The sequence below is a fragment of the Topomyia yanbarensis genome, chromosome 2 (genome assembly GCF_030247195.1).
Source record: "Topomyia yanbarensis strain Yona2022 chromosome 2, ASM3024719v1, whole genome shotgun sequence".
In the NCBI taxonomy this organism is placed as follows: domain Eukaryota; kingdom Metazoa; phylum Arthropoda; class Insecta; order Diptera; family Culicidae; genus Topomyia; species Topomyia yanbarensis.
Window position 1 is genome coordinate 358,570,978 of NC_080671.1, and position 517,526 is coordinate 359,088,503.

The 517,526-nt window shown below is 38.3% G+C and overlaps 4 protein-coding genes across 4 annotated transcripts in view; 3 read left to right on the forward strand and 1 right to left on the reverse strand.

Moving 5' to 3' along the window:
* The first annotated feature begins 140,531 nt into the window (after window positions 1-140,531).
* On the forward strand, window positions 140,532-487,289 carry LOC131684320 (uncharacterized). Its single transcript, XM_058967082.1, has 16 exons — window positions 140,532-141,733; window positions 251,658-252,588; window positions 275,412-275,578; window positions 309,114-309,213; window positions 347,675-347,791; window positions 372,309-373,470; window positions 394,251-394,341; window positions 406,239-406,460; window positions 406,851-406,977; window positions 440,690-441,275; window positions 441,377-441,553; window positions 441,617-441,981; window positions 442,060-442,152; window positions 472,133-472,310; window positions 472,412-472,423; window positions 482,056-487,289. The coding sequence occupies exons 2-16, from the start codon at window positions 252,195-252,197 to the stop codon at window positions 483,014-483,016; spliced, it is 4,752 nt and encodes a 1,583-aa protein (XP_058823065.1). The 5' UTR covers window positions 140,532-141,733; window positions 251,658-252,194; the 3' UTR covers window positions 483,017-487,289.
* LOC131680697 (uncharacterized) lies at window positions 230,442-248,594 on the reverse strand. Its single transcript, XM_058961407.1, has 3 exons — window positions 248,299-248,594; window positions 246,450-248,219; window positions 230,442-230,577 (listed from the first exon to the last, which is right to left on the reverse strand). Exons 1-3 carry the CDS (start codon window positions 248,592-248,594, stop codon window positions 230,442-230,444), a joined length of 2,202 nt encoding a protein of 733 aa, XP_058817390.1.
* Window positions 487,290-508,683: 21,394 nt separating the features above from the next.
* Window positions 508,684-509,351, forward strand: LOC131681506 (uncharacterized). Its single transcript, XM_058962320.1, has 2 exons — window positions 508,684-508,774; window positions 508,930-509,351. The coding sequence occupies exons 1-2, from the start codon at window positions 508,756-508,758 to the stop codon at window positions 509,322-509,324; spliced, it is 414 nt and encodes a 137-aa protein (XP_058818303.1). The 5' UTR covers window positions 508,684-508,755; the 3' UTR covers window positions 509,325-509,351.
* Window positions 509,352-517,197: 7,846 nt separating this feature from the next.
* The window catches only part of LOC131680698 (uncharacterized), a 119,732-nt gene continuing 119,403 nt past the window's right edge, over window positions 517,198-517,526 (forward strand). Inside the window, exons 1-2 of the mRNA XM_058961408.1 lie at window positions 517,198-517,206; window positions 517,248-517,515. Of these exons, the coding sequence (XP_058817391.1) occupies window positions 517,198-517,206; window positions 517,248-517,515 (277 nt within the window). The remainder of the gene's footprint in view (window positions 517,207-517,247; window positions 517,516-517,526) is intronic.

The window sequence follows — 517,526 nt, forward strand, 5'->3', positions numbered from 1 at the left end:
CAACGGATTAGATGACATGTGTGCTGTTTTAGAAATGTATTGAACAGCTTGACAAGCAGTTTACTAAATATTGGTGTTTGTTGACAATTCTTCTACTCATCCCAAATAATGTTATTCGATGGATTGGCAAAATATATGAGCGGGAAGAGGCGAGTTCAGAAACATGTGTTATAAACAATTAAAAACTACGCTTACATAGGATTCAAAAGAAATTAATGAATGATATTTGTCGGGTGATTAGCATTCGACATTATCGAAAAAACAGCCACAAGTTCACTGCTCGCCCGATTGAAGCTGGTAAGAAAACCCAATGTCAGCACCTGTCATTCAAATTCGTTTCGCTGAGTTCATCCACTATACCAGGAGATGATATTGACCTTTATATATTTTACTGGGCAATGGATGTACCAATTCCTGGATTTTTAGAAAAACACTTCGAATCAAATGATGAAATAGTCATTTTTTGCAAAATATTTCTGCAATTTCTATATTTGAAAAAAAAAATTGCGGTGTGCATGTACAGCATATGTCCAACAAAAATGCTCTAATAACATGAAGTCATTCGAGCAATTTCGGAATAATATAAGTACAGTATATCATATCACAAATTCACATAAATGTGCATACAATATATTAAAATTAGTCTAAAAAGGCATATTTTTGATTCCGAATATCCCTACGAGATAATTTAAAATTCTAATCTGATATCTAAAAGAAACCGTCATTAACCCGTTCCGCAAAAGTGTAGCACAATACTTTAGCTGTTCCGAACGAATAGATTTCATATAATTACATCTCTGCACAGCAATTACATATTTGCTGCCCAGAGATCCATAATGGATCCGATCGCGGTTTGAAGTTGGTCCCTTCGGCAGCTAGGAGAACATTTCAACGCAGGCTACTTTCGGATTCAGTCGTATTGTAGCTGAAGGTCAAATACATTTTCGCCCAAAAACCACAAGCACTTGCGGTACCAGCCTCCAGCAGCGGCCAAAGACACTAGCAGCGATAGCCAGTGCAAAAAGCCAAACATGCGTTCACCAAAGTCGAAGTTACCACTTTTTGTCGCTTCGCTGTTTTGAATGATTCGACCGAATCTGCTGCCGGCTAGAGGCTAGATCCATGGCACCCCGGACCCGGACCCGAACTGAATCGTCCGGCATCGGCATCGTGGCCAGGCTTTTACGGCTTGGGGTGATTATTTCTCATTTCCTTTTGGGCTCGCTTTGCCGGCGGCAGTAGCAGCATCAGCGCAACGAGTAACCGCGAGAAACTATTTATAAAATCGATGCTGATGAGCAGGGTTTTTGTCGGGGGCTTTCCGCGTTCGAATTATGTGCCATTTCTGTGTTTGTTGCCATTGTCGTGTCCCTTGACAAGACAAGAATAAAAACAGTCGCGGTTTGAGTTATGGCTGCTATATGCACGGTTTGTATTGTTACTGTAGGATTCGGTTGAACGCGCGGTTGCCCATTAGCATGGAGCACAATCGACTGAACTCGCGTGGCTAGGACCAAAGAAGCGACACCAACAACCAGTAACTAATCCCGTAATCGACTCAATCATGTAAAACATTATTGAAGCTGATTGGTGATGAAGGATAATGACTTGGTTTTCAATTATCATCACCCGAAATTACCCGACCGCACATTCTGTATAGGAAGATGGAATTGTTTGATGGGCTTAAGCGTGGTTGTTCTATTGAAGCCGAAAGCTCCTGATATTCAAAATCACCTAGCAGGAAGGAGCTGGTGCTGTTAGATTTAGGTAATTAAAATTTGAATTAAAATTCATCTTAAAATTAATAGCGATTTCCCTCAAATCAAAGGCTATGTTGGGAGATTTTCGCATGCTTTACAATCCGATATTCGTGTTGTACTTTTTTATTTCGCACATTTTTAAATTGATGCCTTACTTCGTAATGTTATTTATTTGCCTCGTGAATCGATGTAGACTGGTGCTGTTATAAATATAGTAGAGGGAATGAGAAAGCTGGCGACCATAAAACAAGCTTCGCCAATTCGAATTAAACATTGAAGCTTTGTTCGGTTTTTGATTCTCCTTTATTGGCAATAAGATTGTTTTGACTCAACGGCTATTTTTTTAAAATGGCGTACAGGCTATTACATATTATATTATTATATTCATTACATTTATACTCGGCACAGAAAATGCCCGTACAAGGAATGGTTAAGAAACAGATACTAGCGAAGTGCATTAATTTTGCCAATATGAATTCATAGCCCGTCTTTATTTGTTCTGTTGACCTCCGCGTACTATGCAAACACTTCACCATTAATATATTTTAATTGCCTACGTACTGTAAGGACACTTTGTTGAAAAGACATAAAACTGACGACAAAAGAATCGTCCGTGCAGCTCCCGCTAAAATCCAAAAGGCTGAGACCAGGATCATGCATAATCTCCCTTTGCAGTAAGGATACATTATACTCTCTTTTCTATCACTAGGACCAACCTCCGAGTTGTCTCTGGCAAAATTTTTCCCCTTTCTTCCATGATGACTTTTTTTTTAGTTGTTTCTGTTGTATGCTCTTGAATTCTTCACTCAAAATAGTCCCACAAATGTTTCACATTGTCCCAACAAATACTCGATTGGTTGTAAATGCGGAGATTGGAGGCTTCGATTTAATGTTGTGCAAAAATCATACCTTTACCACCATCGAATTATGCTTAATATCGTTACCATGGACAAAATGCAAACTTCTACCATATCCCACTTTTTCCGTGATAGCCTTAAAAAAATCCCATCATACCTCTGTTAACTGGACAAGGGACCAGAAATCGACAGTCTGTCATCCACCGAAGTACGCTGGGTAATGGGCTAAAATTAGACATCAGACGATAATAAAAACCCGGGCCTTGGTATCTAGCGGAGAAACTAAGTAGATCCAAATGTGTTACGTGGCAGAGAGGTAAGGTTCGATCACTGTTGCCAATGCGATAATCATATTTTCTTTCTGGGACGTCATCATAAGGGGCATACGGGTTTTTTTTGCATTGGGCCGGAGTCCCAAGGGTTGCAGGTTCGAATCCTGCCTCTGGGGGATTTTTTTTCAATTAACTTTTTTTGTATAACTCTCCTTTTCAATCTGTTTTCCCCGTTGGATACCGCCAAAAAGTCTTAAAATAAGGTATTGGCATTTACGTCCAAAACCAAAATAATGAATAATTTGCATAAAATTTGACTTCCAAATGTTCAAACAATATATCGTAGAATCAATGAAGACAAGTTACCAACTCTACAAGGAAAAAAAATTGTTCCTGAAATCGTAAATAAAGTGCCTTGAATTCTGGAACAATTACGTTTTTACGTTAGAAAACAAGACTATGAACTAAAATAATGTGTTTTATAAATACACTCAGGTTTTTTTTACGCGGGGAATACAGGCCGCGTAAATGAAAACCACGTAAATTTCAAAATCCGCGTAAATGAAAACCGCGTAAATTTAAAAATCCGAGTAAAATACCGCGCATAAAAACCTGAGTGTATATGCAATTTTATTTCAGTAATGCTTACATAACGCTTTTACTAAGCCATTATATCCTAGCGTATGAAATTTCATACGCAGAACTTTCCATCGTTTAACGCGTATTAACTGCAGAATTTTGGCATCTAACTCCTTTATTATTGCACTGATAGGATCATTATCCCTCATATTTCATTGTGAAACAAGACAACTGCCATTTTTTATTATGCTATATTTCACCCTAAGGAGGAAAATTTGGCAAAAACCAAAATTTCTCACTAGGGTGAAAATTTGTTGGTAAAAACCAGTCTTTGTACAGGAGGGCACAAATCCTTATTTCATACTATGTTGCGTTTCGGTTTCGCCTCATCAGAAACCGACACTAACTTATTGTCGGAATAGATTTGCGCCGGCTTGACGCAAATCTCTTAAAACTAAAACACACTGTGATGTGATGTCCCGTTCGAGCAGAAGTTCTGTTTATGCCGATGAGACACAGTGAAGCCGAAACTTGTCTTGGCTTAGCAGGCCTATGCGAAAGCATTATGCTATATTTCACCCTAAGGAGGAAACCCTTCACCCTAGTGAGAAATTTTGGTTTTTACCAAATTTTCCTCCTTAGGGTGAAATATAGCATAATGCTTTCGCATAGGCCTGCTAAGCCAAGACAAGTTTCGGCTTCACTTGTGTCTCATCGGCATAAACAGAACTTCTGCTCGAACGGGACATCACATCACATAGTGTGTTTTAGTTTTAAGGGATTTGCGTCAAGCCGGCGCTAATCTATTCCGACAATAAGTTAGTGTCGGTTTCTGATGAGGCGAAGCCGAAACGCAACATAGTATGCCATTTTTTTTATAATTTTGTTTACATTTTTGAACCATGTATAGTTGCGCTAATGGCGGCTGAAAAGTATGCAATACATTTAATTAAATTTTATTGTTGGAATTCGTGCTAATAAGTCCATTATGGGACAAAACGGTCCTACAGGTGTAAAAGAAGTGTTGTCTATCAGAAAATCTGAAGAAATATGTCAAACAACTTAAAATGTGTCGTTTTTATTTAAGCGCACGAAATTTTTTGCACGAGATATTTTCATTCTCAAAACCATTTTAAGCGGTTATTTTGTTGTTCCCATTTTAAATTTAATTTAAATCTTTGATACATTTTTTGGTGGAATTGAAGATATCACTTCATTTGGGTCACTTTTTAAACCCCTGGGTTACAATGGGCTGATGGAGATTATTTTTGTTTCGTGAACCATGTCATTACCAAATCGATTTTATATACGTAGCCTACTTTATGATCATTATTTAGGAACACTATTCAGAATTCGATAGCACGACAAAACTAAAAAGCCCCCCACCCCCTTTTCTTTTCATTTTCTGACTACGTCTATGTTATTCAGCAATTCATTCTGAACATTTCATTCAAATCTCCGCGATGACTATATTCTCATTTATTTAAGTTTAAAGTATCAGTGTCGGTGGAGTACCGACAGTGTTGGAAAAAAAATTCTGTATCTGGATTGAGCCATAAGTTTTAAAATCGTTATAATTATTTTTTGAAAAGTCGTAGCTAGTTACCATCTTCGACAAAGTTGTTAACCAAGGTTTGAACTATAGTTTTATAAAGCTGGATTTTCATATTGAGTGAAATATCGATCTTTATTAACGTAAATGCAAAATAATTGATTTGCCCATATAAAATCCAATACAAACTTTGAACGCAATACGCAAACCCAGGAAGCAACCAACCGCTACTAAATTTTGCACTTGCATTTGCGACTACAAAAAGAACTCAAAAAGTGCTGTGCCCGCTAGTTCAAATCATTTTGAAGTTTTCCCATATATCAGCGAGCCACTGAATATGTGATAGACATTTACACAGAGCCGCCGAGAGGGGGGTTGAGATGGGGTGTTTCCCACCGGGCCCGGAGTTTTAACGGAAACTAAAATTTTGGCCAATACTTTTAAAAAAAAATCAATATCTTGTGTATGATTTTAAAAACTACTGCATATTGGATATCAAATATATGCATTTGTACCCAATTAGAAGATCAGACCAGGGCAGGCATAGCGTAGTTGGTACAACATCGACTGCCATGTATGCAGCTCGTCTGGGTTCGATTCCTAACCTCGCACATAGGAATGGAGAATTGTTTAAAGAAAATTTTCTAACTTGAATGTAGAAGTGAATGGCCCTAAGATTAAAATTTCTATAATCGAAAAAAAAATAGATCAGATTTGCTAGGGGTAAAAAATTAATGATTTGATTAGAAGTCATGATGTTGTCTTCAAATTTCGTCAATATGAAATCAATTTTTTTGATTTATTTTCATGTCTTCGCAACTGCTGGGTAATTATCAAAAGTAATTAGAAAGAAAAAGAAAACTTCTCAACCTTCTATTTAGGGTTGCCACACCATTTTTTTGAGGCAAATTCCGGGTCTTTGTTCATGTATTCGGATTTCGCCCGGATGAATCCAGTGGATTATTTTGCAAATTTGCAATTTATTTTTCATCAGGAACTCTCAGCATCATTTTATAAATCTTCTAGCACACAGTCATCATAAACATCATTCTCGGGTTGCAGATCATAATCGATAAGTAGAGCCCCTCTCGGTGTTGGCCAATATATTTGAAAAGTGCTCACCACGATTTGGGTTCAGATTCACTTTACCCCACATGACCTTCACTTCAATAGATCAACGGATTATACGGTCCTCACAAAGATTCGTGAAAGACACTGAAGTGTGATTTTACGCCCTGCGTTTGTTTACTGTAGAGCAGAGCACAGTTCGCTTGGGTTATACTTCACAGGGAGAGCGGCTGGTGCTTTTTGATTTTTTGCAGATATTCAAGGATGTGAAGCACCGTCCCCTCTAAATCAACAAAACTCTTCACAAATGCGAAAAATACACCTAAATGCTCTACCACAACATTACACTCTGTGGTGAATGTGAAGAATATATGATATATTTTGTTCTAAGAACTACATAAGAAATAAAGCAGAGCCTATTTAGCTTTTATGAATGTTTTCGAAAACCAGCATAGCGTAAAATCCAACCACAACCCTTATTTGAAATTTGATCCATGTTTCGCTATTCTCCCCATTTTTACATGGATTTTTAAAAATTTTGGTAAAATTTCGTTGATCAATTTTTTTCAGCACTTTAAAAAGCACTGCTTTTGAGCGACTTAGTGGAATGTTCTATTAAAAAGTTTTCTTGTTTGATGTCTTTCGCATATTGATACAAACACTGATGAAGGCTGCTAGTCGTGGTATATCTGCAATCTCAACATTCTGCTTTTCCATTATTACCATATTTTTATTTTATCCTGCTTTTCACGTTGTTTATTTTTGCATTTTTATTCATACCACTTACCTAAATTTATAGTCATTACTGAGTTTTTCCATGTTATTTTCAATTTTTCCATCCTATTTTATTTTTTCTGTTGTTTCATATTTTAATACCCTGCTTTTTCATTTGTTTCTTTTGTCATTCCATCAAACTTTTAAAATTAGTCTATTAGTTCTATTCATTCTTATCATTCCCTTTTTCCTTTTTTAAATTTATTCCAAAATGTCTCATTGTCCCTTTATCTACATTTCTCGTATTTTGGTACATGGGGGACGGAACTGGTTGCACTGGAGTATACCAGTCGCGAAAATGTTGTGCTTTGAAATATTATCCAATTTCTAGCCGTTTTCAAGTGTTACTGCTCCTTAAAGTGCAAATAATAAGAGTGTACTAAGATCGGAGTGATTTAAAGTTGCGGTGATACCAGCTTTAGTTCGATTGTGGTGAAAAAGTGCATTTTTCTCGCGACACATTGTGCTTTGTTGAATAAAACATGTGTAGTAGTGTGCGTTAAATCGAATTCGGCATGGTGCGACTTCATATCGGTAATATCACTACCACAATGACGACAGTGTCAACGCGCTCGATTGTTTCTAGCAAATTTACAGGAATTGTGGTGTGGTGTATGAAAAAGTATGCCTGGTAAGCATTCAATTCGGTAAAGGGATGTGAGTGTTATTTTGTACCCCCTGAAATTACCAGAAATGTGAGTGAACTAAAGATATCTTAAAAAGCTGGCGGGATTCTCAAAGAAAGTTTTTTTTCTTCTGTTGAATAAAAAGAGAGAGGAATTATATGCAACGATTTTGTGTGTATTTTTGCGTAGCGGGTATTCGAATCGAACCTAAACGTCTGTTGTCTGTGGTTGAACGAATTTCTCATAAGCGCATTAACATATACAGTGCGAGATATTGTTGTTGGTAGCAGATGGAAATTTCTAGAATTGTAGCAATAAATAATTGGTCTTACACGTTCGGTATATTGATAAATTGGCGGCCCTTATACTTTCGATATTTTTGTGAAAGAAAAACTGTTCGGAGTGACAGTGTGTTGATGGTTTTTGTTCGTGTAAATCCATGGCCTAGAATGAAGAATATTTATGTTGATAGTAACGTTGCTGCTAAAGTGCAGTGATCGAGCGCTAAAAAAATTTATTAGCAGAACTAATAAAAAATAGTTCTCGCGTGTTTTTTGTAAACGGCCGGTGGGCATGCTGTCGGGGTTCACTTTGAGAGAAAATTCCGGACAAACCGTAACTCGCTGAGAATGGATGTAAACATTTTATGAAAAAGAAAAGTTTTCTCTGTCGTCTACTGCTATGACTTATAACCTGCGATTAATGGTTTGTCCGGAATCTCCCTTCAAGGCGAGTTTTGACAGTATGCTTGTTGGCCCTTTTCAAAAAACACGCGGGAGTTCTAATATTTTGAGGCTCTTAAGATCGACAGAGTAAAGGAGAAATATCATGTTTAGGGGAAGATGGGGTAAAACGCACCCCCGGGGCAAAATGCACCCCTTGATTATATCGAAAAAAGCTGAAAATTTCTAGAAAACGGTAACACCAGTCGTAAGTCCGTCATAGTAAACATATACTGTTAAAGTTTGATAACCGTAAATCAATAGCAGCTCGAGAAATAAACAAAAAACAATAACGTGCTCTTCTCATGTAATTATTATGGCTCGTGCAACAGGGATTTTCCGCTCATATAAATACTGTTTTACTATTATATTAGAGGATTCCTGTTCTATTTATACCGTTGTTCATTATTTTGTCGCACTACATATGAAAAATCTACTATATAATTCACTTTTTGCTAAATTTATATTTCTGCTCCATCGGGGGCAAAATACCCTCTTTTCTGAATTTGCTAGTTTTTAATCGAAAACAGAAAAATCGTTCTGAAAACCTACCAATTGCATAACCTAAGGCTATTTAATGGCACACTTTTGTGAAATCTCGTTAGAAAACAAAACTACTTGCTTATTCCTCGAGCATTATGCCCCGTTGTTGCGGTGCATTCTACCCCGTTGTTGTAGTGCATTATGCCCCGTTGTTGTGGTGCATTTTGCCCCCACATAGGTGCCTTTTTGCCCCGCTTATTTTTCAAAAGGTGATTTTTAATGATTTTGAAAAATTGAATTATTTTCATGTTTTTGAATATTTTGCAAAGCGTTATGATTTTGATTACGGAGGAAAATGTTGGCTACACGATATCATTAATCAAATTTTCTCAATTGATGTTCTATAGCTTAGTTATGATCATATTTCCTTAGGGGGTGCGTTTTACCCCATCTTCCCCTATTTAGTTTACTTGTTTTGTAAGGTGCGATATATATGGTGGTGGTTGTGTGAATCTCACAACGGTGCGAGTGCATGAAGATGTTGAATTGAAACATTCCAATAAGATTGGAAATGGGACAGCGAATAAAAGCGCACAGAACAGAGTGTGCAATGAGTGGGTTTGTGTGTGATGTTGTCCATCGTCTATACGGCAGGGTTGCCATATTGGCAGATTTTTCTGAGATGTCAGATGTGTTTCACAATTTTCGGTCACAAATTCTTTTTCATGGATGGCATTTTGGCGTTTTAATGAAAATTTCACAGATTTGCACAGATTTTTGGTAGAAGGAAACTTGAGTGCAATTGATATTCGTATGGTTTATTTTCCTGATATTTAAAAATGCTGCAACGTGTTTTGTGGTATCAATGGATTTGTTTGTCGTAAGTTGCTTTGATGCGGTACGTCGTGGTTTATAGTGTCTGTGCGCTGGTCTGTGCAGCTCGTTTGTGCTGGGCCGGTGAGGACGCTTCAGCCATGTCCATAATTTTATTCTGAAAACGGAAAACGCTTCAAAGTAGAAGCGTTTTTCGCCTGGTAGCACAAAAGCTTGCCCAAATTTCGACTGCTATATGATTTTAGGGAGGGCTTGTGCGCAGGAATAGTTGGTTATATATTGCTACATTAGGTGTGATTTTTCATTTGTTCAGATGCTGGTGTCACCACACCTAAGTTATTTGGATTAGAAGGATCAGAGGTGAAAGTATTATACAGGATTTGAGCGACGCTTGACTTTGATGGCGCGTTTGCTCTAAAGGGTAGTGTGTCCGATATGGAGTTCCGATGGCTTGCGATGTCTTTTTCGTGTGAATTGGAGGGCTCATATTTGGATAATTGTCGTATTTATGTGCTTGCTGTTGGTTTATTGTATCATGTTCATTATGTGAATTATTTTCGTTGTGTTATTTTAATATATTTAGTAACATATCGTTTTGAGTAGTACATGCTGGTTATTAAGTTCACCATATTTCATCAGGTACATAATGATATTGTGGTTCGATTGTCGTCGTGGGAGGCGAGGTCTTTTTTTAAAACAACGCGCGTGCCGTCGTTAGTATGTCCGCCATATAAAGCTAGTCGTTCCAAATATATTTTATACTATTGCAAGTTAACATAACAACGCGCGCGAATATTGATTGCATAGGAGTCGGCATTTTATTCTACCGTTCATAGAAAAAATAAAATAATATATAGTTATCATTCCATTGCTTATAATAATACAAAAACTTATACATGGCAAATATTACTTGTATTACGAAATCGTCAATTACGTATCTACATCGCCAAATATCTCGAGACGTTAATGGCGTTATATTCCATAGTTCTTGGATTAACTGGTTTCGCCGGAATAAAGAAACAGGATATAGTTAAATCATTCACATACCGTTTGAAAAAGATCTGATTAAATTAAACAAGAGTGATATTCCCGACAGTCGGCTGTCCAACTATCTATGAGAATAGCACCTGCTACAATAAAAAGTAAATCGCACAAATACATGTTGTATATGATTTCGCATTTATTTTAAACGATCCGCGGGTAAAGTTAGCACTGACACAGCAGAAACCACTAAAAATTCGTCGCGTGATAAAAAAGGGGATGAAACCGATTTATGAAAATATCAGCAATGCTCCTCATAGTCGGCTATCAGGAGTTCAAGTTGCTTATTCGGCCTATCGTACTAATACAACAAATGGTAAACTTCCCAAATTCTCGGCAGCCGGCTGCCCAGAGCAATTATTACATGGTAAAGCTATTGGCACACTTACTAACAAATCTCCCCTTCCCGTGATACATGTGGAGATGCAGAGGATTCCTCGGTCTTTGGTAGCAACATGTGTCGGACTAACATTCCTTTCTTCCCCAGGAGATCTGGATTCGGACGTGGCCGGCGTCGGTATTGATTAGCATGCAGGGATCAGTATCGATTGCACAATGTGGCTCATCATGTTATTCTCAAGCATGTTGTTCCAATGAACATTTTGCAAACTAAATTGGTTCTGGTCAATAACGGAGTAGCAACCACGGACGATCTCTTATGCTTATGCTTATGCTTATTTCTCGTATTTTGGTACATGTTTTCTAGTTTTTAGCTTTCCGTAGTTTTATTTTCTTTAATTGCTAATTTATTATATTTTTTTTACACATGTTCCTTAATCTTTCATTTTGTTCATTTTTGTTATTCTTCATTTTTCCATATAACCTATTTTGAAAGTGCTTTTTTCTGTTGGCCATTTTCCAATAGGTTTGTTTTTTCATTTTTTTATTTTTCTAGAAAACCTTAGATATATTTTGTTTTTCGTTTATTAGATTTTTTTCTTCGTTCTACATTTAGGCTGTTGTTTAAATTTCTGTCAAGTTTCATTTCTCATGTTGTTTTCCATTCTTTAAATAATCTAATCTATTTTTTCAATTTCTTCTTGGTATTTTTTCAATTTTTTGTGTTTCTATGGTATATTATTTTAGTTTTATACTATTTTTTGTTTTCCATTTTGTCCGTTTTTGTTCATTTCATATTTTTTTTCAATTTTTTCATGTTTATTTTAGTCTTTTATATCTATTCCTCTACTTTTATGCATTCTTAACGCTTTATTCACTTTTTCTATTGCTTTAAATATTTCTTGTTTTTAATGTTGAATATATTTCATTATTTTCGAGCTTTTCAGTTTTATGCATTTTTATTTTATATCAATGTTCGTATTTTTTTAGTTGTTTTTTTTTTCATTTTCATTGATCCTCAAAAAATTTTAACATCTGCCGATTTTTTTATAATTTTCACCATTTGTTCAACAATGTTCAACTTCTTTAATCTTCGCAATTTGATTGTCTAGTTACCTGTTTTCTTTTATCGATTCTTACAGGTTTTGTTTTGGTTTTTGTTTTCGATTATACATTTTTTGACAATTGACTTTAATTTGTTTATGTGGTTGATTTTGCGATTTTTAGTTTTTCTGTACACACTTTCAATATAAAGTTTTTCCTTTATTTTGTTTTCTGTACAATTGAACAAAGGGAATTTTTGATTTTTTTTGTTTAGATAATGTTTATAATTTTTGCATCAACGAAAAATTCCTCTTCAAAGTCATAAAAACGTACGAAGACGTATTCAAAATACTATAGAGTATTAACAGCCATCCATTTTTACCGTCATTGGCACTACAAACAACTAAAGCAAAAAAACTCATACATGACAATATAATTTCAGTGTAATATAGGTAGGGGAGCCCAGGGCTAGTTGGCGGTTGGGGTAAGTTGGCGGAATCGCTTTTTCTCTGTTTCTATTAGACATATAGCGCTGCCTCTTCTTGTGTAGCTCAGGTTATGTGAAACCCGTTATCCAATGTGTTTTTGTTGCATAACGATTTGTTTGGTGGAAGTTGTGAGTGATATTGTATTTTCGAGCATACAAAGTAAACTTTCTAAATTTTAAATACTTTGTGTTATTTATCTATTTCCCGAATGATTATATTTTTCGAAAGCGCGTGAAAAGAGCTTTCCGTATCCATATAGATATTACATCTGTCCACAAACAAAAGTTATTTTTTAAAAAGTTTTTAATAAAATATGCGGTTGGGGTAAGTTGGCGGTACTATTTACAGTGCAAAAAAGACAAAAAAAAATAATTTCTGGAATTCACTCCAAAGTAAGAATTTTTTTTTCTTGTGTTCCTCGCCAATGTGGAAGACATTTATTCCGGCCAATTGCATGAAGAATTTCGAAAATTTGCTTTTGAATAGGGAGTACGCGTCAACGTCAAAATACCGGGGATATTGAAACTGAAATATAATAGCAAATGTCGGTTAATATACAGTTTTCTCGAAAAGACATTCAGCACGTTCCAAAAGGACTCTTGAAGTAATTGAGTCTCCATTTGATTGCTTAGTTTGTGACGTATCCTCACATACCGCCTACTTATGTCGTAAAATTCCAAATATCTCGAAAACTATCACATTTTGGGAGATTTTTATTAAATGCATTTTGATTTGAAATGATACTTAGAATTATATTCTGTAATAAAATTACAGTTTTGTGTGTCAGTTAGTAAGAAATTTAAAAACATGTATACAGTTATTGTTAGAAAAACTTTTTTACTGATAAGTTCTCCATCTTGCAATCTCATTCAAAATGTTTCTTTTCTCTATAGGTTTTTGTCGACAAAATATTTTTTTATAAAAATGGTATTTTTGCAATTTAAATTTTTAACAAAAATTTTTGTTTTGGGAAAAGTGACACATGTTTTCAGTGTATAATTTTTTCGAACAGAAGTATTCATTCTCTGTAACTCGTTCTCAGTTTTGCTGTTTAAAATACAGCAATCAAACAAACAAATTTACACCTACAGCCCTTTGAAAAATCGATTTTGAATCAAAATATTGCGATTGCCAGAGAAAATCATGGAAAATCATAAACCGAACACAACTGCAAAGTTTCGTTCGAATCGGCGATGGTCATGTGTTGCAGTCGACCGGTTTGTCATGGAATCCCTTAAATGTAATACTTCGCAAAGTATTGAGACAGGTTGGTTCTTAATTTTTGAAAAAAAATAAAGCCAGACCAAAAAATACTGGTCGTATATTTTTTGCTGAAGAATAAATGATAAAATTAGGAATGAATTAAAATTTTGGTTGTGAATCTGACGTAGAATGGCCCTTAAGTTGCTTGAATGTTATCGTCGCTGACGAAACTATTTTTCATAAATGAAACGAATTAGAACAAGCTTAATATCGTAAGGGCTTAATTTTTGTCTTGTGCTAATGTCGTTTGTCACGGTAAAGATAGACTTGTCTGTCTATACCAGGACACATGCTAGTGAACTAGAGTGATTCGTAGTTATGCTGCCTAAGCTCGACCCTCAATAGCAGAAGACAAAAATTAAGCCCGTACGATATTAACCCTGTTCCAATGACCCTACCACTTCTAGTTTTCCGATGTTTACTTCACATCCTTGCTCTCACTTGAGTACTATGGCTCTAATTTTCATAACTTTTCCTACCCAGTAATCTCTAGCTAATTGAATGTGGTTAAAATGTAAAAAAAGTTACAATTTTAGCTTGCCTTTTCCTTAAAAAAAATGTAAAAGAATGTTTGATTGACAATCAACAATCTTGACCTGCGAATTAATGTAATTTGATAAACATTCCAATATATTTTTAGCCTCTGAGGTATTACGATTGAAACGGTTTCCATAGGAAATTCCAGTGTAACCTTACTAACCTACCTGTCTCCTTTAACGTTGCAATCACAACACAACCTGTAACTCCGAAACCAAAAGCCAGAACCGAATCAAATTAAATAGCAGTTAATGGGATTTCCGCATATTTCATTTGAAATCAAATCAGTAAAAAATGGCTGTGGAATATGTGTGATATTGTTTTAGAAACTTGGCGAGTTCCTCGGGGCATCAAGAACTGCCATAGGTAGTCAATGCACAGTGGTCCAGAATGCAAATTTAGCAGGAATTTTTAGATTTTACTAAAACTAAACAACTTAGCCTTATTAAGTCTTTGGAGAAGTTTTCGTAGTTTATGAGCCCCCTGTTTTTGTTAAAACAACAGTTAGGGTGGTTCTAATTTTACCAACATCAAAAAAATAACTTTTTAATCATTCTAGCTAGAGCCAAACGACCTTCAGCGAAGTTGTAGAACGCCAAATTTTGGAAAAATTTGCTGAAGACATGTAAGCTCTATCTGTCATACTTTTTATTTTACAATAAATTTAAAGTCGAAGCTTAGGGTGTTTCTTCGAAATACAGTTTTATTCCAATAACTTTTGCTGTAATCATTAAAAACTGAAGTAGTCTTCAGACAACTTTAAGATTGTTTCAAGGCGAATAATTTGTTTCATGGCACTATATATCTAGTTATTTGCGTTGAAAAGTTATGAGCACTTCTTCGCCAAAAATGGGGTTGTTTTGAATAACAATATCACTCATTTGGGGCAAATAAAAGATAATTCTTTTTGAACTATAAATCAGGTCATGATTAGAGTTATAATTGAGCAAAAAATGACGAAAACGATATTTTTTTTAAAATTTCATAAAATTGATTTATAAAAGATCTATTTTTGAAATATTAAGTGCTTATATCTTCTGAACAATAAAAGCTAAAGTTTTGATGTATTAGAAGGAAATGTTCGTCTTCAAAAACTCTGAAAAACATCTGAAGGATAGGTTGCAAAAAATGAAAACTGAAAAAGTTTTATTAAAAATTTGGTTTTTCATGAATTGACTCCTTGTAATATGTTTAGATTACCATCACGGTGAACAATATAAAAAAATGTAGTTTCGTTTTCATGATAAAATATTGCACTTTACAATACTTTTCTATTATTTTAAATAGTGGGTAGGGTGGTTCTAATTTTTTTAAAATCAGAAAAATAACTTTTTAATGGCTCTAGATAGAGTTTCGCTGTCTTCCACAAAATTGAAGATAATGAAATTTTGAAAAACTTTGTCGAAGACACTGAAACTCTATGTCGTATACTTTCCATTTTACAAGAAATTTACCAAAAAAAAATTAGAGTGTTTCTTAAAAAATGGTTTTCTTTGTATAAGTTTTGCAGTTTTGATTTTTCATTAAGATCACTTTCGAAATATTTTCAGACATTTTGAAGGAGAACAATTTGTCCTAATATATTGAACCTCTACCTTCGCTCGTTAGAAAGTTGTATATACTTTTCACTAAAAATAAACAATTTTTTGAGTAAATATTGCAAGATATAAAAAAATATCGTATTTGCCACTTTTTTGGTGATCTATACTACAAAGCATGCTATTTCATATGAAAGCCACAGTATTCAATGTTGAGTGCCCGAATCGAAGATAATTCTATTTGAAAAAGTATTATTTTTAATAAAAAAGTTCTTAGAACTTTAAAACGAAAAAAAAGTAGCTGGTGTTTTAAAGCAAATTATGCGCCCTAAAATATTCTTTAAGTTGTCTAAAGGGTACTTTAGCGTAAAATAAAAACTTCATAAGTTATAGAAATAAAACCGTTTATTAAGGAACACCCTAAAGCTTACATTTGAATTTCTCGTACAATGGAAAATATGAAAGCAAGAGCTTGCATGTCTTCAACAAATTTGTCTAAAATGTGTTGCTCTACAACTCGATCGAAGACAGTAAAGCTCTATCTCAAACCGTTAAAAAGTTCTATTGTAAATATTGCTAAATTTAGAACCACCCTTGCATCGGTTTAATCAAAAAGAAGAGCCTTGCAAAGCACAGCAACTTTGCCAAACATGTTGTAAGGCTAAATCATTTAATTTTAGCAAAAAGTTAAAATTCCTGCTAAATTTGCATTCTGGACCACTGTGCAATGTGGTCGACTTTGATTGGTCATAACTCATCTAGACCTACAAATTCAAGTAATGTTGCACCCATTTTAATATGTCTTACATCATTTAAACATCATAGTGTCACCAGTTTAAATGGGAATTTTCTGTGTGACCGCACTCATCAACCAGTAACTTCGGAACCGGAAGTGGATTCATCTAAAAATTCAATAGCAGCTTATTATACTTAGTTTGCAAAAATCGGTCCAGTCATCTCTGAGAAAATTGTGTGAGTTTAAAGGCCACAAACACATACGCACACATTCATACATCCATACAGACATTTTCCCATCTCGACGAGCTGAAGCGAATTGTATTTGACGCTCGGCCCTCCGAGCCTCGGTTAAAAAGACGATTTTTAGAGAGATTGCATAGCCTTTTTGCTTTTCTCATATAAATAAATTCCGTATCAACTTTTGAATAGGGCTAATAAGATTTGTAAACAAACTTTTGTTTTGATGATATCTCTTATTTTGTTATAACTTCAACATAGAAAACATTTGAAATCGATTCTACCAAGGGTAAATGTGTTGATTCAAGTGTATTTTTCAAGAAATTCAACTCGGCAGCAGAGTAATGAGCGAAAGAAGTTTGTTTACAAAAATCTCATTAGCCCTTTTGAAGAATTAATATTGAATTCTATACTTCAAGTAGGTCTCCTTATTTTTCAATTAGAAGAAATGTAAAAAATGTAACAGATTGTAAACATATCTAGAATGTGCAAATTTCCTTTCATGTCATGATTCGTTATTCTCAAAGTCTCTTGTGTTTGAAGAACGATGAAATATGACAATGCCATTACCATAGAAGATTGTGAACATTGTGCTTTTCTGGCCTTGTCTACGAAATGCGACTGATAGATAGTCGAGCACGGTCACAAAGGCTAACATCTGTGTCGATCAAACCATTCATCCGGAACCAATCAACGAAAAATCAAGTATTAACGAAAGCATAAATTTTCAAGATATATTATATTCGAACGAACGACAATCTTCAGCTCTACGTCAATAAGGAACCGGCGAGCACCGCGCCTCCATTATTCTCAAAGCATCATCGTAATAATCGTTTCCTGTTCCTATAAAGTTTTCAGACTAAGCTTCTCCCCCATCCAAGTATACTGCCATGAGGTGTGATTGGAAAAGTTTCGCTATTGTGTCTTCCTTATCAAGTTCTACCCTTGCCGTTCTCACGGGAAAGGTCGCGTACTGCTGCCGTACAGTCTTGGGAGGATTTCATACACTCGATAAATGTAGCTAAATGGTGCCTAAAATGAGAACATATTTGCTGCCATCCAGTCGAATGTCATACTGTAATAGGTCGACCCTAGTTCTGAAACATTCAACAATTCTGAGAAATTGTGAAACAATTCTTTTTCTGCAACAGTAGACATTGTTGACAGAGAAGAATATGTTTAGCCAGATGACACGTCCATTAGTTAGAATTATAAAATAAATATATCTCACTCTTATATAGTCTGGCTTATGATATCGAATAAAATTGATTTCATTCCAGTCTACGTTTGAAGGAACAGAAACATTCCAACCTATCTACATTCAATGTTTTTTTTCGGATTCTTGCAAAGCTGTCGACATTTGGGCTCTGCTATTGCTTTTAATGCTACTACTATGAGTCTTATACATGTAATATCATTTCCCATCGAAAGGTTTGAAAGCTAACATCAATGGAATAGGGCAGGCCGAGCTACCATCCAGTGTGCAGGGAAATATATCCGGTTTAATAGCATTGGCTATTGCAATTACATAGACTTTGATCTAAAATGTTTTGAATTAACTTCGCTAGCAATGTCAGCATAAAATGGCATTCCATTAGTCAATATTCTAAAGGGTTCACGTGGCGCTGGTACTCAGAATGGTTCAAAGACACGATGATGCCTAATTCATTGGGCTTGTCTGATGATTGTGTCATTTAGTAGCTAATGTCCAAGTGCCGTCTAGCATGCCTCGTCCCGGCTAGCCGGGGCCTTGTCGGTAAACAAAAATGCGAAACAAATCTGGCCGCTTCAAGACGGTTATTTACTTTGATTGGTTCTTTTGTGAGCTCTGACGATGAGCTGTGTTGTTAGTTTGAAGAGGATTTTAGTTTGCTTATTCGCGCTTACCTGCGAAAAGTGATTCTTGATATGAAATGATCAGTTACATCGATTGAAACGAAAATCTATATTGTTTTTACCCTTCTTATATAGTAAGGTTATGCAATTGCTCCAAAAATCGACTCTTTAACTGAGGGCTATCTCATATACCATTCGACTCAGTGGCTAGTAAATGGCTTCCTCTTCGCGCCATTTAGCTCCCGACTTGTTCGTAAATTACTGGATCCAGTCCCCGACGACGCACAGTGAGACGAAATCAAAAAAAGCCGGACATTGATATTTGCGACGAAACTATTGGTTATGGCACTTTGATGTCTTCGGAAAGGTTTCTTCATTTTTTAAGTAGTTTAATATAATGTTGGAAAAATTTTATTTAAGGGGGTATATACGCAGATAAAAAAATAACTTTGCAAGTTGTTGCCAAAATTGATAGTCATGTATGAAAAGTTTGTAGACGAAATGATTTTATGAAACTTTGTTGAAGTAGCGAAATGGCTATCTGTTAACCGGAAAAAGTTATTGGGTGAAATTGAAGTACATGTCGGAATAACTCCTTAAAAAGTGTTTTTTCATTGTAACTTTTTTATTTGATTTTTTACAGTTTCTCGATGTTCTAGAAAGTTGTTGATGCTTTCAAAACACACTTTTTTGCGAAATAGACCAACTCGCTATCTCTTCGTTTTTAGGGTGTATGTCTGTTTTTTTTGGGTTTTCTGTTATAACTTTAAGGGGCTATGGTTTGTAGAGTAGCAGGTAGTAGCAGCTAAATTTATTTTTTTGATATTTAGCAAGAAATACCCTATTGATACATATATAATTCATAGCGGGATCTAATAGGATCCTTGGAATAATGCGGGGTAAAATAGACTAGCGTTTCAATAAATTATTGGTATTATGAAGCATGAAAAATAAACTATTATGCGAAATTAATAAACATTTGAAATATTATAGTTCATTCCATATATTCCGACATTCAAAGTTAATTTTTTTGTTATTAACATGCTCATAAGTCATCAGTGTCCTGCCAATGATCTTCTTCGTCATTGGATGAACAAGATATTTCGTTGCTTAAAATACTCGGTTATATTATTACCTTGTTCATCCAATGAGGAAGGAGATCATTCCAACGAGCTGGGAACCGGCTTCATAGTGCTGGGCAAGATGCGCCAACGTGTGATCGGGTGGCAGCCGATCAACGCAAGGATGTGCAAGTTGAGGATCAAAGGCCGTTTCTTCCACTACAGCATCATCAACGTGCACTGCCCACACGAAGGGAGACCCGACGACGAGAAAGAAGCGTTCTATATGCAGCTGGAGTAGACATACGACGGTTGCCCTCTGCGAGACGTGAAAATTGTCATCGGCGACATGAACGCACAGGTAGGAAGGGAGGCAATGTACAGACCGGTGATCGGGCCTAACAGCCTGCATTCCGTATCAAATGACAACGGCCAACGATGTGTGAACTTCGCAGCCTCCCGTGGAATGGTAATCCGAAGCACCTTCTTCCCTCGCAAAGATATCCGCAAAGTCACCTGGAGATCACCGGACCAAGTAACAAAAAATCAAATCGACCACGTTCTAATCGACGGTAGATTCTTCTCGGACATCACAAACGTCCGCACTTATCGCAGTGCGAATATAGATTCGGACCACCACCTGGTTGCAGTATGCTTGCGCTCAAAACTTTCGACAGTGCATAGCTCTCGTCGAAGCCGAACGCCGCGGCTAAACATCGAGCGGCTACAAGATAGCAGAGTGGCTCAAGAATACGCGCAGCAGTAGGAAGTGGCACTACCAACGAAAGAGCAGCTAGGCGCAGTTGCCCTTGAAGATGGCTGGAGAGATATCCGATCCGCCATAGGTAGCACCGCAGCCACTGCACAAGGTACGGTGGGCCCGGACCGAAGAAGCGACTGGTACGACGGCGAATGCGAGCAGTTAGTCGAAGAGAAGAATGCAGCATGGGCGAGAATGCTGCAACACCGCACGAGGGCGAACGAGGCGCGATATAAACAGGCACGGAACAGGCAGAACTCGGTTTTCCGGACCAAAAAGCGCCAGCAGGAAGACCGAGATCGCGAAGCGATGGAGCAGCTGTACCGCGCTAAAGACACACGGAAATTCTACGAGAAGTTGAACCGCTCGCGCAGGGGCCACGTACCACAGGCCGACATGTGCAGAGACACAAACGGGAATCTTCTCACGGACCAGTGTGAGGTGATCCAGAGGTGGCGGCAGCACTACGAAGAACACCTGAACGGCGATGCAGCAGACGACGAGGATGGCACGGTAACGCACCTGGGAGCACGCGCGGAAGACATTACACTACCGGCTCCGGATCTCCAAGAAATCCAGGAGGAGATTAGCCGGCTCAAAAATAATAAAACCGCTGGGGTTGACCAAATACCAAGCGAGCTACTAAAACACGGTGGCGAGCCACTGGCTAAAGCACTGCACTGAGTGATTACCAAGATTTGGGAGGAGGAGATTTTACCGGAGGAGTGGATGGAAGGTGTCGTGTGTCCTATCTACAAAAAGGGCGACAAGCTGGATTGCTGTAATTACCGAGCAATGCAAGAGAGTTCGTGGGGCAGTACCAGGCGGGTTTCATGAGCGAGCGATCTACCACGGACCAGGTGTTCGCTTTTCGTCAAGTACTGCAGAAATGCCGCGAGTACAATGTGCCCACACATCATTTGTTCATCGACTTCAAAGCCGCATACGACACTATCGATCGAGATCAGCTATGGCAGATTATGCACAAGTACGGATTCCCGGACAAACTGACGCGATTAGTGAAGGCGACGATGGATCGGGTGATGTGCGTAGTACGTGTCTCAGGGACGCTCTCGAGTCCCTTCGAATCACGCAGAGTGTTACGGCAAGGTGATGGTCTCTCGTGTCTGTTATTCAACATCGCGCTGGAAGGTGTAATAAGAAGAGCAGGGATCGACACGAGTGGTACGATTTTCACAAAGTCCGTTCAGCTACTTGGCTTCGCCGATGACGTTGATATTATTGCACGAAACTTTGATAAGATGGAGGAAGCCTACATCAGACTGAAAAGAGAAGCCAAGCGCGTCGGACTTGCCATCAACACGTCGAAGACAAAGTACATGATAGGAAGAGGTTCACGAGAAGAGAATGAGAACCGCCCGCTTCGAGTTTGCATCGGTGGCGACGAAATCGAGGTGGTTGAAGAGTTCGTGTACTTGGGCTCACTGGTGACTGCCGACAATGATACCAGCAGAGAGATTCGTAGACGCATCGTGGCAGGAAATCGTGCTTACTTTGGCCTCCGCAAGACACTTCGGTCGAACAGAATTCGCCGTCGTACGAAGTTGACCATCTACAAGACGCTGATTAGACCGGTAGTTCTCTACGGGCACGAGACCTGGACCATGCTCGTGGAGGACCAACGCGCACTTGGTGTCTTCGAACGGAAAGTGCTGCGTACCATCTACGGTGGAGTGCAGATGGAAGACGGCACATGGAGACGGCGAATGAACCATGAGTTGCATCAGCTGTTGGGGGAGCCGCCCATCTGTCATACCGCGAAAATCGGACGACTACGGTGGGCCGGGCACGTAGCCAGAATGTCGGACAATAGCCCGGTGAAAACGGTTCTCAATTTCAATCCAACCGGTACAAGAAGACGTGGCGCGCAGCGAGCACGATGGATCGACCAGGTGGAAGACGATTTGCGGACCCTTCGCAGACTGCGTGGCTGGCGACGCGCGGCCATGGACCGAGTGGAATGGAGGAATCTTTTGTATACGGCACAGGCCACTTCGGCCTTAATCTGTTAATAAAAAAATTATTGAAACGCTAATCTATTTTACCCCGCATTATTCCAAGGATCCTATTAGATCCCGCTATGAATTATATATGTATCAATAGGGTATTTCTTGCTGAATATCAAAAAAATAAATTTAGCTGCTACTACCTGCTACTCTACAAACCATAGCATCTTAAAGTTAGCACAGAAAAACCAAAAAAACAGACATACACCCTAAAAAAGAAAAGAAAGCGAGTTGGTCTATTTCGCAAAAAAGTGTGTTTTGCAAGCATGAACAACTTTCTAGAACATCGAGAAACTGTAAAAAATCAAATAAAAAAGTTACAATGAAAAAACACTTTTAGGGGGGTATTCCGACATGTACTTCAATTTCACCCAATAACTTTTTCCGCTTAACAGATAGCCATTTCGCTACTTCAACAAAGTTTCATAAAATCATTTCGTCTACAAACTTTTCATACATGACTATCAATTTTGGCAACAACTTGCAAAGTTATTTTTTTATCTGCGTATACACCCCCTTAAATAAAAATTTTCCAACATTATATTAAACTACTTAAAAAATGAAGAAACCTTTCCGAAGACATCAAAGTGCCATAACCAATAGTTTCGTCGCAAATATCAATGTCCGGCTTTTTTTGATTCCGTCCCACTTTGCGACGGACCTATCCTCAGTCAAAGAAGTTCTCCCGAAGCCGAGCCAACCACCCAGGTGCCGATGTCAGTTCTGTAGCAGTTTGCTCGACTTCCCCGGCGGTGGCAGGGCCGGCGAAACACTTTTTCCCCGAGTGGGTAGTAAGATTCGGAGTGATTTCTACTCGTGGTGACGAAAGTTAAGTACACCATGTCTGAATTGTAAGTGTAAGTGAAAGTAAAAATTTCCAGATAATACCTGGTGGCTATTTGGAAATACCCTTTGTTAACAGGCCGTGTGTATTGTTTTAAATTTCGAGGGATTAATTTTCTGTTTCCTCCGATGAAACCTTCTTTGCGTGGGTACTGAAGCCCACATGATAGTGTTGACTAATGGGAAGGTATCTCTGACAACAGACAGCCCCTCTGGTTCAATAGAGGTCGTTTTGGATATTTATCCGATGGCAAAATAATACCGATAAAGCTCCTTTTCGATATAAATTATATTTATCTAATACAACAGGCTCCTGGAAGGTCTACTTCCAAATCCAATATAGCCCATTTAACATCATCGATATATCGCGTAAACTAACTAAACAACGCTCGGCCGTGTACGAAGAATTATCTTGTCTACGTACCCGCCTGGGAAGTAGAGATTGATGGTGTAGTCTCCAACAGGGCTTTAATTGCGAAATATGGGGTTGGCTCCTTCCAGAACCCTTTACTTCAGTCAGTGAAAATTCTGGTTTGCAAGCGATGCGTTCAGCATATATCGAGGAGTATAAGAACTTATTTTCAATCAGTCTCATGACGAGCCTTTCGCCGGATCTACTCTTCCAAACTTTGTTCTTTTAAACGGGGCTCGTTCACCTTTTTTAAATCAGGGCTTGCCGTTTTTACGAACAATTGGGCCATACAGCTACCCAATGTAGAAACGTAGAAACCACAACTAATTTCTATGCTCCCTTGTCCACTAAAGAGCGATAATCTGATAATCCCATTGAGGGAACACGTTCTAATGTACCTAGAAATTTCCGAAAAAAAGAAAATCACTTCCTCTCCTAAGCTGCCTCTTAAAGGTCTGAGAGTATCCTATGACAAAACCGAAGCAAGTGCCTCCTCGTCTTGGAAATTAACAGGAATTTTGTCTTCACGTTGATAACCGATCTATCTTACTGCATGATATTCGCGACAATTTTAATATAATCATGACTACTCCACCACCGCGGCCAAGCGTGTTGGATTTATCATTGTACTCGACATCAATTAGTGTGCCTATGTATTAGAACAGCTACGCGTCCACGATATCCGAAACAATCGAATCAAAACAAGTAATTCCCCCGGCGGTAGAAGCATACAAGGTTTTAACTGTCTTGATTACCGACACTGCGATTAAAGGTCAGACGAAACGAGATCCGGCGCAAACAGCAGTGAACGGTCTCCAACTTCGTGGTGGGTAGAGGGCACTCAGAATTGTACGCGAAAAGGTCCTATAAGGACTTTTTGAATGTCGGATCGCCCGATTTTTTCCGAATACAGTTGCATATATTTGATACGCAAATGAAAAACTTTATGAATACTGAAAGCCGCGGTTATTGGCACCGGTTCGTCGACGGATAAACGAGAAAAATAATGTTTCACCCGGTGGCAAGGTTCTACGTTGTGTATTCTACTCAACCGTTGATCGGAATACACGGAACCAAGAATCTTTTTTCGGCAACAACAGCATTCCATAAACACTCAAATAATTCAATATTATTTCTCCAAAAGAGCTAAATAGATTTTTGTAAACAAACTTATTTCGCACATTATTTAACTATCGAGTTGAATTTCATGAAAAATACATCTTTACCCTTGGTAGAAAACGTTTTCTGGGTTGTAATTAAGACAAATCAGCAAAACAAAAGTTTGTTTACAAATCTTATTAGCCCTATTCACAAGTTGATATGGAAATGAAGTTTCGCGATGGAATGATGATACTTTATTTAAATGAAATGATAACACAAATTTATCTGACAGCAAAGATGCTCGCGTTATGCATTATAGTGCGCATATCACTGTAGCGATCGTTAGATGATGACAGCTATGCATCACTTCTATGCTCATTATTATGACAGTAGTGGTAAAGGTGCTCATAAATGAGGCTGTGCTGCATACATTCTCTCCACAACACTGATAGTTTTATATTTACGGATCAACGACCATGTCCACATCGTTACAGTTCCAAGGATGCGCTACATTCGATGGATCATGGAAAGCACTGCTTGCATTTTCTGGGAAAAGCAAGAGAGTTCCTTAGTTCTTTATCTGAAAAATCATATCAGATTACCTTAGTTTGAATTCTTTTGCATTGCTCCATTCCGGGTAATGAGAAGGCGAACACTCAGATTAGAATGGTAATATTAAAAGGCAAACAGTTAGGCATTAGAAGGTGATATTCATCAAAGATCGCGTAACTTTAACAAGTTTTTCGGTATTTATTATCAGAGCACGCTCGAAAATTGGCAAACTTCGTGAAGCAATGAAAGATTAGGAATCCAAAGGCACAAATAAACCTTGGTTCAATGGGATGGATAAGGCTCGTGACTTCATTCGGATGATATCTCGGCTCATTTGCAGTCATTATAGGTTGGATCCTGTGTAGTGGGTTCGTGGAGAGCGGTCTCTGCGCTTATGGCAACGATTATCGCAACATTAAACATGTTGTCTGGTCGTGCGCCTAGTACCCTAGTGTCAGATCTCCGTTAAACGAATCCCTTCGGCCTCGTTCCAGTCCGAGATGTGCTAGCTATCCTCGATCTTCCTATATGTCTCTCATATACAGATTTTTAAACACGATGGATGGCCAAATTAAGTTATCTCTTATCATTTGGTTGATATGCTAACAGCTACTGGAAATCTGGTCACAAAAGAGTTCCCAGCGTATCCAAGGAGGGCATTCGGCGATCGGGTTCATGGTGTCAAACTTTCGAGTGGGTACTTCCCCTCTTTGTTATTTTCGAGTGGGTAGTAATAGCCATACTACTTACGGTATCTGCCGGCCCTGGGCGGTGGATCTAGCCTGCTCCGGCGGAGAGCTCCCCGATGGTGACAGCTCCCAAAACCATTACTGTTCATCACGCAATTTCCGCTGTAAGGCGGTCATGATCGGCGTCACCAATCTGTTAACCGCGTTCCACGTGCTTGCGTCACTTGTCATTCTGTAGACGACATAATCCGGGTTGATGTCCGGAGCTTAGCTTTCGCAGTTCTGCTTTATTTTTAGCGCTGTGTTCCAGGCGGGAACCTCATATCGCAGTGTCGATGACGAAACAGTAGATAGCAGACGTCTCGTACAGCTTCATGGACCTCCGACGTTTGGCATAATTGCGTTCATTGCCTTCGCCGACTTCTCGCAGGCGTAGTCGACGTGGTTGAAGTTCAACCGGTCATAAATGCAGGCTTCGATGCAATCACGTGCCCTCCAACGTCGATTTGCATCCACTTTGCAGTTGCTGACTAACAACACCTCCGTCTTGTGGTGAGCTATCTGCAGCTTAACTCCGTTCATCCAGTTCTCGATCGCATCTATTGTCTCCGTCACCGACACCTCCAGTTTTTAAGTGTCTCACCCATCACCGTTAGGGATACGCCATCTTCGAACTCCACGATTTTCACTTTCCTGTGCAGCCGCAGTGTCAAGACCCCATCGTACATCCCATTCCAGAGGATTGAACCAAGAATGGAGCCCTGAGGAACGCCCGCTGTGACTCGGGTTGACTTTTGCCATTCGTTCGTCTCGTACAGCAGTATTCTGCCCTGGAACCAGCTCTTCTGGATCTGACATAAAGGGCGAACACGAAATTATTCCGACACTGAAAATGTCATGCCAATTTTCTTATAATATTTAAAATCAATCCAAAATTTTAGGGTAGTTTTAAACATGTATTTTCTTCAAAAATCAAAAGAAAAGTTAATCGATGGAGCCTTGAGTGTAAAATTGAACGCATTTTCGCTTGACGCCCTCTATCAAAGTCTTTACAGTGTCATCCAGTACCAGTTTCTCAGTTTTTTTTCCATTTTCTTAACATGTCCTTCTCGTCTTTGACTGTCTTCTGGCTCTTCCGAAGTTCCCGCTTCATCTTTGCCCAGTACTGCTCTACCGGGCGCAGCTCCGGACAGTTTGGCGGATTCATGTCCTTTGGAACAAAATTGACAGAATTGGCCTCATACCACTCCAGGACACTTTTAGAATAGTGGCATGATGCCAAATCTGGTCAAAATAGCGGAGCTTCGTCGTGCTGCTGCAAGAACGCCAAAAGGCGCTTCTCGAGACACTCAGATTTGTAGATCTCGCCATTTACTGTGCCCTTTGTCACGAAAGGCTCACTCCTCAGTCCGCAAGAGCAGATTGCCTGCCAAATGAGATATTTGGAGGCGAACTTCGATATTTTCTTCTTCTTAAATTTGTCGTCCACATAGAACTTGCTCTTGCCGGTGAAAAACTCCAACCCCGGAATTTGCTTAAAATCGGCTTTTATATACGTTTCGTCGTCCATCACACAGCAGCCATATTTTGTCAGCATCTTCTCGTAGAGCTTCCGTGCCCGAGTTTTAGCCGTCGATTGTTGCCGCTCATCGCGGTTTGGAAAGTTCTGTACCTTGTATGTATGTAGTCCAGCTCTCTTCTTTGCATTCTGGACGTAGCTCTGTGACATGCCGATCTTTTTAGCCAAATCACGGTTTGAGACGTTGGGATTTGCTTTAATCATCCGCTTCATCTTTCCCTCCGTCTTTTTGTTCTCCGGTCCCGGTTTTCTTCCAGCTCCTTTGCCGTGGTCCAACGTCAACCGCTCCTGGAACCGCTTCAACACTCTCGAGGCGGTTGAATGGTGAATGTTCAACATTTTTCCCAACTGCCGGTGCGACAGATCAGGAAATTCCAGGTGTTTGTTCTCCCGACTCGCGTTGGTTGACCTCCATTTTCGTTGAATCGAAAAACACGACTTCGAGTTTGACAGCATGTAAACAATACACATCAATGAGAAAGTGTGCAAAATTTGGTTGATTTTTACCCAATGGTATAAAAGTTATGCCCTGTTGAATGTGTCGCAATAATTTCGTGTTCGCCCTTTAGAACCCTCGTTCTGTGCAGCGCTACAGCGATGACTCCCCAGCTGGCAGCGATGACTCCCCAGCTGTTATACTTACTTATTTTAATTTATATGACAATGTTAAAGGAATAATAAATTCTACCATGAATGTGAATTTTACTATAAAAACCTGTTTTATTCCACGTAGTAGTGCAATAGTGCCTTTCTCATTTGTCCAAACTGCAATTCCATGGCTGGTTATGTTCAATATAGATAATGCCGGAACTGTATATTACATATTCAGTACGATTCAGTACATGAGATGCTATGTGTCAACACTGAAACACTTGAAATCAGCGGCGTATCAAGAATGGTCCGGGGTACAGACCTCGCCGAAAGTTTTCAACTTAAAATTTTTTAAATCAGTTTTAATTTTAAAGTAGGTCCTAACTCGAGATCATTTCAATTCAAATATTTCACTGGGTTTTATTAAATGAAGTTATAACGTATTACGTAATGTGTTACCTTCAATATCTAAATTTCAGACTCGCTAGGGAATTTTTTTGTGGATCCGCCTCTGTATGGCATAAAGATATAAAATATTTAATTAGCTTAATTTGCATTAGCTCAATGCTATCCTTCGGCTAACTTATTTTACCATGCAGGTGTGTGTGTGAAGGGGATGAAAAACGCACAACCGTGCACAGCCAATCTTGGTATGCCTACTTGCTGAAGGCGATTGGGATGAGAGAGGAATGGGTCTGAAGAGGGTGCATGAGGCGGTCGTTTGAGGGGGGATCTGTTGAATGTCTTTGAGGGAAGATGGCTTGATGGAGGGGGGACTTGAGTGGAGGGAGTTTATCGAAGGACGCTGTCTAATGTGTGAGGGGGGGGGGGGGGGCAATCCATCACCGCATACTCCTAGCTACGCCCCTATTAAATACAGAAAACCTTTATAACTAAAAAAATTGGCCCAGGCCGGGATTAGGTTGGCGATTTTTAGAAGGATTGCATAACCTTTCTATATGAGAAAGACATAAATGTGCCAAAGTCCAAAAAAATCAAATTTAGTTGGAAATTTTTTTTCGAGATTAAATCATATCTTAACGTTTTATGCATTTTAAAGACATTTGGCATCAAAAGTACAAATTCGATTTTGAAATTTTCCTTTACTCCCGCCAAGGTGGCCAATGTGGTCAAAGCGACTTTGGTTAGTCATTATTGATCTTGAATAGCAAATCAAAGTAATTTGGCGCCCATTTTAATAAGTTTTCCACCATTTTGATATCATGGTAGTACCAGTTTATATGGGAATTTTCCGTATGGCCGCACTCTTCAACCCGTAACTCCTGAACCGGAAGTCCAATCAATAAAAAGTCATCTCTGAGAACCAGAGGTGACATTTTTCCCAAATACACACATCCATACATACACCGACATTTTCCGATCTCGACGAACTGAGTCGAATGATGTATGACACACGTCCCTCCGAACCTGAATTACGTTGATGATTTTAGAGTGATTTCATAACCTTTCTATATGAGACAGGCAAAACTATAAAATATAACCATTTTAATTTTTATTGATGTTTTTCCTTCTTTATAACAGGAGCTGTTCTTTATATGACCATTGATGTACTAATTATACTCCTTTCTCAAAAATGATTTTCGATTTGAGGATCATCATATTAGGATCGACTGTCGCAAGCAAATATACAATACAATAATGCTGAAATGTCCAATAGTCCGATGTCAGAGAATTTTATTAAGCCAGCGCTGGTTTCTTTGTCGGCCTATGATACGGGAACACCTGAGGTTCCGGAAAGTGCTGGGAACTCCTTTTCTCAGCTCAGGTTTCTGAGACCAGGAGCTTTTTGCTACAATTATGTACCAGTGCTTCCTCGAGCTGTTATTTTTAGAGGACCTTAAAGGGACACCTTCTTGTCTTTACAATGAAGCTTAGGAAAGTAAATTTTTCTTCTTTTTCCATTGCTGCTAGGCACAGCAGAAAATGTTCCCTCCTGGCGTTAATTGGAGCCGCAAGCGTGAGTAGAAAAGTAAGTATAAATATTTGTAGAGACCGGTGGTGCAGCTATTTTTTATAATTTCTGCAAAAGATCGCTTAAAGTATCCCTGGAGGGAATGCTTCAGTTCCTCCTCGGGCTGTTTGTACGCGGGGCACGTCGGGAGATCATGTGGATGGCCCCCACACTAGAGACACTTTACAACATCACTTTTACAGGGACTATCCACATGTCATGTGTCTCAATTAATCAATACAGTTCATGACGCGCGACACAAAAAAGATTAGATAGACCAACCTTGTCAAAGAAGAGGTACCAAAGTAGACCAAACCCAGCGAAGGTCACTCGATAGGAGTTGACATATGTCCTCTTCCCGTAAGCTGCGACTGATACTGAACGCAAACGTTTGCAGTTCAGTATCTTCACTGGCTAAAGCATGCGGTCGTGCAATCCAAATTCGACTCGGAGGTGACCCCACAGATTTTAACCGAATTCGTTGGCACATATACGCTGTATTCTTTCGCATTAGCTTGAATGGTAGGATAAATAAGGGTGCATTGTACTAAATTTTCACTTACCTCAAATGCAAGTATTTTACATTGCGCAGTTCAGATTTTTATTGTATTGCTTCTTAGAAACGAAGCAAAGATGTTGAAACCTATTTAAACGCAATCCAGTGACAGTTAGCCGAGTTATCAATAAAATAGTGTGACATCCTGACTAATGAGATGAATAAGGGCTCGTCTATCCTACTAACATTTAGTTATTTATCGCCACCTTGCAAAGGGGTCAAAATTCATAAATTTATGCTTTTAATTATTTTGCGCCGAAATCATGAAGTTTTCAATTTTGGTGACTTCAGCAAAGTTTTTGTAGTTGTAAGGGCGAATTTTCAGAAGTAGATGGTGCTTCCCACATGGAGTGTGAAGACATTTCAGAAATCTAGTTTCTTACTGGAAGCAAATAGAGAGTTGTAGAAAATATTATTCTTGGCAAATCAGCTGAGAATAAATTTTGTCGTATTGATTTGTCTACAGAAAACGCTACGATGTTTTTTGATGAGGGAACCTTTTTTAGACAAATATTCTTTTTTCATATCCTGAAATATTGCTATCTTTAAAGTACTATTAATCCACTATACAGTCAGTCACAGAAATGGTTTGTATCTAAGAGTGCCCTAAGGTGTTACGAACGAATGAAACTGCGTGAATTTGAGTAGTTCTGTATTACATGGATTGATTTTTCGAACGAATGTGATTCGAATAAAAGATACTATCAGGGCCGCCGAGAGGAGGGTGGAGAGGGAGTGTTTCCCCCGGGACCGGAGTTTTGAAGGGGGCCCGGATTTTTTAACGGAAACTAAAATTTTGGTCAATACTTTCAAAAAAATCAATATTTGGTGTATGATTTTGAATACTACTGCATATTGGATATCAAATATATGTATTTGTACCCAATTAGAAGATCAGACCAAGGTGGGCATAGCGTAGTTGGTACATCGACTGCCATGTACGCAGCTCATCTGGGTTCGATTCCTAACCTCGCACATAGGAATGGAGAATTTTTTATAGAAAAACTTCTAACTTGAATGAAGAAGTGAATGGCCCTAAGATTAAAATTTCTATAATCGAAAAAAAATAGATCAGACTTGCTAGGGGTAAAAAATTAATGATTTGATTAGATGAGGTTGTCTTCAAATTTCGTCAAAATGAAATCGATTTTTTTGATTTATTGTCATGTCTTCGCAACTGCTGGGTAATTATCAAAAGTAATTAGAAAGAAAAAGAAAACTTCTCAACTTTCTATTTAGGGTTGCCACACCGGTTTTTTGAGGCAAATTCCGGGTCTTTGTTCATGTAACTCGAATTTCGGCCGGATGAATCCAGTGGATTATTTTGCAATTTTGTCTTCATCAGGAACTCCCAGCATCAATTTATAAATCGTCTAGCACACAGTCATCATAAACACCATTCTCGGGTTGGAGACCCTAATCGATAAGTAGGGCCCCTCTCGGTGTTGGCCAATATATTTAAAAAGTGCTCATAACGATTTGGGCTCAGATTCACCTTACTCCACACGACCTTCACTTCAATGGATCAACGGATTATATGCTCCTTACAAAGATTCTTAAAAGACACTGAAGTGTGATTTTACGCCCTGCGTTTGTTTACTGTAGAGCAGAGCACAGTTCGCTTGGGTTATCCTTCACAGCGAGAGTGGCTGGTGCTTTTTGATTTTTTGCAGATATTCAAGGATGTGAAGTACTGCCCCCACTAAATCAACAAAACTCTTCACAAATGCGAAAAAATACACCTAAATGCTCTACCACAACATTACACTCTGCGGTGAATATGAAGAATATATGATATATTTTGTGCTACGAACTACATAAGAAATATAGCAGCGCCTATTTAGCTTTAATCAATGTTTTCGAAACCAGCATAGCGTAAAATCCAACCACAACCCTTATTTGTAATTTGATCCATGTTTCACTATTTTCCCCATTTTTACATGGATTTTTTACAATTTTGTTGAAATTTGGTTGATCATTTTTTTTCAGCACTTTAAAAAGAACTAATTTGGGCGACTTAGTGGAATGTTATATTAAACATTTTTCTTTTTTGATGTCTTTCGCATATTGATACAAACACTGATGAAGGCATATCGATACAAACACTGATGAAGGCTGCAAGTCGTGGTATATCTGCAATTTCAACATTCTGCTTTTTTATCTAGTTCCATTGTTACCATATTTTTATTTTATCCTGCTTTTAACGCTGTTTATTTTTGCATTTTTATCCATACCAATTACCTTAATTTATAGTCATTGCTGAGTTTTTCCAATTTATTTGCAATTTTTCCATTCTATTTTATTTTTTCTGTTGTTTCATATTTTAATACCCTCCTTTTTCATTTGTTTCTTTTGTCATTCCATCTAACTTTTAAAATTAGTCTATTAGTTCCATTCATTCTCATCATTCCCTTTTTCTATTTTCTTTTTTCTCTGTATATTTTTGCATTTTTCCTTTTTTTAATTCATTCCAAAATGTCTCATTGTCCCTTTATCTACATTTCTCGTATTTTGGTACATATTTTCTAGTTTTAGCTTTCCGTTGTTATATTTTTCTCATTGCTAATTTATTATATTTTTTTTTATTTTTTACACATGTTCCTTAATCTTTTATTTTGCTCATTTTTGTTATTCTTCATTTTTCCATATAACCTATTTTGAAGGTGCTTTTTTCTGTTGGCCATTTTCCAACAGGTTTGTTTTTTCATTTTATTTATTTTTCTAGAAAACATTAGATTTATTTTTTTTGCCATTATGCGCATTTTTTATTCGTTTTACATTTAGGCTGTTGTTTGAATTTCTGTCCAGTATCATTTCCAATGTTGTTTTCCATTCTTTAAATAATCTAATCTATTTTTTCAATTTCTTCTTGTTATTTTTTTAATTTTGTTTGTTTCTATGGTATACCATTTTAGTTTTATACTATTTTTTGTTTTTTTTTTTCAATTAGTCCGTTTTCGCTCAATTCATTTTTTTTAATTTCTTCATGTTTATTTTATTTTTGTCTTTTATATCTATTCCTCTACTTTTATGCATTCTTAACGCTTTATTCACTTTTTCTATTGCTTTAAATATTTCTTGTTTTTAATGTGGAATATATTTTATTGTTTTCGAGTTTTTATGTTTTATGCATTTTTATTTTATATTAATGTTCGTATTTTTTAGTTGTTTTTTGTTCATTTTCATTGATTCTCAAAATTTTTCAACATCTGCCGATTTTTTTAATAATTTTCACCATTTGTTCAACAATGTTCGACTTCCTTAATCTTTGCAATTTGATTGTCTAGTTTCCTGTTTTCTTGTATCGATTCTTACAGGTTTTGTTTTGGTTTTTGTTTTCGACTATACATGACAATTGACTTTAATTTGTTTATGTGGTTGATTTTGCGATTTTTAGTTTTTCTGTACACACTTTCAATATGAAGTTTTCCCTTTATTTTGTTTTTGTACAATTGAACAAAGGGAATTTTTGATTTTTTTTGTTTAGATAATGCTTATAATTTTTGCAATTATGTACTACATTTTTAATCTTTCCATTTCTTTACTTTTACTAATACTATTGACGAAAAATTCCTCTTCAAAGTCACCAAAACGTACGAATACGTATTCAAAATACTATAGAGTATTAACAGCCCTCCGTTTTTACCGTCATTAAAAACAACTAGAGAAAAAACTGGTACATAACAATATAATTTCAGTGTAATATAGGTACATAATATCAGTAAGTACAATGGATTTCAAACTTTAACTTTGTGATGCACGGGCAATATACAATGGTGGGGGCCCGTACGTGGGACTTCTCGGGTCCGTATTTTCTATCTACGGCCCTGGTTACTATAATACAATAAAAATTAGTAGCGTTCAAAACGCTGCCTCCTGTTTTATCTGATATTTTGAAAAAGCGCCCCTGTATTGGAAGGTAAGTTGTAGTCACGACAAAAGCTATCTGAGCCATCTACTTCACGGAACAGACTGGTGGTCAAATGCTGGAAATCCATTCTAGATACGGATTGATCTCAAAATTTTAAATGTGCACTTTTCCTCTGCTCCAGATAGTCAGTTTAAACATTTCCAATTTTGGAAATATGCGGATCTGAATAGAAATAATGTTTTAGAGCCTCTCTCCAAGGTGATTTGAAACATTAAACACTTAGGTAAGTTGTGACCGCTGCTAGTTATCAGTTGATAGTCGAATTAAAATGTGTATAATTTTCTCCAAATAATCGTATTCGTACTATTGATCCTTTGTCAGAGTCAAGCACTTTAAACCGATCATTCCACTCACCACATAGAAACATCGTCGCAGAAAGTACTTACAATAAACAAAACAGCTCACGTAAGATTCGGTCGGATTTTCTGACCACTTGAAACGGAAAAAGGAAAAACGTGAAGTGGCGATTTACGCTCAGAATCAGAGAGTACGAAGGTTAATAAAACTCAATGTCAAGAAATGTTCCCCTTACCGAATTTACTTACAGTCGAGTTTGGTTTAGTCTGGTTGTCCACGAATTTCCATACGTCCCAGGTTAATCCATTGATGTGTGATACAATTTATTTAGTAAACAATTGATTCTAACAAAAATGAAGACGCGAGCATCCACCGGAATTCATCCTGACTGTATTTCCCTGTCTTCTTCTTCAAGGAACAACGCAGAGTGGACGGAAATTGCTCTAGGCTGCCGCCCGGGTTGTTAATTGGCAGAAGATACCTTAGCAGAACCGTTCAGCGTTGTTGCTTGCTTGTGCCATGGTGCTTTGTTCTAGCAGTAGCCAATACTTAAAATCAAACGAAAAGCTGATGGAGGAAATGAGCAAAACGAAATCTGAAGCCGCACTTCACCGCAAAACAGGACATCACTCAGCAGTCAACGACAGCCCATCGAGCGGGAAGCTTATTGAAAGGCGGAAATCTCATTACATCACCATCGCCACGAGTTTCCGCTTTCATCATCAATCATTTTGTTTTGTGCGGGTCTCTCGGGGTGATGTTTGTTTACTCCTGAAGATAACTACGCATAGGCTGCCGACTACAAAAAAAACACATGTGCACTTGAGGTGGGACATTGAACTGGATGGCGAATTTAGCCGGGTCACCGGGATGTTATCATATTACTTAGGTCGGGGTCATCTAACAAGGATGCAACAGTTTCCGTAATGTTGTTTACTACGGGGCAGTGGTCGGAGTAACTAAGGCAGGGTTCAATGGGTTTGAACGTAAACAGTGGCGTACACTCAAAAGGTTTGGAGTGTATTATTTTTCGAAATTGCACGCATCAATCATAAAAAACTGTTACTGATAACCAGACTTGCACAGTTTTATTGAATTTATTCTTAGACAATTAAATCAATGCGATTCTGGTATTTTGCATCATAATATGTTTATAAAGATATTAACCATGGGGAAATATATAAACTATCTTTTTTCCTTTTTTTTTATTTCGACTATGTTAGTCACATTTTCTTGTTTACATTTTAACGACATTCAATTAGCTAGAGATTACTGGGTAGGGAAAGTTATGAAAATTAGAGCCATAGTACTCAAGTGAGAGCAAGGATGTGTAGTAAACAGATCGGAATACTAGAAGTGGCAGGGTCATTAGAACAGGTTCATTATCGTACGGGCTTAACTGCTAATGAGGATCGAGCTTAGGCAGTATATCTACGAATCACCCGAGTTCACCAGCATGTGTCTTGGCATAGACAAACTTATCCATCTTTACCGTAACAACGATGTCGGTTGTTGATTATGAGTTCAAAGCTAACGATGACTCCTACGAGGAGATACTGCGCGCAATGAGGACAAATTCGGTACTCAAGGAGCTGGGCTCAGACGTCAAAGTGAGAGACTTGTGCCCGGAGGCAACCATCCAATGTAAGGACCTGGATGAGATACCCTCGAAAGAAGAGCTAAGAGAAGCTCTGGAAAAACAGCGCAAGCTTGGAGAAGTGAAAATGATGTTCCGAACGAGGAAGGGACCTTTCGGCACACAAGCTGCTTGAGTTAGGCTTATAATCGAAGCAGTAAACAAGGAACTTAAAAATGGGAAGATCAAAGTTGGCTGGACGGTATGTCCATTCAGTGTCTCTCAGCGACCGGAAGTGTGCTTCAAGTGTCAAAACTTCGGCCAACTGACGAGAAACCGCAGTGGACCTGACAGGAGCAAATTATGCAGAAGGTGCGGGGAAGAACACCATATGGCAAAAGACTGCCGACAGGCTCCGAGATATTTGATCAGCGCAACCGAAAAAGCTAACAACCACGTTACAGGCCTTCAAACAGGCGACTGCAACGAAGTCACAGTAGTGGAGGTAACGCAAATCAACCTCAACCAATGCGACACAGCCCGACACTTGCTGCGGCAATCTGTAGCGGAGTCTTAATGCGAAATAGCTATTTTCGGAGCCTTTCCGTATCAGGTCAGCGATGGAAACTGGAAAGCAGATAACTCAAAATCAGTAGCGATTTGGACGACGATCCATTTCAGGTAGATGTTTACCGTGTGGATGAAGGCTTCGTAATCGCCAAAATGAATGCAGTCGTCTTCTATAGCTGCTACGCACCTCCGTGATGGACGACCGATCGATTCACTGAAATGCTCGATAGGCTGACATAAGAGCTTATCGATCGGACACCTGTCGTTTTAGCTGGCAATTTCAACGCTTGAGCTGTAGAATGGGGCAGCCGCTTCACCAACTCAAAGGGGATTGGTCTACTGGAGGCCTTTGCAAAACTGAACAGAAATGTTGCAGACTATAGTACAATCAGCACCTACCGCCGCGAAAGTCGACATTCAATTATTGACGTTACCTTCTGCAGCCCGGACTGGTTGGAAGTGTAAATTGGAGATTGTGCGAGGGGTACACCCACAGCGACCACCAAGCGATCTGGTACACTATCGGAAGCAATACGCAGTCGGAACCGCATGTGATCCAATCTAACGAACCAAGGTGGAAAACAACGAAGTTCGATAAGGGAGTCTACATCGAAGCGTTGAGGTGTGAGTGCAATCATATTGATTTCAGTGCAAATGAAGTGACAACGGCCTTAGCAAGAGTGTGCGATGCAACCATGCCAAGAGAAGATAAAGCAAGGTATAGTCGCCGCCCTGTTTTCTGGTGGAATCCGGCTATGGCCGACCTACCACCTAGCCCGGAGAAAGTTGCAGAGGGCCCGAAACTTCGCGGAAAGAGATGTTCGTATAAGGCGGCATGAGCTTAAAAAGCAAATCAAGTTCAGTAAGAAATCCTGCCTAGAAGAGCTTTACCGCAACGCCAATTCAAATCCGTGGGGCGACGCCTACAGAGTTGCCATGACGAAAATAAGAGGAGTGGCAGTACCACCGAATAGGTGCCCGGAGAGGATGAGAGTCATCGTAGAAGCGCTATTGCCGTAGCATGAAGCGACGGCCTGGCCGCCCACGCCATATGGGATGCAGTATGACTACGAGGAAGAAGCTCGAGTAATCAACGAGAAGCTGATGGTGGTGGGAAAAGTCTCAAAGCTTAAAGGGACCAGACGGTATCTCCAACGTGGCTCTGAAAATAGCAATCCTATCGAACCCGGATATGATTAGGACCGCATTTCAAAAGTGCATTGATGATGGTGACTTCCCCGATATCTGGAAGCGACAAAAGCTGGTGCTAATGCCAAAGCCAGGCAAGCATACAAGAGATCCTTCAGCATACAGGCTGATATGCCTGCTGGATACAGTCAGCAAGGTGCTTGAAAGAGTAATCCACCGTAGATGGGTCACTAAAACTATGGAGGCTACGCAGAAGCAAAATAGAAAAGGAAACCGCTACTGCGGAGTGGTTACACTGGACGTAAAAACGCCTTCAATAGCGCTAGTTGGGCCGCAATAGCCGATTCGCTGCACAGACTGAAAGTTCCCGACTACCTCTGTAGGGTTCTGAGGAGCTACTTCCAGAACTGGTAACTGATCTACGAAACTGACGCCGGAAAAAGAAGTATAACCGTAACAGCGGATATTCCACATGGTTCCATACTCGGTCCCACTCTTTGGAATGCTATGTACGACATAGTGCTGAAAATTGTCGGTTTTACGTACGACGTGGTGCTCCTAGCGATCAACGTATCATTAGAGGAAGTAGAAGTACTCGCAACGGAGGCGATAGTTGTTGTAGAAGACAGGATGCGCGAGAAGAAGCTGACGTTAACTCACCACAAAACCGAAATGGTTTTGATAAGCAACCGAAAGTCGGTGCAGCAAGCAAGAATTTCAGTCGAAGAGTGTATCATCAACTCAAAGCGGTAAGTTAGACAACTGGGAGTGATGATAGACGACCGGCTAAGCGTCAATAACCACATCGACCACGCATGCGGGAGGGCCGTAAAAGTGATCTCGGTACTATCTCGGATCATGCCCAACAATTTGACGATCGACAGCAGTAAAAAGCGACTACTGGCGAGCATCTCCACATCGGTGCTCAGATACGCAACACCTGCTTGGGTGACGGCACTGCAGACGAAGAGGGACACATCTCGGTTGAACAGCACGTCCAGGCTGACGACCATGCGGGTGTCTAGCGCGTATCGAACTATCTCGTCAGAGGCAGCCTACGTAATAGCCCTGAACAATTCACATAAACCTTCTACTCGAAGAAGATTACTCGAAGTGAGTGTTATAGGAATCGAGGCACGAGAAAAGTCCGTACAAGAGCTCAAGCTGATACCTTAATCAAGTGGCAGCATGAGTGGGATAACGCTGTACATGGTAGATGTACCCATCGACTAATTCTATGCTTGTCGGTGTGGGTGAACATAGCGCACGGTGAGGTGAACTTCACCATGACGCAGCCCAAGTAGCAATTTTTGTTTCAGTAACTATTTCATAACCACTTGGCAACAAAAATAAGTGCTGTTGCGACTGACATCTAACTTTCTGGGCGACCCAAAAAGCGCAGTTTTAGGCCGAATTTCAACATAATATTGATTGAGCAAAACAGTAAAAACTTGTTGCCGGGTCGTTGCGCTAACGATGTGAGCATAGCTAAATGAAAACATATTGTTTTCAACATGTTGATTGTAGGTCGCAACAAGATTACTTAATCATACCTTTTTGCCGTTCACTTGGACTGTCAATCGCAACTGAAAAGTAACCTATTTTCTTATAAATATGTTAAGATTATGTCACCAGTGGAAATCAAAATGAAGACCAAGTCCAAATATATGTTGATAATTTAAATATGAACAGTAGTGTCATTTTTCATATCAAAAATTGCCAATGAAGCATCAAATTGCACTGCGCAGCATAGTCTATCGAGTGATATTTTATTCTACTTCTAATTATTTCAAGCACTCTTGGTGAAACCAAATCCGCAATAGTATTTAAAAGCCATTTTTCATTAGGAAAACCGAAACATTCTAAAAATCCAATATTATTCAAAGAAAACACACATTAAACATAAATCAGGGACACAAATTGCTTTAAAGGTAAACATTTATTAAGGTTCGCGAGCCGGTTGAGGTTTTATTTCCAATATATTAGAAAATGGAGCATATAAGCAGTATGGCTTTCAACTAGGGTTCGTCGCGGTTGCGTTAATTACCGCAACCGCGCGGTATTTACCGCACCCGCACCGCAAAAACTGCGGTGCGGTGAAACACTTTTTCTCGCGGATGCGGTGCGGGAAATGAGCTTTTACCGCGCGGTATTACCGCAACCGCACTTAAAAAAATAATTGATAAAGTCTGCATCAAAAAGTGAATTAAAACTTTGACTTTTAGCATTTAAGAACGACGCAAATTATTACCTTACAATAGGGAAACATAATAAACATTTAGTTGCTCTAATTTCCATGGACTTTACAATGATTTGAAAAGAAATCCGAATATAATCTATATTCAACCCATCGTTACTTACATTATTAATTTGGCACCATTATATTTACGACATATTTTGAACATTTTGAAAAAATTACAAGCGAACCTTTTCAAATATATAAAATGCACAATCCAATCATTGAAAAACAATTGAATTGTACTGTCAAATTCAATTTAAAAAAGCCTCATTTCTCCCGATTCCTCTTGGCAATCGTGAAATTATGAATCGTGTACGATGGCGTTTTCTCAACTGTAAATTTTAATTAATTTGGAGAACTTAAAGATGAACTTAAAAAAGTCTTAAGACTTAAAAACAACCCAAAGAATGAAATTATTATCATCAAAACAAACGAATTTGGAGGAATCAGCAGTAAAGGAGACAAATGTTTGAAGAGCGTCCAAAATAAGCAAGGATCCAAATTAGGTTGATAACTTCATTATTCGTTCTTCAACATCGTATTTCTATCTCTGTTGGTTTCTGTGTAAATTCGCAATGAATTTTCCTGCAGTTCGTTTTTAAGACTCCTTCTACATAACTTTTTTTCGCATACGTCCATTGTTCGTCCAACTGGGAATATTTTCTACCAATTTAACAACTAATATTTTTCAGTTAGGAGTATTTTGTAACTTTTTGAAATTAAAGCTTTCGAAGTAAGTATAGGGTATTTCGATTTTTTTTGTGTTTCTCAAAGCCTCTTTTCATATTGCGTCAAAGTTAGCCCAGATACCAAATTTTGCACAGGACAATTTTTGACCTCTACCAACTTCAATTGAAGTTTTTGCATTGGCATTATGGAAAAATATTAGAAAAACTACATAAAAAGGTAGATCTTTCGAACTAGCTATTAGAAAATTATAACTCATACAATTTTAAGGGTGCAAGCTTAGTATTTTAATAAGAATACATCCATTTCTTGAAAAATACGAAGTAAGTGTTTTAACTATTTTGTTCCTTAAATCCCCTATTTGTATAAACATTTCTGCTGTATGCTGTAGATCATACATATTTTGCAGTTTTTCAAATGTCCTTCAACAACTCTGTACCGGTTGAGATGGGATGGATACCTGATCTGATATCAATTAAAAGTTTTCCTATTAATTGCAGCTGAAAAACGTTTTTGTATGTATAATGATGAAATATAGCTACATTTCATAGGACTTCAGTGCTATGCTAATGTTTACCTTGTTTCGAAAGTATTTATCTCAAGATGTACGGTATTTTATTAATAAAACTTGCAAAGCTGACATTTTTTAATAAATTTTTCATTCTGAGGAGTCCGTCAAAGTTAATGTTCGTGTAAATAGGAAATTATATATAGTTATACAAATAAATTAATATTTTTTCAACACACTTTTGAAAAATACAGATTTTTACCGCATTTACCGCATTACCGCGCGGTGCGGTGCGGTAAATGCAGTGCGGTTGCGGTAAGCGGTGCGGTTTTATTATTTTTTTGCGGTTGCGGTGCGGACTATCCATTTACCGCCCACATCCGCACCGCGACGAACCCTACTTTCAACCAATCCAGGGTCAAATTAAGGATGTGATTTTGGTGAATACGAAACCATATGCTTTCCGAACTTATTTATATTAATGAGCGAAGCTTTTAATTTGTGAACAACCATTTTCCAGCATACGGTTTGTCTCCATTGAGTAATTTTCAGTTTGCATCAAAATATACCTGAGTAAAGCCATGTCAACTGATCCTCGAATTTTTCGCAAAATCACCGATCTTCATGAGGTATATTTTATTGGATAGAGATTATGGTGAATTGCTTTTGGTATAAATATTTCGTTCGTTAAAACACCTTTTATTCTTTAAGATATTAACCCTTAAACTTTATTGCATGATAAAATTGTAAATTTTATATCTCAAAAACCACTAAAGACAATTCAATGATTTTTTGCACACTTATGGAATGATATTTGTACTATCTTATAAAAATATTTTTGCTGTATAATTATGTGAATAACGGTACTTTGCATATATTTAAAAATTTCAATTATATTTTTTCTTGTGTTCTTCACGCTAAAAATTTTCAAAACGTATGTTAAATTATGCGGCAATCTTTCATCTTCAATAATCTGTATTGATCATTTTTCATTTTTGCTACTATCGAGAGTTATGGAGGATTTTGTAACAGTGCGCTCTTTCAACGCACGGCCCACATTGATGCAGCCCGCGAGAACGTACATATTGGCAACGCCGCACGTTTCAACGTCCCAATGCGCATCGCTTTGAAGGAGCGTATCTCATGTGCAAAATTGGCATCTATGAGATTAAAGCAAAAAACCAAGCTTTTCTTTATGGATTATTGAAGGTGAATGTTTTATTCAGGAGTTATTTAATTTTCTGTCACTCAATACCTCGGACAAGCGCGCTCGGATATTGGCAGCCGATGAGCAAAGTTTAGCAGTGGGCATGTTTTAACCTGCGTTGACATATTTTTTGCAAATTGACATACTTCACCACATTTGATTGTCAGTTCATTTGTCTGAGAGGTAGCATGGTTTATTGCGAATCTTTTCTTAAATCCACATTACAACTTTTCAGCCATGCGCCACAGGGCCTTGCGTTAAATTACGCGCCCATATAATTTGCATCAGTGCGAGTGAAAAAAACGGTTTGACGTTTGTTTTTGTTTCGATCGCACTCGAATGTTTCCTATATAGCAAGAACTCGACAAAATGCTAGATTATCTCAAAATTGACAAACTTTGCTAACAAAAAATTCGATTGTTTGATGTTATAAATATGGGTCGATCACACGAATGATTTATTCCGTTAAAAAAATCATAAATGTGTTCGTCGTATTTGGTTATTGTGGAGTGATAAATTTAAAAATTATATTGGTCAACACGTGTGTGGCATATGTCGTAATGGGTGCAAAAATACTACGAAAATAAATATGGACATGAACAAAACACAATGTTCGTTAAATTTTCAATTTTTCATCCCATGTTTATAGTAATGGGTTCCTTAATTACGCGTTTAGAATATAGGAATTTTTTTCTTCTTATAGTGTTTGCCAAAGTAATGGAACTAGAATATTCGTTGACTCAACAGGTTCATGCGAAAAACTGTAACGATGATTTATAAATAAAGATCGTTGATGATTAACTGAAATTCGAAAAAATAAATAATATCTTACCAGAACTTGGAGAATCACAAATTAACAAAATTAACAGAAACAATAGCGATAAAAAACCTCAACATCGATGCGATTGAACAAGTAAAGATTCTAAGTAAACTTTTTTCAAACGACACATCGTTGTTTAAAGTTCACTCGATGAAAATAAAAACGTGAAATAAAATGCTGTTGTCATAAGATTTTTCATGTTCCTATATTAATGTTGTAGACTAAAAATGAATTTGGATATAACGTAGATGTACTTTGACTAACAATAGTGTTTTTGATTATGTTAATTGTTAGAAACGTTAAATTATATTAATAAAAGAATATTAAGCAACTATAGTTTTTGTTGTTTACTTCGGTCAAAAAATTTAAAAGAATCTCAAAATATCTGGAAAAAAGTCATCTTCGATAATCCGTATAGAAAAGTTTACCCTTTTGCACTAATCAAGAGATGTGGTTTCTTTTTGTCATGCGATGCGCACTTCCAACGCGATGCGCATTCTGACGTTGCGACGTGCGACGTTGCCAATATGTACGTTCTCGCGGGCTGCATCAAAGTGGGCCGTGCGTTGAAAGAGCGCACTGTTATAAAATCCTCCATAAGTCTCGATAGGAACAAAAATGAAAAATGATCAAAACAGATTATTGAAGGTGAAAGATTGCCGCATAATTTGACATACGTCTTGAAAAATTTTTTGTGTGAAGAACACAAGAAAAAATACAATTGAAATATTTAAATAAATACAAAGTACCGTTATTCACATAACTATACAGCAAAAATATTTTTATGAGATAGTTTAAGTATCATTCCATAAGTGTGCAAAAATTCATTGAATTATCTTTAGTAGTTTTTGAGATATAAAATTTACAATTTTATCATGCAATAAAGTTTAAGGGTTAATATCTTAAAGAATAAAAGGTGTTTCAACGAAATATTTATACCAAAAGCTATTCACCATAATCCCTATCCAATAAAATATACCTCATGAAGATCGGTGATTTTGCGAAAAATTCGAGGATCACTTGACATGGCTTTACTCACCTTTCATTAATATGACCCTGTACTATACTATTCTTGCTGAAACGTTCTAGTCATAAAGTCGTATTCTTGTCATGCATACGTATTAGGCACATATCATCATTATATCTTGAATCACAAACTCATATGTATTGATGAAAGGCATTCGCAACACTGAATTGACCAATTCATAACTAAAGGTCAGCAAAACAAAAATTATGTTGTATTTTTGTTTCCATCACGTTGAGAAAATACTCTGGTACCACTTCATGCGCTACACTTCATATTATACAGGCGTCGAACTGTACGGTGGTGCCAACTATAACATGTTCGGTGTATCGGTAAAAATGTAAACATGTGACATGTATGACTTCAACGAGAAATTTTAAAAGGAAATTATTCTTTTACCGCCAAGGTAGCATTAATACCAATAGTTCAACTATTGGGTCATACTCCTAAAAGAAGCACAGGGAAATATTATTACAAGAAACAATAAAATAATCAATATCCACTAAAATTGGAGCTATTTGAAACCAACGGTAAATCAAATGTATTTATACTTGCGTTTCATATAAAAATCAATGGATAGGAATAAGAACTCAATGATTATAGGAACTGAAATTGGACGCGATTACTATATGAAAAATAAATTTAATGTTTTCCAATAAAGAGGAACTGATAGTATTTGATTGCTGTAATACTGCTACTTTCAACATTTTTTCCAATTGGATGATTTGACAAACTGAGTTCGCATCTGATCATTAATTTGGGTCTAAAAATGCCGGAATTTTTTCTACGAGGTTTGTAAACGGTATCTTTTCAATTGGCGTTCTTGGGAAATTCTTGCATTCTTAGACCAAATGTCAATTAGCATAAGTTATTTATAACAAATTCTACAAGACGCTTCACAGATTAAACAGGAAATTTGCTAAATAGGCTGCTATTGTTTTCGGAAGGTACTTTAACTAAACGATTTGTCTCAAATTCATACTACTCATACTTCTTGTTCTTAGTTCCGAAATTATTTTCAAATATTATAGTTGGCGCCACCGTACAGTTCAGTGCCTCTATAATATCAAGTGGAGCGCATGAAGTGTCATCGGTTAATCTTCGCAATGTAATGGCAACAAAAATACAACTTATTTTTCGTTTTGCTAAGCATTTGTTGTGAGCTTGTTGATTCAGTGTTGTGAAAGCATTTTGTTGATACGTGTCAGTTTGTACTGAAAGGCGTAATGATGATATGTGACGGATACATACGTATAACATGAATACGACTTTGTAAACTGAAACGTTTTTAGTAAGAATTTTGGTGTTTGACAACTGTGCAATTGTCATAATACATATCACAAAATCAAAATCGCAACTAATTTTCAACAAACACTGCTACATCAGCTACCAGCTCGGAACATTACTGAACATGTTCTAGCTGGCAACATAAATGACTATTTGGTGACAAAAGATGTTTTGAAATAACCTTGATGTTATCTATGTTCAACCAGTGCAACAAAAATAACCTTATTGTTCTTTCGTTGCAACATAGTTCGGACTTAGACAAATAAAACTAGTTGCGATATGCTACTTGGGAGTTCTTGTCTAGTCATGGCTGTTTCAAAAAGTATCTGAACAGGTTCGGCCACGCGAGTTCGCCGTTCTCCATTGCGTACGGTGTGGCAGAGAAAACGCCTGAGCACATGGTCCTCAAATGCCCGCGTTTCGAGCAAAACGAAATGAGAACCATTGTCGGTGAGGACGTTAACATGACCAATATTGTCCAAAGAATGTGTGCGGACAAAGAAAAATGGGACGCGGTGGACAGAACAGTCGTTCAGATCATGCCAGCGTTGCAACGAAGCTAGCGAGAGGAGCAACGACCAGCAACGTAGCAGTACACGGCCTCAGGTCGTCGAGGCACCGATGAATCAGAAGTTACACTTCAGCTGGAATCGCCGGACTGACCATGGCACTTGACAAGTTAGTCTGAGGAAAAGAGACAAAGTAGACCATTGGACGCGACCGGTGTAAGCTAGATCCACCACCGGAACTAGACTGAGCGCACACATCGTCGACGGTATGTCGTCGGGGCACCTGAGAACCGGAATCACAGGACTATCCTCGGCACCTAACCGAACAGCATCGAGAGAAATTTCAACGTCTGGAAATTTCTCCGTTGGAGTAGGCTAGTCCCACCGCGGAGACTAGTTACAGTAGATCAGGTCGTCAGGGCGCCTGTCAACTGGAGGTCACCCTCCACCCAGAATCGCTGGACCGACCTCAGCATCTGCCCGGGTAGTATCGGTTTCGGAAGATCTTCCACTGCCGGGGAACTCTTCGTCGGAGTAGGAAAGATCCACCGTCGGGGACTATTCCGAGTAGTCCGTAGCGAATCGTCGGGGCACCAGTGAACCGAACGCAACCCTCCACCCGGAATCGCTGGACTAACTTCGACATTCTGCCGGGCTGCATCGAAGCAAGAATAACGTGTACGTCAACGATTGCGGGAGACATTCTTTCGTCGGGGAACTCTCCGCCGAGGTAGGCTAGCTCCACCGTCGGGGACTACTCCGAGTAGCACCGAACGCGACAAACCACCATTACAAGGTCGTTGTGGCACTAGTGAACCGGAAGCCACGCTCCAGCCAGAATCGCTGGATCGACCGCGGCATCCAACTGGTCAACGTAGAGAGGAGCGCATGTTGAATATAATACTGATATGGCGGTTATGAGGCCAGCAAAATTTAGCACTAGACCTGGAATCAAGCGAAGTGCATTAACACGCCTCCTCCCGAAGTAGTCATTTCAAAATGGAATCCGAGGGATCAGGCAAATGTCGGCCTCCTTGTTGGAGCTTACAGGAGTAAGGTTCAGAGTTATCTTCTCTGTTCAGAGTCCCTCACTCTGGCACACAATGGATGAAATAAAAAAACACATGCAGACATTTTCCAATTTCGACGAACTGAGTCGGATGGTATGTAACATTTTTTGTGATTAAATCTCTTAGAAGTATTAATCAGGAATCAGAATATATTGGCTCAAATGGCACGTTCCCCCGCGGTGTATTAACTCTTTAAAAATAATAAGTGACACGGTACCTTCAGCAAAGTTGTTTATAATATCATTTTAAACAATTTTGTTGAATATATGAAGGCTACATTAATGCAGAATATCGAGATATAAAACGATATTTAACAATTTTGTTAATGCCAGTTCTCTTCAATATAACTTTCCTTGTAAGCTTTAGAGTCTCACACTTTGAATGCAATGGATTTTATTGTTTATAAACCGCAGAAGAGATTTATCATATACAGTACTATTTGAATAACTTCTTTTAAAGGTTTTCTTTTACATATATATAGAGTAGTCATGTCTTCAAAAAAGTTGATTGGAATATCATTTTTGAAAACTTTGCTGAAGACACTAAGTCTCAAGCTAAAGTTGCTGGAAGACTAAATTCTCTATAATTACCTCTAGGACGATTACCTGCTAAAATTATTTCATCAAGAGATTGCTGTTTTATGTTATAAAATTCTTCAATAATACCTACTTAACATCGCAATTTGACAATTTTGAATGAATGTGGGCACGGTCGCAAAAAAGTTTTCGAGCACTTATTTTACTTTTCTTCCCAACTCACAACTTGACGATGAATCCTAGTACCTAGTAAACCAAATTTTATTGCGCTATTCAATTCAGCTTTCAAATATACACCATTAATAGCTACTATCTTGAAATATATTGAAATGTTTATTAACTTTATTATTCACACAATTGATAATACAAAAATTAAATGCTCATAAAAACCGTAAACGTCTGTCTGTCGTAAACTGGAAACGTCATTTTTCATCTAATTTCCGAAATGTGATTCTTGTTATTAATTCTGTTGAGTTTTTGTCTCAATTTTACGCAATCTCAAAAAAAAAACATTTTCAGCAAATGTTGTAATGTGTGCAAATTTCGGTGAGCAATTTTATGCTTTATAGACAATCAACCTATTCAAACTTAGCTTACCATTCGAAAAATTGTCTCTAATCCATATTTTGGAACATCTCTCAAAAAATTAACTTATAATAATTCAGGCTATTATTTTATATTATATTGACGTAATTTGACAACTATTGCATCTCGGCTAAGAGATAAGTAACAAGATCTCCTTCCCATAAGTTTCCAAAAGTCCTCATGATGCTAAAAGCAATAGCTTATCAATGTAGTGATCAGACAAATATCTTCTAAATTTTTTTTACGCAATGTTTATTCCTTCCCCCTTCCTGGTCACTCCACTTAATTAAAATGACATAAAAACTAACATTGAATATAAACTATTATGAGCATTTGCTATCTCAACAAATCGATATTTAAAATCTATAAAGAAATTGCTTTAAAACTCGAATTATCTGGACACTTTAAGTTAATATGATGTTCGTACAGTAAGCAACAACTAAATACAATACCAGGAAATCTGGAAATCTTCAATACATCCTGCCATAGTTCGGAACACTCGGACTGTTAAGCCGCTATAAGCCTGTTTGAAGTTGAATTGAAGACAGTAAACATCTACGAGATATAGTAATTCTAGAACTACTGCCTACATCTGAAAAGAGACAATTGAAACGACCTCGAATGACAGCCGGGTGTCCATTATGAGGCCACACATTCGAAAGCATACATGCATAAAAACTATTTTATGGACTTATCTAGCATCCACCGTTGAATTGTGCTTCCCAGTTCCATTCAAATTATATCTCGTTTGGTTTATTGCTCAAACTCACAACTCGTATTCATTACGAGTACCAACGCAGTGCAGTATGCGCCTATTGTACCGTCGTCAGGACAGAGCTGATATTATACAAACGATTGTATGCGAATATGCTCTTCAGTTTATGTGCAACACTAATCCCGGTGAGTTCATTCTTCGACAATCGTGGACGCTTTCCTATGCCAGCTGAGTGACAAGTGGTTGATGCTTGGCAGCGAATGCGACGAGTGTCTATTACCAGAACTTGGTTCCATTGTTATTCTACACTGTCAGATCCCTTTTCTCTATACAAACTTGCACAAGAAAAGCGATGCCGTATGGATGTCGGTCGGTAGTGCGACGGATTTCGAGTACCACGTGCGCTCTGTTTTTGCTTTGCTGAATCCTTTCAAAGCTTGGTCCGAAATAGTGCTTGCAGAGCAGGACCGCTCTACATACATAATCTTGAAGGTTACAAATGCTGTGTTAAATTCGCCATACAAGATAGAGCGCCGAAACTCTATCCTACTCGAAAAAAATACATCCCATCTAACAACCGCTTACAAAAATATTATGTGTGCAAGGATGTGCTATCCTCAGCTATTATTCAGTCGGATACAGCTTCCATTTATCGAAAACATCACTAGCTACCGGCGGAAAACTATATCGAACTGGTAGGTATATCGGTTTAAATTTGAGTTTTGTTGCTCTGTACTCCATTCACGTGTACGGCAATGCAATAGAAGTGTGTAATCTTAGCACATCGCACCATCTAGTAATAGTCGAACTTAGAACCTACAATCTCGCACCATCTGCTCCTCTTGGTCATCGTCGGATATCGTTTAGCATTTCCCATCAGGGATCCGAAACGAGCGCACAAGTGGCAGAAAGCTTTGACGATATCAATTTACCCTGAATGGCGCCATTTAAGGCTCAAGTTACCTCAAGGCTTGGTAGTATGCGTAAGAAAAATTGTGTTCAGCTTTGCCACCAGATTATCCATTTAAACCTTTTCAAAACTCTAAAAGAAGAATATCAGTCGATTTATTAGATCATCACGATTCAATTTATGCAAAATACCTGCTGGAAAAACCATCGGCTTAGCTGGATGGTGCTTTTCAAAAAGTGGCTGTGATTTTTTATCACACTACCACACCGATCTGGGGTACGCAACACAACTGCGCAATGAAAAAACCACAGCCACTTTTTCAAAAGCACCATTTAGCTAAGCCGATGGTTTTTCCAGCAGGTATTTTGCATGAATTGAATCGTGATGATCTAATAAATCGACTGATATTCTTCTTTTAGAGTTTTGAAAAGGTTTAAATGGATAATGCGGTGGCAAAGCTGAACACAAATTTTCCTACGCACATTACCAAGCGTTCAATTCTAACACATGCTTAAAAAAGGTAACTTGAACCTTAATACACTCTTCAGCCTCATATTATGCATTATGATTACATATGCTCACTTGAATTGACGGGTCCTCGGGTCGGTGGGATACACGGTTGCAGGGTTACGTGCAAATTTGGATATAGGAACGGCATGCAGGTACGTAAACAGAGCATTATAGTTTTTGCATAAAACCAACGAACACAATGATTTAATGCGACATTTAGTGATATTTCGATTGATGCTATTTGATGTTCAATTGAGTGAATCGATATGGCAACACTGATTCGGTTACGGTTATTTTCCATACACTTGTGGCAGCCTGAATTCGCAGGAATCCTTTTGTAGACGGGGCCGCACATGAATTGTTGTGACAGAGAATTGGTCGCCACCGTTTGCCTGGGGGGATATTCTGCTTTCGTTTCCAACTGGCCCGGTGACTGACGATAAGTTTGCTGAATATTGTGTGGTTTTGCTGCTGTTGAGTGGATCACCCGGATGCAATAAATACTCTCCATCACTACTAGAGTGTGATATAGAGGATGAGTACCTTCATTCACTTTTGTAATGCACGTGCTTCTATTAACGGAACGAGATATGAATTATTTGGATGTGTAAAATGTCCATAAAATCACCTTAATTTCCGTTAAGATAGGGTTTAAAGGCAGTAGCGGATCCAGAGGGAGAGTCCTGGGGGTTTAGACCCCCTCCGAAAATTTTCAACTTGTTGAGAAATTTTGATTTAGATTCAATTTTATATTGGTTTCAAACTAAAAATCATTTCAAACCAAATTTGACCACCAAAACTGATTTTTATTAATTGAAGTTTTGACGCATAACGTATTGTACAACGTTTATTCCAAAATCAAAATTTTGGACCCTTTGGATCTTTAAACAGGAGCTGTTTAAAGGTGACATACTGCTTCTCACAATAAGTCCGTTAAAACGGAGTGAATTTGACCTACGAAAATAACGATTTTTCTAACAAAATTGTCGAAATAAATAACCAATTTTCTTCCAAACATGCTTACAGCAAATATTTTGTCGCTTGATGTAATTTTTGTGGACAAAATTAAGGTGGGCGTCTGGTGTTGTGCACAAAAAATCAACTTCTCTTTTATCCACTTATTTTTAGTATTGAACCTCTAGAATAGTCTTCCTATAACACACGCAGATTTCAATCTATCGGCAACAATTTTCGAAAATCTGACAGCGATAAAAATATAGTGTAAACAATACACTCTAAACTACTTCTACCCAAATTATCAAGAGAAAATACCCCATGGATCATTTTCTATAGCGTTTTTACCATGATGAAATTTGATGTGGGGCACCCTTTAATAGCGTCTTTCTCGAAACCACGATTTTCAAATCGGCGAACACAATATGTAGGGGAACTGTGGGTAAGACGGACAGGTGGGGTAAGACAGGCACATGGTTATTTTAGCGATATAACATTAAAACTTCAATTGTATTGTATGTGTACCGTATCATTATGGGTAACCCTGAATTATGAAACACTTAGTAGGCCTTCACTACTGTTAAACGCGTAATATTTACGCAAATATTGATAATCAGTAGTGCAGCTTCGTGTGGCTATAATTTTCGAGTTTCCGATTTTAAGGTTTATCGATTTTAGATATCTCAGCAGCGTAGCTCTTCCAATCAATGTTTCGTGTGAGGTCATAGGAAACATTGATTGGTTCCGAACTAGGGGCAGAACACTTGTAATGCATTTTTAAAAATCAGCTAAATTAAATGCATTTATTTCCATCAAAATAGAAATTCATAATGTATTTTGCGTTGCGTGCAATGTGGTTGGCGTTGCGTGTAAGACGTCAAAACCCTACAGAAAAACTAGCCCTACATTTAACAAAACGTCGAACAAAGTGGATCAGCGTAGGACGTTTGTTAAACAAACTTTTCTGCGAGGGAGTGCCAAGCTGATGCAAAAATGGAAATTAAATTCATTTTTTTCTAATTTGATGCAAATTTGTTATACATTCTTAGAGTGATCTGCCCCTAGGTTCCGAAGGTCTTGAACGAGTGGTGATTGCAATTACAATCGGCAGGTGGTCACTACCGTGGCGATCAGATATTACCTTCTACTTGCAATCTAACCGTAGTGATGTCGATCCTAGAGATATGTCCTTGCTTGCGCTGGTGGTCTAGGAATCCGTGTCATTTCCCCTGTGTTCAGAATTGACATATTGAAGTTGTCACAAAGGTCATGAATTGTCGAGGATCAATTATCGTCGTACAGACATCCCCACTCTGTACCGTGAGAGTTAAAGTCTCCAAGAAGCAGGCGGGGCGAGGAAAGGTGTTCCCGTTAGGGAGTCTTCGATATCCCATCATGGCCCTAGGAGGAATGTAAATAGAAGCAATGCAAAGATCTTTGCCTTTGATTGTTGTTTGACAAGCGACAACTTCAATGCCTAGCGTCGAAGGGAGATTGATTCGATTGAAGGAGTAGCACTTTTTGATCCCTAAAAGTACCCCTCCATATGAGTCCTCTCGATCCAAGCAGGTAATGTTAAAATCGGGAAGTTGAGGTTTATATTAGAAGTAAGCCATGTTTTACATAGGGAAAAGGCATAACAATTATTGTAATCTAGCAAGTGTTTAATGAATCAATTTTGGGGATAATACTTCTGCAGTTCCACTGTAAAACAGTGATCAGATCCATGATTCCGTTTAATAAGTTAGCCATCGAAGGATACGATCGCTGCAAGGAGAGGCCATTTTTCAGTCAACTGTTTTAAAAATGCTCTTACTGTTGGTAGAATAGCAACCAGCAAGCTTTTCAGAGGATCGGTAATGTTGAAAGCTGTGAATATCCAGTCCACAATGTCAGAGAATTAAAGGAATCCCGCTTTAGGCTGAGTTTCTGACTGTAAAATGGGAGCACTTGGATTTTTTGGTGCTCCAGGGAGTGCTGGGAACTCCTGGTTGTATCTCAATTTCCCAAAACCAGGCGGTATTATCTTCGGCAGCACTTCCAGTTGATGAATTATTTTTATTTTGTACCCTTGTTTGGGACAACCTAGGACCCTTAAGAGGAAGTTCAGGTGAGTTTTGATTAGATCTTTTCCTAGAGTTTCCAAGCAGAGCCAAAGAATGTCCCTCGCAAGGGTCGTTAGAGGCGTTAGCGTCAGTTGGCAAGAGAACGAATGGGTTTTCGGAGATAAGTGGAACAGCTCTTTTAAGCATTTCTGCGTAAGAGCGTCTGGAGCGATCTTTGGCGGATCGCTTCAGTTTATCCGCTCGAAGTTTGTACGTTGGGAATGTCAAAAGTCCATGCGGATTCTCCCCACGGTAAACGCACTTCTCAGCGGGCCTACTGCAAGTATCATAAGCATGGCGTTCTCCACATTTACCGCACCGTTTCTTATTGCTACAGTAGGTGGCCGTGTGACCTAGCTGCTTGCAATTGGAACAATTCATGACCCGCGGTACAAACATACGCACTTCAACGTAGCTCGGAAGTGCAGATCCGGCGAAGGTTACGCGAAACGAGTCTGATGGATAGTAATTCCCATCTTCGATGGACTTTGAGTGCAATTGCTTGCACTCCAAAATCTTAACTGATTGAAGGTTAGGGTACCTAAAGCGACCAACCCCATCATTCATCAGATCATCGACAGTTAGACCCGCATCACTTACCACACCGTCGATCTCCACATCACGAGAAGGAATGTAGACGCGATACTCCAGCGTAAAGAGTCTATTGCTAACGATACCATTGGCCTGTTTCAAGTCAGTAACGACTACGTGCAGTTTATCTGACTGAACCTTTTAAATCTCGGTAACGGCCGAGTAACGTTTTGTCAGCTCCCGTGCAACAGTTATACTGTTTAACGGTTTATTTTTGGGCCGAAAGTATACCACCCAAGCACCAGCGGATCCATCGTGGTAAACCTTGACTCGGGGGGCTGTGAGACATTGGGGGAAAGTGGAGGAAGTGGATCGCCCATAACATCATCTGTCTCCGAATTAGAGATGGTCGGGTTCGGGTTTTAGGACCCGAACCCGACGGGTTTCGGGTCGGGTTCGAGTTCTATAAATTTAAGCTTCTCGGGTTCGGGTCGGGTTCCGGGTTTTCAAAATTGGAAATCTCGGGTTCGGGTCGGGTCCGGGTTTTTGCAATTTTGAACTTTCGGGCTCGGGTCGGGTTCGGGTTTTTCAAATTAGAAATGATCGGGGTCGGGTCGGGTTCGGGTGTTGAACAAAGCAACCGAACCATTTCTTGATGCAGTTGGCGTCTGTACACAAAACCCAGTCTCTTTTTGTAGTAGTGTATTATACTTCTTGATACGAATGGATGACACATCGTCGCTGTTGTGCTATCTTATGACAAACGCCATTTTGGGGTAAACTGAGTTAAATATGCCACATTACTTGTTTGAAAAATCTCTACAAAGTGGTGTTTTCAGAATTTTGAAATTCTACTTGGTTACTTAGATATAGCGAGAAAGATGATAAGAAATTGTTAGTTTTTTGCTTCAAATCACTGTTTCTAGGGATTTGCTCAATTTATATTGAAGTTTTAGATGTTTTTATGTGTGAAAATGTCTGAGGAACACAATGGCATAAATATTTTCAAAAGAAAATTACACGAGTTGTGAGAAAAACACAGTTTTAGTTTTAAACTGAAAATATTGCATATTTGGCAACACTGTAACCAAAAAATAACATTTTTTTCTAGATTCCCTGACTCATTTCCTTCAAAATGGATTTCACCGATTGTTTCTAGACCATATGAACGCAAAGATATGAATAAAAGTTAAAAATTTATGATTTTTTTTCTATGGAAAATTTTCCATGCACGATTATGACACGCCATACATATTTTGTCATCAATACACGCCTATGACACGTGTGAGTGCGACTTTTGTTTACATTCATAGTAAAAACTCACAACATAGTCAACCGATCTTCGTATTATTTGAGAGATTAATGCAGAATAGATAGAAGCATCAATTGTCTTCTTTGGATTGTTTATACCATTTATAAGTTTCAAGATATTCAATCTCAAACTTTAAAAATCGTTTTTCTCGAAATGTGCTAAATGGCGCTTGTCATAAGATAGCACAACAGCGACGACATATAACCGTACTAAATGTTAGCACATTTGAATCGCTAGAATTCGTCGTTGTTTTCTGGTGCTCAAATATTGTATTTTTTCATTCTTGTATAAAATTCCCTCTCTTCAGATTCGCAAGCTACGCGAATTATTTTATTTTTCAAACGAACATTCATTTTAGAGTATTCAACAATACGTTTCAAATCTAAAATGTTTTTGCAATTTATTTTTCATGATAATTAGTAACAAACCAAGTCCACAGAAATTTCTCGGAAAATATTGGTTAAACTTTCTGTTATAAATTTCGATAGGTACTTTAAAACTGATACTTAGGCCGCGGTTAGAGTAAACGCGTGAAACTCGGCTTAAGCCTACAGTAAATCGTATCTACAGCAAAGCGAGTGAAAATCTAAGGGAAGTAGAGACAATAAATATCTATCTATTGATCCGCTCCTGATTGGTCGTTTTGACAGTCGCGATAAAAATCGAAAAGTGAGTGTCGCGAGTATACTGAATAGTAGTACTTTTTGCTACATATTGAATTATAATTGTTTTAACTATGTATATTATAAATAGAAACATGAATTAAAATGATAATTAAATTTCAAGGCAGCGCGATTTGTATATTCTTGGCCTAGTTGCGATCCACGAGATGCTTTTCAACCATTGACTACAAAGACAAATTCCCATATATTAAACTCACAGATTGTCAGATTGTCCCCGGGCTGGGCCGTTGCATGATCTGGATTTCTTCATGGAAATATATGAATTTCCACGCTCTTGAGGAATTAATCGCAAATTGTGTGTTCTGTTGAAGCCATTGACGGATTTTTTAAAGTTTGGAGTCGTTCCGAAAGCTCCGTTGGAGATGTCGAAGCATCTCTACTGGCGCGCTTACCGTATAATCTGAAGCATAATATAATTTAGATTGGGGTATCTAAATTATATTATGCTTCAGATTATACGGTAAGCGCGCCAGTAGAGATGCTTCGACATCATAGATAGTCCTAACGCTAATGATGTGACATAAAAAACGCGTCAGAGAATCTTGATTGACACCCTTCGACACAAGTTTGACCGTACCAACCAGTAATAAATTATTTTATTTTATTTTTTTTCTACTACTCTTAGATGAGCCTTGGGTCCAGCTCGGGTGCCTAAAATTAGAAATCTTCGAGATCTTTGGTCGATTCTCCGTACCAGCAAGTTGGGTTCGGATCGGGTTTCTCAAATTTTTAATTTCCGGGTCGGGTTCGGGTTTTCAAATTTTAAAATTCTCCGGGTCGGGTCGAGTTCGGGTTTTACAAAATTTTCATTCTCGGGTACGGGGCGGGTTCGGGTTTTTCAATTTTAAAATTTTCGGGCTCGGGTTGGGTTCGGGTTTTTCAAATTTTATAATTTCGGGCTCGGGTCGGGTTCGGGGTTTTCAATTTTCAAGCTCTCGGGTTCGGGTCGGGTTCGGGTTCGAAAAAATTGAAACCCGACCATCTCTAGCACTAATACAAAGTGAACCTGCGCGTAATTCGGCGCACGGCTGGGTGGCGCATGGCTGAAATGTCACGATGTGGATTTTAGAAACCATTCGCAATACCAGCGCTATGCAAGTTCTAGCCACTAGATAGGTTCATATATGTTAATAATGATTAATGATTATTTAAGTGCACTATGCGCAGGAGAAAGTTACCAATATGGGAACATTGGGCTAACAAGTTAATTCAACATTTGTCTGATAGTAGGGTTCGTCGCGGTTGCGGTAATTACCGCAACCGCGCGGTATTTACCGCACCCGCACCGCAAAATCTGCGGTGCGGTGAGACACTTTTTCCCGCAGATGAGGTGCGGGAAAGAGCTTTAACCGCGCGGTTTTACCACAACCGCACCGCAAAAAAAAATTGATGAAGTGATAATTTTGATTATTCTAAATTGATAAACAGACTGCTATTATGAAAAAAAATCTAGCTGTGTCCGAAATATTTTGACGCTATTATTTTTACGACATATTTTGGACTAGTTATTTCATACTTCTAAGTATAACTTCACAAACTAACCATTTCAAATACATAAAATGCAAGATCCAAATAGAGACAAAATTATTAGATGATTTGAAAACAATAAATTTTTACTCTTAAATCCAATTTAAAAGTGCATCACTTCTCTCGATTTCTGTTGGAAATCGTGGAATTATGAATCGTTTTAGATATCAATTTTTCAACTGTGAATTTTGACTAATTTAAAGGAATTAGAGATGAATTATGCTGGGACTTAAGCACAACACAAAGAATATAATTATCATCATCAAACCAAACGAATTTGGAGTAATTGGCAGTATAGGATATAAATGTATGAAAGCGCCCAAAATAAGGAGGTCCAAATTAGGATGACTATTCTATCATTCGTTCATCAACATCGTATTTCTACCTTCTTTGATTGCTGTATAAATCCAATGTGAATTTGTCTGCAGTCAATTTTTCTCAAAAAGTACGCTACATAACTTTTTTTCGCGTACTTTCATTCAAATTTACTATAATTTTCTACCAAATTAAGTCCTAATATTTTTCAGTTAAGACTATTTTGTACCTTTTTTGAAGCTTATGTTGCCAAATACCACATAGTTTGACTCCCGTTCACTTCAATCGAAGTTTTTGCCATTGGCTCATTGGGAAAATATTAGAGGAAAATATACTAAATGCTAGAACTTTCAAACTAGCCTTTAGAAAATTACACTTCATTCATTTTTAAAGGGAGCAATACTAGTTTTTGAATGATAATACATCTATTTCTTGAAGAATGCGAAAGTCAGAGTTTTGGGATATTTTGTCCGTAAAACCCCCTACTTTTAAAAATCATTTCTGCTGTATGCTACAAATCATACATTTTTTGCGGTTTTTTCTAATGTTCAATAATTCTGTACCGGTTGAGACCGGACTCCTGATTAGATGTAATGTATAGAACAATTTTTTTTTGTCAAATATGGCGTCGTTCTTATTGATGAAATACATAGGGATACCAAATGGATCGAGAGCAAAATAAGGACATCTTGAATCTTGATCGAGACTAACAAATTTTACTCACCTTTGGGCAAAATGTGATTTATTAAATGGTTTTTAGAAAAGATGCGCTATATGGTTTTTTTTCAGAACAGCGATTTTTTTGTTCTTTTGGAGCCTCAAAGAACTGTGCACAATATAAAGTCGATTGGTTATCGCGTGGCATCCCGCATTACATTTGAAATTTTAATGGATATTAGTACGAGGAAACCTACCACTTACTTTTCCATTATCAAAAACCAAAGTTTCTTCTAGAGTATACAACTTATTGCTTAAAGTATAGTCCATGAAGTGAGTAAGCAATTTATCGAAGATAGGAAAAAATCCGCTGGAGCAATTTTGCTTCAACTCTCTCTCCAGCAGGTATAAAATTTTCTCATCTTTTACAACAACAGATAACAAACATCCTAATGATACATTTCGTCACTTTCAGCTACAATTAAAACTAACAGCATAATCTTAATAACTAGGAACTAGTACTAGACTATAGCTAACAAGATAATGAGCCCAGAAACGATTTCTTGACAGCATTACGGGACAAAGGTAGGTTCCGTGGAGCTCTCCATGGAAGTTGACGAAGTATGAAATGATAAAAATGTGCTGAATAGCTTCAATGCGTTGAATATCATTTTGGTTATAAGGTACCCAGACTTGCCGTATTCGAGTGTAGAACGGAACAAAACATAATAGAGTGCTTTTAAACAATGTATATTGGTAAAGTTTTTAACCCTTTCATGCCCAACTTTTTTTTCTAGTGCATGTAGGGTTTCAAAACTATTTTTCCTTGAAAACGGTTGGGTCAAGAAACACGAAAAGCCTATTTTCATAAAGATAGGGGTTTCTATGGCAGTGCTAGAAGCTGGTCAATAATTACCTTCTGATGCTCAATACAATTCTCCTAGAATAATTACAATAGTCCAATTACGTGGAAAACGTAGCCAACGACAATCTTAATTGATAAATTTTATCAGTTTTCAATAATATTGCACCATAACAAAGATATATGAAAAAATCATTTTCGGTCGTCAACGTAAACTGTCTCTGGCAGCACTGCTCCATCGGAATCCAATCAGACTAATTGCAATAACTTCAGTTCTAGAGCTGATCTTTGTAAATGTTAATACTCAAATGAAAGGCAATAATCACATTAATGAGCCTTACTTGTTTTTGTGAGCAAATCTTGTCTCAATCAAAAGTTATAGCTGTTTAAAAACGTTGTTGTCCACAAACAACATGGGCATGAATGGGTTAATGACTCTAAAACGAATTTTAGAAGCTAAGAGGCCTTAGAAATAGTGTGCTCAATGTGATGCTTGAAGTTTACTCGTGATCTAAGTAGACTCCCAAATCTTTAACAGACAATTGAGAAAGATTTGTAAAATATTGTAGTCGAAATTAACTTTCGAGTATTTGCGAGTAAAGGATATAACCGAACACTTGGAAGCATTTAACATCGTCTTATTGGCGTAGCACTAATTGGTGAATACATCCAACTGGGACTGCAAGAATTCTGCGTCTTTCGCATTCCTGGTAAGATGAAGTAGTTTGAGGTCATCAGAAAACGAAAGTTTCAGGCACTTCAGCAAATGGTTTAAGTCATTTAAATTGAGCAAATACATGAATAGTCCGAGATGACTACCCTGAGAAATAGAACCCTTTGCTAGCAAAAGATAGTAATTTGCGTTGCGTTGCGTTGCGTTGTGACGATGATTTTGGCAGATTGCACACTGACTTCATCATGTTTGACTGTTGATTATCTAATAAGAGTTGCTTAGGAAGTGGTAAGTAGGAATTCATACCAATCCGACCCATATTAAAACCTCAACAGCATGATAGCCATCATTGCCGGCCGCCCCCATCTCCATCGTTCACGGGGAAGGATAAAGGATAAGGTAGACGGGAAGTGTTGATGCTCCACCTACTTAACGGAAGGACGACGATTCATCAGACTCTTCCATAGGTGTCGCGGAGTTGGTGGTTTGGAAGGGTATCAGGTCTAGGATTCGCTCCAAGCAAACGATGCGACCTATAAAGCATTTTTTATTAGGTAGTTGTTTAGTTAGTCTTCGAGTGCACGATCACTCGAAAAAGAGATGATCTTGTTTAGTTTTTGGTTATTTTTAAACTCTGGGCAGCCGGCTACCGAGAGTATACTATGTTCCCTAAACAAAAGCAATTTGAACTCCACACGGCCGACCGTGGGAGTATTGCCTAGAAAAGCTAATCTTATCCGCGTAATGGGCCGGATCACTATTTATTGCAACAGTATTTGGACAGAATTCGCTACTTCTTCTCTACGATATATTTATTGGCTTGAAAACTACCGAGTGATAACACATTATACAGGCAAAAATAGCGAGAGATGTTATAAATCAAGGAAAGTATTTCTTATTTTCCATATCGGATTGTTTGTGGAATACAAGTATACGAGCGATAATACCGAACACTGAAGGGAAATATAAAGGATTGTTAACCTGATGCACGGGCTTGTTAGCAATAACGGAGCTTTAAATTAGGTTCATAAAAACAGACGCGGCGAATTTTCAATACGTATTGACCCGTCTTCATAGATACTAGTCAGATTAGTCGTATTGGGGCTAATTTCCGATCAACTATTCATTTTTACGGCAATGTTTTCTCGACTAGATCTGTTCGCACCCTCTCATTCTGTTCGCACCCTCTCATTCTGCGGTCTAAGGACCAAATATCATCAATAGACTTAGACTCGCGTGGAGGCATGAGATAGGAAACTTGTAAGAATTTTGCTATCCCACCGTTTGACTACCAGAATGGATGGGAGAACAGTAATACTAGCAAATACCGACTACCATAAGAGCGGTGCAAATTTGAACGAGTGACGTAGAGTACTGCACTGAAAAAAGGACCAGGAGTGCGATTTTACGAAGTTTTAGCTTCCGATGGCCCTACATTTTCTGACAAAGTGAAGTTCTTGAATGTTGAGATTTTTATTACTGTTTAGAAAAGCAAAAGTATCATAAAGCTAGTGTCAGGCCTTCATGAGACCTCAAGGAGTCACTTTTGGAGGTATTCGTAAATGTAGATTTGTCAGTAGACGGTTCCAAATATAATAGAAAAATACCTAATTTAACACAACTACAGATCACTTGCAACATAAAAAGCTTTTTGTGAAATTCGACAGCTCCATCTTAGGCCAATTCAATAAATTTCCTACATGAAAGTTTCCATTTTTTAAAAACGGTTTTTAAACCAAAGCTTTGGAAGTTAAACCTTGGCGTGGAAGTGCCGGTATATTAATATATTCTGTTACTTAGTGTAGAATTAGATTTCGTCATTTACGGCTAATATACAACCGCCAGAAGAAACTTAAAACGTTGGTACACAATCAAGAAAGGCGCATCAGAAAAGGTGAGTATATGTCAGTGATTCACTAAATACAGACTGGAAAGAGGGTAATATGGAAAACCTTAAGGTCCGTCCAGATTAAGTCTTCGGTACGGAGCAAAACGTCGGCCTAGGAACTCCTAGCATGTTGTTAGTCGCCTCTTACGACATGGGAGCAGTTCCCAGAGGTTCTATTCTTGGTTGAAATAGTGCAAAAAGATTTCAGCCCGCCGGACACCACACGGCTTCCTTTGCTAGCAAAAGATAGTAATTGGTCAAAAATCGAATTAGAGGACAAAATCGTTTTTTCTGCCAACACTCAATAAGATAAGAAACATGTTTTAGTTTGAAACATTACTTCAACCAATAAACTGAATCAATGCTATTGAATCATTAATCTGACCATAATAAATCAAATGTTCTGTAGGGAAGTGACCAACTAAAATTGCGATTTTGTTTTGTTCGATTGAACAAACTTAATCTGATTGATTTCAATTATACCACTACCTAAAACTAACGACATTTGAGGTAAAATTAAGGACGCTTTCCAAAATCATCGAAATTAAGGACATGTCCTTTAAAATAAGGACGACTGGTAACCCTAGAAATACAATAGGTTTTTATTTCACTATATTGGAGTATATGCGCTACTATATTTCGCCTTTGAATTTTTTTCTTTGTGAAATTCCTTTAAGAATAAGGTGGTTTACTACGTAAATGCGAAAATCATCCATTTCATTTTCATATGTCAAAAACATTGAAAATATGAAAATTTAAAGAAAAAAATATGCAACTTCATCTCTTATTACATTTTTATTCCACATTTTTCAATTAACTAAAGGGTTGCTAAAATAAAAGTTTTACTATTACTGCAGTAGAACGTTTTTGAATGTATAATGTTTGTTTTAAAACGCATTTTTTTTCCATAAACATTACATTCTGAGGAGTCTCTTAAAGTTAAATTTCGTGTGAATAAGAATAACATTTTATTATATATGATTACACAAACGTACAATTTTTCAACACTATTTTTAAAAATATGAAAATTTTACCGCTTTTACCGCATTAACGCGCGGTGCGGTGCGGTAAATAAAGTGCGGTTGCGGTAAGCGGTGCGGCTTTATTATTTTTTTGCGGTTGCGGAGCGGACAATCCATTTACCGCCCACATCCGCACCGCGACGAACCCTATCTGATAGAAGCGTCCGCCAATCATTTCTTGCATTCCTCATATCAACAGTACTTTCAGGTGATATTTTATCAGTATTTTGCAGCAAAAATATCTATGTTTAAAGTATCATAAACTATAAAGGTGACATGACATGGTTTTGCACTTTTGAGCAGCAGTGGCAGCTCATTTCAGTTTGTATTATTTCCCGAACATGCGAATCCAGCGCACATCATCGCCCTGGTCATTCGTTTTCGAGCTCTCCATCGAGACAGAGGTTGTTTTTTCTAGTCCGTAGTGCTGTGTGAGGCGATAAAGGCGATAGTGTTAATCCGCATTCAAGGTTATTTTGCCAGTTCGGTTCGGTCCTCAGTCTTTTGTTCGCGTGTGAGGATTAAACAATAGCCAGCTGTGTAAGCTGGATCGGTTCGTCGTTGGACACCAGTTTAAAGCTAAGTGGTTTTTGTCATTTGTAACACATTTATTGCTTTCTTCCGTCTGCGCGGGCGCTGACCCCGTGCGTTGACGTTTTCTATGGTTCCCTCTCCGGATGGTCAAATGGAAGTTGAATCGGGTTCAACTTCTAAGGCTCCCCCCCCCCGGCCCAAATGCTATCCAGAACTCTCAACTGGTCCATTTGTGGTTCTTTCGGCCCAAGACTAAATCACTGAATCTTCTTCAGATTTCTAGAGACCTGACGGAACGGTTCTCGGCTGTGACCGAAATTTCAAAGGTCCGCTCGAACAAGATAAGGGTGTTGCTAGCCAACTCAAAGCAGGCAAACGATATTGCTTGCTGTGAGCACTTTACGCGGGATTATAACGTGTATATTCCAGCTGTAAGAGTACAATCCGAAGGCGTCGTAACCGATGAGAGTTTGACGTGCGAGGATCTGCTGAAGTACGGGGTTGGCCGTTTCAGAGACCGCTTACTTCAGCCAGTGAAAATACTTGAGTGCAAACGTTTGCACTCAGTAGTAGTTGCGAGGGATGGTTCAAAAACGTACCCCCAATCAAACTCTTATCGGGTGACCTTCGCTGGTACCGCTTTGCCAAATTTCGTCCTCTTGCACAGGGTTCGTCTGCCTGTGCGTCTGTTTGTGCCGCGGGTCATGAATTGCACAAAGTGTAAACAACTGGGTCACACAGCCACCCATTGTAGCAATAAGGCCCGCTGTGGAAAATGCGGGGAGAATCATCTAGATGATTCGTGCAGTAGGCAAGCCGAAAAGTGTCCTTACTGTGCGGAGAGTCTGCATGATATCTCGGCATGTCCCGCGTACAAACTACGCGGGGATAAACTGAAACGTTCCCTTGCGGGACGATCCAAACATTCTTTCGCAGAAATGTTAAAGAATGCTACGCCACCATCCTCAGCAAACATCTATACTCACTTGCCTCCTGACGAGGGCGAGGCTGATAACCCACAAGAGGGAACATCTACTAGGGTGCCTAGAATTTATAGGAAGAGGAGGAACATTTCCTCTCGTAAAGTTCCTTGTAAAGGCCAGAAGGTGTCCCTTGACGGGGCTCCGAAAGTCACATCTATTGGAAGTGTTGCAACCAAACCGAAGCAATTAGCTCCTGGTCTCGGAGGATTAAGCTCAGAGAAGGAGTTCCCAGCACTTCCAGGAACATCAAAAATCCCAAGTGTTCCTTTGTTTCAGTTCGAGAGTAGTCACAGCACTGGAATTATAAAACTCTCGGACATAGTGGACTGGATAATAAAAACTTTCAATATTACTGATCCTATTAAAAGTCTTATGTTAGCTTTTCTCCCTACAGTGAGAACATTTTTGAAGCAGTTGACTGCTCAATGGCCGCTCCTCTCAGCGATTGTATCCTTCGATGGCTAACTCATCGAACGAGGTCACGGATTTGATCACTGTTCTACAGTGGAATTGCAGAAGTATCATCCCGAAAATCGATTCCTTCAAAATTTTAATAAATAATTTGAGTTGCGATGCATTTGCATTATGTGAAACTTGGTTAACTTCCGATATAGATCTCAACTTCCACGACTTTAATATTATTCGCCTGGATCGAGACACCCTCTATGGAGGAGTGCTTTTGGGGATCAAAAAGTGCTATTCCTTCTACAGAATTAACCTTCCCTCGATAACAGGTATTGAAGTTGTCGCTTGTCAAGTAACAACCAAAGGCAAAAGCCTTTGCATAGCTTCCATATATATTCCCCCCAACACCGCGGTTGGGCACCGACGGCTACAAGACATCTTAGAATCCCTGCCAGCACCGCGACTAGTTTTAGGAGACTTTAACTCTCACGGTACAGCATGGGGTTGCCTCTATGATGATAACCGGTCTTCCTTAATTCAGGATCTTTGCGATAACTTCAATTTGACAATTTTAAACACGGGTGAAATGACGCGGATTCCTGCTCCTCCAGCGCGTCCGAGCGCCTTAGACTTGTCCCTTTGCTCAACATCGCTGCGGTTAAATTGCACGTGGAAGGTAATTCCTGATCCCCACGGCAGCGACCATCTGCCGATTGTAGTCTCAATCAATAACGGTTCAAGGCCATTGAAATCAATCAATATTTCGTATGACCTCACACGAAATATCGATTGGAAGAGCTATGCTTCCGCGATATCCGACAACATCGAATCTACTCAAGAACTTCCTCCGGAGGAAGAGTACAGCTTTTTGGCTGGCTTGATTCTCGACAGCGCGAATCAAGCTCAGACTAAGCCAGTACCCGGCGCGAACATACAAAAACGCTCTCCTAATCCGTGGTGGGACAAAGAGTGCTCAGACGTGTACGCGGAGAAGGCCGCCGCGTATAAGACCTTCCGGGACGACGGGTTACCCGCTAGCTATCGACAATATGCGACGTTAGAAACGCGAATGAAGAGTTTGATGAAAGCCAAGAAACGTAGTTACTGGCGCCGGTTCGTTGACGAACTAACGAGAGAAACATCGATGAGCACTCTTTGGGGCACGGCCCGGCGTTTGCGAAACCGAAACAGTACTAACGAGAGTGCAGAATATTCAAACCGTTGGATATTCGATTTCGCCAAGAAGGTTTGTCCGGATTCCGCCCCGGCACAGAAGATTTACCGCGCCGCGTCTCCTCACGATAGCGCGAACGAATCACCTTTTTCGATGGTGGAGTTCTCACTTGCTCTCTTGTCGTGTAACAATAAAGCTCCGGGGCCAGACAGAATCAAATTCAACTTGTTGAAGAATCTGCCTGACTCTGCCAAGAGACGCTTGTTGAACTTATTTAATAAGTTTCTCGAGGCTAACATTGTCCCACTCGATTGGAGACAAGTGAAGGTCATCGCCATCCAAAAACCAGGAAAACCAGCCTCCGACCACAATTCGTACCGTCCGATCGCAATGCTATCCTGTATCCGGAAGTTGTTCGAGAAAATGATCCTATCCCGCCTCGACAATTGGGTCGAAGCAAATGGCTTACTGTCAGATACATAATTTGGCTTTCGCAAAGGCAAAGGGACGAACGATTGTCTTGCGTTGCTCTCAACTGAAATTCAAATGGCCTATGCTAGCAAAGAGCAGATGGCATCAGTGTTCCTAGATATTAAGGGGGCTTTTGATTCAGTTTCGATCAACATTCTTTCAGAGAAGCTGCACCAGCATGGTCTTTCAGCGACTTTAAACAACTTTTTACTAAACTTGTTGTCGGAAAAGCACATGCATTTTTCGCATGGTAATCTATCGACATCACGATTAAGCTACATGGGCCTTCCCCAGGGCTCATGTCTAAGCCCCCTGTTATACAATTTCTACGTCAACGACGTTGATGAATGTCTTGACAATTCCTGCACGTTAAGGCAACTTGCAGACGATGGCGTGGTGTCTGTTACGGGACCCAAAGCTGTCGATCTACAAGGACCATTACAGAATACCTTGGACAATTTGTCTGCTTGGGCTATTAAGCTGGGTATCGAATTCTCCACGGAGAAAACTGAGCTCGTTGTATTTTCAAGGAAGCGTGAACCAGCACAACTACAGCTTCTATTAATGGGTCAAACTATCGCTCAGGTCTTCACAGTAAAATATCTAGGGGTCTGGTTCGACTCGAAAGGTACTTGGGGATGCCATATTCGGTATCTGAAACAGAAATGCCAGCAAAGGATCAACTTTCTTCGTACAATAACCGGAACATGGTGGGGTGCCCACCCAGGAGACCTAATTAGGTTGTATCAAACAACGATACTGTCGGTAATGGAATACGGATGTTTCTGCTTTCGCTCCGCCGCGAACATACATTTCATCAAACTCGAAAGAATTCAGTATCGTTGTTTGCGTATCGCCTTAGGGTGCATGCAGTCGACCCATACGATGAGTCTCGAAGTGCTGTCGGGCGTTCTCCCGTTGAAAAATCGATTTTGGGAACTCTCATATCGATTGCTCATTCGATGCGATATCTTGAACCCGGTCATGATTGAAAATTTCGAAAGGCTTGTTGAGCTCAATTCTCAGACCCGTTTCATGTCCCTGTACTTTGACTACATGGCGCAGAATATTAACCCTTCTTCTTACAATCCCAACCGTGTGCATTTCATAAATACTTCTGAATCTACTGTTTTCTTCGACACATCCATGAAAGACGAGATTAGTGGAATTCCGGACCACATACGCCCACAAGTGGTTCCAAACATTTTTTATAATAAATTCCGAGAAGTCGACTGTTCTAAGATGTTTTATACTGACGGATCAAACCTCGAAGGGTCCACTGGCTTCGGTATTTTCAATCAAAAGTTCACCGCCTCCTACAAACTCAGTGACCCTGCTTCAGTTTACGCCGCAGAACTAGCTGCTATTCAGTATACCCTTGGAGTCATTGACACATTACCCGCAGACCATTACTTCATCGTCTCGGATAGTCTGAGTTCTATTGACGCTATTCGCTCGATGAAACATGGAAAGCACTCCTCGTATTTTTTGGGGAAAATACGGGAGCTACTGAGTGCTTTATCTGACAACTCTTTCCAGATTACCTTGGTATGGGTCCCTTCTCATTGCTCCATTCCGGGCAATGAGAAGGCAGACTCCTTAGCTAAGGTGGGTGCCTTAGAAGGAGACGTTTACGAAAGACCAATTTGCTTCAGCGAATTTTTCAGTATTACTCATCAGAGAACCCTCGAAAGTTGGCAAGCTGGGAAGGTGGCTACATTCGATAATCCCTAAGGTATCGACGAAACCTTGGTTCAAGGGGATGGATGTGGGTCGTGACTTCATTCGTGTGATGTCCCGACTCATGGCAAACCATTACACGCTGGATGCACATCTCCGGCGTATTGGGCTCGTGGATAGTGGTATCTGCGCTTGTGGCGACGGCTATCACGACATCGAGCACATTGTCTGGGCGTGCACCGAGTACAGTTCCGCCAGGCCTCGGCTAATGGATACCCTGCGGGCCCGAGGAAGACCAACCAACGTCCCGGTTCGAGATGTGCTGGCAAGCCGCGATGTCCTCTATATGTCCCTTATATACACCTTTGTGAAAACCATCAATATACAAGTCTAACTGCCCCCTCTTATTTTCCTTATCATTCTCAGAACCCTCTTCCACCTGTATCAAAGCATCTGTATCGAAAGAGCCAACAAACACGGGACCTACGGCACGAACATAACACGCTTTACTCGAAATGTAGCCGATACACATCTGAGCCGTACTACGAAATCGTCTGGAAAAACCCCTGTCATCTTGAGGAGGACCACCCGGCGTCCCAGTACATGATTCCCCTGATGAAAGCCACCCGAGTTTGTAATCCATCCGTTGATCTCACGATGCCTGAAACTGAAATAATTTTCTCTCCCTGCCATCTTTGTCTACCCTCCCTCCCCTGACTCTTATACCCAGAAGTAACACCCCTACCCCCCCCCCCCCCCCCCCAATATCATCACGAAGCATTTAGCTCTTCTTGTCTCTTCTAGTTTTAACTATTATATTATATCATCTCGTGGAAAATGCCCAACTCTACTACCCACAAAAATAACTATAATTACGAATCTTTACAAAATTCAATCATGCCCTCTAGTTATTCCTACTTTTAAGATAGTCGTAAAAAATTGTCCCCCTTAGTTAAACATTATTTGCTCCAATAATCTCACTGATAAAAATGTCAAACCATATTGCCACAAAAACTAAATGACCCCCCTAATCTTACGAAAATAATATTATCCCCTTGTGTAGATATATAAGATAGCTATAAAATCGCATTAGTTTCATTTTAAAAAAAATCAATATGTAATCCCCTAGTTTTAAGCAATTTAAAATGTAAAACAAAACAAAATTGACACCTTTAAGCTAACGCAACGTGCCTTATCAAATAAACGATCTGAATAAAAAAAAATCGCCCTGGTCAACGATCATCGCAAATCAATCTGAGCACAATAATCATTTTCTTCCACTCTTCTCTGAAGCGTAGAATGAGAGAGCGATGATTTTACTGCCAAAACCATTCGCTGTGGGAAAAAAACAACGCGTATATCACACACTCTCGTGAACGTTAACTGTTGACGCGTTTAGTGTGGTTGGAGTTGAGCTGTTCGCAGATAAAAAAGCGTAACTGTGTATGAAAACAGAAGTTCTTACAAACATCACAGAGGTATTCATGTATAGAATACACAACCTTTTTGGCAGACTCAGCAAGCAAAACCAACTAATACTTCTACATGCGGGCAGATAATATGGTAGCGTGAATTCTCAATCAATTTATTTCATCATGAATCAAGCTGTGTTGGCATAATGCCGTAGCTATGCTTGGTCTACAATGCGAAGAAGGCATGATTCTAATTCGAAATATGCACGAAAGGATGTAATGCCTTTTTTGCATTGGGAAATTGTTTTGGGTGTAGCTTAGACCTGTACCTAAGTTAGCGTCGGATTCTGAGGAGTTGAAACTAATTTAGCTATAGGTTATGTGCTCTCACGCGCAAAAATAGTTTCACCACATTTTCTACTTAGTAGCGAAAAAATGGTTTCCAACCAAGCTTTTCTCAATAGGGAGGACAGCATAGTGATACATTGAGGCGAATGACCCTCAGTGGTTAAAGCCTTAATAAACATAATAATAATAATAAGTGATACATTAAAAACTTTCTTGTAGCTGGGAACATAATTAAAGAATTTTTAATTACTATTGCCAAAGTTTTGGAATTGTTTTCACTGAGAACTTTTCTAAATATAATTCAGTATTTAGTGACTATTTCAAGTCCAGATTTAACAAATTTATTTATTAATTTTAAGCCTCTACCGAAACAAAATCCTGGTTACGGGCTTGTCGGCCTTTCAGAAAAATATTTGTGATCAGTTAATCCAATTGTAATTGTAACTGTAATTTGCTAATTCGCGATACATATACCTTACGCCATGTCAATACTTTGTAACGCATCTAACCGTTTATTTTCACACAACTCTAACGCTTAATATGCGCATCTATTGCCTGTGCTTAAAGATAGAATAGCATCACTCGAAAAGGAAAAAAACTCCAATTATTTCACACTACCCTACTGGACCCTAAAGCAAATGAAGGACAGGCTGAAAATTAGGAAAATCTCGACAACCCAGTCAATCGTAAAATCATAAAAAATTACGCCGTAACTGTCTTGCCATGAAATGATGCAAATTGCGAAATTTTTTTTTGTATCGTCTTAATCATAAATCCGGCGACAAACGCCGTAACTTCATTATACTCCATGCAGACGGTGCCGCCGACAATTTATTTTCATCAACAGGCTTTTTTTAAAAATGGCACAATTATATGCTTTCTCTCTTTCTCTCTCTCAGCATAACGATACTTGTGTCCCTCGAGCAATCGTACACTAGCCGTTCTTCATCAGTCTCGCGGTATCCCGTTTCTGTCGGCTCAACGAAAAGAAAATGGAAAATTAACTCGATTAGGAAAATGCTTCGTTGTTTGCAAGCTCTCCGATTCTATCTCTATCTCTCTCTCGGTCCGTGCCTAGCAAACCACAGTGCGAAAGTAAATACGATAATAGACTTTTCCCTTTCCAAGGGTAAGTGGAAAGCTGGGGACGTTGGTCCGCTTTCCGTTTGTCATCGTTTGCTCCCCCAGCTATGTGGACACATCTCATCCTACAGGCCAGCCCTGAAGATTAATTTCACAACATTTAGCCGGAGGAGCGTAGTAGTAGTATAATCAAACCGCAGTTCCAGGATACTACGCCGTCTGTAGGTTAGATAAAATCGTCGGTTAAGCGATGCACAGTGGCGTCCGACCCTTGGCTAAAATTATTTAACTTCATCGTGTAATAACGGATGATAGAGAGTGATTATTTATGGATTTATGGATTTCTGAACAGCAATGTTCGATGTGCCTAATAAAACAATTAGTGTGGTTCAATGTGCGATGCTTACTGCTTCTCTAGTACAGTGCGAAATCACGTAGCATGGCGGAGCAGGCTAGCCATTTGAATGTAGGAAATAGTCTGTATGCGTCGCACTACTGGTGGTTTGACTTTATGCCTTTCCTCGTTAATTGAGCAAAAACGTTGACTGAAACGTAAAATATAAACCAAATATGGCAAAAGGTGAGGACGAACTGTAAAAGGCAATGATAAAGTAATTTTCCGACTATTCTGGTGAGAGACGCTTAACGGTCCAAGAGGGTTATAGTATCTATTCGAGGAAGAATCATCTGCTTTTTCAAACCTTCCGACGTCGTTAGACCCAAAAACATTTTAATTGAAGAAGTTCTGGGTTTGATTTGATAGTGACTATTGTTATGCGATACATATTTCTACGCCGGCTGCAGAAATCATTTTGTCGTTCCGGAAGAGTTATTGGACTGCTTTCTTTCAGATCGAATTCGGAACACTATTCAATTGTGTTTATTCTGATTTGTTGTGCAGTTTAGTTTGAGTAATAATTGCAGGAGGCCGAAGAGTATTCTATGGATTTTGTTTTCTATGTTATAAGGGCCGAATTCTGCCACCTCTCCTCTTCCTGTTAACGTATATTGCGTGGTACATGATGATGAAGTATAGGTCAAGTTAGGCTGAATAGGAATATTATATAACTTAACCTATACTTCATCATCATGTACCACACAATCAAACTTCATCGGCAGCTACATGTGCAGCTTCCGCGATCGTTTTCCGGCAGACTTGTTTAGCTTTTTGTCACAATTTGGAGTCCCCACCTTCTTGTAAGTCGACAGTCCGGCTCGTTGATGGATAAAGGGAATGCGAGTGTGAAGGTGGTCCAATGGGGAGGGGAGTGAGATGAAGGAGGAGATGTAAGGATACGGGCGGGAGCGATGCAACACCCAACCGCATATTATACCTTCCATTTGAGATTTGGTTTTAGCAAAGCGGTTCAATCATCACCGAAGAATCGATGTGACTTTAATTGTGGAATATGCCCGGAATCCGAGACTATCGGAAGGCTCAGATTCCGGGCATATTCCACAATTAAAGTCGATCGATAGTCAGGCCCGTGCGTAGAAAATTGTCAAGGGAGGGGTTTTGATTTATTTTGTTCCTTATATTGGGAAGGTATAGAATCCCTCAAACGGAGAAGATTTTTTCCGTGTTCCTCAGGGCTGAGTCTTGTGTCGACTTGGCTCAACCAATTTGGACAATGTTTGTTATCGAGAAGCAATCTTGATCAGGCACCACCGCACAGTGGGACCAATCCAAAAAAGGTGGAACAAAACCTATTTGAGGCCTTAGATGTCATTTTAGAGCCAGCATTTCTTCGCATGATATGTCCACAATATTATTCTACAACTTTTTAAATAGAATATTGTTTGGTTTGACTAAAGTGGAGTACCCGAGCAAACATTTTTTTCTACCTCATGTTTGAGCAAAATTGTTGTTTTTTGTAAATATGACCAAAAAATCAGTTTTTCGACTTTTACATGCTGTTGGGGACTGACCACTTACCGTCCTGGATTTTCGATAGCGGTGATAGCAGTGGTGCAGCCAGTTCCAACATCGACCGATAATAGGTGGTGAAAGGGTAATGTTCCAAGGGGGACCAAATCCAAAATTGGCGGACCGTTGATTAGGACCAACAGGAGGAAACTTCGGTAATGACCAATATCAGGTCAAGCTCATTCATGCACAAAACTCGCGGGTTTAGAGTACAACACCTTAGTAACACACATTTATTCGACGAGTAAAAAATGACATGCTATTTCAACTTAAATGCTATATTTGACTTAACTCTAAACACATTAAAATGCGGGTCGGTTGCCCGTTCTTGGTAGTGACCTAATTTCGACTGACATCCCGATCATATTTAGATAGATAGGAAAGCGATGATCGAGAGGCCTAGGTTCGGCTGACGGTATGTGAGAAATGATGGGATCTCACTCTCTAATCGACCGTTATCAGTTCGGCATTTTCGATGATGATAGTGGTTGTAGGGTAATACAATCACGGTGGCTCTCCATCGATGCACACATCGTAGGTAATTTGTGCCTTCACCAATGCATAGGCCAGACCGGTACCTTGGTGCTCTCGACGGTGATGTGAAGACAATTGGGTTTGCTGCTGACCAGGGATGTAGTGTAGGGTGGATCATTGTTAGTCGCAAACATCCTCACGCACCCAGAAATGGTAGATTTCTGAAAAAATAAAGAAACAGAAATATCCTTTTCGACAGGGTGGGTAAAGGAACGATGATTACACCAGACTGTTGGATAGGTTGTCCTCTGCTTCGACGTCATCATCGGAGTCTGGAAGCGGTAGAATGCATAATTTTTCTTCAGGGCGTGTTAGCATTCCACCAGCTGTTTTGACGGTAACGACGCGTACTACCTGATCGTCGCCAGGATGGAGTTTGTGTATCCTTCCCATTCTCCATCGCATTGGGGGCAGATTGTCGTCTTGGATCACGACCAGCTTGCCCACCTCGATTTGAACTGGTGGTTTCGAGCGTTTGGTCCTAGCTTGGAGTTGGCACAGGTATTCCCGGCGCCATCTGCGCCAATAATCTTGAAGCTTGCGTTGCATTAACTGTCATTTATTCAGACGGTTGAGCCGCACATTTTCAAGATTGGGTTCAGGAATGGCTTGAAACGAGGCTCCGACAAGGAAGTGCGATGGCATCAACGGTTCTAGATCATTGGGATCTTTTGACATGGACGTTAGCGGTCGGGCATTGAGGCATCCTTCCACCTGCACGAGTAGTGTTGTAAAATCTTCCGGTGATACCGGATTTTCACCGAAGACCTTCAGCAGGTCTTTTTCAGCAGATCGAACTACTGCCTCCCAGAGGCCTCCGAAATGTGGAGCAGGTGGTGAAAAATGCCATTGAATGCCTTCTATAGCACACGCCGTAGATACCGTCTCTTGGTGGGTTTTGTCTTGCAACATTTTCAGGAACTCTCTCAGTTTATTCCTAGCCCCGACGAAGTTAGTGCCGTTATCCGAAAATATATCGGTGCATTTCCCTCATCTCGCGACAAATCGACGTAGAACTTGCAGGAACCGATCAATCGACAAATCCGAAACAAGCTCTAGATGAACGGCCTTGGTACACAGGCAAATGAAAAGCGCGACATAGGTCTTGACAGCGGGCCGTCGCGGTGCTGGTCGAAGATAAACTGGACCGAAATAATCGACGCCAGCTCGGGAGAATGGACGTGATACTGAAAACATCGCAGACATTTGTGGACGATCTGTCTAATGACATCTCCCCCTCCTAAAGGCCAATAACGCAACCTTACCATACCCAATCGAAGCTGGGGACCTGCGTGTAGAAGGCGCTCGTGGTAATGCTTCAATAGCATACGAGTGAAAACATGACGAGCGGGTAAAGGAATTGGATGTTTGGCATCGTCAGCTTCTTCAGATTTGCTGATTCGACCACCTACTCTGATAATTCCGTCCTTAGATAAATATGGGTTATACCATCGTAACGGAGATTTCGCTGGCATATGCTGGCCTTTCTGCAACGCCTTCCACGCCTCTTCGGCGAACATTTCCTCTTGTACTCGTCTGATGAGCGTGTATTCTGTTTCTCGAAGTTCAGCGGTAGAGAGGAAGGAACCATCCCTCCGCTCGTGTCTGGGTTTACGAAGAAGCTTAATCAACCGCAGCCAATACGCAGTCCGGCGAATCACGTCGGTGTAAGATGCAAACCGTTTAAAGTAGTCCTCGTTGAACGCGGCCAGTGATGTAGAAGAGTTCGCCACAATAGTGTGTCGTCTTTCTTCTTCTCCGATTTCGGCTGAGTTCTCCGGTTGTTTTGGATATCTCATCGGGTCCTCTTCCAACCAATTCGGTCCATTCCACCAGAAGTTATTTTCCAAGATGTCTTCTGGCGATATTCCCCTGGAAATCAGGTCTGCTGGATTTTCGACTTCAGGCACGTGTCCCCAGAAGCATCCTTCGGTGATGGTTTGTATTTTTGCCACACGATTGGCAACGTAGGTGAGTCATGTTGTTGGAGTGGCTCGAAACCAACGTAGTACACACATAGAATCCGTCCAGAAGTAGGTTTTTAGCTTCATTTTGATGGAATCTTGGACCTTTTCGTAAAGTTGAGATGCTAAGAGTGCACCGCAAAGCTCTAGCCGTGGAATAGTTTGGTATTTGAGCGGGGAAACCTTCGATTTTGAGGTGAGAAGTCGTACCAAAACTTCTTTCCTTGAGTTCTGGCTCCGCAAATACAGGCAGGCTCCAAAAGCCTTCTCTGAAGCATTAGAAAAGCATTGTATTTCAACCTATATTGCTTCCGGTATGATCACGCAGCGTTCGATACTAATCATGCTGAATAACGGTAGTTGAGCATGGTACTTCTTCCAAACCTCACCCGCCGTGATAAATAGGTTGTTCGCGCCTCTGTTCAGCGCTAATCACTGCCAAGTAAAATTGTCCACACCGTTTCATTAAAATCGAGCAACATCTCCAACTAGCAAGAACATTCTCGAATGAACGCCAAATATTCCATTCGCGCACGATCATCACACACACAGCAGTAGTAACAACAATAGCAGCAGCAGCGATACGATACGATATACAATCGCCCGATGCGGAAAGGAGACGACGAACAATCGATGTGTGGCATGGCATCACGGATGATCCATGCGTTTCTAGAATGTGTGGTGATTAATATAAATAAGCGCGCTCAGCGCACATCAGCAACCAGTATTATTCCAACAAGTGTAGTGTAAAGTACAAGTGACAGAATGAAATTCCAAATAAAGTGTAAAGTGCAAAAAGTGTTTTTCCTTCCAATAAATCACATCCAGTTGCATGTGGTTTTCAAAAATACAGTCCACATAAGTTGTTTGCGGTTTGTTTTAAGTGGTCCATCCAAGTGTTTTATTTGTCTGCGGACAAGCGTAAACATAGCCAGCCACCAACAGCAATCTGCAAATTTCTCACACCAAGGGCCACCCCTAGGCTCAAACATAGGTATTGGCCGATCCCATTCCAGTTTTCCACCATTTTCATCTTGAAGTATCCACAGATGCTGCATAAATATTTTTGCCGTAGTGATAGCCGCTCCTAGCAACCCCAATGGGTCAAATAATGTAGCAATAACTGACAAGATCTGCCGCTCGAAAGCTTGGTATCCTCTTCCAACTACGGAATGTTGAATTGGAACCTTAGCATATAGAATTTTGGCAGCCATGAATCTCTAATCGCGAAATCTTCGGGTGGGATATCGTCCAGCACCTTGGAGCAATTGGAAGCCCATTTCTTAGTTTGAAACCTCCCCTCGACATCATCTTGTCCAATTGAAATCGCATTTCTAGCGCCGTTTCAACGTCGTCTGATCCTGTGATGACATCGTCCATGTACGTATCTTCGTTAGCAGCCCTTGCTGCAAGTGGGAATCGTCCTTCCTCCTCCGTTGCCAACTGTTTCAGCGTTCTGGTGGCTAAAAACGGTGCTGGTTTGATTCCATACGTGACGGTATTTAACTCGTAAACCTCAACCTCATCTCCTGGAGCTGCAAATCTCAACCTCATCTCTCGAGATGCACTGAAGTGGTCTATCTTCCGGACTGATGTTGATCTGGCGGAACATTTTCTCAACATCGGAAACCAGCATTATTTGACGAGTTCGACACCGCAGGACTATGGACCGTAAGTCGTATTGTATTACTGGCCCAACCAGTAACACATCATTCAACGACACCCCTGAAGAAGTTTTACAGGAGGCATCGAAGACTACACGCACCTTGGTGGTGGTGCTTGCCTCTTTTACCACCGGATGGTGTGGAAGATAACACCGTGCACCGAGCTTAGAGTAGCTTGCTCGACCTTCCGCATGTGGCCCAAACGTAGATAATCATCCATGAAAGCGTTATACTGATCACGTAAACTGCCATCCCTTGCCAACCTGCGTTCCGTTCCCTGAAGACATTGGAAAGCGATGTCCCTTAACTCGCCTAGCAGGAGAGGGACGTCTTCATTTTTTGGGAAGTGCGACGGTGTACCGACCACCTTCTTCGCGCCGAACGGTTTGCTGAAACAGCTCCTCACAACGATTTTCCTCCAGGGAAAAAAACCTTGCTAGATCCAATATCCTCGCTGGCCCATTCCATCAATGCGTCTAAATCTTCAGTTGAAGCTACGATTGGGTTATAGCGAATTTCGCTAAACCGGAAGTCGCCACCTTGTAATTCAAAATGGCGTCAAACATAAATTTCTGGCACCTACTCGTCAAGACCATTCCGACAGGACCCATACTGAATGGGTTGTACAGAATTTCCGCTTAACGGAAAGTCGCCATCTTGCATTTCGAAATAGCGTCAAACATAAATTTCTAGCATCTACTCGTCAAGACCATTCCGAAAATATCCATATTGTTATAGCGATTTTTGTTCATCGTCATTGCCATCTAGGATTTCAAAATGGTGACAAAAAACAATTTATGGCACCTACTCGTCAAATCCATTCCGAAAATACCCATACTGTTGAGGTGCGGACCGTAAGGAATCTTCCAGACCCGTCTCTTCCATCTTTCCTAAAATCTTCTACATCTTTTGCATTCAAAAGGACAGAATATTTTTTGCAAAAACCGTGTTAATTGAAATCCGCGCAAAAAAAAATGTCAATTTTTTTTTATTTCAATTATAGAGGTTTTAACCTTAAGGTCATTCGCCTCTTCGGGTTATAAAAATCTCTTAGGAAAAATTTCTAACTCCATGTGCGGGGTCGGGACTCAAACCCAGGTGCGCTGCGTACAAGGCAAAAATGTTAAAATTCTTCTAAGTTCTTTCAGAACGTTCAGAAAAAAGTCTAAGTCATTTGCATTCAAAAGGACTTGCAAAAAACGTGTTAATTGGAAAATCCGCGAAAAAAAACCGCGTTAATCGGAAAATCCGCGTAAAAAAAACCTCGTAAAAAGCCGCGCAAAAAACCGGATGAAAAAAGATGGGTGGGTAATAGGGCATAGCAAAAAAAAATTGTTTTGAATCCTCAAAGGCCCCTCCTCTCATATTGTGACAAATGTCAAAGTAAGCTCAGATGCCAAATTTCACATCATTTGGACAATTCTAGAACCCCGCCCACTTCGCTTGAAATTTTTGAAATTGGTGCTATGGGAAAATGTGGAGGAAAAATATATTAAATGCTATAACTTTTAAAATAACAATTAGAAAATTACAATTTATACCTCTTTTTAAAGGAAATAACCTTAATATTTGAATGGAGGAGGTATTCCTGCTCCTATAAAAATACGGGAAAGTGGGGTTCTGGGTCATTTTGACCCCAAAATCCTCTATTTTTTTTAAATTTTTTGCTCCGTTGTGCAAACCATACATATTTTGCAGTTTTTCTAATGTGGAAAAATCTCAGAAATCGAACGGGACCTTTTAGACCTTTGTCCGAATACGAGAAGTGGGGGTTATAGGGCCTTTTGTCATTTATATTAAATTTTATCATTTTCTCGTGCATATATCTCTATTATTCTTCATTCAATTTTAATAAATTGTACCTTGTTGAACGTGAAAAATTCTTAGAAATACAACAAAAATAGATTCGTTTGCGTTAAAATTCAAAAACATCAAATTTTTTGACATTAACTCTACAAGCCACATTTTTTTCATTAAATGTCCTAATACCTCAACTTCACCTATTTTTCCAGGTATGAAACTTTTCTCATGTAATTCCTAAGCGCATTTTTCACTATAAATAGTAAATTAAATAAGAATTTTGTTGTTAAATGGAGTTAATATGTGCGATTTTATGATAAAAATGTGAAATCGAGACTATATGTCAGATAATTTGATGTTTCTGAATTTTACCGGTAACGAATCTATTTTTATTTTGTTTCTATGGATTTTCCACGTTCAACGAGGTACAATTTATGAAAATTGAATGAAGAATAGTAGAGATATATGCACGAGAAAATTATAAAATTCAATATAAATGACAAAAGGCCCTATAACCCCAACTTCTCGTATTCCGAAAAAGGTCTAAAAGGTTCCGTTCGATTTCTGAGATTTTTCACAATAGAAAAACTGCAAATTATCTATGGTTTGCACAACGGAGCAGAAAAATTCATAAAAATAGGGGATTTTGGGGTCAAAATGACCCAGTACCCCACTTTTCCGTATTTTTATAGAAACAGGAATATCTCCATACCAATACTAAGGTTATTTCCTTTAAAAAGAGGTATAAATTGTAATTTACTGATTGTTACTTCAAAAGTTATAGCATTTAATATATATTTTCTCCACATTTTCCTATAGCACCAATTTCAAAAATTTCAAGCGAAGTGGGCGGGGGTCTAGAATTGTCCAAATGATGTGAAATTTGGCATCTAAGCTTACTTTGACATTTGTCACAATATGAGAGGGGGGACTTTTGAGAATTCAAAAAAAATATTTTTGCAATGCCCTAGTGGGTAATGTCAGAGACATAACCGGAGTGAAGTAGAATACACTTTAGGCTGTTAATGCGAATGCTACAATTTTGACTATATTCTGATAGGTTATATTAAAACCAGCCATTTCGTTATTTCTAATGGAAATACCGAAATATCGGTACACGTACATCGAAACCTAAAATATTCCAACATATTTATCCTCATATGGTAACCCTGAAAAGATCATTAAATGAGAGTGAATCAATTCATTTGGCAACAGTAGAGAATCGTATATACTTGTACCGTTATTTCGCTATTTCCATTAGAAATACAGAAATATCTTATTTTAATAAAAAAAATTGTAAAAATCGCAGCATTCGTATCAACAACTTAAAATGTATGCTACTTCATTTCGGTAATGTCGGTGACATTACATACTCATCTTTCTAATCTAAAACAGAACAATTGTTTTGAAAACCTAATAATTGCATAACCTAAGATGATTTAAAGCTACACTTTTGTGAAATCTCAACAGAAAACAAAATTACGTGTTAGTCCTACGAGCTTTCTGTCCCGTTGTTGTTGTGAATCATTAAAATTTTGAACATTTTTCAAAGCGTTATGATTGCGATTACAGGGGGAAATGTTGGTTGAATGAATATCGTTCAAATTAAATTCTCCCAATTAATGTTCTATAGCTAAACTATGATCATATTTCCTTAGGAGGCGCGTTTTACCCCATGTTTTCATAAATAATAATATGGTCGAACCTTAACCAAGCAGGTATCTTAAAGTGGAGTTTTCACAATAATGGAGCTTTTCATTTGTGTAGCCGCGATATTCGCAAGCAAAATAAGTAAAAAGCACATTGCGTAACTTAGCCGCACGCAAAATAAGCCGGGCTTAATGTGGATACAATTAATCTGTTTTACGGACCGTTACTTAACTGAGTTTATAACATGATGATACGTAAAACTTTTTCTCAGTTTGCTCCGACGACCGAGTATTTTAAATTTCCCCTGGTAGTGTAAAAATGCTCTATAAACTCGTAAATAAACTTTCCGAATTAACTCGTATCGAATCATCAACAGAAAATCATATTATCAGTATGCAAGAAGCCAGAACCATCTCCTTTACACAACGAAACAACCAGTACGCATTACGGCTTGCCAGAGGAAACAATCGCACAGATAAATTCACCACGGTGCACACTGGAACGCGCGCCGTGGTGAATTTATCTGTACAAGCACCTGACGCCACATATAATTTAAAGAACAAGAGAGCGCGGTTCTCTCACCAAACCACCCCATCGCCAATCCGTTCGTTCAGCTCTGAAAAAAAATTAAGGGTTGTGTACAAGACACGACTACGATGACATTAAAAATGCAGCCAATTTTATGAGCAAGCAATATTATCCGTGGCCAAATTAAAACCCCTTAATGCCATCGAATGCTTCAGAACTACACACAGGCTATTCTTCACTAGAGATAGGGTAAAGTGCCTATTTTCACCATACTAAGCAGGGTGCCTCACTAATTTATTAATTTCTCGGCCTACAATCAATGGAATGCGTGAAAATTGACATCAACAGCTTTGCTTCGTTGTTAAGAACCAATATAATAACACAAAAGCGCTGAAAACAGTGAAATTCTCGTGTTTGAGCTCAACGAAAACTCTAATCGAAAGCCCCTATTGTTGCGCTACCATTTGACTCAATGCGTTGAACAAAGATGGCAGACACTGCTCTAACCAACGGCTTCAAATGGGTAGGGTGATAATAGAACCATGGCGAAAATGGGCTCATCACCCTAATTGTTAAGTTTTTAAATTAAAATCGATAACCTGTAGTGTGACAAATTGAAGTTTTAAAAAAGTTATATTCAAATCCCCGAAATGGGAACATAAATTAATGATGCTCACAAACAAAAACTTACATCTATCTTTAAATACTTGCTATCAAATTAAATGTTTGCAAGCACGATAGAAAAATAACTGGTCATAAATCAAATTATTCGTAAACGAAGAAAGTTTAATATAAGTATCTTTATATATTCGGTGGTTTAATTAACATTAACTCTGAAATGTTCTATACAGCGCAAATTCGTTAGTTGGGTCACGACTGCGCCCCAACTAGCGAATCGTATCCGTTAATAGGGGCAACTGACGGCTGACAAAAATTACCCAAGGGAATCGCTGATTTTTTGTTTTCTTTCATAAAAAACAAACAAATATTTTACAATTCACAAAAGTTGACTGTTTCCTTCCAGTTTAAAGTTGTTTTTTGTGACAAAGTATGTCATTAGTGTTCTTTTTGCCATCAAATATTTTTTGATAAATTCCTTCAAATAAAACAGGAAATGGATACACCGTCGGGACAAAGCCGATAAAGCACAAACATACTACGTTGCCACTAGGTAAAAAAGATTGGATAATGTGATTGAATACATCAGAGATAACCTTCAAAAGTTACTAAACTTACGTCTCTGCGACACAAACTAATTGATGCTGAATGGAAGAAGCGAAATATTTACCACATTTACTAAATTCATTCAAAAAATAAAATTCCTTTGAATTTAAAAGTATGATTTGTTCTGGATCGTCACAGAAATCAACCAATGAACCCCTTGAAATCAATGACATTCAAACGTCAATCAGTTTTTGACTTTCAGTTTTGACATAAGAGTGTCTTTTAGTTGGGGCATGCCCCAACTAGCGAACACCCAACTAACGAACAGCCCAACTAGCGAACACCCAACTAACGAATTTGCGCTGTGTTTGGGGTCCTAAACAGAACTATTTTAGGGGAATTATTCAAATTAACTGTTTTGTATGTGGGGTCCTGAAAAGGACCATTGGTGGAATATTGAAAAGGACTATTTGTGGGATACACAAACACGCGTGCTATGGAATGAAAAAAAAGACTATTTTTAATAAATCACAGGTTTTCGTTAATTTCAACCTGGAAATGTACTTTAAGTAGCTGCACATTTCTGTATTGTTTCGAAAGGATAAATTTAAACAAATAACAGATTGTTGCAAATTTCAGATTGTCAATATATGCGCAAGCAACAAATAACGAATATAAACTGCGCAATTGGATTATCGCTGTCAATAATTGGAAATATTCAAATTTGTTCTTTATTGTTATAGCCCTTAAAAAGGGCTATAACAATAAAGAACAAATTTGAAACAAATAATTTAACAATAATCGCATGCAGAATGGAACAATTAGTCAGCTTCAACTGAGGTTTGCCAACTCTTCCAGCCGCGCGCTATTTACATCGGATCACCCCCAGCGCGCAGTGGCTGGAGGCTGGCCAAAACCTCAAAAATTTATTTTTGAAATATTGATATTTTCTATTTTTCCTAAATTTATCATGTATTGAATGATGTATATTCGAAATATTATGATCATTGGATAAGAACACGATTTTTAACATGAGTTTAAACGTATCAAAGTCCGGACTTTTTAATGATTTTCATTTCCGAAACCACCATTGCTCTGTTCACTTCAAATGCATGTTGCTCTTTTGATTTTGGTCCGATTTTAGCACAACTAGCTTCATTGTGTAGAGGAACGAAAGAACTTGGTTAGTGAATAAAATAAATTAAGTAAATTTGCTTGGAACTATGACTTTTTAGTTCAAATATGTTTGAGGTGGTCAGATCAAAAATACTTTTTTCACTAATGTATTCTGAACAAATTTCGGAATCATTTCGGAACAGTCACATAGTATGTAGTCTGATGGACGAATTGACCGTCGTTTCAAATAAAACTGCTATCTCAGGTTCGCAGCATAATCAAGTGGCAAAAGATGGATGGCGCACACTTGGTTCGAAAAGAGTGTGGCGCTCCGACTGGTCAGAATATGACCTACGTAAACAGCGTCGCATTAAACAACAAAAAGAGAAAGATAAAGCAGCAAAGAGTAAAAAATCGAGAAGAAAACAGGGTACAAGATACAGCAATATCAACAGTAATAACAATAACAACTACAACAACAAAGATAGCAAGTGCAATAAGAACAGGAACCGCAATAAGTACAACAATAACAATAATCACAACTACAACCAAAATAGAAACAACAACAATAGCAACAAAAACAACAGCTACAAGTCCAATAATACCACCAACAATTTCAATAGAAACAGGCACAACATAAACAATAACGACCACAACGGTGATAACGAAACATTACAATATATGTTTGAGAAAATTGCATTGCTAGGACTCAATCAAATAAACCATATAAAAAATCAACACAATCGTTATTTAGATCTGCTATTAACAAACATTAATGAAGATTTCTGTGTTGATGAATCTCATTCTCCCTTATGGAAAAATGAAACGTTTCACACAGCAATAGAATTCTCTATTTTTGTGCACAAGAATCATAATTTCATTGATTGTGACTTCGAGGACGTTTTCGATTATAGAAAAGCAAATTATGAAAATATTAAATATAAATTAAGCAGTGCTAATTGGCAGTCCCTTTTAAAGAATCAAGTGAACGTTGAATGTGGAGTGGAGATCTTTTATAATATTTTATGGCAAATAATACAGGAGGAAGTTCCACTCACGAAAAAACGACGAAATCATGCATCCAAAAATCCAGTTTGGTTCAACAAGGAAATTATTAATTTGAAAAATCGGAAGCAAAAAGCTCACAAAATTTACAGAAAACACAATAATCAGGATAATTTGGAAAAATACCTTAACATTCGTGACCAACTAACTTTGGCTATTTCTTCGGCACTAACTGTATATAATGCAAAAACTGAAAATGAGATCAAGTCATGCCCAAAAAACTTTTTTAATTACATCAAAACTAAGTTGAATTCATGCAACTTCCAAAATGTCTTTAGATGGGAAAGAGGGTGAAACTTCAAAAGATATTTGTAATCTCTTCGCAACATTTTTTCAAGAAACTTATTCTAACTATTCAGACAATGATCGTGACTTTGAATATTTTTCTTATTTTCCTGATTATTCAAGGGATGTTGGTGTCAGTCACATTAATGTTCAAGATATCTTGTCTGGTCTCAATGATCTAGATGCCACTAAAGGCTCAGGACCTGATGGAATTCCACCTGCTTTCATAAAGAATTTAGCAACTGAGCTTACGTCACCTTTATTCTGGCTGTTCAATAAGTCACTAGAATCTGGTATTTTCCCAAAAGATTGGAAAAAATCTTTTTTAATACCTATTTATAAATCGGGTAAAAAATCTGATATTCGCAATTATCGTGGAATTGCCATTCTGTCTTGCTTTCCCAAACTTTTCGAATCCATCATAAATCAAACCATTTTCAACCAAGTCAAACATAAAATAACAAATTCACAACATGGGTTTTTTAAAGGCCGTTCAACTAGCACAAACCTTTTAGAATTTGTTGATTACTCGTTAAATGCCATGGATAAAGGAAATCATATAGAAGCTCTTTACACTGATTTCAGCAAAGCTTTCGATAAGCTGGACATTCCCATGTTAATATTCAAACTTGAAAAATTGGGAATCGAGATGAGACTCCTCAATTGGATTAAGTCGTATTTAACAGATCGTCAGCAAATAGTAATTCTATGAGATGAAATCTGATATAATTAAAGTTACTTCGGGGGTTCCGCAAGGTTCACACTTAGGACCTCTTCTTTTTATTTTATATGTCAACGACATCTCTCTTATTTTAAAAAACATTAATATTCTCATATATGCGGATGATATGAAGCTATTTTTAGAAATCAGAAATAATAATGACTATAATGTTTTTCACGATGAAACACAAATCTTTTATACATGGTGTTGTAAATGTTTACTGGAGTTAAATGTTAAAAAATGTAATCTCATGACTTTTAGCAGAAAACAAATCACGGTTTCCGTGTCAATTACATTAGGTAATCAAACCGTTCAGAAATGCGATAAAATAAGAGATTTAGGAGTTATCTTAGATAAAAAATTAAACTTTGTGGAACATTACAACACAATTGTTCATAGAGCTAGTAATATGCTTAATTTTATAAAACGCTTCGGATATCACTTTCAAGATCCTTACACAATTAAAACTCTTTACGTAGCATATGTTCGGTCTATTTTAGAATATTGTAGTATTGTTTAGTCACCATTCATAAAAAAACACGAAGTGAGAATTGAATCAATCCAAAAACAGTTTCTATTATATGCATTACGCAAGTTAAGATGGACAGTATTCCCTCTTCCATCTTATGAAGCACGTTGTATGTTGATAGATATTCAAACATTAAAAGAACGTCGGGACTATGCTATGATCTCGTTTCTAAACGATATCGTCATGCAGCGTATTGACTCATCTTACATTTTGCCAAAATTAAATTTATATGCTCCTACTCGTCAATTACGCAATAGAAATTTGTTCGCGATAGGTCATCACCGTACAGACTATGCTAAATTCGGACCACTAAACCAGATGATGGCTGTGTATAACGAGCATTGTGAAAGTATTGACCTTACCATGCCCCGAACAAGTTTAAAACAGTTTTTCAACTCTTTACGGCATCATAGTACATAGAAATAGTTTACAGGATAGTATATAAGCAATTAATATTTATATAATGTAGTCTACATTTGATTGACGAAATAAATAAATAAATAAATAAAAGTATACATTCTATGGTAAATAACCTCTACTTTTCGAATATCATGGTCTCGTTCTGCGCCTAGGTGCCCAAAAAGGTTTAAGGAGATTTTGAAGCTTTGTTGCTGATATGGAGGCGCGGGGTGTTTTGTGTAAAATAGTTAGACAATCTACAGTAAACCAACACGTTATACAATAGATTTAAAGTATTGTTCTTCATTTTTATGATATTGCTGACATTGGTGAACAGAAACGGAAAATCTATCATGAAAATGGGATCATAGTTATAAGAAAGGTTCAATGACACTGTATGGAAAAATTCATTTAATATTTTACAACTTTTGACATCAAAAATGAGCTCAGCACCTCAAAATTACCTTAAATTGTAATTTTCAGCCAAATTAACATTTGAGGTTTTGTCCGACTTTTGTTTGAAGACCCGCCACTGTGCAGCGGTAGCAGTGATCAAATGCAGCACTTATCCCAGCGCATTGTCAACATGCATGATAGCTACTGCTGTTCTTTACAGCCCGACGTTTGGCGGGAGAATGAAGTCGCACGAGGAATGCTAGAGAAAATTTTCAATAGGACGTAAGTAACAATGAGAGATTCTCTTTGGGGTCTTTCTCTTCTGTTCATTACTCGGCCATTTCAATGTTTACTACTCTACTCTTTGCATAATATTCTAGTAAAAACCGGCGGCTTTCGATATGTACTGGAAAATTAGTGCAAAGTGTTGTAATGACGTCGTAATAAACAAAAGAGAAAGTAAACAAAGAGAGGCTCTCAATGTTACTTACGTCCTATTGAAAATTTTCTCTAGAATGATATTCTTTAAATAGTCGATGATGACGTCATTCATAGAAGCGTAGTGTGCTGGGTGCTCAAATCTATCGTACGAGACGCTATAGGCACGATGTTATTTGTCTGGCAAAAGAGCAACAACTGATTCCAACAGGCACGCGGCACATTTATTTATAACTTTTCGTGTTCGTTTGAATTACTAACCTGCTCCTTATTCACGGCTCTGCCGGGGATAGATTGACTGATGTATGGGAGTTTTCACGTTTTCGAGATCTGTTCATTTTTGCTTGTCACGTCATTCCATGATTAGAATCATCAGCGCCTGGCGGCAGTCATGGTATCTATTACCTACCATCGAATAATGTGAGCTGATATGAAACGCAGCAGCTGTTACGCTTACAACGTCAGAACACAAACTAACGAATTTTTCTTGTGTTCTCGTTTTATACGCGTCGCAGATCATTCGATGAAAAAGAGGCAGTCCCAGCAACGCTTGCTTTTTGAGCGAATTGTACCAACCAATCTAGGATCAGATAATTACTACTTTCATGAAATCCATTATTTCCGCTATTTTTAGTAATTGTACATACTATCGAATTGGATACAAAATTGTTGTACATATTTCCAATCAGATAGCGCAATAATCTTATTTTTCCATTCAGTACAACGGCAGATATTCACGTTTAAAAATCGGGTAAAATTCCGGTATAAAATTTTGAAACGGGACCCCTATATTGAAACGTTAGAAGTATTCTACTTCAAAATCCTAAGTGTATTGCTAGCCCCGCTCTGCTCTTGCTGTTGTTGGTGCTGCCGTTGCTGCTACTGTTGTTGCTACTGGTGCTGTTGCTGCGGCTGTTGCTGTGCACGTCTGACGAACAGATTCGCCGCGCTTACTCCTTATGTGTGGATCAGGGATACCAGGTATATTTTTCAAATGTCTTCACATTTCATAAAAAATGTCTTCATTTGTCTTCAACGGCCAGGATTCTGAATTGGTTATTGATTTTGCGCAAGAATTCTGCCAGAAATCAGTCAGACATCCGAACAAATTTGTCTTCAAAATGAAAAACACGTCTTCACAACAATTCAAATGTCTTCAAAATGAAGACAAATCTTCAAATCTGGCATCCCTGGTCTGGATTTCTTGTTTGTTCTCCATTTTATTTTATCGGTCCCAACGCTATCTCCACTCGTTGTAGGGTAAACAGGTCTAATACGCCCCACTTAAGCAAAAAGAGCTATATTTCACCATTCGACACTATGATCTCCACACCAACTTCTTTAATTTATTGTTATATTAGTTAGAAATTAGTGCCCGTTTCAATTTTTATTAAAAACATCCTGATACAAGTATTATTAAACATTTTTCAAAGATGCCTAAATTCAAGTTTTTTCTTTCACCCAGGGCAAAATGCCCCCGGTTACAGTGTAATATGCCCCACAACAAGAGGATGGTATGCCCCACAACAATGGGTGGGGCGTTTTAGCTGGTGATGAGCTGTTGTGAATACATGAACAATTCTACACGCACACATAGTTTTAAGCCAAGCTAAAAACCAAGATAGTAGCTATAATATTCTAGTAACCTGCTTACAATAGCTCTATCAAATCCGACTGTTTCTAATTGGTTGTAATGCTATTGGAAAAAGTGGGAGCTTACATCAAAATAGCTCTTTTGAAACGTTTGTGTATGTTGTTGTTTTGCAATATTTTTAATAAAAAATACCAAACTAACTTAGTACGTTGATTTCATGAATCAGTAATCACCAAAAAATATCCATCCTAAAACGGTAACATTTGGCAACGGCGACCAAAATCAGAAAATACTTCTTGGTATACCAGCCCTTTTAACAAAAGTCGTGTTTTTATATATTTTTTTCACTGCGCGCTGGTAAAATTATTGGTCACTCTTCGGTGTTGTATCGTAACCATGGGCGTGCGCAGGGGCTCCTACTGTAGGTCTTTTGTTGATTAGGATTTTTGTTCAGAAAGTTGGTTCAAGTGATTTTTCAAAAAAACTCGAACTTCCAATGCTATAACAACTACGATGCTTGCGATCACACTTTGTACGTATACTCATTCGAAAGCATTTAATCGTTCTTTACAAATGAGCCTAGCTTAGTTTTGCAAAAACTTGCGATAGGAAGTCAAATTCAGAAAAGTTAGTCAGTCAATTGAACCTTAACAGTTAGATTTTATTAAACTATACACATTAAGATAAACAAAACCAAAAGTTTTCAATTTGCGTCTAGAAATCATGCACATCGATTGTATATGAATTAAATTCGCGACGAACTGAACTATGCTTTCTCCAATACACTGCAAATCGGTTTACTCTCGTGAGTGCCAAACAGACTCAAACCAAACACAGAGATTCATCCGCAACTCACGCTCTCACTCCACCTTAAACCGCATGTTTTCTTCGGTGAGTCTGAACACGATCGGAAAAAAAGTCCACGTGTTTTCATCGCTGGCGCCGCATTGAAAGTGGAAATTCATGCTTCCGATGTCGATTGAATAGCCAACAAGCGCATCAACGCGTGCTGGTCCCGCCATCGGAGGTACTTGGTCTGCTATGATTGTGTCGTTTGCAGTTCCGCCCGTTGATGCTGTGAGGCGAGAGCTGTTAAAATGGGTATGAATACGGTAGCAAACACTGGAAAGCTCCTCGGCAAATGGCAGAATTACGTTGAAATTACATATAATCTTACACGCACTGGTTTACGCTGGCAGTCGAAATAACTTTTTTCGGATTGCACGAATGATTTTCAGTTTTGTAATTTCGTTTGCAATAGTCATCAGCTCGTGAAAGTGGTGGCACGCATGAATCTACAAACGATGTATGTTTGTAAATTGAAAAAAAGGATATAAAAATGCGCTGAAATCTCATATACTTAAATAAAACATTCGAGTAGTCCTGTTCAATGCGTCCTCGTGTTTTGATTCAAACGCCAAACTGGTACAAAAGCACTAAAAGTTTAATACTCTTACATCGAAGAACACCAGTCCCAATTTTGCGCTTGAAATATTTTCTGATATTATAAATGGGGTTTTTTTCAAAGCATGGCCTGCCTTTTCGTCTTTCATTTCCGGTACACTGTTTGAAGGTCGCTATTGAGAGTATCTTTGCTATCAAATCCTGCGTATTGCAATAAAGCAGTATGCAAAATAGTCTTGGTTCAAAGTTCTCTCTTGAGTTGGAAGTACAATGAACCAAGAAACAACAAATTGGACAAACAAGCTTTTACGAAATGAAGCTATCAATATAGTGAAAACATAAAAATGAAAAAATGCGATGCTTGTTTAAGCATTTTGTTTCAATTTGGATATGGCACACTTATTAGGGATCAATAAAAAATTGCGTAGCACTTTTAGGTGACGAGGGAGTGCAACAAAATGTGACATATTATGACATATGCGGAAGGAGGAGTACTATCTTTACTGAATAAAAAAAAAGTTTTTTTGAGGTTTTGTTACGTACTATTGAAGGCGGGGAGAGGTATAAAGAATTTTGTGACAGAGAACGGCATAGCGTAGTTACTAAATCGATTGCCTTGTGCGCCCCTCACTTTGCGTTGTTTGGATGCGAGGATCCAACTAAAGATCCAATAATTAAAAAATGTGATGAGTCTGATTCAAAGATTCAAAAATTCAAAGATTCAAAGATTCATTTTTCATTTTACATTTGTTCATTCCAGCCAATTGTTTAACTTATCTCAAATCCACAACTTACAACGTTTCTGTAGACCGAAAAATTGCCAGCTACCCTAACTTACAAACCAAAATTTTTTTCCTAATCCGATTTTTTTGGTGTACAAATCTCGGCCCAGCAAATATTCATTGCATTTCCCATGCGGGGTCCAAACAGTAAGGAAAATCGATTCAGCCACCCGGGAACGCTTGCATCTTCACCGTCATCTTCGCTCGTTTGTTGAATGATGCTACCAGACAGACGACAGCAGGCTCAGAATTCACCCACGGGAACACGACGTTCGGTGCAAGTACCTATTTCCACATGCTATCGATGGAGCTTGATGCCGAAGGAAGAACAAATCAGAACCAATTGGTAATCATTAGTAGCGGTAATAATTTTCCAATATGGACGCAGAGATGATTGGAGATACGTTCCGCTGCTGAACACGTTAGGGATGCTCGGAATTCGTAAGAAGTGTAATTTGTGGAGTTTAAATTGCTTGGGTGAAAGTGCGTTCACCAGCTGCAAACTGAAAAAGAGTGTAGGGTGGTGGGGTAATGCTTTGTAAACTACTTTTCTGGCACGGTTCATATATATGGGAAGAGACGAATAGTTGCACAAATCACTTATCACAAATCACGTACTTAAAACCAGTCAAACAGAATGTGCATCTGTCGTTCCAATTAGTCAGGTTCAATGTGGAAACACCGATCAAAGTTTCACTGCTTTTCAGTGATTTAGAGATATGGTTTGTTCCACGAAATGTTGATGGCGGTTAGAAAAGGACAATTTGAATTTATCCATGGAAGCGGTCGTAGATTTCATGTTGCAGTCGGTGATTTCTGGAAAAAGATGAATTAATAAATCAGAAAGCAAGCTATTAAGCTTTTAGTTGGTACTACTTCCGGTTCCGGGGTTACGGGTGGAAGAGTGCAGGCACACAGCAAATTATCATGTAAACTTGCACCATCAAGTTGTCCAAATGACGCAATACTTATTAACACGGATGTAACATTACTTGGATTAGCGGGCCTAAACCACTAAAGACCAATCAAAGTATCTTTGACCGTATTCGCCACCTATGACGGTTCTTGATACTTCTGGGGAACTATCAAAGTTCGTAAGTTAATGTCACACCTATTACTCAGCAAATTCTTGACTGATTTTTACAAACTTGCTTTCAAATGATAAATGAGTAAATAAACAAATACACCCATTGCCTGCTATTGAATTTCATTCAGATCCGGCTTTTGGTACCGGAGAAACGGTTACATAAGACTTTTCCATATAAACCGGAACAATCGTAATATTTCAGAGGTTAAAAATTTATCAAAATGGACATCAAATTATTTCGATTTGCAGGTTTAAATGACAGAAAGCGAACCAAACGTTCTTTGAATATACTGTCTATCTTAGAAATGACCGGAAGTCCCGGGTACCAGGTAAATTCCAGAATTAAAGTGCCATCGGTTATTCGGTGATGACTGAACCCATTTTCACCAACTAGTTAGGCATCCCTCACATCCCTTTTTACACTTATAATCCCTTTCTCTTCCTACAGCATTCCAAAGTTTGTTAACACAAAAACAACATTTAACTGCTGATTTATCTACTTAAATATCACATTTTCTGTTCCAAATGCGTCACATGCTGCTCATCAGGTTTCGTGGCAATCGTGCTCTTGTAAATAGGTGCCAATTATATTAAGAGTGTAATAGACATAATCAGCTTTTGGATAATTGAGAAAGGCACAATTGCACCATTAGGTGGATTAAAAGATTTTTTTTTGTTTTGAAGATGGCAAAACAAATGAAACACGTTGTATTTCCTTTCTAAAAGACTACAGAATGATATTCATCTTTCAACATTCATGTTTCAGAATGGCGCTTCCACGAATGTTTACCAAACAATCTTGCGATCTTCTGAAACATCGACGGACTTTGTATCTGAAATATCCATTAATTTATATTTCAATTATTTCATTGCACTTATTCAGTCTTTAATTAGTTCATTTGAATAAAAATATTTGTTCACTTTTTGATAAATATTTAATTGTTATCTATTTATTCCATTATTGTTCTTTATCTATTTTAAAACATTTTTAAAATTTTCCCCATTTTCCTGTTTTCATTCTTTCCCTTTTTTATTTCATTGCCTAAACATTTCTGCGTATATCTCAGTGGATCCATTTTGTTAATTTACATATTTGTTTACTTCAATTTAACTTTGAATTTATATTTTTGTTACATTCGTGGTGCTCACTTTTGCCGTTTTTCTTGTTTTCTACGCTTATGATATTTTATTTTTGATTTTGCCGTTCATCCGTTTTTCATTATTTTAGCCATTTTGTAATATTGATTTATTTCTTCAATTTTTGTTTAAGTTATTTTGTTTAAATTATTAAATCTGTTTTATTTCTGCTATTTCTTCTAATTTATAATATACTTTCACATTTTAACTTTAACATTGTCTTTATTTTGCCCATTTTCTGTTGTTCTCCGCTTTGGACTTTTTATACTGGTAGGTTTTTCCTACTTGCATATTATTAATCTTTTTCCATTATGTTAACTGTTTTTTCAGCTTTCTCATTTTGTTTCCTTTTATCCATTTAATAGTTTTCCTCGTTTACTTCTTAAATATTTTTTTTTTCTTTAAATTCTACCTCCATTGATTGTTATTTTTGGTTTTGCCTTTCTCATATAAAGAAAGGCTATGCAATCACTGTAAAAATCGACTTTTTAACCGAGGCCCGGAGGGCCGAGTGTCATACACCATTCGATTCAGTTCGTCGAGATCGGCAAATGTCTGTGTGTGTATGTATGTGTGTGTATGTGTGTGTATGTGTGTGTGTCATTTAAACTCACACAATTATCTCAGAGATGGCTGAACCGATTTTCGCAAACTTAGTTTCATCTGAAAGGTATAAGGTCCCATAAGCTGCTATTGAATTTTTAGTTGATCCGACTTCCGGTTCCGGAGTTACAGGTTGAAGAGTGCGGTCACACAGCAAATTCCCATATAAACTGGTACCACCATGATGTTCAAATGATGTAAAACATATTAAAATTGATGTAACATTACTCTAGTTTGCGGGTCTGGATCACTAATGATCAATCAAAGCAGCTTTGACCACATTGGCCACCTATGACGGTTCATGACGCCCCCGGGGAATCCGCCAAGTTCCTAAGCTAATATCACACCCATTCCACAACGAATTCTCTACCGATTTTTACAAAATTGATTTCAAATGAAAGATACAGTAGTGCCATTAACTGTTGCTGAATTTCATTCGGTTCTGACTCTTGCTTCCGGAGTTACAGGGGTGTTAGTAAGGATACACTGGAATTTCCCATATAAATCGGTACAATCGTAATACCTCAGAGGCTAAAAACTATTGAAATGGTCACCAAATTACTTTTATTCGCAGATCTAGATCACTGATTGCCAATCAAACATTCTTTGAATGTATTGTCCACTATCGACGATTCCGGAAGTCCGGAATTCCGGGCATACTCCACAAATAAAGTCACATCGGTTCTTCGGTGATGACTGAACCGATTTTCTCAAACCAAGTCTCAAATGGAAGGCAAAATATGCAGTTGAGTATTGCGTCGCCGCCCCTCCCCCCCGCCTTGCCCTTACACCTCCCTCCTTCATCACTCCCCTCCTCTTGGACCACCCTCACGGCCGCATTTCCTGCATCCACCCCGTATACCGAAATAAGATGAAGGATTTCTGACGCATCCTCCACTCCCACTCTACTAACCCCCCATTCCCTACACGTTCAAACCCATTCCACCAACCTTTCCAAATTATAATCACATGAAGATAACATTGAACTCATGCTTGTTAAGCTAATTAAATATTATTCTTTTGCCTTTCTCACATAGAAAGGTTATGCAATTGCTCCAAAAACCGACTTTCTAATCGAGGCCCGGAGGCCCGAGTCTCATATAACATTCGACTCAGTTTGCCAAGATCGCAAAATATCTGTGTGTATGTATGTGTGTATGTGTGTATGTATGTATGTATGTATGTATGTATGTATGTATGTATGTATGTATGTATGTATGTATGTATGTATGTATGTATGTATGTATGTATGTATGTATGTAAGTATGTATGTATGTATGTATGTATGTGTGTATGTGCGGATTTGTTAACAGAATGTACACATCGGTTTCTCGGAGATGGCTGAACCGATTTTTTCAAACTAAAATTCAAATGAAGGGTATAATATTCCTATAGGTTGCTATTGAATTTCATTTTCAACCGACATCTTGTTCCGGATTACGAGTTGAAGAGTATGGTTACAAAACAAAATTTGTTGATTTGTCCACATCGGTTTCTCGGAATTTTCTGAACCGATTTTGACAAACTTGATTTTAAATGAAAGGTCCATCAGCTGCTGTTGAATTTTGTGTGGATCCGAGTTCTGGTTCCTGAATTACAGGGTGATACGTACGATCACGCAGCAAATCCCGATTCTAACGAATTCTGCAATGAATGTAAAAAGGTGAAATTTTTCCAAAATGTAAACACAACTGTTGAATTTGTAGAACTAGGTCCCCAACAGTCATTCAAAGTCTCTTTGGCCACACTGGCCACCATCGACGGATCCGAAGGCATCCAAATTCAGAATAACGGTTATATTGGTTTCTCGAAAATGGCTAGATCGATTTGATCAACTTAGTCTCAAATGAAAGGTGTTGCGTCCCCGGAAACTGATATTAAATTCCATCTCCATCCGACTTCCGGCTCCGGAGTTACGGGTTGTGGAGTGCGATCACATAGAAAACTCCGATTCAAACCGATACCGCGATGAATGCAAAAACGTGCTCTTATATATACTTACCAAGTGTAATAAGAATGAAAGACATTTCCATAATGTTATATTGTACGAACCAGCTATTAAATCATAGTTTGAAGAAATGAGAAAGGCACAATTGCACCTCTAGGTGGATTAAAACAGGTTTTTATTTATTTCATTTGCATTTCGCCGTTTAATAATATTGCGCCAAATATGTAAGTGAAGAACTCGCAAAAATCACCTGCATCATTTTTCCACAAAACAATAAAGTCAGCTACACTATCAAAAAAATTAGATGTTGTATTTTAGCAGGCTGGCAATGTTGTAGCACACGGACTTGGCCGATTTGGTGTTTTTTCTTTAACGAATTCAAGGTGAAACTAGACAAAGATCCGAAGAAATCCATGCAATACCGGCACATGGATAAATATGAATTATTGATAAATCGGCTTCTTTCAAAGTCACTAAAAATTTCGTAGAGATATTTACAAGGTTTTACGATCAAATTTTAATCGGGTTATACTTGACACATTTTTTCTTTGCATGATATTCGAAAACCCTAATTTTCCTACGGACAGAAAGATGCCTGTACCCGCGTACCGCCTGAATCCGAACTACTTTCACGCTGAGTTAGCGAAATCGATAAAAGTGGCCAAATCAACTGTCACCAGCCTAATGGAAATCGGAAGAGAAAAGTGACCCATATTTTCAAGCATTAGAAGCTGTCAATGTTCGCATAAAAATATCTAATTCGGCAGGCTTTCTGTACCTGTGGTTTGAAAAGCGGCAATACCTTTGCGACCGAGACCGTCAACTAGAAAATGAAAAAAAATGTCTGCTATTTTTAATAAAGCATCACGGTTATTCCATGTATTTTGACTGGATTTTGAATCCCGCCAAAAACGTTCAGGTGGCGCCCTATGGCAAGAACCCCAATTCCCAAAACTCTCGAGCTTGGTCCAATCCATCGTCAAACGGAACCTGAAGAAGAACCAAAAATTTTAAAGTAACTTGGCTGTGGCGAACATAGCGGACGAAGTGGCTACATGGAATTTGATGGCAGTAGTTAAAAGCCGCTCACCCGAAAGCTTAGCTTGACCAAATGTTGATCATAGACGGCGCCGGTTGTGTGGTAAGTGCAACCACCAATCAGCCCAGTGCGCAGTGGTCCAGAATGCAAATTTAGCAGAAATTTTGAGATATTACTAAAACTAAATAACTTAGCCTTATTGAGTCATTGGAAAAGTTTTCGTAGTTTGCGAGCCCCCTCTTTTTGTTAAAAAAAAACAGTTAGGGTGATTCTAATATTACCAAGATAAAAAAATTAAATTTTTAATCATTCTAGCTAAAGCCAAATGACCTTCAGCGAAGTTGTAGAGCGACGAATTTTGAAAAAGTTTTCTGTAAACATGTAAGCTCTATTTGTCATACTTTTTATTTTACAACAAATTCAAAATCGAAGGTTAGGGTTTCTCTTAGTGTTTCTTAGAAAAACTGTTTTATTCAAATAACTTGTGCGGTATTCCTTTAAAACAGAAATAGTCTTCAGACAACTAAAAGATTGTTATAAGGCGAATGATTGTGGCAAACAAAAGATGAATAGTTTTCAACTATAAATAAGGTCATGATTAGAGTTATAATTGAGCAAAAAATGGCGAACACGATATTTTTTTAATTTCATAAAATTGATTTGAAAAAATCTATTTTTTATATATTGAATGCTTATATCTTTTGAATAATAGAAAATAAAGTTTTGGTGTGGTAGAATAAGATCGTCTTCAAAAACTCTGAAAAACATCTGAAGGATAAGTTTAAAAAAAAATGAAAAAGCTTTATTAAAAATTTTGTTTATCATGAATTGACCCTATGTAATATGTTTAAATATCTTTTACGGTGGACAATATAAAAAATAGGGTGAACTGGGCCAACACGGACCTAGTAAGGATTTAGAGCTATAGAACTGACATGTGTCAACCGATTCACAAATAAATACTTTTTTCCTAAAAGCCAACTTTTTCCAATCTTTTACCGTATTGTGTATAAACGGTTCTGTGCAAAAGTTCATGAAAGGTCCGAATTACCCCAACCCTTTCCCAATTCGGACCCCCTATTTCTTTTCGATTTCTTGCGATAGAAATGAATTCCTATTTCCGCCTAAGTAATAGTTGATGGTCTTCCTCAAAATAGGATATACCTAAAAGATATTATCCGGCAGATCCAAAATCACGATAATGCACAAATTTTTCAAAAAAAAAGCGCTCCTAAGCAACATTCGCTCCTAGCGCACGCACACGAAAACTGAGAACCACAATATTTTGTGAGACAGAACAGAGCTACACAACAGCCATGAAAATGATATATACGCTTTTCATAATATTCCAATTGCTGAGAAAAAGCTGGGGGTCCGAATTGTCCAGCGGTCCGTATTTTTCCACTTTCCCCTATAGTTTCGTTTTCATGATAAAATAATACGATTTACAATACTTTTCTATTATTTTAAATAACGGGTATGGTTTTTAAAATCAGAAAACTAACTTTTTAATGGTTCGAGATAGAGGTGAAAGGACACTGAAACTCTATGTCATGTACATTTTACAAGAAATTTACCAAAAACTATTAGAGCGTTTCTTAAAAAATGGGTTTCTTTGTATAACTTTAGCAGTTTTGATTTTTCATTAAAATCACTTTAGAAATACTTTCAGATATTTTGAAGGAGAACAATCTGTCTTAACATACTGAACCTCTAGCTTGTCTAGTTAAAAAGTTATATATACCTTTTACTAAAAATAAATTATTTTTTGAGTAAATATTGCAAGATAAAAAAAAATGCGTATTTGTACTACATGTTATTTCATATAACAGCAACGGTATTTAATGTTAAGTGCCCTAATCAGACTTCCCACGAACATCAACAATTTTGTATCGGTGTACAAAATTTCGTGCACGCGTTCAACCTCAAACATGCTTCGTCCCGATGTACAGGTTCGCCTCGAACATCGAACCCAAGCGAACGTTGTACAAACTCTAGTACAAACATTCGCGTACGCACACCGGGTGCGCACACAAGAATTTGCAATAAGACAAAAAGAGTCAACGCTAGTGATGATGAGAGTGAGAAAGAGAACACTAGTGCCTCGAGCCTACGTGTACCCACACCGTGTACGTACATGGGACTCGGTTGTGCAGGCGAACACGTGCATGTGTGCGATGTGCATATGGGAAGGATGGCCCCAATCGAAGATTGAAAAAGTTATGTTTTAGTTCTCATAACTTTAAAACGAAAAAAGTTTGGTGTTTTACAGCAAATTATTCGCCCCAAAATAATCTTCAAGTTGTCTAAAGGGTACTTTAGTGTAAAATAAAAATTACAAACGTTATAGAAAAACCGTTATTAAGGACCACCATGAAGCTTACATCTGGAATTCTCGTGCAATGCAAAGTATAAGAGCTAGAGCTTGCAAGTCTTCAGCAAATTTATCTAAAATGTGTTGCTCTACAACTTCGTCGAAGATACTCAAGCTCTATCTCGAAACTTTTAAAAAATCATTTTTAAATATTGCCAAAATTAGAACCACCCTAGTATATGTTTAAACAAAAAGAAGGGCCTTGGAAAGTACAACTTTGCCAAACATTTTGTAAGGCTAAGTCATTTAATTTTAGCAAAAAGTTAAAATTCCTGCTAAATTTACATTCTGGACCACTGCGTAGGTTTGGATTCAATTCCAGCTTGGCCAAGGCTGTTGAGATTTTCTGAGGTGGCAGCTCTGTGTCACGTCTTCCTTCGCAAGGGGCGTAGAGCCGTTGGTTCCGGTCCATGTGCTGATGAACCGATATCTGGTTATGGAATCACCTCTCTGGCGCCGTTGATAAACACTCAGTGCGAACAGAGACCGACGGAAAATAAACGAAATGACGTAACACCCTCTGAAATGAAAAAAAAGTTTGTATTTACAGCACTTAATGTATTCTATTATAGGTCTCCACAAATGTTTCTATGTACTATACGTAATAGCAGAGAACTATTTTTTTCCAATAGATTTTGAGCTTAATTGGTCGGTGTTAAGTCAGACCGGACTAAGTCGCAAAACATCAAAAAATGAGATAATGACAACACTGGATAAAGAATTTCTTCAAATACATTCAACTTTTGCCAGATTTGAAATATGTAACCATAAACAACAATTATGGCAAAAAATAATTTCCAATTATAACGTAGAGGATACTGCGATTCAAACTTTAAAGCCGTTTTTCTCGAAATCAATATTTTGTCACTTAGTCCGGTCTGACTTAACACCGACCAATTGTTACTGTAGTCGAAAAATCTAACGGGTGTTCAATTAAAAATGAGAAAGATTTCAATGCCTTTCTGTAACTAAAGTAAAGAGCATAAATGTTTTACTCTCCAAAAGAATTGCTCTCTGCACTCCCTAGAAATAGGTGGCATGTTTTTTTTCGCTGTCAGTTCAATCGAATATGGCATCGAAACAGCAAGCACTCCGCGAGCGCGTTGTGCGGTTTTACGAAACGCATGGTCATCGTGGAAAAAAGCTTACGGTATACCACTTTCGGGACGAAAACGTGCCCGTGAGTACATTTTACCGGATCCTGGCATCACTGAGCGTGAAGGAAGCGTCGAAAAAGCTGTTCAACAAGAAGGACGAGTTTGCGTGAAGCCGGTCGAAAATATCACTGCTCCCATACCTTGATTCACCGAACTCTCAAGATGGAGGACATCATCTGTTAGAAGAAGACTCGGTCCCCTGCAGATAGCGATCGTGAAAATGAAGAACTCATCTACTATTCCAGCGACAAGTCGGCCACACCTCCCGAAGTAAAAGATAGGTTTATGCATAAATTTGAAAAAAAAGTTATTACAGCATGTACATCGCCATACCGGACGGAGGGATTTCAAAGCCGTGGTTCAAGCCGAGCGGTCTGGACACCAATCAACAAGTTTACCAGGAGGAGTGTCTTGAGAAAGTTCTTCAGCCGCTCTTAAAGGGACATCATGCGGATGGGAAGTAGTTCTTCTGGCCGGACAAGGCGTCGCCAAAAAGACACTGCTGGAGTATCTTCAGCAGAAAAAGATACCGTACGTGCCGAATGAAAGGAACCCGATCAACTTGCCCTAGTGCCGTCCCAATGAGGATTTTTTCGGCTCCCTTAGTGCCCTAGTGTACAAAAATAATTGGCACGCCAAGGATACGAAGCAGTTGACCACCAGGATCAGGAATTGTATCCGGAACATGGACGTCAGTGCCGTCCGGAGCTCTTGTGAGACCGTCGCGGCTAAGTTGCGTCGTACGGCTGACCAGGGCCCCTTCTCCAATATTCATTGACGCTTTTTTTTTTTTGAAAAATAAACATGTTTTAATAAAAATACTGAATTCGTTGAAATTTTGTTTTTTTGTTTTTTAACTACATGACTGAAAAAATTCTCATTTTTTATTGAACACCCGTTACTACGATGGAGGGAAACCCTCCGGGCCCGTAATTTCTTTCTACAGCCCTACTGAAGACACATATTGCGAGTTCGGTGAATTAATTGTAAAATAAAACCAGTGATTAATAGTAAACAAGAACATAAATTTATTATTATAGTTTAAAATCATAAGTGAAATAACAGTGAATTCATATTGTAAAAATAATTAATTATTCTATTTAAAACACGTACTCACCCAAAAATTTTGGTTGGGATTATATACTGAACGCTTCACGTGTAGGTGCCAAATTATTAGAATTTAGAGCCATAGTACTCAAGTGAGAGCACGGATGTGAAATATACACAGCGGAAAACTTGAAGTGGGAAGGTTATTAAAACAGGTTTAAAATCTTACGGACTAATCATTTGTCTTCTACTAGCAGGAGTCGAGCTTAGGCAGCATTAATACGAATCGCTTCAATCTACCAACATGTCACACGGCAAAGACAGACTTGTTCCTCTTTACCATGACAACCGACTATACCGACTAGCTTCACCACAACTTCATCAAGTCCAGCATGAAAGCACCAATGATAAACTCGTTCATGCAGCATCCCTCGAATACCATAATTGAATCACCTTTATTCATTAGTGAAGAGATTCAGCCAGGTGTAACGAAGGCGACGATTTTCACCCTTGCATGCTTCATGTTCCATCATTTCAGTTTGGTTACGGAAGATGAACATTATGTGCCTTGTGTACACACTTCGACGAGATGTTTTTGTATAGAAGTATTAAGAGAAAAACTGGTTACAAACATATAAATTATGTAAACATGGAATGGTGAATTATAGTAATTTAGTAATGCGCATTATGTACAATAGTACATTGTTTCTCATTTGAATCACACTCTAATACCTTTGTTCACAAAAATAATTCTTTCCAGCCACGGTCTGGCTACATCTTAATCAACGTAGAAAAACACTTTCTGTTATTTACTGTAGAATTATACTTTTGTTCCAAACCTGTATGTATCTTTACGTGGCACCTTAATCAACCTTCTCAAACAATCCCCGTCAAAAGTGTCTCATCGTGATACTACCTGCATCACCTCGGAAGCTTTGATTTCACCGTCGCGTGTACCTTTGTTTTCCACGGTTAACGCTGCTGCCTTCGTCGAGTAAAATTATCCATGAATAATTCATTCCCCGACACACAGAACCTGCATAGTAGTTCAAGGTTCACCCCTTTACTTGAGTCGGGTGCCCGATGTGTTTGGACGTTCCGAGGATGCTGTAGGTAGGTACCTCCCTCGCCTGGAACTGAACACAAAATAACAAGTTTGAGCTCATTCCAGACAGACTACAGCTTTTTATAAAATATGTCAAGTTGGATTTTGCAACGATGTGATCCGTGAACGGTAATGAAAACATTACCTCCCATTAAAGTGCGGGGAAAAACTAAAGGGGTGTGCTATTTCCGTTAGACATGTACTCGCATTTGTTGTTGATTGCCGCAATCATTGTAGCTGGATTGAAAAAATAGTTTATTTTAATTTTTTTCTATAATAAACTAGAAAACTAATTAAGTTGAAAAATATTTTCTTTTGTTTTCACTTAATGGGGTCGGCCACAAAACTGAACAAAATCGATTTCCTGGCCGGCTTTTTTATCTTATACTATAGGTTCTTAAGAATATTATTCTAAATGTTTATAGAAATCCAAAGCTACAGCGTTTTTCAACTTGCTCCCTTACAGGACCGTGGCTTACACATGAAACTTTTAGCGCAATTATCTCGAAATCATTGCCGAAATCAAAGTTTTTGACTGATTATAATTTTTTTAATGCTCGTCATTTATTTGCCGTATCCTTGAACGATTGAATTTTTTCGTCTAAATTTTCATATCAATTATATGTTTTCTAATAATTTTATTTCAAATGAGAAAAGTGGACATTTAAAAAAAATTCCTTTTTGCAACAAAAATAAAAAAAAAAACACTTTTTTCGCAGGGAGCTTTCACGGACACCACAAGCCCCTACCGATTTTTTTTTGGTTTTATCAGTTGAGGGGCTTCACTGGAATCATAATCATGGCAATCCTCCTTGAAAAAAGGTGTTTTGCGGATGTTGTTATAACTGGAAATTATTGATAGTCGATTTTACAAATTAGATATTGTACTGAACAATATGTATAACAAGTATTCAATAAAACATTGCTACATACCTTTACAAAAATTCAAACGTTTCCCTATTTTACCGCACCTCAACTCATATAACCACCTAACATAACCGTCTACTATTAGTACAATTTTGTCACTGGAACCAACGATGTTCTCGTACAATAAATGGTACGTGGCAATGGGTAAAACAATCAAATCTGACATGTTTCGCACGTATGTGCATTGCTATATGAAACCCACAAGTAACGAAGAAACATGTCTTGGCAATCAGGAAATAAAACCCTTTGTCACCCATAATAAGCTTTTCCGGTCCGGATGGCGAGTAAAGTGAAAATGCATGAGCGTAAATAATATGGTCGATTTCAACTTGTCATCACAAACGTGTGCAGGGTGGCTATAATTCCAATGATGATTTGGAACATTTTTTTTCGAATTATGTTGTCATAATGTTTTAGAAGAAACGTGGGCGCCCGGGGTTAGTTTGCGGTGTTTTCAATTTCCTTTTCGATCTTTTTGATTTAGGTTGATCGAGCAAAAAGGAACACGTTCCATAAAATGCTGTTGACTACATTTCATAATTTTAGATGTTTGATGAGTTGTTCTTAACTCTTTAACTCATATTTCCGGAAACAAGATTCCGATCCAAAATACAATCAACGGATAAAGATACTATACCTTTCATTTGAAACTAAGTTAGTGAAAATCGACTTAGCCACTGTATTTAATTCAGGGACTTTGCCACTTCCTCGATGCTTCCGGTTCCATCGAAGGTGGGCAAATTCATCGAAGAGCTTTTGATTAAGCGTCAGTGACCCAGAATCACAAATCCCAGCAATTTGAAAAATATCTTGTAATTTTTAGCGTCATTAAGACGGCAAGGTGATACCGGTTCATATGGGGATTTGAAATACGACCGCACTCTTCAACCCGTAACTCCGGAACCAGAGTTCTGATCTAAACAAAAAGCAGTAGCGGCCTAAGGCGATGTTACACCTTTCATTTGAATATAATATGGTCAAAATAGGCCCAACCATCTCTGAGCAGAATCTGTGAGATTATTTAAGACATACACGCATACTTACACATACACACTAGACCTGCAACAACTTTAACCATTTTTGGAACACTGCTAATTCCTATGGTAATTAGCTCGACAAACCATATCGCAAATATAAGCTTATTCCAACAACTCTAGATCACTCACAAGAGTTTTCAAGTTACTAAAGTAATAAATATGAAAAATCGGAAAGGAAGAATCACTTTTGTTAAAAGTTGCATATTATTTGAATGTTACTGGATGAAGCTAATCAACTTTAATGGTCAACGGATTTTTTTTGAAAATTTCCTGTTCTGATCATTTGCGAGAAGGAGAGGTAGCGCATAACTATATACGAGAACATCTATTTACTACACCATCGTCTTCCTCCAGCCTTCGGCAATGTTGATTCTTACATGTAATATATATGTGTGGATTTTGGGACGCACAAGATGATACTGGAGGTTTTTGCTGAATTTATTGTCTCCATTGCCGGCTTTTCGTATATTTTCACACACGGAGAAATTCTTGTGAGTAAACCAGAAGCAACCACCCAAGCTCATATTTGCCATCCGACTCATGGAGCCAATCACCTTTCGGTATTCCGAAATTTTAATGCCAGTCTAACAGACACATACACACATACACAACGCACCCGGACCTATTGCGAGTTGGAGAGTCTCCCAAATAAGAAATGATTACACCGACTTGACTTGTCGAGTGGGCCAACAGCATGACTGCCTCCGTCTCGTTGAAACCTCGGCAGGTCTCCGAGTAGGTTCAAAACTCGTCATAAATTAGTTGGGGATACATGGTTCGGTTGGACCATTCCCGATTTATCGTCAATCTGATTCTGAACACTACTTCCCATGAAAGATAGTATTAAGCCTAGCCTGGCCTCCCTGCTTGCATAAATAACCATGAGATCACAAGAAGTGACAACGTACAACGAGTGGAGATAGCTGCCCGTAGTTAGGACCCAATAAAATGGAGAACAAACAAGAAACTCACACATACGGAGTAGGCGCGGCGAAGATGATTCGGGGTGGTCACCACCACAAGCATCAGCTGAAGTTATTCAACAGCAACAGGAACAGCAGCAGCCGCAGCAACAGCCAGAGAAGAGCGAAGTTAGTAAAGCCGCAAAGAAGCCCAAGGTAGTGGCAGCGTAATGCTTGGAGGAGAAGCTCCACAAGTTTGATTCGTCTATCAGTAACCGCGACTGACAAGATGGTGGAGATGGGCAAAGTTACGGGTGGATGGATGAGATACCCACTGAGAGACGCCCCACGAGTGCACAAACTAGCGGAGAAGTGCTTCAAGTATTTGGGATTTTGATATTTGGCAGGGGATTGCAAAGGCCCGGATAAACCAGGATGTGCTGGAAATGCGGGGATACGGGCATTCTTGCAAAAGCGTACACGCAGGCCCGACGAGAGGGGGGGTCAAGGGGGGGGGGCAACTACCCTGGGGCCCGGGTCTGTTTTGGGGGCCCGCATTTTTAACTGAATTAAATTTATTTTAATTTAATTGTTGAAGTTTATTGTTTCTGTCGACACTGCAAATATATTATATAACTACGTTCCAACCGTTCCAATGGTTTTCTGAAGTACGTGAACGTAACCCAATTAAATTCATTTAACAGTGCAATTGAACCATTCTGGTTTCATTTATCGCAAGTGTTTGTCAAAGTGTACAGTATGAAGTTGTCTACAATTTATCATATTCTTAGCTAACTGTTACTAATAAAAGGGATCATCCATAAATGACGTAGCATTATATGGGGGAGGGGGAGTATTGTATTTTGTGATGATGTGTGACGACAGGGAGATAGTGGGTCAGGTCATGCGACGTAGCTTTTTTAAAGGGGAATAACTAACATCGTTTTTTATTTTTTTTTATTTTACGTTGACAAGGGGGGGGGGGAATTACCGTCAAGCTACGTAATTACCAGGGGGTGGTACTTAGAGGTTTGTGTAGAGATATAGGTATATTGATTTGTGATGCGGATGATATGATTATAGAAAACTTTTCTCAACCAGAAGACGCTATTTTGGCCTTCAAAAGGGCATCGCTCGTCTATTCGTCAAACCTGCTTAAAAATACCCTCATAGTTTATACAGATATTGTTCGAAATAGCTCCAAAGTACCATTTCTATCATCTACTCGTCAAGCCCGTTTCAAAAATTCCCAAATTGTTGGGGTTATCGAGATTATTGTTCAATCGGAAGTCTCCATCCTGGATTTCAAAAGGTATTAAATTTTCATTTTCATCATGTACTTGTCAAGCCCGTTCCGGAAATACCCATATTGTTAGGGTAATCGATAATGTTACTCAACCAACGAATTTTAATAAGAATGTGAAGTGAACTTTTTTTACGATCTAAATCCCAAAAAACGAACTAATTCAATTTACGAACCTTTGGCTTGGTTCGTAAATGGAGGTTCCAGTGTACACATTTGATGCAGAAAAATATGGGAATTTAACTAGATACTTATTCTACCCATTAGTTTCCACCAAAAGTCGAAACTCTTTCTCTCACAACTCTCTGTCTCAGTCTTTCTAACAGCAGACTTCGCTGTTGGATCACAGTCATCGCATTCAGAATGTTTTCTCTCTGAATGTCAGCGCAAATGTAACATGATTCCAAAACCGATTTTACCATGTTCAGAAACCAATAAAGAAAATTCGTTCAGGTCATAGTGACAACTGCAATAGCTGCATCCAGTTCCTCAAAATCAACAACATGTACCAACAACAAGAAACAAGGTAGCATCAGTAACGCGAAATTTCACATTCAGTTGCCTATTTCTGAATAATTTGCTGAATTCAACATTCAGTTTCAATGCTTCCCTCATTAATTCACTGCCAAACTGACCGAAGCATTAATTTGTTATTATGTGGACAGTTTGTAGGCAGTTTTTTTACATTTTCGAGCATAACTGAACTGCATAATCTATATCTGGTGCACTTTTGCTTGATGATCTCAGAGCTAGTATAGAAACAAAATTCAGTTTGCTCCTGAAACCGATTATATGCGTTGTACCGAAAAAGCGAAGAACGAGGGAAACAAACAAACCTTCGATTCATCGCGGCAGGCATGAATTGAATTTTGTTTCTCTTTCAAGCTCACAAAGGGATGTCAATTTTTCTACGCTCGGATTCTGGGCAGCATTAACGATGGTAGCATTAACGTGCGTCAAGGGAGCATGAACGATGGCGATATGGACTGTATGGCAATGCCGCAAAAAAGGTTTCCAATCGCAATGGCAAATCGGACGCAAGTAATTCTAATGGCCAGCCACAAATATTCCTTTATTATTTTTATTTTTTCCATCTATTACTTATTTAAAATACTGACGACTCTGTTAAGCTAACGCATTGAATCGTGTCAAATAAACAATATTCATAAAAAATAGTTTAATTGAAACGGTTGCATCCGTATAGTTTCTCTAATCGATATTGAAATAAGAAGTCATATATGGTAGGGCCCGTCAGTACTTCAAACCTCGGGGCCCGGCGCGGCTCTCGACGGCCCTGCGTACACGCAGGGGCTGAAGCGCATACTTTGAGATCCAGCGAATGGAAACGAACATCAGACGGGTGACTTTAAGTGCCCTGTTGATCTGAGGACAACAGCAGTTCAACGGTAATGGAAATAACTTAGAGAAATCTGAATCACTCGACACCGCAGTGCAACTGTTGTGACAGTCTACGAAAGAAACTATGTGAGAAGTCGCGTTGATTGCAGAGCTTTATTAAGACCCCTCTGATAACGGTAACTAGGTGTACGATAGATCGGCAACGGCTGCGATACAAATTATGGGCAGATTCCCCATTCACGAAGTGGTAAAACGCTCATACGATGGCTTCGTGATCGTCAAAATCAACGGCGTATTCGTGTGAAACTGTTACGCTCCTCCAAGCAGGACAGTGGAACAATTCAACCTAATGCCGGTGCAGTTAACTGAGCCGTTGATTGGCCGAAAAGCGCTAGTCATTGATAGTGACTTCAATGCCTGCACATTGAAGTGGGGTAGTAGAGTAACCAACATAAGAGAGTGTATGCTGCAGGAAGCTCTAGTGAAGGTAGACATACGATTGTGATGTGAAGGTTCTGTTGGCACATTTCAGAGAAACGTGAGGGAGTCCTTCATTGACGGCGAACATAGATCGGAGGGTATGCGAAACGTATAGGTATAGCGACCACCAAGAAATTCGCTGCAGTATCGGTTAACGGAACCCTGCTACAGATCGGAGAAGGATGACCGGCGAGCGAAAGAGGAAGACAAAAGCCTTTAACAAAGACCTCTTCGTTAAGTCATTTTGGCCGAACGGCGAGACCGAGAACGAGGATGCGGCTGACCGAACAAGAAGGATTGTGACGGCTTGTGACGCCAAAATGCCGTGAAAAGTGGAGCCACGCAAAAGACAGCGTCCAGCTTACTGGTGGAACGAGATGTTTAGTTTTCTACGCGCTTCTTGTGTCAGAGCCAGAAGGCGAGCTCAGAAAACAATTTTAGAGCCAGATAGAGAAGAGCGCAAGGCAGCATTTCGGGAATTTATGGTCGCTATAAAACGGAAGATCAGGCTTAGCAAGTCAGATTGCCACAATGAGCTGTGCCGAGAAATAGATACCATTTCCTGGGGCGACCCGAAATGTGCCTGGGTAAGCTGAAGATAATCGTTGAGGGTATGTTCCCGAAGCACGATCCAACTATCTGACCACCGTTACCGTACGGCGAAGAAGATGGAGCAAACTCGGACGATAAGCAAGTTACTAACGATGAGCTCGCAAAAGCGCCGAAGCACCTGAAATTAACGAAAGCCACTGGTCCGGATGAAATGCCAAACGTGGTGCTAAAAGCTGCGATCCTGGTGCATCTGGACATGTTCAGGATGGTGCTGCAGAAGTGTTTAAATGAAAGCAACTTCCCCGAAATGTGGAAGGTACCGGGCGTTGCTGCCTCGTATATGCCCATATGACTGTTGGATACACCCGGAAAATTGGAAAGAATCATCCTTAACAAGTTTACGAAACGCACACAGGGTGAGCGCGGACTGTCCAAGATGCAGCTCGGATTCCGCAAAGGAGCATCGACAGCGGATGCAATTTGGACAGTGCTCGAGAGTCCAGAGAATGCATCTAAACAGAAGCGAAGAGGAAATCGATACTGCGCTGTGGTCACGATAGATGTGAAGAATGTATTTAACAGCGTCAGCTGGGAAGCCATCGCTAGAGCGTTGCACAGAATGAGGGTTCCTGACAATCTATGCCAGATCCTGAAGAGCTACTTCCAGAGCAGAGTGCTGCTGTATAAGACGAGCGAAGGGCAGAAGTCAATGTGAGTCACAGCGGGCGTTCCTCAGGGCTCCATTCTCGGTGCAACTCATTGGTACGGGATCTACGATGGAGTCTTAACGCTGCGACTGTCCAGGAAAGTGAAAATCGTGCGTTTCGCGGACGACGTGTCACTAACGGTCATGGGTGAGACACTTGAAGTGGAGCTGTCAGTGACGGAGACAATAGATGCGATCAAGAGTTGGATGAACGGTGTCAAGCTGCAAATAGCTCACAAAAAGACGGAGGTGTTGTTGGTCAGCAACTGCACAATGGTTCAGCGGATGTAGATCGGCGTCGGAGGGCACGTGATTGTATCTAAGCATGCGCTGAAGCAATTGGGAGTGATAATGGACGACCGGTTGAGCTTCAACAACCGCGTTGGCTACGCTTGTAAAAAGTCGAGTAAGGCAACGAACGCAATAGCGAAAATCGTGCCAAACGTCGGCGGTCCGAGAAGCAGCACGAGACGTCTGCTATCTACTGTTTCGTCATCAATACTCCGATATGAGGTTTCTGCCTGGGGTGATACGCTGAAATTAAAACCAAGTGGAACAGTGAAAAGCTGAACAGCACATTTCGGCTGATGATCGAACGAGTCGTGAGTGCTTACAGAACAATATCGGTGGAGGCAGTATGCGTTATCGCCGGGATGATCCCCATCTGCATCACTCTGGCTGAGGACATGGAATGCTACCAGCGGAGAAATGCACGTAATGCAAGGAGACTGGTCCGAATGGACTCGTTGGCTACATGGCAGCAGGAGTGGAACAACGCGAAGAAAGGAAGGTGGACCCACCGACTCATCCCAAATATGTCGGCTTAAGTGAATAGGAAGCATGGAAAGGTGTACGCAGGTACCATTTGACGCAGATTTACCTGCAATCGGTTTTGATATGCTTCGTCGCCCCTTTGCCCGGAGCAAGGTGCTTAAAGTTCCAAGGTGATTCGTCATTGGCAGTAACTAGGTGAGAAGTGAGGTAAGCGTGCAGCAGATTGCGGGGAAGAAAAATGAAACCAACATGGTTGGTCGGCGTTTTTGAGGATCGTATCACCTGAGAATAAAAACTCCTTGGCCCAGAGTGCGTGGACGTGCAACAGACACCGAACATGTGGAATTTTAATGCCCTAGGTTCGAAGAAGTTCGTAGGGGTATGTCTGGTGCGACAGTGGACAATATCATTGAAAAGATGTGCCACGACGAGCATACCTGGAACACTGTCAACAGAGTGGTTACGAGTATGCTCTCCGAGTTGCAAAGGAAACGGCGAAGAGACCAACAAAGTAGCGCATTTGGCTAGATAGTTGCCGTCCAATTACAAATCGGGATTCGAGAGAAATTCCGCTGCCGGGAACCCTCCGACGGTGTAGACTAGGCCCACCGCGGGGACCAGTTCAGCAGTACGCAACGCAGTATCGGGCTCGGGTCGTCGGGGTGCTAGTGAATCGGATTTCAGGATTCACCGGAATCGCCGGACCGATCTTGTCACCCCACCGTATAGCTTGTGAGTAGGCTAGATCCACCGCCGGGAATTGGACCGAGTAAACCGCGTCTAATAGCTAGCAGCGGGTCGCCAGTGAACCGGAAGCCACGCTCCATCCGGAATTACTGGGTGGCCCAGCACTTACTAGCTGGCCGTTGAGTAGGCTAGGTCTACCACCGGGGACTAGATCGAGTAGATTGGGATGAAGCGGGGAGCTAAATGGCTCACGGAAATGAACATCGGTAACGGGAGATATTAACCGCTCGGCTTCCGGAGAACTTTTCTCGCCGGGGAATTCTCTATCGGCGTAAGCTAGATTCATCGCCGAACTGACCTCGACACCTGGTTGATTGGCTCGATTTCGGGAGAACTTCTCTCGCCGGAAATTCTTCGTCGGAGTAGGCTAGCTTCATCGCCGAGGACTAGACCTAGTAGTTCGCGAAAAAGTCGGTAGCTCAACAAGTAAACGGTGCTGAATGGTGCAAGAAGGGAGTTGCGGTGCTAACTGGCACAAGGGAGCCGAATCGTGGTGCCGAATGGCACAAGAGAGCCGAAGGACTCGGTGAATTAGACAGTCTGAAGTTTGCCGCCCAGATTGTCTTCGTAGGGGAGGAGTCATGAAGAAATTGCAGGTCTGTGTGGATGGTAGAGAATTGGTGGTGTGTCGAGGAGTGGTGCTGTAACCCTGCTGAAGAAACGAAATAGTAAGTAATTGAATTTGAGTGGGTGCTATGCACATAAAAACCCCTCCCCGAAGTAAGGTAGTGCCGCGGAGGAATCAGGTTCTGGGCTAGAGCAGTGTTTTTTAGCGTGGTCGGGTGATGGCAGCCCAAACCCGTTACTTGAGACATCAGGGTTTTTGTAGATTTTTTCCCGTCTCAGAGTTTTCTTGAAAATTTTTTACTGCCTTCTAAACAAAAAAAAAATACCTAGGGGCAGCAGGGACAGAAGTTCAGAGTCTGGAAGGCTTGGGACTAGCGCCTAACAATTGAAGTTTTATAGCACGCTAAAAGTGCAATGTAAGTTTTATCAGTGGCTATAAAACTATCATAAAACCACAATTGTTACTAGGGGTGTCTGCGTGAAGGAGTATAACACGACAATGCCGAGGGCTGCTGTAGCTGAGCATGCATTAGCGTCAGCTAAAGCTATCTTCCAAACAGGGGAAGGATAAGCTGGTTGGAATAGAGAACACGCCAGTTTCCGAAGAAAAAAAACAATTCACAAAAGAGGACAAGAACCTCGGCAGGACCCGAAAGATCATGACGCTTCTACTGCCGAAAAGAAAGACACCACTCAACCGGGAGAAAGCTGGAGCTTTGTTGTAGGGCGGAAGTAGAAACACGGGAAACAGCAAAAGCACAAGGTGGCGAGGAAAGTGGAGCAGAAGAGGAACGGAAAACCTCCGACTCGTCAGAAGGAGCCAAAAGGAGAAGCCGGGCTCATCTAAGCCAATGCCGCGACAACGTATGCAGCACTCCTCAAGAGGGTCAGAGAGGCGCTGAGATATTTTGGAAAAAAGTCATAAGAACCAGACGTACCCAACAAGTTACGATGCTCTTCGAATTGAATGAGGATCCCACGATTTACAGCTCGACCTTGCAGGAGATTATGAATCACTGGGCGAAATGGTAGAAGTTAAAACCTTAAGCCCGGAGACAATGATTGTGTGGACGGATCTGGATGAGATCACGGCGGAAGAAGAGCTGAGAGGTGTATTGAAGCAGCATTGTAACCTGGGCGAAGAGTACCTGACGATCCGAATGGGAAGGGGTACGAAAGAAATCAGACAGCTATGATTCGTCTACCGTTAACCGCTGCTGACAAGGCGCTGGAGGTAAGTAAATTTTCGGTTGGATGGTGGAGATACCCATTGAGAGCCGCCCCACGATCAGGAATCAGTAGCGTCTGGCTCAAATGGCACGTGATAACGGTAACTGGACGGCGAACAGATCGGAAATGGCTGCGATTCAATGAAATGAATAGGTGGACGAATTGGCTAGCGCGGGCGCGGCGACTGACTTCGTTGGTCCAGAGCTAGTTCTACCACTGTCGATTAATTGGATAAAACACAAGATTCGCTCTTGGGCTGTATGCGAACATGCCAACCATTGGCGTAGTTTGCAAAATTGCGTTCAAACAAAAACTTTTCTGTCGGATGTGAGTCCGAAAATGTCATGGAATTTGTTGCATTTTTTCAAGCACAATTGCAGTATTCTAGTCAGGTCACTGACTGGACATTGCAAACTCAATTATCACATGGCTACTATTCAGCGTGCTGAGTATTATTCGTGTGATCTTTGTTAATCCGATTATGGATTTTCATATCGTTTCATATGTAACTGAGCTGCAGTAATGCAATGGCGCATCCGGATTTTTGGTTCTCCATATAGAGATGATCCTATCTACAGAGAGCTGAAACTCAAGTATATGCTATTGTTCCTAACCCAATGTGACAAAGAGCTATAGTTTAAGCCATCTTTCAATTACAATATCTCTTCGAAGGTGTTGTCGTTCTGTTATCTCAATATTACCTCGGGGGTTTTGATATATCCGCTCACTGATTAAAAATTCTAACTCCTAACTCGGCACCTGGCTGGTTGGCTCAATTTCAGGAGAACTTCATTCGACGGGGAATTCTCCGTCGACTAGGCTAAGTGCATCGTCGGGAACTAGACCGAGTAGTTCGCGAACATGTCGGAGACTAAATGTCTCAACATGGAAGTCGTGTTAAGTGGTACGAGAAAGAAGTCAATAGATTTGAAGGAGTTGCGGTGCTCAATGGCACAAGTGAGCCGAGTCGTAGTGCAGAATGGCACGGGAGCCGATGGGCTCAGTGAATTAGACAATCTGGAGTTGCCCAATCTCGTTCCTTGAGTTGGTTTTTGTTTACTCGTTTCTGCTCTTTAAAAAAAATTAAGCAAAAACACACGCACACATCATTTGCCGATCTCGAGGAACTGAGTCAAACGGTACACGAGACCCGGTCCTACGCGTCGCGGGTAGAAGGACGATTTTCAGAGTTATTGCGTATAATTTCTGTATAAGAAAGGCAAAAACGTGTTTCGGTTACGAATTCGACTTTATTTGGCTCATTAACTGTACCAAGTATAAAAATCTTCTGATATCGGAAGGCGGATAAACCATGACAGACACCAATTGGCTGGACATGTGGCGCGAATACCTGTAGAGAGACTGTATGTACAAGGTTAGTCTCATCAGAGAAACTGGAAGAGAAGGGCAGACTTCGGGTAAAACCCAGATATCTTTGGTTGTATGCAATCAAGGAATATACCGAATATTGAGTAACCCGAAAATCTAAAATAAATTCTGCCATGAATCGGAGCGCCCGGATTGTTCGGCAATGGTGGTGATAATGATCCCAAGTAACAACTGTGGTTTTATGGAAACTACCATAAAACCACAGTTGTTACTTGGGATCATTATCACCACCATTGCCGAACAATCCGGGCCACTCATAAAACTTAGATTGCACTTGTAGTATGCTATAAAACTTCAATTGTTACTTGGGATACACTAATTCATAAATAATACACTAGTTCCGTTTCAAAACTCGTAACGGTGTAATTTCCCATAAACATTAAATAGATTTTCACTTCCATAATAAGTTCATAGATTATGCAATTTTGTTCATGTTTCTAATATTTTCAATAATTCGGAAAACTAGTAATATTACTCTCAGTTCCATTTTTGCTTGTTGTGTTTCGCCGGAGGGTCAGAACAACTAATATCTTATTTCGCACTCAAAACAATACAATAATAACACAATAGGTATGAAACTACTAAGAGGGTAAGGTATTTTCGGTGAAATGAAATTTCATGCCTAAAAGATTTTTTTTTTGTGATGCCGAAAGTGTTAGTCTTTTCAGTCCATTTCCAGACAAATATGCAACATTTCAGAATTTTCACTACAAAATTTTGAAATTTGGGCAAATGATAGTGAATCTTCAGGAAAAAATGCGGTGTACAACCTAACTCAAAACCTTCTGGACCAATCGTTTTGAAATTTCCCACAGCCCATCTTCACATCATGGTCCAGGTAAGTATAGAAGTCTTTTACAAAATTATTATCATTACTATTTTTACAATAACATGTTAATCGCCTTTTTAAGCAAAAGTCGGGTTTTTGGCTTCAAATTTGCTACAAAAATTCTAAAATGGAGAAAAAAATTAACGCTTCCATAATTACCTGGGAAATCATGCAAAATTTGAAAACCGATTAGTCCAATAGATTTTGAGTTATGATGTACAATGCAAAACAAGTTTTCGACGTGGCACCTCGGGACGTATTGGCTGTACTGTACTGGGCGCTGCTGTTCAGCAAAAACAACACCCAGTACAGAGCAGCCTACACCATCAGCAAGAAAACTATTGGGAAAAACAACGAATTCACTCTCCAAAATCATAAATGTCAACCGTTTGTATTTGACTACCATAGATGAAGCGGTTTGTAGTTCTCCATGACGTTCTTTTCGGTCGCAGGCACATGTAGATCTGTCCTTGATATGTGCAAAGCGTGGTCTGTGTCATACTGTAGTATCTGGTAGGAAGGAATAGTTCGGTCCAACCGCATCTCACTACAAAAGACCATTTTAAGTACTTCATGTATTCTCTGATTTGTAACGTGAATCTTTCAACGATTATATAGAAAGAACAATGTATGGTTATCTAAGAAACTACATTCCACACTGATAATATAAATACTTAAATAAAATGAAATCGATCATACAATGCACGATTTCATTCATCGTTTTCTGCAACGAAGTATTTTAGTGCATTGTAAATAGTAGGTTTCGTTCATTTAATGATGAAGAATGGCCGCTTGGCTAACGAAATCTTTCGTAAATTTTACACGTTTAATGTATACTGCACGAATGTTATCGTTGATAACAACATTATTTTTCGTGAATAAAAAGAAATGTTTTATTTATTTTAATAAACGTGTGTGTATATTACGAACAATTTCGTTGGTCGCACGAATTCATTTCGTTTATCTTAGAAAAGTGTTCGTATTTGTTATCCTCTTATTGTTTTCAGTCGATCTTTTGGGATCGATGTTTGACAACACAGATTTTTTATAATTTAAAAAAATCGATGTGGCCAAATCGATTTTACTGTGGTACGAAGACATGGCCGCTTGATGAACGAAAGTTTTCGTAAATTTCACTTATTTATTTTACATTGCACGAATGTAATCGTTGATAACGACATTATTTTTCGTGAATGAAACGAAATGTTTTGTTTATTTTAATAAACGTGTGTGTATATTACGAGCAATCCCGTTGGTCGCACGAATTCATTTCGTTCATCTAAGAGAAGTTTTCGTATTTAATAGCATATTCTTTTACATTGCTCCGGCAGAGAAAAACTCAAAATTATTCATGCAAAACCATTGAGCGAAAGCTCAGCTGAATCCTTACTGCTCCGGATTCTGGATCAACTAGAAGTGGAAGAGGTTTAGAAAATCTTCCTGAAACCGGCGGACACGGATACGGCTACTAAATAGTCAGACCGAGACCGTCGTGAACATCAACAATTATCTGGCATATAGCAACAATGGCTCCATATTGAAGCTCTGTTGACGTTGACGGTTCGACGAATGGTGCTCGTAAATATTATAAAGATATTCGTATATAGCAGCGAACAATTCGTTTGCCGAACGAAGCTGTTTCGTAATAAGCCAACGAAAGTCGTTTCGTGGTTTTCACGAAAAACTCGTAATAAAAAATAAATGTGTTTCAATAGAACTACGAACGATTCATAATATGTACGAAAAATTCGTATATTTTATGAAAATTATCTGTACGAAACTAATGCATAGCGATTTACGAATATATTCTATCAGTGCAAGTACGAGTGTCTGAGGAGGTTTGTTTATAGAATTAGGTCCTGTCAAAGTACTCCTTTTAAGAGTTATGAGTTCAGAAAACGAGTGTTTTCGGTGTTTCGTTTTATATACCAACTGAATGTAATGCAGCATTTTACATACACATTATGTCTATCTGTGTAATTGGGATAAACGCCCTGAACTACGACAACCCAAATGTTTAAAGTACTACAAACATGAGACTTCGATTACAGACTTTTGTGAATAATCAATGAAGTAATTACTATTAATATTACAATTACTATTGAGTAACTAAAGAAGATTGCAATGAGTACTGACTAACTCAATTTAGTATGGCTATATATGAATGTTTAGTTCTGTTCGACTGTTAGATCATGTAGTCGTACATCATTTTTGCCATCATCTATACACACGCCCTCATACCCTACTGCGAATTGCAGATAGTTATGATAGTTGAATTTTTAGCCTACGCAGTCTGTTGAACGTTATAAGTACTGAGGGTTGGATTGCGATCAGAAACATATTACAAAAATGTTTCAAAACTATATCTCGCTCCGTTATTTGTTATAATTTTTTATTGTTTTCACTACTAACGAGACCTGATTTATAACATTGCCTACTACAAAAATTTCATTTGGTTATAATTTGGTCGGATATTGGATTGGAATTGGATAAAGATGACTTCTCTGCGCTTTACTGTTATCTACACTTAATATTACACGTCTGGAATAATCAGCCTAATATCGAAAGATTCAAAAACAATGACCACGGTAATTGTTTTTTTTTTTTTGACTCACTCATCTCGTTAGATCGCCGCCGCAAGAATAACAATCACACCTTCCTTTATTGTTCAAACAATGCTCTCTCTCCCTGGATTATGCAAATACGTCTATCATGGCAACAAACCAAAGTGCTAAAATATCCGACCCATGAACTTGGACACAAAGCAATACTGGAAAACATTAAAGAAACCATTATTGCATCATCCAGCAAAACTAAGGAGTCCAACATTTTGTATTTTTTTCATCCAACAAGAATGCTTCTATATTTATAACAGTGAGAATTCCGATGCCACCTCTTGAGCTTTCGATTTCTGTGTTTCATCGGTGAGATACAATTCAAGATTTGTTGAACAACCAAAAAATATTTACTCTCGAAACCCACAAAAGCACCACGAACACTACAATCCCTGCTACCATTTCCCACAGGTGTCATCCATCGTCCTGAACAGACAGTTGCGAAGTAATGGTAGAGAGCCTTCCTGGCAAGGAACAGGGTAGCACGAAACGGTAGAAATGGCTGACATATGCAAGATGGTTCGTTAAAACATGCTTGTGTTTGCTCTATCAAGGGAAAAACAAGAGTGAAAGATGATTTGGATTATGCTTTCCAGCGTGTATGTACATATGTCGGAAGATGAAGTAAAAAATGACAAACGGTTCCTCCTGCAAAAACTGTACAAACATTATCTTCAGCAATTTTTAACGGAATTTGTTATCTGACACAAAAAATAGTCAAGAAGAGCACGCTTCAGTGTGAGAACCGCAACAAGAGAATGATTCGTTGAATAAATCGTTCAACTTTCCATATCATTACTGGCTCAGTCGTATATCAAAGCTTCGCGTCCTAGGGAAAGAAACCGAATAACGGAATGCGCTCAACTTCCAGGTATAATTAATCAGAAGAACAATACGATTTCTAACGACAATAGCTTTCTTGTACGAATTGTCGTTCTAGGTAGAAAGTTTCTAAAAAATGAGCCCAACACGCGGTATAAGTTAATATATAATATATAAAAGTACGCTTGCAAAAGTATAATCAATAGTATTTACAAATCGATCATGAGCTCAATCATTATTACCTATACCGACGTGCGAGTTGTAATAAAGAACTTACTCTGCGTGTCACGCGTTCTGCTACGAGCTACATAGAGATTAAGAACTTTTGTACGAATTTGGAAAGCTTCAAAGACATTCAATATAGACGAACCAATTTGAAATATTTGCTTTCTACACGCAATCTGTAATATGCTCTGAAGGATAGCTATAAACCGAACGGCACTTAAAAATAACAGCCGACAAATGCGTTTGGTATCCGAGAGGAATTTTGCTAGTTGTTCATCTACTAACCCCTCCAAAATCCATGATTTTACGGCAACTGTTTCTCGCAAGTCCCAACGTTGTACCGACCATAAAACTACAAACACTCGGGGAGAATCAAAACGTTTTAAAAGATTGGCCGGGAAAGCGCTCGTATTGTGTCACTTGGGGTAACGATAGCGGACACTTTCATTCGAGAATGATGAAATGACGATGCATCGTGATTCAGTCCGTTCAATTGGAATTCTTTGTGTAAGTATCTGCACTACGTAACAACAAAATTGGTTTCGGCACGTTCCACCAACAACGAGTTAGATATGCGATTTGATGGAACGAATTTTTGCGGTTTCTATTACATTAAGGAATTTTCTATTCTCACTGACATAAGATACAGACATCAAAATTCGTCAGTAAATCCATAAAATAAAATTAATTGCGGGGTAAGATAAAGTGATGGGGAATACGTGGTTTCAGATATAGTTTTCAAATTTAAAAGAAATCAGGAAAGTTGAAAAAATATTTCTAGGGCATTCCCAGGCTTATTTTCTATGTTTAATAAAAAATAATTATCTATTTCTTGTTCTGATGTTTGTTGTTAGGGTGATTTGAAAGGTTCCTGGCCCAAATTTAAAAAAAACAGGAACTCAGACAAATTTTAAATTTTCCAACGTAATCTTCTTGGCTCCGGGTGTTGTTATGCTGGAACAATATTTTCCTCTTCCAGTACGTTTCTTTTTAATAAAAGAGTCCAAATGGTTCAGTAGCGTCACATAGTACTCCCTACTGATAGTCTTTCGCTTTTCCATGGTTTCATGAACAGGTAAGATGATTTCTGCATTTTTGACGGGCGAACGACAAAAAACACCTATCACAAAAATTCAGAACGAAAATGATGAAACGCTGGAACACATTTACAAGTATTTTTTCCAATCTTTACTCCGACAGCACAAGAGAAGTTGATTCCCTAATAGAAGTGTCCCAGTGCGACAGGATGATCTCAGTGGATGATCAGCACGACGAAACGATGACAAGCGAGACTACCACTACGAAGATACTTTCAGCGAACAAATTGAGTGCATCCTGGAAATTTCCGTACCATGGTGGGCTGGCAAAATATTTTTTCCTACGTAACTTCGATATTACTCACCGCGAAATTAATCATGTACTGAATAATGCTACTATGGATTTCAATGTCCTAGAAAAATTTCTTGACTAAATAGACAATAACAACAAACGCAAGTGACCTGTTTCACTGATAGAGGGACGTGCTGGTGCTGGTATCTACCGTCGTGAAATGAGATTGGAACTGTCTCACTCATCTGGTAGATACTGCACTGTATTCTTCTCACAAAAATCTTCTCGATTATGTGCGGGGTACGATCGGCCCTTCAACAGAGCTTATCCGGTAAAGTATAACTTCTGCTCCGGCAATTTGAGTGCAATCAGGGCCTAAGCTCAGACAAATCACCGTCCAAACTAGTGATCGCGTGCCGAACCCGAATCGAATAACTAAGCATTGTCAACACTATCTACCTTATCTGAGCGAGCGGACATTCCGGTTTTACTGGAAATGAATGGACAGACGAATTGGCCAGGACAGGTTCAGCGATTGACTTTGTTGGTTCTGAGCCCGCCCTGCCAATTTCGATAAGTTGAATAAGAGAATGGGCTTCGTACCTAGCTTTAGCGCAAATACGATTTCGATACAATGTGGTAAAGAGCTTTAGGTTTACTCGCAGGCGATTTGAACTCCTTGTGAGTTCAATTTACCTGCTGTTTGTTTTTGTTCTGTAATTTTTCCCACCAATTCCAATCCCACTCATCTCTTCTCCTTCTCCTTTCCTTCCACTCAGGAAATGATGAGAAAACACAACAAGGCATAAATCCCCCCAACTACAACCGGAGAACGTGATATTTGAGCCAATATATTCTAATGCTGCCATGGAAGTATATTCGAATAAATAGCTTTACTACCGAGTGGATTTAAAAAGATTTTTACTTTCTTTGTGAATCGTTTAGCTGAAGTTGATAGTTCAGGGGGTCTTTGGGCGCCATTTTACCCGGACCTAATTTGTTGGGATTATTTGTGGAATATTTCAAAATTTTCGTCTTCAAATAACCATATTAACCAGTTTGAATTACCCAAGTATTTCCTTGGGTATATACAAACGCTCAATAAATAATTGAATTAAATTGGAGTTGATAAGTTTTCAGTTTTTAGTCACATAACTCTCCTTAGTGCAACGTTTCGAAGGAATAGCCCCTCGTCTTCAGAGAAAAGTATGAATTGAACATAAATTAATTATAGTTTTCTCATAATACAAATATTTTGCAAATTAAAATAATTTTCCTTTTCAAGTAGAATGCACACAAAAAAATAATGAAATTTAAACGACATGTAAATCAATACGAATGTAAACATACAAGGATTGAATCAAAACTTTGATTGAAAATTGCGTGAAAATAAATGCACTCAATTGGAGCATCAAAAAGCATACAATTTTACACTTTCATTCGTGTAATATTACATGTCATTCATTTTACAGCAATATGCGTGTAAAAAATACATTGAAGTGCATTGGTTTTCCGTTTGAAGAAACTGTAATTTTCAATCCACGTGTAAAATTATAATAAAATTCGTTGAAGAAAGCACGACAAGTCGTATGGATTTTTGGTGGAACTTAATTTTACATTTATATTCATGCTCCAAATATGTGCATGAAAATAAACTTAAAATTACAAAATATTTTTTTCTGTATGTAATATTAAGTTTGTTTCCGCAAGTGACTCTGCTCTACACTAAATTGGAAAACTATTTATAGGGAAACAGAAGACAAAAATAGATTTATCTGGAAATAGCAGGATAGATGTGAGTCATGACAGTTGCCACGAACACGACGGTGAGAGATAAGGAGAGGGTGGACGAGTGAGGGTTGGAAAATGATGGTTAGTGCTGTGATATTGTTTTTGTATATAGGGAGAAATTTCGATTCCTTATATCTTTATTATAAACAATGCTACTGGTATTTTTTTCACCATAATAAGTATAATATAAATCTTGCAAAAGAAAACAAATTTTCACTAGAATTTTGTTATTCAAAAATACAGTTGCTCTCAGTGATGCTACGAGTATATTATGAATATGAATTATATAAGAAATCTATTTTCTCACTACTAGGTGGATTACTTGGTGATTTGTGTATCCATATACCATCCATCGTCTATCTCACGACTGAACGCAATGCTTAATCCAACGGGTAAATACATCAACTATGGACAAATTTTCACTTTGAAGTGAGCTTGCGTATTAATTTTTGAGAAATAATTAATTAATTATTCAGTAAATTCACAAAATCTTTTCGGAATCGAATTATTTGAATCATGCAGATATGTTTTCAATCCCAGATATTCAAATCGGTTTAGTTTAGTCCCTAAAACACCAATAAAGCAATGCTTTGTATGTAATGGTCTCATTTTTAGTTAGTAAGCGGAAAACGAGAAATAAAAATACAAAATGTTTAATATACCCGCCGTTCGTGAACGATTTTTAACAATCTATAGCTTGTTCGAAGGGAATTTTCTAATTATGTGCACGTAGTACGACTAAATTGCTTTGTTCAAAAGTTATTTGCTTAAAACCTCTTGTATTTTGACAGAATCATCCACATTTCAGATAGTAAACAACATATCGAAAAACAAAAATAACAGTGCAAAAGCTTGCTCCTAATAAGGATAAAGCGCAAATATTCGTGAGCTAAAAAGCTTCTACTATGCGCCATAACGATATCCTAGTTTGCAAGGATATCCTAGTTTGCGACAATCCCTCTACCTAAAGCGCATGTCCTAATATTATGGCAAAGTTTGTGACCCGTCCTATATGAGCAAACCATTCGATGTTGATGGTATAACAAGCTTCGCTCTTGTTGTATTGAACTTAATCAGCTATTTCCTAGTATAAAGTTTTAATAATATTTGAAATTGTTCCCTGATTATTGTTAGTCTGAGACAAATTATGAAATTGATTATTTACATTCAAATGATTCCTAACTGTTGAAAAAACAAAATAAACGCAAACAGAATGCTCTGACAGCGCTAAACTCCTTGGATGGGATGTTGTCCAAGCCGCTTTGCAACTGTTTAAAATTGGCGCTGATACCTTACGGAGCGTTCTACTTGGCCGTTTAGTCACTTATTCGGCAGCCGTTATCATGTGCTGCCAGGAAGAAAATGAATTAGTGTTGCGAAAATTTAGTTGTCAGATTATAATTTACTTGCTTTTGACAACGGTCCCAGTATAATAGGCTGAAACGATATAAGAGTAAGCAAAATTATAGGGTGTGTGCTCCTGTAGTTGAGGTGTACCAATAGTTGCAGTAGTAGATTATGCGCCTATCTAGTGTACCAACCATAACCAAATATTTTTTCATCGGTTCATCACACTAAAAACATGCGACAATTAAACTGTTATCCTTGAAATTTGCTCAAATAACTATTGAAAAAATTGATATTCTTTTAACTTTGAGTTCCCTTGCACCTATAGTTGATCTAATGTACCTATACATAGTACGGTGGCACGAGGATGCATGAAAAAAATTGAATACCGCAGAACCAAGTTATTCTTCAACAAACTCCTACGCTAAATCTGAATCATATCTGTTGGTGTATGTTTTAGCAAAAATGATTCTATGTTTGTATAGAGTTTACTATGAGAAAATAATACATTTTCATTAAATTCATAAACATGCCACCTGGTTCCCTTGAAAAATAAATTGTATGCTACATTCTATAGATTCAGTCAAGTAGAACAACATCTTCTAAAAACAGTTCATAGCTGTGAACCAGTGAGTTATTGCAAAATTAAACTTTCGTTGCCCTGAAAGTTATGAAAATAGTGCTGTCTCTGGCTACCCGGCGAGCTGAACCTTCAATGGACGTATTTGTTGTCATCACCAGTTATACCGTTGGTGTAAAGCGGAAATATAGTCCAGATGGTATCATCCAATACATGTGATCGAACGACTTGGGATCGAATTGAAACAGAATTATTTTTATGTATTTTTTGCCTTTCTCATATATAAAGGCAACGCAATCACTCTGAAAACCGACTTTTTAACCGAGGCCCGGAGAGCTGAGTCTTTTACACCATTCGACTCAGTTCCTCGAGTTAGGCAAATGTCTGTGTGTGCGTATGTGTGTGTATGTATGTGACCAAAAATATGCACATCGGTTACTCAGAGATGGCTGAACCGATTTTTTCAAACTTAGTCTCAAATGAAAGGTACAACGTTCCCATAGGCTACTATTGAACTTCATGTAATTCCGACTTCCAGTTCCGGAGTTACAGGTTGAAGAGTGGGGTCACTCATTCAATTCTCATATAAATCGGAATCAGCATGGTATCTAAAAGATGCAAAACTTCATAAAATGTGTTCGAAAACATTTGGATTTATAGTTTCAGCTCACTGCTGCCTAATCAAATCCACGTTGACCACATTGGACTACTTCGGCGGAACCGGAAGCTTCGGGAATGTGGTTATGTTCCTGAGTTGAATTCACATCTACTTCTCAGAAATGTCTAACTCGATTTTCACAAAATTAGTCTCAAATGAAAGCTAAAACATCCCTATTGAACGCTATTAAATTTCCTTGGCATCGGAGTTCTGGTTCCTGTGTTACGAGTTGCAGTATGCGGCCACATGCGATATTCTCTTATAAACCGGTAATCAATATACGTATAAATGATGCAAAAATAATTAAAATGAGTTACAAATTATTTGAAATTGTTGGCCGACACTCTTATACCCTTCGACTCACTTCATTGCGTTCGGAAAACGTGTGTATTTGTATGTGTGTATGTCTGTGCATATGTGTGTGACGAACAATTGTGCATCGGTTGCCCGGAGATGACCGAACCGATATTCTCAAAACAAGTCTCAAATGGAAGGTATAATATCCAGTTGGGTGCAGTATCGCCCCCCCCCCCACTTACCCTAACATCTCCATCGTTTTCTATCCAGACATCACCATGAACCTTATCAAACGAATAACGATGCTCGAGGTCCTAAAAAGTTTTTTTTATATCTAATGCTCGTGTCTATTTCTGTGGTCGCTAGCAGCTGGACATTTCATAAAACAGTGCATGGAATGAAAATGATTCCAAGAATAATTCTCCAAATTTTGTGAAATAGTTCACGCGGAAATTTCACTGTCATGTTGCATGTAATTGTAAATGATTTGTTTCTAAATATATCCAGTACGCAAAATAGATTGTTAATCATGTACTAAGCATCATTAACCAGTTCACGAAAACATGAATAATATTTCATGATTTTGTGAACTATTTCACGAGCACGGATAATGGATCGTACCCAATATATTAGAGTTCATGAATTAGTTCAAAAGGATTGGGCGGATTCATGAATAAAATTTTGAGTTTCGTGAAATATTACATGGGTGCATTTCGACCTCGTCTCATCAGAAACCGACACTAACTTTTTGTCGGAATAGATTAGCGCCGGCTTGACGCAAATCCCTAAAACTAAAACACACTTTGAGTTTCAATTGAACGACTGGTCAAACGTGATGTCCCATCCGAGCAGAAGTTCTGTTTATGCCGATAAGACACAGTGAAGCCGAAACTTGTCTTGGTTTAGCAAGCCAATGCGAAAGTACTATGCTATATTTCACCCTAAGGAGAAAAACTGGGTGAACACCAAAATTTCTCACAAGGACGAAAATTTTTGGTAAAACCAGTCTTTGCACTTGAAGGGCCCACTATGTCATATCGGCATAAACAGAACTTCTGCTCGGATGGGACATCACGTTTGATCAGTCGTTCGATTGAAACTCAAAGTGTATTTTAGTTTTAATAGATTTGCGTCAAGCCGGCGCTAATCTATTCCGACAAAAAGTTAGTGTCGGTTTCTGATGAGACGAAGTCGAAACGCACCCGTGTAGTAAGTAAGGATGTGTGCCCTTCAAGTGCAAAGACTGGTTTTACCAAAAAAATTCGTCCTTGTGAGAAATTTCAGTGTTCACCCAATTTTTCTCCTTAGGGTGAAATATAGCATAGTTCGTGAAATAGTTCACGAGAACATATCCAGAATATTTTGATTTTGTGAACTAAGACTCCTATATCTATGAATATCATCATGGTTTTATGCATAATGTTCATAAAGTTGTGAGCTAATTCGCGTACTGAAAAACGCATTAGAAATGACTTGGCGGAAACCGTGACTAAAGTTTACAAAACAAAAACAAATAGTTCCAATAAAATAAGCGTCATGCGAGCATTACTGAAGGGAAATTGAACTTAATTATAAAACACATGATTTTTATTCATGGTCCTGTTCTCATAACTTGAAAACGTGATTGTTTCAGGATGGCATTATGGCACTTTATTAACGATTTTGGGAACAATTTTTTTCAGTGTTGTTTTGAAAAATGAGAAAGGTACAATTGCACTACTAGGTGGATTAAAACAATTTTTTTTGTGTGAAATAATATAGGTCGAGCAAATTAAAGTTAAGACGAAACTGTAGCGGGAAAGATTCTCGATATGTTGAAGCTCAACTAATGTTCACCACATTCCTGTGGATCATAGCATATATTTTTAAAGTACATAAGAAGGTGTCTACGAAATATCAAATAATATGGATCGTTTATCCATGTTACGTCACATACAAACTTTAAACCATTCGTGCTAAAATACAGTGATACCTATCAAATCAACATTTTGTATTGTTGAATGAGGTCGTATAGCAAGTAGTTTTAGATAGGCTCCACTGAATTCTAAAATTTGTGCCACCCTAATACATAGTTGCAAGTCTCATAAAAAATTAATGGGATTTGCAACAATAGGATCCAAAATTATCATAAATTGGTTAATAAATAATCTTTCTATTTTTTCTATGAATAGAGATTGAAAGCTTTTGTTTAACGTATTAACCGTTATGTATCCGACGCGGTACCCGGGAACCTTTTTAGGTTTCGATTCATAAAATTCGTATGTTTTATCCATAGCTGGAAATTGAAACTTTGTGACATCTTAGAACTTCACTAAGTCAAGCTTTTGGGTTAATAATATTGTTGATATAGTAAGGGGGAGAGTTAGGAAGGGCTCCTGAATTTTTTTACTACGTAACAGGCCGACGTGGGTACCCGGGTACCCACAAAACTGAAATGCCAATAACTAAGGTAATTTCCAACCGATTTTGATGCTTTTGAGTGTTTTGGATTCAGGAACTCATCCGCTTTTGGATTTGGCAAAAATTAATCGGGTTACTTCATTCAGTTTCCGGGAATCCGATTTTCCGGAAGCAGGTTCCAGTACTGGGATACTATTTGTGAACTTCAATGGAATACTAGCAATATGGGTATCAAAATTCTTGGAATTGCATCAGTAGGATGTATGTCGTGGTTTTGGAATCATTTGGTGATTTGACCCAGGAACGGACATTCCGGAGCAGGTTCCCGTGGGGCCGTGAGTGGCCATTCCGTTCCAATTCAATTTTTTTGATTGCCATAGGGTCCCTTAACAATAAATAACAGACCTTCGAAACAATTTGAAGAGTTTTGATACTAATATTGCTAGGACATTATTAAAATTTACAAATCATACCCTAGTACTAGAACATTACCCCGGAAAATCCGGATTACCAAGCACCAGATCCATTCATCCGGTTCAATTTTATAAATCAAAAAGTAGACGAGTTCCTGAATACAAAAGTTTCCAAATCGGATAAAGGAAACCATAGTTATGAGCATTTCAATTTGTGGGTTTCACTGTTTGTGAATGATCTATGCCTTCATTTAAACGGCGACAAAGCATTATATGCTGACGACTTGAAAATGTATAAAACTATCTGCTCTGCCGAAGATTGTACAGATCTACAATTTTGACAATTGACTTGCTATCGCGATGGTGTAAAAGAAATGGAATGATGGTGAACATCAAGAAATGCAAAGCAATCTCATTCACTCAGCGTCGCTCGTCAATCAAGCACGAATAAACTTTGCATGACCAAATTCTGGAGCGTGTCGAAACCATCTGCGATCTAGGAGTGAAATTCACCAACACGATGCGCTTCAATGATCATATATCGCTGACAACCGCTAAGGCCTATGCAGTATTTAGGTAGACTAACCTGTTAGTGCCCAATCTTTTAGATTTAAATGTATGGTTACATTTCCAGTACATTTAGTTTTTTGTCTTAGAGAAAGGGGTCAGGTTGCTACAAATAACACCTTTTTGATAAGTGAACTAAACCTCCACAATATTCAACAAAGCTGAAAACTAATCAAATTGAAGCAACTTGACCTAATTCGCGATTTTTCGAGCGCCATCCTACGTCATATATTTAAGATTCATAAAAGATGAACCATTAGAGATGGATTGATTTAGCGAAGTTGCTTCATTGGTTTCCAACTTTGTAGAACATTTTGAGCATTTATTTCACATGAAGCAAAGGTTGATATTTGCACTTACCCTAACCACACTCCAATTGCACTACTACAAAAATATTGCCTAAATATATTAAAACATGTTTCCGAAGACACCATATATATTAAGCTATCAATTTTGTCATCCTAAAATCGAAATTCGGACGGGTATAATCCTTTACCAATTACAAACTTTTAGTTTATTACAAGTTCATTGCCAAAGTCGGTTTATCAAAGTCGAATTATCAAAATATTGAGTTTGATAATCTGTCTTCAATAATCCGGGTTCGGAAATTCGACGTCAAAATCGCACGTCACATAACGTCTTAAATCTGACGTCGAAAATCTGATGTCAATATTCGAACGTCAAAAAACCAAATTTCAGCGCCGGATATCCGACGTTAGAAATCTGATTTTAATTATCCGAGGTTGAAAGTCAGACGCAAAAAATCCCACGTTGGAAATCCGACGTCGAAAATCTGACGTCCGGAATCATACATCGAAAATCGGACGTCGGAAATTAGCAATCGAAAATCCGATGTCGAAAGTCCATTTTATGTCGGAATTCCGACATTAAAAATCGGACGACGGAGATCCGATGTCAAATATCCAACGTCAGAAAACCATCATAGAAAATATGACGTCGGAAATCCCAAATAGAAAATCCAACGAAAGCCTGACCTCGGAAATCCCACGACGAAAATCCGACTTTGATAATCCGACGTAGAAAAATGTGACCTCGAAAATCCCACCTCGAAAATCCGACGTCGAAAAGCCAAAGCAGGAATTCGGTAATCCATTCGATATCGAAAACCCATCTTCGAAAACCCGTTGTCGAAAATATGACTTCTGAAATCCAACTTTGGAAATCCAGCACCGAAAATGGCATGTCGGAAATCCAACAACGGAAATCTGATTCCGAAAATCTAACGTCGAACATCCTACGTAGAAAATCCGACGACGACAAACGACGCAGAAAACGTGACATCGAAATCCAGACGATAAAATCGAACGTCTAAAATCGGACGTCGAAGATCCGAATTCGAAAATTAGGCCTCAAAAATCTGGTGTCAGAAATCCGATGTCGAATATCCGAGGTCGAAAATCCTACTAATTCGACATAAACAATTGCACGCATGAAATCCGATGTAGGAAATCCGACTTTATAAATCCGTCGTCGAAGATCTGATATCAGAAATTCGATTTGAAAATCCGCTATCTAAAACCCGACGTCGAAAATTCAATGTTGAGAAACTGACACGGAAAAATGAAGTAAATGCGATGTCGGGAATCCGTTGTCGGAAATTCTACTTTGAAAATCCGACCTTAAACATCCTACGTAGGAATTCGGCGTCGAAACTCAGATGTCAAAATTCGGATGGCGGGAATCCGATTGTGAAAATCCAGCATTGGTCATTCGATCAAAGTTGGAATTTAAAGCCAAATTACTAAAGTCGAAGTCGGATTATAAATGTCTGATAATCAAAGTCGGATATGTATCAAAGTTGAATTATCAACATAGTCCGACGTCAGAAATCGATCTTTGAAAATCCGACCTCGGAAGTCTGACGTCCAAAATATGACCTCAGATACCCTACGTCGAAAATCTGAATTTGATAATTCGAGGTAGCAAATACATTGGAATTCCGACGCCGAAAATCCGACGTTAAAAGCCCTACGTCGAAAATATGGCGCCGAAAATCCGACGTTGGAAAGCCATAGTTGGATTTCGAAGTTGGAATTCGGCAAATGAATTCGACGGCAGATTTCGATGTAGCAAATCCGACGGCGACAATCTGACGTCGAAAATTCGATACCGAAAATCTGACATCAAAAACCTAGCGCAATGCGACGTCAAAAACTCAGTGTGATTATTCATGTATGAGATTACGACGTCAAATATCCGATGTCTTAAATCCGATATCGAAAATCCGACGTTGAAAATCCGACGCCAAAAGTTCGACGTTGGTATGAAATCAACGTCGAAGTTCCATGTCGGAAATTCGATGTCGAAAATCGGACTTTGGAAATCCGATGTCGGTTATCCGGAACGAGCGCCACGCGCGTCACGGCGACATGAGGTCGATGACAGCGATTCTAGCGTGTTACGTTTTATTTCTGTATTGTCGATCTAACGCCGGTAATGCAAGGTGTGATCATTGCTCAGAATGAAACCATATTTGCCATCGGTAATTTAGTAGAACATATTATTTGAAAATCGATTGAAGTGCAATAAGAATAAATATTCAATGTAGTACCTATGTCCTATAGCTAGAGCTAATTCCTATCCTATTCCTTCTATTTTCCCAATAAAACATTTGTGTTATTAAGAATGTAGTTTTAGTAAATGTGAATTTGAAAATGAAATATGTTATTGTTATATGATTTGACGATTTCACTTATTTCTTAATTGAAGTACATAACAAATTTTTGAAAACTTCGTATCAAATATACCTGTGAAACTACTCAATCTTATCTAGGGTTGCCAAATCCGGCGATGCTTTCACCCGGAGATTTTTACTGACTTCGGATAGGCTTTTATGGAAATCAGACCTACCAGCTGAGTTTAAATGAGGCAAGTATAAACTCCTCTTTCATTCTTTTTGTGACTTGTCGAGCTATTAATTACCAAATTTGACTCACGTTCACCATTTAGTGCTTTGTTTTGGCAAAGCAGAATGCGTGCCACTGTTCTGAGTTTTCTCATTAGGCTATAATTTTTTCGCGTTTGTAAACCGTTTTGCCGATTTATATAGAGCACCAAGGGATATTTGCAGTGAAAAGTTGTCCAAAATAAGAAAACTCAAATCCTCTCTAGTTCATCACGTAGTACGTCCATGTGTTCTTAGATACTCCGTCCATTATGTGGCGGCCATCTTGATTTCGTTTTTTTTTTGTTTTCAAGCTGCATCAGCTGTCAAAATCTTGCTGTAAGTTGTGCTGCGAAATTTGATACAGTCGTGATTCGCTGGTTGGGCCACAGCCTTGTCCAACTAACGAATTTGATTCGCTAGTTGGACCGACTGACAAATGTCAAAAACTCTCCAAAGGAGATGTTGGCAGTGTAAATGCATCTGTTCATATCTCTAAATATTGTCAGATCGATTGTCAAAGTAAGTTTGACACGAGATTTTGACGTTCAGATGCTTTTTAGTTGGACAATGGTCCAACTATCGGAGGTCCAACTAAAAAGCGGTTCAGGTAAAAAGTGACCAACCAGCGAATCACGACTGTATAAACATTTTAAAACTTTGATATAAGATTTCTGAAATTCTGAGCCAATTATCAAGCTGCAGTTTTACTTCCGGGTCTTTCCGGACAGAATCTTCGATACTGTTTAGTAGATTAAGGGAATTACCATGCGAAAGAAAATTTTGTGATTTTTTGCGAATTTGGAATATATTGACGTTTTTAGCCACGAAGATTTATTGATTTTTCTTTCAATTTTTAAAAACAAATCATAAAAAAAGTAAAACTTATTTTCAAAATTTGAAAGGAAAATTTCCAGACGATATCTTTGCAAATTCCTCGAAGAGTGCACAGATACATCGTTGGATAAAAAATGTAAGCATCTATAAGAAAAAATAATCGAATTTTTGAAATATTCGACTCAATATCACGATCAGTTAAAGCACCTACTAAGCCATTTTAAAGCGGATTTTAAGCGAAAATAATTAGCTTCATCTCGTAACAGCCATCGTTTTCGCCTGCATAATGCAGAATGGATCTACGGAAACATTCTTTTTCCGACGTGGAATTGCAGAACGAACGCAGGGCGTCCTTCAAAGAATTTTCTGCATTGAGCGAAAGAAGTAAGCGAATAAAGATGGAGAAGCTAAGAGAACAACTTTCCCTCGATGAGCTGACTTTCGCAACGATTCTTCAAAAAACAAAAAGTGGACGCTATCCAGGTTCAATTCTCGTAACACAAACATGTGCGGAAGTTGGTCTTCAAGCATTTTTGGATCATACTGCTCTAAGACTGTGCAAATATTTGGAAGAAGTGCTAGAACAAATGCAGGAAGATGGACTTAAGTGTATAGAACTTTACACAAAGTGGGACTGTGGCAGATCACAACAAACGCAGTACAAGCAGAAATTCGAAAATGTTGATGACAGTGGTTCCAATATTTTCCAAAGTTCGCTTGTTACGCTTAGAGTAACGCGCACACTAGATTGGAATAGGAAAGTTGTCTGGTAAAATCCAACTCCGTCCTCACCAAGATACTGTCGACCGATAAGGATTAGATTTATAAGATTTTATGGTCACCGCAACGTATTTATTTCATGTCCATGAAATAAGGATTAGATTTGTTCGAGAAAGTGTCAATATTTCAGTAACGGAAATGGCGGAAATTGAAAAGCAGATAACAGAGACGATTGAAACTAAATATTCCACAGATCAGGCAAAAACAGTCTATATAAAACATACTTTTGTCCCGACAATGGTGGATGGTAAGGTATGTAACACAACAACAAATACAACATCAGCAATGAGGTGTTACATTTGTGGTGAAACATCTAAATCTTTCAACAATTTAAAGAAGACGAAACCTTCACATCCAAAAACATTTAAATTTGGATTGTCCACAGGGGCGGATCCAGAAAAAAATTTCTGGAGGGGTCTGGAATATCGATTTCAAAATGAATATTGTACATTACGTAATACGTAATAAGCTCATTTAATGAATATCAGGTTTGGTCAAATTTGGAATGGTGTGGAATGATTTTGGGTTTGAAATTAATATAAAATTTAAACTAATTCAAAATTTCTCAATCAGTAAAAAAATTCGGAATGGGTCCGGACCCCCTAGACCCTCCGCCTGGATCCGCCACTGATTCTCCACGCTGCATGCACAAAGCCGATGTTTCAAAATTCTGTTGCATGGTTCGTACAAGCTTACAAATAAAAAGTGTCAAGCTAGGTCTGATATGGAAAAACATGCAAACAATTTAAACAAAAAGAAAAATCAACAAGCTTTTAAAACTGTAATGGGTTTGTTAGTCGCCATGAATCCCAAAGGCGGCAACACAAATGACGCAAATACTGCTAGAAGATTTTTCAGTGACCCTCAAAAGTCTTGGGAAATTAATGGTATTAGTGTTGAATTTGATTCGTAGACTAAAAGTTATACTGGAAGCGATTTCAAGCGGATGTAGCGTTGATTCCGAGAAATATTCCGCATATGTATTTGAAACTGCAGAGCTTTCTATGCATCTTTATGGATGGTACCCCATGTCAATCATCCTACATAAAAATTTTGTTCATGGTCCAGAAGTGATCAAATTTGCTATTTTACCGATTGGGCAGCTTTCAGAAGATGCGGCAGAGACCAGGAAAAAACATTTTCTCTACCACAGGCAAAATTTCGCAAGAAATACTTAAAGGCAGCTATACACTAGACATCCTCAACGAACTAATATTTAGCTCTGACCCGCTTTTCAGTAGTGTGCGTCAAACAGCCAAAAAAGGACCTCGCAATTTTGTCCTGATGCGTTAAGCCTACTAGTTCCAGAAAACTTGAATTTAATCAACGAGCTCGATGACATCATGTCACCATATGATTCAAATGATGAAGACTGAATAAAAGCCTAAAAGTAAAATATTAAAACTATCTTGTAATATTGTATAAAAGTATATGTCCCAAAGCACCACACATGGCTCACACAAACTAGTTCTACACACATAAACCATGCCCCACATACACACACATGTTCCACTTATACAATTCCCACATATTCAGAGCTCAATAAAGGAAGAAAGTTGTAGGATACGAAAAAAGGCTGAATATTACTGTTAGGTGGATATAGTCTATTGTTTAACAATAATAAGTCATTATTACTTGCAATATACACAAAACACATTGATTTAGACTGAAAAACGCACTAGAATAATTTTGGACAGTTTTTTGGTCCCAAATACCCCTCTGTGCAGAGGTGGAATTTCACTCCCACGCACGGATAACAACAAAAAATCTAAAAATACCGGCGACTCTCGCTGTGGAGGACAAGCCGAACAAGGATTTTCCTCTGCCACAGCTAACAGTAGATGAAGGGTGAAGGCATGCAGGAGGAAAGCACGTCGGGAAAGCACACTGCGGTGCAGGGGCGGATCCAGAAAAAAAAATTGGAGTGGGGTCTGAAATTTCGATTGTTAAAATTTAATTTAATTGTTCATTTAATAAACAATGTGCAATCCACAGTACGTAATAATCTAATTTAATGAAAATCAGCTTTTGTGTGGAATGATTTTGAGTATGAACTAACATTCCTTCTCTTCCTCGACGATTGTAAGGACATGGCCAGGTGTACACAATGATGCTTGTTCCACTATGAAGAAAAAGCGTTAATCCCAAATGTTTTCTTTTTTTGCGACACGATATAGTGGATATTTTGGTAAATATTAGCTGATCATTGTACAGCCACCCACGATTTGTACAATCGTATATGCAATGCTATGCTATGCTATGCTAATGATTTTTTTTTTAACTAATTTTTTATTTAATTTGTTTATTTGATAAGGTAGGTTTGCGTTAGCTTAAAGGTGCCAATTTTATTTTGTTTTACATTTTAAATTACTTAAAACTAGGGGATTACATATTGATTTTTGAAATTAAACTAAGGCTAATTTAGAGCTATACGTATACACAAGGGGGTAATATAATTTTCATAAGATTAGGGGGGTCATTTAGTTTTTATGGCAATATGGTTTGATATTTTTAGCAATGAGATTATTGGGGCAAATAATGTTTAACTAAGGGGGAAAATTTTTACGACTACCTTAAAAGTAGAAAAAAACTAGAGGGCGTGATTAAATTTTGTGAAGATTCGGGGACATTAATTAGAGTTATTTTATGTGGTAGTAGAGTTGGGCATTTTCAACGAGATCATATAATATAATAGTTAAAACTAGAAAAGACAGGAAGAGCTAAATGCTTCGTGAAGATATTTGGAGGGGGGGGGGGGGGAGGGGTGTTACTTCTGTGTAAGAGTCAGGGGAAGTAGGGTGGACAAAGATGGCAGAGGGAGAAAAATATTTCAGTTTCAGGCTTCGGGAGATCAACGGATGGATTACAGAATCAGGGTGGCCTTCATCAGGAAGAATCATGTACTGGAACGCCGGGTGGTCCTCCTCAAGATGGCAGGGGCTTCTCCAGACGACTTCGTAGTTGCGCTCAGATGTTGATCGGCTACATTTCGAGTTGTGCGTGTGATGTTCGTGCTGTTCGTGCTGTAGGTCCCGTGTTTGTTGGCTCATTCGACAGGGATGTTTTGTGTCACCTAGGAGTCTCATCAAACTATCGTGGGTGTATGGTACAGGTAGAAGAGAGGGCTTCTGAGAATGATAAGGAAAAAGGGTTAAAATTAAAGGTATTGATTGATGGTTTTTACGAATGTGTATATAAGGGACATATAGAGGACATCGCGGCTTGCCAACACATCTCGAACCGGGAAGTTGGGTGGTCTTCCTCGGGCCCGGAGGGTGTCCATAAGCCGAGACCTGGCGGAACTGTACTCCGTGCACGCCCAGACAATGTGCTCAATGTCGTGATAGCCGTCGCCACAAGCGCAGATACCACTCTCCACGAACCCAATACGTTGGAGATGTGCATCCAGCGTGTAATGGTTTGCCATGAGTCGCGACATCACACGAATGAAGTCACTACCCACATCCATCCCCTTGAACCAAGGTTTCGTCGATACCTTAGGGATTATCGAATGTAGCCACCTTCTTAGCTTCCCATTGCTCCACGAGGTTTGCCAACTTTCGAGGGTTCTCTGATGAGTAATACTGAAAAATTCGTGGAAGCAAATTGGTCTTTCAAAAACGTCACCTTCAAGGGCACCCACCTTAGCTAAGGAGTCCGCCTTCTCATTGCCCGGAATGGAGCAATAAGAAGGGACCCACACCAAGGTAATCTGGAAAGATTTGTCAGATAAAGCACTCAGTGGCTCCCGTATTTTCCCCAAAAAATACGGGGAATGCTTTCCATGTTCATCGAGCGAATAGCTTCAATAGAACTCAGACTATCCGAGACGATGAAATAATGGTCTGCAGGTAATGTGTCAATTACCCCAAGGGTATACTGAATATCAGCTAGTTCTGCGGCGTAATCTGAAGCGTGGTCACTGAGTTTGTAGGAGGCGGTGAACTTTTGATTGAAAATACCGAAGCCAGTGGACCCTTCGAGGTTTGATCCGTCAGTATAAAATATCTTAGAATAGTCGACTTATCGAAATTTATTATAAAAAATGTTTGGAACCACTTGAGGACTTATGTGGTTCGGAATTCAACAGATCTGGTCTTTCATGGATGTGTCGAAGAAAACAGTAGATTCAGAAGTATCTATGAAATGGATACGCAAACAACGATACTTAATTCTTTCGAGTTTGATGAAATGTATGTTCGCGGCGGATCGAAAGCAAAAGCATCCGTATTCAAGTACCGACAGTATCGTTGTTTGATACAACCTAATTAGGTCTCCTGGGTGGGCACCCCACCATGTTCCGGTTATTTTATTGTACGAAGAAAGTTGATCCTTTGTTGGCATTTCTGTTTGAGATACCTAATGTGGCATTCCCAAGTACCTTTCGAGTCGAACCAGACCCCTAGATATTTTACTGTGAAGACCTGAGTTATAGTTTGACCCATTAGCAGAAGCTGTAATTCTGCTGGTTCACGCTTCCTAGAAAATACAACTAGCTCAGTTTTTTCCGTGGAGAATTCGATACCCAGCTTAATAGCCCAAGCAGACAAATTGTCCAAGGTATTCTGTAATGGTCCTTGTAGATCGACAGCTTTGGGTCCCGTTACAGAAACCACGCCATCGTCTGCAAGTTGCCTTAACGTGCAGGAATTGTCAAGACATTCATCAATGTCGTTGACATAGAAATTGTATAACAGGGGGCTTAGATATGAGCCCTGGGGAAGGCCCATGTAGCTAAATCGTGATGTCGATAAGTCACCATGCGAAAAATGCATGTGCTTTTCCGACAACAAGTTTACTAAAAAGTTGTTTAAAGTCGCTGAAAGACCATGCTGGTGCAGCTTCTTTGAAAGAATGTTGATAGAAACTGAATCAAAAGCTCCCTTTATATCTAGGAACACTGCTGCCATCTGCTCTTTGCTAGCACAGGCCATTTGAATTTCGGTTGAGAGCAACGCAAGACAATCCTTCGTCCCTTTGCCTTTGCGAAAGCCAAATTGTGTATCTGACAGTAAGCCATTTGTTTCGACCCAATTGTCGAGGCGGAATAGGATCATTTTCTCGAACAACTTCCGGATACAGGACAGCATTGCGATCGGTCGATACGAATTGTGATCGGAGACTGGTTTTCCTGGTTTTTGGATGGCGATGACCTTCACTTGCCTCCAATCGTGTGGGACAATGTTAGCCTCAAGAAACTTATTAAATAAGTTGAACAAGCGTCTCTTGGCAGAGTCTGGCAGATTCTTCAACAAGTTAAATTTGATTCTGTCTGGCCCTGGAGCTTTATTGTTACACGACATAGAGCAAGTGAGAACTCCACCATCGAAAAAGGTGTTTCGTTCGCACTGTCGTGAGGGGGCGCGGCGCGGTAGATCTTCTGTGCCGGGGCGGAATCCGGACAGCGATTTTGTTTTGGGCCGAAAGAAGACCACAAAAGGACCGGTCGAGAGCTCTAGATATTGTTTGGGTCGGGGGAGAGCCTTGGGAGTCGATTCGACCTCCATTTGTCCGTCCGGGGAGGGAGCCATCGACACCGTCGACGCACGGGGTTAGCACCCGCGCAGACGGGAATAAGCCGTAAATGTTTCAAAAGAGGTAGATTTTACTTATCTGTAAATTTGTTTCCCACGACGCACCAGCCCAGCTTATATAGCTGGCTATTGTTCAATCCTCACTACGCGAACAAAAGGCTGATGAATGCGGCCTAACGGTTAACACAGGCACAAGAGAAGAAAAAAAGTTCAAAACCTCGAGAGGTAGAGAATGTGCAAGATAACCTTGAACGGGGATTAATACGATTATTTATCTCACACTGACGAAATGGAAAAAACACTTGCTTCTCGATAGACCGTTCGTAAACGAATGATCCTCATGATTTTGAGTTTGAAACTAATATAAAATTGAAACTAATTTAAAACTTCTCAACAAGTTAACAAATTTCGGAGGGTTTCCAGACCCCCAGGACCCTCCCCTTGGATCCGTTCTGCTGTGGTGTCTTCCGGGTTTTTTTGCTATCGCAAAAATTCTACTATTCGTCCTCACAGTCGCTAGGAAAAATCCAACAAAAGAACAAAGTCTTTCTCCCTGGCCAACAGTTAAGGACCGCTGCAGAAGCAGCCAACATTGACACCGGTAGAACTCAATTGAAACAAATAAATTGAGTTAAAATTATTCATCGTTTCACTATACCCGGAGAAATTGATGTAAAACCCGGAGGTCCGGAGATCGTCTCCAAAAACCGGAATCTCCGGGTCAAACCCGGAGAGGTGGCAACCATAATCTCATCATAGTTTCTATCCTCTTCAATACCCACTTGCATGTGAGCTATACTGCCGCTATACGCATAACAGTCCCATGTGCTATGGGATTCCCTATACACATGGGACAATTATGCGTAGAGCGGCAGTATACATAGCTTCAAAAAATTGCTACGTATTGGGAATAACCATAACTTTAAAAATAATTTGAATATCTAAATAAAAACTATCCCAGTTGAATTTTTTTATTTATTGTTGTAAATCCGTAAAAAACAATATTTACAGGAAAGGCTCGACCAACGTAAAATGGGTCACTTGGGAGATATTTTGACACTGCTGTTTTTTCGCTGTTGTGTTAATATTTCCATAAAAAGTAGGCCGAATATTAATATTTTCCCAACATTTCTGTCTGTGTTAGGGTGTTATCAACATCGAAAAGTCGAATCACTACTTTTTGGTCCAAGACTGATTTTGGACATTTCAAACACAAAGTTTCCCAATTAATTCCAAATTAACCAATCAAGTAGAACAGCGCTCCACTCGGGTAGCGACCTCAACACATGAGATGCTCAACGTCAACAAATTGAAAAAGACACACCGAGAGGATAATGTGTATAACCGAATCGGTGTGAGTGTGTGTTTTTTCCAGCATCCTCTCCAAATCCTCCCGACAGCCGGCACGGCGTGCTTCGTTGAGCCAGGGAAACAGCGGAAAGCGAAAGCAGACGACAGCATGTCCCATTCAGAAATCAGGCCGAGAGCCGACCGGGAGAGCCCAAAACCAAGCAATCCTGATAGCGCGTTTTCCATTCACTGCCGGATGGCCAGGATATGGCACTAGCTGGGAGCAAAATCGGAGAGGGCCATGCCATCCTTTGCTCGTTCGTGGGAGCAAAGGGACAGCCAGCAGCCATCGCATCATCATCGTTTTGGCTCCAGCTGATGGTAACCGAGAGCACCGTTCGCAATCTAACAGTTGCTGTGAGGACTCGGAACGATTTGGACGCAGTTTTAGAAACCCGGGAAACCCGCATTCGGTACTGCTTCAGTATCTATCTAGCACAGGATAGCTAGCAGCAGCAATAGCAGCTGTTGGGAAGCTCCATTGCATTTCATCGCCATCATCAGCTTCATCATCACCGATGGAGAAACTCTAGCGTTTTATGTACCTACAGCAAAGGCTAGTGCGAGGGTGGGTGTATAGTGTGCGTTAAAATGTGTGATGGTTTGTAATTGATTCACCTGCGAGCAGATATTGCCACCTTTGCTGTCCGTGTCGGTGTCAGGATTTTGGCACCAAATGAAAACTGGAAAAACAGATATTGAAAACAGACAGGATATGGATCTCTAGGGGCTAGAGCTTTGGAGGATTATTTTGTGGTTTGAAGTGTACCGTTTTGCTGACAAGGCGATTTGGATGGAGATTTTTCGGTTTCAATAAGTCAGAGATAAAAAACGAGGCTGTGATACATTGCGTAGATGTTGAGGTGGATGAGCAAACAGAAGTGAAAGTAGGCCTACGAGAAAACCAATTCCACGTTTCTTTGCCTGTGTGGATTACTATTCTGTGTACTGTGAAATCAGTTCGGTGTTTTGATTCTCCGCGTATTCTTGTGGAATCTGTGCCAAGCCGTATGACGAAGCAAGGGCAATAAGCTTTGCTCGGGTTATGTTGTTTCCGGGAAAAAGGGGTCAATCGTGCAGACACGACTACTAGCCCCACACCCAAACACCGTCGTCAGGATCGTTCGCCACCAGTCGAAGGGGTTATGTCCCAGGAGCATCGCGTAGAAATGACGAAGCAGAAATAACACAATTTACCGTCAGCTCAGTGTGCGAGTTTTCCACCAGAAACGGATCCGGAAGCTGGTAAATAAGCGAAACAGTAGTGGCTGCTGTGAAAGCACTGACGAGTGAAAGCGATTGAGTGTTGTGCACTTCGTACTGGGAATAGATATCTGTAGTAAGGCTGGCAGCAAGTGAAGTGGAAAATGTGTCCGACATGCCAGTACAGCGATTGTTTACCAATGGTTCGTGAGTGGAATTATGTGACCGAAGTTTCCGAAACGTAGAAAAGTGGTAGTGTTTTACGAACAGTGAGCTGGTGGCGCATTTGTGCCCGATGGTTTGAATTGCACCGCAGCGTTGGATCGGAATGTTTAGTGCAGGTATGGACAAATATTTATATCGGTTTGTTAAAAGTTTTAGTTTGAAAAATTAGATTTACACAAAGACTTAATTCGGAAAAATGATGAACAAATAGATCAAAGCCATTTTCAATCACTTTAGGTCCATGATGGTTCAAAATATGTCGAAGCTTAGAAGTGCTTGGAAGGTTGGGGTTTCTGTTGGTTTCAAGACAACAATAGACAATCTCATCCGAATCCAGCATAATGACAAAATAATAAATCCGGCCAAACAGTGTCATCTCATTTGTAACAGAATTCTTCGTATTGCTACATCTACTTTTCATTTATATTGCTCAGACGATGAAAGCAGTTTCAGATGGCTTCCGCTGAGCTATTTCACTATAGGTTTGCAACGATATGTATCTTTTCAGACAGCTTATCAGCTCTTAATGCTTTGTTAGTATGGGAATGCATCGTCTTACTTAAGCAACTGGCAGGGAATAACGAAGTAAACTTGCCTTGGGTGCCCGGTCACAGTGGAATTCAAGGAAATGAATCAGCTGATAGTTTGGCAAGACAAGGTTCCGAGGTCGAGTTTATAGGCCCGGAACCATTCTGCGGAGTCTCAACCTGTACCTTATCCCTCTACTGCCCAAATTTTTGTTTCCCTTCAAAAAATTTAAATAGTCTGTTTTCATGATGAGAAAACCGAAAAACATATTGCCGGTTTACAAAAGTTACAAGTTTTTCAGGTTAACCTCAAAACATGAAACCCGCCAAAAGGCGGGATTGGGTAGCTGGCCCCACAAACATCTCTATATACAAAAATGAAATGGTGTCCGTATGTTATCGCATAACTCAAGAACTACATGACAGATTGCATTGATTTTGCGTTATTTTGTTGGTTATTTTCTGTGGAAGGTTTTTTGACATAAAAATAAAATTAAATTTTCTTAATCCACCTCTCCGTGCAAATGTGCTTTTCTCATATATGCACCTTTTGTTGGATTTCTCTGTATATGAATATGGAATGGTTTCCGCGTGTAATCGCATTCTTTGGCAGTAACACAAAATATTACAATTTTCTTAATCCACCTTGCAATTGGGAAATATTTAGTTAAAGATTGTTTGTATAGTTTACCATAGTCACGTAATAAAATGTCATTGGTGCGTCATTGGGTTCCAGTTTTTCCACAACGGTACTTTTTTGTTAACTTTATGATACATCTTGCATTCATGCATTTAAAAGAAAGAGCGGTGAAGGAGTTTAAGTACAACGAGTATAAAGGCACTATTCACAAAGGAGAGTATGAATGCAGCAATGCTTTGTTTCCACGAATTCCCATGATTCAAACGGTTTCAAATGTCGATTCGACTTTGCTAATGAACGTAAGTCATTGAAAATCTTCGGAATAAATTTGGAGTACCGTCGATTCTCGCATGGCCCTGTTCATATATTGGTAAACAGGGCTGTAGAGAGAAATTGCGGGCCCGGGAGGTCCAGCATAAGGGCTCCCTCCATCATTGTAAATTTTTCGAATACACAAACGGTGAGCTCGAGTGAGTGTTGTAAATTCAAATGATTTTTAATGCATTTTTTTCGTTTGTTTTCCGTCGGTCTCTGTCCGCATTGAGTATCTATCACCGACTCCAGAGAGGTGTTTCCACAACCAGATATCGGGTCATCAATACATGGACCGAGACCAACGGCTCTACTTCCCTTGTGAAGGGTTTTCACCTCAGAAAATTTCATCGACCTCGTCTGGGATTGAACCCAGACCCACTGGACTAAGTGGCAGTCACGCTTCCCACTCTTCTATTAGCGCGGTCTATAATCCAAATTTGGTCAAACAAGAATGCATGAAAACTGATTTTTGCGAGCCCCGCATTTATATATTTGGTGCAGTACCATTAAAAAAACTCACATTTACAACATTATGCAAATTGCAGTAACAAAATAGAAACACAATAAATAAAAAAAAAAGTAAAAATAACATTCAATGGAGGCGGATTTTAAGTAAAAGAAAGCAAAAATTAAATCAATAAGGAACAAACGAGAAAAAATAATAAGTAGCTAAAATGGAACAAAACAAGAAAGCTGAAAAGTGACATTTAAAATAATGGAAATAGATAAATAACATGAAAATACTCAAAAACCTGCTAATATCCAAAATATAAAACCCAAAAGCGGAGAATCGACAGAAAATGGACAAAATTAAGATAATGGAAAAGTTGAAGTTTGAAAAAAAATAAAGAGTAACATAAACCAGATTGAATAAATGAAGCAATCAAATTAGACGAAGGAAATTAGACTAAAATTGAAGAAAAAGAAAAATATTGCAAAATGGTAAAAATAATGTAAAAACGGGTAAACGACAAAATGAAAAATAAAATGTCGTAAGTATGGAAAACAGGTAATTCGACAAAAGGGAGGATAAACCACAAACAAATAAACAAGTATAAAAATGAACGTAATGGATCCACGAAGTTAGACGTAGAAATAACAATAATACAAAATGTTTAAAATATAAAAATTTGCAACAAAATAACATACAAATAGGGAGAAAAATGTTGAAAATAGTTCAAAATAATAGAAAAATGAAGATAGACCATTGAACAAATAAATTGTTTAGCTTTGAAAATTCAAAAATGGACATACATATTTATTTAAAGAACTAATTTAGAACTGAATAAGTACAATAATAGAAGTAGAAATAAATAGAAACAATTGGACGGAATAGATAGAAGGAAAGAACAAGAGGAAAGAGCCCTAAAACAGACAAAAGCAAAATCATAAAAAACATGTAAAATCGAAACGGTTTAAATAGGAGAAAATGGAAATGCTAGACGAAAGGGGGAAAATAGAAATACTACAATAAAGAAAAATAAGAGAAAACTAGAAAAAATAAATGGGTTAAATATTAAATAAATTCATATAAAGTAATACTTAAAATTAGATGAAATGGAATACAGAAAACATGCACAAAATACAAAAAGATCAAAATAAAATAATGGGGAAAATGTTCAAATTATAAAATGAAAAAACATAAAATTGAAAATTGTTTAAATGGGCAAAAAAGCAAAGTGCTGAAGGTAATAGAACACAACAATAAATAAAAATCAAAGAATATAGAAAAAAAATCCATACAAAGAAAAGCATAAAAGCATGATAAATGAAGAACGAAAAATTCACAACAAAATTAAAAAAAAACTAAAACGAAAAAATAGGAATAAAAAATTTTTGTCGAAAATGAGAGACCTAATAATGAAGAATATGGAAAAAATACGGATGCAGAAGATACTAAAGTAGGTTTATTGAAAAATATTAAACAAAATTCAAAAATAATCGAAAGGGTAAAATTTTGTGAAATTAATTCAATAAACTTGGTAAAATCAATTGAACAAACGGATGACAAAAAAAAACAAATAAAACGATAGAGAAAACGCGAAAATTAAAAGACATGAGAAGATGAAATGAATCTAAAAAAATGTGACGAATATTAAAAATTGGACTAATTTGAAAGAAACAGCAAGAATGGTAAAAATATAGAAAGGAAAATATGAAACAAAATATATAAAACAAAACGTAAAACAAGAATACATGAAAAACATAGAAAGTCTAAAAAACCTGAATGAAATGGAAAAAGACACACCAATAAATATAAAAAATTTAAATATAAAACAATAGAACAAGAGAAAAAAATTGGAATGAATACAAACTGTAGATTTTATGGAGAATATAAAATTTCTCCGATGAAATGCCAAAAACATGGAGAAAAAATATTTAAATTGACAAAGCTAAAGATGAAAAAAATTAAATAATATCATTTAAGTGAACACGAGAAATTACTATGAATCGTTTTCTTCGTGGATTTTGCACGTTTAAATCGTTTTCGAGTTACCAAAGTTTTCTTTTGATTAGTCTTGCATACAGTATTAACTTTATGATATAATTTATGACTGACGGCCGGTTGTCACGGTAAAGATAGATACGTCTACCTTTATCAGGACACATGTTAGTGAACTCGGGCGATTCGTAGTTATTCTGCCTAAGCTCGACCCTCATTAACAGAAGGCAAAAATTAAGCCCGTACGATATTAAGCCTGTTCTAATGACCCTGCCACTTCCAGTTTTCCGATTTGTTTACTTCACATCCTTGCTCTCACTTGAGTACTATGGCTCTAAGTTTCATAACTTTCCCTACCCAGTAATCTCTAGCTAATTAAATGTCGTTAAAACGTAAAAAAGTTATGATAGAAATTGGATCATATTTGGTAATTTCTGTTATTGACAGTACGAACCCTTTGACCACAGTTAAGTTTGGCCTTATCACTTGTAACACCTTCATTTTGTTACTGTCCATAAAACCACTTATGACGTCGTCATAATTTTTTCAATCGAAAATACGTGCTTTTAGAGAAAAATATTTTTATCCCATTTACAAAATTCTTACGAAATCAAAAAATCTCATGATATTTCACCAAATCACCAACATTGTTTATACCATGAAATGTTAGATCTTCTAATTGATAAAATCATATATTTATTTTCCAACATGCTGAAATTTAGAATTTATGCAAGGTATCCTAATTAAATCATACCAATATTCAAACTCTAATTGCATTTTCAAATAAATTGTTATTGAAACATTTGTCAGAATCATTCCTTCTGTTCAAAGTCCGGGTCCCTCTCCAACTACGGGCTCGGGGGGAAACACCCCGTTCCCCCTCCCCTCTCGGCGGCCCTGTTGATAAGGCATCAGCATTGTTACTGTTTGAAGAGAGTTGCACAAACAACAGCGTTCCCGAGCAAACGAAAAGCCCATGCTCATGGGGTTTGACATGGGTGATTGAAATGGATTCAACCCACGACCCAGAGACACACAAAAATTGCCTTTTAACAAAAACTTGAATAACTTTCGCAATTTTCATCGGATTCTAACTAACAAGTGCTTATTTTCATTATTATTAACAGGCTTTAATTTCCCATAAAAATATAATTTTTAGGATTCCTTTATCTTGCCGAAAATATTGACCACACTCCCATCTTTCTTCCAAAAATGACGAAAAATTAAGAAAAAGTTCAATAGATTCGTAAATGACGTCAGAACCAGTAGTCGCTTTAAAAAAAAAAGGTTCCAACGATCGAAAATGCATTTAATTACCTTTAATTCAACATAATAATATTTCATATCGATGCACCACAACCGAAGATATTTGGATTTTACTGAACGTACTTTTGATTTTAATAGTAAAATTCATTTTTTCGCTGTAACTCGAAAACTGTTCTATAGTAAATTTTTTGGACCTCCTTTTACGGATTCAGCACAAGATTTTACATTGAAAATGACCACTAGCTTATTTAGTTCAGAAATGCTGTAAACTAGTGTTATCGATTTGGTGTAATTTGAAATGACATTACAGTTATATTCAGGTGCAAATATTTGATATGAGTTGTGCTTTTTGAATATGTTTCCTATACAATGTTCTATGAAATCGGTCTTAGGATGTCCCAAAAATTCACGAATGCAACTTGGAATAGAATCTTAGGAATGCCACAGTACTCTCATGCATTCTATACGAATAGGGAGACTGAGGAGACTTGATCCCCTTTTTATTTATCAATCCTACTCCGTGGAATGATAAAAAAAAACTATGTATTTTTTGTAGTTTTATATTGTTTCTAGGGTTGACTGATTATCATAAAAAATTACATGGAAAAATTATACTGGACATGAGCTATGAGCATTTTTGGAAAACAACAAAAAAATGGAAAATTCCTTGATTAGTGGAGACTCGATCCCTAATTTGGGGACACTTGATTATTTTTTGAAAACGTGTTTAAAAGAGCATGTAGCGTAATAAGCCTATTCTTACCTTGTTTCTATTATCATCCTACCAATCTGAAGCCTTTGGTTAGAACAGCGTCTGCCATCTTTGCTCATTGCATTTGCTCAAATGGTGTTGCGATAATTGGGGTACTCGATTAGAGTTTTTGCTGCGCTCAAACAGAAGATTTTCACCATTTTCAAGACAATGTTGTTATTATATTGGCTCTTAATAAGAGGCGAATGACTTTAAGGCTAAAACCTCCATAGTCGAAATAAAAAAATGACTCCTAATAACAAAGCAAAGAAACTGAAATAATAAAATTAATAATGAAATAATGTGGTACCCTCCCTAATAGGGCAAAAATAGGTACCTAACCCCATTATAAATGTATTATGGTATTGATTAAATTGTTGTGATTTGATATTATTATTTTTGTTACTACATATTACCCATCTCTCACCTGATTTTTATTACGAATTCCCCAAATCTCTGTGCAATTAATTGAAAGCTGTCGTTATTCTGGTTGAGGAACGTCAAATGTGGGATGCATGGTTGCTACATATGCTGTAGTAAACATTTACAGTTAAATTTTTGTATGATGAAGCGTTTATTTTTGACAGTTTTTTTGTTATTTTATGGCAACAATGACTTCAATTGTTCTGGTGTGAATTTGGTTATTTTCAGTAGTGTGTATGAAGCATGGTGAAGGGGATCAAATCTCCACTAATTTGAAGGGATCAAGTGAACCCATAGCATCTATTTCAGCAAACTTTAGTACAAATATAGTTGAACAAAAAAATCAGCTCAATCATAGCGTATTCATATAATTGATATTCTCCTGTATTTCTATATGCAAAAGTATAGTATGCAGTGGGTGACTTTACCAATTGTATCAAAGTTTGAAAATTTGGAAAATAAATCTTCTTCAGTTCTTCTGAGATTTTTTTCTTTAAATCGGTAAAAAATCGGTAACACATGTCCAATTTTTTTTTGTGTTAAAGAAACTTATGTTTAGATAAAACTACGCAACTTTCTAGTATATTCGATTAATGTATTCTGATCAGCCCTTGAGTTACAATGATGGGATCAAGTCTCCCCGGGGATCAAGTCTCCTCAGTCTGCCCTAACTGTGAAGTTTGATATGGCGTTCGGTATTGTGTGGATGTCCTTTACAATGCCTCCTGGGACCGTATCTAAAAGCAAAACTAAGTTTTGATACTATCATTCCGTTTTGGAACTTGACCTTCTTTTTCAACAGACTTTGCAGCTGATTCTTAGTGTACATTACAATAACGGGGCTAGAGCGACGATGTCACTGATCACTACAAATCTTTCCCGGATGAGTTCTTCAAATACGACGAATGATTTATGAGGCCAGCAGCTTATCCTCTGAACCGCCAAAGCAGGGATCATTTCTAGTTTTCCCAAAACAAGATAATATGACTCCAAGTTCATTTAGAAGGTTGACATTTATGATTTTTATTTAAACTCCGGTTATGCTAAGGAACACTTCGAGCTAGAAGTTGTATGACTATTGGCTCACGTGGCCGTCTGACAGACCACACGGGAATTTTTAAAAAACCAGAACCGGTTCTCTGACTTGACCAACAAGTATAGTTAAACAATCTTGAATTTTAAAGTCAGAAGTGCTTCGAAAACGAAAATTTTTCCCCCAGCTTCACAACACCGTCTTTTGGCGGGGTAAGTTCTTTAGCCCATAAGTTTAGTTACAAGTTAGAACAAAACCAAATCTCATTTCTACGGCAAAGTACTATTGTAAAGTAACTTAATAATAATTTTTATTTTTGTGAAAACTCCAAAATGTGAGATAATTTTCCAATTGAATTGGATTACCACATGCAAAATTTTTTTTTTCTCGTTTCCCTCAAATTTCCAACTTTCAACTCAAATATCATTTTATATCATAATTTCAACAAGCAGATAACGTATTTGTATGACAGGTGGGAATGTTTAGAAGAGGTTTTAGTTGAGTTTACAACAAAAAATCGTGTATTGTAGATTTTACAGCGATTCTACGGAACCCCGCCAAAAGACGGGGTTGGGCAGCAGAGGGTTAAATATGGAACTTGGGAAATGGGAAATGTCTATGGTAGAATCGAACTGGAACGCCACAGATACTGCAAAACATGCAAAGAAATTTATAAAGCCAAGTGCCAAAGCCGCTCGAATATTAATTAATCTATGTAAGAGGAACCTTAGAATAATAACTGGTTTGTTTACCGGTCACTGTCATAGTAGATATCATCTATATAAAATGGGAAAAATTCAAAGTCCAAGTTGTCGTTTCTGTCAATTAAGGGCTCTACAAGCTATTAAAAAATAAAGCTATTTCACATCTTTCTCTTGATAAATATTCCACTTCATGAACAGAGGGACAAATCTTGCAACAACAAAAATCAAGTGTCCTTTTTCTTCATAGTTGGTGAATCACTTGTCAGACATCACTTTTGCACGTTTCAATCGAACCGATAGACTAGTACTTAAAATAAAGGTTATTTTTCATTAATGGCCATGTTGTACGCATAGGCGGCTTCAGCCAGCTGAGATCCGTCTCTCTTAGTGAATTCTTTTAGATTTCACTTTGGGCCAGGCTTGGAAAAGACCCAGCTGATGATAATATGGGTGCCGAACTTGATTCGTCATCGAAGACTCCGGCTTCGATCGGATCATATCTGCTCTTCTTGAGAATCAAAGCTACGTATGCTCACGATCTCGAAACTGTCGCAGAAACATTCAGCCATTACAAATATATCAAAAGTGCACTCAAGCTTAGAATTGAGATATCCTATAGAAAGCAATCAAATTACATTACTGGTGACACATCGTTTATATGGAACTAGCATATCTACGTACCCGCTCACAAAGTAGAGATCGACGGTGTGATTACCGATTCGATGGTTTAGTGTGGATCTGCTGAAGCTCGGGGTCGGCTGTTTTGTATGTCGCTTCAAATCCGTATCGGGTGACCTGCTAATTACGTCTTATTCAACATGGCTTGATTGCCTGTTCGGCTGTTTGTATCGCGCGTCATGTTTTTCAATAAATAAAAGCAAATCGGCCATTGTAGTAATAAAACCCGGTGGTAAGTTCGCAGAGAATCGTTAAGATGTACATTGTTCTCATAATCCCCATTCCCCGATCAGAAACACATAACAGAAATATTTCAAAAATTTATCTCACGTTGTTACTTGTTATAAATTTCTGTTATTTTAACTACTAACGAGACCAAATTTATAACACAATATGTTACAAAAATTGTGTTCTGTTATAATCTTGTTATTTCATTCTGATCGGGTCCCCGCGTAAATGCTTAAAGAATTTGAAGCATTTCCTTATAAGACGCTCTAAGCACTCTTTTGCAGGAAATATAACAGCTCGAGGAAGCGCTGACACACATACGAAGTAAACAGCTCCAGGTGTTAGACTGTTGAGATCAAACAAGAAGTTTTCAACGCTTCCAGAAACACCAAAAATTCCAAGTACCTCATCATTTCAACCAGGGACTCAACTCAGTGCAGGTTGGGCCTGCGTTGAGCAACGGTAACTTTGTGATATTGTGGCACTCCTCCGGCACCGAGAAGAGCTTCAATTCTCACGGTATGGCATGGGATTACCTTCTCGATGATAATCGATCTAGCTTTCTCCACGATCAGTTTTGTATAGTTGGGCTATTGTACTGCCCATGACCAGATTTCTGTCCCATTTGTGTAACAATAAACTGCCCATGATCGCATATTTGTCCCATTTTCTATGGGATTTCCTATTTTTATGGGACTGATTTGCGATCATGGGCAGTAAAACAGTTGAAACGAGCGATAAAGCCTATAATAATTTTCGCTTTTTTATAAGTCTTTATTTTTTATAAGTCTTTATACAACTCAAATATGTTCGTTCTTTATTTTTTTTCTCCTATTTTTTTTATTCATTTCGTTTATTTGATAGGCACAAATGCGTTAGCTTGGCGGTGCCAAATTCTTTTGTTTTTACATTTTGGATATTTTAAAACTAGGAGGTTACAATGTTGAAATATTTTTTTTTTTTAAAGAAAAAAATTTACAGCTATCTTAAGACTAGAAATAAGATTCTATATACAAGAGAGGGGGCAAAAGATTTTTTTATGAAAAAATTTTAAAACAAGGAATTCAATAGTAATAGTTTTTAGGAAATATTTACAGTTATCTTAAAACTAACAATATAGTTTGGTACACAAAAGGGGGAACAAATATTTATGAGAAAATTCACCGGTGTTTTAAAACTAGGGATACAATTCTATTTACAAGATGGGGGACAATAGTTTTAACAAAGAGGTAAAATTACAACTATCTTAAAACTAGGAATACAGAATACAAATTTGAACTTTTTTAGCGGAGACTTATGCTTGGTCAAGATATTCAGAGGGGGGCTGTAGAAGCAGTTGTATCAAGGACAGGGGAGAGAAAGCGTAGATGGTGACCGGGAGAGAAGAGCAAAACTTGCAACTTTCGGGCAAACGGGAGATCAGCGAAACAAATTAGCGCCTCAGTCTAGTAGGTCGGATTGGCGGATGGTATTCTTCGGACCCGCGGGGAATCCTTCAAAAGTCATCGGACCTCGAGTCGCTCTCGCTTCAGTTTCCGTAGTGGTAAGTGCGACGGCGGTTACATAGTTGCAGTCTGGAGCTGATCGGTCCCACAAGGCAGGAGAAAACTTCTAAAACGAGAAATAAAAGAGAGGGGTTAAATTGGGATATTTATCGTTTTTATGAAAGTATAAATAAGGGACATATAGGGGAAATCACGATTTGCCAGCATATCTCGGACTGGGACATTGGGTGGTCTACCTCGGGCCCGAAGGGAATCCTTTAACTGAGACCTGGCGTCCAAATACCCGGCGCATACCCAGACAACGTGCTCGATGTCGTGATAGCCTTCGTCACAAGCGCACAGACTACTCTCCGCAAGCCCAATACGCCGCAAATGCGCATCCAAGGTGTAGTGGTTGGACATAAGTCGGGACATTACACGAATAAAATCCCGACCCACATCCATCCCCCTGAACCAAGGCTTCGTTGATACCTTTGGGATAATGGAATGTTCACCATTGCTCCACGAGGTTTGCCAACTGTTGAGTGTCCTCTGACGACAAATACTAAAAAATTCGTTGAAGCAGATTGGTCTTTCGTATATGTCACCATTTAATGCGCCCACCTTTGCTAATGAGTCGGCCTTTTCATTGCCCGGGATAGAGCAATGAGAGGGGACCCAAACAAAGGTAATCTGATAAGATTTTTCAGATAACGTACACAAGGACTCCTGTATCTTCCCCAAAAAATACGGGAATTGCTTTTTAGGCTTCACCGCACGAAGAGCCTCGATAGAGCTGAGGCTGTCCGAAATGATGAAGTAGTGATCTGTGGGCAGAGTGTCGATGATCCCAAGGGTGTACTGAATTGCAGCTAACTCTGCGACGTAAACTGAAGCGGGATCATTGAGCTTGAATGAAGCGGTGATAGTATTATTGAAGATACCGAAGCCAGTGGACCCATCGAGATTTGATCCGTCAGTGTAGAACATTTTGTCACAGTCGACTTCTCGGAATTTATTATAAAATATATTGAGGATCACTTGCGGGTATATATGGTCCGGGATTCCACGAATCTCTTCCTTCATGGATGTGTCGAAGAATACAGTAGAATCAGAAGTATCTAGGAAACGGACACGGTTGGGAGTATATGAAGAAGGATTAATGCTCTGTGCCATGTAGTCGAAGTACAAGGCCATAAATCGGGTTTGAGAATTAAGCTCGACGAGCCTCTCGAAGTTTTCAATCACCAACGGGTTCAGAATGTCGCATCGGATGAGCAATCGATATGAGAGTTCCCAAAATCGATTTTTTAGCGGAAGAACGCCCGCCAGCACTTCGAGACTCATCGTATGGGTCGAGTGCATGCAACCCAAGGCAATGCGCAAGCAACGATACTGGATTCTCTCCAGTTTGATGAAGTGTATGTTCGCAGCGGAGCGGAAACAGAAACACCCGTACTCCATCACCGACAATATCGTTATTTGGTACAACCTGATCAGGTCTCCTGGGTGAGCACCCCACCATGTTCCAGTTATTGTTCGGAGAAAATTGATCCTTTGTTGGCATTTCTGTTTCAGATACCTAATGTGACATCCCCAGGTACCTTTAGAGTCGAACCAGACCCCGAGATATTTAAATGTGAAAACCTGGTTGATCGTTGCACCCATTAATAAAAGCTGGAGTTGCGCCGGCTCACGCTTCCTAGAAAAAACAACCAACTCAGTTTTCTCCGTGGAGAACTCAATACCCAGCTGAAGAGCCCAAGCAGACAAATTGTCCAAGGTATTTTGTAATGGTCCTTGCAAGTCGGCAGCTTTGGGCCCTGTAGCAGAGACCACCCCGTCGTCTGCAAGTTGCCTTAGCGTGCATGAATTGGCAAGACAATCGTCAATGTCATTCACGTGAAAATTGTAGAGTAAGGGACTTAGACATGAGCCCTGGGGAAGACCCATGTAGCTAAATCGCGATGTTGTTAAATCGCCATGCGAAAAGTGCATGTGCTTTTCAAACAACAGGTTTAGCAAAAAGTTATTTAAAATTGGTGAAAGACCATGCTGGTGCAGCTTCTCTGACAGAATGTTGATAGAAACTGAGTCAAAAGCCCCCTTAATATCCAAGAAGACTGATGCCATCTGCTCTTTGTTAGCATAGGCCATTTGGATTTCTGTAGAAAGCAACGCAAGGCAATCGTTCGTCCCTTTGCCTTTGCGGAAGCCAAATTGTGTATCCGAGAGTAAGCCATTTTCTTCAACCCAATTGTCAAGGCGAAACAAGATCATTTTCTCGAACAACTTCCGAATACAGGACAGCATTGCAATCGGCCGATACGAGTTGTGGTCGGAGGCTGGTTTTCCTGGTTTTTGGATGGCGATGACCTTCACTTGCCTCCAGTCATGAGGGACGTTACCCTCAAGAAACTTGTTAAATAAATTCAACAAGCGCCTTTTTGCAGTGTCAGGCAGATTCTTCAGCAAGTTGAATTTGATTCTGTCTAACCCTGGGGCGTTATTGTTGCATGATAAGAGAGCAAGTGAGAACTCCACCATCGAAAACGGTGTTTCGTTCGCGGTATCGTGAGGAGACGCGGCGCGGCACGTTTTCTGTACCAGGACAGAGTCCGGACAGATCTTCTTGGCGAAAGCGAATATCCAACGGTTTGAATATTCCACGTTCTCGTTGGTACTATTACGGTTACGCATACGTCGAGCCGTACCCCAAAGAGTGCTCATCGCTGTTTCTCTCGTTAACCCGTCGACGAACCGACGCCAATAACTGCGTTTTTTGGCTTTCATTAGACTCTTCATTCGCCTTTCTAACGACGCGTACTGTAGATAGCTAGCGGGTAACCCGTCTTCCCGGAAGGCCTTATATGCAGTGGACTTTTCCGCGTACAGCTCTGAGCACTCTTTATCCCACCACAGGGTGGGAGACCGTCCATGGGTATTCGCGCTGGGTACTGGTTTAGTCTGAGCTTGATTCGCACTGTCGAGAATCAAGCCAGCCAAAAACCTGTACTCTTCCTCCGGAGGAAGTTCTTGAGTGGATTCGATTTTAACGGATATCGCGGTCGCGTAACTCTTCCAATCAATGTTCCGTGTGAGGTCATACGAGACATTGACTGTTTCCGATGGTCTTGAACCGTTAGCAATTGAAATCACGATAGGCAAATGATCGCTACCGTGGGGATCAGGGATCACCTTCCACCTGCAATCTAACTGTAGCGATGTCGAGCATAGCGATAAATCCAATGCGCTTGCGCGTGCTGGTGGTGTAGGAATCCGCGTCATTTCTCCCGTGTTTAAGATGGTCATGTTGAAATTGTCGCAAAGATCTTGGATTAATGTTGATCTATTATCATCATGAAGACAGCCCCATACCGTACCGTGCGAGTTAAAGTCTCCCAGAACTAGCCGCGGTGCCGGTAAGGATTCCGTGATATTACAAAGCGTTCGGTGCCCTACCGAGGCTCTAGGAGGAATGTAGATGGAAGCAATGCAAAGGTCTTTACCTTTGATTAGAACTTGACAAGCGACAATTTCAATGCCTGGTGTCGAAGGGAGGTTAATTCGGTTGAAAGAATAGCACTTTTTGATCCCCAAAAGTACTCCTCCATAAGGGTTTTCTCGATCCAGACGGATTATATTAAAGTCGTGGAAGTTGAGATATATCGGAAGTTAACCAAGTTTCACATAATGCGTAATCACAGTTTAAAATGTTTAGTAAGAATTTGAAGGAATCGATTTTCGGGAGGATACTTCTGCAATTCCACTGTAGGACAGTGATCGAATCAGTGACCTCGTTTGATGACTTAGCCATCGAAGGATACGATCGCTGCAAGGAGGGGCCATTTAGCAGTCAACTGTTTCAAAAATGTTTGCACCATAGGGAGAAAATGTATCAGAATGCTTTTAAGAGGATCAGTAACATTGAAAGCTGTGAAAATTAAGTCCACTATGTCAGAAAATTTCATTAGTCCGCTACTGGACTGAGTATTTGTTTGAAAAAAGGGAACACTTGGGGTTTTTGGTGTCCCTGGAAGTGGTGGATACTCCTTGTTAGAATTAAAATTTCCAAGTCCTGGAGCGAATTGCTTCGGCTTTAGTGCATCACTTCCGTTGGATTTATTGATTGTAGTTGGCGCACTCTGAGTGGACGACACCTTGGCACCCTTACGAGGCAATCTAGGGGAAGCTTGATTTTTCCTCTTCCTGGACTCCCCTGGGTTAACCAAAGATGTTCCCTCTTGTGGGTCGTCAGATTCTTGCTCAACGCCAGCCAAAAGAGCAAAGGAATTTTCGGAAGGGACAGATGGCGAAGCATTCTTATGAATTTCTGCATAAGAGCGCTTCGAGCGTTCCTTAAGGGAGCGCTTAATTTTATCCCCGCGCTGTTTGTACGCGGGGCATGATTTAAGATCATGCGGAAGGCCCCGCAGTAAATACACTTTTCAGTTTCTCCACCGCAAGCGTCATCCTCATGTTCTCCCTCGCATTTGCCGCACCTTTTCTTATTGCCACAATAGGTGGCTGTGTGGCCCAGCTGCTTGCAATTGCTGCAGTTCATTACCCGCGGTACAAACAGGCGAACCGGTAGACGAACTTTATCCAGGAGGACATAGTTGGGGAGGGAAGACCCGGAGAAAGCCACCCGAATCGAGTCTGACAATGAATAAGTTGTCTTATTATTCTCAGTTTTTGCTGAATACAATTGCTTGCATTCCAGAATCTTCACATGTTCAAGTGAGGGTTCCTTAAAGCAACCAACTCCATACTTCAACACGTCTTCGCACTTCAAACCCGGTTCGGCGACGACCCCGTCGATCTCCACTGCCAAACAAGGTATATACACCTTAAATTGCTTTGTAAAGCGCTCGCTGCGAGCAATCTGGTTTGCCTGGTCGAGGTCATTCACTAATATGCGTATCTTATTAGCTCTAACACGTGTTATCTGAGCTACGGCCGGGTAGTTAGCAGTCAGCTCCCGTGAGATTTCTAAAATATTAAGCGATTTCGTAATGGGCCGGAAATAGACCACCCAGGGCCCAGTTGAACTGGGTGGGTATGTTTCAATACGAGGAGGACTGGGGGAATCAGAAGAGGGAGTGATTTCGGGTTTATCCGGTAAATCCATGGGAACATCATTCCCATCCAATGTTACTTCGCCCTCGGCCATTTAGGCACGAGGATAGCACGTGGTGTAAACGAGAGATGAAACTTATATTCAGGGGAAAGGGATCTTGGAAGTAGCGACAGATCGGGGGAAAGGGAAATGAGAAAAAAAAAGATACTTAGCTTATATAGCGGCTTATCCGGTTATTGAACTGTTCACTTCAATTTTTTTTTCTCCTATTAACACTCATTTCCAATTCGACTTTCGAACAATAATTTAGTTGATACCAGGAAATGGGAAACTAATCCTCATTTATTGTACAAAGCAGATCAAGATTTTAGCGCCTCTTCAAGGATGACGCCCTTGGCGCGGGCCAACGTGCCCGACCGCACGCTACGGCTCTGACCCCATGCCGTACCGTGGGAATTAACATCACCTAAAACTAGCCTTGGTGCGAAGAGTTCCGCAGTATCGCCAAGCCGTTGGTGACTAACTGAGGCTCTAGGGGTGATTTAGGTGGAAGCGATACAAAGGTCTTTTCCTTTAATTTTAGTTTGGCAAGCGACAACTTCAATGTCATGTTGTCGAGGGAAGCTCGATTTGGCTGAAAGAATAGCTCTTTTTGATTCCCAAAAGTACTTCTCCGCAAAAGTAAGGAACTGATGGGAATCTATCGGCCGTGGTGACAGTAGTCGCTCTAGGCAAAGCCACCGCCTTATACACAGTAGCAAACCCGCTACCACTGTAAGAGCAATGGCAATACTCTAATAAAAATCTACCTCGGCATTCCAAAGACAAACAGAGATGAACAGTAGCACTTCATTGACGCTGTAATCGTCAACAGGTTTTCAGGGGTGATCTTACGTGACTTCTCTTTTGTCTGTTCTAATGCTGTCTTTGCCGTGAGACATGCTGATAGACTTGAGCGATTCGTGGTAATGCTGCCTAAGCTCGACTTCTGCCAGTAGAAGACAAAAGATTAGTCTGTAAGATTTTAGGCCAGTTTCTAATGACCGTGCCACTTCTAGTGTTCCGATCTGTATATTTCACATCCTTGCTCTTTCTTGAGTATTATGGCTCTAAAATTTCATGACTTTCACTTCTCAGTAATCTCTAGCTAATTGAAAGTCGCTAAAAAGTAAAAAAGAAAATAATATCGTAATGAAAATAATTCAACATTTCAGACAATTTAAACATTTTCAATAATTCGAATTTGATGTTTTGGACGTTATCGTGTATAGTAAACCAGAACGAAGCCACAAAAATGACAGAAGATATTGGATCAAAATTATAAGAACTGTAAAACGATTGAGCAGATCAAACATTTTAATCCGGTTTAAAAGTTAATCTGTTTTAACAAAAACTAATACGCTTCGTAACTTACAACTATAAGAGTCGTAAGCAAACTAAACCTATCGTTTGTTTTCATGACGAGAAAATGAAATAATTTTGAGCGGCCAAATCTATACATCAACTGTACTGAAAACCTTACTTTGCATACCGAACATGAAGGGTGAACACGAAATTATTGCGACACCGAAAATGTCATGCCAATTTTCTTATAATGTTTAAAATTAAACCAAAATTTTAGGGTAGTTTTATACATATATTTACTTCAAAAATCAAAAGAAAAGTTAATCGATGGAGCCTTGAGTGTAAAATTGAACGCATTTTCGCTTGATGCCCTCCATCAAAGTCTTTACAGTGTCATCCAGTACCAGTTTCTCAGTTTTTTTTCCATTTTCTTAACATGTCCTTCTCGTCATTGACTGTCCTCTTGCTCTTCCGAAGTTCCCGCTTCATCATTGCCCAGTACTGCTCCACCGGGCGCAGCTCCGGACAGTTTGGCGGATTCATGTCCTGTGGAACAAAATGGACAGAATTGGCCTCATACCACTCCAGGACACTTTTAGAATAGTGGCATGATTCCAAATCTGGCCAAAATAGCAGAGCTTCGTCGTGCTGCTGCAAGAACGGCAAAAATCGCTTCTCGAGGCACTCAGATTGGTAGATCTCGTCATTTACTGTGCCCTTTGTCACGAAAGGCTCACTCCTCAGTCCGCAAGTGAAGATGACCAGCCAAATGAGATATTTGGAGGCGAACTTCGACATTTTCTTCTTCTTAAATTTGTCGTCCATATAGAACTTGCTCTTGCCGGTGAAAAACTCCAACCCCGGAATTTGCTTAAAATCGGCTTTTATATACGTTTCGTCGTCCATCACACAGCAGCCATATTTTGTCAGCATCTTCTCGTAGAGCTTCCGTGCCCGAGTTTTAGCCGTCGATTGTTGCCGCTCATCGCGGTTTGGGAAGTCCTGTACCTTGTATGTATGTAGTCCAGCTCTCTTCTTTGCATTCTGGACGTAGCTCTGCGACATGCCGATCTTTTAAGCCACATCACGGCTTGAGACGTTGGAATTTGCTTTAGTCATCCGCTTCACCTTTCCCTCCGTCTTTTTGTTCTCCGGTCCCGGTTTTCTTCCAGCTCCTTTGCCGTGGTCCAACGTCAACCGCTCCTGGAACCGCTTCAACACTCTGGAGACGGTGAATGTTCAACATTTTTCCCAACTGTCGGTGCGACAGGTCAGGAAATTCCAGGTGCTTGGAAAGAATTTGTTCTCTCGACTCGCGTTGGTTCACCTCCATTTTCGTTGAATCGAAAAACACGACTTCGAGTTTGGCAGCATGTAAACAATACACATCAATGAGAAAGTGTACAAAATTTGGTTGATTTTTACCCAATGGTAAAAAAGTTATTCCCTGTTGAATGTGTCGCAATAATTTCGTGTTCGCCCTTTACTAGCAATTTCACACGCGTAGTTTGTTAAATTATTCTAACTACTAAAAAAGAAGCAAGCAGAGATGCAGGAAATGAAGAAGAGAGTCCTGTTTTTGACGCTTCTTTCGACTTGGGAACAGGAATCCGGAGGATCAATTCTTCGCCTATGTCGCCGGATGCCACAATGTCTTTAGATTGAGTTGGTTCAGAGCAAGTGGCAGGGCCGGCGGGACACTTTTGTCCTGTGTGGGTAGTAAGATTCGGAGTGATTTCTACCCGTACAGACAAAAGTTCATACATGGCGGGTGTAAGTAACAATGAAAATTCTCTGATATTAGCCGGTGGCTATTTGAAAACACCCTTTGTTAATGGGTTGTATGACCGACGGCGCAGCGCAAAAATGTTTGTTGATTACTGTAACTACAAATGTTCCACAGCTAAGTACAAATTACTCCATTATTTTAAATTTCGTTGCATTAATTTTCCGTTTCTTCTTTTCGCAGGTACTGAAGCCTGAATGATAGTGTTGACTAATGGGAAGGTATCTCCGACGACTGACATCCTTTCAGGCTTAATGGAGGTTGATTTGAATATTTCTCCGAAGGCAAAAATAGTACCGATAAAATAGTCTCCTTTTCGATACTAATTATATCCATCTAATATAACTGGCTCCTGTATGGTCTACTTCCGGACCAAAGATAAGCCATTTAACATCATCAATATATCGCATGATCTAACTAAACAACAGGCGACTGTGTATGCAGAAGTACTTTGTTTACGTACTCTCCCGGGAAGGAAAGATTGATGGTGTATTCTCGGAGATGGGCCTTAAGTACAAAATATGGGGTTGGTTCCTTCCAGAACCCTTTGCATGGGCATGTGAAAATTCTGGTATGCAAGCAATTACGTTAAGCAAATATTGAGGAGTATAAGAAAACAATTTATTTTTCATCAGGCTCATTTCGAGCCTTTCAAAGGATCTGTACTTCCAATCTTTGTTCTTTTCAACGGGGCTTGTCTACCTGTACGCCAGTTTGTGCCGTGGGGCATGAACTGCCGTCATTGCAATCAATGCATCATTGCATTACTCATTGTAGAAACAAGACACGGTGTGGAAAATACGGCGAAAATCATGAAAAGATCTCCTTCTGCGAAGAGACTCCCAATGAACTTTCGATATATCTCGCATATAAATTTAATGGGGAAAACTGAAGCATTCTTTTGAGGTAACCTCCGAGAAGAAATACTGAAAAAGGCTACGCCACCTAATGTGCCTATAAATTTTCGAATGAGTAGAATCATTTTCTTTCCTAAGCTTACTCGTAAAGACTTGAGAGTGTCCTTTGATGGATGCTTTTACAAAACCGAAATAAGTGTCTTCTTGTCTCGGAAAGTCCACATGGTACATCCAAAACTCCAAGTGTTTTTACATTTCAGCCCTATTATTGTTCTAGATCTTTTCCAATTTTAACATTATTCCCCAGGACCGAGAAAACACTATGGAGAAGCGTTTTGGGGATCAAAACGTGTTATTATTTCAATCGGATTCGTCTTTGAAAAAAAGATCGGATTAGCCTTTGCTCGGTACCAGATATGGAAGTTATTGCTTGTTAAATCTGAATCATAGGCAAAGTCTTATTGACATTGTTCCAATATACATCGCAGCTCAGCTGGTTCTAGAAGACTTCAACTCCCACGGTATGCCGTCGGGTTGTCTTCACGATAATAACCGATCTATCTTACTGCATGATATTTGTGACAATTTCAATATGATCATCCGGAATACGGTGGAAATGACACAAACCTACCTCCATTAGCGCGGTCAAGCACGTTGGATTTATCGTTATACACGATCTCGCTACAATTAGTGTACCTATTGATTGAAAGAGCTATGCGTCCACTACATCCGAAACAAATGAATCAAAACAAGTAATTCCTCCGGTGGAAGTGCCCAACGTTTTGACTGGCTTTATTCTCTGCACTGCGATTAAAGATCAGCTGAAACGAGTACCCGGCGCAAAGAACCGTGGATAGTCTCGCACTCCATGGTGGGCAAAGAGTGCTCAGAATTGTATGCGAAAAGGTCCTATAAGCAATTTATATACATACGCGAAGTTAGAAACGCAAATGGAAAACATGATGAAAACTGAAAACGCGGTTATTGGCATCGGTACGTCGACGTAATGAGAGAAACAATATTGTGTCTGATGGCGGTCCTATATTTTGTGATTGATTGGAATACACGGAACCAAGATCCACACTCAAACGTTAGACGTTCACGATAAAATGGTAATACTTTATATAAACGTCATGGTTGTTCATTAATCAAACAAATTTATCTGAGAGCAAAGATCTCATCCAAAGCATTGTAGAGCGAATATCACAATAACGTTCGTCAGATGATGAGAGCTATGAATAGCTTCTATGCTAATTATTATGATAGTAGTGGTGAGGGCAATCATAAAAGAGGCCGTGCTCCAAACAGTTTCCCCACAAACGATTTTTACAGTATTTTTTTGTCAGAAGACGCTCAAAATTGGCAAATTTTGGGGGATAATTGAAGTTTAGAAATCCCAAAAGCATCAACAAACCTTAGTTAATCAGGATGGATGAAGGTCGTGCCTTCCTTCGGGTGATATATCGGGCCTTGTCCAATCATTATACATTGAATGCGCATCTTCGGCGAATTGGGGCCGTGGAGAACGGTCTCTGCGCTTGTGGTAACGGTTATCGCGACATTAAACATGTTGTCTGGTCGTGCGCCTAGTATTCCAACACCAGACTCCGTTAAGCGAATCCTTTCGGCCTCGTTCCATTTCGAGATGTGCTGGCTATCCTCGATCTCTCCTATATGTCTCTCATACACATATTTTTTAAAGCGACAATTATTAAAATTTGTAATTTCTTCTCTTTCGGGTGACATGCTAACAGATACCTGGAAATCTGATCCCAAGAATTCCCAACGGATCTAAGTCGACCATCCGGTTCATGATGTCCTGACTGTGATCTTCCGTTTGCTAAAAAGCAGCGAATTGCATTTCTTTTTTCCTTATCATCGTTGTCCGCCCTCTCCTCACTTTCCCTGATGCGATCTCTGCTACTGATGTTGGAATCAATCGTGTGTCGTTTGCCTTCCTTATAAAAAGCCTACTAGTGTTTCTCCTTGTTTCAATTTGTAATCAAATAATTGTTCTTCTTAAAAACTTATAATCTAGTCTTTAAAACTGCATCCTTTAGTCTGAATAAAATTGCATTAGCATTTATTGTGTATCGATATGAACTCCTTAGTACAAATATTGAAAAAAATTTCAAATTTCAAACAAATCCTAATTATTATACCATATTTACAAAAAAAATTGAAGTGTAAAGTAAAGAAATTCAGACGCATGCATTTTGTGCGCGAGACACATACATGGTTAGTCTCAGGTTTTGGTATGTTCTAAAATTTCGAGTGGGTAATTCCCTCCTCGGCAATTTTCGAGTGGGTAGTACTAGCCATACTATCCACGTATTCCGAGGGCCCTGGCAAGTGGACCTCCTAGCAGACGCGACCTCCCTACAACAGTGGTTAGTTTAGTATCAATTGATAAAGTCAACTAAAACTTTGAAATCCTGAATGTAATGTTATGGCTGAATGGATTGGTGCCTAGTTTATTTCCTAATCAAATTACAATTCAAAGCTGTACGTGATTATTAGAGATTGTTTCCGGAAGAAAGTTCCCAATCAACAAAGAATAAGCTACGGTTTTCTGTCATTTCACTGTATTATTAACATCTCAATCAGCACGTACCACGATTTGAAGCTTCAAGCGCGACCACTGGTAATAATTATTGCCAACTTTTGAATACGAAATGTTCCAGCAATGAAATCATTCCACTTGGGGTCATTTTAATAGTATTTGCGTAACCCTGTTGGTCGTCCGGTTGCACAGTCGAGTGGTTGCATTTTCAGAATATCATATATTCAACCACGCCTGGACACAGGATAATTAAATTTAATAACCGTGGTCAGTTTGGTTGCAAACCGAAACACGATATCCCACACGCGCGTTGCAGCGGTGCTCAAGTATGTGGAAGGAACCTAGGTACATATAACAATTTGGTCCGAATTCGTTTCGCACTTGCTACCTGTTTCGTAGTTTGATTATATTTTACCTGGTAGAATTGCTCACTTCGTCTCATAAATGTAGAAACACCCGCACATTTTATGGGACAATTCCAAGTACCTAGCAAAACTTTGTGTGATCTGTTGATGTACGCGCACATTCCCAATGCAGTCGTCAGCTGCTGACCTGGGCAACGCGCCAAACTAAGAAAGAAAATTCGATTCGCCAGATAAGCGAATAGTTTCATGGATGCTTTAGCGGTTTTGTTTTGCTGGTCATTTACATCCATCGATATCCAGCGTACCGTACCTAAGAGTAAACATTGGCACTGACCGCGACGGATCTTGCTTTGATAGCTTGTGGCGAGCGTTTGTTTACGAATCTTGAACTTGATCTTCACGCCTGCACTTGCTACTGCTTGCCACCACAAAGCGATGCTAATTTGCTTCGGTCCGTGATTCAATTTGCTTACTGACAGGTACAACAAAATTTGCACGTTTCGTGATTATAGTGTCCGCAGACCGGGTTCAGCTGGGAACTGTGCCTGAGTTGGTGGTTTTGCGGTACCAACTTCAAGACATGTGATGTTTATCGTTTAGTTGGTAAATAAAACGAGTGTACTGTGGGTTTTCTTTTGTTGCAAAATATATGCTAGATAAATACTGATAGAAGACACTTCGTGTAGGGAGTATTTTACAAGCTACGAATTTTCTTTTATTTTGTTTCTAACGATAGTCTGTTTGTTAGAGCAAAAGTATTATCCTGTACTAAAAGACGTGCATAGTTATCATTTAAATTTTTCTAATAATCTAAATCGCATGGTAATTATTAACAGAGAATTTTATGATCTCAAATATTCGCCTAGCCGCGGTTTTGTCCTATCATCCCATTAAAAGTATATTCTAACTTCAACCAGGAACATTGTTTAATGTTAACTGTACTAACTCATCTATGTTTCTTTAGTCTAAAAAACATTGCGAAATTTGTCCAATTAGAGGTTCACTGCCATGATGAAATGAAGCGCCAAGGTTTTGCCTTGTTTTAGTTGAGGCTATCATAGGAAAATGTATTATAAATCTGAAACCAGACACATCTGGTGCATAAACCCGAAGCCCATCAGGGAAACCCCGGCGCGGATGGTGTACAATAATGGCTGCGTTTTAATTCGCACAACCAAGCGTAAACAACGGTCCACAAAGCCCATCGAAATGGTTCTGCAACAATTCAATCAAAATCCCTTAATCCTCTTTTATGATGCTCGCTAAAGCCGCGAGTTTTCGAGAAGACTATTTGCACCAGAATCACAATTAATGCGAAGGGAGAGTAGGTATAATTATCTAAAATTCATTCGGAATTCAGGTCACGTACTGAAAATTGCACGTTTATGAAAACGCGTGTTTTGCCCTGCTTGTGGTTATGTTGTTGCTGCTATACATCGATGTAAGATGCTGTAGAAACAGACAACTGGACAGGGTTACCGAAGACAAATTTATGTTTTTGTCCAGAAAGATATCAAAATGAACTTTATTTTTGAAAAAGTTATTACAATAACCGTATCAGTCTACTTTCTACTTTTGCTCGAATCAATGCTATATTAGGTGATATGAATAAAAATCAGAAACGAGTTTCCTTTGCTAAAATGACGTGATGACGTTTCCTAGTATTTACTCAGGTTGATATTTACCGGCTGTTCGGCCATTCATGGAAGCTGTCCTTCAATGTCAGCTTCTTTCTCCGAACAGCCTAGATAAGCCGTGTAGTGTCGGTAATGGTTGTTTCAACCGGCTAAGAATTACACTACGGACTACCTGTTCCAGTGGTAAAAACCCACCAAACAGGGAACCCCAATTCCATAGCGTCATGCGACCAGTGCTATGGGTAAAATTGTTGAGGGGGTTTAAAATATTCGCAATGGCGAAACGCCAAAAACGTGAACTTAATTCACTAGAGGCCAAACCATCGAAAATATTCACAGGGTGTCTTTGGAGGAATTGTTCATATGAATATTCCCCACAATTTGATAACAATTGAAATTAAGCATGGCTTACTATGATCGAACTAAAAAACTACAAGGGGCAGCCCTATGGGGTTGCACGAGCTGTAGACGTAGGACTATACTACTTAATGTAAAATATTTATTTTATTAGTACATTCATAGTAATAATAAATCAAACATATTTCTTACGTATGGTTTAATCACAACCAATCAACATCGAATATTACATATTGAAACAAACCTTCTTGGTTATCAGGTCATTTCATTTGTAGTTGGTGATCGAATCCGATTAAACTTATTTAAGAAGATCTGAAGAAAGAAGACAGAAAACTGTGACCGAACTAATATCTGGAACTAAACCTTATTGCGAAATCAAAATACAACCTATTCTTAAACGTTTCGAAGAAATTAAGAACATTTACCTCGATTTGGGACTGTGTTTTAGAAGAAACTTTTTGAGTGTGCTAATTAGGCGACCACACTATTTAGAGCAAAACTAACAATGGCGTCGATTCTGCAGCTGTCAATCGCTTTCTGAGGGGAAAAACCAATACATATGGACGGCAATAACGCGTGCATCACGAATACTATAATAAAGTTGAGTTTTGAGAGGAGGCGTGCGAATGATTAAGGGGATAATACTTTTAAGATGCGGTGTGCTAATTAAAGGGCCACCACTGTATAAGAAAAAACGCTTTTAATCCACCTTACAGTGTGATGAGACATTTCTTATAACTCTTATCACTCTCTTCGGATATTGTATCGTTTGAGAACATTTAGATCTTGATGCTTCGCGATGTTTTTGATAACACATACTACATGGGATAGTGGCAGGACTCAGAGAATCGCTCAAATCAGCATAGGACAACATCAGTGCTAGAAATCTCAAACCAAATCAATGAGAAAGCGAAAAATGGCCCATCAAATAGACATACCAGCGAATTATTGTTAATGCTCTGTTAATAAAATATCTAAATTGTGGTGGGAAAACTGAATTTTCCTAAAGGGGTTATGTATATTGTACTGAGCCAAAAAATCGATTTTTTTTTTTTAATCGAAATGAAGTTTATACTTTACTCAAATTTCCAACGCGACTGAGACCTAAAAATCAACGCTTTTTCTGGAAAAAAGCGATACTAGCAGTGACACCATTCAAAGAAAATCAACAGTGAATATTTCCAGTGTTTTATATTCTAGATTGCATGATTCAGTGATCGAAACCCAAAACTTCATTAAGTATTTGAAATTATTAAATTAAAATTTGTTTTTGCTATTGAAATTGACATTATTATAGTATCGCCCATTTGGCGATTGTTTATATTTTCGGTCCCACCTATTAGCATTGAAGTATCGCCCTTACGTTTTTTACAATAACTACAGTTTTACACCACCGATTTCGTCCGGGTTTTTTCAATAGCGATCATTGTTACTATTTACAGCTGGTATCAGCTTGATAATCCTAAAAAATACGAAAAAACAGTTTCGCCTCTAAACTGCTAGTAAAAAAAGTATCGCCCTGATTGTTTGCATGGAGCGTGGAGGGCGAAACTTTAAATAAACAAACAAAAATACAGTTTCGCCCGTTGTATTTTTTGCTGTAGTTTAAGAAAGCAATATCGTAGAATCCAAATTTTTAGGTTAATTTGTTGCGTTTCAAAGCCCTCATTCGCATGTATGAAAAAAAAACCTTATGTTTATATTTGTAAGTATCGCCCTTTTCACAAAAAAGCGTTGAAATGGAATCGCAGATCCTGATAACACGCTATCTCTGAAGTGCATGCGTGCATAGTTCCAAATTTTACTTCGACTTCGACTTTTTCTAAAGGTGACTTCCCAGTAGCATCCTTGATTTGAATTATTATCGCTAATCCTAATGCCAAAGAACAAATAAAAACCTCTCGAAAACGAACCATTTGGGAAAATCATCATCATTACTGGAATTTTCATTTTCACGAATCTTTTCGATAACCTTCCGTCACTTGCGTTAATGCACTGGGTGCACAGTGCTCTGAAAATCTAGCGAAATCGTCTTAGGGCAGGTCTAATTCAGAGCTATCTGCGCGGCGAGTTTAATCTGTAAAGAATACTAAAAATTAATTTCTATTCCATAATTTTCAGTTCAGCAATTCGAGAGATCGTGCTCACCGCAAGCCATGAAAAATAGACTACGTTGTGAAGCGATGGTCACTATTTATTAAAAATCACGATTAAATAAAAAATTAAACTATTAAAAAATTTCAAATAGTTTATAATTTTCACAAACTTATTAGGAAAAATTGTTCAATAACCTTTCGTAATATTGTGTAGGAAAAAAGCTGAAAATTTCAGTATTTTCTCTATCTGCAACATATAAACCCTTAAGTACACCAATTAATTGGTATACGAATTGGAATAGGTTCGCCAAATTTTGGAAGAAGTCTATAAAATAACCCCATGAAAGCTACCTAAAAATTGTTGTAGTTCGATGCAATAAAAAAAATCTCCATAAATGAAATGTATCTATTAATGTGAAACACAGTGAATAATACACACAATAAAGACCCATTTTTATCAATCTCATGGTGTATTTTAGGCTGACAAAATGGGGACATTGACTAAATCGGGCAATTCCCGTCCCTTGATGTAGTCTGATAACTATTTCTGATTATGGTGAACTTTTTATTTTTACATATTTCCATCTTCATGATAAGGAAAACATGCGCAAGAAAGGATTTACTCGAATTCAGTCTTGTTCGTCTGCTTGAGCCCATCAAACATATGTTCATATTTGGCTGATAAAATCGGGGTTTCAATGTATTATAATAGATATTCAGCATTCGAAGAAGTTTCTTGTGAACGAGTGTAGAACGACTATGTTTCTACTTGCTTGCCAGAAATTCGGTTTGGTGAAAATCGATCATACTGTCCAAACGGCATAATTCCGAAACCGTAATTTTTGAAGTTTTAAAATTATGCAGAATTAATACCTGGCTAAATATGTTTCAAGTTAAATCTAATGAGAGGAAGGTACTTTTTTCGATGTTTTTAAAATCTAGAGGTACGATAGGTCACTAAATTCGAGGTTAAATTAAACAATGCACATGCCCAGAAAATCACCGGTTCAACTTTTATATGAAGAGCATTCATACTGCAGATTATTTAAAAATTAAATTGACATCATTCCGGTAAAAAAAATGAGAAGTGGCAAATGATGTGAAAAAACATGACGGAAATGTTGAAAAAAAACGTATTGTTTCGATAGCTGCGTCTGGCTTTGTACTTGCGACTGACTTCTTCGGTGTCCAGAGTGTGGAATTGAAGTTGTTCATTCTTGCTCACGTGGTTGCTTAGCTGTGAGACAATCGGTAGTGACCTATAGTGCCTCCAAACGCCTAATATATCGTGCCCCCAACCGTATGTTTCGTGTTGATGTCCATATTTTTTTAAAAACAAAAATATCGAAAAACCAACTCAACTATCGCATTCAGCATTGATTTTTACTTTAAAAAAATACTAACTTGACATTTCTTACATTAATTGGATATACTGTACTGAGGACGAAAGACAATGCGTTTTCGCAGAACAACACGCGAAAACATAAACGACTCCGTAATTAATGCAGCTGATCCACGGTAACAGCCGAAATGACAGTCGTCAACGATGTTTCCCTACCGTGTATCTAATTCACGCAAAATGAGCGACCTTTGCAATAAAATAGCAAAGATTATGCCCTATACCTAGTGTACTCCCATACCTATTTGACCCCATTCTACTCTATATAGGAAGAATTGGGTCTTTAAATGAGAAAAAAAAGTCGTTTTTTATTACTTACATCGATAAAGCTGATTTTCGTGATTGCAACAATGTTTTTTTCCAACTCAGGAAACGTGAAAATAATATTAAAATTTAAAATAAAGAAAAATGTTGACAGTATGGATTTGACACTATAGGAAGGATTTGACATATCGAATTTCACGACAAATGATGCCCTGTCAGAAAAAACTAAGGCATGTTTTCTCGGTTTTCCCGCAGGGTTATATTTATTTGACATAAACACCATCTATTGCATATAGTTTTTTTTTTCATTTTGGGTGTTGTCCTGATAGGACAGATGTAAACAACCGCAGTTTTCCTATGTATGGTTGCCAAGTTTACATAAGATTTATTTTAAAAAACAAAAAAATCGTTTTTACGTATTGCAACGAAATTTTTTTTTAAATAATGTTATATTATGTATATTGGACCTAAAATTTATCGAATGAAACGGAAAACTGTATATAGCTTAATGACCCAATCAGGAAGTCAGTGCAGGCATTATTATCTTCTGACTAGATACATGCAATCCACGTACCCTAATCCACTACAGATTTCTAGATCACTAATGATCAATCGAAGTAGCTTTGAGCACATGACCGATGCCCCCGGGGAACTCGCCAATTTCCTAAGCTAATGTCACACCTATTTCCCAGCGAATTCTTGACCGACTTTTACAAACTTGATTTCAAATGAAAGATACAGTAATACCATTGACTGCTATTGAATTTCATGTGGTTCTAACTTTTGATTCCAGTGTTACAGGTTAATTAGTAAGGTCACACTGGTATTTCACATATAAACCGTTACAATCGTAATACCTCAGAGGCTAAAAATCTATTGAAATGGTCACCATATTACTTCACTGAATCCAATCACACATTCTTCTAATATATTGTCCAATATCGACAATTCCGGAAGTCCCAGCTTCCGGACATATTCCACAATTAAGGGCGGGATAAAAATTTCAGCTTTAAAAAATTTGAGTGAAGCGAATTGATCGAAACCTTTGTACATTATACTGCATGATTTTAATTACATTCTGTAATTTTTCCATGCCAAAATATCGACAAGCGACTCGGTGACAAAAATTTTTGAGGAACGTTTCTGAAGAAAACAAAATTTTCGGTGTTAACTTCAAAAATTACTTTATTGATTTATTTCAAACTTTGCAAACACATTCTATGTAAAAAATACCTAACCCCTACGTTGAGTTTTTGAGATAATTTTTCATTTCATTACTCATAAAATGGCGAAATTGCTATTTTTCGCAATTAGGTTAGTAATTATCGATACCGCGCGAAATTTTAATTTTGTGATTTATTTCTCGCATCACTGAAAACATTATATATATATATATATATATATATATATATATATATATATATATATATATATATATATATATATATATATATATATATATATATATATATATATATATATATATATATATATATATATATATATATATATATATATATATATATATATATATATATATATATATATATATATATATATATATATATATATATATATATATATATATATATATATATATATATATATATATATATATATATATATATATATATATTATATTATATTATTATTATATTATATGTTATTTCATATTGATTTTAGAGGTTTAAACTGGTTTAACTAAGAAAAAGGAATGCGTTGTCTAGAGGATATGAGCGTCAACGGAATGCATGTACCTAGGCAGTTAGGGCCGAGAATAGGGACTTCCGGACGTAACCGATAGATGATCACGTGAACACGGACATTTTTAAGTACATTCTTGAGACCGCGTTGGTAAATTTATAAGTTCTAAAACGGTCACTTATTCACCACGGGGTGCTATCCTGCTTGTGAGATCGCAAGCGTAGGTGTGCGTGGATAATCGCGAAGGGTTCGGGCGTTTGTATGTTAACGTGTTTATCACGTATGCTAGCGTATATATAACTTCACGTGGATAAGTAACCGTGTGGCTATTTGCATATTCGCGTGTGTTCTTGAATGACCGCGCGTGGTTAATTTTCGGTGTACGGTTCAGATACTGGAAGAGTGTTCACTAAACGGCTCGCGATTGTATGGGAAAACTTCAAAATGATTTAAACTAGCGGGCATAGCACTTTTTGAGTTCCTTTTGTGGTCCCAAATGCCTATGCAAAATTTGGTAGTGGCTGGTTGTTTCAAAGTTCAAAGTTGAGTTCGAAGTTTGTATGGGATTTTATATGGGGAAATCAATTATTTTGCATTTACGTCAATAATGATCGCTATTTCACTCAATATGAAAAACCAGGTTTATGAAACCATAGCTCAAATTTTGGTTAACAACTTTGTCGAAGACGGTAACTAGCTACGAGTTTTCAAAAAATAGTTACAACAATTTTAAAACTGATAGTTCAATCCAAATGCAGAAATTTATTTCTTTTTCCAACACCGACATTGACATTAAAAATTTAAATAATTGAGAATATATTCATCGTAGAGATCTTGTACCTGTGAATGAAATGTTCAGAATGAATGTCTGAATAACATAGACGTAGTCAGAAAATGAAAAGAAGGGGAGGGCTTGTGTACTCCCCAGTCCCTTTTTAGATTGTTTTGTATAAGACTTGGGTTCGAACCTGAAGTATATTTCTGGTTCGTTAACATCACCACTAGATTCTCAAACGAAAACGTGAATAGAAATAATTCCGAGACTTCAAGGAATCTAAGGATATGCATTTTTTTCAATTCTGACTCTGAACGGCTAAGAAATGGGGTTTTGAAATATGTAAAAATTAAGAACCGTTGTACCATTTTAAATGAGATAACAGTAGAGCCCTTAAATAGAAGCAGTCAAACACGTAAGATTAATTTTTAATTCAGCAATATAAACCTACGTTGAAGATGTGCTCCTTATGCTATAATAAATTATCTAAAAAGAGGACTGAGGAGTACACAAGCCACACCTCCTCTTCTTTTCATTTTCTGACTACGTCTATGTTATTCAGAAATTCATTCTGAACATTTCATTCAAAGGTGCCAAGTCTCTGCGATGACTATATTCTCATTTATTTAAGTTTAAAGTATCGGTGTCGGTGGTGTACTGACAGTGTTGGAAGAAATAATGATTTTCTACATTTGGATTGAACCACAAGTTTTAAAATCGTCATAACTATTTTTTTGAAAACTCGTAGCTAGTTACCGTCTTCAACAATGTTGTTACCCAAAGTTTCAACTATAGTTTTATAAAGCTGGTATAACATATTGAATGAAATAGCGATCTTTATTAACGTAAATGCAAAATAATTGATTTCCCCATATCAAATCCCATACAAACGCTGCACAGGCATTTAGGGCCACAAAAGGAACTCAAAAAGTGCTGTGCTGAAAAATGTCATATTCGAGCCAGTCTGTTCACTCATATCATTAGAGTTCCCGATCAGGACATCGCAATAAAAAAAAATTTTGAATTGTCAAAGGCCCTCCCTCTCATATTGTAAAATAGGTCAAAGTAAGCTCAGATGCCAAATTTCACATCATTTGGGCAATTCTAGACTCCTGCCCACATTTTTGAAATTGGTACTATGGGAAAATATGGAGGAAAAATACATTAAATGTTAAAACTTTTGAAGTATCAATCAGAAAATTACAATTTATTCCTATTTCTAAAGGAAATAATATTAGTATTTAAATGGAAATATTTCTGTTCCTATAAAAATACGGGAAAGTTGAACATTTTGGCTCCTAAATCCCATATCATTAACATATTATTTCTGCTCAGTGATGCAAATCATACATATTTTTCAGTTTTTCTAATGTGAAAAAAATCTCAGAAATCGAACGGAACCTTTTTGACCTTCGTCCGAATACGAGAAGTTGGGGTTATAAGGCCTTTTGTCATTCATATTAAATTTGATCATTTTCTCGTGCATATAGCTCTATTATTCTTCACTCAGTTTTAACAAATTGTATCTTTTTGAACGTGAAAAATCCTTAGGAACAAAATTAAAATAGATTTGTTACCGGTAAAATTCAGAAACATCAAATTATCTGACATGTAGTCTCGATTTCACATTTTTATTATAAAATCGCACATATTAACTCTATTTAACATCAAAATACTTATTTAATTTACTACTTTTAGTGTGAAATACGCTTGGGGATCTAATGAGAAAAGTTTCCATGCTGGATAAATAGGGAAAGTTGAGGTATTAGGACATTTAATAAAAAAATGGAATTTGTAGAATTAATGTCAAAAAATGTGATGTTTCTGAATTTTACCGCTAACGAATCTATTTTTGTTGTATTCCTAAGAATTTTCCACGTTCAACAAGTAACATTTTATGAAAATTGATTGAAGAATAATAAAGATATATGCACGAGAAAATGATAAAATTTAATATGAATGACAAAAAGCCCTTCTCGTATTCGGACAAAGATCAGGAAGTTCGATTTCTGAGTTTTTTTCACATTAGAAAAACTGCAAAATATGTATGGTTTGCATCACGGAGCAGAATTTTTTTTTAAAATAGGGGGTTTAACGGCCAAAATGACTCAGTACCCCACTTTCACGTATTTTTCTAGAAACAGGAATATTTCCATTTAAATACTAAGTTTCCATCAAAAAGAGGTATATATTGTAATTTTCTAGTTGCTTAATAAATTTTTCCTCCATGTTTTCCCATAGTACCAATTTCAAAAAATTCAAGCGAAGTGGGCGGGAGTCTAGAATTGTCCAAATGATGTGAAATTTGGCATCTGAGCTTACTTTGATATTTGTCACAATATGAAAATTATTATTTTTTTGCCATGCCCTATTGTGGATCATGTCGTCATGGTGTCATAGTCCGTGTTGCTTACTGGATATTTATTTATGTATGTATTCATTTGCTTATTTATTTATTTATTTACAAGCGAGATTTGTCATTAGTCGAACTGAAGGCATGCGTCTAGACTGCTAGAACCGGGTGTAGGGATGTCCGAACGAGACCCATTCATCATCGCGCGAACGGTGGGTTAATGCTTGATAGCTCGTTTGAAAATGTATAAGTGCTAAAACGTTCACTTAAGTACCAGGGAGTTTTAATGTTGGCAAGATCGCGGGTGTAAGTATGCATGGATGATTACAAATACATGTTTACATTTTTGTACTATCGCGAAGGCCATGAGCGCTTGTACGTTTCAAATGAGAAACATTGTGAGTGTATATAGGAAAATATGCAATTGTTTGTGTTAGTGATTGTTTGTATGAATCCAAAATCAAAGAATCTAAAAAATAACACGACGAATAAAGATAGAAAAGAGGCAATTAGATTAAGTAGAAGCGTTTAAATCGACCAATAATTTTTTTAGTATAAAAGAGCAGTGGAGAAGCCAACTAATATAAGTACAACAAAAGCAGACTAATGAAGTAGGAGAAAAGAACACATATACTATGCAATCAATTTACTTGAACTCTTCCAAATGCCAGCAAATAACATTTGTTTACATTAACAACAATCGCATTCTATTAGAATTTTGCCATAGTATGCTTATTTTTTTGGATGGGGGGTCGACTGTAATAAGTATAAGGTTATGTGTTCGGTTATGCAGTCTGCGGTTTACAAAAACACTATTTTGTCTTTATCCGACGTTTCGGTCCGTTTGGGACCTTTTTCAAGGATTCTAAAACTTCCTTTCTAGAATCCTTGAAAAGGGTCCCAAACGGACCGAAACGTCGGATAAAGACAAAATAGTGTTTTTGTAAACCGCAGACTGCATAGCCGAAACACATAACCTTATAGTATGCTTACCGGGAACGAAAAATTCACGTGTGTCGGTAAATTATGGTTAAGTATGGAGAAAAAATGCTCCAGTTTCCTTTGCTGAACTACATACTAAATGGAGTCTGGGCATCAATCGATTTCTCAATAATAAAGTATAAAAAAGCAAACAAGAATGTTACCATCACCCAAGAGTTAGTCATTCCTATGATTATCTTCTGAGACAGACGTACTCTGATCCAAGTTCCTTTTAATCTAAACTTCTGTGCAAGATGCACTTGTAAGAATGCCTCCAAAAGTGTCTACCTACAAAAAGTCTGGACTGCATTATTTTGTGGAATTTACTAGCTGATAGCATTATCATTTACTTTCATAATACATTAGAGAAGCAAGTAATCTACAAAATATTACAAATCTAATCTAATCTGATTCTTTGGCTTCATAAAGAATTTTTAGATTTGGACCTGAACTGGTTTTGCACATTTGAACATTTTGCTAAAATCAACAAGATGCACTGACTACTGGTGGGATTTATCTGTAGCTATCCAAATTAATCAAATTTATTATGTATATCATGTGCCTATAACTCCGTGATTCTGATTCAGTGGGTGGTAAGGTGAAAACAACCCAAACAGCCAACACAGCTCGGCCACTGGCATCCGGTTTCACTGCCTTAAGTTGCAAGCAAAGCCGGAGAGGTTTATTTACAACCTCGGCCAACTATGCTACAGCTTAAATTTTCTAATCACTGAGTTGATATAGCGCTCCCAGCTGGTCACTACTCATGCAGGACGTCCCGTTTACGGTTCTGCTTACTCATTCTGAATAGCTCCCCCGAAAGCACTGTGCAGTGCACCATCCATCAACATCGTGCTCACCTTCTTTATTGGCGCAGATACGCGTGCCTGGCATGGAATGTCTCCCCGGGGATCGGCTTTTCTTCTGGAGCCGAACCAAAACGTTTTCTAAATTTTATTTTGCCTCGCTATGACTGGTGCTGGTCATGGCCCCATAGTCACAGGTGTTGGTTAATAGACCCCCCTCCATCCCCCTCCATCTTCTCTTCCAGTGCCCCTTCCGGGAATACCAACCAAACCACATCAGCCGGTTCATAAAATAAACCCTCGAAAAGGCTGGTACATGCTTTTCTTACCGCCACGCGTTCGTGTTGTATGTGTTTAGCAGTGTTTATGCGAAAAACAGTTATTTATAGGAACACGGGCGGTCGGTATGTTTTTGGGAGAATTTCCCGCCGCAGCAGCCACGACCAGTGCCGAGGCGCTAATGGTGATTGGATTTGGGAGTCGACGTGATGAAATGTGATATATTTGGTATGGATTGGAAGTTGATTGATTTTTTCGGTGGGGAAATAAACGGTAAAGGGGTTCGGGTAGTAGCGGCGTAAATGTTGCGAGGAAAGAGTTTGTGTATGCATGTTTTCATTGATGGTTGCACAAACAAGTGTTGAATGGAGCGAATGTGAGGCGAGGGACACACGCGTGACCGAGATATTTTTACGCAGTCTTTGAAAGAGGATTTTTTGGTTGGGGGTTTGCTTCGGACGGTAAAATAGAAGGTTCTTTTGCATTTTTAATGGAACTTAATAACCTTGTTTTATAAGTTTTAGGTAAATTTGAATATATATTTGAAAATACCGTATAAATTTCGTTACCCCTTTTGAAGGCGGTCTAAAGTCGTGAGCTCTAAGCACGCAATATTAAAATTGTGAATTGTGATTACCATAACAAAAATCATAGGGATTCCTTTTTTCCAACAATGACATTTTCAATATAAAATTAACTGGACTCGGTTTGACGATTCGGGACAATATCTGTGTATGTGTGTTTTTTATAGTAAGGTTTATAAAGCTTCAAAAGCCTGGCCTGTAGCTTGTTGGTACTATGTGAGACTCATGACTCACTTTCGTGCCTAACCACCTATAAACACTCCTTACTCTTTTTTCGCCCTACTTCCCCACGAAACTACATCAAGGTATTACTTCGTAGGAGTGAGGACTTGTTGTGCTTTCGTCGCACCTCTGTCTTCTGCTCTATCTCGGAGCCCCACTTGGTTCATGAAATGGCTCGACCTTTGAGTTTTGATTTTACTCTCGACTCTTCTCTTACTTCTTGTCTCCATCTATTACGTCGTCATTTAGCTCTCGTCCCAGTGAGTCGCAGAGATACTGATTCCACGAGCCATGTACCTCCTGTTTCCGTGAGTCATTCGGGTCCCAACCTTATCACAATCTACTCGGATACTCCCCGAAGGTGAACTCACTCTACTCCGACTGAGAGTTTCCCAACAGAAGAATTTCTCTCAACACCTATACCCGCTTCCTTAAACCATTTAGCTCCCAGCTTTATCGAGATCTACTCGGATATTATCCAGCGGTGAACTACCCGCCTTAAAGTTTCCTGGTAACAGAATTTCTCAGTACCGATGTCTGTTTCGCGAGCTAATTAGCTCCCATTTCTGTCGCGATATAGTCGGATAGTCCACGACGGTGAATCTACTCTACTGTAAATTCCCCGGCGGTAGATTTGTCCCTATACCGATGTGCGTTTCCGTGAGCCATTTAGCTCCCCGCTTCGTCTCAATCTACTCGATCTAGTCCCCGACGGTGCAGCTAGCCTACTCAACGAGCCAGCTAGAGGGTGCTGAGGCCTGTACAGTGGTTCACGGTGAAGTGTAGATTCCGGCTCACTGGCGCCCCAATACCCTCTGGCTGTTCGACGTGATCTACTCGTACTAGTCCCCGAGCTACCCGGTACGGTGTCGAGATCGGTTCGGCGATTTCGATGGAGCCTGGTGTCCAGTTCGCTGGTCCTTGACGACCCGAACCCAGCGTCGTGTATTTTTCAACTGATCCCCGGCGATTGATCTAGTCTATTCCGACGGAAAGTGGCCCTGCGATGGAATTTTCGTCGCACCCGATTTGTTGTTTTACGGCGGCTTTCTAGTCGGCCGCACTTGTTAGCACCTTCGCCACTTCCCCTGCAGCTCAGAGAGTGTACTCGTCACTACTCTTTTGACCGCAACGCGGATACGCCATTCGCGACAATTCTCTTGGACGATATTGACGACTTTCACGCCGGGCATACCCCTTCGAACCTAAAGCTTTAGAAGACCACCTATTCCGGTGTCTCTTACACGATCACACATTTCGGGTAAAAAGGTGATAAAGTGTATCCAAACCGATGCAGGTACTTCTGGAAGCATCCGTTCCCGGACAAAAACTGCGTCAAAAGAAAAATCATATCTCCATGCTTCCTATGTACCCAAGCCGACACATTTAGGATGACTCGGTAGGTCTACCTTCCTTTCTCCACGTTGTCCCATTCTTGCTGACACTTAGCCAACTTAGGCTCGGACCAGTCCCCTTGCAGTACGTGCATTTCTACGCTAGTAGCATTCCACGTCCTCAGCCAGAGTGATGCAAATGGGGATCATCTCGGCGATAACGCATACTGCCTCCAACGAAATTGTTCTGTAAGCACTCGCGTCTCGTACGGCCATCAGCCGGGATGTCCTGTTCAACTTTTCACGGCTCCGTTTGGTTTTTGCGGGTCTAGATCACTAATGACACTAATAATCAAAGTATCTTTGACCCCATTGGCCACCTATGACGGTTCATGATTCCCCTGGGGAACTCGCCAAGTTCCTAAGCTAATAACACATCTATTCCCTAGCGAATTGAAAGATACGGTAATCTCATCGACTGCTATTGAATTTCATTCGGATCTGACTCTTGGTTCCGGAGTTACAGGTTAGTCACAAATGAATTTTGCATATAAGCTGGTACAATCGTAATACATCATAGGTTAAAAATCTATTGGAATGATCCCCAAATAAATTAGATTCGCAGGTCTAGATCACTAATTGCAAATCAAACATTCTTTAAATATATTGTCCACTATCGACAATTCCAGAAGTCCCGAATGGCATTTTCCACAATTAAAGTCACATCGGTTCTTCGGTGATGACTGAACCGATTTCCTCAAACCAATTCTCAAATGGAGGCCTAATATGCAGTTGGGTGCTGCCCTTACACCTCCCTTCTTCATTACCTCTTCCCCTTGGACCACCAGCATTCCCTTCGCCCACCCCGCATACCGAAATAAGATAAAGTATTTCTGACGCATCCTCTCATTCTGGTAACCCACTTTAAAAATTTTAGAACTCGAATAATGATTTCTTTTCTTGTATATAGTTGTCATGTCATGTATAATAAAAAGTATTACATATTTAAAAGCTTTTAATGAATATAAACGACGATAAAATTCTCGTGTTCATGATTGAGAAAGGCACAATCGTACCGCTAGGTGGATTAAAACAGGTTTTTACTTTTAACTATCGTAACGAAATACGTTGAAAACCGCTAATATGGTCAGATGAATTTTATATTCAGATTCAGTATTACGCAATGAATCTGAAATATTAAACAGCATGTACATTCGTGAATTACATCTATCACATAGCCAAACAAGCGACGATCAAGAGAGAAGAGAATAGGGTAAGGTGGGGCAAATCCGACCGTTGGGTAAACCCGACCCCCCTCTGTTACCGAAAATCAGAAGCACTACGCGAACTAATATCAATGTTGTCGTGTAGAGCATCGAAAATAATCATAATGGTGGTATGACACCATTTCATCAGTCTACATTGAGATGCTCAAACGACAAAAGGTGTGTTTTTAGAACTTTTGATTTGACTTTTGTGCATAATTAACTACAGGATATTTCTGATTGTTAAAGTGATTGCATAATAAATGTAAGTGGATTTAAATTCTTTGATTAAAGTCCTACAAAGTGCATAGAATAATTTAGTTCAACCTTTTTCATATTTTTTTTAATGGCATCGTAATGAAAAATGACGCGGTGGGGCAAATCCGACCACTAAATAGTGGGGTAAATCCGACCGCTTTTTCGCTAAGAAAAATTTTATTTTTCGGATTGGAATATATTTTTATTGTTATTATTTATTATTTTTTATGCAAAATGGTTCATGATTACAAACGAAAGACACAAAAACATGATGATTATAGTATTTGTCGAGCAATTGCTCCGATGCAAATGGGAATATCATTACGTGCTACTGCTCGTGATTTTAGTATTCCAAGATTAACATTTAACTCCATTTTCTTCATGTTACAATTTAATAACACAACATTCATTGATTTATCATTGAAAAACCATAAAATTTGGATAATAGCTGCACTAAATCAACCAAACACATAGGGGGTCGGGTTTACCCCACCATTTTTGAAAACAGCGAAAATGAACATTTTTGTAAAACGCTTGTATCACAAGATATTCCCAAGATCCCAATAAAATGCTATATATAGAAAGTTGCTTAGGAGTCTAACCTTTAATTTGATATATAAAACGACTTGATCCGATGTAAAATGAGCATTTTACAGCCAAAACCATTTACTAGGTCGGATTTGCCCCACCTTACCCTACTGATTAGGGCATTGCGATTTTTTTAATTCTTAAAGTTCCTCCTTTAATATTGTGACAAATTAGCTGAGATGCCAAATTTCACATCATTTGAACAATTGTAGACCCCCACTCACTTCACTTGAAGTTTTTGAAATTGGTACTGCGGGAAAATATGGAGGAAAAATATATCAAATGATCTAACTTTCGAAGTGGCACTCAGAAAATTACAATTTATGTCACTTTTTAAAGGAAATAACCTTAGTATTCAAATGGAGATTTTTGTGTTTCTCGTAAAGAGAAAGTGGGACACCAGGTCATTTTGTCCTCAAAAACTCCTATTTTTAATAATTTTTCTGCTCCGTGCTGCAAATCATACATATTTTGCAGTTTTCTAATTTACAAATATCTCAGAAATTGAATGGAACCTTTGCGACCTTTTCCGAATACGAGAAGTTGGGGTTACAGGGCCTTTCGTTATTCATATTATATTTTATCATTTTCTCGTGAATATATCCCTATTATTCTTCAATTAATTTTCATGAAATATATCTTAGGGAACGTGAAAAGTTCTTAGGAATAATATAAAAATAGATTCGTTACCGGTAATATTCAGAAACATCAGATTTTTTGACATTTAGTTTCAATTCCACATTTTTATCATTCAATTGCACATATCAACTCCATTTAACAATTAATTACTATTTATATTATGTAGTGTACTACGTCTAGTATGAAACACGCTTAGATATTACATAAGATAAGATTTGTTTCTGGAAAAATACGTGAAGTTGGGGTAATACAACTTTTAATGAAAAAAAGTGGTTTGCAGAGTTAGTGTCACAAATGTTATGTTTCTGAATTTTTCTCGGTAAGTAATCTTTTTATTTTGTTCCTATGAATTTCTCACGTTCAATAAGGTATATTTCAAGAAAATTTATTAAAGTATAACGGAGATATATGCACGAGAAAAAGATAAAATTTAATATGAATGACAAAAGGCCAAATATCCTCTGATTTCCGTATTCAGACAAAGGTTGCAAAGGTTCCGTTCGATTTCTGAGATTTTTTTACATCAGAAAAATTGCATAATATGAATGATTTGCAGCACGGAGCAGAAAAACTATCAAAGATCTTGAGGATAAAATGACCCGTACCCCGCTTTCCCGTATTATTCGAGAACCGCAAATATTCCCATTCAAATACTAAGGTTATTTTCTTTAAAAAGTGGTATGAATTGTAATTTTTGAGTGCTATTTCAAAAGTTATAGCATTTACTATATTTTTCCTCCATATTTTCCTATAGAACCAATATCAAAAACTTTAAGCGAAGTGGACGGGGGTGTAAAATTGTCCAAATGATGTGAAATTTGACATTTGTCACAGTATGAAAGAGAATTCATACATGAATGATTTTTTGTAATGCTCTAATACTGATATACTCTCTCTCTCTCAATTATATGTACAACTGTTCAACGTTATAGGGATACGTACATATGCAAGTATATGTGGATACATTCGTTGCTGATTCTGTTTCCTCGTGATGTTTCTTCGGTGTCAATAGCGGCAATTTATTAGGTGGGTGGGTTAGCGTTATACTGAACTGTATTGTGATCTGTTCGGATTGAATTTGAATGAATGGTGAAAGCTCTGAAAATGATATATACGCTTCTCATAGTATTGGCATACCTGAAAAACAACTGAGGGTTCGAGTAGGCCAGCGGTCCGATTTGGCCCACTTCCCCCTAAATAAATAAATAACGTAAAAGTATATCATATGGGCAGACTTCCCATGAACATCGACAAGTTTGTACCTGTGTACAAAATTTCGGGCATGCGTTCACCCTCAAACATGCTTCGTTTCGATGTACAGGTTCGCCTCGAACATCGAACGCAAACGATGCACAAACTCTAGTTCAAACATCCGTGTACGTACACCGGGTGCGTACACGAGAACGATTTGCACAAGGCAAAAAGAATCAACACAAGTCATGATGGGAGTGAGAAAGGGAAAATTGCTGTGCCACGAACCTATCTACGTGCATGGGGTTCGGTTAAGCAGACATGTACACGAGTTTTGGAATGAAATAGCGTGTTCGAGTTCGTACACGGAATGTGGGTTTAATATGAGCACAGAACCAAAGTTAACATTGCATACGATGTTTATCTGGGAAGACTGGGTCGTTCCGCGCAAAGTGATCAAAGGACGTGTAATCGACCTTTACCGATTTGAATAAATTTTGGAGGAATTGTTCATCTAGGGCCAACATATCAAAACCCAAATTTGTGTGCCAATTGAACTACCCCTCGGGTCATGGGAACACCCTCGTTATGACGAATTGGGAAAACCTTAGATTTTCTTTTGATTTATCTAAAATCAAACCGCAAATTGCTTTTTAAAGGATTGAGCAATTTCCTTTAAAAAGCAACTTGCGGTTCGATTTTAGATGATTTTAGATAAATCAAAAGAAAATCTAAGGTTTTCCCAAAAGTGTAGAAAAAAGTCGTTTTTCATAGGAGAAAGGCAAAAATATTAGTTTTTTGCGGCAGTGCTGCCAACTATGCGATTATTCCAGTTGAAGAATTTAAGCTCATTTTTCTCGCAATACAGATATTTTAATTTTGAAAATTTTAATTCTATCGTGTTCCTTAGACATTTTTACATACAAAAATTTATAATATGAATATAATTTGAGCTTATCCTGAGATATACCGTTTTGAAGTGAAAAAACCTCCAATTTCTCATATAAAATCGCAAGCACACATCGACAAAAATCCAACTGTACAATACTGAGTTCACACATAATTTATCGTGAAGTATACGAGAAATGACGAAAAATTACTTTTTTGTTTTGCCTGTAGCGGATTAGGGTAGGTTTTAATGACCATTTGAAAATTTTCTCAAATTTTGTCGATGAAAAGGGAGTTCTATTTGGGACAACACGAGTTTTTACGTCAAAACAGTGTTTCTCGGAATTGGTTTAAATTATATTGAGCTTAGAAGTGTTTTTTATGTAAAAATGTCTGAAGACCACGATTAAATTAGAATTTTCAAAATTGAAATATTTTTTTTTAATTTTTAAATATAGAGGTTTTGACCTTAGAGTCATTCGCCTTTTTCGGGTTAGAGAAGTCTCTTTTGGAAAAAATCTCTAAACCTATGTGCGGCGTTGGGAATCGAACCCAGGTGAGCTACGCACAAGACAATAGATTTACCAACTATGCTATGTCCGTCCCCTCGAAAAATCAAAATATATGTATTGTTAGAAAAAAATGTTTACCTGGAAAAATAGTTGGCAGCACTTCTGCCAAAAAATCAATTTTTTTTCAAGACTCCTTGAACAATTTTCTCCTAAAATCATCTTACGGTTTAATTTTAGAATAAATATAACCGGAAATATAATCAAAAGTAATACAAGAGTTTTAAAAATTATCAAAACAGGGGGTGCTCCTATGGACCGCGAATTGATTCAATTAACACAAAAATTTAGATTTCTTCATATTGGCCCTAGATGAGTAATTGCCTCAAAATTGATTGAAATCTGTGAAGGACTTCAAGTTTCCATTTTTTTATCACTTCGCGCGGAATGACCAATATTTTAATATATTTGAGATATAGGGGAACCCGGGGCTATTCGGACCTACCTAAGCAAATCGTCCTTTTAGGTGGATAAATGTGAAAGAATTTATCGGTCAAAGGTCCAAATTATTAGTTTGAAACCTACATTTGGTGCCATAAAAGTTCATTCGCACCACTCCATGGAAGCACTAGGCGACGATTTGCAATACTCTGGGTGTTTCCATTCTTTTACAATGCAGCGGTAACTCAAAACGTCATTTTTTACGATGGAATTATGTTTACATATGAAATATTTATTGGAGAAACTCCTTAATAAGCAAAAAAAAATAAATTTCATTGCAAAACCTTAATCTGGTCATGGCTGTCGGTCGGCGCACCACGTTTTTTTTTTGCAGTGACATGTGCACAAGCCGCTGAACGGTGGTTCAAGGAATAGGGGGTCCGAACAGCCCCATACGCTCATTTCGCAAAAAAAGTGGTGAGCGTCTTGAAAATATCTGTGTTTTCACCCAAACAAAAATCATTCCATAAAAAAGAAGCCTGAAGCTTTCCAAAACAGATACCTGTTATTTTTTTCACCGTTGCTTTAATCACGGTTTTACCATAATAATGATTTTTGTTTGGAAAATGGCAAAAAATGAAACACGTTGTTTCTAGAAAAAAAAACAAAGAATTAGAATTAGCTGCAAAAATTAATGTTTTTGAATGGCGGTTTCAAGAATATGTACGCTAGTCAGAAAGTCTTACTATTTTCGTAGAAATCGAGGGGGTCCGAATTACCCCTACGGTCTCAATAGCCCCGGTTTCCCTTATTGGTTTGTGTAACTTTAGCGAAGACGTCATTGGCCATCACCGGCAGCCCGTTTACCCGATCAGAAACACATAACAGAAACATTTCAAAACTATATCTCGCACTTGTTATAATTTTCTGTTATTTTAACTACTAACGAGACGAGATTTATGGCACAACTTACTACGAAAATTGCATTCTGTTATAATCTTGTTATTTCATTCTGATCGGTTAGGGAGCCATGGACGCGTCTTGTGGAGCGTTAATCATCCCATTTTAGCCCTGTTTCTATTATCACCCTACCCATTTGAAGCCTTTAGTTGGAGCAGCGGCTGCAAACTTAGTTCAATACATTGACTCAAATAGTAAGACGATAATTGAGACTCTCGTTTCGAGTAATCAATGAGCTCAAACATAAGCATTTCACCGTTTCCAGTGTTATTATATTAGGTTCTTAAACAATGAAATGGTGACCCTCCCTAATAGGGCCACTTTACCCTATCGAAAATGTATTAAATTATGTATCCGACATACTTTCACACTAATAGCATTTTCTAATGCATAATTATCTCTCTAACAGATGTTCAGAGAGAATGCGGCTGTAAAGAAAATCGTTTAATCAGTAAGAATCAACATAATTGCGCGCCCGTAGGTAGTAGCGTCTTTTGAAGCTTCCTCCTCGACCAACAAAAAAACACAAATTTATCCAGACATTACCCAATTAGTTGAGCTGGGGGAAACCTGTGTAAAGTTTAAACGATTTCTGTACAATTCTATTATAAGAAAGGTAAACACAATGAAACTAATCACAGCGAATGTAAAGACAATGAAACAAATCAACGAGAAACTCTCAACTGCAGAAGAAAAGTTTCCAGCAATCTCTTTGTAGAGTCTGAAATCGTTTGGAAGGAAATTTTCACTTAATAAAGTGCCACAAAACTCGTTACAACTTCTCATCACGTACAGTTAATTCCAATTATTTGTTTCTTTTCGATTGAGAATTACCGAAAATCACCCATTTTCACGTACCAACAATGTCTAGTACGATACTTTACTTTTCACCACCCACACAACCCATCCGCAGTTCAAAATATTAAGCTGGCATGGGCAACGAATTCGTCTGAACCTCCGCGGTTCCTAGGGGCAACGTCGGTACGATGAAAACCAGCTGAAAGATCTTTCCAGGTGAATACCGAACAAGCCGTGAACTTCAACCGGTAGCAGAAGAACAGAGCACACCCCCACGGATTCGTTCCCAGCACGGGTGAAGAAAATGAGCAAACCGTACTCATAGCATTATCGAGTTTCAAGATCATAAATCCTCATCACGTCAAAACAAAAGAAGGCGAATCGTGGAAACGCGGCGTGGGAGGTTACAAAACGCAAAGGTAAGTTCGGCACAGGGAATCGCGGCGGTGCGCGAACCGTCCAGCGTTGTTCAGCTTCAATGAGTGAGTGGGTTGTGTGTTTAGTGGCCTTTCACTTAGTAGCAGAAATCTGAGATGTTGAATTTTCCGTTTCGCTGATTCCGCGTGGGGCAGAAGAAGTTGGTCGTCAGGCAACCGTTATTATAGCTCATCTGTTGAGGGTTCCCGGGAAACTCCTTGAGCTGCAAGCGAAACTAAAGGCACACGCCATGCATAATTAAATTCATAGGCCAAACTTGGCTGAGTTTGGTGTCTTGATGATTGAATTATTTCGTTTTATATGTGATGATACAGAAGCAGTTCCTTGCGGCGGTTGAAAAGTATGATATAGCATAAATCATTTATCGGTCAGAATCATTTTGTCGTTGAGTTTTTTTGAATAGGCGTAATCGCAAGGAGTACGCATCCCTGCAATATTGTTTGATTTGAAGATAATTAATTTTTAAGTTTTTAATTTAACATTTAGCCAACAGAATGCAAATGCAAAATCACCACCAACTACAAGAACAATTTAAAAATATTTTAAATACCTAGTTGAATTTTCATTATAACCATACTTTACAATTATTGTTTGAAAATAGTTTCTTTTGAATGTGAACCATGACAGCATTTGAGGTGGCCCATTCGAGTATGAAAGAGATTCACACACGCGATAGAATCGAGATAAGGAATTGGCACTCGAACATAAACACCTTTCTGTAACCTAGTTCACCACAAGCGAAGGTTATAAGTCGTCGACATAGAGAGCGAAGCGGAAAGAGTGCTGAGTCTACTGTGGCTAGAGGGGGAAGATGTCTTGACTTGTATAGCTGACTAGCTAATACCCATCGCGCGTTGCTGCGACTTTCAACAAAATAGGAGGGAAACAATTTGTTCCGAAACGCCATCTGTCGGGCAGAAACTCCCCAACCAATAGCACACAAACACGCTGCATAACAAATGCCTACTACGTATAAATTTTGACGGCGATCGGTTAAGCCGTTTGGGAATCCATAAATCATATACATACAAACATTGACTTTTTTTTTTATATATATATATATATATATATATATATATATATATATATATATATATATATATATATATATATATATATATATATATATATATATATATATATATATATATATATATATATATATATATATATATATATATATATATATATATATATATATATATATATATATATATATATATATATATATATATATATATATATATATATATACAGGGTGTTTAGTTCATGGTTAAGAATCTCTCGGGGGGTGATAGACTGTCATATTTGGAGAAAAAAATTGTTCTACACATACCATCAAATCTCAACCGTTACAAAGTTATTGAACTTTTTGTGTTAAAAACTTATTTGTCTTAAAATACCTCTAACTCAAAAAGTATACTTTGTATTTCAAATATTTTAGAACCACTGGGAAGGTGAGAAAATTTCGCATTGAGTGATGCCATCACATGTTTCACCTAATGAGTTTAAGTAGCCTTTTCAAAGTAATTTATTGAAAATTAAACATTTTTAATCGATTTTTCATTCATTTCGTGAAAATCCTGATAGTTAACCTCATCATTTTAATAATCCAGATTGTTAGTCTTGAAGAGCTGCATAATTCGTTCTTTGACATGATACACTTACCTTTCCTTATTTTCGTGAGTATGGGTTATTTAACTTGGATAGTTTTATCTCATTTTCACTAATACCAGCTCTAATTGAAAAAGTATGGCACTTATTGTATTATTTTTCTTTTTATTCGAAAGCCAGGAAAATTTTACAGAAAAAAATGTATTAATACCTTTCAGTTAAGTGAATTTAGTATTCTTTTAAAAGTAAATTAGTTTAAAGTTAGTGCTATTATTAGCATTTTCGTTAATTTTCTTAAAATTGTAAATAATAAACATCACTATTATTATCATGAAAATAATGCATTTCAGCAAGTTCTACAGTTCTTTCTTTGATTCCATCCAATTATCTCTTTTGGTATCGACGCAAAATCGTTTTTATCACATCGTTTCATATGCAAAAATAACGATTTCGAACCAACTACTTTTGCGGCGAGGTCATGCTGTGTTAACTATTAAATAGCAGCAAAATGAAAAGAGATATAGACAAAGTGTCAAATAAAAAGTTATAGAGAACATTAAGGGGCATCAAATGAACAATAGTAACGATAAATTTTGTTGATTAATAATTAGAATAATTAAAAAAAAACTCAAAAAACACAAATTTTTAGATATTTCGTTAGTAAAAAATCATTTAGTACACTTAACTAAAAGATATTTGTACATACACTGATAGGACATTTTCTCAGCTTTCCAATGAAATCTTGTAAATAACGATATAAAGCATATTTTTTAGATGAGAGTCTTTTAAGCACTTGCAAGTCGGTTACAGGAAAAGTATAGTAATGAAATTACAAAGAAATTAGAAGAGATAGGAATATGACATCCAAGAACGAATTATGAATCGTCCTAAAACCCAACTTTTGGATAATGGATATTGCTATAATCATACTTCATTATTTCGAGAAAATTAGCAAAAACCTCCTCAAAAACACTAACTTTTAAACTACTTTACAGCTAAAAGGTAATTAAAACTATTTAACTAAAAGATATGAGAACATTATTCAATAGGAAATTTTCTCACCTTTCGAATGGAACTAAAACATTTAAAATACAAAGTATACTTTTAAAGTTAGAGGTATTTTAAGACAAATAAGTTTTTTACACAAAAATTCAATAACTCTGTAACGGTTGAGATTTGAGGGTATGTGTAGAACAATTTTTTTCTCCAAATTTGACAGTCTATCAGCCCTCGAGAGATTCTTAACCATGAACCAAACACCCTGTATATATATATATATATATATATATATATATATATATATATATATATATATATATATATATATATATATATATTATATATATATATATATATATATATATATATATATATATATATATATATATATATATATATATATATATATATATATATATATATATATGTATATATATATATATATATATATAAATATATATATATATATATATATATATAATATATATATATATATATATATATATATATATATATATATATATATATATATATATTATATATATATATATATATATATATATAGATAGATAGATAGATAGATTGCAATTGAACGGAATCACTCCAACGAAGCGAAATATCTTCGGATCTTGTTCGACTCTCAAGCCCTACTGTCACCAATTACCTTTCAAGGTCGCATGATTATCTAGGGTACCTAAAACAGTAAAGCTTAGTGGAAGGATGCAAAGTGGATCCACTCCATACAAAATCTGGACGAAACCTCAAAAGTAGTTCAAAATTACTAAAAATACCATTGATTAAATTAGGGCGCTAAATAGGAAATTAGGCAGCCTAGAGTGGTTTTAAAAATTTCGCTAAAGTGAATTTTATTAACTTTTCAAAACAGATACTTCGTAAGTGAACAAATACATTTTGATTTCCTAGGCTAGTTCTTAGTAACGATTTAGCTAGGGTGGTTCCAATTTTTTCGAAATCTGGTGAACAAAAAATTATGCATTTTTATACATTTTATACATCGTGAATACCATCGTAAAAAATCATCCCTTCATAGTTCGTTAAGAGATAATCCTCATGTTCTAATTTAGAACATATGCGTTTAGAATAGTTATAAAAGATAGCATCAGCAAATCAAAAAATACCATGCGTCTCATTGAGAAAACTATTTTTACAAATGACCAATTATCAACCTTCGGCGCAAAACGGCTCAAGATGACACCAAGACCTTTGAAAACTCGACTAAATTTTACATCAGTTGTACTAGATGATATCCTTCAACACGCTTTTACCGATAAAGAGATGAAACTCTGAATGTAAATAAGTCCGCGTTAAACAACATAGTTATATTGATCTCAACGGTAACTTTTAAATACTCATTAGTTCTCAAATCGAAATACACCATTGAATTTGAGAGATGATTTTCTATTAGAAATACCTACAGGGTGTTTGGTTCTTGGTTAAGAACCTTTCGAGGGGCGATTGACTGTCATATTTGGAGAAAAAAATCGTTCTACACATACCATCAAATCTCAACCATTACAAAGTTATTGAACTTTTTGTGTTAAAAACTTATTTGTCTTAAAATAACTCTAACTCAAAAAGCATACTTTGTATTTCAAATATTTTAGGTCCACTGGGAAGGTGAGAAAATTTCGCATTGAGTACCCTCACATGTTTCAGCTTATGAGTTTAAATAGCCTTTACAAAGTAATTTATTGAAAATTTAGCAATTTTAATCGATTTTTCGTTCATTTCTTGAAAATCCTAATAGTTAACCTCCTCATTTTAATAATCTAGATTGTTAGTCTTGAAGAGCTGCATAATTCGTTCTTTGACATGATACACTTAACTTTTCTTATTTTCATGAGTTTGGGTTATTCAACTTGGATATTTTTATCTCATTTTCACTAATACCAGCTCTAATTGAAAAAGTATGGCACTTATTGTACTTTTTTTCTTTTTATTCGAAAGCCAGGAAAATTTTACAGAAAAAAATGTATTAATACCTTTCAGTTAAGTGAATTTAGTATTCCTTTAGAAGTAAATTAGTTTAAAATTAGAGCTATTATTAGCATTTTCGTTAATTTTCTTAAAATAGTAAATAATAAACATCACCATAATTATCATGGAAATAATGCATCTCAGCAAGTTCTACAGTTCTTTCTTTGACTCCATTCAATTATCTCTTTTGGTTTCGACGCAAAATCGTCTTATCACATCGTTTCATATGCAAAAAGAACGATTTCGAACCCACTACATTTGTGGCGAAGTCATGCTGTGTTAACTATTAAATAGCAGCAAAATGAAGAGAGAGGTAAACAAAGTGTCAAATAAAAAGTTATAGAAAACATTAAGGGGCATCATATGAACAATAGTAACGCTAAATTTTGTTGATTAATAATTAGAATAATTAAAAAACTCTCCAAAAAGCACAAATTTTGAGTTATTTCGATAGTAAAAAATCATTTAGTACACTTAACTAAAAATATTTGTACATACACTGATAGGACATTTCCTCAGCTTTCCAATGAAATCTTATAAATAACGATATAAAGCATATTTTTTAGATTAGAGTCTTTTAAGCACTTGCAAGTCGGTTACAGGAAAAGTATAGTAATGAAATTATAAAGAAATGAGAAGAGATAGGAATATGACGTTCAAGAACAAATTATGAATCGTAATGAAACCCAACTTTGTAATAATAGATTTTGCTATAATCATACTCGAGAAAATTAGCAAAAATCTTCTCAAAAACACTAACTTTTAACTACTTTACAGCTAAACGATAATTAAAACTAATTAACTAAAAATATGAGAACACCATTCAATACATTCAATAGGAAATTTTCTCACTTTTCGAATGGAACTAAAAGATTTAAAATACAAAGTATACTTTTAAAGTTAGAGGTATTTTAAGACAAATAAGTCTTTTACAGAAAAAGTTCAATAACTCTGTAACGGTTGAGATTTGATGGTATGTGTAGAACAATTTTTTTCTCCAAATATGACAGTCTAATACCCCCCGAGAGGTTCTTAACCATGAACCAAACACCCTGTATCTGTTTTGCCAAATTATCATTGTAGCACCTATTAAGCGAAATGAATTAATATAAACAAAAACTTTTTGTCCAAGACCTTGTTCGGTTCTAAAAAAATGTAGCACTTATATTTTTCAATCGATTGACTCAAAAATTTAGCGAATACAGCTTTAGGTATGGTACATTTAGGAAAAATATAAATGGTATGAAAATCAGCAATGAATTATGGGGGTTTTGTACGTCCCGGCCCCACTGTGGGATGAGGTGATTGAAGCTATTCGGACAAAGGTAGATCACACTACGCAAAAGTGTGGCCCAGGCATCCGGCGGGTTGAAGTATCTCAACCAAGAATTGATCCACTGGGTCTCTGCTCCCATGTCGTAAGAGACCGGCGTCCTCAGGTCAAGGTTTTTCTCCCTGCCGAGACCGACCTGAGTGGTTGGTAGAACTAAAATATGCCAGTCGAGCACGGAGTGTCCTGGATCTTACCCTTACCGTGTTACGCGAATCTCTGACACAGTGGACGTTTGTTTCTTCACAAATCGTGGGATTCAAATGTATTATAAGCCAACGGGTCAAAGGGGTCCGCTGTATTATAAGCCAACGTGTATGGTGTCTTCTAGTTGCTGTACAATAAGTGCTGATGATGAAATGTGTAGTGCTGTGAGCTAGAATGGTTAGAGTAGCACAAATTAATCTTCACCATAAACGTACAGCAACTGCAGGAAGGAACTTCCGTAGCTTTGGTTCAAGAACCGTATTTCCATAAAGGGAACTTTTATGTTGGAAAGCTACTTAACCCCGTCTTTGTAACTTTCAACAAAAATGGCATAACAAATTCGCGTGAAATGCCTCGTGCATGCATACTTGCTAATAGTGCTATTGGCAGATGTATGCGATCTTTATCCTTCTAACAAGCAAATCGTCTAAATCTGTAAACGAACATTTTATCATTTTATTTCTCACTTACTATTTTCCACACAGCAAAAAATTTAGACCTTGCATAAAATATATTACTTTGCTGGCGTTTTAGGGGCAAAACTAATCCGACTTTTAACGTCGTGGTATGAAAATACATCTATGTAAAGAGAGGAATTAGGTTGCATAAACATTTAGTAATTTATGCTATTTCTCAAAAAGTTATGTTTAAGAGAAAATTTTTTTCAGAGTTGCTATATTTACCCCTTAGGTTAAGCGTTGCGTTTGACCGAGAGGTAGATGTTGGATGACTTATGAAAAATTCGCCTAGTACTGAGATGATAGATTTCTCATATAATTCATATTCATATTAGGCTCGTGGCATCAGCGAGATCAACTGAATTTTTCAGTCACAAGCTTCTAGTGAAAATTTAATTTCTTTTGAAAGATTTAGGTTATACCAGTCATGGCGCAAAAATTACCAGTTGCATTATTTATAATAAGTATATAAGGAAACAAATTACCACCCAATATACAAAAATAATATCACAGCATTAACAATCATTTGCCTTTCCTTCGTGTCCATGGCAACTGTCACGAGCCATATCTATCCTGCTATTTCTCTATCCATTTTTATGTTGTATCGTAGGATCTTCAAGCAATCTTAAATATTTATCAATGTCCAAGCTAATAGTACGTTAACAATGTAATTGTGTAAGTTTAGGAAGACAGAACTATTTTTGTCTGATGTTTCACTATAAATCGATTTTGCATGTTAATGTAAAGCACAGCCAAATTTAACATTACAAATTCCTTGGGAAAAAATATCTGTAGTCATGGGAAAATTTGCACAATGAGAAAACTATAACTAATTTATGTTCAAACCCTGGCTTCCCATGAAGATGAAGAGAAACGTTGCACTATGGAAAGGTATGTGATAAAAACTGAAAGCTACATCAACTCCAACTCCTCCTTTTATATACACCATCATTAAGGAAATCCTTGTGTATCTCAGAAAAATATTTGACTAAACTGAGAAATATGCATGTTTGAAGATCAAATGATCAATTATGAAATCTTAATGAAACACATGATCAAATATGAAAACTAAGATTATCTGTTTTATGATCATATTATTGGAATTTCATTTTCATTGTATTGGTAAGAACTTTTATATAATATAACAGATCAAAGTCCAAAAACATCTAAAAGTATCCACAAATGATACAGAAAAAAAATCACCCAAAAACGCTGTGTTCTCTATAGGGGATGCGAGTATATTATGTATTCTAACTTATAGCGAAGGTTTCAGTTGCCCATATTTGTCATATGATTAGAACACTTCAATTGAAGTTTCAACTGCATCAATTAGGGGAAAGGTGGTGCATAATTTACTCGTTTCCTTTGTGTGCTCAGTATTCCACAAGTAAATTGGCGTGAATTACAATCAGAGTTCGTGCATTGTACAGATAGTTTAAGTAACTACATTTTTGCCATACACAACCCCAATGTACCTTTTTCATGATCAATGTGACCAAAAAAATATTCATTTGCATAAAAATTAAGACCTATAATTTCAATAATGGTCATGCCTCAAAAATCTTTTTTGTCCAGGGACTCTTTCAATGGCCATTTTCATTTCCAATAAGCGTTAAAACACTGGGCCTGAAAATTATATTATGGACAAAAGTTATAAACATAAGTTTATAACTTTTGTTTGTTTATCGGTCTGCCAGATCTTGTTGACGCAGCATGTTGAGATCCTTTTCCTTGGAGGTGAAGGCACTTGGGTGTCATTCAGTCTGCCTTCTCTCGCGTTCTCGTTCCCGTCCATGTCCTCATCGGTACTGCTTTCTTGCTGTTCATGATCAGAGGTTCTTATTTGCTTATTGTTCTTACGGGTCGCCGTTGTAAATCCGTCTTCATCGGTATTTTCTTCTTTATTGGCGATGCTAGTTGTTGGTTTAGGAGCGGTTGTCGTGGTCATTGTACCTGCATTATTGGTTAATTGGGTTGATTTTGGTTTATCCGAAGGTGTCGGTGGCTGCTTGTTAGAGTTGACGGTAGTAGATGAGTTTTGACTAGTTGCTTCAGCGCATGTTTTTCCGTAGTGAGCTGTATGATTACAGAATTGACATGTTGGGGATCTGCCCGGGATATGTGATTAGCGTTGTTTGCTTATAGGTCACACCATCCTTCGGTGATTTACATTCGATAGTTATATAAGAAGGTATTGGTTTAGTCACTCGCATCCTCACAATACGAACGCCGTTGGGAATGCCGGTGAAAAAATTTCTCCAAGTGTCATTCGTAATAGATTCTACTTCTCCATATTGCGACATGATTCGTTTGATGTAATCTTATCTAGTGCGCAGGGCCAAGTCATGGATACGGTCGCCCACCATGTCGTTTTCCATATGCACGAGGATCTTGATTCTGGTGTTATTATTGTTCTTTACAGTGAAGTTTTCGGCCTGTGCTAAGCTTCTAAACGTGATCAAAACACAGTTTTTACGTGATGTAGCTGAATGTACGTAACTTCAGCGAGATTAAGCTCCATTTGCACTTCAACTAATTGTTCCACTTCCTGAAATGTGGTTCGAACACGAGTTTTATTAAAAATCGATCGAAATCTTGTTATCCCGTAGCACGGGCACTTTTGTTTCATTTGGCAAACTCATTTCACTCCGCAGCCGGGGGCAACGATACAATTTGTGCACTGATATAGAACAAAAGCTGCCTTGATTCACTGGTGCCTATAGCCTGCTATAGCGCAGCGATTTTTTTTTTTGTTTCTGCTTTGTGCGAGGTCAGAAGATAGACTGTGCTGTTGATTTTGAGGTACTGGATGCGGCTTTTGTGGTCATTATGGCCTGATTTTTTTCAGAGCAATGGACACGGTTTTCTGTAATGTGCCGCCTGGCTATAAAATCGGTACTTACGTAATGAAATGTCCTTTAAATGTGCGAATGAATGTTTTATAGTTTAGTCCTATTAGCGGTCGAATCAGTTGACTGGTTCCGTAATTACTAGGAATCCCCGTGGTGTATATCCGGCATCAAAGTAGAATTTTCTAGTTGGCATACATATGTCTATTTTCCATTGATCCTTTACAATGGACATGAATTGGTTTTAGCCACCGGATAACTGTTTCGGGAGAACTTTAAGTATACTCTATCATTTTAGCTTTTTGGACCCCTAGATTTATTTGAAATAATAAGTTCTTCGAATCATACACTCCCACAGTTCCATCAACCTCGGTATGGTCATTGCAGCACCGGTTTCGAATGCAATTCGACAAGGATATTTGACGCCATTTTGAAAACCAAGATGGCGGTTTCCAGTTACCAAAAAACAGTGAAAACCATTATCAATAATGGTGTTAATATTAAGCGGATGGTCAGTCGAAAAACGCTTTTAATCCACCTAACAGTGTGATGAGACATTTCTTATAACTCTTATCACTCTCTTCGGATATTATATCGTTTGAGAACATTTAGAACGTGATGCTTCGCGATGTTTTTGATAACACATATTACATGGGATAGTAGCAGGACTCAGAGAATCGCTCAAATCAGCATAGGACAACATCAGTGCTAGAAATCTCAAACCAAATCAATGGGAAAGCGAAAAAATGGCCCATAAAATATCTAAATATCTAAATTATTGTGGGAAATACTGAGCCAAAAAAATCGATTTTTTTTTGAATCGATTTGAAGTTTATACTTTACTCAAATTTCCAACGCGACTGAGAACTAAGAAAATTTAATGAAATCGCAGCTCCTGATATCACGCTATCTCTGAAGTGCATGCGTGCATAGTTCCAAATTTTACTTCGACATCGACTTTTTCTAAAGGTGACTTCCCAGTAGTATCCTTGATTTGAATTATTATCGCTAATCGTAATGCCAAAGAACAAATAAAAACCTCTCGAAAACGAACCGTTTGGGAAAATCATCATCATTACTGAAATTTTCATTTTCGCGAAACTTTTCGATAACCTTCCGTCACTTGCGTTAATGCACTGGGTGCACAGTGCTCTGAAAATCTAGCGAATTCGTCTTAGGGCACCAGCGGGTCTAATTCAGAGCTATCTGCGCGGCTAGTTAGATCTGTAAAGAATACTAAAAATTAATTTCTATTCCATAATTTTCAGTTCAGCAATTCGAGAGATCGTGCTCACCGCAAGCCATGAGAAATAGACTACGTTGTGAAGCGATGGTCACTATTTATTAAAAAATCACGGTTAAATAAAAAATAAAACTATTTAAAAATTTCAAATAGTTTATAATTTTCACAAACTTATTAAGAAAAATTGCTTTCGTAATATTGTGTAGGAAAAAAAATTCAGTATTTTCTCTATCTGCAACATATAAACCCTTAAGTATACCGATTAATTGATATACGAATTGGAATAGGTTCGCCAAATTTTGGAAGAACCCCTTGAAAACTACCTAAAAATTGTTGTAGTTCGATGCAATAAAAAAATCCCCAAAAGTGAAATATACCTATTAATGTGAAACACAGTGGATAATACATGCAATAAAGACCCATTTTTATCAGTCTCATGGTGTATTTTAGGCTGACAAAATGGGTACATTGACTAAATCGGGCAATTTTTTTCTTTATAATAAACTGAAGCTATTAAAATATTCTTCCCGTCCCTTGATGTAGTCTGATAACTATTTCTGATTATGATGAACTTTTTACTTTACATATTTCCATCTCCATGATAAGGAAAACGTGCTCAAGAAAGGATTTACTCGAATTCTGTCTTGTTCGTCTGCTAGAGCCCATCAAACAGATGTTCATATTTGGCTGATAAAATCGGGGTTTTAATGTATTATAATAGATATTCAGCATTCGAAGACGTTTCTTGTGAACGAGTGTAGAACGACTTTGTTTTTACTTACTGGAAGTCAGCGGTGTAGCCAGAAATTCGGTTTGGTGGGGGTTTGGTGAAAATCGATCTTACTGTCCAAACGGCATAATTCCGAAACCGTAATTTTTGAAGTTATAAAATTATGCAGAATTAATTTTTCAGAAAATAGTAACAGAGTTCGTGTCTTTAGCGAATTTGTTGAGACTTGTCATGAATATTAACCCGAGAAAATTCACCATAAATACTTCTTGGACGATATATCGTCAAAATTATTTTATCAAATGATGCGCTGTTTAACGTTTGTAAAACTCATTGAAGATACTTAACTTCCGAAATTGGCGGTTTCAAAATGATGCTATCTTGACCTTAAATTACTGTTTTTGAACATTTGACCTATACATATAATTGGTCATACAACAAAAATCAAATGCCCATCAAAATCGATCAGGACCTGCTAGAGTCGAATGGAAATCGTCATTTTTCATAAATTTCTCTCTACATTCGGAAAGTGTTATCCTCGTTATTAATCATATTACGTTTTCCTCTCAACTCGACGCATTCCCAAAATAAAAACCTGTTTTAATCCACCTAGTGGTGCAATTGTGCTTGTCTAATTTGTCCAGACTACGATTCCATGGCTGGTTATGTTCAATACAATGGTGGAAATGAATATTACATGTTCAGTACGATTTGCACATACATACAACGGATCGACAGCTACGATCTTGAGATACTATGTGATACTGAAACATCGCTTGAAACCAGCGGCGGATTATGGAGAAAGATCCGGGAGATCCGGGTCCTGCCGAAAATTTTCAACTTGTTAACAAATTTTAAACTAGTTTTAATTTTAAAGTAGCAACCCCTCACTGCATATTCTCTCCGGGCCGGTATCATTGACGATTTTTAGAGTGATTGAATAACCTTTCTATATGAGAAAGGCAAAAATGTACCAAAGTCCAAAAAAGTCATTTTTTGTCATGCATTTTAATGTTTCATGCATTTTAAAGTCATTTGGCATCCAAAATACGAATTTGATTTTGAAAAATTTTCATTTCAGTTTATATGGGAATTTGCTGTGTGATTGCACTCTTCAACTCGTAACTCCGGAACCGGAAGTCCAATCAATAGAAAATTCAATAGCAGCCGATGGGAAGGTTGTACCTTTCATTTGAGACTAACTTTGTGCAAATCGGTCTAGCCATCTCTGAGAAATAGAGGTCAATTTTTTTCCACATATACACATACACGCATACAGACGTATACATACACACAGACATTTTCCGATCTCGACGAACTGAGTCGATTGGCATATGACACTCGGCCCTCCGGGTCGGGATTATATTGACGAATTTTAGAGTGAATGAGAAAAGGCAAGAACATTTTTAGCAAATGTTGAAAGTTATGCAATGTTTTGGTGAGCAGTTCTATGTTTCATAGACATTAAATCAATTTTAACTTCGCTTTCTATTAAATAAAGACCCTTATTACAGTACATCTCTACAAAAGCGAGCTCAATTTGAAAAGAAATCTGAGGATTATTATTGATTACAGAACTCTAGAATTTTCTATTGGAATGTTTTCAGGCAGGAATTTGATATTGATGCTATTAGACAACTGTGAAATCAAGACCAATAGATCAGTTACATATCAGGACCCCATTCCGACAATTTATCAAAAGTCCTCATGATGTTTACAACAACAGGTTATCAATCTACGGATCAGATAATTATTATTGTATTATTGAATTAAATCAGTCTGCATCAATAAATTTTCAACTTCAATCCAATACTTTTTTTTTTGGGTGTGGTGGGGGAGGGGGGTTGTATGGTGTTAAACTCCAAAACCTTCTCTTGGCTATGCCGTTACTTGGGGTTATTAATTTCGCTTTTCTTTTTTCGATATGTTTCAGATCGATCCGATGGTTATAAGTTAGAAAAATTGCAGTCAGAAGGTTCGCACAAATGAACATTTTTACACTGATAAGTTATCAAGTTCCTTCCAGACAACTTGGAAGTGTTCGGTGATTATTTCTAGCGGTTGTAGATAGAAAAATGAAATAAAAAATTCGTTTTATCGATATAATGTTTGGCTTATTTCAATGGATTATTACTATATTGAACAATAAATAGCCAACAAAGAGTAAGCAACAAACAACAACCCATAACTTTTAAAGTATTCAAAATAGATATTTGAAGTCTTCAGTAAAGTTATTCGCAAAAGTAAGAGCTACAAATTTGCTGAAGGCATCATTTAGATATAATCACTTCCAAGAAAATTTGTGAAAATATCTCACTCATAGGGGGATTAATCAGCAACAGCACAATACCAAAAGAAAGGGCATATTACCTCCATTAAATTCTCCGAAGATACAATTGACCTAAAATAAGCCGTTTTGGCGTTAATAATAGATTATATGTTTTTGGTCATATTTCTGGCAATGGGAAATGATAAAAATCTTTCGTCCGTATTTAATGTTTAATATCTCTTTTGATAATAGTCCGATTTTAACAATCTATAGCTTGTTCGAAAGGTATTCGTTAAAGCTGTCTAAAAACATATAAATTGTTATTCTGTCATGTCAGTTTCGGCAGATAATTGAAAAAAACTGCAAAAAACGCTATTTTTACGCATTCAAACATTCATATCTTGGAAACTAAACATCAGAATCAAAAACAAATTAATAGCGTTCATACTGTTTTTTAGTTCTTTCATTTAAAATTGGTTTGGATAAGATCGGTTCAGCCATTGCTGAGAAACACGAATGAGAATATGTCCGTTACATACACACACACACACACACAGACATTGCCCCAAATCGTCGAGCTGAGTCGATTGGTATATAAGACTCGGCTCTCCGGGCCTCGGAAAAAATCTTGAAAGTTTGAGCGAATTCTATACATTTCTTTTATAAGAAATGTAAAACGAAATTGTTGATTGATACCATTTTGAAAACCAAGATGGCGGCACTTGTAACCAAAACACACTGAAAACCATCATCAATAATGTTGTCACTGTAAAGCGAATGAAAACCAAGATCGGGGCTTCCACGAAGCAGTAAAAACCATCATCAATGATGATGTCACTGTAAAGCGGGTGATCAGCAGAAGATGGAAATTGGCGTTTGAAGCCATATTGAAAACCAAGATGGCGGTTTCCGGTTAAAACAGTGAAAATCACCAATATTGAAAGGGGATGGTCAGTAGAAAATTAATTAATGTTTGACACAATTTTAAAAACCAAGATAGCGAGTTTCGATTACGACAAAACAGTGACAATCAATAATGATGTCATCGTAAAGCGGGTGATCAGCAGAAGACAGAAATTGGCGATTGACGCCATTTTGTCATATAAAAAGGGTTATTCAGTAGTAGATAGAAAAGGATCATTTATGCCATTTTGAAAACCAAGTTGGCGAGTTCCGGTTAGATATGTGCGCCACCGTCGGTAATTTTGAACATACGTCGACGACGAACGATAGGCTGATGACGTGCTGTCAAAGTTTTTTTCCTTGCCGATTATTTACGAACTCGAATATGCTTGCGTTTACCATAAGAAGACAAACTACTATGATATAAGTTCACTCAGTTTCCGATTACCGCGGCGTTTAAGATGTAATATTTTTGATTGATAAAGAGTCAAGATTTTAAGGCGTTGTAAAAGTAAACAAATTATCCATCTCATAGTTAATTAAATTAGTGTCAAAATTTGTTTTTACATAGGACTTAAGAATGACATTTTTATGATAAAATTAGGTTAAGTTTCTGTAAAGCTTCTTGAATATTTTTGAATAATGACATATTTACTAAAAATTAAACTGCTGGTAGTAATTTAGACGGATGTAATGTAAGAAGAAATAAGTAAATTTAGGATAGAAAATAAAAGCCTTAAGATAGTTGTCATATTTTTCTTTAATTAACCCTAGTATCGAATTTATATCCGCATCCATAGCTTTACCTAAGGTGTTTCTATCCATTTTGATAAAAAATGTTCTTATTTAAACGCTTCAAATTTATAATTGAAAATCTTAAATGTTACGTCGTACCTATCGGCGGTGACTCTCCGGCATTTATCGGCTTGACGAATATTACACCTATGTAACCAAAAAAGCCTTGACACTACAATTCATTTCCAGAATTTTTGCCTTCTTTTGTAACAGATTTCGTAACATGCATCAGGACACTGATAACCCTTCCTGGGTGTGGCTCGTCCACGACACCAGACTTACCCTCTGTGTCGCCTCATTAGTGCCCAAGCGTTGCAAAAATTTAGAATCATATTTATATTAATCATATTTATCTCTTCAAGGGTTGTTTATTTTTGACGCGGGACTACGTCTTTGTTCTCGATATGGGTGTGCACATTGCAAATGCAACAAAATTTTAATGTAACGAAAAGTGGTCAGGTTTTAAACGCTTATAATTCAGCCATCTCACGATAAATTTTGTAAATTTTTACGCATATCGCTCAGAATTATATCTAAGAACAGATTCCAATAGATAAACCCGAAGATTTTTCATATCATGGCATAAAAAATTCAAAATTATGTTTAACATAGTCAAAATACCACGCATTTGCACACAGAATAATGCGCTTCCCTAGTCTGGCACGACAGATTTATGTACCTAACGCGCAACACTTCTATGCTTGACGTCATCATCGACTATTTAAAAGACAGATTTGGTCGGATAAGCTTAGTTGCTTGTTGAACGACAGGCAGAGCAAAGCACTGCTTCCACAGCCAGTATAGCCTGAGTGATAAGTCTGTTACACTGACTGTGGAGGTACACTATGTAATGCAGTTCAACAGGCTGCTCAGGCTTGTCCGATTAAACACTATGCTTAATCTTGTGTTGCTAACATAGCGTCGTGGTACTATTTGTATATTTCGCTCCACCCATCATCACTAGTGTTGATTCATTTTGCGTAGTGCGTATCTTCCATTCGCGTACGAATGCGATGAACTGACACAGCTGTTCGATTCTAGTACTGTACACCGTTCGCTTGGGGGTTTACTCTTTGAGGGGAATATGTACGTATGTCCAAGTTGTTGCGGTCATATAATGTATGATATAAATCTGAGCTTTCGTTGCGCAAAGTGAACTTTTTTTCTTTGTATTGTCATCTCCATGACACACTAAGGAGACGAATACTTTTTAGCAACAAATTCACGCGAATCGATGGAAAGCGCAACGAAGGTTTATTATTTGCGTGCCATCAATTTATTGTTTCCACGTGATTCATTTTCACTCAACCTATCCCTTTTTGATTCTACTAATACATAGGGGCTACAAAGTCTATTTATGAATGAATACACTGTTACTCAAAAAACGCATCTAAGTCCATATATAAACATTTTTTCGATCCTTGTATATGTTTTGTTTCGATATATGATTAAGCTCACCGCATTCGCTATATTTATATGTGTATTTTAGGAAAATTACAATAACGGCAAAATAAAACTATAAAGACTGTTCTATACATGAACTGTGACTGTATTGTCTAAAATATTGTTAATATATTTATATGGCAGTTAATGTACTTTGCCTTTCATTTTATATTCTGATAAGCTTCATTCGATTAACATAAATCGAAGAGATCTTTTATTATTATCATTCCGCTATGAGGTTCTGGTTAATTTAATATCCATAGATGGGAAAATTTGTTTCGGTCATTAAGTTTGCTTCCAGAAAGAACGCACTTAAACACCCGCGAATTCATTGCTTCGGCGAAGGGGTTGCTGGTTTCGATTACCTGTCATCGCTCACGAGATAAACAAGCAAGAGGTTTTCCAAGACATGACAAGTTTAACGACCACTCATCAATTTTGCATCCCGCGTCGACTGTGTGTGTCGGCTGGACGCAAAGCGAAACAACAATCTCGCTCGAGTGTCTACTCATCAGGGGGTGAAATCAGCACATCACAGCAGACTTTCCACATGCTCGCAGTATGTATGTACATAGGTACCTACAACTGATCAAAAGAGACCGCAGGCATTCGCTTTTCCCGCCCGCATGCAGGTGATTACTCATTCACCGCGCCTGCTGCTTGCTTCACGTCGCTACCGACCACTGCAAATCAATCATTTTATAGCTGACGTTACAGGTTCAAGCCGAAATTTATTCCGTGCATTAACAAAGATTTCCGGTGTCAGCGATTCGCAACACACCGACTCGAGGGTAAACAAATGCCACTCCTCCGGGAAATAGCTTCTCGGATATGAATGACCACATGCCGGTCCGACCGCTACGTCGCAATGAGCCGGCAGATGTGCGTTTGTGTAGCGTATGTAGATACTAAACACGTAAGATACCGCTGACCGAGTGCGAACAAAGATTTTTTTTACTTTGTGCGACGATTCGTTCACACTTTAACCGCAGAAATTAATTGGCACTGACAGCTCGATCGCAAACAGATGATACGGAAGGATTTGATTACCCCATAATCCAAGCGCGACGGCAGCATCCAAAACGGGCCCATAGCGTACCTGGGTAAAGTGAAAACAATACGAACCTTTACGGGCCCCTGACGTGAACAAAACAACTATTTAAATCGGTAGGATGCGAATGACTGACATTGTTGTCAGACAGTTACCGTATCGTGTTGGTGGAATGAAAAGAGAAAAATGCGCTACGGAAGTACATGTAAAACCCGAATGTTCAGAAGAAAAAGAAAACTATTACTGAATTTTCTTTAGTTAGAATATGGACACAAGAAAACAGTTTGATGTTAAATGTTATATTGTTAATATTATATGGTAATTACTTAAAAATAGCAACAGAAATATTCCGAATTGCATTTGATGAAATAGCGACCATTTATTGTTATTCCCGCATTGAATTTAACCATTATGTGGGAAACCCTCAGCATCCTGTAAATCTTCGAAAACTCTCATGCAAACTTCAGACACTATGGTCCGGTAGCTAGGCTTGATCGATTCGCTTCAAATTTGGACCAAGCACTCCTGGTGGCACTAGGAATCAGTTCAATGGGGAGCCGATGATGGTATTTTTTCTTGTCACTCTAGTACCCAGCCATGGACTGATAGTTTGAATAAAATTTCATCTCTAGGTGAATCAAACAGTATTTTTATTCTATATATTACACGGCTGACAGTTTTACCGCTCATATGTATAGTTTCGAGAAATTTTGATGATTCGCTTTGAAAGCCATTTTGGAACTACAAAGAACCTTGGATTTTCGAATTAAGGTAAACGATTTGCGCCGTTTTGACATTTTATCATGTACAGATATTCGCTTAGGAATCATTCCGAAATCCTGGTAAGCACAATCGTTTTCGAGTATGGAGTGAGGAAGTTGCTTTTAAACCTGACGCTGTCTTTGTTTATCAAATTCAACAATTTTTTTTTAAATTTTAAAACTTTCACTAGTCAATTTTTTGTGACAATATCGTTAAATGGTCCAATTAATTGACCGGCTTGACGACGTGATCTATTGCAATATGTCTTCTTTCTTTGGAGATATCGTCGCTGAATTTAGTGGAAAAGAAAACCGCGATTCTCGCTTGAAAAAATTTACAAGCAATTTTTAACAAGATATCCTCACACAGTAGTGAAATTTCATCAGCCGAATGCATTTAGTTAAAGCCAAGTTAAACGTATGCCCCAAATACATGTAAATATAGAATGTTAATATTACACTCTTCAAATAAAAAAAAACTAATGCATAATACCTAACAATACATTTATACGTTTTATATTTTAATTTTAAGCTCTCAAGCTCTGCAACATACAGAAATTTTACATACAGCAAGAAGCATTTGGTTTTTTTGACATTGAAAATGTCTTACTGCACTATCTGGGGCAGGGTGTCATTCTAAAATCTCAAACCAAACGTTGTCACGTTTTTGCGTCACTATTTTGAACGCTAATAACTTTGTTATTTATGAACGGATTTCCGTCTGGTTTTCACCAAACAATTCGGAATTAACTGAAATTATGTTTTATTGCTATAGTGTTTTTGTATTTCAATAGCACACTATTGGAAAACAAGCAAAAATGAATAGATCTCGGAAAACGTGAAAACTCCCATACATCAGTCAATCTATCGCCGGCAGAGCCGTCAATAGGGGGCACCTTAGTGACTCAAACGAACACGAAAAGTTAAAAATAAATGTGCCGCGTTTGAATCAGTTGTCGCTCTTTTGCCAGACAAGCAGCATCGAGCCTATAGCGTTTCGTACGACAAATTTGAACACCCACCACACTACGTTTCTATGAATGACGTCATCCTCGACTATTTGAAGAATTCCTCGAGCGAATTCATTCTCTCGTTGACAATGCGCTGCGATGAATGCTGCATTTGATCACTGCTACCGCTGGGGGTGGGGACGACGACAGGTCTAGGAATCCAGCGGTTAAGCGCTCGTGATGTCTCCTTTCCATGGCTCTGATTGGCTGATTCAAGAACATTTCAAGCCTATTAGATGTATTAAGAGGTTAGACAACCGTAAAATTTTTAAAAATCGAAATTTTGTTTCGTTTTAGATATGCTTTAAAGTCTTAAAAAATGGGGTGGGTAAATATTCTCGAAGAGTTGTACTTTCAAATAAAGTAATCAATTTTTTTTCGATTTTTTGAAAAATGAAAAGGTATGTAACACCTTAACAATACAATTGTATCCAAGTATTAAAAAATAAATCAGAATCATGAACAAACATTAAGCTTTTCAACCTATAAAAAGTAGCAGTGGTATGGACGGCATTAGCATTGGGGTACAGATGTTACATTTGTGACGATACCTGTATTGTTTCAGTGTCCACAGTACACGAAAAATTTCTCACTCGTATCAGACAGTTCCCGTAATCCTATCTTTGATGGCCTCAAGAATATAATCATTGAACTGAATAATAAGCGAGATATTTAATATAGAGCCAGCAAATGCATAATTATTTTTTTCATGAGCTCTCATTGCATATATTTTCTTCTTGAAAAACTGCGCTATGAATGCAAGAACTAATCTAAGTTAATGTGTGCTATTGTTATTATGGATCCAGATAAAAATTTCGAAGGGCCCACTACGTAATACGTAATAGCTCATATAATGGCAATAAGTTTTGATGGTCAAAGTTGGTTTGGAATGATTTTGAGTTCCGAACGATTTTTAAATTTCTCAATAAGTACAAAGAGAGTGCGGATCCCAAGAAACGTCCGTACTCCTACCGTATTAATGCATAATGGGATACAGTCTTTCACAAGCCCTTAACAATTGGCTGTACAATTTTTTGTCAGAACAACGCATTAACTTCTCTCATGGCAGCTCGACAACTTCTCGTATAAGCTACATGGATCTTCCACAGAGAACCGAGCTGTTTTTTTTTTTTCTAGGAAACGTGACCAAGCTCAATTTTAGCTTCTGCAAATGGGTAGAATGATCGCCCAAGTTTTGACATTGAAAAGGTCTGGCTCCACTCTAAAGGTACTTGGGGATAAGAAATTAGGTATCTGATAACTACGAACACTCAAATGATCTCTCCTCCCGTCTACTCATCCAATGGGAGGTTGTAGAGGTTCTTGAAAATTTCGAAAAGATTATCCAGTTTCGAGCAAACCGCATGGAACAATGGGGACCTGGGACGGTGACTGCGTATTCCATTATCCCTAAGGCATCAACGAAAGCATGGTTCAAGAGATTGGGTGTAAGTCAGGGTTTCATTCGTGTGTTGTCCAGGCCTCACGTACAATCACCACATGTCCGATGCTCATCTCTTGCATATTAAGCTTACTGATGTTTGCTTTTGTGGCGAGAGTTATCAAGACATCGAGCAGGTTGTTTGGTCGTGTGCGGAATATCGTTGTGCTGGACGATTTTTAGACGATTCCCTACAGTCCCTAGGAATATCACCCAAAGTTCCAGTTCGTGGCAATCTACCATTCTTTGAAAACGCCGATCTAGGAAAAGTTAGTCTGAACAATTTCTCAAGATTATAATTTCTTATTAAATTCAAAACTTTTTGAGCGACTTAGTGAAATGTCACAAATAACCCTATTAAGACAGATGTCTTCCGTTTAATTCCACTATAGAAATAATAATGAAAACTATCAATCTGATACTAGTATTTCAACTATTACGTATAGTCTTCTTCAGTGTTCAATATCAGTCTAAATAAAATTGCTATTTTGCCTTTTATACATAAAACAGGTAAAACGATCGGTAAGTAACTAGATGCGTGAAGCTGGTCGTTTTTTGTGTGCGGGTGTAGTTTGAAAAGCCATGAATATCCGTTACCTTGATCTCGATTGAGTAAGGACGAAGGACGCTTGAAAATTTCCAAACTCTCAGCTACATCTAATTTCCAGGGATTGGAAATTTGTCGTTGAATCTTTATATCTTGGGCAGTTAGGTCGTGTATTTTTAAAAAAGGCGTGTTCCGCTACCTTAGATTTAAAGTGAAACGGTACATCTTTATCCGATACCCTAGAAGCTATAGTAATTTCTGCGATGTGTTTCTTAAACTGGATTTCTAATGTTCTCTTGGTTTTTGACCAATATAAACTTTATCACAATGACAACATGACATTATATCCCAGATTTGCTTGGAGTGTCTATTGGATCTTTTGTGGACCCAAGTACACTCAGGTTTTTTTACGCGGGGGATACAGGCCGCGTAAATGAAAACCGCGTAAATTTCAAAATCCGCGTAAATGAAAACCGTGTAAAATTCAAAATCCGTGTAAATAAAAACCGCGTAAATGAAAACCGCGTGAATTTCAAAATCCGCGTAAATGAAAACCGCGTGATTTTAAAATCCGCTTAAATGAAGACCGTGTAAATTTAAGAATCTGCGTTAATGGGAACCTCGTTAATGGACACCGCGTAAATTAAAAAATCCGTGTAAATGAAAACCGCGTAAATTTCAAAATCCGCGTAAATCTAGACCGTGTAAATTTAAGAATCCGCGTTAATGGGAACCTCGTTAATAGATACCGCGTTAATTAAAAAATTCGAGTAAATGAGACCCGAGTAAATTTCAAAAACCGCGTAAATGAAAACCGCGTAAATTTTAAAATCCGCGTAAATGAAGACCGTGTAAATTTGAGAATCCGCGTTAATGGGAACCTCGTTAATGGGAACCTCGTTAATGGATACCGCGTAATTAAAAAATTCGAGTAAATGAAAACCGCGTAAATTTCAAAAACCGCGTAAATTTCAAAATCCGCGTAAATTTTAATATCCGCGTAAATGAAGACCGTGTAAATTTAAGAATCCGCGTTAATGGGAACCTCGTTAATGGAAACCGCGTAAATTAAAAAATCCGCGTTAATGAAAACCGCGTAAATTTCAAAATCCGCGTAAATGAAAACCGCGTAAATTTCAAAATCCGCGTAAATGAAAACCGCGTAAATGAAAACCGCGTAAATTTCAAAATCCGCGTAAATTTCAAAATCCGCGTAAAAAAATACCGCGCAAAAAAACCGCGTAAAAAACCTGAGTGTGCTGATTTTAGTTGGTAATTTCTACTATTGAGGAATTCCACGAAGGTCCGTCCGAAAATCTCTAAGTGACCGACCATCTTAGATTCCGATAATACTTTACAGGTTCAACCGGCATGGAAGACTAAACATTTTCCACAGTCAATAAGATTATTTTGACTCAAACGTAATTTTTTAAAAGGACGTAAACGTTTCTACGCGCAATAATTTCATTTTTTTTTTTCGATTACACTATTTTTTACAGTGAAACTATCTGAGAACGAGTTACAGATAATGAATACTTCTGCACGAAAAAAAATATACGCTGAAAAAAATGTTGTCATTTTTCAAAAAATCTAAAATTTACGATAAAAAATTAAATTACAAAAAAAACTCATTTTTTATAATTTTTTATATTTTGTCAACGAAAACCTAAAAAGAAAGGAAACATTTTGAATGTAGTTTCATAATGGAGAAATTATCAGCAAAAAAGTTTTTCTAACAATAACTTTATACATGTTTTTAAATTTCATACTAATTGACATACAAAATTGTAATTTTATTACAGAATATAATTCTAAGCATCATTCTAAATCAAAATGCATTTAACAAATATCTTCCAAAATGCGACAGTTTTCGAGATATTTGGAATTTTTGCTCCAACAAAAACAATTCATGTAATTATGTCCTTTTTAAAAGTTATTCGCGTTACCCCATCATAAATTGTCAAAAGTCTAATGTTTATCGTTTCAAAGACATAAAAGAAGCTTTTTCAGTGTATTTGGATCATGGAGAACCTTTTAATAAAAAAGTTTTCCTAGAAACAACTTTTGACAAATTTTTATAATTCATACTATTTGCAGTCAAATGTAGAATTTTATTTTCGAATATGATTCTAAATGCCATTTTAAATCAAAATACTTATAACAAAAAATTTCTGAAATGTAGTAGTTCTCGAGATATTTTAAATTTTGTTTTAACAACATAATTATTTTGTTTTATTACGACCTTTTCAGAAGTTATTCGCGTTTCTCTATCAACAACAATCAGTTTTTCGCAAGGCCCATAACATTTCCTATAACTTTCCCATTGACATCAAGGCGAAATTGTAAACCATTAAGCTATACAAAAACAACCAAAATATAATTCAACTATATAGTTTAATCATCAGATCCCATGGTTGAATCATATTTTGTTGTTTTTGTATAGCTTTCAAACGGTTTACAATATCGCCTTGATGTCAATTGGAAAGTTATAAGAAATGTTATGGTTCTTACGAAAAACTAATTGTTGTCGACAGAGAAACGCGAATAACTTCTGAAAAGGTCGTAATACAACAAAATAATTGTGTTGTTAAAACAAAATTTAAAATATCTCGAGAACTACTACAGTTCAGAATTTTTTATTATGAGCATTTTGATTCAATTTTCAAAACTATTCAAATTAAAATTGTACTTTTGACTGCAAATAGTAATAATCCATGATCCAAATACACTGAAAAAGCTTCTTTGATGTATTTAAAACGATAAGCATTAGACTTTTGACAATTTATGATGGGGTAACGCGAATAACTTTTAAAAAAACCATAATTACATGAATTAATTGTTTTTGTTGGAGCAAAATTCCAAATATCTCGAAAACTTTCGGATTTTTGAAGATATTTGTTTAATGCATTTTGATTTAAAATGATACTTAGGATTATATTCTGTAATAAAATTACAGTTTTGTGTGTCAATTAGTATAAAATTTAAAAACATGTATAAAGTTATTGTTAAAAAAAACTTTTTTGTTGATAATTTCTTCATCATGAAATTACATTCAAAATGTTTCTTTTCTCTTTAGATTTTCGTTGACAAAATATAAAAAAATTGAAAAAATGGGTTTTTTGCAATTTGAATTTTTATCATAAATTTTTGTTTTTGTGAAAAATGACACAACATTTTTTTCAGTGTATATTTTCTTCGTGCAGTAGTGTTCATTACCTGTATTTCGTTCTCAGATAGTTTTACTGTATAAAATAGTGTAATCGAACAAAAAAATTGAAATTATGGCGCTTAGCACTTTTGAAAAATTGCTCTTGTATCAGAATATTGAAATTGCCAGAACAAATCACGGAGATTAATAAACCGAACACAAATGTAAAGTTTCGTTCGAATCGACGATGGTCACATTTTGCGGTCGGCCGGTTTCTCATGGAATCCCTCTGAAAATCTTGATCCATACCAAACTTTTTTATTTTGTTCTGAGTGGATATGCAACATTTTTGTTGAAATCTACAGCTATCATTTTTAAACTTTCAGTTGTTGGAGTTAAGGTTGTGCGAGCTTGTTTGTTAAACATCTTGTTTTTTTGTGAATTATTAATTGAATGGTTTGCTCTACCCAATAACCCTACCTATTTAAAAAATAAATTCTGTTTCTTTAATTTTTGCTTCTTCCCCCCAAATGTAAACTAAGCATTCTATGAACCATATGATGAAAGGTGACCATTTTATTCGGATAAGAATGGTTTGAATTCTTTCAGTATTCGTAAGATTCCCATATATTTCGAAATTCAAGGACCCTCCCTCTCTCTCTTAACCAAGACACCCAGAAATGCCAATTTGTTATCTTTCTCTGCCTCATGTGTAAACCTAATATTTTTATGGATATTGTTAATGACTTCCAACATTTGGGGTAAATTTTTGTCGTTTGATGATGCAGAAGATATCATCAACGTACCTCCACCAGCGTTCTGGTAACATCTTTCAGACATTCCTCTAGATTTGCTATGAATGGTTTTTTATCTGCACTGTAAAAAATTAAGCGCATGCATTTTAAGTTACCCCAGATATTCCATTAAATAATCTAACGAAAGTGACCGCTCTACCTTCCTCCATTATTCCAAAGATCGAAAAACTCTTCCGAATTAGAAAAAAAAACTGATTGCGATATTTTCAATTTGGATGTTCTGATCTGTGGAATACTAAACAGCCACGATTGTCGATTTTTACCTATCGCATTTGAAATGATAACCTTAAGGATTGTTAAATTTATTGAGATTATATGATCCATTTACTTATCTGACAATACTACCGAACATATTGTGTGAAAGTAAACACAAGTCATGAATGTAGTTTCGTTTAACAATCAAAAATTTCATCAATTCGATTTAGCACCATATTCGCGTGATGCCATAGTACTGACAATAGTGGCAGGACGCCAGATTAGGGCAATCTTCTGCTAACTTTGATTTTCTCCTATCTTGAACTTACTCTACGACGGTAAAAATAGACACTGAAATATCCTTATCCAGGGAATTGGAGGGTTTGACGCAAGTTTTGTCATCCATAATGATACAGCTCAATTTAATGAGCAACTGCGAACAGTTTCCTAAGTCAAATGAATGCAAAGCACATTCTTTATATTAGAATAGAACTTTTGTTTTATTTTGGATTTTTTTCACCAATAAAAATTCAAAATTTCATTTAGTTTTCAGCGACTATCTGAAGTCATCAGAATTAATTTATGTACTCAACTTCAGCGTTAAGTAATTTATGAATGGTCCCTAACTGGATGGGGAAACTAGCACATGAACAGCGAAAAGAGAAATAAAATAAATTGAACTGAAACAATTGAATATTTTCAAAACGCAGTAATTTTCTTCTCGTAAAACTTTTTTCTACGATAAAAATTACCCAGAAATTGACGCTAAAGCCCCCATACCTCACATTCCAATTTCGCCACCAATTACAGTAAGTGCTCGAGCGAGTGTCAAGTCTGCGATAAATCTCAACCTAGTGGATCCAGATTGGAGCTATTATCGCATTGATCGTAAATCGATAGCTTTGTTGGGAGCACGTTGCGAGTGCGACTTGTTACATCATCAATTTAATTTCCCTGCAGCGGCAGCAGCACCGAGATTGTACTTTAGAAATAGCTTGTTGCTGCACAAAAATAAACTAACATCAACAAACAGACATTCTTACGGTATGTCGCACAGAGGAGAAACTAGAACATCTGCATGGACAAAATCCAGAATACTTTTTTTAGTTTCAATTTTATTATATTTTATTAGCATACCTTAAAGCATACGCCATAATGTGGTAACATTAGGAGTTTAACATAGTTTGTTAAAGAATTTTTCAAGGTTGGAAAAATGAGATATTTTAAGGGGTTCAAATCATTTTTCATTTGATATTCATATTACTTTCTAGTGATGGAAACTGTTATAAATGGGACAATATTATTACCAAGTTCATCATAACCTCAGCTAAAAATTATCTGAAAATAGTAGTGTTACTGCGTATTGAATTAATATAATTCCCTTTTTACATCTTTTCTCAAATATAAATGACAACAATTTTGTATCATATGGTGAGATACGACAAAGTTGCTGAAACCGAATTATACAATTCAAACTCATCCAATCTTGCCCCCCTCAGAAATTCCAAGCGAATTGAAAATTTTACGATTTTTGCTATGAGATCAAGTACCATATTTGAAAAATTGTATCTCTATAAATAAGTACACACACTCCCTCTTCAACTGATCATCTGTCTGTGCCACAATCTGAATACACAAATGTATTCACACAGTTCACCTTGAAATTATTAGCATTAGATGGGATATAGAAAATCGAGTTCTACACGGGTTGGTGGATAGACGCCAAATTGTACCCAAACTGGTTATCACCTATTTTTAGTTCAAATATAAGACGCAATAACACCAATAGCAGCAGGAAATAATTTTGGCCAACATTCGACCCCAATTAACCTTCTGTGTAAAACGTGGCGGCGGCAACGAAATTATATACAGCAAAGGAAGTAATTAGTCAAGATGCAAACAATTAATCGGTAGGCAATTGCGCCATTTTTCCAGTACTACGCGTTTTTAGATCGAGGAAAGCAATCTGTTTCAGAACGAATGAGTGGATTGACTTTCAGAACCATCATTCATTCAATTGATCGAAATATTATGCAAGCAGATGTTGGATCCAGCATCTTTTTTCTATGTAATTTAGATGCGACAGTTCATTTCCAACCCTAGTTGATTTAGTCCTGGTATTCAGATCACTCATCTGCCATGACAATTCCAACCAGTTACGAACCTGCATAAACTTGTATGTAAACGAATTTCTGGTTGATTCCACTCTGTCAAATCATGTCCACCCACATGTGTGTGTATGTGACCGGAATATATTTGCGGGCGGCCAACAGAAACAATTTGCATAGTTCTTCACACTTTTGACGTGTATTTGTTACCCTGACCACAGTGGAAAAGTTCTATCAAAGCCCACCGTAGGAGTAGAGAGATTGAAATTGGAAAAACAATGTCACACTTACGACGTGTGGGTGGTTTCTTTTCTGTATCCACGTTGCTTGTTCGTCCAGTTGCGAATTTAAATCAAGTTCTGGACTTTAGAGGAATCGGTTTTTTTTGTAGCAGTTGTACTGTTTATGATAGATTGCTGACAAGTTCTTGTTAGAATTTTTCTATATATATAGGCGACATCGAAATACGATGAATTAGGGATTTGATAAACGCACAACGCATTTACATCAAAACATAACAAGAGTTATAACTTATAACCAATAGTACAGCCTTCTTGCTACAGTCGAAATGCGACTGCATCGGTTGCCTATATTCCAGCTCACTAGACTGCGTAAAAATAATGAATTTTTGAAAAACTCAACCAGCCCACCCCTGAGTTGATTCCTAGCCCCAGCAGGAGTACAAATTTGAAGCAAATCGCATAAGTCTAGCTACCGGTCCAATGTTCCCGAAGTTTATATGGGATTTTTTCGACAATTTAAACGGAGAAAACTCACAAGCTCGAAATTTCACTACTAGGTGGCATCTGATTACCACGGCAAAAGCAAATAAGAAAGATAAGTTAATTGTGTACAACTTTGTCGAAGACCGTAAGTCAATCCGGTTTTGTTAGAAGACAAAAAGAAGACGTTAAACTTTTAACGAAGTGATGCCTGAGTCAGTTTTGCATGGGGCCTAGCAGCACATGGTTGTGGATTAGTACTCGATTACTACGAATCATACATTTTTGTGAAATAATGGTTAGGTTTGACTCAATAGTATATATTTAGAAGAATGCATAATACGAGTCATGTTTTGGTAAGAAAATTTTAATTCCACTTGTGCCCGCATAGAGGGCGCCGACATTTACTTTTCAATGAAGAGAGATGGAATATTGGCATGTTCTTAAGAATTTTTGCAAATTGCCCCCCTTTGTAGAAGACACCTATTTTCTATCTCTTTCCGTTGTAAAATTAGTGTCGGCTCTCTCTATACGGTAACAGGTGGAGCTAAAAGTTTTTTTTTATTTTGATTATAGAGGTTTTAACCTAAAGTTCATTCGCCTCTTCGGGTTAGAAAAATCACTTATGAAAAATTTCTAATCCTATGTGCGGGGTCGAGACTAGAACCCAGGTGCGCTGCGTACAAGGCAATCGATTTACCAACTTCGCTACGCACACCACCTAGCTAAAAGTTATTAACCAAAACATGACTCGTACTATGTACTAAAATTCTTCTAAACATACATGTATGATTCGTGGGAAACGAGTACTAATAAAACCATGTGGTGCTAGGATCCATGCAAAACTGACTCAGAGATCACTTCGTTAAAAGTTTAAGGAGTTGCATACCTTTCTGTGAGAAAAATGTCAAAAAAGTGATACATTCATTGCAGAATTTATAAAAATCGACATTTTCTGTGGTGAAAATGGTGAAAAATTTTCCAAAATGTGGTCACATCTGGATTTTTAGTACTAGGTCACTAACAACCATTCAAAGTCTCTATGGCCACATTGGCCACCATTATCGGTTCCGAAAGTTCCGGCGGAAGTATCCAAATTCAAAATAATAGTCACATCGGTTTCTCGGAGATGGCTTGACCAATTCAACCAATCTTAGTGAAAATAAGAGGTGTTTTATCCCCATAAATGGCTATTAAATTTCACCCCGATCCGACTTCCGGTTTCGAAGTTACGGGTTGTGGCGTGCGGTCACAAAGCAAATTCCGATTCAAACCGATACTCCGATGAGAGTAAAAAGGTAAAAAATTCGCTAAAATGTCTCTCAAACAACTTAAATTTGTAGTTCTAGATCACTGACACTGATTTCGCACCTTTTTTATAATTCGAATAATAATTTCTTCTCTTAAATATAGTTGTCATGTCATGTATAATAAAAATGTAATATATGCATTTGAAAGCTTTTAATGAATATACACACCAAAAAATCTTAATTTTATCGTTGACGTAATTGCAAACATGACACAATTCAACAAACAGTAATTTACGAAATGACGGAACATTACCGTGTTCCGTTTAATTTTACATGCGCTATGACATAAAATTACACTTCCTACCATTCAGAACAAACGCTGTATGTGGAGTAAAATTACATGATTTACGAAATTAAACGTCATGTAAAATTAAAATCAAACGTAAAAATAAGTCATTTTTTATGCTCGTATATGTCAGGGTCAGGAGACGTAAATTTACACTATTTTTTCTAGGTGTGTAAACAATGCAAAAATTCTCGTGCTCATGATTGAGACAGGCACAATTGCACCGCTAGGTGGATTAAAACAGGTTTTTTTAGTTAAGAGACTTGTAGTGATTGATTAAAGACCAATAGATCAACTAAAATTTGGTTGGTAAATGACTGGACAATGCGTAATATAAACCCGGTGGTTGTACGTCATTTCGCGGAATACCATTTCCCGGTATACCATATTCCGGAAAACCATATCCCAGAATGTACTATTTCCCGGAAAACCATTTCCCGGAATGTACCATTTCCCAGAAAACCATTTCTCGGAATGTACCATTTCCCGGAAAAAATCATTTCCCAGAATGTTCCATTTCCCGGAAAACCATTTCCCGGAATACCATTTCCCGGAAAATAAATTAAACCACGTACCTTGCCACCACTCATTTTGATTACACTTGCTACGCAGCAAATGTCAAACAAACTACGAAATTCTCTCTACTTTAGAACATAAAAAGTAGTTTGGAAATATGTTTGGAATTTTATTGATTTTAAATGTAAGTTAGAATAACATATCAACAATGCTTCAGATATATTTATTTTGGAACTTTTATGGATTATGCATCTAAAAAAATTTTCTTTCTTATACATGCATGCTTCCTTGTCGTTATTTTTGACATGTTTTTGATTTATATGTACTTTCTATTTCTATGTAGTTTCACATTCTTTTAAGAACTCTTTCAAAATATTCTTAGTGCTTTATTGGATTTAAGTACTAGTGGTCCTAACATACCTTCCCCATAGAAAATTTGACAGTTCATAAATTTCACAGTCGACCGACGAAAATGGGTGCTTCGAGGTCGACAGATTAATTAAACGACCAAGATGGGTTTCGTTGGTGGACAATTTTCGTCACCATATTAATCGCCAGATTTAATCTGTGTGAATCTGGTTCCAGTTTTAAACTATCAACTAATCGATCGATTTAATTGGTTGAAATAGACCGATTTCAACAGATTTCGTCTGTCATTTGATCGGTTGTCGCGTCGGCTGACGTCCATGTTAAACCCCATAAGAGTTGGTGCAACAATCGACCGATTAATTGGTGGCATAGTCGGACGATTGTGCCGACGCAAGCCGATTTAGTCGGTGGGAAAATCGGGAGGATTTTCTATGGGGTTATAACTTTTTGAATTATAATTGTTATTCTATGAGCTTATTCGCCTTCTTTTGGAGATGAGCAAATCATGAAATATATTTTTGAATGTCTTCTTTAAAATTTGAGTACTTTTTTTTGGAAATTAATAATTCATAACAATCTTCTTTGAGACTTTGCCTTTTTTAAGCATAATCTGTTTTCTGGTACTTTATTGGTTTATGAGAGCTTGTTTTATTAATACGATTAGAGAGCAAAGATAAGGTGTCAAACGAACCAAACAAAAACTTGGAATGCAGAATAATGTCATCATGTTTTATTCCAGCACAGTCAATTAATATCTATAAAGCTTATCATATCTTGATTGTAAATTTTATTTGTCGCGGAATAATGTGAAATAAAGAATAGGGGAAAACGGTATATCTCAGGATGCGCTCATATTATATTGGGATGATAAGTGTTTTTTATTTAAAAATGTCTGAGGAACGCGATGGAATTAAAATTTTCAGATATACAATATATGTATTGAGAGAAAAACTAACTTTTAATATTTAACTAAAAAAATCGCATAGTTGGCAGCACTGCCGACAAAAAAATAATATTGGGACCTATTCTCACAGTCACGTCACCTTGTGACTAGAAGGAAATTTTCTTCTAGTCACTAAGTGGCGTGACTGTGAGAATAGGGCCCATTATTTCTAGACTCGTTGAACAATTTTCTTCAAAAACCAACTTACGGTTTGATTCTAGAGTAAATAGAACCGGAGATATGATCAAAAGAAAATCAAGCGTTTTGGCAATTTGCCAAAACGGGGGGTGCTCCCATGACCCGAGGGGTGGTTCAATTGACACAAAAATTTGGGTTTTTATATATTGGCCCTAGATGAACAATTCCTAAAAATTTGGTTCAAATCCGTGAAGGTCGATTTCAAGTTTGCATCTTTTTTGATCACTTCACGTGGAATGACCCTTATGTAAGTCAAAATAGCTCTGGATTTGTTCTTAAAGTTCAAATTACATATTTACTTTAGATTTCAATAGTATAAATAATTACCGAGAAAAAGTAAATTCCGGGTAATGGTATTCCGGGAAATGGTACATTCCGGGAAATAGTATTCCGGGAAATGGTACATTCCGGGAAATGATATTCTGGGAGATGGTACATTCCGGGAAATGGTTTTCCGGGAAATGGTACATTCCGGGAAATGGTTTTCCGGGAAATGACATGCCGGAAAATGGTTTTCCGGGAAATGGTAAACCGGGAATCGACGTACAATCAAACCCGGTGGATCGCCACAGTGATCCTTAGCCTCTTGTCCAGTAACTACTATCCCAACCACGAGTAACCATAGGAAAGATCGAGTAATCAACCCCGGTGGAACCATGGTCGTATGCTGACAGGGAAGGGGGGCTCCTCTTTTCGGAGGGTGAGTCCATCCGAGCGTCTGTTCCCCATGTTAAGGGCGGCTCAAAACAGCATCTGTTCTCCAAGTTAGGGGTGGCTGATATATCGTCCTCGTGTCAGCGTGAAACTCTAAACAGAGTTGATACGATGGTCCTCCGGCGAGACAGGGGGTTGCGGAAGGCCCAACAAGCGGCCCTGGAAAACTAACCGTTACAAACAATGCAGAAGAAAGTACGAATCGGAACAATCGGCAAAGACCTACGTGACAAAATAAGGATTACAAATGGAAACTCGGAACATGGAACTGCAGGCCACTCTGCATTCCAGCTTTTGACAGGATAATCTACGACGAACTCCAACCACGCAACTTTGAAGTCTTAGCACTACAGAAACTTTGCTTGACAGGACAAAAGGTATGGAAAAGCGGGCATCGGGCGGCTACTTTCTACCAACGAGCTGGGAACCGGCTTCGTAGTTCTGGGTAGGATGCGTCAACGCGTGATTGGATGGACTCCGATCAACGCAAGGATGTGTAAGTTGAGGATCAAAGGCCGGTTCTTCAACTACAGCATCATCAACGTACACTGCCCACACGATGGGAGACCCGACGACGAGAAGAAAGTGTTCTATGAGAAGCTGGAGGAGTTGTATGACGGCTGTTCGCAACGGGACGTGAAAATCGTCATCGGTGATATGAACACTCAGGTAGGACGGGAGGTAATGTTTAGACCGGTAATCGCGCCAAACAGTTTGCACACCGTATCTAATGACAACGGCCAACGATGCGTGAGCTTCGCAGCCTCCCGTGTCATGGTAATGCGAAGTACCTTCTTCCCCCGCAAAGATATTCCCAAAGCCACCTGGAGATCACCTGACCAATGCACCGAACACCAAATCGATCACGCTCAAATCGACGGGCGATTCTTCTCTGATTTCACCAACGTTTGTACCTACCGCAGTGCGAATATAGATTCAGACCATTACCTAGTTGCAGTATGCGTGCGCTCAAAACTCTCGACGGTGTACAACACTCGTCGTAGTCGAACGCTAAGGCCCAACATCGTGCAAGTTCGGGATGCCGGGGTTGACCAAGACTACGCACAGCGGCTGGAAGAACAACTAGGCGCAGCTACTCTTGAAGATGGCTGGAGGGAGATCCGTTCCGCCAATGGAAGTACTGCTATAGCGGCACTAGGTACAGCGATTCTGAATCGAGGAAACGACTGGTTAGATGACAAATGTAAGCAGTTAATAGAGGAGAAGATGCTGCAGCACGGGCGAGGATGCTGCAGCACGGAACGAGACAGAATGTGGAGCGATACAAACAAGCACGGAACAGGCAAACCTCAGTCCTTCGGAGGAAGAAGCGCCAACAGGAGGAATGAGATCGCGAAGCGATGGAAAAACTGCACCGCGCAAACGACACACGGAAGTTCTACGAGAAGCTGAACAGTTCGCGCAAAGGCCACGTTCTGCAAGCCGATATGTGCAGGGACTTAGACGGCAACCTTCTTACGAGCGAGTGTGAGGTGATTGAGAGATGGAAGCAGTACTATGACGAGCACCTCAACGGTGAAGCAGCAGAGGCCGAAGGCGGTATGGCAACGGATCTTGGAGCACGCGCAGAAGACGATAGGCTGCCGGCCCCTGATCTCCAAGAAGTCAAGGAGGAGATCGGTCGGCTGAAAAACAACAATGCTGCCGGTGTAGATCAACTACCCAGCGAGCTATTAAAATACGGCGATGAAACACTGGCGTGAGCACTGCACTGGGCAATCGCCAAAATTTGGGAGAAAAAGATTCTTCCGAAGGAGTGCATGGAGGGTGTCGCATGCCCAATCTACAAAAAGGGTGACAAGTTGGATTGCTACAACTATTTACCGCGCGATCACACTACTTAGCGCCGCCTACAAGGTCCTCTCCCAAATTCTTTGCCGCCCATTGTCACCATTTGCAAGGGAGTTTGTGGGGCTCTACCAAGCGGGATTCATGGGTTCCCGCGCCACAACGGACCAAATATTCGCGATTCAGAAGTGCCGCGAATATAACGTACTCACACAACATTTGTTCATCGATTTCTAATCGGCGTATGACACAAGCGATCGAGATCAGCTATAGCAGATAATGCAAGAGTACAGTTTTCCGGATAAGCTAGCACGATTAGTCAAAGCGACGATAGAACGGGTGATGTGCGTTGTTCGAGTATCAGGGACACTCTCGAGTCACTTTGAATCTCGAAGAGGGTTACGGCAAGGTGAAGGTGTCGTGCCTGACAATGCTACCAGCAGAGAAATTCAGAGACGGATCGTGGCGGGAAATCGTGCCTACTTTGGATTCCTGAGGACGCTCCGGTTGAACAAAATTCGCCACCGCACGAAGTTTGATTATCTACAAGATTAGACCGGTGATCCTCTACGGCCACGAGACCTGGACTATCTTGAAAGACTAACGCGTCCTTGGAGTTTTCGAACGAAAGGTGTTGCGTACCATCTATGGTGGCGTGCAGATGGAAGACGGAACGTGGTGCAGGTGAATGAACCATGAGTTGCATCAGCTGCTGGAAGAACCATCCATCGCGCATACCGCAAAAATAGGACGTTTGCGGTGGGCTGGACACGTCGTAAGAATGTCGGACGACGACCCGGTGAGGATGATTCTTGAGGGCGACCCTACAGGAACAAGAAGACGGGGCGCACAGCGAATAAGGTGGATCGACCAGATAGAGGACGACCTGCGGACCCTTCGAAGACGGCTGGCGACAAGCAGCAATGGACCGAGTGGAGTGGAGACGGCTTCTGTATACAGCAAGAGACAACAAGGCTCTAGCCTGAACGGTAAGTAAGATCAACTAAAATCCCAAAACTCAAAAAATTCCACTAGTATAGGAGTATTCCTCGTACCCTAACAATTAGTTAAATAAATAATAGTTTTTTTCACAACAAAATCGATGTTTTCAGCTCTAAAAATTGCATTAAAAAATTCCATTCTTCAAAACAAAAATTTATGGAATTAATTACGATCAGTTTAAAAATAAATAAGAAAATCAGTCCCGGAAGACCTTATATGCAGTGGACTTCTCCGCGCACAGGTCTCTGCACTCTGTGTCCCACCATGTGGTGGGAGACTGTCCATGAGTGTTTGCGCTGGGTACTGGTTTAGTCTGAGCTATCTTTAGTACCGTAAACCGGGGTGACTTTGATCGTTGGGGTGACTTTGATCACTCGAAACTTTTTTCGTAGATCGCTTATTAAACCAGAATAGTCTACCGAATCATTTTAATTTCAATTGATTTTAACTATAAACTTATAAAATACTGATTTGTTATACTTTTTGAGTATATTGTTCGGTTTTTGGGTACAAAAACTACAAAAAAACGAAATTTGACTTCACCTGATTTTTACGAAGCTTCGTAAAGTGTCTATTTTTTATAAAACAAATAAATCTCAGATTGGGCAAGAGTAATAAATTACAAGCGACTTCTTATTTTCCTTTAGATTGGGATATACTAAATTTAGTTTTAAGAGTTTGTTTATTTTTAATACATTTTTTATGAAACTACTTGGCAATAATTTCAAATTATTTTAAGCTAAAATTCGCAACATTTTTTTTTTATTGTTCAATATTCCAACGCGTTAAAATGGCTGAAGCTTTTTGCACATTGATAAAACACTGAAACAAAACAATTTTAGCAGTTTTAAAAGTTTTCAGAATCTTTTATTCTAGTTGGACACGAATTATACGAATTTTGGTTACTCGAATTTTACAGTACATTGAAATACTTTGTGTAATACATTAACATCTATTTAACAATGAGTATCTTTCCAGAATTAGTTTAAACAAATATTTGAATGAAAAATATTGACATCAATAACTTAATGTGGGTGAACATGCAGGTTATCAAAGTCACCCCGGAACACGAAAACGTACTTCAACTTGAAATCATTTTTGAAAAAATAGCTGTAAACGGCTAATTTTAGGTAAAACCATCCAATCTTGTTCTCCATACATCAGTACATGGTTTAAAAATATTAAACTCGAAAAAATGCGTTGCGTCTAAAAATATGTAATGATTACTTCGAAAAGTGATCAAAGTCACCCCGGTTTACGGTACTCTTCCATAGGGGTTTTCTCGGTAGAGACGAATTATATTAAAATCGTGGAAGTTGATATTTCTATCGGAAGTACACCAAGTTTCACATAGTGCGAAAGCATTACATTTTAAACTGATTAGTAAAAATTTCAAAGAATCGATTTTCGGGAGGATACATCTGCAGTTTCACTGTAAGACAGCGTTCTAATAGTTTGATAACTTAACCATCGAAGGATACGATCGCTGCAAGAAGAGGCAGTCAACTGCTTCAAAAATGTTTGCACTATAGGAAGAAACGTAGCAGAATGGTTTCAAGAGGATCGGTAACTTTGAAAGCTGTGAGAATTGGGTCCACTATTTCAGAAAATTTCATTAGTCTATTATTAGATTGAGTGTCCCTAAAAGTGGTGGATACTCCTTATTAGAATTGAAATTTCCAAGTCTTGAAGCAAGCTGCTTCGGATTTAGGGTATAATTTCCGTTTGATTTATTAAATGTAGTTGGCGCACCCTCAAGACTCCTTGGTACCCTTACGAGACAGCCTAGAAGAAGCTGGATTTTTCTTTTTCCTGGATTCGCTCGGGTTAACAAAATTCTTGCTCAACACAAGCCAAAATGAGCTAAGGAATTTTTGAAAAGGACAGATGACGTAGCATTCTTTAGCTTTTCTGTATAAGAGCGCTTCGGACGATCCTTAAGGAAGCCCGCTCCTTATACGCAAGGTAGGCTTTAAGACCATACGGAGGGCCCCCGCAGTAAATACACTTTTCAGTTTCTCTAGCGCAAGCGTCATTCTCACACTCTACCTCGCATTTGCCACATCGTTTCTTATTGCCACAATAAGTGGCTGTGTGGCCCAGCTGCTTGCAGGTGCTACAGTTCATTACCCGCGGTACAAACAGGCGAACAGGTAAACGAACCTTATCCAGAAGTACATAGCTGGGAAGAGAAGACTCGGAGAAAGTCGCACGAAGCGAGTCCGATAGAGAAGAAGTTGTCTTATTATCCGCAATTTTTGCTGAATTCAATTGCTTGCCTTCCAGAATCTTCACATGTTGAAATGAGGGATCCTTAAAACAACGAACTCCGTTCTTGAACAGGTCTTTACATTTCAGACCCGGTTCGGCGACGATCCCATCGATCTCCACGGCCATAGCAGGTACATATACTCTAGATTGTTTCGTAAAACGCTCGCATCAAGCAATCTGGTTTGCCTGGTAGAAGTCAATCACGCTCCCGTGAGATTTCCGAAATATTCAGAGATTTCCAGTTTGGGACTGTCTGGATATTTTTTATACGAGGATTATTGATAGAAAATTAGAGAAGGAAGTGATTTTGGGAACATCAGCTATATCCAATGGAGCATCAGGGGGACTATCAACAAGATTTAATTTGTTCTCACCCTCGGCTATTTAGCTACGAAGTTATACAGGGAATAGAATATATGAAGCAGCGGTAAAATGGTAAATACGCAAAAAGAGAAAAAAGCAAACTAATACTCAGCTTCGCCCGCGGCGTCCGTTCGTCTTCGCTGGATCGATTCACTGCACTAGCCGGCCACTGACAATGACTCTTGCTCAGGCAAAGGCTGACCTTCACTTTACGTTTTTTACTATACACAGCGAAAGCAAATGATCCTCTTCGATCGAAAGCCCGGGAACGATTGTGTACTCAGAGGTTGTTGGAATTAGATTCGTCACCAGTCAGACTTGTTTGCGCATTGGTGGCTCAAAGAGGACCTACTAACCATTGGCAGGCGCATCACATGGTTCGACGATACCAAGTCAATAGCCGTGGGGATCTCGTCGTCATATCCGACGGCTGTAAGCGGAGCAGCTGGGTACGTGGACGAGTGAGCGAAAACCAGGCCGGAGCTGTTGGAAGAATAAAACGGGCCAGCGTGCAGACTACAGCAGAAATTATTAAACGACCAAGTTTAAAATTGGCTATCTTAGACGTAGAAGATTCTTGTAAAACAGGCGCTGGTACGCTATGTTACGGGGGGCGGAATGTTACCACCGACAATTTTGCCAGCACTGTCGACAAGTAGCTCTAAGATTCGAATAGACAGTTCGCTTACTAATGATAGGCGAGTTAGAAGCTATTTATATAGTACAAATGGTGAATTTAACTCATATAAATCATTTATATTTCGGTGATAAAAATTTCTCTTTCGAAATTGTAAAAATGTGATTAAAGGTACGAATTTAAAAATAAGAGATCATCAAAATTAACACAAAAGGAGCTAGTTACAGAATTTACACGTGAAGAACCATCGTTATGTGTGAATCTAGCCTTACTCAGAGTAACTACACTAAAATTGTAAGATGAATTTATGACCTAGAAATTAAATAATAATTACGCAATAAATTACAGCTTGCGCTGATGTAGTGAATTATGTATTTCGTCTGCTAATCGAAGGTGTGGAAACCACCCCCTGGTGCACGATAGCAAGAGAAAAACATATTTCTTCCTGAGATTACTGTGTTATAAAAAAACTTCGAAACCAATTATTCCTTTGATCATAAATGAACTGGAAAAAGCTGCCCTATAGCAACTTTCCAGAACAATCATACCAATTTCTTCCAGTGAAATGAGCCTCATTTGAAAAAAAAAAAAAAAGACCAGCCAGTCTAGCAGATGTCGCTTTGATGTACTATGTCACCAGCTCACCAATGTGGGAATTTAATATGCGGATTCCAAGAAAATCTTGTCACCAAGGTTGCACGGAACACCAGCGGAATCGTTCGAGCAGTCTGCCGCCGATCAAAGAGCCATTTCCTAAGAAAACCTTCGTTCGACTGTCACCGGTAATGAACCCGCTCGATCTTGATTCGAGCTTTGTACCCCGCCCCAGATAAGAACAATTCAAGTGCAAGAGATTACATACTTTAACATAACATGGGCGGGTGTGCTTTGATCGTTCCATGCGCATAAATATTAATGAGCCACGCTGCAACGCTATTCAGGGATGAAATGAAAAATGTCCACACCCTTCAAATGGCTGGCTAACCAGTTAGGATGCATTCAAGCACGAAACTGGACCAGATGTTCCGGAACTGATACTATCATTACACTTTCCGCTCAGCTTGTTTGGGTGGAAAGAGGGGTGAACCTGGCGGCCTGCCTGGCGCGTTGGTGGATTTCTCCCGTGGGTAAGCATGGGACCGGAATCCCATTTGAAAAGGCGATGATTATGTGCATCATTACGTATGCATTTATTTTTTACGTAACGAGAAAGGTATTCTTCAAGGAAACCACCTACTCCACAGGGGGGAGGAGGCTTATTTCACTTTCCGTGAAAACTATTGGGTGCACCGAGTTTTCTCGTGTAGTCAGCATATCGTCGAGAAAGTAAGAGAAAAGAAACACTGTGAATGCCAAGCAAATCTCATAACCGGGCACTGAAGGATAAATATCCCAGGTCGTTTGTTGGCCGTCCGTACCTACCCGAGTCTGCTGGAGTGTATACACACAGGATACATTCCCGGAATAAGTTCCTTCCGAGTTGGTTCTACTTGCTACCGACGACGTTCAAGGCTGGGCGAGGCTTGGCTGTTGGGTTGGAGAGAAAAAAGAAAGAAATATATCATAGAGACCGTAAACTTTGTTTCAAGGTGCGGAAAACTCCAGCAACGGTAGTGAAATATGTTTTAGAGCTTCCATTCTGTTTGTTGAAACACATTCAGTCAAATAATATTCACGATTTAAAACTATTACTCAAATATATTTATCTTTCCTATCGATATATTGGTGTTCCACTTCGTTTTCCTCGAACGGGTTTGGCTAAAAAGTTTTTCTAAACATAGTTATATATTGCATGTTTAAATTGAATGCAGTTTTAGATGGTAGATATGTGAATTCTTGGATTCAGTAGCGTAGGCAATGATTATAATAAATAAATAATAGGGGAGAGTGTGGATAAATGAACCACTTTTTATCAGGCTCGTAGCCAGGATTTGTTTTCGGGAGAGGTTTAAAAAAAGAAAGCATTAATTAATTAATCCTGATGACTAGAGATAGTCACTGAAAGCTGAACGAAACTTTTTAAGGGTGAGAACACATCCAATACAAATGCAATAGAAACTAAGAGTTCCAAAAATATGTTCGCAGATTCATGACTGGCTATAATATGTTGTAGAAACATTCATTTTGAGTGTGATTTTTTTCATTTATTGACAACGCTAGAAAATTCCAAGTGTCCTAGAGGTATAGATAAGCTGACCAACTCTGACGAAAAAATCTGTACACCATACCGCAACGAAGCGAAATCGTTCACCACGCTCAGGCAAACTGTCCGCACAGTGTACGGATTTTTTCGTCAGAGTTGGTCAGCTTAGGTATAGACGACACCAAATTTGAAATAGAAGAAAAAATAAAAAACTGTCCCAGAACACTCCACTGCGAAGTTGCTCATCAAATCATGATTCGTCGTTGTGGATGACGAACCTTACGACAAGGCTAACTTCCCCATTTTCCGGGACAGATACATTTCAGCGTTAAGTTCAAGTTTACCATCCCAAAGTAGGTTTATAAGGAAAAAATGTACAATTATCAATGAAATTTCTAATCTGTGTTAATTTTTACCACGTCGATCTGTCTAGATGACTAAATTTTATGTGCAAGAAGTGGTGCTAGGTCTAAACACTGTGGCTAATGACTTCCGGTGTAGGATCAAGTATTCGTGATGTGAAACATTCGTTAAAATTTCTGCAGTCGCCTTTATTCAGTGCGTCCTTGTCAGTCGTTCAGTACTGATAACGGCCAACAAAGTGGAATACATATGTTTCAAATGCTGTTTTTGGGGTGATAATTCAGGAGAACCGCTAAACACGTTATAACATACATTTTCCAATGCCATTATCTGAACCACAATATCATCTGTTCATGCAATAATGGCAAATGCAAAAGCTCCGTCTAGTACCTCAAAATCAACAACCATTACCATTAGTGCGGAAATTATTACCAAGGACGGAGTGAACCGCAAAAGCAAGAACCAAGAATGAATATCTAATCGCGAACATTTTTTTACAATGGTGAATGCATTTACGCACTGACCCAGTACACGTGCTTAGTAGTTGCCAAGCTACCACACGGAAGTGTACTGGAGTGTCGGGCTCGACCAGGACTAAACTACCTTACGGGTAATACCGACTAAACTCCATTGGGCTCCGCCATCTTTCCCCCAGGAACTACCACCCGGCATCACTTCTGGGGGATGGCAGTACTTAATGTACTCACTCATTCTCGCTCACGCACGGACGCATACTGTATGAGGCTTACTTGGGGGCTCGCTCTGCCACCTCATGTGAGTCTTACTTGGGTGCTCACCCCTGCCGCCTCATGTGAGGCTTACTTGTGTGCTCACCTTTTACAAACCATGCGAGGCTGACATGGATGCTCACTCTATCACCTGATTCACTCTCAGTCATACCACTCTAGTACACCCTGTCACTCACCCTGGCATCCCATGTAGGACATTTTTCTAGGTTCCTACTTCTGATATGCCATGTGAGTCTGACTTGTGTGCTCACCTCTAGCATACCATGTGAGACTGACTTGGACGCTCACCCTACACTCCTCTGCCACGCCAGGAGGTATCAATAGCGATAGGTACCAACATTCTACGCAACGACCTTCCCATCTCGGCATGGGCAGTCAATACATACGTTTATTCATTCACGCTTCTGCCACGCTTCGGTGTGACTACCGCGGTTGCCACCTGCTGCGCCACACTTGCCTCAGCATGAGCAGACCATTCGTTCACTTCTCCGTGCTCAACCCTTTCCGCTCTAACTAGCCAATCACAAGTTAGTCATGCTTGTCGTCTGCTACTCGGCGCGCCGACGTCGAAACGAGGACATACGAACAGTATGTGCTCCGCAGTTTCGTCAACACCTGGGCAGTCAGGGCAGACGGGGGCCTCGGCGTGCCTAAACCAGTGTAGGTACTGTCGGAAGCAGCCATGGCCTGACAGGAATTGTGTCAGATGGAAGTAAACTTCCCCATGAAGCCTACTCACGCAGCTAGATATGTTAAGTATCAGCAGGTGGGTCCACCTACCTTTCGAGGAGTTATCCTACTCGCGCTGCCATCTGGCGACCCAAGCCACCCTGGTACGCTCTCGGACTCCTCTAGTGCCACGCAGCTCAAAACACTCCTCGTTTTCCCGGATGACACGCATTGGTATCATGCTCGCTATCACGCAGGATGCATCGTGTGATACCGTGCGGTAGGCAGATATCACTCTGAGGCACATCAAGCGATAGGTGCTCTCCAGTTTCCAAAGGTAACTGGTTACCCCCAGTGCTCTCGCGCAGGACGGGCCGCCGCACCTAAGGATAGATGCGGCAACGCCTGCCAGTAGCCTACGTCTACTGGCGCACGCCTCAGAGCTATTGGACATCATCATCGATAATGCCGCAACAGCCGTCGAAGCCCTCTTGCACGCATAGTCGACATGGCTGCCGAAGAATCTTCAGACTCCGCTTTAAAGTGATCACAACTTATCCCATTACGTTTAGCGAGCTCCAGGCCTCTCGCGCTCATCCATTCCGCCACAGTGCGGATCGCGTGTGCTGTAATTCTACCTCAGGGATTGACTCCCCGTAGATCTCCATGGTTACGTCATCGGCGAAGCCGAAGATCTTGACACCAGGAGGGAACTGTAGTGTCAGAACCCTGTCATACATAAGGTTCCATAATACTGGGCTCAGAATCGAGCCTTACGGAATTCCTGCGGTAATAGGAACGCTTCTCCGACCGGCATCGGTCTCGTATAGTAGTACACTGTTCTGGAAGTAGCTTTCCAAGATCCGGCACAGACCCACCGGCAGGCTAAGCCGGTGTAACGAGAGCGCGATGGCATCCCAGCTTGCATTGTTGAATGCGTTCTTCACATCAAGTGTCATTAACGCACATTATCGAATACCTCGCCTTTTCCGTTGGATCGCTATCTCGGCGGTCTTTACCACTGAGTTGATAGCGTCCACCGTTGACTTACGCTTTCGAAAACCAAACTGATTGCTTGATAGGCCGTCCGTGCCTTCTGAGTATGGGATTATCCTGTTGAGGATGATCCTCTCTTGCAGTTTGCCCGTCGTGTCGATCAGACAAGTTGGTCTGTACGGCGATGGGTCGCCCGGCGGCTTCTACAACAGTACCAACTTCTGCCTTTTCCATCTATCGGGAAAACGGCACTCGTTAAGGCATCTCTGGTACCTCTTGGACCGGGAACCGTCCCGTTGTACAAATTGCCGCCATCCTAGACTCGTCCACCACCCAATTGCCGCTATCGGCATGGACGTTGTACAGGTTGGATAGGAGGGCGACATCTATCCTCGACTCCGAGATCGTCTGCCACAGCAGCTGCTGGGCAGACTGCCTCACCGAAGAGACACGAATGTCAACCCATAGCATGGTTACAGTCTTATCGGCCTTCTCTCTTCCCATAGTAGCTCCTCCAAGGAAGGTGAAGGCCTCAGTTTGGGCGCCTTTATCGGCCTTCTCTCTTCTCGCCATCCGCCTGATCTAAGCGTCCTGTTCATGTCTTGCGACTTGAACAGCCTGGCGGAGCCCCAGCAGGTTCTGCTTCAGTTCTTTGCAGATGTTCTGCTTTCCACTTGTAAACTCGATGAAATTATCGAGTTGCTTGACTACCACCCACATCGCGGGTAGTAGCCGCCGAGCGTGTTGATAGGGCTATCCCCTACTACCACTGAAGAGACTCTGGTGCTGTTGGTTGCAGCTACCGTCGCTCCGCTGTCCCCCCGTCTGGGAGGAGACCTCGCCAAACTTTCTTTGGAAAAGGGGTTCACCACCTCCACCGCCAAACTCATGTTTACGGTGTTCTTAGTGTTTTCCGTTTTGTTCCTACGAATAGCTAGGGTCGCGAAAGTCAACCCTGTCAGAGCCCCGCTTGACAGGATAAGGGCAAAAATACTGTTGATTGCGCCCTGGTGCCCCACATGCTCCGTGCACGGCTTGGTATTTGTCAACCCTTCGGATCCCAGTCCTTGTTTTATGTAGAGTTGGGGTTCGAAGTGTTGATTCCTCCCCTCCATTCATCCCTCGGCACGGGTCGCGTCACACCTTGCATTGGGGCATAATACTTACGGTTCGGGTTTTGAGGCCCGCCTGTTGGCACCCTCTCATTCCGATGCTACAACAGAAGGCTGTTAGCACCCAGCCAACGCCGGTCTAACGATCAAATGTTATCGATAGACTCACGTGAAGGCATGAGATATGAAACTTGTGAGTACGATGTTATCTCACCATTTGACAGCACAACTGTTTATAGTCGCCTCTTACGACATGGGAAACAGAAACCCAGTGGGTCAATTCTTTAGAGAAATACTGCAAGAGATTTCAGCCACCACCGGATACCACACGGCGCGAACATCAAGAAGGCAAAGTGTACTACAACGAAAGAGAAATGAACGACCACCAAGATACGGTTGGAGAGGGGTGGGTGTAGCGTAGTTGGTAGATCGATTCCCTTGTACGCAGCGCACCTGGGTTCGAGTCCCGACCTCGCACATAGGGTTAGAAATTTTTCATAAGGGATTTTTCTAACCCGAAGAGGCGAAAGACCTTAAGGTTAAAACCCCTATAATCGAAATAAAAAAAATACGGTTGGAGAGAAAAGAACATCTCCACGAGAAAAAGTCAGTCACGTGCACAAGTTCTGACCATTTACCATCAATAGTTGATTTTTAGTTATAATTTTTCCCACCATTGCTCCATTTAGTTAACGCATTACGCCGTTTCCTATATGCGGATTATAAAACGCAAATATTACCTAGAGTAAGAAAATCATATTTGCTGTATCGATTTTGTTGGCTATTTTCGGCAAATTTGAGACTAAGAGAAACGAAAGCAGGAGACTTGGGTGCAACGCCTAACTCCTACTCTGCAGAAGGCAAAGAATTCTTCACATTTCCTTTCGATCATACCCATATGAGCCTGCCTAGTTCTAGTTTTCCGTTCTAAGTTTATAACTGATTCGCTCTAGAATACCTATCCGTCTTTCAATTTCATTGCTTTCGTTTCTCTTAGTCTCAAATTTGCCGAAAATAGCCAACAAAATCGATACAGTAGAACCTTGCGGCAATTAAAACATAGTAACAGTAACAAAGCAGATAAATCTACAAAGTTTGTAGCATATTTGACTACACAAATATTGATTTGGCAAGTCATGGACTTTTGGACAATGAAAATATTACTTACCTTATTTGAATTTTGTTCGACCGGAGCGTCCTCCGGAGTCCAAAGTAGGGACGATTTCCCGCCAACATCCGTCTCTGAATTTCTCTGCTGGTATCACTGTTGGCGGTTACCAGCAAGCCCATATACAGGAATTCGTCGACCATCTCCATTTCGTCACCGTCAATCCGAGGAGGGGAGGTTCACATTGTCGTCTTTAGAACCTCTTCCTCTCATCTATTTTGTCTACGAAACGTTGATGGCAAATCCAATCCTGCTGGCTTCAGCTTTCAGTCTGATATATGTTTCCGCCTCAAAGTTCCGTGCCATTATGTCAATGTCGTCGGCGAAGCTAAGAAGCTGGACGGACTTCCTGAAGATCGTGCCACTCGGGTCTATCCCCGCTCTCCTTATTACACCTTCTAACGCAACGTTGTACAGCAGGCACGATAGACCACCACCTAGCCGTAACCCTCTTCGAGATTCAAGGGGACTCGAGAGTGTCCCTGATACTCTAACAACGCACATCATCGGTTTGACTAATCATGTTAGCTTATCCGAAAAACCGTACTCGTGCATTATCTGTCATAGCTGGTCATCGATTGTGTCATACGCCGATTTTAATTCAATGAACAAATGATGTGTGGTCACGTTTTATTCGCGGAACTACCGAACCTGCCGAATCGCGAATATTTGGTCAGTGGTGGCGCGGGAACCCATGAATCTCGCTTGGTAGTGCCCCACGAACTCCCTTACAAATGGTGACAATCGGCGGCAAAGAATTTGGGAGATGACCTTGTAGGCGGCGCTAAGTATCCAACCAACTAGTCACCCTTTTTGTAGATTGGGCAAACGACACCCTCCATCCACTCCTTCGGAGGAATCTCCTCATCACAAATTTTGGCGATTACCCAGTACAGCGCTCTAGCCACCACCGTATTTTAATAGCTCGCTGGGTAGTTGATGTACACCGGCAGCTTTGTTGTTTTTCAGCCGACCGATCTCCTCCTTGACTTCTCGAAGATCAGAGGCCGAAAAATATAGATTCCAACTATTTAATTTATTAAAGGAAGAATTTAAAAAAAATCGAATTTTGAAGAATTGATGTTGGTAAATATGTTTGGAAATAGTGACATATTGAAATTTACACAATTGCAACCTTTTGTTTAGTCAATTTTCAATGATCCAATAACGTTTAAGGAATCATATTTTTTCAACTGTTTGCTATATTTCATTAGAATAAAATTTAACTGTAATGTGTCCTTTAACAGGCCAACGAGGGTACCCGGGTACCCACAAATTGAAATGCTCATAACTATGGTTTCCTTCAACCGATTTGGACACTTTTAGATATTTTGGATGCAGAAACTCGTCCACTTTTTGAATCTATAAAACTGAACCGGATGAATGGATCTGGTTCTTGGTAATCCGGATTTTTCAGAGTAATATTCCAGTACTAGGGTATGATTTGTAAATTTTAATAATGTCTTAGCAATATGAGTATCAAAACTCTTCAAATTGTCTCGGAAGTCTGTTATTTGTTGTTACGGGACACTATGGCAGTTTGAAAAATGTAATTGGAATGGAATGGCCACTCACGGCCCCACAGGAACCTGCCCTGGAGTGTCCGTTCCGAGGTCAAATCACCAAACGGTTCCAAAACCACGAGATATAGCCTGCTGATGCAATTCCAAGAATTTTGATACCCATATTGCTAGTATTCCATTGAAATTCACAAATAGTATCCCAGCACTGGAACATGCTCCGGAAATCCGGATTCCCGGGAACCGAATGATGTAACCCGATTCATTTTTATCAAGTCTAAAAGTGGATGAGTTCCTAAATCCAAAACACCAAAAAGTATCAAAATCGGTTGGAAATTGCCTTAGTTATTGGTATTTCAGTTTTGTGGGTACCCGGGTACCCACGTCGGCCACTTAGTCACTCTCCTGAATTTCCAACTGCATAAAAACAATCCGTTCCTAAATACCTGAACAAAAATCATGATTTCGTGAACTAAACGATTAACGAAAATCGTGTCCAAGTTCCTAAAATTATGGAGAATAATTCTCCTATTCATGAAACTACATATGTTTTCAAAAAACTAGTTCGTGCAAAAATGTACATAGTATTGCATTGCAGTTTTTGGTTGGGTTACTATGGTTGTTTCCTGGGCATGTTAAGTTTTTGTTATGATATTTGTTCATGCTTTGGGAAACGAAGACGCTTAATTTTTACCCATATTTGGTTTGTAGTATATCAACTAAAACGATGTTCATGATTTTGAGAACTTTGTCGCGACGTTACTGTGACATTTTATTCATTAGTCGGCGTTGGCATTGATCAACATACAGGAATCAAAAATGATTGCACAATATAGATCAACGTGTTAATCCCATGCATGTTGTTCCAACGACATTTTAATATCTTACATAGTTCTAATCAAGAGTATATACAACGAACGATCTTTTGGCAGGAAAAAACAGCTTATCCATTTGTGTTGGATTTGCAAACACTGCCCTCATATCGATAACAAAACACTCAAGTTGTTTGCATTTGTTTTCTTTCTTTCTGTATTTGACATGAGATGTTGGAGGTGAAATCAAACAGCAGGTCCAGTTAAAAAGTATCCAACCAACCAATCACAACCGTAATGTATGGTTTGGAAAATTTAGTTAGTTCTAAAAAATGATATGGCATTACGAATCGCAAGCCAAACAAAAGTCAAGTTTTTTTAATTTCTGTTGAATTCGGTGAAATTGATCAAATAAACATTGATGGATGCAATTAACGCTTTCTTCGTCGAAAATCTTTCCGTGTGGAATATACTGTAGACCGATAGACTATGTACAGAGAAATATGAAACTATTTGCAACTTTCAATATTGGAGATTGCAGCATTTGCTGAACTAAACCAACTTCAATCGAGCCTATTTAAGACTGAATCTAATAATCTAATTTATCTTGACTAGATAAAATATCGACGTGGAAAACAATTGAAATTGCTTCTACGAAGGGTAAAGATGTGGATTTATATCTCTTTCTTCCTGAAATTCTGCCCTGCAGCGGAATAATGAGCAAAACAAGTTTGTTTATAAAATTCTCTTTAGCCCTTTTGAAGAAATAATATTGAATTATGATAAGAAAATTTCCATCCAAAATCTTTTCAAGGCAAATTTCTGGCAAAACTTTAACATCAAAATTCCCTTAGTATTCATCATACTAATCAAAAATGTTGGAAACAACTTCACAGCAGGTAATAAAATAGGTGATTCTCGAAAATATCTGCTTAATACAGCTATCCTGTAGCTCCGAAATAGAAAAACCTGCTTTAATCCACCTAGCGGTGCAATTGTGCTATTCTCAATCATGAACACGAGAATGTTTGCGTTGGTTTTATTCATTAAAAGCTTTCAAATGCAAATATTACATTTTATTATTATACATGACATGACAAATATACAAGAAAAGAAATCATTATTCGAGTTCTATAATTTTGTAAAAGAAAAAAACAACCACGGTAATATTGAACTGGCAAAGTCCCAAAAAGTCGATTTTTATATAAAAAAAAATTTTCATTGTAACATAAAATCTTGACGTTTCATGCATTTTAAAGATGTTTGGCATCAAAAATACGAATTCGATTTATGGGGTCCCCCCCTTGAAAAAATTTTTGAGTTCCGGCTTATATGGGAATTTCATATGTGACCGGACAGTTCAGTCTATATTTCCGGAACCATATAAGCGATCCGTGCGAAATTTGTTAGGCATCTGTGGGATAATATAGCTATCATTTGGGACTAAGTTTGTGAAAATCGGTCCAACCATTTCCGAGAAACTGATATGAGTTTGCTAGTTTTGAAAGATGGCCGCTTTTCTCGAGCACTTTCGGAACCTTCTATGGTGGTCAATGTAGTCAACGAAAGTTTGTTTGGCCATTGGTGACCTAGAACTGCAAATTTAAGTTGTTTAAGAGACATTTTAGCGAAATTTTTACCTTTTTTGCTTTCATCGGAGTATCGGTATGAATCACAACTTGCTATGTGATCGCACGCCACAACCCGTAACTCTGGAACCGGAAGTCGGTTCGGGATAAAGTTTAATAGCCATTTACGGGGACGCAACCTTTCATTTGAGACTAAGTTTGGTTGATTCGGTCTAGCCATCTCCGAGAAACCGATGTGACTGTTATTCTGAATTTGGATCCGCCGGGACTTCCGGAACCGATGATGGTGGCCAATGTGACCAAAAAGACTTTTAATGGCTGTTAGTGACCTAGTACTACAAATCGAAGCAGTTGTGGTCACATTTTGGAAAAGTTTTCACCATTATACATTCATTGCAGAATTTATTAAAATCGACATTTTCTACGTGATCGTATTCATCACCCTGTAATTCCAGAACCGGAAGTCGGATCCATTAGAAATTCAATAGCAGCCTATGGGAACGTTAGTCGGTTTTCAGAGCAATTGCAATACCTTTCTATTGAGAAAGGCAAAAAGGGCCGTTACACAATAACACGAAATCCCTCCCATGAGCGGCTGTAATAAATCGCACAGTCTTCAGTATTAGCTGTCAAGCAAATTGATTCGGGTACGGTTTTCTAATCTCTGGCTGCTTTTCAACTACGCTACAAAGCAATCTTTTCCAATCCCACAACAGCCCCTTTTCCCGCTGACGGAATCTCAGCAGAATAAATATTACCGAGAGACAATGGCAAAACAATCCAGTCTCGCCATCTCATGCCGAACGCCTGTGAAACGAAAATTGGGAAAGGTCTGCTGGTTAGAGTAAGGAAAAAAGATCCGACATATTATTTGTTAACCTCACTCAAATCGGGAGGAAGGAGGAAATAAAATATGAACTTTGTGTAAACAATGTGTCATTTGAGACTCTAGCTGTATTACAATCAACCCGAGGAAGTTTCATGATAACTCAATAAGGCACTCATCCGACGCGTGCATATAATGGACCATCCATTTTTAAATTGAATGTTTATTGTAGACAAACTAGTTCACATAAACAAACATGGTACCACACTATTTCATAGATAACAAGACGGACAGTGGTCTGCAACCCAGAGAAGACGATTAAAAATATTTGCTGGCTTTTATTGACATATTCGCGCATAGGTGCCTTCAGCAAAGTTTTATGCAACTTGATAGCACTCCCATTTTTAGCAACTATTTCTTACTCATCAATAAAAATAATGTTCCTTCCGTGACCTTATAAAACAGATGATTTGGAGTAATTTTTGCTCAATTTATTTTTTAACTATAGGATATTTAAAAGGGCGATGTATATATATATATATATATATATATATATATATATATATATATATATATATATATATATATATATATATATATATATATATATATATATATATATATATATATATATATATATATATATATATATATATATATATATATATATATATATATATATATATATATATATATATATATATATATATATATATATATATATATATATATATATATATATATATATATATATATATGTGTGTGTGTGTGTCTGTGTATGTTGGTAACCATATCGTAAATTACTTACTACATGACACTACATGCAATGAAATTTATTGTATTTTAAAGTACTAGTCGATTAAAATATCATTCGAAAGAAACCATATAGGAGGTTAAAATGAAGCCACACCTCTGATAACTGCATATCCGTCAAGCCCCTTCCAAAATACTCCAAAATGTCGGAGTTATACCCCGTTTTGATCAGTCCCTTGGTGCTAAAATTCTACTAAACTGCTAAATTGACAAAACGGGGACAATGACAAAATCGGGGCTTTATTTCTTTACAATAATCGGAAGCTGTTAACTATTTTTCTTTAGTCCTAGACATAGTCTCATAACCGCTACCTATTAGTTAGTATTAGTTTCTTTTTAGGGGAGGGGGGATGTAAGGGTTTCAGCATGAATTTTTTTTTCAGAACTTTGCGGAAAGCGAATTGATCAAAACTTACGTACATTGTAGTATATCATTTCAATAACATTCTGTAATTTGTCTACGCAAAAATATCGACTCAGTGACGAAGCTTTTTGTAGAACGTCTCTGGAAAAAACATGATTTGCGGTGTTACCATTCAAAAACTACTTAACCGATTTCTTTCAAACTTTGCATACACATTCTATGTAACAAAATACCTAACCCCTACGTTAAGTTTTTTGATAGCTTTTCAATTAAGGAGGCTTCTTACTCATTTTAAATAAAAAAAATATTTATCACGAAAAATTCCGCCTTTTTATGAATTGGGGGCTGTTCGGCCATCCATGGAAGCTGTCCTTTAATGTCAGCTCCTTCCACCGAACAGCCTAGATATGTAGTGTAGTGTCGGTAGCGATTGTTTCAACCGACTAAGAATTACTCTACGGACTACCTCTTCCGGTGGTAAAAACCCACCAAACAGGGAACCCCAATTTCATAGTGTCATGCGACCCGTGATATGGGTAAAATTGTTGAGGGGGTTTAAAATATTCTCAATGGTGAACGGAGCCTGAAAAGAGCCGGACGAACTCCCCAGTATGCTGCATTAAGCAGCGGAACGTTCACTCTACGCACTGAAGTTTTTTCACCGATGATCCGCTTAATTTTGCCGATTTTTTGTTGGCTGGGGGTTTGCTGAGACTCTCGGCTGATGGTAGTTCGGTGAAGTTTTGTTGAGTTTCTAATATCAAATTTCGATGTGTACAGACGAACCTGCCCAGAGGCCGTGTGGTATCCGGCCAAGAATTGAGCTACTGGGTTCCTGCTCCCATGAGGCGTCTGAAAGGAGTCCCTAAGTCAAGGATAGTTCCGTGCCGAGGACTTGATGACTGGAGGGTCTAAAATATGCCAGACGCGCACGGAGCACGGTTTTGCCCTTACTGTGTTATGTGAATTTCAGACACAGTGGGACATAATTTTCTTCGCAAATCGTGGGAATCAAATGATTGTGTCCCATTTAAACCTGATATGGCTCGCTATATGCGTTAACGTCCCAACTCGCTTGGTATCCTCTAGTTGTTGTGCAATTTATGTTGTAAATGAAATGTACAGTTCTCTAATCAACAATAGTTAGAATAGCACAAATCAATCTCCAGCATAAACGTACAGCAACTATGAATTTATCTCGACTCATGCAGGAAGGTAAATTTTCCATAGCATTGGTTCAAGAACCGTATTTCCATAATGGACCTTTGATATACCAAATTAAAGATTAGACTTCTGGGCAAATGTTATGTTATTGAATTGTAACATGAATAAAATGGAATTCAATGTCAATCTTGGAATGTCAAGATCACGAGCCGTAGCACGTAAAGATATTCCCACTTGCAATTGCTCGACGAATACTATACTCATAACGTTTTTGTGTTTTTCGTTTGTAATCATGAACCATTGCGCAAAAAAATAATAAAAAATGACAATAAAAATATATTTGAATTTGATAAACAAACATTTTCTTAGCAAAAAGCGGTCGGATTTACCCCACTATTTAGAGGTTGGATTAGCCCCACCGCGCCATTTTTCATTACGATGCAATTAAAAAAAAATATGAGAAAAGTTGTACTAATTTCATCAATGCACCTTGTAGGACTTTAATCAAAGAATTTAAATCTACTTACATTTTTCATGCAATCACTTTAATAATCAGATTTATCCTGTAGTCAATGATGCATAAAAATCAAATCAAAAGTTGTAAAAACACACTTATTGTCGTTTGAACATCTCAATGTAGACTAATAAAATGCTGTCATACCACCATTATGATTATTTTCGATGCTCTACTCGACAACATTGATATTAGTTCGCGTAGTGCTTCCGATTTTCGATAACAAAGGTGGGTCGGGTTTACCCAACGGTTGGATGTGCCCCACCTTACCCTACAAATCTCTATATTCTGAATGGGGGAAACCGACCAGGAGGGAGGAGGTGTATTCATAGTAGCATCACACGAAGGAGCTTGTCCACTTCGTACTGTTAAAATGACTAGGGGAATCCCGTGGCGGAGGGCTGAGCTTGAAAGAATGAAGAAGGATACGAGAAGAGCTTGGAATCGGCGTCAGCGTGGTTCCAGGGCTTTCAGGTCAGCTCGTAATGCATATAAGAAATGTCTTAGATCTGCAGAGTGGGCTTGCTGGCGAAACGTATGCACTAATGCAGGTTAAAAAAAATTCTCTCGAAATCGAAAGATTTTCAGATGAACTGCTTAAAAACCAGAGATGGTGTTTATGTGACGGACGAAAAAGATGTTCTTAATTGTCCCCTCGACACACACTTTCCAGGTTGTATCGATCCGGAGCTGAACAATGTTCACAGATCTCATTCTGGTGATTCGGAGTCGTGGGTGTTAGCACGCAATTAATTACCATTGGTCAAGTGGGCAATTGACAGCTTTGTTCCACACAAATCACCCGGAAAAGATGGAATACTTCCCGTGCTACTGCAAAAGAGATTTTATATTCTCAAACATGTCTTGAAAAAAATTATGCTTTCCAGTCTTGCTACCGGGTATATCCCGAAAGCATGGAGTATCTGGGGTTGTATAAACGCAATGCTTAGTAACCGCATTCTTTGCTCGTCGCTGCGACAGGTTAAGATACGAATGTTGAGTATTTGAGGTTGTACTCAGGGTGGCGTTCTGTCACCTTTGTTATGTAGCTTGGTTGCCGACGGCTTGTTGAAGAAACTCAATGAGCTTCCAACCTACGGGTTTGCTGACGATTATCAAATACTAATTACTGGGCTTTGCATCGGAACAATATATGACTTAATGCAACAAGCATTAAGAGCTGTCGAACAGTGGTGTCGATAAGTTAAATTAGCAGTTAACCCAAGCAAAACTTCAATGGTTCTTTTCACGAAAAAGCGAATAACAACCGGGGCTCGTCCCTTGCAGTTCTTTGATTCTGAGCTACTGTGTGCAGATCAAGTCAAATACGATGGAGTTATATTGGATTCCAAACTGAATTGGTCTGCTCACATTGAGTTCAGAATCAAGAAAGCGTGCATAACCTTCGGGCAGTGCAGACGAACTTTTGGAAAGACCTAGGGTCTCAAACCTACACACCAAAAAATCTGAATTTTATCGTTGACGTAATTCTAAACTTGCCACAATCTAACAAACCGTAATTTACGAAATGACGAAATATAACCGTGTTTTGTTTAATTTTACATGAAAGAAGTATTTTCCATGCGCAGTTCCATACAATTATACTCTTCAACATTTTAAATACACGCCTTATGTGGAGTAAAATTACATGACTTGCAAAAGTCAACGCATGTAAAATTAAAATCATACGTAAAACTATGTCATTTTTTATGCTCTTATATGTCATGGTCAGGAGACGTAAATTTACACGATTTTTTCTAGGTGTGTACATACATCTATTGGATTTACACGACAATTGTACGTCCAGTACTGTCATACGGATGCCTTGTGTGGTGGCAGAGGGGAAAGGTGATGACAGTCTAGTCAAAGCTAAACCATCTGCAAAGAATGGGGCTCATGGCGTTGATTGGTGCTATCACCACAACTCCGACTGTTGCTCTTGAGGCACTTCTGAATATCAAATCATTACACATACACCTCAAACAAGAAGCACTATCATGTGCATACATACTGCAGGTTACTGGGCTTTGGAACAGTAACCATGTTACTCTTGCTACCAGTCATACACGATTGTGGTCACATATGGTTACATGGGGTGAAACTATTCTTGCCCCAGCAATATTACACTCACATGTAGTATTCCTTACAGGACATTCCATGTGAAGATGCCCTCTCGAGAGGAGTGATTATCTGGTTATATGGAAAGACAACAACAAACGCGAGTAGTCTGTTACACTGACGATTCTCTGATGAAGGGACGTGTTAGTGCTGGTGTCTACTGTCGTGAAATGAGATTGGAACAATCTCACTCAATAGGTAGATACTGTACTGTATTCCAAGCAGAAATCTTTGTAATTATATGCGGGGTATAATCGGCCGTTCAACTGAGTTTGGCAAAGTTATAAACTTCTGCTCCGCTAATCAGGCTGCAATCAAGGCCCTTAGCTCAGACAAATCACGACAACCCAAATCAAAGAACTAAGCATTGTCAACAATATCTACCTTGTCTGAGTGCCCGGACATTCTGGTATTACTGGAAATGAATGGGCTGACGAATTGGCCAGGGCAGGATCATCAATGGACTTCGTTGGTCCTGAGCCCGCCCTGCCAATTTCGACAAATTGGGTAAGGGAAAAAATACGGTCCTGGGCTTCGTCCAAGCACCGTAATTATTGGAGAAATCTACAAACGTATCGCCAAACAAAGACGTTTCTAGAACAACCGTGCCCAGTGATTTGATTTTTCGAAGCTCCACTGCGGCATGCTGACCAGGGCTTTAACCGGCCACTGCAAACTGAATTATCACATGGCAACTATTCAACGCACTGAGTCTTTTTCATGTGATCTTTGTGAATCCGACTAAGGAACCTCATATCATCTGATATGCATCTGTCCAGTAGTAGCGCAATTGCGATTTCGAGTTTTCGGCCGTCCTTATATAGACGAAACCATGTTTGGACGACTGAAACTCTGAGACATACTAAAGTTTCTTATCCAATGTAGTAAGGAGCTTTAAGCTTACTCGCAGGCGAGTTGAGCTTGTGAGGTTAAGTTACCTGCTGTTTGTTTTTGTTTTTGTGCTGTTATTTTTCCCACCCTTCCAATTCTACTTCCCCACACCTCATTCTCCTTTCCTTCCGACGAGGCACAAATCCTCGACTACATCCGGGGAACGTGCCATTTAAGCCAATATATTCCTGATAGGTATTTTTTACATAGAATGTGCATGCAAAGTTTGAAAGAAATCGGATAAGTAGTTTTTGAATGGCAGGTAACACCGCAAATCATGTTTTTTTTTCCAGAGACGCTATACAAAAAGCTTCGTCACCGAGTCGTTTGTCGATATTTTTACATAGAAAAATTACATAATGCTATTGAAATGATCCACTACAATGAATGAAAGTTCTGATTCGCTTTACGGAAAGTTCGAAAGAAATCGAAAAAAAGTTCTTTTTTTCACGCTGAAAACCTTACCCCCCTTAAGGGGATCTTCCTGTGCTGATGTGATTTTTTTATATTTTGCATTTTTTGTATCCTTAAGATCTGATAGAGCACATTAAACATGTTTTCATATGAGGCTGACAAAATCGGGGGCTGATAAAGATCCCTCCGTCTTACTTTACCAAAAATCTTCAAAATTTTTGGCATTGGAAAAAAATTTAAGAAATGCAAAAACGGTGTCAATAGCGAAATTCGTGCAAAAAACTTGTTCAAAAATCGTCTAAGCATTTTGCCTTCAAAGGGCTTGCATTCAATTTGAAGCGATTTTTTCACGATTTTCAAAATTACCGCGGTTTTTTTACATGGTTTTGTTACGCGGTACGAACCCCGCGGATAAAAAAACTTTAGCGCATATTATTTTTAAATAAAATTTCGACTTTAAACTACGAAAATATTTCGTATTGGGTTCCGACTCAAGCACGATTCTATCGGAAAATAGAACTGTGGGCTCGGATATACAAAATGCATCAATCGCGATATTTAGGCGCACGCATGTATGAGACGAGGCATTTCACGTGGATATATCTTGGTTTGAGCGAGAGCAAAACAAAACGGTAACCTTATATCTATCACCTTTTCGAAATTAGAAACAGTAACCGAGTGGATCAACTCCTGGCTGAGATCCTTCCATCCAGCAAATGATGCAAGCAGTTTATATTGAAAACATCTATTCGCATTTTCTGTGCTAAACACAGTGTTCAAAAAGTATCCGAAAAGTGATTTTCTAAATTTTAATGATTAGGTGGCCCACAACCGGAGACTTTTTTGCTAAAAAAACAGCTTCTCCTAACAATACCTATAGCTTTCTCATTCCAAACTGAATCAATATACTTTCTTCAGCGGAAAGTAAGGAACTTGTCACACCTTTAGAACGGTATACGTATAGAACAAATCATACAAAGGATCGAAACGAATAGACAAAAATCAAAACCTGGCCAACAACCGGGGACATTCCCCTATAATTTAATAACTTACTCTTCAATTACCAACTAGATCGTTCACTTTCACAAGCACACTCACCGGAAATCAAGTTATGGAACTGGCAATGCAATAAAAAATAGGATATGTAGTCATCCTGCAGTAGAAAAAGGTCAAATAATATATCGTGGGATGATATCAACGTTATATGTCTATCATACATTTATTATATACGTCCACCTCAAATTTATTATATACATCCACCACAAAAAGACAGAAATATGTATCCGAACACAGTGCTAAGCACTCAATAAACAATTTTTTCGAGTAACATGGATTTTTAACTGCAACAGCTCACATGATTTTTGTTTTTATAGCAATGACAATGTGTCACAGTATAGACATTCTTTTCAAATCAATAGTCATATCTTAAATGTCAATACAGCACACTGGATCTAACTATATTGCTACTCAATATAAAAAACCTATTTTAATCCACCTAGCGGTGCAATTGTGCCTTTCTCAATCATGAATCACGAGAATGTGTGCGTTGTTTATATTCATTAAAAGCTTTTAAATGCATATATTACATTTTATTATTGTACATCACATGACAACTATATACAGGAAAATAAATCATTATTCGAGTTCTAAAATTTTGAAGAAGAAAAAACAGCCACGGTAATATTGAACTGAAAAAAGTTGCAAAATCGGCAAAGTCCCAAAAAGTCGATTTTTACAAAAAAAAATAATTTTCGAGATAACATAAAATCTCGACGTTTCATGCATTTTAAAGATGTTTGGCATCAAAAATACGAATTCGATTTCTGAAATTTCATGGGGTCCCCTCTTCGAAAAAAAAAAAATTTGAGTTCCGGTTTATATAGGAATTTCATATGTGACCGGACGATTTAGTCTATATTTCCGGCCCCATATAAGCGATCCGTACTAATTTAATCTGGCGATGATTCGGATAAGCTTGGTTTAAATCAGAATGCATTGAATTGACAAACACTTGTAAATGATTTATTTCATGGACTTGTTGACTTTTCTCGGTGAAAATGAAAACTTCAAATTTTCCCATTACTACACGTAACGTTTCGGCTTACTGCTCTTCAGCCATCGTCGGACGCCTACAAACATTTATTTAGCATTAACGTTAACATCAATTTGTTCACAAAAAATTACAAAGCTAGCATTCACAAATTAAACACAATTTACAATTAACTCACATAAACTTATATCACGCATCTCCATTCACTCTCGTTCACTCTCCACCGCTAGGCGGGCGATCACTCTTCGACTGTCTGCGTTCCTCGCTATTCAAACACTGTCGAAGCTTGGTGACCAGACCGTCGTATGTTGTGCAGAACGTTCCACATTCTCTTTGTAGGTTCACCGTTTTTTCCTCGCCGAGAATTTTGATGTGAAACATCTCTGCAGTTAGTCTGCTCTCCTGGTTTTCGATTCGTTCCAGTATCCGGGTGTTGTCGAAATCGAAGATGTGTCCTTCTTGCAATGTGTGTTGGGCTAAACCAGTTCTCGCATCTTTTTTCTTCGCGTCGTTCTTGTGTTCCGCTACTCTCGTTTCCAGCCTTCTCCCCGTTTGTCCTACATACGTTTTGCCATCGCCTGTTCCACACGGAATCGAATACACCACGTTCTTCTGTTTCCCTGGTGGGATCGGGTCTTTCAGTTTGGAGAAAATTCTGTTTTTTATTTTATCTTTTGGCTTGAAAGCAAGTTTTGTATCGTGTTTTCTCAGAATTTTCTCTAGTTTTTCACTGAGTCCCGGGACGTATGGCACAGCTACATATGCTATTTCAGCAGTCGCATCTTTATTCTGCTGTAGGCCATTATAGTGTTTATGGACCCGATCTTTCAGAATTTTGCGAACAAACCAGTAGGGGTAATGGTTTATTCGCAATATCTTTTTGGCTGTTTCGATTGCCGCTGGTCGGTTTTTACAGTCGGAGAGCTTAACTGCTCGATCTACGAGTGCAATTGCCGTGTTGCATTTATGCGAATAGGGACTCTCTGAATTGAAATCCAGATATCTACCATCCGCTTGTTTGGGTAGCCAAACTCTTTCGATGCGATCATGGTTTCTGGTTAGCATCATGTCAAGAAATCTCAATTTCCCGTTGTCCTCCTCTTCAATGGTGAACTGGAGTTTACTGTGGAAATTATTGAACGAGTCTAAGATTTCTTGAATGTGCTCCCTTTTGCCCACACAGAAGCAATCGTCTACGTACCGACGGTACATCATTAGAGGTATTTGTTTTCTCTCTAATGATGCTATGCACTTCTGTTCCAATCGCTCCATCACCACATTCGCAATGACTGGTGAGAGTGGAGAGCCCATAGGGACGCCGAAAGTTTGTGCATATATTACACCCCGATGTACGAAAAACGTCGATTCCAACACAAGCTTGACCGCCTCCATGAAACTGTGTTGATCGATGCTTGTGTGTTTCTCCACCTCTTCCCATCTCTCGTTCAAGCAGTCCAGGGCAAAATCAACAGGCACGTTCGTGTACAACGACGTCACATCCAGAGAGAAAAGAACTACATCTTCGGTGATCTGTGTTCCTGTTATTTGATCAGCGAACTCAAAACTATTTTTAATGTGGTACTCAGTTTTCCCTACTATATTTCCAATCACTCCAGATAGGAATTGGGCCACATTGTACGTTGCTGATCCAATCGTCGAAACCACCGGGCGGAGAGGTCTGTCCTGTTTGTGTATTTTTGGCAAACCATAGACTCTTGGTGGATTACAACTGGATATTTTTATCTTCCGGTGTGTGCGCGCGTCGATGTACTTGCTATCGCGCCACCCATCCACCAATACACCGATTTTCTTCAGAACTTTCGATGTGGGGTCCGATTTCAGTTGTTTGTACGTGCTTTCATCACTCAGAAGGTCCTCCATTTTCTGTTCGTACTCCTCAGATGCAATGATGACGGTTTTGTTTCCCTTGTCCGCTTTGGTGATAACCAGATTGGGGTTTTCTGCCAAGAATTTCTTACTCCTGCATATGTCCTTGCTTATCCATTCATTTTCGCAGTGTCTAGGTTGTTTTTTGAAATTCATGTAATTTATCATGGCAGTGGAAACCTCTGTTCTGATTTCGTCTGCGTTTTCTTTACGTTTCACCGTTTTTTTCCAATTCCGAAATCATTTCAACGTAGGGGATGTGGTTGTTATTCTGAACATTGAAATTCGGACCCAGTTTCAACGTTCTCTCCAGAAAATCCGGGATTTGTGTATTGGTGGTGTTTTCTATCCACTGTCCACCGCGAGTGAGAGACGCAATTCTCCTGTTTTTCAGTGTCTCGATCTTACGTGTCTCTCTCGTTTTACAGGAGTTATGTACCACCACAGTCTTGTTCTCCACCATTTTCTTCACCCGCTGGACGTCGGCTTGTTGATAGATTAGTTCCATTCGGTTGGAATATACTTGTAAATGAGCTCGATTACACTTTGTAATTCAGGAACCAGAACTCGGATCCACACAAAATTCAACAGCAGCTGATGGACCTTCCATTTAAAATCAAGTTTGTCAAAATCGGTTCAGAAAATTCCGAGAAACCGATGTGGACAAATCAACAAATTTTGTTTTGTAACCATACTCTTCAACTCGTAATCCGGGACAAGATGTCGGTTGAAAATCAAATTCAATAGCAACCTATGGGAATAGTATACCTTTCATTTGAATCTTAGTTTGTAAAAATCGGTTCAGCCATCTCCAAAAAACCGATGTGGACATTTTGTTAACAAATCCGCACATACACACATACATACATACATACATACATACATACATACATACATACATACATACATACATACATACATACATACATACATACATACATACATACATACATACATACATACATACATACATACATACATACATACATACATACATACATACATACATACATACATACATACATACATACATACATACATACATACATACATACATACATACATACATACATACATACATACATACATACATACATACATACATACATACATACATACATACATACATACATACATACATACATACATACATACATACATACATACATACATACATACATACATACATACATACATACATACATACATACATACATACATACATACATACATACATACATACATACATACATACATACATACATACATACATACATACATACATACATACATACATACATACATACATACATACATACATACATACATACATACATACATACATACATACATACATACATACATACATACATACATACATACATACATACATACATACATACATACATACATACATACATACATACATACATACATACATACATACATACATACATACATACATACATACATACATACATACATACATACATACATACATACATACATACATACATACATACATACATACATACATACATACATACATACATACATACATACATACATACATACATACATACATACATACATACATACATACATACATACATACATACATACATCACGATTGAGAGTGAATCAGGTGATAGGGTGAGCACCCAAGTCAGCCTCACATGGATGGGTAGGGCGAGCACAAAAGTAAGCCTAGCAAGGAATGAGTAAGGTGAGCACACAAGTCAGCCTCGCATGGAACGTAAAAGGTGAGCACAAAAGTCAGCCTCATGTGGGAGTGTTTGAGAGTGAATCAAAGTGTGATTGAGAGAGCACCCAAGTAAGCCTCACACAGGATGTATGATCGCGTGAGTGAGAGTGAATGAGTGCACTTAGTACAGCCATCCCCCCAGAAGTAATACCGAGAGGTAGTTCCTGGGAGGAATGATGGCGGAGCCCAATGGAGTTTAGTCGGTATTAATGGCTGGTCACCATTCGAGTCCGACACGCCCCCAGTGCACCCCGTGTGGTAGATTGGACCCTACCGTTAGCACGTGTACTGGGCTAGGACATAAAGGTCTTCTCCATTGTAAAAAAAAACATACATACATACATACATACATACATACATACATACATACATACATACATACACACATACACACATACATACACACAGATATTTTGCGATCTCGGCGAACTGAGTCGAATGTTATATGAGACTCGGCCCTCCGGGCCTCGGTTAGAAAGTCGGTTTTTGGAGCAATTGCGTAACCTTTCTATATGAGAAAGGCAAAAGAATAGTATTTAATTAGCTTAATCAGCATGAGTTCAATGTTATCTTCATGTGATTATATTTTGAAAAGTTGGTGGAATGGGTTTAAAAGTGGAGGGAATGGGGGGTTAGTAGAGTGGGAGTGGAGGATGAGTCAGAAATCCTTCATCTTATTTCGGTATACGGGGTGGATGAAGGAATTGCGGGCGTGAGGGTGGTCCAAGGGGACGGTAGTTATGAAGGAGGAAGATGTAAGGGCATGGCGGGGGGGGGGGTGGGCGGAGGGGCTCTGATGCAATACTCAGCTGCATATTTTGCCTTCCATTTGAGACTTGGTTTGAGAAAATCGGTTCAGTCATCACCGAAGAACCGATGTGACTTTATTTGTGGAATATGCCCGGAATTCCGGACTTCCGGAATCGTCGATAGTGGACAATATATTCAAAGAATGTTTGATTGGCAATTAGTGATCTAGATCTGAGATTAGAAGTAATTTGGTGACCATTTCAATAGTTTTTAGCCTCTGAGGTATTACGATTGTACCGATTTATATGGGAAATTCCAGTGTATCCTTACTAACACCCCTGTAACTCCGGAAGCAAGAGTCAGAACAGAATGAAATTCAGCAGCAGTCAATGGTATTACTGTATCTTTCATTTGAAATCAAGTTTGTAAAAATCGGTAGAGAATTCGTTGTGGAATGGGTGTGATATTAGCTTAGGAACTTGGCGGGTTCCCCGGGGGCGTCATAAACTGTCATAGGTGGCCAATATGGTCAAAGCTGCTTTGATTGATCATTATTGATCCAGATTCGCAAACTAGAGTAATGTTACATCAATTTTAACATGTTTTACATCATTTGAACATCATGGTGGTACCAGTTTATATGGGAATTTGCTGTGTGACCGCACTCTTCAACCCGTAACTCCGGAACCGGAAGTCGGATCAACTAAAAATTCAATAGCAGCTTATGGGAGCGTTATACCTTTCATATGAAACTAAGATTGCGAAAATCGGTTCAGCCATCTCTGAGAAAATTGTGTGAGTTTAAATGACACACACACACATACACACACACATACACACATACATACATACACACACACAGACATTTGCCGATCTCGACGAACTGAATCGAATGGTGTATGACACTCGGCCCTCCGGGCCTCCGTTAAAAAGTCGATTTTTACAGTGATTGCATAGCCTTTCTTTATATGAGAAAGGCAAAACAATTGCTTGCGAATGACATTGCTCATCCCACAAACTCCCAGTCTAATGTTTACTTTGTTTCTATTCTTTCAGATTCATTTCTAAAGGAAAACTCGTGCATCACCATGCCATACTGAAGTGTTTAAACCCCTCGATTCGACGAGCCCGTCGGCATTTCGAAAACGTTAACCGTCAGACGTGTGTTATTTTACATATGATTTCCGATGCTTTCGGCGCATTGAACAGTGTTTTCTTTCATATTTTCTTTTATTATTTATCAAGAAACGTAAACAGTCGTGATGCGCACCACCAGAGCGTGAGTGTACCAATAATTGAATCATTTCATATAACCCGCTCGTTTCTCTTCGATGAGAAATGGTAGAAACGGGAAATTGTCTCCATGATCGAGTACCCGAAAACCGGTTAGCAATTGAAACGCGATGAGTCGAAAATTTCGCCGAAAGTCGAGCTTCGGTTTCGCGAGAGAGAAACCGCGATCCTGCAAACAAAACAACATCATATCAATTTATCCACCAGCCGCGGAAAACTTCAGCGACAAGGGCAATAAAAACATCGTCACGATTTGAAAACCCCAGCACAGCACAATCAAGGGCCGTCATACTTTTCCACATGAGGCACTCGGATCGGGACAGTACCAGCCAAAAACTGCTGATTCCCGCAGTTTTTCTTGTTGTTGCCCTGTGCAGATTTTTACAACCAGTGGAGACACGTGCCCTTCAGTTCTCGTCGGGTGAAAGTTTGGAGAAAATCGGTCGTGAAGATAGCGGTATCGGTAACAGCAATAACAGCAATATTGATCAAACGATGGATCCTAGTGAGAGGGTTGAGCAATTTAAACAGCGGGGAGATGTTCTGGTGGTGGTTCAGCAGAATTCGCCTACGAGTATCCAGACGTATCAAAGAGAGTATCGAGATTTTGTTAAACTATTCATCCCGGACAAACGCGCCGAGGATGATAATGATGATGCGCTGGGGAAAGGAGTTCGGTTTCAGCGCTGGAAAGGTAAGCCGACGATTATGTAATTAAATTTAATTATAAATATAGCAAAACGCAACAACCCTTGTTTAACCTTGTTTCCGACCGTTAGTTCAATTATGGAAGCGGTGGAATCTGGGTTGCTTGATGGTTCAGTTTTCCCCGCTTGCTGATCTGGGAATGGTTTTTCGTTTCCTGTCATGACTTTAATATTGGATTTCGCCGTGGCACATTTGAGAATCATTAAAGTTTCAACATAGGCATAAGGGGTTTATTTAGTGGGTGTATTTCGCTTCTGGAAATAGAGGAATATAGAGAGTATTTAGTTTAACATTGAGAACCTCTTGAAAGGTCATGCAAAATCTTTTTTTTTTCAAATTTCTGAGCCGTTACAGAGTTATTAAACGTTTTCTTTCCTACCTCTCCTCTACCTGAATATTGCATATTGCTACTTATTGGATTGCTAGCTGAAAACAGATTCGATTTCAATACATCTCATCAACAGGAATCAGAACATATTGGCTCTAATGGCACGTTCCCCGTACGTAGTCGGGGATTTGTGCCTTGCCGTGTCTTCTCATCATTTCCTGAGTGGAAGGAAAGGAGAAGGAGGAGGGAGGAACTAGAATTGGAAGGGTGAGGAAAATAACAGCACAAAAACAAACATCAGGTAGTTCAAATCGCCAGCGAGTAAGCCTAAACCTCTTTACCACATTGGATAAGAAACTTTAGTATGTCTCTGAGCTTCAATCGTCCAAACATGGTGCCGTAAGGATGCCGTATGTAAGGACGGCCGAAAACTCGAAATCGTAATTGCGCTACTTATGGCAGTTGCATATCAGATGATATGACGGTCCGTAGTCGGATTCACAAAGATCACATGAAAAATACTTAGCGCGCTGAATAGATGCCATGTGATATTTGAAATTGCGATTAAAGCCCTGGTCAGCATACCGCAAGGGAGTTACAAAAAAATTAGGAGATTTTTCGAAATCACTGAGCTCGGCTGTTTGCCGGACAAGCTCTGATGGAGGGCCGATTGCACCCCGCGAAGATTTCTGCTTGAAAAACAATGCCGTATCTACCTAGCGAGTGAGATTGTTCCAATCTTATTTCACGACAGTAGACACCAGCACCAACACGTCCCTCCATCAGAGAACCGTCGACACCACTGTTCGACAGCTCTTAATGCTTGTTGCATTAAATCAAGGATTGTTCCGATGTAATTAGTATTTGGCAATCGTCAGCAAACCCGTAGGTTGTAAATTCAAGCTCATTGAGTTTCTTCAACAAGCCATCGGCAACCAGTTTCCATAACGCCACCCTGAGAACAACCGCAAATACTAAACTTCCGTGTCTCTGCATGTTTCAGTGCCGGTTACTAAGCATTGTGTTTATCCAACCCAAGATGCATACAGATACCCCACGAACGCGCGTTGACACATTGTCAAAAACACCTTCAATGTCTAGGAATACACCCAAGCTAGATTGCTTGAGCGAGAAGGCCTTCTGAATGTTGTAAACAACATCGTGAAGCAGAGTGATCGTGGATTTCTCACACTGATATGCATATTGCATTTTGTACAGTGGGTATTCAACTAAACTAACGTTCCTGATGTGATGATCGATTATCCGTTCCAAAGCTTTAAGAAGAAAAGAACTTATGCTGATAGGCCTAAAATTCTTGGCTTCTTCATAGCTTAAGCGCCCCCCTTTGGGAATGAATCGAGTTATTTCTCGCCATGCCTTCGGAATATACTCGGTAGGAAAACTGGAAAACAAAAGCTTTTTGAAGACAAGAAAAATTCCATCTTCTCCAGGCGATTTGTATGGAGCAAAGCACTCAATTGTTCACTTGACCGATTCAATGGTAATTAATGTAGGTGCTAACGCCCACGAGTCCGAATCACCAGAATGAGATCGTGTGCGTCGAAGAGACAATTAAGAACGTCTTTTGCGTCCGTCACAAAAACACCATTCCTGGTTTTTAAGGAGTTCATCTGAAAATCATTCGATTTTGAAAGAATTTTATTTAACCTGCTAGCCTCGTTCAGACTAGAGATGCATAGGTTTTGCCAGCCAGTCAGCTCTTCAGATCTAAGGCCGCTTACAGAGTGGCCACGAGAAGCTGAGCTGGGGCTGGTACTGACATTGGGATGCGAGATGCGAGAAACCTGCTTGCTGCAAACCAAAGGTATTATGTCAGAGTAAATGCCGAACGGATCTGCGCCGACTGCCTGCTTTTACTCTGACAGGCTCCATTTGATATGCTGCAAGCAGGTTTCTCGCATATTGCATCGTACTGTCAGTACCAACCCCTACTCAGCTTCTCGCCGCCACTCTGCAAGCACCCTAAGACATCGCCTACCTTCACAATGAGCCGACCTGAAAGTCGCCGGTTCCAACCTCTTCTCGTATTCATCTTCATTCTTTCAAGCCCAGTCCTCCACCAAGTGGTTCTCTTAGTCGATTGAACAGTACGAAGTGGACAAGCTTATTCGTAGGATACTGCTAGAATGAGTTTGTCGCATCCACGACGTCATCCAAGTCGTCTAGTTGACTAATTGTTGGAAAATATCCATGAAATTTAGTCGCCAAGTTTGCCAAAAAGAGGTTCCTGTTTGCAGATTTAGAATTATGAAGGAAACATCAAAATGATCGAAAAATATATATTTATGATCAGATAGAGACGGTTCAGTTTCATTTGAAACCTGCCAATTTCCCAGCTCATGCGAAATTCTTTCAGATTGATGTCTGAGCCGCCCAAATGATATGATGAGCATTTGCGTCACTACCGATAATGAGCGAAAGCCCAGCTTTTGAAATCATCAGAATGAGATGATAGTTATGCGGTAGATATGCTGAACAATATGCATACTTTATAACTATGTTACCGACCGTCAGTGTAACTGTAACTACACAGATATTTCGAGTTGTGAGCTCCGATATGAGACGCGTCAGTATCCTTATTCGCAAGTATGCACGAACCAAAAATTCCGATGCGTAATCGCATTAATACAGGGTAGTTGCATATCAAATGATATGATGTTCCGTAATCGGATTCACAAAGATCACATGAATAATACTCAGCGCGCTAAATAGTAGCCATGTGATAATTGAGTTTGTAATGTCCAGTCAGTGTCCTGACTAGAATACTGCAATTGTTGCTGGAAAAATGCAACAAATTCTTTGACATTTTCGGACTCACATCCGGCAGAAACATCTTTGTTTGAACGCAAGTTTTCAAGCTACCCCAATGGTTGGCATGTTCGGATGCTGCCCAAGAGCGAATCTTGTGCTTTATCCAACTTATCGACAGTGGTAGAACTGGTTCAGGACCAATGAAGTCAGTCGAAGCGCCAGCTCTAGCCAATTCGTCTGCCCATTCATTTCCAGTAATACCGGAATGAGCAGGTACCCATAGAAGGTAGATAGCATTTGAAAGGCTAAGTTCTTCGATTTGAGTTCGACATGCGATTTCGATCTCGAATCTGCCGAACTAAGTGCTTTCAGGGCAGCCTGACTGTCAGAGCAAAAATAAATTCTTTTACTGCAAATTCCCTGTTAAGGTGATGATTGTACGCCACACAGAATCGCAAAGATTTCTGTTTGGAATACGGTACAGTATCCTCCAAGCGAATGAGATTGGTGTAATCTCATTTCATGACAATAGACACCAGCATCGGCTCGGCCCTCCAACAAAGAACCATCAGTATAACAAACTACGTATTCTTCAAGTTGTCGCTCCATCCAGCCAGACACTCATTTCTCCCAAAGAGGAATTGTCACATTGAAAGTTTTAAAAGGAAATCTACATGTGAGTGTAAAGTCACTGGGGGGCAAGTGTATACTCATCCCAGGTAACCATTTGCGGCCACAGTCATGTATGGCTAATTGCACGATCTATTGGGTTACCGTTCCAGAGCCCAGTAAGCTTAAGACGGTATGCACAAGAAAGTGCTTCTTGCTTCAGAAACACATGTAGTGGTTTTATGTTCAAGAGTGCCTCTAGAGCAGCAGTAGGTGTTGTCGAGAACGCACCAGTCATCGCCATCAAGACCATCCACTGGAGATGGTTTAACTTTGATTGGATTGTCATGATCCAATGAATGGACTTGGGTTTAAGTCCCCAAGATTTGCCGAATGCCCGTCTACATTGGCCGAAGGCCATGCAAGCTTTCTTGATCCTGAAATCGATGTGAGCTGTCCAATTAAGTTTTGAGTCAAGAATTACTCCAACGTACTTAACTTGATCTGCGATAATAATTTCAGAGTCAAAGAACTGCAATGGACGAGCTCCGGTTGTAATCCTTCGTTGCGTGAAAAGCACCATTGATGTTTTATTTGGATTAACTGATAGCCCAACATGAAGACACCATTGCTCACCACCACATCAGGCTTGTTGCATGATAAAATCAAAAAGTGCAAATACCGGTGATCATTATATGATAATCATCGGCGAAACCATACGTCGGAATCCCAAGCTTATCAAGTTTCCTCAACAAGCCATCGGCGACAAGGTACCATAGAAGTGGTGACAGCACACCACCTTGAGGACATTCGCAGACTTTCAGTTTCATTATCTCAACTTGTCTTAACGAAGAGCACAGATGTCGATTGCTAAGCATTGCGTGTATTCAGTTCGTGATATATGAAGGAACTCCATGACCTCGTGCTACTTCTAAAATGGATTCGAAAGACACGTTGTCAAAAGCACCTTCAATATCGAGAAAAACTCCTAAACTAGGTTGCTTTTGTGAAAAAGCTTTTTCAATGTCGTAGACAACATTGTGTAACAGGGTAGTAGTAGACTTCCCCCGCTGATATGCATGTTGCATTTCATGCAGCGGGTGCTCGCCCAAGCTACCATCCCGAATGTAGTGGTCGATTAAATGCACCACTGATTTGAGAAGGAAGGAGGTCAGACTGATCGATCTAAAGCTCTTTGCCTCCTCATAAGTGACGGGCGCCTTTGGGAATGAATTTGACAGTTATTTCCCGCCATGCTAATGGAATGTATCCTGTTGCAAGACTACAAGTAATAACCTTTTTCAAAATATACTTGAAGTGTTCCTATCCTTTTTGTAGTAAAACTGGAATAATTCCGTCCTTTCCCGGAGATTTATACGGAGAACCACTTTCAATCGCCCATTTGATCGGTTCGGTTGTCACAATTCTACGAGCAAATGCCCAAGAGTCAGAACTACCTGAAATAAACTCAGAGGCAGTCGTCAGTGATGGCTCCGTACAGCCTGGAAAGTGTGTGTCAAAAAGACAGTTGAGTACTACATCTTCGTCAAACGAGTATTCACCATTAGCAGTTCTAATCGAACTGATATGAAAGTCTTTCGTTTTCGAAAGTAACTTATTTAATCTACTAGCCACGTTGAGACTTGAGACATTTGTGCTGAGGCTTTTCCAACCACTTCGCTTAGAAGATTGAAAGGCATTTCTGTATGCTTTGCGAGCCAACTTAAATGCCTCCGACCCGTTCCTGCGTCTGCGATTCCAAGCTCTTCTACATAACTTTTTGAGTCGAACAAGTTCGGTACTCCACCAAGGTGTTCCTCTAGAAGCACGCATAACTCGAAGCGGACAAGCCTCTTGGTATGCTGCTACTATGAATGAGCTTGTTTTATCGACGACCTCTTTCAAGTAACTTGGAGATTCAATCATCGGAAGATACCCATGAAACCTAGTCGCCAAGCCCTCTTCGTAGAGGTCCCAGTTCGTAGATTTGATATTACGATAGGTGACGATATCCAGCGAGACGTTTAAATGATCAAAGACGATGTAGCCAGTTTGCCAACTCATGCGTAATACTGAGAGAGAGTTACATCTAACACCTCTCCTCTGCCAGCTCGTGCAAATGTTGAGCGGTTTCCTGCATTAAGAATGTGCAGATTTGTACTACTTAAGTATTCTATTAATTCGGTGCCTCTCAAATTGATATCTGAGCTGCCCCAAATCATATGGTGGGCATTTGCATCACTGCTGATTATGAGAGGAAACCCATTTCTGCCACAGTATGATACAACCCTTTTGAAATCATCAGAATGTGATGCTTCATTATGCGGCAAATATGCCGAACAATAGACGTATTTCTTGTTTATGTTGTCAACAATCATATTTACCGTGACAGCACAAATATCGCGAGTAGTGAGGTCGGATATAAGACAAGCGTCAATAGCACTATTCGCAAGTACACATGCACAAGGCATTTCACGTTTTTGTTGAAAGCTACGAAGACGGGGTTAAGTAGCTTTCCAACATACAAGTTTCCTTTATGGAAATACGGTTCTTGAACCAAAGCTATGGAAGCTTTTCCTTCCTGCACAAGGCGGGATAGATTCATAGTTGCTGTACGTTTATGCTGAAGATAAATTTGTGCTACTCTAACCATACTCGATTACAGCACTACACATTTCATCATCACCAATTGTTGTACAGCAACTAGAAGATACCAAACACGTTTGCTTATAATCGCCTGTAGTGAACCCCGAATCGGATATTAGGGACATGACCATCATTTGAATCCCACGATTTGCGAAGAAACAAACGTCCTTTGTGTCAGAGATTCGCTTACCACAGCAAGAATAAGACCGACGACACTCCGTGTGCGACTGGCATATTTTAGTCCTGCCAGCCATTCAGTCCTCGGCACGGAGAAACACCTTGACTTGAGGACTCCTGTTTTTCAGTCGTCTCTTACGACATGGGAACAGGAACCCAGTGGATCAATTCTTGGTTGAAATTCTTCAACCCGCCGGATGCCATACGGCCTCTAGGCTGGTTTTGTCCGGAGAAAGATAATAGACTGTTATCAACCTCCTAGTAGACCACAGCAGTTATCTTTCGGTTTTATATGGATGCATACTCATGGAGGGTCATAGTACAAAGTTCAATGAGGTTTTGCGACCAATTGATTTTTAGAACGGGTATGACAAGTAGATGATGGAAATGATGTCATTTTGGAATCAAAAACGTCAACTTCTGATCGTGCCATCTGTCTGCCAAGTTCCTACAATCGGGTATTTTTGGAACGGGTTTGTTGAATAGGTAGCAATTGAAAGTTGCCATTTTAAATTTTCAAGTTGTGTCATAAATTCCCACACTACTTTTACAGCTAGGTAAGCTAGAACAAAGTTTCATTGGCCTACCGATCGCCTTCATCTAGTTTAATTCGCCTAGCCGTCTCCTCGTTCACTGGGTTGACTTGCGGATATAAGAATCTCCTCAGCTAGTTTAAAAATACCCATATTGTTAGGACCATAGACAATTTTGCTTTACCAGTTGGTACCATTTAAGATTGTAAGATGCGTTTACCGTAACTTGGGATACGAAAAAGGAAGTGTTGATGTGGTACTTACTTAACGGAAGGTCCCGACTCAGTGACACTCCCGTAAGTGCCACGGATTGGGTAGTGGGTGGGTCGTAAGTCAGGATTTGCCTCAAGCAAGTGATGCGACGGAGAATATATTTTCGTGCATAAGAAGTTTGAATAGTTTATTGACTGTAGGATACGTAAATGTTCTAGATGTTAAAGCGATTAAACTCTGGGTAACCGTTTATCGTTTTGTTTCATCGAAAACTACTTGAATTCCGGACAGCCGGCTGTCGGCAGAGTTGTCGACAATATTAAATGGATCATAAAAAACTAGTTTAAAAGTTAACCATTCATAAATTATGTCACGCAAATATTGCCCAATACTAACTAACTTTCTCTCAAATTATCACGCTTCTTATCCCCTTGGTCTAATACGAGCCAAATGATTTCAGTTTTTCATTCTTTTGTAAGAGCACAATACTCCTGCTGCACTAAAAAGTGTCCATGTTCTATCGAATTTCCTATATACATCGTGCAATCGTACGTAAAACGGCCGATTGCGTCAAAGCACATGACGTGCTTCGCATCCCATTTATGTCACTATTTGCCATGGCTCTTCCCCCTAATAGCGTGGCAGAATTTATAAATGGTCCTTTATAGGTATTATCACAAGCATATTGAGATCCCGTAACATGAAACTTTCCACCTCGTTCAAATAAACGATGCGATATTACAATGAAGACGCGAAACAGAAATAAACGATATTAATACCATGCACGAATCAAACACACTCCGTCTCCAAATAGTACGTACTTATTCTTAACTCAGTATAATTGACTGACTATGTAATGGACTAAATGTAAACCATTCAATGGGACTATAAAACATTTGTTCCTTATGTTGATATGATTGCCGCAAATTGGTAATTGGTTTTGAATTATTCTAGCGAATTGTCAATATTCCCTCATACATAATTTAAAAGTTCACTCAGAGAAGACCATACGTATTCCCCACGCGCATTAAAGACCCAGTGGATTCGATTCCTAGTTGGTCAAATAAACACTAAACAAACAAATAAATTAGTTTGCTCAGTCTAAAGAAATGTCTGCTCGATTGGCATCAACCGGCGGATACGTGTTCCCATACAATGTCATCAAATCAAAGAACCTTTAAAATTACATGCGACAAAATATGAATATAACGAAATGAAGACTGCTTAATTGTTTGCATTAAAAAAGATCGGAAAAAATTAGTTGCATTACCAAAGTGGTTCATTTTCAAAGATAGCGCTGCTGATGAATCACTATAAAAATAGGTGATAAGGGTCGCGGACGAAAATAGCTGACCACCGCCCACCATTTAAGATTGTAAGATGGCACCAAAAGTTGCTCTCTGACATTAATTCTTGCACTCCATTTAGTAAAAATTTAACTTACAGGATCTACAAAGTTCGTGTCTTCAGATGATACACTTATCATTACCCGACCTACAACTTCGTGGTAGACATCGTCTTTCTATCTAGTTCCATTAAAATTAACTTTTTTAACTCGAAGTTGGTAAATCGATTGCCTTGTACGCAGCTCACCTGGGTTCGATTCCCAACCCCACACATAAGGTTAGAGATTTTTCTACGAAGAATTCTATAACTCGAAAAAGAGACGAATGACCGTAAGGTTAAACCTCAAAATAAAAAAATAAGTTGAAAAAAGCGAGTTACTTCATTTTAATCGACAGATACCATATTCCCCATCTCCTCCGAATTACAAACATCCTCGTCAAATGAAAAGTAGTACATGTGATAACCTTATTTTTATAGCCACGTGAACCATTGAACTACTAATAAAGTAATGTATTCTATTGTTTTGAAAATGCGGAAGTTTTTCCTGTTTACCGTAAAAAATGAAACCTATGTGATACCCCCTTTTGGACGCCAGAAATTCATATAGTTTTAGATTGTCCACGGTTTTAAGGTTAGACAGAGAAAGGGCAAAAATTAAAAACGAAAAAAGCAGTTTTTTTCACACCGTGTGTTAGATCTTCATAAAAATCAATCAGCTTATGTAGATTGTTGTTACAGTACTGCTGATTGATTTTTATGAAGATCTTACACACGGTGTGGAAAAAACTGCTTTTTTCGTTTTCAATTTTTGCGCTATCTCTGTTCAACCTTAACATGAACATGAACAAGCAAACGACATCAGGATGATATCAAGGCGGACAACATAATTGGCAGAATATGTGGAGACGAAAACTTGTGGAATGCTACTAACATATACAGATACAGATCGTCGCTGTTGTGCTATCTTATGACATTTAGCACATTTCGAGAAAAACGATTTTTAAAGTTTGAGATTGAATATCTTAAAACTCATAAATAATATAAACAATTCAAAGAAGACAGTTGACGCGTCTATCTATTCTGTATTAATATCTCAAATACTACGAAGATCGGTTGACCATGTTGTCAGTTTTTACTATAAATGTAAACAAAAGTCGAACTCACACGTATCATAGGTGTGTATTGATGACAACATTTGTATGGCGTGTCATAATCATGCTTGGAAAATTTTCCATAGAAAAAAATCAACAATTATTAACTTCTATTTGTATCTTTGGCTTCATTTGGTCTATAAACAATCGGTGAGATGCATTTTGAAGGAAATAAGTCAAGGAATCTAGAAAAAATAGTCATTTTTGGTTACAGTGTTGCCAAATATGCTATATTTCCTGTTTAAAGCTTAAACTGCATTTTTCTCACAATTCGTGTATTTTTATTTTGAAAATGGTTATACCATTTTGTTCTTCGGATAGTTTTACACATAAAACCAAGGAGTTTTTATTCTCAGGTGATACGATCCTCAAAAATGGCGATCAGCCATGTTGGTTTTAGAAACGACAGCTAACAACATTGTTTACTAGTTCTCTCCATACGTTTGCTTGGATTTCAGTTGGTAAACAAAGTTGTTCGCTGTCATTTTTCTTCCCCGCAGCCTGCTGCACGCTTACCTCACTCTTCACCTACTTACTGCCAAAGACGAATCACCTTAGAACTCTAAGCACCAGGGATTGTAATTCTCTCTCACTCACGCGAGAAGTAGCTTATCCGATGTCCAACTTTTCCGAGATAAGATGAGTCGCAAAATTCTCCGTCTCCACAAATAGCGTGAGAATGATTTTCCGGATAAAATTTATTTGACTTTTTCCTTCTCACCGGAGAAGGTGATAGAATTTGAATTTCGTGGAAATCAATAAAAACTTCAAAAAAATACACTTAATTACAAAGAAAAGCGGCAAAGAAGTATGATAGACTTGTTTTATCGTGTTTTGGAATAACGACAGCAAAGCAGAGAACGCAAAAAGGATACCGTGATAAACTCATTCACTCATTCTCCGGCTGTTTTATTTATCCGGAGAAATAACACGCTGTGTTTATCCGGAGAAGTTGTGTGAGTGCCAATAGCTTTTCGTGTGAAAATGTGAGTTTTTATTGTCGCAGTAGCAAACTATCCGGGCGCATTTACTCATATGAGCGATAAATGCAATGCCTGCTAAGCACCTTGCATAAAACCATCTTTTACATCAAGATAGTTTGAGCCAATCTCCAGACACCAGGGATGCATGAAGCACAGCACGAGAGCCTAACACGAGCTGAGCGGCCGCTTTGAACGAACTAAAAGCAATAAGCACTGACACCGCTCGTGCTAGGTAACCTTCGTGCTCGAGCTGTACGATTCGAAGAGCTAGCACAACGAGTTAGCGCGATAAGCTAGCACCATGAGCCAGCTCGGTAAGCTGGCACGAGCAAGCCCGGTGAGCTAGCTCAGTGAGCTAGCACGAGTTAACTCAATGAGCTGGCACGGTAAGCTTGTCCGATGAGCTAGAACGGTGCAGTAGTGTAAGCTATGGAACGAAAGAATAGGACAAAGCAAGAAATATGCGTTGATGAATGTGCGACAGGTTGCTGAAAAAACGATGCGGACATCATTACTCACACTAACGCGTTGTTTTTTTATTCTGCTTTGCTATAGCTGAGCTATAGCTCCGTGCAGCGTGCTAGCTATCACCGTGCTAGCGAGGGATCTAGCTCATCGGTGCTCGTGCTACTTGCTAACTCTAGCTCATCGGAAACCAGCGAAAGCACTAGCTCAATGAATTTAAGGCTGACACATTATGAGTCAGTGCAAAGCAATAGGACACGGAGCAGCACCGTTCTTGTGCATGCCTGCCAGACACACTCATTTGAAGCAAAAAATTAAAAATTCTCAGTGCTTTTCTCGCTATGTCTCAGTAACCAAGCAAAATGTCAAAAATCTGAAAACGCCACTTTGTAGAGATTTTTTAGGCAAGTAATATGGCACATCTAACTCAGTTTGCCCCAAAATGACGTTTGTCAAAAGATAGCACAACAGCGACGAGATGATGTCGGTCCGTCAACGGAATTGGAGAGAGAGAGAGAGAGAGAGAGAGAGAGAGAGAGAGAGAGAGAGAGAGAGAGAGAGAAGTAGTAACTTGTTGCCCAAGTAAACGGGATAACGGTTTCTGAAGAAATTTCGACCAATTTCTGGAGAAAAATCTCTCGAACAGAGTGGGGTAGAGTTGCTGCTGACGTTTATGTGCGTAAATCTTGATAAAACTTGTATCTAAATGGCTCAATGTACGTAGAAGAACTAAGGACGTCATGTTATGAAAGCTAGAAGCATCAGGTCAGAGACTAATTGAGACGGCGGACTCACGAGTTTCCCGTGGCTCAAGAGGTACTAAGTCAGGTAGTACTAGACGGTCCCTCGAAATGTCAAACAGAAAACGCGTTGATCATCGAGGATGCTTTGCATTTCTTTGCTGCGTGTTTTTATTTTTCCTGCCAGGCTATTTGTTGTTTACGGAGCAGTGAAGCAGTTAATTGTAAAGCTGCTTTTTATGGAACTAACAAAACTTTTCATGAAACTAACGGTTTCCAATTGCCAGTCGCCCGCTCCACAGACGATTGTCACAGAATCATCCCTCAGTAATAGTTGATGAATTCTGAACAATTTTTGTTTTTCAAAATATTTTGAAACAATATGCAAAAGTTCCATAGTTTTCAGACAACAGTGTGACAGTACACCCGGGAGAGGAAAAAATACCGCCGAGACATTAAAAGACAAAAAACCCAAAAACGAAATACAGGCCATATTCGATTATCCGTAGACTCGATTATCCATAGAAAATGATTCGATTATCCGTAGTACGACAATCCGAACAAATTGTTTCGATTATCGTCACATTATATTTTCTCAAGCTACATTACACATTTATAATTCATTATTTGCTACTAATTACAGTTTCTGAAAGAATAAGCATTTTCTAAAAAATAATGAAAACTTCGTAGAAATACAGAAATTTTAATTATATAACATATAATTTTGAATTCGATGCTACGACTTACATATTTTCGTACACCAATCAATTGCAATTGATACTAGCTACAGTTTCTGGAAGACCAGTACTTTATGTTTTCAAAAATATTTACAAAAATGCGTAGAAATACAGAAATATCGCCGATTTTGTCAGCCCCATTAGGGACCATTCATAAATTACGTAACGCAAAAATTGCCCAAAATTGACTCCCCCCTCCCCCCATGTAACAAATTGTCACAAATTTAGTTATCCCCCCCTCCCCTATTACGTAACAAATTCCTTGAAATTTTTTTTTTCTTCGATGAAAACATGTTACGTAACGATCTAGCTTACTCCCCCTCCCCCCTATGTCACAATATGTAACAACTTCTAGAACCACCTCCCCCCCCTAAAAGCGTTACGTAATTTATGAATGGTCCCTTATGTATTGAGAATTGACAAAATCTGAACATATATGTTTCATATGGATTGGGACTAACTAAACCCCCACTCAACTCTTTGGAATCAGTCTATTATCGCATCAGCTAAAAAAATCGAAAATTTTTAATCACTTTAAGAACATCGACATTTTGAATTCTTAGCACAGTTAAGTAAAAGACTTTTGCTTTAATCCCAACAAGTAACATAGGAGAATCAAACCACAAGACTTTATCTTGAATGTGGCTGACAAAACCGGGTCAAAAGCTGACAAATTCGGAGGCGGACAAACACGGGGACCAATACAACAGGATCTTCGCTGCAAAACAGCGCTAATGATTCGTTACGAAGTAGATGCACTGAACATCTATTAAGTGACTCGGCTACGTAGAACACCGAACGCTGGCCAAATGAAGATTCTGGATGATGTTTCCACCAAGCAAACAAGAGAAAAAAGTTTACTGTACGATGATGTATAACAAACTGAATCACTCAATGTGTTTGAACATATTTATAGCTAAAAACTTTCAAGAACACAGAATCAGCTAGTTTCTGAGTGGCTCTCCAAAGCCCTAGAGCGCATGACGACGATTTTTTTTTCATAAAACGTTTATTTGACACGGCATTTGCAAAAGCTTTTTTACGCCGGGGTTTTTTTTACATAACATGTTACAAAGGTTCTTAAGACTATCACGTTATAAAAAAAATCACTTTCTAATGCTAACACTGAGGATAATCATCATTTTGAATGTTTTTAATTATACTCTATTTTCTTGAATTTCATTGTAAACCTATTGATAGTTTTTCTGTAATCTTTGTTTATTTTTTTTTTCTTTATTTATATCGTTTTATCTAACTTAACTAACTGCGAAGAAATCTAAATTGATTGTGGGTAGCAAGGGAAAAAAAACTAGAAACATTGTGGGGATAATTATATTTGAATATTTATTGTTTTCAGGAAATGATAAATATGACTCATGTATGTAAGATCTCGTAAAGCGAGGATATCACGAACAGGTACATAGGGTGGTTTTCTTCTGGCTCGTAAGGAGTCTATTAATTGGGATCCGGCTTCACGATATTCAGTGCAAGACCAAACAACATGTTCAATGTCTTCGTAACCCTCTCCGCAAGCACATTGATTATCTTCTGCGATCCCAATACGGTGGAGATGCGCATTCAACGTATAATGGTTGGACATGAGTCTAGACATTACATGAATGAAGTTTCGACTTACATCCAACCCTTTGAACCATGCCTTCGTTGATACTTTAGGGATAATTGAGTGCAACCACCGTCCCAGATCTCCATTTTCCCATGATGTTTGCCAACTAGTAAGCGTCCTCTGACGAGAAGCGCTATAAAATTCATTGAAGGCAATAGGTCTTTCATAGATGTCACCGTCCAGCGCCCCTATTTTGGCTAAATTATCCGCTCTTTCATTACCCGGTATGGAACAATGAGCGGGAATCCACACTAAGGTAATTTGATAAGATTTATTTGTTAATTTAGTTAAGTATTCTCGTATCATCTTCAAAAAGAACGGAGCGTGATTATCAAGCTTTAATGAGCGTAGTGCCTTAATTGTGCTGAGGCTATCTGTGAGGATGAAATAATGACTCGGAAGTAAAGTATCAATGATTTCCAGACTATAGTGAACTGCTGCTAGTTCGGCTGTATAAACGGAGGCAGGTTCTGCAAGCTTGAAAGAGATCGAGGTGTTATTGTTGAAAATACCGAACCCAGTGGCCTCATTGATTCGTGACCCATCAGTGTAGAACATTTTATGGCAGTCAATGTGTTGGTATTTACTTATGAATATTTTAGGGGTCTCCAGAGAGCGCTGGTGATCCGGGATTCCACGAATTTCCTCTTGCATGGACGTGTCGAAAAATAAAGTGGAATCGGGAGTATCTAGTATATTAACACATGTCAGAACATAACTAGAAGGCGTTATTTCTTGTGACATGTGATTGAAGTAATCACTGTCATGAATCTGGTTTGGGATTGAAGCTCGACAAGTCTTTCGAAATTTTCAATTACAAGTGGATTCATAACCTCACATCGTATAAGTAAACGAGAGGAGAGATCCCAGAATCGATCTTTTAAGGGAAGAACTCCCGCTAGTACTTCAAGACTCGTCGTATGTGTCGATTGCATGGAACCTAAGGCGATTCGTAAACAACGATACTGTATTCGTTCCAATTTAATAAGGTGAGTGTTTGCAGCTGAACGTAAACAGAAGCACCCATATTCCATTACTGAAAGTATCGTTGTTTGATACAATCTTATCACGTCACTTGGATGAGCACCCCACCAAGATCCGGTTATTGTTCGGAGAAAATTTATCCTTTGTTGGCACTTCTTTATCAGATACCTAATGTGGCCTCCCCATGTACCTTTAGAATCGAACCAAATTCCGAGATATTTAAAGGTCATGACTTGGGCTATCGTTCTACCAACTAACTGAAGCTGAAGCTGAGCTGGATCACGCTTCCTTGAAAAAACAACCAACTCTGTTTTCTCCGTAGAGAAATCGATGCCTAACTTCAAAACCCAACTTGATAAATTATCCAAACTATCTTGCAGTGGTTGTTGTAAATTTATGGCTTTTGGTCCTGTAACAGAAACCACGCCATCATCTGCAAGTTGCCTTAGAGTGCATGGGCTGACAATACAATTATCAATGTCATTCACGTAAAAATTGTAGAGAAGGGGGCTTAAACAAGAACCTTGTGGGAGGCCCATGTAACTTATTCTAAATGTTGCCAAATCGCCATATGAAAAATGCATGTGCTTTTCTGACAATAAGTTGTATAAATAATTATTTAATATTGGTGAAAGACCACATTGATGTAGTTTCTCTGAGAGAACATCAATGGAAACAGAGTCGAATGCTCCTTTTATGTCTAAGAACACAGACGCCATTTGTTCTTTTTTTGCGTAAGCTAGTTGGATTTCTGACGAAAGTAGCGCCAGACAATCATTCGTTCCCTTTCCCCTCCGAAAACCAAACTGGGTATCTGATAGCAAGCCGTTCGCCTCAACCCAATTGTCGAGACGTCGTAGGATAATTTTTTCCAACAATTTCCTGATGCAGGATAGCATTGCAATCGGTCGATACGAGTTATGGTCGGAGGCTGGTTTTCCGGGTTTTGGAATGGCGATAACTCTCACTTGTCTCCAGTCGTGCGGGACAATGTTCTGCTCAAGAAGCTTATTGAATAAATTCAACAAGCGTCTTTTTGCTAGGTCAGGCAGATTCTTCACCAAGTTGAATTTAATTCTGTCTGGACCCGGAGCATTATTGTTGCATGAGAGGAGTGCAATTGAAAATTCCATCATTGTCAAAGGCGAATCTATGGAATCGTTACTTGTGGGAGCATCGCGAATGATTTTCTGCGCAGGAGCAGAATCTGGACAAACTTTCTTGGCAAAATTAAATATCCAGCGATTCGAAAAATCTTCGCTTTCATTAGTTACGTTTCGATTCCTCATTCTTCTGGCTGTGTTCCAAAAAGTACTCATTGATGTTTCTCTTGACAAGCCATCAACGAAACGTCTCCAATAACTAGACTTTTTGGCACGACGGAGACTGTCAAATTTGTTTTGCAAAATCGAATAATTTTCAAAGTTCGCACGTGTACACCCTTTCCGTTTCATAATTTCTTTGTAAGCAACTTGTTTAGCTTCATATGCATCCGAGCATTCTTTGTCCCACCAGGGATTAGGAGGCCGGCTATTCATTGTCATGCCAGGATTGCATTTCGTTTGGGTTTGTTCTGCTGCTTCAATAATCAAACCCGCTAGAAATTCATATTCTTCGGTAGGTTTCCGTCGAAACAAGAGAAGTGGAAATTAAAGATTGGTATTTTTTCCAATCAATATTTCGTGTCAAGTCATAAGGGACATTGATTGAATTCGTGAGGCCTAATTCACTGTTAATTGAAATAACGACTGGCAAATGATCGCTACCGTGAGGATCAGGTACAACCTTCCACGTGCAATCTAACCGAAGTGATGTCGAGCATAGAGATAGATCTAATGCACTTGGTCGTGCGGGTGGTCTGGGAATGCGTGTTGCTTCGCCTGTATTTAAAACTGTCATATTGAGCTCGTCACAAACATTGTATATCAAAGAGGATCGATTATCATTGAAGAGGGAACCCCACAATACTCCGTGCGAGTTGAAGTCTCCCAGTATCAGCCGCGGAGCAGCCATGGATTCCACTACCTCAAAGATCTGACGTTGTCCAATTTGAGCTTTGGGAGGTATATATATATAGAAGCGATAGACATGTCTTTGCCTTTAATATTCGTTTGGACAGCTACAGCCTCAATGCCCGCAAACAAGGGGATGTTAATTCTATAGAAAGGATAGCACTTTTTAATTCCTAGAAGCATTCCTCCATATGGGGTGTCTCGGTCTAGGCGAATAATGTTGAAATCATTCAAGTTGAAATTAATGTTTGAGGTAAGCCATGTTTCACATAAAGCAAAAGCATCGCATTTCAAATTATGCAGCAAAATTTTTAAGGAGTCAATTTTAGGTATGATACTTCTGCAATTCCACTGTAAAACAGTGATGGAATCTTTCATTGGAGGAGGTGAATTACCCATTGAAAGATACAATCGCTGCAAGGATGGGCCATTGAGCAATCAGCTGCTCTAAAAATGTTCTAATTGTTGGGAGGAACGCTGAAAGTATACTTTTTAGTGGTTCAGAAATATTGAATGCTTTGAAAATCCAATCAACAATTTCAGAAAAATTCAATAAACCTATCCCCGGTTGAGGCTCGGAGGAAGTTGAAGTTTTATTATTTCCAGTAATGGTGTTCTGTTTGGATTGTACATTAACAAAACCGGGAGGGACTGGCTTCGGTATTGCATCGGAATTCTTTAGCTTTGGCCGCAATTTATTTGTTGGAGGAGAAATTTTAAGGCCCTTGCTTGGCAGTTTGGGAAAAGAGGATTGTTTTCTTTTCCTGGATCCTCTAGGTAAAACAAATGATGTACCTTCGGACGCTTCGTCAGAGTCAGACTCTTTCGGCAATAGAATAGCGTATCTGTTTTCTGGGACCGTGGGTTCAGGAGTAGCATTTTTCAGTATTTCTGCATAAGAGCGCTTAGATCTCTCCTTCAAGGATCGTTTAATTTTATCCTCCCGCAATTTATATATGGGACATGCAAGGAGCTCGTGTGAAGTTTCTCCGCAATGTAAACATTTTTCTAAGTTTTTATTGCATGTATCCTCTTGATGAGGCCCCCCACATTTGCCACACCGTACCTTATTGGAACAGTAAGTGGCTGTGTGGCCAAGCTGTTTACAATTGAGGCAATTCATCACACGAGGGATGAAAAGGCGAACGGGGAGACGAATTTTATTAATGAGAACATGGCTAGGCAAAGCAGACCCAGCGAAAGTTACACGCAATGAATAGGATGGTCGGTAAACTTTTTTTTCTTCTTCTCGTTAGCTTGTCTAATGTTATCAATGCTAACTCGAAGTTTATCTTTATTTACTTTCACGATCTCTGTTACAGCAGAAAATCGTGAAGTCAGATCCCGTGCAATTTGCACAAGGTTTAATGGATTTCCTTTCCGCCTGAAGAAAACCTGCCAAGGTCCAGAAGACACTTGGGGGTATAATTTTATTCTAAGGGGAGTTGAGGGAGGGGGATCAGAAGAATTTTGCTCTTGTGAAATGGAGGATTCCATCTCACTATCCTCCATCTCGCCTACCATACACAGTAAGTAAATTAAATACTAACACTAGCAAAATTATATTAAAATCTACCTGTCCTTCGAAGAGTTGCAGATTCTCGCTGTCTCCCTCTGTCACGCTCGGGTTGAACACAGCGCAACCACCACTACCAAGATGGAGCCGCTGTTTACCTGTGGGTCCAGGGGTATTTCCTTACTATGCAGCGTGGCTAGGTACACAAATACACAAAAGCCCGTTTCTGCACTAGCACAGATGAATAAGTGATGATGAAGCGAGACGCTTCACCAACGAGATGCAGCTCTGTCTCACTCCGCCGCAAGCGCCGGTTGTATGCAACGCAACCACTACTACCACCAAGGTGGGGCGCCGCTTACGTGAGACTTCGTTGCCTTCGCACCAACACTCGCTTATCGCGTGGTACCACCACCAAACGACCGCTCTCGCAGCCAACAATCCTGCCTGTCTCCGCACCAACACGGCATCAAATACTGACCTGGTACACAAACTTCTAGCCTATTCACGGCTTGCACAGCCTTGGTTGCTACAACCAATCAGCAAACAAAACCTTTCAAGGCGAAGGCTAAAACTGTTATGATGACGACGATTATGATGCTGCTGCTGATTGAACAGCGCACGATCCTTGGCGTCGCGCGTAAAAAAGTTTTTTTACTTGTAACGTGTGCAAAACTCATTTTTTTAGAAATCCGTGTTTTAAAATCGTCCAATGCTAGTCTTTCGTTGGACAAACGTTAAGCGACGCCCAGCAGACCGTTCAGCAGGCGTCCATTATTGGACCTGTTTTGGACGGTTTTGAAACAAATTTTTAGGCTTCTCAGTGGAATCTAGCGTGTTGCTTCTCTTAGGGCCGATTTCATCACCTTCTCTTTACGCTTAAGTCGGATTTAAACGTACTGGTAAACCTGATTTAAACGTTAAGCGGGGGTGAAGAAATCGGCCCTTAGAGGATTCCCAAAGTTTTGTTGTTATATACAAACCAGTAGTGCGTAATCATATATTCAGTTGTTATTTCTGTCTGAATTTACCGAAACCAGCATTAAGAAAACTGAAGTTTCACGCAGAGAATTTAGTTTTATGCCGCATGATTATTAGACCAAACATAAGTATCTCCATCAATCGAACACAATACTTTAAAATAAAACAACTTAGCTATATAACTTCTTTTTCGTACATGCCTTACTATCACTTTATAGAATATAAAGTGATCGATATTCGTTATTAAAACGGTTTGATCAAAAAAATGTTACATTGATGCACGTACTTTAGATACTGTTTTTCAACATAGGGTGGGTGCTCCTATAGTTTAGGTGTGCCAATAGTTGCAGTAGTGGGTTATACGCCTAACTAAGGTACCAACCATCAAGAAATATTTTTTATCGATTCATCGCACTAAAATTATGCGACAATAAAACTATTATCCTTGAAATTTGCTCAAATAACTATTGAAAAAAAATGATTTTCTTAGAATTTTGAGCTCTCTTGCACCTATAGTTGATATAATGTACCCATAGTTGCAAGCAGACTTCCCAAATGAACATCGAACACTATGTTCGCTCTAGTTCTGTGCTCATCTCAAACCCACATTTCATGTGCAAACTCGAACGCGCTAATGCGTACCAAAACACGTACACATATTCGTCTGCGCAACCGAACCCCATGTACGTACGTGGTGTTCGAACGCACAGGTTCTTGACACAAGTTTTTTCTTTCTATCACTCATTGTGTGTGCCTTTCTTATGTACGCGCACGGTGTACGTACACGGTGTTTAAACCTAAGTTTGCACAACGTTCTCTTGGGTTCGGTGTTCGAGGCGAACCTGTACACAAAGACAAAGCATGTTTGATGTTGAACGCGTGGACGAAATTTTGTACACAGGTGCAAACTTATCGATGTTCATGGGAAGACTGGTTGCAAGTCCCATAAGAAAGCAATGGGTTTTGCAACAATAGGAACCGAAATTAGCAATTGCACCACTCTTGGTACATGTGTTCCTATAGTGGTACAAGCGGTTTTGAATACATAAATTGGTTATTAAACCATCTTTATATTTTTCCTATGAAGTAGGGAATGAAAGCTTTCGTTACAGTATTAACATCGCCCATAGGTCTATTCATCGATATTTTATCAAAGGTTTTCCTTAAGTATGCGACTATTGGTACATCCACCCTATAACAAATATATTTCATGAAGAAAAAAATCATTTGTTTTGATTCGATTATCCGGGTAATTCGATTATCCGAAGCGAAATTTGTCTGTACCCTACGGATAATCGTATCTGGCCTGTAGTGCAAAATCTCACGACGCTAATCTGTCTGGGCATTTCATGGTGCATCTTTCGTGCACCGAAATGTCTCAGACGCCATCCTCATAATGTTAAAGGCTTCTTGGCCAACACCTCATTAATAGTTTCAGCAATTTAAATGCACACGAACTGCGTTTGAAATAAAATCCCCGAACGGTGTAAAACTTGCCAGATTACGTGTTGCTTCACCTGTGGTTGAAAAGCTAATAGGTGTCAAGCTCGCACTTTACGTTATCAATGATATTTCTCCTTTGAAAATTAACATATCATCAATTCCGCTTCAGACATGTTCCGCCTAATTTTCTAGTCGGTTTCCTCCGCTCTCTGTGGCGTTGCGGAGAAGAAAAACGGAGACATTTTTGCATGTAAACAACAGATGCATGCAGCGATGATCCTAGCAACGGTCAACAAATATTACCTGCTACCAACTTTACAAGCCCGGAGATTACTACACGCCACCGAAAAACTACCTAAAATTCAGTACTTTTGACTCAATCTCGTGGTATCGTGCAGGAAGGTAAAATTAGGTAAACCGTGTTGAAGGTAGTTTCCATTTAACTACGGCAAAAATCAACCTTGAGTTTAATTTACTTAAATTTAAGTTGAATTTACCTAGTATACCCCACACAACTTAAAAGTACCTTACTGCACGGAAGACCTCGACTGAGTCGAATCTCTCGTTTTATGTTTGACAACACTAATAAGTGCGAAAGCGACGCACAGCTCAAAAGTACCTAAATTTAGGTTAAAAGAACTTATTCTGCAGGTTATTTTATGGTTGCGTGTACATTGGTTTGTCAAGGTTGGCAGAACTGACGAGACCGTGATACTTCTCTACTACTTCTGAAGATCTAGTACACAATATACCACGGAATTTCGAGTTTTTCTTCGTCAGTTGGTAGTCTCTATTAGTCTCTGATCAGGTCACAAATCTTCAAAGTGAGAAGTTTCTATACCAACCAATGGTAAAAAAATCAAAGCAATGACATCATTGATATTTTTAGATCGATTTAAAATAGATACTTGTGTCAATCTAAACTGAATAAGAAACCTCCTATTCACAAGTTATATTAGTTTTTATCGTTACCCTTTCATAGTCTCCTGCTATGAATTGCCTCCTTGTGACAGTCTATCATCATCTTGGATTAAAAACTTTCTCTTAAATCCATCCATAATCCATAGCATAAATTACATCTCCCAAGCGAAAACCGTAAATAAACAAATCTTTTCCGCCCTATTGCTCATTCATGCACTTTTGAAACGCAAGGACCTCTTTCCAGACTGTCGCCAACAAGAGCAAACTAGCTGCTACATTTGTATACATACATTCATACATACACACATTTATTATGGAATGTAATTTCTTTATCGTTCTAACCTGCCCCATTCAACTGTAAAATAATCCAATTTGGACCAAGCTAAGTTGAAAATTCTGATTCATCTGATGACCATTGCTTTCAATGTACATAAAAAAGTGAAATGCGTAGGTGTCTGTTAGGTACAACTGCATCACAAGTTTTACAAAGCTCGTACCGATCCTGCCAAAGAAGTATAGGAAGCCATAATCCGGCCTTCTCTTCGAAAGATAAATTTAGACTTCATTTTGCCCTTCGTACTCTACTTATTCCGGCTTCTTTCATTGCTTTCCTTTTATATTCAACAGATATGGTCAGCTTCGAGCGCTGGCTGTCCGATCCGTCCATCTCGACGGTGCTCTACACGGTTCACGATGGAAGTGACAGTTTCATCGGATACTGCGACAGCTTATCGACCCATTTGTCCGTGCTGTACGGCAAGACGGTCCTGTTCTGGCCCTGCCCCCGGATGAAGGTAAGTTTTCTCTCGGAAAGCCGAAACTGGTTTCATTATGCGTCATCAGTGTAACGGCTGCGTGAGCCTGCCAGTAGGAAATGAACCCAAGTAACATCCTCATTTTTTGCAATAGTCTGGCTTCCTTGAACGGAGTAGTGTTGGTGGGTTGGGGCGCGATACGATAGCTCAAACTAAAATGAAGAAAGGGTACATGCATAATCTGAAATAACCATGTTTAACCCATCAGCTTTAATTTTATTTTAATTTTTACTACATCGAGCAACACGTCCGGGAGCGATTTATTTCTGTCATACTAATACAACGCAAGCATGGCTATAAGATCTCTGGTAGAAACTTTTTTGCATTAACTACGAAGGAAATGGCTGCTTTGAACGACACATTCCGAATGAAATAAAAGATAAAACAACTGATACATTGTTTAAAATTTATCCTATCTAAATTAGTAATTAAAACATATACCCAACCTGCAAGTAAGCAGAACTCAAAAATGTAACAAGCAAATATATTGCATTTTTCAAACGTGTCCATCTACGAACCTTTTATTTTTGGCTTCTTACTAAAAATTGTCTCAATGCAAAAATTAATATTGTTTTCTCATAATAACTACTAGTTACTAAAAAAACCATTTCCTATATTCCTTTCATCACCAATCACTGAACCCGTCTGCGTTAGTATATACCCACGTTATGCTGACACGGTAGACTGGACTTGCTCGTTTTGCGGACTGCTTCCGACCAGGCACCCACCCCTTTGTGCAATAAAAAATCTATCACATCCCGGGTTATGAGGTTATAATCTTCACTATTGCAGCAAATCATAGAAAATCTTCGTTTTCAATTTACTACCACTCATACCAGTAAAGTAATCTCTTTGCTTGCCGGGAAGATTATTTGTAGCGTTTCAATTGGAAAAGCCGATATGAATAGATAGCAAGTTTTTTAGTTATGGTGAAAACACAAAGAGCAGTTCGTGGCGACATATAAATTTCGACCAAAGCAATTAGCTTTAAATATTAAAACAAGTAAGATATTTGCGATGGATTAGATAAAGATCCATGTTTTCGATCACTCCATTCTGGCATTTTATCACTTTTCGCGAAACTGGATTATCTTTCTATTCAGCTTCGTTGAAAAAATAGAACAATTGTGTCCTTCCCGGTACAATATGTCGCAGCTGAAGAATTTACAATTGAAGTATGTCTCCCAGGGAAGCTTTTAGCAAAGCTATCGACCCGACAACAAGAGTTACAGGCCAGAGATACTTGACAAACGGCAAGAGCCCTTCAGCGGATCTGGTCTCTTCAATGGGGATTCCATCAAACAATACGTCCATAGAGAGCTGTTGATGCTGCAGGTGGATCGCAATATCGAAACCATCACTCACCGTGATTGCTACAGATGCAAATTGAGTCAACACCGAAATCAAATTACTGCGGATAGCTCGAACTGTGTGTTGATGGATTCTGACGATGGCACATCTCAATGAAACCTACTTTACGTTGTGAATTGTGTGCAAAGGTCATTATTCGGCTAAAGCTATGCTTAGATTTAATTGTCGAAACAACCACAAAATTACGCAAAAAGATTGAATTGAGCTCTGCTGCTAATATTTATTTGCTCTAGAATAGCAAAATTTTACTAGAAAGCGTGGAAAATGATTATTATTTTATTGATATCCAACCCCAAAACAAAATTATTTTGTATGGAAAAATGGTGATTAAATAAAATTTAACATCATCAAAAATATTTTCCAATACTACTGACTTATAAACAATTTGAAATTATTTTCTTTTGAAGATCATAAGCGTTTTCGGAAAATTGTGGGCATATATTAAGCTTAACTCTACTCACGCACAAGATAAATCCGAAGTCCTTAACTATAGTTTTCAAATCTTTCCAAGCTCACATTTGAAGGTTTTCTTATGGATAACTTTTTGAAAAGGGAATTTAACTATATCACTCTTCTAAATTTGAAACAACTTATTGCCCATAAAAAAGAAAACTGTTCTATAAACATTTAAAACCATAATTAGAAGATTTTTTATCAAAGCTCTGTGGAAAATATATGGATATTGGAATTCAGCATTCATTTCTATCATACAGCTAGAAAGTTTTGTTTGACAAGTTGAAGTTGATACTATGATGATGATTATACGCTCATTCTATCTATCAAAATTGTAATCAACCAAAGAATAGTAGCCAACTATAAAACATGACCATCGCCGATTCGAACAAAACTTTGTAATTGTTTTCGGCTTACGAATCTCCATGTCTCCTCTGCCCAGTCAAAAAGAGCAAGTTGCTGGCTAACGGGGGGCTATTTGCCAACTCGGATGCGCTAATTGCCCTTCAATTTGCCAGCAATTTGCTGGCAATTAGGGGGCTATTTCAAATGCAACATTTGGGCGATTTGCCGACCTACCCGCCCTTAAATCGCCCCCAAATCGCCCAGGGAACGCGTCATTTAATCGCCCTTAATTGCCTAATATGAAAATTACAAATAATACTTATTTTCGGATTCATTATCTACTCACATAAACTTACCAGTATACTAGGTAATCACGACCAACTTATTGGAAGAATCAATGGTGAAGTTGGTATTTCACTACAAAACTTACCACAATCTGACTTTCATTAAGACTTTAGGTCAGAGATCTTGTTCCACTGTACTTACACACGATTTCACGATTTCCCACATTCGTTGGCTAAATGAAGTGCACTAGACAAACAAAATACAAGCGAGAATACACCAATTGTTAAAAAAACATTTTTAAACTTAAAAGCAAAACATGAACCGCCATGTTTGAAAAACGCAAAAAACAACCAAGTCCATTTCAGCCGTTAGGAAATTTGTCCAAGAGTTGAAATTGCCTTTAAATCGCATTCGCAAATTGCATTTGTTCCTATCGGTAATTAACACAGGCGATTTGAGTCAAACGTCAAACTGTTTAAATCGCCCGACCATGTTCGTCCGCATTTTTTTTACCGGGTGTCAGTTAAAACATTTTGACGCAAGATCAACTTTTCAATAAGGTGTAGAAGTTGTTCGAGTCTTGTCCTTGTATCCGAGAATAAGTTTTAAGAGAATAAATAGTCCTGTGCAAAAAATATGCACTGAAAAGAGACGTGACATTTTCTGCAAAAACAAACACGTGCACACCAAAAAATAATGAAATTTAAACGACATGTAAATCGATACGAATTTATACAAAGTGTGAATCAAAATCTTGATTAAAAATTAAGTTGAATTCGATGCACTCAATGGGAGCATCAAAAAGCATATGATTTTACAGTTTCATTCGTGTAATATTACATGTCATTTATTTTACAGCAACATTGGATTCAAAATACATTAAAGTGCGTTGGTATCCCGTTTAATGAAACTGTAATTTTCAATGAACGTGTAAAATTATAACAAAATTCCTTGAAGAAAGCACGAAAAGTTGTGTGTATTTGTGGCGGAACTAAATTTTACATTTATATTCGTGCTCCAAATATGTGCATGAAAATAAATTGAAAATTGCAAAATATTTTTTTCATATAATGGCATATAATAAAAATTGATTGGAGGATAATAGAAATATATGATCCATAAAATTATTAAATTTGCTATGAATGACAAATGCCCTAGAACACGAACTTTCGCAAAGGTTTCGTTCGCTTTCTGAAATCCTTTATACATACGAAAAACTGTGAAATAAATATGATTTGAAGCGGACAGCAGAATGGCTATTAGGAACGAAGGATTTTTGAGACAAAATTCCCAAAACTCCAACTTCTGCCATTTTTTGAGAAATGACAGTATTTCCATTAAATTCAAAAATGCTTTGGTATAAACTGTAATTTGTCACAGTATGAGAGGGCGGGCTTCAAGATTTCAAAAATGGTTTTTTTTCAATGCCCTACTATGCATACTAAAGAACCTTTATCCTAACTTACTAACTTAGATTCAACCAGTCGCAACATTTAAGTCGCACTCCGTGATTACCTACTTTTTACCTTTCTCATATATAAAAGTTATGCAATCGCTGCAAACATCTATTTTTTAACCGAGGCCAGGAGGGTTGATTCTCACATACCGTTAGGGTTCGCAGTACCGACCCTTTTTGGCGAGAACCGGTACTACGGTACTGTAGCCCTCAGTACCAGTAAAGTACCGGTACTTGAATATTTTTTTAAAAAATTCGAAAAAGGCTTCAAACCTAAAAATTCGAAAAAGGCTCAAACTGATGGTCTTATTCTCAGATGATTGATTTGTGCGGATCAAAAAACATGTATTGTTTTTAATTGCTTCGGAATGGCAAGACTAATTCCACAGAAGATACTTTTCGTACAGGGCACCTTCTTTTATTTCGAAATCTAGGCCACTTTGAAATCAATAACTGATAAGTGGTGCGACTTTCGTCGACTTGAACAGATGGTATATGTATGAAACCCTATTAACAACAGTAAATCAAAGCGAGAATGGCAGTAAATCCGAGCAGGTTAATCGCTTTTCCTCTCTTGCTTTTCTGAAAATTGGTTTCGACCTTTATGTCGTTTGCCTACTATTCACTAATGCATATCAAGGCTCCTTGCTTTCCTGTAAACTATGGAGTTTTGCTGAATTTTCCGATCACCAATAAATACAAATCGCCGCATTTGAAGAAGGGGGTCACCAAGTCTATAACTGTTAGCTACTAAATCACTGTTCGTTCTTTTATAGATAAAGGTTTAAAAGCAAACCAAATACAGACATGACTTAGAGAATAGTCTTATTACGCGCCACCCAGTGAATAATGAAAACCAATCAGAATCTCGTTAATAAAACTTTAACTTCTAGAATTATTATGATGATGGCCCACCTCATTCCCACACAAATGTGTTATCTTAACGATTTATCTGGAAGGAAAATTAATATAATTAAACGTTATCTTGTAGACCGATATTTTGAAACAGATCCCCCTGCAGAGTTAACATATTTGTCATAAAAAATTGTATAGTACCGAAAATACCGGTACTGGCTTTTGTTCAGTACCGGTATTACGGTACCAAAAATGGGTCGGTATTCCCGGGATTTTCGGTACCGGTATTACCACAACCCTACATACCATTCGACTTAGTTCGCCGAGATTGGAAAATGTCCGTGTGTGCATGTATGCGTGTGTGTACGTATGTGTATATGTAGCAAAAAAATGTCACCTCTGTTTCTCAGAGATAGCTGGATCGACTTGCACAAATGCAGTCTCAATTTAAAGGTATAGCCTGCTAATGAATTTTCAATTGATTGGACTTCCGGTTCCGAAGTTAAGGGTTGAGGAGTACGTTTACATGCAAATACCCATATAAACTGATACCAGCATGGTGGTCAAATGATGCAATACCTATAGTGCTATTGACGCTTGTCTTATATCCGACCTCACAACTCGCAATATTTGTGCTGTCACGGTAAATATGATTGTTGACAACATAAACAAGAAATACATCTATTGTCCGGCATATTTGCCGCCTAATGAACCATCACCTTCTGATGATTTCAAAAGGGTTGTATCATACTGTGGCAGAAATGAGTTTCCTCTCATAATCGGTAGTGATGAAAATGCCCACCACATAATTTGGGACAGCTCAGATATCAATTTGAGAGGCACCGAATTAAGTGAATACATAAGTAGTACAAATCTGCACATACTTAATGCAAAAAAATCACCCAACATTTGCGCGAACTGACAGAGAACAGGTGTTAAACGTAGCTCTCTGTTCTGACGGTGTAATAATACGCATGAGTCGGTAAACTGGCTTGTACCAAACGAGCTCGAACCGTCGTTACCTGATCATAAGCACATCGTCTTTGATCATTCAAACGTCTCGCTAGATATCGTCACATATCGTAATCCCAAATCTACGAACTGGAACCTCTACGAAGAGGGCTTGGCGACTAGGTTTCATCGGTATCTTCCGACGATTGAATCTCCAAGCGACTTGGATGAGGTCGTGGATAAAACAAGCTTACTCATAGCAGCAGCATACCAAGAGACTTGCCCGCTTCGAGTTATGCGTGCTTCTAGAGGAACACCTTGGTGGAATAGCGAGCTTGTTCGACTCACAAGAGCTTGGAATCGCAGATGCAGGGACGGCTCGGATGCATTTAGGTTTGCTCGCAAAGCATACAGAAATTCCCTTCGATCCTCTGAGCGAAGTGGTTGGAAAAGCCTCTGCACAAATGTCTGAAGTCTCAACGAGACCAGTAGATTAACCCTCCAGACTGTACGCAGCCATCACTGACGACTGCCCCTGAGTTCTTTTCAGGTAGCTCTGATTCTTGAGCATTTGCTCGTACAATTGTGACAACCGAATCGATCAAATAGGCGATCGAAAATTTGCGGGAAAGGATGGAATCATTCCAGTTCTACTACAAAAAGGATATGAAGCATATTTTAAAAACCTGTTTTAATCCACCTAGAGGTGCAATTGTGCCTTTCTCATTTCTCCAAACTATGATTTAATAGCTGGTTCGTACAATATAACTTTATGGAAATGTCTTTCATTCTTATTACACTTGGTAAGTATATATAAGAGCACCTTTTTGCATTCATCGCGGTATCGGTTTGAATCGGAGTTTTCTATGTGATCGACCTCCACAACCCGTAACTCCGGTGCTGGAAGTCGGATGGAGATGGAATTTAATATCAGTTTCTGGGGACGCAACACCTTTCATTTGAAACTAAGTTGAGCAAATCTAGCCATTTTCGAGAAACCAATATAACCGTTATTCTGACTTTGGATGCTTCCGGATCCGTCGATGGTGGCCAGTGTGGCCAAAGAGACTTTGAATGACTGTTGGGGACCTAGATCTACAAATTCAACAGTTGTGTTTACATTTTGGAAAAAAAATCACCTTTTTACATTCATCGCAGAATTCGTTAGAATCGGAATTTGCTGCGTGATCGTACGTATCACCCTGTAATTCAGGAACCAGAACTCGGATCCACACAAAATTCAACAGCAGCTGATGGACCTTTCATTTAAAATTAAGTTTGTCAAAATCGGTTCAGAAAATTCCGAGAAACCGATTTGGAAAAATCAACAAATTTTGTTTTGTAACCATATTCTTCAACTCGTAATTCGGAACAAGATGTCGGTTGAAAATGAAATTCAATAGCAATCTATGGGAATATTATACCTTTCATTTGAATCTTAGTTTGTAAAAATCGGTTCAGCCATCTCCGAGTAACCGATGTGGACATTTTGTTAACAAATCCGCACATACACACACATACATACACACATACACATACACACATACATACATACACACAGATATTTTGCGATCTCGGCGAACTGAGTCGAATGTTATATGAGACTCGGCCCTCCGGGCCTCGGTTAAAAAGTCGGTTTTTGGAGCAATTGCATAACATTTCTATATAAGAAAGGCAAAAGAATAATATTTAATTAGCTTAATAAGCATGAGTTCAATGTTATCTTCATGTGATTATAATTTGCAAAGGTTGGTGGAATGCGTTTGAACGTGAGGGAATGGGGGTTTAGTAGAGTGGGTGTGGAGGATGCGTCAGAAATCCTTCATCTTATTTCGGTATACGGGGTGGATGAAGGAAATCTGGGCGTGAGGGTGATCCAAGAAGAGGGGAGTGATGAAGGAGGGAGGTGTAAGGGCAAGGTGGGGAGGGGGGGGGGGGGGGAAGGGGCGGCTACGCAATACTCAACTGCATATTTTGCCTTCCATTTGAGACTTGGTTTGAGAAAATCGGTTCAGTCATCACCGATGAACCGATGTGACTTTAATTGTGGAATATGCCCGGAATTCCGGACTTCCGGAATCGTCGATAGTGGACAATATATTCAAAGAATGTTTGATTGCCAATCAGTGATCTAGATCTACGATTAGAAGTAATTTGGTGACCATTTCAATAGTTTTTAGCCTCTGAGGTATTACGATTGTACCGATTTATATGGGAAATTCCAGTGTATCCTTACTAACACCCCTGTAACTCCGGAAGCAAGAGTCAGAACCGAATGAAATTCAGCAGCAGTCAATGACATTACTGTATCTTTCATTTGAAATTAAGTTCGTAAAAATCGGTAGAGAATTCGTTGTGGAATGGGTGTGATATTAGCTTAGGAACTTGGCGGGTTCCCCGAGGGCGGCATGAACCGTCATAGGTGGCCAATGCGGTCAAAGCTGCTTTGATTGATCATTAGTGATCCAGACCCGCAAACTAGAGTAATGTTACATCAATTTTAATATGTTTTACATCATTTGAACATTATGGTGGTACCAGTTTATATGGGAATTTGCTGTGTGACCGCACTCTTCAACCCGTAACTCCGGAACCGGAAGTCGGATCAACTAAAAATTCAATAGCAGCTTATGGGAGCGTTATACCTTTCAGATGAAACTAAGTTTGCGAAAATCGGTTCAGCCATCTCTGAGAAAATTGTGTGAGTTTAAATGACACACACACACATACACACACATACACACACACATACATACACACACACAGACATTTGCCGATCTCGACGAACTGAATCGAATGGTGTACTATACTCGGCCCTCCGGGCCTCGGTTAAAAAGTCGATTTTTACAGTGATTGCATAGCCTTTCTTTATATGAGAAAGGCAAAAAGATTCTTACTTGTAGTCTTGCAACAGGATTCATTCCATTGGCGTGGCGGGAAATAACTGTCAAATTCATTCCCAAAGGTGGCCGCGCCACTTATGAGCTTTAAACCGATCAGTCTGACCTCCTTCCTTCTCAAATCAGTGGAACATTTAATCGACCAATACATTCGGAATGTTAGCTTGGGCGAGCACCCGCTGCATGCAGTGCAACATGCATACGACCGGGGGAAGTCTACTACCACCTTCTTACACAATGTTGTCTACAACATTGAAAAAGCTTTTTCACAAAAGCAATCAAGTTTAGGAGTTTTTATAGATATTGAAGGTGCTTTTGACAACGTGTCTTTCGAATCCGTTTTGGAAGCAGCACGAGGTCATGGAGTATCTTCATATATCACGAACTGGTTACACGCAATGCTTAGCAACCGACATCTGTGCTCATCGTTTAGACAAGTCGAAATAAGGAGACTGAGTGTCTGCGGATGTCCTCAAGGTGGTGTGCTGTCATCACTTCTATGAAACCTTGTCGCCGATGACTTGTTGAAGAAACTTAATGAGCTTGGGTTTTCGACGTATGGTTTTGCCGATGATTATCATATAATGATCACCGGTATTTGCATTAACACACTTTATGATTTGATGCAACAAACTTTATGTGTTGTTGAGCAATGGTGTCTTCATGTTGGACTATCAGTTAACCCAAATAAAACAACAATGGTGCATTTCACGCAACATAGGATTACAACCGGTACTCGTCCATTACAATTTTTGACGCCGAAATTATTATCAGAGATCAAGTTGAGTACGTTGGGGTAATTCTTGACTCCAAACTTAATTGGACAGCTCACATAGATTTCAGGATCAAGAAAGCTTGTATTGCCTTCGGCAGAAATCTTTGCGATTCTGTGTGGCGTACAATCAGCACTTCAACAGGGAATTTGCGGTAAAAGAATCTATTTTTGCTCTGACAGTCAGGCTGTGCTGAAAGCACTTAGTTCGGCAGATTCGAGATCGATATTAATAATCGCATGTCGAACTCAAATAGAAGAACTTAGCCTTTCAAATGCTATCTACCTTCTATGGGTACCCGGTCATTCCGGTTTTACAGGTAATGAATGGACGGTCGAATTGGCTAGAGCTGGCGCTGCGACTGATTTCGTTGGTCCAGAACCAGTTCTACCATTGTCGATAAGTTGGATAAAGCACAAGATTCGCTCTTGGGCTGCATCCGAACATGCCAACCATTTGCGTAGCTTGCAAACTTGCGTTCAAACAAAGACTTTTCTGCCGGATGTGAGTCCGAAAATGTCAAAGAATTTGTTGCATTTTTCCAAACACAACTGCAGTGTTCTAGTCAGGGCACTGACTGGACATTGCAAACTCAATATCACATGGCTACTATTCAGCGCGCTGAGTATTATTCATGTGATCTTTGTGAATCCGATTACGGAACATCATATCATTTGATATGCAACTGCGCTGTAGTAATTCAATTAAATATCGGGATTTTTGGTTCTCCATACATAGATGAACCTATGTACAGAGAGCTGAAACTGATGGATATGCTATTGTTCCTAACCCAGTGTGAATGACAATATCTCTTCGGGGGTGTTATCGTTCGTTTATCTCAATATCCCTACGGGGGTTTTGATATATCCGCTCACTGCTTAAATAAAAATTCTAAATCTCTCCGGGGGGTTGGAAGTTTTTATTCCTGCTATTGTAGCACCTGCAGATCACCGCACCAGCATCCCTCCGGGGGTGCAGAATTGTTCTATGTCGTTATTTTCCTTAACCCTAACCTTACCACTTCCCCAATCCTTCCCATCAGAAAAAAGATGAATAGGCGATTCTTGGCAAGACACAAATCTCCGATCAACATGAGGAACGTGCCATTTGAGCCAGACGCTACTGATTCCTGCTACTAACATATAGATTCAACCAGTCGCAACATTTTAGCCGCTCTCCGTGATTGCCTACTTTATGCCTTTCTCATATATAAAAGTTATATTATCGCTCCAAACATCAACTGTTTAACCGAGACCCGGAAGGCTGATTCTCATATACCATTCGACTCAGTTCGTCGAGATCGGAAAATGTCCGTGTGCGTATGCATGCGTCACAAAAAAATGTCACTTCTGTTTCTCATAGATAGCTGGACCGACTTGCACAATCTTAGTCTCAAATAAAAGGTAACAACCTGCTACTGAATTTTTAATTGATTTGACTTCCGGTTCCGAAGTTGAGGGTTGAGGAGTGCGGTCACATTGCAAATTCCCATACAATCTGGTACCAGCATGGTGGTCAAATGATGCAATACCTACATATTAAAATATATACAACATTACTTAGATTTGCGCATCTAGATCACTGATGACCAATCAAAGAAGCTTTGACAATGTTGGCCGCCTATGACGGTTCTTGATGCCCCCGGGGAGCTTGCCAAATTCTCAAGTTAATGTCCCATCTATTTCTCAGCGAATTCTTGATCGATCTTTACAAACCTGATTTTAAACGAAAGATATGATATGTTCCAATTAAAAGTTATTGAATTTTATTCAAATCTGACTATTGGTTCCGGAATTAACAATCATAATTCCTTAATGGTTCAAAATCTACTGAAATGAATTTCAAATTACTTCGCTTCGCAGTTCTAGAGCACTGATGGCTAATTAAAGATGCTTTGAAGTTTTTGTTTTTTTTTTTTCAAATTGTTTATTTGATAAGGCACGTATGCGTTAGCTTAAAGGTGCCATTTTTTATTGTTTTACATTTTGAATTTCTTAAAACTAGGGGGTTACACATTTCAATATTATTTTGTTTTATATAATGAAACTAAAAAAAACTTTACAGCTAACTTATACATATAAAAGAGGGTATAATATAATATTCGTAAGATTTGGGGGACGGATCATTTTGTGTGTTCTTTTTATAGTAATTCACTTTATGATTTTTATAAGGGAGATTGTAGGAGAAATTAATTATTAACTAAGCGGAACATTTTACAAGCTTATTAACTAGAAATAACTAGAGAGAGTGGTTCAAGGTTAGGGGGAATTAATTAGGGCTATTTTAAAGTAGTGGTACTGTTGTGCATTTCTTAACGAGATTAAATATTGATCAACTAAAACTAGAAGATAGGGGGGCACATAAGCTTTTGGGAGATATTCAAGGGGAGAAGGGGGTGAAGTCATACATCTGTGTATCAGAGACATGGGAGGGAGGGTGGACAAGGCTGAAGGGGGGGGGGGGTCGAACGGATTGATCAACTAAAATTAGAAGATAGGGGGGCACATAAGTTTTGGGAAGATATTCAAGGGGAGAAGGGGTGAAGTCATACATCTGTGTATCAGAGACATGGGAGAGAGGGTGGACAAGGCTGAACGGGAGGGGGATATAAATTTTAAGTTTCCGGCATCAGGAATCAACGGCCAGGATTACAGATTCGAACGGATGTATCAAGTATTGGGACGCCGGGCGGTTTTCCTCGAGCCGGCAGGGGTTCCTCCAGACGATTTCGTAATACGGCTCAGATACGGATCGGAAACACACCGCGCTGCGCATGTGATGTTGTACTGTAGATCTCGTGTTGTTGGTTCATTCGACAGATGTTTTGTCTCGTCTTGGAGTCGAATCAAACCATCGTTGGGGTACGGTAGGCGGAAGAGGGCACTTCTGGGAATGATAAGAGAAAAGATAGGGGCATTTAAATTTGGATATTGATGGTTTTGAAGAATGTGTATATAAGGGACATGAAGAGAATATTGCGGCTTGCTAGTACATCTCGAACCGGGACATTGGGTGATATTCCTCCGGCCCGAAGGGAATCGAATAGTTGAGATCTGGCAGAACAGTACTCGGCGCATGCCTAGACAACATGTTCGATCTCGTGATAACCGTTGCCACAAGCGCAGATACCACTCTCCACGATCCCAATACGCCGGAGATGTGCGTCCAGCGTGTAGTGATTGGACATGAGCCGAGACATCACGCGAATGAAATCCCGACCCACATCCATCCCCCTGAACCAAGGTTTCGTCGATACCTTAGGGATTATCGAATGTAGCCACCTTCCCAGTTCACCATTGCTCCATGAAGTTTGCCAACTTTCGAGGGTTCTATGATGAGTAATACTGAAAAATTCGCTGAAGCTAATTGGTCCTTCATATATGTCACCTTGCAAAGCGCCCGCCTTAGCTAAAGAGTCCGCTTCTTCATTACCTGGAATGGAGCAATGCGAGGGAACCCAAACTAAGGTAATCTTGTACGATCTTACAGACAAAGCACGCAGGCGCTCCCAGATTTTCCCCAGAAAATATGGAATGTGCTTTCTAGGTTTCATTGAACGGAGAGCCTCGATTGAGCTGAGGCTATCCGAGACAATAAAGTAATGATCGGTGGACAAAGTATCAATGATCCCAAGGGTATACTGAATAGCAGCAAGTTCTGCGACGTAAACTGAAGCAGGATCATTGAGTTTGAATGAGGCGGCGAGGTTTTGATTGAATATACCGAAGCCGGTGGAGCCGTCGAGGCTTGACCCGTCGGTGTAAAACATCTTGTTGCAGTCGACTTCTCGAAATTTACTATGAAAGATGCTTGGGATCACTTGCGGACGTATGTGATCCGGGATTCCACGAATCTCGTCTTTCATGGATGTGTCGAAGAATACAGTTGAATCAGAAGCATGAAAGAGATTGACACGGTTGGGATAATATGAAGAAGGATTGATATTTTGTGCCATGTAATCGAAGTACAAGGACATAAATCGGGTTTGAGAATTGAGCTCGACAAGCCTTTCGAAATTTGCAATTACTAACGGGTTCAAGATATCGCATCGGATGAGCAATCGATATGAGAGGTCCAAAATCGATTTTTCAGCGGAAGGACGCCCGCTAGCACTTCTAAACTCATCGTATGTGTCGAGTGCATGCAACCCAAAGCAATACGCAAACAACAATATTGGATTCGCTCTAGTTTGATGAAATGTATGTTCGCAGCGGAGCGGAAACAGATACTCCCGTACTCCATCACCGACAATATTGTTGTTTGGTACAGCCTGATCAGGTCTCCTGGGTGGGCACCCCACCATGTTCCGGTTATTGTACGGAGAAAGTTGATCCTTTGCTGGCACTTCTGTTTCAGATACCTAATGTGACATCCCCAGGTTCCTTTAGAGTCGAACCAGACCCCGAGATATTTGAAAGTTGAAACCTGAGCAATAGTTTGACCCATTAATTGAAGCTGTAGTTGCGCTGGTTCACGCTTCCTTGAAAATACGACTAGCTCAGTTTTCTCCGTGGAGAACTCGATACCTAGCTGGAGGGCCCAAGCAGACAAATTGGCCAAGGTATCTTGCAATGGTCCTTGCAGATCGACGGCTTTGGGACCTGTAATAGAGACCACACCGTCATCTGCAAGCTGCCTTAGCGTGCAGGAATTGACAAGACATTCGTCAATGTCATTCACGTAAAAGTTATAGAGAAGGGGGCTTAGAGATGAGCCCTGGGGAAGACCCATGTAGCTAATTCGTGATGTCGATAAATCACCATGCGAAAAATGCATATGTTTTTCAGACAGCAAGTTTAGCAAAAAGTTGTTTCGAGTCGGTGAAAGACCATGCTGGTGCAGCTTCTCAGAAAGAATTTTGATAGAAACTGAATCAAAAGCCCCCTTTATATCTAAGAAAACTGATGCCATCTGCTCTTTGCTAGCATAAGCCATTTGAATTTCTGTTGAGAGCAACGCAAGACAATCGTTCGTCCCTTTGCCTTTGCGGAAACCAAATTGTGTATCTGACAGTAAGCCATTTGCTTCAACCCAATTATCGAGGCGAAACAAGATCATTTTCTCGAACAACTTTCGGATACAGGGCAGCATCGCAATCGGTCGATACGAACTGTGGTCGGAGGCTGGTTTTCCTGGTTTTTGAATGGCGATGACCTTCACTTGCCTCCAGTCATGAGGGACAATATTATCCTCAAGAAACTTGTTAAATAAATTCAACATGCGTCTCTTGGCAGAGTCTGGCAGATTCTTTAACAAGTTAAATTTGATTCTGTCTGGCCCTGGGGCTTTATTGTTACATGATAAGAGAGCAAGTGAGAACTCCACCATCGAAAACGGTGTTTCGTTCGCGTTATTGTGAGGGAACGCGGCGCGGTATATCTTCTGTGCCGGGGCGGAATCCGGACAAACCTTCTTGGCAAAATCGAATATCCAACGGTTTGAATATTCCACGCTCTCATTAGTACTCTTTCGGTTTCGTAAGCGCCGGGCCGTACTCCAAAGAGTGCTCATCGATGTTTCTCTCGTTAGTCCGTCGACGAACCGGCGACAGTCGCTACGTTTTTTGGCTTTTATCAAACTCTTCATGCGCGTTTCCGCCATCGCGTACTGTCGGTAGCTAGCTGGCAGCCCGTCGTCCCGGAAGGTCTTATACGCAGCGGCCTTCTCCGCGTACACGTCTGAGCACTCTTTGTCCCACCATGGATTGGGAGGACGCCCGCGTGAGTTCGCGTCAGGTACGCGTTTAGTCTGAGCTTGAATCGCGGTATCGAGAATCAAGCCAGCCAGGAACCCGTACTCTTCCTCCGGAGGAAGCTCTTGAGTTCACTCGATTTTGTCGGATATCGCGGACGCGTAGCTCTTCCAATCAATATTTCGTGTGAGGCCATACGAAACATTGATTGTATTCGGTGGCCCTGAACCGTTAGCAATATTAATTACGATTGGTAGATTGTCGCTGCCGTGGAGATTAGAGAATACCTTCCACATGCAATCTAACCGCAGCGATGTCGAGCAGAGGGACAGATGTAAGGCGCTCGGTCGCGCTGGAGGGGCACGAATCCGTGTCATTTCACCCGTATTCAAAATAGTCATATTGAAGTTGTCGCAAAGCTCATGGAGTAGGGTAGATCGATTATCGTCATGAAAGCAACCCCATGCCGTGCCGTGGGAGTTGAAGTCACCTAATACTAGCCTCAGTGCGGGGAGGAGTTCCGCAATATCGCAAAGCCGTCGGTGGCTAACTGAGGCTCTAGGGGGATGTAGGTGGAAGCAATGCAAAGGTCTTTGCCTTTAATTCTGGTTTGGCAAGCGACAACTTCAATGCCTGGTGTCGAGGGGAGGTCGATCCGATTGAAAGAATAGCACTTTTTGATCCCCAAAAGTACTCCTCCGTAAGAGTCTTCTCGATCCAAGCGAATAATATTAAAATCGTGGAAGTGTAGGGTTATTTCTGAAGTGAGCCATGTCTCGCATAGGGCAAATGCATCGCATTTCAAATTATTTAGTAAGATTTTAAACGAATCGATTTTCGAGATAATACTTCTGCAATTCCACTGTAGAACAGTGATTAACTCCTTGACCTCGTTCGATGAATTATCCATCGAAGGATACAATCGCTGAAAGAAGGGGCCATTTCGCAGTGAACTGCATCAAAAATGTTTTTACTGCGGGGAGAAAGCTTATCAAGATACTTTTAAGGGGGTCAGAAATGTTTAACGCTGTAAGAATACGGTCCACAATGTCAGAGAAATTTATTAAGCCAGCACTGTTTTCTTTCTCTGGCTGAGATATGGGAACACTTGGGGTTTTTGATGTTCCTGGAAGTGCTGGGAACTCCTTTTCAGAGCTCAGGTTACTGAGACCGGGAGCGACTTGCTTCGGTTTTGCACCAGTACTTCCTTGAGTAGTTATTTTAGGGGGACCATGAAGAGACACCTTCTGGCCTTTACGACGAAGCTTGGAAGAGGAAATGTTCTTCCTTTTTCTACTACTTCTAGGCACAGCAGAAGATGTTCCCTCCTGGGGTTCATCACAGTCGCCTTCGTCAGTAGACAAGTTGGTAAAGATGTTCGTAGAGACAGGTGGCGTAGCTATCTTAAGCATTTCTGCAAAAGATCGCTTAGAGCGTCCCTGAAGGGAACGCTTAAGATTTTCCTCGCGCTGTTTGTACGCGGGAAATGAAGGGAGATCATGTGGGTATCCCCCACAGTAGAGACACTTTTCGACATCTCTACCACAGGAATCATCCGCATGATTCCCACCGCATTTCCCACAGCGGGTTTTATTGCTACAATGGGAGGCTGTGTGTCCCAATTGTTTGCAATTAGTACAGTTCATGACCCGCGGCACAAAGAGGCGAACAGGTAGACGAACCTTGTCAAAGAGAAGGTAGTTGGGTAGGGCAGATCCGGCGAAGGTCACCCGATAAGAGTCTGAGTTGACGTATATTTTCTTGCCGTCAGCTGCGACTCATGCTGAATGCAAACGTTTGCATTCCAGTATCTTCACTGGCTTAAGCATGGGGTCTTTGAAACAGCCAGTCCCATATTTTAGCAGGTCCTTGCAATTCAGACTCGAATCGGAAACGACCCCACTGACTTCAACCCTGCTAGCTGGAATATACACCCTGTACTCCTTCGTAAAGGGCTCGTAGCCAGCAATATCGTTTGCCTGAGTTGAACTGTTAACCACCACCCGAAGCTTATCAGGGCGAATTTTCGATATTTCTGTCACGGCCGAATACCGATCCGTCAGAACTCGAGAAATCTGCAACAGATTCAAACACTTTTTTTCTTTGGTCCGAAAGAAGATCACAAATGGCCCGGTGGCCGAGCTCGGATATACCTTGAGCCGGGGAGCCGATTTTATTTCGACGTCCATCTCACCTTGAGATGAACCGCCGTCAGGGGAAGTCATTTTTGCACGGGCCTATTGCCCAGTGCACGTTATTAAGACAACCAAGAAGGGGAAACGAAAACTAATACTTAGCTTGTGTAAGTAACGGTATCCAGGCGGCTTACTAGAAGAACACTGCTTCACTTCACTGACCGGCTAACGGTACTCAGAAACAGAAACACAAAAGAAGGGAAAAAATACTGAAACCTCAACTAGGCGTAGAGTGTGCAAATAACCTTGAACGCGGATTAACACTATTTGTCGCTATAGAGTGTACGGACCGATGACAAAAGACTTCTATCTCGACTGAGTGCTCGATAACGAATGATGCTTTGAAGTTGTTATCCAGTATCGACAACTACGGAAGTTCCTGGTCTCGGGCTTACTTCAAAATTAAAGTCACATCTATTTTTCGATGTTGAGTGAACCGATTTTTTCAATCCAAGTATGAAATTGAAGGTATAAAATGCGATTGGTTACACCTCCAATCAACCCTCTTCTCCCCATATACCTTTTGAAATCTCGTTGGTCGCATTGTCCATCATAAAAGGCCCCGGCAGACCTTGGAAAAATGGCCATCATTCAAAATTACCAACCTCACATCAGTTTCTCGAAAATGGTTGAACCGATTTTCGCAAAAGTAATCTTAAATAAAAGAAATATTATTATATTAGGCTGCTACGAAAATTCGTACGGATCGCTTATTCGGTATCTGAGTTATAGACTGAATAGTTCGGTCACATATAAAATTCCAATATAAGCCGGAACAAAACAAATTGTTTTCAAAGAGACAACGTGAAATTTCATAAATCGAATTCATATTTTTGATACCAAATGTCTTTAAAATGCATGAAACGTCGACATTTGATGTTATCTTGAAAAAAATGGTCAAAAATCGACTTTTTGGGACTTAGCTGATTTTACATAATTTTTCAATTTATTATTACTGTGGCCGATTCAAAAAATTATTGAAAAATATCTTAAGCGTTGATGGCATTTGAACATAAAGGATTCTTCCTACATGTAGTGCGAACAGTATTATTCTTTTTTGACCAACAGATTATAACGGTCAAACTAAGTCTCAAACCGCTGATCACTGGTTCTGATGGTTGAGTTTTCGATTTAGCCTTTAGAAAATTTAAGAAGTTAGAGTTATTTAGGGACAGTTGCCGCATCGGGAGAGATGCTGCATTCTCCACATCTCGTATATAGAGTCACTTTACTACGATAATATGATATTTTGGGTTTGTCCTAAATAGCTAAACCACACCAAGTTTCGATTCATTGATTCTCATCGGCTTAAATCAGAACTCCATTTCTTGCGGGACCACACGCAGGACTAAGGATTTGCCCACACCCAAAATCCGACGGGCATGTTACTTTTGGGTAAGATTCTATTGTCTTTTCGGTTACAGACCAGGCAATTGCGCATTGCGGTATTAAACTCATATTCCCGCAAAGGTAGTAAATGGTGGAATGACGAATTTCGGTTGCTGTTCATGTATGCGCATCACACATTCAAACACTTTTGCAGTATGTGTCAACCTCGGCTCTGTTCGGATGTAGGATAATTCGAACGATTGCTATGATAGTGTTAGTACCGAGCTAAACCCACCGGAATCCTGGCGGATCTCAGACCAAATTCAGGCTGGAATCTGCCCCAATATTGGCAGAAACCAGCCAGAATTACGGATTTTTTACTGGGTAGGTTGGATAGTGGAATAAAAAGTTTGGGCGGTTTCCGGATCCGGCCTAGCTGCCAGATCCGGACCAGTCCCCAAATCCGGACCTCCCGGATCCAGACCAGTGCCCAGATCCGAACCAGTGCCCGGATCTCGACCAGTACCCGGAACCGGACCAGTACCCGGATCCGGACCAGTACCCGGATCTAGCCCACCCCCTTTTCCCCTTACCAAGTCCGGACCTGTACCAGACCCAGACCTGGTGCTTAGATCCAGACAAGTGTCTGGATCTGGACCCTCGGTTCGGATACGTGGATCCAAACCATAGGTCTTGCTTCCCATACATGACGGGAAGGACTATTCATGTTTTGTGCAGTCGCTACCCTGCTGTTAACGTCCGTGATAGAAAAGAAATTTCAATTTAACACCGGCCGAAGTACCCCACCACTATTTCTAGTCGTTTTTTTTTCTGGCTGTGCTTTGAAGCTAGCCGAGTGTGAGCCGATCTTCAAATACGGAATGTGTCGCGCAGAAAAAATCGAAACTCGTCTCTATCATCATTATGTGAGTTCAGTTTTTTCCGTCAATTTTTTTTCACTGCACCATTTTGCTGCAGTTTCAGAAGCTTTATTAGTTGAATCACTTCCGACGAATTCTCGGTGGTGGAACACGAAGTGATATATGTACGGTGAATAGCTAGTTCAACGAAACGATTTTGGTGTCATTGTGCTGCTCGTGTGAACGGAAGTGATCTCAGCGTACAGGAGACTAGAAAGGCATTCGAGTAGATTCTACGTGATGGCGCGTGGTACGGGCCACTGCTGGATGGCAGCGAGCTGTTCGCTTTATCGGTCATCGTACAATGAGAGCGAAATCAACGCCACTGATAGACCCAGATGTGGCTGCAGTATACATCGTGGCTAGCAAGATCCAGTAGCAAAACTGACACTTCATCATCGTCATCAGAAACGAAACATCAATCCACAACCTACGCCAACAGGGCCATAATGCAGTATCATGTATCTGCGATTACCGGTGAGAGCGTTCTGATTATATTTTTTATACTTTCAAATGATTATGTAATTTTTCTGTAGTGGTAGTGATTTTATTTTATTGGATTACTTTCTATTTTTACTATCTGAAGTATATCCATAAGGTTCGTTATATGCAATTAATCCACGATATTTATTTATTTCAATATTTGGGTAGGGAGGGTGCATCAGGGTATTATACGAACATGGATTAGGGTACGTAGATCGCCTTTCTCTAGTTAAAAGATAATAATGTCTGCACTTACTTCCTAATTCTTCGGAATTATGTAGTTATTGTTAATATTGTTATCTGACACGGCACAGTAAGTTTGAGAGCGAGTAAGGGCGCTTTAACCTAGGCTCATTAGCCAGGGCAAGGTGTAAATACCTCTGTCCCATCCCAAAGGACCAAAGGAGTGACATTAACTTTCTTAGCCAAGTCACTCCCAACGATTTATTATATTCCCTTTAAACTGAAACGGTCGGTACGGTTGTCCTCGTTTCTTCCTCCTTTAAGATTCAAAACAATTCGTTAATTAAATTATTCACTAAATGAATAATTCAATTGCCGTCTAATTTTGAAACATCTTCAAACCCAACTCTGCACAGTAGGCCTGGCCGTTTTAATATTTGCGACATATGAAAATATGCTTCAAATATTAATATTGACAAGAAAAAACAATACAGACTAACTGTAGTGTTTTCCAGGATGCTTTTCAATACTGGCTGTGTAAGGGTTAGAATAGAATAGAATAGAATAGAATAGAATAGAATAGAATAGAATAGAATAGAATAGAATAGAATAGAATAGAATAGAATAGAATAGAATAGAATAGAATAGAATAGAATAGAATAGAATAGAATAGAATAGAATAGAATAGAATAGAATAGAATAGAATAGAATAGAATAGAATAGAATAGAATAGAATAGAATAGAATAGAATAGAATAGAATAGAATAGAATAGAATAGAATAGAATAGAATAGAATAGAATAGAATAGAATAGAATAGAATAGAATAGAATAGAATAGAATAGAATAGAATAGAATAGAATAGAATAGAATAGAATAGAATAGAATAGAATAGAATAGAATAGAATAGAATAGAATAGAATAGAATAGAATAGAATAGAATAGAATAGAATAGAATAGAATAGAATAGAATAGAATAGAATAGAGTAGAATAGAGTAGAATAGAGTAGAATAGAGTAGAATAGAGTAGAATAGAGTAGAATAGAGTAGAATAGAGTAGAATAGAGTAGAATAGAGTAGAATAGAGTAGAATAGAGTAGAATAGAGTAGAATAGAGTAGAATAGAGTAGAATAGAGTAGAATAGAGTAGAATAGAGTAGAATAGAGTAGAATAGAGTAGAATAGAGTAGAATAGAGTAGAATAGAGTAGAATAGAGTAGAATAGAGTAGAATAGAGTAGAATAGAGTAGAATAGAGTAGAATAGAGTAGAATAGAGTAGAATAGAGTAGAATAGAGTAGAATAGAGTAGAATAGAGTAGAATAGAGTAGAATAGAGTAGAATAGAGTAGAATAGAGTAGAATAGAGTAGAATAGAGTAGAATAGAGTAGAATAGAGTAGAATAGAGTAGAATAGAGTAGAATAGAGTAGAATAGAGTAGAATAGAGTAGAATAGAGTAGAATAGAGTAGAATAGAGTAGAATAGAGTAGAATAGAGTAGAATAGAGTAGAATAGAGTAGAATAGAGTAGAATAGAGTAGAATAGAGTAGAATAGAGTAGAATAGAGTAGAATAGAGTAGAATAGAGTAGAATAGAGTAGAATAGAGTAGAATAGAGTAGAATAGAGTAGAATAGAGTAGAATAGAGTAGAATAGAGTAGAATAGAGTAGAATAGAGTAGAATAGAGTAGAATAGAGTAGAATAGAGTAGAATAGAGTAGAATAGAGTAGAATAGAGTAGAATAGAGTAGAATAGAGTAGAATAGAGTAGAATAGAGTAGAATAGAGTAGAATAGAGTAGAATAGAGTAGAATAGAGTAGAATAGAGTAGAATAGAGTAGAATAGAGTAGAATAGAGTAGAATAGAGTAGAATAGAGTAGAATAGAGTAGAATAGAGTAGAATAGAGTAGAATAGAGTAGAATAGAGTAGAATAGAGTAGAATAGAGTAGAATAGAGTAGAATAGAGTAGAATAGAGTAGAATAGAGTAGAATAGAGTAGAATAGAGTAGAATAGAGTAGAATAGAGTAGAATAGAGTAGAATAGAGTAGAATAGAGTAGAATAGAGTAGAATAGAGTAGAATAGAGTAGAATAGAGTAGAATAGAGTAGAATAGAGTAGAATAGAGTAGAATAGAGTAGAATAGAGTAGAATAGAGTAGAATAGAGTAGAATAGAGTAGAATAGAGTAGAATAGAGTAGAATAGAGTAGAATAGAGTAGAATAGAGTAGAATAGAGTAGAATAGAGTAGAATAGAGTAGAATAGAGTAGAATAGAGTAGAATAGAGTAGAATAGAGTAGAATAGAGTAGAATAGAGTAGAATAGAGTAGAATAGAGTAGAATAGAGTAGAATAGAGTAGAATAGAGTAGAATAGAGTAGAATAGAGTAGAATAGAGTAGAATAGAGTAGAATAGAGTAGAATAGAGTAGAATAGAGTAGAATAGAGTAGAATAGAGTAGAATAGAGTAGAATAGAGTAGAATAGAGTAGAATAGAGTAGAATAGAGTAGAATAGAGTAGAATAGAGTAGAATAGAGTAGAATAGAGTAGAATAGAGTAGAATAGAGTAGAATAGAGTAGAATAGAGTAGAATAGAGTAGAATAGAGTAGAATAGAGTAGAATAGAGTAGAATAGAGTAGAATAGAGTAGAATAGAGTAGAATAGAGTAGAATAGAGTAGAATAGAGTAGAATAGAGTAGAATAGAGTAGAATAGAGTAGAATAGAGTAGAATAGAGTAGAATAGAGTAGAATAGAGTAGAATAGAGTAGAATAGAGTAGAATAGAGTAGAATAGAGTAGAATAGAGTAGAATAGAGTAGAATAGAGTAGAATAGAGTAGAATAGAGTAGAATAGAGTAGAATAGAGTAGAATAGAGTAGAATAGAGTAGAATAGAGTAGAATAGAGTAGAATAGAACAGAATAGAATAGAATAGAATAGAATAGAGTAGAATAGAATAGAATAGAATAGAATAGAATAGAATAGAATAGAATAGAATAGAATAGAATAGAATAGAATAGAATAGAATAGAATAGAATAGAATAGAATAGAATAGAATAGAAAAGAATAGAATAGAATAGAATAGAACTCGTCTCTATCATCATTATGTTCGCTTTGCTCGATGCGCAATACAATGACAAGCGAAGTGCTACACACTTCCAGACAATTCGACGCGTTAATATTTATTGAATAAGAATTGATGAAACATGAGTGCGATGCAGAAGAGATTTGAATGTGTTGGTATTGCCATTTGGGGAATTTTTTGTTGGGACCGTTTTAGCATGAAACGTCTTGCTATTAGAGCATTTTTTTCTTATTACCGTAAAGGTATTACGGCCGAGTTTTGGGTGCAGAAACACACTTTTTTCATTTTTTGCGGCTTGCGGCAATTCGGTGCTAGCTTAGTTCCGTGACTATGTTAGCGTCGAATTCTAATGAGAGGAACGAAAAAAGTGGATTAGGTGAATTACAAAAGGTTTTTATTAGGGGAACCCGGGGCTATTCGGTCCTACTTAAGCAAATCGCTCTTTTAGGTGGATAGCTGTGAAAAAGTTACCGGTCAAAAGTCCTAATTGTTAGTTTGAAACCTCAGCTACATTTTGGTGCTATAAAAGGTTCATTTGCACCACTCATTGGCAGCGCTAGGCGACGATTAGCCTTTTACAATGTAGGGGTAATTCGGACTTCCCTACGGGGCAATTCAGACCGTCATTTTTCTTAAAAATTTTTACAATGGAATTATGTTTACCTATGAATTAGTTACAAGAGACACTGCTTAAGAAGCAAAAAAATAAATTGCTTTACAAAAACTTAATCTGGTATGTCACAGCTGTCGATTGGCGTATTTTCTTTGCTATGGCGTGTGCAATGGTGTGCGCAGCCGCTAGCCACTGAACGGCCACTGGGCAAGCAATGTTAGTATTTAACAACGCTAATGTGGTTTGTTTGGCAATTCGCTTTATTTGGTAGAAGGTTTGGGATATATTAGGCTTTTTTGTACGGGAAGGAAATTTTATTATTTCGCACTGGTTGTGATATTTATGGCGAGCTTCCGCGAAAAAATATATTTTTCAACATTGTATCAGAAAAGTTTAATATGTGCAACGTGCAGGTTCTGCTGTCACACCCAAATATTGGCTGACACTGGTGATAGTTGCTAAGAAACGCTTAAAATGTTTATCCAGGAGTAATCTGGGCTGGAGGAATCGAAGGAGTAAAAAACTTTTATTGAAACCATGATTTAAAAAAAATTCTTTTACAATTTTATGTACAAGCTGTTCTCATATCATTGTAATTAGTTTATAGGATCTAATGGCGTATTATGCTATTCATCGTACATGATACACAATTAGATAAAAAATATAAGCTTTGGGTATAAATGAGCATGAAGATCATATTCTCAAAAAAACACACACGAAATGTATACAACCTACTGCTTAAGAAGCAAAAAAATAAATTGCTTTACAAAAACTTAATCTGGTATGTCACAGCTGTCGATTGGCGTATTTTCTTTGCTATGGCGTGTGCAATGGTGTGCGCAGCCGCTAGCCACTGAACGGTGTTTGACGGAATAGGGTGTCCGAATAGCCCCGTACGCTCATATCGCACAAAAGTGGTGGGCGTCTCGAAAATATCTGTTTTCACCCAAACAAAAATCAATCCATAAAATAGGAGCCTCAAGCTTTCCAAAACACTTACCTTTTATTTTTTCATATTTATTTGTTGCTTTAATCACGGTTTTTCTATTATAATGGTTTTTGTTTTGAGAATGGCTAAACAACGAAACACGTTGTATCTCCTTTCTACAAAGAACAGAGAATCAACTTCAGCTCTCAAAATTAATGATTCAGGATAGCGGTTCCACGAATATGTACGATAGTTAGAAAGTCTTGCTATTTTCTGAGAAATCGAGGGGGGCCGAATTACCCCACTGTCTTAATAGCCCCGGGTTCCCCTATATAATTCGTTTATTTAGCTCGGTTCAATACTTCAGCTAAACATAGATTCATTGTATATATTTACATGATGTAAACAATAAAAACAACAAAACGAGTTTAAATAGTTGTCCGGCATATCTCGTCTGAACAACTAGTCATTATGCGTGGAGACTTGTTTACGAGGCGGAGAAATATTTGTTTTCCTGCCAGATGCGTCTTGGGAAACGCTCAAATCTATCTCGCTATTGTACACTTCCGTGTTGTCATTATTGTTGCTGTCTTCATGTTCACAATCAAATATTCTTCCTTTCTTTTTGCTCAAGCGGGTCACCGGTGTGATCCTCCTCACTGATGGTTATTGGCTGTTGATTTTAACACACTTGATGCAGCATTTGCAGTTGTCTATATTACCTGAGCAGTTGCCACAAATTTGACTACAGTTTGTGGTTCAGGTAATGGTAATGAAGATTTTGGGTTGGAATTTCCGAAGATGAGCTATCATCTGCAGTTTATGAGCAGTTCATAGTATACCGTCTTTTCACAGAACTGGCACGTATTAATTTTTCCTTTATATGAAAAATTCTTTGTATGATGGTACTATCGAATTATGTTTTGTACTGCATTGGCAGGTAGAAGAAAATGGATCGGACCACCCACATTCTCACCATTTGAAATTCCGGGAAGCACCTCCTACATGTGCCCTTGGCAATGGATTGTATTTCTTTTAATGACTACTGTGCAATTAAGTGATACCATATTTTGTAACCGAACTCGGATTTTTCCAGCGTTCATATATATGAGGATCTTGATTATAGCGTGGTCACACAATTATTAAGCCAAATTTATATTTTCCCTGGGCCAATTTGTTTTACAGTATCAGCACTAGAACAAGATTTCTATAAAGGTGACTTTCGTAAATCTAAGCTCCATTTTTACTCTTCGCAAATATTCCACATTACGAATGGTCGGTCTTAGGCGAGAAGACCGAGGGTCAATAGCCACCGTATTTGACTGAAGCACCACTTCTTGCTTCTGCGACCCACTCATCTCGGCAGGTCACCACGGCAAAAATTAAGGTAACAGTTTCTTTTGTTCTTCAGACAATGCACACAACAAAAGAGTGGGGTAAGTTCAAAGGCATCTAGTTCATCAAACTAAACCAGAGTTAGAAAGATTTTAAAACTTGGATCAATTTTCAAAGTCCATTTTACCCCTCTTCCCGTTATATATTGATATATGGCGCCAAAGCCTAACCCGTACATATACATAAAAAATGCTGAGAGTGTCATAAACATCGAAACACATCAATACGAAATCTCGAACAAAGGGATATTCGCTTTTAAAAATTGGAACTTTGACCTTTTGTTCCGACAAACGTCGCAGCCAATTCTTAGCGAACCAAATAATTGCTAGGCGAGCACTACGCTCACCGAATCGTTCCTGGTCGGAACATAAAGCATACTTTAAAAAGCATTATTCGCAATTATGAAGTGGGAGGCGACTCCCACGGTTCTCTAGTGACGCGCTTGGCAAAGGCAGCACAGGCCTTTTTTCTCCTACATAGTAGAAGTTTCCAATTATGATAATAAATGACGTATTTCTGAAGGCACCCCTTATAAGCCGGATAATTTTTATTGCGACTCAGGCTTACGTCGATTTTAGTACAGTCCACCTTCAGCCTTCAGCATAAATTGCACAACTTACATACGACATCAACTATGCTATGATAAAAAATCACATTTAACAAATTGACATGGACGACTTCTGGTGTAGCATTATGTCCGGTCACGACTCGTTTTAAGTGGACCCTTTTTTTGATTTCCCCAACCTCTCGGTCCATCCATTTTCTTTAGTATAATGGAATACAAATATGCATGCAATCGTAACTAGAACATGTCGTAACTATATTACTACTTGATATCTTCGTTGGGATAGAAGTAACATTCCAGTTTCTATGTAGCGCTACAGATTGGAAGCAGATGAAAGAATAAACTTTCAATTAGAAATGATTTATTAAATCAACAACAGTCCAAGCCTTTATAATAATCTACATCATATCGGAGAGTGTATTTCTTTGAAAGTAGGCTAAAATTCTTCCCGCAAAAATGATAAATGACAACCAAAGTAGGTAGCACCGAATCATAATCTGTCTCGTGGGTGATCTTTTCCGCCTACTTCTACAGACACATTGCATTGCTAAAGGTAAAGGTGTGTACATTAGTATGTATCTGCAGGATAAATAATCGCGCTCGTTGATTCAAGTAGGAGAACCCGGGTCTAGTTGAAGGTAGGAATAAATAAGTTGGTGGGATTCTTTTTCCATCGTTTATATTGGGTAACCCGTCGTCCCGGAAGGCTTTATACGCAGTGGACTTTTCCGCGTACAGTTCTTAGCACTCTTTGTCCCACCAAGGGGTGGGAGATCGTCCGTGGGTGTTCGCGTCTGGTACTGGTTTAGTCTGAGCTTGATTCGCACTGTCGAGAATCAAGCCAGCCAACAGCCTGTACTCTTCCTCCGGAGGAAGTTCTTGAATGGATTCGATTTTAGCGGATATCGCGGTCGCGTAACTCTTCCAATCAATGTTCCGTGTGAGGTCATATGATATGGTCTTGAACCGTTGGCAATTGAAATTACGATAGGCAAGTGGTCGCTACTGTGGGGATCAGGGATCACCTTCCACGTGCAATCTAACTGTAGCGAAGTCGAGCATAGAGATAAATCCAACGTGCTTGCGCGTGCTGGTGGTGTAAGAATCCGTGTCATTTGTCCTGTGTTTAAGATGGTCATGTTGAGATTGTCGCAAAGATCTTGGATTAATGTTGATCTGTTATCATCGTGAAGACCATCCATACCGTACCGTGCGAGTTAAAGTCTCCTAGAACTAGCCGCGGTGTCGGTAGGAATTCCGTGATATTACAAAGCGTTCGGTTCCCTACCGACGCTCTAGAGGGAATGTAGATGGAAGCAATGCTAAGGTATTTGCTTTTGATCCTTATTTCACAAGCGACAACTTCAATGCCTGGTGTCGAAGGGAGGTTAATTCGGTTGAAAGAATAGCACTTTTTAATCCCCAAAAATAGGGGTTTTCTCGATCCAGACGAATTAATTATATTAAAGTCGTGGAAGTTGAGATTTATATCGGAAGTTAACCAAGTTTCACATAATGCGAAAACATCACATTTTAAACTATTTAGTAAAAATTTCAAGAAATCGATTTTCGGGAGGATACTTCTGCTGTTCCACTGTAGAACAGTGATCGAATCGGTGACCTCGTTCGATGACTTAGCCATCGAAGGATACGATCGCTGCAAGGAGGGGCCATTTAGTAGTCAACTGCTTCAAAAATGTTTGCACTATAGGGAGAAAACGTATCAGAAGGCTTTTAAGAGGATCAGTAACATTGAAAGCTGTGAAAATTAAGTCCATGATGTCAGAAAATTTCATTAGTCCATTACCTGACTGTCTGTTGAAAAAAGAGGGACACTTGGGGTTTCTGGTGTCACTGGAAGTGGTGGGTACTCCTTGTCTAAATTAAAATTTCCAAATCCGGGAGCAGATTGCTTCGGCTTTAGTGCAGCACTCCCGTTGGATTTATTAGATGTGGTTGGCGCACTCTCAGAGGAGGACACCTTGGGACCCTTACGAGGTAGTCAAGGGGAGGCAAGATTTCTCCGCTTCCTGGACTCCCTCGGGTTAACAAAAGATGTTCCCTCTTGTGGATTATCAGATTCTTGCTCAACAGGAGCCAAAAGAGCAAAGGAGTTTTCGGAAAGGACAGATGGCGAAGCATTCTTTAACATTTCTGCATAAGAGCGCTTCGAGGGTTCCTTGAGGGAGCGCTTAATTTTATCCTCGCGCTGTTTGTACGCAGGGCATGATTTAAGAGCATGTGGAGGGCCCCCGCAGTAAACACACTTTTCAGTGTCTTTGTCACAAGAGTCATCCTCATGCTCTCCACCGCACTTGCCACTTGATGATTTGAAATGATTATGAGCTGAGAAGCTAATTTAAAATTTCTTAACAAGTTGAAAAGTTTGGGGGGCAAATCCCCGAACCCTCCTCCTGGATTCGCCGCTGGTTTCAAGTGTTTCAGCGTCGACATAAAGCAACTCAAGTTCGTAGCTGTCGATTCATTGTACGTATGTGTAAATCGCACTGAATATTTAGTAGACATTTCCACCATTATATTAAACATAACCAGCCATGGAATCGTAGTTTGGATTAATGAGAGAGGCACAATTGCACCACTAGGTGGATTAAAACGGGTTTTTTATGACCATGCTGCAGAAACTGAGTCGAAAGCCCTTTTAATATCCAAGAAGACTGATGCCATCTGCTCTTTGCGAGCATAGGCCATTTGGATTTCTGTAGAAAGCAACGTTCGTCCCTTTGCCTTTGCGGAAGCCAAATTGTGTATCTGACAGTAAGCCATTTGCTTCAACCCAATTGTCGAGGCGGGATAGGATCATTTTCTCGAACAACATCCGCATACAGGAAAGCATTGCAATTGACCGGTACTAGTTGTGGTTGGAGGCTGATTTTCCTGGTTTTGTAATGACGATGACCTTCACCTGCCTCCAGTCATAAGGGACAAAGTTACCCTCGAGGAACTTGTTAAATAAATTCAACAAGCGCCTTTTTGCAGGGTCAGGCAGAATTTTCAGTTAGTTGAATTTGATTCTGTCTAACCCCGGGGCGATATTGTTGCACGATAAGAGAGCGAGTGAGAACTCCACCATTGAAAACGGTCATTCGTTTGCGGTGTCGTGAGGAGACGCGGCGCGGTACGTTTTCTGTGCCGGGACAGAGTCCGGGCAGATCTTGGCGAAAGCGAATATCCAGCGGTTTGAATATTCCACGTTCTCGTTGGTACTGTTTCGGTTACGCATACGTCGAGAGCGCTCATCGCTGTTTCTCTCGTTAATCCGTCGACAAACCGGCGCCAATTACTGCGTTTTTTGGCTTTAATTAGACTCTTCATTCGCCTTTCTAACGACGCGTACTGTTGATAGCTACCGGGTAACCCGTCGTACCGAAAGGCCTTATATGCAGTGGATTTCTCCGCGTACAGCTCTGAGCATATCTTCCATTATACTGAACGTCAATTATGCCTAACGTACAAGTCCCTAACGTTGCTATGCCTATCGAACTTTGTCCAATGGGGTACAGCCATGGATTCGTTCAATCGGTGTGTGAATTTAGAAGTTCAGTGTGAATGAGAGTGACCAAATATCGAATGCAAATACCGACAGAAAGCGTAGCCTACAAACAAACAACGCTGATCACATACCCTGGACGGACCCGTACATGCCAGTACTGTAACCAGACAGCCCACTACGGAAAAATATGCGCCGAAGCAGCTAGTGAGAATTCACCTACTACAAACAGTTCTAACAATCAGCAAACGAGATCTGCTGCTAAAACACAATCAAATGACCAACCAATAACTGACGCGCCTCGTACCTTAAAACTAATTGCCAGTACCAAAAACGAAAGCAAGATTGGACCTAGTGTTTTGAAACACAGATTGGACAAAATTCAAGAAAGTTTGGTGGGTTCATTCTTTCGGCGCTAAGGTCACCGATTTAACCGCATACCAGTCCTGTACGTTTTTGAAGTAGTGACATAAATCAGGACAAAGCAACGATTTTTGATCATGCTATCTCAAAAACGAAAAAAAATATTTTTGGGAGCACTTAGTTTTGTAGATCTTCCGTTCACAAAAGATTCTCTACTTTTGCCGCCAGTGCATATGGCCTGCCAAATCAGGTACTTCTAAGCTAATTTCGACAGCTTCTTCTGTTTGAAATGGCCATCCATGGCCATCTAACCCTTACGCATAAAAGTTTCCTGTCCCGGTAACTGCTTGAAACTCGCATTGATGTAGGTCTCATCATCAATACATAAATGACGCAGCACCGGTATTTCGTTACCAGCTTCGTGTTTCGGAAACAAACAACACCAGTTCGCCTCAATTTTGAAAGCTTAGACTTTTTTTGCCTAAGTCCTGTGTCGAAATGTTCGGGTTCTACTTGAAATGAGTTATCTATCGGTTTTTTTATGGATTATTCCCAATTTTCGTCTAGCTCCTGACTCCATCTGTTCCTGGAAGCTTTGATGTTTATCCTTCAGCTTTCCCAAGACGCGATAACCCAGAGTCCTTTCGCGGATGGTTTGATAATTTCCTTCTATCTCGACCGGAAGCTCACGGGCAGCTGCAAAGGATTAACGGATGGAAACAATACACTCTAAAGAGAAACTAGGCAAAAGTTGGTTCATTTCGGTCAAATATGGAAAAATGTTAGGGAAGTTTGAAAGTGTAACAAAAATTAATGACTCACCCTTTAGGCCCAGAATTTTAATGAGTTTTGGATCTTTGATCTTTCTGGGGGTGTAACAAGGTTTCTGTATTTTTTTTTAATGTCCTTTAAAGTTTAATTTGGAGATCTCAGTGTATTTTCTTCACCCAGACAACCCACAAGTCGCAAAATAACTCTAAAAAGTTACTTTGGAAAATTATTTAAAATTCATGAAACCTTGGTTGTACAGAACTCTGCGGTAAACTTCGCAAAGTCGCGTCTTATCATACAAAAATATGTTGTGCACTATCAATGTTATTTAAAAATGAGAATTGCTTTTAACTGACTGTCTGGAAAAAAAGCTTTAAATTTTTAGAAGTTTTAGTTTCGAATTGAGCGTTGAATAACTGTTGAAACATAGTATTGTGAATTTAAATAACGTATTCATGAAACTAAAAATATTCTGGACTATATTTCTAATGTAACTCATTAGCTTAGAACAAAAAAAAAATAATTATTTCAATAATATATTTGGAAAGAAAGCTCTCTACGGTAGATTTCAAAGCAGTTCTAGAATAATGGTTGGCCTTTGTAGAAAGTGTTTCAAATTCGTAGAAGACTGTTTTTGCTTCTGAATTTCCAAGATGAACATAGAATTTTCCAGAATAAACAAAGCGGTAAATATAGAGCAAAGGTTTGTTCAAATAAGTTCGTGGTGGTGGTTGCTTAAATCTAACGAAGACAAATGGCACTGCTGATGACAAGACGAAGGACAAACGCATCTACATACCCACTCACAAAGTTTAGGTCGACTGCGTAGTTACGTATACAAATTTGACATGCATAAATGAATTGAACTACGGAGTTTTCTGTTTTAAAGATTTCAGCATCAGTAGCAGAAGATGGGTATCCAAACTCATATTGAGTGACTTTCGCAGGGATGAATAAATGGAACCGAAACCCAATCCATAGTGTTTCGAATTGTGAACCCTTAGTTTTAAGAAGATGGAAATGTTAAACCAAAAAAAAATGGAACCTCAAGCGAACGTATCATGTCGTATCAAATAAACAGACGGAATAAAAAAAATCTCATAAATCTTTTTGATACAATTCTGAAAGTATGCCTTTTCATGCAATGTGTTACTTTGCACTACCTTCCTAAATTAAAAGAAAATTTCAAAGCATCACCAACTAGCCCTGGGCTCTCCTACAGCTGTACATCAGTTTCACTTGTTCAAATATGCTTTGAAAATCTCTTAACGAGCATAACGGGAACTGGTACCCAGCAGGGTAATTTTTTGTGGTTCGCTGCGATTTCTATACTGTTCAAGGTTACGCTACCTTTCTGTTGCTGCTGCTTTGAATTCTGTGATCGCTTTGTTGAAATAATACCTTGTGGGCGATGTATGTATGTATGTATGTATGTATGTATGTATGTATGTATGTATATAGAATTATCAATTCGAATCAAAGGTAGTGCATGTAACCCCGTGATGCCATTGTAAGAGCTGCTGCAAAAGGAAAAGCAATACTAGTAACTGTTAATTGTGTTTCTTATGCCGCTACGATAAAGGGTTAAATGCTATATTTGGTTTGGTAAGGCTTTTCAAAACTAAATGGCTAATGACCAACTCTGATAATATTAAACTTAATTGAGCAATGAAACGTGTTGGTAATATCTGGCAGCTGCGCTCTGGTTTTTATTTCGCCAAAGAAACTATCACAGCTCAAAGCAGTGCATTCGTATCACAGTATGAAAATTGCCAAATGGCATTGATTATAAAACTTTTATTTCTCACCCAAAATTTAAAACTTAACAAATCAAGAAGTATAAAGTCGCTACCCTGCCCTTCACCTTCTAGCATAATTAACATTAGTTACAATCTGCTATGGGTGAAATATATTAAAGTCATCCATGACAGATCATAAAAATTGTTAATTAACAAAAAAGTTTATTTATTTTTTCCTGCAGTCCTTATTTCCACGGCAGTATGGCTTACCGTTGAATCAGTTACAAGAAACTTACTTCATCTAATGCTACTCAAGAGCAACTTTTCACCAGTCTCTTTTCACTGTGTATCGTTTCAGAAAACAGAAAAGTTCGTACCATCCTTCGAGACCGTTTCATTCGCCGTCAAAAGTATCTCGCAACAATTTAATTGGACCGAAGCAATCTTGTTCGCAGCAGGTAAGTGCGCCTATCTCTCTTTCTCCCTCTCTCATCCTCTTCACTACCGTCAAGCTTTTTCGAATTTGAGCCAGCAAGTGTGCTTTGATTCCCGATGGAAATTGTTTGCTCCCCGCTGCTTGATGCTGATTCGCAGCGTCATATTTCGAGAAAGATTCAATTTGTACCCTGCATACTCCGGGAAAGCTTTCGAATAACAAATTCTGCCTTGCCGCTTGGGAAAGCGACGCAGGTTGAATTTGGCGATTCGTTGAAAGTGAGGCACAAGAAAGCGTGGAATGGTTTATTGCGATGGATTCTAATGCTGCTCACCTTTAGTGAATTCTACGGCTGTTCCGGTGCTAACTAACCGAAAACTAACCGATAATTGACAGTCTAAAATTCATACACTGAGCTCTTCTATAGAAGGATCTCAAGTCGTAACCGCGAAATATTATCTGAATGGCCAAAAGGAGTGATTCGATCGAATAGAACTGAGAATCAATAATATAGAATTGTGAATTGAGAAGTGATAAGTGATAGGTGACAAGTGACAAGTGACAAGTGACAAGTGACAAGTGACAAGTGACAAGTGACAAGTGACAAGTGACAAGTGACAAGTGACAAGTGACAAGTGACAAGTGACAAGTGACAAGTGACAAGTGACAAGTGACAAGTGACAAGTGACAAGTGACAAGTGACAAGTGACAAGTGACAAGTGACAAGTGACAAGTTACAAGTGACAAGTGACAAGTGACAAGTGACAAGTGACAAGTGACAAGTGACAAGTGACAAGTGACAAGTAACAAGTGACAAGTGACAACTGACAACAGACAAGTGATAAGTGATATGTGAAAAAGGAAAAGTGATACGTAGGCATTGTAATTCTTACTAACGCGAGAAGAAGCTTATTGGATATCCAACTTTTCTTAGATAATTTATTTCATGGATTTGTTGACTTTTCTCGGTGAAAATGAAAACTCCAAATTTTCATTTTCACCGAGAAAACTCAACAAGTCCATGAAATAAATATGTTGCGGTGACCATAAAATCTTATTTTCTTAGATAAGTTGAGTCGTAAAATTCTCCACAAATAGCGTGAGAATATATATTCCTTGTTTTGACGTGATTTTTTTCTTCCATTTTCAAGATTTTTTATGATCGTGTCCGCTGGAAAACAAACAGAAAAAGAATGAAGAAACGGTGAAAATTCACCTTATTAAGTGGTATTGGAGGCTGTGGCAGTAATCATGATACTGCTGAGAATATGTGATGGCATTATCACAGTTCCTCGATGGCGGAGTGGTTAACGCAACCAACTAGAGACTGGGAGATCGCAGGTTCGATTCCTGCTTGAGGACATATCTTTTCTCAGTGTTTTCTATAAAAAGGTGAATTTTCACCGTTTCTTCATTCTCACCGTTCCGGTCATTCTTTCTCTGTTTGTTTTCCAGTGGACACGTTCATAAAAAGCGTGAAAATAATTTTCCTGATAAAATCAGATGATTTATTCCTTTTCACCGGAGAAGAGTATAATATTTTAATTTAGTGAAAATTAAAAATAATGTCAAAATGTACACTTCAATTCCAAGAAAAACGACAAAGAAGTACGATAGACTTATTTTTTTCATGTTGCGCCAGCAAAGGCAGCGAGCGCTAAAAGGATGCCATGATAAACTCATTCGCTCATTCTCCGGTGGATTAATTTTTTCGGAGAAATAATGCGTTGAATTTATCCCGATAATTTGTATAAGTACATTTTGCGTGAAAATTATTTTATTTTCGAAGTGGCAAATTATCCAGATTATATGAGTAAAAAGTGAGAAGTGAGTAGCAAGAAATGAGATGTGAGAATTGAGAAGTGAGAAGGGAAAAGTGAGCAGTAAGCAGCGAGATGTGCAAAGTGAAAAGTGGGAAGTGAAAAGTAAGGAGTGAAAAAAAAAGAAAAATAATTGAGAATTGAGAATTCGGAATTGAGAATTGAGAATTGAGAATTGAGAATTGAGAATTGAGAATTGAGAATTGAGAATTGAGAATTGAGAATTGAGAATTGAGAATTGAGAATTGAGAATTGAGAATTGAGAATTGAGAATTGAGAATTGAGAATTGAGAATTGAGAATTGAGAATTGAGAATTGAGAATTGAGAATTGAGAATTGAGAATTGAGAATTGAGAATTGAGAATTGAGAATTGAGAATTGAGAATTGAGAATTGAGAGTTGAGAATTGAGAATTGAGAATCAAGAATTAAAAATTGAAAAGTGACAATTGAATGAACAAATCACAAATGACAAATGACAAATGACAAATGACAAATGACAAATGACAAATGATAAATGACAAATGACAAATGACAAATGACAAATGACAAATGACAAATGACAAATGACAAATGACAAATGACAAATGACAAATGACAAATGACAAAAGACAAAAGACAAAAGACAAAAGACAAAAGACAAAAGACAAATGACAAATGACAAATGACAAATGACAAATGACAAATGAAAAATGACAAACGACAAATGACAAATGACAAATGACAAATGACAAATGACAAATGACAAATGACAAATGATAAATGACAAATGACAAATGACAAATGACAAATGACAAATGACAAATGACAAATGACAAATGACAAATGACAAATGACAAATGACAAATGACAAATGACAAATGACAAATGACAAATGACAAATGACAAATGACAAATGACAAATGACAAATGACAAATGACAAATGACAAATGACAAATGACAAATGACAAATGACAAATGACAAATGACAAATGACAAATGACAAATGACAAATGACAAATGACAAATGACAAATGACAAATGACAAATGACAAATGACAAATGACAAATGACAAATGACAAATGACAAATGACAAATGACAAATGACAAATGACAAATGACAAATGACAAATGACAAATGACAAATGACAAATGACAAATGACAAATGACAAATGACAAATGACAAATGACAAATGACAAATGACAAATGACAAATGACAAATGACAAATGAAAAGTAACAGATGAGGAATGAAATGAGAAATTAGTAAGAGAATATGAAGAAACGGTACATAAAAAAATCAAGGGCGATTTCAATGAAAAATATTTATTATTATGTTCAATTAAATGACACGAGTATGCGTCAAAATAAACTAGCTTTTCCGCAGATTATTATTTAAAGATTTGTGTCCTCTGTTGACAGACACAATTATTTTGTTTCGTTTTTTCGAAGATTCCCTCCTTGCGAACGAAAAATATTATCCGCGAAAAGTCAATCCCAGATGCCGAAAATAAATGTTTTGCCACCCGAACGTTTCGTGTCAATTCGGCTGATGGATCGCAACAGCTGTAACCTTTGCTATTTCCTTCCGTTTGCTCCCCTTGCCCCTACCACACGAACCGGTTTTGCCAGCTAAGAATTCTGTCAGCTTAAACATCACTTTTCGGCAATTTCCTCCTGTTTTTGCTATGTTCGCGTGATGTCTACGTATACAGTATATAGGTACGACAGCACGCGTTGATAGGTTGATTTCCTGCCACCCTTATCCTTAGTCTTAGGTGACTGCTATTGCATTTAACCCAATCACGTAAGACAATTTGTGAAGTGCGAGAAAAAAGTCACAGTGTCACAAACGGTTCTGTACTTCAGTGTCGAAAGAGTAGGAAAAAGCAGCGAAAGATTCGAAGACCCATCCATCTTGCATCAGGATGCTGACGTGTTTTACTTTCGATTTCGACAAGAAAAGCGAATCCGGCAAGGCACCCATGAGGACATGCAAAGCTCTTCAATAAAGCAGGATGGAAAGGAAATTTGGTCGTTTTGGAGATTGACGGCGGGGAGTTTGAGCAAACGGAAAACTTTCACTGTGGGAACCAGATTGACTCGGAGGCGGCAGGTTAAAGTGACTTTTGATCAGATTAATAATTCATCAAGCCGAATGACGGTAGGTATCTCTCATGGGTGTGATACGAGATACAAGTTGAATCTAAATAGAAGTCTAGTATAGCAGGTAATGATGCTCCGCTCAGAGGTTATGCTGAGAAGTTTTTCGTCGGGAGATTTCTGCTAATGGACTACATGAATGTTGGTTCCAGGTATATTACCTGAAAGTTTCGACAGCATTCGTTAAACAACGAAATTTTAATGAGCAATTGTCATTAGTTTGGCTGCCAGCAGTACATTCGGTTCGACTAATTAACATTTTTCGACATCCAACTAGTCCCAACATAACGCTGATTCCAACTGAAACACTGAAGCAAGCTTTATAGTTTTTACTCTCAAGGAACAATGCGGTATTAGAGTTGTGGCGTTTTACAATTAACAACGTGAAGAAAGATATTTTTCTGAGAAAATACCGGAGCAGCAAGCTTAATAACGTCGAAAACACGTCGTTGGTACACTGACAGATTCAGCAATAGTCATTTGATCTCATTAGCTACATTGCGTTGTTTGAAAATGAAGAGTTTCTTGGCCAATTAGAGGAATAATGGAGTAGGGCAGATTTAGCGTTCGTCGCCGTGCGGATGCGGGCGGTAAATGCGTTGTCCACACCGCAAACAAATAATAAAACCACACCGCTTACCGCAACCGCACCGCACTTCGCGTTAATGCGGTAAAAGCGGTAAAATTTATGTATTTTTAAAAAATAGTGTTGCAATAGTATTTATTTATTTTGTATAAACATATATAATAAAATGTTATTCACAATTACACGAAATTTAACTTTGACGGACTCCTCAGAATGCAACGTTCATGAAAACTTTTGCTATTTTTATTAAGAAAATGCCGTACATTTTAAGACAAATACTTGTTATTTCTCTAAATGTTAACATAACTCTAAATTCCTACGAAATGTAATGTTGTTCATCATTGCATATACAAACACGTTGATCTGCAGCAATTAATATTAAAACTTTTATTTTATCTATCCTACAGTTGCTTGAACAAATGGAATAAAAAACAATCTATTATCAAATTGTATATTTTTTTCTTTCAATACTTTCACATTTTCAATGACTCTGACCCATGAAAATGAAATGAATATTTTTCGAATTTGCGTAGAAAAAATCACCTTTCATTGTTAAAGGAATTTCACAAAAGAAACTCCGGTTCTTCTATATAGAAACGCATAGATTTTAATACATTGTTATAAAACATATTGAATTTTATCAATAAGAACGACACCATATTCGACGTGAAAAATCGGTCTACACATAACATTTGATCAGGTATCCATCCAATCTCAGCCGGTACAGAGTTATTGAACATTAAAAAAGCTGCAAAAATGTATAATTTGCAGCATACACAAGGAATGTTATTTATTTTAAGGACAAAATATTCTAAAACCTTAACCTTCGTATTTTTAAAGAAACAAAAGTATTCTCATTTCATTACTAAGATTGTTCTCTTTAGAAAAAAGTATGAACTGTAATTTTCTGAAGGCTAGTTCGAAGGTTTTTTTCCCCTCAATTTTCCTATAGTGCCAATGGCAAAAAGGTAAATTGAAGTAGGAGGAGGTCAAAAATTGTCCAAACAGTGTGAAATTTGGTATCTGAGCTAACTTGGACACTTGTCGCAATATGAATTTGTGAATATCAAAAAAATCACAATACGCTACACTATAGGATTACTGCTCTCTAATTCATCTAAGCTTCTCTATTCATACCACCCATTTGAATGCATTAGTTAGAGCAGTATCTTTTATCTCTATACAACGCATTAGCTCAAATGGTAGGATGGATAAGCGCACGTTGTACTCGACTTTTCGTTTCGCTCAAACGCGAACATTTTACATTTTCTAGGCAAAATTTTTAACTGTTCTGCTTCTTAGGAACGAAGCAAAGATAACGATACCTATTTAAGCGCATTCCAGCGACTCTAAGACGAGTTATCAACGAAATAGTGTGACATCTTGACTAATGAGATGAATAAGGGCTCCTGCTTCGAATAATTTTACTTCAAAAAGGTTACAAAATACTCATAACTGAACATTATTAGGACTTGTGTGTATGGGTTCCATACTACGCTGCAATATTCCAAAAATGGCCTGACATATGTATTGTATAAAGATTTAATTGTGTAAGGGTCTTCAAAGTTATATCTGAAGCGTTTAATAAAGCCCTGCATACCTACTATTTGCTTTATTTATTATTGTATTGTAATGTTCCACAATTGCTAGCTTGGAGTCTAAGATTACGCCTAAGTCTCGTACAAATTTGCATTTGCATCTACAAGTTGGTTTCCTAATAGCGGTAAGCTTGAAGTTATTTGGTACCGCCGCACGGTATTTTCTTTGATTTTAGGCCTGAGTTTAGTCCGGTCTAAGACGTTAGTACCTGTCATTGCAAAAATGGCTGTATCCTGAAGCCAAACAAAAACAGTGTAAAAGGCCACCATGTCCCTCTTGCATACATCTCAATAATTTGAATAAACTTTTCAAGCTTCATGTGCAATAATATGGCCCATGTTGCACACAAACCATATGAGGGGAAGTAAGCAAGTTTTATCCCGTACGAAAAACAGGCGTTATCGAGTGCAATTTTTTTTGATATTCTTTAGCGTCCTATCTAGAAGGTGCTACAGGCTCGTTTTAAAACGCCACATCGAAGAGTTATATTGCAGTTCAGCATTTTGAAACAAACCGTCGCACAGAGACGTAACTAACTTCAAATCCTGGCCAAAATAGAAAAATATAGTTTTTGCTTATTTGTCCATATTTTCAGCTTAAATTGTTCTTCGAAACATACTCTAACGTTTTGCTTAAAAAGAAAAGCGTTTTCGTTTAATTATTTTTGTATGCAATTATTTGAAATCAGTGATTTTTTTACACATATTATTAGCTTGAAAGCCTCCCTCAATTTTTCAGATTGCTCAAGAACTAATTATCCAAAGTCAATATACAAACAAAATCGTGCTTTTCATAGCAAACTCCAGCAACTATCATTTGGGGTCAATTTTAGCTTTTCTTTGTCATTTTTGGGTAGGTTTCATAAAAGTGCTCACTTTTTTCAATTTTCTACATATTCGTTAGTAAAAAAGCACCTTAACGGGCAATGTCGGGTAAATCTGGTAAAAGGAGAAGATTATTTGGAGTGTCCTCTCACTGTTCCACGAAGAAAACATTCCCAATTAATCCCATTCGGTTTTTTACAGCTGTTTGAAAATGTCGTGTTTTTTGCTCAAATTTAAGAGAATACTCATTCCAGTTGGCCTGGGTTCAATTCCAGCCATTGTCATTGAGATTTTTCTGAGGTGATAAAATCTGTGATGACGTCTTCCTTCGGAAGGGAAGTAAAGCGGTTGGTCCCCGGTCCATGAGTTGATGGATCCATATCTAGTCCAGAAGTGAATTCACCTCTCTGGCGTCGATAAAGAAGTAGTATCCAACTTCTATACTTACTAACAAATATCCTCCTCCCGTGATACTTGTGAAGTGCGCAGTATATACGGCATCTAGCAAAATCAAGTATCGGACTAACCATTCCTTACTTTCCCTCCCGCGATCTACGTTAGGGCCTGGCCGGCGCCGGTATTGATCAATAAACAATTTAGGAATACCAGGAGTTGCACATTGTAAGATGTTTCGCAAACCCCAGGCATAATTATCTACTTATTCCCTGTGCAACTTCAGCTAGTAAAGATCGATAACGAAGTAGCGGCCAGGGGTGGTCGCTCAAGCTCAATCTTATATGACAAGAATGATTTGATTGAGTCCCCAATATTTTTTTTATTAGATTGCGTCCATTAACCAAATTCAGCTATTATGACCACCAGAGTGTGAAATATAACTTCCACTAACCTTGCTATATGAAACGTAACGTGCAAAAGTTGTCTTGGAAACGTAAGCGAAGCATCAAACAAATTATGCAATCTTCTCATTCCAGTTCCTTGTCTCCGGATTGCAAGTGTTAACGTGAATAATCAGATTGAATGCGATAATCACTTGGATAGATTTCAATTACCGAATTTACAAAAACTTATTTTTTGCCTTTCTCATATAAAGAAAGGCTATGCAATCACTGTAAAAATCGACTTTCTAAACGAAGCCCGGAGGGCCGAGTGTCATACACCATTCGATTCAGTTCGTCGAGTTCGGCAAATGTCTGTGTGTGTATGTATATGTGTGTGTGTCATTTAAACTCACACAATTTTCTCAGAGATGACTGAACCGATTTTCGTAAATTTTCATCTTTTTCATCATCAAAGTTTCATCTGAAAGGTATAACGCTCCCATAAGCTACTATTGAATTTTTAGATGACTTTAGACGACTTCCGGTTCCGGAGTTACGGGTTGAAGAGTGCGGTCACACAGCAAATTCCCATATAAACTTGTACCACCATGATGTTCAAATGATGTAAAACATATTAAAATTGATGTAACATTACTCTAGTTAGTGGGTCTGAATCACTAATGATCAATCAAAGCAGCTTTGACCATTGGCCACCTATGACGGTTCATGACGCCCCCGGGGAACCCGCCAAGTTCCTAAGCTAATATCACACCCATTCCCCAACGAATTCTCTACCGATTTTTACAAACTTGATTTCAAATGAAAGATACAGTAATACAATTGACTGCTGCTGAATTTCATTCGATTCTGACTCTTGCTTCCGGAGTTACAGGGGTGTTAGTAAGGATACACTGGAATTTCCCATATAAAACGGTACAATCGTAATACCTCAGAGGCTAAAAACTATTGAAATGGTCACTAAATTACTTCTAATCGCAGATCTAGATCACTGATTGCCAATCAAACATTCTTTGAATATATTGTCCACTATCGACTATTCCGGAAGTCCGGAATTCCGGGCACATTCCACAATTAAAGTCACATCGGTTCTTCGGTAATGACTGAACCAATTTTCTCAAACCAAGTCTCAAATGGAAGGCAAAATATGCAGTTGAGTATTGCGTCGCCGCTCCTTCCCCCCCCCGCCTTGTCCTTACACCTCCCTCCTTCATCACTCCTCTCCCCTTGGAACACCGTCACGCCCGCATTTCCTTCATCCACTCCGTATACCGAAATAAGATGAAGGATTTCTGACGCATCCTCAACTCCCACTCTACTAACCTCCCATTCCCTCCACTTTCACATTCCACCAACATTTCAAAATATAATCACATGAAGATAATATTGAACTCATGCTGATTAAGCTAATTAAATATTATTCTCTTGCCTTTCTCATATAGAAAGGTTATGCAACAAAATGTCCACATCGGTTTCTCGGAGATGACTGAACCGATTTTTACAAACTAAGATTCAAATGAAAGGTATAATATTCCATCTTGTTCCGGATTACGAGTTGAAGAGTATCGTTACAAAACAAAATTTGTTGATTTGTCCACATTGGTTTCTCGGAAATATCTGAACCGACTTTGACAAACGTGATTTTAAATGAAAGGTCCATCAGCTGCTGTTGAATTTTGTGTGGATCCGAGTTCTGGTTCCTGAATTACAGGGTGATACGTACGATCACGCAGCAAATCCCGATTCTAACGAATTCTGCGATGAATGTAAAAAGGTGATTTTTTTTTCCAAAATGTAAACACAACTGTTGAATTTGTAGATCTAGGTCACCAACAGTCATTCAAAGTCTCGTTGGCCACACTGGCCACCATCGACGGATCCGGAAGCATCCAAATTCAGAATAACGGTTATATTTGTTTCTCGAAAATGGCTAGACCGATTTGATCAACTTAGTCTCAAATGAAAGATGTTGCGTCCCCGGAAACTGATATTAAATTCCATCTCCATCCGACTTCCGGCTCCGGAGTTACGGGTTGTGGAGTGCGATCACATAGAAAACTCCGATTCAAACCGATACCGCTATGAATGCAAAAGGTGCTGTGTAATAAGAATGAAAGACATTTCCATAATGTTATATTGTACACAATTGCACCTCTAGGTGGATTAAAACAGGTTTTTCAGAAAACCAGAAAAGCAAAAAAAATATGAACTTGAAACAAAATGTTTTAATTTATGAAAACAGTTGAAAAAGACTAGATCTCAATGCGAGGTTTCCTCAAACTGATGGATTACTATAAAAAAACGTTTACATTGAAAAATAATAATGCTCGTGGAATTCGTTTATTTTCGGCTTTGCATCACACTGCAAGAAGGTTTAATATTTTCATATTTTGGTCAAATATTGTCTAAAACCATGAGAAACCTTTTTTCATCACTTGTTATCGTAAAAAAGCGTAAAAACATGTGAAATAATGTTGGCCATGAATTTGTTAAAGTTACGCCACTGTGCGATGCACAAATATTTCAGTTCAAGTTTTAATTTGTTTTGAGCAAAACAAAGGAAGTATATAAAGGTCAGAAGGGATTGACCCGAGATTGACAAACAGAACACGATGGCCAACAAATCTCTATCTGGCAATCGTTTTGCGTATGTGGACAAATGAATTGATTTTTATCGCATTTGGAACCGTTAACGGACAAATCTACAACAGTAGAACCCTCTAAATTATACTCTTCCACTGTGCCTGGACCCTCTTAAACTGGTACCAAACCAATAATGTTGTTTCTGTAATATTTTTTTCTGATAATAAGAAACCTTATGATCCTGAAATAAAATGATTTAAATTTTACAATGTATTTTATATAGGTTAAAATCTCAGTTCACGGCCAAACGAGGAACGCAATAAAACAAAAGCTTCGGACAGAAAGAGATATTACGAAAAGCCGTTATTTCTATTCCTACATTATATCGTGTGTTGCTTTACTTTACTTAATCTCCTAAAATATCAACGCTTGCCCATATACGACATTTGGCAACTATAGTCTCGATGTTGAAATGTCCAGATTGAACATGTGAAAACCGTACTATTAAAAATACTCAATAAATAGGAAGTTTCGCGCTTTGTTTACGAAAACCACCTAAACTCATGATGGAATACAATGATTTTTGTATTTGTCAAGCCAACGTTCAAATGGTGGACATTCACATTAGGGCACATTACCACATGTTAATTCTGTCAGGTTTCTGCTTTATTATGCAACTTCTATCAAAAGAAACGTCACACAATATTTCTTGATTCCTAACCTTCAAATGTCCTTTTATCTTTCCGATGGCTTGTACAATATGTCTCTTTTTAGAATTCTTAGATTCAAACAGGATTCTTCTCTGCCATATTCTGCTTTATCATTTTAAACGCTATTAACTTTGCCTTAGGGTGTCCGGGATTTTGCTTTTCTTTTGAAATCCTGCGCAGGATAGATTCACTTGCTAATAAATTTTCAGATCAACTCAGACCATCTTGCGTGTATAATACCACCTGGCTGTGGAATAACTATGTATTTTCTCCATTCATGTTGATGGTTTTTTGGCCTATTTGGTTCAAATTTGGAAGTCGTAGAGTGGCATGAAGAACCATGCTAATATACATCTATTTACACCTGTTCAATGATGGGGGCCCCGAGTGGTCTTCAGACGGCCCTGCCCAACAGAAATATGATGAAAAGAAAAATCACCTTACCGTGATCCGATCAACATCGAGAACGTGTATTTGAGCCAGTCGTTACTGATTCCTGAAGTTACTAGCTAAATTTGTTTTTTTTATTCATTTCGTTTATTTGATAGACACAAATGCGTTAACTTCCCGAGCAAAAGAAAATAACTTTATGATAACAAATTGTGTTTTCTGGTTGTCACTAGTTTGATAACTAAATTTGTTATCAATTTGGTTGATTTAACAGCCAACATAACAAAATTGATTTTACAGTTTTGTACCATGGATATAAACATAATAACAAATTAAATTATCATTTATTCCATATTGATAACAAATTGTGCTATGCATTTTATGTTATTGAATAATTCATCCAGTTATCATTTTTATAAAAGTGCTTATTGATGATAACTGGTTGTTGATAACTTTATATCCTGTATTCTTAATTAGTGCTTGTAGTTTGCTATAAAGCACCTTAATGCTCGACCCATCCTTATGTGACTATATTGCCTTCGACTTGGAAACTGGAGTAAAACCGTCAAAGTGTAAAAATTCCTAAAGATTTTCAATGCTGGCGTCAAAAACTGCAGCGATAACAAATTCTGTTATGATCCATTCATTCGCAAATTGTTAAGATGATAACATATCAAAATAATAACAATGATAACAAAACATGATATCAATATAAAATCATATTATCCGCATTTGGTCGGGTTGGCGGTGCCAAATTCTTTTGTTTTTACATTTTGGATATCTTAAAACTAGGAGGTTACAATGTTGAAATAATTTTTTTATGAAAGAGAACAAAATTTACAGCTATCTTAAGATTAGAAATAAGATTCTGTATACAAGAGAAGCTAAATTGGTTGCTGGAATAAATTTTATAACAGTTATTCAATTTTGATCATGAAAATGTTGTTTTGAAACACTGAGCACTAGGCATCTTATGTTTTGTGTTCCATAAAATATCAAAACTTTTTCCAATGTATTTTCGAAACACAAGTGTGTTAAGCATCGCTGAGTTACAAGTATCACAATCATAAGTCATAATGTTTCCTGCAATTTGCATTCATGATTTGTAGTGTGTAGTGTGACAATTTGTATTTTTTGCTGGACAATTTCGGAAGGCATAAATTCAGATCCGTTCACATTCTTATATATAGTTTCGAACACAACAATTACACACCGAGGAGGAAAATCACAAACAAGTAACACAAAGTCGGAAAAGAAACTTGATATCGATTTCTAGAGAAAATCCACCGCCATGGATTTATGCGCCGAAGTAAGATAGATTCGCCACTAGGGACTATCCAAATCGAGCGCACAAAAACAGAACGAATGGCTCATAGAATCCGATATTAGGTTTTACACCAACCGACATAACCCCACAAAATGAGCCGGATGAATTTTGTTTGACAATACTCGGTGGTTTGTTTACATGGGAGTTACGTGAGTTCGAATGCAACAGATGATCATCCGTTGCATTCGAACTCACGAAACTGACGATGTATACAAACCATCGAGAATTGGGTTCTTTACTGGCACAGTTAACCTCACTTTTCTTGACAGTTCGCTTGTACTGTTTACATGAACTTAGAAAAATTTGTGGACGACAAGATTCGCTCGAAGAAAATCGTAAAGAACTTCTCTAAGTCCATGTAAACAGTACAAGCGAACCGTCAAAAATGAACACTCAGTTCATTTGTGACGTCAGCGTAAAGTATTCAATTGTCAAACATAAACTTTATTCATCATGAGTTCATTCGTGTCGTCATCTTCTAGAACTTAATTGGCTCAAGTAAAGCGAAATTTACATGAATCTCAAAACGTCAAATGTGTTCATTTCAGATCCCAAGAAAAATTGATGTCGATCAAAGGCGCCGATGATTCAAATAGACCATTATTGAATCTGTGAATTATTGTATATGGTTAATTTTAACATATCACATTTTTTTTCTAAGTGAAAAAAACTTCAGTTCACATTCAGGTTTGTTCAGTTTGATACTACAACTCCAAACAATGCAGATAGAATAACCTTATACAGTGTCAATTTAGGATCCAATGTGCTTACGGTTGGATAAAGCAGTGAGTAGCAAAAATTAATATTTCAGTTTGAAGCTGTTGGTTTAATATAACATTCTATAATTTCCATACAATTAAGGGAACCAAAAAACTGGAAAACAAATATGTACGATATTCTTATTCAGTGTACACCCTATCTAACGAGAATAAAGGATCTTTTGGTCTCGAAACGCGGGAAACACCTGACGGTGCAGCCACGTGTGATTTAAATGTGTCAGCGATTTTGTCAATACGTGCATCAATTTCTATTCCAAACGAACCAGTTTACCGCTCTGCCTGTAGAACCATGCATCCAACAAAATAGGGTGAAAAAACTATCGGTTTTTTTCGCGAAGAAGATTTTTACATACAGCAGTCCGTTGATTGAATTTTGCCAGGGAAAAAACATACTTTATTGTAACAAAACGATTGCATTTCCCAGCAACGCTATGAGTTTACTTCTCACGGTTCTATGCCTTTCATCGTTGACACATTTTCACACCCTTTCTGAGGATTATTGAAGCGTAATATCAATCTTTTTCCCCGACTGCACATCACAAACAGTTTGAGTGAGTTTCGCCGTGCGTTACGTTAGCTGAGACGTGAAAATGGGCTTCTCTACCTTTCTCGAAATGCAGCCCGCTTTTCTTCCCCACCCCACGCTCGTTTGGGCCATGTGAAACGTTATGCTTTTCCGTCCCGGCGCGGAAGACAAGTACAAGTAGAATAGATGGAGAAAATTCCTGTGTATGGTATCTGGTTGCATTTGATTTTGTTTTCTGACGATTGTCAGTTTTCTGTTACGGTGTGTCATGTGTCGTACTTTCCGTGTAGCTGGTTCCGTGTGTTTGTCCTTTTCGCTTCATGTGGACAACTTCCGGTAGCGATTCACTGCAGGAGTAGTAAGGGGGTTGGAAAACATCGCAGAACATGGGGGGTGATTGTATTATTGTTTGCTGGGGGAATTCCGCGGGTCAAATGTTTGTTGTTTATCTGTTGACAAGAAGGTTGGCTAATTGGATGAACTTTATTGTATCATTCTGTCCATGAATTGTACTGACTGATATCAAAAAAGTAATAAAAATCAATGAAAAAAGGTAAAATGTTTGCCTTATTGAGAACTCTAGTGTACCGCGGATTACCTTTACGTAGTGACCATCGAATTAGCCAGGCGTGGTTCATCATTTAACTTTGCCATCGAAGTAGAATCTTCAGCTGGGGCTAGTGACTGATTTGGGTAACGCAGTAGGTTCTCGACAAGCTAAGAAATTTGTCTATTCAGATATAACTAGAGCCAAAAAGCAAAGGATTTCATGGAAAACTTACGCATAACGGTGGCAATAACGGAGTTAGTTCGTTGGGAATGGCTTCGATGATTCTTTGGATTTCCTTGGGTTAGTGTTAGATTGGCCTGGGGTCTGATGTTGATAATGTACATCGGCTTGGATCTACACTGCCACCAAATTCGATACTTTCTATCGTCGTAGGTGGTACTAGCGATGCCTTGGTCAGGCGGGAGAAGTCTTGCTTATTATTGTTAAAAATTGAGGATATTGGGTTCAATTCCCGATTCCATCAAGCATCGTCTCGGGGTGGAAATTTTCTAAATGGACAAATCTAACCAGTCCGTATTTGTTTTGTTTACTGGATTAATCATGTGTAAAAATATCAATTATCTCTTATATGAATTGTTCAGCTCACACCTTTGTAGAGGTATGAGGTGGGACCATCATCATCATCATCACCATCGATGAATCGAGGAAACCGGCAGGGCATATAAGGCCTTTTTCATGTTGCATGCTTTTTCAACTCTCACCTGCCCACATAAATTCCAGCCAGTCGTTAGTATTTGTATGCTGTACGGAATACTAACGTTTTTTCATGTGCTGTGTTTTTGACTTTTTCACCTTTTATTTAATTTTTTGCGATTCTGCACATGATTATAACAATATCTAACGTTTTTCTCTAACACCCGCTTTCGCGCGATCATGAGCCGTACTCGTCTTATATACACTACATAACAGGTTTCAAGGCACTAGTGAGATGGCGGAGATCATTTTCTTCGTTCATCTGAATGACATACTCAAAACTATACATCAGAATGAGAGCCCGCGCAAATATTCACACATTACGCGGCAATATAAACGAATTCAAACACGCGAAGTTGTACACGCTAGCACACGGGACATGAAAACATCCACACGGTCAAACACGTTCACATAGAAACGCATGCTGGCTTCGCGATAACATAAACCTGCTGATGCTTGCGAGCATGCAATCGCGAGCGTCGGCGAACACCTACGCTCGCAATCTCGCATACATACATACAGTTCGGGGACCAAGTAAATATGTTAGCGCTTTGAATTTTATAAACGTGGTCTCAAGTGCAATTATACAAACGCCCCGTCCCACGCGATAATAAATCGGTAACGTCTGAAAGCACATGGCTGTAGCAGCTTAGGTCCATGCTTTTAGTCGTCGTCTACAAAACAAACAAACACTAGAAGTCTCAGGGCGCCATGACAGAGTTCTCTAGTAATATGAGGCAGCTAACACTCTTCTCGGTCTAAAGATTACACTCAAAATAGTAGTCTGCGTGAACATTCAAAAGAACGCGGGAATATGCAAGCGATTAACACACAAACGACCAATTCCTGCGCGATAATACAACCCTAATTACAAAAGCGAACATGCAATCGCGATCATAAACGCAAATCCATGCTATTCGCTATCTCACAAACAAACAAAAAGATTCTGTGATTAAGGGCATGTTTTAACACCTACGAATTTATAAACACGTTCTCAAGTGCGATTATTCTAAAAAGCAACCATGAATCGGTTACATCCGGAAACCCATACCCTCGGTCCTAGCAGCCCAGGTGCATACCTTCAGTTGGAACATTCTCAAATAACAAGACAACAAGTTTCAGGGTGACATTGCCGGTAAATCTAGTGATATGGGGGAACTCACTCTCTCCTAGCATCAAAATTAAACATCCGACACACGGTTCGTGCGAACATTCAAGAAGCCATGCAAATATGCAAATGACCGAACGGTTACACACAAGCGCGTACCAAGCTTGTTGACATACAAACACTCGAACTCTTCGCAACCATCAACATACACCTCCGCCTTCTATCTCGCCCCGGTGATTTAATGAACGTTTCAAGTGCAAACATATAAGTGCAAAATTTTTTCCATGCTATCAGGAAATCTCCACGTACCAACATCTGAACCGTACACAGCACTCAAAAAAATGAAAAGATAATTCAGCGTATGCAATTAACACAATACTATTTGATATGATAATGACCTCTGTCCAACACTGTGCATGGACGTGAAAATGTAATTGCTTCCATCAAGATAGGATAGTGTAAAACAGCTTTTTGTTTGTCTCGATTATTCCTAAGGACCCAATGGAACATTTATTTATTTATTTGTGTTGTTATTCATGCTTATATTGAATAATTCGTCCATGCATACATTTACTTATTTATTTTTATTTATTCATTTATTTAATATTTATGCATTTACTTATTTATTTATTTACTGGTTTATATATTCATTTTATTATTCAAAACTATTAAGACCGTGGGATAATTCAGACTCCCTCGAATTCTCTGAAAACCGTCAGACTTTCTGACTGTCGTACATATTCGTGGAGGCACCATTCTGAAACATTAATTTTGACAGATATATCTCATTCTGTAGTTTTTTTAGTCTTTCATTTTTTTGTCATCCACAAAACAAAAATCAAATGGTAAAACCGTGATTAAAGTAACAAATAAAAGTGAAAAAATAAAAAGTGCGTATTTTAGAAAACCTGAGGCTCTCATTCTATGGAATGATTTTTATTTAGGTGGAACCACGGATATTTTCAGGGCGCTCACCACTTTAGTGCGAAATGAGCGTAAGGGGCTATTCGGACCCCCTATTCCATCAAACACCGTTCAGCAGCTTGTGGCTATGCAGACGATTGCATACGCCACAGCAAAGAAAATACATGATGCGCTAAAATGGCGGAATCGCTGTTTTTCAAGAAAAGTTTCGCAATTTTATGTGTAAAAAGCCCCCTAATTGAAAAATTATCCGAAAAACTCAACGTAGGGGTTACGTATTTTTTACGTAGATTGTGCATGCAAAATTTGAAATAAATCGGTCAAGTAGTTTTTGAATGGCAGTTAACACCACAAATCGTGTTTTTCCAGAGGCATTCCACAAAAAGCTTCGTCACCGAGTCGCAAGTTGATATTTTTGCATGAAAAAAATACAGAATGTTATGAAAATGACGTAGTATAATGTACAAAGGTTTCGATCAATTCGCTTCACCCATCTTTCTAAAAAAATTTGATAGAGAACTGATATTTTTTACGCTGGAAAAAAAAAACGACAGCACACATCATAAGTGGCTGATACAGTAAATTTTTTTATGCAAAAGTATAGTTCACTGCACACTTGGTCATGTCCTTACGATCGCTAGAGTTAGGCATAATGGACGATAGGCATAATTCACAATAATATAGAAGTAATCGCAAAGTTTTCTTTATTGTAGAGATTTCAACCTGACTACTAACCTGATTACTAACGAGAAGCTGCATTTTTTATTTATCCCTTACAAGTGTAGAGTTTTGTTTTACTTTTTCCCTGGCTGAGTGGAATACTTTTTTCATTTAAAGGAACAGTTTTGGTTCAAGGACATTTGAAGATGTATTACCAACTATTGATAAATAAAACAAAACAATGAACAAACATTATGTTTTGCAACTTATGGAAATTCAGTTTTATGGACAGAATTAGCATTAGGCTCCGGATTTTCAACATGGAAAAAAGTTGGTCAAAATAAAAGTATCTCACTTTTAGCAAAAAACAATCAACACATACTCTTAGTTTGAAAATAAAACTTTTATTTTGATTATTAAGGAGGGTGTCTGGTAAAAAGTGTCGATGTCTAAAGCCATTTTGAAATCCAAGATTGCAACTTCCGGTTTACATAAATTCTCTATAACTTCAACAATATGGGTACTTTCGAAATGTGGTTGACGAGTAGATGACGGAAATCAATGTCTGAATCCATTTCGAAATGTAATATTGCGAAATGAAATATGGTTTCTATTCATTATCTATCACCTCAACAATATGGATATTTATGGAATGGGATTGATAACTATACGACGGAAATCGATGCCCGAAGCTAACTTGAAACCCAAGATGGCGAATTCCGATTTAAAAAAATTCACTATAATCTGAGAAATATGGGCATTTTCGGAATGGGACAATTATGGAGTAGATATGGAAAGTGATTGGTGATGATATGGCTATAGAAAATGTTGCTCAACCAGGAGTTTCTATCTCGGCATTCAAAATGACGTTATTCCTTATGGTTACGTGTATACAAAATTTCGCTCAACTGGAGGTCCCATCTTGGAATGCAAAGTGGCACAAAACTATCATTTCCGTATAAAAAAACACTTTATAAGGGTTGCTCAAAAATTACTTAACCGAGATCCTCCATCTAGGGTTTCAACAATGTTCCAAATATTCATTTTCATCATATACCTATTTGTTAAGCCCGTTCCAAAGAAGAATATTGCTCAACCGGAAGTCACCATCTTGAACACAAAGTGGCGAAAAACACATTTTCATTAAATTCATAAATATGCCGCCTGGTGCCTCTGAAAAATATATTGTATGCTACATTCAATAAATTCAGTCAAGTAGAACAACTTCTTCTAAAGACAGTTCATAGCTACGACAACTGGTTCGTGAGTTATTGTAAAATTAAACTTTCGTTGCCTTGAAAATTATGAAAATAGTACTGTCTCTGGGTACACAGCGAGCTGAACCTTCAATCAACAAACCCTGTAAACTGAAGGTAGGTTGATTGAGTAAGCCGTGCAATATCTGTAGGGTTCGTCGCGGTTGCGGTAATTACCGCAACCGCGCGGGATTTACCGCATCCGCACCGCAAAATCTGCGGTGCGACACGGTGAGACACTTTTCCCGCAGATGCGGTGCGGGAAAGAGCTTTTACCGCGCGGTTTTACCGCAACCGCACCGCAAAAAAATAATAGATAAAATCTCACGTTTGCATTAAAAAGTGGATTAAAACTAGAACTTTAACCATTTGAGAAGGACGCAACTAGATTTATTTCCTTAGCAAATGCGTATTTCTATCTTCTTTGATTGCTGTGTAAATTCAATGTGAATCTTTCTGCAGTCAATTTTATTGGACTCATTCTGCTTTCTCTAAAAGTATGCTACATAATTTTTTTTCGCTTACTTCCATTCAAATTTACGACAATTTTCAACCAAATTAAGTCCTAGTATTTTTCAGTTAAGACTATTTTGTAGCTTTTTTGAAGTAAAGTTATTCGAAGTTAGTGTTTTATAGTAGGGGAACATGGGGAGACTTGACCAAGCGCAAAATTCTTTTTTTGGCTATGACGTCTTCTATTCGGTTCTTAATTTTTTTTCAAAAATATTTTTATACTTGTTTCGATCCCTTAAACTAATTTTAAAAGTTTAGTATGAAAAATCCTTTCCTTATAGAAAATATTCCGTAATTAATAAATTTGCATTAAATGATGTAATTTTTTATCAAATTTTATATGGACATATCTACTCGACTACTAATTACTATTAAAGTACTCATATATCATCTTATTCCTTATGAAGCAGTGAAATGATTTTACATAAATCGGAACATTGGAATAGTTGTTACTAAAATTTGCACGACATTGAACGCTATAACTAATGTTGAGGAGACTTGACCAAGATTTTATGGGGAGACATGACCAAGTGGCAATAAGCTGAAGAACGATACAAATTTCCTGATATTTATTACGCTTTAGTATCTACTGTTAATGTTAATCACGTCACAAAAAAAATCCACCTCAAACATGAGTCGACATATTTTAGTATTAGCCGATAAAGTTAGCAGTAATATGACTGATTTCTTGACGTGTGATCAAGCAATGTTAATCCTTACAAAGAAATGCATTAAAAAGTCGAATTTTTTGAAATGCAACCCTTCTATATTTTTTACTGTTACCTGATGCTTTCTCGACAATATGTAAAAAAAATAATTATAGTATGTTTATGTAATTATTTTTTGATATGACTTGACCAAAAAAACGATCTCAGAAAAAACTTTATAACTTTCGAAAAATTAAATTAAAAATTCTACGAAAAATCATGAACACGCACAATAACTTTGCACATTATATCACAACGACTTTTGAGGGATTGAAGACTTTTTTAGAGATTTAGGCAGGCTTAACTGAAAACCTGGTCAAGTCTCCCCATGTTCCCCTATAGGATATTGCATTTTTGACGTAGAACTTACGTCTTTCTTTACTATACTGGGTGTCATTTCAAAATTTTCAAAACGGATGCGTTACGTACACTTTGAACCTTAATAACTTTTCTCTTGCTAAAGGAATTACTATTATTGTTTCATAAATCGAAAGGAAAACGTTCAACGCTTGCTATTGATACCTTGTTTGCTATGTAAAACTTGTTTAAAAAGCTCAAAAACTACTTTTAATGCGAATCGACATTAATGCTAAAACCTATAAATATGGGTGTCACAGTTTTTCTTAAAGCAAGACGTGTCTAAGCAACAGAGCAGAACACACGTACGTGTGCTGCTCAACGAGAAGCTGCATTTGGACTACCAACCAAATCATAGCTACTGCCTTATCGCTGCCAACCAAGAACTGTCGTCGCCCTGCGTGAAATTCATCGCTCTCAGAAGTGGACAGAGTTACTAATTCGCAAGCTGCTCTTCCAGTGCCTGGTCCGTGAGATTGCACAGCATTTCAAAAACGATCTACTCTTCCGTTGCTCAGCCGTAATGGCCCTCTAAGAAGCCAGCGAGGCCTGCCTGGTTAGTTTGTTGGAAGATACCAATCTGTGCGCTACCCATACCAAGCAAATAATCATCATGCCGAGCGGGAAACGGCGAAATACTATTCACATTATTAGGACCACAAAATCGTTCTCAGAAGAATTACAATTGAAATTTCCATTTCGTGCTCTATCGGGTTAGTTATTTTCTATGATAATATCCGAAAAATGTACGATAAAACTAATATACTGATTAATTGGACGGATGCAAGAAAATACCTACAAAAATTTGAGTCAGAAAAGTGAAATTGACGGAAAAATGCTTCGATCGTTTCTAAGTGTTTGGCAGCTGAAGTTACCGATTTGTTTTCCAACGTCAATTATTTGCGCTGTGCTGTACGGAAGAAACAGATTTTTGCGCGATTCGTTGGGAAATAATCAAAACAATTGTGTAGTAGATTCCGTAGATTTTACCGTAAATTTTTATAGATTTTGTAAAAGCATTAATTAGCCTGCTTTGATTGGTAGTTTTTGCAAATCTTTCATGAACATTAGTGAATGTGGCAACCCTGCTACTAAGCGAAAGCTACACCAAAAAGAATGATGAAAATATTTCCATTTGTCGCACAAAAGGATGGACTTCCATCTGCACTAAGAAGTTTATAAAAGAGATCGCATTGTGATATACAATGCTCATTCGATGTGAGCTGCGAAAGGGGAATGTTCGTGTATGTACGCAGCAGAAGCGAATTCGGGCAAGGTTCGAATCGTTAGAAAGGATTCTCGTCTGGTATCACCAAAAATAATTATCTGCAAACCGTTCTTATTAGGACGAAAACATAATGGAGAAAGAATTGAATTAGAAAGTTCCATTTAATAACTTGGATTGAGTTTGCGCCTGTCAATTCTTCTGTACATGTACCAGTGATTCATATAAGCAAATGTGTATCAAATTAATCTACAAACCCGAAGGTTTTTGCAAGTCCTAGAAAATCAGTGAATGTGGCAATCTCATTCGACATGAAATTTCCAGTAAACATTCATTCAAAAAGAGCATTGGTTCAAATTATCCATGAATGTCATATGATATGCCCAAGTTTAGTCCTACGTCAACACCGCGGTTATGTCCCGGACATTACCTACTCCTAGTTTTTTGTAATTCTCACAGCCCCCCTTCATATTGTGGCAAGTGTGATAGCTAGCTCAGATGGCAAATACCACATAGTATGACTCCCGTCCACTTCAATTGAAGTTTTTTGCCATTGGCTCTTTGGGAAAATAGAGGAAATACTTTAAATGCTAGAACTTTCGAACTAGCCTTTAGAAAATTACAGTTCATACATTTTCAAAGGGAGAAATCTTAGTATTTTAATGAGAATACATCTGTTTCCTGAAAAATACGGATGTTAGAGTTTTGGGATATTTTGTCCATAAAACCCCCTATTTTTGATAACATTTCTGCTGTATGCTACAAATCATACATTTTTGCAGTTTTTTTAATGTTCAATTATTCTGTACCGGTTGAGACCGGACTCCTGATTTGATATAATGCATAGAGCAATTTTTTCCGTCAAATATGGTCTCGTTCTTATTGATGAAATACAATGTTTTTTTTTTTCACTGTATTAGAATATATGCGCTACTATATAAACGTACTGGTATTTTGACTTAAGGAAAAAGAAAAATTTTGCAACTTCATTACATTTTTATTCCATTTTTCCAATTAACTGAAGGGTAGCTAAACTAAAAGTTTTCCTATTACTGCAGTAGAACGTTTTTGAATGTATAATGTTTGTATTAAAATGTACGGAATTTTATTAATAGAAAATGCAAAAGTTGATTTTTTCTTAAACATTACATTCTGAGGAGTTATTATATATACAAATGAACAATTTTTCCAGACTATTTTTAAAAATACAAAAATTTTACCGCATTTACCGCATTACCACGCGGTGCGGTGCGGTAAATAAAGTGCGGTTGCGGTAAGCGGTGCGGTTTTATTATTTTTTTTGCGGTTGCGGTGCGGACAATCCATTTACCGCCCACATCCGCACCGCGACGAACCCTAAATATCTGTCATTATACGCCAGCGAGAGTGTGTCCGGCCATGAAGCACGATTTGATTTTAGCCAAAACTTTTGAATGAATCACCCAGGGATTAATATTGGAGTAGCATCCTGAATATAATGTTAGAACATAACTTTGCTAAAATAAAAAAAACAAGTCAGAAATAACGGTTATAATCTCCATTATTACTTTATATGAAACCAACAATTCTACATAATAACATTCCCGCTTTACATGCAGAAAAAAATTAAAATATTGAAAAATTAAGAATCGAACTCATGTCCTTCAGATTGTCTATTTATGACGCCCACATCTGAACTGTAAAACCGCCTATGTTGATAGCTGCCTGAATCGGTTTATGGCCAGCATTACACGGTTAACTTGATTGAAGTATCAGCCAGAGTATCCAGATAATTTCAATTTTCACAAACGATGTAGACACTTAAGCATTGTATAAAAAATAACTTTTGAACTAGAAGTCAGCCTATTACACTCTTCGGGGAAGTTGTACACGGTACTCGTATCTACCGAATTTAGCATAGCGTATATTTTTAGTATACATAGGAACGTGTCTACGAAACATTAAATAATGTGGATCGTTTATCCATGTTAAATCACATACAAACTTTAAACCATTTGTTCTAAAATATAGTGCAACCTATCAAATCAACATTTTGCATGGTTGAATGAGGTCGTATAGCGAGTAGTTTTAGATCGGTTCCATTGAATTCTACTACTCAAGCCAGTTCCAAAATACCCATAATGTGAGTATTATCACTTAACACTTTTTCTAAGTTGCCACAAAATCAATAAAATTATAATTTTTATGCAGAATTCTTCTTCAGAAAATTCTTAACAAGACTTAATTTTTTCAGCGCATCAAAAAATTAATTTCGTTAAAAATTATTGGTTGTAAAACTTGGAAAACAAAGTGACTTTCTGTAGCCACTGCGGGTAAAACCGACACCCCATAGGGGTAAGATCGACACCCCCTTTAATTTATTTTCTCTCCACTTTATTAAAATCTTTATCTTTATTAAAAATGAGATATATGCGTGATTAATAAAGTGTGAGTATGTTTGATGCAAATATGTGCTTTTTATTGCTTCATCATGTAGTGAGGGGAAGAAAGTTCGAAAACGTAGTACTATAAATAGGAGTATTTTATGCTATAGAATTATTTATTGATATGAGTATTTCCAAATAATCCTTGCGCACATCATTGCAACCTCCAGTGTCATTTTATTTCGTAAGAGAAGATTTGCAAGCGTTCTACGTTCTGCTAATTGGATTCATTCACTTATAAGTGACACATACACTTCTTAGTAAAACTATCTTTTTCAGATTTGATTTTTCGGACTCTGATCATCAACGATCTGTTGGGGTATATAAAAGATCATTGTCTCATTGTGATAAAGTTCGCCTATGACAAACCAAGAGAACACTAGAAATTCGGTTTGATGAGCTTTTTGCAGAAATATCAAAAGCTTCGATAGAATCAAGTAAGCAAAAATTCCAATTTTTGATTTTTAAAGAGACTTACAAGAAATAAACACAATAATGCTAATACTATAGTATTCTAAGAAGCTAATTGAAGTGTCACAAAGATCCCCAATATTTTGAAATGAATCGCAAGTATACACAACCATCTTAACAGCGTGTCGGTTTTACCCTAACCATAGGGTGTCGGTTTTATCCCAACAGCGCACATTTTTTTATAAAAGCAATTAAAAATATTGAATTTCTCAAACTCGCCTTCAATGCACCTAGTTGATCATAGGAAAGGCCGATAATAATAGGAACTGAAAAATGTGGTGATTTTAAAAGCTTTTGTTCGGTTAAAACCTTAAAATCTACCAACGAAATTTAACATCCAGACGAGTATGAACGCTGCTGTCGTATGTTTTGTTTATTTTTATGACATTCGGCGCGCTAACGTAAATCCAATTTTTCTTAAAATGCTCTAAATAAACGTACTAATAATAATGTATCATTATGAAATGAATAAAAATTTGATTTCTAGGAAAAGTTGTGGGGTGTCGGTTTTACCCACAATTCCCCTACTGTTCGGTCAATCTAATCGACAGAGGGCTTCAATCTTATTGAACAAAATACAGAGAGCTAGTTTGTTTATTTATAACCTTTTTTGACCGATAGAGTCAGCCTACGGCAATCGACTATATTTAGGTTACGTGTTTCAATGTTTCTTGTTTGAATGTTATAAATACCACCAAAGCACGTGGATATCAAATTGGTGATCATTAAAATTTCTTGTTGGTCCCCACACATCCATCCGCTCCTCTGAAATAACAACGTCTACGCATAATTGAATAGCTGGAATTAATTTAAGAGCTCTTCAAACTTTTGACTGAGAAATGCTGGCGACCTCTATTCAATGAATTCATGCTAAGACCACTTATAATGAAACATGCTTTGAAGAAGCATTGTACCTTTTTTGGGTCGCCTTCGTCATTTGAAAGGGAAAAATACTCAAGTACTAACCTACGCTGGTCAATGCGATGGAAAATTTCCATCCTTCCTAAAATGAAATAATGAAATAATAAGAATTATCATCCTTCCACGCATTCACCCTGTGGGATGAAAAGCAAGCTTTAAAAATTCTTAAATTGATCGATCAGCAAGCATAATTTATCATTGCCGAATCAAATTTATGCTGCCTAACCGATAATGATGCTAGACTCGGTTGGAACGCCCGATTCCCAACACTCGAAAGGTGAAAGATTACGCACATTTCCTTTAAATCATAATTTAATGAGTCAGCCTTGTTTAGATTCGCTTAAAAATGTATAACTTCTTCGCTCTAGATAGCCAATCCTCTTTTCAGTTTTACATCTTTCGTTTCTTAATCTGCTGAAAAACCGGATAATATAATTTTATGGCAATTTAAACACAAGAACATAGAAATTGGGTGAAGATATTAATCTCGAGTTTGTTAACCTTATATTTGGAGTGGAATTTTGAAAAAAATTAGTTTGCTAGTTTAAAAATGTAATAGCTGGGTTAGAGGTTTCTCTATTCTCAAAGAGAAGTGAGTTGCCGTATGGTTAAAAACTCTAAAATAAATAGCAATAAATGATTATAATATCTTTTCTCGATTATACCATTAAAGTCAGTTTAAAAGCTATCTCACACTGCTATAGGTAAAGCCAACTGACGCACCTATCAGAAATCCCCCCAGTATTTGTTCAACACGATTTACCCCCTGAACTAAACAAACTTATTTTGGAAAAACAATTAACTTTATGACGGGAAAATAAATATTTACGGATCGCAATAAGAGAACAAAACACGCAGGCCGAATCAAATTTATGGAGCAAACCATACACCTCGAGAAAGCGAGTCCATAAACAAGCTTAGACAAACTGCCGCGCGCCACGTACTTATTCCACCCACCCGGATGGTTCAACGAACACCTCATCCCATAAATTGTCGAAATTAAATGTACATAAAATTCGATTGCCAATGCAATCCATGGCCGGAGCACGCCGTCCTATAAAAAGCTAACGCACTTTGCTCAGCGCTCATGCCGGCAAAAGGTGCTCCCACAAACCCGCAAACAATCCCAAGTTTTATCGCGAGTCCATCGTCTCGAGGCGGGGGGGGCGGCGGTGCGGTAGTGCAAACACCGAATGCACGTAATACTTTCTTTCTTTCGATCCGACCAGCCAAGCGGTAGATAATCGTGCACCCACGCACCATGTGCTCGATGCCATTGGATTCCAATCAAATCCGGTGGTGTGTGAAAATACCTACTGCAAGTCGATCGAATGTGTTAAACAGACAGTGCTATTTGCGCGCGGTTGTCTGCCCCGATGCGAATAACGTTTATCGATAAGCGTAAGGGACCATTCATAAATTACGTAACGCAAAAATTGCCCAAAATTGACTCCCCCCTCCCCCCATGTAACAAATTGTCACAAATTTCTTTATCCCCCCCCCCCCCTCCCCTATTACGTAACAAATTCCTTGAAAAAAAAAATTTTTCTTCGGAGAAAACATGTTACGTAACGAGCTAGCTTACTCCCCCTCCCCCCTATGCCACAATATGTAACAACTTGTTGAACCCCTCCCCCCTAAACGCGTTACGTAATTTATGAATGGTCCCTAAGTGTGGAGGCGAGCCGGAAAAATCCCAGCGCTAATTTTGAGTTATATAGGGCCTTGCACGATTCCAAATACAAGTTATAGCGAGTCTATATCGGTTTTATGATTACTTGATAAAATTAAAGCTAGATGCTCCCAATAGCAGATAAAATTCGAGAGTTGAAACATACAAAAGCCACTTGAAGTTCAGGTTGATTCTATCCAAAAAATTTAGAAAGTTAATTTATCAACATCTTATCATATATTTTTTTATAATTTAAAATTCGTAATTAATTAATCTGATCCACCCACAGGAATACCATCGATCGCATAGTGAGCAGTACCAATGAGTTAAAACTTTTTTAATAACGCATATGGAGAATTGACCAGATATTCAATTAAACTTACGAAAACTTCTAGACAAATCAGCAATTTCAGTAACAACTATTGAGGGATTCCATGAGAAACCGGCCGACCGCAAAATATGACCATCGTCGATCTGAACAAAACTTTGCAGTTGTGTTCGGTTTATGAATCTCCATGATTTTTTTCTGGCAATTGCAATATTTTGTTACAAGAGCAACTTTTCAAAAGGACTAGGCGTTTCTACGTGCATTAATTTCCAAAAAAATCGGTCGATTACTCTATTTTATACAGCAAAACTATCTGAGAACGAGTTATAGTGAATGAATACTTCTTTACGAAAAAAATATAAGCTAAAAAACATGTTGAGTCATTTTTTCACAAATACATAAATTTATATTGAAAATTTAAATTACAAAAAACCCATTCTTTAAATTTTTATATTTTGTCAACAGAAACCTAGACAAAAGAAACATTTTGAATGTGATTGCATGATGAAGGATTTATCGGTAAAAAAGTTTTTCTAACAATAACCTTATAGATGTTTTTAAATGTAATACTTATTGACATACCAAACTATATTTTTATTACAGAATATAATTCAAAGTATTATTTTAAATCAAAATGCAATTAACAAAAATCTTCCAAAATGCGATAGTTGTCGAGATATATGGAATTTTACTCCAACAAAAACATTCGTGTAATTATTTAAAAGTTATTCGCGTCACTCCATCATAAAATGTCAAGAATCAAATGTTTATCGTTTTAAAGACGCAAAAGAAATTTTTTCAGTGTATTTGGATCACGGAGTAGCATTCATTAAAAAAAATTCCTGACCACTTCTGACATATTTTTATAATTCTTACTATTTGCAGTCGAAAATACAATTTTATTTTTTAATGTGATTCTAAACGCCATTTTAAATCAAAATGCTCATAACAAAAATTTTCTGAAATGTTCTCGAAGCATTTTAAATTTTGTTCTGCAACATAAATATTTTGTTTTATTACGACCTTTTCATATTCGCGATTCTCCATCAACAACAATTGGTTTTTCAAAAGGCTTATAACATTTCCTGTAACTTTCCCATTGACGTCAAAGCGATATTGTAAACCAATTGAAAGCTATACAAAAACAATCAAAATATTATTTAACCATAGGGTGTGATGATTAAACTATATAGTTTTCGGAAAGCTAACAAATGGTTTACAATATCGCCTTGGTGTCAATGGGAAAGTTTCAGGAAATGTTATGGGCGCTTTGAAAAATTTATTATTGTTGTTGGAGAAATGCGAATAACTTATGAAAAGGTCCTAATGAAACAAAATAGTTGTGTTGTTTAAAAACATTTAAAATGTCTCGAGAACCACTACATTTCAGAAAAATTTTATTATGAGAATTTTGATTTAAAATAGCGTTTAGAATCATATTTAAAAATGAAATTGTATTTTGACTGCAAATAGCAAGAATTATAAAAACATGTCAAAAGTTGTTAGGATTTTTTTTTATTGAGAGATTCTCCATGATCCAAATACAGTGAAAAAGTTTCTTTATGTCTTTAAAACGATAAACATTAGATCGTTGACATTATTTGATGGAGTAACGCGAATAACGTTTAAAAAGGGCATAATCACATGAATTACTTGTTTTTTTGGGTCATTTGGCTGACAGGGTCATTTGGCCGAAAGTGTCATTTGTCCGAAAAAGTCGTGTGGCCGAAAGCGTCATTTGGCCGAAAGGGTCACTTGGCCGAAAGGGTCATTTGGCCGAAAGGGTCATTTGGCCGAAAGGGTCATTTGGCCGAAAGGGTCATTTGGCCGAAAGGGTCATTTGGCCGAAAGGGTCATTTGGCCGAAAGGGTCATTTGGCCGAAAGGGTCATTTGGCCGAAAGGGTCATTTGGCCGAAAGGGTCATTTGGCCGAAAGGGTCATTTGGCCGAAAGGGTCATTTGGCCGAAAGGGTCATTTGGCCGAAAGGGTCATTTGGCCGAAAGGGTCATTTGGCCGAAAGGGTCATTTGGCCGAAAGGGTCATTTGGCCGAAAGGGTCATTTGGCCGAAAGGGCCATTTGACCGAAAGGGTCATTTGGCCGAAAGGGTAATTTGGCCGAAAGGGTAATTTGGCCAAAAGCAGCCAAATAGGTCATTTGACCGAAAGGGTCATTTGTATTTGTATTTGTATTTGTATAAAAAAAGTCCAACTGACAATTTGTCTTAATGAACTATACTAAACTAAGGTAAACTAAACATAATTAAAATAGTGACAATACACGGCGACGAAACTGCGAAGAGTTCATGACGAAGTCGAAAATTTCAGCAAACTCGTTGAAGCGACGACTCATTGCTAAAATTGGACTATTGGTAGCGTAGTTAGTGCTGCGCATTTCAGAATGCAGCAGGGCTCGAGGGCGAAGAGAACGGGTAGGCGCGTAGAGGTTGATTTGCGCTAGTAGCTCCGGATCATCATATTCAGCCAGCAGAATCTTTGACACGAAGGTAGCTTGCGCTGCATGTCTCCGGCGTGTTAAAGTATTAAGTCCTAAAAGACGACAACGGTCCTCGTACGGTGGCAGGTTTAATGGATCGTTCCACGGCAATTCACGTAACGCATATCGTATGAATTTACGCTGGACTGCTTCGATCCTAAGGCTCCACGTAGCTTGATACGGGCACCAAACGACGTTTGCAAATTCCAACTGCGGGCGCACCAATGAGCAATAAAGAGCCTTGAAGCATAGAGGATCCCGAAATTCGTTGGATATTTTGAAAATAAATCCCAGCAAACGATTGGCTCTGTCGATGGTCGCTGAGACGTGATGAGTATACGTTAGCTTATCATCAAGAATGACTCCTAGATCCTTCACGTGGTCAACGCGTTGTAGTAGAGTTCCTGCGATGTTATAGTTGAAGGTAACCATATTTCTCGTTCGATAATAGCTGATGACAAAACATTTTGCAACGCTAAGGACCATCATGTTTCTTACACACCAGCTATAAAAGGTGTCAATAAGATGCTGTAGCTCACGGCAATCGGCTTCATTCCGTATAACAAGAAAAATTTTTAAGTCGTCGGCAAAAAACAGCTTTCCTCCACGGCTTAGAACGAAAACCGCATCGTTCACGAACAGTGAAAAAAGTAGTGGACCTAGCGTACTACCTTGAGGAACTCCGGAAGTGTTGAAAAAGGATTCTGAAACAATATCGCCAATTTGAACAACGATTTCACGGTGCACAAGGTAGGATCGAAGCCAATGGCAGAATCTAGTAGAACACCCTAGCTTATCAAGCTTTGTTATCAGTATCTCATGATTAACTCTATCAAAAGCTGCCTTTAGATCAGTGTAAATAGTATCCACCTGCAATTTCTTAGACATTTGTTCCGTGCAAAATGACGTAAAGCAGACGAGATTCGTCTCGACTGAACGTCCTGGGAAAAATCCGTGCTGAGATGTACTAATGTAGTGTCGACAAGCAGAAAATAACGCCTCGTTGATAATTGATTCAAAAACTTTAGATTCGACTCCTAGCGAAGAGATTCCGCGATAGTTCGCTATGTTGCGTTTGTCACCTTTCTTGAATACCGGGAACATAACTGAGCATTTCCAATCCTCAGGAAACGTTTGCTGCTGAAGCGATAGGTTAAAAATATATGCAAGTGGTGTTACAAGTAAGTCCGAACATTTTTTCAATACAGTTGAAGGTATAGCACTGAGGCCGGGTGCATAAGATGACTTGGTTTTCCGAATTGCAGATATAATCATTTGTTCAGAGACAGTAAACACATCCAAATCAACAGCACAAGCAGGAACGTCGCGAGATTTGCATTTGTATTCGTAATATATAAACCAACAGGCAATTCAAAGCTCCAATGATGTATTAATGCTAAAACTTTATGTTAACAGTCAAATCGTTACAAATTTTCGTGAAAATAATAACAAATCAGCCGAAATTAACGGGCTCGCGGAAAATTCTAAAAAATCGTAGACGTAGTTGGGCAAGACGAATTAAAGTCGAAAACTGATGCGACCCGGTTGAAGATCCTTTGCAAGCCAGTAATGGCTGCGTGCATACTATAATTAGTGCGTTGAAATTGTAATCAGAGCATAAGGTTGTAACGCGTTGTTCGAGGTGCGACATTTGCGTTAATTTGTTCCAAGGAGGCTGGTCAATTCAGGTGATCTCGCAAAGTATCAGCAACGATCAAAGCCCTTGCTATATTCCTTCGAACAATCAGGCGTTCCAAATGAATCAGCTGGCACTGGCTTTCGTAACTGGGCTGACGGATGAGATCTCTCCATGGCAACATACGAAGCGCAAAACGTAAAAAAACGTCGTTGCACGGACTCAATTCTCTCAACACCGTTGCTAAAGTTTGGGCTCCAAAATTCAAAGCAGTATTCAAGGATTGACCGCGACAAAGAGCAGTACAGCGATTTGAGACAAATTTCTCCATTTTAGCGACGGTTATATCATAGTTTACTCTGTCAAAAGCGGCGGATTGGTCTGTAGATAACATCGGTTTGAGTGCGACGTTTCATACTCTCTATTATGTTATGCATAGCAGTTTATTCGTTGTCGAACGCCCAGACGTGAAGCCATGTTTATCGTCACTTAGGTACAGCTTGCAGTAGGCCTGAAGAGATTTCATAATCACCAGTTCGAACAACTTCGAGACAGCACGCAATGCACTAACTTCACGGTAATTATTGACGTCTCGTTTATTACACTTTTTATGGACTGGGAACATGGTCGCGGACTTCCAACAAGATGGAAGGCAGGAAAAAGACCACTGGCAATAGATGCTCTTAAGATGTGAAGAAGTGGAGTCGCCAAAACTTCGATGTACCTTTTCGAAAGTACTGAAGAGAAGCCGTCGGATGCCGGATTGAAATAAGATTATGATGGAGAACAAGCTCTCATAATCATCGTTTCATTGACATCGATAGCCCTTATAGTTTAGCTCACGACAGGAACTTGACTAACAGCGAGTTCTATTTGACCAAATGTTAAAGCCTCATCTGTGAACACATTCGCGAATTTCTCCGCAAAAAGTCTGCGCATATCTTCGGATGTGGTAGCTGTGCGGCCATTGGAAGTCATAGATGACGGCAGTTCGGATTCCTTGTGCAGTTCATTCACATATTTCCAGAAATGTTTAGGGTGTGACTTGAGAGTATGCTGAATGTTTTGCTGATATCGACAACAGATAATGAAGGAATCAGCTGAAATTAACGGGTCCGTTGAAGGTTCTAGAAAATTGTAGACGCAGAGTTGGGTGAGATAAATTATCGATCGATCGAAAGCTGATGAGACCCGATTGAAGATCCTTTGCAAGGCTCCGTGCATACTATAATTAGTGTGTTAAAATGGTAATCAGAGCATAAGGTTGTCACGCGTTGTTCAAAGTGCGGCATCTACGTTAATTTGTTTCAAGAAGGCTGGTCAATTCAGATGACCTCGCAAAGTATCAGCAAGGATCAAAGCCCTTGCTATATTCCTTCGAACAATCAGGCGTCCCAAATTAATCAGCTGGCACTGGTTTTCGTAACTGGGCTGACAGGTGGGATCTCTCCATGGCAACATACAAAGCGCAAAACGTAAACAACGTCGTTGCACAGACTCAATTCTCTCAACACCGTTGGCATAGATTGGGCTCCAAAATTCTTGAGTAGCTCATTTATAAGCATGGCTGAGACTGACGTGATACTTTCTAAGTGGGGTTGTGCGATACTTAGAAAACCTCCACAGAGCAGCTCTCTTAATGGACTTCAGGCATCGTGCTCGTTTGCCAAGGAGGGTCGGTTTGTGGATGATGAACTTTCTTCGGGACGTGCCTGTCGATTACATAACCCAAAACGTAGGAAAACTTTTGAGTCTGTGGTTTCAACATCTTCGAAGTCCCGAATATTTAGCCAATCGTAGAGAAGAGATCTACGATCAGCTTTGTGGAAGTCGTATGAGACGAGGATCGGATGAACATTGTAATCGTGCGCCAGGGTGCGATCGATCGTGGCAATAAATGGTAGGTGATGTGCTAGTACTAGTTTCACTAGCAGAGAGCGAGCCATCACTACTGATGTAGCAGAAACCTGATCGCTGACAAAACAAAGATCAAGGTGATCGGAATACGGCTGAAGAAATCCATTACGGGAAGATTTCCACGTTGAAAAGATTGAAATCTCCTAGTACGATGATCTCATCAACCGATTTAGCATCTTCGATCGGGTGGGACGTACAACGCAATCAAGTTCATCTTACGGTCATCAAGCTCAATTATCGTCCAGACCTGTTCGGGGCAGTCCCAGCAAGTCTTCTAAACAATTCATGCCTTCAAGCTACGATCAACTGCTACTAATACACCAGCTCCAGTAGATTTTCGGCTGTTTCTAGGGTTTCTTCCGCAACGAAAAACCTCATATCCAGTACCGAACATCTGACTGGGAAGCGTGTCATCGTTTAACCACGTTTTGACGAAGACGATGATATCAAAACTGTTATCGGAGACTGCAAGGCGATATTCCTTAATGATTGAATTGATATCACCAACGTTCTGGAAGTGCAGTAGCAGCTTGTCTCGCCGTTGACCAAGGCTGGAAATCGAAGAGTTTTGGGGCAAGGAAGAGCTCACATATGCTTTATACTTACCTGCTGTAAGTTTGCGGAATACTCCTCGTCCCAACTCCATCACAGAACCTGGACGCCGCACAGTGGCGGGTCTTCAAACAAAAATCGGACAAAACCTCAAATGTTACCTAATTTGGCTGAAAATCACAATTTAAGCTAATTTTGAAATGCTGAGCTCATTTTTGATGCCAAAAGTCGTGAAATATTAAATGCATTTTTCCATACAGTGTCATTGAACGTTTCTTATGACTATTATTCCGTTTTCGTGATAGATTTTCCGTTACTGTTCACCAATGTCAGCAACATCATAAAAAATGAAGAACACTACTTTAAATCCATTGTATAACGTGTTGGTTTACTGCAGATTGTCTAACTATTTTACACAAAACACCGTGCGCCACCGTATCAGCAAGAAAGCTTCAAAATCTCCTTAAACTTTTTTGCGCACCTAGGCGCAGAACGAGACCATGATATTCGAAAAGTAGAGGTTATTTCCCATAGAATGTTTGCTATGTGACCGTTCCGAAATGGTTCCGAAATTTGTACAGAATACATTAGTGAAAAAAGTATTTTTGATATGACCACCTCAAACATATGTAAACTAAAAAGTCATAGTTCGAAGCAAATTTACCAGATGTATTTGATTCACTAACCAAGCTCTTTCGTTCCTCTACACAATGAAACTCTTTGTGCTAAAATCGGACCAAAATCAAAAGAGCAACATGCATTTGAAGTGAACAGAGCAATGGTGGTCTCGGAAATGAAAATCATTAAAATTTCCGGACTTAGCTACGTTTAAACTAATGTTAAAAATCGTGTTCTTATCCAATGATCATAACATTTTAAATATACATCATTCAATACATGAGAAAATTAGGAAAAATATAAAATATCAATATTTCAAAAATCAATTTTTGAGGTTAATGCCAGCCTCCAGCCACTGTGCGCCGGCTGCTGGTCGCTGGCTGGAACGACTCGACTGTGATGGGGGGGGGGGGCTAAGGGCTTCCTCACGACTGGTGTTAAGTGTGCGTTCCAGTGACGGGAAAACTGGAAACCTAGCGTTGTACTCAATGCAGTTGGACTAAGTACCTGTCGTAAACGGCTGCGGGTCGCTCGCAAGAGAGGCAGCATCTGGAATCGAAGATCATTTCGGTGCTGGAAGGTTTCGAAATAAATGGATACTTGTTGCAGTAGGAAGTTTGGAAGACCCTTTTTCCTCTCCCGCGCACCGGAATGAGATGGCTGGTGAATTTTGGCTACAGTAGCTGGAATGTGGCAGGGGGATCGCGGGCTTCCATAATACAAGCAGCGGTGCATCCCGGAGGCCGATGTAACCTATTGACGGGATCTATCCTATCTCTGCTGGTTGAAGTTAAATTCGCGAACCAGTGTAGACGCTTCAGTTCAGGACACGACACGTCCTTCAATTCAGGAAACTCGACTCGGAAGAAAACAAAATTGATTTTCGTGAGATCCGCATCCTTTTTGTCCAACAATATTGCTTTGGGTGTATCGCTTATTCCCAGGCATTCTTGGGTTATAGCGACGATTTCATCCACTGTATGGCTCGGATCGAGGCGGCTCAGATAGACCCAGAACTGTTCCCGCTCAGCAGACACTGTTCTGATTTCCCGCTGAATTCCTCGAGTACCACAGACAGCGGCAGTAGTGACGCGAATTTTAACGTGACTTTCGCGACTTCTTTTTGGAGTGGGTAGATCCCCCGGAAATCGCTTGACAGACAGCTCCCTATAAAGTACAAAATATTAGACACAACTGCGTTCAGCGGAATCGGTTTACTCCACCCACTTGTTGAAACTGCAAGTACAATTGTTGCGCAGTCAGTATAAGTACTTATTAAGACCAGACAACACGTCCAGAGCAGATCGCTGCATCACATGAATGCAATCGTTCCACAATTGCCACGACATGCATTTTTTTCGTTCCCATTAACAGGAGAGTCACATGTTTTACAAGCAGAATTTAGTGCTACTTTCAATCCGCCTTTTTGACGTGTGGGAAGCACTTTCCGCTACTAGCCTGCAGATGGTGAACTGAGTGCGTTGTGTGCAAAATTTAGTGAATGATTCCGCAGTGATGTAAACAATATCACTATAAAAACGAAAAATAACTACAGAGAATCTTTGGTTTCTACAAATATTATGAAATAAAAATATGGTTCACTTCTGCATTTCTTAAAAGACACCACACTGGCGCCACCATGGCACAAAAGGTTGCTAGTACACTGTAAATTTTGCAATACGTAATGACAATTCTCAGTTCAACACAATACATTATAGTAGAGGTGGCGACATTTCTAGATTAGGGACAATGAAAATAATCGAAACGATAAAACCATATGCAATTAAACATCACTTTCATGTGCGTTCTCATGTTAAAAAGTAAATGAAATGATTTCCCTTTGAATTTCACATGAAAATCCATTAAAAAACATTTCATGTAGTGTTTCAAATTAAATTCAAACAAGTTCCACGTGAATATGACATATTTATCCATTGAATGATCATTGCCATACTATTGAACTTTCCACATGACTTTCGCATGAAAAACATGTAGTGCATTTCTACATGTAAACAATTGATTTCACCGATTCTTCTGCCAATGAAATCTATAAGTAAAACCATGTGATATTCTCGTGTAATTCATTTGAAAATTTTAGTCAATGGTATTTCTTATGATGTTGATGTGCTTTTCACACCATGTTCGCATGAATTTCATTTGAATATCCACACTCAAATGAATATTCAAGTGGCAACGGTGTGTATTTAATGTGTTTGTGGATTGAAATAATTCAATAGATTTTCACATGATGTAAACGTGTTAAGTTTTTTCAGTAAAGAAAACTGCCCAATTTCCCAATTACGTGGGGAATGTGAAAAATGAGCCAATTTATCCTGATTGTCACAATGCCCTTTTCGACTTCTAATATGACCCAGGTCATGAATCCTTACGAAAAATTTCTCAATCTTACACAAGTTGTGCAAATATTTGGGAAAGGTAAGGTTCTTGAACACGTCCCGCAATCGTCTTGAAAACATCTAGTCACTTTACATTACATTTATGTCCCTTGTGATTCGTATGGGATTTACAGGAGTGGACTATATTGTTAATATACAATATTTGGTTTCTCGCTTCAAAGACACAAACCAACAGATTGTAAAATATACTGTTTAATTGGATATATTACATAATGATTGTTCATTTATGTATAGCGACGTTTGTCGGAGCTGTATTAAGTTGTTTACACTATATTACGGTTTTAAACTTGACCTCGACTTTCGCTATCTATTTCTAGCATATACGATACGGGGGTCGACTGTAGTAACTTTAAGATTATGTGTTTGGCTATGCAATCTTTGGTTTACTAAAAACACTATTTTGTCTCCATCTTTCATAGCCAAACATATAATGCGTTGAGAAGAAAACACTACTGTCGCAAAATGCAAAATGTTGAAAAATCTAATGTCATTTGACCGTACCGCGTTTTGTTCAAATCGAAATAGGCCTATTACCCTACACATTATGTGTTGGCAAACAGGCGTGAAATCCATTGCTACAAATGTCACGATAGATAAAACGTGACACCTAATAAAAATGTATTAGTCGAACATTGATTGGTTATTATAATTTTAAAACATCTGTCATCCAATCAGATTTTCTCCCCAAGCGACCCAAATTCATTCAACCGAATTCATGAAAATTGTGAAAACCAAACGAACATGACGAAACTTTCGAGGCTATCGAAAAAAAACCTTAATTGCTTTGCCCAATAACAAACACCAAACCGAACTCCGAGAAACACGGTGTTGATTGATGAATTACATTTTGGAAATCGCGTGGCAGCACACGTTCCGAGTTCTCACACTTCATATTACCAATATTTTTCATTTTCCGTTCTCCATTCTGTTTTCAGATTCCAACTGGGCGTTACCACTGGCGCTGGCCGCCAATCTTCACATTCCATACCGGATCGTGTCGAACGGTGACGACGATGAGCTGAAGCTGCACGAACGGGACATCAGCGGAAGTGGTAGGTTTTTATTTACGATTCTAGCGATCTGTCGATACATAGGTACTATATGACTAGTCCGTATGTTTGTGCCATTGGATTCCGTTAGCCGTGGCTATTTAGCATGTTGACACGTGCGTATCAATCTGTTATGATTGTACAAAAACATTTAATTTATCGCCAGCTCTCCAATCAACGTCATGCATCAGGATATCACTTTCAAAGTGCTCATTTCCATCAGCTCAAAGCATCGAATATTAATGGCTCTCTCGTACTGCGTCGCGTCGTCATTGAAAGATACCATTTCACACTCTATTAAATTTATGATCGATCCACGCCTCGCTGGACGATGGGGAAATTAAAGGCACGCGGAACGCGCGCGAATGTAAATATTGGCCGTATTACCCGAAAAGTCATTAACATCCGAACCGACCGGAGGTAGAGTGGTGAACAGATTTAGATGCTTAGTGACCTTCTAGTTTGTTGTTCTGGTTGTGAATCAAAGCACAGTATCTAAGCAGTTTTTAACTATTTAGATGGCAGGTTATTTGTGCGAGGAAAAAATCGCTTCCAAATAACATATTGTGAAAATGGGTTCAACACCGTACACCGACTTGTAGCAGGGTAGAATCACGACAGCGAACCACAGGCTATGAAAATATTTATACTGTTAACCCTTTTTGGCTTCGTGACCCACTAGTTGACCGCAAATGATTGGATGCCAATAATTATGAGGCAATTTCGATAAATTGTCTTTCGGACTCTGCGAGTATGCTGCCCTAATAATGTCAGCTGTAGTACGGAAAAAACTTTATTAATTCACGCAGTTTTTGCGTCGCTACACAGAGGAGTAACTGGGGTCGAATCCTGGCCAAAACTATTTATTGCGGCTATTGCTGTTATTATGCCTTAATATGAACTAAAAATAGAAAATAACTGGTTTTTGGGACTATTTGGCATCTATCCACCTACCAGTGCAGGGGTCAATTTTCTAGATCCTTCCGAATGCTAGTATCTTCGAGGTGATCTTTGTGAATACATTTGTTTTTCCCGCTGCATGAACAGTTGGTCAGTGGAAAAGGGAGAAAAGAAAGGATACCTGTGCACATATTCATAAAGATTCACTTTGCCAAACATAGTATTTGACCCTACAGCATTTTGGCGTACCTTAAATGAGTAAAAATATCAATATTTTCAAATCGCTTGGAATTTGTGGATCGGAAAAGATCGGAAGAGGTTGAATGTTTTTTTGGATAGCCGGAATCTTGTTTTGTAATGTTGTTTCAACAACTTTGCCGGATCTTGCCGTATAATGTAACTTTTTTATCATTCAAACTTGGAATAAATTGTTTAAAAAAGGTGTTTTTAAAGCTGGTCCAATACACAGAAACACTACTATTTTCAGTTATTTTAAAGCTGAGGTTATACAAATAGTTGTGTTCAATTACGTTTGTTATAATATTGTCTTATTTAATACAGTCATCATCATTTGAAAACGATTTTGTGGGATATATAATAAAAAATGATTGAAAACCCTTCAAATATCGCTATTTTGCATCCATGCAAAAATTCTTTAGCAATTTTTCGCGTACTTGTTATATTGCCACAATATGCAGTATGCTTTTAGGTATCTAAAAAAATATAAACCAAATAAAATATCGAAAAAAATTTTTTTTGGAATTTGTTCTAGTTACTCCTCTGTGCGCTATCCAGAGTTATAACCTATTTTCGTCCTGTTTCTTTTATCGCCCTACCCATTTGAAGCCATTGCAATGTCCCCCGAAAATCTCGATGGGGGATGCAAGGATAATGCATCTTCTAACTGATAGCGAAGATTTTAGTTGCCCGAATTTGCCCTAAACTGAGAACGCATCACTTGAAGTTTTAAAGGCAGTCTCAACTAGTCGACCAGAAAAGGATACTTCAGTACATGTTTCGGTTGAGTGCTTTATATTCCACAACGAAATGAGCGTGGACTACAATTTTTATTGAAAACATAATTCATCTGACTACATTTTTGCTATTCAACATTACTGTGTAGCAATAAATGGTACTGAGTTGTACTGGAATTTCCAACTTACCGTTAACACGATCAATGTAACCAAATATTTGAAATTTTTAAACATCATGATTTGTAAATTCAAAAATGTTCATGCTTATAATAATGAGCCCCGGAATCGTCAAAAGCAGGTTTTGTAACCAAGAAATTTTTTATGGCCACTCGTAATATAAAAAATGTATTTCAATACCTATTCTGATAGTTGAAACAATTTCGTTTTCGTGATATTGGTTTATATAGGATTCATTATACTATATCTCCGGAACAAGAGTTCCAAATGAAACAACAATTAATCGCAAACTATAATAATATGAAAAAAAAATATATTGGCATAACTATCAACTGAAAGAGCGACATTTCTTTTAAAGCTCATTGGTCATTTCAACATTGAAATTATCACTAAATAGCCTATGCACTTCAAACTACTTTCTATTTACTTCTATTTAACAAATAAATTTAAATATTTATGTCTCTTTTGCGACATGCATTCTCTCTCCGTTACTATTGGTTTGAGGGTTAGAAAGCACATGTTATCTGAGTTTTTCCTTTTTTCGCTTTTTGAGTTTTTTTGTAATACTTTGAAGCCAAAGTCCCATTTTTGCTAAAAAAAACTACTAACATTTTTGTAAAAATAGTTGTAATAATAGTTTTATCGAAAGGTCTTGTAGTTACCTGGAGAATAATGAGAAGAAGAACTGTGAAAAATTTCGAAACGATTGGCCCTGTAGATTTTGAGTTATGATGCACACCGTATTTTTTCGAGGTGCCTTCGGAAATTCACTGTCACTTGACCAATGAAAATTTAAAAAAATATTGTTCAAATACTGCATCATTATATGGAAAGTGACTGAATTGACTAAAACTCTCTGTGCCCCTTTTTTGTTAGTTTGAAAAAAAATTACCTTGAATACTTTACACCAAACCCCCCCCCCCCACCTCTCCCCCTCCTCCTCCCCCTTAAGGTTTTTAAACCTGGATACGTCCATTATGAGTTTCGTTCATTATTAACAACTCAAACAAGCTTTTCGCGAAAGAATATGAGACAAAATTTTTTTGGCCACCTGTTTATATGGAACCTTCCCATAGTGGCATTGGTTAGAGGTGTGTCTGTCATCTTCGTTCAACGCATTGGCTTAAATAGTAGTGCGACATTTGGGGCATTCGAGTCGAGTTTTCGTTCTGATTAACCAGAAGTATTTCACCTTTCTCAGGACATCTTCGTTATTATATTGGTTCTTAAGGGGGCACAGTGGGACGAGCCCGGACTTCCATATATGAAGGTTAGGCGATATTCTCACTAGTATTTTTCTCGTATCAGCTGAGCCATCAGAGACATTTTCGCGAGATTTTAGGTGATTTGAATGCAAAATGAATTTTTGACAGCTTTTTGAAGGGTATAACTCAAGTGTTTTTTGCATTATTTGACCATAGGAACTACATACGGTTATTGTCGTTTTTCAAAGAAACGGTTGATTTTATGAATTGCATTATTTCACCAAAATTATCCGTGTGATAAAATTACATCGTAAAATCGCCAAAAATAAGTCACTAGTTGGTTTAGTTAGTGTTTAGATAACTGTTTGTCATGATTTTTTATTGAATTCGAACTTCTAAAGCGATAACAACAACGACGCCCGTGAATGCCCGCGATCGCACTATGCTCATTCGAAAGCTTTTCATTTTCTCTTTAAAATCAGCCTATGCTAGTTTTGCGAAAACTTGCGATAAGCAGTCAAAAATTGAAAAAACTGTGAATGGAGACGCATGTTTATTACTGATATTTAATTTGAATATTCACTTTATGACTAGAATAATGACACTAATTTATGCACAACTTTCAAATAGCATTTAGAGCATGATCTACAAGGGTTTTACTAGTGATCAAGAGTAAGGAGCCGAATGGGAAGTATGGTTTTTAAGTGGTAAAGGAATTAAGAATGTTTAATTTCATTTCAGTAAATATTCAATTCAATTCAGTAAATATTTTCAACCATCTGTGTGTCATAAAATGATTCATGAACTATTTTTGCTAACTTACACAATAACTGTCAAATTGAGTGAATACAGTTGAGTTCTAGTCATTTGGTGAGACTATTTTTTCCGAGTTTGCATAGCGCTGATATAGCTTAAGGGTATGCGATATTATCCTAATAAAATAAGACCATTTTTAAATGAACCATACACGCGAAAAAAGGATTTAGGATTTATTTTAATTTAAGGTATGAAATAAACAATCTAAGCAACTTAAAACACACCTGCGAAAACAAAATCGTTAACCATCTTGTTGATTAGTGAATGTAAATAAATATTCCACTAAGACGCTCAAAATGTTTGTTTTGAAAATGAAAAAAAAATGTAGTTTTCATACCAAGCAACCCACTAATGAATTAAACGTTCCAAAATTAGTCGATCACATCTTATTTGATCCTTAAAAATAATATAGTCATTTTTAAAGCCACATATTGAGAATCAATTCGTTTCAACACGGAAAATAAATTCCAAAATTACAATTGAACGAAATCTTTATAAAAGACAAAATATTTACTTTTGAGCCACTCTAATAAGTAGTAAAGTTAATTTCAATTTTCTACAACCAACATAGGAATTCAGCGCACAAAAATGTCTATAAAAAAATTTTGAACCTTCACAACAAAATAATTATTTTTGAGCCACCCTAATGTATAATGAATTTTTTTTTTTTGCAAATGTTAATATCAAAAACGATTTAGCACACGAAAATTAACATACACAAATTTTAAGAACGATTTAGAAAAAAAAAATTTTTTTGAGACACCCTAATGAATAGTAAATGTTCATTTTTGAAATGTTTTAATATCGAAAACGAATTCAGCGTACTAAAATTACATAAAAACGTCCTATATGAACCGACAGGGAAAAGTTTGGAATTTAGTCCACCTTTTGTTCTAAGTCGTGCCACTGTGGGGGGGGGGGATAAGGGATCCTAGTATTTTCGAAAAATCATCGGTTTTCTCCACCAAACCGAATTTCTGACTACGCCACTGTCACTAGGCCGGGCTATTAAGCCAACGGACACAAGGCCAAATAAATCAAAGAAAGAACCAAATAGCGTAGTTGGAACTGAACACAAGATTTATAAAAAAATATTACACACTTAGAAAAAATGAAAATTACATTTGACGTAAACAACATTGCGACGTATTTCGTTGGCTAATAATGGAATTTTACATGTTTTGATATGTGAAATAAAATATTGCGTCTCTTTTGATGTATAGCTCAGTTGAATGGAGATGGAGAATTGTGAACAAAGCGCATATTTACATGTTCTTGAATGTAAATTCAAGTGAATTGTGATGCTCCTTTTATGTGCATCTTGCGAGATGTAAATATTTTTAAATGTGTAGTTTTCAATAAAGGGTGATTTTTTGCGATTCTTTTTAGCTTTAAAACTAAATATTTAGCATATTAACGTCATCTTTGCTGCATATTTAAATAAAACGATTGCTTCCCCGCAAGACCCATAGCAGTGTAAAATGGTTGTTCAGTAGGGGCACATGCATTCAATAAATAATCGTTTTTAAAATTTTGTGACATATCTATGTAATAAAGCTGGTTTGATAGAATGTTTTACATCATTTGTAACACAAAAGAACAGCTCATGTTTAAAATAAGGATAATAGCTAATGATTTTAATTGTTCAAAAACTATTTTGTAAAAAGGACAACTCACTGGTGAAAATGTTTGTACGTGTGGATGAATATTAGTGCATCGCAAAAAAAAAATTTATTTTTTATGAATTCTCAAAGCCTCCCCCCCCTCTCATAATGTGACAAATGTCAAAGTAAGCTCAGATGCCAAATTCACATCATTTATACAATTCTAGACTTCCGCCCACTTCGCTTGAAATTTTTAAAATTGGTACTATGGGAAATTATGGAAGAAAAATATATTAAATGCTATAACTATTGATGTAGCAATCATAAAATTACAATTTATACCTTAGTATTTGAATGAAGACATTTCCGAGTCTAGCAAAATACGAAAAACTAGGATACTGGGTCATTTTGGCCCCAAAATCCCCTCTTTTAAAAAAAATCTGCTCTGTGATGCAAGTCATATATATTTTGCAATTTTTCTAATGTGAAGAAATCTCAGAAATCGTACGGAACTTTTTTGACCTTTGTCCGAATACGAGAAGTTGGTCATTCATATTAAATTTTATCACTTTCTCGAGCATATATCTTTATTATTCTTCAATCAATTGTAATATATTGTACCTTGCTGAACGTGGAAAATCATTAGGAACAAAATAAAAATAGATTCGTTAGCGGTAAAATTCAGAAACATCAAATTATCTGACATATAGTCTCGATTTCACATTTTTCATACAATCGCACATATTTACTCCATTAACCAACAAAGTTCTTATTTAATTGACTACTTTTAGTGTAAAATACGCGGAGATATGAGAAAAGTTTTCATCCTGGAAAAATAGGGCAAGTTGAGGTATTAGGACATTTAATGAAAAAAATGTGATTTGTATAGTTAAAATCAAAAAAAATTATGTTTCTGAATTTTACCGCTCCCGAATCTATTTTTATTGTATTCCCAAGAATTTTCCACGTTCAAAAAGGTACATTTTATACACGAGAAAATGATAAAATTTAATATGAATGACAAAAGACCCTATAACCCCAACTTCTCATATTCAGACAAAGGTCAAAAAGGTTCCGATCAATTTCTGAGATTTTTTCACATTAGAAAAACAGTAAAATATGTATAATTTGCATCACAGAGCAGAATTTTTTTTAAAAAAATAGGGGATTTTGGGGTCAAAATGACTCAGTACTCAACTGTCCCGTATTTTTCTAAAATCGGAGATATCTCTATTCAAATACTAAGGTTATTTCCTTTAAAAAGAGGTATAAATTGTAATTTTCTAATTGCTACTTCAAAAGTTATAACATTTAATATATTTTTCTTCCATAATTTCCCATAGCGCCAATTTCAAAAATTTCAAGCAAAGTGAGCGGGAGTCTAGAATTGTCCAAATGATGTGAAATTTGGAATCTGAGCTTACTTTGACATTTGCCACAATATGAGAGGGGGGGGGGGGCTTCGAGAATTAAAAAAAAAATTTGCGATGCCCTAATGAATATGTGCGAAGGCGTTTTCACGACGTCGTAACATTTCCCGGTACTGTGGCGAAACCACAGTCACAGCGCATAATATAACAGTAGTGGTTCGAAGGGGTTGAAGGAATTCAATTAAAAACTGTTAGGATTATACGATGCATCACAAGCGGTCGGACCCGAAAGTAAAAAGTCATTGAGTTTCCGTGTGAAATGTGCACTAGTTAGGTAGCTTTAGTAATTGGCACAGAGTAGACTAACGCATTTTGAATAACATATATATTGCTGTAAGTATTAGCCCTTTATAAGGCGGTGGCAACTATATTGCCACATTTTCGTTTCGTTCATAACTTATGGTCCATTCTGCTTATGGTCCATTCCCCTTTCGATCCATTCCGCTTATGGTCCACTTCGCTTATGATCCATTCTGCTTATGGTCCATTCCTCTTATGGTCCATTCCGCTTGTGGTCCATTCCGCTTAATATCCATTCCGTTTAATATCCATTCCGCTTAGTGCCCATTCGGCCTTATATCCATTTCGCCTAATGTCCATTCCGCTTATGGTCCATTCCGTTTATGGTCCATTCCGCTTATGGTCCGTTCCGCTAATATCAATTCGGCCTAATGAACATTCGGCCTAATGTCCATTCGGCATAATGCCCCCGTCCTTACATCCATACGGCCTTATATTCATTCCGTCTTATTTGCATTCGGCCTGATGTCCAATCGACCTAACGTCCATTCGACCCAATGTCTATTCGGTCGAATGTCCATTCCGCTTAATGTACATTAGGGCATCGCAAAAAAAAAATATTTTTAGTTCTTAAAGGCGGGCCCTCTCATATTGTGACGAATGTCAAAGTAAGCTCAGATGCTAAATTTTACATCGTTGGAACTATTCTAGACTCCCGCCCACTTCGTTTGAAATTTTTGAAATTGGTGCTATGGGAAAATATGGTGGGAAAATATATCAAATGCTAGACTTTTGAAGTAGAAATCAGAAAATTACAATTTGTACCTCTTTTTAAAGGAAATAACCTTAGTATTTGAATGGATATATTTCTGTTTCTAAAAAAACACGGAAAAAAGGGTACTGGGTCATTTTGGCCCCAAAATCTCCTATCTTTATTAATTTTTTTACTGCTCCATGATGCAAATCATACGTATTTTGCAGTTTTTCTAATGTGAAAAAATCTCAGAGATCGAATGGAACCTTTTTGATCTTTGTCCGAATACGAGAAGTTGGGGTTATAGGGCCTTTTGTCATTCATATTAAATTTTTTCATTTTCACGTACATATACCTCTATTATTCTTCAAAAAAAAATCATAAAATGAAACTAGTTGAACGTGGAAAATTCTTGGGAATACAACAAAAATAGATTCATTAGCGGTAAAATTCAGAAACATCATTTTTTTACATAAACTCTATAAATCACAATTTTTTTCAATAAATGTCATAATACCTCAACCTCCCCTATTTTTTCAGGAATGAAACTTTTCTCATGTGGTCTCAAGCGTATTTTATACTCAAAGTAGTAAATTAAATAAGAATTTTATTGTTAAAGGATGAAATGTGCAATTTTATGATAAAAATGTGAAATTGAGACTATATGTCAGATAATTTGATGTTTCTGAATTTTACCGGTAACGAAACTATTTTTATTATATTTCTAAGGATTTTCCACGTTAAACAAGGTACAATATATTAAAATTGATTGAAGGATAACATCTCATATGCACGACCGAATGGTAAAATTTAATATGAATCACAAAAGGCCTTATAACTCTAACTTCTCGTATTCGGACAAAGGTCAAAGAGATTCCGTTAGATTTCTGAGATTTTTTACATTAGAAAAACTGAAATATACGTATGATTTGCATCACGGAGCAGAAAAACTATTAAAAATAGGGGCTTTTGGGGTCAAAATGACCCAGTACCCCACTTTCCCGTATTTTTCCAGAAACAGAATTATCTCTATTCAAATACCAAGGTTATTTCCTTTAAAACTAGGTACAAATTGAAATTTTCTGAGTTCTTCTTCAAAAGTTCTAGCATTTAATATATTTTTGCTCCATATTTTCCCATAGCACCAATTTCAAAAATTTCAAGCGAAGTGGGCGGGAGTCTAGAATTGTTCAAATGATGTAAAATTTGGCATCTGGGCTTACTTTGGCTTTGTCACAATATGAGAGGAGGCAGGGGCCTTAGAGAATTCAATTTTTTTTTTGCAATGCCCTAATGTACATTCGGCCCAATGCCCATTTGGCTTAGTGTTCATTCGGCCAAATGTCTGTTGGGCCTAATGTCCATTTGGCCAAATGTCCATCTCTTTTTATGTCCTTCGGTCTAGTGACCATCGACCTAATGGTCGGACACCAATCGGTGCTTTACTTTTGCTAGGAAATTGTTTGATGATAGTGGATTTCAACCAGGGATGAATTTACCCCCAGGGCAGAAATAGGTTATTGTAGGGGGTGAATTATTCGGTGCGAATGAATAATTTGTACCTAAAATCGTCTTTATATAGGGTGATGAGCCTATTTTGGCACCATTAGGGAGAGGGTCGAACTATTTTTTTAACAACTTTAAAAGAAGCCATATTATCTATAACCTTTCTCAGCATAAAGTATCAGTGTACTGTTTCTTAAACATCTATATAATGCTTATTTAGCAGAATTGCCTCAATTTTCAGCATTAATGAAAATAAATGTTCCATTCTGTGCATCTATTCCCACCTCAACGATCCAATTATCGCCTCATGGGTGTGCCAATTTCCACCTCATTGAAAAACAATCTAGTTGAAACGCAATGCCTCATATTCCATTTGCGTCGATTCTAACTAGGTATCCAGACCATGGACGCCAACGTGTGATTTGTAAAACGAATCATTCTGCTTTTTTCAGCCGATCAAAACAAACGTAAACATCACGCACATCAATGAAACTCATCAGCTGTTAGTAGAAGAGCGCCCAGAATTGCGCACGCAGAAAAAAACCATTCGAAGGTTAGCAACTGAAATGACAAGTTTCACATCACACATTGCTTTCCCCCGATCCGAATTGTATGTGCAGATGAAAATAAGATATCTGCAATCAACAATTAGTTGAATAACATGAAGTAATTGATTACTTATACCTGAAATTGCATTACATTATATTTACAAGTTCATGTTTTGGTTTGGCCGCACTGGTGACGGCTTTTCTGTATGATGGATACAAAAAGTTGGTTTTGATTGTGGTAGTGTATCAGCAAAACATGCCAATAATAGGAACCCCCGTATTTAGTTTTATCCTATTATAACACTAGGCCTATTCTAGTGTTTGACGAGTGATTTTAAAGTGAAATTATCGTAAAAAGATTCTCCAGCTAAAATAAAGATATGTATCAATGCAATGTTTAGTATATTTGTGCTGGAATAACGAGATATGAGGCGGTAAATGCTGGCTCGTAAGTGTTTATTTTGCTAAGCGCCGTTGCATTCAGTTTCGGTTCACTACGTGAGTGAGGCGGATTAGTAGATATTTCAATAAGGTGATTTTGTTTTAATTAAAAGTTGGATTTAGAGGATAGTTCTAAATACATATGTGCACAACAAATAAAGAATATAACTTGAGGTAATTTTTTCTCACCTGCTTTAGCTAAATCAATAGTGTCATTATCTCATATGCTTGGTTCGAAACCAAGGGGTACGAAATAGGGTCACAATAGGCTCTACTGCCATAATAGGCACATCACCCTACTGTTTCAATGTGCAAAGAATTAAAAGGCTGATTTTTCAGAAATAGGTTTCTCATTTTAAAAAGCAAAGTGTTCATTCATTTGTTTTTTTTTCTGAACTACAATTTGGCGATCGTTACGTTTCTTCTAACAGGGTAATAGTGTTTTTTTTATAATTCGTTTATTTGACACGGCTCATAGCGGTAGCTTAACGGAGCCGTGGATCTTTTATACGTTTACAATACATGTAAAAATAAAAAATACAAACAAGACTTAATTAATTGGATCTCGTGCGCGCAACTTTTTATTGCGAGCGGCGACCTTCTTTCGCGAAGTCTGTTGGCAAACAGCGTCAGGGGGGTCATTTAATTCTCTCTTGTTTTTCACGTCCCGGTCGAAGCTGGCTTGGTGTCCGGGATCAGATGTTCTCCCTTGCTTCTTGCACTTATTGTTGATCAGTGTAAATCCGTCGTCATTGTTACTGCATTCGTTGCCGATGTTGCTTACAGTTGCTTTTGGGGTGATGATTCTTTTGCGGTTGTCATTATGCTCTGAACAGCTGCCACAAATTTGGCCACCGTTTGTGGTTCAGGCATTGGTATTGAAAACTCTGTTTTAGGTTGGTTTGCCGTAGATGAGTTGGCAATCGGTTGAGATGCATTTTCCTCTGCATCTTCCGCGCAAGGTTGTCCATGATGAGCTGTCTGATTACAATACTTGCACGTAGGAGTTTGCCCCTCATGGGTGCATAGTGTAGTTTGCGTAATTGTAGTTCCGTGAGTATTGGGTTTTATTGCCAAGTAGGAGGGTATAGGCCTTTCAACCCGCATCCTCACTACAAAAACGCCGTTAGGTGTACCCGGGAAGAAGTTTCTCCAAGTATCAGGTGTAACGGATTCTACTTCTCCGTATTGCGACATGCATTTTGCAATTGGCTCAGGAGGGGTACGAGGTGATAGGTCATATAACCTTACATCTATATAATCATTCTCAATGTATACGGGAATCTTAATTCCAACGTTGTCACTTTCAACCACGTGTTTTAAATTGTTCTTCAAAACAAAACGCTCGGCTTGTGCTAACGTGTTGAATGATATTAACACTACATTGCGAAGATGATGGTACTGAAGGTACAAGACTTCCGCAAGCCTAAGTTGCATTTTTACCTTCAGAAGGTATTCCACTTCACTAAAACTCGGTCGTTTTAAACAAAATTTAAAGTCAACGACCGCAGCGTTGGGTCGGAGTAGAGCTTTTTCGTCAACTTTACTCATGATGACATGAATAATCCGATATTTCCTTTGTTCTCGAGATAATGCACACTAGATCGAGAGGCCTGTTGTTCACTTGGCTCGATTGTACGTCTGACTGCGGCAGAAGTAGAAAGTAGACTGAGGGTAATAGTGTTAAGGGGTTACACCACTGTAGAACACGAAAAAATAGGCCTATTTCTGGAATTTTTCTAGACGCAATAATCAACTGGGATTCACAATACTAGTTATGAAGTACAAAAATATATTTTTTTCAAGTAATTTTGTCTCCAAATTTTTTCCCTTAGACTTTTTTTTGGAAAGGGTCCACAGCCGTAAACCTGCCTCTCATAGTTTTTAACCTACAGCTCAAAACTATTTTTTTCCAATTCCTTAAAACAATAGCAAGCAACGTACATAGGATTTTTTCGGAATTTTGTTTTTTCACGAAATGGCGTTTTTTTAGTAAAACGAACGCTGAAAATGTCATAAAAATTAACATTTAATTGTTGATTAAAAAAAATTAAATCCTACGTACGTCGCCGAGAAAATCAATTTTAAATGTGCTTTAAACATTTCAAAGCGATCAAACATGATTTGATCAAGTTATGTTTCCGTCCAGCTCAAAAAATGTGGTTTCGAGAAAAACGCGGTTAAAGTTTTCAATATACTCGGGGTATACATGAGACGCGTTGCGGCAGAATTGGAAATCTAAACATTCAGAAATGATTGTCGCCTGTGGTTGTTTGATATATCATTTTCAAGATCCTAAAGCACAATTTAGACCTATAAAAAATTTCGATTTTTGAAAAAATCTATGGTGGTATAACCCCTTAAGCAATTTTCATAAAGTAATTATATGTTCATTTACAATAGTACGCAATTGCATTGTTCATTGAGCAGTACAACGTTCCTGATGTGATGAAACTGGACAAAGTCGACTTCCAACCTCGGAAAAGCGACATTTTCTTTTTCAATGAACAGTTCGCTTCGCCGAATCTTGCAACCTTTGAAACCAATGAGTATTATATTGATTCAGGCGTATTGGCTTTAAAATTCACTCTCTTTATATCCTCATATTTCTTGCTGTAGGAATAGAAGTAGCGGTCCTTTGTAATACTGTTTCTTTTTGGCCAAAGTTTTGCTGCGGTCGATTTTTTTTGTCAAATTTTGTGAACTTGCTCGAGAATACGTGGAAAATAAACTGGTACAATTTGAGTAATAGAGTAGAGTGAGGTCAAGCAGTTTTTTGCGAGCTCGTGCGATGGTATTTGTGCACTGGTTTTGACAAACAAGCATTCGTTGGAAAGGTTATACATCTGGCGATGTTTTGGCGATAATGATAATGATGTGTGGTTAAATACTTTTCAAGCTAGATTCAATAAGTCGATGTTTTTGAAATCTGGGGGTACGATAGATCACTATATTCGAGGTTAAATAAAACAATGTACACGCCTAGAAAATCAGCGATTATCTTTTATTTTAAGAGTATGAATACAGCAGATTACTTAAAAATAATAACACAAATAATACCTGCAATTCATTGACGTGATTGAAGTTAGAAAATGAGAAACTGACAAATGATGTGAAAATCATGGAACCGTGAAAGGAAATGTTTAAAAAAATGTTGAAAAACATGTTTTTTTCAGCAGCTGTTTCTGGCTTTGTACTTGCGATGACTTCTTAGGTGCCCTCGTCATCGCCAAAGTGTGGAATTGAAGTTGTGCATTTCGGCTCACGTGGTTGCTTTGCTGTCACTTTTGCGCTTCGGAGCATTTTTTCCTTTTTCCTTCTCTTTTTCGATCATGTTTTTGCGACAATCTACTACAACAACACCTTAAATTGTTATATTGTTAACTCACGCAAAGTATCTGACGCGCTTTCATTGATGACGAGCACTTTCCTTTCAAACGAGCACATTATGTTGGCGTTGAAATTACGCACAATTTTCCTGTCAAAATCATTCTAATTTACATTATAGTAGTGACCTATAGTGTTCCCAAACGGCTGACCTATCGTGCCCCAAGGTATATTTTATGTTGATGCTCGCATTTTTTTAAAAAAACAGAAATATCGTAATACCAACACAAAACTCGAACACGAGTTTCCTGTTGATTTTTTGATATTAATTTTCGCAGAATAAAAAACTCACTTGACAGTGTTTTACTTTGATTGAATGTACTGTACTGGAGACAAAAGATAATGCGTTTTTGCAGGACAACACACGAAAACCTAAACGACGCCGTAACTAATACAGCTGATCCACAGTAACAGCCGAAATGGCAGTCGTCAACGATGATCTCTACCGTGTATCTAATTTACGCAACATGAGCGACCTCTGCGATAACATGCTCTAAACCCATTTGTACCCCCATACCTATTTGACCCCATTACACTCTAACAATAATGGCATAATACCAGTCGTGATCATTACGTGAAAGTCTTCCGCAACGCCGTCCTTCGTAAGGAAACCACAGCTGTTGGTTCCGAACTATGCGCTGATGAGCCTGTATAAAGGATCCAGATAGAGGAGTCTCCCCTTAGAAGTCGGTGATAAGCAAACAGTGCCTACAGAAAATAAAAAAAACAATCAAAATTTGGCATTTTTACCAATCGAAAGTAGTGCTCAATATTTGCATAGACATCTAAAGATTGTTTTCAATTGCTTCCGAAGCGAAACATCAAAATTACTCGAATCTATAATATGAGTGGTACAATTTAAATCGAATAGAGTGTAGGTCACTTGTATAAATTTTTGTGCATAAAAACTCAATCTTTGCACCGTAGTTTTAGTTTCAAATAGAGTGCACAGATGATAACTTTTGAACGGATGGAACGTTGTATTCATAATAAATACTGAAAAATGTCAATTCTACATCTTTTTAGAAGACAACGAATTTATACCGTTCTTACTGTTTGAAGGTTTGTGTTTGCGTCCCCTATGTCGTGAAATGTGAAACTAACGTTTTCTACCCAAAAGTTTATGCATCTTATAGACTAAATTCTCAAGAAGTTATAATTCATCTAAAACAACAAGCTTTTTCACAAATCAAATCAGTTCGTGAACGTCGACTACTGATCCAATACCATGTGCTTGCAGGGCCCGTTCAAAACTAATGCAGACATCGCTTCGTCAAGCCGTTATAATTACTCAGACCACGTTAAGTACATATCAAGATCACCTCCAAACTGGTGCTGATAAGAAGCATCGAGTACAATCAAAGCATTAGCATACGGTTTCCAACAACGCCAGGTAAACTACTAACGGTTGCTCGATCAGTGCCCGATTAGCAACGACTGTGCTTAGTATCTCCTAGAAAACAGCCAACACCAGGAACATTCGACACATTAACTAATCAGCAGCCCGATGATGATACGGAGACGATCCTAAGCTACACAGCAAATGATTTTCTGCCTATCAGATACCTTCGTACACTGGAAAACTTCGCACAATGGATTCAACCGACATTTTTGTTACCTTGAAATATTGTTTATTCATTAAGCTAAAAGCTATTAGGTCAAATGGGTGAAAAGGCTGAAGTGACTATTTGGGTGAATGCCATTAGATTGAAAGAGTCATTAGCTAGTTAGTCTAAAAAAACAAAAGTAATAATTTGGCTGAACAGGTTCCTTCCCGATCAGAAGGGCATAACTGATTTATAACACCTGGAGTTATTTATGTCAAAAATATTTTGAAACAGAACCTGTTATAAATCCGGCTGGTTAGTTGTTAAAATAACAAAAAATAAAACAAAAACCTGGCTAATAATAACAAAATTGTAACAAAATTTGATATGATTTTATCAAAGTTAAAAGTAAATGAGATATAATTTTTTTCCAAAAGTATATAGGTACTCTGTGAGAGAACTCTATTAGATATAATCATCTAATGACAGTGGCCTAGTAACAAACGATCAATTCATAAATTGATGGTCTCATAATAGATTATGTTATAATATTGATAATATAGAAAACTGTCCGCAATCCGCTTTCAGTTTCGTTATCTGAATATAACTCCAGTTGTTATAAATATCAACCATAGTTATAATAGTGTTATTGTTTTGTTATGCACTTCTGATCGGGTTGTCCTAGCATAAAGGGTGGAGACAGAGCTCTATTCTATTAAATCAGTCGTCATAAACTCGAACCATGAACATTGTGCATTTTAAGTAAAATATCGTTAAACTAGTCATGTTATAACCATCTACGCTAAATAAACTGTTGGAACAGAATGATAAACATATATTTAAAGGATCGGTAGTCTAAATTCTAATCCTGATGATTATACCATTCGCACACCTAACATTTATCCGCGCCAAATAGCATTATCCCAGCCAGAACATAAAATATACCTCCTACGACTAATTTCAGTATGGAATAAAATCAATTTTAACGTGCTTTGATTCTACGCATGTATAAAGAAAAAAATTTTCTCCCAAACCCATTTTTTATGTTCATACATCGTTTAGGGAGAAGAAACTCATGTCGAACAAATCAGTGGTGAAAATGGAGGAAAGTTTTCCAATTTCGACCACTTGTAGACGAAATCCCAGCCGCAGCTCCGAGGGTTCAATCCCTAAAAAAAGAAAACTCCAGCAGATTCAAAAAAACAAGTTACAGCACCAGATAGAATATTGGCATACAAACAAACATGCACTGAACCAAAGTTCGAGTACAACAACCCGAAAGAAAATGTTTTTAAATCTAATTAAATTACAAAGAACACAAGAGTTGGTGTTGTTTGCGATGCGAATCTTGCCGCGAGCACGGCTGGGTGAAAAGCAGATGCTGGTAATATGAAAAGTTTCCCTACATTCACAACTGCTGTCAAGACGGCTGATCCCAGCCGACGATTGAAGCGAACGTAACTCTGAGTTAATTGTGAACGGCAGAAGTTCGACTCTTTCTGTTTCGCTTGATAACATCGACAACAACAGGCATGTTTTGAACTCGCCGTTCCATCTTATATACCTCTTGACAATGGCAACAACAATTCGACGACTTTGACAATGACAACAACAATTCGACGACTTTCTGAACTATGATAGACAACCGAATGGAAACGAAACATGTTTCTATCGTCAAATATTTTTTTTGCCGTGCCTTAATGTATACCTACTACAAAGCATGATATTTAATGTCAAAGGCCCTAATTGAAGATATAATGATATCTTCAATCAGGGCATTTGACATCAAATATCATGCTTTGTAGTAGGTATACATTAAGGCACGGCAAAAAAAATATTTTTTGATTCTCAAAACAAACAAACAAAGATGCCAAATTTAACATTATTTGGACAATTTTAGACCCCCGTCCACTTCGCTTGATTTTTTGACATTGACACTATGGGAAAATATGAGGAAAAATCTGTTTTAAACCACCTAGTGGTGCAATTGTATTTTTCTCATTTCTCTAAAATTTTAATTCCATGACTGGTTATGTTTTAACGGTCTGTAAATTTTTATTGCGGTGGATAGGGACACCTATACACAAGCGCTCGACTGCCACGAACCTAATGAGCTACGTGTCGGTGGTGAAACACTTGCAACAAAAAAGTAGCATATTTATTTGGTTTAATCGGCATTAGCTAAAATTTGTCTTCATTCCATTTCATTTGGGGGAGGGTGTAAGGGGAGCATGTGTGAAGACGGGGGATTGAGGGAATATGCGAGGGGAATGTACCATACTCCAGCTTATTTTGGTAAACGGGGTGGGTGTATGAGAATGAAGCAGGAAGGAGGGTGTGAGAAGGGAAGGGATGACGTCAGAGGAGTGTTATGTGAGTGGGAAGGCGGTGACCCTCAACCAGACCCCCTAGTTGTACCCCTGTTTACTAAATGAGACTAAATATGAGAAAATCGAATCAGACATTCCTGAGAAACAGATGTGAATTCAATTCAGGAACTTAACCACATTCCCTAAGCTTCCAGTTCCGCCGAAGGTATCTAATGGGGTCAATGTGGGTTTGATTGAGCTTGAGAACGCTGAAACTATACATGCAAGCAATTTAGAACACATTTTATGTAATTTTGCATCTTTTGGATAAAATACCGATTGGGAATTTATGCGCGACTGAACTCTCCAAACCTCGTAACTCCGGAACCATAAGTCGCAATTAATTTAAATTCAAAAGCCGCCTATGGGAACATTGTATCTTTCATTTGAAACTATATTTGATAAAATCGGTTCAACCATCTCCGAGTAACCGATGTGCCTTACACATACACACAAATATTTACCGAACTCTACGAACTGAGTCGATTGGTATTTAAGAGACTCGACATTGCGGGACTCGGTTAAAAAGTCAAAATTTCTAGTGATTGTATAACCTTCCTATATGAGAAAGGTAAAAAGGAGCAAATCAGCTACATCCCAAAAAGTCGATCTTTGCCCAAAAAAATTTGTTCGAGATAACATCAAATCTCCACGTTTCATGCATTTTAAAGGCATCAAAAAGACGAATTCGATTTCTGAAATTCCATGTGGTCCGGCTTATGAACAATTATTTTGTTCCGGCTTATATGGGGATTTCACACGATGCAGTCTATATTTCCGGAACCATATCACCGATCCATACGAAGTTTTATTGCAGTCTATGTGAATATTCCTTTCATTTGAAGCTAATTTTGTGAAAATCGGCCCAACTATCTTCGAGAAGCTGATGTAAGTATGTTAATTTTGGACTATGGCCGTTTTTCTGGACTGTGGGAACCTTTTATGGTGGTCAATGTGGCCAGCGAGATTTCGAAATGTAAGAGGGGGGCAAAGACTCGCAACAAACTGCATTGTCTACTTTGCATTTGATACCAGGTTTGTGAAAATCGGTTCAGTCATCACGGAAAAATATAAGTGACCTTGATACATTCTCGACAGTCGGCTGCCCAGAGCAATGAACACACGATAACACTTCTGAGAGTTGCATAGATCGTATCAAGATGAATCCAGATTTGTATAACTATTTATCCCATCCTGCTAACAAAACTACGTCCTGTGGCAAACGTGGAGATGCAGCGTTCATAACAACGTTTATTACACTATCATTCCTTTCCTTCCCCGATGACTGTAAGGAAGTGACCGGTGCCGTTATTGGCATTTTAAAGTATAGAACTCTCGAAACGTGCACATTGAGAATGGATACCTACTTCCAGGTCCTATTCGTTGATTCTCTGCGCAATTTCGCTTATTCTGGGCAATCACAGAGTAGCAACTGCGAACTGTACAGTCATCATGCTCGGTTAGCTGATATTTGAAACAATATTGTAATCGCAATTTTTTGCTTAATTATATCTCGATTCATGACCTTATATGTAGCTGAAAAAGAATTATCTTTCGTTTGTCCCAATTAGTCATCTTGGTATTAAAAAACTCTGCTAACTTTTGCAAGTAGCGCGTTATCCACTACTCGGAATCTTATTTGTGAGGACGGCCTAGATGCTTCTACCAAGATTTTCGGATTTTCGTAAGACACCAAAAAGTAAAACACTTTTACCGTTTATTAAAAGTAAACGGCGGGAAGGCGACGGTTTTTTCTGACCGGCCGGGACTCCAACGGCCGTGTTCTCCTGCTGGTACCACAGCAGGCTGCTCCGGCAGCGATCCTTGGCTATTAGCTAGGGAGGTGAGTCTTGCTTCTTTGTTGGAACCTCCCTAGTGACTTGCTCGCCGTAAGCAATCCCGGAGGTCACTACAGTGCACTTTCCAGCGGGAACCTTTGTCCACCTCGCTTCCTTCTCGTTGACGATTAGCTGTAGAGGAGAGCTTGGCTCGTTTGACTAATCATCTACAACAAGAACGGCCGATGTTACGGTTCCTTTTCATTTAGACGGGAAAGCGAATACACTTCTTAACAGTTAACTTATCCCGGTGTGCGAAGCGAACACAAATAATTTTCACTGGTGCCCAAATCACGGGCCAGTACTTTTCGACGGTCTTAGCTCGCCGTCACACGCGCGCACTGAAACGGACGTCTGCATATTGCCGTGGTCCATCACTGCTTTTTATACGATGGCCGCCTTCTGCACTCCACCAAATCAACACGCAGAAAAATTAAGCTTATTTAAATCAAAAATATGTGTTATTGAATACTATCATTTATTGTTTATTACTTCAAACAACAAACTTATTGGTCTAAAAATATTTTTTTAATGCAACAACAATAAATTTTTACTTTCAATGAAAACTTTTTTATTTTAAGTAATTTTGTTTTAATTTCAATAAAATATTTATTAAAAAATGGAACAATATTTTTTTTTATTGAAACAATAAATAAATTTTATTGAATTCAATAAATAAATTTATTGTCTCCCGACCAATATTTTTATTTATTGAATCTAATCCATTTTTATTGAACCTACAAATCTTTTTTCTGCGTGAAGCACTAAAAAAAATACAACGCCGCATAGCTGTCATCGCTATTAACGACGCTGAATCCCTCTGGATAAAGACTCGACACGTCTATCGTTTGTCTAACATTTATCTGTCAGTGTCATTCCAATCGAGCACGAGACCTGTCAATGGCCCTCGTTCCAGAAGGATTCGAAGCGATTTTCTTCGAGTTGAGTGCTTTTGACAACTCTCCTGCTCGATCGGAATGACACTGACAAATTAATAATAAAAAAGATAGAGATGGCGAGTCTTTATAGGGAGGAATTCAGCGTCATTAATTTTGCGTAAATAAATACACTCTACGGAGTGTATACAAAAAAACAGGTATATTTCCATCCAGTGCTAAATTGTTACCCTGGCGGGTTAAACTTTTCAACGAGAATAGTTAGATATGTTGTGCGATGGAACAAATTATTCGCTTTAAAGGGAGGTTCTTATTCAATGACCAAAAATTCACCAAATTTGTATTTGGAAAAACATAGAAGTAAATCAGGATTGAAAACGCTCATATTTTCGTCTTCGTTTACACTTTTTTCGAGACGAGAAAAACAAAATGGTGCCGTTCAGTCTGCGGGGAAATTCAAAACTGCGTACAACTTGCTGCCTCAGGATCGATATGAAACACCAAACAAATTAAATTTATTGGAGGAATAAACTGCAAAAAAAATCAAAATTCACGTAATTGTGCGATTTCAAATTTAGAAATCGATTTTTAGCCCTTCTCTACTTTAAGGCTTCACTAAAAATAGTGAATACTAAGAATTTGTAGATTTTAAGGTCATTCCTCCAATGAAAAAGGTTTCCATAGGAGACGTCAAAAGACGGAATCTTGTACGTAGTTTTCAAAACTAAAAATGTAAACATTCTGTAACAATTACATGAAATTAAGAGTTTTGGGCGTCGCTGATTACGAATCTGAAGTCAGTTTTTCGAAGTTCAAAATGACCTATCCGGACCACCCATTAAAAAATTGGTGACATTTCAGCCAAAAACTGAGAAAAAAGGTTTCATGCTTTAAAAACACGAATTTGAGTTAATATGTTGGGGGGACCCGGGGTTATTAAGACCATGAGGGTAATTCTGACTCTCTCGATTGCTCAGAAAGTCGTAAGAGTTTGTGACTTGCGTACATATTCGTGGAAGCGCCTTTTTGAAACATTAATTTTAACAGATGAATCTCATTCTGCAGTTTTCTTAGAAAGGAGATATAACGTGTTTCGTTTTTTATGCCGTCCTCAAAACAAAAATGGTAAGACCGTAATTAAAGTAACAAATAAATATGAAAAAATACCAGGTGTTTCGGAAAGATTGAGGCTCCTATTTTATGGAATGATTTTCGTTTGGGTTTTGTGCGAAATAAGCGTACGAGGCTATTCGGACCGCCAATTCCATCAACCACCGTTCAGCGGCTTGCGGTTGCACACACGATTGCATACTTCACAGCACAGGGATATTGACGTCTTCGGAGGGATTTGCAGACATAACAGCTTAATGATTAATCCCCTTAAAAATGAGATATATTTACCAACTTCAAGCAAGTTCATATATTGAAATTATGTTTTCGGCAAAGTTGAAGACTAAATTTTTGCGAACAACTTTGCCAAAGACACAAAGTCTTCATCTTTTATGTTTTCAACATTATTGCTGGTTGTTTGTGGATGATCCCTTTAAAGCAAATTCATTACTAGAACATTCAAATATTCTGACAAGTTCGGTATGTTGCGTAAAAAGGTTTGATTTACCAAAATGGGCTACTTACTGTATTACAACAATGGCTTCTTTCGTGTATTTTCAAAATAATTTAGTAGTTTTTGAAAAATAAAGTGTTTCAGATGGTGATTGGTTGTTAACGCGGATATGGGTAAGTTACGTAAGTAGTACGTTAATAGTTTTTTTCCGACCACTCTTAAAAAATAGTAAGGTTTGTCATTATCTGCTATGATTTTCGTGATTAATCCTCCTATAAGTGAGATTTTTCATTGCTGTACGCTTTGCAATTTTCGCGTGAACAATTTTTCGCTCGTTTTTGGTGAAAAACCACTATGTAATACGCCAATCGAATGCTATGACTACCCAGATTAATTTTTTTAACACAATTTCTTTATTTTTTGCATTTCTCCAATAAAGGTTTCATAGGTTTGCACCATTCCATTGTAAAAAAAACTAAAAAAAATTGAGGATCTGAATTGCCCCAACATTGATAAAAGATGAGAAAACGTAGAATTTCGCAAATCGTCGTCTGGCGCTCCCATGGAGTGGTGCAAATTAGTTTGTATGGCCAAATTGTAACTGAGCTTTCAAACTAACATTCAGGACCTTTGATTGATAATTTCCTAACATCTATGCATCTAAAAGGGAAATTTACTTAGATAGTTTCGAATAGCCCCGGGTTCCCCTATCAAAATCAAATAGCCATTTCATTATGACTGTTTAAAATGTAACTTTAACAATTTTGACCAACTTTTTTTTTCACCATTTTCTGTGGTTGATTGATAACTCACAATTAGTCTGCGATGCCAGGTCCGTATAGCAGTCCTTCCTCCACATCGAATTGCTCCTGGAGAGAAATGGCTCTAGTTTTCTTCTCCAGACAAGACGTCCCCATGAAGCCGGACACCCTGCGTTCGGCAGATTTCAAACGTTGATTATCAGAGGTCCGGGCAAAATGGGCTGCAGCAAGTTCATTGTCTTGAGCAATGACGAGCTTCCTTCATGACATATAAATGACGCTTTCCATGGCTTAAGAAGCAGAATGCAAATGTTTCGGAGCCAGTCTGCACACACACCCGTTGAAACATTCATTGGAATTCTGGGTCATACCGCAATAGTAACTATTCAGATACGCTATAAGCAGACGCAGTTCAGCCGCGGCAGCAGTGGTGCCCTCTACAGATCAAGCCTTCAAGAAATACCTTCTCGAGACCTATACACAAGTACAGTGCAACACGAAGCATTCTGGGAAAGTGTGTAATGTCATGAAAAGGTTTCTACCTGAGACGCTCATCTCGAGCCGAAAGCGTCCCATGGCGGCCAGGACGCCGCACAGTGGCTGGAGGCCGGACAAAACCTCAAAAATTAAGTTTTATACCTTATACTATTCAAAAAATTCAAAAAAAAAATTTATGTTTAAAAAATTTTGAATGTGCTTAAAACATTCCAATACTGATTTCGGTTTTAGATACGTGTCGCTCTAGGTTCGCTCTAATATTTACAAAATCCATATAAAAATAACAACTCAGAGCGAACCTAGAGCGACTCTGATCTAAAACCGAAATCAGCGTTAAAGTTGTTCGAAGACTACTTCAGTTTTAAATCAATGCTACAAAAGTTATATGAGTACCACCGTTTTACTTAGAAACACCCCAAACCTTGATTTTGAAAAGTATAACAAATAGAGCTTGAGTATTTTCAACCGACTTTTTCTAAAAAATTTCATTCTATAACTTCACTGAAAGTAGTATGACTCTATCTATTATAATTAAAAGGCTAATTTTTTGATCTTGGTAAAATTAGAACTATTGTTTTCACAAAAAGAAGGGGCACACAAACTGCGAAAACTATCTGAACGACAATAATAAGTTCATTAGTTTACGTAAAAACTTAAAATTGCAGTATTTTGGTCCACTGTGCGTGGTGGAAAATGTTAGGTCGCTGAATTATTCTAACAAGTTTCCTCAATGGATACAAGTCTTCCAAATTTGAACTTCATCTTTCCTCGTTCAACATTCTTTCCAAATGATTCTATCGACAAGCAAAGTGATTATTCGAGCGATATAGACAATGCAATGCTTTCGCATAATATCCTCATCATGCATCATACTGAGCGTAAATACTTCATTCATCGGTCAATTAGGAACCAATAATCGAGAAGGAAAATATCTGTCTAAATCCCTGTAATTATGGTACACCCCTTCAAATCAAAAGTTGGCGAAAGTTTCATCCCTCTCCCCAAATAAAAAAAACGAAATCAGCACTTACTCGGTTTCCTCTTCTTCCGTTTTCTTTTTCCCAGTGATAATCGTCTGCTCGTCCATCAACTCACCGCAAACAATTAGCGCAATCAATCAACTGAAGCAACTGCGAAGGACAAAGATTCTGCTGCTCGACACGATTGGTACGATCTTCAACAGCAACAATAAGCTGTACCAGAGCTTCGCCCGGAATGGGACGCTGGCGTACGGGGAACCGAACCGTAACCTGCTGGTACTGACGATTCTGACCGAACATTTCAAACTCATCCTTCAGCGGGATCACGGAGTCGATCTGGGTGACTATCGGCATATCAGCGAGAGGCTGCTGAAAATTCGTCTCAACGATGCAGACGATGATGACGACGAAGGAGCAGTTAATCGAACCAGCGGCGACGATGGGTGGGGGGAATTACATGAAAAACGGATAACCAGCTCCGGGCGAAGGCAAGCGCTGGAGTATCTAATAAATTCAACCACCCTGACCTCATCCGAGTGCGATTTTAATTATCTGCTAAGCGACGGTAATGGGTCGGACGAGCTGCAGACGCTGACCGTGGACCGTTCCCGCTGTCAAACACTACTCGACAGTTACTGTGATCTCAACGACGACACAAATTATCTCAACTTATCATCGTTCGATAATGGCGGCGAATACGTTAACGCAAGTGTTGTGCTTAATGGCAGCGACTATATTGAGCATAAAATCCGAAAGGATCGGCGAAATAGAGAAATCGAACAATTTTGCGCTTTATTAAACCTCGACAGAAATCATTTGGTGCTATCAGACAATCAAAATTCGGATCTCGTTGATGTTGGTGCTTCCTTATCTAGCAAACGGTTGATTTTTAGTGAACACTTTTATCTGTATGATTACATCCTAGCGGTAGTGCACGACCAGCGCCATACGCATTCCCATCAGTATCGGAAGTTTCAGTTTGATTTTATAGTGTTTGACTTGAAGAATATCTCCAACCATCGGACTACAATAGTGTGGCGGCCGTTTTTGATCCTACGGCAGGATCAGCTGGACCGGCAAAAGTTCAGTATGCACCCGGTGCAGCCCGGTTACAGTGATTGGATCATCGAAACGACCATCGAGTCCATCTGGATCTGTGGCTTGCTGTGTTGGAGTGTGATCGGACTCGCGGTGTTTCTGATCGTATCGATCATATTCGCGAGCGTGGTGTTCAGCATCGCCGTTAGGTGAGTAACAAATATTCGTTTTTCTTCTGCGCGGACCAGACAGCAGCGCATAATATATTCGGATATTCATAGCCATGTTGTGGAATAATCTGACATTATCTAATTTATTTTCACCACAAAACATTAAATTTCAAGCTGTATGAAGAGTTTCAATCTACGAAAGAGAAAGATTAACGAAAAATAATGATAAAATCTGTAGACAGCTTTGAGGTCTACCATATACAGTTGAACAAATATATCAGCGGAAATAAATTGCTTACCCAGTTCTTGGAAACGGCGCTCTATGCTTTTCTTGTCAATTGGCGAGGCTGACGATTGTATAGCAAAATATGTTTTGCTATTTAATAACGATGCCAATTACACACTAAATATTATTCAGCTTAAACCACGTCCATTCTGCGTTTATTTTCAACCATTCTATTTATCTAAGTTCTTTGCTTTTGTTTTTCTGTCTTTCATTCAAGAGCATATTTGACAATGCGTAAAGCAACAACGCGAATTGTTACTAGAAATCATTTTTATTATTATTAAGAACTTTTCATTGATTATTGCCACTAACGTAGAAACCTATCATAAACCAATGATACCGCGCATCATTTGAAATAGAGTATTTGTTACTATGTTTTAATTGCCGCAAGGTTCTACTGTATCGATTTTGTTGGCTATTTTCGGCAAAGAAAGAGAAACGAAAGCAATGAGCTTGGTGTCGATTGAATGCATACCGCACGGCTTGATGCTAGCACAAGGACAAAAGAATGATCGCATGGTCGTTCTAGGCGAGGATTTGTGAAGACTTTTTTGCTGGCGTCGGCGGTAAAACATGATGATGAGTTATGTTCTATCAATGACCATGCGATGGACTTGGGTGCAACGCTCAACTTCTACTACTTAGTAGAAGGCAAATGATTCTTCACATTTCCTTTCGATGTGGACATGGGCCTGTCAAGTCCTAGTTTTCCGTTCTAAGTTTATAACTGATTCGCTCTAGAATACCGATCCGTCTTTCAATTTTCATTGCTTTCGTTTCTCTTAGTTTTAAATTTGGCGAAAAAAGCCAATAAAATCGATACAGTAAACAATAGTATTTATCATATTCGGAGTTCTAACGATACACTGGAATAGGTCGCGAAGTATCATTACCAGAGCCTAAAATTCTCATACCTATTCAATGAACGACGAAATTCAGCGAATTCATTTTCGTCCTTTCCCTGCCTCTTTCGTCGCTAACTGCATGAAAAAATAAAACAATAAAGGCGATGTCCCCCTCCTCTCTCGATTCTATGAAAACGAGTAGCAGCAGCAGCGACTTTCGTTTTCCTATGACAATCCGAAGTTGCAATTTCGTTTTGATGCATGGTCAGTAATTTGCGATTCTCATTCATTAAATGAAATTAATGCAATGTGCATCTACTAATGCAACTAGAACATAGTTAAAATGAGAAATATGCACACCGATCAGGCATCCGTCTTACAATACCATCATTAGCTCGCAAATCTACAGAATCGAGCATCGACAAATAAATATCATTGCTAGTGTATGTTCGTTTCCCCAGCAGTAAGTTCAATATCGAATGTACCAATATCATTCTGAATCTCAAAGCGAAAACGAGCGTGTGGAGAGAATAATGAAAACGCTCTGCTACATGCTTGCTTTGTCGTAGCCTGTTGTCTCATTTTCGATTTCGTAAAGTGCTAGTGGTATGGAAAGAAGCTTCGTTCTTTCGTCATTTTCGCCTGATTTTGGCAAATGAAAAAAACATTTTCCGACTCTGATCATTACCATTCAAAAATGTATTTTTTCTCGAACATATTATTCGAGCAATAATTCAAAGAAACGTTACACTGATAATATAAATTCGTAAATATAATGAAATCGATCATACAATACACGAATTCATTCGTCGTTTTCTGCAACGAAGAATTTTCGTGCATTCTAAATTTCGTTCATTTCATGAACAAGAATGGCCGCTTGGTGAACGAAATCTTCCGTAAATTTTACACGTTTAATGTATACTGCACGAATGTTATCGTTGATAATGACATTATTTTTCGTGAATGAAACGAAATGTTTTGTTTATTTTAATAAACGTGTGTGTATATTACGAACGACTTCGTTGGTCGCATGAATTAATTTCGTTTATCTTAGAAAAGTGTTCATATTTATTATCCTCTTATTGTTGTAAGTCGATCTTTTGGGATCGATGTTTGACAACATATATTTTTGTTATTTAAAAAAATCGATGTGGCCAAATCGATTTTATTGTGGTACGAATAAATGGCCGCTTGATGAATGAAAGTTTTCGGAAATTTTATTTATTTAGTGTACATTGCACGAATGTTGTCGTTGAAAACGTCATTAATTTTTGTGAATGAAAGGAAATGTTTTGTTTATTTTAATAAACGTCTATGTATATTACGAACAATCTCGTTCGACGCACGAATTCATTTCGTTCATCTAAGAGAAGTTTTCGTATTTAATAGCATATTCTTTTGCTCCGGCAGAGAAAAACTCAAAATTATTCATACAAAACCATCGATTTGCGATTGCTAAACTGAATCCGTACTGCTCCAGATTCTGGATCAACTAGAAGCGGAAGAGGTTTAGAAAATCTTCCTGAAACCGGCGGACACAGATACTAAATAGTCAGACTGAGACCGTCGTGATCATCAACAATTATATGACGTATAGCAACAATGACTCCATATTGAAGCTCTGTTGACGTTGACGGTTCGATGAATGGTGCTCGTGAATATTATAAAGATATTCGTATATAGCAGCGAACAATTCGTTTGCCGAACGAAGCTGTTTCGTAATAAGCCAACGAAAGTCGTTTCGTGGTTTTCAAAACTCGTAATAAAAATAAATGTGTTTCAATAGAACTACGAACAATTCGTTATATGTACGAAAAATTCGTATATTTTATGAAAATTATCTGTACGAAACTAATGCATAGCGATTTACGAATATATTCTATCAGTGTAGTTTATCGTAATATTTTGTTGTACAATGATAGAGACTATAATCAGATGAAAGATAAACTGATAAATGAAACGGTTCGCAGATAGATTGGTCTGTTTTAAATTATTCAGTAGACTTACGACAATCGGAATCATCCCTTGTTTATATGAATACATTCTGAAAAATTTATTAACCAGTAACCATATGACTCAGCTATGGTTTTCTAGATAAATACGAAGCTTGATCAATATGATTTGAGTGTGTATATGAATCTGTTTCATCAACATAGTCGAATTAGGTGTCGATAACGCAGGTTTTTATACACACTTAAATATATTGATATATTGATCAAGCGTTGTAATTATCCTCGAAAACCATAGCTGAATCATACCAGAAATGGTTATTGTTTAATCGATTTTTTTACAATGTACATTTCTTTGAAAGGGAGAAATATGTGCAGGCCCTTGCGCAAAAAACTCCTAAGGGGAGAGTTTTGATTTTTTTCCGTTTCTTAGAAAAGAAAGGTATAGAAACCCTCAATTTTCTTCCGTGGCCTTGAAGGCCAAGTCTTTTGTACCAAACGACTCAGCTCAACAAATTGAGTAAATTTCTGTTATCAACAAGGATTTTTCAACAGACACCGCTTCTTACTGGCTCGTGGTAGTGTAGGTAGAGTTTCTAGCAGTTAATTGTACTTTTAAACAAAAACGTCTTGTTTCTCGTCCTCATCCATTCTGGGCTACCATTAGGTACTACTACTACTCTTACTCTTTTTATTTTATGTAGATCGTTTCTTGCTTGCTGTCCAACCTTCGTGGTATATCTTAGCTGCTCAGGTCTCAGATATCGCCACCTGTTGAGACACAAACCGATCCGGAGGTGTCGACCATAATGATTTACATCTCTTACAACCATCCAACCATCTTCACAGGGTTTCTTATCCTTCTTGGCGCTACTCGTCTCTATGTATCTACTAGCTGATGCTGAGAATTTTTCGACGGTGGTATTGCTCCTTATACTGATGCCATTTAACTAACAGCCACTCCGGTCATCGGTGCTGAAATTTCTCCAGACAACGATACCCTGAAATTTTTTCGACTTCGTGTTTGTCCTCCTGAGCACCCGCTGCTAGCCCGCTGATCGAACTTGCAGCGTAACTGGTTTACTCACAAGCAATGGGAAACTGGTATCACGAACCGCTCAATCGTCATTCACAAGAAATCTTTCTTCAGTTGTGATGCTTTCTGTTTGTTTAAAAAATGAGGCATAGCAACCTGAGACTGAGACGCGAGCCAAAGCTACATATAACAACCAATGAAGAACCACATCTGTTACTTGTTTATTCTATTCTTTTTCAACGCGGATGGCTTCGCTCATGAGGATTTTCTCGAGCGGCTCGCGATTTATATAAAATTTTCATTAAGCATAAGCATAAGAGATCGCCCGTAGTTGCTACTCCGTTATTGACCAGAACCAAATTAGGTTGCAAAATGTTCATTGGAACAACATGCTTGGAAATAACATGTTGAGCCACATTGTACAATTTATATTGATCCCTGCATGCTGATCAATACCGACGCCGGCCACGTCCGAATGCAGATCTTCTGGGCAAGGAAGGAATGTTAGTCCGATATATGTATCACGGGAAGGGGGAAGTTGTTAGTCATTATACCAATAGCGTTATCATATAATAATTGCTCTGGGCAACCGGCTGCCGAGAATTTGGGAAATTTATCATTTGTTGTATTAATACGATTAGCAAAATAAGCAACTTGAACTCCTGATAGCCGGCTATTAGGAGCACTGCTTATATTTTTTAATAATATTCAATCAAAGTGTTACTGCATATCAAAGATTATTGACACAAAATATTAGTGTTTACTAAATTTTTTGTTGATTTTTTTGCATAGCTACTTGAAATGTAAGTTTTTTAGTATGATACCAACTCTGGGTTTCATACGCTACATCCTTTCTTGTATAAATGTACTATACCTAGACAAAAATTACAATGAAACTCATTATAGTGTCTTATATTTTCTTTAATCAAATTTTATCCAGCCGGTCTCCTACATTTGTTGCTACCTTATATTATAAAAATTTATAGTGTAAACTTCAATTCGTTAGTTACATAAATAAACAAAAAGACACAGTCGTTTCGCAACGTTCGGAATGATCGGTTGTATTTACCGTGCATGGTGAAGTGAACAGGAGAACCTGAAAATAGCTAGTATAGTGGAATACCGTTACTGAAGGAGCGAGCTGATTTAACACCTCATAATACGCCAATAATTCAGGGATAAGTACACTTTTTAGAGAGTTCGAATAAAATATACACTATAATGACTGTGTTTCCGATGGGCGACGAAAGTTGGGGCCCACCTTCGACAAGTGCCGATCCCCAAAACGTGGAGATGATAGACATAGAACTCAAGAAGTATTTTGCCCAAAAAAATAGTTACTAACAGCAATGATTAACGATAACGCTATTGATATACTGTGTTTGTCCCAAACTTGGTTAACAGCGGATGTAGAATTTTACATCCCTGGATTTGATATTGTGAGGAATAGTAATACGCCATATGGAGGTGTTCTTATTGGCATAAGAAAAGGGTTTGAGTTTTCATGCATTAATATTGACGGAGTAGACAGAAATGAAATTGTTGCCATACTTTTAAAAACAGGAAATGTGAAATACACTATTGTTTCGCTGTACATTCCCCTCCCCCACACGTTTTGAACAAAAACAAGGTATTTCAATTAGTAGAAAACTTGCCTGAGCCACGCTTTCTGCTGGGAGTCTTCAATTCCCATGGAACATGTTGGAGGGAATCCCAGGAAATTAGGCGGAGCAGGTAAGCTTAAATTATATCAGCAGCTAAACTATGCAGGAAACTATTTAGGGAAAAAAAGAAAAAATATTGGGTGTCTAGAATTGAAGCACTGTGTCTTTGTTGTGGAAAATAGCCAAAGCTCTTCGGAACGGTCAAATTTCTAATAATGAGCCAGAGTATTCAGAAGGACTGGATATTCGATTTTGCTACCAAAATATGCCCTGACTTCGTTCACAACCCACATTTTGATGCCCCTGATCATGAAAACTTCACAGCTTTGTCAACTCCATTTACAATGGCAGAGCTCTCAACATCTCTATCATCTTCTAATATTACAGCTCCTGGCCTAGATGGCATAAAGTTCAAACTCCTACAAAAAATCCCCAAATGTGCAAAGGAAAAAATGTTGGATTTGTATCAGAAAACATAGTACCGGAGGACTGGCGCGAAGTAAAAGTGGTTCCTATATTGAACCCGGGAAAAGACCCTAGCGACTATAGATCTTTCAGACCAATAAGTTTTCTTTCGCGCCCTAGGAAAGCCTTAGAAAAAATGATACTTGCAAGGTTGGAAGTATGGGCAGAGAGGCAAGGTTTTACATTTTCTTCGCAATTTGCAACCATGGTTTTCGAAAGGGGAAAAGTGCTACAGATTGCTTATCACTGCTAACTACAGACTTACAAATTAGTTTTGCCATGAAAGAAGAACTAACAGCAGTATTTTAAGACGTATCAGGAGCATATGACAGCGTGAACATTGAAATACTCTGCCACAAATTAGCGTGTCATGGAGTACAGGTCCAAAGCTGTAGATTTTTATTCAATTTATTGAACCGCAAAAATATGAACTTCTATTTAAACAATAAGGAAAAAGTAAAAAGGAGTAACTATATGTTTTTGGCTCAGGGTTCTACATTAAGTCCGTTTCCATAAAACTTCTACGTTAAGGTTATAGCTGACTGTTTAGAGGATGACGTTGTACTCGTTCAATTTGCTGACGATGCAGCGATCTGGGCAAAAGGAAAAAAACGCAAAAGATATACAAACTAAGCTCCAGAACAAAATTTCAAATCTATCAATGTAGGCTGATAGTTTGAATCTAGAGTTCTCATCGCAAAAATTCGAAATAGTCGTATTCTGTAATAGAAGGGTACCCTCCAATATAAGATTACATATATGAAAGGAGAAAGTATCAGCCGATCTGTCTGGCATAAATATCTGGGGCTGTGGTTCGGTTTCAAATGTCTTTAGAGGAAACATGTGGAGTATGGTGTGAAAAAGTGTAAGCAGCGGACAAACTTACCGAAAACAATAACAGGGACATGGTGGGGTGCCCATCGTAGCCACCTAATTGCACTGTACAAAGCTACGATCTTATCCATCATGCAATATGGATGCTTCTGTTTCTCCAGCGCTGGCTGCTAATAGTCATATGAAAAAGATGTATAGGTTACAGTTCAGATGCCTAAGAATCTTCTTGGGCAACGATGTCCACGTAGGCACACAACAGTTTCTAGCCCTGCACGAATAAAACCTCGAATAATCCGAATAAATTATAGATTTTCAAGTTCATTAAATGAATAGAATTGATTAATATGAATAGCGCTAGATTTTGAATTAAAGCCGTTCGCAGCGCGCTGGTTCTGCCGCGAGTGAAGTTAACACAAAACTTTAAACGCAATTATCTCAGAATGAAGTTTTTTGAAAAGTACGGTTGCGGTGAACGTGATATCTTAAAATCTGTTCATCCGATTTTCATATTTTTATTTACATTCTTGTGTACTTGAACTTTCATCGAAAAAATCGATTCTTTACAATGAATTTTTGTTTAAAATTTTGAACACAGCAATTTTATTTTTTAGCCAACATGATTTTTTGAAAGAAAAAAAAATTGGGAAATCGATTCGTTCAAGTACACCACAATACATTTTTCTTCAATAATCTCTTTAGTTTTTGAATTTTTAGCGGTTTAGTTTAGTCAACGAACTGTCATTCGCTTTTTCAAATAAAATTTGCATAAAACACTTTTAAAAAATCACGAACTTAGCTCCCTTTTTCGCCACAGCTTTGAATATGTGTCCTTAAATGGAAAATTAGGCAATATTTTAAAAAACGTTTATAAAATTAATAGGATAGGGGGAAGTGGCCCAATTCGGACCGCAATTCTCAATTTTCGTGTGCGTGCACTAGGAATGTTGTTATGGAACGCTTTTTGTTGAAAAATATGTGAGCCGAAAAACACGATTTTTGACGGCAACGATTAATTAAATCAAGTTCATTATCGTGATTTTTGGTCTGCCGGATAATATCTTTTATTTAATATCATGTTTTGAGCAAGACTATCAACTGTTTTCGATTAATCGGTTTGTGAATAATAGAATGTTGGTTGGTCCAATTCGAACCAACGCGATCGCAAAAAACCGTATGAGAGGAAAGTGTGCGCAGGTGGTCGAGCTTTCAGGAAAACCTAAGTTTTCGCAAATCGGTTGACAGGTTTCGACATTATAGCGCATTCCCAATTTTTAGGTAATTTGGCCCAGCTCTTACTTTTTATTGCATATTTCCTACAAAGTTTTATATATCAAAAAGAACTTTTCATTGCACAATCCTAAATTTAGTGAAAATCAAATAGGAATAAGTTAGGCAAAAATGGTAATTCATTTCTATTGCACAAAATCTATAAGAAATGGGTGGTCGGATTCGGAACAGGGTTTGGGAAATTCGGACTTATCATGTACTTTTGCGCAGAGCCATTTATACACAATACGGTAAAAGATCGGAAAAAGTCACCTTAGAAAAAAAAATATGCGCTACTGATCAGGCTTTCAGGGCAAAATATTTATTTGTGAATGGGTTTGTGAACACCAGGCATTGCAACTTCTCCGGATAAAAACAATGTGTTATTTCTTCGGATAAATAAAACTACCGGAGAATGAGCGACTGAGTTTATAACGGTATCCTTTTTGCGCTCGCTGCCTTGCTGTCACTATTCCAAAATTCGAAAAAATAAGTATATCGTACTTCTTTGTCGCTTTTCTTGGAAATTAAATGTATATTTTCACACTTTTATTGATTTCCATGAAATAAAAATATTATCACCTTCTCCGGTGAGAAGGAAAAAATCAAATAAATTTTATCGGGAAAATCATTCTCACGCTATTGGTGGAGACGGGGAATTTTACGACGCATCTTATCTCGGAAAGTTTGGCATCTGATAAGCTTCTTCTCACGTGAAAGAGTGAAAATTACAATGCCTGGTTGACACGTTCCAGTTCTATAGCTCATAAACCCTTACTTGGTCCGAGTTGGCCCAGTTCCCCCTATTCAGAATACTTCCTTATAATTACATGTGTACATGTAAAACGGGCGACAGATAATACTGTCGCTCCGATAAAACATTTTTCAACTAGAACTAATTTCCCAACAACAAATTGAACTTCCTGTTACTCAATCAAAGGCATCAATCACGCCACTTTCGAATTGTTTGATGAATTGTTGAACAGTAGAGAACAGGCAGAGGATCAATCTTTTTAAACTTTTCCCGTTTCATAGCATTCTATGGAAATTATCGCGAGGAAAGTAAGTAGTAGATAACAGACTGAAAATCAGTTGGAAAACGAATCTTGACAAGCAGCATGGTGAAAACTTTACCCTCACCGATAGCCCCCGGCACAAGCGTACAGTAAATAAGCTACGCGGTTGTAAATAACAACGTCACGATATAGGTTGGTTCGAAGACTACTTTCGACATGATTGACTGACAGTGTAAGAGTAACATCTAGGCTCACCGTTTCCTTGCCTTACTTGATGCGGAAAATCGCAACTACCCTAATGATATTCGTAGTACTTTTGGTTAAAGGCGACGACTGATAGCAACGTAAAAGTTTGAGCGAAGTATGTTGCGAGGGAAAATTTAAATTATTATTTATTACGAAACTAACAGTTTCTAAGTAGTTCATAAACGACACAGTCCCCAAAGCAAATAGCAGTGCATCGACGAAAATCGTTATGTTGCTATATGTATTCAGAGACAATCTATCAGGATGCAGAGTGTACCATAGCCCGAGGAACTTCCTATGCCGGTTGCTCTTTCTTTAACGTTCTACTAACTTGAAGCGGTAAAGATATATTCGTACTACAATAAGAGTAACTCAGTGTATTAGAGTATTCAACCCATAAAATAAATCAAATTATTTAATTTAGATGCCTTTTTCGGTGGGGTTGCTTTGTTCATTGTACTGATTACTGTGCACCTAGCACCTCCATCGAAATGCTTTGTAATTTGTACCTCCATAGAGATAGTTTTGAGAATAAATCATCAACAAAGTGGCTGATGCTTCGGGAAAAATGATACTATTATACCTAAACTCCCTATCGATATCAATGTGCAGCTTTCAACTCAATATTTAATATCCTTTAATTTTTTACCCACGCCCCAACGGACGTGCTCGAAATTCGTAACGCCAACCAATGTTTCTACTTGTCAGCGATAAAACTTTTCATAAATCCATTTCAAATACCCTAGCCCACGTTTCGCCGGGATACGAAAATTGGAATGCTTTCCAATCCTCCTATTTGACGATGTGATCGCAGCAGAAATATTTACTCTCAGTATTTCATGATGCTTTATCAAGCACGAACGAATGGTGAATATTTTGTTACATTTGATCCTGGAAGTATACCTACAAACAAAACATACAGAGCAGGGTTGTCAAAAAATAAAATGCTTAAAATATTAACCTGTTCCTACATTTATCACCCTACTTCTATTTGAAAAGTATCGACAACATTCAATGTTACCTAATGTGACAGCAATATCTTCATAGCAGTGTGTTCAGGGTTTCACAACTAAAAGGGGTTAATTTTCAACTCATTGTATGATAACCTGCTCATCCGACAAAATGAATTTAAAGCCAAGCCGCACATGCTAACTCAATAAATCTCCCCGCTTAACTGCACTTCATAACAAATTTATCAGCACAAGAATTTGTCTCGCGTTCCCAGTACTGGCAGCGTAAATGCCGAGTAAACGGTAAGAAATGTAATTGGAAAGATCTTCCGGACAAGACAGCATAAAGAGAGGAAGAAAAATGATGAACTATGTATTTCTTCTAGGATGGATAATGTTCTACTTTATAATCTTTCTCGTAGAGGAAAAATGTGTATTCAAGCGCAAATATTACAGCGATTGAAAGAAGTTAGGAGAGATGACCCAATAGTGGATGAACTATGCCAGCGCACAGTGTTTTAAAACGTCGTTTTCGTGCTCAAAATTAATAGCGTCTAAACCGTTGACTTTAGAGATACAGTTTGTTCGGAGAAGTTGTTGTTCTTATGATTGCGCATCTACAAGAGTATACTGTTCAGTGATTAATTCACCCATAAGTGATATACGAAATTTATTTTCCGAACTAATTAAGATAGAGACTTTATGTCTTCGGCAAAGTTATGGCAAATGTTAATAAAAAAGAAATTGCTGAAGACACCATATATCTATCTTCAGTAGTTTACGAGTTATGGAACATATTATATAGAAGACCCCTTAACATTAGTTTTTTCATGATAACTTTTTTAGACATTCTCGTATCTACTTAGAATCTTCCACAAAGTTATGTGCGGTATCGAAACACATATTTTTGCCGAACATAGTTACTTTATATCTGTTGAATTTAAAAAGATATTCCAAATTTTTCGATTTTTTGGGGTAACTTCCACCTTAAATAATTCGTTAAGGAGAAAAAGGAGCAAACAACATCATAACATACTGAAAGTACTAGCTTTTTACTTTCATATAGTGGCCCGATTGTTAGTCGACGCGATTCTCCCCGAGTGTTATATTCAATACAATATGCCATCGCAGTGGTATAAAATGAAATATTCAAGCGCACTGCGACAATCAGCTTCATGTTTTTATGTAAATTGCATAGAACACGTTCGCCTATAACATCCAATGCATGTGGTTTTCCTTTCAAAAATCAAAGTGTAGTTTTGGATGTGTTTAACAATGTCGATATTTTCATTATAAAATAGATAAATAAATCTATTTTTAATAATCGTTTTCTCCGTCATCTTCAAAGTTTTCTTCTTCCGCTAGAAGAGCTTTGGCGTCTTCTAAAAATCATTTTATACTTTTTTTTAGCCATCCCCGAGCTTAAGTCACGTCAGGATCCACATTGTGAACAGGTGACATTAATCAAGCTCCACTATAAATGTCACGACAGATATTAATAAACCTTCTGGTGGGATTTCTATCGTTTCAAGTTTTCGTTTCAAGCTTACCAGTATCCACTGATTGTTTAAATTTCACGTGACACACTTCTCGAACGCACGATATGCTACGTTTCGTACTTTGATCTTGATTGTGGTCAAAGTTCCCTTTTCCTTTTTTGGACATCTATGAATATGTTTTATGCAATTTACCAAGAAAAGATGAAGCTACTTATCGCAGTGCGCTTGAATATTTCATTTTATACCACTGCGATGGCATATTGTATTGAACATAACACTCGGGGAGAATCGCGTCGACTAACAATCGGGCCGCTATATGAAAGTAAAAAGCTAGTACTTTCAGTATGTTATGATGTTGTTTGCTCTTTTTTGCTCCTTAACGAATTATTTAAGGTGGAAGTTACCCCAAAAAAATCGTAAAATTTGGAATATCTTTTTAAATTCAACAGATATAAAGAAACTATGTTCGGCAAAAATATGTGTTTCGATACCGCACATAACTTTGTGGAAGATTCTAAGTAGATACGAGAATGTCTAAAAAAGTTATCATGAAAAAACTAATGTCAAGGGGTCTTCCATATAATATGTTCCATAACTCGTAAACTACTGAAGATAGATATATGGTGTCTTCAGCAATTTCTTTTGTAGTAACATTTGCTACAACTTTGCCGAAGACACAAAGTCTCTATCTTAATTAGTTCGGAATATAAATTTCGTATATCACTTATAGGTGAATTAATCACTAAACGGTATACTCCTGTTGACGCGCAATCATAAGAACAACAACTTCTCTGAACAAACTGTATCTCTAAAATTAACGGTTTAGACGCTATTAATTTTGAGCACGAAAACGACGTTTTAAAACACTGTGCAGCGCTTAAGCAATTTTAAAAGTAAATTAACTCAAATTTACTCATATATGCTATGTATTTGTAATTATTCGAAAGATTTTTCAATTCTGCAGCTAAAAAAATCCATACATTAAACATTATCAAATTCTAATAGTATCATAGTATAAAAAGTATAAAAATTATTAATGTATTTTCAGTTTTTTGGTTTTACAGTAATGTGTCCGACAGGATACCTGGGTTATCTTTTCAAATTTCAATCCACGAAATGCCAGTATTAATCTCCAAACTGGGGATTGGTATTTAGTGGCATCTTAGAACATCCCCAAGCTTAGTTTTTTGGGGAATAAATTTGATGATGTGGAAAACGGGGGCCTGAGGAAGGGCTTCTAGATTTTTTTACCCCGTAACAGGCCGACAAGGGTAACCGATTTTGAATCTTTTAGATGTTCTAGATTCAGGAACCCATCTACTTTTAGACTCTGAAAATAAACCGGATGAATTCCTCTGGTTGTCGGGATTTCGGATGTTTTGGAGGAATGATCTGGTATTGGAATACTATTTGTAAATTTCAATGGGATACTGGCAATATGGGTATCAACATTCATGGAATTGCCTCAGAAAACTACATCTGGAATCATTTTGTGATTTGACCCCGAAATGGACATTACGGAAAACGTTCCCGTAGGACCGTTCGGATGTCAATTTTGATACCCATTCCGCTAGTGTCCCAATACTTAAAAGGGTGGTGGAGGGGGGTAATCCAAATTCTCGGGAACTATATGAATTCATCAGTTGTATTTTCACAGAGGCTGAAAGATGAAAAGATTCTCAATCCAAAACACTTAACAGTGTCCAAATCGGCTAAAAACGCTATAGTTATGAGGTTTTTAAAGTGTTGTTTTTGTTGTTGGTTAAAAATTATAAAGAGTAAAAATAATAAACGAGGACAATTATGAACAATCAATTTAACAACCTGCGTACTTATGTCTATTTTTCCATTGAACGTAATTTTCGTAACTCGTTGTCAGTTTGAAGATGTCAACCTCGTGAAAACGACCCCAATCTATTGGATGGAAAAAGATGTTACACTGATAGAATATATTCGTAAATCGCTAGGAATTAGTTTCGTACAGAAAATTTTCATAAAATATACGAATTTTTCGTACATATAATGAATCGTTCGTAGTTCTATTGAAACACTTATTTTTTACTACGAGTTCTTCGTGAAAACCACGAAACGACTTTCGTTGGCTTATTACGAAATGGCTTCATTAGGTAAACGAATTGTTCGCTGGTATTTACGAAAGTCTTTATAATATTTACGAGCACCATTCGTCAAACCGTCAACGTCAAAGGAGCTTCAATAGAGGTAGAATATGGAGTCATTGTCGCTATACGTCAGATAATTGTTGATCATCACGACGGTCTCAGTCTGACTATTTAGTAGCCGTATCCGTGTCCGCCGGATTCAGGAAGATTCCCTGAACCTCTTTCGCTTCCATTTGATCCAGAATTCGGAGCTGTACGGATTCAGTTGAGTCATCGCGAACTGCTCGTTGGTTTTGTATGAATAAGTTTGGTTTTTCTCTGCAGGAGAAATGTCAAAATAATATGCTATTAAATACGAAAAATTCTCTTAGATGAACGAAATGAATTCGTGCAACCAACGAGAATGTTCGTAATATACACAGCATTGCATATGCTGTCTGCAAAGCATCCGCGAAAGTATAGAGCTGTATAACGGAACTCAGAAGGAAAGCAAATCCATTAACACGGTGCTCGGATACTTTAACCAGCTCTGGAAGGTAGATTTCCCATCGTGATTTGCTCAGTTCTGGAACAGGATCATCCCAACCGCAGAACAACAACCAAATTCCTGCATCAGGATTTTCACTCGAACGACGACGGGGGCCATGAGTCCAAGAGGGTCAAATAACGATGTCGGAGAGGATAGACCACTTCGTTGGAGGTTCACTGCTTATTCGAATCTGCGAATGAAACCGGAGGTAATACGCTTCAGGCTCCCAGCTGATTCCAAGTGCTTTGATGGTTTCGTGTGAGCTAAAGAGCAACGCGGATTGCGTGCCAATCTGGTCATCAGAAAGACCTTGGAGGACTTCGAGGCAGTTAGACGACCATTTTGTGAGCTCGAATCCTCCCTTCTGCAGAAGTGCGCTCAATTTCTGTTCGCTCGAACTGATGAGATTCGTTTTTCAATTTCGAGCCTCGTTCCAGTCGCCTTTCCAGATATCCGAACCGTCGTTGTGAACTGCTTCTGGATGATTCGCCTAGCATCACATCAAAATCAGGCATCCGGGCTATCGAGCAATATATCGACCTTCGGAGTTCCTAGATACTATAAATTGGTATGAGGATTCGCAGCGTCGTTCTTCTATCGAATATATGTCGTTGTGACTGAATCACAAGTGGTGGGCGCAGAAGCGGTCTACGCGAGGAAGTTTGTGCTAGCCGAGCCTACGATAATCCAGCCGAAGACGCTGTCGACCAGAATCGGAAGATTTCTGTCAAGTTGAATGCGTACAGCCAACGCTGGGGAAGAATGAATAGAAATAACGAGCACCCAGAACCATGTCGGTTGACTTTCGTTGAAGGATGGATCCGCCAGAACCAACCCCTTCGGAATCCAATCCCACAGTTGAACACTTTGCGAAGGGAGATCGCTATCGTAGAATTTGCGCTGTGCGATCCGTGGTGAGATTCGGCTGAGATGCACTACCCAGAAATGCACGAGCTAGATGTTTCACACCGTAGGTGTCGATGACCTTCACAATGACAGTGAGAAGAAAGACGTCTTCGCAAGGATGTTGTAGAGCACAGCTTACTTCGAGAACCGGAACGTTCTCAGTAGTAGCTACCGTAAATTGCGTAGATGACACAACCACAGAAAACCCACTAGATGGCGTAGTCGAAGCGATTGCACCAGGACTGGAGGAAGCTCCTTCGCTAACGATCTCTCGGGAACCATCGCTCTGCTCGGAATGAAGAAGCGTATGGTGACGTCGATTGCACTTCCGACAGCTGAAATTTGAAGGACAATTGCAGACAAAATAATCATCCTTCAAGCAGTTGTGACAAAGGCGTTCGGAATTCACAAGCTGCTGACGTTCACTCGGTGAACTCTGGTTGAATTCTGACACTTCGTCACGGCTCCTCCGGATTTAAATGAATGAGCGCCAAGAATGTATCATGGAATGCAAGCCATTGCATATAATCTCCATTAAATTCAGGCAGAGAAATCGCCGGCAACTTGATACCAGAGAGAGAGCGGAGGACACGCAGCTAGGGACGCTACGAGGTACAATGGTCCAATTGTCCGATGGGAAAATGGCGCCTTGAAGCCAGCGACAATGAAACCACGCCGTGTCGAACAGCAGCAATTGTCGGCCAGGAACAATTGGATGCAAAGAAATGCGAAGAGAATCTAGAGGGCACCTGCGATACCCGAAAAACAATTTAGACAGGTAAGCTTGCGCCCGATAAATCGAGCCTTGTATTTAATTCTGGTAGCAACATGCGGTCATCCCGAATCTTCCTTCAATGAAGATCCTTCGTGACGGGGTTCAAAATGGCGACATCTAGTGAAAGGCTCTGCACGTGGTTCGAAACAGATCCTGGTCACGGCACCAAAATTATGGTGGCGCTTACCGAGACCCTACGTTGTGTTGTTTTATTTTATTCCTTGCCTTAAATCTGTCCAGTGTCGTGACGGCAGTAATTGGGATAATTACCCTAACTGCACTGTACTGCAACTCACCAGCTGCAATGGTAATCATGTGACCAACAGCAAACAGCAACAGCAGAGCAGCGAAGAAAAGCAGAGCACCAACGAATATCAGCGGATCGCACGTAACAAAAGCACACACGTTCTGAAGACAAAGACTTGATTTCGTTCAGAAGTAAACTTTCACTTTAAACAGTACAATTAATAGATCCTTAGCAGTAACTGTGTTCTTATAGGCATGCGGGTTTAGAGTAAACTTAGATACTTTATTTCAAATGATCTGATATGCATGCAAGTTCGGTGACTACTGACTACTTTATCTTGACAGATCGAAGCACGGAGGCGATCGTCATGAAGGGCTATAGAAACTGACATAATCTTACGCCCGTTAGCACCAATCTTTGCATGAGAATACATTTCTCACGCAGTGGGGCCAAACCTTCTTGTGAGAACCAACATGCTATTTTTTTCGTTAAAATATATTCGTTCATTAAGGAGATATAACCGCGTAAAATTGATATATTTTATCAGTTGGCATCCCAGATTTCAAAAGAACTACTTAATCGATTTTCATGATATCAAATTAAGAGTAATTTCAAACTCTTCAATGCAAACCTAAAAAAATTACCATATTCTTCTTAATACTTTTGGGCTAAAAATTAAAAAAAAAACTACAAGGGGCAGCCCTATGGGGTTGCGCGAACTGTAGACGTAGGACTATACTACTTACTGTAAAATATTTATTTTCTTAGTACTTAGTTTGTGGGAAAAAATACCCGGACGGGTGAATAAAAATCAAATTTTAGACAATATAATCATATCTCATGTATAGAACAAGCTTTCTAGTTGCTCTCAAACAGATCCTAAAAGTTCAAACACCCATGGATAACCCCAAGTTTGTAGATGTGTTTCGATTCCACAGGATTGTAAAATGGTTAATATTACGTCATGGAAATTCAATTCTTCCGTGACAATTTTTTTTGCCTGCAAAATGCCCTGTGTGTATGCAAAGCTCATGATTTGTTGGGATATTAGCATTGATCGGAAAATACTTTCCAACGCTGCGCATTGCATACATACAGGACATTTTTCGGGTCACCAGAAACTATTCATTTTACCACCGCCACATGTTCATTTTACCCACTCGCTATAAACATGTCTCATTTTTGGACATGTTTAGAAATCAAGAATCATGTTTGAAAAAATGTGTTTATGACGAAGTATTTTTACGAGATATGTACAAAACATGTCTAACAAGAAACATAAGGTGATTGTAATATCTCATTCACTTATTAGTTAGAAAATAATGACTTTGCTTAACGTGTTCATTTTACCGCCAGTTCCCCTACCTACCAACACATTCGCACCAAACATTGAACCCAAGCGTACAATGCAAAATGAGTCAACGCTGATGATGGATAGAGCGAAAGAGACAACTAGTACCACCACGGCACTATTAGCGCATTTCACCAAAATTCCACGCGGCCTTTCCCGATTGAAAGGAACGGCCGCGCTTAGCCCATCTGTCATAATATCGTGATTTTGCATAGCGATATAGTATAGTTCCAAAAAACAGCCCTGCGTTATGCAACACGTTGTGCAGGTTGATTATACCAGTTGCAAGTGGGGCCAAATTCACCAAGTTCCGTAACATTCCTTTTAAATTACAGAATTGATAAAATTGCTTAGATGAGCTAAACTAATTAATCAAATCCTGTTTTAAAAACTGTCCTTGCGTTTAAACCAAAATGGGAAGCTCATTACTACCACTACATTACTTAATTTCAAGCGCAAATAGTAAATACATGTGCTAGTTAAACCAAAAATTTACTGGCAACATTACAGCGGCATTTAGGAAGCAGTTGGAGCGGTCGCCTGTTGGACGACACAACGTAACGTCCCTCCACACTAGACTTCTAGCTCAGCTACACTGGCTGTAAAAAACACAGCGCAGTGATCTGCTTCGCCAGCCGTTCAACAGGGAACTGAGCGTGTCTGGCCAAGTCCGTTCTTTAAATAGTCGATGATGACGTCATTCATAGAAGCGTTGCGCGCTAGGTACAACAATCCGTCGTACAGGGCTTGGGAAGCGCTATCTTCTGTGTGTTAATGCGCGATATTTTGACAAGGTTGTATATTATTTAATTTTTTAATGCTATGATATCAAAAATCTTTGGGTTTATCTATTGGAATCTATTCTTAGAAGTATTTCGGGGCGACTTGTGCAAAAAAATTGAAAATTTATCGTGAGATGGCTGAATTATATGCGTTTAAAATTGGACCACTTTTCGTTACATACCATTTTTGTAGAATTTGCAGAGTGCACCCCCATATCGAAAACAAAGACGTAGTCCTACGTCAAAAAACAATGCCATCGGTCGGAAACGCCAAAAACGTGAACTCAATGCACTAGAGGCCAAATAATCAAATGTATTCACATGCTGGCTTTCGAGGAATTATTCGTATGTTCAAAATTAAAATTAGATGTGGCTTACTATGGTCGAACTAAAAAAATACTTTTTATACTGACGAGATAGAAAGTTAGTGTCTTCCGTAAAGTTTTACAAGTGCTCGTAATAAAGCCGAAAAACTTCCACTTATAGCACTTAAGTAATCGATTTGAAAAGCGTGTTCTATGGCAACCCCCTTAAACGTAATTTTTTGAATATAACCTTTTCAATTGACGGAGCAATCAATGTTCAAAAGAAATTTGAAGATATTATTAAATATTTCAATTAGTAAAAAGTGCCAGTTGTCACACAAATTTTTTGAACAGGGTCTCTATCTCGTATTCTACTGTATTCTACAGTTAAAACTACGACGGTCTGATAAAAATGTCGCAGAAAAGTCTTCTCCACACCATTAGGTGTTCAAAGAAAATCATACTTTAATAGTACGTTCAGCTCGCTCCAATTTTCGAAGTCGCAGTAGCTAAGTTGCATTCTCATTCTCGAAGAAGGGTAAACAGAAGCAAGTGGAAGGTAATAGATGCTATGTTTTATACCGTTCTTGATATGGGTCGAGGAGCGATATTTTATTAGTGCACCCACTTTATTGATTTATTTCCATTAGATGAAATTGAGGATGTAGAGCTCCATAATAACTTAAAGCGGAAATTGATTTGGGTTGTTATTATCACAATAAATATATTGAAATGTTGGAAATTGTATTTCGTTGCTGGTCACCTTAAGGTGAACTAGTCTAAAATACTAAACTGATTACGGTTCTATCTATTAATCATCCATTTCCAGGCAAAATAAAAATAGCAAGCAAACTCATTTCAACTGCACGTGGGAGAGTGATTAAAGTTCGGATCAACTCATCCCCCGTCCGTATCAATAGAGTGGACATCTGATTCCATTTTATTCTATTTCGGTAATATCGGTTCGCAACGGTCTCACCACAACAAAAAACACAGGATGATGAACGGTAACCAAATCTACAGCTGAGCTGCGACTCATACCTGTTTTCGCGTAGAACGAAAATATCGGCATGTGTTCGCCACATCGCACAGTGATCGCAATAGTGCGAAAGCGTGCATTTTTAAATTGTGCTTTAGGAGTTGGTTTTAGTGATATGGAATATATTTTTGGAATCGAAGGCACCATCTTTTGCTGTATTCTGAATTGTTATTAATCCACCTAAAAGAGCAATAGAAAAATTATTTCTTCAAGATATTGAGATACAGTCATGATGTCAATGACAAAGTTACAGAAAATTATACTACGAGAAATTGCTAAAATTGCAAACCCTCCAAAATGTAACAGTGTTTAGAGAAAGCGCATTGTTTGTGGGAGGCACCATTTTTTCATCATAACCTTATTTTGAGATTTTTTCAATTTTCAAAAATACAGATATCTGTCAAAGACGTCAACATTTTCTATTTCAAATCTTCAAAGTTATTGAACAAAATAGTTAGAAAATACCGCCACTTAGAAAAAATCGTATACGGGTTAGGAGAGCCGTTGAATTTCGTGAATCATGTAATTTCACTCCACAGGTTATTTTAAATGTTAATAAAAAGTACTTCTCTCAAGTAAAATTAATTGGAACACGGTTATATTTCATCATTTCGTAAATTACGGCTTGTTAAATTGCGTCAAGGTTGAAATGAAATCGATGGTAATTTTTTTCTAACAGCCTATTTATCTTCTCTTTCATCTTTCACAGAAATTATCTGCTGAAGAATCGTCTCTCCAAAGGACCAAACAAAATAGTACTATCGCCATCGGATTTTGTGTTTCCCGTAGACATGAGAAGGGTGAGTGAAACGGACTGGAATGGAAATTCTTTTGATCTGATAACCGACTAGACTGTTGGACAGTCGTCCTTTCCTAACTGCAATTAGCGAATGTATTAAAGAGCTGCAGAACATTAAAAACCTGTTTTAATCCACCTAGTGGTGCAATTATGCCTTTCGCATTTATCCAAACTAAGAATTAATGCCTGGATACGTTCAATATAACAATGTGGAATTGTCTATTACATTCTTATTACACTTGATAAGCATATATAAGTGCATGACTGTCATAAACCTGATAAGTAACATGTCGACACTGACATACAAACAAAAATATAATATTTATATAGCTTAATCAGCGTTAGTTCAATTTTTTCTTCATGTTAACATCCTGGTGGAGAAGGGAAGGAATATAATTAGTGGGATGGGGAGGATGCATCGGGAATCATCTAACTTATTTTAGTGTATGGGATGGATGAAGGGAATGCAGGTGGGAGGTTGGGGGAGAGACAAGGAGAAGGGTGGTTGAGAGGTAGGAGGTGGAGGAGTAGATGGAGGGTTCAACACCGAACTTCAGATTATGCCATCCATTTGGGACTAGGTTAGTGAAAATTAGTTCAGTCATCACTGAAGTGGCTCTCAATTTGAAATATGCCCGGAACCCGGAACTTCCGGAATTATCGATAGTGGCCAATATATTCCAATAATCTTTGATTCGCCATCAGTGATCTAGGCCTGCGAATCGAAGTAATTTGATGTTTATTTCAAAAGAATTTAAACCTATGAGGTATTACTATTGTACCGGTTCATATGAGAAATTACTATGTGATCGCAATGACCAACCTGTAACTCCGGAGCCAAAAGTCAGAACTGAATGAAATTCAATAGCAATCGTTGGGAGTATTATATTTTTCATTTGAAATCAAGTTTGTAAAAATCGGTTAAGAGTTTGCTGGAAAATAGCTGTGACATTAGCTCGAGAACTTGGCGAGTTCCCAGGGGCATCAAGATCCGTCATATGTGACCAATGTGGTCAAAACTACTTTGATTGGCCATCAGTGATCTAGACCCGCAAATCCAAGTAATGTTAAACGTATTTGAATTACGTAAATTACTTCATTCGGACATCATAGGGTTACCAGTTTATATGGGAATTTGCTGTGTGACCGCACTCTTCAGCCCGTAACTCCGGAACCGAAAGTCCGATCTACTAAAAATTCAATAGCGCCTTATGGGAGCGTTATACCGTTCATTTGAAACTAAGTTTGTGCAAATCGGTTCAGCCATCTCTGAGAAAATTGAGTCAAATTATTTAACACACACATACATACACACAGACATTTTGCGATCTCGACGAACTGAATCGAATGGAATATGACACTCGGCCCTCCGGGCTTCGGTTAAAAAATTTATTTTTGGAGTGATTGCATAGCCTTTCTTTATATAAGAAAGGCAAATAACATTAGAGCGAGGTGTTTTGCATCTTTTGAATCGAAGAAGAGGGTTCCTGGTTGTTGAACAGATCCTGTTCTTCGCATTTAAATTTTGATTGTGTAATACAATTTGATTTAAAGTAAACTCGGTTAAACGTTGTGACTTCGTCTCATCAATACATGGCAATCGACTTGACCACCGGTCCGTTGAATCCAATAAGGGATCATCCATTAATGGCGTAGCATTATATGGGGGAAGGGTGTATTTTGTGATGATGTGTGACGACAGGGATGGAGGGGGTTACGTCATGCTACGTAGCTTTACCCGTTTCATCTAACATCGTTTTTTATTTTTTTAAAATTTTTACGTGGTCAAGGGGGGAGGTTTACCGTCAAGCTATGTAATTAGCAGGGGGTTATTTAGGGGTTTGTGACGAAATGCTGGGGGAGGGGGGTGTTAAAAATCACTCAAAAATGCTACGTCATTTACGGATGATCCCTAAGGAACACTATTTGGTTTCAAAATATGGTTTGCTCAGCAAGCGAATACGATGCCCTTTTTGCCTTTCCAATATATTATGTCTATTTTTCGTTAAATTTTATTTTAATCCGACATCCAGTTCTCGAACCACGGGTTGATGACTGCGGTCATCTAGAAATCCTCGATGTAAACCATTGCAGTCTTTTTGGACACATGGACTATCGTGGACCATTCAGAATTAAAGCCACAACGATTTCTCGGAGATTATTGTCATTTTGGTCGCCTATTCTTGGATTTTACTAAAAAAAATGTTTTCCACTGAATCCTCCATTTACGAACTCTTTTTGCCTTTCTCATATAAAGAAAGGCTATGCAATCACTGTAAAAATCGACTTTTTAACCGAGGCCCGGAGGGCCGAGTGTCATACACCATTCGATTCAGTTCATCGAGATCGGCAAATGTCTGTGTGTGTATGTATGTGTGTGTATGTGTGTGTGTCATTTAAACTCACACAATTTTCTCAGAGATGGCTGAACCGATTTTCGCAAACTTAGTTTCATCTGAAAGGTATAACGCTCCCATAAGCTGCTATTGAATTTTTAGTTGATCCGACTTCCGGTTCCGGAGTTACGGGTTGAAGAGTGCGGTCACACAGCAAATTCCCATATAAACTGGTACCACCATGATGTTCAAATGATGTAAAACATATTGAAATTGATGTAACATTACTCTAGTTTGCGGGTCTAGATCACTAATGATCAATCAAAGCAGCTTTGACCACATTGGCCACCTATGACGGTTCATGACGCCCCCGGGGAACCCGCCAAGTTCCTAAGCTAATATCACACCCATTCCACAACGAATTCTCTACCGATTTTTACAAACTTGATTTCAAATGAAAGATACAGTAATGCCATTGACTGCTGCTGAATTTCATTCGGTTCTGACTCTTGCTTCCGGAGTTACAGGGGTGTTAGTAAGGATACACTGGAATTTCCCATATAAATCGGTACAATCGTAATACCTCAGAGGCTAAAAACTATTGAAATGGTCACCAAATTACTTCTAATCGCAGATCTAGATCACTGATTGCCAATCAAACATTCTTTGAATATATTGTCCACTATCGACGATTCCGGAAGTCCGGAATTTCGGGCATATTCCACAATTAATGTCACATCGGTTCTTCGGTGATCACTGAACCGATTTTCTCAAACCAAGTCTCAAATGGAAGGCAAAATATGCAGTTGAGTATTGCGTCCCCGGAAACTGATATTAAATTCCATCTCCATCCGACTTCCAGCTCCGGAGTTACGAGTTGTGGAGTGCGATCACATAGAAAACTCCGATTCAAACCGATACCGCGATGAATGCAAAAAGGTGCTCTTTTATATATACACTCAAGTTTTTTTTTACGCGGTTTTTTTTTGCGCGGTATTTTTTTACGCGGTTTTTTTTTACGCGGATTTTGAAATTTACGCGGTTTTCATTTACGCGGATTTTGAAATTTACGCGGTTTTCATTTACGCGGTTTTTGAAATTTACGCGGTTTTCATTTACGCGGTTTTTGAAATTTACGCGGTTTTCATTTACGCGGATTTTGAAATTTACGCGGTATCGATCAATGAGGTTCCCTTTATCGCGGATTCTTAAATTTAAGTGGTCTTCATTTACGCGGATTTTGAAATTTACGCGGTTTTCATTTACGCGGATTTTGAAATTTACGCGGTTTTCATTTACGCGGATTTTGAAATTTACGCGGTTTTCATTTACGCGGATTTTGAAATTTACGCGGTTTTCATTTACGCGGATTTTGAAATTTACGCGGTTTTCATTTACGCGGTTTTCATTTACGCGGCTCGTATCCCCCGCGTAAAAAAAAACCTGAGTGTACTTACCAAGTGTAATAAGAATAAAAGACATTTCCATAATGTTATATTGTACGAACCAGCTATTAAATCATAGTTTGGGGAAATGAGAAAGGCACAATTGCACCTCTAGGTGGATTAAAACAGGTTTTTTCTATTCAAAACGGTGTATCTCAGGATGCGCTCATATTATATTGGGATGCTAGGTGTTTTTTATGTAAAAATGTCTGGGGAATGCGATGGCATTAAAATTTTCAAAATTAAGATATATGTACTGAGAGAAAAATTAACTTTTAATATTTAACTGAAAAAATCGCATAGTTGGCAGCACTGCCGGCAAAAAATAATATATTTTCTAGATTTCTTGAACAATTTTCTTCAAAAGTCATTTTGTGGTTTGATTCTAGAGTAAATAGAACTGGAGATATGATCAAAAGAAAATCAAGGGTTTTGGCAATTAGCCAAAACGGGGAGGGTGCTCCCATGACCCGACGGGTGGTTCAATTGTCACAAAAATTTGCCTTGATCACTTCGCATGGAATGATCCATCTATATATAGAGAGGAAAATTACCTTTTAATATTTTACTGAAAAAATCGCATAATTAGCAGTACTGCTACTAAAAGTTAATATTGTTTCTAGACTCCTTGAACAATTTTATTCAAAAGCCATCTTGCGGTTTGATTCTGGAGTGAATAAAACCGGAGATATAATCTAAAGAATATCAATGGTTTTGGCAATTCAAAACGGGGGGTGCTCCCATGGCTCGAGTGGTAATTCAATTGACACAAAAACTTGATTTTTATATATTTGCCCTAGATGAACAATTCCTCCAAATTTGGTTTAAATCCGTGAAGGTCGATTTCAAGTTTGCATCTTTTTTGATCATTTCGCGTGGAATGACCCGGATATATTAGGAATCGGATTGACGAGTGCATGGCGGGATACGATGTCTGGAGCCATTTTGTAATCCGAGATGGCGACTTCCGGTTTAGCCAAATTCTCTATTGCCTCAAAAAATGGGTATTTTTGGAATGGGATTGACGAGTTCATCACGGAAATCGATGTCTTGAGCCATTTTGTAATTCAAGATGGCGACTTCCGGTTTAGAAAATTTTTCCAAAACCTGAACAATATGAGTATTTTTGGCACGGGGTTGACTAGTACATGACGAAAATCGATATCTGCAGCTATTTTGAGATGGTGAATTCCGGTTTAAATTTCCATATTGTTAGGGTTATCGTCAATATTGCTCAACCAGAACTCGCCATCTTTGATTACAAAAAGGTTCTAATTGTCCATTTTCATCATCTACTAGTCAAACCCGTCCCAAAAATACCCATGTTGTTAGGGTTATCGAGAATATTGCGCAACCAACCCCATTCCAAACATTGCGAACCCCATTCCAGAAATACCTGTATTGTTGAGTAAGGGTGGACGAAACGCAATTCTGGTCTATGCAGTACGAAACGAAATGAACAACTCTTTCGTAACGAAACGAAATTTCAATAGAATGTTTTTCGCAATACGAAATTTCATTTTGCCGAAAACATTTGCGAACAATTGCGAATTTTTTTTCTATAACAAAAGTTTCTTCTTTTTAATGCTTTTGTACATTAGAATGTCTCAAATTATGAAAAATGTTTGCAACTCATGATAAGTGATCGGAGATCAACCCTGTGCTGTTCAACCCCGCCTTTACGCCGCGGGTTACGGGAAAATCCCGATGGAATATTCAAAACACGATTGTTAGTTGTCACCACTATGAAAACCTCTTCACAACATTCCCATTTATCATGCAAATAGATTGTTTGCATTTTGAAATCAATGTGTTGAATACATTAAACGTTAAAAATTGAAAATTGGAGGAAAACGAAAAAAAAACTATTTTGTGTAAGGCAGTGTAATTTAGTTAAAAACTGTTTATGCTTTCTAAAATTTTTCGAGAAAATAGAAAATTAAATTATGTTGTGAGTGGAGGTTTCAGTGTATGAAAATAACCATCATTTGGCGATCTTTTCATGAAAAATTTTAAAATTGCTGAACATTTTTCTAAAGAAGCGAATCTATTTCAATAGAAATTTAAAGAGAGCATTTATTTCCGCATTTAACGACCTATTTATCATCAAAATAGGTTAAAAATAGCAGTTATTATTTTTTTTCCAAATTAGAAACTTGCTTGCATGAATTTTTAAAGGGACGTCTCACATAAAATTTTCCAAAAAATCATTTTTTGCACGATTTCATTCACACTCAAAAGTACGTGTGAGAACTTTGATTTTAAAATTGAAAAAAGCAAAATAATAATAATAAGATATAATTCTAGAATTTTATAGTGCGCGACAATGCCTAAATAACCCCTTAAGGGGGGAGATTTCAGCGTGAAAAAAATCGCAAAAAACCCCTTTTTTGCGATTTTTTAGAACTTTGCGTGAAGCAAATTTATCAAAACTTTTGTATTTTTTTTTGCAAAAATATCGACAAACGATTCGGTGACTAAGCTTTTTGTTGAACGTTTGTGGAAAAAACATGATTTGTGGTGTTCACTGTCATTCAAAAACTACTTAACCGATTTCTTTCAAAATTTGCATACACATTCTGTGTTAAAAATACCTAACCCCTACGTTGAGTTTTTGGGATAATTTTTTATATAAGGGGGCGTTTACACATTAAAACGCGGATTTTTTTTATGAAAAATAGTAATTTTTATTTGAACTGAGTAAAAAAACCTTTAATTGAAAATTTATCCCAAAACCTCAAAATTAGAATACAAAAATCGGAAATATACTTCAAGCGTATAAAGCGGACAGAGATTCTTCAGCACAAGAATCGCTTAAAAAGTCCTCACCCGTTAAACTCGGCAAGGATGAACCTCAAGTTTAAACACCGGTTAAAAATAAATAAATCGCATGCAGGAGCATCCGTACACCGTGATGTTCAAGATTAAAAGTCGGCTAAAAAACTACTTTGTAACAATCGGATATATGTATTTCCGATTGTTATATTGAAGTTTCCGACTCTTACGAAGGAGCGTTCCAGTCCGTTTTTATGCTTGAAATTTATATCCGGTTTTTATATTCTAACATATTTGAAACGGGTTTTATAAAGTATGATCTGACCTTGCGACTTTCATTTTCGATCGCTGATTTTAGCAACAGTAGAAAATCTAAAATACTTGTACCTTTATTTTGATATTTCCATTAAAAATACCGAAATAACTTATTTTAAGAAAACCTTTCAGAAATTAGCAAAAATTGCAGCATTTGTATTAAAAGCCTAAAGTGTATGCTGCTTCATTTCGGTTAGGTTTCTGACATTATCTCCCATCATTTTAATCTAAAATAGTAACCTTGTTCTGGAAAACTAATTATTGCATAACCTAAGACGATTTAAAGCTACACTTTTGTGAAATCCCAACAGAAAATAAAATTAAATGTTTGTCTAACGAGCTTTCTGTCCTATTGTTTCAGTGAATTATGGCCCCTTGTTGTGGTGAAATTGGTGATTTCGATTACAGGGGAAAATGTTGGTTAAAAATATCATTAATTAAATTCTACTGATTAATGTTCTAAAGCTAAGTTAAGATCATATATCCTTAGGGGAAGCGTTTTACCCTATCTTTTCCTAACTAATAATATGCTAAAACCTTTAGCAAGCAGATTTCTTATCGTAAAAATTTTGCAATAACCCTGCAATTGTCACGTATGACAATCGACAACGAATGCAGTACCAGGACATTACTTTTAATGGAGCTTTTCACCTGTTGAGCCGCGATATTCGCAAACAAAATAAGTAAAATGCACATTACGTCATTTAGCCGCATATAAAATACGCTGGCCCTAATTTGGATGAAAAAATCCCATCATGCATCAACCTTTTATATAATTAGTCGGGTTTTACGGATAGTTATTCAACTGTGTTTATAGCATGATGATATGTACAACTTTTTTCCAGTTTGCTCCTAGGACCGGGTAGTGTCAAAATGCTCCATAAACTCGTAAATAAGCTTTACGAAGAAACTCATATCACATCAACAACAGAAAATCATAATATCACCATCCAATAAGCCAACACCGTCTCCTTTACACAACGAAACAACCAGTGCTTATCAAATCGTCAATCGCACCCGCACTACCGCTTGCCAGAGGAAAATGAAACAAAGAGCACACTTCAATGTATACATCGCAGTGTACTCTGGAACGCGCGCCGTGGTGAATTTATCTGAATACGCACCTGACACCACATAAATTTTAAAGAACAAGAGAGCGTGGTTCTCTCGCACCAAACCACCCCATCGCCAATCCATTTATTTAGCTCTGAGCTTTCTGCTTTTTCTGTGGTGTGTCATCGTTGCATCTTCTGTATATGCATGAAACTGGCACGTCACTACGCCAGTGCATCATTAGAATGAAATGCTATTAGCGCCTGGCGGCAGTCATGGGATTTATTACCTACCTAATTAGGTTATTATGTGAGTTTCGGCAAAGCGGTCAATAAAACAGCAAAAACGATTTGTTGTTTCAATGTCCGACAGTTTCGGTGAATGTATTTCACATTTTTCAAGGATTAGGAACTATATGTTTTGTTGTTGTGTATGTTTGTATGTCCGACATTGGTTGTCTACACTGTGTAATTTGTAATGGCGTCCGATAGTGGATCATGTGTAACAATATTTATGCGACTCACTGTTAACAGAATGAAAAGGCTTACTCGCTGATTTTCTGTGCACTAGTTAGAGCGAATATGCTTTGGTTTGTGTCTCTCCTTTTCCGTCTACTACAGTAATAGTGGACGGAAACAACGTTAAACATTCACCTAGTTAGGTTAGTTTTCTAAATGGTATCAACTCCTACACCGACTTTCATTGGTTTAGTTTTCGATAAAAATATACTGAAAAAACTACAAGGTGCAGCCCTATGGGGTTGCACGAACTGTAGACGTAGGACTATACTACTTAATGTAAAATATTTATTTTCTTAGTACTTAGTGTGTGGGAAAAACACCCGGACCGGTGAAGATAAATCAAATTTTAGACAATATAATCACATCTCATGTATAGACCAAGCTTTCTAGTTGCTCTCAAACAGATCCTAAAAGTTCAAACACCCTTGGATAACCCTAAGTTTGTAGATGTGTTTCGATGCCACAGGATTGTAACATGGTTAATATTAAGTCATGAAAATTCAATTCTTCCGTGACATTTTTTTTCCTGCAAAATGCCCTGTGTGTATGCAAAGCTCATGATTTGTTGGGATATTAGCATTGATCGGAAAAATGCTTTCTAACGCTGCGCAGTGCATACATACAGGACATTTTGCAAGTCACCAGAAGCTGTTCATTTCACCACCGCCACATGTTCAATTTACCCACTCGCTATAAACATGTCTCATTTTTGGACATGGTTAGAAATCAAGAATCATGTTTGAAAAAATGTGTTTATGACGAAGTATTTTTTACCAGATATGTACAAAATATGTCTAACAAGAAACATATAAGGTGATTGTAATATCTCATTCACTTATTAGTTAGAAAATAATGACTTTGCTTAACGTGTTCATTTTACCGCCAGTTCCCCTACCTACCAACACATTCGCCCCAAACATTGAACCCAAGCGCACAATGCAAAATGAGTCAACGCTGATGATGATGGGTAGAGCGAAAGAGACAACTAGTATCACCACGACACTATTAGCGCATTTCACCAAAATTCAACGCGGCCATTCCCGATTGAAAGGAACGGCCGCGCTTAGCCCATCTGTCATAATATCGTGATTTTGCATAGCGAAGGGCTGAATGATAACACATTTTGTTCCAAAAAACAGCCCTGCGTTATGCAACACTTTGTGCAGGTTGATTATACCAGTTGCAAGTGGGGCCAAATTCACCAAGTTCCGTAAAATTCCTTTTAAATTACAGAATTGATAAAATTGCTGGGATGAGCTAAACTAATTAATCAAATCCTGTTTTAAAAACTGTCGTTGCGTTTAAACCAAAATGGGAAGCTTATTACTACCACTACATTACTTAATTTCAAGCGCAAATAGCATGTGCTAGTTAAACCAAAAATTTACTGGCAACATTACAGCGGCATTTAGGAAGCAGTTGGAGCGGTCGCCTGTTGGACGACACAGGGTAGCATCCCTCCACAGCCAGTGTAACGGACTTCTAGCTCAGCTACACAGGCTGTAAAAAACACAGCGCAGTGATCTGCTTCGCCAGCCGTTCAACAGGGAACTGAGCGTGTCTGACCAAGTCCGTTCTTTAAATAGTCGATGATGACGTCATTCATAGAAGCGTTGCGCGCTAGGTACACCAATCCGTCGTACAGGGCTTGGGAAGCGCTATCTTCTGTGTGTTAATGCGCGATATTTTGACAAGGTTGTATATTATTTAATTTTTTAATGCTATGATATCAAAAATCTTTGGGATTATCTATTGGAATCTATTCTTAGAAGTATTTAGGGGCGATTTGTGCAAAAAATTTGAAAATTTATCGTGAGATGGCTGAATTATATGCGTTTAAAATTGGACCACTTTTCGTTTAATACCATTTTTGTAGAATTTGCAGAGTGCACCCCCATATCGAAAACAAAGACGTAGTCCTACGTCAAAAATTCAACTTGGACAAGGAAATTTTTTTTTCAAATAAATTTTTTTCCTTCAAAGTACCCAATTTGAATTTTTACGGTAGGTAGGAAGCATAATTACCTATCTTGGAACAAAATTTCATCTAAATCAAAGATAATTTTTTCGTAAATCAACTTTAAATTTTTCAAATCAATTTTTTCTGTGTAGGAGTAGATGAAGAATTTTTTCGATATTTTTATTCAAAAATTAGATTTATTTTGTCGAAAACATCCCTACAACATGTTGCTGTAGAATTTGTCATTTTATAAACATTTGAAAAAATGGTAAAAAAAGTTTGACTCTTTTCAACAGATCATTTTTGGAAAAACAAAGTATGCAGAGTTGATTTTTGTAATAAAGTCTTCATGTACAGAAAGTTTCAGAGAGGGTGCTGCCAACCCTGAATATGATTTAGCGCGAAATTCGTCTATAATAAAAGAAAACTAGACATATTCGGAAAACAATAAGCCTATCAAACATAAGAGTGTAACTCCATACACTGATCCTTTTCCATGTATTTTTTTGGCGAAAACTAGTTTCTTGGAAACACAAATAGTTTCATGAATACGAAGTATATTATTCATGATCGCAGGGGATTACTGAAAATTTTCGAAAACGATTCACTTTATGAAAACATGACTTTAATGAATTGAAGAACAGATTTTTTAGTTTATTAGTCTGTATACCTTTGGAAGGACACCTCCCTCATACACTTAAAACGATCAAATCACCTTTGAAATAACAAACTTTTCGAATAATATTTGATAAAAATTAAAGAAGTCCACGAAGGAGCGCAGAAAAAAATTTCGGAGGGGGTCCGGAATTTCGATTTTGAAATGTTCATTGTACAATACGTAAAATGAAATATCTACCGCCATTTAATTAAAATCCGTTTTGGTGGTCGAATCTGGTTTGGAATGATTTTGAGTGTAGAACGAATTTAAAATAGAAACTATTTTAAAATTTCTCAAGAAATTAAAAAAATTTGGGGGTGGTCCGGACCCCCAGGACACTCCCCTAGATCCGCCACTGAGTCCACGTGAACATCATTGCTACAAAAATTTTCCACTATTGTCTTCGGAGGTAGAAGAGAAAGTTAAAAAATGAAGGCTTTTCTGGCCATGTACATGTTTGAATATTTGGATACTCTGTTAAGCAAAAATACCAAAATTATAAAACATGTTAAGCTTTTCTTCATGTTAATACATTTTTCGACTACCCTCCCCTCCTTCTTTTTACTCTCTTCTTAGAAACTCGAATAAATGTTCAGCCCTCATCATTAATGCAAATATTAATTAGCCATAGCTAATTGATTGGGAACAATCAAAACTGATTCATTCCATTTATCCGTATAATTTATTCATCCTTTTCAACTTACTCCAGCATTGTCCGACTGACCAAGGAAAAGCAGCTAATTCAATATCTTAAGCTATAGCTGCATTACGAAATTGTCTCCATTCCTTTTCAATCAAACGCTTTCTTCCGTTCTGTCATCTTTTCTTCTGCCAGGTTGACGAGGGTATCGAAGCGATGCTGTGCTGTTGGCTCCAACAGATACAGGAGTTTGGTGGACCGGAAGTGGATAAACCGGACCTTTTGAAAGGATCGATCGGTTCGCTAAAAAATCTCGGTCTACCCGTGCCACCCAAGACTAGCTCGGGCAGTGAGACGCTGGTCCGGCATAACACCACCAGCGGAGGAGCAGCGCTGGAGTTCAAAGCACGTTACAACGTACGTATTCCAATCGAACACAGTGGAAGTAACAATTTGTGTCCTATTGCAGTAGTTCAATCCGCATGGTTACTTACGGAATGCAATAAATATGTACCTTTTTACTTTCACATGAGATTGCACTCACCGCACGAACCGTCCCAAATTGCTACCCAAGGAAGTTTTTTCAATCAATTATGTATCTACGCTTTTATATATTTACCTGTTGTTCTTTTATCTACCACAGTGGTTTTATCTGTTCCAATGTTGAACACATTCGTAAGCACATATATATGTAACTAACTTAAAGTATTTCCCTAAAACACATAAAGAAAAGGCTTCCTATTTCCACCTACGTAGCACAATCCCTGATCAATATAATTGGGTTTTCATATTTATTATTTCTTTCAGGGTGATTTAGTTCAACTGAAAGAAATACCACTCAGCTCTGGGTCATCCCAGGAACTCAAGACGAAGGCGATGGATCTGCTCGTAATAGCACACGGATTACGACACGAGAATATTAATCCGCTAATAGGTGAGTTATTGATAACTATTAGATATAAAAAGCCTACATACTCGAGCGATATGATAGGGGTAATTTATTTTTATATTAATTTGAAAGTAAAATATTTTACGCTAAGCCATCTAGGCTAATGCCAACCCTTACAAAGTGACCATGACCGAGGGCAATAAAAACTGAAATCATCTCAAACCCAAACATAGCCAAAATCATTCTCTACTAGAAGAGTCAACAAAGCTTGAACTAAAACCAGTCATCAAGCATCGCATCATCATTCGGGTACAAAGTCATGTGTCATCCATTAACCATCCAGAATAGATAGATCACATGAATGGTAGAACGACTGCTTTCATATGGCCATAACAAAACCATTCTCTAGCCGGGTTGGTGTTGTTCGAGCGAGTATGTATATGTGTCGCTTTCACCATGAAACTGAGCATGAAAGCTGTCATCTTATAATAATAATGTTGCTAATTAATGATACTTTGTATGGAGCGCCCGAATGAGACTGCGGTCGAAGTTGGTGGAAGGAAGCCAAATATTATGCTAACAGCACGAAAAGTTTAAATGAGTTGTAGGCTTATAATACACAATATATTTGATATGCCCATCATGTAGTGACTCGGAACGTTCTTCAACCACTCCGCCTGAGGTCGAGCAATTACGCATCATGTGGTATTATCGAGAAACGTGCACTGCCTTTTCACGTAACTCATTGGTCGACCCTCACTTCTACGATATAGGAACTAGCAGCTCCAAGGAGGGGCACGCCCCCTTCACACACTTTCAATTATTGTATTCTTTTGGTGTCAATTGTCCATTAGGTCCAAATCAGATCAATATAGGAAAAAATCTAGAATTTTTTTTTGCTATGAGCCTTTTCATAAACATTTGAATATTTTTTGACATCAAAAATGTCTTATTCCACTATCTGGGGTTAGATGTCATTCTAAAATTTAAAATTACACGCTTATAACGGCGCTGTCACTAAACGAATTTTAATCATTTATACATCAGCCGATTCAGAAAAGTCTATCTTAAGTACTGGTAATAATTTAATATCTATACAATAATTTATTTTATTTTTATTTCGATTATAGCGGTTTTAACCTTGGGGTCATTTGCCTCTTTTCGGGTTAGAGAAATCTCTTTCGGAAAAATCTCTAACCCTACGGTTGGAAATCGAACCCAGGTGAGCTGCATACAAGGCAATCGATTTACCAACTACGCTATGGCCGTCCCCTATGTACAATAAAGGTAGTCTAATTAAAATCGGTAAAAGTGAAAAGTTCACGAAATAACCATTCATGGAGCAGCTTTTTCAATACGATAAGTTATAAATAAAGGCGCTACGTGTCTGTTTGAATCATTCGCTCGTATGCCAAACGAGCGACATCATGACTATAACGTCCGGACGGTACAATAAGCTGTAGGTAGACTGTATGGATTTTCGGCAGTGGTGGTATTAACCTGCACATAGTTAATCCGCGTTCGAATATTTCGGTTGCCAGTACCACTTGCACCCGTTTACTCGCTCTATGCAAAATATATCGTGCGCTCTTCACATTACTGTGTGATTTGAAAGTTTGCATACATGCACGAAAATTGAAATAAGATAGGTGCGAGTCGTGCACACACGATGATTTGTATTGTTTTTGGATTAAGTTCAACACTGTTGAGTGCGACGTGTGAGCGCTGCTTGTGGGTTTGCGTTTCGACAAATTAATTTATTTTAATGTTTCGCGTTTGGTTGACGATACGAGTGAATTCTCATGCTAAAATGATTTTTGCGGTTTATTCTTACATAGGAGAATGAACCTATTGGCACACACATTTCATAGTTCGATTATTCGAGATGCTTTTTTATCACAAAGGCATCTGACAACATGGTTCTGTAGGGATTTTGAAAGCTCGGACGGACTCAACTGGGTTTGTGTCTATTTAAAAGGGTGGATGAACTGGAGATTTTGGTGGGCGATCAGATTGAGTAATGCTAGAGCAGTTTCAGCTTGATTTTCAGAAAGTTTCGAAGCTAATCTATAGCGCTTCTTGGTAGTCAACCCAAAAGTTTTAACATAGTTCAAACGTGTTTTGAATTAAACAACAAATAGAACGATGGTGTTTACCAATTTTAATTTTAAAACAAAACAAATCAAAAATACAAAACAAAACGCTATACTGGGGATGTAAATGTTACAGTTCTAGTTCCACTTTGAAAGAACTTTTTAACCCTAGAACGCTGCACTTGCCTTTTCCACCCTAGAACGTTGCACTGGGGTACAAACGTACCCCACGCGTTTGATTGCATTTTTCCCAGGTAAAAATGCAAACAAAAGAAATGTATGATACATCATTTTCTTCGTTTTTCAATTTCAAAAACAGCTGTGTAAGTGAAAGTACGTAATTTATTGAATTATTGATACGAAAATTGGCTTGAAAAATAATGAAAAAATCGCGGTTTTGACTTTTTTCACAAAAATTACTATAACTTGACAAATTTCCAACCAATTTGAAAAAAATCAAATGATTCTGAAAGTTGAAGGAATGGTCCAGAAACGGTATACAATGGATTCGAGTGCAATTATTCGGAAGAGTGAAAGTTTAAAAATCGGTCTGGGAAAATACCACGAAAAGTGGTGGAAATTGAAATAAAAAAATGTTTCTGACCAGTAATGCATTGGAAACACGCAACGCTACTGTTACAGCAGCTACTGAGCGCAAATTACACTAAACACTAACGGCAATCGTACACTGGTGGACAAATGTACCCCACGCCAACCTTGACACCTGCTTCTATGAAAACTTTAAGCAAACTGGCTATACCACCTTTTCCTACTCTTAGTAGGAACTCTAAATTGAATTATGGTTAGAGTCCCAGGTCGCCAAATGCCGAATTTTCGTCTTCATACGGCTCCAAAGAAGGCGTGGAGTACATTTGTACCCCAGTGCAACGTTCTAGGGTTAAAATAATAGAACATGCACTAAGCTAAGTACGATCACTGTCGCCAGTGCGATAATCATATGTTCTTTCTGGGACGTCATCATATCCCAGGGATAGCATAAGGGTTAGTGCATTAGGCCAGAGTCTCAAAGGTTGTGGGTTCGAATCTCGCTTCAGGGGGATTTTTTTTACATAATTCTTTTCACTTCATTCACTTTTTCGGTCAGTTCCTCTTTTGAGTATTAAGGCAATTAGTGAATTTTGTGCTGCTTCGAGTTTCGAACATGTAGTCATGAAAATGTTCTTAAAAAGTTTAATTTATTTAACAAACCGCCCAAATGAGAAGTATCGTGCAAGCCTTTGCGGAGCAGGATCTGCCAGTTTCATGTAGCAACGCTCTTATACACGCTTATCTATTAACAAACAGATCCTCAGCGAATGTTTCGCGTCATCAATCCCATCCTATGTTGACTGTGGGCACACATAATTAGCAAAGTTTCTTGCTGATAACAATGACCTACCTCTACACTGAATGAGGTAGCTCTGCTCTGTAGAGGAGGGTGCGAACAACGTTCGTTACTCCTCCGCACAGGTACGTATATATGCACACACGCAAAATCGATTCTACAGTATTGTTTAGTTTTATCCACGAGTTTCACTGTGTCATATTGTGGAAAATGGGTACAGGACGAACAACTTTTCAATGTACCATATTGTGCTTGCATACATAGTGAAGTTTCAAATTAATTCATTGCCTGTGGGGTTTCGAATAGTTTTCAATTGATTCCCGTGGACAAATTAGAAGTGGGTTGCTGTTTTCAGGTAGAATTCAATGACAGAGAATACATATAACTTTTGCAATGACGTATTTTCATTAAACCATTTACCTAACGTTTGCTATTTTACGTGTTTTCTATGTAAAGCAAATACTAGCATTGGTACTACATTTCGGTGCGGAGCTCGATCTTCTATTCCGATCGACTTCTTAGCTGATTCTTAGTGTACAGGACAATTGCAGCGCACATGCTACGATATACTGCTGATATTAGCTTTACCCTCTGTACCGCAGGACTGTGTTTTTATGTATCGCTATGGAAAGCTTCGCGGAATCATTTGGGCTGCATGTTGTTTCAGGATTATATATCAAAGAAAAATTGATTCATTCTGAGAATAATTTCAGAACAGGTCTCTACTACCTGCTGTTATTAACTGAACGTTTCGTAGAGAATTGGCAGATCGTAATTGGAATTGGCTGTGTATATAGCAGATGAAAAAAGCTTTCCTTGGTAGAATGTAATTTGCTTTGATGCGCTCATTATCAATAGATGCGCTACAGAGCACAGTGCACAGTGGTCCAGAATGTGAATTTAGCAGGAATTTTAACTTTTTGCTTAAATTGAATGACTTGGCCTTACAATATGTTTGGCAAAGTTGTTGTACTTTGCAAGGCCCTTCTTTTTGTTTAAACAGATGCTAGAATGGTTTTAATTTTAGCAATATTTACAATTGAACTTTTTAACGGTTCGAAATAGAGCTTGACTGTCTTAGATGAAGTTGTAGAGCAACGAATTTTAGACAAATGGCATGCAAGCTCTAGCTTCTATACTTTCCATTGCACGAGAAATCCAAATGTAAGCTCTACGGTGCTCCTTAAAAAACAGTTTAATTTCTATAACTTTTGTAGTTTTCTTTAGACAACTTGAAGATTGTTTTAGGGCGCATAATTTGCTTTAAAACACTAACTACTAAACTTATTTCATTTCAAAGTTATGAGAACTTTTATATAAAAACTAAAGCTTTTTCAAAAAGCATTATCTTCGATTAGGGCACTTAACATTAAATAGCGTTGTTGTCATATGAAATAGCATGCTTTGTAGTATAGATCACCAAAAATTGGCAAATACAATTTTTTTTATATCTTATTTACTCACAAAAAAGTTTATTTTTAATAAAAAAAAGTATATATAATTTTCTAACGAAAGAAGCTAGAGGTTCGGTTTATTAAGACAAATTGTTCTCCTTCAAACTATCTGAAAGTATTCCTAAAGTGATCTTAATGAAAAATCAAAACTGCAAAAGTTATACAAAGAAAACCACTTTTTAAGAAGCACCCTAATTTATTTTTGGTAAATTTCTTGTAAAATGAAAAGTACACAACATAGAGTTTCAGTGTCTTTGACAAATTTGACAATTTTCTGGAAAACAGCGAAACATTATCTCGAACCATTAAAAAGATAATTTCCTGATTTAAAAAAAAATAGAACCACCCACTATTTGAAATAATAGAATAGTATTGTAAAGCGCAATATTTTATCATTAAAACGAAACTCCATTTTTTTATATTGTCCACCTTGCAAGTAATTTAAACATATTACAAAGGGTACATTCATGAAAAACAAAATTTTCAAAATAACTTTTTCAGTTTTCATTTTTTTTTCAACCTATCCTTCACATGTTTTTTAGAGTTTCTGGGGATGAACATTTTTTTCTAACACACTTAACGTATCAAAAATAGAAAGTGCTCATAACTTTACATCGAAAATAGTTAGATATGTGGTGCCACGAAACAAATTATTTGCTTTAAAACAATCCTAAAGTTGTCGGAAGACTACTTCAGTTTTAAATCAATATCGCAAAAGTTATTTGAATAAAACAGTTTTTCTAAGAAACACTAAGAAACACCCTAGCCTTTGAATTTAAATTTGTTGTAAAACAAAAAGTATGACGGATAAAGCTTACATGTCCTCAGCGATTTTTTTCAACAATTGTCGTTCTACAACTTCGCTGAAGGTCGTTTGGCTATAGCTAGAATGATCAAAAAATTTTTTGAAGTAGAATACTTCTAACGTTTCAATATGGGGGTCCCTTTTCAAAAATTTCTGCTGAGATATTTTCCCAGTGTTCAAACGCGATTAACTTCCGTTGTACTGATCGAAATCGCTATATTTTTGCACTATCTGATCGGAAATATGTGCACGTATATTATATTTGATACCGTAAAATATACGTCTATTATAGATAACGAAAATAATGTATTTTGTAAAAATGGTAATTATCTGCGTTGATTGGCCCGTACAATTCAACCAAGCAGCGAGCGTTGCTAGGACTGCCTCTTTTTTATCCAATGTTCTTCGCCAGGTATAAAAACGGGACATAAGCGAAAATTCGTCAGTTTGCTTTCTGAACTCGTAGTAGCTGCTACGTTTTGAGTCAGCTCAAACTCCGGTTGGAATATATTCAATGACGGTCACCAATGATTCATCCAATGATGCACAGGCGTGGCGTGCATACAATGATCAGCACACATCGCAGAACGCTCTTTTTTCGAAATTCAATACGCGGATTGCAAGTGTGCGCGTGCGAAGGGGTGGTTGAGTGTGAAAGATCCCGCTCTCTTGCTCTTTAAATTATGCGTGGCGGGCTCAGATAAATTCATCATTTGGTTATTTTTCTTTTGGTAAGCGGTAGTACGATTGACGATTTTAATAGAATTGGTTGTTGTGTTGTGTGAAGGAGATGATGTTGGCGTATTGGATACTGATGTAATATGTTTCTGCCGTTGATTTGATATTCGGGGCAAACTGGGACAACTTTTTACATATCATCTATGCATATGCTGCTATAAACACAGTTTAATTGTATAACTGCTGCATGTATGACGGGATTTGTACATCCATATTAAGACCGGTTTATTTTATGTTCATATAAATGATTTTACTTATTTCGTAGTTCAACTAGTGAAATGTTCCATTAAAAGTAATGTCCTGGCACCAGCGATAACAGATTTACAGACATGTCGGAATTTTACAGACTTTTGATAGCCTCCTACAGACGAAGTTAGAAATGTACAGACATTTAAAGAGTAATAGTGTTTAGCAAAATTGTACTAGAATAACTCTATTCGACTACGAGTGATTCCTTCATTAATAGTATTCTAATTTCAAACTATTTTTAAATTGATATTCTAGTGTAACTAGAATTTACACAACCATCTAGAGACATTTACAGACATTTTAATTATTCTTCTACATCAATTTCATAAAAACATGTGGCATCGCTGCCTGGCACTACATTCGTTGTTGGTTATAATCATACGTGGCAATTGCAGGGTTATTGCGAAAAATCCACGCTAAGAAACCGGATTGGTGAAGGTTTGAACATATTATGTATAGGGCATTCGCCTTAACTCTCTAATGCTGACATTTCACAAGCTAATGCCCTTCTGCTGGCTCTTAACTGTAGAGTATGTACAACTTACAGTGAGTCCAAAAACTATTTGTTATCCGATTTGGCACTTAATTTACTTTATTTGTACATGCCATACTTTAAAGTGGCCTATTTCTAAAAATATTCAGCAAGACGAATGAATTTTGATCCCACTATACCTATGTGTAATGAAATATTCAATAATCAGGGCCGGTGGGTAATGTGAGTAATAAAGGTAGTACTATCAACTTGAAAATAATCGAGTTGATAATTACCCAGTCGAAACTATGGAACAAACCCAACATTTGAATTTTGCCATGTATGTGTCTCGGGCGATAAAATTTTCGAGGTATGACCAAGATTCCATTTGCACAAACGCGTCGCGAGTGATTTGTGTGAATGTAATGCTAGCGTATGTAGAGGTAGATGGGGTAAAATACACCCCTAAGAAAATATAATCATAACTTAGCTATAGACCATCGATCAATTGGGAGAATTTAATTATTGATATCATATAGCCAACATTTTACTCTGAAATCACAATCGCTTTGCAAAATATTCAGGGCATGAAAAATATTCAATTTTTCAAAATCATAAATTGCTCTTTGAAAAATAGGCAGGGCAAAACGCACCTGTGCAGGGGTAAAATGCACAACAACAGCGGGGCACAATACATCATAACAAATATCGAAATAGCTGGCTTTTAATAGCAAAAATTGCAGCATTCGAATTAACAGCCTAAGTGTATTCTACTTCACTTCGGTTATGTCTCTGACATTACCTACCCATTTTTTGATCTTGGTAAAACTAAAACCACCGTAACTGTTGTTTTAACAAAAAGAAGGGGCTCACAAACTACGAAAACTTCTCCAAAGGCTTGATAAGGCTCTATTATTTAGTTTTAGTAAAATCTAAAAATTCCTGCTAAATTTACATGCTGGACCACTGTGCAGTAGGACGAGCTCGAACTCAAGGGGGTCCTCTACCCTCGAGACCGAAAATTGAGCTGTTGTTCGGGGAAACAATTATAAAGTAGATACTGAATAGATTTCAAATTTTAATTTTTTATTTTGAAGCTACGGATTTAATTTTGAAGAACAGCAAAAAAAACTTTGGTAACCTTGAAACGTCATTGATTACATTGATGTTGAAACTGCTGCTGAATAAGACTTCATAAAAGTATTGGCCCGATTTCAATACAGTGGAGACCCGATTTTATCATCCCCCGATTTTATCATCCCCCGATTTTATCTACCCCCGATTTCATCAGCTCTTTGACCCGATTTTATCAGCTTCGTATGAAAATTTATAGTAGGTAGTTTGATGGGCTCTAGCAGACGAACCAAGCTGAATTCGAGTAAATCCTTTTTGGGTACATATTTCATATTTTAGAGATCCGAAAAATGCAAAAATAAAAATATAATTAACTTTTGCGCTGTCAGACCCCCTTTAAGGGGAACTGAAAGTAAATAATCAGAAAAGGTTGCGAGGCTATATCTAAGGACCAAAGAAAAATATTTTAAGGGCTCCGGTTTATTAAAAAAAAAACAGAAAAATATATGTCCCGATTTTATCAATGTCCCTGTTTTATCAGCTTAAAATTCGCCAAGGGGATGATAAAAACGGGTCTTCACTGTAACCGTTTTTATATTTTTAGTGTACGTACCGCTATATATTTCCGTGTACGATTTGCAAAATTTTATTGTTCTCCATTTTTATATATCAAAAAATAAGGCAAAAATTAAATAAAAGACAAATCGACGATAACAGAACGACAACACCCCGAAGAGATATTGTCATTCAAATGCGGCTTGAACTATAGCTCTTTACCACATTGGGTTAGGAACAATAGCATATCCTTGAGTTTCAACTCTCCGTGCATAGATTCATCTATGTATGAAGAACCAAAAATCCGAATACGCAATTGCATTACTGTAGGTCAGTACCATATCGAATGATATGATGTTCCGTAATCGGATTCACGAAGCTCACACGAATAATACTCAGCACGCTGAATAGTAGCCATGTGGTCATTGAGTTTGCAATGTCCAGTCAGTGCCCTGCCTAGAATACTGCAATTGTCTTGGAAACAAAATTCTTTGACATTTCCTGACTCACATCTGACAGCAAAGTCTTTGTTTGAACGTAAGTTTGCAAACTACGCCAATGGTTGCATGTTCGGATGCAGCCCAAAAGCGGATCTTATGCTTTATCCATCTTAACGATGGTGGTATAAATGGTTCTGTACCAACGAAGTCAGTCACAGCGCCAGCTCTAGCCAATTCATCCACCCGTTCATTTCCAGTAATACCGGAATGGTCGGGTACCCATAGAAGCATCGATTCAGAACAGTCCAACAGAGCAAAAATAGATTCTTTTTACCGAAAATTCCCTTTTGAAGTACCAATTGCACGCTACACAGAATTGCGAAGATTTCTGCTTGAAATATGGTACAGTATCTACCATGCGAATGAGATTGGTTAAATCTCATTTCACGATAATAGACACCAGCACCGACTCGGCCATAAAAAAGAACTGTCAGTATAACACACTATGTACGTATCATTAGGGCATTGCAAAAAAAACTTTTTTTTGAATTCTCAAAGGCCCCCCTCTCATATTGTGACAAATGTCAAAGTAAGCTCAGATGCCAAATTTCACATCATTTGGACAATTTTAGACCCCCGCCCACCTCGCTTGAAATTTTTTGAAATTGATACTATGGGAAAATATGGAGGAAATAGAGATAGAGATATAAATTGTAATTTTCTGATTGCTACTTCAAAAGTTATAGCATTTAATGTATTTTTCCTCCATATTTACCCATAGTACCAATTTCAAAAAAAATCAAGCGAGGTGGGCGGGGGTCTAAAATTGTCCAAATGATGTGAAATTTGGCATCTCAGCTTGGTTGGACATTTGTCACAATATGAGAGGGGGGGCCTTTGAGAATTCAAAAAAAAGTTTTTTTTGCAATGCCCTAACGTATCATTCAAATTGTCGCTCCATCCAGCCAGACAGCCATTCCTCGTGAAGAGGAATTCTCACATTGAAAGTTCTAAAAGGAAAAGTACATGTGAGTGTAAGGTAACTGGGAGCAAGTATATACTCATCCCAAGTAACATGTAGCGGTTTTATGTTCAAGAGTGCCTCTAGAGCAGCAGCAGGTGTTGTCGAGAACGCACCAGTCATCGCCATCCTCTGAAGATGGTTTAACTTTGATTGGATTGTCATGACTTCTCCCTTCTGCCACCAAACAAGGCACCCGTATGCCAGTATTGGTCTAACAATTGTTGTGTAGATCCACTGAATGTACTTGGGATTGAGTCCCCAAAATCTGCTGACCTGCCACAATAATTTCAGAGTCAAAGAACTGTAACGAACGAGCTCCGGTTATAATCCTTCGTTGCGTGAAAAGCACCATTGATGTTTTATTTGGATTAACTAATAGTCCAACATGAAGACACCATTGCTCAAAAACACATAAGGATTGTTGCATCAAATCCAAAAGTGTGTTAATGCAAATACCGGTGATTAATATATGATAATCATCAGCGAAAGCATATGTCGGAAACTGAAACTCATTATGTTTCAGTGACAGTGACAGCACATCACCTTGAGTACATCCGCAGACACTCAGTTGCGTTATCTCTACTTGTCTTACTGGTGAGCACATATGTCGGTTGCTAAGCATTGCGTGTATCCAGTTCGTGATAAATGAAGATACTCCATGAATTCGTGCCGCTTCCAACATGGATTCTAAAGACACCTTCAATATCAAGAAAAACTCCTAAGCTTTATTGCTTTCAAGGTTGTAGAAAACATTGTTTAACAGGATGGTAGCACGCGTATACGCGTATTGAATTGCATGCACGCTGCATGTGCTCGCCCAAGCTAATATCCCGAATGTAGTGGTCGATTAAACGTTCCACTGATTTGAGAAGGAAGAAGGTCAGACCGATCCGTCTAAAGCTATGCCTCCTAAGTGAAGCGGTCACCTTTGGGAATGTGTTTTACAGTTACTTCCCACTACGCTTATGGAATGTATCCTGTTGCAAAAATACAATTAAGAACTATTTTCAAAATATGCTTCAAGCGTTCATATCCTCTTTGAAGTAGAACTAGAATGATTCCAGCTTTTCCTGGAGACTTATACGGAATTTACAAGCAAATGCCCAAGAATCAGAACTACCTGAAAAGATTGCAGGAGATGTCATCAATGATGGCACCGTGCAGCCTGGAAAGTGTGTGTCAAAAAGACAGTTGAGTACTACATCTTCGTCAGACGAGTATTAAAAGTTCTAATGGAACTGACATGAAAGTCTTTCATTTATATTTATTTAATTTAAATTTATTTATTTATTTAATATACTAGTCTCGTTGAGATTTGAGACATTTGTGCAGAGGCTTTTCCAACCGCTTCGCGCAGAGGGTCGAAGCGCATTTCTGTATTCTTTGCGAGCCAACCTATGTGCTTTCACCCTGCCCCTGCGTCTGTGAACCCAAGCTCTTCTACATAACGTTTTGAGTCGGACAAGTTTGGAATTTCACTGAGAGGTTCATGTAGAAGCACACATAACTCGACGCGGACAAACCTCTTAGTATCCAAGTCACATGGAAAATCAATTGTCAAAAGATACCCCTGAAACCTGGTCGCCAAGCCCTTTACGTAGAGGTCCCAGTTCATAGATCTGGGATTACGATATGTGAAGATATCTGCCACACGGCCCCTAGACTGGATTAGATAATAGACTGTTATCAACCTCCTAGTGGACCACAGCCACAGCTGTTGATATTCACCTTTTAAGACATGGGAGCAGAAACCCAGTGGATAACTCTTTTTTCCGGAATACTTCGAGATATTTCAGCCGTCAGATACCATTACTTTGACATATTCCGCCCTGAAGTACTGACAAAAGATTTGTAAAATAAAATCACAATGCTACTTTCTCATACAGTAGTATAACGTTTACGTTTTTTGCGTTCCTTAAACATATTTGCAGAGGTGATGATTTTAAAATATATTAACGCAAGAAACGCAAAAGACCAAGTGGATTCATTACCCACCAAACGAGTTAGTTTTTTTATTTGTTATTGTTCAAGACGAGTGTTAATATCCATCAGCTTTCGGCACTCTTAGTTCACTGTGGCACAAAAAGTCCAGCTGGAGGGAAATGTACAGCCAGCACTGGTGCAGTACTAGCGTGTAGGTGGCCACTCGTTTTTACTGCTTGTTTGAATATTGTTTTACTTTCCACAACTATGAATTAAGAATCATTTTTCAATTTGACAAGGACTCTGGAAACTCGGGGTTTAATAGAACCCTCCCTCTAACCGTGCTGTGCGACTTCCGAATGTATAATCATGCCAAACAAAAGCAGAAACCTCGTCTAAAGAGATGAAGCCATCAGACCTGCATGGGTCCGGAGGGTGGGGCATCGGTGTCGAGCGCAGATGATTTTATGAGCACGTAGCCGACCGACAATAAAGTAGCAGAATAGCGCTGCAAATTAGCCTTATTAGTGCCGACGGGGGAAACAACTCGGTCCTTACGAAGAAGCACCACTGAATAGATGCATTTGTTTGTTTACATAGAGTGAAGCATTGAATAGAAATAAATACCGGCAAAGGAATACATGATATTTTTCCTAGACGGGCTTCTGTTGTTTTGTAGTTGTGTGTTAGATTTGAGGTGAATTAATTTAACGATTAACCGATTATGATCCGCCATGTACATTCGATGACATAATCCGAGAATCGATTTAACATTTATTGTATCATTAGGGTAAACAGGTCTAATACGCCCCCCTTAAGGAAAAATAGCTATATTTCACCATTCGACGCTATGATCTTCTCACTAACGACTCTAAATCATTGTTATATTCGTTAGAAATTAGTACCCGTTTCATTTTTTATTAAAAACATCCTGATACAAGTACTATTAAACATTTTTCAAAGATGCCTAAATTCTAGTTTTTTCTTTCACCCAGGGCAAAATGCCCTCGGTGAAAGTGTAATATGCCCCACAACAAAAGGACGGTATGCCCCACAGCAATCGGTGAGTATGCCCCACAACAATGGGTGGGGCGTTTTGGCCGGTGATGAGCTGTTGTGAATACATGAATAATTCTACACACACATAGTTTTAAGCCAAACTAAAAACTAAGATAGTAACTATAATATTCTAGTAAGCTACTTGAAATAGTTCTATCGAATCCGACTGTTTCTAATTGGTTGTAATGCTATTGGAAAAAGTGGAAGCTTACATAAAAGTAGCTCTTTTGAAACTTTTGTGTATATTGTTGTTTTGCAGCATATTAAAAATACCAAACTAACTCAGTACGTTGATTTCATGAAACGATACTGTTATCAGTCATTTTTACTTTTTAGATAATTCAGGAATCCTGGGAATCGAAGAGGGGCATTTAGCCCCGGTGGGGCGTATTATACCCTTTTACCCTACGTGGAATCATCCATCGATGGTAGATTCATCGAAGCCAATTAAGATGTTGCGCTGTTTACTGTTTGAACCTGTAGATATCTACATTTCTGCTAGTGAAACCGAATAATTTATTCTCAAACGTAACGACGAACCCAGTTTCGTCGCGACAACGTTTTTTTGTTCTACTGAACTTTCGTTTGTACATTTCGACCTTTTAGCCGAGGTCCAGAGGGTTGAGTCACTTATACCACTCGACTCCGCTCTTCGAGTTCAGCAAATTTCTGTGTGTGCGCGCAAGGCCTGGCCTATAGTATATTGGCACTGTGTGGGACTCACAACTCACGTTCGCGCCTAACCACTAAAGCACTTCTCTTTTTTTACCCTTCTTCTCAACGGTACTACATCAAGGTATTACCTCGGAGAGGGGAGGGTCGTTGTGCTTTTGTCGCACCTCTTTTTTTTCTGCTCTATCTCGGAGCCTCACTTGGTTCGTGAAATGGCTCGACCTTTGAGCTTTGATTTAACTCTCGACTGTTCTCTTGCATTTTGACTCCATCTATTACGTCGTCGTTAAGCTCTTGTCCCCATGAGCCGTTTAGATGCTGATTCCCTGAGCCATTTAGCTCTTGTTTCAGCGAGTCATTCAGCTCCCGGCCTCATCACGGTTTACTCCGATAATCCCCGACTGTGAACTCACCCTACTTCGACCGATAATTGGCCGACGGAGCAATTTCTACCGACACCGATACCCGCTTCATTCACCCATTTAGCTCCCAGTTTTATCGAGATCTATTCGGATATTATTGGGCGGTGAACTACCTTACTCCGACTGAGAGTTCCCCGGTAGCGGGATTTCTCTCGGTACTGGTGTTTGTTTCATTAGCCAATTAGCTCCCATTTTTGTCACTATTTAGTCGGATAGTCCACGCGGCGAATCTACCCTACTGTGAATTTCCCGGTGGTACATTTCTCCCTAAACCGGCTGTGCTTCCGGCCCTCCCGCATGCGTGGTCGATGTCTATCCTCACTCCCAGTTGTCTAACTTCCCGCTAATGATACACTCTCAGACCAAAATTCTCGCCTATTGTATTACTTTTCGGTTGCTTCTAACAACCATCTCGATTTTGTGGTGAGCTAACGCCAGCTTCTTCTCGTGCATCCAGTCTTCCACAGAATCTATCGCCTCCGAGGCGACTACCTCTGCTTCATCTAGTGATTCGCCGATCATAAGGAGCATCGGGTAGTCCGCAAAATCGACAATCGTTACGCCCCTGGCAGCCTCAGTTTCAGCGATTGCACGCCAACTATCGCTGTTGAAGGTCTGTTTTACGTGACCACTCCGCAGTAATGGTTTCCTCTTCTCTTGTGCTTCTGTGCAGCCTCCATATTTTCCACGACCGTTCGTATGGCGTCCACAGTGGGATTACCTTTCCGGAAGCCGAACCGCGTGTTGGGTAGACCATTCTCTCACTCCATGTTGTAAACCTGTTAAGGATTACTCTTTCAAGCACCTTGCCGATTGTATCCAACAGGTATATCGGCCTGTATGCTGAGGGATCTCCAGGGAGCTTGCCTGGTTTTGGGAAGTTACCATCATCGATATACTTAACAACGCGGTCCCGAACATATCCGGTATCATTAGGATTGCTGTTTTCAGAGCCACGTTGGGGATACCGTCTGGTGCCGGGGTCTCTTGGTTCTCAAGGCTTTTGCCAGCACTGTCAGCTCCTTGTTGATTTCCCGAGCCAAGCTTTTCTTCGTACGACGTGGGCTATGTGGTGCTTCTACGATAACTCTCATTCTTCCACCAGTTCCACCAGCAGACTGGGCGTCGTCTATACCTTGGTTCATCCACTCTTGGCATAGTCGCATCGCACGCTCTTGCTAATGCCGTTATCACTTCATCTACACTGAAGTGAAGGGTAATACACTCACGCCTCGCCACATCTCAACGAAGGCTCTCTTGTCGAACTTCGTTGATTTCCACCCTACTCGTTTGATTGAGTCACATGCGTTTCCGACTGTCGCTTGGTGGTCGCTGTGGGTATACTCCTCGCATACTCTCTAGTTCAAACTTCCTGCCAACCCGGAGCTGCAGAAGATAATGTCAATAACTGATTCTCAACTTTCCTGGCGATAGGTGCTGGCTGTACCATCGTTGGCAACATCTACGTTCAGTTTTGCGAAGGCCTCGAGTAGACCACTCCCCCTTGAATTGGTAAAGCGGCTGCCTCATTCTACTGCTCAATGGTTGCAATCGCCGGCTATAACGACTGATCTCCGATCAATAAGCTCTTCTGTCAGCCCATCGAGCATTTCTGTGAATCAATCAATCGTCCACCGCGGATGTGTATAGTTGCTGCATTGATTTTGGAAATTACAGAACCTTCATCAACGCGATAAACCCCTTCCTTAAATGGATATGTCCCCGTTGTCCAAATCGCCTTTAATTTTGCGTTAACTTATATCCAGTTTCCATCGCTGGCCGAGATACGGGATGCCTCCGAAATGATTACTACATCGCACTTAGATTTCGCTACAGATTGCCGCAGCAAGTGTTGTGCTGTGTCGCAGTGGTTGAGGTTGATTACGGTTACCTCCACTGTAACTTCGTTGCAGTCGCCTGTTTGAAGGCCGGACATCGTGAGCCTCCTGTAACGTGGTTGTTATCTTCTCCGTTTGCACAGATCAGACACCTCAGACCCTGTCGGCAGACTTTTACCTTGAGGCCTACTGCGCCGCATCTTCTGCATAATTTACTCTTGTCAGGCCCAGTGGCTTAGCCAAGGGAGCGTTTTGGGGGTTAAAACTCTCTCCAAACGAAATTAATTGGATTGAAATAATAAAATATAGCTGTTAACAAAATTAATGGTATATCACAACAGTAATTGTATGATCATTGATCAATTCTCAACATGATGATTGTTTTAAGCTTTATGGGGACTTTTGGACAATTATTGGGATGGGATCTTCTAACTGACAGTCGGGATTTCATGTTTATCATTTGAATATCGTTTGAAATACCTCCTTGAGAAGACTCCAATAGAAACTGCCAATAGTGTGATCAGCCGCTACACCACGGGAAACCTTGCGTAGAGGCTGCTAAGGAAATTTCACCTATTACGACAGTCGTCGCATGCTAAACCACAACCGGTTGTTAAACCGACGACTGCGAACCAGGCAGTAACAAACACCAGTGCAACAACGATCGGGCCCAATACCACTAAACCAACTGCCACTACCAACATCAAAGTAGCGACGATTACACCAAATGTCTCCAAACCAACAACCAACACCACCAAAAAACGAATCAAATGCCGATGAAGAAGGATTTACAACAGCGACCCCTAAGTACAATAAACAAATAAGAACATTCGGCAGTTAACATCATGAATGCAGTACCGATGACGACATGGGCGTAAACGGAAACGCCAGAGAAGACGGACCGATTAACCCGCAAAGTGCGGCAGACAACGCACCTAATGTTTCACCACCAAGGAAGAGGATCTCAACACGCAGCAGCAAGCTGCGCCATCAAGACCCGATGAACGGGTGAAGGTTAATTTTAATTTTAAATATTGTAAAGACTATAAAAGACCCACGATTCAGTTATGCTAACGCATTGAGCAAATAAACAAAAAGGAAAAAAATAGAGACAATTTTTCGAATAGGAAGCGAAGTTGGAATAGGTTGAATGCCTATGAAACATAGAACTGCTCATCGAAAAATCGCATAAATTTCAACATCTGCTGAAAATGATTTTTTTCATGAAGTTGAGTTGAGACGACAAATTAGTATGATTAATAACAAAATAACAGTTTCGGTAAGTAGAAGGAACATTATGACAAATTGCGTTTTTCATTTGTCTCTAGCAGGGCAGGATCGATTTTTATGAGCATTGTGCTGTATTATCAATGATATGAATAGCTAAAATAAATGTTCGAAAACTGTTATTTAAGGCCATTACAAACTACTTTCTTGAAGACATGAATACTGCATGCACACAGAAAAAAAATGTTGGTACAAATAAGAGTTTTTCGCTCTGAGAAATAAACAACCAACGCATACTCTTAATTTGAAAATAAAACTTTTATTTTGATTACTAGTCTTCAAAAGCTTAAAATGAAAAAACAAATATTTTGATTATCATTCTTGATCAATTTAAAAGTTTCACTTTCAACCTAACAGTAGGCGTTGGTCGTGTTTTACTAAGAACGGAACACTCTTAATTTTACCAATATTTTTTTCTGTATGTGCGTTTAGGGGATCGAAATTCGACTAATTGTGAATGAAAATCTTTAAAATAAATTATTCTGATTTTACTGTGTATGAAAAACTCTTCTGTAGTTGATAAACTATAAAATTCACATTTTGTTCAAAGTTTCTGGAACTATAAATAAAAAATTAATTCGAAGAAACATTGATTTAGAAAAATTTGGTAAATATCCTTTTATAGCTCAATATACTGCATACATGTAGTATTCATACCTTCAACAAAGTTGTTTGTTGACATTCTCAACAACTTTGCTAAAGACACAAAGTCTCTTACTGTTTTCTTCATAATTACTTCTAGGAGAAATAATTATTAAAATTTTTGTATCAGAATTACGCGCTGTTTTATGTCCAAAATGTTCTTCGAAGTTTTTAAACCTGCAAATATTATGGTTTCAAAATTATGTCATTTTAACGGTAAAAGTTTTCGATCATTTTTTCACTTTAAGATTTCTTTTGTATATAGACTATGTTATCAAAGTTACATCAAGTTACATTTTTCTAAAATTCATCGGATTCATCAAAACTCCGAACAAACCGAAATTTTTAGCTGCGCCACTGTCAGGTCCACTGCAGTTTCTAGCCAGGTGGCTCCAATGCCTTTTTTATAGCAAAGTTTAAAAAGCTTCAAAAGCCTGGCCTGTAGTGTATTAGCACTGTGTAGGACTCACGACTCACGTTTGCGCATAACTTCTAAAACAATTCTTACTTTTCACGCTCTTCTTCCTCACGGAACTACATCAAGGTGGGGGATCGCTCCTCTTTCTTATGCTCTATCTCGGAGCCTCACTTGGTCCATGGAATGGCTAGACATATGAACTTTGATTTAACTATCGATTCTTCTCTTACTTCTTGTCTCCATCTGTTACGTCGCCATTAGCCCTCGTTCCCGTGAGCCGGTTAGGTGCTGATTCCTTGAGCCATTTAGCTCATTGTTCCGTGAGTCATTCAGCTCCCGGTCTTAGCACGATCTACTTGGATAGTGCTCAACGGTGAACTCACCCTACTCCCACCGATAGTTTCCCGACGGAGGAATTTCCCCCGATACCGATACCCGCTTCCTTGAGCCATTTAGCTCCCAGCTTTGACGAGATCAACTCAGATATTATCCTACTCCGACTGAGAGTTCTCCGACAACGGAATTTCTTTCGTTACAGGTGTTTGTTTCGTGAGCCAATTAGCTCCCCTTTTTGTCCCGATTCTGTTGGGTAGTCCACGGCGGCGAATCTATCCTACCGTGAATTCTCCGGCGGTAGATTGCTCTTGATACCGATGTACGTTTCTGTGAGCCATTAAGTTTCCGCTTCGTCTACTCGGTGTAGTCCCCGGCGGTGGACCTAGCCTACTCAACGAGCCAACCAGCAGGTGCTGAGGTCCGTCCAGCTATTCCGGGTGGCGCCCCAACGACCCACTTCTAGCTGTTCGACGCGGTCTACTCGGTCTAATCCCCGACGGTGGATCTTGCCTACTCACGAGCTAGCCGGTAGGTTTCGAGGTCGGTCCAGCGATTCCGGTGAAGCCTGACGTCCGGTTCACTGGCGCCCCGACGACTTGAATCCGGTGCTACATCGCGTACTACTCAACTGATCCCCGGCAGTGGACCTAGTCTACACCGTCGGAGAGTTTCCCAGCGGCGGAATTTCTCTCGAAACCCGATTTGTGATTCCACGGCGGCGTTCTAGCCAATGACGGTACTTTGTTGGTCCCTACACCACTTCCTCTGCAGTTCGGAGAGTATACCCGTAACCAATCTGTTGACAGCGTCCCAGATATGCTCGTCACGGCACATCTCTTCTACGATATTGTCCACTGTTATATCAGGCATACTCCTTCAGACTTCTTCGAATCTGCGGCATGCAAAGACCACGTGTTCCGGTGTCTCTTGCATGTTCACACACTCTGGGCAAAGGGGTGACGAAGCGTGTCCAAACCGATGTAATTATTTCCGGAAGCATCCATGCCCGGACAAATAGAAGTTCACCTCTCCATGCTTCCTATGTACCCAAGCTCAATGTCTGTATGTGTGCTTATATATGTGTGTGTCTATATGTATGTACATTAGAGTGACAGGAAAAAATTACCCCTATCGGCCCACCCCTGAATCGATTTCCAGTCCCACCAGGACAACTTGTTTCAAATTTGAGGCAAATCGGACAAGTCTAGCTACCGGACTAATGTGCCTGAAGTTTGTATGAGATTTTTCGACAATTTACATGGAGAAAAGCCACTAGCTCACATTTTTGCCGCTAGGTGGCACTGTTCGCATCGTATTATCACTGTAAGTGAAAATAAGAAAGATAATTTAATTGTTTACAACTTTGTCGAAGACTGCTAGTGAATCCGGCTATGTTAAAAGAATTTATTAAACTTTTAACGAAGTGATGTCTGAGTCAGTTTTCCATGTGGCCTAGCAGTGCATGGTTATGTATCAGTACTCGATTCGCACGAACTAAACATTTTTTGTGAAATAACCGTTAGATTTTGCTCAATAGTATGTTCAGAAGAATTGTAGTAAATAATAGGAGTCATATTTTGGTTAGAAAATTTTAGTTCCACATTGTACCGCATAGAGGACGCCAACCTAGCGTCAAAAATGTGAGCTAGTGGCTTTTCTCCATGTAAATTGTCGAAAAATCTCATACAAACTTCCGGCACGTTGGTCCGGTAGCTAGACTTGTTCGATTTGCTTCAAAATTTGGTGCAAAAACTCCTGGTGGGACTAGGAATCGAATCAGGGGTGGGCCGATTGAGTTTTCAAAAATTCAATATTTTTCTGGTCAGTCTAATATACATGGATACGAAAAACTACCAAAAGTTGAGCTCTTTTGTCTCAATCTTGGGGTATCGTGGAATAAGGTAAAATTAGGTAAACCGTGTTGAAGTTTCCCTTTAACCATGGCAAAAACCATAACTCATTGACAGATTTTTTATACTCAACCTTGACTTTAATATGCCTAAATTTAAGTTGAATCTACCTAATTTTGAGAATACCTCAAACAACACAAAAGTACCTTATTCCATGGAAGGCCTCAACTGAGTCGAATCTCTCTCTCTCTTTGTTTTTGACAACACTAATAAGTGCGAAAGTGACGCAAGACTCATAACTACCTAAATTTACGTTAAAAGAACTTATTCTGCGAATTGTTTTATTTTTCCGTGTACATTAATGTCATGTAATTATCTCAGCAATTTCTCAACCGATCCTAACAAAACCAGTTTCAAGCGAAAGGTCTAACGTAAAATTTCAAGGGAGTTCTCCTCTACTCCAGATTTTAAGTTTCTGCTTTGTACAAGATGTGAATATAGAGGGATTCCATGAGAAACCGGCCGACCGCAAAATATGACCATCGTCGATTCGAACGAAACTTTGCAGGTGTGTTCGCTGTATGAATCTCCATGATATTCTCTGGCAATTGGAATATTTTGATACAAGAGTAATTTTTCAAAAGGGCGTAAACGTTTCTACGTGCATGAATTTCAAAATTTTTTTGTTCGATTACTGTATTTTATACAGCAAAACTATCTGAGAACAAGTTACAGGAAATGAATACTTCTGTCCAAATAAAAAAAAAATGCACTGAAAAAAATGTTATGTCATTTTTCAAAAAACAAAAATTTATGATGAAAATTTAAATTGCGAAAAAACCCATTTTTTTAAATTTTTTATATTTTGTTACCAAAAACCTAAAGAAAAAAAAACATTTTAATTGTAATTGCATGATGGAGAAAAAATCGGTAAAAAAGTTTTTCTAACAATAACTTCGTACATGTTTTTAAATTTCATACTAATTGACATACAAAATTGTAATTTTATTACAGAATATAATTCTAAGCACCATTTAAAATAAAAATGCATTTAACAAAAATCTTCCAAAATGCGATAGTTTTCGAGATATTTGAAATTTTGCTCCTTCAAAAACAATTAATTCGTGTAATTATGCTCTTTTTAAAAGTTATTCGCGTTACCCCATCAAAAATGTCAAAAATTTAATGTTTATAGTTTTAAAGACGTAAAAGCAACCTTTTTAGTGTATTTGGATCATGGAGAAGCTTTCAATAAAAAAGTTTTCCTAACAACAACTTTTGACATTTTTTTATAATTCTTACTATTTGTAGTCAAAAATACAATTTTCTTTTTGAATATGATTTTAAACGCCATTTTAAAACGAAATGCTCTTAACAAAAAATTTCTAAAATATAGTAGTTCTCGAGATATTTTAACTTTTGTTTTAACAACACAATTATTTTGTTTTATTACGACCTTTTCATAAGTTAGTCGCCTTTCTCCATCAACAATAATAGGTTTTTCAAAAGGCCCGTAAACTTTCGTGCAACTTTCTCTTTGACATCAAGGCGATATTGTAAACCATTTGAAAGTTACATGAAAGCAACCAAAATATATTTCAACCATAGGGTCTGTTGATTAAACTATATAGCTTCTACGTTTACGCCCTTTTGAAAAGTTGCTCTTGAGTCAAAATAATCTTATTACCTGTGGAAAATATTTAGTCTTGCATGACGGTGAGACGTGTAAAGTTTCATTGGAATCTAAGATGGTCGGTCACGATTTTAAAGATTTTCGGACGGATCTTCGTGGAATTCCTCTATAGACTGTACAAGTATAATGAAGCTGCCAAAAAAACGTCAAACCTTTGTGAGACCTCAAGAAGTGCAGAAGACACTTACGAAGGTATTCGTCTTTGTAGATTTGTCCGTTGTCAGTCCCAGATATGACAAAGAGCATAATACTTTCATCACATCCACGAATCACTAGCTAAACAAGTGCTTGTCCTCTAAAATGCCTGGGCCGTTGGCCCTAGCCCAGTGTGTTCATGCACAAAGACAGTACTTTCCAGCGTCAGTCCGGAGATAGACCGATCCAACTCTAAGTTTGTGTCTATACAATTTCTGATGGGACTAATGAACGCCCAAAGAAAAGTCTCATCGCAATATTGGCCTCGGGGAGAAATATTAGCGTATCGCACCACTGCGCAAAAATAATTTTTGGTCAAAATGAGATATTTCGACAAGAATATTCGACGAAACAAAGAACTAAAACACATTAAAAATAAGTAAAATACTCTGAAAAATAAGAAAACTATATAATTTTTAATAAAAACAGATTGGAACAATGCCCCGAACACAAAAATAAATGCAAAAATTTTAAATTTGAACTAAAGTGTATTATTTCGCGAATTTGAAGAAAATCAAAAAAAAAATATGAAAGCAAGTTTATAGCCATATTTTCACATTAAATCTTATCAGGAAGATTTTTTTTTCAAATCAGTAGATGCCAAGAGTTATATCGTTTTATACATTCTACAATTTTCATCTAACCACTGATATAAAGAATATGCTAACAAGCTGCCGTTGCAAATAGACAGATACGTACACACTAAAAAGAACCCCGAGCAAAAATATATTTCATAAAAGAATTTGAAATAACGTTTCATTTTCCGAATTTCAAGACGCTTCATTATCAGTGCAATATCGGTTAAATTTAGGTCATTGGTGTCTTCGGAGAATTTTATATATGTAACAAGCCTATTACAATTACAAACAAAAAATTACGTTGTGAGAAATTCGGAAAACCAGCTTAGCAAACAGTGCCGATGGTGGAATCTATGTTCTGGTCAAGCTTCGGTCCTTTTCATTTTCGGAGCAAAATTCGTAAATGCTGACTGTTTTTATAGACCAAAATGTGCGTCCGGATATCGTATTTACAGGAATCAATTACCGATCTAAAATTTATACTAGCAGACAACAGAATTTCACAGCCCATGAAATGAAAGAATTTTTTATATTCAATTATTCCCGAAAGCCTCTGACCGAACCACAAGCCTTCCGATACGATGTACCCTGCATGTCACTGATTCTTTCAGGCTAGCATTGAGCTATGAACCAAAAAGTCAATAAATTGGCCTTTTGCATGCCGCATCATTGAAAAAATGCGAAAAATTTAATTACACCGTTAATAACAGAGTTCGCCTCTATCACGCACACACACACAAACTCACAATGTGAATTCAATTAAAATGGGAAAATTGCTCCTCGAGTGACTCCACAGTTGAGTAGCTGCACTCCCGATCGAGGCCACATGCTACCGGCCAATCTCATGCAAATTGGGTGGTTGCCGACCATCCCGATGCAAGGCTAGGAGCAAAGCGATGGAAATGTTACAGCTTTTCATACTAGTCAGCTACAGCTAACACGCTCTGAAACACAACCGAATAATGCCCTGTGGTATGGCAAAAGGAAACTGTGTGATCAGATTGCTCTTTCAGTCAATAATCCGGGCTAAGCTCTGGAAATAGCGGGTGCTTCACAGCCCGGACTACAAAATCCTTAACGTGCTAGAAAGCGAGCTATGAGGGAAACTAATGTTTATTTAATTTACAGGTAGTGCATCAATGTTCATATCTGAATTCTAAATATGTGCCGTTAAATGGACCACCCCAGGACACTACAGTATTGCCTGTAAGCGTCGAGCGTTTTGTTATTAGGTTTTCAACTTGCCCACCATCTCGTTTCATTTGACAGCCAGCTGACTGGGGATGTCGTAAGTAAGTTGGCAACTGTAACTACGGATCTGCTTGTGTAAGCGATGCAATTAAGTCACGGAACGTCAGCTGGAGATACTGATATTTTAGAGAATGTCCGCAACATTTTTTAAATCAAATTCTAACAAATGGTGTATTAACGAAAATGTGATTTTATCATAAGGCTCGGTATAGCCAGAAACATGTGTTACGACTAAATAACTAAATTTCCAAATTAGTATATTATAATAATCCATTCCATAATTATCCATTCCAAGGATTAAGTCCAAAATTTCGATAACGACCACCTTCCAACCCAATCTTGCGTCTGTATATTTATCACAGCAGCAATGTAGTCCAGTACCTCAACTACAAATTTGAAAACCATCGTCAGCAGTAATCATTTCCTACTCCGAAATTCGTAATACATTGCAGAACAACCGTTCTGGCGCACATTTCGGGCTTCCACATTCATAGGAAACTATTTCACTTTGATGACTATTGTTCCCACAGCAATAACAATTGGACCGCAATCTGGATTCATGGCGTTGAGCATTGCGATGATGCAAATAACGATTCGTTCTCCACACAGTTATTAATTCGGGATTCCTTTCATCGACTTCCATTCTTCATGACACGAAACGACGAAAGTCAACTATACTTGAAACGTGTAGGGTATGTGGCCCCTAATCATGCTTTGAAGTCAATTCAATATAGTTCAAACCTAATCAATTTAGTAATGCTTTTTATTCCTGTATATTCCGAAGTAGGAAAAGAGGTATATTGGCTGGGGACGGAAATGCCGGAAATTCCTCCTACCCATCAGCCATTTCGGCTTCTGACCATCATCTGACTTGCCATATCTCCGACTAGCATAGCTCTTTGACTAGAATGCAAGGGTTGTCAAATTAACAACGGAAAGAGCTGAAATGTATCATCACCATCATCACAATCATCAGCAGCAGCAAGACTATCGCCGTTAAATGTCATGCTCACCCAGTCCCATTTTCATAAAAGCAGCGACCCAATAAAGTTTCCAGTTCGGTCTCTGTTGCCCGTCAATAAAAGCGCAGCTTTGTGTTTGTCATGATGCATTCCGGTGTATACTAATGTATACTACTCGGTTGTTCTTAGCTTTGTTTCAGCTAGTAAAATTGCAGTTTTTGAACAAAAAGCGCATTCCAGTCATTTTATGCTCCTTTTTTTGGAGAAGAATATACATTCATCGGATTCATTGTATTCTTTGAGATCATTATATTTATAAACTTTATTTCTTTCATCGTAAATTTTTTATGCATTGGCACGCTGGATCCCGAAGAGATTTTCATGTCTCGGACATTTATTTATAAAGCTAAACAAACTGTTATCATATCTACCAGGGCAGTTGCGTAGTCAGCCTGATCAAAAACACATAACAAAAACTTGTTATAATTTTTTGTTATTTTAACTATTAACGAGACCAGATTTATAACACAGCTTACTACGAAAATTGCATTCTGTTATAGTCTTGTTATTGCATTCTGATCGGGAGGGTGACCTCAAACTCTTCATAGATATGGAAAAAGATGGATGAGTAATGTCAGAGACATAATCGATGTGAAGTAGAATACAGTTAAGACTGTTAATACGAATACTGCATTATTCATCACAACTATCTTAAATTATAATCAAACCAGTTATATCAGTATTACTAACAGAAATACCAAAATATCAGTACACGTGCATCGAATTCAAAAATATTCAAACCTATTCGAACATATAGATTCTCATATGGTAGTAAAAATATTTATTTGGCAACAGAAGAAAATGTGATGTACGTGTACCGTTTGTAAGTGAAACCTCACTGAAAGTAGTACCTAAAAATTACCGCATTTGTATTTACTGCCTAAAGTGTATTCTACTTCACTTTGGTTATCTCTCTGACATTGCCCACCCTTCTTTCTCCGTTATCACTGCACAGTGGGACCAATCCAAAAAAGGTGGGACAAAACCTATTTGAGGCCTTAGATGTCATTTTAGAGCCAGCATTTCTTTGTAGGATATGTTCACAGGATTATCCTGCTACTTTTTAAATAGAATATTTTTTGGTTGGACTAAAGTAGAGTACCCGAGCAAAAAAATTAAAGGGTTGTATATAGGACACGACCACGGTGACATTAAAAATGTAGCTTTTTTCAAGAGCGTGCAAATGAATTTTATCTATCACACATATCGACTCACGTTCTTGTTCACTCGCCTGTGTTCATATTTTACAATTTCCTATATACCCTCCCCATCAAAACATAATTTATTGAAGGTCTTTTAACGGTAATCTATTAATTAATCAAGTATCTCACTAGGTGATTGGCATTATTTGGCTGATCCATCTAGTAAAAATAGGCTGGTCTGTCCAGAAAATATATTCAAAAGAAAAGTTCCATATTGAGAGCTGTGATGAGGAAGCCCACGCCCGCCAACGGAAATATACAGATTCTCCATGAAATATGAAATTTCATTTTCCATTTAAATTTTCAATAATGTACTAATGAACTTAAGTAAACAATCTGAAGTTTAAGTATTTCTTGATCGATTAGTGGTGGAAAAAATGAAATTATTTGATAAATTACATTGTTATGCAACGTTCGCACTTCCAGTTAAAGTGGGTTTTTATGCTATCTTGATGACATTTTTCTTGTTGCTAATTATTAAAACGTGTTATAACTCTGTAGTGTAATCATTGTATTATTAAACCAATTCTGCAGCGTTTTATGTTATATAGGTGTTTTATGTGGTAATAGGACTGACATAATTATATCTTCAGTACAGCGGTTTGTTTCATAATTTAAAACAGATTTATTTTAAAATTTAAATTAGTATACCCAACCGTTCTATTTGTTGTATACTTTAAAACGCAATTAGAATTGTGTTTTAAATACATAGGGTAAGTCCAGTAACGCTTAAGACATGACTTGAATTTGAATCGAAAAAGAACACCCGCTTCAACTGCTGCTGGGACGGTAAGTTCTGTTTTAAAATTTTCCGTTGTGTGCAGTACGAAACAAAAGTATTTGAAATTAGAAAACAAAAAGTTCTGCTGGAAATGTGATTGTTTCCGATGCAATTACACTCAGATTTTTCACGCAGGGGATACAGGCCGTGTAAATGAAAACCGGGTAAATTAAAAAAAACGCGTTAATGAAAACCGCATAAATTTCAAAATCCGCGTAAAAAAACCTGAGTGTATATACATAAAATACTACGCTGCTTAACAGTGCAATAACTACAGAAGCACGTTGTCAGATGCCTTACTGATAAAAAACATATAACCGAAATATGAAACTTGAAAACCAATAGGCTCTTTACCCTACGCAGCTACAAAGCGCCGTAAACATGGATTAACAAGTTACAACGCACACGCATGCATAAAAATAAATATATTTTTTTCAAACGCAACACTCTTAAGCAGCACACACCGTATTGAATTAATCCCAAACCATCCCGCCCACCCACTTTGCAAATCATTCTGTGACACCGTGCTGGTACCCGAAAAATCCGCACACGGCCACCGCTGCCGAAAATGCATAGCGTCTACCGCTTATTGTAGTGCCCAGACGCTGCAGCCATGATCTTACCCATTCGACATAAGAACAAAAACTGATTCAAACGGGTACGCGTCACCTCTATTTATAAACTAACCGTATATGGTTTAGTCACTTAGGTGCGAGTGTGTGCAAATGCCAACGTTACCGAAAATCGATAGCGCTTATTGCATCACCCGGAGACGATGTTGCTCGTATGGGATAAGAGCAACAACTGATTTAAACGGACATGCGTTCCTTCTATTTATGACTTTTCGTGTTTCATTGAGCAACTAAGCTGCCCTCTCTTGACGGCTGTGTATGAGAAATCTGCCTCACGAATGGTAATTTTCGTGAACTTTTTAATTTTACCAATTTCCAAAAGTCTACTTTTATTGGGGAGATATTAAATTATTACCAATATTTAAGTTAGGTGTTTCTGAATCGGTTGGTATATGAATGATTAAAATCCATCTAGTAATATCGGAGTTAAAAGCGTGCAAACCTTGCATAGTTTCGTTACATGGGAGATAGTTTAGATTTTAGAATGACACCTAGCCCCAGATAGTGGAGTAAGACATTTTTAATGTCAAAAAGGCATCGATATCGAGAGAAATACCGCCGCCGAGGGATTCTCAGCACCAGCTGAGGAACGAGTCGCACCAAGAAAGATTAGAAAAGTAGCAATGGAGAAAACATGATCGATTGTCACAAAATAAAAAGAGCAGAAGCACAATCCATCCTGAAGTAATACCTAACGATGGATCCAAGGGATGAGGATTAGGGTAAACAAGAGGTTTAGGTTTGGTCGGTAATCTTAACTACTACAAACCACTGCGGCAAGAACCCAATACTACCACGAGCTAGCAGGTAGCGATGTTTGTTGAAGAATCCTTCTCGATAACAGACATTGACTCAATTTGTTGATCTGAATCGTTTGGTACGCAAGACTGGGCCCTCCACGGCTCGGGAATAACCTTCCCAGTTTAAAAATTCCTGTACCTTTCTTTTATGAGATACGTAAAAAAATCAAAACCCTGCCTTCCCTTGAGGATTTTCTGTGCACGGGCCTGATAGCACGTCTTTGCTGTTGTAGCAGCTGACTAGATTTCGCCAACACGTAACTTGAAAATTAATGAAGCGTAAAATCCGTTTATTGAAGCACATCCTTTTAAATACTCCCAAATTCATAGCCTGATCCGTCACAAAAAAGCCGGTGTTCTTGCTGAAGGAACAGATCCCTCGCCAAATCATTTTTTTCCGTGAACCCACGAAAATAAACTTGCATCTTCTAGGAACCTTGCCGTGAGCAGGAGCCTTGTTGAGTTTGAACCCCGATTTGCTTGTAATTCCCATACACTGATAGAATATATTCGTAAATCGCCAGGAATTTGTTTCGTACAGACAATTTTCATAAAATATACGAATTTTTTCGTACATATGATGAATCGTTCGTAGTTCTATTGAAACATTTTCATGTTTTATTACGAATTTTTCGTGAATACCACGAAACGACTTTCGTTGGCTTATTAGGAAACAGCTTCATTCGACAAACGAATTGTTCGCTGCTATATACGAACATCTTTGTAATATTTACGAGTACTATTCGTCAAACCGTCAACGTCAAAAAAGCTTCAATAGAGGTAGAATACGTCAACAATTCATCACGAGGGTCTCAGTCTGACTATTTAGTAGCCGTATCCGTGCCCGTCGGTTTCAGGAAGATTTCCTGAACCTCTTTCGTTTCCAGTTGATCCAGAATCCGGAGCTGTACGGATTCAGCTGAGCCATCGCGAACTGCTCGTTGGTTTTGTATGAATAAGATTGAGTTTTTCTCTGCCGGAGCAATATCAAAATAATATGCCATTTTTCCTGCTCATTATTTTATAAAAAGAACAAGTTAACGCGCATCACTATCTTTAACCTTTTAAATATACGATCAAACATATTCGTCACCCGCTGGAAGTCATCCATCTTAGTCGTTGGGATCGGTGACCCGATGAAGGCCAAATGATCGATAATGGTCGTCTCGTCACCAGAATGGTTATCCTTCACGAACAGCTGCATATTCTGCTCGTTCTGAAATTTAACGAAGTGCAACGGAATCGGCGATCCCGACCCAAGATCCTTCTGCCCCAGTACCAGATTCTGCACCGAAACTTGCGATTAAGCCATATCGAAATCGATGGTGCTTGGTTGATTGATAAAGATTCTCACCTTTTTTCGGTCCGTGAGAGGGCGGTGCTTTGAACTTGATGGCACTGATTTTGACCAGCTGATTGAAGGTAATCGAAATGATCAACTGTTCGTCACAATCGGACACCAGATGACCACCGCTGGAACTGAGCGCATTCACCATCGGGTGGTCGTTCGATTCGTTCAAACATTTGCACTGGTTCTTCTGGATGAAGGTGTTCAAGTCCAACATTACATGACCGTAATCGTCTCCAGATTCATACAAGCTGGCGACGTTATGTTTCTGTATTTTGGCTTCAAGTCCATTAATGTCTGCACTAAATAAGTAAAACTTACGAAAACTTTCGTTCATCAAGCGGCCATTTCTTCAAACCACAGTAAAATCGATTGGCCACATAGATTTTTTTAATCGAAAAATCGAAGTTGTCAAACATCGATCCCAAAAGATCGACTGAAAACAATAAGAGGCTAACAAATACGAAAACTTTTCTAAAATAAACGAAATGAATTCGTGCGACCAACGAAGTCGTTCGTAATATACGCAAACATTTATTGAAACAAACGAATCATTTCGTTTCATTCTTTCTTTTAGTTCGATTCTTTTAGTTTGTTTCTTTTAGTTAGTTAAAAAAATCGTTGTCGTCAAACATCGATCCTAAAATATCGATTGCAAAAATAATGAATACGAAAACTTTCCTAAGATGAACGAAATAAATTCGTGTGAGTAATGAAATCGTTCGTATTATACACAAACGTTTATTAAAATAAGCGAAAAATTTCGTTTCATTCACGAAAATTAGTGTCGTTATCAACGATTACATTCGTGCAGTGTACATTAAACGTGTAAAATTTACGAAAGCCTTCGTTCACCAAGCGGCCATTCTTTTTCAGGAATTGAACGAAACCTACTAGTTAAATGCACGAAAGTACTTCGTTGCAGAAAACAACGAATGAATTCGTGCATTGCATGATCGATTTCATTATATTTACGAAGTTATATTATCAGTGTAGACTTCATCGTCGATGAAGACACATCCATCGAGTCAGTACCGGTTTTTTCGACAAAACCATAATCCCAGGTATTGAGATCAGGTTTGATTTTTCGAATGACCTTCTACCACAGTGGACGAGAATGGATAGCAGTATTAAGAGATTCCTTGTACTGTTTTATAACTCGAACCCGAGTACATTCAGGATAATCTAACATTATTGCCAGTTCCCGAGTCGACGTTGAAGGTTTTTTCGAGTATCTGTTCACAGTTATTGTTGTTTTCTTCTTCTTCTAGATAAAGAATAACTCGGCACCATGTTGGTTAAAAACTGTTAAATAAATAGACCGAGCAACAATGTTTACAACAAATAAAAGGCTCTTAAAAGCTTGCTGAGATGAGCTCAAATTTCCTAATTTTCTCGCGTATCTACTGCTGATTTCGAATTTAGAGTCGAGTCGCTCTAGGTTCGCCCTGAGCTGTCACTTTTATATGGATTTTGTAACTATTAGAGCGAACCTAGGGCGACTCTGATCTAAAACCGAAATCAGCATACATTCCGTTGAACGAGGAAGCTGCCCAAAATCAATGGAATGGAAAGGCTACTAATTTAAGGTGACTGGAATTTGTTTGACCAAATGGTAGATTGGTCTTTTCCTTCTTTTTCAGTTCAACAAGATATCAGGATTCATACACGGAAGCAATATAGTAACATAACTGTACACGCTGTTATTTAGAAATTCAGAGTTTATATTTGATATTCAGCATACTTCAGCAAAATAACATAAAAATATTTCAGAATATTTTCTAGAAGTGAAAATTGAGTTTAGGCTTATGGAAGTCACCTTACTTCAGTATCAACACCTATCCAATGCAGTACTGATACTTAAAATACGTGGCAGAAAGTCACAGCGTTGGAATAAAGATTCCTGTGTATATAGAAAATGATAGTATAGAGCTAAGGTTATATGAGCGATCAACGCGTATCCCGTAAACCAAATGCAAAATACACGTCATAATTTGGAGATGTACAATCCGTTTCACCTGATATTTGAAGAAACTTATACCCGAGAATGACCGATAATGTTCTTGTATCGAGAATGCGAGTCGAAAGATCTATCCTCTCTAAACTAGGGTTACTGTTCCCTAATTCATCCTAGCACCTCTATTCATCCCACCCATTTGAACACATTAGTTAGAGCAGTGTCTGCTATCTCTATTCAACGCATTAGCTTAAATGATAGGATGAATAAGGCTGCGTTGTACTCGACCTTCCGCTTCGCTTTAACGCGAATATTTTACATTTTCCAAGTCAGATTTTGTATTGATCTGCTTCTTCAGAACAAAGCAAAGATGTCGATACCTATTTAAGCGCAATCCAATCAGTATAAGTCGAGTTGTCAGCGAAATAGTGTGACATTGTGACTAATGAGATGAATAAGGGCAGGTCTACCCTATACAATTCAAACACAACGGAACTATAATTGAACAAACCACGATATGCATCCATGATGGGCAGATTCCTATATGCAAGTACTGTAATTAAACGGAACATACTGCATAACCTTGCGCGGAAGAGGAAGCGAATACCTCACAACCAGTTGCCAACACATCTACGGCAAATGAATCCAACTACCATCACCTGAACCACATAAGGTTATCAATTTTGTGGCAACTGTTCAACTGAAAACACAGCATCAAGCACCACAACATCAACAGCCAGCACCTTTAATGCGGGTTTTGTCACCTGTAAGTGCAAGAGGTAACGAAAAACATTTGATCGTGAGCATAAACACGGCATGTCTGATTAGAGATGGACAGACTAGTTCTGTAAAAAAAAGTAGATCTCATGAACCATTTTTTCGTTCAGTTGAATTTTTAATTGAGCGAAAACTCTTGTTGAGCGTTTGCCTGAGGATTTTTTCTATTCTTCTTGAATTTCGTTCTTCGTTCAGTTCTAAATTAAGAGAGCATCGAAAATAGTTTGTGGGACGGTAGGTCAGTTCATTGTCATTCGTTCGCCTAAAAATTCGTTCCTTGAATTTGGCGACCTGCTTTAGGTGAACTGACCAATTCGTTTCCAATGAAGTAAGTACTACTGTGCTTTGAAAAGGAACTTTCGTTCACTTTTTCTATTTGAAGTTGATATTTTTAAAACGGTCGCTGGTATTAACGTTAACTGCATAACTGTACGCGTTTAAAAGAATTAGTGCATATTATAGCACGAAAATAAACGGCAGCAATAGAACCAAGCACACAATCACGAAAACACTGATCAAAGCGTAATCAAACGATTCTGCCGCTTATTAATACAAAAAACCCAACACAAAGCAATCTTTTTTCAGTCAATAAACAATAAAGTTAGGATGATTATAATGTGTAAACAACTCCGAACGGTGTTTATATGTTATGTTGTTGTTCAACAACAGGGACAAGAAAGGGTTAAGGTATAATTGAAAATGTTTGTTCACTTGGCGGTCAACGTACCGACTGTTCAAAAAATTAAACGAGCAAAAAAACGCTTATTATAACCTAATTAGATAAGGTAACTAAGTCTATTTCCCTCAATTATAATCCAATTTCAGGTTGGCTTAACGAGCCCACCCGCACGGCACTGGTGTTTGAGCACTGCTCACGCGGATCACTGCAGGATGTACTGGTCATGGACGAAATCAAGCTCGACTGGTCCTTTCGCTTGAGCCTGCTGACCGACTTGGTACGTGGGATGCGATATCTTCACGGGTCACCGATTCGAATCCACGGTTCGCTGTCGTCTCGAAACTGTGTGGTAGACGCTCGCTGGGTGCTAAAAATCACCGACTACGGCATGCAGAACTTTTACGACGCCCAAGGCATTACCCCACCACCCAGAAGTGCTAAAGATCTTCTCTGGACGGCACCGGAGGCGTTGCGGGGTACTAAAGGCTATCCCAGATACGGAACTCAACCGGCCGACGTGTACGCGTTCGGAATTATCATGCAGGAGGTGGTGGTGCGTGGGGAGCCGTACTGTATGCTGTCGCTCTCGCCCGAGGAAATTATAGCCAAAATCAAAAAACCGCCTCCACTCATACGTCCGTCCGTGTCGAAAGGAGCTGCCCCACCGGAGGCAATCAACATCATGCGGCAGTGCTGGGCCGAGAGCCCCGAAATGAGACCGGATTTCGTAATGTAAGAATAATGATATTTTGTTTAATTCATTTTTCCGCGCCTTTTCCACATAAACTGTTATTAATGAACGATTTTCTTCGTATTTCTATTCCCCCACGCAGGATTTGCGAACGCTTTAAGCAATTAAATCATGGACGAAAAGTTAACTTTGTTGATACTATGTTTCAAATGTTGGAAAAATATTCCAACAACCTGGAGGAGCTGATTCGGGAGCGAACCGACCAGCTTGATATGGAACGCAAAAAGACTGAACAACTGCTGAACCGGATGCTACCGAGGTAAGTGAAAGGCATTTTGACTATGTGACTCTTAACCTCTTCAAAAAAATTATGATTTACTAGTTCTGTGGCAGATCGCTTAAAGCTTGGCCTCGCCGTCGAACCGGAGGAATTCGCCGAGGTTACAATCTACTTTAGTGATATCGTTGGTTTCACAACTATAGCCGCCCACTGCACCCCAGTCCAAGTGGTGGATCTGCTGAATGATCTGTACACCTGCTTCGACGCTACGATAAATGCCTATAACGTGTACAAGGTGGAAACAATCGGCGATGCGTACATGGTCGTCGGAGGGCTACCCGTTCGAACTCCGGACCATGCCGAACAAATCGCTACCATGGCCCTGGACCTGCTGCATCAAAGTGGCAACTTCAAGGTACGACATCTGCCCGGCGTTCCGCTGCAGCTCCGAATAGGACTGCACACAGGTAAGCAAATTCATTGTTGCGGTATTGTTTCCCCTAGGCCACTACAAACGGGAATGTTTGTTTATTGACCTTCAACAGGGCCATGCTGTGCCGGTGTCGTCGGACTGACAATGCCCCGATACTGTCTGTTTGGTGACACAGTCAACACGGCGTCTCGCATGGAATCAACAGGTATGGCGGTTGCGTTTTCTCTGATAACACATCTGCATCGCCTCCGCGACGACGACGCTCAAGGCGTTGTTTACTTTGCAGCGTGTCAGTGTAAAAGGCGACCCTTTGCTTCATTCCTATCTGCATGGCCGTCAGAAACCATCGCTCATTCTAGCATCATCGCCATCAGCTTCCATCATAAATCATCCATTGACATCATCATCGAAGGCATAATCGCTAAATAGGTTGTTGCTTGTCGATGTGTCGGCAAAACGAGACATGCTTTGATTTAATAGACGAGAAAAAATATTATCTATCTTGTTTTTTGCACATCATTATGAAGTGGTAAGGTGTTTATTGAGCACATTGTAGCTTATTGAATTAATATGATAGATGAATTTAACAGATGCGAGTAGTCCTTAGGAGTCTTCATTTGTTTTCCAAATTGTGCACCAAATACGCCGTTCATAAATTTATGCATCGAAGATCACGATTTCGTGAACTGAACGATTTACGAAAACCGAGACCAAGTTCCTCAAATTATGAATAATTAACCTCGTATTCATGAAACAATTTGTGCTTCCAAAAACCTAGTTCGACCCGCATATATACATGACGTTACTTTTCAATGTTTGGTTGGGTTACTTTGGTTGTTCCCGAACATGTTTAGTTTTTGTTATGATTCTTGTTCATAAATTGGTGATACACTGGTTTGTATAAACTAAAAGAGCCGACAGCTAGACGGCGTTTAAGATTTCAGGAGCTTAGTGGCGATTTCTGTAATTTCTCATCATGTTACCGTGATATTTGAGTTTACTATCGGATTTTTCTGGCAGAGTAGCGTGATTTATGTTCATGATGTCAGGATCTTAGCCACGAGTTTCGTGATTTCTATTCACGTTGTCGTGGTATTTTAGTCGCGAGTACAGTGATTTATGTTCATGATATCAAGATCTTAGTTACGAGTTATTTTATACTATGTCCACACTACAGAGTTATAACACGTTATAATAATTACACGGAGAAAATCCGTTCATAAATTCATGAATAAAAGGTCACGGTTTCGTGAACTGAACGATTTACGAAAACTGTGACCAAGTTCTTAAATTATGAACAATAAACCTCGTATTCATAAAACTATTTGTGATTTCTATACATGGCGTTACATTAGAATGGTTGGTTGGGTTACCGTTGTTGTTCCCTGGACATGATTAATTTTTGTTGTGATTCTTGTTCATGATTTGGAAATACACAGTCGACAGTCTAACGTTGTTCATGATTTCAAGAGCTTATTTACGATTCTTGTGAATTCTCATGACGTTAGCGGGATTAATGTTCATGATTTCAAGATCTTAGTCGCGATGTTCGTAATTTCCATTCACGTTATCGTGATATTTTAGTCATAAGTAGAGTGCTTCATGTTCATGATTTCAGGATTTTTATCACGATTTTAAATATTTTTGTCACAAGTTGTGTGATTTAAGTTCATGATTTCAGGATCTTAGTCGCGATTTTTGTAACTTCTGTTCATGTTATCGTGATATTTTAGTCATGAATAGATCAATTCATGTTCATAATATCAGGATCTTGGTCACGATTTTAGATATTTTTGTCACTAGTTGTGTGATTTATGTTCATGATTTCAGGATCTTAGTCACGATTTTCGTAATTTCTATACATGTTATCATGATATTTTATTTGAGAGCTTACTTTCAAAGAGTAAAAAAACTAATGTTCATGATATCAGCAGTTTTATCATGGTATTCGTAAATTCTCTTCGCCTTATCGTGATCTATTACTTTTTGGTTACTAATGGTTTTTTTTACTGGTGACAATATGAACTGGATCATCTATATCAACTATATCACGCACACTATTTTGGGTTCTCAGTGCAGTTTTCGTTTTCTGTCCGGACATCACAATGAACCTTATCAAATTAATAACGATGTTCGAGGTTCTAATAGTATTTTTATATCTACTGCTCGTACCTATTACTGATCGCTAGCAGCTTGATTCCTCGAATAATATTCCAACTTTTGTGATAGAGTTCACGTAAAAATGTCATTACCATGTTGCATGAAATTGTAAATTAATAGGGATATCTTCTTAATATCACAAGCATGCAAATAGATACTAGATAGATCCCAAATCATGTACTAGGAATCATGAACCAGTTTACGAATACATGAATAATATTTTATAATTTCGTGAACTTTTTCACGAAATCGAATGATAAGTTGTGACTATTAAACTTGGTATCATGAACCAATTCAGGATTACATGAATAATATTTTATGATTTCGTGAACTATTTCACGAGCACGGATATTGGATAGTAACTAATATATTAGGAATCATGAACCAATTCACGAATACAAGAACAACCTTTCATGATTTCGTGAACTATTTCACGAGTACGGATATTGGATCGTGACTAGTATGTTAGGAATCATGAACCAGTTCACGAATACATGAATAATATTTTATGATTTCGTAAACTATTTTACGAAAACGAATGGTAAGTTGTGATTATTATACTAGGTATCATGAAGCGGTTCACGAATACATGAATAAGATTTCATGATGTCGTGAGCTATTTAACGAGCATATTGGATCGAAACTAATATATTAGGAATCATGAACCAGTTCGCGAATACATGAATAATATTTGATGATTTTGTGAACCATATCACGAGCACGGATATTGGATTGTGACTAATATATTGGCGATCATGAATTAGTTCACGAGGATTGAATGGATTCGTGAATAAAATTCCGAATTTCGTGAAATAGTTCACGAAAAAATAGCCAGAATATTTTGATTTTGTTAACTATTGTTCCTATAACTATGAAAAAAATCATGAGTCAACCTTTGGTTTTATGAATAATGTTCATAAAGTTGTGAACTAATTCTTGGCGGAAACCGTGACTGAAGTTCACAAAACAAAATCAAATATTTCCACTAATAAAATCGTTATGCGGGCGTTACTGAAAGGAAATTGAACATAATTATAAAAGCCATGATCTTGGTCCTGTTTTCGTAACGTAAAAACGTGATTGTTCCAGAATTCATGGCACTTCAATCACGATTTTGGGAACAAATTTTTTCCGTGTAGCAACAAGAAAAATGTCATCAAGATAGTGTTAAAACCCATTTCAACTCGTAGTGCGACCGTAGTATTAGTCACGAGTGATGTGATTGTTGTTCATGATTTTAGGAGTAACGATTTTTGTAATTTTAATTCACGTTATTGTGATATTTTAGTCACAAGTAGAGTGATTTATGTTCATGATTTCAGCATCTTAGTCGCGATTTTTGGTATTTTAGTCACGAGCATTATGATTTACGTTCATAATTTCAGGGTTTTAGTCACTATTCTCGTAATTTATATGCACTTTGTCGTGATATTTTCTTCATATGCTTACTTTTGAATTTGACACATTGAATGATTTATGCCTCTTGTTCATGATAAATACTGTTTTATCGTAATATTCGTAATTTCGCTTCGCCTTATCGTGATATGTTATTTTTGGTTACCATCGGATTTTTCACTCGGAGAAACGTGATAATACGAGCTGGATCCTTATCAAATGAATAACGAGGCTCGATGTCCTAGTAATCTTGCTTTTCGTACCTATCATTAGTCACTGGATATAACTATACGATAATTGATGAAAAAGTGCATGAAACAAAAATGATTCCACGATAGTTATTCCAAATTTGGTGAAAAAGTTCACGCAAGATATATCGTGTACTAAGAATAGTGCACGAATCCAGGGTTTTACGAATTAATCACGAGCTTAAATGGTCAGTCGAAACAATTATACTAGGAAACATGAAGCAGGTCACGAATACATGATATTATACATTTCATTCTTTCATGAACTATTTATTTATTTATTTATTTATTTATTTATTTATTTTTTTATTTATTTATTTATTTATTTATTTATATATTTATTTATTTATTAAATACTGCTCTAAATGTGTTCCGGCTTTTCGCTAGGGTTTCCATATCGAGCAGACGACAGCGATCGATGTACGGTGGTAGCTCTGCTGGGTTACGCCATGGGAGAGTTCTAAGAGCAACACGGAGGAATCTTGCCTGCACTGCTTCCATTCGGTTGATCCAAACGCTTGTATAAGGACACCAAATGGGTGCTGAAGCTTCCAGAACAGAACGAACCAGTGAAAAATAGAGTGCCCGTAAACAATATGGATCAGTGAATTCTTTGGCGATTCTTATAATGAAGCCGAGATATCTATTTGCCTGTGCTGTAACATGAAAGTAATGGATTCTGAATGTCAGTTGTGAGTCCAGCAGTACTCCGAGGTCCCTGATAACTGTCATTCTCTCTAGCGATTCCCCTGAGATGGTGTAGCTCCAGAGTATTGGTTTTTTTCTGCGAGTAAAAGATATTATGGAACATTTGACCACGCTGATAGCCAGCAAGTTGCAACTATACCAATTACAAAAAGCGTCGAAGTGTCGCTATAGTGCCACGCAATCTTCTTTTGACCGCACAATGAGAAATAGTTTGAGATCATCAGCGTATATAAGTTTACACCCTGGAGGTATAACATAGCAAACGTCATTGAAGAACAACGAAAAAAGCAACGGTCCTAGATTGCTCCCTTGAGGCACTCCCGACAAGTTGATGAAGCTGTATGACTCGTTATTTCCTAATTTTACAGATAGAGAACGATTTACGAGATATGATTTAAGCCACCCTTGTGAAATTTGACGAAGCCCAGCCGCTTTATCTTTGCCAGTAGAAAAGAGTTATCTACACGATCGAATGCAGCCTTGAGATCCGTGTATACAGTATCGACCTGAAATCCAACTTCAATATTTTTAACACAGAGCGAAGTGAATTGGGCTAGATTAGTAGTTGTCGATCTGCCTGAAAAAGGCCATGTTGATGCTTCGATATATATGCTTTGGTCTCGCGAAACAGCACGTTTCCTACTAATACCCCAAATAACTTTGACCCAGCGCTGAGTGAGGTTATGCCACGTTAGTTCGCAACATTTTGCTTATCACCTTTTTTGAAAACGGGAAACATAACTGATTTTTTCGAACACACGGGAAACGCCGATTGCAACAGTGATTGATTGAAAATTAGCCTTTAAGGCGTACACAATGCGCTTGCGCTTCTTTTCAGTATAATGGAAGGAATGCCATCTGGTCCTGCTGATGTTGAAGACTTTAGCTTTCTCATGGCAGTTAGAATGTCTTCGTCAGTAAATTGGATATTACCCAAATTAATTACATCATGAGGGACATTCTGAAGGCCATATTCCACCTGAGTGGAGTTGGCCGAGTTCTTTTTAAATACACTCGGGAAATGTTGAGCGAATAGGTCACAGATGCCGCTTGGAATGCTTGATGTTTCATTTGCAAGGAACATACTGGAAGGAAGCCCATTTTCTTTGCGTTTTCCGTTAACGAAAGACCAAAACTGCTTTGGATTTTGTTTCAGGTTTGATTGGGTTTGTGCTACGCGTATTGAATAGAGGAACCGATTATATATCTTGTTACTGTTGCCAGCTTGAATAAACTCTCGTTTTGTAATGGGGTTTCGTCGACTGGTGTAAAGCCGAAGCGCAGCTGCTCGCAATCTTTTCAGCTGCCGGTTTTGGTCGGGGACGGGAACTGTTATTCTGAAAAGCTGTTTCAGAACCAGTGAAAGTTTTTCTACGGCAACATCTACATCGATCGCGGAATTTAACAAAGTCTCCCAATTGCCTGCAGTGAACTTTGAAGTCTAGAGAAATCAGTCTTCGAAAAATTGTACTCCCTGACATCCAGCATTTTGTCATAAATAACCAACTGGGGACAAATCTGCGTTACTAGAAGAGGAGGATGATGGGCGTCACAGGCAACAACAGGCTCAAGGGCTCCTAAAACGGCGCAGTTAATAGAAGCTTCTTCATTTACGAACAGGAGATCCAGGGTTCGATTTCGTCTGTTATTTACTGTACATTTTTGCAGAATGTTCAATATAGACATTCCGTCCAATAAGGCAATACTCGCTCTCGAAAAGATAGATTCAGAAGGATCTGGAAAGGCATAACCGGAGGGGGTACTCTTCCAAAGAAGTCCTGGCTGATTATAGTCACCAAACAGTAGATGAACCGTGTTGGGTTGAATGGAAGTTGCGATGTCAAGTGCTGAGTCTATGTGCTTCTGAATAATATCTATATCATTTGCAGAATCGGGGGGAATGTATACTACGCCCACACAAATATTAGTATCGCCCCCGCGAATATCTACCCATAGTTGTTCGAGATCGTTACTATCAGTTTTATGTTTCGACAAGAGCCGGTTGGAGACTGCAATAAGCACACCACCACCAAGTTTTTTCTCTGTACTATCTGGATTGTGATCTTTACGGTAAACCGTGTACCTTGAGCCGAATAACTGGATCGAATAGATTTGATCATTCAGCCTCGTTTCGGTTAGAACAATGATATCATATTCGGCCTCTGAAACAGCGACGAACAACTCGTCACTTTTTGTGCTTAGTCCTGTCACGTTCTGGTGGTAGATACTAAGATGTTCCTCCAGATAGTATCCTGATGGTTAAGCAGTAGAAAGACAAGCGGCGATGGTGGTGGCGTCCGCCTGTAATAGGTGTGGATTTTCAGCGGGGGCACCATCTGTATGTCCTACTTCGGAAGAACATATACAATCATTGCATTTACCTGTGTAAATAAAAGCAAATTGCTCTTATTGTTTCAGACTGCTGTTATCTGTCTGGAGCAGATCGTAGTTACTGCTTTCAGATTTCGTTGTCAACATACAGGCGTCGGTGATATAATCAAACTGATTGCAAACGGTGGTAAACTGCAATTGTGGATAGGATTTAGGGTGCGCAAAATCTATAGTAGCTTCGGGAGGACATATATCCTCCTTATTTTTACCTGACCGGAGAAGGTCACTACCATCACATTCACGTTCCGTGGCAAGCAGATGGTCATCGGTGACGGAGTTTAGCTGATCACGTCCATTGGTAAGCTGCAATTGTAGATCTGACCGGGAAGGGTAGCTGCCAAGTTCCGAGGCAAGCAGATGGGCGTCGGTGATGGATTCTAGCCGATTGTGCCCATCGGCAAGCTGCAATTATAAGTCTAATTTAAGGTGCTCAGTATCTTGAGTAGCTTCGGAGGACATATAATCTCCACAGCTTTAGCTGACCAGGAAAGGTCGCTGCCATAGCATACAAGTTCCTTAGAAAGCAGATGAACATCGTTGATGGAATCGGACAGATTGCATCCGTCGACAAGCTGCAATTGTGGATCTAATTTAAGGTGCGCAGTATCTTGAGTAGCTTCGGGAGGACATATACCCTGCTTAGCTTTACCTGACCGGGAAAGGTCGCTACCATAACGCACAAGTCTCGCGGGAAGCAAGTGAACGTAGTTGGTGTAATCGGGCTGATTGCACCCGTCGGAAAGATGCAATTGTTGATCTGATCAGATGAGGTTTGTTGCAGCCTCGTTGTTCTAATCGAGTTTCATTCTCCGATGGCGTCTCTCCACAGAAGAAACTGATAGACATAAGCAGGACATCCGTTGTCAGGAAGGAATGTCAGGGATATAAAATCATGGTTGCTGTGGTTGATTTGTCGTTTGACCGGGGAGGGATTATTTGACGAACAGCGAAACTGGTTTCACGGTGTTGTGTTAGTTGCTAGGTGTTGTAGTCAATGATTAGACGTGATTGCCGAAGACGAGTTTGGTACAGTGGACACTCAGAGCTCCAGGAGGCATGATCTACTGGTATTTGGTCAGCATCAGTTCTCGCAGTATTGGCATTGTGGCAGTTTATGCACTTTCGGAAGGTTGAAACACATTCTTCAGACTTGTGTCCTTCGGCACAAATTGGACAGCATGGGGGCTTCGTGCTTGCGTCGGCAACAATTTCCGGCACATGCATGATCAGTCGTGACTATTATATTAGGAAACATGAATAATATTTTAAGACTTTGTGAACTATTTCTCGAGCACGAATAGTTAGTCATTAAATTAGAAATCATGAACCAGTTCACAAATACTTGAAGAATATCTTATGCCTTTTTCCTTTTTTTATTTCGACTAATATGTAGTCACATTTTTTACTTTTTAACGACATTCAATTAACTAGAGATTACTTAGTAGGGAATGATATGAAAATTTGGAGCCATAGTACTCAAGTGAGAGCAAGAAGGTGAAATATACAAATTGGAAAACTAGAAGTGGCAGGGTCATTAGAAACAGGCTAAAAATCTTACTGACTAATGTTCTGTCTTCTATTGGTAGGACTCGAGTTTAGGCAGTATTACTACGAATCGCTCAAGTCTACCAACATGCCTCAACGGCAAAGACAGACTTGTCCCTCTTTACTGGGTATCTTATGCTTTTGTGAACTATTTCACGCGCACGCATGATCTTTCGTGACTTATACTAGGAATCATGAACCAGTTCACGAATTCATGAATAATCTGTTATAATTTTGTGAATAATTTCACGAGCACGGATATTGAATCGTGAATAATATATTAGGAATCATGAATTAGTTAATAAGAATTGAAAGGATTTATGAATAAAATTCCAAGTTTCGGGAAATAATTCGACCTTTGGTTTAATGAATGTTGTCAACAAAGTTATGAACTAGTTCACGTACAGAATATCGATTCGGTAATGACTTGGCGAAAACCGTGACTGAAGTTCACAAAACAAATATCTCAGCTCATAAAAGCGTTGTGCGGCCGGTACTGAAACGAAATTGAACATAATTACAAAACACATGATTTTTGTTCATGGTCTTGTTTTCGGACCGTAAAAATGTGATTGTTCCAGAATTCATAGCACTTTATTCACGATTTTGTGAACAATTTTTTTCCGTGAAGGCGCCCCTCTTTATCATCCGGCTGGAGCGATCTACGCTTGATAAATATTGAAGCGATTTATTAGAATTTTTTGAAGAGGAAATTTGTTTTAACAAGCTTGCTGTGAATTTATAAAAATAGCTAAATTGGACTTAAAGAAAAATTTGTGATGCGTCCAAAATTAACAATGTCTTTAAATTAAAAAGCTTACAGCTCACATCAATTTTTTTACCGATTTGGACACTTATGGATGTTGTGAATTCAAGAACTCATTCACTTTATATCCTTGCTAGATGGCATCGCATGAATTCATCTGTGATACAATGTGTGAATTTTAGTGGAATCCTAATAAAATAGGTATCAAAATTCTTGAAATTGTCATAAGTCTAAGGGTCTAATAATTTTAATTGAATTTGTTTCAAATGAGTTTTTCCGGTGTTAATGTTGGTTGCTCCTGCAGCAGTCCTCAACTGTTGGCCCGGGAGTAAAGCTTTGCTCGTTTGATGGAATCTCCCCAGTGAATTAATTATTGGAGAGAAGTTTCGAGCACCTCTCATCAGAATCCGACATTAACTTAGTGACAGGACTAAATTAGCGCCGGATTGATGCTATCTTCAAATACGAAAAATCTTTAGTGTTTCTGAGTAAGAAAAGGAGTTCTTATAAAGCTGATGAGAATTATTGAAACCTCCCGAGTGACTGTGTTGACAAATAACCGAATTTTTTGCGCCCTGCGAAAAATTCCGGAAGACACCGCAGTGTGCTTGCACAAACATAGTTTCCAATGTACAACCTTACCATTGGCGGCCATTGAAATTTTTTATCGATTGCACTTCCGGTTCCGAAGTTATGGATTGAAGAGTACTGCCATACAGCAAATTCTCATACAAGCTGTTAACACCAAGATGTTGTAAAACATATTAGAATATATGAAACATTACTTGGATTTGGGAGTCTAGATCATTAATGATCAATCCAAGTAGCATTGACCACATTGGCTACCTACGACGTTTTTTGATAGCCCTGGGAATTCGCCACGTTCCAAGTTAATGTCACACCTATTCTTCACCGCATTGTTGACCTATTTTGAAATTTGATTTAAATAAAAATACTGTTGTTCATTTGACTGCTATTGAATGTCATTCAGGTCCGATTTTTGGTTCCGGAGTTATAGGTTGGTTAGGACGGTCATACAACAATCTCCCATATAAACCGTTATAATCGCAATACTTCAGAGAGTAATCCTGACAAATCTGTTGAAATTGGCTTCAACATACTGCGATTTGCAGTTCTAGATCACTTATGGCCAGTTTGACACTAACAGTATTCCTTGACAGTGAATTTAGCCACATGGGTTAGAATTTTTGACAGTTATCCCCGCAAAAGCATAGGCAGCAAGGTACTTTAATGAAAGGTGTGGTCGTAATACTTAAATTTTATAAAATGATTTAAATTTTTTTATATTGCGTACAAATTAGTTTAAAAAATGTTCAACCATGTATCTATAACGTCAGCCGCTTCGGAAAAAATCAAAAACAGCAAATGGCTTAATGACCCAATTACGAATCAGAATTAACTTTATGACAAAATTGAAATCTAGCTAGAGGGTAGAAAATCTCTCGTGGCATTCCCTACTAAAACGATACGAATAAAAGTAAATGTCAATTCAAAATACGAATGATCATAAAACAATTTTGAGCTATTTCAGTATAATAAATACACCACATGCTCGCAGTGACCTTGAACTGCCATCATTTCTTATTTCGATTCATATGTGTGCGTATTTTGTACCATTTGAAACAGGACTAAATTTTTCTTTGCTTTTGGTGACCATCTCGATTGCACAGTCCGTACGGGTGCGATGCTGTCACGCAAAGAGCCATCATGTGCTCTAAGAAAACTTTTGAAAACTATACTGTCATCTGTGTCTCTGATAGTACGAAACTTTCCTGCACAAACAACAACACGAATGGATTAGTTTAATAGTCTACTTCAACCTTCTTCCCAGGAAGCGGTTGTAAAAGTGACGGATCAGTTTCGCATGAGCGCAACGTCTTCTTGGGAAAGTGGTTTGTCGCTATCGTGCTAGTTTATGTGACGACGCAGTCAAGCGGTATACTTTAACTTTTACACATTATCTTCGCCGCTTTTCCAAGCTTGTCGAGAAAATCATAAACGCGAAGCGGACACACCAACAGACAGATAGACAGACAAACTTGCAGAGTCCAATTTCCTCCAGCCTACAACAGCTCTATCAATCATCATTCAGGCTCAAGCGGATTATACCTAGCGGAAGTTGCTGTCAAGCTCTGTTGATGGAAGTTTGGTACACCGGATCTAATCCACTAGGCTTTTCTGATTTGTAAGGATGCAGCCAAATACATACGCAGAGCTGCCATAGAGAACGAACTGTGTGCGGATAATTTGACAAAAATCTTAAGGCCGCATTTGGATGGAAATGATAATTTACAGACTGTGGATTTGTAGAAAACTGGGTTGAGTCTTCGGAATAAACATGGATGTCGTGAAAAAGCTATGCCATTCGCGAATAGTGTTGTCAAGTTAGATACTAATTCGATTTGATGTAATGTTGGTAAAAGACCCACGGCTCTTAGGTATTGCGTAAGAGAGGCTTCTAATATAATGACGAAACGATTATACGGGTTTATTAGGCTCCTCTAGCCAGACGTTTTTGTGAGAGCCAAGTCAGACTGCCATTATACCGATAAGACAAATCCGACTCGCAAATTCCTCGAATTACTCAATTTGGGTATTGTCCCCGTCGCGGACAAAATTGTTTAATCCAAATTTCTCCTTAGAGAAAATCTAACATAATAAGCGCATTGAGGCTTGTTCGACAAAACTGAGTTTCGATTTCAATGTTTCTTATTATCAAACAGCCTGTTTCCGTGCTTGTGTTTATGAAACATGTCTCATGGCCAGTAATGCTTACTCGCTTATACAAGTAGCGTTTCAATATCTGGATTGATTGAGCATCTATTTGACGGCCATGATAATGATGACGCGACGTGGAAAGGCAAACTCTCGACTTATTTAGGCATTGTGCTCTTCATGTATGACCACAACTATTTATCATCGTTTTTTTGGCCCTAGCAAAATCATTGACTCGATTAGAACCCATTTTTATACAATTGATTGTTTGCATTCAAACATACATGGGCAGATATTGAAACGCGAGCGAGTATAGTTTTTTTTCCTACTACACTCAACCTATCCCTTAAATACCGGCAGCCATTTTCAATTTAATTGGCACTTCATTGGCACTACGATTCGTGTAAACGCACGAGAATTGGAACATTTTTCCTACTATGCTTTACCCGTTTCATAAATGTCTGCAGCCCTTTTTAATTTAAATGGTACTTCATTTGATGAATAAATGTAATACTAACTCCACGGCAGTACCGACTTTACGCATGGGCATACTGGGCCCAGGCCAGGGGCCCGAGATTTTTAGGGGCCCCGCGATGAGAATAGTCACATGCAATCGTACTAGCTGTCTGCACTGCTGGCGCCATGAAAACTTCAAACTTCAATAGCGACCCAATCTTTATTTTTTTCGAAAAAAAATTCGATAAGCATTCTTGGATCAATATCCCGATTACAAGTAAAACATTCTTGATTTCAGTTTTGGCTAAACCGGATTAATGTCAAACGCAGAGATAAATTAGGAGCCACTACAACATACACTCAACCAACCAAAGAATCGTTATTCCTTTTTCTGCAGTAGGAAGCGCGAGATTCGAAATTGACTCTATGTAATCTGAAGTGGATCAGCCAACGCAATATTGATTGATTTCAAAGCCCTCTGATGGCGAAGTAGAATGTTTATTGAAAAATAAGGTGCGACTTTTCTGCAGCCGCATTATGTCCAGTTTCATCACATCAGGAACGTGGTACTGCTCACGTTAAATTTGTTAAGGATATTACTTTCGTAAGCCCCGTAGTTTAAAAAAATATAAATTTTTGTGAAATGCATTTGTTTAAATGTTTAATTTTATTGGCATATTGTTACTTGGTTTTCGTAGATTGTCATAGTATTATGTCAGCCTTATTATAATACATGGACAAACGGAACAGACCAGTACCATCTTTACGCATGGGCAGTGCACACTGGCCCAGGGCCAGGATGAACATGAAAACATTCTGTACACTATATTTCAAAGAATAGTCGCACACAATCGTTCATAAATTATTAGTGTATGGATAGTATTAGATCGGTAGCAGCTGGAAGTCGCACATTGCACCGTATTTCTTGGAATCAAGATATTTAAAGAGCATCACAGCGGCAGGAAATGAGGCTCTGCATAACTATTGAATCAATTCAAACGTCAATCCAACAATTCGATCCATGTTTCAATTTATTTTTAACAACAACAATGAAATTTTTGGTACAACACGTATACAAAGTTCAAAATGCAACGGACCTTGGCCAACTAATCAGAAAACCTTGTTTGGCAAGCAATCTGCGGATGTAACAAAATATTAATTATTTTTGTCACATCTGGACAACGGACAAATCCACTTGGAAGCCTCCAGACGTGGCTTCTTGAGATCTTATGAAGGCTCAATACTTTTTAGCCGGATTTGGTACACCCAAAACAATTCCCCAATGAAAAAAATGTATTACAACTTTTCGTTCTAATTTGGAATTAGGTTCATGCCTTTCTTGTATTATAGACCAATTTTAGTTACAGCATTATACAAACACAACTCAATCCACGAATAAACAAATTGAATTAGACTAAATGCCACAGTATAATCAGCTCGATTGTAAAAGTATTAGTTGCTTTGCTTGTTGAGCAAAGCCCAACGACGTGCATTTTATACCATCATGCCTAATTGGTGTTAGTGCGAGTTTCTGTCTGCGCACACAGTGATACTGTTTCCTCTGCGAACAGCGTAATTCAACCTATACTATGCAAATATAAACATATTAGTTGTTCACGAGTGTGTGCGAGAAACACGATGACCTTTTCACACAGCGATTAGTCTATGCAGTAAATTTTCGCTCTCGCAGTCGGGGTTACAGAAAAGAGTGTAAACAAATAGTTTTTTTTTCCTTTGTGGTGTTAGGATGACAGGCTAAGATCATAGTTGATCCATCTCGCCAAATAGTTTGCGCACACATTAATTATCGATGGTCGCTCACCCGAACGACATCGTGTTCATATTGGAATTGTATTTGCGAGGGGATGCGCGAGCAATTGAAAAAGCTAACTGTCACAATGGCTCTAAAATGTAAAACCATTGCACCTTACCACCGCCCTACTGCATGACCATTAAAATCAAGATGTTAGGTGTTATCTTACGCAGAAACTCTATAGCTGCAATACACTGAAATGACAGGTGATTTAATAAAATAATATCGATTTGAGGAAAGTCAGTAATGATAAGTAGACTTTTTTGTTTTAAACAAAAGTTAAACTTGTTCGCCTTATGTTTTCGTATGTTGATTTTCTTCTACCTATAACGCGCTCCACAATTTAAGCTTCACAGCTTAAGGGAATCTTAATATGATATCATCATAGAAACATAACCTCACAAATTCGATGAATGCCATGAGATGCTTTCCGCAATATGGAGTATAATATCGACTAAAAGGCGAAATGAAAATAACTTTCTTTGAGCATGTGTTGCTTTTAGAGCGAGTCACTTATGTATACGAATGTACATGTATACGTGAAGGCGCTCTCTACACGTGTATTGGAGCAAGCTCATTTTATAACCAATACTCTGATAACGTTGAATCCACCAATACATACTCAATTGTGGGGTTGTGTCCGTGTCTACGGCGTAATTGCTGTTTAATGCATTTTTGTCCCAGACCTCTATCGCTTTATATGCATTATTCCAGTTATAATGCAAGATTCGCATTAGACTCACGCTTATTCGCATGTCAATCGTACGGTTCGTGTTTTGGGTGTATGTTTCACTGTACTCGGTGAGTCTTAGACTGGCATATAACGAACAATGTTGTTTTTTCTCTACACTCCACCCTATCAAAACATTTTAAAGCCGTCATGAAAATAAACGTTCGGAAATACCAAAAAGAAGGTAAAATGCCCTTGTGAAAGTGGGTACCCGTATCAAGCTTAGCCTTATTCTAGATTTGATTTATTCTAATCCCGGAAAATGGGCGTGAATTCGAGGATATGCGCTGCAGGCATCTTTTACATTTCGACTGTTTAACATTACTGATATTGAAATGAATTGTGCCGGTCATATTGATCCGAGTAACGTTTTATCTTTCGTTTTGAAAACAATTTTAAACAAACTTTACTTGCCAACTAAGGTATTAAACACTTCTAATATCGAATAGTGAACATGTTAATATGTCTTTGAAACACCTATTTGTTGAATTGGAATACTGTTATTATTACTTAAATTGCACTAGTCCACTTTTTGCGTATATCCGAAGCGGTCGCTTTAACGAATGCCCAAAACGTCCGTCGTAATATAAAACAAAAAATCTGCCTCACCAACACATTGTGCAAAATGAGATAATATTTCAAAGAACCGTTATTTCTATTCCGGCAGAAACGAACAGGAATTCCTGCGAACAAAATGAAAGGACCTCAAGATGGCTCATAGACTCAAAATATCATCGATCATTTTTCAAGGTCACTATTGATGCACTATGCAATATTGATTAAAAGAAAAATGTGTTTTTCCAAAATCGGTAGTCAACTCTGTTTAGTTTCATCATATCAGGAACATCATATCAGGGGACGGGTATAGCGTAGTTGGTAAATCGATTGCCTTGTACGCAGCTCACCTAGGTCCGATTCCCAACCCCACAGAGATTTATCTAACCCGAAAAGAGGCGAATGACCCTAAGGTTAAAACCTCTATAATCAAAATAAAAAAACATCATATCAGGAATAACACCAAATGGCACTATGTAAATGAACCAGGCACGTAGCCAGAGGAGTGGCTAGAGGGCTAAAGCACCCCCCCCCTCCCCCGAAGTTTTTCAGAAATAAATTTAAGAAAATAAACATTTTCGGTGACTCTTCACAAATTTGTATCTTGTTTGGTTTGAATAAAGTAATGGAAGAATATGGAGGAAAATTTCTATTTCGAACCTACAAAAATACCACTCACGATACCTACTCAGCATGCTGAGAGTCACAAAAACAGTTCCTTTCATATTGTGTGACTGGTCGGAAGGACAAAAGAAACTGTGGTGATCTGTCGAGATAAGCGAGTCGCAGAAGCAAGAAGTGGTGCTCCAGCCAAATACGAAGGCTATTGGTTTTCGGTCTTTTCGCATAAGACGCATAAGGTGATATGAAACATTTCCTGGAGGTGAAAATGGAGATTGTGCTCACGGAAGTCGCCTTTATCGAGATTCATCATAGCATTTAGTGCTGATACCGTTCAATAAATTAGCCCCTGGCTACGGGCCTGAAATGAACATGTGTAAACTACAGCAAGTATTACAGGAATTATAAAAAGGAGTGAACTTCGTGTATGGTTCCACATTATGGAGTTGTACGATGAAATTTCTGCTACACTGGACAATGTTTCAATAATCGGCGTTTAACCTACCCTACTCCAACATTCCCTCTTCTGAATGTTGACTCTTAATTCTCAAACGACATCTTCCGACTATGAAAGTCCGATAATCCATCATCTGGGAAGACTAGTGCGAAGTTGGTAAGTCCGTTAGACTATACGCAGCTCACCTGAGTTCGAACTCCGACCACCGAACTTTTTAAGATGTACTCAGATTATTTTGCATTTTTCGACGGTAGTTGGGCATCAGCTTCGATACCTTATTGTGGTAAACTGAGATCGTCTTTGCTCTTCATATATTTTGGCTCAAATTTTGAAAAGTGTCTCAGGGTGGCATGGAGTAGAAATGGTTCCGTGATACTGGGAAGCATTTCTGAGCCTGGCCATACTGGACAGCTGTTTATACCGGTTCAATTAAAGGGGCCCCTTTGCTCAATAGTGCCCAGGGGCCCCTCGTAGTCTTAAGACGGGCCTGCTCCACGGGTTGTGGAAATGTACGGTTATTACATTTATAAGATATACTTAAATTTTCTCTAATCAATAATGTTTTATCTAATCAGCGGGTAAATATTTGTTTCCTTGCCAACAGCGTCTTGGGGATCAATAATACCTACCTCGCACTCGACCATGTTTTCTCTGCTTCTTGCACTTACAGATCATGGGTGCGAACCCACCAAACTGCAGCCACAAATCTGATTCAGATAATGGTATTGTGTGTTACATTTGATTTCCGTAGACAAGTTTTCTTTAGTGGTTTCTGAGCATAATTTGCGGTAATGTGCCGTCTGATCGGTAGAGTATTCGTTGTATCAGTATTGTATTCCAGCGGCAGGTAGAGCGGAATGGGTCGGTCAAACCCCATCCCCACCACAAGATGCCTAAGAAGTATTCTCTCCATGTCTCTTCCGTTATGAATGCTACCTCTGCGAATTGCAGCATGAATTTTTGAATTCTGAATAACGTTACAGCTCGCCTAGCCGTACTTCGATTTGTCCATCTGGGACCTTGAATCGATCATTTTTTGAAATAGCATTTTTTGTTATTCAACTAGTGTATTCAGAAATTGATAGCAAAAGGTTCCGGAACAACATGTAACATGACTTCGAAGCCAAGATCCCCGTGTATATGGACAATGATCTTACGGAAATTCGCCACCTCGATTCATGTTACTCATGTTATACGGAAATTCGCCACCTCGATTCGAAGTATGGAGAAGTGGAATCCGTCACAATTGACACCTGGAGAAATTTTTTGGCTTTCCGATTCTGTAACCAGACAACATAGGGTGATGAGCCTATTTTCACCATACTAAGCAAGGTGCCTCACTAATTCGGCAATTTCTTGCCTTACAATCAATGGAATGCGTAAAAATTGACATCAACCGCTTTGCTTCGTAGTTAAGAACCAATATAGTAACACAAATGCGTTGAAAACAGTAAAATTCTCGAGTTTGAGCACAATGAAAACTCGAATCGAGTGCCCCTATTGTTGCGCTACCATTTGACTCAACGCGTTGAACAAAGATGGCAGACACTGCTCTAACCAACGGCTTCAAATGGGTAGGGTAATAATAGAAACATGGCGCGAATAGGCTCATCACCCTACTACGGTAAGCCTTGCACGGAAACAATTACAGTAAATTCATATACTACAATCATCATTAACAAACAACCTTCGACATCTACTGATAGGGTATTTTGGGGAGAGATGCCGCACATTTTTAAAAATCGATCCTGCATCACATTCAATAATTGATTAAATCATTTTTATCAATTGCGACAAGTTTCTAAAATACTGTGAAATGGTTTTTGTAATTCATCAAATTTCCATTAACATTTCACAAAAAAGGTCATTGCGGGAGAGATGCCGCATGTACAGGTGAGACGCCGCACCGTGGTCACAAACTGAAAAATGGTGAACAAAAGTATTTTTTGGTTCTCATTGATGTTTTTGTGATTAAGTGTCTTCGGCTGAGTTTCATGAAGTTTGATTACACCTATAAATCGGCTAGCACCTTCACTTTTCTTAAGGGGGTACTACCATTTCCAGAAACATTTTTTTATTCAATATTTTAAAAATATTTTTCTTTCTCAACCTTGTGTAACGGTTAAGTTGGATTAACTCAATTCAGGGCACTATTTATCTGTATGCTTGTACGAGCGATATACTTATCTATGTGTTGGTAGCAGTTCCTTAAAAGCACTGTTTGGCTGTTTCTCCCAATATTCATACTTATACAACTTTGGTTTGTTCTTGAATGATTCATCTTGAAAAAGCATCAATTCGTTAAAATTTTCGCTTTTATCTCAATACTGACATCACTACAAATCAATGAGTTCACGAAAATTAGTGCCTGAAACTTTAAAGAATAAACCGAAGTAACTAATACTTAGATACATATCGCCCGTTTAAATATATTGATAAATAGACTCATAATCCTATATGTCACTGTGTTAGGTCCGTTAGTTTGTGGATATACCTTATTAAGAACATATACCTGACGCAAATTATCATTTAATGACATTCCGAGGTGAAAAAAATACATTTTGGCTATGCATCCTCTTCCATTGAGTCCGGCATCTCACCCGCAATTTTGATGCGGCATCTCTCCCAATTGTAGGGGAGAGATGCCGCACGACAACATTCTCCTCTAAACTTATGGATGATCGTGCTCATGATCAGAATGCCTTCTAAAAGGTCCCAGCTAGTCAACCGATACATGATTTACCAAAAAAAATCGAACAATTTAAAAAAAAAAACGAAATTTTAATGTGGTGCTGAAAAATTTTCGGCACTCTGTGATGCAACTGAACGCACAAAATCATTAATAAAATTTTAGTGACTTATTAAAAAGGATTATTTTACATCTCTAGAGTTATAATTCTTCGAAAGACAAACTCACAATATCATGTTACCGCATAACAGTGACCCCATATACGAGATATAGAGAGTGCGGAATCTCTCCTGACGCGGCATCTCTCCCTCTCATTACCCTACACACAGAAAAAAAATATTGGTAAAAGTAAGAGTGTTCCGCTCTTAGCAAAAAACAACCAACGCCAACTATTAGGTTGAAAGTAAAACTTTTAAATTAATCAAGAATAATAATCAAAGTAAAAGTTTTCCTTTGTTTTTTAAACTAAGAGTATGCGTTGGTTGTTTTTTGCTAAGAGTGAAAAACTCTTATTTTTACCAACATTTTTTTTCTGTGTGCACGCCACAGATAATCAGCCAAAAAACAAATGCCAGACTAACAATATTCCACGGTATCCCCAAACCAATAGTTAACGAAACATAAAAAAACCGCATAACTTTGAAAAACCGCTACTTAACTCATTGTCTTCTGCAACTCAGGAGTCAGGATCTTTTAATATTAAATGCGAATCACCTGAGTCTGCGGCATGTCCGGACAAGCATAAAGTCACTTAATGACTTACGCTGTCGGAACCTATCTGCTCATATGACCCTACTCCGCGCTTTTTTGTTTCAAATCCTTGCTCTTCCTTGAGTACTATGGCTCTTAATATTGAAAAATATTTCACACCTACCAGTCCCTTGCTAATTAAATGCCGTTACAATATAAAAAAGAAAAGAGATTGATTCACTCTAAGTCGTTAATAAAAAAGGAAAAAGCGCATAAGGTTGAAAATCTACATAAAACACATAACAAATCCGCATAAAAACGCATAACTTTGAAAATCTTCACAAAAAACACAGAACGTTCAAAATCCACATTAAAAGATAATCTTTAGAAATGCGAAGTTACTAAGGAGATCAGAAACTAGCTGTAGATAATGTGAGGGACATATCCGTAGTATTGGTTGTTGGTATGACCATACTACTTTTATTTTTAAACGAATACCGTTATTTGTTGGTTGCTAAGAGCGAACAATTTGATAAATTTCTTCGCAAATTCTACGTAAATTAAATTTTGAATCTTTATATCTTTAAATCATAAGTAACGAAACATGGTGTCTTCGCAAAACTGTTTAAAATGTCAAGGATTTCTCGATAACGGAGAGAATAATTATTATAATTATAATTATTATAATTATAATTATCATAATTATTGTTCGGAATTTTAACAAACAAACTTCCTTGAAATCGTCCTTTACAGTCGGATCAAAGCTGAAAGATTTTATTCTCTTTAATTTAGTTCAATAAATTCATTGGGAGTATCTTACAATAAGTTTCTTCTCGCTTTCCTCCTTTAGATAGCTTTATCCCAATTTTCCGCAAATGACTTCGTATCCTGGTTTTTAATTGTGCATTAGGATTAATTGCAAAAGATTAGATTTAAGCTTAGAACTCACTTTTCTTGCTCGTAACGTGTGCCACATGTAATTCAATATCACCACCTTAACCTCAACTCTTACGTTGCCTTAGTTTAAGTAGATTAAGTTTCCTAGTTTAATTAGATTTAGTGTGCTAGCTTAAGTAGATTAAGTAGCATGTTTAGTATAAGAAAAGAGAGAACATAATGTAATAAATGATATTGATAATCAGCTACCAAACCTACAACTTAAAACTTACAATTTCGCTTTATACCACCTCGACTTCCTAACGTGACAATATAATGATTTCACTAATTTTTCTCCTCACTCTCCAAGACGTTTGCTGTCATCTATCAACCGAACTGACATCTCATCTCCTTGCACGTTGCAGCTTACATCATAGGGCTTTAATTCGGATTGCCCTGCAGTGTTGTCCTTAACAATTATAATTCAGCACCCCTGCAAACTTTTGAAATCCAATTAAAAATCGTGGGTATTCCCAATTGTCGTGCTTTTAAAAAATCCATGGGTCATTAATATCCTAGACAAGCAAATCAAATTAATGTTGCACACATTTTAATATATATATATATATAATTCAATAGCGACCTATAACGATATTACCCCTTTCATTTGAATGTAACTTTGTTTGAATCGTACCAGCCATCTCTGAAAAAATTAGTGAGATTATGTGACACATACATACCTGCATACATACACACATACGCACACACATACACACACATAGAGACTTTTTGCCGATTTCGCCGAACTGAATGGAATGGTATAAGAGATTCGGCCCCCGACCGATTGCATAACCTTTATTATGAGAAAGGTAAAAAGGTTTTCAGTCACTCTCTGTTTATATTTTGACTGACATCATGAATGCTCCCCATATCCCTAACCCAAAGACTAGTAATTAATAATCTAAACTAAAATATGAACATTTTATGTCTTTTGTTTGAGCATGTGTATTCACGAGGATCTATCATTCGATAAAATTTGCTTCAGGTGATGCTCCAAAAATTAAAAGGAAGCTGCACAAAAAGAATCGCATAACTTTGAAAATCCGCATGAAAAAACCGCATAACTTTGAAAATCCGCATAAAAAAGCCGCATAACTTTGAAAATCCGCGTAAAAACCCGCATAACTTTGAAAATCGGCATAAAAAACCGCATAACTTTAAAAATAAGCGTCACATAAAAAACGCTTAAAAACCACATAAAAAGACTTCAGTGTACATTTAATGTTGGAATTTTGTTTCAACAAAAACAAATAACTCGTGAAATTATGCCCTTTTTATAAGTTGGTAGCGTTTCTCCACCACGAACTATCAATAATAAAATGTTTTTCGTTTAAATTTTTTTCTAGTGCGTATATAGTTGATAAGATCAAGAAAGCCGAAAAAGCTTTTAACATAAACATAAGTGCTTACCTCGCCGTACCAGAAGCTGCACAGTTTTTTCCTTCCAATGCTCGCTACAATTATCCTAGAAAATTACAATAGTCTAATAAGGTGAAAAAACGTATTCGAAAACAGTTTAAGTTCATAGGTTTATCAGTTTTCAATAACACTCGAAGTTATCTTAAAATTTCATTCTTTGCAGTCAACTTAAACTGTCTCTAGCAGTACTGCTCCATCGGAATCTAGTCAGATTAATTGCAATAACTTCAGTTCTAGACCTGATATTTGAAACTGTTAGTGCTTAAATGATAGATAATAATCACATTCATGAGCCTTACTTGTTTTTGTGAGACAATCTTGCCTAAATCGAAAGTTCAAGCTATTTAAAAACGTTGCGGTTTATAAACAATATGGACATATGGGAATTTTCTGTGTAACCACTTCGTAACTCCGGAACCGGAAGTGCGATCAACCCAAAAATCAATAGCGCTTATGGGAGCATTATACCGTTCATTTGAAATAAAGATAATTTGGATAAAGACAAAATAGTGTTTTTGTAAACCGCTGACTGCATAGCCGAAACACATAACCTTGTTCATTTGAAACTAAGTTTGTGCAAATCGGTTCAGCAATCTCTGAGAAAATTGAGTGACATTAGTGATGGCGACATAGGTGTGTGCATAAGGAATGTTGCCTTCATTTTGTTTTTGCCATTTGTCAAAATGACAAGGAAGGAGGAGGAGCAGCGTCAGTATACTTCTAATCATCAAAAGACGTCGTCACGGTTCTCAGTATACTTTCTGCATCTGCCCGAGCCAGCGTAAAGTGAACCATAATACGGTTACTTTCATCTAGTGTGCATTGTCTGAAGAACAAAATAAATCGTTACTTTTTTTTTGGTGTAATGATCTATCAAGATGATCTGGCAGTACTTACGAATGGATACTTTCAATGTATTTCAAATGATGGAGTTAATAATGCGGGTAAACCGACCCATTCCCTTTTACCTTACCCTACCGTACAGTCACAATGCGGTAGTACTGTATTGTACAGAGAACACTTTGTTCACATCAAGGACAAATTAATACGAATCAGTTCTGTGAACAGACGGCACACTAAGACAACCCGTCCCTAGAGCAGTCGCCGAAAGCTCGTCTATGGAAATAAATTCCAACACACATTCTCCAATACCACTACCTAAAACACAAACGGTTGCCAAATTTGTGGCTGAGCTCTAGCAATAATTACAAGTGCAAAAGCAGCTTTCTGTCACTACCAGAAAATTACTCAAGAAAGGCATACCTTCAATTACGTACAAGGCGTACCCAAGGAAAAAAAACCCTCTAAATTAACAGAGTTGCATCTAACTGAAAAATATTGGGCCATCGTTAAGCGGAACCTTAAAAACTCAAAAAAATGGGATGAGAAATAATTTAAGGAAATTGGCGTTTGGCATCAAACAAAATGAACACAACTGCGGTACAACATGTGATGGAAGGTATAAAACGTAAAACCCGACAATTCGCAATGGTGACCTTTAAATAGAAATATATTATTTATGTAAAAACTTAATCACTATAATGCGAACGCATTTAAACGGATCTGAGCGATAAATTCCGTTCGTTTCGATCCTCCAAAAAGTCTGACTCAGGGTGTAATAGCACCCAGTCGAATGAGTATTGTCCCAAAAGTATACCCTACAACAAACTTAAACAAAGGTATTTTGCACTAGCGATTGGCGCTATCTAGGTTTGACCAGAATTTATTCCTATTGTTTCTATTCATACCGGTACCAGTATCGGCCTAAAACGGTAAAATGCTCGTGTATGAACGTAACAAAAGCTCGAATCGATTGCCCCAATTATCGCCCTGCCATTTGAGCTAATGCGTTGAACAAAGATGACAGACGCGGCTCTAACCAACGGTTTCAAACGGGTACGGTGATAATAGGAAAATAGGCTCGTTGTCCAATAATAATACAAAGACACCTAATTAACCCTTGCATGCCCTGCTTGAAAACTTTTTTCCGTAAGATTGTTTTGGTCAAGAAACTCGAGAAACCCGTTTCGATTATGATATGGTCGGTGTTAAGTCAGACCGGACTAAGTCGCAAAACATCAAAAAATGAGTTAATGATAGCACTGGATAAAGAATTTCTTCATCTACATTCAACTTTTACCAGATTTGAAATATGAAACAATAAACAAGAATTATGGCAAAAATTATTTTCCAATTATAATGTAAAGGATGCTGCGATTCATACTTTGAACGCGTTTTTCTCGAAATCAATGCACTGTCACTTAGTCCGACCATATGTGCTTCTCTCGCAATGCTACAAGCTGCGCAATTTTATCTTCCGATGCTCAATACAATTCTTCTAGTAACTTTTCAATAGTCCAATTAATTGAAAAAGTTAGTCAAAGACAGTCTAAGTTGATAGGTTTTATCAGTTTTCAATAAAATTGCAAGGTAACGTAGTTTTATCCGAATTCATTTATTCACCGTTATCTGACGCTTTCCCCGGCAAAACTATATCGACGGAATCCAATCAGTCTAATTGCAATAACTTCAGTTCTACTGATATTCATAATAATAATTGTAACTGCTCACATGAAAGACAATAGTTTCAGTTATCAGCCTTACATGATTTTGTAAGAAAACTTAGCGAAACCAAAAGTTATACCTGTTTAAAAACGTTGTGGTTTATAAACAACATGGGCATGAAGGGGTTAAACTATACTGTCGCTACAGTGTAAATGCATAGGATGATGTCTATTCAGAGCACCGCACTCAAAATAGTTATCACTTACCAATCACATGCGAAAATATATAAATATTTTCCATAACACTTTTCATATAAATATTACATGTTTCACAGATAGAAAACTTTATTGTCAATCAGACAAAACCATTGTCGACTGCATGTATATATTAAGTGAGGTTCATTTCTCTTCCATATGAATTTCACATACTTTCTAGATTAAATCCATATACTTTTTATGTGATTTTCATGTGATGATAAGCTGCATTTAAAATAGCATTCAAATGTATTTCTTATGTGTTTAAAAAGCGTGGAAGACGGTGAATAAATACATAGGCGTGGAATTTTATTGTAATGCATCTTATATTTACATGTTCTGTTTATAATTAATAGCATTTGCATAACTATCATCAACTAAAATAGTTTCTCTTATCATGCTTCCTTTGTGTTGAGAAAATCAGCAAACTTCGAGGCAGTTTTTTTTTTGGTTCCTTCAATGCTTACAGTTTGTTTCCGTTTCCGCATTCTGAAATATAATTTCATTTTATTTTTATTGCTCATTTTGTACATAATCGATTGAATTTACCTTTAAATACCTTCAGAAAAGATTTCGTGTATCTCCGTAATTCCTTTGCCTTGTGCTGTTATTATACGTGAAACCATATTGAAACTGTCAACTTTTTCACATCGTATATTCACGTAATGTTCATGTTCTTTACACATAACACTTAGGTATGTGACAATCACATAGAATGTATGTATAGTATAGTTGAAAGTCATTGGTATAGTATTTGAAATTCATCAATGTAGGTATGAATTTTAATAGTTGCACATGAATCTAACGTGATCGATCATTTTTAATATTTACGTGCTTTTTAACTTAAAATGTATATGATTTTTTGGCTCAGTGCGGAATGAGTGTATGGTTGGCCAAGGGGCCATCCATGTACGACGTATACAATTTAGAGGAGAGTCGGGGTCACGAGAAAGTCCACGCTTGTCCATGGGGAGGGGGATGGGGGTATTGGGAATGCCCATGTGGACTTATCATTATATTTTTGAAATAAATTGGTATTGTCATTGATGCGTACGCTAACCTTCAATTTTTTCAAGATTTTGAAATAGTCAAAGTGCATATAACTGCATAATGTGTAATGACAACTATCACTAAAAAAAATTAGAAGAAAACGTGCAAAACAAATTCCGAGAGTAAATTTCTCTCCACTTGGATGCACTTGAGGAAAAGATTTATTGAACTTAAAGAAAATAGTTTGAAAGTTATGGATCAGGCCCGTGCGCAAGGGGAGGGTTTTAGGGGTTCAAACCCCTCCCATGGGGGTTTTGAATTACTTTCAAAATATAATAAACTTCCTGTTCAGGGATGAAACAAGCGAGCCGTGTCATTCGAGTTCGGTCACTCTAGAAACAAGTCGTTGAAAAAACCAAGGAAGAAACCTCGCGAAGGTGGCTGGTAAAAGGTGTACGTTGTGTTGGTCGGCATATCTGTATCGGTTCATGTTTCGGCATGTTTCGATATTAGCACTAGTTGTGAGTAGATCAGCTTCACAGCAAAGGTCGGTCAGCGGACTAACAAAGTGATCCAAAGAATCGGTTCATGTCTCAACAGAGGACGACATTTGCAGCAGATCTGAGCAGGTCAGATATACCGAGAAGGTTGGACAGCAAACAAGAAAAAGCATCAATTGAAAAAACATGAACGATTAACACAAAATAAAAAGAGCATGAGTACAATCCCCACTGAAGTAGTGCCTACACGGAAAAAATCCGATCATAAATCCATGAAAAAATGATCGCTATTTCGTGAACTAAACGATTTACGAAAACCGTGACCAAGTTCCTGAAATTATGAGTAATAAACCTCGTATCCATGAAACAATTTGTGATTCCACAAAACTAGATCGTCCCGACTATATACATGGCGTTACATTCAAATGTTTGGTTGGGTTACTGTTGTTCGCTGGACATGTTCAGATTTTATTATGAGTCTTGTTCATAATTTGGGAATACAGATCCGACAGTCAAGCGATTTTGATGAGTTCCGGAGCTAATCTCCGATTTTTGTGATTTCGTATGACTTTACCGTGCTATTTTATTCATGAGTTTACTATCCGATTTTTATGCCAGGGTAGCGGGATCTATGTTCATGATTTCATGATCTTTGTCGTGATTTTCGTAAATTTTATTTATAAGTAAAGTGATTCATGCTCATAATTTCAGGATCCTCGTCACGATTTTGAATATTTCATTAACGAGTAATGTGATTTATGTCCATGACTGCAGGAACTTTGTCATGGTTTTCATAGTTTCTGTTCATGTTGTCGTAATATTTTAGTCACGAGTAGGGATTCATTTTTATTTATGTTCATGATTTCAGGATCTTAGTGACAATTTTTGCTATTTTTGTCACGAGTTGTGTGATTTATGATTATAATTTCAGGACCTTAGTCACGATTTTTGTAATTTCTGTTTATCTTATCTTATTTTATTCTAGAGCTTACTTTAAAAATTGACACGTGGAGTAATGTGACATGATATCAGCAGTTTCATCGTGGTATTCGTAATTTCTTTTCGCCTTGTCGCGATCTGTTATTTTTTGGTTACTATCGGTTTTTACTCGTTGTAACGTGATAAGGTGAACTGGATCATGAAAGTGTGACTGGCTCGCGGTATCTTGTTCTGTAAACTATATCACGAACACAATTTATGGCGCTCAGCGCAGTTTTCGTTTTCCATCCAGACATCACACTGAACCATATCAAATGAATAACGATGTTGGAGGTCCTAATATTTTTGTATCTACAGATTTTATCTATTCTTGGTCGCTAGCAGCTGGATATTTCATGAAAAGTGCACGGAACAAGAATGATTCCACGACTAATACTCCAAATTTTATGAAATTAGTTCACGTAAAAATTTCATTATACTAGAAATCATGAACCAGTTCACGAATATATGAGTAATATGTAATGAGCTTGGGAACCATTTCACGAGCACGGATATTGGATCGTGAGCAATTTACGAGGTTTTACACCAACCGGCGTAATCCCACAAAATGAGCCGGATGAACTTCGTTTGATAATTCTCGGTGGTTGTTTACATGGAAGTTACGTGAGTTCGAATGTAACAGATGAGCACCCGTTGCACTCGCACTCACGCAACTGACAAAGTAAACAAACCACCGAGAATTGTCAAACATGAACTTCATTCATCATAAGTTCATTCGTGTCGTCATCTTGTAGAACTCGATTAGGAATAATCATGAACCTATTTACGATTACATGAATAATATTTGATGGATTTGTGAACTATTTCACAAGCACGAATGGTAACTTGTGACTATTATACTAGATAAAATGAACTAGATCACGACATGAATAACATTTTATAATTTTGTGATTTATTTCACGGGTACACATGATCAGTCGTGACTATTATACCAAGAATCATGAACGAGTTCTCGAATACATTAATAATATTTCATGATATTATAAACTGTTTCAGGAGCACGAATGGTAAGTCTTGACTAATATATTAGGCATCACGAATTAGTTGACGAGGATTGAATGGATTCATGAATAAAATTCCGAGTTTCGTAAAATAGATCACGAGAAAATATCCACAACGTTTTGATTTTGCAAACTAATGTGCCTAAATCTATGAATAACATCATGAGTCAACTGAGTTTAATGATCATAAAATTGTGAACTAGTTCACGTACAGAAAATCGGTTTGGTAATGACAAGGAAACCGTGACTGAATTTCACAAAACAAAAACAAATATTTACACTATTTCCGCGTTATGAGTGCGTCACTAAAGCGGAATTGAACATAATTTTAAAATACACGAGTTTTGTTCATAGTCCTGTTTTCGTAGTGTAAAAACGTGAATATTACAGAATTCATGGTACTTTATTCACGATTTTAGGAACATTGTTTATACGGTTTAACGGTGGTGCCGGATGGATGAGGATGGCAAGATACAGGAGGTTGTTTAGTCGGTAGGATTAACTACTTCAAACCAATCAGACACTACCGCTAACCAATTCCATTTCATCTCGATAATACCCAATTTGTTGAGCTGAGTCTATTGGTACACAATAGACTCAGCTCATAAAAAGTCGTCAAAGTTTACTTTTTCTTTTATAAGAAACATAGAAAAATCAAAACCCTCCCCATGAGCATTTTCTGCGCATGGGCCTGTTATGGATAATCTGGCTGGTCGACCGAATTGGCATTTTGGGTGATCTTTCCCGCAGTGTTGCCACAATTAAATCTGTACCGAGAGATACAAAATCTTTTCTATCTGTAAAAAATATCATTTGATGTACATAATTTAAATTCGGGCCGGCGAGCTGAAACTGACATTAAAATGCGATTTGTGAAAAACCGCCGGAACCGGATGCTTAACGGCTTCAAGTCTTGTAGACCACAGTCCCAAAGTTCTAAAAGCAAATAAGTATGTCATTTCTTTAAAACAATTTATTTTATTCAAATCTGAAAAAAATGAATGAGTAAATAGTGATACATACAACTCTTTGTTGGATTAAATCGACAGAACTAGTTACTCCCGTTGTTTGGCCTTCATTAACACTTTCGTTACACACGTGGCTATGTCCCGTAAGCTACAAACAAGTCAGTAATTTCTAATAAGGGCACAAAATCTACACTTATGAAGTACAAATATTAACAATAAACTAAAACCAAAAAATTCTTTTTTCGTTTACTACTGGTTCGTCCAGAAGTGTTTTCATCAAAGTTGACTTTTACGCCCTTATCACGAGTTACTCGAGAAGTGACCACACAGCATCTCGAGTTCGGTTTACACCTCGTTGAATAATCCGTACGACTTCACCGCAATAAAAATTTCATCACACCGTCGACCTTCGCCTTCACATCTCCCTTTCCCACACGCATTTTGTGTCGCAATGTAGCATGCACTTCATATTGGCGTATCAAATTTCTCAAGCGCGCCTTTGTGTCATCTCAGTCTCATCCGTTTCATCATGCTCCTACATACTCTGTACACACTGCTGCTGTGCCATAAACTGACACGACGCACGGGATAATTATTTCACGCTGATCTTATTCATTTCTATCCGGTGCATCCCTATCCGCGTCACGGTGCAGGCTCGTCGTGGCGCATCCACATGTCCCAGCAAACGTGCAATCTGCTGGAGCAGGCTGGTGGCTACGTCATCGAGCCCCGGGGGCCTATCGAAATCAAAGGAAAGGGCAAAATGCACACCTACTGGCTGCTGGGAAAGGTTGGCTTCGACCGGGTACTGCCAACACCACCCCCGATCGGGTAAGCATCTAGTCGTACCCTCCATTGTACACACTGTATAGCGAATAGATAACATACAAAAAACATGTTTTAATTTTAACTTTCTTGCTGCGCGATGATAGGGAGTCCCATGGGTAAGTATGCGGCATTCATATGTGTTGAATCTAAGAGTTCTATTCATTTCGCGTCCTTTGACTGGGCGAGTAATAATCAAAATCATTACTGCCTTTCTGGAGGACAAACATTTACTGTGTATAGTTGAGGGATTCTATGGGAAACCGGCCGACCACAAAATATGACCATCGTCGATTCGGACGAAACTTTGCAGTTGTGTTCGATTAATGAATCTCCATGATTTTCTCTGCCAATTGCAATTTTTCAGAATGGCGTAGGCGATTCTGCGTGCATTAATTTCAAAAAAATGTTCGATTGCTGTATTTTAGTCAGCATAACTATATGAGAATGAGTAATTGGAAATGAGTACTTCTGTATGAAAAAAATATTGTGTCATTTTTCACAACACCAAATATTTGAGGTTAAAATTAAAATTGCGAAAAAAAAATTCTTTATATTATATTCTACCACCAAAAACCTAAAGAGAAATGAAACATTTTAATATGCTTGCATGATGGAGAACTTATCGGTAAAAAAGTTTTTCTAACAATAATAATAATTTATACATGTTTTTAAATTTTATTATTAATTGACATACAAAACTGTAATTTTATTACAGAATATAATTTTAAGTATTATTCTAAATCAAAATGCATTTAACAAAAATCTTCCAAAATGCAATAGTTGTCAAGATGTTTGGAATATTTCTCAAAAAAAAATTTAATTCGAGTAATTATATCCTTTTTAAAAATTATTCGCATTACTTCATCATAAAATGTCAACAATCTAATGTTTATCGTTTTAAAGACGCAAAAGAAACCTTTTCAGTGTATTTGGTTCATGGAGAAGCTTTCAATAAAAAAGTTTTCCTAACAACAACTTTTGACATATTTTTATAATTCATACTATTGGCAGTCAAAAATACAATTTTCTTTATGAATAGGATTCTAAACGCTATTTTAAATTATAACGAACATTACTCGTATTAATTATTGGAAATTATTCATAATATTTGGGAAAATTCTTCGCTATGTTTAAGAAGTTCTTTCAAAGTTATGTTTGATTTGCTCTGCACAAACAAAAGAAACAAAAGTATCCCAAATAGAATTGTTCACCCTTCTTGCCAGTAAGCAGCATTTTAAATGCACAACAGCAGTAAAAAAGCATTTTCAGTATATAATGGCAATGCAGCCATACATATAATGCCAAAAAATTACCTGAGTATGATTAGAAATTTTCTCAAAATGTTATTACAACGAATAAAAGATAGACCTTTTTGTTCTGAGAATATACACGATTTCTGTACAATTCAATGAACATCATCCTTGAAAACCTTCAAATTTTAAATGCCATTGTCTCTAAAACTGTCCAGTTTATTGGCAATCTAAGATGGGTAACAAATGTGTCAAAATTTTGGCATAGTCCCAGGGGCGGATCCAGAAAAAAATTTCGAGAGGGGTCTGAAATTTCTATTTTACAATGAAATTTCTATTTTACAATGAACATTGTGCATTTTGTAATATTTACTGAATATCAGTTTTGTTGGACAAATTTGGTTTGGAATGATTTTATATCGTAGAGAAGAAGTAGCGAATTCTGTCCAAATACTGTTGCAATAAATAGTGATCCGGCCCATTATGCAGATAAGATTAGCTTTTCTAGGCAATACTCCCACGGTCGGCTGTGTGGAGTTCAAATTGCTTTTGTTTAGGGAACATAGTATACTCTCGGTAGCCGGCTGCCCAGAGTTAAAAAAAAAACCAAAAACTAAACAAGATCTCTTTTTCGAGTGATCGTGCACTCGAAGACTAACTAAACAACTACCTAATAAAATATGCTTTACAGTTCGCATCGCTTGCTTGGAGCGAATCCTAGACCTGATGATAAAAAAAAATTCGGAGAGGGTCCGGACCCCCAAGACCCTCCCCTTGGATCCGCCACTGCACAGTCCTAAATTGTACTGAACACTTTTCACGAACTGTTTTTACGAACAAAAAAGTAGTAGAAAAAAGCTTATATATGTACAGAACAGTAAGAAGTTGTATACAATTTAGCATATCCTTACCTAACTGTTGCTAATAAAAGTTGGATATTCTGTGAACGAGGTCTGAGGCTATTTCTAAATCCCAGATGGCTACTTCCGGTTTAGATAAATTCTTTATAACCTAACTTTTTAAGATTTGGAGTTGACGAGTAGATAACAGAAATCGATGTCTGGAGCCATTTTGAAATTTAATATGGCGACGCTCGGCATAGAAAAAATTTTCTATAGACGAATTTCGCGCCAACTCTAACAAATGTTGGCAGCACCCTCTCAAATTCTAATGAAACTTTCTGTACATGAGAACTTTGTCACAAAAAGCCACTTGCGTATGTTTTCCCCAAAAATGATCTAGACTGTCTTTCGAAAAGGGTCAAACATTTTTTACCAATTTTTTTCAAATGACGAATCCTATAAAAAATGTTATTGAAGTGATTTACACAAAATTAGTCAAATTTTTGAATAAAAATATTGAAAAAATTCTTCATCCCTACACTGAAAAAAATCGATTTTAAATATTTAAAGTCGATTTTCAAAAAAATCCCATCTTTGATTTGGATGAAATTTTGTTCCAAGATAGGTAAATATGTTCCCTACCTACTGTCAAAAATTCAAGTTGGGTACTTGGGGGTGGGCGTAGCGTAGTTGGTAAATCGAATGCCTTGTACGCAACGAACCTTGGCTCGAGTCCCGACCCCGCATATAGGGTTATAAATTTTTCATAAGAGATTTTTCTAACCCGAAGAGGCGAATGACCTTAAGGTTAAAACATCTATAATCGAAATAAGAAAAGTTGGGCACTTTCAAGAAAAAAAAAATCATTAAAAAAAAATTCTCCTTGTCCAAACTTATTTTTTTTAATGTAGGGGAGCCCGGGGCTAGTTGGCGGTTGGGGTAAGTTGGCGGAATCCCTTTTTCTTTGTTTCTATTAGACATATAGCGCTGCCTCTTCTTGTGTACCTCAAGTTATGTGAAACCCGATATCCAATGTGTTTTTGTTGCAAAACGATTTGTTTGGTGGAAGTTGTGGTTGATATTGTGTTTTCGACCATACCAAGTAAATTTTCTAAATTTTAAATACTTTGCGTCATTTAGCGTGATTTTCAATCTATTTCCTGAATGATTATATTTTTCGATAGCGCGTGAAGAGAGCTTTCAGTATCCGTGTAGATATTACAACTATCCACAAACAAAAGTTATTTTTAAAATAGTTTTTCATAAAATATGTGGTTGGGGTAAGTTGGCGGTACTATTTACAGTGCAAAAAAGTCATCAAAAAATTTTATTTCTGGAATTCACTCCAAAATAAGAAAATCTTTTGCTTGTGTATCTCGCCAATGTAGGAGTCATTTATTCCGGCCAATTGCATGAAGAATTTCGAAAATTTGCTTTTGAATAGGGCGTATGTGTCAAAGTCAAAATGCCGGGGTATTGAAACTGAAATATAATAGCAAATGTCGGTTAATATACAGTTTTCTCGAAAACACATTCAGTACGTTCCAAAAGGACCCTTGAAATAATTGAATCTCCATTTTATTGCTGGTATATTCACATACCGCCAACTTACCCCGGGGCCGGGGTAAGTTGGCGGGTTTTCCGCGTCACATATTTTTGTCTCTATAAATGGAGACAATGCATCGAACACTTTAAAAAAAATCAGAGATGTTGCCAACAGTCTGCTCTTTCATGCCGCATGTTCTATTTTGCAAGATCTACCTACATCAAAGCAGTAAAAATTGAAAACTGAAAACACCGCCAACTAGCCCCGGTCTCCCCTATTTTTATAGAAAACCAAACCAATAAAAGTCATAATCAGCTCAGAATCCAATTTACCAACTGCTTGTTGCCTGATACGTTCAAAAAGTATCAGTAACGAGTTTGGTATTCATTTGGCATATTTATTTATTTCAAGTCGTCAATCAGATGTAGACCGGTTTCTTACAATAATTATTAAACTAACTTAACACTAGTTAAAATTTTGGTTTACTTTAAACTGCTGCTTAAGTTTTGTTTTCGACATAGTGAAGTCAATGCTTTCGCAATGTTTGTTGTAAATATTCATCATTTGGTTTAAAGGGCCAAACTTGGCATAATTAGTGCGATGGCGAATTGTACAAAAGATGCTGCAGTTACGTAGTTGTCGAGAAGGAGCATAAAAATTTAGTTTCGATAAAAGTTCGATTGAATCAATACCATGTGATACAATGTCGTTTACAAATGATACCATAGAAAATTCACGACGATCTTTCAAAGTTTGAATGTCAATTAGCATGCACCGTGCTTCATAAGATGGCAAATGTAGTCCAGTCCAACCTAGTTTACGAAGAGCGAACATCAAAAACTGCTTTTGTACTGATTCTATCCGGTTTGCATGCGTTGCTGAAAAAGGCGACCAAACTATGCTACAATATTCTAGTGTTGAACGCACATAGGCTACATATAATGTTTTTATTGTGTAAGGATCTTGGAAATTATAGCTGAAGCGTTTAATAAAACCTAGTGTGCTGTTTGCTTTGTTAATTATTGTGTTATAATGATCTATGAATGTTATTTTGGAATCTATAATAACTCCTAGATCTCTTATTCTGTCACACTTTTCTACTTGTTGATTTCCCAATAAGATTCTATTGTTCTGTATATTATTCTTTCTACTCAATGTTATGGAATTACATTTTTTTACATTCAGTTTCAGCAGGCTTTTATTACACCATGTATAAAATATATTTACTTCGTTTTGAAATGTCTGAAAGTCTTCACCATTTCTTATTTCTAGAAATAGTTTAATATCATCAGCATATATAAGAACTTTTACATTTTTTAGAATGAAGGAAATGTCGTTAACAAATAAAATAAAGAATAGCGGGCCCAAATGAGACCCTTGAGGGACTCCTGATGTAACTTGAATTGGGATTGATTTTATCCCTTTAAATCTAACAGCTTGTTCGCGATTTGTAAGATATGATTGTACCCATGTAAGAAGTCCTGGCTCAAACCCCATTTTTTCTAATTTAAAAAGTAGCATGGGTATGTCGATGCGATCAAATGCTTTGCTAAAATCTGTATAAAGAGCTTCAACGTGGTTTCCGTTATCCATTGCTGTTAATGTGTAGTTAATGAATTCGAGTAGATTTGTACTTGTAGAACGCCCTTTGAAAAAACCTTGTTGCACATGGGTAATTCTGTTCTTGATTTGGTGGAATAAATTTTCATTAACAATCGCCTCGAAAATTTTGGGAATCCACGAGATGATAGCTATTCCACGATAGTTACGCACATCGGATGTTTTACCATTTTTAAAAATTGGAACTAGGAAAGAGCTTTTCCATGTTTTAGGAAAACAACCTGATTCTAGAGACATGTTAAAAAGCCAAAATAAAGGAGCGGTTAGTTCTATTGACAAAGTTTTCAAAAACACCGGTGGAACGCCATCAGGTCCAGGGCTTTTAGAGCTATCCAAGTTTTTTAAGGCATCCATGATTGTATGTACTTTTATCTGTTTAATGTTAATATCTCTTGAAAGTTCTGGGAGGAATGAAAAGTATTCACGCTCTCGATCCTTCTCTGAAAATGTAGTGTAAGCTTCCTGGAAGAATGTTGCAAAAAGATTGCAGATTTCCTCTGAGTTATCGCGAGTTATCTTTCCATCAAGATGCATTTCTGTTGGGAAATAATCCGATTTTATTTTAGTTTTTACGTAATTAAAGAAGTTTTTTGGGCAAGTTTTTATATTGCGTTCTGTTCTTGCATTGTACTCTTCAAACGCGATATCAATGGCAAGGTTCAATTGATCGCATAGATTTAAATAGTTTGTTAAGTTATCTTCGCTGTTGTATTTTTTGTAGATTTTGTGTGCTTTCTGCTTACGATTTTTTAAATTTTTTATTTCTCTGTTAAACCAGATGGGATGTTTTGAGTTATAGTGACGCCTTCTTCTTTTCAATGGTATATCTTCGTGAATGACTTCAAATAATATTTTGTAGAAGATGTCTATGGCAGCTTCAACATTTTCTTCATTTCTTAAAATCATTTGCCAGTTTATTGCATTAATTTTTTGCCTCAAGCTTTCATAGTTAGCGGACTCGTAATCAAATACCTCCTCGAATTCACTATCACCAGGTCTGTCGTTAACATGCAAGAATATAGAAAACTCAATGGCTGTATGATAAGCTTCATTCTTCCATAAGAGAGTAAGTGATTCCGTTACACAGAAGTCTTCGTCTATATTCGTCATTAATAAATCTAAATAGCAATGTCGCTGATTTCTTATGTGATTTATTTGATTAAGTCCTAAACTGGCAGATTTATCGCAAATGAACTGCAAAGTTTCATTATCCCCTACAATAGGAAGTAGGATGCTCTCATTATCAGCATCTGGTATTAAATCAATACCACGTTGATTGAAATCGCCATATATGTGAACTTTTACGTGCGGGAAAAGACTATTAATAATGCATTCAGCAGCATGATAAAACTTTTCGTAAGTCGTTTTTCGAGCAAAATTTGGAGGAAAATACACCGAAGCGAAAACGTGAGTTTCGTCTTTAACATGTACTTTCACCCACACATGCTCGAATTCTTTTGATTTTATAGTTTTGATAACTTCTGCGTTTAGTTTTGCTGAAATCGCAATCAAAGCGCCCCCTCCTGACTTCTTACCAGATACATGACAATCACGGTCATCCCTAAATACATTGTATTTGCTCCCGAAAACTTCTTCACTTCTCACTGTTTCGTCCCAACTAGTCTCAGTAGCTAAAATTACGGAATAATGACAACCTAATATTTTGTTTTGAATCATGTTTAAGAGCATTTCGATACATTCAAATCCATCTCGGACATTAAAGTTGCTAAATGTGGATGTGAGTTTGTGATTCGACTCCATAACTAGCTTGTTGAGGTTGATGGCTTCTTGTTGTTGTCTGTACAGTTTATCGAAATTTAACTCCATCACGAGACGCTTCTGGCACTCGTAGCATATTGGCAGCATGTATGTTAGTATTCTTTGCTCATGATTCCTCTGAGCACCAACGCATGCAGCGTGGAATTTTTTCCCGCATGATCCATGGCAGTACCACACATGTTTGTCGTCACTCACTGTACAATTATTAATCGCGCACGGCATGTTTTACTTACGCAGCAATGATAAATGAAAACAATACAAATTAAAACACGCACGGTTAAACTTTAAACGGCGCAAATGGAAACGCGACCGAACTGTAACGACGACTTGAATACCTTGGTTACCTGTACCTTACCTGCATCAATACTCATTTTATCAAATAACAGTACTATAAAACTAAGGCCTTAAATCAGTCTAGTAACAACAGTTGTGAAGAGCAGTTCTAGTAAAATTATCATTATGGATCAATTGTATAAATCAAAGTTAAACAGTATCAAGTGCTGTGCAAAGATAAACAATCCGAAGTGTAATCGTAATAATTTGCGTCCGGAAGTCGCCATCTTGGAATTCAACATAGCGTTAGACATAAATTTCTGGCAGCCAATCGTCAAGACAATTCCGAAAATACCCAGTCAGTCTAGATTCTACACTTTGAACTCTGGACTCTGCACTCTTCACGCTGGATTCTAGACACCGGGTTCCGGCCTCGATATTCTGTGCTATGGATTCTGGACTCTGAACTATGGTCTCTGGGGTCTTGATTCTCTAACTCTAACTCTAGACTCTAGAGTCTGAAGTCTGGACTCGAACTTGGGAATTTGCCTAAAAAGTCTGGTCTCTGGGCTCTGGACTCTGGATTCGGGGCTCTGTGCTCTGGACTCTGGGCTCCGAACTCGAAACACTATGCTCAATATTTTGGGTTGAGAACTCTGGTCTCTGCATTCTGGTCTCAGGATTCTCGTCTCTGGACTCTGAGCTTTAGATTATGGACTTTGAACTCTAGATACTGCACTCTTCACGCTGGGTTCTAGACTCTGGAGTATGTGCTGAGGACTCTCGGCTCAGTATTTTGGGATAAGAACTCTAGACCCTGGTTTCTGGTCTTTGGGCTCTGGACTCTAGGTTTTGCACTCTTGGCTCTGGCATCTGAACTCTGGGCTATAAACTCTGCGCGCTGGACTCTGAACTCTACGCTCGGAACTCTGGACTCTAGACTCTGAGCTTTGTCTTCGGAACTCTGGGTTCGGATCGCTGCACTATGGACTCCAGACTCTGCATTCTCGTCACTGAACTCTGTATTCTGTACTCTAGACTCGCCTCAGTATTTTTGGTTAAGGACTCGCGACTCTGGATTCTGGACTCTAGACTCGCCTCAGTATTTTTGGTTAAGGTCTCGCGACTCTGGATTCTGGTCTCTCTCCTTGGAACTCTGGACTCTGGAATCTGGAGTCTGGGTTCTCTCCTTGGGATTATGGGTTCTGGTCTCTGGGATATGGACCCCAAATGAAAATACAATGTAAAAAATCAGTTTGGACAAGGAAAAGTTTTTTTTTAAATAACTTTTTTCCTTGAAAGTGCCCAACTTGAATTTTTGACGGTAGGTATAGAACATAATTGCCTATCTTGGAACAAAATTTCATCCAAATCTAAGATGTTTTTTTTTGTAAATCGACTTTAAATATTTAAAATCGATTTTTTTCCGAGTAGCAGTCGATTAAGCACTTTTGCAATATTTTTATTCAAAAATTTGACTAATTTTGTGTAAATCACTCCTACAACATTTTTTGCAGGATTTGTCATTTTTATACATTTGAAAAAAAAATGGTTAAAAGAGTTTGACCCTTTTCAAAAGACAGTCTAGATCATTTTTGGAAAAACTAAATATGCCAAGCTGCCAACTGAATACGATTTAGCGCGGAATTAGTCTATAACCTCAACAATATCGGTATTTTCGGAATGAGGTTGACGAGTTGATGAAGAAAATCAATGTATGAAGCCATTTTGAAATCCAAGATGGCGACTCCCGGTAAAGATATCTATACAACCTCAAAACTATAAGCATTTTCAAAATGGGATACTTATAGAGTAGATATAGGTACAGTGATTAGCTACCGGAAGACGCTATATTGGCCTTCATAATGACGTCACTTATCGATTTCCGTCAAGTCTACTCGTCAAGCCCTTAAAGGTCATACAGAATTTCGCTCAACTAGAAGTCGCCATCTTGGATATCGAAATAGCACTAAACTACCATTTCCATCATTTACTCGTCAAGCCCGTCCCAAAAATTATCGAGAATATTGTTCAACCGAAAGTCACGATCTTGGATTTCAAAATGACACCAAACATCCATTTTCATCGTCTATTCGTGAAACCAGTACCAAAAATACCGACATTGTTCGAGTTTTCGAGAATATCGCTCAACTGGGACTGATCATCTTGGAGTTCAAAATGGCGCCAAACATCCATCTTCATCATCTACTTATCAAGCCTGTTCCAAAAATGCCTATATTGGTAGGGTTATCGAGACTATTGCTTAAACAAAAAAATTTAACAAGGATGTGAAGCTAACTATTTTGACGAACTAAATCCCAAATAACGAACCCATTTTTACGAACCAATTCAATTTGCGAACGCCCAATCTTGTTCGTAAATGGAGGTTCTAGTGTACTGCAATTTCAATCAAAATAATCATATATTTATTTTTCCAGTCTCGACATCGCCATCCTGCGTAAATCCCTCTTCCAATCCGAGCAAAACAATCAGCAGCAAGCGACCAACGGTAGTTGCAGCGGTTCTACCGCAAACCATTCGTCCAGTCACTCACCTTCGGTAGCGGGAGAATCGATAGATGTAAAAGTAGAAATTACTCCACCGGTAGCATTCGATAATCCAATGCTAGCCCCATCGATATCGGTGGATTCAAACTCAAGCAATGCCAACAACTGTACGCTGAACATGTCCGAATTCCAGTCGAAAACAGCAACGCCTAGTCCGCAGGCGCGGAAGCTGTCGGAAATTGTATCGGAGACAGCGTTTCTAAGTGCAAACTCGAGCTTCAACCGACTGAATCCAGCCTCACCGGGAACTACTTCCTCGCGATTGTTCAAACGGATTGAGGAACTGATAGATCTAAGCTCACCGTACAATTACTACAGATGTCTGAGTCCCAGTGAAAGCAACCTTTCGCAGTGCGGGGACAACCGGTACCATGGCTATCAGATCAATCGGACGGACTGCCCCAGCAAACCGGGTTCGACGCGGTTTCTTCGTCGGCAATTCAGCCTAGATAAGGACGACGTGGGACCATCGATGACAACTAGTCAAAAACCTACACTGGAAACCGTATCCTCCATCTCAGTTGATCGTGAGCAACTAGCCCGGATGGGAACGCTATCATCGATCACGTCCATTAGCTCCGCCACTTCAGTATCACACTCATCCAAACAACAACGGGTAATCCACAAGCAGCACTCGGCCAGCGTTGCACAAGATTTGGAAAAAATCGAAGAGATTCCCATATCACCCCAATCTTTCCTGTTGAATCACAATACCAGCAGCAATAGTACTTCCAGCCTACATTCCGACGTTACCGATAAATCGAAAGTGCGATCGGTAGGAGCAAATGGTAAAGAGCTGTGTCTCAGTATCGAAGCTCTCGGACTAAGGTGAGCACAGATGGGCCGTTTCTGCAGCAGCCGGTGAGCTGCGAAAAACATTTCACTTTGATTCAGGGTAACATAAATCTAATCAAATCGAATGATAAAACTAAGTCTGACTGCTAGAAGGATTGCTTTTCAACCGCGAAGGAAGCGTGTATTCAATCGATTGGGGGAAAACTAATCTCTAGAATATTTATAGCTATCACAGATATAATACTTTTTAATTGATTTCCTATAACTAAGTGTAGTCCGAGAGACGGAGAGAAAAATAAATTATCAAGCGAAACGGTGGCAAAATACTTCGGACTGTAGAAAAAACATGCTTGAATTACCGGCAGTTGCTACTTGCTGTCTATTCATTGAACCCTATTGGAAGCAATGAATGGGAAAGTTACCGGCGTGGAAATTATGTGCGAACCATTTTCAGCATTAAACGGTACGAGGACTTTCAATATATCAACCACTGTTTACTTGTGTGGAACGAAAGCAAAAACAATTTACCCACCCATTCAATAGCTCAATTCCGCGCTACTGACTTTTTTTAGAAACCAAGAATTTCAATTGCATTTTATTCTTCGCTCAACTAGAAGACTGCTGAATGAAAACAGTATGATTTTGTTTTCTTTTAATTTGTTGGATTTGAAATCAAATAACATAAATCAATTACAGCTCACATGTGCTAACCACATTGATGTTTAGGTAAGTTAAACGTGAATTATACATAAACACTTGATAACGAACTGTTCAATACAGTCGTTCTATTCGGCTTCTTACAACGGCACTCAATACGTGACAAATAATCCAAGTGATATTTGTTCTTGGAAAAAACATGCTTTCGTAAATAAACAAAGTTGGATTTTGCGTTTCAGATTCTCCTCATCAGTGTTAAAGAGGAGATGGTTAGGTAGAGCAGGCCCGGCAAAGGTCACTCGATATGAGTCTGTGTTGACATATGTCCACTTCGCGTCCGCTGCAACTGATGCTGAATACAAACGTTTGCACTCCAGTATCTTCTTTGGCTGAAGCATGGGGTCTTTTAAAAAGTCAGCAGATCCGCGCAATTCAAACTAAAATCGTAGCGGACCCCGTAAATTTCGACCCGATTAGCTGGTACATATACTATATACTTCTTCGTAAAAGGCCCGTAGCCAGCAATATCCTTTGCCTGCTTCAAACTATTTACCACCACCCTGAACTTATCAGGACGAATTTTCGATATTTCGATCACGGCCGAGTATCGTTTCGTCAGAACTCGAGAAAGCTGCAATAATTTCAAACACTTCTTGTCTTCGACCCGGAAGAAGATCATATAAGGCACGGTTGAGGAGCATGGATATATCTTGAGCTGGCGAATTGATTGTATTTCGACCTTTGTCTCTAGGCCTAGAGTGCAGTGCAGGATAATTGAAGTCAAGAATGGGGCATGTAATACGATAGCGGAACTTAACTTCAGTCGAATGTCCCGTTCGCGCTTCACACCAGCAATAAATAGAAAAAGCCAAAACCGGAACAATCAATCGAAGCAACCCAGCTTTTCGTTGCAAAACTACTATTTTGCTGGACTCTCCACTTCTGCGAAATAGGAACTGTTCCGGTAATTCCTTGCGGCACACTGAACAATGGATCGCTGACGATCAGCTTACGATTAGCTGACAAAGCAATATTACGGTATGTGAAAACGCACTTTTTTCTATTAGAACATACGGAGATAACCTGTTACAGACGAAAGCTCCTTTACTATTTTACTAAGGTGTTTAAAATATAAGATATTATTTACCATAATATCTTATATTTTAAAAATCTCAACAATATTAAGGATGTTCAATGAATGATGATTTAGTTATTTTCATAACCTTTCCTAAATTCATCCAAAGGTAAGACATAAACCGGACTTAAAAATCCCACCGCGCGAGAACAAATTCGCATTCCCAGTTGGATTTCAACGCTGACTGTAAAATAAACTCGACGGAGAAGGCTGGCAAAGAAAGGGAACCCGAGCAAAGTAAAACATCAAAATTATAGCAAGAAGATATCATATTTTGATGTCATGAAATTATTTTGATATCGGTTTATATTTTTACAAATATGACATCATATTTTGATTTCATTTTGCTGAGCTTACACGCTTTGCGAAAAAAACATTTCTTAATTTTTTTTTTATTTCGTTGATAGAGGTTTTACCCTTAAAGTCATTCGCATCTGTTTTCGGGTAAGAAAGAGATTTTGGAAAATCTGTAACCCTATGTGCAAGGCTGAGAATTGAACTCAGGTGAGCTGCGTACAAGGCAATAGATTTACCAACTACGCTATGCACGCCCAAAAAATGTTTTTTTTCATTTCTTTGCCAAAATATCAAATTGATTACTTATTTTGTTTTTAATAAAACATTTCAACATCTAAGATGCTTTCACTGATAGCATAAATAGTTTTCTGTTTGATGTCATAACGCAAATTTTCTGCTCTCGCTTTTGATCTTTTAACCGTTAAAACAACCAAAACAATAACAACCTGACTTTGTTCTCAGTTTGATATCAAACTTTGATCGGGAAGAAAGAGTGGCATTTGTAAGTAAATAAATAAATTGAAATGAATATCTACAGCAGATAAACCGACGGGCACTTTGAAACTCAAGTTTAGATTCGGTAGCAGCTGCCGGGATTTTCATTTTGGCGTAAGGAGCATAGCGGTCGTTATTTACGTAAAACCCAAATGAACTAGCAGAGCACATCGAGAGTCATTTGTTTCTGGTGTACTGTCTTTATAACGATGAAATAACCAACCCGCCGGGATCATCCCGCCAAAATAAAAAGCAATCTGACAATCGTTGTGAAGAAAATTGAATCTATGTAGAAAGTTTTCTCGGAACCGGTTAGCTCAACCGGAAAGAAGTTGAACTGGAAAAATGTCTAAAGGCTGCATCGGAGCGGAACAGTTTCCGGATAGACGAACACCGCTTGAACATGATGGATGATACTACCGGGCTAGCATCAATCCTGTCTTGTGTACCTTGTAAAAACAAGATCCCGAAAGCTTGGTAGGATTTCGGCAAAAACAGCTGATTCGGAAAGATATCGGATTATATACCATTACACAATTGTGTGACAATTTGTGTTACTCCAATCCACGTGTTCACTACTTCATCCTGCTCTTGACTATCTTCATTGGAAATAGTATCGACACATTATAATACGGTTCAGTTAAACTTACTTCCATAAATACATGCCATTCAGTTAGTGATTAACTAAATAATGTGTACTTTTTATTGCCTGTATCACTTTAAATTAAACAAACATTGAATTCTTTTTCATTTCGTGGTTGTGTGTCCCAGAAGTAAATGTTTGTGGCAAATAGCGAAACAACTATTCCATTGTAACTAAATGTAAAAGGTAAATCTGCAAGTAAGGCCCGAACTCCCGCACCAAAACCACACCGTCTGCCACTTGTACTAAAAAACACAAAACCTATCTACTTTAAAGAAAAAACGAACTTTTTGATTTAAAGCGTAAGTATTCTAACATTTAGAGTCCCTCTGTAAAGTGTGCCCACAAAAAAGAACATTCCAATACTTCCGTAACCGTTTAGATGAAATAGGAATAAATTGATGAAATTTAGAAAATTAAACGCATGAATCGTTCGATCGTGATCAAATTGTGTTTCTCTATCAACAAGAGTTTATTATGGATATATTATGTGGAACGATTAGATAATATATTAAGAAGATCGTATATGAAAGAACTTTATGAAATATAAAAAAAACTCCTAAAATTTTCAGCTTATCTCGTGACAAACCTCAAATGGAAACCCTGAAAGTCGCGTAAAGAAATACCGGCAAACCTCGAAATTCGGCCGAAGTAAGATCATCTAGAATAAAGTTTATAAGGTATCAAACAATATATCATACTCAAATATGTTTGTACCCCGATAGTGTAGATCGAAACATTCGGCAAATTGAATCGGGAGCGAGAGTCCCTCCTATTATGAACTATATAGTTGAAATTGTTGTAGAACGCTGCTTTAGAATAACACTTCTTTGGTGCACCAAGGAACCGTTAAACGCATATAAATAATGTTAATTCGTTTTTGAATGTGGAAGCAATGTTGTACACCTTTTATATGTGTAGGTGCTGTAGTTTCCCGGTGGCAAAGAGAACACTCACGATACAGAAATATCAAATCCAGAGCTGTGTAGAATATATTTATCAATGGATGTTATTTATTTTTGTGACCAAATAAACAAACAAACAAATTCGGAAAGCAAATAAACTGCTAAATAGTCGACTAAATCGGCCTTTGTGTACAGTAGTGAATATCACGCCTCTTTCAACCCCCCTTTTCCGCAGCACTCAAAGTTTATCGCTTCAACATGCATAACTATTAATAAATAATGCTTCCGTATTAAAGTACCGTTTCACAGTTGATGACAAACCCGACAAGTATCGTAATGTTTGACACTTCAGCACCGGTCGTTAAAATGAATCACATACACCGTCACGTCACGTGCTTTGTATAGGAAATAGTCAAGCAACCGGCAAGGAGGGAAGTGACTAAGGAAAAATTAACGATGACAGGCGTCGGTAGTCGATCTACGATCTGATTAAAAGGACACGCGATGGGAATGAAGTGTCGTTCGATAAACAAGCAGAATAATTGATTTGAATGGGAATATCGAAAAGTGAGTCGGATTTCACTTAATTTCGCGATGTTCTTCTGTAAGTTTTTAATTGTTTTATTTGCAAGGCACACATCATACAGTTATCTGTAATTTGTATAGTATCATACCTGTATCATTTTCGTCCATGCTGTCGTTGATAGCACTTGTAAATGTGCCTCTTTGTGATTTACTTGTAGGGTTCGTCGCGGTGCGGTAGCACTCAAAATCACACCGCAAACCGCACACGCACTACGCGATGTTGCGGTAAATGCAATAAAAGCGAAAAATGAACAATTTGGACGACAAAAGTAGAGTTTTGATAATACGGTGCTACAGTGATTTTGAACCTTTGGAAGTAAACTAATATAGTTTGTAGGTCTCATCAAATACAAATTGTGTTAGTAAGGATTTCAGCGTAAAAACAACAAAATGTATGCAAAATTCCCAAGTGAGATAATTTTTTGGACAAGACCAATTTCTTTGTGCATGAGGGCACATACCTTACATAAAGTATGGTTTTTTTTGTTTTAGTGTTTCGGATTCTCCTCGTCAGTAACTAGCACCATCTGGGTGTCCAGTTGGACTCATATTCCTCGTCGGCAAACAGAACCTCTGTGCTTACTATCGAGACATCACTCGGTATAAGCCAGTGGTTTAGTGCTCACGCAAGACGTGTGCCTTTTTGGAATTTAGTGTCTAACTAGTGCTAATTTGGGTACTAGTTCGGGAGGTTAGTCGCCATTAAGTTTTCGACCGTTTCTCTGTCTGGAGCAGCCCCAGTTCGCCGCCATTAGATTGCAACCGTGTCCCGACCTGCAGCCACGAAGCCCAAGCCGGCTGCGGTTCGACCGTCACAAAGAACACGACACGGAAGCCTAATCTACAGGAGCTGCCATCATCGTCGGGAATGCTATCGACAGAGCTGCAAAATAAATTATAGGTAGTACCGTAGCTTTGCACAAGGTAGACATTGTCCGTACAGTCATTCCACGATTTTGTTTCGACTTCCGGATTCCAAAGGAGTCGTCAACCCTCATTTTCGTGTGTTTCAGACGAAAGAAATTTCAAGGCCCCGCTTTTGAAGATTTAAAATAATTTCTCCACCTTGCAGTTGTTCACCTTGGTTGCAACAGTTTTCGATAGTCCATTTTCGAATAGTTCTTGAAGTGAATGAGTACCGGGGTGAGCATATATGAAGTTCTGGATGAGTATTTGTAGTAGTGAGCATAATTCCCCTCCAACCACCCACTGAGCGAGTCGAGGGGCTAAAGGGCTTCGCAAAGGGTAAAGGGCACCTTCTCCTGAATTCGGCGGAACATCAAAGCCATATTTGAGAATTTTTTGTGGAAAAATGAGAAAACATATGAACTTCTGCTATTCATATTTTATTCGTTATTTATCGATAATTAGAAAAAGATCTTTTTTTTCACAAATTCAAAATATCGTTTTTCTCGAAACCATATTTTTTCTGCTAGCGCCAAGAGTAGGTCTTGTTCTATTGATCTAATTTTCTTTATTCATAAAGGAAGTATATACTTTTTTCTGACTTATACATAACATTTGCATGAAAAATTAAGCTTTTTGAATTTTTGATTGAAATTAGGTATAATTCATAAGAAATGTTATCCATTTTTATGAATTATGTAAATTTCTCATTTCGGTTAACTACGAGAGGCCCTGCGAAGCAGGACGATGTTTCGCCCGCAAAGGCCGACGAGATCCGATTTTGAAGCCGCCATTTTGAATTTTCGAAAAAAAAATAATCATTTTCTTATCATCAAAAGCGGAAGTTCGTATGTCTTTTCGTTTTTCCAAAAAAATCTCAAATATTACTTGATTTTCCGCCGAATCCAGGAGAAGGTTCCCTTAAGGAGAATGATACTTATGATGCTTTCATATTTTCATTTTGCATATTGTACTTTCAAGATCGCATAGTATTTCTTACAAAACAGTACAACATACCGCTGGAAAGGACTGTTTTTATTCATGCCAGGATTATTCAAAAATCGTGAATCGGCTGAAAAATGACAACGTAGTATTTTTTTTCGCAGAAGGTTCAGAAAAAAAATTGTTTGTTATGAAACAAGATTTTGAGGGTATATTGAACTGTTCAAGCGTGATTTTGTGTTGCATTTGGTTCTACTTACAACTCTTTCTAGATCAATTGAAACAGGTACATAGCCATACGGAAGTGACTAGAGGCTGCTCCCATGCACATTTTCGAACATATTAAAAGAAAAAACACGTATTTCGGCGTCTCTTAACAAATTTGTATCTCGATAGGTGTTAACAAACTGTCGACAAAAAGGGTTGAAAAAGATTACTATTTCTAGCCACCAAGAACAGCGATCACGATAGTCAGTGTGCTTTTTGCTTCCGTTCAAGTCAGTGTGAACCGAACGAAAAAGAACCATTGCTTTTATATTGTGTACCTTGTCTGAATATCAGATGAAACTGTTACTTTGTTTCTTGCCGTAGTGATCTGTCGTGATTAGTGAGTCGCAGAAACAAGAAGTAGTGTTCCGGTCTATTACGATAGCTGTTGAATTCGCGTCTTTCCGCGTAAGACCGACCATTCGTGATGTGGGATATTTGCTGAAGGTGGAAAATGAGCTTAGGCTACGAAAGTCACTATTATCGAGTACTTTTGTCTCAGACATTCAGTGCTGATGACGTTCAACAAATTGGCCTAGGCGAAATTATTATTTTTTTTTGCATAACAACTTAACTTGGTTGTATGTAACATGTGGACGACCGAAAATAAAAGTCTCAAGGACAGAACATGCTTCGTAAAACCCGTTTAAATATACAATTGTAAAAATCGGACTGGGGTTCTCAAGCATAAGCATCGATTAAATTGTTCTCACCCGAAAAAAATCGGAAGGACGTACCTCCAGCATAAAACTGGTGAAAAATAAAAAAAATCGTTCGCAGGGCAATCTGTGCATTCAGGATTAAAAGTCACTTAAATGCGATTTCTTTATAAGAACCGGATAATATTTACTCCAAAAAACTCCAATCTAATTTTATGCTTGGAATTTATATTAAATTCTTACGTACACGATACACACCAAAAAATAATGAAATTTAAACGACATGTAAATCAATACGAATGTAAACATACAAAGATTGAATCAAAAATTTGATTGAAAATTACATTAAAATCAATTTGAGCATCAAACATCATACAATTTTATACTTTAATTCGTGTAATATTGCATGTCATTTCATTTTACAGCAGTATTCGAGTAAAAATACATTGAAGTGCATTGGTTTTCCGGTTAAAGAAGCTATATTTTTCAATCCACGTGTAAAATTATAATAAAATTCGTTGAAGAAAGCACGACAAGTCGTGTGTATTTATGGTGGAACTTAATTTTACATTTATATTCATGCTCCAAATACGTGCATGAAAATAAACTTAAAATTACAAAATATTTTTTTCTGTTTACTATTATATTTTTATCAAAGCATATTCTCTTCTTGCAATTATTATTTTCTATCGGTATACAATTTGAAATTCTATACTGGGTCAGTGCACCGTATCTTAGTATAGACAGCAGATATCACACTAAAACGTGCTCGACATAAAAAAATATTTTAATTTGCTGAGAGCTATACATTAGACCTTTTCACATTTTGAACAAGTTTTGAAATATACATGGGTCAGCTCATATTTTTGTTCTAGGTTTGAATTTAAAAACGTTCGCTAAAAATGACTTAATTTGGACATGATTTAGAAGTGGCTACAATTATCTCTCAAATTGTCTTTAGCTGACCAATCAAAAATCATGTTTTTGCTATGTTCCCATACTCTGATTTAATAGGCCCTGCATGCCCACATATCATCAAAGATTGTTCGTCAGACATTTCTTAACATTTCTTAACATGTTTTAACAGGTCAATATCACTTTAATCGCAATAGAAAATTTGTTAACTGGATTTTTCTATAGAAAAGTATATCAAAACTAAGGAAAATTAGTAGTATTTTTTTTTATTTTGACATTATTTTCTATATAAATATTCAGTTATCAAATTTTCTATTGCGATTAGAGCTATGTTCAACTGTTAAAACATGTTAAGATATAATATATGATACGATAATCTTGATGATATGTGGGCATATAGGGCCTATTAAATCAGAATGTAAGTGCTCTTCCTATGGAAACAAAGCAAAAACACGATTTTTGATTGGAGACTCCCCTAAATCATATTCAAATTAAGTCATTATTGGCGAAAGTTTTTAAATTCACACCTAGACCTAAAATCTGAGCTGACCCATGTATATTTCAAAACTTTTTTCAAATGTGGAGAGGTCTACTATAGATACACTTTCATTGACACTTAATTTCATTTTTATGCGAGGGATGCATTCCGTATTAAATAGGGTAAGGTGGGGCAAATCCTTCTGGGTAACTTTCTATAAATAGCTCAATATTCATATTTTAAGAAAATTTTGAGATACAAGCGTTTTACGAAAACGTTCATTTTTGCTGTTTTCAAAAATGGTGGGGTAAACCCGACCGCCTATGTTTTTGGTTGATTTAGTACAGATATTACCCAAATTTTATAGTTTTTCGACGATAAATCAATAAATGTTATGTTATTGAATTGTAACATGAAGAAAATGGAACTCAATGTCAATCTTGGAATGTCACGATCACGAGCAGAGCACGTAGAGATATTGCACTTGCATCGAAGCAATTGTTCGACGAATACTATATTCATCACGTTTTTGTGTCTTTCGTTTGTAATTATGAACCATTGTGCAAAAAAATAATAAATAATCACAATAAAAATATATTTCTGTTTGATAAAAAAAAATTCTTAGCAAAAAAGCGGTCGGATTTACCCCACCATTTAGAGGTCGGATTTGCCCCAACGCGTCATTTTTCTTTACGATGCAAATAAAAAAAATTATGAAAAAAGTTGGATTAAATTCATCTATGCACTTTATAGGACTTTAATCAAAGAGTCTAAATCCACTTACATTTTTTATGCAATCACTTTAACATTCAGAAATATCATGTAGCCAATGATGCACAAAAATCAAATCAAAAGTTGTAAAAACACACTTATTGTCGTTTGAGCATCTCAATGAAGACTAACAAAATGCTGTCGTGCCACAATTATGATTATTTTCGATGCTGAGGTGAACATACGTACACAATGGCAAGAAGACTAACGGTCGTAATTTTTCTCAATTGCTGCTAAATTATACAGTAGTCAATTATGTAAGTATCTTTCAATATTAGTTACTAATTTTCGCTCTTAGGTTACGCTCATACGATGAAGGTAATGTTGCAACCAGCAGCAGCATTTCCACGATACAGTGAACAAACATAAATAAGCAATCACGGAGAGCGACTAAAATGTCGCGACTGGTTGTATCTATAAGTCCATAAGTTTCGATTTATGTTTCGATTCCATGTGCTCTGTATGTGACGGTCTCTCGTTTTTTGTTATAGAATAAAGAGAGAGAGAGAGAGAGAGAGAGAGAGAGAGAGAGAGAGTCAGACCAGAAATCCAGGTGAAAAGAAATGGAATAAGAGTTATGAAATTGAAATCGACTCATGAGCGCCTCTTCTACTCGTCTGTACACTCAACACGAGTGCTTTCGAAATTGCGCTCTGATCCTGTCAATTCAGTTTGAAAAAAATGATGCGGTAGGTATAACAACTTTCATTTAAACTGTTTACCAGTGGCGGATTCAGGGGGAGGATCTTGGGGGCCCGGACGACCTCCGAAAGTTTTCAACTTGTTGAGAAATTTTGAATTAGTTTCAATTTTATATTAGTTTCAAACTTAAAATTTTTTCAAACCAAATTTGACTACCAAAACTGGTTTTCATTAAATCAGGTTTTTACGCATAACGTATTGTACAATGTTCATTCCAAAATCAAAATTTCGGACCCCTCCCGATTTTTTTTCTAGATCCGCTCCTGCTGTTTACCAATTTATGATAAAACAAACGATGTTATAAACAGACATTACTGTAATCTTCAAGAAGCCAAACATCTCTTCCAATCTTGATGGTGGTTATGAAAGTAAGAAACAGCTAATTATTTTTGTTTAAAAAACAAACCAATGACTGAGCAGATTACTGCCACTTTATTTGTTTAACGAGACGGCGCCGATGGTTGAGTGGTAAGGTAATTTCAAGCTTCGATGTGAATCTAAAATAATTGAAAATTCTCGGAGCCTCATCCAACCTGCATTACCTTTAACTCTACGGCCGGTGTAAGTGGGCCATATCTGATAATTTTTCCACCGTGAGTAATTACCAGATTGTGGTCCAGTGGAACCGCGACGTTGATTATAATGACTTAGCACCGACCTTTGCCATGGACCAGTATATCTGAGGGGTTTTGTAGAGCAGACACGTGCAAGTAACGGTAGTTCGGCACAATCTCCTGCAAAAGACCACGTGTGACGCTCGGAGTAGGCTGCGTTGGCTAGTGCGCGTTAGTCGACCATAATGTGGTCGAAGGTCTCGTACGGCGAATGACACAACACGAATGACATACCTCCTGCAATTTCTCGTGTCCTGTCCTGGTTGGCGATCATGTCGGCCTCGTTCACAGACGAGACTTCAGCTCGCTTGAGCTACAGTTTAATGACGCCGAAACTCTAGCTCAACACGGAAACAGCAAACCTGTTGATTGTTCTGACCTCATTCCCCGCATTCAAGAAGGACTTCAAGACACAGTTTACTCGACTCAAGAATTTGTCTCGATGATCAAGCTTGTTGTCGGTGTGGCGAATCCCCCCTCCAATAGCGACAAATTTTCTCGAGATCCGACTCTCCAATCTCCGCTGCCATGGAGGTACTCGCCTTTCCCGATTATGTTTAAGCGACTCGCCTCCAGATGTAAGTCTGTATCTTAAGTAGGGCTTTTATCGCTATTTCAATGTGGTCATGTACTTCGGATTTCGTATGTAAAGCAAGAAAAATGAAAACTAAGGTAACTTTATCACAGCATATCGAAAAATTATTCCACCGATTTTTAGAATTATGGCGGAAAGGCGGTTGATCTCGTCCGACCGACAGGTAGAGCAACAATCGAGTTCTTCCGGTTTTATCGTTGGATGCTCCTACATCAGTTCTTTACTGTTGCTACAAAATTGAGCGTTGCTCCTTCGTTGGAACCTTCCTAGAATTTCGAAAGATAAAACCAAAAAACGGTGGTGGGGGGGGGGCAGATCTGAACTTTCGAATTTGAAATGAAGATTGTACAATACATAATATATAAAAACCTCCCGATTAGAAACACATAACAAAAAGATTTCAAAACTATATCTCGCGTTGTTGCTTGTTATAATTCTCTATTATTTTAACTACTAACGAACCACAATTTATAACAGAATAGGTTACGTAAATTGGATTCTGCTATGATTTTGTTATTTCATTCTGATCGGGCTCATTTAATGAACATCAGCGTCAAATTTGGTTCAAAATGATTTTGAGTTTAAAACTAATTTAAAATTGAAGCAAATTTAAAATTTCTCAAAAATTTGAACATTTTAGTGGGGGGCTATCCGGACCCCCAGGACCCTCCCGCTGGATCCGCCCCTGCATAAAACAGAGTATTTTTCAGACGATTCACATTTCCACCTGCCACGAAACAAAATGTCACAATGCAAATTAAAACACTGGCAGGATAAACAGGCCCTTATGCATCTCATTAGTTAGGATTTGTCACACTATTTCATTGATCGGCTCACAATTAATTGATTCCGCTTGAATAAGTATCATAGTATCTTTCTTTCGTTCCAAAGAAGTAGTGCTCAAACAAATCAGGCGTGAACAGCAAAAGAATTTATTCAATAGTCGTGATTAAGTGAAGCGAAAAAAGAAAGATCAACGGCACTGCTCTATCGAATATTTGCTCTAACTCTAACTCCGCAGCTCTATATTAATAACAATTTTGTCAAACCATTAAGGCTAGATCAAACAATGAACGATAGATATTTTTGCCCTACATTGTCATAAATTTCAACTCCGTTATCAAAAGCATACCTGCAATCTGTCGTGCTTCTATGATCCATTCAAACATCCAACAGCCAAATACGAATCAACGTCACACAATCGGACAATCGTTAAGCAAAGTCCAACAAGGACCGTTGTCAATTATGTTCAACATACACATCGATAGTCCTTCTTCCAAAGAGTTTGCCGACTTGAAAGCACAAACGTCATCGTCGTCACCTTATCTTTGTTGTTGTCACACACTCGGCTGTCCATGTCCTGCCAGACGACGGTCGGCTACCAAATGACCAAGTCATTTTCCTTTATTTGCTCATTGCCAGCAACTTTCTAGCAGGGCAAAAGAAGCGTGTCAAGGGGGTTGGTTTGAGGCAAACGTAAATATGCTAAACATGTGCTGTTGCTGCTGTAAAGATTTTCAGATTTTCCATCGGTGATAGAGCCGAGCGGGTTCCTGATCGAAGGGGAATAAATAAGTCATGTTAGCACATACCGGTCGTCCGTTGAAAAGGACATCATGCCACTTGGACAGGAGCGGACGATTGGCAGTTTAGTGGGCACTTGAGTGTATCGACAAATCTATATAAATGGCGGTCGAATACCACAAATCACCACCAGTGTTGATTGAACCGTGACCAATCGAAGATTAGTGGACATCGTTCCGGGTCGCTGCGATGGCAACCTCTCTGGTCTGCCATGTATGTGGTGATCGAAGCTCCGGGAAACATTACGGATCCATCTGCTGTGACGGATGTTCATGTTTCTTCAAGCGAAGCATCCGGAAGCGTGCACTGTACACGTGTATCTGTGAGTAGATTACTATTTTGTGGCGAAGTGTAAATTTAACAGAAAAGTAATTGTACTCCGAAATAGCTGGCCAGGGCGGTTGTGCAGTTGATAAGGCTCGAAGGAATTGGTGTCCATTTTGTAGACTGCAAAAGTGCTTCACGGTTGGAATGAATGCAACTGCCGTGCAGGAAGAACGTGGACCTCGGAAGAATAGAAAACTACAAGCGAGAATTATGCTGAAAAAATCGGTGCTTTTGAATTTGAGTGCGGAATTTCGGACCCCAGGTACTGCAATTTAATAATTATTTGTATTTGTAGTTGACTTCTGGCAAATATGCATAGTACACTCTCGTATGTAGGGTCACTTTACTACGGTAATGTGATATTGCGAGTTGGTCCTTCGAAAAATTATAACACTGGAGACATAAAATATGTCTTATTATTCACCTTCAAAAAATTTATTAATGATTATGTGCGTCCTGTTGCAGTACCAAAAATTTTTGCACAAAGATTAAACTTTGTTTGTTTTTAAATCACACTTTTTTTTACATGGACATTGTCTTACTCCACTATCTGGGACCAGATGTCATTCTAAAATCTAAAATATCTCCTATGTAACGAAACTACGTATGGTTTGCACACTTATAACTCAGTTATTACTAGATGGATTTTAATAATCTATACACCAACCGATTCATAAGCGCCTAACTGGAATATTGATATTTTACGAAAAAAGGAAAACGAGGCTGTTTTTTCAAGCAGATCCGTCAATACGAAGCACTCAAAAGGCCCAATCAAATATGAAAAGTTATAAATGGAGGTGCCATGAGTCTGTTTGAATCATCTTATGCCAAATGAGCAACATCATGGCTATAGCGTCTGGACGCTACAGCGGTGGCATTAACTCGTACACAGTTAAACCGTGCACGAATTTTTCTGGTGCCAACACGGTGTCACAGGATGATTTGCCAAGTGGATGAGCGGAGCGGTCTCCACCCGTGCAAACCGTATGTTGGATTGAGTTCAACACTATAGAGTGTGACGTGTATGTGCTGCTTGAGAGCTTACGTTTGAAAAAATGATGGGTGGGTAATGTCTGCGACATAACTGGAGAGATGCAGAATACATAAGGAAACCCGTACTTGAAATTTGTTGATACTCATTGGAATTTTCGGATAAAAAGTGTTTTGGGTGAGGAATATTTTAAATTATTCTTTATAAAAATGATGGTGGTCCTAAAAAGGACTGTTTTTGTTGGCGTTGGTGGGGAGATGCGCTGGGTTCGATTCTCGTTGTATGCTTCTGACTTCTTACTATTTTCGGGCTTAGATGTTGTCTTGGATGCGACGCGATAAACCACTGGATCAATCAGATGAAGTACTGATCTAAGATGTGAAAAGGACGAAAAATACCACTCTCTACATTGACGTTTTTCTTTACCAAGCAAAATAACCCTGATCAGAGCGAAAAGTTGTTGAAATGTCTGAAGTGTAGTCACGACACTCCGGTTATTTCTCAGACATTAAAAACCCATCTTCTTTTATTTTATTTACCTTTAAAAGGAACTAACTACTTCTGAAGTTAGAATTCTCTGCAACTATTGGAATTTTATTGAACTCTAATGAAATTATATATATATATATATATATATATATATATATATATATATATATATATATATATATATATATATATATATATATATATATATATATATATATATATATATATATATATATATATATATATATATATATATATATATATATATATATATATATATATATATATATATGATATTTTGCCGTCGTTTGCACATACATAGATTTTTGGGAATATTTTTGGAATTTGTTTTGGAATGTGTTTTTGCTTTTTTCCAATCTGCATCATTCTTTGAAAATATTGTTGGAATTTTATTGATAAAAAGCTGAAAATTCACACTGGCCACTAAATGCTAGTATCAGTAGCAGAAAGTAATGAAAAGGCATATGGCAACGAGCGAGAAAGTGTAATGCATATCCGTGCGACTATACAACGGTCGGTTGATTTTTCTCATCATTCGTTTGACCGTCGCTGTGCTACCAGCAGTAGCAGCGCAGAATATTTTTCGTGCCATGGCCCGTACCAAATGGACAGTCCACAAGTCCACCGGATGGAAAGCTCCCCGAAAGCAGTTAGCATCGAAAGTCGTCCGCAAATGTGACCTCTCTACCGACCAGAAAATGCCTTGTGAAAAATTCGCCGCTATCAGAAGTAAACGAAGCTACTAATCCGCAAGCTGCCCTTCCATCGTCTGGTCCGTTAGATTGCGCAGGACTCCAAACCGAATTGGATTATTTTCAATCTTAATACTGCGCGGTAGCAGCACTGGTTTGCTTCTACATATGTAATAACACGTTGAAAATGTAAATCTGTGCACATTCTCCTCAAAAGCTTCTTGGGTGTGTGTGTGTGTTTTGTAGTTTAATTCAAAATTATCAAATCAAATCAAAACTCTCCATACGAATGCAATGGTCGCTTTAAAAAGGGAAGGTTCATTTTTTTCTCAGCATCTTTCACCTGCCAACAAAAAAAACTTAATTTCTTTTCGTCCGCTTATTCATCAGAATGATATAGATGCTAGGCAACACACCATCCTTGGTTCAGTTTGCGTTCGAAGCAAAATGGGCTGGTCATCGAATGAAATTAGTTTACTTTTATCGTCAAAGAGGAAGAGCTTCGAACAAAAACTGTTCAAGATTTTCGGTTCGGTTGTAGGGATGCCATTATGCTAGATTTATCAGGCATAGTCAGAGTTGATGGCAGTTTCCAGACAAACAGACAAACATCCCATTCTGCCAGATATTGTTTGAAAAATAGTAGCAACCATGCTCGGTGCATACAATTAATGGGAACCAATCAGGAATGGGCTTCAGTTAGATGATTTAAAATTGATTTTTTCCAGTGTGTGTATGCTAATTTCGACCCTTCAGAAATAACAGTGGTTTAACAAATTTAATTCCTGTTACTAGCACGGAGCTGTGCAAACAGCCATGTACAGCTCACAATTCTTATTTCCTTCCCAGTATTGAACGGCCCTTCACTCACCAAATAGCAATAATAATAGAAACAAATCTGTACCGGGCCTATATTCAAAACTTTTCATCATTTAAGTGTTCGGTTGGTGCATGACGGCTCCGACCGAGATGAGCTGAAATGTTTATTATCTCCAAGTAGTTTTCGAAAGGTTTTGCCTTTCTCATATAGAAAGGTTATGCAATCACTCTGAAAAACGTCAACCTAATCCCGGCCCGGAGGGCCGAGTGTCATATCCCATTCGACTCAGTTCGTCGAGATCGGAAAAAGTCTGTATGTGTGTGTGTATGTGTGTATGTATGTGTGTATGTGTGTATGTGTGTGTGTGTATGTGTGTATATGTATGTGCGTATGTGTCAAATAATGTCACTCATTTTTCTCAGAGATAGCTGGACCGATTTGCCCAAACTTAGTCTCAAATGAAAGGTGCAACCTTCCCATCGGCTGCTATTGAATTTTGGATCGATCGGAATTCTGGTTCCAGAATTACGGGTTTCAGAGTGCGGTCACACAGAAATTTCTCATAAAAACTATAGGAAAAATTAAAAATAGAATTTTTATTTTTGATGCTAAATGTATTCAAGGTGCATAAAACGTCTAGATTTGATGCAAACACGAAAAAAATTTGACGAAGATTCACTTTTTTGGATTTTGCACATTTTTGCCTTTCTCATATAGAAAGGTTATGCAATCACTTTGAAAAACGTCAACCTAATCCCGGCCAAATTTTTTTTTCGACTCGCATAAGGTTTCTGGATTTTAACAGGGGCGTAGTTGATGGTTTACGGAGAGGGGTTACACCTCCCCCCCTCTACTGTTCACTCCCCTCCTTTAAAAATCTCCTTAAATCACCCCTCAGACCACCACCTCATACCCCTCCCTTTCAACCCCATCATCTTTAAACCACCACTATATTACAAAGCATACCAGTTTAAGCTGGGGAGTCGTTCATTCATGGGACTTTCGCCCTCCTCACATACTCATCCCCGCATGACAAAATGAGTTAGCAAGCAGATAACATTGATCTAATGCTGATTAGGCTAATGGAGTATGATATTTTTTTGTTTCAAGTGTTTCACCGTCGACACGTAGCTCATCAAGTTCGTGGCTGGCATGCCATTGTGTATAAGTGCAAAGTGTACTAAGAATGTAATGGACATTTCCACAATTATGTTGAACATAAAAAGCCTCCGTGCCATAGTTTAGAGAAATGAGAAAGGCACAATTGCACCGCTAGGTGGATTAAAACAGGTTTTTTTCGTTATTAATGCATGTTAAACATACTCCACATTTTAACACTACATAGCTGACCATATATTCACAAATCAGATCATTCTGTTAAGTATAATGGAAGTTATTAACTGTCCCGACTGCTACAGCCGATATTTTAAAACGGGACCCCTATAATGAAAGCATAAATCTATTCTGCATTAAAAATAATTTATTTTTATGCTTAAGTGTACGCTCGATGTTTTCAGCAGTGTGTAGGGTATTAAGCCTATTGACACACACGTTTTATATTTCGGATATATGTTTTAGCATTAAGGCACCTGACGCCAACCTTCTGTAGTTATTTTTAAAGCACGGGCGGATTCAATTGGATTTGCGTCTACAGAATAAAGGAGGTTGGTTAAAGATTTTACTGGGCGAGAAAAATTAGTTATGTTAAAGTATTAATAGTTTTGATTTGTTTTTAAAAAGTGCATGCACAAAATTGATTGCTTTAGTTTCAAGCTGGAACCGGTTTAATTATACTGAAATTTATTAAATAATTTAGTAGTTTTAGTCACAAATCGATTAAGAAATACTTACCCTATAGATTATTGGTATATGTTTATTAGCACATTATTGGAAATTTAATTGGAAGACGCAATTTCATATTGCGTGGAAGACCTGAATAGTTTCTTTGGTAATCGTGGACTTCCTCATCACAGTCCTCAATATGGAGGTGTTCGCTTTGAATATATTTTCTGGGCAGACTAAAGCTAGTTTTGCTAGATGGATCAGCTAAATAATGCCAATCAGTTAGTGAGATAATGATTTGTATGGAGCAAAGCTGTCAACTGCCCACTTGACCGATTCAGTGGAGACCAATGTGCGTGCTAACGCCCACGAGTCCGAATCACCAGAATGAGATCTGTGAACATTGTTCAACTCCGGATCGATACAACCTGGAAAGTGTGTGTCGAAGAGACAATTAAGAACATCCTTTTCGTCCGTTACATAAACACCATCTCTGGTTTTTAAGGAGTTCATCTGAAAATCATTCGATTTGGAGAGAATTTTATTTAATCTGCTAGCCTCGTTCAGACTAGAGACATTAGTGCATAGGCTTTGCCAGCCAGCCCGTTCTGCAGATCTAAGACATTTCTTATATGCACTACGAGCTGACCTGAAAGCCCTGGACTTTCCAAGCTCTTCTCATAACTTTCTTCATTCTTTCAAGCTCAGCCCTCCACCAAGGGGTTCCCCTAGTCGATTTAACAGTACGAAGTGGACAAGCTTCTTCGTAGGATGCTAATATGAATGAGTTTGTCGTATCCACGACGTCATCTAAGTCGTCTAGTTGACTAATTGTTGGAAAATATCCATGAAATTTAGTCGCCAAGTTTTCCAAAAAGAGGTCCCAGTTTGTAGATTTAGGATTACGATATGTCACCACATTGAAGGTGACATCAAAATGATCGAAAAATATATATTTATGATCGGATAGAGACGGTTCAGTTTCATTTGGAACCTGCCAATTTCCCAGTTCATGCAAAATTCTATCAGAGCAAAGTGTTATATCTAACACCTCCTCCCTCCCAGATCTCGCAAAAGTTGGTCGGTTTCCCACATTCAGAATATGGAGATTTGTACTACTTATGTACTCCATCAGTTCAGAGCCTCTCAGATTGATGTCCGAGCTGTCCCAAATGATGTGATGAGCATTCGCATCACTGCCGATAATGAGCGGATAATGAGCGGAAGCCCATTTCTGCTACAATATGGTACAACGCTTTTGAAATCATCAGAAGGAGATGATTCGTTATGCGGTAGGTATGCTGAACAATATATATATTTTTTGTCTATGTTTCCGACAGTCAGTGTAACTGTGACAACACAGATATCGCGAGTTGTGAGCTCCGATATGAGACACGCGTCAATAGCCTTATTTGCAAGAATGCAAGCACGAGGCATTTCACATGGGTTAGTCATGCCTGTCTTGTTGTAAGCAATGAAGGCAGTGTTAAGTAACTTTCCAAAATAGAAGTTTCCTTTATGGAAATACGGTTCTTGAACCAATGCTATGGAAGCTTTACCTTCCTGCATGAGTCGAGATAAATTCATAGTTGCTGTACGTGTTGGAGATTGATTTGTGCTATTCTAACCATTGTTGATTAGAGAACTGTACATTTCATCTCCAACACAAATTGCACAACAACTAGAGGACACCAAGCGAGTTGGGATGTTAACGCATATAGCGAGCCATATCAGGTTTAAATGGGACATGATCATTTAATTCCCACGATTTGCGAAGAAAATAATGGTCCACTGTGTCAGAGATTCGCATAACACAGTAAGGGCAAAACCCAAAATGCTCCGTGCGCGACTGGCATATTTTAGACCCTCCAGTCATTAGGTCCTCGGCACGGAACTACACCTTGACTTAGGGTCTCCTACTTTCAGTCGCCTCCTACGACATGGGAGCAGGACTCCAGTGGCTCAATTCTAGGCCGGATACCACACGGCCTCTGGGCAGGTTCATCTGTACACATCGAAATTTGATAATCGAAACTCAACAAAACTTCACCGAACTACCATCAGCCGAGAGTCTCAGCAATCCCCCAGCCAACAAAAATTCGGCAAAATTAAGTGGATCAAAAATCGGTGTGTAGAGTGAACGTTCCGCTGCGTAATGCAGCATACTGGGGAGTTAGCCCAACTGTTCCCAGGCTCCGTTCGCCATTGAGAATGATTTAAACCCCCTCAACAATTTTACCCATAGCACGGGTCGCATGACACTATGGAATTGGGGTTCCCTGTTTGGTAGATTTTTACCACTGAAACAGGTAGTCCGTAGTGTAATTCTTAGCCGGTTGAAGCAACCACTACCGACACTACACGGCTTATCTAGGCTGTTCGGTGAAAGAAGCTGACAATGAAGAACAGCTTCCATATTTAGATGGGCGAACAGCCGCAGAAGGAAGGAAGGATAACGGGAGGAGAGGGATTTGGGATTTGGGCTAAGCGCTTATTTAAAGGCGGCGCTGGCTCGCCTTGTCAGGGCTGCTTTAGGGCATGTGTTATTTAGGCCTAGAACGTATAGGGCCCACTACCTCGTCCTACCACACCCGCAGTCAGCCCCCGCTGCTGGTTCGGGTCGCGAATCACAACTAGTTGCTATCGCGATTAAGCATTATCCACCACCTATGACCCGCCCGGTTGCTTGCAGCTCAGCTTCCTACGTAGCGTTCCACCACCGCCACGGGGCCCGGGTAATTTAGTTTTAACTTTGATAAAATCGTATCCAATTTTGTTATCATTAGCCAGTTTTTTGTTCTATTTTATGTTATTTTAACAACTAACCAGCCGGATTTATAACAGGTTCTGTTTCAAAATATTTTTGAAATAAATAACTCCAGATGTTATAAATCAGCTATGCCCTACTGATCGGGTATGCCAAGAAATGAAAATAGATGCTCGACTTAGTGGGTAATAGGGGTGGATGGTGTAATGCAGTACATTCTACCCCATGTTATCATGCATTTTGTATTACGATGCATAGTTTTAAATGTACAAAACCGTAATCGAAAATGTTTTGACAAAAAATATTTGATTTTTGTACTATAGTGTGACTCGTCGGAAGGACAAAAGAAACTGTTGCTTTCATTCTTGCTGTGGTGATCGTTCGAGATGAGTGAGTCGCAGAAGCAAGAAGTGGTGCTCCAGCCAAATAGGGAGGTTATTTGATTCCGGCCTTTTCACATAAAACGCTTAAGGCATTCGTGACGTGAAACATTTGCTAAAAGTAAAAATGGAGGCTATACTGACGGAAGCCGCATTTATCGAGTTCTAACACGTCAGGCATTCAGTGTAGACAGCGTTTAACAAATTAGCCCAGGCGAAGCTGATCATTTTGCATAATAACTCGTAGCACGTAGTTTCTGTGACGCCGCTATAATTAAGATCCTCATATATATAGACGACGAGAAAATCAAATTTCGGCTTCAAGAACTCATACTACTTACTTGCACCGGGATCATTAAAAGATTCATATCACATTTGGAAGAAATTGAACTCATTATAAATCTAGGAAGTAATTCCCCGTATTTTAAATGGGTTTTTGTGGAATCTAGGTGGACCGACGCATTACTCCATACCTGACCCTGCGCGCACGAAGCATAATGCGATAGTATCACTACACACATTACATCTTTTTATAGGCATAATCTCCAATACCATTACCTGAACCACATACAATTGCCAAATTTGTGGCCGCGTTTTAGGTAATATTGACGGCAAAAGCTTCGTCTAGTATCTCAAAATTAGCAACCAGCATCGTCATTGAGGAAGCCCAAACTAGTGACCCGTAACGATATGAAGCAAGGATGAAATCATGTTACTATGTTTTAATTGCCTCAAGGTTCTACTGTATCGATTTTGTTGGCTATTTTCGGCAAATTTAAGACTAAGAGAAACGAAAGTTTTCGTTTTTCTTAGTATCAAATTTGTCAAAAATAGCCAACAAAATCGATACAGAAGGATGAAATCAGTTGTGCGCGAACATGAATATGGCAGTAACCACAATGATGACACGGAAGAAGTGTATGAGATAGAAATGAAGCACCACCAAGACGCTGTTGTTTAGAAAAAATATTTCCCAGCCAAGTAAACAGGTATCCACGCGCAATTGCTAGTAGCTCACACGAGATCTGTTGGACTACAATTAACGTTTTATCACTTTTATTGTTTACATGATGGAAATATATAAAAGATCCACAACTCCGTTTAACTAAAAAATTGAGCACGAAAACTCTTCTTCTTTTCGCTAGTGATTGTCTCGTTTAAAAAACTCAGATGCTAGATATTGGCTAGAATAAATTATACGCAAAATAGGTTAACTGTACTGTACACTAGGCATCTCACTCAAGCGTGCTAGGTAAAAGCATTAAAATTGCTAATTACAATATAGCGAAGAAAACAGTTTAAATTTCGTGTAATTTGAATGCAATAGTATTTCTATTAACAATCAATTTCATGTTTATGCAGAGAATGCGTTACACACTAAAACACTGTTAATTCGGAAAACCGTGATATTTTTAACAATCGAACAATAAGCAAGCAAAACATGTAACAACTTAAAGTTGAAACCAGCAGCAGCAGCAGCTAGTCGCTTTAGACAATTTCCAAATAACGTCCGTGTAAGTTTGAAGACAACGTGACGATACAGTGAACGGGCATCAGTAAGCTATCACGGAGAGCGACTAAAATGTTGTAACTGGTTGTAAGCTATAAGTCAATAAGTTGGGATTATTGTTTCGATTTCATTTTTTCAGTATGTGACAGTCCTTCGTTCGCTATGGAATAGAATTTCGGAATAGCGGTCTGATCCTTTCGTTTTCTAAAGACGTTTACGTCGTTGTTATCCGTAGTACTTTGATGCGTTAGGTGCAACAGCGTTAATTGAAACCGTTTTTCAAATTTCGGTAAAATGAACCTGTAATCAAACAGACACTACAGCTTTGTTCAAGTAGTCGAACATATGGTGGAAAAAAGTTTGAGCAAAATACTTTTATTCTAAAAACAAACCAATTACTGAGCGGATTAGTGTGTCAAAATATTTATTTAACGAAGTGGCGAATTGACTTAGAAAGTGTAACCGAAATCATCATAGAAAGTTGATCTTAAGTGCGATTTATTCACTTCCTTTTGTTTGAAGTAAGAGATGTTGAAACTATTGAGCTAGTTCATATTTGTAGTTGCTAGTTATTTTGGTGATGTCATTTATCAAATTGTACGTAAATTAGAAAATAGTAGTAATCAGCGTTAAGTGATTTTCTTTCGATTTGTGGACAATTTTATTTAACAGATTGAATTCTGGGCAGTTTCTTTTAGTTGATTAAATCATTGAAATATGAGCGACAGCAAATAAAAGTTGCAAGAACAGGACATGCTTCGTAAAACCCGGTTAAAATATGTTGGAATATAAAAACCGGATATAAACTTCAAGCATAAATATTGGACTGGGACTCTCCTTTGTAAGAATCGGATAACAAAATCATCAGTATAAAATCAGCAAAAAATATATCCGATTTTTACAAAGTAGTTTTGTTTAGCCGACTTATAATCTTGAACAGCATGCCCCTACGTACGATTGATTTAATTTAAAACGGTTTTTATACTGGAGGTTCAACTTTACCGATTTTCTAATATATTTGGAACAGGTTGTACGAAGCATGTTCTGTCCTTGCGACGTTTATTTTCGGTCGCTCATATGTAGTTTAATCCTATTGATCACCAAGAATCTTTCATGATCGGGGCTCTGATATGCTAGGCCAGGCCCAGCCTTGAAAATAGTTTCATTTAAATAAAATATATCAAACAATTGTGTTAGCATGATGCCATAGAACTGGTAATAGTAGCGAGACGCCAGATGAAGAAAATAGAAGTGGAACCGCATCTACGAATCGCCTGCTAAATCAAAAGCTTTAGTGCAAATTCCGTCATTCTCTTCGCTCGACCTCTCTAAGAATATTTTTCCTGTTCATTTCGATTAGGCGTCTTCTGCGCCTTGCAATCGAATAATTTAGAATACCTTGCATTTTCTAGCTCCGTCAAGGGTTGTCATTCGGTTAGCTATACTTTGAACTCTTGAATATCCGTTGTTGTCACGAGAGTAAATTGTAACTTGTAAATAATTAATCAAAAGCAAATTCAACATCAATAATCCGTCGATGTACTATAGTCTTTCTTGTGCCAACATGTTTTTAGGATTTTAGTTTCGATTGTCTTGCATTTGGAATTGTTTTCATAAGAAACTTCTCATAATTTAATCAGATCAGAATTAAAGATTTATGTAATAATTCTAAAGCCACTCCCGAAACAAAATCCTGGCTGCAGGCCTGGCATAAGGACACAAGACCTTACATAAAGCATGGTTTTTTAGTGTTTCGGATTCTCGTCGTCAGTAACTCGCGGCAACTTAATGCTAGTTAGACAAGTTCAAAACCAGCACCAAATTCCAAAAAATCACACGTCTTGTGTGAACGCTAAACAACTGGCTAGTATCGAGTGTTGTCTCGCTAGTAAGCACAGAAGTTCTGTTTGCCACCGAGAAATGTGAATCGAAACCGTCTTTTGGTTTAAGAACCAAACGCAAACGGGAAAAGTTGTGGATAAGTCCAAAAGTTTTGTGTATTAGAGCGTAAGACCTTACATAAATTATGGTTTTTTATTGGTGATTTCCAATTCTCCTCGCCAGTAACTAACACTCACTTAATGCTATTTAGATAAATCTAAACCAGCACCAAATTAGACATATCTAACTAGCTTTAAGTTGGTGTTAAGTACTGACGAGGAGGATCCGTCTATGCACCTGAAGAGTGAAGTTATTTGAAGTGGAAACAATAAGAAGGTTTCCAAAATAATATATAAAGCACTTCATTATTCATACAAAAATTTTCTCATGAAGCTCTACGTGATTGAGACGACTTTAAAGCTATTTCCTCGCTTTCTATGGAAAGTGCATGCTATGGAATCCGAATTGTGTGAGAAAAACATGTACCTACGAAGAAATGTTTTGTGAAATCGTATTTTCTTATGCAGAATATAAACGAAACGAAAATATTTCAATACCACAATCTGTATAGAAAATATGTTCGTATACCTAATCATCACTGTTCATTCAACCATTCATCCCACAGAAACCATTCTTCCATCACAAATCCTCGCCCAAGTGCTGGTAGCCTGCATCCGTCAGGCTCGGGTCAACGAGAGCTTTGCGTCGTTCAGTCGAGAGCAGCAGAACCAAATCCTTCGTCACGTCTGGTTCGAGTGTTTTATTCTACGTGTTGCCAACTGGTCCATCGACATTTCTTCAATAGTGGAAAGGTGGATTGCTCTTGGGAATCAGCTATTTTATGTTACGATAAAGAAAATGTTTACTTTCCAATCTGTTAGATGTGCCGATGAGTCGCTACGAGAGATCGTCCAACGAACGAAGGCACTTCGAGTGGATCTAATCGAAATTTCTCTACTTGAAACGATGATACTTTGCCGAAAAGGTGAGTTACGAGCTAAGAATTTCCAGGTCAAAATATTTGGGGCGAGTCATTCATTTTTTTTTTTCATTTTCTTCAAACGAATCTCAACTTAACATTAATCGTAAGAAAAAAAACATTTGCTCCTAACTCAAGGTAATAAAAACTCTTCCCTACAGAATTCGCCCTGAGTGCAAAGGAAACTCAACAACTGGAAAACACATCCGAAACGGCTCTGATCGCCCTCGGCCATTACAGCATGCAACAGATAAACGCTGTTGCTTCTCCCCCACCTGCGCCCGCAATGCTATTCGGTTTCCAAAGTCTCAGACGAACCACCACCCCGAGGGAATCACCCACACCGGAACCTTCACCACCCAACAGCAGTAGCAGCACGAGCCGGTCCGGCGGTTCTCTGGTGTCAACGTTTTTGCCCTTCTCCTGCTACCGCTTCGGAAAGCTTCTACTAGGATTGAGAGGTTTATCGATGCACTGCTACGAGGCCTCGGTACGTGCAATGTTCCGAGAGGTCGCCGGCGATGGTTTAATGGAGCACTTTGTAACCAAATTATAGAGGGCGAAAGGTTAATGTTTATGAGTGTTGAGTCCCACCCCCAGCCGAACGGACGCTGGAAATAGATAGAATATGTATAGGTAAAGTCGGAGTGGACGAGCCGGATATCACTTTTGGAACAATAACATATATTTTGCAGAAGCCACGTTTCACGCATGTAGTGCCTTGTAGAAACAACTTGCAGTGTACGAGTTCATGACATATCAAACCGAGTTCAAAAAGGGCAATAAAGCAAAAGTTTGCGAATGAAATTAAAAAAAAACAACTTTATTAATCAAAAATTAATTAAATTATTAAAAAAAATTAAAAAACAACTTTTTTAAATTCAAATTGCAGGTACTATTCGTTTCGACAATAATAAAGTATTGCATTAATTTATATTAAGAATCTACTGAATAGATTTAAATTTTTTGTTTTATTATGAAACTATATGTTTTGAGATCAGGAAAAAAAACTTTGGTCACATCGAAACGTCATTGATTACATTGATATTGAAACTGCATAGGCCCCGCCTAACCCCTTCACACAGTGGCACCTCTCTGCCGTACAAAGTTGTGACATAATTATCAAAACTGGTTTATATACCCATTCGAAGGTTTTGGTCGTTTAAAGGTAATATACATGTCAATAACAGTAGCCTCTAACATTTGATAGCAGAAATTGTTGACAAAACCAGTCAAAATCGCTAATTTTTCATCGATTGTTTCATCGAAAACAACTTGAACTCCGGACAGCCGGCTGTCGGGAGTGTTGTCGACAATGTAAAATGGACCGTAAACAATGAGTTTAAAAGTGGTATGGTGGAACCCAAGATTACCCAATACTAACTAACTCTGTCATATTATCACGTTATTTTTCCCCTTGGTCTAATACGAATCAAATTCATTTAGTTTTTCCTTCGTTTTGTAGTAGCACTTTTATGCCGTTACTCGCAAAAGTGTTCATGTTCTATGGAATTTCCTATATACATGGCGCAATCGTACGTAAAACGACCGATTGCGTCAAAGCACATGACGTACTCCCCTCCCATTTATGTCACAATTAGTCATATCTCTTCCTCCTAATAGCGTGGTAGAATTTATAAATGGTCCTTATTGGCATAATCACAAGCTTATTGAGATCCCGTAACTTGAAATTTTCCACCTCGTTCGAGTAAACGTTCCGATATTACAATGAAGATGCGAAACAGAAAAAATATAAATGCTGCGTTCCCAAACGATAATAACATCACGCACGAATCAAACACCCTCCGTTTCCAAATAGTACGTACTTATTCTGAGCTCAATATAATTAACTGATGAGTTAATGGACTAAAATTACACCATTAAATATGACAATAAAACATTTGTTCCTCGTGCTGAAATGATTGCCGCAAATTGGTAATTGGGTTTGAATTGATCATGCAAATTGTCAATTCTCCACCCTCATACATAATTCAAAAGTCTTTCACTCAGACAAGACCATGCGTATTTCCCACACGCATTAAAGACCCAGTGGATTCGTTTCCTAGTTGGTCAAATTAACACTAAACAAACAAATAAATTAGTTTGCTCAGTCTAAAGAAATGTCAGCTAGATTGGCATCAACCGGCGGATACGTGTTCCCTTACAATGACATCAAATGAAAGTACATTTAAAATTATATACGACAAAATATGTGCAATTCAGAATATAACGAAATGAAGATTGCATAATTATTTGTATTTAAAAAAAAGATCGAAAAAAATTAGTTGCATAACCAAGGTGGTTCATTTTCAAAGATAGCACTGCTGATGCATCACTGTATAAAAATTGGTGATAAGGAACGCGGACGAAAATAGCTGACCACCGCCAAAATGCGCAAGATGAACCCTATATGTCTTGAAATTACACTAAGCAGACGGAACCGTACGGAATTTGGGAGGACTGTACTGATTTTTAGAGGCATGTACGGAAAAAGTAGCTGTACAGATTTTTCCGGAATTTGTACAGAATTTTCGAGCTGGAAGTAGTGTGGAAGTAGAAGTACTCGCGGGACAATACAAATTTTTCCACAAACGGAAACAGATCAAATAACGTTGCGGACTAGTTTCTCAGAATTTAAAAATATGTGATTTATTTTGATATGATTTAAGTCGATTTTATTTTCTGAGTCTTGGGGATAGGTAAATTTTATGAATTTTTCCTAACTCAAATAAAAAATAAACCGCAATCTGTCTAACTATAAGTGTGTGAAACGATACTGAAGCCCACAGTATCGGTAGTACCCGTAAAATAAAGAAAACGAGAATCTCTCTTACTTTTTAGAGGCGCAGCACAATTCAGCTATAACGTCTAATGCAATAGTACGGATTGCCTGCTCCTTTCATTTGCACTCCATGGCTCTTTAATTAAAACACTGCTTAAGGCCAATTGCAAAATGCCGAGATTCTGATTGCGATATTGATTGTACGGTTCAGATGTGAGGCGTGGAGACATCATGATCGCGTGGGCACGAGCGTACATATGTTCGTGCTAGAGACCGCGTTTATAAATGTTTAAGTGTTAAAACGTTGATTTAATCACCGGGGCGTTTTCATGTTAGCGAGATTGCGGGCGAAGGTGTGCGTGGATGATCGCGAAGGATTCAAGTGTTTGTATGTTAACGTGTTTGATCGCGTAGACGTTTGTCGCATGTGCTAGTGAGTATGTAACTTCGTGTGTATAAATTCTATTGTATAACGGCGTAGTCAGGTAACTGGGATATTCGCGACAGTTCTTGAATATTCACGCAAACCGCGAGTCTGATGCTTAATTTTGAGTGTACGGTTCAGATACTAGATGAGAGGAAGTTTCCCCATATCACCAGAGTGCGCAGCAATAAAACTTATTCTCTATTGTACATAAGCGTCATTCATTTTTTGATAATAGTCCAACCTCTACCGAGGGTAGAGGGTTCCGGACGTAACCGATGCATGATCGCGTGAAAGCGCGAAGGCGTGATTTTGAGTGTGCGCTTCATATCTAGAAGGGAGTGACTATCACTATCATCACTATCATGGTGCCCTTAGACTTCTAATGTGTATGATTTGTTTTTGAAAGGAAGACTGAAAGTATGGACATAGGCTGCTAGAACCAAAGGGACTTTCGAATGAGATTGATTCATGATCGCGTCGGTATAGTCGCATTTGAGGCCGCGTGTATTAATTAGTAAGAACTTACATATTTACTTGATAACCGGAGTGTTTTATCACAGAGAACAGACATCCATGATCGAACAAAAATATTTAAAAAACGCGTGTAAACATTTGAATTAATATACGATAAACACTAGCGCCGCCACACCAACCTATCCAAACTATCCGTCAAATCCATTCCGGAACCGGTTCGAAATCCTGAATGGATTCAGTATGGAATCTTGCTCAAAGAAAACAACCAATTTCGACTTTATCGGTTAATGCATTTGAGCTGGAATTCATACTGGAAGTCCGAACCGGTTCCGGATTAGTTTGACTGGGAAGAGGAATAACCCGTGTCAATTCAGTCGAACTCAGCCACAAAAAACATAACGACAGTAGCGCACCTGGTTTGGATATCCCAACTACCTTCGAAACCGTTAGAGATTTTACACAAGTTGAATGCTGAAGATGGACGTCTGTTCTCTGTGGTTTATGTATGCTAGGTCGCTGGCGTAGGTATGTTCGAATCACAGCGATTGCATGTTATGAGATTTTTATTGCCGTGAAGGGCACAAGCGTTTCTATGTGAACGTGATTGATCTCTTGGGCGTTTTTATCTTGCGCATGCTAGCGTGTGTATTACTTCCAGTATTTGAATTCGTTTATGCAACCATGTAGGCGTTTGCATATTCACGCAGGTTTTCGAGTTTTTGCTCTTGTTGTCAAACTGATGTTTAATTTTGAGTGTACTAGTACATACAAGTTCCGTATTTTACAGTGAGAGCCTCCGGGCGAGGACGAAGTCCAACGTCGGAAATTCGACGTCGGATTTCCGACGTTGAATATCCAGCGTCGCAATTCCGACATCGGATTTACGACGTCCAATTTCTTACGTCGAAATTCCGACGATGAATTTCCGACGTTGTAATTCCGACAATGAATCTCCGACGACGGATTTCAGAAATTGATTTTCCTACGTCGGAATTCCGACATTGAATTTCTGAAGTCGGAATTCCAAAGTTGAATTGCAGACGTCGAATTTCCTACGTCGGAATTCTGACGTCGAATTTCCGACATAGGAATTCGGATGTCGATTTTCCGAGATTGAAATTCCACAAAATGTCGGAATTTCGACGTCGCAACATTGAATTTCCGACAATGAACTTCCGCCGTCGGAATTCCGAAGTCTGATTTCCGACGTCGAATTTCTGATGTCAGATTTCCGACGTCCAATTTCCTACCTTGGGTTTGCGACATCATATTCCAACTTTGGACTTATGAAATGTGTGCACAAATTCAAATTGATTTATAAAACACTTGCTGCTTATAACTTATAACTAAGGGAGTCATAAGCAGCAATTGTTTTAAAAATTAATTTGAAATTTGCGAAAACGTCTCAAAAGACCAAAGTTGGAATTCGATGCCGCAAACCCTTGGTGGGAAATTCGAAGTTGAAAATTCAATGTCAGAATTACGCCGTAGGAAATTCAACATAGGAAATTCGACTTCGGAATTCCAACGTCGGAAATTCGATGTTGGAAATCCAAAGCCGGAAATTCGACATTGGAAATCCAACGTCGGAAATTCGACGTTGAAAATCCAACGAAGTAAACTCAATGTCGAAAATCCGACGTCGGAAATCCGATGTCGAATTTCCAACGCCGATGTCGAGTTCCAACGTCGAATTTCCGATGTCGGAATTCCTGCGTTGAATTTCCGACGTCGAATTTCCAACGTCGGAATTTCGATGTCGAATTTCCGACGACAAATTTCCGATGTCGGAATTTCTGCGTCGGATTTCCGACGTCGAATTCTCGTCGGTGGAATTCCGATGTCGAATTTCCGACTTGGAATTTTCGACGTTGCATTTCCGTCGTCGGAATTCCGACGCGGAATTTCCCACATCCGAATTCCGACGTCGTCAAATTTGTGACGTTGGAATTCCGACATCGCATTTACAACGACGAATTACCGATGTCGGATTTCTGATCTTGGATTTCCGACATTGACTTTCCGAAGTCCGAATTTCCGAAGTCGAAGTTCCGACGTCGGAATTCCTATGTCGAATTTACTACGTCGGAGTTCCTAGGAATTCAATGTCGATAATTCGACGTCGAAAATTCAGTGTTAGAAATCTGACGTCGGAAAATCATTGACGGAAGTCCGACATCGGAAATTCATTGTAGGAATTCTGACATGGGAAATACGACGTTGCAAAATCCGATGACGGAAATTCGATGTCGGAAATCTAAAGTCGAAATTCCGACGTCGGAAATTGGACGTCGGAGATTCAATGTCGAAAATTCCGACGTCGGAAATCCGTTGTCGGAAATACGATGTCAGAATTCCGACGTCGGAAATCCTTTGTCGGAAATAAGATGTCGGAATTCCGAATTCGGAAACTCAATGCCGGAATTCCAACTTCAGAAATTCAATGTTGGAAATGCGACGTGAGAAATTCAATGTCGCAAATCCGACGACGGAATTCCTACGTCGGAAATTCGACATCGGAATTCCGACGTTGGAAATTCAACGTCTCAAAAATTTAAAGTTGGAATTCGGAATGTCGCAAACCCGAGGTGACATCGGAAATCCGACATCGAAATTTCGATGCCAGAAATTCGACGTCAGAATTCTAACGTCGGAAATATTAGTTGAGTCAGTTATAAGCAGCAAGTGTCTTAAAAATCATTTTGCACATTCCTGTTCAGTTCGTCATCGTGAAAGGACGTTTTTTTACACGCGAAAAAAGTGGTCGTTCACGGTCACCCCTTAGTTATTCGCTTCAAAAATAAGTGATCCAAAAAATTTAACTGGTGCCGAAAAAACTCTTTTGCCTGATTTTCAACGGAGAGAAATATGGCGCCGCACAGTGGTCGGAAACGCCAAAAACGTGAACTTAATTCACTAGAGTGAGGAATATTGTATGGCAAACCCCTTAAGTCTAATTTTTTTTAATATAACTTTTTTCATTGTAACTTTTCGTATAAACTATGTTCAAGACAAATGTGTAGGTATCAAAACTACATAATATTGTCGAAGACTATATGTAAAAATACTCATTCATTTCAAAGCTATTGAAGATTTTTAAATTTTTTTACTCCAACTTCAACTACGTATAAGAAAGAAAGGTGCAAACCAAAATGCACAAACAGGCACTTTTTTAATTGTTTAAACTATGCACAATAAAGCTAAGAAGGTTTGGTGCGTAGCACTCTAGAACCCTATGAATAAGGTAAGCTTACTTTATCATGTTTTTTTACTTTTTCCATACAAAATTCAGCAAAAAATTTTTTTTTTATTTTTTTACCCCAATTTTTTAAATTTTTGGTTTGATATTCAATTTCAAGTATTATCACAGACTAACAGACATAACACTATGAGGGAATTCCCTCAAAAAAAATCGATGGGACAATTTTCCTAGAACACTAGCTCCACCTTTTATTCACAGTCCCAAACACTCATTTACTGGTGGGTTACCCCTCAGGTTTGGGAACAATTTTTCACTAGTGGTCTATCCTCCATATGCTTGTTCATATGTCAGTGGCGCCATAATTTCAAATGTGGCCACAGTCCCAACTACAGATATATTTAAAATGACCGTTAAAGCGGGCGAAGCTTTGTTTTTGAGTGTTATGTCTGTTAGTCTGTGGTATTATTATACCTGAATAGTTCAGATTTTTTAAACGTGGTGGCAAAAATGTGAAGTTTTTAATATCATTGGAGATCCCAAACTAATAAATACTCAAATAGAGATGTCATAATGAATTTAATGCTCACAAAAGGATGTCATACCATTAATTACAAAATTTTACAAAAAAAATTGAAAAAAAAAATTTTTTGCTGATTTTTGTATGGAAAAAGTCAAAAAACATGATAAAGTAAGCTTATCCTATTCATAGGGTTCTAGAGTGCCACGCACCAAACCTTCTTAGCTTGATTGTGCATAGTTTAGACTGTGAAAAAAGTGCGTGATCGTGCCTTTAGGTTTGCACCTTTCTTTCTTTTACGTAGTTGAAGTTGGAGTAAAAAATGTAAAAATCTTCAATAACTTTGAAACGAATGAATATTTCTACATACCGCCTTCGACAATATTATGTAGTTTTGATACCTACACATTTTTCTTGAACATAGTTTGCATGAAAAGTCACAATTGAAAAAAGTTATATTAAAAAAAACTAGATATAAGGGGGTTGCCATAGAAAATACCTTATAACTCGATAACCTTCAGTCCTACAAGCTCAAGTTCTTCAACAATATTCTTCACTATGAGCATTTCTAAAACATTTTCTACGTCGTCAGCATAAAAAGTTAATTTTTTTTAGGTCGATCATAGTAAGCCATGCCTAATTTCAAATGTTATCAGATTGTGGGGAATATTCATACAAACAATTCTTCCAAAGACACCCTGTAAATATATTCGATGGTTTGGCCTCTAATGAATTAAGTTCACGTTTTTGGCGTTTCCGACCACTGTGCGCCGGATCCGTCGGGCGTTGACACAGGAGGGAGCTCCAAATCCCTAACACTCGAACATACCAGACATACGAATACAAGCAAAGCGACTTTTCGCCTTTCCGTGTGATTGTGAAACTATTATGGCGTTTTCGTTTTTTCTTGGTGCTACACCGGTGTAGTGCAAAGAAAGAGATAGACTGATTACACCCAAGTTTGAATGAGTGTAGCACCGACTACACCGGTGTAGTGCAGTGTCAAAAACGAATATGCCATTAGACGATGACGGAGGCAATCTACATATCAACAAGCTGTCGTTTGGGAAACTTTAGACGAAGATTGACGAATACAAGCAAAACGCCACCAACGTTCGAGCGCTGGGAAGAAACAAAGTGCTGGTCTTCTTAAAGTGCTTCCAAACAGCCAATAAGTTGCAATCTGATCAAGTGCTGCGCAAAAACAACTACAAGACCTACATTCCTCGCAACTTCGTGTCGGTAGCAGGTGTCGTAGCTGGAGTTCCAACTGATATGAGCATCGATGAAATCCAAGAGAACATCTCAAGTCAATACTCAATTTTGGCCATCAACCGACTGCATCGTAACGGCCAG

Bases quoted from the DNA above. Each gene is read 5' to 3' on its own strand.
- LOC131680697 (XM_058961407.1), bottom strand. From the start codon at position 248,594: ATGGAACTAATCTATCAACAAGCCGACGTCCAGCGGGTGAAGAAAATG. The intron at 248,220-248,298 runs GTAAAGAAAACG...AAAACAACCTAG, and splicing joins TTGGAAAAAAACGGTGAAAC to ACACTGCGAAAATGAATGGA. The intron at 230,578-246,449 runs GTCGAAGAGTGA...TATGTATGACAG, and splicing joins AATAGCGAGGAACGCAGACA to GGTTCTGACACTACAGTTCC.
- LOC131684320 (XM_058967082.1), top strand. From the start codon at position 252,195: ATGAGGCACTCGGATCGGGACAGTACCAGCCAAAAACTGCTGATTCCC. The intron at 441,982-442,059 runs GTAAGCAAATTC...GACCTTCAACAG, and splicing joins CCGAATAGGACTGCACACAG to GGCCATGCTGTGCCGGTGTC. The intron at 442,153-472,132 runs GTATGGCGGTTG...GTCACGGTGCAG, and splicing joins GTCTCGCATGGAATCAACAG to GCTCGTCGTGGCGCATCCAC.